General features: G+C 41.8%; 4 protein-coding genes and 1 long non-coding RNA gene across 28 annotated transcripts; 4 read left to right on the top strand and 1 right to left on the bottom strand.

Annotated features, from left to right (window-relative positions):
- Positions 1–331: 331 nt before the first annotated feature.
- On the top strand, positions 332–244,552 carry BRDT (bromodomain testis associated). Of its 23 annotated transcripts, none has more exons than XR_004536616.1 (22): positions 349–414; positions 37,806–37,839; positions 82,044–83,406; positions 104,026–104,296; positions 118,493–118,630; positions 120,519–120,654; positions 126,398–126,573; positions 127,927–128,295; positions 133,393–133,521; positions 138,725–138,913; positions 140,823–141,016; positions 142,156–142,448; positions 142,545–142,658; positions 142,746–142,892; positions 178,524–178,585; positions 187,337–187,511; positions 200,548–200,648; positions 203,795–203,906; positions 221,679–221,806; positions 222,990–223,075; positions 223,768–224,393; positions 227,984–228,057. XR_004536616.1 is itself a non-coding variant. In XM_033916331.1 (22 exons), the coding sequence occupies exons 4-22, from the start codon at positions 104,105–104,107 to the stop codon at positions 243,624–243,626; spliced, it is 3,135 nt and encodes a 1,044-aa protein (XP_033772222.1). In that variant the 5' UTR covers positions 29,681–29,740; positions 37,806–37,839; positions 82,044–83,406; positions 104,026–104,104; the 3' UTR covers positions 243,627–244,552. The 23 variants fall into 23 exon arrangements, 2 of the variants coding, with proteins under 2 accessions (XP_033772222.1, XP_033772224.1); XR_004536631.1 differs by lacking the exon at positions 82,044–83,406 and adding an exon at positions 72,570–72,718 and having other exon boundaries at positions 354–414; XR_004536629.1 differs by lacking the exon at positions 82,044–83,406 and adding an exon at positions 59,010–59,141 and having other exon boundaries at positions 377–414.
- A 3,189-nt stretch (positions 244,553–247,741) lies between these two features.
- Positions 247,742–282,002, top strand: EPHX4 (epoxide hydrolase 4). Its single transcript, XM_033915270.1, has 7 exons — positions 247,742–248,176; positions 258,715–258,800; positions 263,222–263,379; positions 269,392–269,520; positions 272,367–272,470; positions 273,708–273,856; positions 281,146–282,002. Exons 1-7 carry the CDS (start codon positions 247,934–247,936, stop codon positions 281,378–281,380), a joined length of 1,104 nt encoding a protein of 367 aa, XP_033771161.1. The 5' UTR covers positions 247,742–247,933; the 3' UTR covers positions 281,381–282,002.
- Positions 282,003–291,238: 9,236 nt separating this feature from the next.
- Positions 291,239–416,632, top strand: BTBD8 (BTB domain containing 8). 2 transcript variants are annotated; one of them, XM_033916571.1, is made up of 18 exons: positions 291,239–291,670; positions 307,563–307,745; positions 308,931–309,193; positions 310,291–310,408; positions 311,811–311,900; positions 316,872–316,949; positions 321,551–321,647; positions 340,926–341,014; positions 341,140–341,242; positions 347,913–348,095; positions 352,333–352,470; positions 361,306–361,435; positions 379,400–379,461; positions 386,320–387,001; positions 404,484–404,574; positions 409,923–410,053; positions 412,015–414,321; positions 415,602–416,632. In XM_033916571.1, the coding sequence occupies exons 1-18, from the start codon at positions 291,546–291,548 to the stop codon at positions 416,069–416,071; spliced, it is 5,340 nt and encodes a 1,779-aa protein (XP_033772462.1). In that variant the 5' UTR covers positions 291,239–291,545; the 3' UTR covers positions 416,072–416,632. The 2 variants fall into 2 exon arrangements, with proteins under 2 accessions (XP_033772462.1, XP_033772463.1); XM_033916572.1 differs by lacking the exon at positions 316,872–316,949.
- Positions 401,195–438,317, bottom strand: LOC117346652. The gene is made up of 4 exons (XR_004536645.1): positions 438,276–438,317; positions 426,550–426,609; positions 417,032–417,171; positions 401,195–401,275 (listed from the first exon to the last, which is right to left on the bottom strand). It is a non-coding gene; the product is annotated as an uncharacterized LOC117346652 (long non-coding RNA).
- Positions 438,318–438,980: 663 nt separating this feature from the next.
- Positions 438,981–459,587, top strand: C12H1orf146 (chromosome 12 C1orf146 homolog). Its single transcript, XM_033916999.1, has 5 exons — positions 438,981–439,465; positions 446,046–446,139; positions 446,694–446,862; positions 449,906–449,984; positions 458,910–459,587. The coding sequence occupies exons 1-5, from the start codon at positions 439,400–439,402 to the stop codon at positions 459,033–459,035; spliced, it is 534 nt and encodes a 177-aa protein (XP_033772890.1). The 5' UTR covers positions 438,981–439,399; the 3' UTR covers positions 459,036–459,587.
- The last annotated feature ends 949 nt before the right edge of the window (positions 459,588–460,536 follow it).

Here is a 460,536-nt window from a genome sequence, read left to right as displayed (position 1 = left end):
CAAATGATACATCTGTGCATTAACCAGTGTGACAGAGATTTGATTGTATGAGCACTGCATTGCCATTTGTAGTCAATGTGAATGATTCATGTTTGGAAATGCAGAATTATGAAATGACCACGGTTATGTCTCTTCTGATACACGTGTGTAATAAAGATGAAAGATGTGTATGTAAAAATATAGTGAGGGGGGGTGGACTGCCCCAGGCGTCGGCGCTTCTCCTCTCGTCCTTGCTTACCTCCTTAAACGTTCGGCGCCTCGAGCAGCATCTTCCACTTACTGCTCGCGTCGGCCGCGGCTCTCTTCTGGCGTCACTTCCTGGTCGCGGGACCAGGACGTTAAGTCAGACAGGAAACGAGGCGGGCGCGAACAGCAGGTGGAAGATACTGCTCGTGCTGGGAACTTCTCAAAGAGGTACGCGAGGGGCGCTTTAAGCAGCGGGAATGAGGGGGGGGGGGGTGGCGCCAACCTTCCTCCCTACAAAATTAATCCTCCAGTCTTTGGGGGAGCCAATGATCTGAGACTGTAGTTCCATCTGAGGTTTAATTAACACTTACACCTGTTTACCATGGAGTAGCAGGGGAAATGGCATTCGTTTTGCATCAGTCCAATGTTTCTTAATCCAGGACACACCCAGTCAGATTTAAAGAATAAATCTGCATACAAGGGAGACATAGCATGCACATCACCCATATTCATTTTGGAGATCTTGAAAACCAAACTGAGTGAGAACCATTGCTTTTGTCCACCAATAATAGGAGCTAGGTTAATAATGTCTACAAAGTTCAACTAATGATATCCAGGTATGGGGGGGGGGGGCATTTGTTCCCTCCATCGATTTCTTATTCACTTAGCTACTGCCTGCTCCTGTGTCACCCTTCCTATTAGTACCTATTCCACAGAAAGCTGTTGGGTAATACAAAAAAGTTACTTTGCTCTCCCCTCTTGGCAGAACATCCTCCCTATACCACTGCATCGAAGATTAAGCCAACTAGTGTCCCTTTTGAGCAGCTTCTTAAATACTGTATCTCAATTTCCTGTGTTGCCATAGCTTCAGGATGATCTCCAAACGCTTGCTACCGGTGATAAACTCAGTACACCACGGCGGTGTTAATCGGGAAAGGGGGGGGGGGGGCAATAAAAAAAGGAAATCTGAAAAATCATTAAACTATTTCTTGCTATCCTCATGTATTTGCCTTTCTTTTAGCCTTTACGGCTAGTTCTGGCGTTTTAATTTGCCCTACGCAGGAAGAAATTTCTAGGGTTACAACCCCGAGCCACCCTTTCTCTTTCCGAGATGCTGCAGGACATAAAGCAGAATCGCGGGAGTGCACGAGCAGCACCGCAGAAGCCAAGGCAAGTCGGCTGCTTGCTGTACAGCCAATGAGAAAGCACGGGAGAGGGGGGTTACCGCTAGAAGGCAGACTACAGAGGCAGGAAGGGAGGGGCAGCGTCTGTGCAGTGCTGCGGAGGTTTCTGTGTGAGGGCAGCCGGTGAGTGTCGCGTGGGGGGGAAGGGGGCAAGGGAGTACCGACATAGACAGTGTGCCTTATCGTGAATCTGAGCATGTGTGTGTCTCAATAAAAGTGCCCGATTCTGAAAGAAAAAAAGTGCTGTGAGAAAGAACGAGAAGCAGGTAGGAAAAGCAAGACTAGCGTGGTGGCTGATGTTGCTGCAATGCTTTTTGATAGCCAAGTCTTAAGCGGGTACACTTGCTGAGCGAGTGCACGCGTGGGTGGGTGTCAGTCGGTCAAAGCACTATATAGGCCATGTGCTAATAAAGTTTCCTGTATCTGAAAATCTGCCTTTGTAGTGGAGTGAGTATGTTTGGGGGGAGAAAAAGAGTTTTCCCAAGCGCCTTGGCCTGCTTAGTTCCACCCTTTTTGTCTTATTTACAGATTTAAGACTTGGACCTGGGTCAGGGAAAATGTATGGCAGCATAACGGGAAAACTAATAGCAACAAGTCATCGGCATGAAGGCGATTTAGGGCAAAGGATTTTTGATTTAGCTCCCACCTTTCAGTAGTTAAAGGTGAATTGCATTCAGGCACGTTCCCTAGAGAGCTTATTACCGGAGGGTTAAGTAATTTATTGGTAAATTTTTTATTATTTTCCAATATGAACAGTGCAATACAAATGTATACATTTGAAAGATAATCAACCATAAAAACACACCTTTGAACAACAAATTTTAAAAGATGATCATTATCCCCCCAACCCTTTACAAACCCAAAATATAGACATATTCCAATACATTGCTATGAAATACCCCCCCCCCTCCCCTCCCTGGATGTGTATGGAACCTAACCTAACTTAACTTGAAAAGAGAGATAAATAAATGTAACAAAAGCTGCTAACGGGCTCCACACTAATTTAAATTCCTTATTCTTCCCTAATAATTCTGCATTCATCTTTTCACATTTATACATAGAGCATAAACTTGCCCACCAGAAAGGGAAGCTGAGACTGTCAGAACTCTTCCAATTTCTCATTATCATTTGGATAGCTATCCCTGTCATTATCAATAAAAGCCGGCTCATAAGGAACAGCAGTGGAATTTGAATCTTGGATTTTCTGGTTCCAAGAATACTGCTCTATTAGGCTACTCCTCCATTGTAAGCAGTTCACTTAGAAATGTACTGGATGCAGAACAAGATATGAAGTAGAGGTTAGGGTTTTTAAAAAAAAATTAATTTGAAGCTGTAATCTAAAAGCAGATGTAGCCCTTCCTAATCCACATAACCTGCAGGTCTGTGCAGCCTAACTCCTCTCCTATACATGAGTGGGGAAACTACTGCCCAATATATTGGCGGATGCTGCTAGCTTCATTCAGTGTCAGAGAGAGGATGTGGAAAAGATAGAATCTAAACTGGAGTGTCTTCAAAGCCTCCCCTCCCCAACAGGAAGGCCACTCACCCCTCTGGGAACTGAAAGGGCACATCGGCCTACTTACACTGCCCTAATACTTTTGAATGATGGACCAACTCAGCTGAAGCCTAGCCTTCATTGATATAAAACCGTTGAGGATTGGCTCTATCCCTTGCTGAGCAAATAGGCATCCTGTGTATTTTTGGAGCAAGATGCTGTGGCCGTGAGGGCATAATTGCTGGCAACTCGGGTGTTCCAGCCATTCTGGAAGCCCATGCACAGACAGGGGGGGGGGGGTCTAATATCACTGTTTTTCAATAAGGATGGCGAGTGGGATCAAAACAGAAATGTTCCAACCATACAATTAGGTCCCACCTTCTAACACATAGAGTGTGGAAAAAAGGAGGAAAAGGATCTCAGAAACCAGCTTGGTAGTTGGTAAATGAACCTAAGCCAAGGCTTGCAAGGTTCCACATTTCAGTCATCGATCCTTATAAACTCCTCCCTCCTATTATAACTTGAGTTTTTCACTTTTTTAAAACTATTTATTTAGGTTATTCTTTAAAAAAAAATTTGGAAAAATATCTCAATTATTTCCCTTCAATTGCCTCTCAAGTTGTATTTCAAGCAAAGGAACTAAGTTAAGTGAGAAAGTTCCTTTGCTTGAAATACATCTTTATTTTTTTTTTTAATTATTTGTATAGGAGATGACTAAGATGATGAAATTGGTTTTAGAGCATAAGGACGAGGCCAGAGTTGAGATATTGGACTTCCTTCAGTTTGAGGTCACCCCTCTGAAACTGACAGTACTGTGCACAGAATCCTTAAGCTTGTGCAGATGAAGCAGTGCGTGCCCCTCCCCCATACAGCAAATCAATAAGGTTATCTTAGGGGTTCCCAAACATGTCGTGGGGGAACCTCAGCCAGTCAGGATTTCAGGATATCCACAATGAATATGCATGAGATTGATTTGCATGTACTGCCTTATTAGTTTGTAAATCTACCTCATGAATAGTCATTCTGGATATTCAGAACACCTGACTGATTAGGATGCCCTGGGAATCGCTGCTCTATCCATATAGTCCAGAAGGCTCTGTGATCTGAGAAGTTCCAGCTTCCTCACCATTCCATGGTGGTTGAATCTGCTCTTAAAAAAGCCAATAGCTCTGACTCGCTCCTTGATGCCCCTGGGACAAGAGGCTAAAACCTTGGAATCTTTTGAAAATAAATTTTAGTTGACCACTATTTTTACTTCCAGGGCTGACTCAAGAGACACTGGTGCCCTGGACCAAATTTTTGTGTTGCGCCCCCCCCCCCCCCCCGGCAGTCCAACATATCTCCTTCCCCTGCTGCCTGATGTCCCTCTTTCCCTACCCCCCCCCATCTGACATGTTTGCCTCTCGTCATCCCTAGACCCTCTCTCCACCTCCCATTGTTTGACATTCCCCCCCCTTCCCTGTTCCCTCACCCAAGGGCTGGCATCTCTGCTGTCCCCCTCCCCCCAGCCTGTGAGTCCAGCATCTCTTCCTCAGCTTCTTTCACCACCCCTGGTTCAGCAAATCTTTTTTTATCAGTACCTTTTCCTCGGCCTCCCTTAGAACCCCTGAACCAGCAAACCAGTTCTTCACTGGCAGCAGCAGTGGTAACATGCTGCCTAAATGGAGCTGGCTCCTTCCCTCTGCAGCATCCCACTCGTGTGTAAATAGGAAGTTATGTCAGGGGGTGAGATGCTGCAGAGGGAAGGAGCCAACTCCAGTCAGGTAGCTTGTTACCACTGCTGCTGCCAGTGAAGAACAAGTTTGTTGATCTGGGGGCGCTGATGGAGGCCGAGGACAAGGCGCTGGACTCAAGGCAGGAAGAAAGGAAGAGGTTCTGGAGCCATGGCAGGAGAGGAGGGGAAAGAATAGCTGATTTAACCTATAGGGCCAATGGTGCCCTGGACCAGAACTTAACTTGGTCCATAGCTTAAGCCAGCCCTTCTTCTGCATAACTTCATCCCAGCTCATACTCAGCACGTACTTGCAGAACAATGTATGCAATGTGGCTGAGTTCACAGAATCTCCCTTTGGGATGGGAAAAGATAAAGGAGCTCTGTCAGCAAGTAGCCAAAGAACAGAAGTGTGGAAATTACATGGTCCAGGCAACCTGTGATGCTTTTGATATGACATCTAGAGCTCTGGGTATTGGATTGCACAGACTTGCTTGTCTGCATGCCTCAGACTTGGAACCAGCAGTTCAGGAGAAGCTGGTAGACATTCCATGCAGATGACAATCTTTTTATTGTCAAGGTAGAGGAAGTCACAGGCCTCATCAAGCGATGTTATGAGACCCTCAAATCACTATCTCAGCCTCCATGTTCAGGTATTTTTTGGAGGGCAACAGAGCTACTACTCAAGACAGATTCCTTCCTCCCTCCACTAGAATAAGCAGGGATCTCTCCCTTCCATGACTGCAGAAGTTCCAGCAAGGTGACCCACTGTAACTGCAGATTTCTAGGTTCTCAAAATAGTCCAGACAGGCTGCACGCTATATGTGGAAAATTCCCACAAAATTGCGTACTGAGAGCATCAGGAATTGCTTATAAAGGAACTCTTCTCTTTTAGAGGCCAATGCAGTCAAACCTGTTCCACCTGGAAATAAAAGGAAGGAATTTTATTCCAAGAACTCTCTGGTCACCAAAAACAGGGATTTTTTGTCCACCCTAGACCTAAGGGCCCTGATCAAATATCTGACCGAGCAAAAGTTCAAGATGGTTTTCCTGGGTACCCTGCTCCCCACGATTCAGGAAAATGATTGGCTGTGCTCTTACTACTTAAAGGATGCCTATACCTACATATAAATACATCCCAGTCACAGGAAGTATCTGAGATTCAGAGGAGGGAAACACCAGTTCCATGTTCTGCCATTCAGCATAGTGTCAGCACCCAGGATCTTCATAAAATGTCTAGCAGTAGTCGCAGCATCACTACACAAGGCATATGTGTTTCCATACTTAAGACAATTGGCTGGCCAAGAGCACATCAAAGGAAGGTGCAAAAGAATTAATGCGTAGAATCATTCAAGTACTGAATCTACTAGGGTTCATCATATATATCCCACCTCAGCTCTTCCTTGCAATTGTCACGTGTATCGGGTCTCCATGAACTCCAAGACAGTGCTTTCTTTCCAACTCAGAGGAAGGTGCAAACTGGTATATAACTGGTTTGCATCTTTTCTACAAAGACTGCTTTTTTACAGTCTATACTTCCTCTGCATCCAGCACATTTGCTCTATCTGATATTGTCTTATACACGTATTTGATTTTATTAAGTTTTATGTCTTTATGTTAACATTCATATTTGAAATTAATATTTATGTATTATGTAACCCATTCTGGGTGTATTTGGGAGAATGGGCTAAATAATTGAGTAAATAAATAAAGCGATGTCCCTCAAGAATCTATTTTGTCACCACTTCTTTTCAACATTGTCCTTTAGCAACTCTCATTCAGAACTTTAACGTTACCTACTACTACTATGCTGATATTCATCTGGTCTATTACACAATGCCCCCCCTATATGGCAGACCACTTACCGCTCAAAGTATGTCTTGACACTATTAAGACTGGCTTTCCTCTAATCACTTCCCCCCCCCCCCCAAAAAAAAAAAAAAAAAAAAAGGCCGCAGGTTGCTGGATTACTAGTTGTAACTTTCTCCCCATCACAGCCCCTAATATTTCTGGGATTCCAATCCCATTGGTAGAGTCTTTTAAATACCTAGGTCTCATCTATCTTTCAGTCAACAGATCTCTAGCTTTTTTGTCTTAAACAACTTAATTAGAGAATATCTCAATACATTCTCATTATAAACTCCCCTCACCCTCCTGGTCTCATGATTGTCCTACTGCAATATTGTATATGCAGGTAGTTCCCAAAATAAAATTTAAAAAACTATAGACTTTATAAAGTACCGCAGCGTGCAACTCTAACTCCTATCTTTCCTTTAGAAAAATGCTAAAGACCTACTTATTTGACAGATTCTTCTGAATGTGATTATAATACGCTGTGCTTGTACAGTCTCTTGATTGTTGTTAACCACTTTGAACTGAGAAGTTAATTTGTTGTTACATTGTGCAAAGCCACTGGCTGCCTGTCAATTTCTGAATCCAGTTAAAAATTGCAGTTCTGACTTTCAAGGCCTTATATGAAGAAAAGCCATCTCACTTAGCAAATCTTACAATTCCTTATGTACCCCATTTATTGCGCTTATCACCTGGTATTACCTAATCCTTCTTCTGCATGGTTGGAATCCACTTGTCATACTGCTTTTTATTTTTTAGCCTCATCACTCTGGAACAGTTTTCCTCTACCTCTCCAGTCAGAACTGTAACATAAAAAATGTAGATCTCTATTGAAGACTCATCTTTTTAATATGGCCTTCACAAATTTGATGGTAGAATAATCACAGAAAGTGCCGCCTTGTTCATGGGTTACAAGGTGTCTACTTTTATGTGGTCAGGGTTACAGAAGATTCTCTTGATTTGTGACTGCCTGTGTGAATATTGTTTACTTACTCCTGGAGTTCCTGTTTCTATTTCCTTTATTTTAGCCTGTATACTGCTTTGACCTGTATTTAGAAAAGGTGCGTTAGTAAATTCCAAATAAACAGTATAAGAATTAATGCACAGAACCATTCAGACACTAGAAGATTCTAGGGGTCAACATAAACTATCCCATGTCAGCTCTTCCTACTACTACTACTTATCACTTATATCGCGCTGAAAGGCGTACGCAGCGCTGTACATTTTGACATTTATAGACAGACGGTCCTTGCTTAGAAGAGCTTACAATCTAACTTGGACAAACAGACATGACATATAGCAGGGGTCCCCAGAGTCCCTCCTTGAGGGCCGAATCCAGTCGGGTTTTTAGGATTTCCCCAATGAATATGCATGTGATCTATGTGCATGCACTGCTTTCAATGCATATTCATTGGTGAAATCCTGAAAACCCAACTGGATTCGGCCCTCAAGGAGGGACTTTGGGGACCCCTGACATATAGGGTTGAGGATGTAGAATCCAAGGTGAGAGGAGTTAGGAGTCGAAAGCACTCTCAAAGAGGTGGGCTTTTAACTGGGCCTTGAACACTGCTAGAGACGGAGCCTGCCGTAGGGATTCGGATGGCTTGTTCCAAGCATATGGCACAGCAAGGCAGAAGGAATGGACTCTGGAGTTGGTAGCTGAAGAGAAGACACAGAAAGGAAGGACATACCAGCTGAGCAGAGCTCAAGGGGGGATCATAGGGGGAGATAAGTGAAGAGAGATAATGAGGGGTAGCTGAGTGAGTGCATTTGTAGGTAAGTAAGAGGAGTTTGAATTGTATTCGTAAGCAGATGGGAAGCCAATGAAGTGACTTTAGGAGAGGGGTAATGTGAGTAAAGAGGCTCTTCCGGAATATGAGTCGTGCAGCTGAATTCTGGATGGATTGGAGGGGGCTAAGCAGAAGGTCTGAGAGTAGAGAGTTGCAGTAGTCTTAAGCATGAGGTGATGAAGGCATGAATAAGTGTTTTGGTAGTGTGCTCAGAAAGTAAGGTTCAGATTTTGGTAATATTAGAGGAAGTGGAGTTCATTGGAGCCCTGCTAGTCATGACTTGAGACAGGGCTTTCTTTTCAACCCAATGGAAATATCTCTCACCTCAATGGTTCAGAACATGTGCTAGAGTCAGCAGATATCAGCTTGGCACAGAGTAGATTTGATTTAAATCAAAATTGATTTAAATCATGGTTTATATAAATTTATTCTTGCTGGTATAATCTTTAATATTTACAACTAGATGTAATCAGAATAGACCAGTTCTTGATGTATTGCTCAAAATAGTCTGCTATAGTGTTCTATCTAACATCTTGTGGGAGCGTTAGCTTGGTTCTACTCATTCTTTTCAGAGCTGCTGCAGAATGATTGTTACAGAAGTATTTAGCAATTTCAGTGACATTAGTCTTTATTTCTGGGATACTGAAGTCTTTGACTAGGAAGTGTAGCAAATAGGCACTGCAGCCATATGTTATTAGCTTTGTATTCCCTTCATGCTCTTCTAAATTTCTTCTGGATACACTTGCAGCATTGTCAGTGACTAAGCTGTATACTAGACATTTGAATTTTTATTCACATTATAGCTTTTGCTGCTAATTCCTAAAAATATTCTGCTGTTCTTAATGCAGTGTGTCTAGTAGTCCTGATCGCTAAGATTATGCATCTGAACTCACAAGTTGCTTGCAGAATATCATCACTCATCTTTCAACTCCATTTCCTTCCCAGTAGGCTTGCTCTTGCTTCCTCACTTTTCTGCTGCATGCAAGTTGCTCGGATGTGTTTCTGGACAGCTTATTGGACAGTCTAGGCACAAATAGGCGCAGATCATTGGATCCTGGAGGTTATTTGAGAAGGTTACAAGATTGAATTTTGTGCCCCTCTTCTAGACCTCTTTGTAGATTCCCTGGCTGGCTGGACAGAGAGCCTTCAGAATCCAGGCAACAGTTCAAAAGCTCCTGGATCTTTATGCCATAGAGCCAGTATTGGATGAAGACTCTGACTTGGGCAGATACTCCATATACTTCATAGTGCCAAAGAGAGGCTCAGACAACTGGAGGCCAATTCTGGACCTCAAGTTGGTCAATGCTGCACTGAAAGTACCACATTTCCGCATGAAGACCATTTGTTTGGTCATTGTGGCAGTGATATCTGGGGAATTTCTTGCCTCCCTTGATTTGACAGATGCCTATCTCCACGTTCCTATTTTTCTGGCTCACAGGAGGTACTTGCGGTTCCATGTAATGGAGCAGCATTTCCAATTCTCCCCTTTGGCCTTGCCAAGGTGCCTCGCACCTTTACCAAGGTGTAATGGTGGTGGTAACAGTACTACAAATGAAAGGGAGACTTTTGTATACCCTGGTTTTTGAGCTTTGGACTTCTTTACGAGTCCTACATACGTTTACAACTTTTTAAAGACCAATTGACATATCCCTGAGGCACGGATCATGTCGGGTCATCAACTGTATCCTTTCACAATAAGGACATTACATCTATAGGACTTTTTATTCATGCGTTATAGTCAATTTTGAGTTTATAGAAATAAAGGATTGTTTGTCTCAAGGTGGAGAGTGGGATAGAACACATCGACATGTGCTCTTTCTGGTGGTAGCAGTATACCTATGCAAGGCAAGGATCAAAGTACACTCATATTTAGATGATTGGCTAATCAGGTCCTCCGTCCAAGGAAGAGGGCAAACTGATAGTCTCGAGAGTGGTACAACTCCTGCAGGATTTGGGATGGATAATCAACTTCAAGAATAGTCAATTAGTGCCAACCCAGCTCTTGGAGTACCTGGGAGTTCTGTTTGACACGGCTGTAGGCCAGGCTTTTCTTCTAGAGCAAGGGTGTTCAACCTCAGCCCTCGCCAGGTCAGGTTTTCCTAAATGAATATGCATGAGATCTATTTGCATACAGTGGAAGCAGGGCATGTAAATAGATCTCATGCAAATTCATTGGGGAAATCCTAAAATCCAGACTGGATTGAGACTCTTGAGGACAAACGTTGGACAATCCTGTTCTACAGCCATGCAGGCAGAAGCAGATATCGGACATGCTACTGAGGTCGTCTCCTAGGCCATGGCATTGTCTGCTGGTCAATAGTGGCAGCCATAGAGGTGGTTCCTTGGGCCAGGGTACACATGAAACCCCTTCAAGACAATCCTATCCCACTGATGTCCTCAGACTCGCTTCAGCAACCACTTCCATGGACACTAAGAGCGAGGAACAGCTTATGGTGATGGCTGCAGATAGCTTCCCTCTCAAAGGGCATGCCACTTCATATATCCTCCTGGGAGAACAACCGATACCAGCCTGTATGGAGTGGGGGAGGTCATTGCAGTGGACACCCGGTTCAGGGATGTTGATCTCCAACCCAGCAAAAGTGGTCCATAAATCGAATGGATCTCGGAGCCATTCAGCTGGTGTTGCAGGCCCTGGAGAAGTCTCTGGAAGGCAAGACAAGTCAGAGGGTTCTCAGACAATGTGACAGTGGTGGCTTACGTCAATCGATGAGCGCCCCATTAAGCCTAGAACAGGGTTGTCCAGGTTTTCAGGATTTCCCCGAAGAATTTGCATGAGATCTATTTGCATGCACTGCTTCCATTGTATGCATATAGATCTCATGCATATGCATTTGTGAAATCCTGAAAGCCCAACAAGGTGAGGGCTTAGGTTGGACGCCCCTGGTTTAGAGTCTCCTCTTCAGGCTCTCTCATCCGCACATGTTGTGGGAGTGGAGAATGTTCAGGGTGACTATCTCTGTTGGCAGGTGCTTGACCCCATAAGTGTTTCATGCCATTGTTGAGTGGAAGGGGCTCCCACTGATGATCTCTGGCCTATCACCCAGATGTGGCAAGATTCTTTAAAGGGACTTTCAGGCTGCACTCTCCTATCCTGGAACCCTAATATCATTTTGCAAGGTCTCAGTAGGGCTCTATATGAACCCTTACAGGATGCTTAAGATTATAAGAACATAAGAATTGCCATACTGGGTCAGACTGAAGGTCCATCAAGCCCAGTATCCTGTTTCCAACAGTGGCCAACCCAAGTCCCAAGTACCTAGCTAGATTCCAAGTAGTAAAACAGATTTTATGCTGCTAGCCCCAAGCCACCTCAATAATGGCCCATGGACTTCTCTTTTAGGAAATTATCCAAATCTTTTTTAAACCCTGCTAAGCTAACTGATTTCACCACATTTTCTGGTAATGAATTCCAGAGTTTAATTACACATTGTGTGAATAAATATTTTCTCTATTTGGTTTAAATCTACTACTTAGTAGTTTCATCACATGCCTCCTAGTCCTAGTGTATTTGGAAAGAGTAAACAAGCGATTTACATCTACCCTTTCCACACAACTCATTATTTTATAGACCTCTATCATATCACCCCTGAGCCATCTCTTCTTCAAGCTGAAGAGCCCTAGCCACTTTAGCTTTTCCTCATTGGGAAGTTGTCTAATTCCTTTTATCATTTTTGCCGCCCTTCTATGTATTTTTTTCTAATTCTGCTATATATTTTTTGAGATACAGCAACTAGAACTGCACATACTTTTTAAGGTGCGGCTGTACCATAGAACGATATAAGGGCTTTATAACATTTTCATCTTTGTTTTCTATTCCTTGCCTGATAATTCCTAACATTCTATTTGCTTTCTTAGCTGTCACCGCACATTGAACTGAGGGTTTCAACGTATCCTCAATGATGACACTTAATCCTTTCCCTGGGCAGTGACTGCTAATGTGGAAACCTGTATCATGTAGCTATAGTTTGGGTTCCTTTTTCCCACATGCATTACTTGCTCACATTAAACGTTATCTGCCATTTTTATGCCCAGTCTCACAAGGCCCTCTTGCAATTTTTTAGAAACTTCTTGTGATTTAACAACTTTGTGTCAGCAAATTTAATTATCTCACTAGTTATTCCCATCCAGATTATTGATAAATATGTTAAAATACAACGGTCCCAGCATAGATCCCTGGGGAACCCCACTATTTACCCTTCTCCATTGAAAATATTGACCATTTAAACCTACTCTCTGTTTTTTGTCTTTCAACCAGTTCTTAATTCATTGTAAGACATTACGTCCTATCCCATGACTCTCTAATTTCCTCAGAAGTCTTTCATGAGGTACTTTGTCAAAACCAACTTTTGAAAATCCAAATACACAATATCATCTGACTTCCCTCTTAGGTCTGACGGTTGAGATGGTGTGTTTGGTAGTGATTACATCGGCGAGATGAGTGTCTTGAGTTATAAGCTCTCTCTTGCAGGGAACCATTTCTTAAGATTACGGAAGCATAAGAACAAGTTCTCTCTGCTACCCTCCTTCCAGTGATATCTTCTATTATAGTGGTTCTTGACTGCTTTTGTACAAACTGAGGGGGGCAGGAGCAAGCCTACTGGGACAGGTAGAGTTGAAAGATGAGTAATATTCTGCAAGCAACTTGAGTTCAGATGCATAACCCTAATATTCAGGACTACTAAATACATCAACAAGAAAGAAGATTATCAAAGTAAGAACCTAATCTTTCTATATGCATTTCCTGAGGTATTAATTGTTTCTGCGAGAAAGACATTCCCTTTTTCTGTTGTACAAGCACAAACAACAGGATCATTGTGGACATTATTCCATCTTTGAAGACTTACCCCAAAATTTAAACATTGCATGAATATACAGCTTCATGCTAATTATTAAAAACTAATCCTTATTTCATGATGAATAGCTTTTGGACTATAATGCATCTTAAACAGAAAACTATCTTTAAATAGATTTTTCCTTAAAAAAGCCCTCATTTTATATTTGAAAAATCCGATTAAAAAAAAAATTATCCACCCTGGCTCGGCAAATGTTGAAACTACTAGACCACGTGGCTTCCACCGTTCATGTTATATCCATGGCACGCCTCAATTTGAGGCATTTAATAGACCCAACCTTTTCAATGAATTCATGCCATCGGAAACCTTCATGATGCTATCATTGTCACAGCTTCTCTGAGGGAATTTCTCTTTGTGAATTCGCAGCAGTTTGGACAAGGGACTACCATTCTAAATTCTTGAACCACACAAAAAAAGATACAACAGATGCATCCAATCTGGGACGGGGAACTCATATAAATGTCTCTTCTAAGCTAACCTTGAGTGTGGAGCTCAACAGCAAATCAATGTCCTGGAGCTAAGAGCTTTCTGGAACACACTAAATGCTTTTAGAGATTGGCTGGCAAAACAAATTATCTTCATCCAAACAATCCTTGCAATGTACTATGTCAAGCAGAGAGGCATGAGGTTGTATCTCCTGTGTCAGGAAGTGGAAATGTTCTATGGGATGGGGCTCTCAACCACATGAGTGGTCTCTCAATATAGGCATTACTTAGAAGATCTTTTGACAGTAGGCGTCCCCTTGAGAGACCTTTTTGCCATTCACCTCAAAAGGAAGGTCCTTCAATTTAGCTCCAGACTGAGATCACACAGTAAACTAGGGTCGGATGCCTTTCTCCTTCATTGGGAACAGGGTCTTCTATGTGTAAATCCTCCAATGCCTCTTATAGCAAAAACTCTGTCTCGAAACTCAAGCAGGATCAGTGAACCATGATTTTCATTGCTCTATATTGACTTCAGCAGATCCTGATTTCCTCTACTTCTGGAGCTAGCTTCCCAAGATCAATGTAGATTGGAATGCTTTCCGACTCTCATCTCCCAGAGCGAGGAGTCCCTCTTACATCCCAACCTCATGTCCCTAGCCCTCACAGCTTCCCAGCTTAGAGATGAAACACCTTCTGTCATGTTCAAGTCCAAGGGTTCTGCTGGAGAGATTCTAGTAGGAGAGCAAGGCCCTAGATCCATATTTCCTCTCCCACACAAAAACTGCTTGATTGGGTGTGTTCCAAAGACTGGATTGAGAGTCTCTGTTGTAGAGGGATGTTATATAATAGCTCCACTCTCTACAAGAATAATATTAGTGGCTTAGCTTAATATAAGGAAACATATACCGTATTTTTTCGCTCCATAAGATGCACCTGACCATAAGATGTACCCACCTCTAGAGGAGGAAAAACCAAGAAAAAAATTCTGAACCAAATGATGTGCCCTGTACCTTGTCCTTCCTCTGGTGGTCTAGTAGTAGGCCGGGACAAGGTACAGGGCACATCTAATAGTAGGCAGCCCCAAGCCAGCCAGCCAGCCCCAGGCCAACCAGCCAGCCAGCCCCAGGCCAACCAGCCAACCAGCTCCAGGCCAACCAGCCAGCTCCAGGCCAGCCAGCCAGCTCCAGCCAGCCCCAGGCCAACCAGCCAGCTCCAGGCAAGCCCCCATACCTTTTTAAATTTTTCAAAAAATTCCAGCTAGCTTCACTCCCTCCCTGTCTGCCACGGCAGTCTTCGCTCTTCCGGGCTCGTTTCCCAGCCAGTGGCAAAACAAATCAGCAGTGCAGCCTTCAGGAGCAAGCTTTACGCTCTCCTGTTCAGCCCCGCGCTGCTTTCCGAATGGCTGCCGTAGGTTCTCGTGAGATCGCGAGAACTTACGACAGCCATTCGGAAAGCAGCACTGGGCCGAGCAGGAGAGCATAAAGCTTGCTCCTGATGGCCGCGCTGCTGATTTGTTTCACCACTGGGGAAGTGAGGAGCTGGCTGGATACTGGACCAACAGGTAAAACAGAAGCAACGGCGATAGCAGACGGACGGACGGACTGGGGGGGATTAAAAAAAATGGTGGGGCAGCATCAGGTGAGCGGGTGGGTTTAAAAAGGAGGTGTGGCGGCGGGTGGGTTTTACAATGGTACGGGGGAGGGTAACAAAATTTGTACCTTCGCTTCATAAGACGCACCGAGATTTCCACCCACTTTTGGGTGGAAAAAAGTGCATCCTATGGAGCGAAAAATACAGTATTTTTGCTTCTGGTTCTCCTGTTTTGTAGTACATACAGAGTGGTTTCTTGGGGCTTTTTTTTTCAGTTTTTGGCTGGTTATTTGTAATTTGTAGACAACTACACTTCTCCCTCCATATTCGCGGTGGATGCGGGTGGCCAGTAGGTGTGAATATGAAAAAACCGTGAATAACTTTTCAACTGTTATTCACGGTTTTGGGAAAGCGCCGTTGTTTTTACTATTGAAACCGCAAATAACTTTTCAGGGGCAGGCAAGCAAGCAGCGATTTCATGCATGCTGGGAAGAAGCCTTTCTAGGGATGCTGGGAAGCAGCGTTTTTAAAAAAAAAATTATTATTTATTTATAATTTTAAATAAAATACACAAGAATCCACTTGTTACAGAAAAATGGAAGATCATTTAAACAGCAAGAAAAACAATTAATATAACCAAAAAACATCAAGAAGAAAAAAAAATGTATATAGAAGAACTGAAGAAGGGAAATCCCTTATTCAGTATAGAATAATTTTAAATCCCCTTCTTAGACCTCAATTAACAATAGTGAGAAACAAGAAATAAAGAGACATGGAGGTCTCCATTAATTAAACAAATTACACTATAAATCTGAGGCAAAAGCTTAACGTGACACACAGCCCAATCTTCTACAGCACTTTTATATTATTAATTAGTAACTTTCTTTGTGTCCAAGAAGTGTCAAAGCTGTTCTGGTACAAGAAAAACATATTTGGTCCCAGCATATCTTAAAAGACATTTACAGGTGTAACTAAGTAGGAATGTAGCTCCCATTTTAAATACTTTTTCTCGCATAGCTAAGAACAACTTCCTTTGGTCTTAAGTAGTCTTTGTTACATCTGGGTATATCCAGATTTTTTGACCCATGAAAAAATTCTGAGAGAATTGAAAATAAGCTTTCATAATTGCATTCAAATCCTGTTCAAACACTAAGGAGTTCCGCAGTTTTCAATTTCTTCTTGAGAGCTTTCTAGTATACCTGTTATATTGTTTAAATCCATTGATTGGGGAATATCCATTTGATTAGGAGGCAGCTTTTCCAAATTCCTAATATATTTTATTTACTGGTGGCAAAAGTTCAGATGAGAATTTCAAATTCTCTCTCAAGTATTTTTAAAGGTTTCAATTGGTGTAATAAAAGCAAGTTTAGGAAAATTCAGTATACGCAAATTAAGGCGCCAGTTATAATTCTCCAACTGTTCAATTTTCCTTAGTAGAAAAAGTCTATCTTTTACCACTGTTGAAGAAACATTTTGCAATGAGGAAATCTCTTTTTCAATTTTTTCAAATATTATATTAGTTTCTGTTTTTATATTTTGAATTGAAATAGTCAAGTCATCCAATTTACTCACAACATTCAGGATATCTCCTGCTGATTTAGTAGAAGCAGCTTCCAACTTCTGGAGCACTCTCCAAATATTTTGAAGTGTCGCCGTCTGTGAAGAGTCAGCAGCTTCTGCTCCTCGATAGGTGTTTGATTCAGCATCCTGGATTGCTTGGTGCCCTCCCCCATGTGAGAACGTCGGGCTCATCGGCTTCTCAGAGCTCACATCGCCCAAGCCTTCCATTGCTGGGTTCGGCGGTGATCGTGCTGCTGGGGGGGAAAGCGATTCTCAAACCCCATGGCTCCAGCGTCTCCTTCCACCCGAGCTACAGTGGAGGCTCCCCCTCCTTGTACGGCTGGTGAACTCATCAGGAAGTGTTCCATCTGTTTTTGTCCGGTTGTGGAAAGGTCCAGCCGGATAACTCCCTTTCTTTTGCTGTGAGGCATCGGTCCCGACACAAAAACCAGTTTGGGACCCAGGAAAAACAGTTGAGGCAAAGGTAAGACGGAGCACTTGCCAGGAAGCAGCGTTTTTCTCTGTACATTGGGAAGCATGGAAGCAGCAAATTTGTGGGAGAAAGCATGGAAGCATTGATTTTCAGAGTTACAGTAATGGTAAGTGATAAACTTTTTTATCGGTACTGTACAGTAAAAGGAAAAAACTTTAGTGATGACGTTTTTTGGGGGGGCAGAGTCAGCAGTCGAAAAATCGTGAATAAGTGAAACCGCAGATACGGAAACCGCAAATACGGAGGGAGAAGTATGTAGGGAAACTATAGCAGGAACTTAATTGGCAGGACAATGTACATTATAGTGGTTCTTGACTCATATATAAAGTGGTTAAAAGTAACAAGATTAAAAATGGCATATTAGAGATAAGGAAAGATTAGTTTCCTACCTTTGCTAATCTTTCTTGTAAATCCATACTCTATTCCTGGACAAGTGGGTAGTCAATCCATCCTGCGAGATCTCTTGTAGGAAGCTTCATTTACATCTTTTTGATCCACTCTGGCTTCCAGTTGGCACAAAAGCAGACAGCTATATCTGTACAGGACACAGAAAAGAAGGAGGAGTAAAGGGATACTCCTCGAGAAACACATCTAATCTGCTCATGTCATAAAACTGTATAACAATCATGAACTCTCAAAACAAATTGTATAAATCTTATAAACCTTAAATTCAGGACAACAAGGAGACACATCCTGCACTAACTGTGTGTGTGTGGGTGGGGTGGGGGGCACATTAGCTAAAAACCCTCCAGAGCAAAGTGCACAATGTGGTCAGATGTTAATCCTAGAAAGGCTGGTCAAAGAATCAGAAGTCCAACTTACCAATACTTACTGAGGCAGACAATCGGTGAATCAGCAATTCCCAGGGTAGGTTCCGGGAATAGAGTGGATTTACTGGAAAGAAGATTAGAAAGTAAGAACCTAATCTTTCTTTCTTATTTAATCCCACTCTATTCCTGGAGAAGTGGGATGTAACAGAGCAGTACCTCAAAGTCAGGGTGGGACTGATGAGCCTGCCGCTAGAACTGAAGATCTAAAAGCAGAATCCTGCTTCTGGGGATACTACTGGAGATTCTGTTCACGAGGAAGCAACTCCTCATGTGGAGTGAATCTTTATCAAAAGGGGAGGCCACTTTCCAGCTCCAATATAGGCAGAAGAAACAGCCATGTGGATCCATCTAGAAATGGTGGCTTTTGAAGCCAGCCTTATGGTACCAACCAACACAAACAGATGATTGGACAAACGAAACTTGTTCATGACCTCTAACTATCACAGCAAGTCTGCGCACATTCAGCGATTTTAACACTCTGTCATGTTTGATCGAACCTGAGGGTTCAAAGGCCGGCAATTGGACTTCCTGGTTGATGTGGAAACTAGAGACCACTTTTGGAAGAAAGGAGGGAACAAGTACGCAAGATCACATTGTATTCCGTAATCCGAAGAAAGGGATCTCTGCAGGACAAAGCCTGAAGCTTGGAACCTCTACGGGTTGATGTAATGGCCACCAAGAAACATAAGAAATGCCTTCACCGAATCAGACCTTAGGTCCATCTAGTCCGGCAACCCGCACACGCGGAGGCTAAGCCAGGTGTTCCCTGATGAAGACCCTGTTTACCCGTATCCCTCAATGTGATTTGCAACTTTCCCTTGAATCCCAGAATGGTGGTCTCCGTCACAACCTCCTCCGGGAGAGCATTCCAAGCGTCCACCACTCGTGTGAAACAGAACTTCCTGACATTTATCCTGGGCCTGTTGCCCCTCAATTTCAGTCCATGACCTCTTGTCCGAGTCACATTTGACAACGTGAATAACGGTGTTTCTTGCTCTATTTTGTCGAATCCTTTTATTATTTTAAAAGTTTCTATCGTATCCCCTCGTATTCTCTTCCCCAGGGTGAACAAGCACAGTTTTCCGAGGCGTTCTTTGTAGCTCAAATTCTTCATACCCTTTACTAGCTTTGTGGTTCACCTCTGCACCCTCTCCAGCAGGGTTATATCCTTCTTTAGGTAGGGAGACCAGTGTTGGATACAGTACTCCAAGTGTGGTCTGACCATTGCTCTGTAAAGTGGCATTATGACATCCGCCGATCTACTTGTGATTCCCTTCTTTATCATGCCCAACTTCCTGTTTGCTTTCTTTGCCGCCGCTGCGCATTGAGCCAATGGCTTCAGGGTCCTGTCTATCAGTACTCCCAGTCTATCGCTCTTGCCCAATGTCGCACCTAACATTTTATATTCATGTTCCTTATTTTTCCTGCCCAGGTGCATCACTTTGCATTTTTCTATATTAAACTTCATCTGCCACTTTTCCGCCCACTTCTCTAGCTGGTTCAAATCTCTCTGGAGTTCTTCGCTGTCCATGTGTGACCCAACTGTCCGACATAGTTTAGTGTCATCTGCAAACTTGATTTATATTACTTGACAGTGAGATCCATCAAAGAAGCCCGGTCCAAAGGTTCATAAGGTGGATTAGCAAGTGACTTGAGAACTAGATTGAGATTCCAAGTCGGGAATGGCTGACGCAATGGAGCCATCTACCAAACTATTATGACTCACTTCAAGTTATGAAAAGATCTTTCTTGATAGCCAGTGGCAGTAAATGTATAGTTGAGGATTAACCTTATCTCTTGTTCCCCCAACCTTGAAAAAGAATTCCGAAACGCATCGGGAAGGGGAACCGATAAGGATTTAAGTTAAGTGATGCACTTTTAAACCTTTTTCTATATACAAGCTATTTAAGCTATAATAAGTTATATTGATGTGAAAATAGGAAAAAATCTTTAAAAAGCAAAAAGAGAGAAAAAAATCTTTAAAAACATATATCTCTAAAAAACATATTGAGTTCTTTCCATGTATTGGGAATGATGAAGAATTCCAACACCACTGACTCGCTTTGAGAAAGTGGAATCAGAATTCCCACTGGATTGTATAAGGTATTCTGAGCATAATTATTATTGACGCAATGCCCTTCAGAAACCTGACCAGAGAGCTCCCCAGGGGCCTGAGGGCCCCTTAGGACCGAAGCAGGAAAGTCCAGCTATCTGAACCCTCTGGGAGCCTACTGCAAGGCCCTTTTGCAGGCTTTCTTGAAGAAAGGCAAGTACAATCGGGATCAACGTCTATCTCGGGTCTTTGTTCTTCTGATCGCACCAATTATGAAAACACCTCCAAGCATTCGCTTATGGTGCCGCAGTTGACTACTTCTTGCTGTGCAAGATGGTAGCTATCACTCCTGTTGAGTAGCCTTTGCACACTGTCTGCGTGCTCAAGAGCCAGGCCGTAAGCCCAAAGCGGTCTGAATGCTGCAGATCTATGGGACCCTGCATGAGAAGGCGAGAGTGACAAGGAAGTTTGAGCTCCCAATCCAGTTGTAGATGAATCAGGTCAGCATACTATGGGCACCTCTGCCAATCGGGTGCCACGAGAATCATCCGACCCCTGGTGTGTCTTGATTCTTCTCAGAAGATGTCCTATCATGAGCCACAGAGGAAAGACATAGAAAAGGCCTCTGGCTAAGGCTGCACCATGGCATCCAATCCTTCACTTCCTGGTTTGTGACAACAGCGGCTGAAGAAATGAGCCGCCTTCTTGTTGGATGCCGATGCCATCAGATCAAACATTAGGCATCCCCATTTTTCTACTATACATTGGAAGGCTCTCTGGGATTCAGAGCTTGATGACTGAGATAATCGGCTTGCAAGATGTCCACTCCTGCTATGGGTGCCTCTAAAGACGTTAGAAGATGGTTTACCACCCAGCAAAAGAGTATTTGAGCCTCCTGCCTCAGAAGCGCGCTCCTGGTGCTCCCTTGTCATTTGGCATAGGCTACTGCTATGGCATTGTCTGAGAAGACTTGAACCACCTGGTTCTGGAGCATGCTTTTGAAGTGTAGGAGAGCCAGCTGGATCGCTGGAAACTCCAGGCGATTGACCACTTTCTCATGAAAGGGGATGATGACCCTGTATTGGACTGTCCACATAAAGTGCCCCCAGCCGTAAAGACTGTCGTCTGGACAGAGGATTCAACTACCAGGCTAGACTGCGCCAAGCCTCCAGCGCACATGCAGCGGATCTCTCTGTGGACTCCAGCTGGAGATAAGCATGTCTTGTAGCAGGCGCAAGTGAGCCCTTGCCCAGGGAACAACATCTATAGTCACTATTATTGACCCTAGATATTGCAGGTATTGCCAGACTGTCGGGGCTTGAGTGTCCAGAAAGGCACATATCACCTGACGAAGCTTCTCCTGGTGTGACTTGAGAAGAAACAGTTTGTTCATCCCCGTGGTGAAACAGACTCCCAGGTATTCCAGGTCTTGTATTGGAATGAGCTGACGTGTCTGAAAGCTGATCACCCAGCCTAATCTCTGAAGCAACTGGATGACCTGGTGCACTTCTTGGGGCCCCTTGGAATCTGACTGGGCTCTGATGAGCCAATCTTCTAGATGGACTCAGATCCTGAGTTTTTGTAGGTGGACTGCCACCACCACCATCACCTTGGCAGAGGTACGAGGCACTCACCAGCCCAAATGGCAAGGCTGCAAACTGGGAGTGCTGTTGCAAAATGTGGAACCTCAGGTATCTTCTGTGCTTAGGAAAAATGGAGATATGAAGCTAGGCCTCCATCAAACCCAGAGAGGCTAGAAATTTCCCTGGCGCCAACAAGGCAATCGCTGACCTCACCATTTCCATTCGGAATTGAGGAACTTTGATGGCCATATTGACCGCTTTGAGATCCAGGATTGGTCTCCAGTCTTTAGAACTTCTCTTTGGCACAATGAAGTATATCGAGTATCTGCCGGAGCTTGAATCAGACTCTGGGACTGGCTCTATGGCCGCTGTATCCAGCAATCTTTGGACAGTGGCTCTGATGCTGGCCTCTTTGTCTTGTCTCCCCACAGGAGAATCGAGGAAAAATTCTGGAAGAGACCAATAAAACTTGAGTATGTACCTATCTCGCAGATGTCTAACATCCAGTGATCTGTAGTGATTGCCATCCACTCCCCCAGGAATGCCAAGAGCCTCCCTCCGATTTGCGAACAGTCAGCTAAGGTCCTGGTATTATAATTGCTTCTTTGAGGTGGAAGTAGAGCAAACTTCCAAAGATTGCAGTCGCCTCGTCCCATCAAACTGTTGTTTGGTGTTCTGATGAGATTTCTGACCCAAGGGACCCGATATTGCCTGAAGGAACAAAAACTAGAACGCCCTGGTCCCCTAGAGGACCGAGGCCTGCTGCCCAGCAAAGACGTAGGTTTACAGTCCAGCACACTAGCCATAAGATCGTCCAGACCCTTATCAAACAGTAATTGCCCCTTAAAGGGTAGTTTACTGAGGGTTGCTGTAGATAATGAATCACCAGACCACTGTCTGATGCACAACATCCGGTGTGCGGAGATAGAGTAGTCTGATCAGGTTGCTCACCACTCTGAATAGGTCATACGGGCATCAGCAACATAGTCCACTCAAGAAACCAAAAAGGAAAGATCCTTAAGCACTATAGTGTCAGAATCATGGTGCAACTTGGAGCAACAGACTCTAGCAACAACCAATACTACTACAGCTGCTTTCACACCAGAGGCTGCGGAATCAAAAAGCTTTTTCAGCACAAAATCAATCCTATGGTCTTTCTTGTGCGTCCTTCAACACCACACTGCCCTCACTGGGAGAGAAGTACGCTTAGCAAAGTGTGCTTTGAAGGAGTCAACCTTTGGAGAAACAAAACGCTGATTAAAGGCTTCCGCCATCAGATAGAGCTTGGACATGACTTTCAGAGGACCCTCTGGTGCCTCCCAATGATCCATGAGCATCTTCACAATGTCTGGATGGTCAGGAAAAGAGGAAAACTCCGAGAGAGCATTGTGCTACTGAAGACGGGCTAGCCTCTAATTTTAATTCCTGAAGGGATTGTGAAATAATCCCTATCAACATAGAAGGTTTGATTAGCCTTCGCACTAAGATCCAGAGCATTTCCCATATCTGAATCCTGGAGATCTGTGACTGCAGCCAAAATCCCCCACTGTGGAAGGGCCTGTCTGAGAAAGCAAAGGCATGAGGACATCATCTGGGTCAACTAAATTGTCCATCGGTGGATTGTATCACAGCAGTGCATGGCTCCTTTATTGGGGACCCATATCCCTGGAAGAAGGGGCACCCGATGCCAACAGAGACTCCATTGTAGGTGGATATGGTGAATTCTTATTGGCTAGATAAGCCTGAAACAGTATATTTAGTAAATTCTGGGAGAAAACCTTGATCCTGTGGGATGGCCGCCTCCTGTGAATCCTTCTTGGAGTTCTTGGGAGGAACCGCGCTGTGTTTTGCTGGGGATGCACTTGCACTGCCCCTGGCCTAATTTTTAACTTTTTGGATAGTCCTTGAATAGACTGAGTGATAGAATCCCCCAAGGAGGCAGGGGGGGCTAAAACCAACATCACTGCCTGTCCTGTCCCCCATGCATTGAACAGCATATGGAATACGTATGCTTGTCTGACAGCCATCTGCTGCAAACGGGGCATGAATCTGAGTATCCTGCCCCAATGAGTCCATCTGACCTGTTTTCTTGAAAAAAATGAAGCTTGTAGAGGCAGAAAAAAGCTTTTAAATTAAATTGGGAAAATCCAAGATGGCCACCATGGAAGCAATTTTGATAGTAAAATGGCCAGGAAAATTAAAAACATAGCAATTTTAGGATTTTGGAAGGGTGGAAGACTTGGGGCTAACTCACAAAACACTGAAAACCCCAAATTAGAGAACCCCCCCCCACACACACACACACAAATCAATCTCGCAGGATTTCAGCCTGTTACTCACTGTGTTATGCAGTGTGCTAGGAGCTGCAAGATGGAAGCTGAAACAGCTTACAGGGAGATCCTCTTCCTTAACCCTTTCAGGACCAAGGGACATATTTGTCCCATAACTTTAAAATCCTATAAATTTTGATTGGGATAGTCTACAGTTCTAAATTTGATATGTACGGATTCCATATGATACTGCCTTTATGTAAACAAACTGGTTCCGACATTCATTCATTAGCGTCGTTGCTAGATTGACGAGAAGATTCACTTGCCACACTGTCCATATAAGCCAGAAGTGTGATTTTTTAAAATAAAAATAATGATATTTCACAAAAAAAATCAATTTTTTGGCATCTGTGAGCCCTTTTTACCATAAAAATGTCGTCAAAACGACAAAAATTGGCCTACGATCCTTATGGTCCTGAAAGGGTTAACAAGCCTTGGAACCTGGAGTGCTGTTCTTCTGACTGCCTCTTGGGCCCAACGCCTCATCCGTATATCTCCACCTCACCTGGATATGCCATGCATGCGAACAGGTGGAGAAACAGTTGGCCCCAATCCTGGATACACCATCCCGGAGCCACGTAGCCTGCATTCCAACCCACTAGCGGACAAACCTGAGGTGAGCAACACTCCCAAGGGAACGGTCCCTGAGCCCAGATCTGTGAATGCAGGCTGTCCAGGTGGGTGCACTGCAAAGCAGCCAATCGTCTGGAAACACACTTTTCCAGTAAAATCTGTGATCTCCCACAGCAGGAGCAGTCACCACAGGGAATCTCCGCAGTACAAAAAATACAAAACCGTGAAACTACTGAAGTTAAAAAAAGAAAGACAATAAACAGAAGCAGAAAAGAATGCCTCCTACTGTCTCGCTTGTAGGAAGACAACTGGAAGTTAGAAGGCAGTCCTGAAGTAGGAGGAGAGAATAAAATAAAAAAAAAGCTTCCTACATGAGATCTCGTGAGATGGGATTGACTACCCACTTGTCCCAGAATAGAGTGGGATTGTACAAAAATAGTAAATACAAGATACAGAAAGAACAAGCATGAGGCCATTGCTTTTCTGTTTCTTCAATTTTGTATTATATAGAATCTGGTTTTCTGGTGTTTCCATTTGACATGTGCTTATTTCTATATTTAACTGGTAGTCACTTATTCTGTATAATTTGTGTTTAACATGTGTGACCAATGTGATATACTTTGATATCCTCCCATAACTTCCAGTATCATCTATATGCTGATGACTCCAGATCTACCTCTCTACACCTGAAATTTCACCTAAAGTCCAAGAAAAAGTTTCAGCCTGTTTGGCTGACATTGATGCCTGAATGTCTTATTGCCATATGAAACTAAACATGTCCAAGACTGAGCTGCTCCTCTTTCCTCCTAAACCCTAAGCTCTTTTCCTTCCGTTCTCCATTTCTGTAAATAATACTATTATTGGTCCAGTCTCCTCTGCTCACAACTTTGGAGTCGTCTTCAACTCCGACCTCTCATTTTCTGCATGCATCCAACAGACTGCTAAAGCCTGTCGCTTCTATGTCTACATCGCCAAAATTTAGCTCTTCCCAATGGCGTACCTAGCATATGTGACACCCAGGGCCCATCATTTTTTGACACCCCCCCATCTATATGAAAAATATGATTTTCAGTAACAATCCACATATCGCACAACAAGAGTGTACCTTGGAAAAGGCAGCATCTTAAACACTGCAGTGAGCACTAGAATACCAACACATACATTATAAAACTAAACAAGCCAGATCCTGCACAGTCAATTGATCCTGTGCAGTCGATGCTATCAGAAAGCCATGTCCCATTCATACACACAGACAGATACACCCTCGTCCAATATGGAATAATCACAAACTAAAAATAGAAACATGTAGACAAAAGTTAAACTGAACCGCCAAGAAACCAGACTTTGCATACAATGCAACACCACAACACCACAAAAACAGTAATACATGTCCTCTAATACTGTGCAAAATATAAAGACAGTAGATGTAAATTTGAAAAAACTGATACATAACAATCACCACTTTACAAATTAACAAATAAAAATAAAACAAATAATGAGAAATAAGAAAATACCATTTTATTGGACTAATCCCCAGTCCCCATCCCCGCAAACCACCTGATTCCATCCACACAAACCTTGAATTGTTTTATATTGAACTTATTATATTAAAGTATAAAAAGAAACAATATTCTGTACAATTGTCAATTTATAAATCAGCGTCTTCTCCCCACTCTCTCTTCCCCATTTCCCTTCATCGTCCTCAGCCCACTCTCTCTCCACTTTACTTCAGCGCACGCACATAAAAACAAGCAAGTAATTTTATATCATTTTCATTCTATTCATTCATAGAAATTAAAGTCTAAATAATGTCAGTCACATAATAAAACATGATTTTACAAAAATAATTCCCTGCACAGTCAAGCCTGCAAGGATTACTAGATGTCTTTCAGCAGCTCCCCTCCCTCCCCCTTACCTTCGTGGCCAAGTCAAAATGATCTACCAACAATAAAATTTTAAAAACACAAAGCACACTGTATGCAGAGAAAATGTTAATTATCATTTATATTCCGCGGGTTTTCAAAGAGGTCAAGGCAGATGACTTTATGCAATGTCACCTCAGTAACAATTATACAAAAATAGACAAATATACCCCCTCCCTTTTTACTAAACTGCGATAGCTGCACTGAATGCCCCACGCTGCTCTCGACGCTCATAGGCTCCCTGTGCTAAAAACCGTTATTGCGGTTTAGTAAAAGGGGGCCATAGTGCAAAATATAGACAGCATATATAAATTCTCAAAACGGACACATTTTGATCACTAAATTGAAAATAAAATCATTTTTCCTACCTTTGTTTGGTAATTTCATCAGTCTCTGGTTGCACTTTATTCTTCTGGCTGTGCATCCAATATTTCTTCCCTTCTTTCAGCCTCCAGTATGCTTCCTCTCCTCCAGACCTAATTCCCTCCCCAAACTTTTTCTTTATTTCACCCTGCCCCCTTCTTTCTTTCTCTCTCCATGCCCCCTTTCTTTCTGTATGTCTGTCTTTTTCTCTCTCCGTGCCCTATTTATTTCTTTGTTTCACCCTGACCCCTTCTTTCTTTCTCTCTCCATGCCCCCTTTCTTTCTCTGTCTGTCTGTCTCTCTCTCTCTCTGTGCCCCATTTCTTTCTTTCACCCTGCCTCCTTCTTTCTTTCTCTCTCTCTCTATGCCCCCTTTCTTTCTGTATGTCTGTCTTTCTCTCTCCGTGCCCCATTTTTTATTTTTTGCTTTATTTCTTTGTTTCACCCTGTCCACACCTCCCCCCCATTTCTTTCTTTCTCCCTGCCCTCCCCTATGCCACCGCCATTGGGAAACATGCTGCTGCCACCGCCGCAGGGGAAAGGCTGCCACTGCCGCCATCAGGAACAGGCCAGCACTGAGTTCTCCCTCCCTGCTTTTCTTCCCCGTGGGGCCAACCAACTCTTGCTGCCCGACGTCAATTCTAATGTCGGAGAGGACGTTCCATGCCAGCCAGGCAGCAATTGGCTGGCCCAGAACATCCTCTCTGACGTCAGAATTGACATCGGGTGGCGAGAGTTGGTCGGCCCCGCAGGGAAGAAAAGCAGGGAGAACTCGGCGCTGGCTTGTTCCCGATGGCGGTAGTTGCAGCCTTTCCCTAGCAGCAGCTTATTCCCTGGTGGGTGGCCAGCTGTGCACCCCCTTGGGGCGTGCACCCGGGGTGGACCGCCCCCCCCTCCTTGGTACGCCACTGCCCCTTCCTCTCTGAGCACACCACCCAGACTCTTGTTCACACTCTCATAACTTCATGCTTAGACTACTGCAATTTACTTGTAACAAGTCTCTTGCTGAATTGCCTCGCCCCCCTGCAAGCGGTGCAAAACTCAGCTGCATGACTTATCCTCTGCCAGCCTCGCTACATTCACCTTACCCCTCAAATCACTTCACTGGCTCTCTGTCCGCCTCCGCATATAAATCAGACTCTATTACTAACCTACAAGTGTGTTCATGCCAAAGCCCCTCAGTATCTCTCCTCTCTTATGTGCCTCCGTGAGAACTCCATTCTTCAATAAGCTGCTTTTTTATCTGTACCCTTTTTCTCCACTGCCAATTCCAGACTCCATTCATCTAGCTGGCTCATATGCCTGGAATAAACTACCTGAGTTTATCCGTCATGCTACTTCCCTTGTTTTAAAAGTAGACTGAAAACCAACCTTTTTGATATAGACTTCAATTCATAACCCTACTCCCCACACTAGGCATCAGATTAACCATTCCCCCCACTCTGGCATCTTGTTTGGCTTGTCTATTTAGATTGTGAGCTCTTTTGAGCAGGGACTGTCTTCTTGTACAGCACTGCATATGTCTGGTAGTGCTCTAGAAATAATAATAGTAGTAGTACTCTACTAGCATGTAGGTTCTGGATCAGGATCTGTAGCTGTTCAGATTATTCTCTTTTCTATTCTGCACATTCCTAGGAGGCATGCTGTTCTAGGATGTCAAGGTTTTTATTGCTACCTTCCTGTGTATTTTCTTGTTTTGGTGTCTGTTGGGGGGAGGGATTATGCTACTTTAGTGCAGCTGCTAGTAGAGTACGCCTGGCACTTGCAGTGAAATGACTGTACAATATAAATATTTTTAGCATGGTTAGTATAAGTAAAGAGAATTATTGTAATAGTCGTTTTATTTTCAATAGGATGTATTTTGGCTTCTTAGAACCTGTTGTAAGATTTGCACTGCTGTCTTTTCATAGTTTCGGGTGTTATTTGAATCTTGGGAGCTAGTACTAAATTTGCAACGACCCTCATTTCTATTATTTAAACACTGCATACGTTTGCAAGTACACACAAGTTGGAATGTAACAGAAGACGAGTAAAAGAATAGAGGATAAATCGAACTGGAGATACAAGACTGGAAAACGATTTCTTTTAGTTTTGCTCAGAATGCCTATTTAATATTCTCTTTCTGCAACGTTTTAAAACTCTCAGAAAATATTTAGGTGGCTGAAGGTTGGCCAGAGGGCTGCAAAATTTGTGTATTCTTGAATTATTCTGTATCAACCCTGTTTGGCTAACAAAGTAATAGCAAGTGTGTGGCCAAAATGGTCCCATTCGTAGCCACCAGTACTAAAAGCCCCCCCCCCCCCCTTCAAAACCGTTGTCATCGGAAGGTAGAGTGACGCTGTACGCGCAAGAGATACGTCACGTCCGCCCTGCAAGCATACTGCAGGCCTAGTGTGCGGGGCACAGTTTTAGCCATCCAGTCTACGCAGTTACTGCGTAGTCTGTAGTAGCTCTTCGCCCTGTTAGTGCTCAGGATTAGATGTTTTATTTTTTTATATATATTTTTAACCAAAGCCATTGTCATTATTAGTACAGAGTGTAAATTCTGTACAAAAAGCAGTACTTAAATGAATAATAGGGTCCTGTCTTGCTGCCGCGCTTTTCTATACACCAGCCTTTCCCTTAGGACCCATCCTCTGGTAGGCATTTAATTTGCCTGTGCTCAGCGTTTCTCTTCCTTGCTGCAGTTTTCTTGCCAGCTTTAGGGGTATGCTCCAGGTATCGTTCTTCTCTCTCTGGAGTCCATTGTGGTGGCTATTTTTAAACGTGTTTCCAGCCCAATTGAGTCTCAAAGGGCACAAAAAGTTGGGCATATCAGTAGTAGACCTTTTTTCTCTTAAGGATCAGTTGCTCAGCAACCAGAACGCACAACAGAGTGGGTGCGAAGAAAGGGGGAAGATGAGCAAACCGCAGTGGTCCTAGTGCCAGGTGAACAGTGGTGGTGGTGGAAGAGAGGATGGAACAGAGGAGTACTGAGAGGGCGGGAAGACTTAGTTGACAGTGCGAGAGAGAATAAGAAGAGGGATAGAATGAATGCATGAGTGTTATGTGGTGACGTGTGAGCTTGTGGGGTTGTGCAGAAGGGAGAGTCAATGATGGCTCGGTGGAAGGTGATGTAAGTGAGGCGAAGGCAAGACATCCAAAATAAAAGCCAGAAAGAGAAACCCTTTTTGAAAGCACTTTTTCCCCTGTAATTTTGCCTCCTGAAGCATATGAAAGCAGGGTAGAAGGGGAGAGAAAGAGGAAGAATGGAAAGCAGGGGAGTAAGTTGAAGAAAGACGGAAAGACAAAAACTGGGACTAGCTTTTACTGGTATTAGAGCAGATATTCCGAATTAAATTCCTGTCTTCCCTCCCCCATTTAGGCTTTTTTTTTTTTTTTTAAAGCTTGTTTTAGTTTTGGACATTATTGTTTATTATATAACTTTCACCACACTGTGAGCCTATTATAGAAACTTATCTTCTTTCATAACAATTTCTTTCTCTTATCCTCTCTTCTGTTTCTATCGTACTTGGTCCCTTCTCTCTCTTATTCAGTTCAACCCTTTCTTCCTCCTGCTATTCCCTTCTTTCCCTCTCTCTTCACACTCTTGTTCCATCCCTTGTTTAAAATCTGCTTCAATATCCCCAGCCTAATACACTTTTGTTTCCTCTCCCCCAACTTTTGCTCTCTTCTCTCATGGTCCCCAGTCTTCCCCTCTCTTCCCATGAGGGTTGCCAAGTGGCAAAAAATTTCCAGCCCAACTCATTGCAAAAAATAGCCCAAAAGTAGCCTAACTTGTGTCGGAGTAGCCCAAAAAATTTCCACTGGAATTGCCTCTAATTTATCAAAAAATGCATCATACAAAAATGTTTATTTATACACTGCACAAAACCAAAACTCAAATATAAAACATTCAGGAAAAGCACAATAAAAACAAGCACTTACCGTAAAAGGGAGAGCTGTGACTGGCTGAGGCTAAAAATCAGTGGCAAGCACAGGAGACAAATCCCTTCTCACACCAAAGAAAGAAGAACAGACAGGGAAGGCAACCTCTGGGTTTCAAACAGTTTTATTAATTCAAATATAGACTCAAAACGTCCCTGTTTCGGCCTAACTGGCCTGCATCAGGAGTCTTAATTATGAGGAACTTATCAAACAGCTTTCTGTTGTGCTTTTGAGTACATTCAATCAAAAAAACAAATAAATGAAAACAAAAACAATAAGAACCAGTAGAATTCAGGGGAGTACCAAATGGAGTGAGTAGAACCTGAATTACTGCAGCATGAGACTAGTGTCACTTTGATCATAAAGATAAATTTCCCACGATTTTCTTACAAAGTTATTGAATGTTCAATGCTATTTAAAGAATTTAAGGATACGCATAATAGTTTATTGAATATTGTGGGATAGACATTAGCAACTGGGGCTATTTTGAAGCTTGTGAAGTAGTTTCCCTATCTAGCACAGCCTACAATATAAGTTCAGAGGGTGTGCGGGGATCTGAGGCTTTTTTCCCCCCATAGAGAAAGGTATGCCAGAGAAGTCCAGTCTGGACCACAGTGGAAACAAAGTCGTCACTAATGTATTACTAGCAGAGGGATGTAGTGGTAAATAGTGTGGTTCCTCAGGGGGTCTGTGCTATTATTGAGATGGCTTGGGGAAATCCATATTCCTAGGAAAAGCAGCATAGAATCTGTTTTGCTACTTGGAATCTAGCTAGGTGCTTCAGATCTGGATTTGGCCACCTTTGGAAACAGGATACTGGGCTTGATGGACCTTTGGTCTGTCCCAGTATGGCAATTATGTTCTTATGTACTTGCATTCTTCAGGCCATCAGCAGTATGAAGAAAGCACACTATCTTTGATGGCCTGGAATTTTTCCCTCTGCTACTGCTTCATTCCTAAGTGGGGACAGTAGAGAGGGAAAGCTTCCAGGCAGTGGAAGGCAGTATGTTTACTTAAGACATGCTGTGTGCTGGGGGGGCCAAAGAGTGAAAGAGCACCTGCAGCATTGGATCCCGCTAACCCCAGCCCTACCATTTTTCCTTTACTCAACTACTTTTTCATCCAACATCTTTCTCCCTCCTTCCCCACCACCCCATCTCTCCCTTTCTTTTCCCAACTACCCTCCTATCCAGTGTCTCTATACCCTCTCCCTCCACACTACTCCCTGGGTTCAAATTATCCCCCTTTCTTTTCTCTCCCTCCATCCCATTGTCCACCATCTCTCCCTCTCCTCTGTTTCCAGGCCCATTATTTTTTCCCCTCTACCTTCAGTCCAGCATATTCCACTCTCTTTGAATCCCCCCCCCCCCCCCCCGCGTGTACTTCAAGAAGGGCCTTTAGAGTAAGGGCAATTGTTGTCGTCCCCCCCCCCCCCCAGTCCTGTCCCGAAAACTGGCATGGTTTCCCTTTGTTTCCACCTTTGCCCGGCTCCAGTATCCCCTGGCCTAACTTTATAAATTAGTTACCTGACTTCTGGTGCTGGAGAGTTTTTGAATCACCTCCTCCTGCCCACTGTGCTCACTGCTGCTCATGCTGGCTTCCGAATCCTCCTGCTGTGCTGAGTTGCTGAAACGGGCTGTTCGGATTTCCAAATCCTGAGAGGCTCTCAGGTCTCAAGTGAAACAAGCAGGCAGCAGACATCAGTTTCTATGTACAAATCCTTTCTGTTTCCTCCTCAGGTCTGGACTCAGGGCTCAGGAGGTACTGCACGCTAAATACAGTCAGTTTCCTGCTGTAGCCGTCACATGACACCTTCCAACCAATCAGCAGCCATGCTCTCACAGTGTGTAGGTGCTGAGCTTACTGTTCAGCATGTCTGTTCCAGTCTCATCATTAATGAATTTTTATTGGTTCAGCTGGGGCACAAGGCACCATTCACAAATGACCTCAGAGTTCTAAGGTCATTTGTGATTGGCCCGTTGTGCTGCAGCAGAACCAATGAAAAAAAATACCAACCCAAAATAGCCCATTATTAAAACAAAAATAGCCCAAAAATCTGCCACCTGCCCAAGCCCTTTATTTCCCACCGGGGGGGGGGGGGGCTTAAAAAGTAGCCCAATTGGGCGGGAAAACTGCCCAACTGGCAACACTGCTTCCCATCCTACTCCTTCCAATCTTGATCATCCTTTTTGCTCTCATAGGCAATATTTTTCTCACTAAGAAAACAAGGCAGACGGTCAATATGTTAATCAGGTGTTCTTTTTCACCTTTACCTATTCAGTTCATGGTCGGATTATATTAGAAGAGGTTGGGTCAGTTGCTCAGGAAGTTATAATAGACATTTTGACACGGACATTCAATAGAGTTGCTAGTACAGGTAGATCAGTACAGTTATTAATAGTTAGGTCATAGTTACAAATACATAGTTGAAAGTTCAAGTAGGTCATCATTGGAAGATACACACCTTATTGTTTCTTTTAAAAGCTTGACAGGTCCATGTTTGCCTGTCGACTGCGACAGGGGGAATAAATGCCAGAACAACACATCAGCTTGAGATAGTTTGTTTTGAAAGCTCCAACACAATTGATCCTAGGCTGAGGCAGTTTTCTGACCAGTTATGGTGGAAGCTGGAACTGAAAAATAACTGGCATTTATTGCTTCTGACGCAGCAGACAGGCAAAACGTGTGTATCTTCCATCTTCAATATTTATCTCACTGCATCAATTCTCTTAATATTGCTGTCCTCTTTTTCCTGAAACCTCCTATCGTTCTTCCTTTCTCTCTAGAGGAGCTGAGAAAAGATTTCAATGCCATTCATTCTGACCTGCTGAATGTACAAGGGAGAGTAACTTCCTTCCACCTTTAGCCTGAACCTCCATTCTAGTGCTGATCTGGTTCTTGGTATCTATGTGAGGAGGGAAGAGATGATTCTTTTAAGATCTGGATATCCAGGGTTCAGTTATATTACAAGACTTGGATCAGACCTGGATATTTCTTAGATATTAAACCTCCCCCCCCCCCCGCCCACACACCACACCTTAACATTTCCCTCACCTGGTGTATCTCTTTCTTTATTCCTATCTCCTATCCAGTCTGGCATATCTTTATCCCTTGTGCTCTCAAATCCTCTAGTTTAAATAAAAATTCATAATCCTTCAAGTCTTCAGTCTTTCTCCTAGTTCTACCTTCCCTCCCACTCCCCTCCGCATTTGCCAACATGAGGTCCACCTTCAGACCTCCTTGTTCCTCGTCCTAACTATGCAGCAGGCAACATGCAAGTCTGCCAGTAAAAAAGACTTCTTAGAATTTTGTGTTCAACTAATTGGTTAATCAGAGGTTAAAAAATCTGAGAAGAGACTAAAGGTCAAAACTGTACAGACCAAAGGGATCAGGTCATATTTTAACAGTCTGCCAGCTTGTGTGTACAAATTGCTTAGCTATGACTCTGTGAACAAAACTCATGTTGAAGTGTGTTCCACAGCCCAACCATGAGGCTAGTTCTGTTGACTTATTTTACTTGTGCTGTTTAATTTGACCCAACTGAAGTTTGACTTGAACTGAGCTGACTTGTTCTACTCAACTTTTTTTCTCTGTTTGCCAATTAAATTATTGATCTGCCGTCCTTTAGAAGCAGGTATGAGTGTGAATTTGTACCTACATGTGTGTGGTGCTGAGACAACTGAAAGGGAAGATTGAAACAGTACAGAGGAGACGGTGAAAAAAGGGTCAACAGTGGAAAATGATGAGTGGGACACACTGAGCCTGAGAATAAGTAGAGGATGAAACAGAAGTATGAATGGGGCTGGAAGACTGGCTTAAAATAAGAAAAGACAATGGCCAATGCAAAAGGGAATAAAAAAAGAAACAGTGAGAAAGATGTGTGTTAAAGAAAATGAGGCAGTAGTAAAGATGTACAGCTCAATCAAGAGACCCAACAATTTCTAGAGACTTAAGAGCCAGATTCTCAAAACTTACCGGTAAAATCCAGCGAGCCAGTGTAGTGGTCATAGTGGGAGCAGTTTTTATTTTACAGGCCATTCTCAGCATATTAGCATGCAAATTATATGCATGCTATTGATGCATTGAATCGCCGGTAAAGAGTGGGAGGAACTGCTTGGCATTTGCTCAGAAGAGCAATCACTAAGCGCAGCTCCTCCCTTCTGTCAAAGCTGCTCTCCCTTCCCTGATCAACTGAGCCGTGGATATCCCTGAGTCCTGCTGCCTCATCTGATTAACCGGCAGGGAGAGTAGCAGAGGGAAATGTCCCGTCCCCTCCAACATCCTGTACAAGATTGGCAGGAGGGATGTCTACTCCCTCCTGCCGCCGGAATCCCTGAACCACCCTCCCTCTGAAACCCCCACACCTATAAATTCAATGATGGCAAGAAGGATGCCCAGCCCCTCTCCCCCCCCCTGCACCTTTAAATTAATGAACTGCAGGAAGGATGCCCACTCCTTCCTGCCACTGGGGTCCCACACACCCCTACATCTTTAAATTCAAGGACGGCAGGAGGGATGCCCATTCCCTCCCACCACCAGGGTCTCCTGCCCTGATAACCCCACTTCCCCCTCCATACCTTTATGACAAAGGCTGGCTGCAGTGATGTTTATTCCCTCCAGCCGGCAGGCCCGCCTCTTCAAAATGGCAGGTCTTCCCCTTCCTGGTGCATCCTGGGATGCACCAGGGAGGGCCATAAGGCTCTGATTGGCCTAGGTGCCCAAGGCCCCTCCTATGGGAGAGGTCTTAGGTCAGGGGTGTCCAACCTTTTGGCTTCCCTGGGCTGCATTGGCTGAAAAAAATGTTTCTGGGGCCACACAAACGCTGCAGCAAGACAGAGGAGGGAGCCGGCAAGACGGTAAATACCCTGGGGCAGCAGAGGAAAACACTGCATTGCTCTTGACCGGGGCTGCACAAAATACTTCACGGAGCCGCATGCAGCCCTTAGGCCGCATTTTGGACACCCCTGCCTTAGGTGCTTGTGCCAATCAGAACCTTAGGCTCCTCCCCAGCACATTCCAGGATGCACCGGGAAGGAGCCTAAGGCCCTGATTGGCCCAGACACCTAAGGCCCCTCCTATGAGAGGCCTTAGGTGCCTGGGCCAATCAGAGCCTTAGGCCCCTCCTTGGTGCATCCAAGGATGCACCAAGAAGGGGAAGGCCTGCCATTTTGAAGAGGCAAGCCTGCCTGCCAGAGGGAGTAGGCATCCCATCGGCCAGCGTTTGTTATAAAGGTGGGAGGGGGCAGGGGACCCCGGCGTCAGGAGAGAGTGGGCATCCCTTCTGTTGTCCTTGAATTTAAAAGATGTGGGGGGTTGAGTGGGTCTGAGCTGTCAAGTCTTACTTTCCTGTCAGTGCCTGAGCCAATGAGCTCTCAAGCACTGACTGGAAAGTAAGGCTATGATAGCTCAGACCCTCCTGGATAATTTTGCCTGGAAATGTGGCACAGCGAGTTTAGGGAATCACCCAGTAATGATTGATAGAGAATCCTCCAGAGTGCTCCTTTAAATATTAATGAGCCCATTTTACTACCATTTTAATATTAATGACCTCGTTGTACTACATTTGCATGGCAGAGTCAGAGACTGTTAGGAAGCTTGGAAAAGACCACGATGATCCATTCTGATTGGCCTGTAAAATACTGGCACGCTAAACCAGCTGGAACCAGTTTAGTGACCATCGTTAAAAGCATGATAAATTTTGAGAATTCTGCCCTAACTCAGACAGTGGGTTCTGTTGCACCATAATTCTAAACAAATGGCATTGTGTTCAAAATTCTCATTTTTACTTGTGCTGGTTCTCTACAAATTTTTTTTTGACTTATGCTATTGCTTTAAAATTGTAAGGCAATGCATTTAGTTTTTTATCTCGGTGCCCTTTATCTCCAAGCCTGAGGCCCAGATTTTCAAAACTTTAATGCCGTCACTAAACTGTTTTCCGACGGTTTAGCCTGCATGCATTTTAGGGGCGGATTATCAAAATGGCTTATCTCTGTTTTTAGTGCGGTTTCTAGCAGTTTCCAACACTGCCATGCAAATGGGCTCTTCAACATTGAAATGAGCATTCCGGTGGATTTTTTAAAATCGCTGAGCCATTTTCTAAGAACGGTGTTGGCTTTTGGCGAAAAAATCAGCAATTGGTCCAGCCATAATCCCGTGGTACCTGCCCATTCTCTCCCGCTGCCACACAACCCCCCCATCCCCCACCACCAGCCTCTGACACCTCTCCCCCGTACCTTTAATTAGATGGCTGACCAGAGTAATGCCTACTCTGTCTGGCCAGCTGTCCCGCCTCTTCTAAAATGGACTTTCCCCTCCCCAGTGCATTCTGAGATGCACAGGGAAGGGGCCTAAGGTTCTGATTGGCACCTCCATGGGGTGTCTGGGCCAATCAGAACCTTAGGCCCCTTTCCGGTGTATCCTATGGCAGAGGCCTTAAACAACTTGAGCCAGTCAGAGCCCCAGGCCCCTCCCCAGTGCATCTCAGGATGCTGGCCGGATGGAGTGGGCATCCCTCCGGTCAGCCATCTAATTAAAGGTATAGGGGAGAGGGGTCGGAGTCATGGAGGGGTGTTGTGATGCAGCGGGAGTGAATAGGCATCTCTCCCGCTGTGGGGGGGGGAAGTTCGCTTGGCAGCGGGAGAGAGTGGCCATCTCTCCCGCTGCAGGGAGGTGGTGTTGTGTGGCAGCGGGATAAAATGGGCATCTCTCCCATTGCTTGGGGGGGTCACTGGGCATCTCTCCTGCTGCAGGGGGTATTGTGGAAGTTCTGCACAAAAATATGAAAGTTATATAGAATTTTGCAGAATTTTAAAATATTTTATACAATATTTTTCAAACATTTTTGTGAGGAATTCTTCCAAGGGTAGCTTTTTTTAAACATCAAAGCTAATTTTATTCAAGGTGGGTCTACTAACAGTGTTTCCCCCAACCAAGTAAATCATATTGAATTAGACAATGGTGTCAACTAAGAAATTGTAACAAGTGGGGAAAATATACAGAACATGACTTATAGAATTCGATTCATGCCATCAATGTAATTTCAACAAAACTTTTTATTTCATTGTAGGGGAAAGGAGGCAGAATCTGCAGACTACCAGAAGGTGAGAGAACTATTTTTAACTCAAGTTTCAGTGTGAATAAATGGAACTTGGTCCTCAGTTAATTTGATAAAAATTAATTGAATTTTCCTAAAATAGAGATTGTAATGTTATTTTTTAAATATTATATTCCAAAAAATGTTGTTTCTTGTTTTCCTGTTTTGTTGTGAACTTTTGTTCATATTAATGAACAATGAACCTAGATTTTTTTTTAATGATATCCAGAGGGTCAACACCAACTCGATGACACTTTAACAAGAGCAACACATTTTATGTCTGAGTCATTTATCTTTTCCTCGGATAAAAGGGATAATATTGTTTAAGGATATTGCTTATAAAGCTGTGTTAGGGTTTTTTTTATTGCAGGCCACTGCAGTAAAAGCTCTGATGCTCATAGAATTTCTGAGCGTTGAAGTTTTTACCGTAGCAACCAAAAAACCTTAGCACAGCTTGATAAAAGGGGGGGCCTATATTATTTAAACATTTGTCTATTGTGAATAGCTTGTGTTTTTAAAAATAATTTTTTTGTTCATTCTTTTAGTATCTAATTCATGATTGGCTGTACCAGAATAAAGACTAGTGCAAAACACAATAGGTGCATTCTCTAGCAATCTTTTTAGAACTTGTGCTTTTCTTAAGGTCGATCTGCAATAATGCAATCGTTATACTTGTTAATGCATTGCCTCTTAATTAAAAAAATGACGTATTTAGCTCCCTAAATTCCATAATTCCTAAACTTCATGAGGAAATCAATATTAGTCTTTTTATTAAAAACAAACTTGAGCAAACATCCTTTATCAGGAGTTCTCAGTTCAGCTCTTGGGGCACACCAAGCCAGTCTGTTTTTCAGTTTATCCACAATGAATATGCATGAGAGAAGTTTGCATGTGCGGCCTCCATTGCATATAAATCTATCTCTGCATGTATCCTGAAAACTTGACTAGTGTTCTGTTCCCTATAGAGTGGGATGAGAACCCTTGCTGTATAGTCTTGGTATTCAGTTCCAGTCCTTGGGCCATCAACAGGTCAAGTTTTTCAGGATATCCCTAATAAATATACATAATAGAGATTTGAATACAGGGGAAATAATGAATATGCAAATCTCTTTCACACTCATGCATATTCATTAGGGATATCCTGAAAACCTGACTTCTTGATGGTTCTTGAGGACTAGGATTCAATATCAAGGCTCTGTAGGAAAGAAATTGTACACTTGTCAACAGCAGATAAATCCAGACACACATGGATTATGACTATCTACCAGTAGGAAGAGATAGAGAGCATTAAATTCCCCCAGCTCCTGCCACTTCCTTCTCCCTCCTCACGGTAAAAAATAAAGCTCACTAATATGGAGGAGAGCAGTTATGCTGCAGCAGCCTTTTGTGGAATTGGGGAGTTTACTAGCACAGTGGTGATTGTGGAGGAAGTCCTGGTGCTATTGTAAGCATTTTAAAAAAAATCTAGTCCTTCCCCTTCCAAGGTGAGTTGTGATTCTTTGAGACAGAATCAGATGGGTCTCTCGTTCAGCTTTGCATGGGGAGATGGCAGGCTCTTCTGAGGCCCTGCAGGGCAGCTTTTAGGCACGCTTTCCTGTTCTGGAGAAGACAGCCATTTTAATTCTCTAGCCTGCTTTGGAATGGAGATGGACTTAACTATTCTCTGAGTGAAAAAATATTTCCTCCTATTGATTTTAAAAGTATTTTCCTGCAGTTTCGAGTGTCCCCTAGTCTTTGTAATTTTTGACACAGTAAAAAAATCGATCCACTTGTACCTGTTCTACTCCACTCAGGATTTTGTAGGTGAGTTGTGATTCTGTGAGACATAATCAGATGGGTCTCACGTTTAGCTTTGCTTTTTCTTTTTAAAAAAAAATAATTTTTATTGATAAAGCAGCCAATACAGAAACGAAAAAACATGAATCGTATTGCAAGGGAATCCAAAAATAATACAAACAATCCAAGAAGGGAAAAAAAATACAGCATTGAATCAGCAGTTGAAAATTATCAGCATATACATGACCCACAGGAAAAAAGGGTACATCAACAATCTGCCATAAAGAGAACACAAGGAAGTCAACCTCCTGAAGAACTAACCAGGGCTGCAATAACCTTTTATAAATAGTGAACCCAAATCCCCACGCGCACCCCCCAACCATTCCAGCAGACAGCATCCAGCAAATCATACCATACCACCCACACCAAACATACCCCTGAGATACCATATGCACACACCAACCATATTAGCTTGAGAATAGGCAAACGGTATTAAAACCTAGGAGCCCAGCAAGGCAGAGTCGCAGCATGGCAGCAGAGACAGCTGCCTCAGCTGCCGCCTGAAACACCCACCACAAGGACACATAGAATCATTTGTCGCTAGATAAAGCAGACTGATAAGTTTGAATTTCAAAAGCAGCAACCTCCTTCATCATCTGTAGCCACTGGTGAAAGGATGCAGGGTCAGCTCTACCCAGTGCAGTGTAGAGAAACTTCCTATGTGGAAAAACAAATCCCCCTTGAAGAAGCTCCCTCTGATCCCCCAAAAGCGACAAGCCATAATCCCATGGTACCTGCCACCCAACCAATCCATCAAGGAAGGGGGGAACCTGAAGCCAGATGGGCACATTGAGGGGTAGGTAAAATCCACAAAATAAGAATACAAACAAGAAAAGAGGATAAAGATAAAAAGTACCTGGATGACCAAAGGAAGGACACACAAAAAATGCTCACAGTAAAATCATCAATACTTTAATAAAAACAGATTTTATGTTGTTTATCCTAGACGTAAGCTGTGGATTTTCCCAAATCTATCTTAATAATGACTTATGGACTTTTTCTTTTAGGAAATTATCAAATCCTTTTTTAAACCCATAAACCTAACTGCTTTCAACACAAGAAAAAAAAACATCAAAGAAGGACCCAATATGGTTCGTGTTTTGGCAGTATGCCTTCCTCAGATGTTCTCAAAAGTAAACAAAAACCACGAGTAAGGTCTCAAAATACAAATTAAATAAATATTAATTAAATAAAGGAGACAGCCACCGAATCTAAAATGAACGCAAAAGAAATGATGAAAGTAGTGTTATGAAACGAAGTATAAACCCATCTTAATAATTTAAAGATGTGTGGTGAGATATTAGGAGACTGTAAAAGTATGCTAGATAAGAAAGAAGTGGAACCAGTTTTGTACAGTAGTAACACAGAGATATGTGGGACCATGCAAATTTGATAGAAAAACTAAGGGCTCCTTTTACAAAGGTGCGCTAGCGTTTTTAGCTCACACACCGGATTAGAGCGCACTACCTGAAAAACTACTGCCTGCTCAAGAGGAGGCGGTAGCGGCTAGCGCGCGCTATTCCGCGTGTTAAGGCCCTAATACACCTTTGTAAAAGGAGTCCCAAGACTATGAATAAACCCAAATAAAAGTATGGGAAACAGTTTAAGAAGCATATAAATAAATAGAAAACAGGGATATACCACATAACTTGATCACTATACAGAAATACTGTAAGAACCATAAAAAACTGTTAAAAATTCAAAATTTTAAATGTACTGATATACAAAGCATAATATAAATGATGAAATAGTAAATAAAAAGACATTGTGTCACAAAACATTGCATCACTAAAACCTTTATATAGCAATAAAGTATTAAGTTTTAGTACAAAAACACATTGTATATTAAAAAGAAATGGATCAATAACAGACTTACATTTAAGATAGAGCAGAACAACCTTGATGTCATTTTGGAAAAAACAATATTAAGTACAGAACTCTTTTGTTTGTATATAAAAAATATTTATTTGAATATTAAAAAATATATATATATTAGAGAATGTATGGACATATAAGAATGACATTTCAATTTAAATATATGAGCCAGATCACAAATAAAACAAATATAAGTCAACTTCTCAATGCAAAAAAAAATTCAGAAGAACTCAAAGTATAAATGTGTAAAAATATTGAGACCTTTTCAAATAAGTAAAGAAGTCATTAATGACCTCCCTCAAAACCTTGCAGAGACAACAGATTGCAAGTCAGGCAAAAATGCTCCTAGTAAATTTATGTATAAATATCAATCTAGACGAGAGTCTGAGCACACAATATGGTATGCCTGTGTGTAAAAGATTGATAATGCAAAAAGACCCGCTTAAAAAAGTATGGCTACATCGCTGTCTGATTATAAACCATGCTGAGTGAATAAATAAATTGCATTCAAAGAATTTTAATTGTTTCAAGACCTTTCAGAAAGTTTGCATTAGGAAAATGACAATAAAATAAATGGATAAACAAAAAGGTAGACTAGTAAAACTTAAGGTTTAAGATACCAAAAGTATTTGTGTACTCTCAGATACCCGTCTCTTAGATCAATGAAGTTTTCACTAAGGTTGTATATACGGGTTCAGATATCAATCATTGAGTACCAAAATTGCAAATAATATTGTGAAGTGCTATAAAGTGCTGTAAAGTGCTAAATGAACTCAAAATAAACATGAAAGTAAATCTGTTGCACTTATCTTAATGCACCCAATACACCCTACGGGACCCGTTTCACCCGAATTGGGCTTCTTCAGGGGTCAAATTTCTGAAAATAAATACATAAATGAAAAAAGATATTAGATATTTCTTAAACCTTTAAGAATAAAACTTTTAAGAATAAAACATGTGAGCGTGCCTACATTGATAAAGTCTTAAAATGTGTAAGAATAAACCTACTTGTGTTGTCTCGAGTTTACAAGACAAAAAATGGCGCTTTAGCATCGAAGACGCCGACGCATGCGCTGTTATAAGCTGTCTAATTACTCTATGCGCATGCGTGAAAGATACCGTATGAATAAAATTTTCTTTGAAAATATGCGTGTCAGTGATTATCTTAGTTAAGAAATTCAATAAAATACTCTCCAATCTATATTGTTGTTGAGACCCTTAGGTGACATGGTTTGTAGTCTGTAAATCCACCTAATTTTCTTTTTGAGCAAGTCGTTTTCTTCTATCTCCCCCTCTGATGTTGCTTTCCTCTTTGTCAATACAAAAATATTTAAGATCCTGAAATTTATGTTTTGCAGTAGAGCAATGTTCTACGAGAGGAGCTGTCATCTTATTGTGTTTTATGTTGGATTTATGTTCAATGATGCGTGTTTTAAAACATCTGGTCGTCATACCCACATATATTTTTTTGCACGGGCAGAGAATGATATATATAACAAAATCAGATGAGCAGGTCAAAAATTTTTTAATTGAATATGTTTTTCCGTCTAGCGGGTTGGTGAAAGAATTTTGTGTAATGGTTGAAGCGCAAATACTGCAACGGCCACATTTATGAAAACCGTTGGGTAAAAGATTTCTATGAGAAACCTCTGCATTGGTATCCCTGGTTGACGAAAATAATTCTTTGAGATTGCGTTCTCTAGAAAACGCCATTCTTAACTCAGTGTTTTCAAAAATTTTATTTGATTGAACTATTTTCCAATTGTTTTTCAAGATTTGAGCTAAAGTGCTACCATCGTTAGAATATTTGAGCACACAGGTCATGATCTCTTCTTCAGGGTCATTGATTTTATTTTGTTTTTCTTCCATTAACCACTCTCTGTGGACGAATTTAGCTCTCTTCTTTGATTGATGTAATATGTTCTTGGGGTAACCCCTATCTTTTAATTTACTGAGAAATTTTTTAGAATGTATCTTGTAATCATTCTGTTTTGTGCAATTTCTTTTAATACGTAGGAGTTGTGAAAACGGTAAGTTCTTCTTGAGACTATAAGGATGACAGCTATTAAAGTTTAAAAAGGTATTTCTGTCTGTAGGTTTGGAATATAAATCAAATTCAAAATTATTAGGAGTTTGTGTTATCTTTAAGTCCAGAAACTCGATTGACTGAGTAGAAAACTTTATTGTGAATTTTAAATGATCATCACAACTATTTAACCAATCAAAAAAAGTGTTTAGATCTTCAGTAGGTCCTGTCCACAACATCAAGACGTCATCTATGTATCTGAACCATTTGAAAATATATGGTGCAAAAGGAGAATTTTCAATCCATGCTTTCTCGAACTCACACATATAAAGATTAGCTACCGAGGGAGCAAACACTGCTCCCATTGCTACTCCCGATTTTTGTTGGTAAAATTCTTTGTTGTACGTAAAGAAATTTTCTTTCATAGCAATGTGTGCTAAATTGAGAATAAAGTTGGTAGGAATAAAATGTGGCTGGACTCTTTTCTCCAACGTTGCCTTGATGACATCGAGAGCTTCACTTTGGGGAATTGAAGTATATAAAGATATGACATCTAGAGAAACCAACGTAAAAGGAAAGTTGTGTTTGGAGATACTTTCTAGTTTCTTCATGATGTCTTTGGAATCCTTTATATAAGAATCTGATTTAATGACTTCATGTTTTAAAAATTCATCTGTGAAGCTAGAAAGAGGCTCTAGAAGTGATCCTCGGGCTGACATGATAGGACGTCCTGGGGGATTTTCTGAATTTTTATGTAATTTAGGTACTGTATAGAAAATAGGAACCATCGGGTTAGGAGGATTCAAAAATCTATAATCTTTTTGTGTCAAAAAACCTTGTAAAAGGCCTTGATTGGTTAACTGTTGTATTTTTCTTTGTAATCTTTTAGTTGGATCAAATCGTAAACGTTCATAAATTAGAGGATCCTGTAACTGTTGTAAAATCTCTGCATGGTACTTGCTTTGATCTTGGACTACGACTGCTCCTCCTTTGTCAGCTGTAGAAATAACAACAGACCGATCTTGAGACAAAGAGTGTAGAGCCTTCCTTTCTTCTGTAGTCAAATTATTAAAACTATATAGATGTTTATTATTTTCTTGCCAATTTGTTACATCTTTGATTACACACTGTTTGAATGCATGTAAGACAGGATCAAGAGGAGTAGGGGGACACCATACGCTTTTAGGTGATAAAATCGACCGATCGTAAGTGGCTGGTACTCCGCTGAAAAAAACTTTAAGATGTAATTTTCTTATAAGTTTTTCTAAATCAATATTAAACTGTACTTCATTAAATCTTGTAGAAGGTACAAAGGATAAACCCAAAGACAGTACCTTAGTTTCTGTAGGAGTCAACGGTCTTCTTGAGATGTTAACTACCACTGATTGCGATTTGTTTGAGACCGGGTATTTGGTCTTTGGCGTTGGATCCCTCTTCCTCTGATTCTTCCTCTTTTTGAATTTTGACCTCTGTGTAAAAAACGTGCAGACTGATTACCGCTAGAGGATGAAGATGAAGAAAAGGACGAAATGTCTGAGCTCCCTGCTCCCTGATACGTTGTACCATCTGTTTCGATATTGTTCATCCAGGGGTAAATTTTGTGATGGATGTAATCATTTTCATCACGTTTAAATTTGCGAAGTTTGCCTTTTTTCAAACTTTCTCTAAAGGCCTCCATTTCCTCATTTAATTTTTTAAAACTGTTTGTGAAATCTTGGTCTGAATTAGTAGTTTTTAATGCAGTAATATTTTTATCTAATTCCGTTTTGTTAATGTTAATTTCTTTTAAACTGTTCTCGATAATCAAAAGCATCAAGTCCAAAGCACACTTGTTGAGGATCTTATTCCAAGTGTCTAAAAAGGACGTGTCAGTTTTGAAAATCTGTGGAGCCTTTAGGATTCTCAATCCTCTGGGAATGCGTTCTTTTTTGCAGTATTCAATCAACATGTCACTGTTGACTTCCATACTGATGATGGATTTAAATAATTTTTGAACATCAAACCATGCTGGAGATTGGGGGTCTACCAGAGAAGGTAAATCAAATTGAGTAGGCACATCAATGAGTTTTCCTGCTCGGTCTGAGGTAAAACTAAAGACAGACTTCCATCCTTCCAAAGACATTGTTCGCTAAGTGCAAAACTAAATGAAAACCAATGTACCAAGTCTAAATAATCCAAGGATAAACAAAAAGGTAGACTAGTAAAACTTAAGGTTTAAGATACCAAAAGTATTTGTGTACTCTCAGATACCCGTCTCTTAGATCAATGAAGTTTTCACTAAGGTTGTATATACGGGTTCAGATATCAATCATTGAGTACCAAAATTGCAAATAATATTGTGAAGTGCTATAAAGTGCTGTAAAGTGCTAAATGAACTCAAAATAAACATGAAAGTAAATCTGTTGCACTTATCTTAATGCACCCAATACACCCTACGGGACCCGTTTCACCCGAATTGGGCTTCTTCAGGGGTCAAATTTCTGAAAATAAATACATAAATGAAAAAAGATATTAGATATTTCTTAAACCTTTAAGAATAAAACTTTTAAGAATAAAACATGTGAGCGTGCCTACATTGATAAAGTCTTAAAATGTGTAAGAATAAACCTACTTGTGTTGTCTCGAGTTTACAAGACAAAAAATGGCGCTTTAGCATCGAAGACGCCGACGCATGCGCTGTTATAAGCTGTCTAATTACTCTATGCGCATGCGTGAAAGATACCGTATGAATAAAATTTTCTTTGAAAATATGCGTGTCAGTGATTATCTTAGTTAAGAAATTCAATAAAATACTCTCCAATCTATATTGTTGTTGAGACCCTTAGGTGACATGGTTTGTAGTCTGTAAATCCACCTAATTTCTTTTTGAGCAAGTCGTTTTCTTCTATCTCCCCCTCTGATGTTGCTTTCCTCTTTGTCAATACAAAAATATTTAAGATCCTGAAATTTATGTTTTGCAGTAGAGCAATGTTCTACGAGAGGAGCTGTCATCTTATTGTGTTTTATGTTGGATTTATGTTCAATGATGCGTGTTTTAAAACATCTGGTCGTCATACCCACATATATTTTTTTGCACGGGCAGAGAATGATATATATAACAAAATCAGATGAGCAGGTCAAAAATTTTTTAATTGAATATGTTTTTCCGTCTAGCGGGTTGGTGAAAGAATTTTGTGTAATGGTTGAAGCGCAAATACTGCAACGGCCACATTTATGAAAACCGTTGGGTAAAAGATTTCTATGAGAAACCTCTGCATTGGTATCCCTGGTTGACGAAAATAATTCTTTGAGATTGCGTTCTCTAGAAAACGCCATTCTTAACTCAGTGTTTTCAAAAATTTTATTTGATTGAACTATTTTCCAATTGTTTTTCAAGATTTGAGCTAAAGTGCTACCATCGTTAGAATATTTGAGCACACAGGTCATGATCTCTTCTTCAGGGTCATTGATTTTATTTTGTTTTTCTTCCATTAACCACTCTCTGTGGACGAATTTAGCTCTCTTCTTTGATTGATGTAATATGTTCTAGAGAACGCAATCTCAAAGAATTATTTTCGTCAACCAGGGATACCAATGCAGAGGTTTCTCATAGAAATCTTTTACCCAACGGTTTTCATAAATGTGGCCGTTGCAGTATTTGCGCTTCAACCATTACACAAAATTCTTTCACCAACCCGCTAGACGGAAAAACATATTCAATTAAAAAATTTTTGACCTGCTCATCTGATTTTGTTATATATATCATTCTCTGCCCGTGCAAAAAAATATATGTGGGTATGACGACCAGATGTTTTAAAACACGCATCATTGAACATAAATCCAACATAAAACACAATAAGATGACAGCTCCTCTCGTAGAACATTGCTCTACTGCAAAACATAAATTTCAGGATCTTAAATATTTTTGTATTGACAAAGAGGAAAGCAACATCAGAGGGGGAGATAGAAGAAAACGACTTGCTCAAAAAGAAATTAGGTGGATTTACAGACTACAAACCATGTCACCTAAGGGTCTCAACAACAATATAGATTGGAGAGTATTTTATTGAATTTCTTAACTAAGATAATCACTGACACGCATATTTTCAAAGAAAATTTTATTCATACGGTATCTTTCACGCATGCGCATAGAGTAATTAGACAGCTTATAACAGCGCATGCGTCGGCGTCTTCGATGCTAAAGCGCCATTTTTTGTCTTGTAAACTCGAGACAACACAAGTAGGTTTATTCTTACACATTTTAAGACTTTATCAATGTAGGCACGCTCACATGTTTTATTCTTAAAAGTTTTATTCTTAAAGGTTTAAGAAATATCTAATATCTTTTTTCATTTATGTATTTATTTTCAGAAATTTGACCCCTGAAGAAGCCCAATTCGGGTGAAACGGGTCCCGTAGGGTGTATTGGGTGCATTAAGATAAGTGCAACAGATTTACTTTCATGTTTATTTTGAGTTCATTTAGCACTTTACAGCACTTTATAGCACTTCACAATATTATTTGCAATTTTGGTACTCAATGATTGATATCTGAACCCGTATATACAACCTTAGTGAAAACTTCATTGATCTAAGAGACGGGTATCTGAGAGTACACAAATACTTTTGGTATCTTAAACCTTAAGTTTTACTAGTCTACCTTTTTGTTTATCCTTGGATTATTTAGACTTGGTACATTGGTTTTCATTTAGTTTTGCACTTAGCGAACAATGTCTTTGGAAGGATGGAAGTCTGTCTTTAGTTTTACCTCAGACCGAGCAGGAAAACTCATTGATGTGCCTACTCAATTTGATTTACCTTCTCTGGTAGACCCCCAATCTCCAGCATGGTTTGATGTTCAAAAATTATTTAAATCCATCATCAGTATGGAAGTCAACAGTGACATGTTGATTGAATACTGCAAAAAAGAACGCATTCCCAGAGGATTGAGAATCCTAAAGGCTCCACAGATTTTCAAAACTGACACGTCCTTTTTAGACACTTGGAATAAGATCCTCAACAAGTGTGCTTTGGACTTGATGCTTTTGATTATCGAGAACAGTTTAAAAGAAATTAACATTAACAAAACGGAATTAGATAAAAATATTACTGCATTAAAAACTACTAATTCAGACCAAGATTTCACAAACAGTTTTAAAAAATTAAATGAGGAAATGGAGGCCTTTAGAGAAAGTTTGAAAAAAGGCAAACTTCGCAAATTTAAACGTGATGAAAATGATTACATCCATCACAAAATTTACCCCTGGATGAACAATATCGAAACAGATGGTACAACGTATCAGGGAGCAGGGAGCTCAGACATTTCGTCCTTTTCTTCATCTTCATCCTCTAGCGGTAATCAGTCTGCACGTTTTTTACACAGAGGTCAAAATTCAAAAAGAGGAAGAATCAGAGGAAGAGGGATCCAACGCCAAAGACCAAATACCCGGTCTCAAACAAATCGCAATCAGTGGTAGTTAACATCTCAAGAAGACCGTTGACTCCTACAGAAACTAAGGTACTGTCTTTGGGTTTATCCTTTGTACCTTCTACAAGATTTAATGAAGTACAGTTTAATATTGATTTAGAAAAACTTATAAGAAAATTACATCTTAAAGTTTTTTTCAGCGGAGTACCAGCCACTTACGATCGGTCGATTTTATCACCTAAAAGCGTATGGTGTCCCCCTACTCCTCTTGATCCTGTCTTACATGCATTCAAACAGTGTGTAATCAAAGATGTAACAAATTGGCAAGAAAATAATAAACATCTATATAGTTTTAATAATTTGACTACAGAAGAAAGGAAGGCTCTACACTCTTTGTCTCAAGATCGGTCTGTTGTTATTTCTACAGCTGACAAAGGAGGAGCAGTCGTAGTCCAAGATCAAAGCAAGTACCATGCAGAGATTTTACAACAGTTACAGGATCCTCTAATTTATGAACGTTTACGATTTGATCCAACTAAAAGATTACAAAGAAAAATACAACAGTTAACCAATCAAGGCCTTTTACAAGGTTTTTTGACACAAAAAGATTATAGATTTTTGAATCCTCCTAACCCGATGGTTCCTATTTTCTATACAGTACCTAAATTACATAAAAATTCAGAAAATCCCCCAGGACGTCCTATCATGTCAGCCCGAGGATCACTTCTAGAGCCTCTTTCTAGCTTCACAGATGAATTTTTAAAACATGAAGTCATTAAATCAGATTCTTATATAAAGGATTCCAAAGACATCATGAAGAAACTAGAAAGTATCTCCAAACACAACTTTCCTTTTACGTTGGTTTCTCTAGATGTCATATCTTTATATACTTCAATTCCCCAAAGTGAAGCTCTCGATGTCATCAAGGCAACGTTGGAGAAAAGAGTCCAGCCACATTTTATTCCTACCAACTTTATTCTCAATTTAGCACACATTGCTATGAAAGAAAATTTCTTTACGTACAACAAAGAATTTTACCAACAAAAATCGGGAGTAGCAATGGGAGCAGTGTTTGCTCCCTCGGTAGCTAATCTTTATATGTGTGAGTTCGAGAAAGCATGGATTGAAAATTCTCCTTTTGCACCATATATTTTCAAATGGTTCAGATACATAGATGACGTCTTGATGTTGTGGACAGGACCTACTGAAGATCTAAACACTTTTTTTGATTTTTTTTGATTGGTTAAATAGTTGTGATGATCATTTAAAATTCACAATAAAGTTTTCTACTCAGTCAATCGAGTTTCTGGACTTAAAGATAACACAAACTCCTAATAATTTTGAATTTGATTTATATTCCAAACCTACAGACAGAAATACCTTTTTAAACTTTAATAGCTGTCATCCTTATAGTCTCAAGAAGAACTTACCGTTTTCACAACTCCTACGTATTAAAAGAAATTGCACAAAACAGAATGATTACAAGATACATTCTAAAAAATTTCTCAGTAAATTAAAAGATAGGGGTTACCCCAAGAACATATTACATCAATCAAAGAAGAGAGCTAAATTCGTCCACAGAGAGTGGTTAATGGAAGAAAAACAAAATAAAATCAATGACCCTGAAGAAGAGATCATGACCTGTGTGCTCAAATATTCTAACGATGGTAGCACTTTAGCTCAAATCTTGAAAAACAATTGGAAAATAGTTCAATCAAATAAAATTTTTGAAAACACTGAGTTAAGAATGGCGTTTTCTAGAGAACGCAATCTCAAAGAATTATTTTCGTCAACCAGGGATACCAATGCAGAGGTTTCTCATAGAAATCTTTTACCCAACGGTTTTCATAAATGTGGCCGTTGCAGTATTTGCGCTTCAACCATTACACAAAATTCTTTCACCAACCCGCTAGACGGAAAAACATATTCAATTAAAAAATTTTTGACCTGCTCATCTGATTTTGTTATATATATCATTCTCTGCCCGTGCAAAAAAATATATGTGGGTATGACGACCAGATGTTTTAAAACACGCATCATTGAACATAAATCCAACATAAAACACAATAAGATGACAGCTCCTCTCGTAGAACATTGCTCTACTGCAAAACATAAATTTCAGGATCTTAAATATTTTTGTATTGACAAAGAGGAAAGCAACATCAGAGGGGGAGATAGAAGAAAACGACTTGCTCAAAAAGAAATTAGGTGGATTTACAGACTACAAACCATGTCACCTAAGGGTCTCAACAACAATATAGATTGGAGAGTATTTTATTGAATTTCTTAACTAAGATAATCACTGACACGCATATTTTCAAAGAAAATTTTATTCATACGGTATCTTTCACGCATGCGCATAGAGTAATTAGACAGCTTATAACAGCGCATGCGTCGGCGTCTTCGATGCTAAAGCGCCATTTTTTTGTCTTGTAAACTCGAGACAACACAAGTAGGTTTATTCTTTCACATTTTAAGACTTTATCAATGTAGGCACGCTCACATGTTTTATTCTTAAAAGTTTTATTCTTAAAGGTTTAAGAAATATCTAATATCTTTTTTCATTTATGTATTTATTTTCAGAAATTTGACCCCTGAAGAAGCCCAATTCGGGTGAAACGGGTCCCGTAGGGTGTATTGGGTGCATTAAGATAAGTGCAACAGATTTACTTTCATGTTTATTTTGAGTTCATTTAGCACTTTACAGCACTTTATAGCACTTCACAATATTATTTGCAATTTTGGTACTCAATGATTGATATCTGAACCCGTATATACAACCTTAGTGAAAACTTCATTGATCTAAGAGACGGGTATCTGAGAGTACACAAATACTTTTGGTATCTTAAACCTTAAGTTTTACTAGTCTACCTTTTTGTTTATCCTTGGATTATTTAGACTTGGTACATTGGTTTTCATTTAATAAAATAAATGGGACAGCTAGCTAGTTACTAAAATCTACGAAAAAACTTACCAGAACACAGTAATTACAAAAGTCAGTGTTGCAGAGTTGTAGCCAAAATGTAGTATATAAGAAAAACCACCAAACAATGGAAAAAGTCTACTCTGCACAAATCCCAAGGAGTCCAAAAGAAAGAGCAAAGTGAGCCAAGTCTTTAAACGAACAACACTTTAATGGCAACCAATATAGCATATAAAGGGATCATCTAAACATTCATTGGACTCAACACCGGCAATGTTTCAGCAAATGTGCCTGCATCAGGAGTCCTAAAACATACATAACTATATTAAAAACAAAATAAATACATAATAAAACCCATTAAAAATCATGAAATAACATAGCATAGGATACAAAAAATACTATACCAGGTAGTTAGACAATGTTTCATAAAATGAGTCAATGCCCAAAAATACAATGTCTAGTCAACAAATGAAGTACCGATAAAACAGTAAAAGATGGCAATGCTGGGAAAACAAAGAATGACAGAAAAAAAAAATTAATTCAATGCACTGAATAAGACATCACTGCAAAAAGCAGAATGGCAATGAAACAATGGTGTAAAAAGGGAGAATAAAAAACTTGAGTATTTTAAAAGATGTCTAACAATAGTGACAACCAAAGATAGAAAATACTGCCATTGGGAAAGGCTATTTAAATAGAGTCATTATATAAATAGAGTTACTATAAAACAAAGTTAGTAAGTTGTTGGGTCATAATATGATGAATCTTGACATCACGATATCTAAAATTCTTCGGGGACAAAGATCAAAACTAAGGGCTCCTTTTATGAAACCGCGTTAGCGGTTTAACGTGTGTAATAAATAGTGTGCACTAATTTGCCGGCTGCGCTAGCCGCTACTGCTTCCTCTTGAGCAGGCAGTAGTTTTTAGGCTAGCGAGGGGGTTAGCGCGCGCTAAAAATGTGCATGCGATAAAGCTGCTAATACAGCTTCGAAAAATGAGCCCTAAGAAAGTAAAATAGGAAAAAAATCAATGGGCATAAGAAACAAAAAACAGAAAAGAGGGAGAATACTGGAAAAAGCAAAAGAAACAATACTCAAACAACGTTGTAAAATCATGAGATCATGATGTCAAGACATCACAGTTTCAAAGACTTTACTAAAATAAAAACAAAAATAAGAGTGTAAAAAGCTCAGAAAGACCATGGATAAACGATTAAAGTTTCTTTTGTCCATATCCATGATTTTGGTAAAATTCAATATAAAAGTGTAATTGACAAAATAACAAAATTAATTAGGAACGTATAAATATATGAATAAATAAATTAATTTAAATTTCCTTTGTTTACAGCCATAAAACTGTGACAAAATGCCATATAGAAACAATAAACTATATCACAATACCAGTTAAAAAAAAAGGTCAGTGCTGGGGAGACAAAAGATAACAGAAAAAATATAGAAAAACAAAACTGATAAAGGGCACTAAGTAGGAGAACACTGAAAAATCATTGGCAACAGAGTGATGGTATAAAAAAAAGGAGGTTGAAAAACAAAAAGAAATCTCATGTTGAAAAAATGTCAAGTAATCACTAGCATTATGACACAAAAAAGAAAAAGAAAGGGAACAAACTTACTCAAAAGAACACCACAACTGTAACATCCAAAGTTACAGAATGCTGCTGCTGGGGAAGGCAGAGTGACTCTCAAAAAAAGTTCGTATACTGTGTGTTCGTAACATCATGATGTCACAATACAAAAAGATTTGTCATGGATAAAAATATCAACAAGGTAATGAAACAAGAAAGTAAACAAATATCAAAAAAGCAAAAAAAACTAAAGGGCTCCTTTAACTAAGGTGCGCTAGCGTTTTTAGCGCACGCAAGAAATCACCATGCGCTACGCGACTAGAACTACCGTATTTTCACGTAGATAACGCGCACCCGTGTAAAACGCGCACACGGGTATAGCGCGCGAAAACCACAAATCTATGTACAGAAATTTTTATATACCGCGCACACCCGTATACCGCGCATGCTGCCCGACTCTCCCATCGCCGCCCGACTCTCCTTTCGCCCGCCCCGACTCTCCTCTCCCCCTTGAAGTCCTGTCCCCACCCTGAAAGCCTGATGCCCCCCCGACGTCCGATTCACCCCCCCCCCCGCAGGACCGCTCGCACCCCCACCGCGAAGGACAACTCGCACGCACCCTCACCCCGAAGGACCGCTCGCACGCACTCCCACCCGCACCCCCACCTTGAAGGACCGCTCGCACCCCTACAGGCTCCCGACCCCCCCCCCATCATGTAGAAGCTCCTACCGGTGTCCTGCTGCTTCCTCTTGGCGGTCCCGACTTCCCGACATGATCGGGGCAAGAGGGAGCTCAAGCCCTCTTGCCCCAGCCAACCGCGGCACCCCCGACACGATCGGGGTAAGAGGGAGCTCAAGCCCTCTTGCCCCAGCCAACCACGGCACCCCCGACACGATCGGGGCAAGAGGGAGCTCAAGCCCTCTTGCCCCCCCGACTCCCCGACACGATTGGGGCAAAAGGGAGCCCAAGCCCTCTTGCCCCGCCGGCTCCCCAACTCCCCGACAATATCGGGCCAGGAGGGAGCCCAAGTCCTCCTGGCCCTGGCGACCCCCCCCCCCCCCGCTAGTTGTTCGGGCCAGGAGGGAGGCCAAACCCTCCTGGCCACGCGACCCCCTACCCCCACCCCGCACTACATTACTGGCAGGAGGGATCCCAGGCCCTCCTGCCCTCGACGCAAACCCCCCTCCCAACGACCGCCCCCCCAAGAACCTCCGACCGCCCCCCCCAGCCGACCCGCGACCCCTCTGGCCGACCCCCACGACATCCCCATCCCCCTTCCCCGTACCTTTGTGTAGTTGGCCGGTCAGACGGGAGCCAAACCCGCCTGTCTGGCAGGCAGCCAACGACGGAATGAGGCCGGATTGGCCCATCCGTCCCAAAGCTCCGCCTACTGGTGGGGCCTAAGGCGCCTGGGCCAATAAGAATAGGCCCGGGAGCCTTAGGTCCCTCCTGGGGGTGGGGCCTTGGGCACATGGTCTGGTTGGGCCCATGTGCCTCAGGCCCCGCCCCCAGGTGGGACCTAAGGCCTATTCTGATTGGCCCAGGCGCCTTAGGCCCCACCAGTAGGCGGAGCTTTGGGACGGATGGGCCAATCCGGCCTCATTCCGTCGTTGGCTGCCTGCCGGACAGGTGAGTTTGACTCCCGTCTGTTCGGCCAACTACACAAAGGTACGGGGAAGGGGGGTGGGGGTCGGCCAGGGGGGTCACGGGTCGGCTGGGGGGAGGGGGCGGTCGGAGGTTCTTGGGGGGCGGTCGTTGGGGGGAGGGGGGTTTGCGTCGAGAGCAGGAGGGCCTGGGATCCCTCCTGCCCGTAATGTAGTGCGGGGTGGGGGTAGGGGGTCGCCGTGGCCAGGAGTGTTTGAGCTCCCTCCTGGCCCGAACAACTAGCGGGGGGGGGGATCGCCAGGGCCAGGAGGACTTGGGCTCCCTCCTGGCCCGATATTGTCGGTGAGTTGGGGAGTCGGCGGGGCAAGAGGGCTTGGGCTCCCTTTTGTCCCGATCGTCTCGGGGAGTCGGGGGGGCAAGAGGGCTTGAGCTCCCTCTTGCCCTGATCGTGTCGGGGGTGCCGCGGTTGGCTGGGGCAAGAGGGCTTGAGCTCCCTCTTGCCCCGATCGTGTCGGGTGTGCCGCGGTTGGCTGGGGCAAGAGGGCTTGAGCTCCCTCTTGCCCCGATCGTGTCGGGTGTCGGGACCGCCAAGAGGAAGCAGCAGGACACCGGTAGGAGCTTCTACATGATGGGGGGGGGTCGGGAGGCTGTGGGGGTGCGGGTGCGGGTGGGAGTGCGTGCGAGCGGTCCTTCGGGGTGGGGGTGCGTGCGAGCGGTCCTTCGGGGTGGGGGTACGAGCGGTCCTGCAGGGGGTGAATCGGACGTCGGGGGGGGGGGGAACTATGTAAAAAAAAAAATTGTACAATGCGCTCACGCGTATAACGTGCGAGGGTATGCGCGGTACGTAAAAACCACATATAACGCGCGCGTTATATGCGAGAAAATACGGTAATGCCAGCTCAATGCTGGCGTTAAGGTCTAGCGTTCGGGGCAATGTAGCACACGCTATTCCGCTTGTTAAAGCCCTAATGCAGCTTACTAAAAGGAGCCCAAAGTGCATAAAAAAAACAAAACAAAAAAGAGAAGGAAAACTGCAAAAGGCAAAAGAAACTATGCTCAAAAAACATTGTAGAATCACAAGGTCTTGACATCAAGATGTCACGTTATCAGGGGCTGAGCTGAAATGAAAATGAGAGTGTGAAAATGATTAGTGTCCTATGTTTGTAACCATGAATCTTTGTGGCAAAATGCAATATAAGAATGTAGTAAATAACAATAATAGTTAACAAAGTGAAAATTATAGTTAGGAATGTATAATAATGTGAAATTTTGAAAAGCCATAGAAAAATGATTGAAATTTCCCTTGTTTACGGCCATGAAACTTTGGCAAAATGTCATATGAAAGCCTAAATACTGTTGACAAATGAATACTGTATATGTCAAATGAAAACAGGCAAAACAAATCAAACATTCATTAAATGGTAGTCATATAATATATATCATGTCAATATATACAAAGTTTATATTGAAAAGCATATGGATCAAAAATATTTATGTTGTGAAAAATATTTAATCAGTGTCTGTGTTATGATATCCAAATATCACATTAATATATCCATGTGATACAGTGGAAATATCAGTATGATGAAGATATGTAAAGCCATATTATAATATCATGGTCATGGCTCAAACTAAAAAGACTTGTGGTAGTAACTCAAAAACGTAACAAACGAGTACAAACCTGAAGGGGAAGTTGTAAAAAGCCATTGGGTGGAGTGGAGCTGGAGGGAAGGGAGAGTTGCCAGACCCACACCTGGGCGCTGAAGGAAGGGGATAGAGGTATTGGACCCACGGGAAGGGGGCTAGAGAGAAGGAAGAGAGGGGCAGTACCTGCAGGGAGGAAGAGAGTGAAGGAAAGGGAAAAAGAAAAACTGAACCAAGGGGATGAAGGAAGAGTGAGTGAAATATTGAACATAGCGGAGGGAAGGAGGAAAGAGAGAGAGTGATAAACACATTGGTGTAAGGGAAATGCCACAATAGTAAGGGAGTAAGAGAGGGGAGAAGCTGGACACAGGAAGATATACAAAAAGAGGGGAGATGGTGGACATGGATGGGAGCATAGGAACAGGGACAAAAAGGGGAATGTTGCATGGGGGTGGTATATGAACACAGCCCTCTGAGAAGATGAGGCATTCTAGTGCGTTTAGTGTGATGGTGTCTATTAATCTTGGGTTGAGGTTGGATTTAATGTTAGCGGCTACACCTCTTCCTTTAGTGTCGGTGCATTAGCAGGCTAGATCTTGGTATCCTGGTGGGCAAAGCATACCTAGAGTCAGGTTTTGGTAATTAGGAAGTCTTTGAGTCAGGTTTTGGTAATTAGGAAGACGTCCTAATTGTTTGTGAGGAGGTCAGTTAAGATGACATCTATGTTGTTTACAGATCTCGCTTTTGCAAGGGCAATTTTGAGGCTTTTTGGTGCAGGTGTGTGTAGGGGTGGGGTGAGGGTTGGGAATAGAGCTGAGGTAGTGTGGTCTGCGTGCTAAGGATTTTCTGTGGGGGAGGTAATATCTGCCCTGACTTATGATGACTGGGATGGAGGAGTACATGCTGATAAGAAGAGTTGTTGCTGAGAAATAGGAGAGTAGAAATCCCAACATTGGTATTAACATAAGGCAGTGTAAAGATATAAGACTATAGCAGCAAAGTTTGAGCTATGGATCCATAGGTCTGTATCTTCAGTGTGATATACTTATAGCTTTACCAGCTATATCCGCAATAATATAGCTTGGTTATATCCGAGCACTTTAAACAAAACACTGATACCTACTTCAGAGCTATTTCTATAACAATACATTCAGGGTAGGGTCAAAGCTCTTTAAGTTAGCGTGTTCCTTATCAAAACACTTTAGCATACCTATAATAATACTGTTGGGTGAGATCAGACACTTTTAATCAGCACAGCAAACACTTCTTAACATACTAACGGCAATGGTCATCTTAATTTTTAAACAGAAGGTGTTTACTTTTGTTATAGGCTGGAAAGACTGAGAGTGGCAGAGTGAATTAAACACTGGCAGAGATTTCTTAGCTTTTTGTGGAACCGTTTTATCTGTTCCACCCTAAGCAAAAGCAGACAAAGGAAAAAAAACATACCCCTGTTGCCAGTTCTGTGGGTTGTGGAGGTTCTAGTGTTTGGGCATAGTGTTCTGCTTAGTCCATTCAAAGGGCCATTCGGGGGGACCAACCTGCTTGGTGGCCCTTTAAAGAGCTGAAGGCCTTCCTGATGAGGGAGGTGGACGGGGCTTCCTGCTGAAGAAAGGATCCGGTAAGGTGTGGGGGGATGATGTGGCTGCTCTTTCTCCCACACCATGCTGGCTCAGCTGCTGCTATTGTTTGGCCGATCCAGGCCCTTTAAAGGGCAGAAGAACTGGAGGTATTCCTGATGAGGAAGGTAGGTGGGGCTTCCCTCCAAAGAAAGGATCTGGTGTGGTGTAGGTGGAAGATGTGGCTGCTCCTTCCCCCACACTGTGCTGCTCGTTATGCATCCTAGTAGTGATTCCTCTCTACAATGGGTTCTGCTTGGGGCTGTGTTAAAGGAATGGATGGGGATTTGGGGAGTGTTGGGGGGTAGGCAATCAAGGTTTATGTGCTGTTTGCTGTGTGTTGGGAGAGTGCAAGTTACGGGGGGGGGTGGGGGCTTGGGCCCTCTGGTCATGCTAAATATTTCAATTATATGTTTCTGTACTATCACTTTGCTGTGTCCTGAGTACTAGGGATATTAGATTTCTATTAAATAGATATTAAATATTAGATAGATTCTATTAGATAGATATTAAATCACTATTGTACCTATTTTGGTGAATTATTACCTGAAATCTCATACAGCAATCTGGCCTTAGAATGGAGTCTGGATCTAAGAAGCACTCTAGATGCCAATATGATTAAGAATGCATTGTTAAGCATCTTTCTGATTTCCCTCAGCATTTTATATAGATGAAAGGAAGCTTGTGCCCCTACATTACAGCACTGGAAATATTGTATGTTTACCTTATTGGAGCAAGCTCACTCCCCGACAGCGCAGCACAGTGTTGAATCCGTAAACTTCTCTAAAAGGTTGGTTGCCTAAGGGGTGGTGGAGGAAGGGGTTAGGGTTTTGACCGTTTGGGAAGGGGGGTGATTGTTCATGGTTTCTTTTTCTTTTACATTGAAAAAGTGGGATGTGAATTGCTCCCTGAAACTGTATACTGTGGAAGCAGATTGATTTTTGTACTTTACTATATTGCTGGTTCATGATGTTGGTGTGTTATGAACTTACTATACTGACTCACAATAAAGATAAAAAACAAAACACATGGATAAAGGTGAGCCGGTTGATGCAGTGTATCTAGATTTTCAGAAAACTTTTGACAAAGTTCCTCATGAGAGACTCCTGAGAAAACTAAAGTCATAGGATAGGAGACAATGTTCAGTTGTGGATTATGAATTGGTTATCGGATAGAAAATAGAGGGTAGGGTTAAATGGCCATTTTTCTTTAATGGAGAAAGGTGAATATTGGAGTGCTTAGATGGAGTTGTAAGCCACAGGGATCTGTTCTGGAACTAGTGCTATTTAACATATTTATAATGATCTGGAAATTGGAATGACAAGTGAGGTGATTACATTTACAGATGATGATGCAAAACTATGCAAAGCTGTCAAAACACGAGGGCTGTGAAAAACTGCAAGAAGATTTTAGGAATCTGGATGACTGGACATCAAAATGGACAAATGCAAAGTGATGCATATTGAGAAGAATAATCCAAATCATAGTTACCTGATACTAGGGTTCACCTTAGGAGTCAGCACCCAAGAAAAATATCTGGGTGTCATTGTAGACACTATGTTGAAATCCTCTCCCTGGTGTGTGGCTGTGGCAAGAAAAGCAAACAAGATGCTAGGAATTATTGTACATGATGTCTTACTTGGATGGTTGCATCTTGTATTTTCTCGTATGCATTGATCCTTTAATAAACACATTTAAAAAAAAAAAAAAAAACCAAGAATATTATAATGTCTCTGTATCGCTAAATGGTGCACCTTCAATTTGTCAAAAAGGTTCATAGAAGAGCAACTAAAATGATAAGAGATTGAACACTTCTCGTATGAGGAAAGGTTAAAGAAGTTGCAGCTCTTCAGCTTAGAAAAGAGATGGTTAAGGAGGGGATATGATTGAGGTCTACAAAATCCTGCGTGGTATAGAATGGGTAGCATAGAAACATAATGGCAGATAAAGGCCAAATAGCCCATCTAGTCTGCCCAATTACTGGAACAGTTCTTGTAGAGAATCCAGGATCTCCCTACTTCTAGAAGACCCTGCAATAGGGATACCCCAATCATCATCCAGCATGTTAAAATCACCTATTAGTGAAACATCCTCTTTTTTAAATATACACTTCTCCCTCCAAATTTGTGGATTTATGACTCGTGACTTCGGTTATTCACAAGTTTCTAAACCCTGACCCACCCCTGCCTCCCGGTCCTCTCCACACTGTATCTGGTGGCCTACTGGTGAAACGGGGCAGGAGCGATCTTCCTACACTCCTGCCCTGTTCAGAGCCATCAGCAAAATTGGCTGCCATGAGTTCCCTTGGTCTCATGAGACTACAGCAAGAATTCATGGCAGTCGTTTTTGTTGACGGCTGTGCGTGGGGCAGGAGCATAGGAAGATTGCTCCTGTCCCGCTTCATAGCTAGACCACCAGGTAAGGGGTGGGAGGCGGGGGTGGGTCAGAGTCAGCCCTAAAAGTTATTTGTGATTTTTCAATATTTGCGAGCCGGCTCTGGCCCTAACCCCCGCGAATATGGAGGGGGAAGTATATTCAAAGTCTAAATCTCTGTCCACTTCTTCCGTCTGTGAAGGAGACCTGTATATCACACCAATGTAAATATATTTACCATTCTCTCTTTCCAAATTGATTCACAGTGCCTCTTCCTTGCCCTGCAGATCCTGCAATGGTGTGGTTTTAATATGATCTTTAACATTATAACACTACTCCCCCTCCTTTTCTTCATATCCTGTCTTTACTGAACAGATTATAGCCCTGTATAACTACATCCCAGTTATGGTTCTCCGTGAAGCACATATTTGTGATTGCCATTATGTTCAACTCATCTTCTTCCATCACAGCTTCTAGATTCAGATTCATGTTTCCCATACTTCAAGCATTAGTACATATTGCTTTCCAGACATTGCCCCCTTTTCCCATTTGTATAGAAATATTCAGTGATTTACTTACCTGAGGGCTTATAGTCACCCGGGGGCTTTGATCACCCTGCTCCATTACTTCTAGTTCAAAGCCCTCTTCAGTAAATTAGCCAGCCTGCCGCCAAAGTCATTTCTTCCCTTCTTTGATAGATGTATACCATCCCTGCTCAGCAGCCCTTGGCAAATCATTCCATGGTCCAGGAAACCAAAATGCTCTCGATAACCCCATCCATATAGCCACACGTTCAACTCCAGGATGCATGCTTCTCTGACCTGGCCCTTACCCTTGGTAGGGAGGATGGACGAAAATACCAACTGCACACCTGACTGCTTCACCTTCTCTCCCAGAGCCATGAAGTCACTTATGATTCGTTTGCAGAGGTACCTGGCAACAGGGGTACTTAGCAACAGATGTACCTGGCAATATGGATGAACAACATTGGATAATAGTCATCAGGCTTGATGAGTCTTGGCAATCTCTCTCCATAATATCTTGGATTTTGGTACCAGGCAGACAGCATAGCTCCTGGGGCATCATGTCTGGTCTGCAGATGGACGCTTCTGTACCCCTCAGAAAAGAATTGTGAACCACCACTACCTTATGCCTCCTAGTGGTCATGGATCCAGCAATTTTGGGGATTTCAAGCTTTGATCCTTCCTCTCCCTGGGATGCTCTCATCTCTTCAACTTGCAGGGCAGCTTACCGGTATTTCAGTTCAAGGGTGGCTGAAGTCACAGTACCAATCTTGCAGTGTTCTGTAATCTGAGTCTAGTTGTCTTTCCTCAGCACAGCCTCTTCTTCTCCACTTCTGAAAATCTGACGGGTAAAAGTGGAATGATTTTTTTTTTTTTTTTTTCATCCTTTCAAAAAATACAAAAACCAGGAGACACGTCTTGATGAAATTAATTGAGAATACAGACAACAACAATTTCAGTTGCAGGTCCACTATTGTGGTACCAGTTGCCAGGTCATTCGAGATTATGTAGGGAATTAAAATCTTTTAAAAAGGAATTGAAAACTTACTTATTTGTATGAACTTTTTTCTAGAGTGAAATGTTGTGAAATATTCCTTTTTGATTGAAATTTCTGTGAGCTTTTATATTTGAAATTTTCAACACGATTTGAAAATGACCAGACAGCAAAAGGTAGAAAATATAATTCAATTTTCAATTCTGTGATTAGAATATATCAGATATGAAATGTATATCCTGCCAGAGCTGGTGATAGACATAACTTATAGACTTATAGTCCCACCAACCCCAGGGACCACTATTAATATATAGAGACCCATATAATCAGGACTACTCAAATCAAGTCACTTCACAACCAATCAAGATGACCTTTATTCTATGCATTCACTGTGGTGCTTTAATTCCAAGACATACTATTTGGAGGCTTAAGGCTTGCCCCATCTGTCTTCAACTTGCTAGTATTAAGGAGGAGCTCTGCAAACTTAAACAGGAATTGAATACAATTAAAGCAGCTTCCATCACTCCACAAAATCATACCAACTTACTACCTCTACCTCAAAGAATAAAACAGCCCAGGAATAAATGGGTCACAGTAGGCTCAGGAAGACTGCGATATGTAACACAGAAACATCCACCTTCACTAATATTACCTCTACAGAATTCCTTCGCTCCACTGGTGCACTGCGATACTCAAGAAAACAGAAGGGAGGTGGGACTGGAACCAATGAAGGTAACTCAAGAGAACAACCGCACCCTAAGCACAAATAAAAAAGCCAAAAACAGAAAACTATTACTGTTGGGGGATTCCATCATCAGAGGCATTAACCTTGGAACACAGGGCGAGGAGACCAAAATAGTGAAAAGTCTTCCAGGATCCTCAGCTACTAGGAGTTCCAGGCAAATACTGACTATAATTAAGGAAGAAACTAAGGATTTTAACACTGATGTTGTTATCCATCTGGGAACAAATGACCTGGCCAACAACTCCACACTTGCAGCACAGAAAGCTTTTCGGGAGCTTGGTGAGGGCGTGAAACCTTCTGTAAAGACTTTAGCTTTTTCTGAAATACTGCCTGCATATGGAAAGGGAGAGCAAAGAGTGAAAAACACAGAGGACTTTAATAGATGGCTCAAAGCCTGGTGTCATCAAGAAGGCTTCAGGTACATAGGAGGATGGGGGAAATACATGGAAGGACAAGAAGCTATATTGCACTGATGGGCTACATATTACTACAGCAGAAAAAAGAAACCTTGCAGAGAAATTTAGACAATATTTTTCTAGGCATTTAAACTAGAAGGTGGGGGTGGTGTATGTACGAAGGACAATTATAGAGACCACCCCCGGCAAAAGAAAAGATGTGATAGTAGTAAAGACTACAACATAAGCAATATCAGCAACTCATTTCTTAGTATTGCAACGGAAAGTGAAACGACACAAAAATCCATACGAAAAAGGAGATTATCGCTGAAAAATAGCTGGAAAGCGATGACCACAAATGCTCACAGTCTAAGCAACAAAGTTCATGATCTGCAAGCCCTGATGTTAGAGGCAGATCTAGATATTGTCGCTATCAGTGAGGACATGAAGGCTGCCAATCAAGTGGAGCAAGCTTCATCCAAGGCAAGACAAATCATAGGTTGCATACGCAGGGGTTTCATCAGCCGTAAGCCGGAAGTCATTATGCCATTGTATAGATCCATAGTGAGGCCCCACCTGGAATACTGTGTGCAATTCTGGAGGCTGCATTATCGCAAGGATGTGCTGAGACTGGAGTCGGTCCAGAGAATGACCACCCGGATGGTCTCGGGACTCAAGGATCTCCCATACGAAGAACGGCTGGATAAATTACAGCTATACTCGCTCGAGGAGCGCAGAGAGAAGGGCGACATGATCGAGACATTCAAGTATCTCACGGGCCGCATCGAGGTGGAAGAAGATATCTTCTTCTTCTTCAAGGGTCCAGCAGCAACAAGGGGGCATCCGTGGAAAATTAGGGGCGGGAAACTGCATGGGGACACCAGGAAATTCCTTTTCACTGAAAGGGTGGTTGATCGCTGGAATAGTCTTCCACTTCAGGTTATTGAGGCCAGCAGCTTGCCTGATTTTAAGGCCAAATGGGACAGACACGTGGGATCTATTCACAGAGAAAGGTAGGGGAGGGTCTTTGGGGTGGGCAAACTGGATGGACCGTGGCCCTTATCTGCCGTCTGTTTCTATGTTTCTATATCACAGAGACATGGTTCAGTGAATCACATGGATGGGATGCAAACATACCGGGATATAATCTTTTTAGGAAGAACAGAGATGGTCATAAAGGTGGAGGAGTAGCTCTCTATGTAAAGATCAATATCCAAGCGACCGAAATGCAAGGGACCTGGGGAGAGGAAGAAGCGATATGGATTGCTCTGAAAAGAGAAGATGGAACTTCTATCTACGTGGGTGTAGTCTACAGACCTCCGACTCAATCGCAGCAAATTGATAAGGATCTGATTGTGGATATCCAAAAGTTTGGAAGGAAAGAGGAGGTTCTGCTGTTGGGAGATTTCAAACTGCCGGATGCGGACTGGAATGTTCCGTCTGCGGAATCGGTAAGAAGTAGGTAGATAGTGGATGCCTTTCAAGAGGCTCTGCTCAGACAAATGGTGACGGAACCCACAAGGGAAAAAGCAGTATTGGATCTGGTCCTCACAAATGGAGAGAGTATCTCTAATGTTCGAGTGGGTGCTCACCTGGGAAGTAGCGATCATCAAACGGTTTGGTTCGATATAACGGCTAAAGTGGAGAGCGGCCGCACGATACTTAAAGTCCTAGATTTCAAATGTACGGACTTTAATGCAATGGGAAAGTACCTGAAGAAAGAGCTGTTAGGATGGGAGGACATAAGAGAAGTGGAAAGACAGTGGTCTAAGCTGAAAGGAGCGATAAAAAATGGCTACGGACCTTTATGTGAAGAAAATCAATAAAAACAAGAGAAAAAGGAAGCCGATATGGTTCTCCAACCAAGTGGCTGAGAAAATAAAGGCGAAAGAGTTGGCGTTCATGAAATATAAAAAAAACCAAGAAGAGGAGAGCAGAAAGGACTACAGGGTGAAACTGAAAGAAGCCAAGAGAGAGATACGTTTGGCGAAGGCACAGGCGGAAGAACAAATGGCTAAAAATGTAAAAAAGAGAGATAAAAATTTTTTCAGATATATTAGTGAAAGGAGGAAGATTAAAAAATGGAATTGCTAGGCTAAAAGATGCTGGGAACCAATATGTGGAGAGTGATGAGGAGAAAGCAAATGTGCTAAACAAATACTTTTGTTCTGTGTTCTGTTCTGTGTTCACAGAAGAAAATCCTGGAGAAGGACCGAGATTGTCTGGCAAAGTTACACGAGAAAATGGAGTAGATTCTGCGCCGTTCACGGAGGAGGGTGTTTATGAGCAACTTGAAAAACTGAAGGTGGACAAAGCGATGGGACCAGACGGGATCCATCCCAGGATACTAAGGGAGCTCAGAGAGGTTCTGGCGAGTCCTATTAAAAACTTGTTCAACAAATCTCTGGAGACGGGAGTGATTCCTGGGGATTGGAGGAGAGCAGATGTGGTCCCTATTCATAAAAGTGGTCACAGGGATGAAGCAGGAAACTACAGGCCGATGAGCCTCACTTCAGTTGTTGGAAAAATAATAGAAGTCTTGCTGAAAGAAAGGATAGTGTACTTCCTTGAATCTGATGGGTTACAGGATCTGAGGCAACATGGCTTTACAAAAGGTAAATCGTGCCAAACGAACCTGATTGAATTTTTTGATTGGATGATCAGAGAGCTGGCTCGAGGACATATGCTAGATGTAATTTACTTGGATTTCAGCAAAGCCTTTGATACAGTTCCTCATAGGAGGCTGTTGAACAAACTTGAAGGGCTGAAGTTAGGACCCAAAGTGGTGAACTGGGTCAGAAACTGGCTGTCGGACAGACGCCAGAGGGTGGTGGTTAATGGAAGTCGCTCGAAGGAAGGAAAGGTGACTAGTGGAGTCCCTCAGGGTTCGGTGCGGGGGCCAATCCTGTTCAATATGTTTTTTGAGTGACATTGCTGAAGGGTTAGAAGGAAAAGTGTGCCTTTTTGCAGATGATACCAAGATTTATAACAGAGTAGACACCGAAGAGGGAGTGGAAAATATGAAAAAGGACCTGCAAAAGTTAGAGGAATGGTCTAATGCCTGGCAACTAAAATTCAATGCAAAGAAATGCAGAGTAATGCATTTGGGGATTAATAATAGGAAGGAACCGTATATGCTGGGAGGAGAGAAGCTGATATGCACGGACGGGGAGAGGGACCTTGGGGTTATAGTGTCTGAAGATCTAAAGGTGAAAAAACAGTGTGACAAGGCAGTGGCTGCTGCCAGAAGGATGCTGGGCTGTATAAAGAGAGGCGTAGTCAGTAGAAGGAAGAAGGTGTTGATGCCCCTGTACAGGTCATTGGTAAGGCCCCACTTGGAGTATTGTGTTCAGTTTTGGAGACCATATCTGGTGAAAGATGTAAGAAGACTTGAGGCAGTCCAGAGGAGGGCAACGAAAATGATAGGAGGCTTGCGCCAGAAGACGTATGAGGAGAAACTGGAAGCCCTGAATATGTATACCCTAGAGGAAAGGAGAGACAGGGGAAATATGATCCAGACGTTCAAATACTTGAAGGGTATTAATGTAGAACAAAATCTTTTCCAGAGAAAGGAAAATGGTAAAACCAGAGGACATAATTTGAAGTTGAGGGGTGGTAGATTCAGGGGCAATGTTAGGAAATTCTACTTTACGGAGAGGGTAGTGGATACCTGGAATGCGCTCCCGAGAGAGGTGGTGGAGAGTAAAACTGTGACTGAGTTCAAAGAAGCGTGGGATGAACACAGAAGATTTAGAATCAGAAAATAATATTAAATATTGAACTAGGCCAGTACTGGGCAGATTTGCATGGTCTGTGTCTGTGTATGGTCATTTGGTTGAGGATGGGCTAGGGAGGGCTTCAATGGCTGGGAGGGTGTAGATGGGCTGGAGTAAGTCTTAACAGAGATTTTGGCAGTTGGAACCCAAGCACAGTACCGGGTAAAGCTTTGGATTCTTGCCCAGAAATAGCTAAGAAGAAAAAAAAAAAATTTAAATTGAATCAGGTTGGGCAGATTGGATGGACCATTCGGGTCTTTATCTGCCGTCATCTACTATGTTACTATAACAGGGGCCCAGGACAGAAATTTGGAAGGGGACTCCAAAGCCCACTACCAGGCTTTTCCTTCTTTAGCTTCCAATAGGCTTAGATCTCTCTCTGGCCAGGGGGAAGTTTCCCTAGTTGCACTCCCCTAACATCATCCTTGGCATGTGTGATCTATATATTTGGCACAGTATAGGTGGAAATGAATACAGTTACATCATTTATATTCTACTATTGTCAACAAATAGTTCATAGTGGATTATATACAAAAAAATAGATCAATTAAACTAAGATGTATATAAGTAACAAGACATTATCCCTTTATTAACTACTAAGATTAAATTTCTGAAACAAAAATGTCTTAAGTGCTTTTTTAAAAATGGTAAGAGTTACTATAAATCGTATTTGAATTGGCAGGATTGAACATACAGAGGCAGCCTGACAAGGACAGAAGATAGTAAATAATCTTTTATATATAATTCCTTTTAAACTTGAAGATTGTAATGTTAAAGTATTACAAACTTTATAATATTATCCTCTCAGTGGCCTGCAAATTAAATTGCTCATATTTTGTGGGGTCAATCCATATATTTTAAATACCAAATAGTACAACTTAAACTTGACTGGCATCCAGTGATCACTGCATGGTACGGTTTAATATTAAGACGGGTATAGAGAGGGCTTATTCAAAAGTAAAGGTTCTAGACTTTAAAATAAAATAACTTTGTTCAGATGGGGGATTACATGAAGGAACTGTTATCTGGATGGGAATGTCTTGAAGGAGTAGAAATGCAGTGGGTAAAACTGAAAGGAGTTACTGTAAGGGTGACAAATCTTTTTGTGAGACAAGTAAATAAAGGTAAGAGGAAAAGAAGGCCACTTTGGTTCCAGCTGAGAAGGTAAGGAATAAGAGGTTAGCTTTCATAAACAAAAGATTGCAGAAAGAGGATGACAGGCAAAAATATCTGGAAAAGTTAAGAGAGGCTGATCAAGAAGTCAGGAAAGCAAAGATACAAACGGAAGGAAAAACAGAAGAAACGGTAAAACAAGGAGACAAAACATTCTTTAGATATATCAGTGATAGGATGAAGTACAAAAGTGGTATTTTGAGACTCAAAAGTGAAGGGGAGGAATATGTAAAAGTTGATAAAGAAAAGGCTGAATTGCTTAACAGATATTTCTGTTCTGTGTTCATGGCTGAAGATCTGGGAGTGGGACCACAGAAGACAAATGTAAATAGGGATGGTGGAGTTGTAGACCCTTATTGATTTTCAGAGGGTTGTGTTCATGAGGAGCTAGCTAAATTAAAGGTAGATAAAGCAATGGGCGAGGGTGCTGAAGGAACTTAGGAAGGTTCTGGTGGCTCTACTGACTGACCTTTTCAATGCTTCTCTAGAGTCAGGAGTGGTACCGGAGGACTGGAGAAGGGTGGATGTGGTCCCTCTACATAAAAATGGAAGTAAGGAAGAAGTAGGGTATTACAGGCCAGTAAGTATGACTTCTGTGGTAAGCAGATTAATGGAAATGCTTGTAAAACAGAGAATGGTGAAGTTTCTGGAATCCTGTGAATTAGAGGATTAGAGGCAACCTGGATTCACTAGAGGTAGGTCTCGTTAGAGAAATCTGATCAATTTCTTTGACTGGATGACCAGAGAATTGGGTAGAGGAAGTGCACTAGATGTGGTGTATTTAGATTTTAGCAAAGCCTTTGACAGTGTACCACACAGACTTTTAATAAATAAACTGAGTGCTCTTGGGATGGGCCCCAAAGTGACGGGCTGGGCCAGGAATTGGTTAAGTGGAAGACAACAGAAGTTAGTGGTCAATGGAGTGGTCAATGGAGATGTTACCAGTGGTGTGCCTTAAGGTTCTGTTCTTGGGCCTGTTCTTTTTAATATTTTTTATAAGCGATATTGCACAAGGCTGTCAGGTAAGATTTGCCTCTTTGTGAATGATACAAAAATCTTCAATAGAGTAGACAGCGCAGATGGTGTGAATAACATGAAGAAAGACCTAGCGAAGCTTGAAGAATGATCTGAAATTTGGCAGCTAAAATTTAATGCTAAAAAATGCTAGGTCATGCATTTGGGCTACAAAAATCTGAAGGAATGGTACAGTTTAGGGAGTGAAGAACTTATGTGCATGACAGAAGAGTGAGACTTGGGTGTGAGTTGCTGCAGGAAGCATCCTTGATGGATATGACACTCAAGATGGGTTTTCTTATGGCTATTACCTCTTCTCACTGAGTCTCGGAACTACAGGGTTGCGAAGAGCCTTTCCTCAAGTTCACAGAGGCCAGAGATTCTTTGCACATCGTTCCTTTCTTTTTGTCAAAGGTTGTTTTGACTTTCCATGTCATTCAAGAAGTCAGATTGACGGCGTTCCAGTCCACAGGTCCTAAGAAGAAGGACCAGATTTTGAAAAATTTGGATGTGAGAAGAGTGCTTCTCTGATAGCCTAAAGTCATTGGTGACCTCAAGATATCTGACCATCTTTTTGTGCTCACTAGTCAGGCTAGACACGGCTTTCAAGGCCACAATCACCAGATGGATCCGTAGGTCTATTTTGTCAGTATATATTGTCTTTGAATAAGAGTCACCAGTCTCCATAAAGGTTCATTCGATTAGAAATGTGGCTGCTTCATGGGCGGAAGCTCGGGCAGTCTCCCCCAAGGAGATTTGTAGGGGGGTAAGGAAGGGAGGGAAAGAGAGATGCTGCATTGGTGGAGTGGTGGGAAGGGAGAGCGAGAGGCTGCTGGTGGGAGAGGGAATAGAAAGAGAGAATTGTTGGACATAGGTGTATGGAGTGGGAGTGAAAGAGAGATGGTGTAACTTTTTAAAACTTTTATAATTTATATTCCGCATATCCTACAATTCTATGTGGATTACAAATTATTCAGGTACTCAAGCATTTTTCTGTAACTAGTCCTGGCAGGCTCCCACTCTAACCTGGGGCAATGGGGATTAAGTGACTTGCCCAAGGTCACAAGGAGCAGTGCGGGATTCGAACCCACAGACTCAGGGTGCCAAGGCTGTAGCTCTTACTACTGCACCACACACTCCCACTTGGGGAAAGGGAGTTTTGTTGAACATGATAGCAGTGGAGTGAGGGAGAAATATTGGATGTGGTGGAGAGGGAAGGGTGGAATAGGAAAGGGATGCAAGAGATGCAGTATGGCGTTGGAGAGGGTTGACAGAAGGAGAAATGTTGGGCACGGGGCTGGTGGGGAGGGACAAAAGAGGTTGTACAGGAGCTAGGGTATGAGAGAGGGAGAAATGTTGTACTTGGCAGTAGAGGAGGGGGAGAGATGCACCTTTGATCCCCCTCCCTCTCCTTTCCCACTCCCTTTGCAGCAAGGGAGGGAATGAGAGACAGAGAGTGAGACATATTGCACATGGGAGTGGAGGGGAGGGAGGAATAAATGCAGAAGACAGGAAAGCAGGAAAAAAAAGAGAAACTTGAACTAACTTGATGGAAAAATAAATCTCCAGACAACAAAGGTAAAAAAAAGGAATTTATTGGCTGAAATACGTTAGCTTTGGGAAATGTATATAGCAAATGTCTTTGTATTCTGTTCAGCAGAGAAGGAAATGCATTTCTGATTTTATTTCTCCAGTGTTGAAGTACTTGCTGACCCTTGCTATAGCTGGTGGGATCCCCAAGCACTGCCAGCTGAAGGCCTCTTCCAAAGGTGGCCAGAACTCCGTTCTGTGAAGCACAGCAATCGCTGGCAGCATCCTAGAACCACTAAGGTGCCAAGACTGCTGCCTGCCAAGCTTGGTAAAAGGAATTTTGGCCATCTTCAGAGAAGTCTTCAGCTGACATAGCTTGAGGGTCCTTATCAGCTAGAGTATTTATATTTTATATTTTCCCCTTATATTTTATTTTTTCCCCTTTTTGTGCTCTTTCTTTCACAATTGTAGTTCTCACCCTTCTTCCCCATTGTTTGAAGTTAGTCTTTATGTCTTATTATGTGTCTTATAATCTATTTTGGTTTTGTCTAGTGTCCCTAACTTTTACATTTGTTTTTATGTAATTTTACTATTGTATACCACTTAGAAACCCGATTAAGCAGTTTACATTTTTTTTTAAATAAACTTGAAACTTTTTAATAATCTTGAATTTACATTAGAGACCCAAGTATTTAAATCTACTGTATAATCTTGTATGTCCAATTCACTCCATTGTGAATGTTTATTTGTAAACCGTTCTGAGCTACTGGGAGGACGGGATAAAAATCTAAATAAATAAATAAATTTCTGAAGTATGTATTCTTCCCAATTAATATTTCCAAATTAATAAAGTGTCTGCTTATTTGTAAATGGGTCTCTATTAGATCTCCTAATTCAGTAACATACGTAATTAAATTAAATAACTACTACTAAAGTTTATGGAGATGGGCAGGGACGAGTTTGATTTCTGTCACCATGCAACTCTCTAGCAGGCATCTCACTATAAGCACCACAAGAATTGCCAAGTTACTAAGGGCCAGAAAAAGTATTTGGCGAGTCCGGTTCGGTCCCACAAAACCGTAGTTTGAACAAGCCTGATCCAGTGGTCCAACTGATTCTTTTACCTGCTTCTTGCTTCTAATATACCTAAAAGTTTTCACTATGCATGTTTGCCATCAACACAGTCTTCTGTCCTAGTGCAATAGGTGGGTCATTCTGGACAGACGGGCAGTATTCCAGTGCTTGCAAGCTGTGCAGAAGGAATCCACTCCAGTTTTTGAATCCCTCCTACTTTACCAGAATGCTCTGCTGCCCACCTCAGTTTTTTCCTTGTGCACGTGACCCTGAGGGTGTGTTTCTGCTCTTCTCTGTTTATTTCTTTGTTTTTTGTCTCTCTTTTTGGTCTTTTCACGGTCTTTTGCTTCAGTTTGGTGCTAAGGGCTCCCCTGGTTGAGGGTACAGTTGTGCTTGCGTTGAGAAGCAGACTACAGTCTGTAGTTGACATGCCAATCTATTGTGGCACCTGTTGGCCAGCCTGCAGAAGCCATTTTGGAGCTCAGGATTCGTACCCCTTGTAACATTGCTCACCTACTGCATTGCAGGGGCTTGAGCATTGGCTGTTAGTCATCCGTTGGGGGCTCAGCAGGGTCTCACATGGTGCCAGCTGCATTTTGTCTTCCTCCATTCATCTGCAGGTCCATGGTGGTTGGAGGCTCATTCAGAGACCAGTCAGTATGACGGCCCAAAAATTCAGCGCTGGAAGAACAGTCCGTTTTGAGGCAGTAATTACTTCTTCCAGATCCAGCTACCTTTAGAGTTGAGGCAGGCTGTAGCACAGATCACAGTGAGTAAGGCTATCACAGCATATGAGGTAAATTGGGGGGGTCTGTAAATTTTATTTTTAAAGGTATCTGCCTGTTTCCTGATGTTACCCCACCTCTAAAATCCTAAAATTTCTTGGGGGGGGTTTTATTTCAGCATTTTGGAGCTGTTTTTTGGTCCCAAAATGCTGCCGTTGCAACCATCTTGGATTTCCCTATTTTTTTTCAAAGTTCTCAAGAAGCTCCAAATTACCTTGTTTTGCCTCAGAGCTAGCAGGGATGTAGTACTTAGGTTCTTTTAACCCTAGTTCATGCCAGGTTTGCACTAGATGGGTGCCCAAAAAGCATCCTTATGCCACATGCTGCACAGCATGTGAAGGGGGAAGGAGTGGTCGGGTTAGCCTCCCCTTTGTTCTTTAGGGCTGAAGAATGGGCGGGCAGCCCGTTGGTTGGTGCCAAATTTCTTTTGGAACCGCAGAACAGTGGATGTCCTAAACGGATGGGTGCAGAGGTCACGGAGCCCAGGAGACAGAAGCTGGAGTCCTCTACAGGAGACTGGGTGCTGCCTAGTATGGCATTTTATTCTTGGACAGGCAGGCAGCATATTCTCACATGTGGATGACGTAATCCAAGGAGCCCAGTATGGACAGTGCTAAAAGTGTAACAACTTCTTAAAAAGCTTCAAGACTGCATGCACTGCGCATACACGAGTGTCTTCCCACTCAATGTCGGCTCATGGTTCCTCAATTATTCTTTTTCTGCGGAGCAAAGAAGTTGTGTTTGGACTCAGTCCATACAAGTTGCCTTCCTGTCAAATGTCTTTTTGGCTTGTTTTATTTATTTATTTTTCTTTATCTAACATTTGTTTTATTTCTTTTATTTTGAACTTTGGTTTGATTTTTCTTCAAAGTTTTGACATCCAATAAGTTGCTACCTTAGTTAGGCCTTTGGGCCTTTTCGCGAGTTCATTTTCTCTCACTTCTTTTTTGGTCTCAGTTTGCAACCATTCTGTTTTTTGACCTTGCCACTGAGATTTTTCCTCTCATGTTGAGGCCTTCTGGCAGGTTCAAAAAGTGCACTCGTTGCCAGCAGCCATATCGATCACTGACTCACACAACTGGTGCATTCAGTGTCTAGGGCCAGATCAATGAGTAGACACTTGTATCTGCTGTTCTACCTTACAAAAACGCTCTCTTAAGGGTCAGTGCATCCAGCAAGAGAAGCTTTTTGGATCGGCTATGGCCTCCAGTGACAAATTAATGCCACCGGTACCGGTGGTACTGGCATCGACACCACTGATAATGTAATGTAATGTAATGTAATTTATTTCTTATATACCGCTACATCCGTTAGGTTCTAAGCGGTTTACAGAAAATATACATTAAGATTAGAAATAGGAAAGGTAATTGAAAAATTAAAAAAAGTGGTCGGGTTTGGCCCATGTGCCTCAGGCCGCGCCCCCAGGTGGGACCTAAGGCTCCAGGGCCTATTCTGATTGGCCCACGCGCCTTAGGCCCCACCAGTAGGCGGAGCTTTAGGACGGATGGGCCAATCCGGCCTCATTCCTTCGTTGGCTGCCTGCCGGACAGGCGGGTTTGGCTCCCGTCTGTCCGGCCAACTTCCAAAGGTACGGGGAAGGGGGGTGGGGGGGTCGTGGGGATCGGCCAGGGGGGTCGCGGGTCGGCTGGGGGGGCGGTCGGAGGTTCTTGGGGGGGGGCGGTCGTTGGAGGGAGGGGGGTTTGCGTCGAGGGCAGGAGGGCCTGGGATCCCTCCTGCCCGTAATGTAGTGCGGGGTGGGGTTAGGGGGTCGCCGTGGCCAGGAGGGTTTGGGCTCCCTTCTGGCCCAACTACACAAAGTACGGGGAAGGCGGGTGGGGGTGTCGTGGGGGTCGGCCAGGGGGGTCGCGGGTCGGCTGGGGGACGGGCGGAGGTTCTTGGGGGGGGGGCGGTCGTTGGGGGGGGGGGGTTTGCGTCGAGGGCAGGAGGGCCTGGGATCCCTCCTGCCCGTAATGTAGTGCGGGGTGGAGTTAGGGGGTCGCCGTGGCCAGGAGGGTTTGGGCTCCCTCCTGGCCCGATATTGTTGGGGAGTCGGCGGTCCTTCGGGGTGAGGGTGCGAGTGGTCCTGCCGGGGGGGGGGGATGTATCGGACGTCGGGGAGTCGGCCGGGCAAGAGGGCTTGGGCTCCCTCTTGCTCCGATCGTGGATGCGGGTGCGGGTGGGAGCGCGTGCGAGCGGTCGTTCGGGGTGGGGGTGCGAGCGGTCCTGCTGGGGGGGGTGAATCGGGCGTCGGGCGGGGTGGGAACTATGTTTAAAAACTTTTCTATACCGCGCTCAGGCATATAACGCGCGAGGGGTATGCGCGGTAGGTAAAATCGCGTATAACGCGCGCGTTATATCCGCGAAAATACGGTACACATTCTTGATGTCGAACTTCATCTTCATCTGATCGGTACCAACATCATCGCAGAAGTTCGTGACGTTCTCACCATGATCATACTCCCCAAACTAAGAAGCATCCATCTAATCCTTATAGAGAATCTCCTAGAGTGGAGGAGGTTGATTCAGATCTCTCTGTCCATACTGATTCTGATCTTGAACCCATGTTATCCCAGGACAAGCAGGCAACATATTCTCACACATGGGTGATGTCACCGACGGAGCCCCAGTACGGACACTTGAAAAGTGAATCGCAACTTTAAGTTTTAGAAAGTTTGTGATCAGCCCACACCGCACATGCACGAGTGCCTTCCCGCCTGACTTAGGTGCGCGGTCCCTCAGTTTCTTAGTTTCCGCGGAACTAAGAAGACGCGTTTCAATGGCCATTGAAAACTTTTTTGCTTTCCTGCTCTCGTGTGAGTGACTTTTTAGTCATTTTCATGTTCTTTTATTTTTGTTAGAGTTACCGTATTTATCACTTCATAAGACGCACTTTTTTCCCCCCCAAAAGTAGGTGGAAATATCTGTGCATCTTATGGAACAAATGTAATTAATCCCCCCTCCCCGAATGAGTCTACATTTTCGGCGGGGCACATACGCAGTAGCAGTACGTTGACCTCCCTCATGGGCCAAGGCTCCATTGTGGAGCTTGGAGAAGCGAACGGCTGGGGAGTGATGGCAGGGCGTGCGTACAGTAGCAGCATGCTGACCTCCCTCGTGGGCTGAGGCTCCGTTGTGGTGCCGGGAGAAGTCCGCGGCTGGGGAGTGATGTCAGAGTGGGGCGTGTGCGCAGTAGAACAAGCTGACCTCTCTCGTGGGTCGAGGCTCCGTTGTGGTGCCGGGAGAAGCGTGTGGCTGGGGAGTGATGTCAGTGTGCCACGAGCCTGGGTCCTGCTGTGGCCTGAGAACAGTGGCTGCTGCCTTCCTACAGCAACCAGTTGAAGACGCTCTGGGCTGTGAGGAGTGTTGGGGGTGGCCCTGCTTGTCTCCAGCCTGGAAGATGATCGCTTTGCTTAGGAAGCCTTTGCTTTCCGCTGGCGTTCTTCTCTGTCGGGCCCCGTTTTATATTACAAAAGCTCCCCATAGTCTGGTATCTCCTCCTTCCTGGTTCCCTTACTTGTTATCTAGCATTTCTCTCAGCTACCCTCCCCCCGCCCCCACTTCCAAGAATTAGCACCTCTATCTCAGATCCCCCATTTCTTTGAGTTCAGTACTCCTTATTCTCCCTGCCCCTGTCCTTCAGACTTTTCTATTTTTCTAGCAGCAGTAAGTCACTGCTTGGGTTGACCCTGGTCCAGCTACACTGCATCCTATCTGGCTGACACAATTTGGTTCCGAATGTTGTTTTTTTTTTCTTGTTTTCCTCCTCTAAATCTAGGATGCGTCTTATAGTGCGCAAAATAAGGTACTTTGGTTTTTTAAAAAAAATCTCTTTTTTTATTCCTCGCGGATTTTTGGCCCGCCGGGGCCTGTTGTACCACCTTGGCCTCCGATTTCGATTTTGCTGAGGTGGTCTTCCCATCGATATCTCGCCCGCATTGGGATTCAAGAAGTGCAGTCGCTGTGCTCGTCCCATCTCTGTGACTGACCCACATTGTTGGTGTCTCCAGTGTCTAGGACCCAAGCACCATCCAGAATCCTGTACTCGTTGTTCATCACTTCAAAAAAGGACTTTGAAAAACCGCATTCTTCAACATCAACATTTATTCAGTGTCGCTATGGAGGGGGAGCCGACATTACTACCGGCACCGACCAAGGCACCACCGCACTCATCAACACCGGCAGAAACATCTCCAATGTTGCAACCTAAGAAGCCTTCCCCTACCCCATCTGGGACTCAGATCAAAGTGGCATTGAGTCGAGTCATGTCAACCTTAAAAAAGTCCTGTAAGTGCCTGGTCCTGACTTCAATGAGTGCCTCGACATTGGCCTCCTCATCACTGGACTGGCGCGCAGCATCAGTGGTACCAGCTAAAATGTCTATGTTGCGGTGCTCTCCCTTAAGCAAAAAATTGACAATTTGCTTCGGGAGGAATTGGGTGAACATTTTCAAATGTTGGTGCTAACTCAGATTATAGCCTTGTCGACACCAGCTGTCCAGGCCATGTCGACACTGACTTTCCAGGCGGTTCAGCCTGAGCAACGAACGACACAGGCCGCACCTCAATCTGATGCTCCACTGGTGCTGAGACCATCGACACGGGAGTCGATTGATCCATCTACATGGCACAAGTCGTCCTCGACTCAAACATCGAGAGTGGTTACTCCGGTGCGGTACCGAAACACTCTCATAAGACCAAGCATCTTGAAGCTTCGACATCAAGTCTTACACATTATCCTCATTCCATACAGGATTCGGATTTATTTGGAGACTCGGAACAGGAACCACTCTGTACTGCATATGAGGACTCTTCTGGTTCAGATTCACCTCAACGATCGCCTCAAAAACCTTCTGCTTTTTCTGAGCGGTCTTCTTTTTCTTCTATGCTACACAAGTCTATAAATGAGGCTGTCTCTTATAACACCACTCTCTCCTAAATATCTTCACTCCCCTATCCCATGCTCTGTAAGGTGACCCAAACGCTAGCCCTGGCTAAACTCTAAAATATGCTACTTACACTCCTGTGCCAGGTCTGCTGAACAGCTCTGGCTCAAATCCTGTACTCATGCTGACTTCATTCATTTCAAATTCCTCTTGGCCTCCTTCCAAACTGCTCTCTCACTTGCTAAACAAGATTACTATACCAGCCTGATGACTCTCAGCTCCAACCCTTGTTGCTTTGCCACACTGAACTCCATACTCGAGGTCCCACCACCTACAACCCCTTTGCCACTCCCCCACTCTGACTATGGCTGAATATTTCTATAACAAAGTTCACAAAATTAACCTTGAGTTTTCAACCAAACCACCTTCCACAGCCCATTCTACCAACCATCATCCCTTGCCACCTTATCTTCCTTTCTGAAATTTCTGAGGAGGAAACTACACATTTTCTTTCCTCCTCCAAACGCACCACTGATCCCATCCCCACCCATCTACTTGCCACTATCTCTCCTATTGTCACTCCCTCTATCTGTTATGTCCTCAACCTATCACTCTTCACCGCAACTGTGCCCAATGTCTTCAAACATTGTCTCAAAAAACCCCTCGCTGGACCCTACCTTCTCTTCCAACTATCGTCCTGTCTCCCTCCTCCCCTTCTTATACAAGCTACTTGAACATGTTGTTCACCACTGTTATCTTGACTTTCTTTCATCTCAAGCTATCCTTGACCCGCTTCAATCAGGCTTTTGCCCTCTTCATTCTACAGAAACTGCCCATAGTTAGATATGGTTCTGGACGATGAGAGGCTGAGGGATCCCCACCAGCATGGATTTACAAAGGGAAGGTCCTGCCAATCCAATCTAATCAGCTTCTTTGACTGGGTAACAAGAAAACTAGATAAGGGAAAGTCCCTGGATGTAGTGTATCTGGACTTCAGTAAGGCTTTTGATAGTGTCCCACACTGTAGATTATATTGAACAAGATGAGCTCGCTGGGACTAGGAAAAGCATTAACTGCATGGGTTAAAGACTAGCTCAGTGGCAGACTTCAAAGGGTGGTGGTAAACGGTACTCCCTCCGAAACGTCAGAGGTGTTCAGTGGAGTACCACAGAGCTCGGTCCTGGGTCCAATCCTATTTAATATCTTTGTATGGGATCTGCCTCAGGGACTTCAGGGTAAAATTGCATTATTTGCCGATGACGCTAAATTATGCAATGTAGTGGGTGGAGGTACCGTACCCAACACTATGACACGGGACCTACTTTTACTGGAGCAATGGTCTACTATTTGGCAGCTGAGCTTTAATGCCAAGAAGTGTAAAGTTATGCAGCTTGGTAGCGGAAACCCTTGCAGAACCTACACTCTGAACGGTAAGACCTTACAGAACAGGACCTGGGAATAATCATTAGTGAAGATATGAAGGCTGCCAATCAAGTGGAGAAAGCTTCATCCAAGCCTAGACAAATGCTGGGTTGTATCCGGAGAAGTTTCATCAGCCGAAAGCCCGAAGTTGTAATGCTGCTTTACAGGTCCATGGTGAGACCACATCTGGAATACTGTATTCAATTTTGGAGGCCACATTATCAAAAGGATGTGCTGAGAATAGAGTCGGTTCAGAGATTGGCCACTAGGATGGTCTCAGGACTCAAGGATCTCCCATATGAAGAATGTCTAGGTAAGTTGCAGCTATACTCTCTCGAGGAACGCAGAGAGAGGGGAGACATGATAGAGATGTTCAAATATGTTACTGGCCATATGGAAGTGGAAGAAGACATCTTTTTCCTTACAGGACCTACGGCAACAAGAGGGCATCTGCTAAAAATCAGGGGTGGGAGATTTCATAATGACACTAGGAAGTATTTCTTCAACGAAAGGGTGGTTGATCGTTGGAATGATCTTCCACTTCAGGTAGTAGAGGCCAACAACGTGCTTGATTTTAAGAATAAATGGGATAAACATGTGGGTTCACTTCGAGGAAGTGCTTAGGGAGTGGGTTATTCGAGTGAGCAGACTTGTTGGGCCGACAGCCCTTTTCTGCCGTCATACTCTGTTTCTATGTTTAAGAAAATCTCCAGTGACCTGCTCCTGGCCACATTCAAAGGCCTCTACTCTACCAGGACCATTCTCATCCTTCTTGATCTATCTGCAGTTTTTGACACGATAAATCACCATCTACCATGTCCTTGCTTGGATTTCAAGACTCTGTTATCCATATGGTTTTCTTCCTATCTTTCCCATCACATCTTTAGCATATGCTGTGGTGGATCCTCCTCCATTGCCATCTTGCTGTCTGTTGGTATACCTCAGGGCTCTGTCCTGGGACCACTTCTTTTTCCATCTACATTTCTTCCCTTGGTGCTCTAATCTCCTCCCACAGCTTTCAGTATCATCATTTATGAAAAAGAAAATACAAGCACATTACCTTAAACCTTATGTTTTATCCTTTCCCTCCTTTTTAGTTACCCTCACTGTCTAGTCTTTTAATTTGCCACATCCCTTAAATTTTATTTAGAATTGTAAGCTTCCAAGAAGGTTTTACCATAAAGTGCGGAATAGAAAGTCTGCACCATATGCCTGGAACAAACTGCCTGACTTGATACGTCAGGCTCCGTTTCTGGCAGTATTCAAATCCAGACTCAAAGCTCACTTCATTGAAGATGCTTTCTTTTCCAAACTCCAACCCACCTTCTAAGCACCAATATCTGTCTTGTCTTATTCCCTCTGTAATTCCCCCACCTGAGCAGTGTATTGATGCACCTTCCTGTCCAGTTTGTCTGTCTTGACTGGATTGTAAGCTCTTTTGAGTAGGGACTATCTCTTCTGTGTTTTGATTTACACTGTGTATGTCTAGTAGTGCTATAGAAATGAATTATTATTAGTAGTAATATCATACTAACACAACTTGCATAAATAGGTATCAGTGGCATAATACTTTTGTGCTTCAGATTTTATCTGTCAAATAGGACAAGAGTTCATACTGTCCTGTGAGTCCATATTATTACTATTTATTTAATATCTATCGTAAGCCACTAGCCAAGCTAATGCCATCAATAGATACTCAGGTCTACATCTATGTGGATGACGTGCACAGGTTCCTAACATAAGTAGTCATATATCCAAATCAAATTTCCTTTTGGGAGCTCCAAATTCCCCCTAAAATCATAGGTCAGGAATCTTGAGGTACAGCTGAATTTTAACACTTATGCTTATGTCCTAAATCCAAGCAGCCTTTATCACCTGCAACACTTGTCTCTCATCTAATGAATGAGATTATTTATTTTTTCAGAAAATCAATAAACCTTGCTTTTTAACATGTCTTTTATTAAGAGAATATGATTTAGATGTAAGTTCATATTTATTATCTTGTGCTTATTGTGTATATTTTAAATTTTAGACTGCTGATATCTTGTGTTAAAAAGACTAAACTTAGAAACATGATGGCAGATAAAAGTCAAATGGCCTATTTAATCTGCCCATCCACAGTAACCATTATCTCTTTCTCTCTCCAAGAGATCCCACGTGCCTATCCCAGGTCCTTTTGAATTCAGACACCGTCTCTTTCTCCACCACCTCTTCTGGGAGACTGTTCCATGCATCTACCACCCTTTCTATAAAAAAGTATTTCCTCAGATTACTCCAGAGCCTATCACCTCTTAACTTCATCCTATGCCCTCTCATTGCAGTTTCCTTTCAAATGAAAGAGACTCGACTCATGCGCATACGTAGGTATTAAAACGTCTCTATCATATCTCCCCTCTCCCACCTTTCCTCCAAAGTATACAGATTGAGATCTTTAAGTCTGTCCCTTTACGCCTTATGATGAAGACCACCTAACCATTTTAGTAGCCTTTCTCTGGACCGACTCCATCCTTTTTATATCTTTTTGAAGGTGCGGCCTCCAGAATTGTACACAATATTCACATAGTATAAATAAACAATATAAAATATAACATTGTGATATGACTGTCGGATGCTGTTTGGAGTTCCGTATGGAAAAAAGTGACTTGCAAGTCTCAGTAAGTATAATAAACTCAGATTTTATAGAATTAAACACTTCCCTTAGAAATCTGTGATTTGGTTTTTGGGGTTTTTTTTAATTTCACATCTTATGCAAAGCTTTAATAAATTTTCTTTTATTTATGATAGGCTCATTCACCATTTTGTGATCTTTTCTTTTTTCCCTTTTTGGCGTACAGTTTGTTGGGCAGAGGTCTTGTTTGTACTTATACTAGCTTGAAAATTTTACACTGACATTTGTGAGAGCAGATTGAGTAAATCAAATTAAATCAGTAGTCAAGAAGCAGGGAAGTTTGATTTAAATCAAATCAAGTCCATTTATCTATGTTTATCATTTTGTTTGCATTTAGGTCATTTTACATTCAAAAGCCCTTGAAAAAAAGAAATCAGTTCATGTTGCCATGCATAATGTAGAAACAAAGAAACAGCTGTTCAGGAGATCCAAATGTAATATGAATTTTCAACAGTCCATCAAATATTGGGAGCCCAAGAGAGAAGACTGGGAAAAGTGGTGATCATCCCTTTATACTCAAAAGAAATAAAAAAGAAGAAAACAACCAGAACAAGAAGCTAATCAACTACCCAAGTAAAATTCTTAACTCAAAATCTGAGTTGGGACCAGCATCAATCACCATCACATTAAGAACAACATGTGCTTCTGTTAATACGTAAAGCTGCCCAGGACCATAATATATATTTTGAACTGGAGCACAGCATTTATACTGGAAATAATGAAAAGCTTACCTCAAGGAGATATATTCTTCGTGTTTAACTTTAGTGGCCTTGTTGCCTTTGTTATGTCACCTTAGAAAAATCCAGAAACAGAAGAACCTTGTGATCTGTTTATTGTTCAGTTCAAGGGCAAAAATGGCTCTTGTTGTCACAGTCAATTGAGATTTAATTCAAAAATTGCATCAGATCTAAATTATTCAGATACAACCCAGTTGGAATCAGATGGCTTGTTGCCTAGTGGATGTCTAATATAATTCAAACAGGAGGTGATATGGCTTTCTTCAGTAATACTTCCTGAATATATTACTTAAGCATATTTACTGGCAGCATATTGGGAATATTAGAAAAAATTATGTTTTGCAATAATACAGCATTACAAGTCTGAAAGATTAGTGTGTTCCAGTTGTCTCACTACACCCATTGTACAGTATTACCCTCAAGAAATCAGTTAATTCTGATGGACAGGGACTGTTCCATAATGAAGCGACATTCCAAAGAGATTCTACTGCCATCAAAATCTGAGTTGGGACCAGCATCAATCACCATCACATTAAGAACAACGTGTGTTTTTAACAGTCTCCTACACTGGGTTTTGATTTGCTGTAGCAATCACTAGTCCTAAAGGGTCTTCAGCATCCCCAAGAGATGTTCTACCTTTCAAATTGGTCTACCTTCCATATCACTGGATTCATCAGAGACCCAAAACTGAATGTGGGCTGCAGTCATCAAAAGTAATGGTTCTGCTAGAATTGCTGTTCTAAGAGCAGCTGGCAGTGCAACTTCCAACATCCATTTCCAGCAATCGTAACATTGAGTTATTCCCCCATATTTGCAAAATATTTGGTAAGCTTTCTGTACTGTTGAGGGCATATGCTCCTTCACTAAGCCACTACTGGAGTAGCTCTACTTGCAACAGGAGCCATAAACCATTAAGGTTTGCCTGAAAAAAGTTGTGAGATTGAAGATATCTCCAGAGAGCAGGTACAAATCCTCTTCTCTTGTTTCCCCATGTTAGGGTAGGCTAAGGCAACTTAAAAAAACAGCTTTCTACCCAGGTGCATATTTTAAAATCTTGCTTCCTACTAGAATGGTTAGAGGAGCCAGTTGCAAACCAGGGAAGATGGGGTTCAAACCCACACTTTCCATTAATAATTCTTTGACCTTTGGCAAGTAACTCCACTCTCCATTGCCAAAGATTGTAAGCCCTTTTGGGCAGGGAAATTATTATAACTTGTATTCAGCTCAGTTATTAGTTACAATTTTAGGAGTAGTTTTAAATAACAATCACTCTAGGCCAGTTCTCTGGATCAGAAAATTAGCAGTGTCATCCCTTTCCCCACAGATGAGGCAGGATAATAATGTATTAGCAGTAAATGCTAACATCATTAATGTGCATGTGTATTATTTGACACAGGGCCCATTTTATGCAATGGTTCTATTGCAAATAATGCAATAGAGTGCTCTGATGTAGATGACCACCAAATTAGATAGGTGTTTCACTATGGATTTATAATCAGTAGCTCTGACAACTAACATACAGCCCTTAATCCGATAACGTTCCCTCTCTCAACTAGTCTGACCTATCATAGTTAATTTATTAAAATTTGTATATGCCACCTACCTGTTTCCAAGAAACCAATCAAAACATTATACTGTATATCAAACCAAAACATTAAAAAGAAATACCTATCATACTCATGCCATATAACTTCTACTGTATAATTAAAATACAACTCCTGGTTTGTCAGCATAGCACAGAATTTAGCCACTCGGGGCCTGATTCTGTTAGTGGCTCTTGAAGTGGTAGGCACCTGCTGTGTGTCAATCACAGACAGGTTCCTCTTACAGAATTGCAGCTAACAAGGACCATAGATGAAAGAGTGTAGTTCAGGGTTTTACAGGCCTGCATTGCCAGCATCTAGGATCCTTGAGAATCATGGCCTGCGGTGCCCCTAAATACACCCACTTCTGGGCTTCAGTGTCACTAGGCACCATGGACCCAGGCATAGTGCCTAATTTTTTTAAAAAATGTGTTTTTGTTTTTTAATAGCCTGACCAGTTATATCATCACTTAAAACCAAGTAAAACACTTAAGTTAGGAGCTGATAGGTGTGATCTAGGCACCTAACATTTGGCAATCTTTGCAGAACAGGCCCCCAAAGTTAATCTATCAGGAGGCTACTTTAATCCAGAATGTATTTCTAATGGCAATGAGGTTACTTCTTCCAATTAATCTGTCTTTCTCCACTGCACACTTCTTTCCCAAGTATTTTAAACTGCTGGATTAATACTAGCTTCCATCTAGGACTTTTTACAACAAAAACACTAACACTGCTTAATAAAATATGTAGCAATATTTCTTCCACCAAACTCTTATTTTACTGCCAAGTCTGACACCTAGGTCAATTTGCATTTGCTTTTTTGTTCTTGCTGCTCATCCTGCTTATCCTATAAAGAGTGTGAGTGTGTTTTCTTTGTTTCCTCCACCAGCACCTGACAGTTAATTCTTAGTGTTCATTAACTTTCGCCTGTATTATGAACCCCAGCTGTCCACTTGCTGCTTTTCCAAGCCTGCCCTTCTCCAATATGAGTTCACTTCCTGCCAGTTCAGGATTTCCAAGGACCATATTTACAGAATTACTATGATACCATTTCCTTTTATAGCTTTCTTGTGTTCTCTGAATTTCTTCATATTAATTTTCATAAAGATGGAATGATGAAATCATTGGATTAAGTACCAAAACAGGTAAATACTTATGAGAAGCCATTAGGAAATGAGCCTGCTCCTGTTCAAATAATCATGAATGTTTGAAGGATATGGGCTAGGAGGACCAACATCGCCAAACGGACTTCTATAACTGTATTAATATTTGCTCTGGTTTGTTTTCTTCAACAATGCTTGTTTTGTTAAAATATTTTGTTTTAATTTTTGAATTGTGAGCTGTTTGTTCGAAATATCCTAACATTTAAACAAAAATAGATAATTTTAGCCAAGTCAATATACAAAACGTAGCTCAGTTCTCTTTAGTTTTGTCTTCCAGTTTGTTATAGTCTAGAAAAGAAAGGTACATTGTTGGGGTTTTTTTTCTTTTTTTAGTTCCTAAGTTATTTTTCAATTTAGAATGACTTATTGTAAAGGAAAAAAAAAAAATCTTTGTGCAGCTGCAGATGTTACTTCTGTTTTAAAAACTGGATTACTACTTCTCTGATTACTGAATCTAGATATTTGATTTTCCACCAGTTCACTAATATGTTTCTTTTAAACCTTATCAGCAAATATCTTTTCTACTCTTTTTGAGATTATCTAAGAAGATATCTATTTAAATATATGATATGTAAGATGCTATTTAAAAGAAAATTTTAAATGAAAGACTAAGAAAAGCAATACAGGGGATCGGTGAAGATTTGATGTGTAAATTCCTGATAATAATGAAAGTTTGAGTCACTATTGGGTGGCATCGCTGAGGTCCCAGAAGTTTTGAAATTAATTATAATATATTGAGTTGGTGTGATTTAGGAGTTTGACTGCAATTTTAACTTTCTCATTGGCTAGTTCCTTTTTCCAGGTTTTACTCTGTTCCTTAAAACTTCAACAGTTGTTTTTCTGCACTTTGTTCAAAGTTGAGGAAATAGGCTCTAAGATAATTTCATTTCCAGTGCAATAGGTGAGTCATTCTAGACGTGAGTTATCTCCCAGTGGCTGTGAGCTATCTGCAGAAGGATTTTTCTATGGATTTTTTTCTCTGATTTCGTTACTACACTGAGAGCTCTAATACCACCTGTAGTTTTTCCCTTCTGTATATGAGCCTGAAGGAGTGTTTCTGTTCTGCTTTCCCTTTTTTTCATCCCTTTATGAGGTTTTCTTTGTGCTCGGAGCATTTCTTCAGCTCTGCTTGCATAGAGAACATGCAGACTCCAGTCTGCAGCTAGCAGGCCGATCCCTGGTGGTATCTGTTAGCCAGCCTGTATTTGTTTCTTTGGAGTTCAGATCGGTCCCCACTTTTTCCTCACCTTCTGTTTAACAGAGGTTTGAGTATAGACTGTTAGGCATTCTTTAAAGGCTTAGCAGTGTCTCGCAGGGTGCCAGTTGCATTTTTGCCTCCACCCTTTCCCTTAACAAGTTTGTGGGGTTGGAGGTATGGTCATGCACCATGTTTAACTGGCAGCTCGAAGATCAGCATTGAAGAGGCATTCCCAACAAGAGCTGAGGCAGGCTGCAGCACATTTCCAGCACAGGCTCACAGGGCACAGTGGGTAAGTCTCTCCGCAGCCAGTGAGGTGGATTGGGGTGGGGGGGGTCTGAATTTCACAGTTTCACATAGGTTTCTGCGTGTCCCCCTGGGATCCCTCACCTGAAAAATCCTAAAACCACCATTTTTGTACTTTGCTAAAAGTTAAAAATAACACAATTTGGGGCAAATTTCTTAATATAGAAATATGATGGCAGATAAAGGCCAAATGGCCCAAACAGTCTGCCCAACCACAGTAACTGTTTTCACTTACTCTCTCCCAAGTGCCTATCCAAGGCTTTCTTAAATTCAGACACAGCCTTTGTCTCCATCACCCCTTCCGGGAGACTGTTCCACGTATCTACAATCCTTTCTGTAAAAAGTACATTTCTCCTTTCAAATTCACAGGTTTAGAACTAGCAACTTCAGTTATTTGCGAGTTTCTAAACCCCGACCCACCCCCGCCTCCCGGACCTCTCCACACTGTACCTGGTGACCTAGCGGTGAAGTGGGGCAGGAGCGATCTTCTTATGCTCCTGCCCCATGCAGAGCCATTAACAAAAATGGCTCTGCACATGGCAGGAGCAAAGGAAGATCACTCCTGCTCTGCTTCACCGCTAGACCACCAGGTAAAGTGTGAAAAGGTCCGGGAGGCAGGAGAGTGGCGGGGGTGGGTCAGAGTCGGCCCTAAAAGTTATTCACGATTTTTCCATATTTGCGGGCCGGCTCTGCCCCTACCACGAATATGGAGGGAGAAGTGTATTTCGTTAGATTACTCCTGAGCCTATCGCCTCTTCATCCTATGCCCTCTCATTCCAGAGCTTCCTTTCAAATGAAAGAGACTCGACTCATGCGCATTAACATCAAGTAGGTATTTAAACGTCTCTTTCATAGCTCCCCTCTCCCGCCTTTCCTCCAAAGTATACATATTGAGATCTTTAAGTCTGTCCCCATACGTCTTATGACAAAGACCACGCACCATTTTAGTAGCCTTCCCCTGGACCGACTCCATCCTTTTTATATCTTTTTGAAGATGTGGCCTCCAGAATTGTACACAATTGTATGCTGTTTGGAGTTCCATAAGGAAAGAAGTGACTTGCAAGTCTCAGTAAGTAAAATAAACTCAGATTTTATAGAATTAAACACTTCCCTTAGGGAGGAGGAGCCCGAGGCACCTGAGCCAATCAGGACCTTAAGCTCCTCCCTGTGCATCACATGATGCAATTGGGCGGGGCCTAAGGCCAGCACTGCGTCGGGCAGGGCGGAGGGGAAGGAGCAAGAGGACTTTGTAGTTCCTCCTATTCCCACCACTGGAGGCCTACGGAGCAGGAGGGACTGGGCACCCCTCCTGCTCCCCTCCTGCTCCCAACTTTTAGATACGGGAGGTGTCAGGTCAGGCCAGGGGTGACTAGCAGGTTGGGTGGGGTGCAGTGCCGGTCAGGGGGAGTGTGTGTGTGCAGGGCTGGGCGCACATGGGGGAGGGGTGTTTGACATGGGGGGAGGCTTTTTTTTTATAGGCCTGATATTTTGCGGCCTATTAAAAAAAATGCCTGCAGTGCCCTGACGGCAGTGACAGGAGGCTGCTTCTTCTGTCACTACTGTCAGGGCTCTCCCCAACTCAATCTGATCTGTGCAGTCGGTTGGGGGCGTGCCTCCAATCATTTTCAAGAAGATGATTGGTGAATCAGTCAGCCTCCCTCCAATCGCACATGGATTGGACACGGATTGGAAGGTTAGTGTATCTAGTCCTAACTCAGTAGTTAAGAAAAGCTTCTTTAAGCTTAAAATGATCAGATCAATCTCAAGTTTATTAGAGCTGTCATCTCTTAACATCTTACTACACTCACTTGTAATCTCACAGATCGATTATTGTAACTCCCTGTATCAAGGCATTACTCAAAAAGAACAAAGAAGATTACAAATCATTCAAAATACTGCAGTAAAACTAATATACAAAGCTAAAAAATTTGACCACGTTATGCCCTTATTGATTAAATCTCACTGGTTACCACTCACATAGAATCACCTATAAAATTTTACTACTTACATTGAAGACTAAAATCACACAAACTCCATCTTTCATTGACAGATGCCTTATCCCTTATTGCCCTTCAAGAATTCTTTGATCAAATAATCAGCACCTCTTAAACATCTCCTCACCATGACATACCTTTTATGATTTCACCAGAAAAAAAATATTTTCTGTCACAGCTCCAACTCTCTGGAATTCATTACCTCCAGCATTTACGCGAAGAGACCTATACAGTAAAGCTTTGGTTTGCGAGCATGATTCGTTCCAGAAGCATGCTTGTAATTCAAAGCACTCGTATATCAAAGCGAATTTCCCCATAGGAAATAATAGAAATTCAGATGATTCGTTCCACAACCCAAAAACAGTAATACAAAATACTATACATACTTGTATTGCAAAACCTCACTCATTTAGAACAGTCACTACATTCCTGCAATGTCAGAGAGAAAAGAACCATAGGCTCGGTTGTGATGATGTGATGCGTGTACACTGTATATACTTGTATTGCAGCGTCAGAGAGAGAAGAACCATCGGCTCATTTGTGATGTGTGTTTACTGTATGTACTTGTATTACAAGATATTGCTTGAATATCAAGTTAAAATGTAATAAAATGTTTTGCTTGTCTTGCAAAACACTTGCAAACCAAGTTACTTGCAATCCAAGGTTTTACTGTATTGACAAATTTAAAATAAACCTAAAAACTTTTCTATTTACAGATGCTTATAATATGTAACTTCCATCATGTGACGAAACTGTTCAAAGGAAGAGCATTCTCACCCCTCCTCATGTACTAACCTTGTTCTTCAAACAGGGATTGGACGGATTCCTGAGGGATAAAGGGATCGTGGGATACTGAGAGAGGTGCTGGGATGTAACACAGGTATAGAAAGCCAACAGGTCGTGCATGTGCAAGACCGGAGGGTTAGGACTACGATGGGAAGATAGGACTTAAATGAGAAACCAAGGTGGCAAGGGAGCCCCTTCTGGTGATGCAGACAGGTCGTGACCTGTTTGGGCCGCCGCGGGAGCGGACTGCCGGGCAGGATGGACCTATGGTCTGACCCGGCGGAGGCACTGCTTATGTTCTTATGTTCTTTCCTATAATATATTGTATTTCTCCCCTCTCTCCTGGATGTTTCTATAAATCCTGTTCGTATCTAGTCTTAAATATGTTCCACTAAATTTTAATGATTTATAAATATGATTATTGTTAACTGCTTTGACAATTTTTAGACTGTATATCAAATTTTAATAAAACTTGAAACTTGATCATACCAGAGAAAGACTCAGACAATTGAAGACCAATCCTAGATTTTATGCATGTCAGTGCAGCACTCAAAGTCCCACACTTTCTCAAGGAGACAGTGTAGTGTGTCATAGCAGTGGTGGCCCTGGGGAAGTTCTTTGCTTCTCTGGATTTTACAGAGGCTTACTTACATGTTACCATTTATCAGGTGCACTTGAAATTCCTCCGGTTTCATATTCTGGAAAATCATTACCAGTTTTCAGCTCTGTCTTTTGGCCTAGCATAGGCACCTCAGACCTTCACCAAGGTGATTGATGGTGGTCATGGCAGCTCATTTGAGGAAGGTGAGGCTGCAGGTACACCCGTACTTGGATGATTGACTGATAAGAACCCACTCGTTTGCCAAGGGTTGGCGCACAGTGAATCAGGTGGTCCAGGTCCTAGAAGGCCTGGGTTAGATTGTGAATTACAGGAAAAGCAATTTGACCCTGACGCAGTTCCTGGAATATGTTGGAGTCTTGTTTGACATGGCAGCTGGCTGAGTTTGTCTTCCAGAGGCACACAAGCAGAAGTTGTGCACTCAGATTTCTTGTCTTCTAGACAAAGCAGTTCATCTGCATGGGTCTATCTCTAGGTCCTGGGGTCCATGGCGGCCTCCGTAGATGTGGTCTCTTGGGGAAGGGCGCATATATGTCCACTACAGCACGTGTTGCTCTCTATGGGCTCCACAGACGGAAGCATTGCACACAGCTCTTCCTTGGACTCGAGCCCCGAACGAGCATGAATTGGTGGCTCCTTCCACAGTCCCTTTCCAGGGGTCTTGCTGCTGAGAATTCCATCTTGGGTGGTTGTGATGACAGATGCCAGTCTCCATGGTAACCGTTATCCCATTCAGGGGCATTGGATGCCCTCTCAAAATAAATAGTCAACCAATTTGGAACTGCGAGCCATTCGCTTGGCTCTGGTGAAATTGCAGAGGACTCTGGAGGGCCAAGCGGTCTGAGTCTTCTCCAACAATGCGACAGCAGTGGCATATGTCAATAACCTGGGAGGAATCAAGAGTGCTTCTCTGGCTCAGGAAGCCCGCCTGCTCTTTCTCTGGGTGAAGCATCATCTCAAAGCCCTTTCAGCAGTGCATGTGGCGGGAGTCATCAATGTTTAAGCAGACTTCCTCAGCAAACAAACCTTGGATCTGGGCGAGTGGGCGCTGTCCTCAGAAGTGTTTCAGGCTATTGTGTGGTGCTGGGGTTAGCCTTACTTTGACCTAATGGCAATGGCAAATAACTCGAAAGCCATCTGATTCTTCAGTCAAAAATCTGAGCCTGAAAGTGAGGGCCTAGACACCTGGTACAGCCATGGCCACAGGGAATTCTATTGTATGTTTTTCCTTCCTGGCCCATGATAGGTCGGTACCTTCGGCGAATTGCAACTCATCAGGGAAGTGTCATTCTGGTGGCTCCATACTCACCCTGCAGACCATGGTATGCAGATCTGGTGCATCTTCACATAGGTCGCAGCCTTTGGCTGCAGGCTTTTCCAGACTTTTTCTCTCAGGGTCCAGTCTGCATGGAGGATCCCGATCGCTTTGCTCTTATGGCATGGCTATTGAGCACAAATCATTAGAGTGCAAAGGATATTCTGATATAGAAATTTCTTCTCTTCTGAAATCTAAGAGGTCAACTACTGTGTCTATGCTAAGGCGTGGAAGACTTTCCAACATTGGTGCGACCAGGCCAGTGTGGAGCCGTGTTCTGCTCCAGTTTCAGGAGTACTAGCCGTTTTCCAGGTGGACCTCAATAAGGTTGTCAGTCCAAAAAGAGGTATCGAAATCCACAACAATGCGGAAAACAGAACGGATCCCAGATTAAATCAAGTACATACTTTATTGAATAAAAATACCTGATGTAGGCCATATTTTGCCCCAAAATAGGTCTGCATCAGGGGTCACTGAACTGAGTGTTAAGAGTTTACACTTAAATATATATTTGTCATCAATCAGAAACACTATAGAAACAGAAGAGAGACAAGAGGGAATTGATGAGGGCTGCCTCAGTAAGGGCCTCACTGTGGCTTCCTTTTGGGTCCAAGTCACAGGACTCTCTTGTTTCAGACCCCGGGACCATAGTTCTTCACTTGTATCTCACCCTGGCAATGATAGAGACGTGGCCAGATTTCTGAAAGTGCTCATCGCATTAGACCTCTAATCAAACCGCCATTCCCTTCGTGGGACCTTAGCTTGTTTTTGTCTGGCCTCACCAAAACTCTTTGAGCCTCTGCAAGATGCTTCTTTCTTGTACCTGACTCTATAGGCAGTTTTTCGGGTCACCATTACCTCAGAGAAATGTTTCTCGGAACTCCAGGCCCTGTCTTGTAGAAAACCTTTCATGAGGATTTCATAAATGGGGATCTCTCTCCACAAAATTCCTTTGTTTCTGCTGAAGGTGGTGTCGGCATTCCACGTTAATCAGGAAGTGTGTTTGCCTGTTTTTCAGCCTCCTGGTGCTAGGAAGCAAAATCGCATTTTAAAGAAGTTGGATGTACGCAGAGTTTTTCTGCATTATTTAGAGGTCATGAATGAGTTTTGTCTCTCTGACCATCTGTTTGTGGTGACTCATTCTTCTAAGTGGGGTGGTTCCACTTCCAAGGCCACTATTTTCAAATGGATCCGTAAGGCCATTTCATCAGCCTATATTCTTTGAGATAAAGAGTTTCCTGTTTCTGTTAAGGCACCTTCTAGCAGGAGGAGTATGGCCTCCTCGTGGGCCGAGGCTAGGGTGATCTTCCTTGAGGAGATTTGTAGAGCAGATACTTGGTCCACTCTGCACACATTTGCCAAATTTTGCAGAATGGATGTGGGGGCAAGACAGGACTTTGCTTTTGGATCCTCGATCTTAAGGGTTAGTGCTGTCAACCCACCCTAGCTTTTTGAGACTGCTTTTGTACGTCCCACATGTCTAAAATGACTCACCTATTGCACTACAAAAAGAGATTATATCCTTACCTTGATAATATCTTTTCCAGTAGATAGGTGAGTCATTCTAGACTCCCGCCCTATCCTTCCTCCACCTGCCTGCTGTCTAATTCTGTTTATGCTTCTCCATGTTTGTTTCTTAGATGCCAGCCAGCCTGCCAGCCCTTTTCGCACTTTGAAGAATTCTGTAAATATGTTCAAAGCGTATGCAGGGGGTAATTCCCAAGCTCCTTTGATGCTTTTGATGACTGGCTGTTTGTTGTTCTAATGTTTCCTTTTTGAGCAGAACAGTTGATTCTTGGGAATGTTCCCATTGGTGATCCTACTTCATGTACCATCGATGAAGCTCTTTGTGTTTGGGTTCTAACTACAGGTGGCAGTAGATCTCTCAGTGAAGTAGAGGAGAGTCAGAGAAAAAAATCCAGAGTGGATTCCTTCTGCAGATGGCTTGCAGCTATTGGGAGATAACACACATGCTTAGAACGACTCATCTATCTACTGGAAAAGATATTATCAAGATAATGATATAATCTCTTTATATTTAATTTTATGTAATTTGATAACACATGCCACCAGATTCATCCTGAGTCAAGTAACATCAGTAAAATAAATTGCAAAAAAGAAACCCATAACTAGACCACTAATTAGGGGTTGATATTCAAAGTGAGTTAACTAGTTAAGAGAGGCTCTTATATGGTTAATTCACACTGACCAGGTTCTGAGGGAATATTGAGTGACATTTATCTGGATAATGCAACTGAATATGCCTTCTAACTGTTAAAGCTGAAATAGGTTATAGTGTGAGCAGTCCAGGGGTGGATTTAAATTGGATAAGTGCTGATATTCAGCTCATAGCTGGTTAAGTTATACAGGCAATAGGACTGCATAAATAGCTGCCTTATCTTTGTATGGCTTAACTTATCCAATTAAGGACAGAATATTGGCACTTGTGTAGTTAAGCACTAGCTATCTGCATATACCTGGATATTTAATGTCAGGACCCAAACATGGCCCAGCATTGATTGAATATCTGGGTATAATTTCAATGGTAGTGGTCAACATTTTTTTAAAATGCTGAGCGCTACTAGCTGACCTTAGATTTTTACAGAAAGAGAGTTATATACTGACCTACCAATGCACTCACTCAGTTGCCCCTCACTATCTCTCTTCACTTATTCCCCATATGATTCCCCCCCCCCCATGAGCTCCGCTCAGCTGGTAAGTCCTTCCTATCTGTGCCCTTCTCTTCAACTGCCAACTCCAGACTCCGTCCCTTCTGCCTTGCTGCACCATATACAGTGGAACCTCGGTTTGTGAGTAACCCGGTTTGCGAGTGTTTTGCAAGACGAGCAAAACACTCAGCAAACTTTTGCCTTGCAAACCGAGCATGTTCCGATATACGAGCACCTCCCCCCCGCTTTAACCGGCATCGCACCCTCCGAACCGCATCGCAACCCCCCCCCCCGCGAGAATCGCATCGCACCCCCGTGCTGAAAGTGGCATCTGCCCGCCCTTCCTCTCAAACACGCTCCTTACCCCTTCTGCTGGTTGTGAGAGTGAAATCAAGCTCCTGCCTCTTGCCTGGGCCAGGCCTTGAGCATCTGTGCATGCTCAAGGCCTTCTTGAGCATACGCAGATGCTCAAGGAATTAATGAAAGGGCGTTGGCACATGCAATCGTGTTAGCATGCACTAACTGCTAAAGATACAGGAATATAATGGATATTTTTAACTTGGTGCACACTAACGGTCTTAACACCCTTTCATGAATTACTAGTATTACTTATATGGCTTTAATAAATGTAAAATGTATCTACCTGTTTTAACTGCATTAAAAATACCACAAAGTAGCTATATTTTTATTCAAACATAATCTAAATAGTGCCCAAAATCTAATTTGGAAGACAGGCAGTCCTTAAGAATAAACTAGTATGGCATAATAATATTTGTATCCTGAAGGTCTTACATACTCATATATGCTCCCTTTAGTATTTCCAAAGAAATATCAGTTCTCTTGTTGCTGTATTAAGTGATATGGTTTCAATGTTAATCCACTTTAAAGGTCATAAATAGAAATAGAAGAAAGTAAAAGAAAGTAAGGCAATACATTTTTTTATTGGACTAAATTACTATGTTTTTCGATATTATTCAGGTAATTAGACTTTACATTTCTTTGTTTCACTGTTTGCACATTATACTTTGTCTTACTAGTAGGTACAGGAACTTCTTAAAATATTCCCAAATCAGTCTTTCTTATAGATTGCTGCCTTAAGAACATAAGAATAGCCATACTGGGTCAGACCAGTGGTCCATCTAGCCCAGTATTTTCTCTTCATAGTGGCCAATCCAGGTCACAAGTACCTTGCAAAAACTCAACAGTAGCAAATTCCATGCTACCGATCCAGGGCAAGCAGTATCGCCCCCCCATGTCTGTCTTAATAGCAGACTTTGGACTTTTTCTTCAGGAACTTGTCCAAACCTTTTTTACAACCAGCTATGTTAACTGCTCTTACCACATCCTCTGGCAGTGCGTTCCAGAGCTTAACTATTCTCTGAATGAAAAAATATTTCCTCCTATTGGTTTTAAAAGTATTTCCCTGTAACTTCGACTGTTCCCTAGTCTTTGTAATTTTTCGTGGAGCAAAAAAATCGATCCACTTGCACCCCTGTTCCACACCACTCAATATTTTGTAGACTTGAAATAGGCCGCAGTCTAGGCCTACCTCGAGATAGAGACCTCACACGCTATATGCTGGTTTCAATCAATAAGTATATTATCAAATCAGTAACAGCTTACAAGAATAAAGCATTCAGCATATAGAGTAACAGAATGTGATCTTCAGGCCTGAGGATCCACTGACGTCTGTTTTGTTCACTTCCGCTTACAGGCCTGTTTTTATACATTTCTTGGTGGTCAACACCACGTTGGTCTAAATCACATGATACATTTTTATTGGTTCTTTTCTTACACGTCATTACATAAGTATATTCATTTATTGGTTTATACCTTTGTGTCACGCTATACATCTGTTCAGTTTACCGTAAGGCCTATCCTTTTCCCGCAAATGCCCCTTTGATTTACCATATAAGCAATTCCGAGCCTCACCCCTCCTCTGCTTCATTATCACAAGACATGTCTTACTAAATGATATTCTTGAGAATTCTATTTCTCACCATGAGATGTGTTCATCTTGTCATAATATCCTGCCAGGTGTGAGGCTCTGCTGCCATGCAAAAGAGTTAAGTTTTGCTTGCTTGTTCCTTCTCATAAGTTTCGCTTAGCCCAGCATTTAACTCAACAGGGTATTTCCCAATCAGTATGTGCCAGCTGGCAAATGTAGTAAGAAATGTCTTATAAATTGTTAATATACTGATTTATTAGAGCAGGAGGGGGAAAATGGTTTTTTTCTTCTTTGAGGTCTGGTTTCTTCACCTTTAGTATTATCCAAAGGACTTATTATACTTCACCTGCATCATGCCAGGACTTTCTAAGTGTATTTTCCTTTTATACCAGAGTTTTTCCGTGATTTTCCTCTTCCTCTCAGACTTCAATCATATCTCCCCTCAGCCATCTATTTTCCAAGTTGAAGAGCCCTAACCTCTTCAGTCTTTCCTCATATGAGAGGAGTTCCATCACCTTTATCATCATTGTCGCTCTTCTTTGAACCTTTTCTAATTCTGCTAAATCTTTTTTTTTTTTTTTTAATTTTTAGATATGGTGACCAGAACTGAATGCAATAATCAAGGTGAGGTTGCACCATGGAGCAATACAGAGGCATTATAACATTCCTAGTTTTGTTTATCACCTCTTTTCTAATAATTCCTAGCATCTTGTTTGCTTTTTTGGCCATGACCACACATTGGGCAGAAGGTTTCAGTGTATTGTCTGATGACACCTAGATTTTTTTCTTGGGTGCTGAGCCAACTGTTAACTATGATTTGGATTATTCTTCCCAATGTGCATCACTATGCATGTGACCACATTAAATTTCATCTGCTATTTGAATGCCCAGACTTCCAATTTCCTAAGTTCAATTTTTCACAGTCTGCATGTGTTTCAACAACTTTGAACAGTTTAGTTTTGTCTGCATATTTAATCACTTCACTCATTGTTCCAATTTCCAGATCTTTTATAAATATGTTAAATAGTACAGGTCTTAGTACAGATCTGAGCAGCGCTCCACTATTTACCCTCCTCCACTGAGAAAAATGGCCATTTAACACAACCCTGTTTTCTGTCTGATAACCAATTCCTAATCCACAACTGAATATTGCCTCTTATCCCATGACACTCTAGTTTTCTCAGGAGCCTCTCATGAGGAATTTTGTCAAAAGCTTTCTGAAAATCTAGATACACTACATCAACTTGATCACCTTTATCCACATGTTTATTCACACCTTCAAAGAAATCAAACATATTGGTGAGGCAAAACCTCCCTTGGCTGAACCCATGCTAACTCTGTCCCATTAAATAATGTTTAACTACGTGTTCCACAATGTTATTTATTATAATTGTTTACACCACTGTTCTTCAACCACCGGTCCATGGACCAGTGCTGGTCCGCGCAGGGCCGGCGGGATTGATTAACTTCAATTTCCTGCTGGTCAGCGCAGGGCCGGCAAGATCGAGATATTTTCAGCTGGTCCGTGCTGGGCCGGAGAGATCAAGGAGAGCTTCCGACAGTGGCTTTCTCCCCTCTCTGCAGCTCTCCTTACTTACCAGTGCAGCGATTCACGAAGGCAGCCTTGGGGCTTTTGCTGATGATGCAACTTCCTCTTTCCTCAGAGGCGGCGCAACCCAACAAAGGACCCGAGGCTGCCTTCCTGAATCGCTGCACTGGCAAGTAAGGAGAGCTGCTGGGAGGGGAGAAAGCCACTTTAGGAGGCTGGGAAGCTGCTGGGCAAGGGAAAAAAAAGAGACAGCTGCTACTGGTCCAGGAGTGGGAGAAGGAGAGATGCTGCTGGGAGGGGTGGAGGGCAAGGGAAAAAAGGGACAGCTGCTACTGGACCTGGAGAGGGAGAAGGAGAGATGCTGCTTGGAGGGGAGGAGGGAAAAGAGTCTGGGAAGCTTCTGGACAAGGGGAAAAAAGGGACAGCTGCTACTGGACTTGGAGAGAAGGAGAAGGAGAGATGCTGGGAGGGGAGGAAGGGAAGAGAGTTACTGCTGGACAGGAGGAGGAGGTAAAGGAGAAGGAAAAAAGGAAGGAAACAGCTGGCAGGGAGATTAGAGGAGGGGAAGGGGAGAGACTGGCATGAGAAAGTAGAGAGATTGATGATGGGAAGGGGTCAGCAGAGAAATAAGCAGAGAGGGACAACGATGGTAGATCAGGTGTAGGAGAGATAAAAATGAAGAGAGCAGTGAAGTTGGAATGAATCATGTAAAAAGGAGAGGGGGGCACAGGTTGGATGGAAAGGGGAGAGGGGCATAGAAAGAAGACAGATACCATATGGAAGGGGGAGAGGGCAGACAGTGGATGGAAGGGGCAGATGCTGGATTGAAGAGACAGAGAGAGCAGAAGCTGGAAGGAAGAGAGTGAAAAGAAGATGAAAGCAGAAACCAGAGACGACAAAAGGTAGAAAAAAATAATTTTATTTCTATTTTGTGATTAGAATATATCAGATTTGAAATATATATCCTGCTAGAGCTGGTGTTAGACATAACTGGGGACTACAAAGCCCAGGCAGTGCTTCTTTAGCTTCCAGCTGGCTTAGGGCGCTCTCTGACCAGGGGGCAGTTGCCCTAGTTGCACTCCCCTAACACTATTCCTGTCATGTGAGACTGCAGGATTCTGTTAGCATGATATTTCTGTGTAGCATGGCTTATTCAGTTTTCTTGATAGTAGATATGTCCTTGCTCTTTATTATTTGTATTTATAAAATGAGAATTGTACAGAATATTGTTTCTTTTATACTTTAATAAAATACATTCAATATAAAATCATAACTGAGGCTTGTGCGGATGGGATCAGATGATTTGTGGGGACTGAGTTCGCGGAGATGGGGCGGAAACGGGGTTTTAAAATTTTAGTCTTAGAAGTTTGCCGGTCCACAAAATAATTCTTTTATTTCTGCCGTTCCACGGGTGTAAAAAGGTTGAAAAACACTTGTTTACACTGTTTTGACCGGCACTGAAGCAAGGCTTCCTGGTGAGTAATTTCACGGATCTTCCCTGAAACCTTTTTTAAAAATTGGTGTAACACTAGTCACCTGTGACAATTTAGCAAAGGTTACAGATAACTAACAGCAGATCAGCAATTTCATGTTTGAGTACTTTCAGTACCCTGGGATGTATACCATCTGGTCTAGGTGATTTACCACATATAACATCGCTGTATACGCACAGCCTCCTCTTTAGTATATGCCTTTTTTTTACTACTGCTATTCATGTAACATCTCTGTAAATGTAACAACACTATAATATGTATCATCGCTGTAAATGTACAGTCTCTTCTATTGTTAACCGCATTGAACTTCCATGGTATTGCGGTATACAAGAATAAAGTTATTATTATTATTATAATTTGTCAATTTGGCCTATTATGTCTTCCAGGTTCACCAAGATTTATTTTAGTTTCTCTGAATCATCACCCTTGAAAACCATTTTAGGTTCAGGTAGATCTCTTATATCATCTTCCACAAAGACAAAAGCAAATAATTCATTCATTCTGTTCGCTATGGCCTTATCCTATCTAAGTGCCCTTTTGCTCCTTGATCGTCACATAGATTCCCTCACAGGTTTTCTGCTTCTGAAGCATCTAAAAAAGTTGTTGCTATGAGATTTTGCCTCTTTAGCAAATTTCTCTTCATATTCTTTTTTCTTTATCAAGTTTTCTTTATCAAGTCTTTGCATCTAACTTGCCAGTGCTTTTGTCTCTTCTTATTTTCTATATTTGATACTTTTTCCATTATTTAAAGGATGGTTTGTTTTTTTTTGGCTCTAATAGCCTCTTTCACTTCACCTTTTAACCATGTCGGTTCTTGTTTTCTCTTCTTTCCACCTTTGTTAATACAGTAAAACCTTGGATTGCAAGTAACTTGGTTTGCAAGTGTTTTGCAAGACAAGCAAAGTATTTGATTAAATTTTAACTTTATATACAAGCAAAGTCTTATACTGTATATACAAGTACCTCAAGAAGGACATGGCGGTACTCGAGAGAGTCCAAAGGAGAGCAACGAAACTGGTAAGAGGGCTGGAACACTGCCCATATGCCGAGAGGTTGGATAGGCTGGGGCTCTTCTCTCTGGAAAAAAGGAGGCTCAGGGGTGATATGATAGAGACCTTCAAGATCATGAGGGGCATAGAGAGGGTGGATAGGGACAGATTCTTCAGGCTGAAGGGGACAACAGGTACGAGGGGGCATTCAGAGAAACTGAAGGGAGATAGGTTCAAAACGAATGCAAGGAAGTTTTTTTTTCACCCAAAGGGTCGTGGACACTTGGAATGCGCTACCGGAGGACGTGATTGGGCAGAGTACGATACAAGGATTCAAACAGAGACTGGACGGATTCCTGAGGGATAAAGGGATCGTGGGATACTGAGAAAGCTAACCAGAAAATAAGTATAGAAACCCGACCAGGTCGTGCATGTGCAAGACCGGAGGGCTAGGACTTTGATGGTAAGATAGGACTCAATAGGAAACCAAGGTGGCATGGGGGCCCCTTCTGGTGATTTGGACAGGTCGTGACCTGTTTGGGCCGCCGCGGGAGCGGACTGCTGGGCAGGATGGACCTATGGTCTGACCCGGCGGAGGCACTGCTTATGTTCTTATGTTCTTATACAGTATACATGCGTCACATCATCACAGCTGAGTTGATGGTTCTTCTCTCTTTGACGCTGTGGGAGTGGAGTGACTGTTCTAAACGAGTGAGGTCTTGCAATACAAGTACGTATAGTATTTTGTATTAAAGTTTTTGGGTTGTGGAACGAATCATCTGAGTTTCCATTATTTCCTATGGGGAAATTTGCTTTGATATACGAGTGCTTTAGATTACAAGCATGCTTCTGAATTATGCTCACAAACCAAGGTTTTACTGTACATGGAATACATCTGGTCTTGACTTCCACGATGGTATTTTAAAATAATGCCCATGCCTGGTTTACAGTCCTAACCTTTCCCACTGATCCTTTTAGCTTCTTTTTAATGATTTCCCTCATTTTATCATAGTTGCCCTTTTGAAAATTAAATGCCACTACAGTAGATTTCTTAAGCAATGTCACTCTAATTTGATCACTTTATGATCACTGTTTCCCAGTGGACCCAACACAATTACTTTTCGCACTATATCCTGCATTCCACTGAGCACCAAATCTAAAATAGCTTTCCCACTTGTCAGTTCCTGTACCAGTTGCTTCAAGAAGCCTTTAACTGCCATCATGTTTCTATGTTTCTATTATGGGATCTCTTAGAGAGAGGAAGAGATAATGGATACTGTGGGTGGGAAGACTGTATGGGCCATTTGGCCTTTATCTACCATTATGTTTCTATGTTTCTATTTATTATGTCTAGGAATTTTATTTCCCTAGCACTCCCTGATGTAACATTTATCCAGTCATTGTTTGGGTGATTTGCTTTCCTAATCTTTGAAAACTTTTCTTCATCTGTCTGCTCATTCTGTTTGGGGGGACTAAGCAAGACCCGCTTAGCCTGTTAGAGACTATCCCTAGCAGAAAGTTCAAATTTAAAAATTATAAAAGGCTTTTATACCAATGTTTCTCAACACACGGTGTGCGTACTCTTGGGTGTACATGGGCCACTTGTTGGGGGTACGCAGTATGGTTGCCACGGAGAATATTCCCTGCCTAGCCGTCCATCGAAGCCGATCTGCAGCTGCCAAAGATCCCTCCTTGCTACCCGTCCCACCCGCTGAAGCTGCTGCCGGGGATCCCTGCCCACCCAGCTCTCCTCCGTCCCTCCCAAAGCGGCCTACAGGGCTTCTTCCAATATCAGAGGAAAACCTTCTAGGGGGGGAGGTTCCCAGTTACCTCCTTGCCACACTCGCTCCTTCAGTGGTTTGTAGTGTGGATACGCAGCCGGCAGCAGTTCACACATTGCACGAACTGACCCAGAAACCTCTCTGACATCAGAACTAATGTTGGAGGGAAGGCTTGTGGGTCAGCCACATGCAGCGTGTGAATTGCTGCCTACGCGTCCCCCCAACAAGCCGCTGAAGGTAGATGGAATGAGTGCGGCTCAAACAAGTAATAGTGCATGATCTTCTGGGACAAAGGGAAAAAGGAGTGGGGGGGGAGGAGTATGTTGGGGCATTGGAGGGGCATGATTTGGGGACGACTGGAAGGCAGGGAGGGAGAGGGGGCACAAACTCGACTTAGAAGGAAGGGAGGTGGCATGAATATGGGACACAGAAGGGAGGGAGGAAGGAGGTACTAACTTGGGACATAGGAGGGAGGGAAAAGAAAGGGTGAATTGTTGGGCATGAGTGTGTGAGTGAGAGGGAAAGAGATGGTGGCACATGGGGAAAGGAAGAAAGAAGAAAATTGGGCATAGAGAGAGAGAGGAGTGAGGGTAGAGATGCATGGGGAAGAGAAGAATGAGAGGGAGAAATGTTGGATATAGTGTGGAGAGCAAACAGAGGGACAAGTTGAAGGGGATGTAAGGGGGTGGAATATTGGACATAGTGATGGAGGGAGAGATGTGGCATTGTGTTGGAGAGTGGTGATAGAAGGAGAAATGGGCATGGAGCTGGTAGGCAGTGGTGAAAAATGCTGCACATGATCCGGGGGATGAGAGAGGGAGAAATGATGGACTCATGGGAGGGATAGAGAAAGAGATGTTGGTTAGGGAAGGGAATGAGGTCCGGACTCCGGAGAAGAGGAAGTGTACAGGAGGCAGAAATAAATAAATATTGGATGCACAGTCAGAAGGAAGTGCAGAGATTCATGAAATCACCAGCCAACAAAAGTAGTAAAAATTATTTTATTTTCAATTTAGTGATCAAAATGTGTCCGTTTTGAGAATTTATATCTGCTGTCTACATTTTGTACTATATTTTTCTGTTTTTGTATAGTTGTTAGTAAGATGACATTGCATATTTTAAAGTCATCTGCCTTGACTTCTTTGAAACCCCTCCCCCCTGGATATAAATGATAATTAATATTTTCTCTGCATACAATGTACTTTGTTTTGTTTTTTTAATTTTGTAGTTACCATTATGTATTAATAAGATTATATTGTGTGTATATGAAAAATGGATGGAAGAAATTGTATTACAATTAGTACCGTATATACTCGAATATAAGTTGATCCGAATATAAGTTGAGACCCCCATTTTTCCCCCCAAAGAGGAGGAAAAATGGTTGACTCAAATATAAGTCGGGTGGTTTAATATTCAAGTGTCCTGCCTTGCTAGGTTCTGCACTCAGCCCCCTGCCAAGTTCTGCACCCACCCTTGATAGGCTGCTGCAAGTTCTTGCGGGATTCGCAGTTCTCTTGGCAGCCTATCAAGGAGCGGTGCAGGGCCAGCCGGGAGCACGAAAAGCTCGCTCCTGTGTGCCGGCTCGGGTGTGCCGCTGGCTATTACCTTTACAATCTTCAGGATTTCAGCGCAAGATACAAGCTGAACCACCAGGGAACAGGTATGCGAGGAAGGGAAGGAGAGAGGGTGGTAATTATTAGTGTTGGCCAGGGCAGAAGACAGGAGGGATCCCTCCTGTCCCGGCCTAAGGCAGGCCTGTAGGAAGTCCGGGAGGGTTTTGGGTGATCACTGGGGGATGACCCGGATATAAACTGGGACCCCTATTTTTGAGCCCCAAAATCCCAGTTTATAGTCAAATATATATGGTACTATTATTATGAGTGTGGGTCTGGGACGGAGCTTGGGTGGGGGTACTTGACTGATATTTGTTAGACTTAGGGGGTACTTGGTTTTAAGAAGTTGAGAAACACTGGTCTACATCCACTGGTAGAGGGACACAACCCCACCTATCTGGACTAGTCTGATAGGACTAAAAGTAAGAAATTTATTAGGTAAAACATAACTCTTCCATTTTGATAATCCTCTGTTGGACTATGCTACAGATTTAAAATTTATGAATAAAACTATTTGTATTTACAATATCTTGGACACAAGAGTATTGCATTGACGCCTTTAAATCTTCTTTTCAGGTTACCTAAATGTGTAATTTGGACCTTGAAACAGAAGTGGACACTGGAGATCAGAGGCTACAGTTAGACATTTTAAGAAATGTCCATCCCAAACAGGCAACAGCATACAATGATGAACCCTCCCCCACCAGAATACATAAATCCTAAGGGAACTGGGTGTTTAACAAATCAGCTTCATTATTTAGAGAATGTTGTCATGAAGGCCCTGTGGAGACACAGTTTTTCCTGGCCATTCCAACATCCTGTAGATGCAGTGAAACTAAACCTTCCTGTAAGAATCTTTCCTTTTGTTGTTTATGAGAATATTTATATGAAATCCTGCAGTTTCTGAGAGCAGTATTTTCTATAATTTTTTTTCAGAAAAACAGCACTGTGGAGTGGTCTACGTCCCTAGGACGGTCCTGATCTCCACAGTGATGGACCCAGGATCCACAAGAAGTACGAAATGTTCAAGAACAGAAAGTGTGGAACCAGATCCTGGACTTTCAAGAGTAAAAATTGAATAGTTTATTGATCCCTTTACCAAATACAATATAAAAAAATATATTAAAAGATAATAAAAGCCAAACACAATACAGAAAGATGTAATCACTGTGTTGTATATTGCAGTAGTCTAGTGGTCTGACCCTACATGGGCCGTGTTTCGGCAGTATTCTGCCTTCCTCAGGGGTCCTTTGAACACAGCTAAAATAACAGCAGCATCACAGAAACATCTGCAAAAAAAGTATGGTGCTCCTACCGTGCCAGCATGGTAGGAGCACAAGACTACTTTTTTTTGCAGATGTTTCTTTGATGCTGCTGTTATTCAAAGGACTCCTGAGGAAGCCACAATACTGCCGAAACACATCCCATGTAGGGTCAGACCACTAGAATACAACACAGTGATTACATCTTTCTGTATTATGTTTGGCTTTTATTATCTTTTAATATGTTTTGTGATAATTGTATTTAGTAAAGGCATCAATAAACTATTCAATATTTACTCTTAGAAGTCCAGGATCTGGTTCTATAATTTTATTCACCATGTTTCTATAGAATTGTACATTTGGTATGCAATTAATTGCACTGAAATTGATTTAAAACAAGTAGATTTGTATGCTTCTAGCATAATTCAAAGGAGGTGTGTTTCCTACCGTGGCTTGACTTGAGTCCCCAGGAGCAGCAGAGCATATTTTTGGTAGGAAGAGCCAAATAAACCAACTGACCTGTGTCCTCAAGCTCTCTAGCATTTCACTGACACTGACAGTGACACTGTGATAGTTCCTACGTGTACTTTTTTTTCTCTACTATGACCACCTAACTTGAATTGCTAATGTCAAAATGTCTTTGTTCTCAAAAACACTTTCTAGGGTGATTCACTTGGAGTGCTTTAACAATCCAGCATGTAAGAATTTAAATGAGTAATAAAACACAGTAACGACCACTGCATCTTACTGTTGTTGCCACTTATATTATATTGAATTGGATCCAATGAAAATAAAGGTCCCAACAGAAACTAACCTGTACAGTAACAATAGCATTGGTTCTCATTCTTCAGTGAATCTGCTCCACAGTCTACTATTTTTCTTTTCTTTTGTGTATCAGGAATAGTGTCCTATGAAATAGTGTGTATGCCTTTTGTACTGTATTGATGCATATATAAAAACAGTTCCCTAGAGCTATTACTAGTAATCATTTTTATAGCATCACTAAACACATGTAGCACTCTAGAAATGGTTCCTTCTTTGTAGAGCTTACAATCTAGTGATGATAACATGCTGGATAAACAGAATTTTGTTCATTAAGAAAATGGTTAAAATGAAGAAAGCTATGATTTGGAGAAATAGAAGGCCAAAGAGAGCATTGCACACCAATTGAGGAATAATAATAGCTTTATTTATATCCCGTCATATCTTTTCAGTTCAAGACGGTATACAGTAAAGTGGAGATACAGTGTAGGTACCGCAGGTACTTGATACATAAGAAGAGAGCAGCTAGATTACAGCAAGGGTTTAGATATAGAGGTGGGGGGGAGGGATTGTGCAGGTAGGAGGGTTGAGGGTGGGCTGGATGAGTTCCATAGGATTAGATAAACTTGTCGAATAAATGGGTTTTCAGAGATTTTCCAAAGGATTGGTATGATGGAGAGTTCAGGAGGCGTGTGCTAAGGGAGTTGTTCCAGATGCTTGCCTGGAAGGATAGTGTCTGTTTCAAGCATATAATGCAGCAAGATGGATAAAGTGAAGTTAGAAGTTGGTCATGGTGGAGAAAGGCATGGTGAGGAATTGCAAAGGGACTTGAACAAACTAGGAGAATGGGCGACAAAATGGCAAATGAAGTTCAACGTTGAGAAATGTAAAGTATTGCATGTGGGAAGCAGAAACCCGAGGAAATACGATGGGAGGGATGTTATTGAATGAGAGTACCCAAGAGAGGGACTTGGGGGTAATGGTGGACAGGTCAATGAAGCCGACGGCACAGTGTGCAGCGGCCGCTAAGAGAGCGAATAGAATGCTAGGTATAATCAAGAAGGGTATTACAGCCAGGACGAAAGAAGTTATCCTGCCGCTGTATCGGGCGATGGTGCGCCCACACCTGGAATACTGTGTTTGGTCGCCATACCTTAAGAAGGATATGGCGTTACTCGAGAGAGTTCAGAGAAGAGCGACACGTCTGATAAAAGGGATGGAAAACCTTTCATACGCTGAGAGATTGGAGAAACTGGGTCTCTTTTCCCTGGAGAAGAGGAGACTTAGAGGGGATATGATAGAGACTTATAAGATCATGAGGGGCATAGTGAGAGTAGAGAGGGACAGATTCTTCAAACTTTCAAAAAATAAAAGAACAAGAGGCCATTCGGAAAAGTTGAAAGGGGACAGATTCAATACAAATGCCAGGAAGTTCTTCTTTACCCAACGTGTGGTGGACACTTGGAATGCGCTTCCAGAGGACGTTATAGGGCAGAATACAGTACTGGGATTTAAGAGAGGATTGGACATTTTCCTGCTGGAAAAGGGAATAGAAGGGTATAAATAGAGAATTACTGCTCAGGTCCTGGACCTGTTGGGCCGCCGCGTGAGCGGACTGCTGGGCAAGATGGACCTCAGGTCTGACCCAGCAGAGGCATTGCTTATGTTCTTATGTTCTTATAAATAATGCTTTCCCAGTGAAGGGACATGTTGACGAGGTCCGGTTGATCTAGACCTGATTTTTTTCCTATTGTACAATCAGTCCTTGGAGCACGCCCAGCCAGTTAGAGTTTCAGGATATCCATATTGAATTTGCATATTTGAATTTCCAGTGCAATATGTGAGACATTTTAGACAATAGGGTTATTTCCCCATACTTGCATGCATTGCAGAAGAAATCCATTCCGGATTTTCCTCTCTGCCTCTGTAGTACTTCACTGATCAGTTTAGCACCCTCTACAGTATTTCTTTCTGTATGCATATCTGTAGCTGTGTGTGTTCTGCTCTCCTCATTTTATTGTTTTAATTTGATGTAGTTTTGTGCCCTTTTCGCATTTTAAACAAATTTGGAGCTCTGCCTGCTTGAGAATTCCCAGACTTTGGTCTGTAGCTAACAGGCTGATCCCTTTTGGGTACCTGTTAGCCAGTCTGCATAGTTTTCCTTGGAGCTCAGGGCCATCCCTGAACTAGTCTCACCTTCTGAATTTCCATCTAATTGGAACAACAACTATAACACCATCTTAGATGTGTAATTTGGACAGTATGAAATTGCCACTAAGTACTCCATAAAGACATTCAGATGATGTTAAAAAGTGGTATGATATTGGACTATTGGAAATGAAGCATTCTGTAAGACGCCTCAAGAAAAATGGTTAAAATCTAAACTAGCCAAGGATAAAGTAAAATGGAGACTAGAAGTTAAAAATTATAAACTTATGTTAAGTGACAAATGAAAAACGTATTATTCAGCTAAAGTTGGTGCTACTACTTGTAATGTTAAAAAACTATTTCAATTAATCAATAATACATTCAATGTAACACAAAAGAAGCAATCTTCTTGGTCACCTCTCCCATCCGCAGATGATTTAGCCAATTTTTTTAAGTTTTTTATTCATTTTTCATATAACAACAAGTGTACCACTTAAATTTATACAATTTCATTACGTACACACTCGATATTCCTTCATACATTACTATACTATATATATAATGTATTATTATATAATCCTTTACTATAATTTTGAAACAGTATATAATATTTAATAAGTATACCAACTATTTCTCAATTATAAACCCATCCCCTCCCCTTCCTTTCGCAACTGCATATAATACTACAAGATATATTGATAAATTATTTATATTTATATTATTTATATTTATATAGCCAATTTTTTTAGTTCCAAGGTATTATCTTTTAGATCTTCATTTTCATTTGGTTCATTTCTATCAGTTTTTAGCTTTTTGACCTTTAGGCCACTTTGAGGCCCTCTTTTAACCCATAGAGCACTGGCGTTATTCAGTACACATTTCATTCAAGCTCCCCAGGCCATTGAGCCTTTTTACTTCATGTTGGCTGTTTTTTTCCCTGCACATCAAAGAGGGTGCCAAGCAACTTCAAGAAAAGTACTCTTTAGGGTGGTTTGTGAGATGTGCTTTTTTCTGTCTGAATTACGGTGTTCCTTTTTATGATTGTTTATTTTTATGTTGTAAACCATTGAAATGCCCTGTAAAGTGATATAAACCTGTACTTGATATAATCAGACTATTTCAAACTCTGATCCCCACAATTGGTGTGTTCAGTGTCTATGTCCTAAACATTGGGACATTCATTGTGAACTCTGACTGGATATGCAAAAGAGGTCACTCAAAGACTGACAAATTAAGTCCGATAAACTTTTCAGTTTGGCATTCACATCAAGCCTGACACTCAACCTGCATCCACACCAGCATTGGTATCAACAGCATGTTACCAACGCCATGTACACCGACGCCATATAGCATCAAACATCAGGCTCTCTTCAGAGACAAGACTTGACCTCGTCTTTATCCATGCCTCTTGCATTAGCAGACACATCATGTCAGAAAGCTAAGAAGCTTAAACATTCCTTCCCTTCCAGGTTTGGCATGGTGTCCTCCCAGAGGTCCACCTCCTTGACTCATAGTAAGTGTTGATGCACCAGGGATTGCTCTCCATTGTTACAGATCATATTTCCTCCTAGGCGTGCCCTGACATCGAGGATTCCCCATGCACAGACCAGCACCGCAGAATGCTTCCACACTTGGTGCAGATGCCAACTCTTCAAGAGGAGATCCAGGCTGTGCTCCACACGAGATTTTGGGGCTACTGCAGATGCAGTCTTCATAAGGCTTTAAAGGCTTCCATGTCAGCCTCTGCCCAGCCTATGGATACTTCGAGACATTGATAAAGGATGAGGTCATGCACCCTGTTTGACATCGAACATTGGGGTTGGCACAAACCCACACATTCATTGGCAGAGGAGATATCTCCTGGTTTAGGGCATTGATCCCTGGTCACAATGCACAGTTGACCCTCCTCTCGACGCACACCCCTGTTTCATCTAGGAGGGAATATTTTGAGGAGTCTGACTCAAATATCTCCAGATCTGCCAGACTTGTCAGCAGAAGAATCCTATAGCGCACCATCTTATCCTCTGCCTCAAAGGTTGAAGTCTTCACCAGAAAGCATATCTTTTACTGGCTTTGTAAGGCAAATGGGTCAATCTCTACACATTAAAATGAAGACAGGAAGAACCTCACTCTGAGTATTTTGAGCTCCTTAACTATGAATCATCTCCAAATGACTGTATTAAAGTGCCTTTGCATAAAGTCATAAGAGACTTGGACTTGGGCAGCTGCTCATGGGATACTTCTCAGGGCAGTTTACTTAGAAGAGAAACAGAATGTTCTTGCAAAACAGCTGAGTAGTCTTTTTTTCAGCCTCACAAATGGTCTCTTAGAACAATTAACTTCCACAATTCCAGACTCTTTACCCTACAACCACCTGGCTTCAGATGCCTTTCTTATCTGTTGGGCAGTGGCGTAGTAAGGGGGATGGGCGCCATCTTGTGGGGGGTGCTGGCGCCTCTCCTCCTCTCTGACCCCCTGCTGCATGCAGGCGCCTTCCCTTCCCTTCCCTCCCTCGTACCTACTTAGGGCCAGATGCACAAAGCTCTGACACCATGGTAAAAAATACCATGGTGGGAGCGATTTTTCTTTTACTAGCAATTCTCAGCACAATAGCATGCAATTTATATGCATGCTATTATTGCAGAAAATCGCTGGTACAAAGGAGGAGGAACTGGCACTTGCTCTTCCTCCTGCCTGCCTTGTCAAAAAAAGCAGCCCCTGCTCTCCCTACCTGCAGATGCAGCTAATCAGGGCAGGGAAATCATCCATCATCTGAGCCGGCAGGATTCCCCAAAGCAGCAATGGTTTCAGGGAAGTCCTGCCGGTTTGGTTGATCGGTGGATTCCCCTCCCCTGATCAGTTCAATTGGCAGGAAGAGGCTGCTTTTTTTAAATTAATAGATGCAGCTGTTGTGCTTCACACAGCTGCAGCCATTTAAAAAAAAGAAAGAAGTTGCGTGAGCCCAAAACTAGGACCCCTGACATCACCAAGCCCTCGGCCTCCTGATCCCACCGATTCCTCACACTACTCCAAAACAAACTCCTGGTGGTCTAGTGGCTGAGGAGGAGAAAGTCAGACCCCCGACACCGCCCCCGTACCTTTTGTTGAAACTCAGCCAGAAGGGATGCCCACTCCCTTCTGCCTTGAAGGGCCACCTCTTCAAAATGGCAACTCTTCCCTCTCCGGGTGTATCCTGGGATGCACTGGGAGGGGCCTGAGGCTTTGTTTGGCTCAGGTGCCTAAGGTTCTTCCTCCAGGGAGGGGCCTTATGTGCCTGAGCCAATCGGGGCTTTAGGCCATCCAGTGCATACCAGTGATGCACCCGGAGAGGGAAGAGTTGCCATTTTGAAGAGGTGGCCAGTAAAAGAACAGCGCCGTTCGGTGCGCCGACGAAGGCGCGCGACAAAGGCGTGTATGCCTTAGTGCGCGCCTTTGTGAAGCAACTGCAGGGAAGCAGTCCAACCACCATAGACGGCAGATACGACCATTCTCCCCAAAAATTTTCTGAAAACCACTTTCTACTCTGAACCGACTCCATCCTACCAGCCTTCCAGGAAAGAAAGCTATCTCAATGCTTCCGACGCCGGGAAACCACCCACTCCACCAAACTCAGAGGGAACACCAGCGGTCTTACCCTCAGTGAGTGAGTCCCACTTCACTTACTCCCCCCAACCAACTGGAAGAGGAAACATTCCCAGATCAGAACTCACAAGTGAGCATAGCAGACTCCCTAACACAACAGGACAGAGTGGAAGAAAGACACTCTCCCCTCCCCCAACCTTCTCTACACCTCCCAGATTCTTGCACCTCACACCAGGTACCAGGCTAAAGAAGATACCCCTCTACACACAAAAACACAATGTCTCCCGGTTTAACAAGTTTACTCATCCATCTACTACTCTTCCTATTCCTAACCAACAGAAAAACAGCAGGGTACCATACATCCTCAATCCCAACCTTAACAGAATCCTATAGGCATCCTCAACAATCCAAAAAACTCTACTCTACCAGAAACCTGATAGACTGCTCCTCATTCAACCATATCAGCATACCTACTAGCTGGGGAAAAAGACCACCCCCAAAACCAAGATCTTCAGTCCACAATTCTCACCCTCAAACTAAAAATTTCCTCCACCCAAAATGCACCCCCTCTCCCCACACAAACTATACCACACTAGCCTGTGCATATATGAACATCAGATCAATAAGCACAGAAGCAAACCTTATAAAGGACTGGATAGTTAAAAAAAACAGTTAAGTTGCTTATTCCTAGCCGAAACCTGGCTAACTTCTGACTCGGATCCCAGCATCACAGAACTCTGCCCGAAGGGTTACAAAATAGAATTGGTCTGCAGAGATAAAAAACGAGGAGGAGGTCTAGCCATCATACTCAAAAACAACATCAACTTAAAGACCCTAGACAAACACTCCACTCCCCATCTAGATATCCTAGCCTGCCAATTATCCAATGAAAATGGAATGCTAACAAACAAGCTCTCGAAGAATTCATTTATCAGAACTCCCTAACATCACCTCATAACCTACTCCTTGGAGACATAAACCTCCACCTAGAAGACCACACCTCCAAACAAGTAGAAAATATACTCTCATACCTCAAAGCACTGAACTACCAGATCCTCAACCCCCCAACCCATACACGAAAAAGGCCACCAACTAGATGTCGCTGCATACATGTCCCAACACACTCACAATCCCGAAATCCACATCTCAAATGGGGCCTGGCACCCCTCCCTCTGGTCAGATCACTACAAATATACCTTTAACATCAATTGGGCTCAACGCAATAACAAGCAACCCCCTCCCAAAACCTCCTTCAAAACACGCCAAAAAATCGAACCCTCCACATTCTGGGACAATCACCAATATAGCCCCCAACAAATTCATAACACAATGGCGTACTGTAAGCGAAACCATCCTGAATGAGCTAGCTCCTGAAAAATCAAAATCCAGAATCTGCAGACCGTCAGACAAATGGTTCGACACTGAACTTCTCCAACTAAAAAAGCTCTGCAGACAACTAGAAAGAGAATGGAAAAAAAAGAGCCTAGAACACACAAAAACAGCATGGAGAACTCAAATCAACCAATACAAGAACAAACTCAAGGAAAAACGGAAAGCCTACTACAAAATGATAGGCATGGAAACCCTAGACACAAAAAAGCTATTCAATCTAGTAAAGAATCTCACCGACACCAAACCTCACCTAGCTACACAAGGAAACCACCCACCGACAGCTATCCAACTAGCAGATCATTTCAAAAATAAGATCACCAAGATCAGAACCACATTCAACAATACTCACACCCACCTCGACAAGATAACAACAAACCCTTCAACAGGAGAAGCCATCGCTGCAGACAGAAGCTGGACAGTCTTCCCCGTATTACATTGGTCGGATATGAATCGACTCTACAAAAAATACAGCCAAGCTTCTTGCGACCTAAATAACTGTCCCACCTACCTGTTATCAAACTCCTCCACCACATTCAGAGCCAACCTCATGCTATGGATTCAAACCACATTAACAGAAGGTCAATTCCCTCAAGACCTTGGAGAGATCATAATCACTCCAATCATGAAAGACCACAAAGGCCCAATAGATAACCCCTCCAACTACAGACCAATCACTTCAATACCAATATACGTTAAAATAATAGAAGGTCTAGTTGCACAATACCTCACCAACTACCTGGAAGACCATAATCTACTTCACCCCTCACAATCAGGATTTCAAACCAACCACAGCACAGAAACACTACTTGTAACACTACTAGACACAGCTCGACAGCAAATTAGCAAAGGCAAAAAGATGATGCTAATCCAACTTGACCTCTCCGCAGCATTTGACCTGGTCGACCACTTCATACTGCTACAGATACTTGACACCATTGGGATCTCAGGCAAGGTCTACAATTGGTTCCAAGGATTCCTCAAATCAAGAACCTACAGGGTAAAATCCAATAATATCAAATCAGAACCATGGTCCAACCCATGCGGAGTTCCACAAAGATCACCTCTATCACCTACGCTCTTCAACCTCTTTATTTCCTCCCTTAGAGCCACTTTAGATAACTTAAATGTTACATCCTTCAGCTACGCAGACGACATCACCATACTCCTCCCCTTTGACCCATCAGAGCCCACCACTACAGCAAAACTGGAAATAACCCTAGATGCAGTGGAAAAATGGATGGTAGATCACAAACTGAAACTAAACTCAGATAAAACAAAAGGCCAAAACTCCCACCATTACAGAACTGAAAATTAAAAACATCAAATACCCAATACAGCCCGAACTCAAACTCCTAGGAGTAACGATAGACAGATGCTGCACAATGCAGTCCCAAATCAATAAAACATCCCAGAAAGCTTTTTTAATTATGAGAAATCTACGTAAAATAAGAAAATTCTTCGACCCAGCACAATTCAGGCTAATTGTCCAATCCCTAGTCTTAGGTCTACTGGACTATTGCAATTCCCTCTATCTACCTTGTCCTGCCAACATGATAAGACAACTTCAGACTATACAAAACACTGCCCTCAGACTGATCTACTCCCTGAGAAAATATGATCATATTAGAACTGCCTTCCTAGACTCTCACTGGCTACCTATGCAAGCACGAATTCAATTCAAATTCTACTGTCTATTATTCAAAGCATTAAACGGCTCCGCCCCCCCCTATCTAAACAACCACCTAAACAAGATCCTCACCTCAAGAAAAAGAAGAACTCCGAACCCTTTTGCCTTTCCTCCACTCAAGGGCACTCAGCGCAAAAAGATGTTTGACAACCTTCTGGCGACGCAAGCAGCAAAACTTAACCACTCCATCTCCAACCTGTTGATGGCAACGGGCAACTTCAAAACCCTACTTTTCAAAAAATTTATCCAGATATCTTAACCCAGCCCTTCCCCCCCCTCCTCCTAGATAAATTCTCCCCAAAACCTCCACTTAAATAATCTCTTCCTCCCCAAAACACCAACCAAGTATTCAGATCCCTGAAATGTAACGTAATCTTATTTGTACTCTAACAGTAATCTATTTCTTATATCACACAGTAACGTACAGTCAATTTAATATCCAATTTGCAAGTTCTTCCAGAATTAATCCAGGTACCTCTCCTCCCTTGTAACCCAAAACAAACAAAAAAAACCCCCAAAACTGTTGTAACTTCACTGGAAATGTCCAGTTAGCTCTTTTGTAATCCGCCTTGAACTGCAAGGTATAGGCGGAATAGAAGTCCCTAATGTAATGTAATGTCATTGTTTTATCATTGTTGCAGGGCAAGGCAGATAGAGTATGTTGCAGTAGTCCAATAGACCTAGTACTAGGGATTGGACTACTAGCCTATATTGCTCTTTGTCGAATAATTTTCTGATTTTTCTTAAATTGTGCATGGTTAGAAATGCTTTCTGGGTGGTCTTGTTGATTTGGGCCTGCATTGTGCAGCATCTGTCTATTGTTACTCCTAGGAGTTTTAAGGTAGGTTGTATAGGGTATTTGGAGGCGTTTATTTCTAGTTCTGTGATGGAGGGATTCTTAGCCTTTTCAAGCAGTAGAAATTTTGTTTTGTCAGTGTTCAGCTTCAATTTGTGATCTGCCATCCATTTTTCCACTGCTTGAAGGGTTTTTTCAAATTTTTCTGTAGAAGTTGGGTCAGGAGCATCAAAGGATAGGAGTATGGTGATGTCATCAGCGTAGCTAAATGAAGTTACATTCAGATTGCCTAGGGTAGACCCAAGGAAGGATAAGAAGAGGTTGAAGAGAATAGGTGAGAGTGGTGATCCTTGAGGAACTCCACAGGGGTTGGACCATGGTTCTGATTTAAGATTGTTTGACTTTACTCTATAAGATCTGTATTTAAGGAATCCTTCGAACCAATTGTATACTCTGCCTGAGATCCCTATGGCTTCTAGTGTCTGTAGTAGGATGGTGTGGTCGACCAGATCGAATGCTGCAGATAGATCGAGTTGAATTATCAGCATCCTTCTGCCTTTGCTGAGGTGCTGTCGGGCTGTGTCTAGTAGGGTTACTAGTAAAGTCTCCGTGCTGTGGTTGGATCTGAATCCCAATTGAGAGGGGTGGAGAAGATTGTGGTCTTCCAGGTAATTTGTAAGGAATTGTGCAACTAGTCCTTCTATAAGTTTGACATATATTGGTATTGAGGCGATGGGTCTATAGTTAGCGGGGTTATCTATAAGGTCTTTGTGGTCCTTCACAATTGGAGTGATTATGATTTCTCCTAGGTGCTGCGGGAATTGACCTTCATTGAGTGTAATTTGGATCCATTGCATGAGGCTGGCCCTAAATTTGGGGGTGGCATTGGTTATTAGATACGCGGAACAATAGTTCAGGTCATATGAGGCATGACTGTATTTTTTGTAGAGTCGATTCATATCTGTCCAGTTTACTGCAGGGAATTCGGTCCAGGTCCTGTCTGCTGCAATGGCTTCTCCTATTGGGGGATTTGTTGTTATCTCGTCGAGGAGGGCGTGTGTGTTATTGAAGATAGTCCTGATTGTTGTAATCTTGTTTTTGAAGTGGTCTGCGAGTTGAGTGGCTGTTGGAGGGTGCTTTCCTTGTGCTGCTAGGTAAGGTTTGGTGTTGGTGAGGTTTTTTACTAGATCCTTTGGAGGGTTCCCTGCCTGAGAAAGGATGCAGTCCCGCAATGCTGGACTGCTGCTCCACAGGGCAAGCTTCATGTGGATTTGTGAAGCCAATTTGTATGTGCCGCCTTTGGAGTTCGGAGTCCATCCCTCTCAGAGCGTGCCTGCCTTCTTACTTGTCAGAGGTTTAAGCCCAGGCTGGATGTGCCCTGTGTAAAAGCCCTCAGGCTATCAGGGTGCAGGCTGCTTTTTCCCTCCCCCAGTCGTGTGGAGAGGTTCCATGGGGGGTGGAGATTTCAGTCGGGGTCTGTCTGACCTGCATTTTAAAGATCCTGAAGATTGTGCTGTTTGGAGAAAAGCTGAGGCAGAAAATCCTTTACCTTCATTTCAGCTGCACAGTCAGAGCTGACAGGCAGGCACTGTGGAGACCGTACTATATATACTTGAATATAAACCAAGATTTTTGGCTAAAAAATGGGGATCTCAGTTTATATTCAAACTAACCCATCTCATACCCACTGTGGGCTTCCAGTACTGCTCTGGTAGTCCAGTAGTGCTGGGAGCCGGAGCTGCTGTTAATCCTTCCCTCCGTGCAGCTTTGTACAACTAACCCATTCCTCCCCTCCTGGTTCCCTTGCACCTTAGGTCCCCAGTGGTCTAGCAGTGAGGCGGGACAGGAGCGATCCCTTTATGCTCCTGCCCGGCAGTCTCCGTAGTGAAAAAAATGATGAGAGCCCTTGAATTTGTAGTTTGATTTTTCATTCATAAGAAAACTTATCTTTCCCTAGGTCTTGGTTGCCTGGAATCCACTAGGCTTATACTTATGTAATATAGTAAAATCTCAGTTATCTAGCACCCATGGGGATTGATGGATGCTGGATAACTGTTTTTCTGGTTGATTGAGAGTGCTCAGGACTGCTGCCACACTGATGGCAGAGTGGTGGAGCTTGTGGTTCAGGACTGCCGCTGCTTCTACAATGTACTTCTAGGCTTGATGGAGGGAGGAGGCCTTTGTGGCTCAGGACTGCTGCCATGCTAGTGCCTCAGGTTGGGAAAGAGGTGGGAGTTTGTGGCTCAGGACCACTGCCACTGGTGCTTTGGGTTGCTATTTTTCTAACGATTTTTTTATGCCAGTTAACTGAGTACCAGTTAACTGAAATTCTACTGTACTATGTTTTCTTCAGTTATATTGCAGAACTGAAATTCTTGCCAGAAGAATTGATTTGATTTATTAATTTGATATAACGTTTTCCACCCAAAAGCACCAAAGTGGTTTACAATAAACAGATTTCAGCAATACAAAACACAAACAGAACAAACAAAAACAAATACTGTACTCAGATTCTACTGCTATTCATAAAAATGCTTGTCAAATAATCCGTGCCCTCCCACAATCCAGCAGCAATCACTTTAAACAAATGCCTCCCCAAACAAAAAGGTTTTAATAGCTTTATGAGAAGGAACCTGAAAATTGTAGCTGTGTTGTGTTTCTGCCAATTCACTTGCTCTAACATGTAAAGGGCAATTCTATATTGAATGGCTTGCATTTATGTGATAACTCTGCAACTAAATGTACAGAATTTAGGTGCCTATGGGGCTCCTTTTCAAAGCGCTTAGAAACACCAAGTACCATAGAAACCTATGGTACTTTGTCCAAGTGTTTGAAAATGAGCCTCTTAAATGTATACTTACCTGCAAAAAATGTCATTTAGGGTGGTACCTAAGTTGCATTCCGCAACTAGGCACTCCAGTGACAGCATGAAGTTTTAAGGGTGGAGGGTGTGAATATGGGTGGCCCATAGGCAGCCAGATAGGTGGGCAACGTACAGAATACTGTATGTTGTCCATGTGCTTGCTTCATTTAGGGCTCCTTTTATCAAGCCGCACTAACGGGGTTAGTACGCCCGACTTTTAATCACGCGCTAACCCCCCGCGCTGGCCAAAAAACTACCACCTGCTCAAGGCAGGCGTTAGTGGCTAGTGCGGCCGGCGGTTTAACAAGCGCTATTACGCACATTAAACCGCTAGCGCGGCTTGATAAAAGGAGCCCTTAGGCACCATCATTTACGCCAGGTTTTGCGTTTTTTTAACCCATACATAATTGTATTTATTTATTTGGATGTATTAAATTCCTTTTCATAAAGAGATTCACCCAAAGTGGTTCAGCTATACTTGAATATAATCTTTTATAAAAGAAATATTTTTCTTTAATCTTAAGTTTATTTTTCTGTTAACAAAATCACAGGACTATTATAATATCATTAAGAATCCAATGGATTTGAGCACAATTAAAAAACGTTTGGAATATAAATATTATATGAAGTCTATGGATTGCGTAGAAGATTTCAATACCATGTTTACAAACTGTTATGTTTACAATCGGGTATGTATAATCCAATTATCTTTATATTTTACGTATAGTTTTATAGAATTTTGTTTGTTATGAAACAGTTCTGGCTGTTGGGTTGAGGGGTTTGTTTTGATAATTTAACATTTTGTATTAGATTTTATTTGATCTTTGAGGCAATTTAATATTGAACATTTTTGATGCTCCCAATATTTAGGCCCGGGTTCTGTAAGCTGCGTCCTGATTGTAGGCAGCTATAGGCATCCTACAGCTGTCTAATCGGGACACACATTTAAGAAAAAAAATGCTCCCCAGGCAGGCCGCCTATATTGAAGGTGCCTCTGGGAGTCTAGAGAGGCCTGCAAGCTCGCCTAAGGCTAGGTGGTAGCCTTAGGCAGTCCTACGCATCTCCCTAGTAGAGCGGGAGATGCTTACAATGTAGGCCAGCAAAATTCTGGCATACATTGTAAGTTGACGCGGACACTATACTTAATCACGGCAACGTATCTCCCTGCCGCGATTAGTATAGCGGCTGCAGCCTCCAGTTCACCCCCTAAACGAATGAGGCAGGAGGGATGCCCAATCTCCTGCTGAAAGACCCCCCACCCGCTCCTGGCAATCACTGGCATGAGGGTGCCCAACGACTCCTGCCCGATGACTGCCCACCTTTTCCCGAAGATTGCCGGCAGGAGGGTGCCCAATCCCTCCTGCCAGACTCCCCCAACGAACCGTCCCCAAACACCCCACCCCAATGAAACGCCCTTGACCCCCCCCCAACAACCACCCCCCTCTCTGGAACCCCCCCCCTGGGCTCACCGAGCAAGTTGGCCGGCTGGCCGGCAGGTCCGCCTCCATCCAAATGAGGTGGGCCCACCCCTCCTATGCCCAACCTACAAGAGCCTAGGGCCTGATTGGCCCAGGTGCCTAGGGCCCTTCCTATGGGCGGGGCCTTAGGTACATCTTCAATGGATGGGGACTAAGGTCCATCTCCTATGGGCGGGGCCTTAGGTACATGGGCCTCACTTGGATGGAGGCGGGCCAGCCAGCCAGTGCGAGGACCTGTCCAGCCGGACAACTTGCTTGGTGAGCTGGAGGGAATCTGGGGAGGGGTAGTGGGAGGATTCATTGGGGGGTTTGGGGACAATTCGTTGGGGGGTCCGGCAGGAGGGATTGGGCACCCTCCTGCCGGCGATCTTCAGGAAAGGGTGGGTGGTCATCGGGCAGGAGGGGTTGGACTTCCTCTTGCCTCGATCATACATTGGGGAGTGGACAGTCATTGGGCAGTAGGGATTGGGCTCTCTCCTGCTGCGATCGTATGTGGGGGGACAGCGGTCATCGGGCAGGAGGGGTTGGGCTTCCTCCTGCCGCAATCATACATGGGGGAGTGGACAGTCATTGGGCAGGAGGGGTTGGACTCTCTCCTGCTGCAATCGTACGGGGATGGGGTGACTGGCAGCCATGGCCGCTATACTTATTGCGGCAGTGAGATCCCTTGCTGCAATAAGTATAGCAGCTGTGTCTACAGTAACCGGGTTCTGTAACTGGCGTCTGTAACATGGATGTAAGTTATAGAATCAGGTTTATTTTGGGTGGGTTTAGGCCCGATTCTGTATAGGACGCCCTTCCCGGGTGTCCTTTACAGAATCTGGGCCTTAGAGTCTAGATGAAAGCAACAAAGTAATTAGGTAGATTGCAGGTGATTCATGCAAAGTATGACTTAAAATTGGGAGAGTAGCCAAAACAGATGTAAATCTTTTTATTTGACTTGATCTAAAAGCATAAAACTGGGGGTAGGTTGGATTCTGGTTTAAAAAAACCTAAAAGGGGATATATTGTTGAATACTGGAGGTTTTGCCTGTTATTTAAATTGCCATTTTGCAGTACATACTGAAATTCCTTGTTAAATTTCTTTATTTTTTTTAAGCCTGGTGATGATATTGTTTTGATGGCACAAACACTAGAAAAGATTTTTCTGCAGAAGGTTGCACAAATGCCACAAGACGAAAGAGAAATATCTGTGTTGGGAAACAGAGGAAAGAGCAAAGGAAAATCAACAAGGGGTAAATTATATGTTGCAAGCTTCTAAATTTCCCTCAAAGACTATTCAGTGACAGTTTAAAATAATATTTATTATATTTAATCTTAGTTTAAGACCACAATAATATTGATACTGCTATACAAATATGTTAAAATATGCTGAATCCCAATTATCTGTAGAGATTACATGCCTATAATAAAGTATTGTTGTAGACAGGAGATGTCAAATTGAGAGTTTGAAGAGATAATTGTGAGTTTGAGGCTTTTGTAAATGTTTTTGTAGACAAGAATGCATTATAGGGACAGTCCATTTCACCTAGTATGAGCACATGGAGTGAAGTCCTGAATGAGATGTAGCGGTTAGGAATTTTAGAATAGGAAAATAGTGAGAGTTGAAAAATTGTCAGGAGAGGTTATGTTATTATACCAGAGATCCATCAAGTTCAGAGGATTTGGTAAGAGCAGTTAATGTAGCTGGTTTTTAAAAAGGTTTGGACAAATTCCTGGAGGAAAAGTCCATAGTCTACTGTTGAGACAGACATGGACTGCTGCTATTATTTTGATTTTTGCCAAGTACTTGTGAGTTGGATTGACCTCCATGAAGACGGGATACTGGGCTAGATGGACCATTGGTCTGACCCAGTAAGGCCATTCTTATGTTCTTATGGCGGAGTCCAATTTTGTATACCTGTCAATACCTGACAGGTCCCAGGTAGACAGTAGATCCATTTCCTACTGCTTACTTTAAAAAAAAAAAAATAAAATAAAAAAAGAGGTGGCTTTTCCCACATCTGCCTGGCTAATAATTTAAGATCTTATTTCCAAAACTCGTAAGTCCATATTACAAGTTGCATTGGACTTACAGGTTTTGGAAATAAGACTTTCAATTGTTTATGGATTTTCTTCCAGGAACTTATCCACACCCTTGTTTAAACCCAGCCATTCTGGATTCCTTGACATCCTCTAGTAACAAATTTCATAACTTATTAGTGTATTAAATGGAAAACAAACATTTCTTCAATTTATTTTAAATATGTTTGTTAGTCCTACTGCTATTTTAAAGGGTAAATAACAGTTTTCTTTTAACTTATTTAGCCTATGGCCTGACTGCCCTGAATATTTCCCGCTTTTACTATTGGAAGCTAAGCAGGGTCAGGCCTGGTTAGTACTTGGATGGGAGACCACCTGGAAATACCAGGTGCTGTGAGGCCCTATGTTGGTCAGCAGCAACATAGTGGAGCTGCACACTGCGCAAGAGGAGGCAATGGCAAATCACTCCTGTATCCTGCCATGAAACATCACAGGGTAGATTCTTCACTGTGCATGTTGCCCTGAATGGGTGGCAAACTCGGTGTCGTCATCCATCCATTAACTCCATTCATCCTCTATAATAAAACCCTAAGCACGCATGCGCACTTAGGAAGTCGTGTTCCCTAACAGTGTGATGTGTCGCTCCGTGCCGAATTCCATTTTCGAACACAGAGACAGGGAACACGCTGGTGACTCCCCCCTCCCGTTCTCACTCACCCAGACAACAAACCGCTGCCGCCGCTGCTGCTCCTCTTCAAAGCAGCCTGCTGAGGATCGCCGACTGGCTGTAGCGAACCTCGCAGGCCATTCTCCACCTCGATAGCACGTTCCCTCTAACGCGATCCTGTGAATCAGAGGGAACATGCGGCCGAGGTGGAGAGCGGCCTGCGAGGTTCGCTACAGCCGGTTGGCAATCCTCAGCAGGCTGCTTTGAAGAGGAGCAGCAGCGGTGATTTGTGCCGGTGGGCCAGAAGAAGGAGCAATACAGGAAGGCAGGGGGCCAGGGTGAGAGGGAAAGGGGACTGCTTTGGGGGAGGGGTGTGCTGGTGGCCAGAAAGCAATCGTGCTTTGCTCTGGGAGGGGGGGGGGAACAGAAGGGGGCTATGGAGCAGGCAGACATGGCACAACAGGGGGCCAGGGGGAGAGGGAAAGGGGGCTGCTTTGGGGGGAGGGGTGTGCTGGGGGGCAGACAACAATCATGCTTTGCTCTTGGAAAGGAAAGGAAGACAGCATCAAGGAGAGAGAGATAAACAAAAAAAAGACAGACAGACAGCGTCCAAGGAGAGAGAAACAAATAAAAATAAACAGACAGCGGCCAAGGAGGGAGAGAGAAAACAGAAAGACAGACACACACACACATCTATTCTAGCACCCGTTAATATAAAGACTAGTGATTTTAAAAATTTATGTCGCATCACATTTGTGTTTCTTAGCTGACAGTAGATTACAGATGAGATGGTGGTTCACAGCAAGTATAGAAAAAAAAACTAAATAAATAAATGTATTTTGCCTTTTTGATTTTTACCCTCGTATATGGCAAGTATATACATTGTCCACGTTACCTACCCCCAACCCCCGACAGAAATTTTTTTTTAAAATACAGTAATGTGTCAAACACCTTAATGTGGTTGGATGACAGCTTGTTTCCATGCAATAACTGCACATTAAGGACTCAGTTTTATAAATGGTATATTGAAATTAAATACTGAAAAAACCAAATTCTTTTTAGCAACACCTAACGAAAAGATAAAAGAAACACGATTCATGTGAGCGGGCGAGAATATAATATTGAACAATCTATAAAAATATTGGGTGTAACTCTCGACAAACATTTGACTCTGGAAAAACATATAGACCTACTGTTTAAGAAATGTATCTCGGTTTTATGGAAGCTCCGCACCATCAAGAAGTTTTTTGATGAACCTTCATTTCGTTTTCTGGTGCAGACATCCATTTTGAGTATTCTAGATTACTGTAATATTATATATTTAGTGGCTTACAAAAAAATACTTAAAAAACTGAGATTGATTTAGAACACTGTGGTTCACCTCATTTTTGGACTAAAAAAATGGGAGCACAAAAACTTCATTGGTTGCCAGTAGAGTCCAGAGTTCTGTATTTGTTACAAAGCAGTTTTTGGGATGCTACCAGATTATCTTTCTTTTCAGTTTTCTTTCAACTATTCCAATAAGAGTACACGTAGATTAAATCTATTTAATTACCCTTCTCTAAAATCATGTCAATATAAGAAGTTTTTTGACAGAATTTTGTCATTCCAGGCCGCTAAATTGAATACATGGCTTGGAAAACCTATATTAGAGGCTACTTCTTATTTTGATTTTAGAAAATCACTAAAGACACGCCTGTTTGATATGTTTACATCTTAGTTGTGGTACTGTTTAACTTCTCCTTGCTTTTTAACTTTTTTAACTGATGCATTTTTGACCGTTTTAATGTACTCTATATATATTGATTGTATGTGTTTTTTACTTTGTTGTGAACCGCTTTGAACTTTTGTTATAGCAGTATACAAAAAATAAATTATTATTATTATTAAAGTGCTAGCCTTCACAGTGTAGAAATTGAACAGCACTTAATCTCTGCTCTAGGACTTCTAGTGAATATTCATGACATTTTAATTGCTGCAAGGAAATATACCAGCCTTGCCTATTCTTCCAAATAGTTTTCCATCTGGTATTTTGTGAATGGACTCAATCCTATTCATTCTCCTCTTCATATTATTCTAAACTTTATTTACCAGTTCTATTATTGTCTGAGTCTCTAAACCATCTGACTGCATCTCAATGATTTTGATACTTGGATCGATAGTCTATTGGTTTCTCAACATCCACTTATTTCTGAATTCATGAATGGGGTTGTTTCACATCAGGCCATCTTGCAAAAACATGGGACCTTAACATCAACCTTACATCCCTTTATGAGTCTGCTATTTGAGCCAATAGAATATGCCTCGCTTAAATATCTCAATCAGAGTGGACTGAAATTACACATGGATTGGAATAATGCCATGGTCATGCTCTACATCAGGGGTGCCCAATAGGTCGATCGCGATCGACCGGTAGATCGCCAAGGCAAAGTGAGTCGATCGCGTGATAGACTCGTGTTGCCTTCAAAATCTACCGGCCGATCAGCCTTCCTCTCCCCGACTGCCTGGTGAAGACAGCTTCCCTCCCTTCCACTCACTCACTGCCCTCTTGCCCACAAGCGAACTGAACTCAGGCTGCAGGGCTTTAACACTGCGTGCGCTGGCTTTCCTTCTTCGAAACAGGAAGTTATGTCATTCCTGTTTCAGAAGAGAAGGGAAGCCGGCGCATGCAGTGTTAGAGCCCGCCCCATGCCTGGGTTCAGTTCCTCTAACAACGCATGCTCTGAAACAGGAATGACGCACCCTGCAAACTCTGGCCTTGGGGCGCGACACTCTTGGTAGCTGCCTGCAGCTGCAGACACGTCCCGCGTGGCCAGAGCAGCAAGTATTTGGACTGCCGAAGGAGCAGGGGCAGGACACGGCAGCCTTCCCTCCCTGTGGAACGATTCCGCTCGTGTCCGCCCCCGAGGAGAGCACCGCCGAACATAAATGGGTGAGTGCCGTTCTCCCCACATATTTTTCTGTCACCCTCTCCCGCTCCAGCATCCCCAGAGCCAGAGAAGGCAAGTGGCTGCGTCCATTCCTTCACTGGGGCTTTTCCAGAAGGCAGGGCAAGTAGGGATTAAAAATAAAACAAAAAATATTATAATGCATCCATATTGCTTAGCCACTAGACGGCAAGTCTGAGAGGTCCAAACCGGACATTGTAACGTGTGGGGTGATGCCGCCCTTTACCTCCAGCCTGTCTACCAAACAAGGAGGTGGCAGCAGAAGCACAGTAAATGCCACGGGCTTCCAAGAGAAGGGAAGGAAAAGAGAAACCAGACCATGGAGGCAAGAGAAGGGAAGGAGACAGATTCCAGACCAGGGGCAAGGAAGGAGAGAAAATGCCAGATAATGAAGGGGGGAGGGAGATATAGAAGAGAAGGAAAGCAGAAAGATGCCAGGGCATGGGGGGAGGGAAGGGAAATTAAGGAGACAGATGCCAGACCAGAGAGAAAGGAAAGAGAGGAGATGCCAGAGCATGGCAGGGGAGGAAGAGATAGATGGAAAGGAGAGAGATATCTAGGCCATGGGGGTTGAGTAGGAAGGAAAGGAGGCATGAAGAGAGAGAGAAAGAAAGGGCAGGGAGAGAGGAAGAAAAAGTTTAGGGAGGGAATGAGGTCTGGAGGAGAGGAAGCATAGAGGCTGAAAGAAGGGAAGAAATATTGGATGCAGTCAGAAGAAAGTGCAACCAGAGACTCATGAAATCACCAAAGGTAGAAAAAATGATTTTATTTTCAATTTAGTGATCAAAATGTGTCCGTTTTGAGAATTTATATCTGCTGTCTATATTTTGCACTATGGCCCCTTTTTATTAAACCACAATAGCGGTTTTTAGCACAGGGAGCCTATGAGCATTGAGAGCAGTGCAGGGCATTTAGCGCAGCTCCCAGCGCTAAAAACTGCTACCGTGGTTTAGTAAAAAGGGAGGGGGGTATATTTGTCTATTTTTGAATGGTTGTTACTGAGGTGACAGTGCATAGAGTCATCTGCCTTGACCTCTTTGAAAAAACCCTGGAATATAAATAATAATTAACATTTTCTCTGTGTACAGTGTGCTTTGTGTTTTTAAAAACATTTTATTGTTGGTAGATCATTTTGACTTGGTCATTTTAAAAGTAGCTCGCAAGCCCAAAAAGTGTGGGCACCCCTGCTCTACATACTGTTTGCCCTCCTCCCTCATACTGCTACATCCCTATCTACGATGGACTGCCACTTAGTCATTCAGATTTGTATTATTCTTTGTTGTAAATGCCACTCACGTTCCAAATAACAGAGTATATATTAAAAATTGTTCATCTTATTAGGAGGAGATCAGCGAGATGCAGTCCGAACTAATGCAAAGAAGAAACTATCAGCACAGAAATTACCTGAACCAGTTTTTCAGCAACCAGTTATTACTATATTACCTCAGCGAACTCTGGTTCCCTTGTCTATTTCTCAACCAGCTACCTTAATGTCCACCATATTATCTGTAACAAAAGTAAGTTATCTCTTTAGCTATAGCTAAATTTTAGTTTAATAATTGTATGTAAACATATTAGAGATATATCGGGAAACAACGAACAGACATAAAAGTACATTATCATATAGGTGATTAACTGCTCACCGATAATATTCTCAATATGGTATTTTTAGAACATAATTAGGCTTAAAGTATGTGGTTGTTGTATACATTTCATAATGTGTTTTAGAGTAAATTTTTACTGCAGTCCAAAACATTCTAGGTATCACAAACTGGAAGTAATCTTATTTATTCAGTCATAATAAGAAATTCTTTGTTCCCCTTATGCTAAATTTGGAAGACATGGTTCTGCCTTTTATTTTTAATTACCAAAACACAAACAGAGGTTGTTTCTATTCAGACAGCCACCTGTATAACCATATCCAGTTCATTTTCTATTAAAAGTCACATAGATACTTTAAAAATATGGGCTACAGTTTGGTACTAATTTGTATTTCTGATCAGAATTTATTTACAAACATAGCAGTGAATGTGTCTCAGGTGTAAGCACATGATGAATGGATCATGTCTACCTCATTCCAGCATGAAAAAATATCTGTCAGAGTTTTTTAGGAAAGCTTTTCAGCATATTTAAGGAATTTTTGTCCACAATTGGATATGCTTTTCAGTTTCTTTACTTTTAAATTGGCATCCTTGGACATTTCATGCTTTCAGTCTTTTTGGTAAATTTCTTGGCTTTTTGAGCAAAGATTTGTCATGGTTTATTATTTTTCTCTTCTTTTGTTTCATCGCTTTTGAAGTATTTATTTAAATAATTGATGTGAAGCCAGATATGCAAATTGTAGCCTTGGATTTGTTAACCCATGTTTCTGCACAGGTGGCTTTGGTTCAATCTTATTTTTCTTAAAGTTATAGCCTCTAGCATGAAACAGCAAACCAGTGACCACGACAAGGTGTGCCTTAGCATATATAACAATTGTCAATAAAATACCATGACATTTTTATTTTAGTTTCTCAGTTTTTCCTCAGAATGGCTATAAAGTAAGTCAGCAGCCTCAATTGGTACTTGCAAACTTGTTCTCTTACAGATTATCATTACAACTTTTACAGACACATGGGAGAAGTCCCATAATGTCTCCTTTCCTCTGCACCAAGATGTCCATGTGTTCTTTTTGGCAAATATACTGTATTTATTTGCAAATGTACAGGCCTTGCTGTTTTATAAAAGCCTTTGCCATATATAAAATAGATTTTATGCTCAGAAAAACCTTTATAAAATTTCCTCTGTAAGGTGTAATTTGTTTAAAATATTTTTGCCACGGTTGATCTGTGTGTATATAGGTTTTTAAATTGTATTTGCATTTGTTTTAGGCTAAAAAGGGTATTAAAAGGAAAGCAGATACAACAACACCTACTGCATCACTTATTTCAACAAGTGGTGAATCTTCTCCAACTTTTGCGGGACCAAAGTATACTAAAATATCATGTAGCAGAGACAGAAGCCAACAGATCAAACTTCAACAGAGAGATTTACCAGATTCTCAACAGCAACACCAAATTGAGGAAAGAACTCCATTAACAGAAAAATTGAAGCACTGCAATAGCATCCTTAAAGAACTCTTTTCAAGGAAGCATGCAACATATGCATGGGCCTTTTATAAACCTGTTGATGCAGAATCACTGGGACTCTGCGATTACCATGACATCATTAAACAGCCTATGGATCTTGGAACAATTAAAGTAAGTGTTCTTCTTGATATGAGCTTGGAAATGTCTTTCCAAAAATGTTAAGTCTATATATATTGATTTTCAAACTAAATTTGTGCTTCTCTGTATTTAAGTGTATCTGTACACTATGGAGTCAAATCTATAAAGTGCACCAAAATGCATTCTGTTGAGTACAAATTACATAATGACATTCATTATAGAATACTAGCATAAGTCAGCATTTTCACAAGACAAAAAGAGTGGGAAAGGAACACCACACATCAGCCGCAGAGACAATCAATTTATTGCAAAAATATAAATGATAAAAGCTTATACATATAAATAGCTAAAACATAAGGCAAGCTTCACAGAGAGTCTTTAAATCTTTTCTGTACTGGACCCCAACACAGTCTGTGTTTCGGCTTGAAAAAGCCTTCCTCAGGGGTGTATAGATAAAATCCAACAGGAGTAAATGTACAAACCGAAATAAAACACTTCAGAATGTAAATGCAAGTGTTCTGCAACTGGCGCCGGTGCTTGATTGTCTTGCGACTGGCGTCAGTTTTAGAGATGCCAGTTGCAGAATCTGACCTGAAATGTGCACTAAGCTAGTATTCTATAAAGAATGCTCTGTGCAGAGCACCCATTAAAGAAAATACGACCTTAGCGTGGCTCATTCTGATGCAATATTATTATTATTTATTTGGATGCTTAGCCTTAAAACTCATGGTATCATCTGTATGTTTTGTTCAGACTTTAACCAGAAAGGGGCAAATTCTGCTTTGGAATGTATCTACTTAAAAAAAATGCAGGGGAGGTGGATGGCTACAGAAATTCAAATTATGTTCTCCCAAGCAGATGTTTTGAATGGGGAAAGCAGCCTGTTCTCTGGGAGATCGACTTGAGCAAAATTTACACCAGTAGCTGTAGCTACTGTTTCTAATTATTTCCCTTTCTCTCTTCTTCCTTGTATGTAGGGAAATCCTTCATTGGGATATACAAAGCCAAAGATGTGTATTTTATGCCAGTATATGATCATCTTCTGGGGAACTGTGTTGGTATTACATATTAGTTATCTAAAGAGAGAGGAACAAGGTGGCGTTCTAAGAATCCAATATGTGCACATCCCCATCTTACATCTTGTAGCCTTCTGTGACTTCAGGTTAAATTTTGTCTGCATACAATTGCACATCATTTATTGCTTCAGATCAACTGTTCAATATTACTGTCATTCCAGTACCTAGTGTATTTTACATTGATTTTTTGGTGTGTGTGTGTGTTAGGAAGATCCCTCCTCTGCAAAATCACGGGCCTTTGGAACGATCTCACTATCCCGCTGCGGAACCTGGGCTTCCTCCAACTATTCCGAAAACAACTGAAAACCTGGCTTTTCTCTAACATATAACATCTCTTCTCTTGTTTACATCCCCTCTTTTTATATGCTCTTGTAAATCTTTCTCCTCTCTCTTCCTATATTTTTAAGCTTTGTAAACCGTGTCGAGCTCCACTTCCGTAGAGATGATGCGGTATATAAACTTAAGGCTTAGTTTAGTTTAGTTTAGTTAGGTGCATCAACTTGTGATCGAGTCCTAGTGACTTGATGAATTACAGATCTGAAAAGATGGTTTTGTGTTAGTCCGGTAAGGTCCTGGGGTGTCATCCCTATGATTGTTTTCAACATATTCAGCCATCTGATTGCAAGTTGCTCTCTCTGCCTAGTTCCTTTGATATTCCCAAACATGATGTCCTTCTCTGATCTTTCTCTTCTGATGGTGTGACCAAAGAAAGATAGTCATCATCATAGGCTTCGAGTGACATAACCAGTTTGATCTCTTCCAGAATCAATTTGTTAGTTCTTCTGGTGAGCCATGGCACACCCAAAATCCTTCTCCAGCACCAAAGCTCAAATGAGTCAGTCTTTTTTCTGTCTTGTTTCCGTAGTATTCAGCTTTCACATCCTTAATTGACCACTGAGAAAATGAGTGCATGGACAAGTCTGATCTTCATTTGGAGTGTTGTTTCCTTGCCTTTGAATACTTTGTCGAGCTCCTTCATTGAAGAGCGACCAAGTACTATTTTGTGGAGTATTTCTTCCCTGCTAGTTGCTTCTTTGTTTGCGAAAGAGTCCAGGAGATTGAAATCCTTTACAACTTCTATTCTTTCGCCTTTTCTGTGTTCATGATCTTCATCTTGTTTATGATCAGTTCTAATCCCATGTTATGACTTTCGGCTTTGACTTTTCTCAGTAGATACAGCATGTCTTCTTTGCTGCTATTGATGAGTGTTGTATCATCTGCATAGCGCAGTTTGTTTATATTTCAGCCACCAACTTTGAAACCAACACTCCCATCTTCAAAACTTGCTTTACTGAAGATGGCTTCACCGTAAAGGTTGAACAGGTAAGGTGACAAGATGCATCTTTGCCGATGACACATTTCATTAGAAATCAATCAATGTTACCATATTCAGTTCTCACTGCAGCATCTTGATTTTCATAGAGGCTCTTTATCAGTTGAGAAATGTGTTTGGGTATTCTCATTTGTTCTAGAGTTCTCCATAGTTTATCATGATCCACACAGCCAAAAGCTTTGCAGTAGTTGATGAAGCAAAAGTATAGAGGCTTTTGGTATTCTTTGCTCTTCTTCAATATCCATCTAACATTGGCAGTCTTGTTCCTTGACCTTTTCTCAAACCAGCCTAAATTTCGGATTGAACGATTCTACATCTTCATCTTCCACATCTGTCATTGGAACATATACTTGGATCAAGGTGACATTGATTGGCTTTCCCTGTAGATGGACTGACATGATAACATTGTACTTTAGTGCCATTTTTGAAAGTTTATTGTTGAGGATGAATGCTATGCCATTTTTCCTGTGTGCTTCATGACCAGAGTAGCAGATCCAATGCTCGTTTGATTGAAAATGGCCCTGACCTGTCCATCTGAGTTCACTGATCCCTATCAAATCAGTTTTGTTTTGTTTTCCACTTGATCTTTAAGAATTTCCAATGTTCTGTGATTCATGCTTCTTATGTTCCTATGCTGAGAATATCTTTACTGCTTCTGATCTCCCTTTTCTGTACAGCAACACTAACATCATGATGTCCTGGTAGCTTTGATCCATCATCCAATTAAAAGTGAGGATCATGATTATGTTAAATTATATTTGTGCAGTTTTGTTTTGACTCTTAATGGTAGTCTGTACAAAATGAATGCCTTTTATTTGATATAGAAATTTAATTTTAAAAAAATTTCTGTTCTGCCCTTTCAGTAGGATTTATGAAGTGGATTACGAGAATGTGTGCATAATAGCTGCATATTAATGTTTTCTTAAGAAAAGGTATTTAAAATGAAACCAGTTGCCAAATGAATAGAATCAGTTTGCAGTAATTCAATAACACTTAACATATCATGCATACCTGTAGCAGTCTGTAACAAGGTTATGATAGCACAAATTCAAGAATATCCTTTTGTTTCTAACATAGACCTTGTCAAGTTTTCTTTTGGCTCTAGGAACCAGCAACTGAAAGCTCTCTCAACTTCCCTGCCTATCTGAATGACCCCCCCCCCCCACCAAGTTAGAGAAGAGAGGTTTGCTTCTGAGATCTGCTGCAGGTCTTTTTTAAGGCTGTTTTCCACATTCTTTATTTTATTTATTTTGATGCATTTTATATACTGCCTTTCAGTACATTCAGAGTGGTTCACAATATTTCCTATAAACTGAACATAGAACAAAATTAATAAATTGTCAAAGTTAAACATAAATAGACACAAAGGACCTGATTCTATAAATGGTGCCACTTAGTACCTAACTTGTAGGTGCCAGTCAACGTGGTTGTCAGTCAACCTTGCAGCGTTGTCCATAGAACCACACCTAGTGGCAGCTAAACAGACTTCGGCATTGCTAGGCATCCTAGAGGTAGGAGCTGGTATATTAGGCCAGGTTTTACATATCTTAATTTCCTGGTGCCTACCCCAGATGCCTAACGATGTCTAAGTCGATCACTCCTGTTCTCTACCCCTAACCATGTCTACTTTGAGGTAGGCATCAGGTGTTAGGTGGTATTCACTTGCATCCCAATAATTGTTTTTTAATGGGTTTTAACGGCATGGTCAATTACCATGCCATTTAACCCTTTAAAAAACAACTTAGGTATGGATTTAAGTTAGATTGTCGCTAAGTATCCTCAATGTAGGTGTCTTAAAGAATTTCCCCCAAAAGGTGTAGAATTGTAGTTGCACAACAGTAATCATTTTTAAACAATAAAACCAGAAACACAAAAGGAAAGGGATTCAAAAATATCCTAAAGCATAATTTACAAGTTTGTCTAAAAAGCCAAGTTTTAACTCCTATTTTAAAACTGTTATAACAAGAATCCAGGCGAAGTTCAAATGCAACCGAGTTCTACAATGTAGAGGCAATGTAGTTTGTTGCAATGTAACTAACCAAAACTTTTTGTGAGGAGGCACAATCGATTTTGCTGTGAGGATCTTAAGCATCTGGAGGGTTTCAGGGAATAAGAAGTGCATCTAAATGGTATAATAAGCTTGGAAAGCCAACATTATTTGTCTATGAAGGATAATGCTTAATTACTGTAATATAAAGTCCTTAATGTGCCTTTGTGAGGTGCTAGCAGGAGCACCCAGTGCCAGTCACTCTCATACTGCCATCCCACCCAGTCAGCTTAACAGTTATTCTTGTTTGGGCCTGTATCACACAGCTCTTAAGAGATTTGAGACATTTGATCGTTTGTACATCACATTTGAGACATTTGAAGGTTTGTACATCACATAGCTGAAAATCATTGAAACTCTAGGGCTGTAGCAACAGCAGTAGAATTTGAGGAATAAAAATCCTAGTTTATGGCACAATTTCTAGGCACTATTTGCAACCTAGCAGCCAGGATTTATCCAGAACTAGTATTATGGAAAATTGTGTTGTCTTCTGCCAAATAAATGTTTTATTGAACCACTGTGTTGGAGAACCATGCTGGTCCATAAAACAAGGGTATGGTTTTATATGCTTGTCTGTTTATACTTTAATGCATGGGATTTGAAAGTTGTGGTTCAAACAACTGTATGTAATAATCTTACTTATGAACTAGTCTGTTTCCTGCTTTCTCTTTTAGGAAAAAATGGATAATAAAGAATACAAAGATACACATGAATTTGCTGCTGATGTCCGATTAATGTTCATGAATTGTTACAAGTACAACCCACCAGAGCATGAAATAGTAACAATGGCTAGAAAACTTCAGGTAGGTTGATATATATCAAAGTTAATGAACTTTGTCAGCAGAACAAGGAAAATGATGACCCATTCAACCTAATGAATTAGCTGTAATAAAAATGGAGGATGAGCCAAACTGAAAATATGTATGAAATCAAAATTCAGAGCAGAACCCATCACTTTGGGAGCAGATGTTGGGAGGAGAAGGTGTGGCAATAACTGATCCCCATTGACCATTACCTTCTGTCATCTTCCACTCAACCAGTTTCTGACTTGGCCCGTCACTTTGGGACCCATCCCTAGGGCACTCAGTTTATTTATTAGACGTCTGTGTGGAACACTATCAAAGGCTTTGCTAAAATCAATATACACCACATCTAGTGCACTCCCTCTATCCAATTCTCTGCACCCAGTCAAAGAAATTGATCAGATTTGTCTGACAAGACCTACATCTAGTGCAGTGTTTTTCAACCTTTTTATACCTGTGGACTGGCAGAAATAAAATAATTATTTTGTGGACCGGCAAACTACTAAGACTGAAATTAAAAAAACACATTTCCGCCCCGTTTCTGCAAGCTCGGTCCCCGCAAACCATCTGATCCCATCCGCACAAGCCTTAGTTATGATTTTATATTGAACGTATTCCAGTACCTCCCCTCTTTTCCCCATCTTAATCCAGCAGATACCTTCCATCACCCTACTCCCTTCCATTCCTTATTCAGCATCTTCTCTTTGTCTCCCTATTCCCCCTTCACCATGTCCAGCATATCCCCTCTGTCTCCCTACTCCCTCTACCCATGTCCAACATCTTACTTCTGTCTTCATACTCTACCCTCCTGTTCAGCATTTTCCATGTCTCTCAGCCCCCTGCAAGGTCCAGCATCTGTCTTTATGTCCCTATTCTTCCAACTCCCACCTAGTTCCAATAACTATCCTCCCCCAAGGGGATCCACTATCTCCCTTCTGTCACACCAATCCCCCCCCCTTCTCTACCATCCCCTTCCCACAACACATGGGAATCCAGCATCTCTTATTCCCTCCCTCGGCTGCTGGCCCCAGAGTGACTCCAGTGTCACAATGGCTAGTCTCACCATAAACTGACACTAAATTGGAAGCAGCCTGGTTCTTAACTCGCATCAGTTTACTTACAGTTCCCTTGCCCAGAACTCTGAACAAAGACAGAAGCTGCAGGACCTTTCCTCTTGCCTGCATTGCTATTTGCTATAAGCTCTGCCGGTCTCAATCCTGCCCCTCAAACACAGGAAGTCACTTCAGAGGGGGGTGGGATCAGGATCGGCAGAGCCTATAGCGATGCAGGCAAGAGGAAAAGTCCCGCGGCTTCTGTGTTTCTTTTTGCTGTCCGCAGCCGATCCTAAGCCCTGGAAGGGAAAGGGGAAGAGATGCCGATGGGAAATTTAACCGCGTCGATCTCGCCGGCCCTCCGCGGACCAGCAGGAATTTTCTGAGGACCGGCACCGGTCCGTGGACCAGAGGTTGAAGAACAGTGCGCTAGTGAATCCATTTTGCCTTTAGTCCTGTAATCCACCAGATTCCAGAAACTTCAACATTCTCTGTTTTAAAAGTGTTTCCATTAATTTGCTTATCATAGAAGTCAGACTTACCGGCCTGTAATTTCCTACTTCTTCTTTACATACACTTCCACATCCGCCCTTCTCCAGTCCTCCGATACCACTCCCGACTCTAGAGAAGCATTGAATAGGTCAGTCAGTGGAGTCACCAGAACTTCCCTAAGTTCCTTCAGCACCCTCTGATATATACCATCTGGCCCATCACTTTATTTACCTTTAATTTAGCTAGCTCCTCATGAACACAACCCTCTGAAAATCGATCAGGGTCTACCACTCCACCATCCCTATTTGCATTTGTCTTCTGTGGTCCCTCTCCCAGATCTTCAGCTGTGAACACAGAACAGAAATATCTGTTAAGCAATTCAGCCTTTTCTTTATCAGCTTCTACATATTCCTCTCCTTCACTTTTGAGTCTCACAATGCCACTTTTGTACTTCTTCCTATCACTGATATGTCTATAAATAATCCTGTTTCTGTTTTACCATGTCAGCTATTTTTTCTTCCATTTGTATCTTTGCTTTCCTGACTTCTTGACCAGCCTCTCTTAACTTTTCCAGATATTTTTGCCTGTCGTCCTCTTTCTGTGATCTTTTGTAGTATATGAAATCTAACCTCTTATTCCTTGCCTTATCAGTTACTACTTTTGAGGAAAAAAATTAGCCTTCTTTTCCTCTTACTTTTATTTATTTGCCTCACAAAAAGGTTTGTCACCCTTACAATAATGCCTTTCAGTTTTGCCTACTGCATTTCTACTCCTTCCAGATGTTCTCATCCAGGCAACAATTCTTTTGCATAATCCCCAATCTGAACAAAGTTTGTTTTTTTAAATTCCAAAGCCTCTACTTTTGAATGAGCCCTCTCTATACCCATATTAATATTAAACCGTACCATGCAGTGATCACTGGATGCCAGATGATCACCCACTATAGCATCAGAAAATCTTTCCCCGTTTGTAAGCACTAAGGGGCTCATAATCAAATCAAAAATACATCCAAAAACCGGCCTAATTCAGGACCTGGATGATCTAAAAGACAGGTCGTCCAAGTGCCGATAATCAAAGCCGGTTTTTGAACATATCAAGAGACTTTTTAAGCCTCTGAATTCCGCTATATGCCCAGAGCTCAAAGGGGCAATTTGGGGGTTAGGGCGGGAAGTAGGCAGGACGTGGGCCGACCTAGACAATGTTTGACGAAGTTGCCTGGACGGAACTTATACGTTTTGACTTAGATGAAGTTAAAACAGGTATAAGTTCCAGATTGGCTTGCTGAGCTGATCGCAGCAAGGATCGCCCTGCCTTGATCAATTTAGCGGTCCAGGCAACATGTCCCCCCCCCCACCCCGCAAAGACTACCTGCAGGAGGGATGCCCAATCCCTTCTGCCGGAAACCCTCCACCCCCTGAAAGTTCGCTGGCAAGAGGGATGCCCAGTGCCTCCTGCCGGACACCCTCTCATCACCACTCTCTGAAGGTTAAGCCGCCAGCAACCCCCAGCCCACCCTGACCCTTTCTAAGGGATCTGGCCAATCGGAATCTTAGGCCACTCCCAATGCATCCCAGAATGCACTGGGAGACAGGCCTAAGATTTTGGTTTGGCCAGGCATCTAAGGCCCCTCCCCAGTTCATCCCAGGATGCACCAGGAAGGAGAAGTTCCACCAATCTGTGGAAGCAGGCCTGCCGGAAGGAGAGAGTGGCCTCTGTTGCCAGCCATCAGAGAAAGGTACGGGGACGTTCAGGGGGTGGCTAGGGGATCTTGGGGGGGTTCTGAGGATAATGAGGCCAGTGGCAGGAGGGAGTGGGCATCCCTCCTGCCCGGGGATGTCTCTGTGGGTGGCGGCAGGAGGAAGTGGGCATCCCTCCTGCCCATGAATGTCTCTGGAGGGGGGGTGTATGGCGACAGGAGAGAGTGGGCATCCCTCCTGCCCGGGGATGTCTCGGGGGGGGGAGGGGGGCAACAGGAGGAATTGGGCACTCCTCCTGCCACAGACATTTGGGTGGGGGGGATTTGGGGGTTCCGGCAGGAGAGGTGGGCATCCTTCCTGCTTCTCAACTTCGTGCAGGAGATGGGTTCCCTGCCGCGCCCGCTAAACTGATTGTGGCAGGGAGATTCTCTTGCTGCGATCGGCTTAACAGCCGTGCCTATTTGAAATGTAGACCAGCATTTTGCTGACCTACATTTCAGGTACCTATCGCAGCCCTAGGAAGACACCTAGGGCCGCCTATGCTCGCCTAAGGCCACTTCCAGACGAAATAACACCCATACCTAACCTTGGGCGAGCTTTGGCGGCCCTATGCATCTCTCTAGGTTCGCGAAAATGCCTACAATGTAGGCTGCCTGCCTCGCAGTGTTTTAAAAAAAAAACCCACAAACGTGCGTCCCGATTGGCTGGTTAGACAGCGGTAAGACGCCTATCGCTGCCTACAATCGGGACGCCATTTATAGAATTTGCCCCTAAATCTATAAAAGTTTTATTTCATTCTACATAAGTTTGATCCAGTTGTCTTACTTAAAGGGTACAGTTGATAATAAACCTAACACTTTAATAAATATATATGCTCTTAACAATGATGATCCTGAATTTTTTCATAAGATTTATACTATTGATACAGATTTTTTTGTTAACCATATACTGGTAAGTGAAGACTTTAAATTTTCCTTTGGGCCCATTCATTAATCACACATCTAATTGTAGAACAGCTAACCAAAAAGCCAGAGCTACTTTAGTATCTATGATGCAGTCTAATGGATGATCAGATCTCTGGAGACTACTTAATCCAAAAGAGAAAGGACTTTACTTTTTACTCCAATACACATCGCACGTACTCAAGAACTGACTGTTTTTTTGTATCTAAAGATCTTGCATCAAATTTGGCTGTTGCAAAAATCCGTAATATATCCATCTCAGATCATTTGGCTATATCGTGTTCCTTCTAATGGTCATCATCTCACAGAGTTTTGAGGTTAAATACAACACTACTATCTGATAACTCTTTTGTTCAACACATATAAAAAGAATCACTTGAATTTTTCAAACAAAACTACAATAATGATTCCTTTCCTCTTTATCATATAAGATATGGGAAGCTTAGAAAGCCTCATTAAGAGGAGAGATTATAAGTTTTGCAGCCTTTCAAAGAAAATCTCAATGCTTAATAATGGAAGAAAGAGAAAAAGAAAGCAAGGAACTTGAATCTTTTGTCCTATGCATTAAAATGGTTTGACTTCTCCCCAAAACTGAATACTCCCCCATATTACTATGGAGTAGAGAGTTGCGTGGGGACAGAAATCCTGCCTGTCCCCGCCAGGATCCTCTCCGTCCCCGTCAGGGGCACTTCTTCCATCTTCCCAAGGTCAAACCCAGCACATATTAGGGACAATATGCATTAAAAAAATATATATATATTAATGGAAGAAGTGCCTTTGGGACAATACACATTTTAAAAAAATTGTATTTGGTGGAAAAACATCTTTTTTTGCATTTTTCTTTGAACTGCCAGTCTTAAAGGTACAAATGATCTAAGAGCATAAACAGTCTTATAGTCCTCAAGTAACATCATCCCTAGCATAGTTAAATCTAGTTCAGTTTTATTTATATTAACTATTGTATATAAAAGTTGCTTACAGTTTGCTTAATTTTATTTAGGATATTTTTGAAATGCACTTTGCCAAAATCCCAGATGAGCACATCCAAACTATAACATTGCCAAAATCTACAACCAAAATTAGTAAATCTTGTACTGATGACAGTAGCAGTTACACATCTTCAGAAGAAAGTTCATCTGAAGATTCAGAAGAGGAGAGAGCTCGTCAACTTGCAAAGCTTCAGGAGCAAGTAAGCAGTGATTTGTTTGAAAACCTGAGACTTGTAACAAAGGTTTATTCCTATTTCAGCAATAAAATAAAGTGCTTTATGTGCCAAAAGCTCACAATCCTTTTATCCAGTATTCCCCAGTTGGGGCTGATTTTTGCCCTGTAACTATGGTCTTTTGTATTTTTGTCCTTTTCTACAAATAGTTTTGGTTGCCTAAGTATCTTGCTCTCTAATTTTTGTAATGGCTTATTATTAAGCATGCTGCCCTTAGTACTTTGTATCCCTTTTATAAATATACTAGTGTTTAAGCCCGTTACATTAACGGGTGCTAGAATATATACCTGTCTGTCTTTCTTTATTTATGTCTCTCTCCCTGCTCCTGTCTCTTTCTTCCTTTCTTTCTGTCTCTCTCCCTCCTGCTATTTTTCTCTCTCTCTCTCCCTGGCACCCTTTGTCTGTCTGTCTTTCTTTCTGTCTGTCTCCCCCCACTCCACTTTCCTTTGCAGAAGCAGCAGTGATATTTTCCTTCCCCTCCAGGTCCCTGTGAAGTAGTAGCAGCATTCCCCCCCCATTCCCTTCTCTCCCCCCCCTCACTTTTATTTGCAGAAGCAGCAGTGATATTTCCCTTCCCCTCCAGGTCCCTGTGAAGTAGTAGCAGAATTTTCCCCCAACCCCCATTCCCTTCTCTCCCCCCCACCACTTTCCTTTGCAGAAGCAGCAGTGATATTTCCCTTCCCCTCCAGATCCCTATGAAGTAGTAGCAGCATTTTCCCCCACCCACCCCCCATTCCCTTCTCCCCCCCCCCACTTTCCTTTGCAGAAGCAGCAGCGGTATTTCCCTTCCCCTCCAGGTCCCTTCTGAAGCAGTAGCAGTATTTTCCCCCACCCCCCATTCCCTTCTCTTACCGTGAGCTCCCTGCTCCATTCGGCCCCTCCTCCTTCCCTTCCCGCGGGCTGGCCTGCTGCGACTGAAGTTATTTTTTTCGGTGGCTTTTCCCATGGTGGCTGATCCTCCTGTAAAGAGCAGCCTGCGATGGTGTCCGGCTTTAGCGAACCTCGCAGGCCGCTCTCCAACTCGGTAGCACGTTCCCTCTGACGCGATCCTGTGCGTCAGAGGGAACGTGCTACCGAGGTTGGAGAGCGGCCTGCGAGGTTCACTAAAGCCGGACACCATCGCAGGCTGCTCTTTACAGGAGGATCAGCAGCAGCAGCGGCGGCGGCAGCGGCGAGTTAGGGCGGGAGGTGTGTTCCCTGCTGAGGACGTGGGCAGGGAGAGAGCTTGCCTGGCTTCCATGGTGAGTGAGGGCGGGAGGAGGGGAGTGGCTGGGGACCCGCGCATGCGCATTCCTGCAAAGCCACAGACCTACATCTCACAGAACAGGGATTACAGATCACGCAGGTCAGAGTGCGCATGCGCGGCTAGCGTTTTATTATTTTAGATGATGAAGTCACTAAGCAGGAAAACAGTTTCTAAATATCCAAATTAAACCAATAGCAGGGGTAGTAATTATTGGGGGGGGGTCCTAATTTTGAACAGAGCTAATTATAAATTGACCAGCAAAAGATGAATTTATAATCTTTAATCTGTTTTATAAGTTTGACATGCATGAGTCATGAACCTTGACTTTTAGCTCACTTGCAATTTGATACATAAAAGGGAAATGGGTAACCATTTTAACATCTTAAACAAATATTGTTAAGTATTTATCAACATATTATAAAGATTGGGAAAATGATGAAAAAATCATTTTTGGATATTATATAATAGCAGGGTCAGTAAAGGAGTGTGGCGATTAAGATTTACTTTCATTTGTGGCCTGTGATGTTTTGATCAGATACATCATAAATTGATGTGTGAATCTTTTATGACAAATGTATTAAGAAGAATGCAGAGTTTTGGCTAAAGACCTAAAACATTTTTTTCTGACAGCTCAATTCAGTTCATGCACAGCTGAAAGCTTTGACTGAAGCCTCTTCTTCCAAAACAAAAAAAAAAGAAAAGTCCAAAAAAGAAAAGAAGAAAAAAGACAAACATAAAAAAGAAAAATCTAAAAGAAAAGATGCAAATCAAATTAAAAAGAAGTTTAAACAGAGAGGATCAAAGAATAAGTCTTTCTTGAAAAGGTGTGTTCATAACTATTTTTGGTCAGTTTTACCAGATGTGAACTTTTTAGCCCACTTGAAACCTGCCCCTTTTCTGTTCACTACCATTTAGTCCGAAACTAAGCCACAACAGGGCTTCATTTGCAACTACCAAAGGATTTTCTCAAATTAGATCTCTCTCTCGCTGTCTCTAACTAGCCACCATAAGGACAGCCTGGGCCACAGATCCATAGCTCTATTGGAACCTGGTATAAAAACACCTTCAATGCCAGCCTCAAGTTTTTACTACTTGTGATAAGTTCAGGTTTAATAGCAAGTGATATATTGCAGTTCAAGAGACCATCAGAGCAATTCTTTCCTGCTAGGAGCTATGTATGCTATTGCCACAGCATCTACTTCCTGATAAGAATTATTGCTTAACTAACAAGGGTGGCACAATTGTATTAGACCTACCTAGTATAAGGGGTAATGAATGTACAGTCCCAGCATATCAATAAAAGGAAACAGCTGGGGTGCTTAATTTGTTAGATATAAAAACCACCCTAGTTCTTTCATGATTGACTTTTGGTATACATTTTCTGCTTCAGGAAATCACTTCAAAATAATTTAAGTCAGATGAAAATATCTACAACAGGAAATCACTGAAAAAATCATGTTTGAGTTGGCTACCCACACACCATCCTTTCTTCCTTTTTGGTGGGACCAGTGCCATTGCTGCCACCATTTTTGGTTAAGGAAAGATTGTTAACATAAAATTAAAAAGGCTTCTGAGCTAGGATTCATTGTATGATTTTCTTTTTTAAATTTTCATGTGTTAGCCTCTAAAAATGAATATTCTTAGGGGGGATATTAAAATATTAAACCTTATTGGGGCATGATCATTCCAGTCATCGAAATCTACCCATGTGCATATGGCTGTCCTATGTTTTTGCATACTTAGCACTCGAGAATTGCTCTCAAAACAATCCACTTGAACATCAGACTAGCCTATGTTGTTTTTTTTAGTTTATTTATTGGAATGTATTAACCACCTTTATGAAGAGATTCCCCCAAGGCAGTGTACAGCAGATGTAATTCAACATAAAACCTACAGTTTTGTTAACAGTATAACATTTCGTCCAGTTTACTTTATTTTTTTAACAAAAGTTTAAATATTGCAGTCTACCAAAGAAAAACAAACAGCAGGTCCAATTGGCAAGTATTTCAGATGGTGAAGACAATGCCAAACCTATGAGTTATGATGAAAAGAGACAGTTAAGTTTGGATATAAATAAACTACCTGGAGACAAGCTTGGACGAGTTGTATATATTATACAGTCAAGAGAACCAGCACTGAAAGATTCTAATCCAGATGAGATTGAAATAGATTTTGAAACATTAAAAGCATCAACCCTCAGAGAACTGGAGAGATATGTGATGGCTTCTTTAAGAAAAAGACCAAAAAAATCCAGCTGTGAGTATTATGCTATATATGCATATTAATAGATAACATGCATTACTGTTGGCTTGGCTGTATCTCTCTACTGTATTTTGCTTGTTAACATTATAGCTGAGAAAATCTTCAAGTCCAAAGAAGAACTTCATTCAGAGAAAAAACAGGAGTTGGAAAAAAGATTACAGGATGTCCGTGGACAACTAAACTCTATTAAGAAGTTAAATAAACGTAGGTTTCTGTATGTCTTTTGGTCTTTATTTGTGTCACTGACTATAGATTCTGTTCCTATTTTAACTTTGTTTCCATGTTTTGTAGCAGAACAGAATACTATACCCAAGTCTATTGGAGGACCAAGGCGTTTAAGTGAAAGCAGTAGCAGCAATGGCTCCTCAGATTCAGAAAACAGCACTAGCAGCACCAGCAGTAATTCAAGCTCTTCTGAAAGCAGTGACTCTGACTCAGGTTAGATGCCATCCTTTCTACATAGACCTACAAGCAGCTGCACTTTGCTTTTTGAAATGCCAGGACTGACACCCCTCCTAATAATCTGGAGCTTTATTAGGATGTGCACAATAAGCTTCACCTTAGTCAAGAATGGTATGTAATACCATTTACATGAAAGTGTCTGCCACATAGACATAGGAAAAGTTTTAAACCTTCTTTCACAGGAAAGTCATAGTGATGAAAAGCACTAAAAGATTAAATGTAATGGAGAGGTCAAATGGCAGTTTTAGTAGCAAAACATGTTAAGGTGCCTTCACCATTTTTGAAGTAATGTTCAAACAAAATACTGATTTTTCACTATATGTAATTGCAGGGTTTTTGTAAATGTGTTCTTATTGAAGCATAGTTTGGAATTGTTGGTTATCTATGCAAATGTACAATTTCTTTTGTATTCAAGTTTGTTTACATTGCCTAATAAGCAATAGTAGAGGAGGGTACTTAGCAAGTTACATAAAAAATGTGCAGCATGTTGAAGGAATTCAACCCTGGAAATCCAAAGATCATCACACCATAGTGAAGTGCTCGGAATCAGCAGTGTGCTATGAGACTTACTTACAGAAATATTTTGACTGCCCTTCCTCTTATTGTTCTTTGACAATTAAACCAGAACTGTTAGATATCTGGGCCATGTTTGAGGCATCACAGTATCAGACATAGGATCATAAATATTTTTACAAAGGGGCTATTCATTGGACTATACATTAAAATAGAGCTTTAAAAGGGGGTAGCTATTTTAATCTAGGGTAACAAAATTGACAGAGTTGGGTGGTATCTTAAAGTGCAAACAGTTTGTTGAGGCATGAGCTTTTGAAAACCAGAATCCACTTCATCATATAAAAGCTCATACCTCAATAAATTAGTCTATGAAACCATTTCATTACCTTTGTGTTTAGATAAGCTTTGTGATCAGACTTGACTCAGAAAAAAAAATACTTGGAAATATGAATGCTTAGGATGGCTTCTTACAAGTCTCCCTTACAATGTGTTACAGACTGCAGGCTGAAAGAAATCATACTGGAGGCTTGAATTCAGGGATAAATGTGGTATTTTTAGTCAAATCTATGTAGTATAGAAATAAAGATGCTTGTGATTTCTGTCAGGCTACAGCTTACATAAATGCTTGCTTGGTCCTCGTCATCACTTCGGCAGCTTCCCATAAAATTGGCTACCATACTTCCCATTTTCAACCCTTTATCTTCATTTCTGTTGGTCTATGGTTTTAACTTGTCCATGATGTATACAGTTTCCTCATGAGTTTTTATCATTGTAACTAATTCCTCTTTCACTTTTGATATGTCCTGCCTTTCATGGCCATGTGGTAGTTCATGTATCTTCAGTGTGGATTCAACAAGCAGCACTTTCCTGCTTTTTGCCTTCTTTCAAGGGCTATAAAGTTTCTTAAGAACCATTGTTGTGGGCCCCTAGACCTAGGGTTGACCTTCTTTTACCTTGTTTTTAGGTTTTCTTCCTACAGTAACTAAGAATTCCATGCTATGGCAATTCTAACATATTTCTCTCTATATGTTAGCTACTGGACATTACATGTTATTCCTAGAATTGGCCCTTATCCCTTTCTTTATAATAGTAATTGTGCTTCTTTTTATCCATGCCTTACTCTTTACCTTTCTTTTTCGTTAGCATATATATAGTTTAGCAAGATCAAGTCATAAGACTAGTCTTCATCTTCCTTCTCTCTCACTTAAAAGCAAATGAGTCTCTATAGCAACTATACTGGGCTCAGAAGGAGTCGAGCTTTTATGCTCAGTTCCTGGTAACTGACTGCTTAAAAGAAGCATATTTGCACTGCTCTGTTGTACATGAAAAGTTTTGGTTTCATTTTTGGTAGGCCCAACTTGTCATTTGTGCTATATAATGTTAAAATTAACATTTCACATTCATTGCCTATAAAACTGTAATATTTGAAATCAGAGCGATGGCTCTTGATGCTTCCTCCTCTCAGTTAAATTGGATCAGATTGGACTGGCTTCTAAGTCATTGTCCAGCTTACTTTTGAGTAGTAGCATTGACCATAAAATTTAACGTCTGTGTTGGACATTTGTTTTCTTTCATATGTGTTAATTTGGGCTTAAAATATTGCATGATGTTGTAAATGTAATATTTTTAACCTAGCAATTTATTTTGTGAAATAAATGTGTATTGTATGTCTTCTCCTTATGTTTGAATTTAATAAAGTAAATAAAACAGTGACCTGGGGCCCCCATTGTACTGCACAAAAATATTACTTGTAGTTCTAAATCATTTAGAGGTATAAACCAGAAGATCTAGAAGTGTTTCTTTGAGGACAAGCAGACCTTTACTTTTCACACATGAATGATATCATCTGACAGAGCCCAGTTCAGAAACTACCCAGCATTCTATCACTTTAAGAAGCTTTTGGCAGCATTGCATTACACATGCATAAGTACGTTCCTGTTCGATATAAGTACATGGTTCCAGCACTTCAGTTTTCCACAGAGCAGAGAGGTCAGTGGGGGATTTCCAGCTATCTCACGCTGAATATCCCAGTCTCCAGACTGGCCGGTGACTGGCAATGTTGCATGACATAGCCAGTCACTACAAATATTCAGCATCTCACCAGTTAAGTTCGGTGGCCAAAGACAACCGCCTAAAAGAGTGGTGTATCTTTAGCGATTGAGACTTAGCTGGCTAGCTACTGAATATTCACATAGCCAGCTGTGTTTTGGACAGCCAAAAAATAGACTGGAAATTCAATTCTGGTGACCGAATACTGTACCATCATTGAATGTCTGATATTGCCGCTGACTATGGGAGATAGCCAGTGATCTTCTGAGATCTGAATATAAGCATGATGGACTTTTCTTTTCAGACATTATCTATAATTGAATGATTTGATTTCATACCTTGTATTTTTTCCTCAATGTCACAGAAAACTCCAAGTGATTTAAAATGGTGTTCTAGGTGCAACAAAAGCTCTAACTGTGTTTTCTGTTGCAAAATGCAGAAACATACTCTAAAGCATAGAAAGGCTTTTTTGGCACTTCTAAGACTGATCCATAGGTATTGTGGCCATTTCTCTGGTGGGAATTTGGCTGGAGGAGCTGCATTGGACACTGGGGGTGCACTGGCATCAAGCAGGTCTCCCCCTGCCTTGACATTGGGTAACAATAGGACCTTGTCAGACTGGTCTGCAACAGACCTAAAACTCAGGACACGTCTAGATTCAACATCGTCTTTGTTGACATCAGTGGACCCTGATGTCATGTCAAAGCAAAGAAGTACCAACATTGGTCCTATTCAAAGCACAGGTGCCAGGTACCCTGAGTCATTGGTACCCTGATATCCGAGAAGCAACAATGCCAGGAGAGGAGGAAGTCCCCACCAGAGGAACAATCCTTTGTTGTCTTTTTAAAATTATCTTGAACCATTTCATTTCATTTGGAATTGAGGAGGCGCCTGGGACTGATAGTTTTGGATGTCCTCCCCTAAGGAGGCTGTGACAATGCCCACTCATGACATCCTGCAGCAAGCACAGATGAAGAATTGGGAGACCCCTTTCTTTGTGCAGCCAGTTTCTAAGAAGGTGGACTCTGTACATAGAGTCCAAATGGCTCCCAGATTCAAGAATCCTCAGGTGCCTCATCATTTCATGGTGGTTGAATCCACTCTCCAAAAGAACCAAGTGTTCTAGAACCCCAAGAGCAGGATGCTAGGACCTTGTAGTCTTTTAGGAGAAAGGTTTTTTTCAAGCCTCTATGCTTGAATCTTCATAAAGGTCTATCAGCTCTACATGATAATTTACTTGTGGGACTTGATGTTCGTTGTGTCGGGGTTTGATGATTCTCTCCTGGCAAATAAGGTTGCAAAATGCCGCAAGCTAGTAATCAAGTAGGAGTGCCAAAAGCACTGGGCCCAGGCAATCTATGATGCTTTGTTCGGCATCTAGGCTTTCCGCATTTGTCAGACCTAGAACCAACTGTTTAAGAAGCTAGCGGATGTTCCCTGATGAGGAGACAATCTTGGAGTGAGGGGAGGAGCATGGTGGAGGAGGGCACTGGCCTCTTCAAAAAGAAAACTGATGCCATGAAAACCCTTTCTTGTCATACTCCTTCTGCAACCTCCAATTCTCAGAGATATTTAGACAGGAACCAGATGAGGCTCTACTACTCTCAAAGCTGTAGTTATACTCTTCTAGCCTGACCTTCCCAGCAGTCCCAAGGGGCCAACTCCAAACCTCGGCAGCAGAAACCCCAGAAGTCCCAGTCTGTTCTCTAGCCAAAGCAGGGAACAAGCTTTTGACAGCTCCAGGAGAGTATAGCTACAGTAAAAGTGATTGTTCCAGATCTGCTGGTGGGGGAGAGGGTCAGTTTTCCCCATCAAAGATGGCACTTTGTAACTTCCAACTGGTGGGCTCTCAAAATAGTCTGGAGGTGTTATGCCCTCATTTGTCATCAAATTCCTCCAAAGTGTCCACTAAGGATGTCTTATAGCTCTCAGCATTGGGCAGTTCTTGCAGAGGAACTCTTCTCCCTTCTAAAGGCTTATCCTGTCAAACTCATCCCAATAGGGGAAAAAGGGAAGGTATTCTATTCCAAGTACTTCCTAGCACTCAAAAAGATGAGGAAGGAGGGGGGGATTTCAACCCATCCTAGACCTAAGAGCTTTGAACAAATACCTGGTCAAAGTAAGGTTCATAACATAACAATCAGCTTGTATACTGCAGGACCGTAAAGTACTATATGGTTAACAAACGATTACAAATAACATATACAATTAAATGAATTAGGAATTATGTAACCAGGAGAATAAAGCTGAACAAGACAAATTGCTAAAATATAATATCCACGGATATAGAAGCTAGTTACCCAAATATTTAGAAAACAAATATATCTTTAGATGTCTCCTAAATTCCACATAGTCCAAACAGAACCTTAAAACAAAATCAACCAAATTTAAACTTCATACACACCTCCATCGGCAACCAATGCAGCTTCCGATAAAATGGTGTTCCATGATCATACTTCTTTAACCCCTGGGCACCCTCCTTCTTGTGATTCAGGCAAATGATTGGCTGAACTTAAAAGACGCTTACATCAAGCTCTTGGACCTTTAACTAATTTGGAACTCTCTAAAGAATTTCAGAGGTTGGCTGATGAACCAAATTGTTCTCATCCAAACAGACAATTAGGTTTCCATGTACTATGTCAACAAGAAGGGTGATACGAGCTTCTACCCCTTGTATCAGGAAGCAGTTGGGATGTGGCAAAGGGCCACCAGCCCTTGCATAGTGCTCTGATCCACTTACCTACCAGGGAGTGACAACAATCTGGCAGACAGCCTGAGCAAGGTGATGCAACCACATGAGTGGTCTTTCATTATGATCTTCCAAGAGTGCTGAATGTTTTTGTCACTTATCTCAACAGCAAGGTTCCCTCACTACTAATCCAGACTCAGATCACATAGTAGGCCAGCATTGGATGCCTTTCTCTTTGATTGGAGGGGGATGACTTTCTGAAACTCAAGCAGGACCAAGGAACCATGATTCTCATTGCGCTTTACTGGCCAACAGATCTAGTTTCCTCCTCTTCTGGAATTATTCTCTGAAGATTCTTGGAGATCGAAGTGTTGGAGCTACCCCCTCCTAACAAAAGGTGTCGTCTACATCCAAGACTCCAGTCCATGGCCCTCACAGCCTGGATGTTTAGAGCATAGAATTTACATCCTTCAACTTTCTCAGGGTGTCTTCAAGATCCTGTTGGCTTCCAAGAAAGACTTGATCAAGAGGTGTTATGGTTTTAAGTGGAAGAGGGTTGCCTCTCTTGCACAACACAAAAATTGCTTGAGTACCTTCTAAACTTCTCTGAGCCTGGTTTGATGACCAGCTCTGTAAGGGTTCACCTCCATGCAACTAGTGCTTACCATCACTATGTAGGAGGTAAGCCCATTCCTTTTCAACCTCTAGTTCGATTCATGAGAGGTTTATTGTTGACAAAGCCCAGAATTCACTCACTCAGCTGATGAAAGCTCTTTTTGAGCTTCTTGATTCCTGTCATCTGAAGTACCTGACCCGAAGTCGTATTTTTGGTAGCAGTCACTTCAGCTTGCAGAGTCCGTGAGCTGAAGTTCCTAGTAGCTGATTCACCGTATACAAAGTTTCACCATAACAGAATAATTCTCCACATGCATCCTAAGTTCCTTCCTAAGGTAATATTGGAATTCCATCTTAACCAGTCAATTGTCCTTTCAACATTTTTTTTTCAAAATCTCATGCACATCCTGGTGAAAACACACAGCATACCTTGGACTATAAGTGAGCCTTAGTCTTCTGGCTGGAGCGGACTGAAACCCATGACAGTCCATCCTGAATTTTGTTTCTTTTCACCCAAATAGGAAGGGAGCAGTCATTGGTAAACACACTCTCACATATGCCCAGGCTAGACTGACTCTGTAAGGTCATGTCACAGCTCACAATATTAGAGACATGGCTGCGCTTGTAGCTCACTTGAGATAATTTTCTATTGAAGAGATTTGCAAACTACAATGTACACATTCACATTTAATTAAGCCCACATTCATATTTTATTATTGCCTTGAACAGAATATCTGACACAACTGTCAGTTCGGTCAGACAGTTCTGCAGAATTTATTTGGTGCCTAGAATCCATCTCCACCCTCCTTGATCCATTTTTATTCTGCACCCTCACAAAATTACTTTCTGTAACTTAAGGTTGATTGGTTTCTAATTGGCCTTACCATTGCAAGTCCCTAATGTTCTTGATTTGTTGTTTTCAGTGATCCTGGAGCTAGGGACTTCCATTTATGAGAAACAATGTTTTTTGTTTGTCCTCTGAGAAATCAAAGTTTCTCACATGTTTCAGGAGTTTTCCAGGGACAGCTGGACATGAATTTGCACTCCCTTCCCACTTCCCATAGGAGCATTGCTATTGTACTGCTGATCCTGCATGCACACTTTGGTGTGATGCTGCTAAAGGCTTTTAAAAATGATAGAGTATCGGGTAGTGTCTGTACCGGGCTCTGTAGGAGGACATCACCCATATGTTAGAATATATGTCTTGCTGTACTCAGAGAACACCTGCTACAGGTAAGTAACTTTGCTTTCTTTAAAACATTATGGTAAGAAAGGGAAGTTTTCAAACATGATGGTTCCATAATTTCCATTTTCCATAGCACTCAGCCATATATGCTGTTATTGGTGAAAACTGTCATTTCTTTTGGTTCTGAATATGTTAAAATAATTAAGTTGCAAAGATTCTTTTCATTGTTTTATATAATCTGATGCCATTGCCCAATTGTCATACCACATTTAACAATGAAATGTATGAAAACTTCCAGGCAGGCAAAAAGATAGATGTAAAGCAACAAAAACTTGCAAAGAATGTAAACATCAAACAACCAGTTCTCTTGTATAAACCTTGAACTCTTAAAGGGTTTTGATTCATAAAGATTCCTATAATCATGCTTGTTGTAGAAGGCAGCATTGATTTTACTGTTGATTGGATTGCATAATGATACACTTTTATGTAATGATATATTTACAGTAAAATTGGGGTACCATTTTCCTATTACATTTGAACTGTTAAATGTAATGCATTTTTGGATATGGAACCTACATTTTGGTGCACAGTTATAAATAAGTGGCTCAATTATACAATATATTAAATTTCATTAGGTTTGATATGATTAAAGTGGAAGAGTTGATCCGATCTTGAATCATGTATGTCCCAAAGAAGCAGTGATGAGTAGCAGCAGCAAGGTTAATAAGCAGCTTCTGTTTAAGAGGTTGGGTTGCTGTGTGACATATGGAAACAACAGATGGTGATGGATCTGTTCAGCAGCTTCAGACATATCTTGAGGTTAACATCCAGCAGCAAATACTGCCACTCAAAAATCAATTATATGGTGGAATGATAATTTTGAGTTGTGCAGGAAATATGAGCAGCTGTATTTATTATTAATAATGGAAAATGAATTCTACCTGGGCACAAGAAAGAGCTTTCACCTGCTCTATCCCCCCCCAAAAAAAAATAAAAATAAAATAAAATCTGATATACAGTTGGAAGTATTGGGTCTAGGTTTCCATTGCTTAATATATCAGACTGCTTAAATCTTAAATTCTTACAGAATGTGTCATTCCTATTCATGCTTATAAGATCTCCATCATAGGGTTGGTCTAGGTCAGTGGTCTCAAACGCAAACCCTTTGCAGGGCCACATTTTGGATTTGTAGGTACTTGGAGGGCCTCAGAAAAAATAGTTAATGTCTTATTAAAGAAATGACAATTTTGCATGAGGTAAAACTCTTTATAGTTTAAAAATCTTTCCTTTTGGCTAAGTCTTAATATTGTCATTTATAGCTAAAGAGACATATGATCAAGAAACTGTTTTATTTTACTTTTGTAGTTATGATAAACATACCGAGGGCCTCAAAATAGTACCTGGTGGGTCGGGCTGCTTGTGGCCCCTGGGCCACAAGTTTGAGACCACTGATCTAGGTTGTGTGACATCTTAACACATTTATCCAGTTTCAGTTTTGCCCAATTGTTAGATCCAGTTTCTCTAGAAATGATGGTACTATAAGTCCATAGAGGAAACAAGCAAACCCAGAACTAGATCAGTCTTTTAGGGATTGATCTGGGTCACATGACGAACCTTTAAAAAGACCTGAAATTGTCCTTATAAGAACAATTGTATTTTATTTCCAGACTAGTCTTTAAGCCCGTTACATTAACGAGTGCTAGAATAGATGAGTCTGTCTGTCTTTCTTTTTGTCTCTCTCTCTCTCCTTGGCTGCTGTCTGTCTGTTTTTCTGTCTCTCCTTGGCTGCTGTCTGTATGTCTGTCTGTCTCTTTTTCTCTCTCTCTCGTTGACTGCTGTCTGTCTGTCTCTCTGTCTCTCCTTGGCTGCTGTCTGTGTGTCTTTATGTCTTTTTCCTCTCTTGTTGGCCGCTGTCTGTCTGTCCTTCTGTCTCTTTCTCTCCTTGGCCGCTGTCTGTGTGTCTTTCTTTTTCTCTCAGCTGCTGTCTGTCTTTCTCTCTCTCCCCTTGGCCACTGTCTGTGTGTCTTTCTGTCTCTTTCTTTCTCTCTCTCTTTCCTTGGCCGCTGTCTGTGTGTTTTTCTGTCTCTTTCTCTCTCTCCTTGGCTGCTGTCTGTCTTTCTGTCTCTTTCCCTCCCTCCCCCTCCCCCCCGCAGCAGCACCACCAGCCTCCAGCACAAATAAACAAATGCTCATCCCCGACCCGCCCAACAAACAAATTCAGAGATAAGGGGTGTTGGTTCGGCGCCGGGCAGGCAGAGAGTGCGGCTCCCGTGAGCTGCAACGATGCTCTGACCCAGAAGGGAGAGTGGAGGCAGAGGAGAAGGCCGTGCGATCAGGGAGCGGCAGTGGTTGTGGCCTTCCCTTCCCTAGCTCCGTAGCTCGGTTGCTGCCACCTCCTTCTCTCCCCGATGTCAGCCCCGAACGTGCGCACGCGCCGCATCCTTTAACATTCTGCAGGCCACGGAGCTATAGACGCACGGAGCCACGAAAATTGAAGTGCGCATTCGCGCTAAGGGAATTATTATAGTGGATATTTACTAGACCACCATTTTCAAACCTCTGCAGGCAAGTGCAATGTGCACAACTAATTTTATCCACAGAATTTGCATCTCCTTTTCCATGAGAATCACACCTAGGCTAAGGCACATAGGCCCCTATTTTCTAAAATATGTTAAACCTCTGTGGTAATTTTAGGGATAGTTGGGGAAGACAGCAATGCTGCTGATCTGGGGCATTTGTCTCTACCACATATTAATGATGCATGTGGTAGTAAAGGATGCAATTAACTATACATAAATGTAGTCAACTGTTCCCTTATTATGTTAATAGTATAATGCATTTACTAGTTCAATAGGGATGGTATGCTGAACCATAGGGTTATCTGTGCTTGCGAGCATACTGCAAAAGATGTCAATCACAGCTTTTCAACTCCTCCTGGCAGGTGTATCCATCGGGGACCTGTACAATCAACCTACTGAGGATTTGTGGAGCTCAGGGTTGCGGGCCCTCAGTATTTGCTCGCTTCCTTGACTTGATCAGGAGCTTGAGCACAGGCAGTTAGGCATCAATAGCAGTCCTTTGGAACCCTTGCACTGCCACTTGCAGCTTCACCTCCCCCCTCTTTTTTTCTGCGGCGTGCGTCACGGCCCAGAGAGAATCGAAGGTTCAGGCCGAATAAGGTCCAACTAGCAACCTGAAGATCTTGGCGTAGCAAGTAACTGGTGGCTTGAGGCAGAGAACCCCTCCAGACCCAGTTACACTTTAAAGGAGTTGAAACAGGCTGTAGCACCATTTCCCCAGGACATGGTCTGTGAGTACAGGTTGTGACAGCCTATGGGGAAAATTTTTTTTGGAGGGGGGGTCTTGAAAACTGTGTTTTGACTGTTTTTGCAGTTAGGTCTTTGGTCCCCTTCCTCTAAAATCCTAGTTATAATTCTTTTTTCCATGGGACTCTGAGGGTCTATCGGACAGACTTGGGGGACAAGGGGTCAGATTTAATTCTTTTACTCATACTGTCCCAAAGTGAGGCTTCCATGGTGGAAGAAGCAGCCTCTCATTGGAGGACCAGGAGGCAATATCGGCCATATGAGACCAGGGAAAAGGACCTCTCTGTTCATCGACTAAGTCCTCTGCATTGTTCAAGATCATTACTGAGTCCCTTCGAGAACTAAAGATAGACCCTCTGCAAACCCCTTGTTTTCAGTGTTCTCTTCTGAGTGGGATTCGGACTCAACCAACATCTTTTCTGTGACACCCAGACATGAGGATCCTAGTCATAGAGCCCTGGAAGACCTCCAAAGTCTTCCTGAAGGTGGCTAAAACCATGACTATTTATTTTTTTATTTTGTTTTCTACCCCTGTTATCCCCAAAGAACTCAGAACGGGTTACAGGTAGTAAAATGAGGAAGATATCACCTGAGAGATATTGTTGCAAAGTGACAGGTTGCTGTCAAGGAGTATTCCTAGGCTGTGCATTTGATATTTTGCAGTTATGGTAGACAAGTCCCAGCGCAGTGTTCTTTGCGGATCCAAAGGAGTTCCGTCTTGGAGGTGTTTAGTTGTAGTTTGTTGAAAGACATCCAGTTTCTGATATCCGAGAGACAATTTAGGAGTTTTGTGATCTGGGCGTTGTAGGTTTCTCCTAGTGGTAGTCATCCGCGAAGGGAACCTGTCACCAGGAGTGGGATCCCTAGGATAGTAGACATAGGGGTGGGTCAGTAGAGTGGGCAGACTTGATGGGCTATGGCCCTTATCTGCTGTCATCTTCTATGTTTCTATGTATTTGATATTTGCAGCTATATCTAGGACAGGTCTAACATAGAGATTGAATAATAAGGGGGATAGCAGAGCCCCCTGCAAAACACCGTATTTAATCAGTTTCAGTTTTGATAGCGCATCATTGAGCTGAACACATTGGGATCTGTTATTCAGGAAGGAGGCAAACCATCTTAGTGCGGTGTCTTGGATTCCAATTTCAGAAAGCTGTTCAATAGTGTCGAATAGTGTCAATCATGTCAATAGAGGATGGTCAATAGTGTTGAACGCCGCACTGAGATCCAGCAGCACCAGAAGGACATCATTACCCTTGTCCATGAGTTTCCAGCAGTCGTCGATGATATTGAGAAAGACAGTTTCAGTACTGTGGAATTTCTTGAATCCAAATTGGAAGACAGATAGAGCTCCTTGTTTGTCGATAAAGAAGTGCATTTAAACATAAGAACATAAGAATAGTGTTACTGGGTCAGACCAATGGTCCATCAAGCCCAGTAGCCTGTTCTCACGGTGGCCAATCCAAGTCACTAGTACTTAGCCAAAACCCAAAGAGTAGCAACATTCCATGCTACCAATCCAGGGCAAGCAGCGGCTTCCCCATGTTTTTCTCAATAATAGACTATGGACTTTTCCTCCATGAAAGTGTCCAAACCCTTTTTAAAATTTGCTACGCTATCCGCTCTTACCACAGCCTCTTGCAACACGTTCCAGAGCTTAACTATTCTCTGAGTGAAAAAATATTTCCTCCTGTTGGTTTTAAATGTATTTCCCTGTAACTTCGAGTATCCCCTAATCTTTGTAATTTTTGACAGAGTGAAAAATTGATCCACTTGTACCCGTTCTGCTCCATTCAGGATTTTGTAGACTTCAATCATATCTCCCCTTAGCCATGTCTTTTCCAAGCTGAAGAGCCCTAACCTTTTTAGTCTTTTCTCATTTGAGAGGACTTCCATCCCTTTTATCATCTTGGTTGCTCTTTTTTTAACCTTTTCTAGTACAGCTATATCTTTCTTCAGAGAAGGAGACCAAAATTGCATGCAATACTCCAGGTGAGAGCACACCATGGAGTGATACAGAGGCATTATAACATTATTAGTCTTATTAACCATCCCTTTTTTAATAATTCCTAGCATCTTGTTTGCTTTTTTGGCCACTACCGCACATTAAGCGGAAGGCATATTGTCTACAATGACACCCAGATCCTTTTCTTGAGTGTTGACCCCCAAGGTGGTTCCTAGCATCCGATAACTATGATTTGGATTATTCTTTCCAATGTGCATCACTTTGCATTTGTTCATATTAAATTTCATTTGCCACTTGGATGCCCAGTCTTCCAATTTCCTAAGGTCTGCTTGCAATTTTCACAATCTGCATACATTTTAACAACTTTGAACAGTTTAGTGCCATATGCAAATTTAATCGTCCCAAATTTCAGATCATTTATAAATAAGTTAAAGAGCACCGGTCCCAATACAGATCCCTGCGGCACTCCACTGTTTACTCTCTTCCATTGAAAAAAATGACCATTTAACATCTATTTTCTATCCGATAACCAATTTCTAATCCACAGCTGAACTTTGCCACTTATCCCAGGCTCTTTATTTTTCTCAGGAGCCTCTCATGAAGAACTTTGGCAAAAGTTTTCTGAAAATCTAGATATACTACATCAACTGACTCACCTTTAACCACATGTTTATTCACACCTTCAAAGAAGTCAAGCAAATTGGTGAGGCAAGATCTCCCTCAACTGAATCCATGCTGACTCTTGTCTCTTTAAATCATATTTGTCTACGTGTTCCACAATTTTATTTTTTATAATTGTTTCCACCATTTTGTCCAGCACTGAAGTGAGGCTTACCTGTCTGTAATTTTCAGGTTCTCCCTGGGAACCCTTTTAAAAATCGACATAACATTGGCTACCCTCCAATCTTCAGGTACTACAGACGATTTTAGTGATAAGTTACAGATCACTAACAGCAGGTCAGCAATTTCATGTTTGAGTTCGTTTAGTGCCCTGGAATGTATACCATCTGGTCCAGGTGATTTATCACTTTTTAACTTGTCGATTTGGCTTAGTACATCTTCCACATTTACCAAGATTTCTTTCAGTTCCTCTGCATCATCACCCTTGAAAATCATTTCTGGATCAGGTGGATCTCTTACATCTTCTTCCGTAAAGACTGAAGCAAAGAATTCATTCTGTCTCTCCACAATGGCCTTATCCTCAGTGAGCGCCCCTTTTGTTCCTTGATCATCCAACAATCCCAAGGATTCCCTCACAGGTTTTCTGCTTCTGATGTACCTAAATAAATTATGAGTTTTTGCCTCTTTTACAAGTTTCTCTTCATATTCTTTCTTAGCTTTCTTTATCAATGCTTTGATCTAACTTGCCAGTGCTTGTGTTTCTTCTTATTTTCTTCATTTGGATCCCTTTTCCATTCTTTAAAGGATTTTTTTGGCTCTCGTGGCCTCTTTCACTTCACCTTTTAACCATGCCAACTCTCGTTTCCTCTTCTTTCCACCTTTGCTGATACGTGGAATACATCTGGTCTGGGCTTCCACAATGGTATTTTTAAATGACATTCATGCCTGGTTTACAGTCCTAACCTTTCCAACTGATCCTTTTAGCTTTTTATCATAGTTGCCCTTTTGAAAATTAAATGCCTCAACAGTAGATTTCTTTTGCGACGTCACTCCCAGTATCAGCTCAAATTTGATCACATTATGATCACCATTTCCCAGCTGACCCAACATCGTTAACTCCCATCCTATGCCTTTGGTTTAACACTTTATTTCTGGGATCTTGGAGACGAAGGGTAGGTTGAACCTATAGATGCAGGGCACGTTGGGGTCAAGCATGGTTTTTTTTCAAGATTAGTCTGATAACCGCTGATTTCTAGTTTGCTGACACTACGCCCATTTGTAGAGAGATGTTGATGAGAGGAAGGATATAGTCTACAAAGGTGTCCTTCACCACCATTAGGAGGTGTGGTGGACTGAGGGGGTCTAGGTTGGAACCGGCAGGATGAATACTGTCAAATATCTTAGTGATGTCATTGTGGGAGACAGTATCAAAGTGGGTTGGGTTCCTAGTTGTAGTTTTAGTTTCCTTTTCTAGGTTACAGGGGGTGATATGGTATGGTAGTGTCCCTTGGATCAGGAATTCCAGCAAATGTTTGCTCTGCCAAAGGTGGATTCCCTGGTAGCCCAGGTGACCAAACACACTTCCCTGCCTGCCAAGCAAGAAGGCATAGTTTTTAAGGATTCGTAGGCCTGCAGAATGGATATAGTCCTCAGGAGACAATTTGAGGCTCTAGTTTTAGGGATTAAGGCTGCAGCAGCGGCCTCCTTCATGGCATGTGCCTGTCATTCTAGGCTTCAAAATCAGACCCTGTCGGAGGCTGGGTCCCTGCCACAGCTTATGTTATCTGGAGTAGCCATGGGAAAAATCTCAGCATATTTGATCTCTGCCTATAATATGCTTTGGATCAGACAATGAGTGGATGATTCGACCTCTAAAACAATGCTGAGCTGGCTCCCATTCAGGGGACAGATACTGTTTGGCAAGGGCCTAGATGATCTTATGGCTAGTGTAGGCTAGGGCCTAGATGGCTGTTTGGATAGGGCCTAGATGATCTTATGGCTAGTGTAGTGATCTTATGGCTAGATCACTGGCCAAGCTGTTTACCAGACAGCAAACCCCGAGCAACCACATGATATAGCTGGGGGTCCTTTCATGGGTCACAGCACTTCCACCAGTACTTAACAGGGGCTTCTACCCAGAGAACTTTCAAGGTTCCAGAAAAGCCACAATGATGCCAACTCTCAAGCCGCTCCACTAAAGATTGGAGGTTGGCTCTCAGACTATCTGGAGGCCTGGGAACAGATAACAACTGACTGCTGGGTCCTGGAGATTATTAGAGAGGATTATAAGATAGAGTTTGCGTGCCCTTTCTCCGACTGGTTTGTGTATTCTCTTGCATTTGAGCAATCTTACTACCATATATTCTCAATAATTGTTTGAAGATATCTCAATACAAAAATATTCGCAGAGTCCAGTAAAAGAATTCACCCAATTAAGATGAATCCTTAATGAGGTCCGAAAGGGGTATCAGACAGCCCAACAAACAGATATGTTTGAAGGGAATAACTCTTCATTTGCCCCACGGTACCTCCTCCTCCGTATTAATTCTGCTTTTTTTCTGCTTTTTTTCTTTTATACTTTTTATCAATAGTTACTGTCACTTGTGGTCATTTCTAGTATTAAAGTCTTATTATTTCATACAGTTATTCATGAATCTCAATTCTGAATACTTAGTTTTCAGCCTTGAAAAACATTCCCCTGATCGCCAACGCGTTTCGGATTCTTTGTCAAGGCGACATGGGGAAAGCTGAAATCCAAGAAACAGCATAATTAGCACTATAAAATTTAGCATTATACATATTTAACTGCGGAAAGCTAAACCCTCCCACTGCTTAAACATTAACGCTTACCTATTGTTGTGAACATACATAACATACCGCCGCACAACTTATCAAAGGACAAGCCGCGGCATTCTGACTCTGGAATTTAAATACCCACCCTAAATGACGCCATATCCGGGGGGGGGGGGGAAACTCGTCTATTCTGACCAACAGAGATGTTTACAAAGACCAACATTAATTTAAAGGTCCGCTTGCGCTAACCAATCTGATGACTCATTAAGCCCCTTAGGCGACATGGTATCTAATATGAACATCCACCGGAGTTCGCACCGATTAAGCCTCCGGGCAGTGTTCCCTCCCTCCCACCCTACTGTAATACGGTCTAAAACTCGCCACTTCAGATCTTTTAAGGTATGACCACAGCTTATCCAATGGCGGACAAGCGGGGACGACTCGTTATGAGTGTGAACTCTAGATTTATGCTCCGTGAGACGGACCCGTATGGGGCGAGTGGTTCTCCCCACATACAGCTTTGGACAGGGGCATTGAATTACGTAAATAACGTTATCAGAATTGCATGTAGTATTGTACTTAATCTCAAATATTTCCCTTGTACTAGGATGGGTCCAAACTTCCCCAGGTATAGTAAAGCTACACCATTGACATTGGCCACACGGAAGGTGACTCCCACTTTGGAGCCGAACTCTCTCCTGGAATTTATTGTGATTTAAATATTCACCCAGATTTCTTCTTCTCCTATAAGAACAGATAGGATGATCGTCCTGCCCGGAGGCTTAATCGGTGCGAACTCCGGTGGATGTTCATATTAGATACCATGTCGCCTAAGGGGCTTAAATGAGTCATCGGATTGGTTAGCGCAAGCGGACCTTTAAATTAATGTTGGTCTTTGTAAACATCTCTGTTGGTCAGAATAGACGAGTTTCCCCCCCCCCCCCCGGATATGGCGTCATTTAGGGTGGGTATTTAAATTCCAGAGTCAGAATGCCGCGGCTTGTCCTTTGATAAGTTGTGCGGCGGTATGTTATGTATGTTCACAACAATAGGTAAGCGTTAATGTTTAAGCAGTGGGAGGGTTTCCGCAGTTAAATATGTATAATGCTAAATTTTATAGTGCTAATTATGCTGTTTCTTGGATTTCAGCTTTCCCCATGTCGCCTTGACAAAGAATCCGAAACGCGTTGGCGTTCAGGGGAATGTTTTTCAAGGCTGAAAGCTAAGTATTCAGAATTGAGATTCATGAATAACTGTATGAAATAATAAGACTTTAATACTAGAAATGACCACAAGTGACAGTAACTATTGATAAAAAGTATAAAAGAAAAAAAGCAGAATTAATACGGAGGAGGAGGTACCGTGGGGCAAATGAAGAGTTATTCCCTTCAAACATATCTGTTTGTTGGGCTGTCTGATACCCCTTCCGGACCTCAATAAGGATTCATCTTAATTGGGTGAATTATTTTACTGGACTCTGCGAATATTCTTGTGGATTCTCTGGCAGGTCAGCCAGAGTAGGCAGAAGAGGTCCGAACAAAGTTGCGAAGGTTGCTAGATATTCAAGCCATAGAACTAGTTCCTCCAGAAGACTCAGCTCTGGCAGATACTCCCATGTACTTTGTCATGCCTAAGAAAGGTTCAGAGGAGTGAGAGACACATCCTGGATCTCAAACATGTCAAAGCAGCCTTAAAAATTCCTCGGTTTCAGGTGGCAACCATTCAGTCCGTCATCGCAACGGTGGAGCCAGGATAATTTCTGGCTACCCTAGTTTTGACAGATGCTTACCTTCACATCCCAAACTTCCCAGAACACAGAAAGTTCCTGAGATTCCATGTGTTGGAGAATTACTGTCAAATCTTAGCGCTTCCCTCTTGGGCGGAAGCATGGGCAATTCCACCCGAGGACATTTGTAGATCAGCAACTTGGTTCTGCCTTCATACCTTCTCCAAATTCTACAGAATGGACTTAGCAGCATAGGAGGATGCAGCTTTCGAGTCCTTAGTACTAAGAGCAGGCTCATCTATCCCACTTTAGAGTTTGGGGATGGCTTAAAGTATGTCCCTATGGTTCAGCATACCATCCCTGTTGCACTGGAAAAAGAAATTAGGTTCTTTCCTTGATAATATTTTTTCCAGTAGATAGTGATGGTATGCTTAACCCCCCTGCATAGCAATTTATTTGATGTCCCTGCTTTCTGACTCAAGGTTAATGATCACCTCCATAGTTAAGATTTCACTGTTGGTCAGACCATTGGATTAAGAAGAGATTGTATATAAAATTACAAGGAAGGAATGGTTGAGCTCATAAATGTTCAAGCTCTTTATGTTTCTTGCTTAACTTTATTTTCTTGGATTCATTGTTCCTCTCAGAGACTTGTTAATGTTTTGACTACATTACTGTTTCTTCAGTGATTATTTTAATCTCATCTGAGCAGATCAGACACCTGGTTTCAGGAAATTCCCCATATCTCTCCTTCTCCTGTCTTCTTCTGTAGGCCAGTCGCCAGTTTTGGTATGAATTGAAGGGGACAGCAGAGGTGGAGAAAGAGGAGGAGTTGAAAAGCTGTGATTGCTATCTTCTGAAGTATGCTTACGAGCACAGATGGATAACATTATGGTTCACCATCCCTATCTACTGAAAATTATATTATCAAGGTAAGAACCTAATCTCCTTTTAATACCAGTGTTAACTTCATGGCATTCACTCCTTAACCATTCCCTGCATTAGTTTAACACAGCAGCTAACATGCAATGTGCTATTAGTGTACACTAACTGCTGCATTAAAAACACCTAATGTGGAAATTTCTATTGGATAAAGGCATGAGGAGAAATATGTCTTGTAGTTAATGTGGAGGTCATTACTATGTGGTATCTGTTAATGCAGCAGATAATGTAGAACAGGTAGAGAGCTACACCTCTAGATGTGTGTCCATTGTTCCATATTAATTACATGGCTGCCATCCCTGAAGAGCTGGGAATACCTTCAACTGGATTACTTCTATTTGATCTACCAACTTGCTGATATGATCATGTTTCGAACAAAAAAAATAAATAAAAGCTCTGCACTAGCAATTATTGTTAGCAATGTTAGCAATATTTTAGCAATATGTTAGCAATTATTAGAAAAGGGATGGTTAATAAGATTAAGAATGTTATAATGCCTCTGTATCGCTCAATGGTGTGACCTCACCTTGAGTATTGCATTCAGTTCTGTTCTCCTTATCTCAAAAAAAGATATAGCGGCACTAGAAAAAGTTCAAAGAAGAGCAACCAAGATGATAAAGGGGGGTGGAACACCTCTCGTATGAGGAAAGACTAAAAAGGTTAGGGCTTTTCAGCTTGGAAAAGAGACAGCTGAGAGGAGATATGATTGAAGTCTACAAAATCCTGAGTGGTGTAGAATGGGTACAAGTGGATTGATTTTTTTTTTACTGCATCAAGATTTACAAAGACTAGGGGACACTCATTGAAGTTACACTTTTAAAACCAATAGGAGGAAATATGTTTTCACTCAGAGAATAGTTAAGCTCTAGAATGTGTTGCCAGATGATGTGGTAAGAGCAGTTAATGTAGCTGGTTTTAAAAAAGGTTTGGACAAATTCCTGGAGGAAAAGTCCATAGTCTGCTGTTGAGACAGACATGGGATGGTAGCATGGAATGCTGCTACTATTTGGTTTTTTGCTAGGTACCTGTGACTTGGATTGGCCTCCATGAAGACGGGATACTGGGCTAGATGGGACCATTGGTCTGATCCAGAAAGGCTATTCTTATGTTCTTAATCTTTGTACAGTGGTCTGCATTTTGACTACCTTGTTTCCATAGGGAGTTCACAAATCAATCTGTCAGAGGCCTGGTAAATTTCAGCTTGTAGCCAGACTGAATGATGTCCAAAACCCACTGGTCAGACGAGATGCGCACCCAAGCCTGCAATAACACTGAGAGCCTGCCCCCGATATGCAGAAAGACCTCCCTCAGCCTGGCATCATTGAGACTTTTTGGCAGAGGGAGGCAGAAGGCTGGTTATGCGAACCTCTGCCTGTAACGCTGGGAAAATCTCTGAGACATGGAGCTTGAATAAGGATCGGAACTGGAGTCACAAAAATTAGTGTCCCGAACCTCTAGAGGTTCTGGGTCTGGCATCAGGCTGGGTCTTAAGGTGACAGTCCATCATAGAATTCATGAGATCATCCAAGCCCTTGCCAAATAACAATTGCACCTTAAAAGGACGCCTTACAAGAGTAGCCTTAGAGGTGTAATCACTGGCCCACTGTCTAATCCAGAAGATACGGCGAGCAGAAATCGAATATTCCGATACCTTACCCAGGATCCGATAAGATCATACAGGTTGCCAACAACAATCTATTCAGCCAAAAGAAGCCGAGGAGGATGCTCCACAGCCTCATTATCCAGAGTAAGCAGACTAGACAAGTAAACGTGCCTGACAAAAGGACACTGCAAAGGCAGGTTTGATTCCCAAAGCTGATGCCTCAAAAAGTCTCCTAAGAACCATATCCTCATTGGGAAAGGAGGTGCGTTTAGTCACCTGTGCAACCAAAGAGTCCACTTTAGGCTGACCAGGAAGCTGCTGGAACTCTTGCTGCATAGGGTATAAACAGGACATAGCCCTTGTCACCTTGAGAACGCCTTCCGGAGAATCCCCATTGCTCTGAGATCAGATTGCTCATATCAGGATGCCAGGGAAAAGCGGAAGTTTGTACTCTGCAAAGGGGAGAGAGAAGAGGAGGTAGAAGGAGCCGTCTGAGTGACTAAAGTCAAACACAGAACTGTAGGATCATCCCTAGGTTCTAAGGCCAAAGAATACAAAGAGCTGGTTTACTGTCCCGAGTACCCCACCAAGGAGAGGGTGTCCCTGGAAAACAAGGGGTCCGCAAACTGATCATCATCATAAGCATCGCCCACAAAAGGATCAGCTAACTCAGGAACAGCAGCAGACTGAGAAGAGGACGTGACTATAGAGGCAAAACCGCTGAGAGACAAGTCTGAGGCAGAGCAGAACTGCACAGGGGAAGCACGGAAATGCTGAAATGTATTTAAAAAATGTTTCATAAATTTTGCGAAGGCCTCTGGACCATGGGGCTTAGAGTCACCTTGTGATTATTTCACCCTGTGCTTCTTGGGCTGTGGCGGATCTGCAGCTTTGCGTATGGAATTTTCAGCTGTGCTGAGCCACAAAAATAAGGAAGGCCACCCCAAAAGGCTAGCTGAGCATTTCAACACTCCCGTTCTTAGTCAAGGGAGAGGCTATGCTTTGCGCTGCCACTTCTTCTGGCCGTGTCATGTGGCACGTGGTGCAAGGATGCTCCTGAGGCACTAAATTTGTGAAATCCTGGAAAGTATCCATAGTAGGAGAGCCCAAGGACTCCATCTCAACAAGTTTTGAGGCAAAATTTGCAGATTTGTGAGAGCAGGAATCTTTTGTAAAAAAAAGATTGCTAAAAATCCAACATGGCCACCGCTAAGAAAGTCGTGCTAAAATTGCAATTTTTTTTACACATAGGAAAGTTCAAAAAAGGTGATTTTAGGATTTTTAAGGTAGGGGAACACAGGAGGGACAGGCAGAAACCCTCAAACTTCTAAATATTCATACCCCCCTCAATTCACTTAACAGGCTATGACAGCCTTACTCACTGTGACCTTTGCTGGAGATGTGCTGCAGCCTGCCTCAGCTCTCTTACAGTATCTGGAATAAAAGAAAACATTGCCTCATGCTGGTAATGCCTCCTTGACATTGATCTTCAGGCTGCCAGACACGGTGCCTGACTGTACCTCCACCTCCATGGACTGACAGAAGCGCTAAAGGACGGGTGGAGGCGAAAAATCAGCCTGCGCCCTGAGAGACACCATTGAGCCTTCAAAGGACAACAAACAGCCTATGCACGAACCCTTGCTAAACAGAAGATGAGGAAAAAGTGGGGACGGCCCCAAGCTCCAAAGAAACAAATGCAGGCTGGACCAACAGGTACTACCAGGCTTGTCTACTGCAGACCGGAGTCTGCTTCTTATCTATACAGGCACAAAGAAATCCCGAAAAGCAAATAAAATAAGAATAAAAGGAAAAGCAGAATAGAAACAGTCCTTCAGGCACTCGTGCAGAAGGGAAAAACTATAGGTGGTGCTAGAGTTCTCAGTGAAGTAGAGGAGAGTCAAAGAAAAAATCCAGACTGGATTCCCTCAGCCTATGGCACGTAGCCATTGGGAGATAACCCACATGTCTAAAATGTCTCACCTATTGCACTGGAATCAGATATATCCTGGATATGGGAGAGCTTCCTAGGCCAAGTCAGATTTGTGAGGCTTTTGAGACAGTGGTAGCTAGTCTCATAGGATGAAGGTGAAAGTAGATTGGTAGCATAGATTTATCATGGAGGGTTCATGCACAAGAGGTATAGCTGTGTATGCTATGTGTAAGGTAGGGTTAAGGAGTAAAGGTAGATAAATAAATCTGCTTGTTACAGGTCATAGGAAAAGTGATGAACCAAACTTAGAGAAAATCTGTGGAGACGGGAAAGCAATTACACAATTAGCAGAAAAAACAGGTTTGCATTTAAAAGTTACAACAAAGCATGTGTAAGATCAGATTGCAGAAAACAATTGCCAAATAGAGAAATGTACATTAATCTATTGAGGTAAGAGATATTCCCCACAAAGAAAAAAAAGACTGAAATCAGATATAAGCTTTATAGACCTTTTAAATGCTTGAATGAGGGGTGCAGGGAGGGGCTCAGCTAGAAAGAGAACTGGTCACAGGTAAGTGATGAACCAAAAGAGAAAATCTTGTCTCAATCTTTTTACTAACACCCTCACTGTGCATGTGACACAAATGCACCCCACCTCACCTCAGACACTCCCACTATACCACTGCCCCAGACAACTCACCTACAACTGACACCTCCTGTGTACATCACCTCACTGGGCATCTAAGATACACAAGGCTCTACATCTCAGACATCTCACTCATAGCTGCCACCTCATACACAACCCTACTGTGCCAGCTACCCTCCTATATAATCCACATGTCCCCTTCTGCCCTATGTACTATACCTCACTTCGTTCACATACTCCTGCCCCAAATACCCATCCACTCACATCTTCCATCCTTGCTACTCACCAACATATATTCTTTGTCCAGACACCCCTCAATTTCCATAGCTACCCCACACTATCCACACTGGAGTTCTAAAGAGGTCTCCCTTCCCCAACACATACAACCCTGACCAAAGTGACACTATATGTACCATTCAATCCTAGTTATGCTGCTGCTTCTCAAATAAAAATATGAAGGTAGTTCAAAAGTCATTTGCAAAACTTGACTACTGTAACGCTTTATTAATAAATATCACCCAGAGAGAGAAAAAACGTCTTCAGATAGTTCAAAACACAGCAATAAAACTAATACACAATTGCAAAAAATTTGACCATGTCACACCACTCTTGATTGAATCACACTGGCTTCCTATTACTCACCGGATTACCTTTAAAATATTACTTTTAGTTTTTTAAAACACTGATTACAAACGAACCCCAATTCATCAACAGATTACTCATTCCATATAGTACTTCACGCTCTTTAAGATCCACTAATCAAAACCTTTTAACAGTTCCATCATTAAAAATTATTGGAACTCGTCGCACTGACATTTTTTCTGTTATAGCCCCTCAATTATGGAATAGTTTGCCCCAGTATCTCAGAGTAGAAAATGATTTGAAACAGTTTAAAAGTAGTTTAAAAAGTTTCCTTTTTAAAGACGCGTTTAATGTATGAATTTAATTTTATTGATTCTTTTTCTTTCCATTTTTTTATTTTTCTGATATTCCCCATACCTGTTGTTTTTTACCATTAATGTTCTTTTAATATATACAATTGTAGTTCTACCCATTCTTTCCTTATGTGTCCGTTAGTCTGTATGATTTTATTTGTTAGTTTTTATGATAATGTACCTAATTTTAATCAATCTGTTATATATATTTTTATCTGTAAATCGCTTAGCAAATTAAATTAAGCGATCCAACAAGTCAAAAATAAACTTGAAACTTGAAACTTGCAAGCTATTACCCATGAACAACAAAGACAGCCTATATGGACTTAAATATATGTTTGTGTTTCAAGTTTTATTAGCCTTGACATACTGCTGCTTTAGTGCAGCATTTCGGCTGCTTATAATGAATAGAAGGTCTGATTTTGCTGTCAAAGTCCAGGAATGACTTGATGCACTCTCAGATAAATCACAAACTCCTATTTACATTTAGCTTTTATATAATTTTTCTATGTACAAATATATGTCTAGATAATGCTACTAAAATTTCTTTGCACATTTATTCATGAATATTGTACTTGAGCTCTTAAAGGGAAATGAATCCCTTCTTCAGATACTGGGCATTGGGTTACTGGAAATTGTTTATTTGGCATCTAAAAAAGACCCATATTATCTCTGAAGCTCACATATGACACCATCTTTTGATATATTCTTATACTAATTCAAGAAAAGGTAGCTGAATTCTTTGCAAATTGATTTCTCCAGAATTTCAATTCTGCCTTTTTAGCAAACTGCATCAAATATGGGGGCCTCTCTTTCTGAAGTGAGTTAAGCAGTGGCTTCACATTTAGCACATGCTAATTCCTGTATTAATTGAGCAATGTGGAACGGGGTGTAGAATGGACAAGGCATGCACCTTGCACTTAAAGTGAAGTACAGTATCGCTTAATAACAATATAGCAGATGTCACCCCTTGAGGTGGTGAAAAGTGCATCCATATGATCTGTAATGCAGGTAACATGCATGAAGTGTACTGTCTCTGTGCTAACATAGAGGCTTTGCAATTACTGCATGTTAATTTTGTATATTCGTGTACAGTAACTGCATCCTGTTTGCTTTCTTGGCCATGCTGCACATCGGGCAGAAGGCTTCAGCGTATTGTCTACAATGACACCCAGATCCTTTTCTTGAGGACCCGCCCCCCAAGGTGGAACCTAGCATCCAATAACTATGATTTGGATTATTCTTCCCAATATGCATCTATTTGCATTTGTCCACATTGAATTTTATCTGCCATTTGGATGCCCAATCTTCCAATTTCCTAAGGACTTCCTGCAGTTTTTCACAGTCCGCATGCATTTTAACAACTTTGAACAGTTTAGTGTCATCTGCAAATTTAATCACCTCACTTGTAGTTCCAATTTCTAGATCATTTATAAATAAGTTAAATAGCACCAGTCCCTGTACAGATCCCTACGGCACACCGCTATTTACCCTCCTCCACTGAGAAAAATTGCAATTCAACACTACCCTCTGTTTCTTTCCGATAACCAGTTCTTAGTCCACAATTAAAATCCCCCATGACACTTTAATTTTCTCAGGAGCCTCTCATGAAGAACTTTGTAAAAAACCTTCTGGAAATCTAGATACACTACATCAACCGGCTTGCCTTTATCCACATGTTTACCCTAATTCCACTAGATCCTCCCAAAAACTGAAACTATCATTCCCCTCTGCAAAAGGTATATCCCGCGTAGGAAAACTAGGAACATCCCTCCCCTTTAGAACCACAGAACTCTGGAACAACCTCACATCCCCGCTCAGAATTTCAAGCTCCCTCCAATCCTTCCACAAACACCTGAAAACGTGGCTCTTTTCAAAAATCTAACACCTCCCGCTCTTTGGTACCCTGTCCCTCTTTATCGTCCTAGCTCCTTTCCTATAACCCTTCATTGTAGCTCCTTTTCAACCTAACCCTGTAAACCGTGCCGAGCTCTACGCTTGTGGAGATGGCGCGGTATACAAACCTAAGGTTTAGTTTAGTTTAGTTTAAATGCTTCATATATTTTATTGTGCTAGAGAAAGGCTTAGACGATTTCTTACACACATCAATGTAGCGCACAAAGTTCTGCGCTTTTGCATGGAGACAGTGCGGTCTGTCATAGGGGCAGTAGCCCCGGGAGAGTTCATTGAGGCTCTAACAGAGGCTTACTTACATATTTCCATTTATCAGGAGTGCCGGAAATTCTTCCGATTTCATGTTCTGGAATATCATTAACAGTTTTCAACTCTTCCTTTTGGCCTGCTATGGCGCCTCGTACCTTCACCAAGATGATGGTGGTTGAGGCAGCTCACTTGAGGAAGATGGGGTTGTAGGTGCATCCGTTCTTGGATGCTTGGCTGATCAGAGCTCCCTTGTTGGCTGAGGGTCGGCGAATGGTGGATCATGTGGTCGATCATGTGGTCCAGGTCCTGGAAGATATGCAGAAAACACAGCAGTTGCTACCTTCACAAACCGTGAAAGCAGAAAAAACAAGATCGAATACCATTCAGTCACCTTCGTTGTTTTTTCTGTTTCCAGGTCCTGGCAGATTGGGTTGGATTGTGCTTTACAGGAAAATCAATTTGACCCTGACACAGTCCCTGGAATATCTAGGGGTCTTGTTCGACATGGCAGCTGGCTGAGTTTATCTTCCAGAGGCACGCAAACAGAAGCTATACTCTCAGATTTCTTTCCTTCTGGGCAAAGCAGCTCTGTTTGCGTGGGACTATCTCCAGGCCCTGGGGGTCCATAGTGGTCACCATAGATGTGGTTTGTTGGGCAAGGGTGCATATGCGTCCTCTGAAGCACGTGTTGCTCTCATGCTGGTTTCCGCAGATGAAAGTGTTGCAGGCAGTTCTTCCTTAGACTTTGGTGGCCTGGGCCAGCATGAAGTGGTGGCTCCTTCCACAGTCCCTCTCCAGGGGCAAGCCACTGCAGATTGCGTTTTGGGTGGTTGTGATGGCAGATGCCATGGAAACAATCGTCCCATTCAGGGACGTTGGATGCCCTCTCAAAGGAAGTGGTCAATCAACCATTTGAAACTGTGGGCCATTTGCTTGACTCTAGTGAAATTGCAAATGACTCTGTAATGCCAAGCATTCCAAGTCTTCTCTGACAATGCGACAGGAGGACACAAGAGTGCTTCTTTGGCTCAGAAAGCCTGTCTGCTCTTTCTCTGAGCGGAGCGTCATCTCTAAGCTCTTTCAGCAGCGCATCAGGCAGGAGTCATCAATGTTTAAGTAGACTTCCTCAGTAGACAGACCTTCCAAGTTTCCAAGTTTATTTAATCTTTGATATACTGTTTATCAAATATATACCTAAACGGTTAACAATTATCAATGTTAAAAAAGAAAATTAGAACAATACAAACAATACAATACAAACTGACTTACTGGAACCAATAAGGGAGAGGCGGGAACTGGTAAGTTAATGAGTACATCGAGATGGGAAAAAAAACCCCATAAGAGGGAGGGATGAGAGGGGATGGGTTTGAAACAAGAGGGTAGGGTAGGGTTTGCTTCAAAATAAGTGTTTTGATTTAGTGTTACCAACTTCATGGAAAAACTCTAATTGGACTCTAATTGAAATGAAAGAAATCAGCAGTCGTAGGCGTCTTTGAAAAGGAATGTTTTGAGTTTAGACTTGAACTTTTCAAGAAAGGTTTCTAATTGGAGGTCCGACGGAAGAGTATTCCAAAGTTGGGGCAGTGATCGAAAAGATAGTTTTACGGGTTGTATTGAGAAATAATTCTCAGATAGACAGGACTGTAAGCAGATTTTGAGTGTTGGATCGAAGAGTCCGGGAAGGAGCATAAAGAATTAGAAATTTATTGATGAAAGCTGGTGAATTGGACTGTTTGGTTTTGAATGTTAGTAAAAGTGATTTGTAGATGATACGGTGAGGGATGGGTAGCAAGTGTGCTTTACACAAGAGGGGGGTGACATAGTCAAATTTTTTTGCTTTTTCTAAATAAGTTTAACAGCAGTATTTTGTAAAAGTTGAAGCCAGCAAGTTTCCTTTTCTGTAATGCCTTGATACAGTGCATTGCAGTAGTCAATGTGGGAAATACCTAAAGAGTGAATCAAGATGTTGATAGAGGGGGAGGGGTGTCTAAGAGAGAAACGATAGAACATAAGAATTGCCGCTGCTGGGTAAGACCGGCGGTCCATCCTGCCCAGCAGTCCGCTCATCAATGATAACTCCAAGGAGTTTGATTTTGTTGTCAATTTGGATTGGGCATGAATCAATATTGATAGGCTGGTTCAGAGTTACTTTTGGAGAGGTAGAGAAAAGTACACCCTTGGATTTAGAAATGTTCAAAGAAAGTTTGTTTTGTCGAAGCCAAGAGCTAATTTTAAGTTTATTGTTGATTTCTACTATTTCTTTGGATGCATTTGAGTTTAGGGGGTGAAGCAGTTGAATGTCATCAGCGTACATGAAAATAGTAAATCCTATGGATTGTGCTTAGGTAAGTAGTGGACTCATAAAGATGTTGAAAAGGAGGGGAGAAAGAATGGGAACCCTGTGGGACTCCGTAAGTTTGAATTATGGTCGAGAATGTGGCATTATTGACCTAGACTTTTTAATTCCAATTTTGAAAGTAGGAAGTGAACTATTGCAGAGAAGTTCCAGCAATACCTATGGATTGCAATCTTTTAAGCAGTAAGGAGTGGCAGATGATATCAAAGGCCAATGTAAGGTCAAGAGATATCAGAAAAAATTGATTTGCGGTGGTCTTGAAAGTAACGAATACTTGTGATCAGGCCGATTAAGGATAGTTCGGTGAAATGATGTGCTGAAAATCCTGTTTGGTAGGGGGGGAGAGCATTGGTTGATTTATGTTGGGGGTTAGTTTCTTAGCATAGGGAGAGAGTGAACGAACGATGGAGTAAAGTGCTGAAGAATTACGTGCATTGTTTCTTGGCCACTTGTAGGGTGTTTTTATAGAGGGTGGCTTGATCTTTGTATCCAGGTGAGTGGGTGCCGTCCTTGGCAGCATTTCAAGCCATTGTGCGGCACTGGGGTTGGTCTCACTTTGGCCCAATGGCATCAGCAAGGAACTCAAAAGCCGCCTGATTTTTTTCAGTCACAGATCCAAGCCAGGAAGTAAGGCCTAGACGCTTTAGTAGAGCCTTGGCTGCAGGGAGTACCACTGTATGTTTTCCTCCCTGGCCCATGATAGGCCTGGTCCTTCACCGGATTATGACTCATTAGGGAAGGGTCATTCTGGTGGCTCCAGATTGGCCTCATAGACTGTGATACACAGATCTGATGCGCCTTCACATAAGTTGTGGCCTTCAGTTGCGGGCTGTTCCTGACCTCCTCTCTCAGGGTCTATTCTGCATGGAGGATCCCTATCACTTTGCTCTTATGTCATGGCAATTGAGTGCGAAGCATTAGAGCACAAAGGCTATTCTGATGTCAATTCTACTCTTCTGAAATCTAAGAAGTCAACTACTTTGTCTGTCTACGCCAAGGTGTGGAAGACTTTCCAACATTGGTGCGACCAGGAAAGTGTGGAGCCATATTCTGCTTATTTTTCAGTAGTACTAGACTTTCTCTAAATGGGCCTTGATAAGGACCTCACTGTGGCTTCTCTTCAGGTCCAAGTTGTTGAACTCTTTTGTTTCAGAGCCCAGGACCGTAGTCTCTCACTTGCATCTCACCCTGATGTGGCCAGATTTCTGTAGACCACCAATCAAACTGACGTTCCCTTTGTGGGACCTTTTCTTGGTTTTCTCTGGCCTCACCAAGGCTCTGTTTGAGCCTCTGAGAGATGCTTCTCTCTTGGACTTGATGCTACAGGTAGCTTTTCTGGTCACCCTTACTTCAATGAGATGTGTGACAGAACTCCAGGCTGTCTTGTAGAGAACCTTTCTTGTGGATCTCAGAGGCAGGTATTTTTCTCCACACAGTTCCTTCGTTCCTGCCGAAGGTAGTGTCGACATTCCATGTTAATCGGGAAGTATGCATGCCTGTTTATTCAGCCTCATGGTTCTAAGAAACAATTACTGCATTTTGCAGTAATTGATTGTCCACAGAGTTCTTCTACGCTATCTAGAGATTACAAATGAGTTTTGCCTCACTGACCATCTTTTTGTGCTGACCCATTCTTCTAAGCAGGGCACCCCCGCTTCCAAGACCACCTTTTCCAGATCTGTAAGGCCATTTCATCAGCCTACATTCTTTGCAGTAAACAGTCTCCTGTTCTATTAAGGCACATTCTACCAGGAGTATGGCCTCCTCGTGGGCCAAGGCTAGAGCAATCCCCTGAGGAGATTTGTAGGGCAAATACTTGGTCCGCTCTGTACACATTTGCCAAATTTTACAGAGTGGATGTGGTGGCATGACAGGACTCTGCTTTTGGGTCCTCGGTCTTGAGAGTTAATGCAGTCAGCCTGCCTTAGATTTTTTGGGACTGCTTTTGTACATCCCACATGTCTAGAATGACTCACCTATTGCTCTGAAAAAAAAGAGATTATGTCCTTACCTGGATAATATCTTTTTCAGTAGATAGGTGAGACATTCTAGACTCCTACCCTGTCCTTCCTGCACCTGCCTACTGTTTCATTTTGTTTATGCTTTTCCAAGTTTCTTGGATGCCAGCCAGCCCTTTTAGGCCTTGACGAATTCTATACATATGTTCAGATCACAAACAGGGGTACTTCCTAAGCTCCTTTGATGCTGTGGTTAGCTGGTAGTTGTTCTAATGTTCCTTTTTTGAGCACAACTGGTTCTTGGGAATGTTCCCATTGGTGACCCTACTTCATGTTCTGTGTTGGAGTTCTTGGTGCTTGGGTACTAAGTGAATGTGGTGCTAGAGCTCCCAGCGAAGTAGAGGAGAGTCACATAAAAAAATCTGGAGTGGATTCCTTCTGCATATGGAACGCGGCCATTGGGAGATAACCCACATGTCTAGAATGTCTCATCTATCTACTGGAAAAGATGATATCAAGATAAGGACATAATCTCTTTTTGTGCACTAAAGAAGTGCCTATTGACTACTATCTCCCCTTCCACCATGACCTATGTGCACCAACTCCTCTTGCTATTATTGTTTTACCCCAATCTCTTTTCACCCCAAAGCACTTCAGCCACCTCCACCACACTACTCACTTTTTGATTTCACCACCTCATCTTCCCTTTTGTCCTCTTCCCTCTTCTCAGCCCTAGAGCTTCAACCCTTTCCCCCTCTCATTCAACCATCTCCATGCTACCTGTATGTATCTGTGACTCACAGTTCTCCCCTATGCCTCTCCCATACTCATCCATATTCTCTTACTCTCTGCTGGGGATATCATTCCCAATCCCAGTGTGCAATATAACAATCTTATCTCTGTTATTCTTCCCCCTTCATCTCTGCCTTTCTTGTGTGCCCTTTGGAATATCTGCTCTGTCTCCAACAAACTTACCTTCATACATGACCTCTTTATCTCTCAAACCCTCCACCTGTTAGAGTTAAAGGACCTGGATCTGCCCTGAATACTTTGCTTCAGCTGCCACCCTGTGTCATAGAGTCTGCCTTTTCTCACATACATCTCACCCAGATGGTCATGGAGAGGTGGTATTTATTTATTTATTCAAGGGAGCTCAGAACAGTTTACATTAATTTTTGCAGGTACTCAAGCATTTTTCTCTGTTACTCTCACCATCTTGTAGATATCAACCCCTTCTTCCACCTCAATCTCATTCTTCTCCCTCCTTTGAATTCCATGCTATCCATTTATTTGCTCCTCTACCTCTCCAAGTTGCAGTCATTTACCCCCCCCCCCCACACACACACCTAATAAGTCTCTCTCCTTCTTTCCTCATTGACTTTGATTCCTGGCTCTCCTTCTTTCTCGAACCCTCATTTTCATCCCTCATCCTTGGTAATGTCAACATCCATTCTCTATCTCCTATACTTCCAGGATTCTTGCCTTAATATCCTCATATAATCTCTGCTTGTTCTCCACCACCACTAGACTGGCCATTGCCTTGACCTTGTCTACTCTTCCAACTGCTCTACCATACAATTCTGCACCTCAACTCTTTCCCTCTCAGACCATCATATGTTAACCTTCACAACTCATCACCCTTTCCCCAAGACCCAACCAATCACATTTAGGAACCTTCAGGCTATTGACCCTGACACCTCCACCACCGTCTCATCCCTCCCTTCTACTACTATGTCACACAAGTCTGTCAATTAAGTCATCCTCTCCTACAACACCATTCTCTCCTCTGCTCTAGATACTCTTCGCTCCTCCCATCTCATGTCTTGTAAGGCACGCCAAACCACATTCCTGGTTGACCCCCATCATCAGTTACCTGCGCTCCTGTGCCTGGTCTGCTGAACAGCTTTGGCTTAAATCTGACTTCATACACTTCAAATTCCTGTTGACATCCTTTCAGTCTGTGCTCTCACTTGCCAAACAAGAATACTACTCCCATTTAACTAACTCTCTTAGCTCTAACCCTCACCATCTCTATGGCATACTCAACTAACTACTCAAAGTTCCCCGACTTCCAATCCCCCCTTTATTTTCCCCAAATAATGGCAGAGTTCTTCTACGACAAGATTCCAAGATTCACCTTGAGTTTTCAACCAGGTCACCTCCCCCCAACCTCTCCTTCCAGCTGTCCACTCTGCCAACTTCCCTTCAATCACTGCTACCTTTTTGTCCTTTTCTCAAATCACTGAAGAGGAAACTGCACATCTTCTCTCCTCTTCCAACCTCACTAACTGCTCCTCTATCCTGGTTCCCACCAACTTACTCAGTGCTATCTCTCCCACTGTCATCCTTCCTATCTGTCACATCCTCAACCTATCACTCACCACTGTAACTGTTCCTGATGTCTTCAAAGATTCTGTAGTCTCACCTCTCCTCGGAAAACCCTCACTAGACCCCACATCCACCTCTAACTATCACCCCATCTCTCTCTTTCTCTTCTTATCTAAGCTACTTGAAAGTGCTGTCCACTGCCATTACCAGGACTTCCTTTCATCTCAAGCTATTCTTGACACACTTCAGTTGGGCTTTCACCCACTCCATCCCACAGAAATTGCCCTTGCTAAAATCTCTAATGACCTGGCTGAATCCAATGACCTGTACTCTATCCTCATCCTTCTCGATATGTCTGCTGCCTTCGATACTGTTGATTATCAGCTACTCCTCGATACACTGTCGTTGCTGGGTATCCAGAGTTCTGTTCTTTTCTGGTTTTCATCCTATATATCCCATCACACTTTCATAGGTCAGGGGTCGGCAACCTGCGGCTCATGAGCCACATGCGGCTCTTCTGCCATGTAGCTTTGCCTCTCCAGGTCCTGACCCTTTAATCTCCCAACCCCATGATTTGCCCCCTCTCCTGGGCCTACCGAGGTACTTGGTGGTCCAGTGGGGGTCTTCATGGAAGGTGTGCAGCCCTCTCACTCCTGCCTCATTGTGGCTATCTTCTAAAATGAATGCCGTGACCTTTCACGGCAGCTTGTAGTACTACAGGAAATGCCATGAGTAGCTGTGAAAAGTCACTGCAGCCATTTTAGAAGGCAGCTGTGTGACGGCAGGAGCGCGAGGATCACACTCCTGTCACGAAGATCCCTGATGAAGCATCAAGTACCTCAGTAGGCCTGGGGATAGGGGATCATGGGGTTGGGAAGGAGAATTAAAGGGTCAGGGCCCAGAGAGGGGAGAAACCTTGGCTATGGGTTGGGGGAAGGGGGACGGGCAGGGAGGGAGGGAGGGAAGGGAGGTACAGAGATCTATGGAGGGGTTAGAGGGAAGAAAGAGGGGAGAGAAGCTAGACTTTGGGGAATGCCTTTCCTACTGATCTCCGACTAGAAAACTCATTGGACAAATTTAAAATCAAACTCAAAACCTTTCTTTTTAAAGAAAGCTTACACTCTTTAATCCCTATCCTCTTTGACAGCTCTTCTTTATTGCAGAACTCTTGGAAATCAAAACACTTCTCTTGAAGCGATCCTTCCCCAAATGTATTTCCCTCCCCCCCTAACCTCCTTTTAGTTTTATTTTTATTGCGATGTATTCAATTTACCTCCCTCTCCCCATTTCCCTTACGTTTCAATGTACATCAATGCATATATGCCTCCGTCTTTTTAACCTAAATAAGATTTTACTTTTTAATTATATTTTATTGTTAACCATTTAGACACTTGTATGATAAATGGTAAATCAAAAATAAAGAAACTTGGAGAGACCTGGAATATCTCAAACTCCCTTCTCTACCCATTGAGTCTCTTCTTAAATCTTGGATCAAATCTTTAGGATAAATTGGCTCTTTGCTTTAAAAAGGTTGCCAACCCCCTAGTATAGGTGGATCCTCCTCCACTGCTATCCCACTCTCAATTGGTGTACCTCAATGCTGTGTCTTGGGCCCTCTCCTTTTCTCCATATATATCCACTCGGTGCATTGATCTTCTCCCATGACTTTTAATATCATCTCTATGCTGATGACTCCCAGATCTACCTCTCCACACCAGACATCTGTACAGAAATCCAGGCCCGAATCTCTGCTTGCCTGTCCAACATTGCCTGTCTGTTCATTGGGTTAGTCCATCTTATCTGTACTCTTCTTTTCCACCACCAAATCCAGACTCCACCCCTTCTATCTTGCTGCACCATATGCCTGGAACAGACTTCCTGAGTCAATACATCAAGCTCATCTCTAGCAGTATTCAAATCCAAGCTAAAAAAACATTTTTTCAAGGCTACTTTCAACACCTAACTCCCGCTCACCGTAAGATACCTATGTTTATCCTATCATTCTCTCTGCTAGATACTTTCCCAACCCTATATGTCCTGTCTGTTCAAATTAGATTGTAAGCTCTTATGAGAAACTCCCATGCACCGTAAGATACTTATATCTATCCTATCATTATCTCTGCAAGAAACTCCCCAACCCTATATGTCCTGTCTCAAATTATATTGTAAGCTGTTTCAGCGCTATAGAAATGATACATAATAGTAATAGCGGGTCTGGTCTGGGGCAATGGCACAGACAAGGGTGTCTGAAAATGATACATAAGAGTGTTGGAATTCAATAGAGGGTGAAGAGGAACATCCCCATTCCCCCTTCCTTCTCTGTCCTCCAACCCCCACCTCCCAATGGGCAAACCTTTTGTCAGTTTGGAGCACTGATAAAAGATGAGGGCAGCAAAACACTGTACTTAGTTCTAATAGTGTTCATACACTGCCTCCCAATCTCATTCTTCCATTACCCCATGTAGCCCAGCAGTAGAAGTGCTTAAGTGCATCAGCTCTTCCTGCTATGGGCCAGTATAAGCTGCTATGGCGTAGTATAAGCTGTAAGATTATGTGGCTATGAGTATGACTACAAGGCTTGACTTTACAGAAATAGGAGAAAATATACTTAAAGCACTTCTTTTGTAACCCAGCCATATGGGGTCATTGAGGAACAGGGTCTTGAGGCAGCACTGATAAAACCACTACACTACGGAAACTTGCCATAGCACTGATAAAACTAAGTATAGTGTCTACTTTGTTCATTTTCCAGCATGCAACCATCATTACTGCTATTATCGTTCCTCAACCTTTGTTACAATTGCAAGTACAGTCTGTCCAATAGGTGGCTCCCTGTTCTCTCTAGGACTCGCTGTTGAAAACGCCTTCTAATATTTTTTGAAAGTCTGTCAATTCACTTCTTTCTTATTTTGTATGCCAGATATAGATATATACTGTATATTTTAATCTAATACATATTACACACATAGACTGGTTATTATTGTACTTTAGCAGCATTAAGTACTGCAGATAAAGTTGATAAAAATAGTCCTTTACCTTTTTTAATACCAGTTGCAATTAAACATGAAAGTCAAATGTGGAATGGGTCTATCTAAATGCATATTTGTGTTTGATGGTGCCAGGTTCTTGTAAAAATACAGGTTACAATTAACATTTTGATTTGTGCTTTTTAAATGCTTTTGCTTATAGAATAAGACTTTACAATTGTATGTACACAAATGTTTGAGTGCCGCTGAACTCATTTTATATACATTTACAGAAGTGTTCCCAGAGAAAAAAAGAGCTAAACAGACTGCATCTTCTGGTAGAAAACAAGTTAAGGTAAATGCATGTTCTCCTGCAAACGTGTTTTGCTAATGAGGAAGGGCAAAAAAAAAAGGTAATTGATCAGATCTAACCATTGCTTACCAAATTAATGAACTTTAGATGATTTTAAATCAGATACTATCATGTTTTGAATGTTACCCTCATTCTGATCTTTCAGTTATTTTTTCAAAGAAAGCACTATAGATTCCTCTATCCTACTGTAACACAGAGATCTGTGCAAATATAATCTATTATCCCAGGACAAGCAGGCAGCATATTCTCACATGTAGGTGACGTCATCCACAGAGCCCCGGCACAGACAGCAAAAAAGTGCACCGGCACTTTAAGAATTCAAAGCTTAATACTGCCCGCACTGCGCATGCACGAGTGCCTTCCCGCCTGACACTAGCTCGCAAAGTCATCAGTTTTTCTTTTTCCACGGAGTGAAGAAGATGTATTTCTTGTTTCTCTGTCGAGTTGCTTTCCTGTTTAAATTTTTTAACAAACTTTTTCAAGAATTTCAATTTCATCTTCACTTTTCTTATAAAAATCAGTGAATAAGAGTAGTAGATAGTTGATGCATGCCTTTCTACAACCGATGATTTTACCACGTTGACACAGATGCATCGCAGTGGACAGTGCCCTGCCAATTAAGCATCGAATCCATTTGATGCATAGCTTTCTGGGCGATACAGGTTGCCATTTCTGAAGCCTTTTCAGGCTTCGACACCTGTGGCACTTTTCATACCACTTGATGTTATATAGTCATGGTGCCTCTTCTTCATCGATGGACATTGATACAGATTATTTTGAAGTGCAGTGTCTCTCCATCCTCATCAAAATCACCCACTCCGAAACAACCTTCTGCACCGATGGTACCAGCTGATGAGCCATCGATACCAGTGCATACTTTCAGGGAGAAACTCGATTAGTTCTTCAAGATGGAGCTCGGTAACATGTTAAAATTGCACTGCATGTGAGTGCTAACATTGACTCCCTTGGTACCGGCCCAGTCTACGCTTAGCACTACGAGGCCTCAAGATACTGATGTCAGCTATTGAGCTACTTCTCATGAATCTTCTGCGAGGCATCATCACTCCCCATCTTGGATGACATTCTACCTCCAGGCATCGATCTTCACATCGAAGTTCTCCATCGAGGCATTGATCCACTACTTCAAAGTATAAAAAAGAAACTTACTCTTGACAGAGCACTAATTGCTGTTTGAGGGAGTGTTTCATCGAAGCGGCATTAGAGCATCGAAGACAGTTGAAGCATCCTCGTATGTCTGCAAAAATAAAAATTCTGCATGTTCAAGTTCAGTTTATTTAATATACCGCAAATATAAAACCAGAAGGCAAATCTAATCGGTTTACAATATAAAAAATTTAAAAACAAACAAAAATAAAACCACAAAACAAATTAAATAGGGTAAGAACAGAAAGAAGACAAAAACGTAAAGGAAAACAATTGAGAACTTGAGGAAAGAGGGAATCAGGGATTACAATAAAAATAAAAAGGTTGTGGAAAGGGATGAACGATGTGGTAAGGGAGGAAACAATTTAAATCTGCCCATACAGAAAAAAAAGTAGCCATCAGGAGAAAGTAAGTTAAGATATAAAGGCCAAAGAGAAGTAGTATGCCTTTAATTATGCCTTGAAGGTTACAAATGATTTCTCTGAATGAAGGTAAAAAGGCAAAGAATTCCAGAGAGTAGGAGCTATAACACATATTGAATTATTCCTATCGAAATCCAGAAAAAGTTATCTAAATGAGGGAATTACTAATAACTGCTGTTGTGAGGAACGTAATGTTCTTAGAGGCGAATATGGGACCAGAAGACTATATAAAAACAAGGGAAGACCGCTTGAGAGAATCTGGTGGAAAAGAATATTATATTTAAAGGGGATGCGATTTGACACCCGGAAGCATGTGTTCTGATCTTAGAAGCGGCATGATGTGATCGAAGTTAGAACAGTGATGGAGTAATTTCACTGCAGTATTCTGGAACATAAGCAGTGCCTCTGCTGGGTCAGACCAGGGGTCCATCCTGCCTAGCAGTCCACTCATGCGGCGGCCCATCAGTTCCAGGACCTGTATAGTGATCTCTATCTATACCCTTCTATCCCTTTTTTCTTCAGGAATTCATCCAATCCTTTCTTGAACCCTGATACCGTACCCTGTCCTATCACACCCTCTGGAAGCGCATTCCAGGCATCCACCACCCTTTGGGTGAAGAAGAACTTCCTAGCATTGGTTCTGAATCTGTCCCCTCTTAATTTTTCCGTATGCCCTCTCATTTTTGTAGTTTCTGAAAGTTTGAAGAATCTGTCCCTCTCCACTTTCTCTATGCCCTTCATGATCTTGTAAGTCTCTATCATGTCCCCTCTAAGTCTCCGCTTTTCCAGGGAAAAGAGCCCCAGTTTCTCTAATATTTCAGCATATGAAAGGTTTTCCATACCTCTTATCAATCGCATCGCTCTTTTCTGAACCCTCTCGAGTATCGCCATATCCTTCTTAAGGTACAGCAACCAATATTGGACGCAGTACTCCAGATGCGGGCGCACCATTGTCCGATACAACGGCAGGATGACCTCTTTCGATCTTGTTGTAATGCCTTTTTTCATAATACCCAGCATTCTATTTGCCTTCTTAGAGGCCGCTGCGCACTGTGCCGACGGCTTCATTGTGTTGTCCACTGTTACCCCCAAGTCCTTTTCTTGGGTACTTTCACCCATTACCAGCCCTCCCATCGTATAACTGTACTTCGGGTTTCTGTTCCCTACATGCAAGACTTTACATTTCTCTACATTAAACTTCATCTGCCATTTCATTGCCCACTCTTCTAGCTTATTCAGGTCCTTTTGTAATTCCTCGCACTCCTCTTTAGTCCCAACTCCACTAAATAGTTTGGTGTCATCTGCAAATTTTATTACTTTGCACTTCGTCCCTGTTTTTAGATAGTTTATAAATATATTGAACAGCAGTGGTCTGAGTACCGACCCCTGCGGAACACCACTCGTGACCCTCCTCCAGTCAGAATAGTGGCCCTTTACTCCTACCCTTTGCTTCCTACCCGCCAACCAATTTTTGATCCATCTATGAACGTCTCCTTCCACCCCACGGTTCTTCAGTTTCCGTAGTAGGCGTTCATGGGGTACCTTGTCAAAGGCCTTTTGGAAATCCAAGTATACGATGTCTATGGGGTCCCCTTTGTCCATTTGTTTGTTAATTCCTTCGAAGAAGTGCAATAAGTTCATTTGGCACAATCTTCCTTTGCAGAAGCCTTGCTGGCTTGTTTTCATCAGTTTGTTTCTATCTAGATGTTCATCAATGCTTTCTTTTATCAGCGCTTCCGCCATCTTCCCCGGAACTGAGGTCAGATTTACCAGTCTGTAGTTCCCCGGGTCACCTCTCGATCCTTTTTTAAAGATGGGCGTAACATTAGCTATCCTCCGGGATCACGCCTGTTTTCAGGGATAGGTAACAAACCTGCTGTAGTAGTTCCATTATTTCCTCCTTTAGTTCCTTCAAAACCCTAGGGTGGATTCCGTCCAGGCCCAGAGATTTGTCACTTTTTAATCTATCTATCTACTATGGACTAATTGTAGATGATGTAAACTATCTGGCCAGGTCTAAAGCTGTCAAAACTGCAGTCAGAGAGGCCAAGCTTCGTATAGAAGAGAATCTTTCAAAGGACATTAAGAAGGGGGATAAATCCTTCTTTAGGTACATCAGTGATAGAAAAGAAACACAGATGGGATAGTACGCCTCAGGAAAGCAGACGGGAATTATGCAGAATCAGATTCCGATAAAGCCGAACTACTAAATGAATACTTCTGCTCAGTCTTTACCTGCGAGGCACCGGGGTCCGGTCCACAGCTGCAAGCAAGGCAAAGCTCAGAAGACCCGTTTTGGAATTTCGAGTTTACACCCAGCAGCGTCTACTGCGAATTATCAAGACTCAAAATGAACAAAGCCACGGGGCCGGACAATATACACCCCAGGGTGCTTAGAGATTTGCGTGATGTCCTGGCATAGCCGTTATCTGTGCTCTTCAATCGTTCCCTGAGTACAGGAAGTGTCCCCTTGGACTGGAAAACAGCTAATGTCATCCCACTCCACAAAAAGGGCTGCAGGACAGAGGCTGCGAATTACAAGCCGGTGAGTCTCACCTCCATAGTGAGTAAACTCATGGAAACACTAATTAAGCATAAATTAGATACGATCCTGGATGAGGAGACTCTATGGGATCCCCGCCAACATGGATTTACCAAGGGAAGGTCCTGCCAATCCAATCTAATTAGCTTCTTTGACTGGGTAACAAAGAACCTGGATGTGGGGGAGTCCCTCGACGTCATGTACTTAGACTTCAGTAAAGCTTTTGATAGCGTCCCACACCGCAGGTTATTGAGCAAGATGAAATCTATGGGTCTGGAAGAAACATTGACTGCATGGGTCAATGATTGGCTAAGCGGTAGACTTCAGAGAGTGGTGGTAAACGGTACCCCTTCCAAAACGTCGGAGGTGACCAGTGGAGTGCTGCAGGGCTCTGTCTTGGGCCCGATCCTTTTCAACATATTCGTAGGAGATCTGACTCAGGGGCTTCAAGGTAAAATCACATTATTCGACGATGACGCCAAACTATGCAACATAGCACGTAAGAGCACTTTGCCCGACAGTATGACGCAGGACCTACTTCTATTGGAACAGTGGTCCTCGACTTGGCAGCTAAGCTTCAATGCTAAAAAATGTAAAGTCATGCACCTTGGCAGCAGAAATCCGTGCAGAACTTACACACTAAATGGTGAAACCTTGGCTAGGACTAAGGCAGAAAGTGATTTGGGGGTGATCATTAGCGAAGACATGAAAACTGCCAATCAAGTGGAGAAGGCTTCATCGAAGGCAAGACAAATGAAGGGTTGTATCCGTAGAAGTTTTGTCAGCTGGAAGCCCGAAGTCATAATGCCGTTGTACAGATCCATGGTGAGACCTCATCTAGAATATTGTGTACAATTCTGGAGACCACATTACCAAAAAGATGTGCTGAGACCAGGATGGTCTCGGGACTCAAAGATCTCCCGTATGAGGAAAGGCTGAATAAATTGCAGCTATACTCGCTCGAGGAACGTAGAGAGATCGGAGACATGATAGAGACGTTTAAATATATCACGGGTCGTATCGAAGTGGAAGATGATATCTTCTTTCTTAAAGGGCCCTCGGCCACAAGAGGGCATCTGCTGAAAATCAGGGGTGGGAAATTTCATGGCAACACCAGGAAGTATTTCTTCACCGAAAGGGTGGTTGATCATTGGAATGAACTTCCGCTTCAGGTGATTGAGGCCAGCAGCGTGCCAGATTTTAAAAGGAAAAGGGATACACACGTGGGTTCTCTAGGGAGGTAAAATCAAGGGGAGTAGGTCATTAGAGTGTGCAGACTTGTTGGGCTATGGCCCTTTTCTGCCGTCATCTTCTATGTTTCTATGTAATTGGTATTTCAGGAGTCCAATGAGAAAAGAATTGCAATAATTTTGCTCAAAACAAGAGAATGCACTGCAAGGTAATGGCGGAATAGAAATCTCTAATGTAATGTAATGTAATATGGAGTGAACTTTGTTGAAGAAATGAACGAATAGATCGAATTTGACGTACTTCATCTCATTGAGATTCTGCATCGATGCATTGAAGATCGTCCTCGAGTCGTCGAGACAACTCATCAAAGCGTCGATGTTTCTTTATTGGAGCATCAACGTTCTTCATCTAATTACTGATGTTGTTCTTTACATTGAGGCTCTGCATCGAGGTTATCAAAGATTTTCCATATGGCCAAAAGCTTTTTATCAAAAATTTGAATTCGCCTTTAGCCATGGCACAGCATTCCAGCTCAAGTTTCTTAATATCCAGCAGTCTTTGAATTTTATTTTTCTATGGACTCCACTGCGCAAACTCACATAAGAAAGGAAAGTAATGTTTTGTCACAGATGGCACCACTGCTTATCTTGGAGCATCAGTAGGGGTTCAAAAGATATCGGACCAAGATTCTACATTGACATCAATGAGTTTTCATTGGGATACTGTGACAGAAATCCACCATGGGTTTACAACCTGTAAAGTGGTCTTTTTCCTGTTGTCTGGACTCAATCATGCAAAGACTAGTAGGGGAATCTAATATGGGTGTAGAGCAGTGTTTCTCAACCTTTTCAAGCTAAGTACCTCTAAACCTAACAAATACCAACCGGCCAAACTCTGCCTCAAACCCGCCCAAACTCCGCCCCTGCCACCACCCCCATAATAATAAGACTAATTGTAATGCAATACACACACAATAATCTTATTAATACATAATGGTAACCACAAAATTAAAAAAACCACAAAACACACTATATGCAGAGAAAATGTTAATTATTTATATTTGGGGGGTTTTCAAAGATGTCAAGGCAGATGACTTTAAAATATGCAATGTCACCTCAGTAACAACTAAAGAAAAATAGACATCAGACATAAATTCTCAAAACTGACACATTTTGATCACTAAATGAAAAATAAAATCATTTTTCCTACCTTTGTTGTCTGGTGATTTCATGATTCTCTGATTGCACTTCCTTCTGACTGTACATCAGCAGATATCGGAAGTTCACTGAAAGCTAAATTGCAAGCTAGACCAGAGACTGACACCCATTCTGGAAGACTTAAGAGTCTTTTGCTGTTACCATTTGGCTTCCTGAAGAAATTTTGAAACGTGGCACGTCGAAGCCAAAGAACTATACACAGAAGATAAGTGCTTTTTCAATAATACACATATAAAAGTGTGTTAAGGTGGAAGTTATGCTATGATTGGGTGGTGAGGTTTTTTGGGGACTTTCTGTCCCCTTTTTCCTCCATGTCTCTGAGCACAATCGATCCACTGATTAAAGTATAAGGATTATGGAGTTCCAAGAGGACTTTTAAGAAGTTACAGCAATTACACTAGCGTGTTTTTTGTTTATTTTCTTGAATTTTTTCACACTTTTTGATTTTTGAAGTTATTTTCCTCCTGTGTAGTTTTGACTTAGTCAATAGATTTGAATGGCAATTTCTGCGATTTCACCGCCCATGGCATGCAGCCATCGATTTTGCTTAATGTTCACTCGACTGGAAGCGTGGCTCCGTCATGGGTGCAGTCTCACACAATTCATCCTAATGAACTTTGCAGGGTGGCTACTTAGTCCCCTCTTCATACTGTTACCCAGTTTTACTGAGTGGATGTGATGGCTCGTTCTGATGCTGCTTTTTGGTACCTCGGTGTTGAGAGCAGGCTCTTCTGTCCCACCCTAGATGTTACCATTGTTTTTGTACATCACCTAGCGTATGGAATCCGGAAGGGACGTAACAGAATGAAAGATTAGGTTTATACCTTTGATAATCATCTTTCTATTAGTCCCTGTAGGATTCCATATGACTCGCCCTCTCTGTGTACACTCAGTTGTTTGTAATAGCCTGCTTCTTTCTGCCTTGATGAGTCTCCTTACAGGCTTGAATGCTTTCCAGCCAGTTGACAGATCCTGTGGGGAGTTTTCTGTGAGTATGTGCATTGATGAAGGCCTTTCTTGGGGTGCTCGTTGCACACAGCAGGTTAGTTTTACATTGTTCCTCAATGTTTTTTCTGAGTTGCTTTTGTGCCTGTTTATCATTTTGCAGTGCAAGATAGTTCATGAATTACTTATGTTGCTGGGAATCCTTCACCCATACCTCCTTGTCATGGATTTATCCAGGTATGTTGCTTGGCTTTGGGACTTAACTGGATATCTTTGCCAGTGCTCAGGTAGAGCATGTGCTTAGAAAACACTAGACTTCTGCAACTCCTGGATTGCAGGTTGGCATTGAACACCTAGCGTATGGAATCCTACAGGGACTAACAGAAAGAAGATTATTGAAGGTATAAACCTAATCTTCCATTAAATATAATTGCTCTGAAAATAAGCAAGTTAACCATGTCACAAGTGGGTCAAGTGGCCATGCATGGTATGAAACACAATGACAGAGTTTTCTAGAAAAACTAAAGCCTTTTCTCCACAGGACTTCCTGTAGATTTCCTTTTTAGTTGTTCTTGCAACACTTTTTCTCACTCACATTTCCATAAAGGTAAACAAGCCCTTTACTCCTTGGACTGCAGGAGAACTGATACCATCTGCTTAGACTAAACTAAAATGCATAAAGAAAATTCTCAACTTTGTTTCTTTTGATCCAAATAAGCATAAGATTGTGGTGAAAATGTACTGTTTCAGACTGAATATCAGATTGCATTCATTTTAGTAGGTCCAGACCTGATATCAGTGGTAATCCAAGATCCATAATCTTAGTACCATGGTGATCTACTTGGTGGGTTCCCTTTTGCTGTTGGGTGTCTCTTAGCTAGAGTATCCCACTTGTGTAACTATGATGAGCCTTTAGTTCTTTCTAGAAAGCTGTGAATCAAATATTCATATGACTTACTTGTGTTGCTGGTGAACTGTTGTTCTCGGAATATCTGTTACAGGTAAGCATCTTTGCTTTCTCTTGTGTTTAATTTTGTGAGGTACATTTTGAGCACATCAGTATTTATGGTTTTCCTATGTATAATATGTTGTTATGGTATTTGGCAGTATTTTTCAATTCATTTTAATGATTTGCTTTCAGCTTTAGGGGTTGTTTCAGAAATGTGAATTACACTATTTATGAATTTATATCTTTTGATAGAGCTGGACTAATGCATTTAACAAGAACATTCTTGTTGAAATCTTTTCACAGCAGAAACAATCATTACCATGTCGGGCATCTCAGAATGTTCTTCTAGGACAATCTTTTACTAGCAGTTTGCATCCAAAACAATCAGATGTAATATCTGCTACCCATGTGCAAGAATTGCAGCCTTTTGTCCATGATCTATTGGAACTGCCAGAACAAATAATTCTGTCTCCTTCTGGTAAGGACATGTGTGGAATAATTTTCATCATATTGGTTTTTTTAGCACTAGCCCCTGTTGACTCCCTCTTTGCCAAATTCTTGCTTTTTGGTCCCAGGAAAGGATGCATAATTAAGATAGAGCCTGTAGATCAAATTATGTTTAAACAAGCATTGCAACTGCTTATTATTTTTAAAAAATCATTGAAATTCTGTAGAATCAGATTTTCCAAAGATGTGTTTTTATATTGTTTTAAGGATTGGACTGTATTATTAAATGTTCAGTTTCTTGTAACCTGATTCTAAGTTAAGATATGTAAATTAACATGGTTGAAACATCACCCTAAAATGAAATGGCTATTATTATCTTTATAAAAGCTAACATCTGGACCAGTTGTTTGTTTAAATGTTAGGTAAATTTGAGAACTGTTCAGATAAGATTTAATAGGAATTTTCCATAAGTTCCTTTTTAGGATTTGTCAAGCTAAAAAATAAGCATTGTGTTCTCTGGAGACAAGCAGGGAATATGCAGTCACACTTGTTGGTGAAAGTCCTCTGACTGAGCCTGTGTGTTGGTGCTCTTCCCTAGTTAGAATAAGCCTTTTGGCTTATTGAACATCACCATTCGTGGCTCCTCCCTTTGACAATTAGTTTTTTCTTCTGAAACTCCTGTTAGGCCGCAGCTCTCTCTTCTGTCACCATAGGTCAGATGTACCGAATGAGCAACATCTTCTAGCTTTTATTCAATCAGATGCTACCCTTTTCAAGGCCAGTCTGGAAAAGCTTGGCCAAAAATTGGTAATGCATTCTCTGATTCATCTGCCTTGAAAGTATTTTGATTAGAATTTAAAGGATAATAGGCTCTGGCCTGTCAACATACCCATATTCTAAATCCCTCTATAACTTCAAATTCCATAAATAAATAAATATAAAATAAAACATATAAGATCAATAGGGTTCTTTCAGGGACAGAGCTTAGTCCCCTGAACCCCCTCAGCACGAGCATCTACTACAGAACTAGATTAGCTCTTACAATACTAGTAAATTGCCACCAAAACCTTCTCTATCAATAGTCCATTCTTATTTAATTTGAAAATCAACAAGAGCACCTCATACCATACATAGAATCCTGGTGCAGCTATTAGGTAGATTCAATATGATTACTTAATCCATTCAGATACCCAAAGGGGGTAACATAACTTGAGCCATATCCTCTTCTATGCCATAAGTCTTCCCATACCTCAAATACAGTAAGGTATCTCTTTTTAAATAACTAGTAGCTTACTCTCTATCTGAACCAGTTTCAGCCATCATTGAAACTTCTAGGAAACCTTTCACTAAGCACTTCTATCTTTTCAACTGGACTTGTGTGTAGCATAATAGTTAAACCAGTGTCTCTCAAAACTGTACCATGGCACAATAGTGTGCCCCGAAGAGATTCTGGGTGTGCCAAAAGAGATTCTAGAATTTTACTTCCTCCCCCCCCTTTTTTTTTTTTTTTTTACAAACTGTGCTAGCGTTTTTTAGTGCCGGCTGAGGCAGTAATAGCTCCGAAGCTCATAGGAATTCTATGAGCATCGGAGTTGTTACCAACACGATCAGTGATTTAAAAAGAAAATGTTAGCACAGTTTTGTAAAAATGGGGGGGTTATTTCTAAAAATTTCCTTCATATATATACATTAGAGTAAATGACATAGAAACATGATGGTAGATAAAGGCCAAATGGACCATTTAGTCTGCCCATCCAAAATAACCATTATCTCTTCCTCTTTCTAAGAGATCCCAAGTACCTATCCCACGCCTTCTTGAATTCAGTCTCTGTCTCCACCATCTTCTGGGAGATTGCTCCACACATCTACCACCCTTTCTGTAAAAAGTATTTCCTTTATTTTTATTTATTTAAAATTATTTGTAGCCCACCTAACTACAAGTCTAGGCAGGGACCAATGTGAACATACACAAACAGCAATTAAAGTACAATTGGCAATACACATAAAAATCATAAAACATCTGAACATCTTTACATAATCTTAAAATTACATCTTCAAAAAGATAGTTCAAAGCTGGTGCCAACCACAGCCTAACACAAAAAGATAGAATCTCATACCCCTCCACTGCTTGTGCCAAAATCATGTGCAAAAATACAGTTTTTACCTCTTTTCTAAATTGACAAAGCATAGTCAATTGACGCATAGAAACTGACAAGGCATTCCATAGAACCGGGCCCCAAACCGACAACATGGAATTATAAGGATGGAATTTCCAATCTCAAACTGTCAGCAGACCGCAACTCACGGGTAGGGGAGTACCACTGAAAAAGTGAGCGAACAGCGATAGGACAATTGCATTGAAGCACCTTGAACATCAAACACAAGATCTTAAATTCTACCCGCATTTTAATAGGCAGCCAATGAAGTGTGCTTAACATCGGGGTGATATGATCAAATTTCCTTAGATTACTCCTGAGCCTATCACCTCTTAACTACATCCTATTCTCTCTCGTTCCAGGGCTTCCTTTCAAATGAGACTCGACTCATGCACATTTATGCCACATAGGTATTTACCAAAATGGCCAAAAAGAAACCAAAATATATATATACCAATAATAATGAGAATTCAAACTTAGAAAAATTGGTATAAATGGTGATAAATTGTCCTTAAGCCACACTGAGGACGGTATAGAAGACAGTGCTTCCAAAAATAATTAAATAAATAGAATAATCAATAATCAATAAATAATTAAATAAGAGGACCAATCAGTACGGGCCCAGTGCCCTCGTAACAACCATTGGCCCCGGGCAGGTGCTTATGGAGTGACAAGCACTTAGAAGTAAATCTAAATAAGCCCTGCCCCGTACATCATCTTGTCCTCATATATCTATATAAAATAATAAATACTGAGAAGCACAACCATCCCCAGACTTGAGTGGAAAGGAGAGAAAATCACTAAAAAGAGTTCTCCCCAAGGCTTTCCAAATTAAAAAAAACATCAAAACCTAAGTGCAAAATTAGCCAAAAAACATCAAGAAAAAATGAAAATAAAATCCTCAGTCTCATCCACAAGTCCAAAAAATAATAATAAACCCTGAACACTTAGCACAAAATATTCGTGAAAAATAACACAAGAATTGAATCAAAAACAAAAAACAAAGAAAACTACTAAAAATATGTGTGTGATAAATGATAGCACACCCACCACTTTCAACCAAACATGGGCCACAAAGGCTCACAGGTGTGAGAACAATCAGTGAAAAGTACTTAGCTCAAGCGGCTGCAATTAATCCAAAGCGAGGCAGAATCCAAAATTCACCAATCTTCACTGTTCAATTTTGCTCGCTGTTCAGTGCCGCTCGACTACTCCAACTCGCTCAAATGTCACTGTTTCCAATCCATTCGCTGTTCAAATCCACTCGCTCAATCCCATTCGCTCAATGTCGCTATTCAACTCTGCTCACTATTCAATTCCGCTCGCTCAAGTCCGTTCACTCTTCCGCTCACATAGGTATTTAAACATCTCTATCATATCTCTCCTCTCCCACCTTTCCTCTAAAGTATACATATTGAGATCTTTAAGTCTGTCATACACAATAAAGATGGTAAGTGAGACCCACTGGAACAACTCCAAAATAACAAAAAGATCCCACTGTTCAAAGCATAAGGTGTAAAAAAGGGGAGGAAAAGGATCTCAGAAACCTGCTTGGTTTCAGGGAATAAACCTCAACCAAGTTTGACAAGGTTCCACGTTTCATTCATTGATCCTGAAAAACCTTCCCCATCCTTTTTTATTCTGTTTCTTTTATATTTATTATGATTCTTTCTTCCTTTTAATGTTAATTTTTATAAAATCTTCTCCATTGAGTCTTCTCTTAAAATTATATTCGTTTGAATTACTTTCAATATTGTATCTTCAAATTTAGCAGCCTTTCTCTGCACCAACTCCATCCTTTTTATATCTTTTTGAGGGTGTGGTCTCCAAAAGTGTACACAATATTCTAAACGAGGTCTCACCAGTCTTATACAGGAGCATCAATACCTCCTTTTTCCTACTGACCATACCTCTTCCTATGCACCCTACCATCCTTCTAGCTTTCGCCATCACCTTTTCAACGTGTTTGGCCATCTTAAGATCATCATAAAATAATCACACCCAATTCCTGCTCTTTTGTTGTGTACATAAGTTCTTCATCCCCTAAACCTTGCATTTCTTAGCATTAAATTTTAGTTGCCAAATTTCAGACCATTCTTCATCTTCCACTCAACGAGTTCTTCACCCATCCCGTCACTTTGGGGCCCTTGCCAAGGGCACTCTGTTTATTTATTAGACATCTGTGTGGAACACTCAAAAGTTTGCAAAAATCTAAATACACCACATCTAGCACGTTCTATCTACCCAATTCTCTGGTCACCCAGTCAAAAAAATTGATCAGATTTGTCTGACAAGACCTACCTCTAGTGAATCCATGTTGCCTCTGGTCCTGTAATCCAACGGATTCCAGAACATAACATAACATTGTGCTTCTTAACCGCATAACCATAAGTTCTACGCGGTTTACAAAAAATTATAAATTAGAGACAATTTAAGAATGACAGAAATAAATTATTTAACTAGCAGCATAGACAAATTAATAACCTAGCAGCAATAACAAAGTGAGAAAAGGTAGAGAGAAGATTATAAACTAAAGACAATTTAAGAATGACAGAAAGAAATTATTTAACCAAGTATTTAGAAAAGATTTAAGTTTTCAGTTGAGTTCTGAAATGTTTATAAAAACAGGCTCCAAGCAATAACAATCAAAATTCTCTGTCATTTGAAGCTGCTTGGAATGTTAAAGTATGGTTCAGAAATTTTTTTGCTTTTATAGCCCTGTACTGATGGGAAGGTAAACAGGGCATGAGATTTTCTACAATTTTTATATGATGCTAGAGAGACTCTATTAACCATATAAAATGGAGCAGTACCGTGCAGGATGATGGTTCCATGCAGTCCTTTCAAACTCTATGCCAGTCTCATGGCCTAACGGCCATGGACAGATTTGCATATATGCAGATTGCTCATTATGTAACTACTTTGGACAAGAACAACTTGCAATCTGCTCGACAGGACCTATTGTCCACGGCTTACACTTTTGGCTCTCAGATGAAAGTCCCACTTAAGTTTCATCTTAGACACCTGAAGGATGCAACCCCCTTGCCAGACTATGTTCACCTCCAGGAGGTGTGGTCTCTGGATTTGAATATAGTGCTTCCGGAAGATACTCTATCTGGCGCAGTGGCCCAGCTGCCGGCCTTGAGAAAATATGTATACTTTTGGGAAATGCAATTTAAGTTGTTATTTCGAATTTATGTATCACCTTATAGAGCTTTTTGTGCTAAATTTTGGTCATCAGCTAGGTGTGATAAATGTGGTCAATTGATTGCTGCTCTGGGACATATGCTGTGGTCTTGCCTGGCAGTTCAAGCCTTCTGGACACAACTTTTTACTTTCATAGGGACTCTTTGGAATGTGATTATACGACCTCAGCCTCTCCTTTTGTTTGCCATTCTTCCTTCCTACCATCCGAGGCCACCGGGACTGAAGGCTTTTCTGCTTTGGTCCATTTTATGTGCCCTGAAATGTATATTTCTAAAATGGCTGGACATTGATGCCCCTACTATCTTTATGTGGCGCTCTCAGATGATTTTGTTGCTGACTTGGGAGCGCCATGAGGTGCCTGACCTTTCCACAGTATGGGGGGAGCGATTTACGGCTATCTGGGAACGTTTTTGGAATACCATGACTCCTGCGGCGCGCAGTAGAGTTTTGAACTGTTGAATGTGTCTACAGCTATTTTATCTGTGTTGTTATTTTCAATTTTGTATTTCGGGGACTCCGGTCTGTGTGCGTGTGGGGGGGGGTTTGGGAGGAGGGGGGGGATTTATTGGTTAGTATAAAACTGTTTTCTTTAGAGCACTGCTTGTTTGGATGAATCTTGGTACTTGTGCTTTTGTCTGTTCCAATAAAAATTGCTTTACATAAAACGGAGCAGTACCATACATAACCTTATAGCAAAAGCAACCCAACTTAAACAAAACACAAGCCTCCATTGGCAGCCAATGCAACTCACAATAGAATGGAGTCGCATGATCAGATTTTTTAAGACCATAGATCATTCTAACCACTGAATTCTGAATCGGTATGAGTCTAATCATGTCTTTCTTGGGGATTGTTAAATATACAATATAACAATAATCCAAAAGACTCAGTAATAAAGATTGTACCAGAAGTTTAAAAGCAGAAAAATCAAAAAAGGGTTTAATGGTACTTAGTTTCCATAGCGTGTAATAACTCTTACGTACCACAGTATCTGTTTTTTCATGGTCAGACGCTGATCTAAAATAACTCCCAGTATTTTAATTGTTGGTTGAATTATATACAAGGTAGAATTTATACTAATCAATGGCTCGTGGATAATCTTATGTAGCGACACAACAAAGAACTTTGTCTTAACAGGGTTAAGCTTGAGTTTGAAATCCTGCATTCTCTGTTTTAAAAGCATTTCCATTAATTTGCTTACCAAAGAAATCAGACTCTGCTGGCCTGTAATTCCCTACTTCTCCTTTACTTCTCCTTTTGTATAGAGGGACCACATCCGCCCTTCTCGGAATGGGTCTCAAAGTGATGGGCTGGGTCAGGAACTGGTTGAGTGGAAGGCGACAGAAGGTAGTGATCAATGGAGGTTGCTCTGAGGAAAGGGATGCTACCGGTGGTGTGCCTCAAGGTTCTGTTCTTGGGCCTGTTCTTTGTAACATTTTTATAAACAATATTGCTGAAGGGCTGTCAGGTAAGATTTGCCTCTTTATGGGTGATACCAAAATCTGCAATAGAGTAGACAGCCCGGATGGTGTGAATAATATGAAGAAAGACCTGGCAGAGCTTGAAGAATGGTCTGAAATTTGGCAGCTAAAATTTAATGCTAAGAAATGCAAGATCATTCATTTGGGCTACAGTTTAGGGGTGAAGAACTTATGTGCACGACAGAAGAGCAGGACTTGGGTGTGATTGTATGTGCTGATCTTAAGGTGGTCAAACAGGTTGAAAAGGTGACGGCGAAAGCTAGGAAGATGCTAGGGTGCATAGGAGGAGGTATGGCCAGTAAGAAAAAGGAGGTATTGATGCCCCTGTATAAGATTCTGGTGAGACCTCATTTAGAATATTGTGTACAATTCTGTAGGCCAAACCTTCAAAAAGATATAAAAAGGATGGAGTCAGTCCAAAGGAAGGATTCTGAAATGGTGCGTGGTCTTCATCATAAGGTGTATGGGGACAGGCTTAAAGATCTCAATATGTATACTTTGGTGGAAAGGCGGGAGAGGGGAGATATGATAGAGACGTTTAAATACCTACGTGATGTAAATGTGCATGAGTCGGGACTCATTTGAAAGGAAGCTCTAGAATGAGAGGGCATAGGATGAAGTTAAGAGGTGATAGGCTCAGGAGTAATCTAAGGAAATTCTTTTTTACAAAAAGAGTGGTAGATGCACGGAAGAGGTCTGTGTCTGAATTTTAAAAAGCCTTGGATAAGCATGTGAGATCTCTTAGAGAGAAGGAGATAACTGTTACTGCGGAAGGGAAGACTGGATGGGCCATTTGGCCTTTATCTGCCATCATGTTTCTAAGGGCCTACCCTTATGCATAGCTTCCTGGGTAATTGTGACAGATGCCAGTCTGGGGGGGGGGTATTGAGGGGTTGTGCGATGGCAGCAGCAGGAGGGAGTGGACATCCCTTCTGCTGCTGGAGGCGGGGTGTCGGGGCTGTGCGACAGCGGCAACGGGAGGAAGTGCACATCCCTCCTACTTCTGGGGGGGGTTGTTGGGGGGGGTCGTGCAGCAGCAGGAGGGAATGGGCATCCCTCTCGTTGCCAAGAAAGATAGCAGGGGGTTGTGGGTGGCAGGTGGGAATGGACAAAATTCTTGCCAATCTTCGATTTGGGATCTGGGTTTTTTAAAAAAATTTTGCATGGGGGGGTGGTCTGACCTGTCAAACCTTTCCTGTCAGTGCCTGAGCCAATCGGCGCTCGGCCTCAGACCCTGCCAGAAAAATTTGCCTGCAAATGTGCTACAACCCTTCGATGATAGAGAATCTCCCGGAGTGCTTAATTTGATATTAATGACCTTGTTGTACTACATTTGCATGGCAGAGTTGGAGACAGCTACGAAGCTCGAAAAAGACCATGGTGAGTCATTCTGATAATCGGCCAGTAAAATACTGCCCCGTTAAACTGGCTGGAACAGGTTAGCAGGGCTTTTTTTAAAGGGCATGTTAGGTTTTGAGAATCGTCCCCTCAGTCCAGAACACAGCTATTAAGCTATTATGTCATACTTGAAACTATGTATTAAAAGAAGAGAAGGGATCACAGAAGATGAAGTTGAGCACTTTTATTAAAATTAGCCCAATATGGCCATGATTGCCTATTGCTCGCTGCTCTAGGAGCAATGACTGTCAAGCAGATATAATCTAAAGATTAAACATAGGCCATAAACTAAAACAACATTTATAACATTTAAAACATAAGAACATGTTCATAAATAAAAGGAGATAAAATCATAATCAATGGACATAACTAAATTAAAATTATAAAACCATGCAAAGGTATAAGATTCATGCACAGTACCAAAAGGTATCACTAACACAATTTAAGTGGTAAAAATATAATAAATTGTAAGTGTCAGCCCAGCTTTAACTTGCTGGCCTTACCAATGTCAGCAAAGACCTATGAGAGATCATATTCATATCTGATCTTGGGTCATGTCAGTGCAAACAGCCTTAGATTTTCCCTCCGACAGCCTAAATTACATCAGTGCTTAAACGTAACAAAGGACCTTGGCACAACTAAGAGTTGCTAAAGACAGCTAAGATGTGGTAATGTCTGGTGCTTAAGATGGACAGCTTAAGATATACAGTAATCCCAGGTGCATGGTCTAACACAGATAGGGCTAGATTTATTAAGCAAACCGATCATATACCGATCGGTTTGCGAGCCCTTTGGGACCAAATTTCCCTCCTACCCCATTCACTAATGCCTGTAGCGATCCGTCCCTGATCCTCCCATGCAAATTAGCAAAACCCTATACAAAATAGCCAAGCGATTGATTCATTAACAATTGCTTGGCTATTTCGAATCGGGTTTTACTATTGGCACACCCGACTGCTGCAGACCTGTCGGTAACTGAGTTACCAACAGGTCTGCAGGTTTTTTGACAGGCCCGTCTTGTCTATTTTATTCATTTTTTTCCATGGCACAGATATTTTGAGTGTGTTACACATGCAAAATATCTGCCCCCATTAAAGAAAAATTAATAAAAGACAGGCAGCCTGTCAAAAAAATGTACCCCTACACACACAAATGCGCCCCCCAAGCAGGAGGGATGCCAACTCCCTCCTGCCATAAGCGCTTCAAAAAAAACCACATTGCCGATGCTTCAGCATGGCACTTTTCCCCCCTCCCGGCACGGCCCTCGCCCTCCCTCCCTGCGACCGGCACAGCACGGTCCTCGCCTTTTCCCCCCCTCCCGGCACAGCCCACTCATCCCGGCACCAAAAAGTTGGGACCAGGAAGGGTGCTCAGTCCCTCCTGCTCTGTAGGCCTCCCACCCCCGACCGGCCCATCCCTGGTCAGGCTGGCGTGCCTGCACCCACCTCCCTCCCCATACCTTTAAAATAGTTGGGAGCAAAGAGGAAGCACAAAGTCCTCCTGCTCCTGCACCCCTGCCGGCCACTGCACAATAGCGGCCTTAGGCCACACCCCAGCGCATCATCTGATGCACGGGGAGGTGCCTAAGGTCATGATTGGCTGAGGCACCTCGGGCTCCTCTCTGGGTGGAGCCTGGGAGGAGCCTGAGGTGCCTCAGTCAATTAAGGCCTTAGGCCCCTCCCCGTGCATCAGATGATGCGCTGGGGCATGGCCTAAGGCCGCTATTGGGCAGTAGCCGGCAGGGGTGCAGAAGGACTTTGTGCTTCCTGCTGCTCCCAAAGATTGAGGCCTAGGAGCAGGAGGGACCGTGCACCCCACCTGCTCCCAACAATTTAAAAGGTATGCGGGGCGGGTGGGCCGGTCATGCGGCGGTGGGGCCTGTCAGGGATGAGGCCAATGGAGCACGAGGGACTGAGCACCCTACTGCTCCCAAATTGTATGCATGCAGGGGAGGGGGGGGGGGGGGCTGGGCCAGGGTGTCGGGCCAGTGGATGGGCGATTCTCTCTGGCTCCTCTGACTCTCCTACTCTCTGCTACCATTCCCCACAGTGCAGCCCCGCTTTTAAACCATGGGCTCGCACTGCAGGGAAGGGGGCCAGAAAGCAGGAGAGTCGGGGGAGCCAGAGAGTCAGGGCAAGCAGGCAGGAGAGATTGGGGCATAGCCCTGACAGCTGTGACAGGAGGCTGCTTCTCCTGTCACTACTGTCAGGGTCTGCGCATGAGTGGGGATTGCACATTTTGATCACCCCCATTTGAATATGACTGATTTGTGATTCAGAAACCATTGTCAAAGTGATACTGGAAATTTTCCCTCTTTTCTTCTCCAATCTCTCATACCCCACTCACCTTATTCACCATTGTTTCAAACAGTTTACAAATTATAAACAGAAAGATACTGGAACATACAATAGTTTTTATATTAATAATAAGACTCCAACCTATAAAAATCCCCTCTCTGCAACACCTCCTCTCTTCTCTGTCTGGAACATCACCCCCTCTCTTTCCTCTGGACTCTGTAAGGCAGTTAAGCTGTCTTTTCTCTCTCATTAATTGTAATGTTTGATGTATCTTTATAACTTCTGCTTTTCTGCAATATTAAGCTTATTTCTGCACAATATATATATTCTTTATGCAAGCACTCTTAGCTGTCTTTGTCAGTAATTTTACTGCCTACTGGATCTTCAACGAGGGTATCAAACCCGGGACCTGGCAGATTGTAAGGCCACCTTTACTTCAACAGTACCCCTCCAAAACCTTACATTTTGGGGGCTAAACCTTACAGTAACAAAAAGCTTAAAAGTGTAATAACTTAGATATAAAAATAAAATTTTAAAATTTAAATCCATGGTGAGAACAAGCATAGTGCATTCATCTGAATAGGTTTCTAGCATCTTATTATAATGAATCATGCATGCATGTTTAACCAGCAATAAGAGCACATACCTAAAAGGGTTTTTGAAAACATACTTTCCTTTAGTAAAAGAATGCTGGCAAACTACAGATTCACAATCACATTCTAGGTCAGTAACTGAATCTAGCACAGACTGAGAATAAAAATCTTTTTCAGAGAAACAGCAGTAAATACAATGGAAATTCAGGACTTACAGCCAAGGCACTCTTCCTCACAAGACAGCTATGAGTCCTGACCTAACTTGCGATGTGCTAGGTGTATATGCATCTCACAAGGGTCGGAGGTCTACCTGTGTACCATTACAATGTAAAGCAATTTAAATAGCTTAAAAAACATTATCTGTCATATGTTTGCCTTTAACTCATACTGGCAGGCAAATTGAGATCTTCCTTGTTATCATTGTTCCATTTATCTGTATGTTTTTCTTAAAACCAATAAAACTTTTTTGAACAAAAAAAAACAAAAAACCAGATTGGGGGGGGATTTGATGATTATTTTGGTGATTTGAAAATTTAATACAGAGCACATCATTTGAAAGAGGAAGAAGTTCTCTCCTGAAAGTGATAAAAATTATTTCAAAACACTGCTTTAAAATGCTAGAGATCACTAAAAACACTTTTAAAAAAAGTATGCATTCCAGAGGCCATTTTGTCCCTGATTCTATAAAGTCCACCTAAAGTTAACTTAATTGGGCAGTAGGCATAATCAGTACCAATATTGCCACTTAACAACTCACAAATCGGCTTTAATTGGACTTAATTCAAAGTTAGGTACCTAAAAACCTTGATTCTATAAAAAGTAGGCATCTAGCCCAAAATGCCTACACTAAAATTGGGCATGTTTTCAAGTTAGGTGCTTCTTTGTGAATCAGGTGCCTGATAGCGATACCTAATTTTAGGCATAGAAAACCCTGGCATAAATTGGGATGCCTAAACGTTATAATGCTGAGTGCAGCCTAAGCATACCTAGGCAACACTAAGTGTGATTCTATAATGGGTGCCTAAGTTTTATAGAATTAGTGCCAATATTGGCGCCTAACTTTAGGCAGACTTTATAGAATAAGGGCATTTATGTGTTCCAGTGAAACAATTCTGATGTCACTGAGACCGGAATGCATAGGGAAACATTATAAAGTGCATACTTAATGAAAACACTTGGAAGCCTATTTAAACAAATAAAAAATGTCAAAATCCTTATTAGAGGGTTCAGAGGGCTCATAGAAAACAGCCCTCTCAGTTACAATTTTTCCTTTAAGGAAAGGGAGTAGCAATATCTAGTTCAGTGATCTCAAACTCAAACCCTTTGCAGGGCCACATTTTGGATTTGTAGGTACTTGGAGGGCCTCAGAAAAAAATAGTTAATGTCTTATTAAAGAAATGACAATTTTGCATGAGGTACAACTTTTTATAGTTTATAAATCTTTCCTTTTGGCTAAGTCTTAATAATAATATTGTCATTTATAGCTAAAGAGACATATGATCAAGAAACTGTTTAATTTTACTTTTGTAATTATGATAAACATACCGAGGGCCTCAAAATAGTGCCTGGCGGGCCGCGTGTTTGAGACCACTGGTCTAGTGCCACCAGTAATGTTTAGAGCCAATTGATTCTTTTTCTAGGTCCTTGTAATATAGGAAGATAAACCACTACTATATATTTTCTGTTTTTACTTAAATTTATCACTCCTGATATTTTTAATTGTCCCTTCCAAAATGAGGACTGTTTAATGAGAGTTTAAGTACTGTTAATTCTTTATGATCTGTTGATCAGTAGAATTTGATTTTGTTTTTTTTGTATGTGGCAAGACTCTGTTTTCCATATATTCCATATTTTTTGATGTATATATACATGAGTTAAAAAAAATCCTTATTAAATCTTCAGAACAGCCTAAAATGAAGGTTTTTTTTCCTTCAGGTTTTGCTCCAATGATATCTCCAATAAGTACACCTCCAGTTTTGCAAATGCCTCCAAATGTTCAACCTGCTTTAGTGCAGTCCTCCAGTATTGTAACAGAGGTAAATATTCACAATTTACAGTATAGGCAGAGTTTGAACAGTGAGGTCAGCAATGCCCCTCCCCCCAAATGCTTCAGGTCTGAATGAGGGGATAGAAGGAGGGTGACTGCAGAGACCTGCAATGCTGTGAATGTGCTGAGTCCCAACAGCAGCAGCGATATGGCTGGCAGGGATCCCCAAGCCCTGCCAACTCAAGACTCAAGGTATCTTCTCTCCAACCCTCCCCCCCCCACCAGCAATAGGGGCCTCGTAACTGCATCCCTCTCCCCAGTATCTCTTAAATCCTTCTGTTATTCGCCAGTAGTGAGCAGGGACTCCTACCTGCTGCTCATTCCAGCCAGACAGATAGATAGATTAAAAACTGACAAATCTCCAGGCCCAGACGGGATCCACCCGAGAATACTAAAAGAGCTCAGAGATGAAATAGTGGAGTTACTGCGGTATATTTGCAACCTATCTTTGAGAACTGGGGTAATCCCAGAGGACTGGAGGATAGCGAATGTTACACCGATCTTCAAAAAAGGATCGAGAGGCGACCTGGGGAACTATAGACCGGTGAGCTTAACCTCAGTTCCGGGGAAGATGGCCGAATCACTGATCAGGGAAGGTATCAATGAGCATGTAGAAAGGAATAATCTGATGGGAACAAATCAGCATGGCTTCTGTAAAGGACGATCATGCCAAACGAATCTACTGCATTTCTTTGAGGGGGATAAGCAAACAATTGGACCAAGGTGACCCCATAGACATCGTATATCTGGATTTCCAAAAAGCCTTCAACAAGGTTCCCCATGAGCGTCTACTGAAGAAACTGTGGAGCCAAGGGGTGGAAGGGGACGTGCACAGATGGATCAAAAATTGGCTGGCGGACAGGAAACAGAGGGTAGGAGTAAAGGGACACCACTCTGACTGGAAAGGGGTCACGCAGGGGTCAGTGCTGGGACCGCTGCTGTTCAATATATTCATTAATGATCTGGAAACGGGGACGAAGTGCTAAGTTATCAAGTTTGCGGACGACACAAAACTCTCCAGCAGGGTCAGAACTGTTGAGGAATGCAAAGAACTGCAGAGTGACCTGAACAAACTGAGTGAGTGGGCAAAAAGATGGCAGATGAGCTTCAATGTGGAGAAATGTAAGGTCTTGCACATAGGGAAGGGGAACCCCATGTACAGCTATACGATGGGAGGGAGGGTACTGGGGGAAGGCAACCTAGAAAAAGACTGGGGGTATTGGTGGATAAAACAATGAAGCCGGCGGCACAATGTGCAGCGGCCTCAAAGAAAGCGAACAGAATGTTGGGCATTATTAAAAAAGGTATCACTACCAGAACGAAGGAAGTTATCCTGCCACTGTATCGAGCAATGGTGCGCCCACTTCTAGAGTACTGTGTCCAATACTGGTCGCCGTACCTTAAGAATGACATGGCGATACTCGAGAGGGTCCAGAGGAGAGCAACAAGGATGATAAAGGGCATGGAGAACCTTTCATATGCTGAAAGGTTGGACAAGCTGGGGCTCTTTACCCTGGAAAAGCGGAGACTGAGAGGGGACATGATAGAGACTTATAAAATCATGAAAGGCATAGAGAAGGTGGAGAGGGACAGATTCTTTAGACTAGCAGGGACAACAAAAACAAGAGGTCATTCAGAAAAACTGAGAGGAGAAAGATTCAAAACGAATGCAAGGAAGTTCTTCTTCACTCAGTGGGTGGTGGACACCTGGAATGCGCTTTCAGGAGAGGTGATAGGACAGAGTACAATACTGGGGTTCCAAAAGGGACTGGATGACTTCCTGGAAACGAAGGGGATTGCAGGGTACAGATAGAGGGTTACTTACAGGACATTAGGCGAATAGGGTATAAACGTTTCAGGTTAGAAGCATTTACAGGCCATGGACCTGGGGGGCCGCCGCGGGAGCAGACTGCCAGGCACGATGGACCCCTGGTCTGACCCGGCAGGGGCAATGCTTATGTTCTTATGTTCTATGACATAACCCCAGAAAGTTACATCAGAGAGAAGGCAAGCAATGAGAAGGAGTTCCTGCTTGCTGTTACTGAAGAACAGAATGATTTAAGAGATATCAGAGAGGGGGGAAGCAGTTAAGAAACTCCCCATTGCCAGGGGGGATAACACTTTCCACCCCAGGTGTTGTCTTAGAACATAAGAACATGCCATACTGGGCACTCTAGCCTAGTATTCTGTTTCCACAGAGGCCAATGCAAGTCACAAGTACATGGCAGAAACTCAAATAGTAGCAAAATTCCATGCTACTGATCACAGGGTAAGCAGTGACTTCCCCCATGTCTGTCTCAATAGGCTAATCAGTCCAAAATGATAAGAAATGTCTGTCAGAAGACAGAGGAGAAAAGAGTATGTATAATATAGAGAAGGGGCAAAGGAGATATAATCCAGATCTTTAATTATTTGAAGGGAAGCTGTAAAACTAGAGGCAAGATATGAAGCTACAAGGGGGTAGAATAAAAAAAAAATTATTCATAGAAAGAGTGGAGGACTCCTGATATGCCCTCCCTAAAAGGGTGATGAAAGCAAAAATGCAGCTGGAATTCAAAAAGGTGTAGGAGATTCACAACAGAGCCTTACAACTCTATTGCTAGCATGTAGGAAAGTCTGCATGATAGTATGTTGTTCACCTAGTGTTTACTAGCATGCCCTCATCAACAGTGAGGTGCTTTTAATATGGGGGTAGAAAACTGAGGCTCCCCATTTCTTGGTTTTCAGTGTGTCCAGAAACATATAAGGCTTTTTTATATATGGCAGGATCCTGGTCTTTGAACTCCTATAAACTGTTCTCATCCTTATTCTAAAATTATTCACTTTTTCATGGATAGGATACAGTGCTGCCTTATAGTACAGTACTAGTGTATTATTAGGAAGGACACCAACTCTTGGTGGTGATGGTCCTTCATTTGTTGGATCCTGCCTGTCTCATATTTGCATGTCTTATAAAGAGGCTACGAGTATGATACAGTCACATGTTACTAAAACACTGGAACCAACCTGCAAAAATTCACATTCACAGGCTATAAAATAGTTTCAGTAGTCTAACTATATGTGTAATTGTGTAAACAAGATTAAACAACATAGGATAATGATTTAAAATATTACTTCTATTACCCTTGTTTCCAGAATGTTTCATTAACTGATATCCAAGAAGACCTTGAGACCCCATCACTACACCTGGAACCCTCGCATATCCTCTGTAATGAGATCACTGGAGTAGTTCATAATGTAACAGAACGTATGTGTAGTACTATCTATAGGAATTATAATATTTGGATTTGGATGACTGCTAATATATTTTTACCTAAAATAGAATTATTTATTTTGTATTAAATTCATTAATATGTTTATCAAGGATGTTGCTGATGAATATTTTTTGTACTTTAATGTTTTCAGTTTATATTAATGCTACATCAAGTATTTTACATGGAGCCCAAATTTGCATATGGGAATGGGACTTGATACCACCTTTCTGTAATTACAATCAAAGCGGTTTACATATTATATACAGGTACTTATTTTGTACCTGAGGCAAGGAGTTGCAATGGGAATCAAACCCAGTTCCCCAGGTTCTCAGGCTGCTGCACTAACCACTAGGCTACTCCTCTACTCCTGCATAGAATGTAGCAGGCAACATTTAAATATTCAGATCAGCCACTTTACAAATCTAAGTATTGAGAAAATTAATGACACAGATCCAGAAGTTTCACAAAGAGGTGTTGACACATAGAAGTGGAAGTGGCAGTTTTACATCTTCCGTACATAAGTGCCACTGCTTCCATGTGTAGCTGCCCCATTTTAACATGTAAGTGCTGCCATTTTAACATGATTTCATAGGATTAAGAAGAATGACTCAATTATTACCTTGTATAAAGCCCTGAATGAAATGAGCACCTTTTGTTAAACTTTGAGCGGGTGAAAATTTTACCCATACAATTGTACTCCCTTTTACAACAGGGAATGCACATGTACATTGTTGTCGCACCCAAACCATGAAGCCTTGAAATCTGTACATGGTGTGTGGATAACCACATATAAATATTGGCTTTTTAAAAATTGGTATGCTATACTCATCTGTAAATGTCTCTATTTCTACTTGGATATGATTCAGATATAATGGCCAATGTGTTTAGTCTTAGCCCTGTGTCATTTACTCTTTATAATTTTTATAGCTTAATTTGTTATTTTGATTATTTTGTGTTTAGTATTTCATATATCATGTGTTTTATTAAGTTTTATTTTTATATTTTTCTCTTTCAGTGACATTTTATTTTTTTATAATAGTTTCCACTATTTTGCCCAGCACTGAAGTCAGACTTAACAGTCTGTAATTTCCCGGATCACCCCTGGAACCCTTTTAAAAATTGGCGTAACATTGACCACCTTCCAATCTGCAGGTACTATGGACAATTTTAGCAATAGGTTACAGATCACTAACAGCAGATCAGTAATTTCATGTTTGAGTTCTTTCAGTACCCTGGGATGTATACCATCTGGCCCAGGTGATTTATCACTCTTTGACTTGTCAATTTGGCTCAGTATATCTTCCAGGTTCACCAAGATTTCTTTCAGTTCCTCCGCATCATCACCCTTGAACACCATTTCCGGTTCAGATAGATCTCTTACATCTTCCATAAAGGCTGAAGCAAAGAATTCATTCAGTCTCTCTACTATCCTCCCTTTTGCTCCTTGATCATCCAGTGGTCCCACAGATTCCTGCTTTTGATGTACCTAAAAAAGTTGTTATTAGCTTTTGCCTCTTTGGCAAGTTCTCTTCATATTCTTTTTTAACCTTCTTGATCAATGCTTTGCATCTAATTTGCCAGTGCTTATATCACTTTTTATTTTCCTCATTTGAATTCTTTTTCCATTCTTTAAAGGTTGTTCTTTTGGCTCTAATAGCCTCTTTCATTTCACCTTTTAAGCATGCTGGCTCTCGTTTTCTCTTCTTTCCACTTTTGTTAATATGTGGAATAAATCTGGGCTGGACTTCTAAGATGGTATTTTTAAATAACATCCTTGCCTGATTTAAAGTGCTAATCTTTGCCGCCGATCTGTTTAGCTTCTTTTTAACCATTTTCCTAATTTTATCATAGTCGCCCTTTTGAAAATTAAATGCTGCTACAGTAGAGTTCTTTAGTGACGTCACACCAGATAGCTTAAATTTCATCATGTTATTTATGTTGTGTCCTTTCCACGCATTCATCATCATAGGACTATCAGAGACCCCTGAAGAAGACATTTTGTCGAAACGCGGACCGTGTTGGGTCCTGCGCTACAAATCCTTTTGATTTGTATGTGGATTATTTACTATTTTTTCATGTGGAGCATTTTATTGTATAATTGGAACTTTGACTCTATCATTAAAGTCCATTTCAGGATCATCGTTACTCCACAGTGTTTTTTTGCTTCATTTGTGTCCTAGTGAACCCAGCACAATTATCTCTTGTACTATGCTTTGCATTCCACTAAGACCTACATCTAAAAAAAAACCTCCAGTACCAGATGCTCCAAGAAGCAGTCATTTACTACATCTAGGAATTTTACCTCCCTAGCACTACCTGATGTAACATTTATCAAGTCAATATAGGGGTAATTGAAATCACAAACACAAAAAGAGTCTATTCTCTTCTACTGGAGGAAGACAAACAACAGCATCTACACCCTGAATAGTGGAGGAAAAAAGACCTCACTTTAAAGCAAGGAGCATTACAACCAGCAATCTGCTGTAATTAAGTAAGCTCACTTTCATCATAGGTCAACAAAAAAACTCTACTAAAACTGAGATTAGGAAGCTCAAAAACTCCTACCCACAAGAGGCAGCATCAGACGGGGATAATGAAGTAACCAGATATGAACGGCTTTAAAGATTTGTTACTCTGTTTACTATCCTGTTTGTATTGAAGAGTGACTGTTATAATTTTGTGCTGCTGCCTATTATGGGGAGGAGTTTTTGAGCTTCCCACTCTCAGTTCTAGTGTTAAGCTATGATGAAAGTGAGCTTACTTAGTTACAGCAGATTGCTGGTTGTAATGCTCCTTGCCATAAAGTGAGGTCTTTTTTCTCCACCATTCAGAATATGGTCGCTGGTGTTTGTCTTCCCCCAGGAGAAAAGAGTAGACTTTTTTTTGTGTTTGTTATATTATTCTACTCTACCCAGTATTTTTCCTGTATAAGGTAATTGAAATTACCTATTATTATTGTATTTTTCGTTCCATAAGACGCACTTTTTCCCCCCCAAAAGTGGGTGGAAATAAGGGTGCATCTTATGGAGCGAATACCCCCCCTCCCCCCCCGATATCTTTTGTAATCCTGGCGGTCCAGCACTTCCACCAGCAGCTTTCCACACTCCCACAGTGCTGAGCGCGTAGGAGGATCACCCCCATTCTGATTAGTTGCTCAGAGGTCAGCAGAACTACGATTGAGCCAGATCACAGTTCGGAACAGCCCCTGTCTCGGAAGCCAGCAACACCAGCCTGCCCACTCGCCCAGTGGAGACGTTTCTACCTCAAGCTTCTCGTCCACCTGCCATGAGTCTCAGCTCTTTGCACCAGACCTTTCTCTTCCCGGTGCCTCCCCCCCCCTCCATCCAGTCTTCATCCACTGCCTCCCCTGCGCACGCATGACTGATGCAGATGCTCTAAGGCATTGGCGAGTGATGGCAATGATCAAGTGAGACCTGCCCTGGGATTTCGCCTAGTGCGCGCTGCTCAGAGACGGAGGCAGCTGGACTACGATGGCAACAGGCATGCTGTGGAACAGTGCACGGGCTGCTGGACTGTGGATCCCTCAAGCTCACTCCTTCCTTCCATGCTGGATAGGAGAAAGACACTGGAGACCCGTGACAGAGTCATACTAAGGGAGTTGAGGGGTGGGAAGCAACAGTGCGATATACTAATCCCGAGGGGGGGGAGGGACAGGGAGACATAAGAGATGGTGGGCATGGAAGAAGAAGGGATAGACACACAGAGGGGAAATGCTGATCACAGGGGGAGAGGGAGGGACAGGGAGAAAGAGGATGAAATGCACGACAGGACAAGACACACACACAGAAGGAAAATGCTGAATATGAGAGGGCAGATGTAGAAACAGGAGGAAGGAAAGGAACAGGATATAGAAGGGAGATGTTTGTTATACAGGACAGATAAGGCTGCAGGAGAAAGATGGTGGACATAGTACTATTCGAAAAGGTCCAGAGAATAGCGACAAAAATGGTTAAGGGACTGGGGGAGTTGCCTTACAACAAGAGGCTAGAGAAACTGGGCCTTTTCTCCCTTGAGAAGAGAAGGCTGATAGGGGACATGATCGAAACATTCAAGATATTGAAGGGAATTGACTTAGTAGAGAAGAGAGACTGTTCACCCTCTCCAAGGTGAAGAGAACGAGAGGGCACTCACTAAAGTTAGAAAGGAAAAGATTCCGTACATACGTAAGGAAGTTCTTCTTCACCCAGAAGGTGGTAGAAATCTGGAACGCTTTTCTGGAGGCTGTTATAGTGGAAAGCACCCTTCAGGGATTCAAGACAAGATTGAATAAGTTCCTACTGGAACAGAACATACGCAAGTAAGGCTAGACTCAAATAGGGCACTGGTCTTTGACCTAAGGGCCGCCGCGTGAGCGGACTGCTGGGCATGATGGACCACTGGTCTGACCCAGCAGTGGCAATTCTTAGTTCTCATCTGTTCTGAGCAACTGTCAGCTTTTCCCCCCCACCCACCCCATCTTAGTTTAAAAACTGTTCTATTTCCTTTTAAAATGTTAGCACCAGCAACTTGATTCCATCTTGGTTAAAATGGAGTCCATCCTTTTGGAATAGGTCCCCCCTTTCCCAGATCGTTGCCCAGTTCCTAACAAATCTAAGGGCTCCTTTTACTAAGGTGAGCTAGCGTTTTTAGTGCACGCAGGAAATTACCGCGCGCCACACCGTGCACTACGCTTCTAGAACTAATGCCAGCTCAATGCTGGTGTTAAGGTTTAGCGCGCACAGCAATGTAGCGCGCGCTATTCCGCGTGTTAAAGCCCTAACGTGGCTTAGTAAAAGGAGCCCTAAATCTCTCATCCCTGCACCAGTGTCTCAACCACGAATTGAGACTTCAGAGCTTTGTCTGTCTCTTGGGTCCTGTGCATGGACCTGCACTGATGCTTTTCAACATTTTCCTTTAACCATGCCTTACACTAATTCAATGGTGCTAAAAACTGTGTGTGGAAATTTTGGCATGTGTCCAGTTTCTGAGCACAATTTAATTGAATAACAAGCTGATTAGTGCTGATAATTGGAAGCTAAAAATCAATCATCGGTGCTAATTGGCATTAATTAAAATTCATGCATATGCTGGCGTTAAGGTCTAACGAGCGGGGCAATTTAGCACGCACTATTCTGCGTGTTAAGGCCCTAACGCACCTTAAGGAGCCCTTAGTCTTATTCTTTATGGTTTTTATTTGTTAAGTTAACTATTGTAAACCGAGTCAAGCTTTCTTGGAATGATGTCTCGGTACATAAAGCCAAGCCTTAGATTAGATTAGATTAGGACACATCAAGATAAGTTTGCATATGTAGTATCACATCATCTTATATGCTATGAGTTTATCTTGTTGGGCAGAATGGATGCATCATGCAGGTCTTTATCTGCCATCATCTGCTATGATACTATGTTGAATCCTGAGAAATTGCACAGAAGATTTCATCCTTCTATCAAGATATTTGGTGTTATTTTTGATCAGACTTTGTCATTTCAACCACACATCTCTCAAGTGATTAGGTGATGTTTCCACAAACTCAGACAAATTTATGCAGTATGTCATCTTTTTAATAAATCAGCCCTGCACATATTGGTTGTTTTATTGGTCATCTCCATCTTAGATTGCAACCCTCTGGTATTTACAATAAGGATATACACATAGATTACAACTTGTTCAGAATGCAGCTATTAAGTTGATAACTCTGTCCCAAAAATTCAACCTCATAACTCCACTTCTTCATGCTGAGCATTGGTTACTGATATATCATTGGATTTCTTACAGAATACTCCTACTGGTATATAAGATCCTTTATAATGGGCACCCATTATACCTCTCACATCTTCTGATTCCTTATTTATCTGTCCATCTACTATGCTCCTTACAACTTCAACAATTAGTAGTTCCTTCTTTTAGCAAATTTATTAGGATTTTGTGAGAAGTATTTTTAGTGTAGTGGACCCTTCCTTTTGGAATGTTTTCCTTCTTCATTTGCATCCAAAAAGTTCCTTGATCAGATTCAAAATTGATTTGAACACTTTTCTTTTTATAGCATTTGAATGAAGTTGACTGTCTTCAGGGCAGATACAGGAGTGCGAGCCAGACTTTTTCTTTTCATCTTTATTTTTTTAATTTATGTGGATTTACTTTTCTATCTCTTAAACTGAATTGTAGATGTGTATTTGTATACCACTCTGAAAGACTACTAATAGTAATTGTTTGTAGTGTACTGTCACTCAGAGCAATCCAAAATGAAGCAATAAGTCAGATTGTTCATATTCCTGAGATCTATAGGGATGCTGCAACTTAAATGAGAAATAATATATGTAGATATATAGTAGTCTAAATGAGCTGCATCCTCCAAAGAAATTGACATTTGAAATAAAATTATTGCGGTGGAATTTTTTGTTGCATTTTTTAACAGAAATTTCCAGTACAATAGAGATGGTATGTTGATCCATAGGGTTATCTATCAGTGCTGGCAAGCATACGGCAGAAGATATCAATCACAGCTTTTCAACTCCTCCTCCTCCCTGGTCTCTGCTGACCACTTTTTCCTTTTGAATGTGAGCATGAAGGTGTTTCTCTGATCTGTTCCATTTATTTCTGTATTGTTTTGTAGTGTCTTTTTCAATTTTTCAGCTTGTTTGCGGATTTTTTTATGTGGCTCCAAGGGACTGCTTTACCTGCTTGGAGAGGAGTAGACGTTTAAGTCTGAAGCTGGCAGGTGTATCCTTTGGGTACCTATACAGCCAGCCTGCTGAAAATTTGTGGAGGTTAGGGTTCCAGGCCCTCGGCACTTGCTCGCTTCCTTGACTTGGTCAGGAGCTTGAGCACAGCCTGTTAGGCATCAATAGTGGTCCTTTGGGGCACTCAGGGTGCCAGCTACATCTGTTTCTCCCCCTCCCCCCCACACACATACCCTTTTTCTGTGTCATGAATTATAGCCCAGGGGGGTAGAGGATCAGCCTGACTAAAGTCTTACTGGCAGCCCGAAGATCTTGGCATGGCAGCTCACTGATGACTTGAGACAGAGAACCCCTCCAGATCCAGCTACACTTTACAGGAGCTGAAGCAGATTGCAGCACCATTTCCCCACACATAGTCTGAGTACAGCCTTTTAGGGAAAATCGGGGTAGTTCTTGAAAACTGTGTTTTGACTGTTTCTGCAATTAGGTTTGTATGCCTCCTCCTCTAAAAAACTATTTTAAAAAATCTTTTTTGGTCAACCCTGAAGTGTTTTGAAGGCATTTTTGGTGTCTGAAAGCTGCTGCAGCGACCAGCTTGGATGTCCCAATTTTTTTTCTAAGGGCTCCTTTTACTAAGGTGCACTAGCGTTTTTAGCATGTGCTAAAGATTAGCATGTGCAAACCACGCGCTAAATGAAAAATACTAACAAGTTCTATGGAAGCATTAGCATTTAGCATGTGTGGTATTGTAGCAAGCACTAAAACCGCTAGCACACCTTAGTAAAAGGAGCCCTAAGTTCTCCAACTTCTTCACAACACCTCGTTTTGCCTCAAAACTGATAGAGATGGAGTCCTCAAACACTAATACCCCTATATCATGTCTTATGTGCGTTGGATGGGTCTGGATGGGTGGTTGAAGAGCACCCTGATTCCATGTGCTACATATGACGGAGGGGCGGGAGCTTCAGGCTTAGGCCCTACACAGTCCTCTAGGGCTGGAGAAAGGCATATGGTCCCATCGGGAGGGAATTAAACATCTTTAGGAGCCCCGAAACAGCAGCCCTATGCATCGTAAGGGCGTAGATTCTTCACAGCCCAAGAAAAGGCGTTTGCTCCACCTTCAGAGGGATGAAGAGTTGCCCTATCAGGTCTTTATCCCAGAGTTCATTAATCTTCTATGGCAGGCTTATGCACAAGCCAGAACTCCACCTGTTAGGTCCGCTGGCAAGCAGACAAGTTCACAGGCCCCTCTGGATGCTCAGAGGTTTCAGGTTTATTTAAAATTTGATTGTATCGCTTATAATACTTCTAAGCGATGTACGTTTTAAAATGGGGTACATTATTATAAAATAAGAACATATAACAAACCGTACAGGGACCAACATGATACAACGGGGAAAGGGGTTGAACTACAATAGTTATAGAAAAAACAACAGTCTAGGGAAGCACATAAAGGGCTATATTTCTGATGTCTCCTGAACTGTATACTTCTATAAAAAGAAATGTCATACATTTGATACTTAATGTAATGTAATGTAATGTAATTTATTTCTTATATACCGCTACATCCGTTAGGTTCTAAGCGGTTTACAGAAAATATACATTAAGATTAGAAATAAGAAAGGTACTTGAAAAATTCCCTTACTGTCCCGAAGGCTCACAATCTAACTAAAGTACCTGGAGGGTAATAGAGAAGTGAAAAGTAGAGTTAGAGGAAAAATAAAAATAAAATAAACATTTTAACAAGACAGCATTGATCTAAATACTTTGGAAGGTAGAAGAGAGGAGAGAAAGGAATAGAAGCAGAAGGGGGAGCCATTGAACAGTAGAATTCTGGAGAAATTTAAATGATAGAAATAGAACAAAACAAAGACAAAACAATAGATAAGATTAAAGATAAATCATAAGCTGGAAAGAAAAATAAAATAAAATTTTGTCTTCAATCCACGGTTTCAGCGTCAGTGATGAAGTGGAGCAAGTAAGTTTAGGAGGAGCGATTGACGTTTCCAGAAAGGGCTTCTTCAGGGAAGAGACTTGGCAGACAGTCCCAGGATGCCTATGTCTCCTCCCCTGCGATGTTCTCCCATCCATGCATTCCCTCCCAGACACACTGCCCGTGCCCCAGCCGCTCCAAGGAGGCTGCCCCAGATGAGGCCCACTGTGAATGCAGGATTCTCTCCTCTTCGGGAAAGCCGCCCGGAGCCGACAGTCGATCTTCTTAGCGGATTGCATGGGGGGAAGTGTTCACACTCTTGGTAGGATCGGATCTGTGTGCTCTCGGTGGTTGTGGCTGGTCTCGTTGCTGCTTAGGTGTAAAAGCAGTTGATCTCCACTGCTGCTGATATTTAAAGCAGGTAGATTGATCTCTCCAATGGACTGCAGGGGGAGGAGTTCACACTCCTGGCAGGATCGGGTCTGTGGGCTCTTGGTGGTTGCGGTAGGTCTCACTGCTGCTTGTATGTAAAAGCAGTTGTTTTTCTACTGCTGCTGATATTTAAAGCAGGTAGATTGATCTCTTAAACGGGATATAGGGGGAGGAGCTCACATGCCTGGTTGGATCGGGGCAAGGGCTCCTATTATAGGCTGCTTAGGTGTAAAAGCAGTTGATCTCCTACTTCTGATAATATTTAAAAGCAAGCATATTGATTTTTCCAACGGAATGCTGGGGGAAGAGCTTACTTGTTTGGCTGGATCAGGGCAAAGGGCTCTCGGTAGTGGTGGCTGGTCCTGTTGCTGCTTAGGTGTAAAAAACAGTTGATCTTCCTAGTGGACTGCAGGGGGAGGTGGAGCTCACACTCTTGGTTGGATCGGGTCTGTGTGCTCTTGGTAGTTGCGGATAGTTCCACTGCTGCTGAGGTGTAAAAGCAGTTGATTTCCCACTGTTGCTGATATTTAAAAGCAGGTAGATTGATCTCTCCAATGGACTGCAGAGGGAGGAGCTCACATGCCTGGCTGGATCGGGGCAAAGGGCTCTTGGTAGTGGTGGCTGGTCCTGCTGCTGCTTAGGTGTAAAAGCAGTTGATTTTCCTAGCGAACTGCAGGGAGGGTGGAGCTCATATTTTTGCAGGACCAGGACTGTGGGTTGGTCCCGTTGCTGCTTAGGTGTAAAAGCAATTGATCTTATGTATGAAAGGCATCTTTAAATAAAAAAGACTTTAAGCTGCTCTTAAAGCGATCAAGCTTTTGATCTTCTCTGAGATGAGAGGGTAGTGTATTCCATAGCTGTGGCGCATAAGTTGTGAATATTTCGTTTCTTTGAGTATTAATGATTTTTATGGAGGGGATTACAAGCAAATTGTGATCTGCAAATCGTAAGGTTCTCAGTGGTGTATATGGAATTAGGAGTTTATCTAGGAATGCTTGTAAGTTTGATTGTCGTATTTTAAAACAGAGCAGAATTATTTTATATGTAATCCAATGCGATATTGGCAACCAGTGGGCATTTTGTAAAAGGGGCGTCGCACGATCAAATTTTGGGGAGTTAGTGATGAGTTTTAGAGATGTGTTCTAGATTAACTGTAAGTGTCTTAGTTGGATCTTGGTGACGTTTTTATATAGTGAGTTACAGAAGTCTAGTCTGGAGATGATGAGAGAATGGACTAGAGTGTTTAATGCGGCTGGTTCTAGAACCTTTGCAATTGATCTGTTCATTCGAAGCTTATAAAAATAGCTTCTTACCATCGAACTAATTTGGTCGCAGTATGATAGTTTTGGATCTAGAATGATGCACCATTTCTAGGGTATACAATTAATTTGAATTTGTGCTGGTAGAGATATTCCTTCCTTCCAGGTAAATAATATGGTTTGGGATTTTGCTATGTTTAGCGCCAGCATGTTTTCCTTCATCTATAGGTTGATGTTCTCCATTTTTTCATTTATTTATTGAATTTGGTTAGGATTTCCTGAATCTATTTGGTGCAATAACTGGATATCATCTGCATATGCCTAGGGTGTAAAACCTATGGATTGGCATAAGGTAATGAGAGGAGCAAGAAATACATTGAAGTGTAACTGTGAAAATATTGATCCTTGTGGTATGCCATAGTTTGTAGTCAGGATTTTGGAAGTAGTATTATTGAAATTTACAGTTGATGTTCTTTCTGTGAAATATGAGTGGAGCCAATTTAGGATCTGGTCGGATATTCCAATTGATTCCAGTCTGTTTAGTAATAGCTGGTGGTCGACGGTGTCGAATGCTGCTGATAAGTCAAGCAAGATTAGGACCACAGATGTATGATGATCAAGGTGATATAGTATTGAAGTTGTAAGACCTAAAAGTGAGTGTTCTTTTGAGTGGTGAGTTCTAAAACTGGTTTGATTCGGATGAAGGGCTTGAGTTTTTTCGATGAAATCTGAGATTTGATTAATTACAATTTTTTCAGTTATTTATACTAAATATAGTAAATTTGCTTTCGGTCGATAATTTATTACGTCCTCTGTGGAGTTTTTATGATATTTTATAGTGGGTCTTATTATTGATTCCTTCCAGTAGGCAGGTAGGAGACCTGTTTGTAGACTAGATGTAACTAATTTGTGAACTAGAGGTCCAAAAATAGGATAGAGGTGTTTTATTAGTGATGGCGGGATCAGATCAGATGGTGAACGTTGTTTGGCATCCATGGTTAGAAGAAGCCTTATATCATTGATTGATGGAATAGTAAACCTTGCACATTTTGAAACTGAGATGTTTGTTAACTTCTCGTCCTGAACTAGTGGTATATTTATTTTTGTTTTTAGATGGTCTCTATTTTTTTCAATTTTTGTTTTAAAGTAGTTTGCTAGTCTGAGCAGAGATTTTACAGTTTGAGTTTTGGTTTTGGTTATTGTCTGTTAGTGATTTGAGGATGGAAAAAAGAGCAGAAGAGTTGCTTGCTTTAGAAATGCATGCGGAGTAGTATTTTTTTCTTTGCCTGATTGATTTTAACTTTGTAGAAATCTCTTTGGACTTTGAATTTATTTTGGTTTTCTAATGATGTATTTTTTTTCTCCAATTGCGTTCTGTTGCCTGTAGTTTTTTTAATTAGGGTTAGCTCAGAGTTATACCATGAATTTTTCTGTTTCTTTAGTGGAATAGTTTGAGCCTGTATCAGGTATTTTCGAGAGTCTCACTTATTAATGTTAGTAGTGTTGAAACAGAGAATTGGTCTAACTTTGAATAAACTCTATAGGTGATTTGTGTGTCTCAAGGATGAAGATCGTATCTAGCATGTGCCCACCCGAATGGGTGGGGGGTAGCAATCAGAGAGGACAAATTTAGCTCTTTTAGAAAACTGTGTATTTCTGTGATAAAGATGTTATTGCCGTCATCAAAATGTATGTTAAAAAGTCACCTAAGATCATTAGATTTGTACATGAGGAAGAAAAATCAAAGATGGTAGACTGTAAGAGTGTAAAATTATCTCTATTCATTGGAGGTGGGGCATAAAGAAGAAGCAGTTCTATCTGTGGCGTACAGTTAATTTTACAATGGAAGAATTCTATTGGGGTCCTGGGAGGGGACTGCTCTATTTCTGTTAAGTCTTTTTTTTATATAACAGCTAGACCTCCACCTCTTTTTCCAAAACGGTGATTGTAGAAAAAAAGAGAAGTTAGAGGGGCAAATGTAATGGAGATAGGCTTCTTCCCAGGTCTTAGCAATGCATAAAATATCCAGTTTATGTTGAGAAATTGTGTCTTTCAGTAAATGATGTTTCGATTTGACTGATCTAGAATTGATCAGTCTTATATTAAAGTAGTTTAGCTGAGAAAGATGTATGGGGAAGCGGGTGGGTTCGATGTTATAAGTGAGGCGTGTTGGAATGTTATTATCAATTTTCGGATGCCTGTTCCCACAAATTACTGGGATATTTGACTGAAATGAAGTCATAGCAATTTTTGGCTGAGCGGTGGTAAATAAAAGAATAAGTAGTGATAAAATAAGACTTACTAATCTGGTCATCAAGGGTTGAATGGTAGCACGCTTCTTCTCTGAGAGTAGATGCTATTCTGGATTCTAATGGTCACTCAGACAGGGACTCAGAGGATGATGGATCAGATTTAATCCCTTTATTGTCGCAAGGTGAGATTTCCCTAGTGGGAAAGGCAGCCTCTCACATGGAGGACCAGTAGGTGATATTGGCAATAGACTAGGGAGGTTCCCTCTGTTCACCCTCTGCATTGCTCAAGATCATTACCAAGTCCCTTCAAGAACTGAAGATAGACCTTCCATAAACTCCATCCTCTCAGTATTCTCTTCTGAGTGGGGTTAGGGCTCAACCCACATCCTGTACGTGGCACCCAGAAATGAAGATCCTAGTCACAGAGCCCTGTGAGACCCCTAAAGGCTCCCTGAAGGTGGCTAAAAACATGACTAAACTGTATCTCATAGATCAGGAATGTTTGCTGTGCCAAAAGGTGGATTCCTTGGTAGACCAGGTGATCAAACACACTTCCCTGCCAAGTGAGGGAGGCGTAATTTTAAAGGATCTGCAGGACCACAGAATGGATATAATCCTTAGGAGGCAGTTTGAGGTTCTAACCTTAGGGATTAAGGCTGCAGCGCGCCTGTGATTCTAGACTATGAAATCAGAATCTGGTGGAGGCTGAACCACTGCTACAGCTTGTATTAGCTGGAGTAGACTATGTATCAGATGTACTCTATGATATAATCAGAGTCATGGTGAAAGTCTCAGCATATTCAATCTCCGTCCATTATATGCTTTGGATCAGACAATGGTCAGGTGTCGCGACTTCTAAAGCATAGCTGAGCAGGCTCCCATTCAGGGGACAGATGCTGTTTGGCAAGGGACTAAATGATCTTATGGCCCATGTACAAGATTGCCAGCCAAGATTTTTACCAGACAGCACATAGTCCATTTTTACCAGACAGCACCAGAGGCCAGAGCTGGGGGTCCTTTCATGGGTCAAGACGCTCTCGCCAGTACTCAACAGGAGCCTCTACCCAGAAAGCCTTTCAAGGTTCCAGATAGAAATTCTCTGGGAACCGGAGGAACCAAGGTTCAGGTTCCCAATGCACAGTGCCAGCCAAAAAGCCACAATGACGCCAACCCTCAAACCGCTCCTCTGAAGATTGGAGGTCAGCTCTAGAACTATCTGGAGGCCTGGGAACAGATAACGATCAACTTCTAGGTCCTGGAGATCAGAGAGGGTAACAAGTTTGTGCGCCCTCTTTCCAACTGGGTTCGCCAGTATTCTAGTCAGAGAAGACGGAAAAGGTCCAGGCAATGTTTGTTTGTTTGTTTGTTTATTTCTCACCCGCCCTTACCCAGGGCGAGTTACATATTAACATACAAAATAAAAGATTTACATTTATCATACAAAACACTTCAAAGACACACTATAACAAATTACATACTTGCATATCAAATCAAATTACATATAACATACACATCGCATCTACGACAAAAACCCACACATATATGAAAATATAAAATTCCATAAGGCATAAAAGATGCCTCAATAACATATCAAATAACCAAATAAAACGAAGGTTGCTAGATATTCAAGTCATAGAACAAGTTCCTCCAAAAGACTAGGCTCTGGCAGATACTCCATATACTTTGTCATGCCTAAGAAAGGCTCAGAGGAGCAGAGACCCATCCGGGATCTCAAACACATCAATGCGGCCCTGAGAGTTCCTCGGTTCCAGATGGAGACTGGTCAGTCATCGCAGTGATGAAGCCAGGAGAATTTCTGGCCACCCTAGATTTGATGGAAGCTTACCTTCACATCCCAATCTTCCTGGAACACAGAGTTCCTGAGATTCCAAGTGTTAGAGAATCACTATCAATTCTCAGTGCTTCCCTGTGGACTGGCAATGGCGCCCTGAACTTTCACCAAGTTTATGCTGGTGGTGGCTGCTCATCTCTACAGAGTGGGTTAACAAGTACATCCATACTTGAACAATTGGCTCATCAGAGCAATGTCCTGAATGGAAGGAGAAAAGGCAGTAGTGGCAGATGTGGAGGTGTTACAGAGTCTGGGATGGTTTGTGAACTTTCAAAAGAACCAGCTAGTTCTGATACAGTTCCTGGAATATCTGCAGGTTTATTCAACATGGCAGAAGGCCAAGTCCTTCTTTCAGAAGGAGCAGAAGGAGTTTTTCTTTCAGAAGAAGCTAAGAGGTCAAATTATAGACCTATTGACCAAGCCAGCGCCTATTACATGGCATTACCTTCAAATCCTTGGATCAATGGCGGCCACGATAGATGTGGTGCCCTGGGAGAAGGTGCGCATGCACCCCCTTCAGGATGCCTTGTTGTTTCACTGGTCACCTCAGAGAGACTCTGCAAGTTCCATTCCCCTAGACCAGGGGTAGGCAATTCCGGTCCTCGAGAGCCAGAGCCAGGTCAGGTTTTCAGGATATCCACAATAAATATGCATGAGATAGATTTGCGTCTCAAGGAGGCAGTGCATGCAAATCCATCTCATACATATTCATTGTGGATATCCTGAAAACCTGACCTGGCTCCGGCTCTCGAGGACCGGAATTACCTACCCCTGCCCTAGACAATGGCAGCCAGACACAGCATGAGCTGGTGGCTCTGCCCATAGTCTCTAGTGAAAGGAATCCTCCGAATTGATTCCTGAGTCATTCTAACAACAGCTTGTTTGGCTGGGGTGCTCATTGCAATGGTCACCCTATTCAAGGACAATGGACTCTGTATTAGTTGAAATGGTCTATCAACAAGCTGGAACTCCAAACTGTTCATCTGACACTGCACCGACAACAGTCTTTGATGGAGGGCAAAGCAGTTAGTCATCTCCTACAATGCCACTGCAGTGGCCTGTGTCATCAGGCAGAGAGGCTCCAGGAGCACTCCACTCCGACAAGAAGTGAAAGCATTCTTCTGTTGGGCAGAAACACACCTGCAGGTGATCTTTGTGGCACATGTGGCCATGGTGGACAATATTCAAGCGGATTATCTCAGCAGACAGCCATTAGACCCAGGAGAGTGGTTGTTGTCCCTGTAAACATTCCAGGCCATTGTGAGGCAATGGGGTTGTCCAACGTTCATCCTCAAAGAACAAAAAAGTGACTCAGTTCTTCAGCCAAAGATGTGAACCTGGAAGTGTAGGGCTAGACTCCCTGTTTCAACTATGGTCAGAGACTGGGCTACTGTTTGTGTTACATCCCCCGCCCCAGCCCATGATAGGCTGGGTGATCTGTTGAATAGCAAATTACCTGGGAATGGTAGTTCTTGTAGCATCAGATTGGCCCAAGTGCCCTTGGTATGCAGATCCCATGCTACTACAGAAGGAGAAAATTCTCAGACTCCAGGTGCATCCAGACTTGCTCTCACAGCGGCCGATTGCCCTCGAAGATCCGGGATGCTTTGATCTTACAGCTTGGCTCTTGAGCATACAGCGCTAATCCAAAAAGGATATTCAGATGTTGTCATTGCTACTCTCCTTAGAGACAAAAACCAATGACAGTTTCAGCATATGCTAAGGCATGGAAGACATTTCAGCACTGAGGCAGCAGAGAAATGTTAGAGCTGAACAGTGTCCCAAGGCGTTCCTCTAAGAGGGCTTTGACAGGGGATTGGCAGTGGCGCCCTTAAAGTGCAAGTAGAAGGGTTCTCATGCTTCCAGGGCCGAGAGAAGAGAGCTTCGCTAGTGGTCCATCCAGACATACTAGACATATTGTAGGGCCTATGTCTAAGGCCGCTGGTTCAAGACCTGTTTCCATCCTGGAATCTTAATATGGTCTTGGAAGGGCTCAGCAGTATGACTCCTTAAAGGAAGCCTCCCTCATGGATCTGTCTGTCAAAGCAGTCTTCGTGGTGGTCTCAGAATTCCAGGCACTGTCGTACAGAGAGCTGTTCCTCAGGATCATGGAAGTGGGAGTGACCTTGCATACGGTTCCCCCCTTCTTACCAAAGGTCGTTTCAGCATTTCAAGTCAACCAAGAGGTTAGATTGCCAGCATTTCACCCATAAAGTCCAATAAGAAAGACAAAGCCTTAAAGGTTTTGGACGTCAGGAGAGTCCCACTGCGTTACCTGGAAGTGACTAATGAGTTTTGTCTCTTAGATCATCTTTTTGTGTTAACCAATCAGGCGAGATGCGACAGACCCGCTTCCAAGGCCACCATCTCTAGATTGATGTAAAGTGATATCCTCTATATATATCAGTTGTGGCAAACAGCTGCCTATCTCGTTGAAGGTGCATTCAACAAGAGGAATGGCCTCCTCTTGGGTGGAAGCACAGGCAATTCCTCCTGAGGAGATTTGTAGATCAGCAACCTGGTCCTCATACCTTCACCAAATTCTACAGGGCGGACATAGTAGCACAGGAGGATTCCGCTTTCAGGTCCTCAGTACCACGAGCAGGCTCATCTTTCCCACGCTAGAGTTTGGGGACTGCTTAAGTATGTCCCTATGGTTCAGCATGAAAACAGAGTCCAACAATGAAGCCACAAATAATAAAAATGCCTCCAAAACTGGATAAAGATTCCCTTTATTGCATCAAAATCAGCCTATCATCTCTATTGCACTGGAAAAAAATATTAGGTTCATATCTTTATAATATCTTTTCCAGTAGATAGGGATGGTATGCTAAACCACGCGTACAGCAATTTATCTGATGTGCCTGCTTTCTGAGCTGAGCTTAATGGTCAGCTCCATAGCTAAGATTTTACTGTCAGTCAGACTATTGGATTAGGAAGAGACTATATATAAGATTACAAGGGAGGAATGGTTGAGGTCCATAAATGTTCAGGTTGTTTGTTTCTTATTTAACTTGTATTTTCCTGGATCATTGTTCTTCTAATAGGCTTGTTAATGTTTTAACTACATTACTGTTTCTTCAGTTATTGTTTTAAATTAATCTGAGCACATCAGACACCTGGTTTTGGGGAATTCCCCATATCCCTTCTTCTGTAGGGTTGAACTGAAGGGGGCAGCAGAGACTGAGGAGAAGAAGGAGGAGTTGAAAAGCTGTGATTGACATCACAGATGGATAACCCTATGGTTCAGCATACCATCCCTATCTACTGGAAAAGATATTATCAAGGTAAGAACCTAATCTCTTTTGTAAGAACCAGGGGGTATGTTCTTTTGTTTTTGTATGTTACAAAACTAGGAAAAAGTCAATCAAGTCATACTGAACAACCTGTGAATAGCAGTGACCAGTCTGAATCTACAGCAAAAGCAGAAGACATGGAAAAGAAAAACATATGTGATCCTAAACTGCAAGCTACATCAAATAAAGTAAAGTGCACTTATTTTTTTCTTATTTTTAAGAACGAGAAAGTAACAGCCTGTTTTACAAAGCCACGTTGGTGGCTGCTGCGCAGCAACAGCCCCAAAACCTTTAAATCTCTATGGGCTTCGGGGCTTTGTAAAATAGGCCCTAAGTTTCATTTCTGCTATACTCAGATTTATTTAGCTTTTCTTATTATTCTGCCTAACATCAGAATTTTGAAATCAAAATTGTTTTTCTTGTTCTATTTGTACCTTTGCTCCAAGATTAAGGGCTCCTTTTACTAAGGTGCACTAGCATTTTTAATGCACGGACAAGATTAGCACACGCTAGCTGAAAAATTACCGCTTTTTATGCATTTAAATAGCCTTCTAAAACACCTTTTTAAAGGTTTACTTACAGTGGTTTAGTATCCTGTGGCTATTCTTAGCTGGCTGTCTCCAATATCAAAGATCTTTTTCATTAGTACCAAATGACTTTCTGGATTCTATACAGCACACCTGTTGGTGATGACAGAGTACCAGTATATTACATTTGTTAGTATTGAAGCTCATGTGCACTCTCCTTGCCTTTCATGCCAGTCTTTAAAATTATCGCAGTCTCATCATGCTTGGCCTTCCAACAACCACCTAATCTGAAAGGGAATGGATTTTCAATTTACTTCATGCCTTTTTTTCAGTTGTAGCATAAGGTGAGTTATATTCACTTACAGTAGGGAAGTCCAAAATGAGTAAAAATAAAATACAAAAGAAACCTTCTAACAAATCTCAGAAGAAAATAGCAACAGCCTCTGCAAAATATTGTGCTGCAGTATATTTCAATATACTGTATTTTTTTGCTGAAACCATTTGCAGTCAGACTGCACTGCGACTGCTGTTGTTATTTGTGACCATCTCTGGGAAAACATGACTAAAGCCATCAGAAACAAAAAAAATGTGCTTTTAATTAATTAATTAATTAATTATAGTAGAGTGAACAGCTTGTAATACAACAGTATAAACCCCATTCTTTTTTGTGAAAAAAAAATTTTTTTGATTAGTCATTCAAACACGTGACTGCTTAACGTGAAAATCGGTCATTCCCAACATTTTGGATCTGAGATTTTAGTCATGTTTCCCAGAGATGGTTACGTTTGTTTCTCAAGATACTATTGCTACTATTTACTTTATCTTATTCAAATCCTCGATACAGGCTCTGGTCAAAGCACAGTCCATGTCAGATCAATTAGTAAAGATTGTGGTGAGAAATTTGAATGGAATCCTATGGTTTCATCATAAGTATCCTTGGTCAACTCTTTGTTTCCTCCGTTTGTGCCAGCATATTTTACAGCCCCCCTCCCCCTCAATTTCTTACTTGGGGAAAACCTCAAATTAGAAAATCCTATAGATGCTCTTCTCTCTAATGTATTATATATTCAGTGCAGAAGATACAAAGGATGTCACATTGCTGAGACCAGAATCAACTTACACAGACATAATATCACATGCCACAAAGCAGACCATTGTAATGTCTCTGTGGTGGAATGTTTTTTTAGACCAGACCACTGCATCAATATCCTTTTGATTATCATACAAAGAAAAATTCAAAAGAATCCAGAAATATAAAACTTTTGAAGTTGAAATGATCAGACAATTCAGAACCAATTTTTCCTGAATTTATCACACCGTGTCTCAGCTGTTTTTCATCTGAGGTAATCCGTTGTTTCCTCTTTTACTAGTGACTTCAAAATTTTTCATGTTAGGCTGAATATTAACCTGGGCCAGTTTTTCCCCTCCTCACCCCCCTTTCCAAATGGAAGCAACATTAACCAATCAGTTCACATAACCTGTTCTCAAAAAATCAGAGGAAATTAAAGTTAGTGATTGTATATGTTATGAGCAGGCTTCATCATCATCTTGGGTGCAATTCTTTCAGTTTAAAGCCTTGTTTATGTGTATCTTCCACTGTTATTTCTTAACATTTTCTTCAGATATCAACTCAGACAACATGGTGCAAATTTTCATCCTGTGCTGATAGTGGCACTGACATTTCCTTTAATATATATATTCAGCAGATCTACAACAGTTGGTAGGAAGACAATTGGTAGGAAACATAACCTGGCTGGCTTGGCTTCCTCTTTTGTTCTTTTTTTGCAGCTTACAGCTGCACCGCGGACTCCCCGGTACTCCCTGCCTCCCCTTCCCACCTCCCCTCTGGCCTGGCAACTCCCCCTTATCAGTTCTTTTTTTGCAGCTTGCAGCTGCACTGTCAGCAAAGAAGTTGTCTCTGGCATTTGCCTCCCCTCCCTTCCTCCCGTCGGCAGCCTCATTGAAGAAGCAATACTCTGCCGGCACTTGCCTTCACTCCCGTCGGCGGCCCCATTGAAGAAACAGTTGGCGGTGTTCTCCCTTCCTCCTGTCAACAGCCCTGGTGAAGAAGCAGTTGGTGGCACGGAAAGAAGTGTTTTTTCTCATAGGCTCTGAAGAATGCCTTCCCTCTGATGTCAGAAGAAAGGGCTCTTTGGTACTCCTGTTAGCAGCCCCATTCCAGGTTAGCGCAGCTGTCTGTGGCATCATGAAGAGTTTCCATGGGACCCCTCTGTAGCACATATAAGAGGTAATCCTGCAGCCAAGAAGACAGTTCGTAAAATGACAATTGGAAGGGATTTCATGCATCCTACCAATTGTCGTCCTACCAGTTGTCGTTCTATGAATTGACTTCCTATGAATTGTTCTCTCATATTCAGCACTGTTCTCCATATAGTTAATGGCACGGAATAAGAATGTACTGCAGTGACTGGACCAGTACAGTCCATTTAGTTAATAAAACAATAAATAACTTATCTATTTAGTGGTTGAATATTAATACTAAATGAATAATTTCTAGGGCTGCCTTCATCCTGTCCCAAACCTAGCTCACAATTATATGGATAGTATCTGGTTCTTTAACAATTTAAACAGCTCAGTATTTTCTGTATAATTTTTTAAAACATATAGTAAGGAACTTGTATTGGCCACCCTTATTTTCTCCATCTCTTTGAGAATTCATAGGTATTTGTTTCTGCAAAACCCTCCATCTCAACAATTTAATTATTATATTTATTTTTAAAATTATATTTCGCTTATACCTAAGCGGATTATAGAAAAAAAAAAAACACCAAACATAATCATAAGAAAAACACTTAAAAAAACCCAGTATAAAACACAATAAAACCAAACAATATGCAAATAGCATTTCCATTAATCACTTCATTCCTTCATTTACTGCTTCTTAATCACTTAAATAGCTTCTATAAAAAGAGATGATTTTAATAATTTTTTTTAAAACTCTGAAAGTTATTATTCATTCTCAGTTGTCCAACCAGATTATTCCAGAACGTGCCCTGCTGAGTCAAACTAAGAGTACATCTAGCCCAGTATCCTGTTTCCAGTACTGACCAGGTTATAAGTACCTTGCAGAATTCCCAAAAGTGTCAAGATTCCATGCTTCTTAATCCCAAGGATAAGCAATGACTTTCCCTAGGTCTTCCTTAATAGCAGCTTCTTGACTTTTCCTCCAGGAATTTATCCAAACCTTGGTTAAACCCATTTATTTATTTAATAAATCTTCTGTCCCAAACTGTAACTGTTTGTACCACTTGCTCTGGCATTGAGTTCCAGAGCTAAAGTATAGGTTGAGTGAAAAAAATATTTTCTCTTGTTTGTTTTAAATGTATAAATTGTGTAACTTCATAGAGTGTGCCCTAGTCGTTGTACTTTCTGAAACAGTAAACAATTGATTTCATGTTTGCCTGTTTCACTCCATTCAGGATTTTATAGATTCATGTCATCTCTCTCTTCAGCTGTCTCTGCTCCAAGCTGAAGAACCCTAACTTCTTTAGCATTTCCTCATATAATAGTCCTCCTATTTCCATTAATTATTTTAGTTGCCTCTCTCTGTACCTTTTCCAGTTCCAATATATCTTTTTTTGTGATGTGGCAACCAAAATTGCACTACAACCAAACAAAAAGAGGCAAACGAGATGTCCTTAAACAACCAAATAGTTACTTTATTAATACAAATAATCAAATGCCATAAAAAGTCTATGGGTTAGTATCCATCATATCTGAGGAATCTTTCAATGAAAGTCTATGGTCTATAAGTAAGCTTCTTTCTCTTTTTGTTTAACCAAAATTGCACACAATACAGGTACAGTGTCACCATGGAGTGATACAAAGATTTATTATCTATTCCTTTCATAATAATTCCTAACAATCAGTGTGAACTTTGGCCCCTGCCACCACCTACTAAGCAGAAGATTTTAACACAGGGCTCCTTTTACTAAGCTGCAATAGCTTTTTTAGCGTACGCAGGATTTTAATGCGCGCTAAACCCACGCTACGCGGCTAGAACTAACACCTGCTTAATGCTGGCATTAAGGTCTAGTGCAGATAGTAAAAGGAGCCCATAGTGTCCACAATGACCTCTAAATCCTTTTCCTTGGTAACGCTTCCTAATGTAGAACCTAGCATCCTGTAGCTATAATTTGAGTTTTCTTCCTAATGTGCCTCACTCTGTATTTATTCACATTAAATTTCATTTGCCATTTGGATGCCCAGTATTCAAGCCTCTCAAAGTCCTCCTGTAATGCCAGTTAGTCCACAGGCAGTTTCACAGCTTTGAATAATTTTGTCAACTGCAAATTTAATCCTCATTCACCATTCCCATTTCCAGATCATTTATAAATATATTAAAAAGCACCAGTCCCAGTACAGACCTTTGCATCACTCAACTCTTCACCCTCCTCCATTGAGAGAATTCTCCATTTAATCCTTCCTTTCTATTTTCTATCTTTTAACCAGCTTCCAATCCACCACAGAATTTAGCCTCCTATCCCATGGCTTTTTCATTTTCTCAGGAGTCTCATGAGGGACTTTGTCAGAAGCTTTCTGAAAATCTATATACATAACCAGTGGCGTATTAAGGGCAGGAGGCGCCAGGGGTGGTAGTGCCCTCCCCCATCCTCCTCTCCACATCCGCGTTCCTTCTACGCCCACCCGCTCCTTCCCGCCCCCCCCCCCACTCCACACTCACGCTTTCCCTCCCCACCCCCCATACCTCTAAATCTTTGCCAGTAAGAGTGGCTTCTCCAGCATGCTCCTTGCACTAGCGTTGGATTTCCCTCCTACATCACTTCTTGGCCCAGTGACCCAGAAGTGATTCAGAGGGGAACCAGGCTGGCGCAAATAACAGGCAGAAATTGCTTGTGCTAGCGAAGATCTACAGAGATACGGGGTGGGGAAGGGATGGCGCGAGTGGGGCATGGTGTAGCGGGGCGGAGAGGTGCCAGCGCCTCCATCGACATAGCGCCCGGAACAGTCTGAACCCCTGCACCCCCCCTTACGACGCCACTGTACATGACATCAACAAGCTCCCCTTTATCCTTATGCTTATTCATGTCTTCAAAAGAAATGTAGAGAGTGGTGCAGCAAGACTTCCTTGGATGAAACCATGTTGACTTTGTCCCATTAAACTATGGGCTCCTTTTACAAAAGTGCGTTAGGACCTTAATGCGCAGAATAGTGTGCGCTAGCTGCTACCGCCTCCTCTTCAGCAGGCGGTAGTTTTTCGGGTAGTACACGTTATAGCCCGCGCTAATCTGGTACGTGCGCTAAAAACGCTAGTGCACCTTTGTAAAAGGATCCCTATGTTTGTCTGTGTGTTCAGTAATTTTTTTCTTTATAACAGTTCATGGTTTTATCTGGTACTGACAGAGTTGAACTTAAGTTATGAAGGGATCGATGTTCAAAAGGATTTAGCACCTAACTATGTAGTTAAATGATTAAATATCCAGGGCTCAAAAATTTCCCCCTACTTAGTGAAACTAAGCAGCCAGGTATAATTGCCAAAGAGGGTTTTTTTAATGCAGAACTGGGCAAAGAACTAACTAGCTGGTGATCTAATTTCAGCCATCTAAATATGAGCACTAAGTTTGTGAAGCTAAATCTAGCAGGCTAGATTTTGGAGAATTTTTAGCTGCTACCTAGCCAGCTAAGTTGAAATTTAAATGGCATTTTAACCTAGCTGACTAACTTGGGCACTTGACCCATTTTGAAAATGTAGCCCTGGTTGACCTGCAGAAGGTGAAGTATTTTAATTTCTGGCATGTAAAAAAAGAAAAACATTGCATAGCTATGAATTTATTTTCATTTTTCCCTTTCCTTTAGGATATAAAGATTAAGAATGCTGCCTCCTGGGCAAGTCTAGGTAAAATGATTCCTACTATTCCATCTACTGTAAAATCATCTAATGACAGCTTTCAACAATTTAGAAAAGCTGCAATAGAAAAAGAACGAGAAAAGGTTTTTAAAGCTCAGGAATTAAAGAGGCTACACACAGAGAAAGCTGACCAGGAACCACAAACCGTGCATCAGGAAAAACAAAGGTTTGTAATGCCACATAACCCTTTAAAGATGTAATGGAAAGGGCTCTCATTTCCTGATTTCCAAACATTCTAGTTTCATCCTTCTGAAAATAAGAATATTTCAAAATTTAATCTGCTGCCAGTGTCAAAAGCTACAAGAAGTTAAACACTAATGGCATCTGTGAATCTGTCAAGTGCAGAGAATTAAAAAAGGTTTGGTAAAACAAATTCCCTATTCTTAAATTATTACAGAGGAAAGGATAAAGGGGAAAAAGTTTGATTCTAAGCTGCTTCATTGACTACTCCTTTTTGGGTTTTTTTTTCAGTTTTATTTTACCAAAAACAGCAAAATACAGAAGGACAAACAATCAGGCAATACAATTACAGCACAGCAAACCAACATAGTAGCAACTGTTCTCTCTCCCTATATAGCCCCCCAACATAAGCCCTCCCCTTGCCCCATGGGTCCCTCTCAAAAATAATTACAAAGCATTCTGGCAGTAGTAAGTGAGCCATATTACAGAGCATCTAATAAAAAAAATTTGAATGAAAGGGCACAGAAAAATGTCCATCTCTGGTCACACAGAAAGTGATGGTGAGGTCTCTCTCCATCGCAGGTAAATGTCCCACAGCTTATGAAAGAGATGAATTCGGCCATGTTGCAAAGCTGAAAGTTTCATCATCAAACAATTAAAATCAAGTTTCCTCAACAACTGAATCAGTGAAAGTGCATAATTTTTCTTCCAGTGTGCTGCTATCAACATCTTACCAGCTGCAAACATGTGACATGCCAATATATGTTTATTTTTGGAAATATGTGGGGGGTCACCTGTGCACTATACAATACTTAGGGTCTGAGGGGTATAAATCTCCCAATGTTAATGTAAGAACATGAAGTAGGCAAACCCAAAAGTGTTGTATCACTGGGCAAGTCCACCAGATATGATAAAAATTGCCCACCTCATTACAATTCCTCCAACATAAAGAGCTAGTCATGCTATATATTCCGTATAAGCGTTGAGATGTATAGTACCATCTATAAAGTGTTTTATGCCAATTTTCATTCATATTACTAGCTAATGATTTTCACAACAAAGCTTTAAAGCTATGTTTCCATGCCTCAGAAGGAAAGAGTCAATCCCATTTATCTGTATAACATGTTATTGGGTTAGTTCGCTCCAACAACGCTCTATACAATAAAGATACTGATCCATTCTGTGGAGGTTTTTGTAAAGCCTGTCTAGGTGAGTGAGTGGGAGAGACAGCTTCTCTTTGGCCTTTTTGTACAACAAATCTCTAAGTTGTTTGTAATAGAATGACTCAAAATTTAATAAATCATATTCTTCCTGCAGAAACATAGAAACATAGAAATAGACGGCAGATAAGGGCCCACGGCCCATCTAGTCTGCCCACCTTAATGTCCCTTCCCTTACCTTTGCCCTGTGAATAGATCCCATGTGCCGATCCCATTTGGCCTTAAAATCAGGCACGCTGCTGGCCTCAATCACCTGTAGTGGAAGACTATTCCAGCGATCAACCACTCTTTCAGTGAAAAAGAATTTCCTGGTGTCACCTCGTAGTTTCCCGCCCCTGATTTTCAACGGATGCCCTCTTGTTGTCGTGGGACCCTTGAAAAAGAAGATATCTTCCTCCGCCTCGATGCGGCCCGTAAGATACTTGAACGTCTCGATCATGTCCCCCCTCTCTCTGCGCTCCTCGAGCGAGTATAGCTGTAATTTGTCAAGCCGTTTTTCGTATGGTAGATCCTTGAGTCCCGAGACCATCCGGGTGGCCATTCTTTGCACCGACTCCAGTCTCAGCACATCCTTGCGATAATGCGGCCTCCAGAATTGCACACAGTATTCCAGGTGGGGCCTCACCATGGATCTATACAATGGCATAATGACTTTCGCCTTACGACTGACGAAACCCCTTCGTATGCAGCCCATGATTTGTCTTGCCTTGGACGAAGCCTGCTCCACTTGATTGGCAGACTTCATGTCCTCACTGACGATTACCCCCAAGTCTCGTTCTGCTACCGTTTTTGCTAGGATCTCGCCATTAAGGGTATAAGACTTGCATGGATTCTGGCTGCCCAGGTGCATAACTTTGCATTTTTTGGCATTGAAGTTAAGTTGCCTAGACCAGTGTTTTTCAACCGCTGTTCTGCGGCACACTAGTGTGCCGCGAGATGTTGCCTGGTGTGCCGCAGGGCCGCCGGGCCCGGAGCTGACAGGGGGCCCGAGGCAGGGGCGCCAGTAGCTCGCCAAGGCAAAGTGAGTCGATCACCCAGGACTCACTTTGTCTTGGCGATCTAATCTATCGAGCCGATAAGTCTTCTTCTCCCCGACGTCAATTCTGCAGTCGGAGAGGAAGTTCGGGCCAGCCAATCGCTGCCTGGCTGGGCGGAACTTCCTCTCCGATTGCATAATTGACGTCAGGGAGAGCATGCGTCGGCGTCGGCTTTGGGGCCTGTTATCCATTGGTGGGTCCTGTTCCCCGATGGCAGCAGCAGTGGCAGTGGCTTGGGGAACGGCAGGGAGAAAGAAAGAAAGGGGGCAGGCAGGGAAACAGAAGGAAAGAAGAGAAACAGAAAGAAAGAAAGAAAGGTCAGGGAGAGAGGAAGAAAAAGTTGGGGGAGGGAATGAGGTGTGGAGGAGAGAAAGCATACAGGCTGATAGAAGGGAAGAAAGATTGGATGCACAGTCAGAAGAAGAAAGTGCAACCAGAGACTCATGAAATCACCAGACAAGGTAGGAAAAATGATTTTATTTTAAATTTAGCAAAGTGGAGGCAGTATTACCACAGTTTTCAAAGGAATTTGCCCAAATAACTTAATAGTTAACTGGGTAAATTCCCAGAGATGAAAACTTCCCTTCACTTACTATGCACAGTTCTGAATTTATATCTGCTGTCTATATTTTACAATATGGTCACCTTTTACTAAACCGCAATAGTGGTTTTTAGCGCAGGGAGCCTATGAGCGTCAAGAGCAGCGCTGGACATTCAGCGCAGCTCCCTGCGCTAAAAACTGCTATTGTGGTTTAATAAAAAGGATGGAGGGTATATTTGTCTATTTTTGTATGCTATAAAAACCAAATACAGAGAGAGACTGAGAGCTGTTGACGAAGAGCTACGTGTGTGTCTTTCTTCGATTCCAGCCAGAATATCAGCTTTGTGTTCAGCCAAACAGGCCCAGGTTTCGCACTGAATAAAGTATTTTATAATTTTTATTTCATAATAAAGTAATTATAAAATACTTTCTTTGTGTTTATTTGATTCCTATTCAAGAGAATTACTTTATATATAGTCAATATAGGCAGAGAGTTAAATTTTTTAACATTTTCTAATGGTGGTGTGCCTCGTGATTTTTTTCATGAAACAAGTGTGCCTTTGCCCAAAAAAGGTTGAAAAACACTGTCCTAGACCATCGCTCCAGTAGGAGTAGGTCGTGCATCATGTTGTCGGGCACTGAATCTTCGTCTGTTGTGCATTTGCCCACTACATTACTCAGTTTGGCGTCATCGCCTGAAGAAGGATTTATCTCCCTTCTGGATGTTCTTTGCTAGAGACTCCTCCATGAGGAATTTAGCCTCCCTGACTGCTGTTTTGACGGCTTTTGATTTGGCCAGGTAGTCTGTTCTAGAGTCCTGCTTCCCTGATTGTTTGTAAGAGATGAATGCATTTTTCTTCTCCTTGATCAGGTCTGAGATCTCCGCAGTAAACCACTGTGGCTTCTTGTTCCTTCGCCATTTACTTACTGATTTTACATAGCGGTTTGTTGCTTCTTGTATGGTTGCTTTCAAAGTCGACCACATGTCTTCCACGTTATCGGTTTCTTCTTGGCTGATTATTCCAAAGCTGGCCTAAGGTACATAAGAGTCAAAACCATGGAGGACTGCGAAGACCTCCAAAAAGATCTGACAACGCTGGAAGAGTGGGCCAAAAAATGGCAAATGAGCTTCAACATAGGGAAATGCAAGGTCATGCATGTTGGGAAAAAGAACCCGATGTTCACTTAAAAGATGGGGAGGTCACCGCTAGGGGTGAGCAACCTTGAAAGAGACCTGGGAGTGATGGTAGACACAACATTGAAGGCGTCGGCGCAGTGCGCCACAGCCTCAAGGAAAGCGAACAAAATGTTGGGTATCATTAAGAAAGGTATCACGACCAGGACGAAGGAAGTCATCCTGCCACTGTATCGTGCAATGGTGCGCCCGCACTTGGAGTACTGTGTCCAGTACTGGTCGCCGTACCTCAAGAAGGACATGGCGGTACTTGAGAGAGTCCAGAGAAGAGCAACTAAGCTAATAAAGGGTATGGGGGACCTCTCATATACTGACAGACTGAAAAAGCTGGGGCTTTTCTCGCTGGAAAAGCGACGACTTAGAGGAGACATGATAGAAACCTTCAAGATCATGAAGGGCATAGAAAAAGTGGATAGGGACAGATTTTTCAAACTATGGGAAACCACAAGCACAAGGGGACACTCAGAGAAATTGAAAGGGGAGAGGTTTAGAACAAACGCCAGGAAGTTCTTTTTCACCCAGAGGGTGGTGGATACATGGAATGCGCTACCGGAGGATGTGATAAGCAGAAGCACGCTACAGGGCTTCAAAGAAGGTCTGGATAGGTACCTGGAGGACAAAGGGATTGAGGGGTACAGATAAGAGAAGAGGTAAAGTTATAGGGATAGGATTAGAGGTAAATGGTAAAATTAGTCAGAGACCACTGTTCAGGCAGTGGGCCGCCACGAGAGCGGACTGCTGGGCGAGATGGACCTCTGGTCTGCCTCAGCGGAGGCAACTTCTTATGTTCTTATGAGGCTTTCACCCAGCATAAGAAAACAGGCCAGGAGCTATCGGTCTGCAGTCCTGGAGTATATAAAATAGCTGTGAGACCAAAATATTGATGTTCAGGGAACCATGTTTGATGAATCTGATACTGGGTCTGCAGAGGATAGTGGGGAAGCAGAGTTGCCCTAGATGTTAAAGCCAGAAACTGTTGGTAGGGCAACCCTGGGATGGTCCAGAGGGGCACTGAAGGTAATAACCATTGTTCCATTTGCACAACAGTTTCGGCATCCTGGTTATCCCAGCCAGCATAATTTGGAGTTTCATTGCTTGATGGTAATGCTCAAAGTTGGGTACTCCCATACCACCCTGACTTTTCGATTGCCACAGTCTTTGACACTTCATTCATGGTGGTTTTTTCTGCCAAATATAGTAAAAGACTTTCTTATTTAAATCATGAAAAAAGGAATGTGGTAAATCTAAAGGAAGGGACAAAAACAGATGCAGAAGCTTCAGTAACAAGACCATTTTTATGGCTACTATTCTCCCTAGCCACAAATGCGAGAGGGCACCCCAATCTTCCAATAAGGAAATGAGATCTCGGAGGCACCCTGGAAAGTTACAAGCATAAAGCTGATCTATATTTTGGGGGATATTAATCCCAAGGTAATGAATTGTCTCATTTGCCCAGGTAAATGGATAAATCTGTTTCAATTGTGTTACTTCGGGCGGTGATAATGTCAAATTCAGAATTTCGGATTTTAGCATATTGACCCCGAATCCCATATGCCCGAAGCAGAGATTCGAGTTGCCACAGTGATACTTCAGGCTGGGTGATTATAGGCAATACATCATCCACAAATTCCCCCGCAACATATACCAGTGATCCTAGAATGAGCGTGCACCCTCTGTGCCAAGGGTTCTGTAGATAAGGAAAATAGCAGCCCTGTCTGGTCCCTCGATATAATTCAAATTCTGAAGTGTAGCTGCCATTAACCAAGAGACAAGCCAGAGGCTGATTATAAAGGGAATGGACCCAGCCAATATACCTAGAAGAGAGACCTATCTTATCAAAGACCGCAAACAAGAATGGCCAGCTATCTCTATCAAAAGCTTTTTCCACATCTACTGCTAGCAGCAGAGTGGACTCTTCAGAATTGCCTGCCTCAGATATGATATGTAGAATGTGCCTTATATTATCTTGAGTTTGCCTACCCTGGATAAAACCAGATTGATCAATATGTACTAGGCAGGGAAGTACTATTTGAAGTCGATTGGCTAATATTTTGGTGAAAATTTTATAAGCGATATAGGCCTGTATGATGAACAACTCGTGGGGTCTTTCCCCAGTTTCAAAATCAGAGACCTCCACCAAGTGCCAGGAATGTGGTAGTACGGTGTTAACCGCGATATCATTATACACCCTTGCCAGGAATGGTCTTGTAGAATTTATTAGTGAAACCGTCAAGGCCAGGTGACTTACCCAGGGGCAGGTCCTTGATGAATAATAAAATGTCGGAACCAGTAATGGGTTGTTCCAGTGCTTGTGCTTCAGATTCAGTTATAGAAGGTAACTGAGCTTTGTGAAGGAACCGACAGATTCTCCTCTGAGGGAAGCGCATCAGCTTGATATAGTTCTTGAAAAAAACTTAATAAACTCAGAATATATAGCTTCCGCCTAGAGCTGTTAACAGTCTCCCTTCATGAGATTCAATCTTAAATATATGATTACGGAGGTGCTGCTTGTGCAACTGGTGGGCCAGCAGCCTACTAGATCGGTTGCCAAATTAAAAAAAATATTGTTGTGTAAGGTTAAGCTTAATGCTGGATATCTTCCAACTCTAGATCATGAAGCTGGAGTTAGGTAACAAGTAGGGCCTGGTCTAAGGTTGGGGTTTGAAGTCCTTGTTTCTTATCCCTTTGCAAGGTGGCCAGCCGATCTCTAAGCTGGTCCTCTCTATAAGATTTATCTTTACGAACATGAGCCTGTAGAGCTATTATGGCTTATCTCAGAACTATTTTCAGGCCTTCCCATAGGGTTACTAGGGAGATCTCTGGTGTATCATTAAATTTCAGATATTGTAAGATTTGTTTACCTGTATAGTCCACATGGTTCAGAGTGTTCAACAGTATGTCTGGAAACCTCCAATATCTGTTCCCAATCCAAACCTCTTGTGGGTGCATAGCAACCAATATGGGGACGTGATCTGACCAAGTTTTCCGGCCAATATCCGCTGAATGCACTTTACGAAATAATTTCACTGCACCCAACCACATATCAATACGGGAATATGTTTGATGTACTGAGGAGTAATAAGTATAGTCCCTCGCTGTAGGATGGAGTTATCTCCAAAAATCAAGCAATCTCCATTCTTTGAGAAAGTCACTTAGGGCCCTCCTTTCCACCCGGGCATAAGGGGCTGAACTCAGAATTATCAAGAGTAGGATCCAGGGTCAAATTAAAATCTCCACCCACCAGAATATGGCCCTGAGAGTGCCTCAACAAAATCTCTGATAGTTTTTCATAGAATTCTTTCCTATGATCATTAGGGGCAAAAATGTTCAGTAGGGTATATACAGAAGTTCTCTGCATAATTGCCAAAAAGAATGTATCTACCCTCTCTATCTTTAACTGCCTTTAGGATCTGCCAGTTCAGTAAGTTAGACAGCAAAATTCCCACCCCATGAACTTTCTTTTGGAGCATATAATAGTCGCTAAATATATTCTCTGATAATTTCTTGTGTGAAAGAAAATGTTCTCCCGAGGGGAGCAGGTGTGCCTCTTGTATAAAACATATATCGACTTTTGAACGTAGCATTTCTCTAAATAAGGAGTGGCGCTTTTGTGGAGAGTTGAGGCCTTGGACATTAAGAGACATTAAGAGAATAAGATGTACACTGTCAGCATCTATGAGACAAACTTGGTTTTTTCTTTTGCATAGAGCATTTTGGACCCCTGTTAGATTACAAAAATTAAATAGTTCATTGTCTAATAGATGCTGGCATTGTAAGCTTGATGTAGGGACTTTGGATCATCTTTTATTTTTTTGTCCCTATATATTAGCCTTTTGGAATTCGATCTGGGATCAAATAAATTCTTTATTAGAAAATCCTGTAGCATTAACTTATGATACTGTGATATTTGGCATGTCTATGAGAAAAAAGAGTCAGATATCGGCAAGTAATAACAAACTTTTATTGATTATGACAGGAGTTGCCATACAACATATCACTACCAATTGGAAGGACCACAGCAAGCTTAACTTTAATTTCTGGTGGAATTCACTTTGTCATCTATACAAAATGGAACGTTCAATAGCAATACAAAATGGAAATTATAAAAGGTTTAATAAAATATGGGAGCCATTGACATTGTTTTGTAATGAATAAACACCATTTTCTTAACATAACTTATGAATGGAGGGGAAAGGGGAGGGATTGTATAAATGAAGAAAAAGGTAAAAAGAAAATATGAAAAAGATTGATTCAATTAAGAAAATAGTATGGAAAGGGAAGGGGGAGAAGGGTTTAGATACATATACATTTGTTATTATCTTGATAGATCTATCAAGTGTTGTTTGTAAATCTATGTATCACTTTTATTGTACACTTGTTGAAAGATTAAAAATGAATAAAGAATTAAAAAAAAAAAAAGAGACATCCAAATAGTCTCCATTGTAAAGTAATCACATGAATTAAACATCACAGTTTCTTAATCATGATTATCAATCTGTCCCATATATAAATGCCATATTGTAGATGACTCTTAAGGTGGATAGTAACAACACATCTAAAGTCAACAAAAGACAAAAATAATTTTCCTCCCTCCCTTCCCATTACACTCCCCGTAAACAAAAGGCACAGGTAGGAAGAAAACCAAAACAGTTACTTCCCTGCCATGCCTAGTGGAGAGAGTGAAGTCAGTAGCATCAGGCCTTGCATTCATCAAGTTCTCACATCTGGAACCATTTTCCTACCACTACCAAGGCTACCACCCAGGCGGCCCTAGCAAAGTACTCAGTCATGCAGTCTCAAATCCAGCAGCTATCCAGCTTACGAACATTTGTATCAAAGAAGGTTTCAAGAAGATGGTGTCTGAAGATCTGATTTTTGGTGTGTCAATCGTTTTTTACCTCCTTCCACTTCATTCCACTTGAGACGAGGTTTCTTGGTGGGCACTGGTGCAGGTTCTCGTGATGCCATAAGTCCTTCAAGTCCATCCAGGATTTGTTGGACTTCCATGCAAGTCTTGACTGAATGACATTTGCCTTGATAGTAAAATGAGAGCGCAAATGGATAGTTCCACTTATACTTGATATTATTAGCTTGCAGATGCTGAGTAACTGGTCATAACTCATATCTCCGCTTCATGGTTGCTGCAGCCAAATCTTGATATATTTCCACCGAGTAAGTATCCCAAGTTAAATTTTCCATGGTTCGTGCTTTAGTCAAGACTCCTTCTTTTAATTTAAACTCCAAAAAACAGACAGTAATATCCTTGGACACATTGGATCTATTTTTACCCAGAGCCCTGTGGGCTCGGTCAATCTTAATCAGGTCAGATGCCAAGGGCACTCCATTTTCTGCCAGAATGTGGCCCACCAACTTATTCACTACTTTCTCCACATTGGCATAGTCCAGTGTTTCCAGGATGCCACAGAAATGCAAGTTGGACTATCTGTTTATGTTTCTGAGTCCTCCAATTTATCTGCCTGGGAAGCATGTATTCCTTTCACTGTATAACATAGAGTTGTCACTGCCACGTGTTGTTCTTCCATACTTGTTTCAACTTCCTCAACTCGATTCCAAATGTCTTTAATCTCTGAGTGGAGGTCTGTTGCCAACAATACCAGTTCCGATCGAATCACACCCAAATTTGTATGAATTTCTTGCATCCACAAGCGAATTTCTGCAAGTGGTTCCATAAGCATCAATTCCAATGCTTCAGAAGAGGCTCCATTAAGATCTATTTGTGGCGCAGCATTCTCTGGCACTTTGAGGCTGTAAGTGCTGCCTGAGCTGAAAAGCAAAATCTTGCAGTTTCGCACAGGAACCTGAGTTGGAAAGCATCGCCCGTGACCCTCAGTAAAATTATCTATTGGAGGGGCAGAAAAGAATGATTTTTTAACGGGTTCCAGGTGCAGGAATAGCTTAGTTTGTAGCTAGGCCAGCACGGAGCTCCGTGTTCAGGCTGCCATTCAGTGTGCTGAAGTCACTTCCTCCTTACTCCTTTTTAGTTTTACTCTGTAGTTGAGCATTGCTTGTTTTAAGGGTACTCTCAATAGTGGTGTAGAACTGGAAGGAGTTTCCTAGTGCTTGCAGCAAATTGTTTCTACAGCTGACAACAGATGCAGAAGTCCCAGAGCAGAATGGGAGGTCCACCTCAGAAAATATAGTAGAGAAGAGACTATAAGTGCCCCCCCCCCAAAAAAAAAAAAATGCATACACACACAGAGTCATGGTTGCTTGGGTACAATCTATACGACATATGAAGAAGGGATTCTTATTTCTTACAATGACACAGGACTAATTAACTTTATTGGCTTTACTTTCTCAGCATCTGCTGGCAATATTCCAAGTTGATCGGGCCTACTTTTCTGGTAAAACGCTATGGTTGTTGGTAAATTGAGTGAGCATATGTTTAACTTATTTTAGGTACTTCTTTCAGAGTAAGCCTGCATCTTTATTAGCATTTTTCTGACATAAAAACATGACATTGAACTGCCATCGCTGGATATTTGTATAGGACCTGTATGCCACATATATAGTATTTTTGCTTATCTATTCCTTTTTGAGGTTTTGCCTTAGAGTACATACAGATAGAGAAAACACAAAGGGTTCTGATGAATAGAAGAAGCAGAAAGCCCCTTGGCCTTCTCTGGCTGATTCACAAAACTCCCAAAGAATTTTCCTAAAGTCCTGTAATTATGCTTTTATATGGAAAAATGCTTTTATGCTTTTATATGGAAAAATATATTTGGCCCTCTTTTACAAAGCCGTGGTACTAAAGGCTCCAATGCTCATAGGAATTCTGTGAGTGTTGGAGCATTTAGCACTGCGGGCTGCAATAGAAACCTCTACTGCAACTTAGTAAAAGTGTGTGTGTGGGGGGGGAATTATTAGGTGTAGACCCAGAAAATGAAGTATATGCAGTGAGAATGTGCACAGGGCAAACATTTTGGTTCATTTTTTAGTTTGGTTTGGACTTTTTCCCAATTTTTAGATATTTTTTTGGCTCAAACATTTGTTTGTTTGACAGGTAAGCTAGGTAGGAACTTAGGACCTGGGTTGGCCACTGTTGGAAACAGGATACTGAGCTTGATGGACATTCGGTCTGTCCCAGTATGCAAGTCTTATGTTCTTAAATAAATTTTATACAAATATTTTAACATGCTACAATTTTTTAAAGTATGCTAATCGACTTATATGTGCATTAGTTTGAAGGTTAACTGGTGTAAAAGCACCTACTAATTTTTTAAGATGCACTAATGAACCAAGCACATACTAACAAATGCAATAAATCAAAATGGAAAAATAAAAAGCATGCAAAAAATATTCTTGCTACAGATTCTTTGTACTTCTTCTTTCCATGTCTGTGTTCTGGGTAAACTTTCCCTTCTGCTACTGCTGCTGGTACCCGAAGCTCCTCAAAATGCCCCTGTAAGACACTCGGAGAAAATCTCTTCTGTCAAAGTCACCAAACTTTTTAGTAGGGATGTGCACTGGTTAGCACACATTCTATTTGTTAGCACATCTTTAAAATGTTAGTGCAAGCTAAGTGGATTTAATGCACGTTAAGGCCAACCTGCAATATCTCAGTCCTGCAGGTTGTTGAATCCTGTGTTACAGCAAAAAAGCTGCTTACCCTTGTAAGTATATAGTGAAATATGTTCAACATAAATATGTATTTTTTCTGCAAGATCAACTAAAATCTTTTCTGGATCTGAAAAAGATAGTTTGATGGAGTTGACACCAGTGAAAGGAATATTTAGCAAACCTGCGTTAAGGCCTTTCCTTTCCATGTTTTCTTTATGTTGAAGAAAGTTACTTCTCTTTATTCTGGCTTTAACTCCCCCTCCACAACTGGGGTCTAAGGAAGCGTTTATAATTACCTCAAATATTAAAATCTTTGATTTAATGTTATATTTTAACTTTATTCAGCTGTATTGCTTTAACAAGAAGTTTGTTTCTTGTAATGTTTTTGAAAAATTATAAATAAACAAATTTTAAAAAAGCTGCTTACAAGCCACCTAGCAAGCACCATTATTCCCACAGCCTGTGAGCATTGGGGCATGCCTTGAAGAAAGTCAGATCTTTGCTGTTCCCAGCAGTTGAAGTCCTTGTATTTCGTAGCAAAAGACTCCTGTACACTATTCTAGCTCCCGAAATATAGGAACTCGAATAGTTCCTTGCAAAACTCTTAGTAGGATACACCCACTTCCCAAAGATGGACAGGTGGGTCATCCTTTATTGCATTATCATATTTACAGGTCACATTAGGAGCAAGGAATCCAGAATCATTCTTGGTTTATATACAGAGGGATAATTCTTGAGGTCCTGCTACACTTATATTGAATAAATCTTCTGAAATCTAAAACCTAAAATTTACACTAGAATATTGCTTGAATTTGAAAATGAAATGTTGATTCTTATAGGATGACTTTACTAATTCAGCTACAGTGAATAGACTCTTTTTTGTTTAATCATTTATATTATATAAAGAAAAGAAATGGAAGTTCTTTACAGAGACCATGGGGAAGATGATAAAGAAGCAACTTCAGAATTCATTGCAAAGAGAACTCAAGAAGAAGAATCTCAAAATGGAGAGGAGAGCAATGAAAAACATGTACAAGAGATACAGCAAGATCGTGACTTGGCTAAAATGAGAGAGCAAGAGCGCCGTAGGAGAGAGGCGGTAAGTAATTTACATCTTCAATTATAAGCAAGTCTCCAGATTTATCAATTTAGAGCAGGGGTGTCCAACCTTTTGGCTTCCCTGGGCTGCATTGGCCGAAAAAAATGCTTCTGGGGCCACACAAACATGCAAACGCTGCAGCAAGACAGAGGAGGGAGCCGACAAGACGGTAAACACCCGGGGGCAGCAGAGGAAAACACTGCATTGCTCTCGACCGGGGCCGCTCAACATACTTCACGGGACCACAGGTTGGACACCCCTGATTTAGAGGGAGCATCTGAGTGGCACAAACAAGGTTATTTAGTCATGGATCTTTAAAGTAGTACTAAAACAGATTGTATACCATTTCCACAATTGTTATGAATTAGATGGAATTGTTCCAGTATCAAAGATTCAAGGATTTTGCTAAATATTTAACATTGAATTTGCACAAGAGTGGTTATCCTTAAAGTGTATTTAAAAAGACCTATAGGAGGGCACGATATGGTAATCATGATTTATTTTAACCACCAGTTCTCATCATCAAGAGGTAGATGATGTTCAAACTTGTGTATTGAAGTTCTGTTCGTCTGGAATGGAAATAGCTAAAGTCATTAAGAAGAACTAGGATATTCTATAGTTGCATACACCTTCTGAGCATACCACCAAAAGCCTTACCCACACTCTTTTCACCTCTTGTCTAGTCTTATACAACTTGCTTCTTACAGGTCTTCCACTAAACCATCTCTCCTCTTCAATCCATTCAAAATTCTAGTGCACAACTTATAGTCCACCAGTGTCACTATGCTCACATTACCCCTCTCTTCACATCACTTCATTGACCCCTAACCATTTCTGCATACAGTTCAAACTCCTCTTATTGACTTGCAAAATAAAAGCTAACCTAACATATTAAAAACAAGCCTTACTAAAACAAAACAAAAAAGTAAAACTTAAAGAAAATAAAATACTCTTACATTAAATTTCAATTCTGGGTCATGTGATGCCAAGCACTTGAATGGACATGCCTTTCTTCAGCTCTGGGCCCTGCCACTTTGAATTCTTTTGCAAACCCCTGAACTTTCTCTTTTTGGTGCTCATACCTACATCAATTGCAAGTACATTTCACTGGGGTACTTGTAGGGGACCTTGTCGGCACGTTCCATTCGGGCTATGTCTGTTAAATTAACTTGGGGAATTAAAGACAAGCTGAAACCGCCAGAGCTTAAGAGGGCGGAGAACCATGAGGTCCCGATGTTCACGCTCCAGGAAGCAACTATACAAGAACTTACCCAATCACTAAATAATAAACATGATATTACAAAAAAATTAAAAATTAAATTCCAGAGTCGCTGTCCATATATTGTAGCTCCTCCGGTTTGTTTTAGATCCTCCTCCTCTGGGATTCCGACTGACATGCAGGCCATGAGCTAGAAACCGGCCCAATGCCATCAAAACAGCGCCACTCTGCACCAAGACATCACCTCCAGTCTATATGGTTGCTAAATTCTATATATTGCAGCTGAGGATTATCTATTTTCCCTAAGAATGTGCTATAAGAGAATTACTATTATAATGATTGTTTGATGATGAGACATTAAGATGTAAAACAAAATAATGTACGGGCATAGTATGGGTGTTATCAACAGTGGTTATAGATATAAATCAGCCTGTTAAACTACAAATAAAAAAGAACAATCTGTAACAGTATGCACATTTGAAAAATCAAATGTCACCATTTATTTTAATCAATTATCTTAGTAAGAGTAGACTTGCTGTGCTTACCTTGAAATCCAGGATAGGGTCCTCAGTTCATCAATGTTGGTCAGGATTGGTTAAATCTGGAGGTGCTATACTCAACCCAGGAGGAAGGGAGGGAAGGCAACTGCCACTAGCCAAAGAGCAGCACCAAATGTGTCCCTTCAGTATGGGGGCCACTGAGGGTTGTTTGAGATGCCCAGCACAGTTCCCTCTAAACTGTGTGGGAATTCTCCAACTAAGAAGTGTTGCTTCAATATTGTGTTTTCAATCCCTAGAGAAAGGCAAGTTACCTAGAGTCCTAGAGTACATACACAAACAGAATAACAAACAGTACAACAAATCAAACATCAATAAAACATAATAGTAATAATGTAAAGCCTCCGGTTGGCAGCCAGAGAGCTTGAACATCTCTCCCACTGTTGTGGGGTTGTTTTAGGGGGGGGGGGGAATTTTTGTGTTTTTCTCAGCGCTTGTGCCCATCACTATCACCAGCAATGGGCACATGCAAATTTAGCAAATCTTTGCTACTCTCTGCATGAGCATTTTTGGGAGAATGACTCGCTTTTTTAAATTCGCTACCAGAACAGCTGCGGTAGCTGTCCGTCATTTTTTAATGCTTTTTTTTTTTTTTTTAAGAATAAGTACATTAAATCTCTAAGGGAATGGGAGGGATAGCAGATGGCATGGATAAACAGACTAAATATGCCATAAGGCCTTTATCTGCCTTCATTTTTTTCTCTGTTTCTGTGTTTTTACCCTTTAACTTTCTAATTATTTTTGAAGATTATGCCACTAACTGAGTTATGTCAGAAAACAAAGCCCTTAACAAGCAAAATACCAAATCTGGTCTTGTTGTGTCAAATGTGTGCATTAGGAGCTGACTTTTCTACTTTAAAACCTTTACTTTGCTTTCCTTTTCTGTCCCTCAGATGGCAGGAACCATTGATATGAACCTGCAGAGTGATATAATGGCAACCTTTGAAGAAAATCTTTATTGAAGGCTGAAAAAGTTATTTTTTGAGCTTCTTAACATTAAAAAAATGTCTGCTACAAGTGTGCAGTGTCTTAAGTTTAGTGCCTTTAAATAAATGACATCATGATGTGTATATTAGTGTTCTCATCTGGTGCAAACACTAGAACAAGAATACAGAAGTAAAAGTCTATCCACAAATGGGTATTCCAAAATCTTCTAAGCCTATATTTTTTTTAAATGCCTGTAATACTGATTGATTTCAGCAAAAAAATAAACGCACCTTTAGCTTTAAATAAATATGGCAGACAAAAGCATGGAAATCTTTCTTTAGATAGAGAAACATGGAACTTGGTCTCTTTGTTGATGAACATTTATCCAATGTATTGTTTATATCAGTTGCATTCTGATACAGTTATTGCCAGTATATAATTGATGCTCTTTAAAGTATTTTATTTAAATAAAAGAAGAGCCACTGCCTGAATAACATATTAAGTCATATGGCTGGACTGAATATGCTGAATAGAACTGAAAGCATGTACCTAAATGAGTATTTGTTCAATATTTAAACAGCCTATTACACTTGAATGTTAATCATTGCCTGTGAGCCACTTTTCAACACAGGCATTGTATTCTTAGCATAGAATTTAATTGTAAGGTGTAAGTAACAGATTTCATCTTTAAATCCATATAAAGTGACTTGAATTTAAGAAGGCTGTGTGCTTTCTTAAAATTTACAAATGCAGTTGTTTATTTTGTATTGGAATACTTGAATGTAAGATTACAAAGATAGAATATATTTGTATTTCGTTTGTAATATGTTGGGAAGGCAGTTCAAAATAATTTGACAATCAACAAATGATTTATAATTTATTTTGAAATGTTACAGGTTCAATTTATGAATGCTGTAAAGTATACAACTGCTTTATTTTGTAATAAATAGTGATATATAATTTGCTTTAAACAAAGTATGGTCTTTGAATTTCTGTCTGAAAAGTTTCAATTTTGCAAGCTAGCAGGTTTACCCCCCCTTTATGAAGCCACATTAGGGTTTTTATTGCCGTCCGCTACAGTAAAAGCTCTGACGCTCATGGAAATTCTATTTTGATTTACCTGCTTTTTTATATCATAGATTAGGGCAAATTACAGTCAGGTGCCACAGATTATTTCCTTATCCCCAGGAGACTTATAATCGAGATTGTACCTGAGGTAATGAAGGCCAATGTTTCAAGTTTCAAGTTTAATGATTCTTTTGATTAATCGCTTAATCATAGTTCTAAGCGATGAACAATTTAAAATACATTCAATGGGAAACAATACAATACAAACTTTGAACAATACAATAGGGTAAAGATTAGCTCATCATATTCATAACATAAGGTAAAAAAGGGGATGTGAAATACAATTTAATATAGAAAAGCAGAACAAAAAAAGGAAAGGTACACGAGGGAAAGAAATAAAAGCATATTAATACAATAAAATCTATGGCCTGGGGGTTAAGAGATTAAATATCAAAGGCATCTTTAAAAAGAAATGTTTTTAAATTACTTTTGAATTTTCCCAGATCCTGCTCTTTTCGTAAATAAATTGGAAGAGCGTTCCAAGTCTGTGGAGCGGTTACCGAAAAAATAAACTGCCGTCTTGTGTTGATAATTTTAAGTGAAGGAATAGTTAATAAATTTTGTTCATTTGATCTCAGAGCTCTAATTGGATTATATGGAATTAAGCATTTATATATAAATGCTGGCGTTTTATTGAGAAGAGATTTGAAGGTGAGCAAGCAAAGTTTATATGTTATCCGATAGATAACTGGAAGCCAATGTGCATTTTTTAAAAAGAGGTGTAACATGATCAAACTTTCTAGAATTTGTTATAAGTTTAATGGAAACATTTTGAATAATCTGAAGGCGTTTAATTTCATTTAAAGATATTCCCTTAAAGAGTGCAATGTGACTTGCCCAAGGTTATAAGGCTAAGACCCTCTGACTTCCTTGGTTCCTGCCATGAAGCAAGAGCAGGTATGATGCAGGAAATGAAACTGAGGAGACTAGAGTTCCAAAAAAATGCTTTATTGCAGCAGTATCAAAAATTGATGACTCAAATGACCCAACATGGCCATGTTTTGATGGAAATTGTCTGCTTCAGGGGTCCAAAAGCTCTGTGTAGATGCAGCTTAAGCAGCAAACCATAGATAGTTTTTCATAAAGGCATGATATTCTGTAACACAAACATGCATATTTCTCAGATATAGTAACACCATATCAAAGAAGAGTGACAAAGATGATAAAGGAGGAAAGACTAAAGAGATTAGGGCTCTTTAGCTTAGAAAAGAGCTAGCTGAGGGTAAATATGATTAAGTCTACAAAATCCTGAGTAGTATAGAACAGGTACAAGTAAATTGATTTTTTTACAAAGACTAGGGGGACACTCGATGAAGTTATAGGGGCAAACTCGGCTGGATTCTCAAAACTTGCCTGTAAAATCCAGCGAGTCGATGTAGTGGCCCTAGAGGGAGTGATTTTTATTTTATGGGCAATTCTCAGCATAATGGCATGCAAATTAGATGCACTCTATTTGTGCAGAGAAGCCCTGGTAAAGAGTGGGAGGAACTGTGCCTAGCAGTTATTCAGAAGAGCAATCGCTAAGTACAGCTCCTCCCTTCTGTCGTAGCTTCTCTCTCTGCCCTAGTCAACTGAGTAGCAGGTCTCCCTGAGTCCTGCTGGCTCAGCTGATTGACCAGCAGGGACAGCAGCAGAAAGAAATGTTCACCCCACTGACACCTCCCTTTGTCTGCTGCTCCCCTTCCCCCCCCCCCCCACACTACAAGATTAGCAGGAGGGATGCCCACTCCCTCCTGTTGCTGGGGCTCCCAATGCCCCGCACCTTTAAATTGAAGGACAGCAGGACAGCTGCCCATTCTCCCCTGCCCCCCGTAACTTTAAGATGAAGGCCGGAGGAAGGGATGCCTCTAAGTATGTACCCCATAAGAATGGTGTCTAGGTGTTTGTGGAGCATAGTCTCTAGAGCTATACACACTCTTACACCTTCTTCAGAGATGAAGCTGGTCGGGTTCTTTATTGCACTCAGCCATAGGTGCCAACAGATACTCCAATTTAATCTAGGATTTATGGGTTGCACTATACCTAAACAGGTTCAAGGTAAGTTACAATACAATTTGAGGAGATATACAATTTAGTACAGTATAAAATGCTACAGAAGTTACAATACAAATTGAGAAGAGATAAACAAGTATTTTTTTGTAAGAGCGTTGCTACCAGGTAGGAGAGGGTAACTAATAGTCCAAACAACACTACCAATTATCCCTCCCTGGAAACAATGAAGGAGCTTAAGTGTGCTGAACACCCACTTCCATCCACAGTGATTTCAGCCACCCTCAACCATTCTATCACTCAGTTTGTCATGGTGTGATAGACTTTGCCTTCAGAAGAAAATAAGCTCTTTGTACGGCCCCCCCAATATCAGCGGCAGATATGCAAATGAGCTTCTGCAGATTGGATGGGGTCACTAAACTGAATAGGAATCTACGGGCCATTTTATTCTTTAACCCTTGTCCCCTTGGTTCATGTGTTTTATTGGCCTCAATGCAAATATAGAGCAATCGAATAGCATAACATATGGGGCACCTTTTTCTAAGCCACGCTAGCAGTTTAACGCGTGTAATAGCGCGTGCTAGCCTCTAACGCCTCCTTTTGAGCAGGGGATAGTTTTTGGCCAGCGTGGGGGTTAGCGCGTGATGAAAAGTTGCGTGCCTTAATCCCGCCAGCGCGGCTTAGTAAAAGGAGCCCATAGTTACAGAGCACAAAATTCAATACTGCTCATACAATATAAACCAATAAATACCTTTTTAAAAAAACCCAACATTTATAGATATCCACACATGGGCTATTAGTCCTATTCATGATTGTAGCGAAATTGCGAGTAAGATTTATGACTTCCATTGGTAGCCTTTGGCGTGCTGTGCACAAGCTGCCTTCTCCCCGCCCAATCCCTTTACTGTTGAGCTTGCTCCCGCCTCCCGGCAGCGGGCGCTCGTTCTGTGCACTGCACGTGCGGCTACTGGCCGCGCGCCTTCCACACCGTAGAGCTGGCTGGCGACGTCGCGCGCTTATTCTGTAGGAGGCTGCCAGTTTCCATGACTTCGGTGGATGGATGGGACTGTACTGTTCTCTGTGTTTCTCTCTCCTTTCCTCGCCACTACTGGAGTGCTGTTTTCCCTATTCCCAGGAGATGCACGTCTATCTTTTATATTGATCAAATTGCATATAGGAAAAAGGAACAGTGAAAACTGCGCCGCTTGTCTCTTGCAGCCTAGAAATGGCGCAGTTATTTGACGATTTGCAATTGATACTAAGTAGACTGGTGGTGAAAATTCGGGCTTTCGGCTTCTGGGCTTTGGTGTATAGTTATTGCGGGATCTGTGCCTCCGTGGCCGTGCTCAAACTTTTGTGGAGCATAGGAAGGAGGCCAACTCAAGCATTTCAGTGTAAAATCCGAGAGCACCCCCCTGCCTGCTTGAATGACCCGTCCTTGGGCACTCACTGCTACGTAAAAATTAAGGTAAAAAGCCGTAATCGTGTGTCTTTCCGGTGACAGTTTCCCCTGTCAGTAAACAAGAAAGCAGGACTTAACGGAAGTGTAGTAATGCGTATATCTAGGTGATATTTGTTGCAAATTTTCCTGTTCCTTGGGATATATTTTTTCATGTTCAAGTTAATATTGCCGCACTGCGATTGTTATGAGAAAAGCAAAACCATTTAATTAGAGCAGTACACTTCTACTTCTTTAATTTAGTCTCCTATACTAGGAGAGGCTCTGGGATGGTCTGTGTTAATGGCAGCCGTTAAATAAAAACTATTAATGCTATTCGAGTTTTTTTCTCTTGTGTTGACTAGTTATGCTTTAGTAAACGTGCATGCCTCTGCATTTTTCTTGCCAAGCACGTCTCTCCTTTGCAGGTCACCTTCTGCTACTGTGTGTTCAGCCCGACGTCTGTGGAATGATAATTTCACGCTGCTCCTGGCAGGCAGAAGAGCTTATAGTGCTCATAAAGCATTTGGATGGAAACCATGCAGCAATCACAGCAACAAAAACCTTCATAATCTGAGGATTTTCGGGGGGGGGGGAAATGTTCCACCAAGCATCTTTAATAAAGGTTAAGAAGTCTCATTCAGGGTATTACTGTAACTTGTTTTTATCTATAGAATTCAAGAGTGTAATTTTATAACTGGTTGCCTCAAAATGAAGACTAAATAGGCACCTATTTTATAAAGACAACAAGGAGTCTATGGGTTCCTTTTACAAAACTGCTGTAGAAAATGGCCTTAGTGTGCCCTTCTGTCGATTTTTCCTGCATACTATGGCCATTTTCTACACAGCTGGAAAATAGCAGATTTTTTTAAATTAATGGCAATGCACTAATGTTGCCATCAGCACAGGGTCATTATTAAAAATTAGCATATGAGCCCTTACTGTTTACAAAATAGCGGACAGTTAACACATGGCAATGTAGATGCACTGATTAGCGTACAAACGCCCACCCCCAGACATGCCCCCCTCTGCAATAAAGTAAAATGTATTTTTTAGTGTGCAGATTGCTAAATTACCATGGGGCTCCTCAGCACATCCCACAGTAAGCCCCTTTAATCTGCGGTAAGTACACACTAGTGTTTACCATGGCTTTATAGAAGGAGCTCTATGTGTCTTTATAAAACACTAGGGGCAACGTGGCAGAAATTGGGCCTAGACTGAAGCTGCAGCCATATTTTATAGCATTTGCATGTGCTATGCCTAAACTCCACATTCTTGGGGAGTTTATAAAATTGTTCTTACATTAGGAAGACTAAGGGGTCCTTTTACTAAGGCGTGCTAGCCATTTTAGCATGCGCTAAACGCTAACGCATCCGTAGAATGTAATGGACACGTTAGCGTCTAGTGTGTGCTAAAACGGCAAGCGCACCTTAGTAAAAGGACCCATTCAGCAAATTACTTATAATTGGAAGGATTGGAGGAGATTAAATTACAACTTCTGGTGGAATTCTTTATGCCATATCTATAAAATGGAAAGGCTTATTGCATTACAACGGGGATATTTTAAGAAGTTTCAGGATGTGTGGAAACCATTAACAAAGTATTGTAAAGATTAATTTGAAATTGTTTCCCTTATATTTATTAACTTAAGATGTAGGGTGGGGGGGATGGGGAAGGGATAAGATTTTATGAAATGTATCAAGGATTGTTTGTAAGTGATGTATTTATGATTAATGTGAATGAATATATTTAACACTTAATGTAATTTTGAAAATGAATAAAGAATTTAAAAAAATAAAATAAAAGGACCCCTAAGTTTGGTTCCTGCTCTGTCAAGGACTACTGTACAAATCTCATTTCTCCTGTGAGATGTGAGTTGCACTCTTGTGTAGCTTAATAGCATTCAGAGGTGGGATGGGCAACCTCAGTCTTTGAATGCTGCAACCCAGTTGGGTTTTCAGGATTTCCCTAATGAATATACGTGATATCTGTTTGCATACAATGGAAGCAGTGCATGCAAATAGATCTCATGCATATTCATTGGGGAAATCCTGAAAACCCAACTGGGTTGCATCCCTTGAGGACCAAGGTTGCCCACACCTGGCTCAGAGCATGTGGACTGGCTTAAAGTTCTTTGTCTCGGGGGGGGGGGGGGGCTTAATTTTGTAGGTTAAACTTATGGTTGCTTTATTTTTCAGTGAATGGAAACAGTACATTAAAAAATGTCAATTTTTGCATGCAATTGTAATCCTAAAAGATGTTTTTACATATATAATTCATATGCCTGTATGGGAACAGTAGGTCACTTGGGCTCCCCTTGTGTTACCCATGCCAACTTGGTCTGAATAAGGACCACTGGGCACCAACCCTCCCAAGGGCCAGGACACTATCCCCTATATCAGGGATCTCAAATTCCCTCCTTGAGGGCCGCAATCCAGTCGGGTTTTCAGGATTTCCCCAATGAATATGCATTGAAAGCAGTGCGTATACATAGATCTCATGCATATTCATTGGGGGAAATCCTGAAAACCCGACTGGATTGCGGCCCTCAAGGAGGGACTTTGAGACCCCTGCCCTATATGAATGTCAAGCTTTATGTATGTTGACTTGTAACCCATTCTGAGCTCTCTTGAGAAGATGGGCTAGACAACTGTGATATGACTAGAAACTGCCATGAGTAAGGAAAAGTAGCTTGCATTATAGAAGAAAGATGTTAGCAAAATAAACCGATACTTGAAAGAATGGAGATAGACAAGCAGAATAAAAGAAAGAAAAGCAGAATTTATGAAGAGAAATCAGCATTCACAAAAGTGTAATACATCTTAACACTTGAGTACGCATGAGATAGATTTATTGGTATGTACTGCCTTATTGGTATGTAGATCTACCTCATGCATGTTCATTGTGGATACCCTGAGGTCCTGATGGAGCAAGGAGTGCCTCAAGGACTGGGTTGAGAAGTACTGGTTTAGCCCTTCTTTATAAGAAAGGTATTCTGTTTCTTTATCATTTTTGTACCCTCCTCTAAATCTTTTTCAGTCTTTAGGCAATGGGACAACCAGAACTACACACAAGGTGTAGTCAACCCGTAGGCCTATGAATAATCATTAACATCCGGTGACATACCTAGGACTGAGGGCTCCTTTTACAAAGGTGCGCTAGCATTTTTAACGCACGCACCGGATTAGCATGCGCTATAGCGCACGCTACCCGAAAAACTACCGCCTGCTCAAGAGGAGGCGGTAGCGGCTAGTGCATGCGGCATTTTAGCGTGCGCTATTCCACGCGTTAAGGCCCTAACACACCTTTGTAAAAGGAGCCCTGAATGGGCTCTAGTCAGAAAAATTAGATGGCCCTTATAACACCATCAAGCCCATTAAACATGTCCAAAAAACAGTGGCACTTGGATGTTTTAATCTCTAAAACGTCCAAATCACCATTTCCAAAACCTATTTTCTAGATGTTTTTTTATGCTGTCAGTAGTTTGTCTGAATTTCAAGGGGGCATGTATGGGGTGGGACTAGGGTAGGCATATGACCTGGACATTTTGCAGTGATAATCAAACATTTTACAAAACATCCAGAGCATAATTTGGACGTTTGGGGCTAGACTTGTGTTAATAATGAGTAAGTGCCAACAACGTGCTCAAACGGACCAGATGACCATTGGCGGCATGAGGGCATAACCCCCCCCCCCCACACACACACACACACACACACACCATCCCAGTGGTCACTGACCCCCCTCTCCACACCAAAGATGTGAATGAAACAGTATATACTGTTTGACAGCAGCAGTCCTAGTAGAGCAGTAAGTGGTGTCAGGTCAAAAGCGCGCCAGGACAAAGGTGCGCGCAGACAACTGAGCGCAACGTGGAGGCGCGCACCAAAGAAAATGACTTTTAAAGGGCTCCGATGGGGGGTGTGGGAGGGAACCCCCCACTTTATACAGGGATCGCGCTGCGTTCTGGGGGCATTGTGGGGGGCCTGGGGGGTTGTAACCCCCCACATTTTATTGAAAACTTCACTTTTTCCCTAAAAAACAGGGAAACAGTTAAGTTTCCAGTATAATGAGAGCGGTTACAACCCCCCAAACCCCCCCCAATGTCGCCGCAATCTGTATTAAGTAAAGTGGGGGGTTCCCCAACAAAACCCCCCATCGGAGCCCCTAAAAACACTCTTTTTCTTCGGCGCGCGCTTCCATCTTGCGCTCAGTTGTCGGCGCGTGCCTTTGTCTTCCGCGGTTTTGTCTATGAACCCAGCAAGCAGGTGTCTGGAGTAGCCTGGTGGTCAGTGCAGTGAACTCCAGAGAAAGAGACCCAGGCCAATATCCCACTCTAACTACTACACTTGTGGTGGAAAGTATGAGCCCACACCAAAACCCTACTGTACTGACATATAGATGATATCTGTAGGCATAAGAGCTATTGGGGTGAGTTTTGGAGAGCTCCCAATATACTGTAAGGAGGTTATGATGAGATATGTAGGACCCTTTATGTGAAGTTCCCTTCAGGGCCCCCTAGAGTGCCCCACTGCTCTGCTGGGATGTCTATGTGACCAGTCTACTAAAAATGCTAACTCTTCCTACATCCCAGTGGCTTGTTTGAATGTTTTGTTTTTTGAAAATGGTCAAAAGAGACAGACATACTAAGGGCAAACACATCTAGAGAGGTCATTTAAAAAAAAAAAAAGATATTTTCATTTTCAAAAATGGCCATTTTTGGACGCACTTTATAAAATGTCCAAATTTAGACTTAGATGTCATATTAAAAATGGCCCTTCAAATCTGTCAAGGAGATGTCTTCAGAGCTCTAATAGCCAAGCCCTGCAAAAAAACCCACATTCTGGACCTATGTAGAAAACCTGTCATAATAATCAGCACTAACATTAAGAACTCCAGTAGCGACAATCACACTTTTAAAGGCAGCACCCTAGAATACCGATATACTTCCTGCTGTAAAAATAGAACAAGCCAGAATGCTACAGAACCCCAAAACTAGCACAATTATCTCGCTTCTGTCACTCATATACGGACTATGGAAATCGGAACACCTACTGCCCTACTATTTGAAACTACATTGGCTGCCCATAACTGCAAGGTTCAAGTTTAAATTTGGCATCACTGCCTTTAAGATCCTGAGAAGGAATGCCCCTGACTACTTAACAGAGTTGGCCACCCTACTCCAGGGTGACTCTACCACATAATCCACCAGAAATCTTTTCCACTTAAATTCCCAGCATGCAACGTTATAAAACCTAAAAGGCAAACTATCTTAATCATCCATTATCAATTAGCAAAATGATAGAATCAACTACCACTTACACCGTGAATTTGTGTCCAATATCTCAGGTGCAGAAAACTTTTAAAAGCATTTCTGTATCAAGACTGTAAAAGCCCATTTCTAAACTGTCTAGTGCAACTCCTGGGACATAATGATGAGCCAAAGGTGACCTACTGAAACTTAGAACTATGTATTTGTAATTGTGACCTAACTGTATTAATAACTACTGATCTACCTGTACTTGCAACTCTTGAATGTCCATGTCAAATTGTCCATTGTAACTTCCTGGGTAACTGACCCAACCTCTTGTAATGTAATCCGACCTTGAACTGAATAGATAAACGTGGAATAGAAAACCTGATTGACATAACATTTCAAGATTTATAATATTAGCTGCAATAACACCGTGGGCAAGATCACGCTCTGTAATTGTCACCATACCATGCCCTCAACAGTGTTCACTCAACAGTTCTATAACCAAGCTTAGCCTTCCCAACTTAACTTCAGTAGAGTATCTTATTTTACAGAGAACCTCTTGGGTGCACTATACTACCAATATAAAACCAGTATTATCCCCACACCCAGAATGAATGTGTACTGTGGTGTCCCAAAGCACGTAAGTGTCCAGATTAACAGTTATGGGCTTACATATCATCGGGGCCATTCCATTGGATAGCACTGATGCAGCATTGGTGATTCCTATGCCTCCTTGTGTGTCTCCCTTATTGTGGCTCTTGAGCATGGAGCTCATTTTCAAAGCACTAGGACACATAAAGTTCCATAGGTTACTAAGGTAATTTGTGTGTCTAAGTACTTTGAAAATGAGCTTCAAATTTGTCTCTTGCAAAAACTGTCTCTAACATTAAAAAAAGGAGGCACAGCCCATTCATTTAAATATTTTTAGAAGCCATGGGCCTGATATTCAAAATAATCTAAAAAGCCAGGAAAACCAGAGCGATGCCACTTAGGGCTCCTTTTACTAAGCTGCGGTAGCGTTTTTAGCGCGCTATCCCCCGTGCTACGTGGCTAGAACTAACCACAGCTCAATGGTGGGGTTAGCGTCTAGCACGCGGGGCAATGTAGCGCGTGCTAAAACCACTAGCGCAGCTTAGTAAAAGGAGCCCTTAATGTCCATACCTATTGTGAATATATTGGTAGAGGGGATGAGGTTGGGTGTTGGTTAGTCTTGTTGCTTAGAGGTGGGGACCTTTCAACATATGTTATTTGTTTGTTCTTATGTACAGTTGCTTTGGAAATAAATATGGGGAAGAGTTATAGCAGTTTTTAAATTTCATGTTCCACTAACAGACTGGTTGTTCTGCGGTCTGCGGCCTTGGCTGCAGCGTTAAATAAAGCAGAAGCTAAGTTTAGCAATTCAGCAAATTTTGACTTGCTGGAAGAATAGTTCTGAACTTACAGATTGTACCTAGTGGAATGCTGTTTGGCGTGGAAGTATAAGAAAGCAGATGCCGTAAAGCAGAAGCGTTTGCCATGTTTTCTAAAAGTATGGGGTTCGTTGGATTCTTATTGTCAGACCGATGTATAAATTTATAAAACTTGGCTCTTGGTTCCTTGGTGGATGTGGGGATGCTCTGTTATTTTGTGGTTTAAAAGTCAATGAGCATTATTGAACTTAAATGGCCAGGAGAGGCTGTTTAAATTGTCTGTCCAGGACTTAACAAGGCATTTTCAGCAGCATTTAACTGGATAGGGTCGCTGAAATTGCTCAATTAGTGCCTAGCAACCAAGCACAAAGAGAAGTAACTCACCATAGGTACAAACAAAGAAAGGCAAGTATGATGTCCAATCCAACAAACTTCGATTTTATTGTATGAATATAGAACCCAACAAGGATCCTAGTTTCACACACATGTGCCTTCTTCAAGAGACACTAAAAGAACAGGAATATATTAAAAACTGGAACATATAAAATATGACATTAATCAATAAAAAGCTAAATCAGGTATGTTTTCATATATTCATTCAAAAAATAATAAACCATGTATTATTATTAAATGAGTGCTCAGTTTGTGATATCATTCAAACACAGCAGTGTTGTATAACAATGATATTTTATCTTTTCATCATTGCACCCACCTACCTGCCTACCTAATTAATAATTGCTTAAAAGATTTGATATTGATATATTATATGTTAAAATATTGAAATAGCAACTAATAAAAAAAGTAAGTACTTAGCTTCGATTGATGAACATCGATATCAGGATTCAGGTGCAAAAGGTTAAAGAAACTCCTCTATGACCATTGTTGCTGGTTTGAAATCCAAAACAGTTTAGGTGCTCCTGTGACACTAAGTCCCCAAAAGAATGAAGAAAAAAGAAAATCCCTTGTTGAAGTGAAAAATCAAATCCTCCATAATAATCCACACAACCCAATCTACGCCGTTACTTCCTCTTCCTCAACATCGATCGTGTTTCACTAGAAATGCTTCATCAGGAGGAAGACAAATAAATAAGCCTCAGGTCTCGAGGTATCGATGTTCATCAATCGAAGCTAAGTACTTACTTTTTTTATTAGTTGCTATTTCAATATTTTAACATATAATATATCAATATCAAATCTTTTAAGCAACTATTAATTAGGTAGGCAGGTAGATGGGTACAATGATGGAAAGATAAAATATCATTGTTATACAACACTGCTGTGTTTGAATGATATCACAAACTGAGCACTCATTTAATAATAATACATGGTTTATTATTTTTTGAATTTTTAACTTGGTTGATAATTGATTGAATTTTTTTATTTTTGATCATTTTTGGCAAATTCATAATATAATTGATAATTTTTCCCATGCTGATATTTCTTTTTTGAGTTTCATATATTAAGGCCATGGATAACATATAGTAGTTAAATTTACCTGAGATGTATGAGTGTTTCAGAGATATTTATTCTATAGTTTCACATTATGACTTATTATTTTAGACTTCTGTTGTCGATCATTTGGCTTTTATCAAATTTTTTTGAAGTTCTTTGAACATACAATTCACCCTTGTCATTTTTTAGTATTCTTGTCTTAATGTACTCTCATATATTGTTCTTTTATATTTCATTGTTCTTAGCCATGATTTTTCGATTTTGTTTTTTATTGATTAATGTCATATTTTATATGTTCGTTATCTAATACATTCTTTTCTTTTAATGTCTCCTGAGGAAGGCACATTTGTAAACCAATTGGTTCCTAAAGAAAAACTGGCTATTATGGGGACATTCCAGGAGTGGAGATAGCACTTAGACGGTTAAGTGCCAATTTTCAGAACTGTTTTAAGATAATTGCATAAATAGGACCGCATAAAACATAGTCCTATCTTTATGCAGTTCTTCATTGCCGGTTAAGTGCCGAATATCGCACTTATTCAGCTATGTTTTCACTGGCTCTGTATACCCAGAAATTCAATGTTGGAGCTCAGACGTGGCCCAGCTTTGAATTTCCTGGTATAATGCCAACAGAGGTCTGCATAACACTGATCGCCGCCAGCTGGATATCAGGCCCTAAGTCTAAGGGCTCCTTTTATCAAGCCGAGCTAGCGGGGTTAGCGCGCGTGACGTTTAATCACGGGCTAACCCCCACGCTGGCCAAAAAACTACCGCCTAATGCTCAAGGCAGGCATTAGCAGCTAGCACGGCCGGCGGTTTAACGTGCAGTATTACATGCGTTAAACCGCTAGCGCGGCTTGATAAAAGGAGCCCTAAGTGTTACTTGGAAAATTTTAGAAGGTCCTATCTAACAAGAAATTAAAGGAGTTGAAATTCAGCGCAATTTAACTAGCCTGAAATGGCTCCTGGCTAATTAAATCACCTTTTAAGGGCCAACTGGTCATTTTTAGCAGCAGTTAACACTACTGAAAATAATTATTTAGTGCCAAACTGAAAACCAGCTATTTTGGGGGCAGAGTCATTACTTGGCTGATTAAGTGCCAACATTGGGACCTTGTCCCAGGCCAACAGAGGGAGCCTGAGCAGTTGAAAGAAAGAGCTCATCTGCATACCATCCCGGCAAGGACTGCTGAGAGCTCTCTGTTCACCCTGAGGGAACAGTGATGCTGAAAAGGATAGGTCCCAAGCAGAGAACACCAAGAGCTCCTTTGGGAGGAGGAATGCTGGGTTTGGCCTAACTCCTGGTAAGCCCAGTATTGGCCAGTGCTAAATTATGGAGGTCAGTATTCTTTATACCTGGGTATTCAACCCTATGCTGTACCCAAGTACCGGTATTGAATATGAGCAGCTGCTGGAACTGCTGATATTCAGTTAACCAGCTTGCTAGACAGCTATCCAGATACTGGTGCTGAATTTTGAAATTACCCAGATAACTTCCATCTCTGCCTTTATTTTGCCCCAAACCACCCTGGCACTATCTGGATAGTGCCAAGGCAGTCAGTCATGATATTCAGTGGCATATCAGGATAATGCTACTGAATATTAGCAGTTGGGCCTAGTGAAGACTTGATATCCATGTAGCAAGCACAGCTACTCCAGTAATTAGCCTTGAATATTAAGTCTTAAGCCTTCAATTTGTACTTGGAGGCAGTGGAAGGTAAGTGACTTGTTCAAGATCACAATGAGCAGCATCGACATTTGAAGCCTGACTTCCCTGGATCTCAGCCTGCTATTCTAATCATTGGTCTACTTCTTTTAATATTCTCTCTGAGTCTTTTATTGAGTCTCAGGACTTTTTTTGCAGCAGGTAGAAATTCAGAATTGGGAATCCCACGCTAGTTCTTGTCTTCTGCACAGGGGCCTACAAAGGTACAGTCTTGCAGTGTGTAGGATCATTTAAGAGCCTGGAAGAGGCAACAGCAGGCCAGTCCCAATCAAGGCCAGGAAGCAGCGGTGTTAGATAGGTCCGGGACACACAGGGCTGGTGTTGGCGAGTAAAAAATGCACAGATATCTCCCTAGGACTAAAACCAGAAAATTCTAGACTTATTTCTTCTTGTACAATAACTGACTTCTAACACAGTAAATGATGGCAGGTAAAGAATAACACAGCCTATTCAATCTGCCTCAAAAGGCAGCCAGGGTTGTACCTGTGTCTCCTTGCATGTTACCTTTGTCTTTATCTGCCTTCTGTTCCCCTGCTGCAGCTCTGTCTTCAGATAGGTAGCTGCAGAAGACTGAAAATTCTACATTGAATAATATGGGCAGTTGCAGATGCTCTTGGCAAGTCTTACCTGATTAAATCAAAGGATGCAATAACACTCATTGCTTTCTTTTTCAGTATAGCTAAGAAATGCTTTTACTATGACACATTCTTTGTCTCTCTTGCAGGATTCTGGTTTGAGGTTCCATTATGTGGCTTCTGGAGAGAGAGGCAAACCCCTCATGTTGCTGCTGCATGGTTTTCCAGAATTCTGGTAATCTTAAGAGTTTCTTCTGTGCTTTTTAATGATTTATAAGATTTATGCAGCCACAGATCAACTGCACATCTAGTTGATATTCATTGAAAATGTCAGCTTGTCTGTTACAGGAAATGCTACTAAGGTCTGTAGCCAATATTCAGCTGCACCTATCAATCTCTTAGCTCATACGTTATGAAAAAGATGTACAGGTTAGACTACTTAACCATTTCAAGAGCCATTCTATGTTTTCTGGTGGCCAGATGAAAGTATCTTTGTGGTGATTCTTCATGTGTGCTGAAAGAGAAAAATATATATTTTAGGTCTTTGCTTGCCTATGGTTATAAGTTATCAATCCGAGCTGTTTTTAGAGAGAGTAGAACCATGTACACTGGTTCTGTAACATGTTTTGAGAAGCTTTACCATATATACTCGAATATAAACCGATACAAATATAAATTGAGGGAACTTTTTTCCCAAAAAAGGAGGTAAAAAGGTTGACTTGAATATGAACCAAGATTAGAAATTTGGGTATGTGAATGTCGTAAGTAATGCCATAAGTGATCACTGATTTTTCAATTGGGGCTGTTTTGAGTCCAAAAAAGCTGAAGGAGAGCTGACAAATATTTTCCTACTTGGGGCCACGATACCAACCAAAGTTTCTGAACTTCTATCCCCACCAGAACACCTGGCCTCAGGCCTCAGTCACATTTGCAGAAAACAGAAAAACCCTTTTCAAATACAAACCCACAAATTAAAAGTGCTATTGTACACAAATGAAACCCTAATAGGCTAGAAACTGCACACAGTACACCACAAAAAAAGAAAGAAATGCATTTCTTCCTGAATAGTTCAAATTCTAAAAACAGATGTAAATTTTCAAAATTGACTATTTCAATCACTAAATTGAAAATAAAAACATTTTCTTACCTTTGTTATCTGCTAATTTTATTTTTCTGATCATCTTGCTCCCTCTTTGCTCTTCCAAGGCCTCCTTATACATTTGCTATTTCTTTCCTCTCCTGCACATCTTGCATTACATCCATCTTTGGCACTGATTTTCATATTCAGTTTTCTTCCATTTTTCTGCCTCCATCTCAAATCTATCTTTCCAGCTCTTCCCCTCTCCTCCATCCATGTGCACCACCTCATCCCCTTTTCTCCGTCCATGTGCATCATCTCTTCTCTCTCTCCCCCTGTGATGACCTCCATGACGTGCAGCCAGTGGCTACATGTGGAAGATCACTGCATGTGGAAGTTGCCACACATCTGCACCAGTAAATCAGGTGATGACCTCTGATAATGCTGGCCTGTTCATTTGGCAGTGAGCCTTGCTAACATCAACCCAGGTAGAAAGCAAGTGTGGCTATGCTGAAATATTGAATCAAGAACTCAGTTAACCTTGGTTTACAATGAAAGCAGTAAGTGTTAAATAACGCACCGGGATTATAAAATCGGAACTGATGCTGATCACATAAGAAGTCGTTGTCTTTTTTTAAAAATTTGCGCTGGTTCTACAAATGATTGTATGCATGAAACATATGCATAGATTTGGACCCTATAGAATCAGGATATTCTAGTTTTAGTATTACTCCAGTGTACCTCTTTAACTCTTCACCTGTACAAGCAGCACCTCCACCCCGCTGCCCATGCCAGCCTCGCTCTCCATTTGACATCACTTCTTGGTACTGGCCAGCAGCCAGGTGGAGGTGCTGAGCCAAGGAGGTACGGGAAAGAGAGGAGGAGAGGTGCTAATGCCCCCACCAAGACAGTGCCAGGGACAGTCCATTCCTCTTACTTCGCCACTGGAAGGAATAGGGACACAAAGACAGATGTTGGACTCTGCAGGGAGCAGAGTGACACGGGAGATGCTGGACATAAGAATGGAGTATGTAGACAGAAAGAAGATGCTGGACATGAGTAGCAGGAGTAGGAAGATGGGATATGCTGGACTTGGTGGAGGGGTAGTAGGAAGATAAAGGGAAGATGTTAGATGGAGTGAGGATATAAGATGCTGCATAAGGGATTGAAAGAAAGGGAATATGCGTGCTTGGAGGTGGAGGGGAGATAGTGATCATGGAGTAGGGTGATAGAAGGAAGGTGCTGAATTAAAATGAGGTAGAGAGAGAAAGTACTGGAATGGGATGAGGAAGATGGTGGTCTGGCTGGCTTTGGATAAAGGGAAAAAGGAGCTGAGGAAGAAAAAGGATGGGAGGATGCTGGACCTGGAGTTGTAGGGTGAAAGAAAAAATTGGACATAGGGTGAGTAGGAAGACAGATGGGAGCTACTGGACATGGGGTGGGAGCAGTAAGAAGACAAAGAGGGTTCTGGACATTGGAGGAATAGGCAGATGGGGGAGAGAGGAACACAGAGGGATGTTGGCTATGAAAGAGGAGTAGGGTGATGGGGAGAGATCTTGGATGTGGAGAGAGTTGAGGTACTGAAGGAAAGAGGCTGGAGGAGACAAGAGAGGAAATACTGGTCAGAAGGGTGAAAATAAGGTTGTTGTATAGAGGGTGGAAAGAGAGAAAGAAAAGATGCTGGGGGAAAGAGGGGAGAGTTAGCAAAAAAAAAAAAAACAACCCTAGAATAATAGGATGAGGGAGATGGAAAGCTGTAAGTAGAAGCAGATAGAGAACAGAAAAATAAATGGAGAGAAACAGAAAGGAGAAGGTTAAAGTCAGAGATGGATGAAGGAGAGGAATCAAAGAAGGCAGGCAGGAAGGAAGAGAAGTGGCAGATGGACTGGAGACCCTGGAAAGAAAAGAAAAGATAGAGGAAAGCAGAAACTGGAAGCTGGGATAAACATGGATAAAATGGTTAGACAACAAAGGTAGAAAAAATAAATTTATTTTTAATTTCATGAAAAGAAAATGCAGTTCTACAGTAAATTCACACTGCTTTCTTTATATTTTCCAAAATATAGGGTGCTGTTTCTATTTCTCTTTCTTTAGTGTTGCACTGCATGAAGTCTATGACTTCTTGAGGTTTAGGTTTAATTTTTGTCTACATATTTTAAGTTTGTGGTTGCTTATTCTGAACTTGGCAAGGGTCTATCTGTGTTCAGTGTTCGTGGCCAAGGCCAGATACTCTGCATAGAGTTTGTATGATTTGATCTGAAGTAATTCAGCTTCTTCAGTTTCCCTTTAGACATATTTGGTTTTCTAGGTCCTACTGAAATATTTATGAAGTTGAGTTTTCCTGTGTAAGGGCCATGTTGTGAATATGTTAGCTTTGGAATAGGTGCATCACAGATCTTTTTAGTGTGTTCAGTGGTTTACCAGATAACTAATGGGTATAGGGAGGGACAGTTGGCAGTGGTCTTGAGCCCAAAGTAGGTGGTTACCAGATTGTTTTCCTTGCCCTCTCCCATGCTCCCTGTTCAAATGCAAAATATAAATACCTAAGCTGGTGGTGATCTCAAATCCCTGCCAGTTGAAGACCTCTTCCTCTAGCCTGGCAGCCAGAATTCTCCAAGCTCTTATGGGTAGGGCTTCGGGACTTCCAGCAGACATAGCAAGGGAGGTGACTAATTTAGGGTGGGACCCCTGTGTGTTCAGTACAGAAAGAAATGCAAATCTGGTTTTATTTCTCCAATGTTGTAGTACTTGCTAAGTTTAATTTCTTGGGGTTCCCAGTTCAATTTCTATTTGTGATCCTTTGTTCTGTATTTGGTAAAGGTCTGTCTGTGCTTTATATGAAGAAGTAATTTAAAGTTGTTTTATATGTGGTAGTAATGGCAAGTGGGGAGATTGAGGAGGGGGATCAGGGCCCCCTCCTTAATTTCTGCTCTTGGCCCCAGCATGTATAAAACCAGCCTTGGTGTTGTTTATCCAGCCTTTTGTAAACAGTTTTTGTGATTGGTTCTACCACATCAATCAGCTCCAGTGCCACCAGTTTAGTAGGTGCTGTCCACATAAACTTCAGATATATTTGAAATATTCATAAAGTCTCCAAACTGGCTGAAACAACATTAACAATGTCCCCCCTGTCCAAGGATTTCTTGGTTCTTAAAAGCTAGAAACTTCAAACTCTGCTGGTTTAGTTATAAAACAAGAGTCCATGGCCCTCTGTACACATAAAAGGCCTGATGCAACTGATGCAAGGCCTAATGCAATGAAGCAATGTGTAGTTAGCAAGAATGCATATTGTGACTTAGGCCTCAAATTCTGACAAAATGGCTGTCTAGCCTAGGCCCTACAATCAGAATTCCATGTTTGTTCTGGTTAGGTTCAGTATGATACTCCTAAAATAGCTGTCCAGTCCATATCCCCCTTTGCTCTATGTCAGCAGGAGCTTCCATGGCTGCAACATCCATCTTCTCTTTCAGGGCTCCAATATGTTATCTCACTTAATGCATATTTGGTATTCAAAACAATAGGATTTAGAAGTGTGGTAGTGTTGATTTTACTCTTGTGTTGTCCATATGTATGCACAGGTATTCTTGGCGTCACCAGTTACGAGAATTTAAAAGTGAATATCGAGTTGTGGCCCTTGATTTGAGAGGCTATGGAGAAACTGATGCACCTTCTCATTGGGAAAACTACAGTCTCGATTCTCTAATTCTAGACATAAAGGATATTTTGGACACTTTAGGTGGGTTGCCTTTGTTTCATGTCCTGTCCTTCCAGGAGCCTCCAGAACACAAAACTAATTTCCCTACTTATCCTTCAGTCTTCTTGCAGTAAGAGTAAGAAACCCACTCACAAGGCAGTTATTGAAGTGATATGGATTAAGACTTGGGCCCTGATGCACAAAAGATGTCATTGCAAATAAGACAGATTTTAACCAAGTGCTTTTACTTGCAAGGAAACTCTCCTGCCAATGCTCAAAAGGGTTCTCCGTGGCTGCTACCTACTACTACTGTTTATTATTTCTATAGCGCTGAAAAGGCGTACGCAGCGCTGTACGTTTGAACATACAATAGACAGTCCCTGCTCAGAAGAGCTTACAATCTAATTTAGACAGGACATTACAGGGTTGGGGAGATTATGGTAGAGGAAATGATACAGTGGGTATAGGTATCTGACAGCAGTGAGTGGGAGTTAAGAGTTGAAAGCAATTAAAAAAAGCGGGCCTTTAGCTACTGATTGTAGTAGCAGCCACCGACAACCCTATGCAAATGCATCACTAGGAGCTCATTAGTATTTAAATGAGCTCTCCTAGCAACCCTCAAAAGGGAACAGCCCTCCCCCCTTTTAGAGTTGCTAATTTCCGACAGTTCTGGAGCTGCCGGTAGCTGTTGTGGGTATGTTATTCACGTATACATCACATGCACAACAGCTGCGCTCCTGTAAAAAAAAAAAACCCAAACAGAAATCACCCGTTGCCATTCTCCTTACCTCTTAGCTGATTCACAGCTTCCCCCGCCAGCTCCGGAGCCACGATCAGCTGATCGGGGCTCCATCAGAAAGGGAGGCTGCAAATCAACAGATGAGGAGCCCCCACCCGTTTCCCCCTCCCATCAATATCTACCAGCCCTCCCAAAAAAATCCCTAGTGGTCTAGTGGAGTGGGCTGGGCTGGGCCAAGTCTCCCTCAAGAACCCATCCCCCCCCTCAAAGAACACCCAGCTTAAGGAGCGGATCCTCCCTCCCATCTGGTTAGCTGTACCACTCCTGATACCTCCAATCTCACCCTGTACCTTATTATGAAGACCAACAGGGGAAGCTCCATTCAGCTGATTGTAGCTGTGGAGGAAAGGAAAATGGCAGCAAGTATTTTTTTTAAAGGAGGAGGAGCTGTGCTAGCAATTGTTCTTCTGAACAAGTTCCAGGCACAGTTCCTCCCCCTTTTACCGGCGCTGTTCTACATGAATGGCATGGGTATCATTTGCATGCTGTTCAAATCCGTTGGAGACGTCTGAGGCTGAGAATTGTACATTGGGCCCTCGGAAGGCTATTCTCAAATGTGTGAAAGGAGTAATTTCTAGACTGTCCAGATAAGCACAAAGTCTACAAGAGCTTTTCCCACTGATTTTTAAAATAATGGTACACACAAACTTTAATTTTCAAAAGTGACTTAGAACAGGCACCTGCATATGTTTGCACAGTGGCATAGCAAGGTTGAGAGGTGCCCGGGGCTGTGGCGCCCCCTCCCCCGCCTTCTTCTCCACCCCATCCGTGCCTTCCCTGCCCTCTCCTTCCCCCACCTGCGTGCCCCTTCCCCCCACACCTCTTTAAAGTTTGCATCGCAAGCAGCAACCCCAACCTGCTGCTCGTACCAGCGTCGGCTCTTCCTCTGACATCACTTCCTATGCGCGGGTCCAGGAAGTCAGAGGAAGAGCCAGCACTGGTGCGAGCAGCAGGTTGGGGTTGCTGCTCGCACCGCAAACATTAAAGAGGTAAGAAGGAAGGGAAGGTGTGTGCATGGTAGAAGAGGGGGGGGGAAGGAGGACAGGTGCCAGAGTCCCCACCAAGATGGCGCCCAGGGCGGACTGCCCCTCCCCTCCCCTACTGCGCCACTGTGTTTACAATTACTAAGCACTGTGCTTGGTTTTCAAAACTAAAGGGTTTGCATGCATTTTCAAACTCAAAATCTGCATGCAGTTAGCCTGTGCATGGATGGTGGGCAGTTTTCAGAAAACCTATTTACATGGTTAAAGCACTGGTTTACCTATGGAAATGGCTTATATATTTGCCCTCTGGGTACAAAGGGCTCCTTTTACTAAGGTGCGCTGGCGTTTATAGCGCACGCACGAAATTACCGTGCACTAAACCGCGCGGTATGCTTCTAGAATAAAGCCAGCTCAATGCATTAAGGCCCTAACACACTTTAGTAAAAGGAGCCCAAAGTATCACCTACCTCTTGCTTGTTGATTCTTATATCCTGCACAGGTTTTTGACAGATAGTTTAATTTCTCATAGCTTTTGGAAGGAAGGTACTTGAACTGAAAAAAAAAAATGCAAATAGAAACTGTAGAAAGCAGTGTGGGTCTTTTATTTTATTTATTTCTTCCATTTGTGTGACATTTCTTCCATTTGGCGACATTACAGAGGAAGTGGTTAGAAGAGGGTAGGGAGGGCAATGGAGGGCAGGAAGATACAGGAGGAGAAGAGGATACAAGTGATTAGTTGTTTTACTGACTTTTAAAATGTAGAAGTTTGATACAAAAATCCCACAAACGTTTCAGTACTTTTCGTTTAATGGTTTTTGCTTGGAAGATGTTCCTGGAGTATTATCCTTCCAGAAGTTGCAGGGAATTATCTAGTCCTTTTACAAAGCTGCACTGCCGAGCCACCCATTCTATTCCTGTGGGCGGCTTGGCCTTTAGTGTCTGCTGCTTGGCAGTGTAGCTTTGTAAAAGACCTCTTCTATTTTTAGCAGAGCAACAGAACTGTAGGCTTTTTGACTGAAAATAAAATTTGGTCTTTAACCTTCATTCTGAGGGGCCTAGAGCCAGTGAGGCTCTGGAAGGAGAGAGGTGATATCAATGGACTGATTCTTGTGAATTGAGTTGAAGCATCGGTTTCAGCATGAGCTGAAGTGGATACAGGGGATGTATGGAGGAAGGCCGGACAACAGAGACATGCAGAAGTCTAAGCACAGATTTGTTAGGGTTTTGCCCATGAACTGAGATTATTACCGTAATTCACATGTGTCCTTTCTGTGCTTTATCCTTTTAGTTCTAGTGCATTTTGGCCTGCATTCACTAAAAAACAACATAGTGTTAGCACACACTAATGTCATTAATATGTGTTATTAGTAAATAGGTCCCATTGCAGTTAGGTTGTGAGCCCGCCAGGACAGATAAAGAAATTACTTAGAATACCTGCGTCCTATTCAATGTAAACTGCCTTGATATCTGCAGAATAAAGATGGCCTATCAAATAATCATAACCATCTAATATAATAAAGCCCTAAGCGCGCATGCGCACTCCCACCTGCGTGCTCCCATTTTCCGTGCGCTGTAGGGCACCGCAGATAGGAGTGCGCATGCGCGAGAATCCCTCTGAGGCGGATGTCGGCCGCCGCAGCTGTCGGCGGCTGCAGGCCGCGGTGGAAGATGGCTTCACCTGTCTGATTTATGTCATGAATAGCTTCGCAGCGGCACTTTATGTCTGGCAAAGAGGCGAAATGAAGCTCGTTAGTTGGTGTGCTTTGCATCTTGGATATTTTGACTCACGCCATCCCCTGAATAAAGGGCGGGCATTTGATCTTCAGGAGGTTACGCCTGTGACAGCTGTGATTGATGACTTAATAATCCTTGAGGTTGCAGAGGTAACTTAATCAGTTTCAGGGGAAAATGAAGGGGCTGGAGGCGTGTGTGCTGCTTGATTATGTGAGGGAAGAGAGTCTACTCTTCCCTTCCAACATGTTTTAGGGCCATGAGGAGCAGTTTTAGGAAGTGTGTGGAAGTGCACCTGGGCCTTGGATAGAGGAATAATCAGAAAGCAATGTTGGTAGAGGGGGGGAAAGGGGAAAAGGGAGAGATGGAAATGGTAGGACCACTGCTGCTTTGGGGCACTGAGGGAGGAAAGGTTGGTACGTCAGGACTGCTGCTGCCGCCTTGGGTAAGTAAAGACCCTGTCAGGAGGCCAAAAGGGTACAAAGGAAATGGTGAAAGGTGAGGTGGTGGGACTGGGATCAGTGGGAGCCTGGGTCCAGGCATGATAGAGGCGGGGCATGGGTGGGGTCAGGGTATAGGTGGTGCTATTCTAGCACCCGTTATTGTAACGAATGTAACGGGCTAAAACATTAGTAAATAAGATATGTTAATACAATATCATCTTTTAGTAAACGTAGCTTTTTATAGTTTCCAAATTGGGGGGGGCTCAGTTATATGGAACTTTTTATTTTCACTATATTTTTTGGCTTGAAAATTTTCCTTCCCTGATCTCACAAAATTTGAGAACTTTTATCTTCTTTTCTCCTAAATTTAAGAAATTATATTTTTGCAATTGAGCATACTTTACAATACTTAATCTACCTTATTTGCAAAACATTTGACTCAGAATGGTTTGCTGCAAGTTAATGGTCATTAAGGGCTTGATTTTATAATAAGACACCTAAGTAGGAAGTTCAAAAGGCACATATTTTATAAAAGCTACACAATAATCCCTACTGTATATTGAGAATCTAATTTTGAACCTCTAAAAACTATAGAATCATGAAAGAAAGTAAAATAATTGGTTGATATTCAACCCACAGTAGCTGTACTGGGCATGAATGAGTCAACATTACCCTACCCGTATTTCCCTCTAGACCACCACTGAATATCTGGGTAGACCTGTGGGGTCCTACAGGAGTGGGGGGCTTGGGCCTGCCTTGATTTTCTTTGGGGGGAGGAGGAAGGATCAGAAAGTTGGGAAAGCGGGAGAAGAAGGGGGTTGGCCTGTTCCAGGGCTTGAAGGGAGGATCAGAAGAAGGGGCAGACGGAACTCCTTTGATTCTACCTGGAAATTACCTAGGCACTGGCCAATATTCAGACCAATTCCAATGCTAGCTCCAATGTCCCAGGTAGACACTATTCCCCCCTCCCCCCCAAATCCTGTTCCCACCGTTGCCTTAACTCAGAAAAATCTTTGAAGGACCCCGATATGCTCAGAGCTCTATGGGTCCCCGAAATGAATATCTTGTCTGGAGAAATCAAAGTAAAACATTCCCAGATTTTATCACCCAATGGGAACCTCAGCGCTGCTCTAGCAAGGGACAAAATAGTAATGTTTAAGCTGACAGAAAGCAAAGTGGTCCCCCCCACCGCGGAGTCACTCTGCGGGAAAACTCATATGAAATCAAAGTCCCATCAGGGTTTAATAGATGGTTCAATTGGACAATGCCCGCTTCCTCCCAGTGTTGAAATGCTCTATTATCCCAACCTGGTGGGAAAGCTAGATTTCCTCTAAGGGGCAACAGGGCAGACATCCATAGGTTACCACCCAGTCAGGAGACCAAAAAATATTAGGCTTCACACGTTGGCCCCACCACCCAACACCTCTTTAGTTCTAGAGGTAGGAGTTTCTTAAGAGCCTGCAAAATCGAGTTAAAGTGGTAAGGTCAATATAAGTCCGCTCTATCTGAAGAGGGCTATAGTGTTGACTACCTTCCAGCCAGTCACACACGTGGCATAGGAAGCATGCCATATTATAAACTTGAAGATAAGGGAATCCCGGGCCCCATAAATAATATAGGCCTTTAAAACCCTGGCCTATATTACAGGCGCCTAAGTTTTAAGTTAGGTGCTGCTAAGCGCAATTCTGTATTGGGTGCCTAAGAGTGATTGACATGCGAAAGGCACCTATCTCTTTAGGCACCAATTACATAATCCAGCCCTCTGTGCTTAATGCGCATCATGGAATGACAGTATTATTTTGACAGCAGTAATACTTGAGATGTTCAAGTGTGCGATGTCATTTGTCTTTTGGTAGGGGAGTTTTACTGTTTATCAAAATAAATCATTTTTTATCTGGGTAAATTGCCTGAAAGTTTTCCACCCTTTCTATACACAGGGATCAACAATGCATGTACTTATTTTTCATCTCTGCAGCAGTGTCCTGGCGTTATGTGACACATTACCTTGTAAGAAGTACTGTGGAAGTTTCAGGTGCTGGGGCATTTTTTTTTTTTTTTTTTTACAATACTACTACTGTAATTTCTTTTTCTGTTACAGGATACAGTAAGTGTATTCTTACTGGCCATGACTGGGGTGGAATGATATCTTGGCTGATTGCTATTTGCTATCCAGAAATAGTGACAAAACTTATTATTTTAAATTTTCCACATCCAACTGTGTTTACAGGTTAGTATTTACAAAATAAAAAAAAGTGCCTGTATTCTTCATAACATGACAAACAATTGAAAATGCCAGATATCCTGCATAACTATCCAGTATTTCCTATCATGATGGCTCACATAGAGTTCCTTTTACTAAAGCCACAGCAAAAGTGACCTTTGCACTCTCTTACTATTCTTATATTATATTATGTTCTTACTCTTCTTATGTTCTTATATCCAGCATTTTCCCTCTCTACCTTGCCATTACTGCCCTGCCTGCTTTCCAGCCTGTGTCGTAAATAGACACAACACTGGTGCAGAGTCTTTAAACACAGCTTCATGCACTTCCATATCCCTCTGTCTCTGACACTTTCTGTTGCAGAGAGAGCAGGACGTAGCAGCACATTAGTGGAGGCCTACTTGGGATAGGGAACATGTTGGGCAGCAGTGGGAGGGCGGGTTGGGGGAATGCTGGACATGGAGCGGAGGGATGGGGAAGAGGAGTGGAAGTGCTACTTGCCAACCACCACTACTCCAAATGCTGCTACCCTAGGTGGGAGGGCTGGCACTAACATGTCCATATTCCAAGCAATGGGCAACAAGTAGGGCAATTTTCTTCTTAGTTTTAAGGATATTCAAACAGTCTAAATACAAAATGGTCTAGTAGTTCTTCCAGTGTATATCTTTCAATAAAATCTGTAAAGCAATATAATAAATACTGCATGTTTCATATACATAGAGGGGCATTTTCAATAGGATGTCTAAGTCTGAGTTTGGATGTTATGGGAAAGATGTCCAGAAATCCAGTAAAGAAAATGTCCATTTTTGAAACCATATGACGTCTATCTTTTTTTTTAAATGACCTATCTAGACATTTTGGCCTTTAGTGCATCTATCTTTATTGGCCGAAAACATCCAAATGAAAAATGCACAAAAACAAGCCATTGGAACATCCAAGAAGCCAGCATTCTTAGCAAACTGACCACAAAGACTGCTGAACAGAACGTCACATTAAAAAGTTCAGGGTACACATGTCATCATAACCTGCTTATATTGTATAGTGAGCCCTCCAAAATCCACCCAAAACTTACTCGTGGGATCTATTATGGAGAGGAGGAGGTAATGGATGCTGCGGTTGGGCCATTTGGGCTTTATCTGCTGCCATGTTTCTGTATTTCTATGTACCCACCTGTACACCACAACAATAACTCTTATGCCTGCAGGTGTCATCTTTATGTAGGTACAGCAGGTTTTGGGTGGGTTTTGGAGGGCTCATCATACAATATAAGCAAAATATAGTGACATGTGTACCTGAGACTTTTTAATGTGACATTCTCTACAGTACCCCTTAGAGTGCCACTCTGATCTGCTGAGCTGTCTCTGTGTGGCCATCTGAAGCTGTAATACAGGCTAGAATGTACTATTTCTTTCATTTCTTTGGGTGGTAGGAGTGGGTCAGTGACCACTGGGAGAGTAAGGGGAGGTCATGCTTAATCCCTCCAATGGTTATCTGGTCAGTTTGGGCACCTTTTTAACCCTTATTCGTTTTTAAAACAGGTCTAGCCCCAAATGTCTAAATGTCTTCCTTGACGTTTTGATAAAGGTTTGAACATTCCAAGTATTAAGCCTGCCCAAAACACGCCTCTAACATGCCCCATTAAGATTTAGACACACTGGAGACAAAACGACCAGAAAGACATCGAGAAGGTTAGTTTTGAAAATAGCCACTTGGATGTTTTGATTACATCGAAGTTCCGGTTTATGCCACCATTTTGAAAATGAGCCCCATAGTATTCAACTAATTTCTGATGCCCTAATGGTTTGCAGAGAATCTTTAATGAAAGGCAACTCAAATTAGGGCTCTATCGAATATTCATTATTGTACTTGTTTTTGTATTGTTCAAGATTTTATTATGGATGTTTTTACATGTAAGCCACCAAGAATAATAGGGATTGTGCAAGTTGGAAATAGTTTAAATAAATAGATATCCTGAATACATTATTTGTGTTTGGCCGAATAGTGATTTAAATTTAAATGTGAATAATCTAAGACTCCACTATGTTAAATCCTACTAAAATAAACACTTGCGGCCTCTTTTACAAAGCCGCGTGGCAACAGCCCCGAAGCCCTTTAAATCTCTATGGGCTTCGGGGCTGTTAGCGCAGCACAGCGCAGCTTTGTGAAAGAGGCTGTTGATCTATGATTTCACATTACGACTTTTATTGTTTGTTTTGTTAAAGCAAATAATATTTTTCATTATTTGTATTCTGCCAAATAGTAAAATATTTTCTTTGGAACAGTTCTACTCCTGCAATAAGCAAATTGCAGACAAGTTTCCTGAAAATAAGGAAGGACAGCATTTCAAAGGATCTTTTAGGAAGGCATATACATACATAGGATGACACATTGTATGCTTTCCTAAAAGAACCGTTGTGAATACTGTACTTCAATAAAAACTGGAAGAAAGTCATATCCTAAGATTCCCTTCTAACTGGAAGAAAGTCATATCCTAAGATTCCCTTCTTATATATATGTTCACATTCATTTTATAGACTTTAAAGTGACCTTATGACTGGGGGGTTGGGAGTGGGATTGGGGTGGGGGGGAAGGCTCATGTATACGGTGAAATTGGGATGTGCTTTAGTATCCACTTATTTTGTTGAACACCGTGTATATTTGAGTCTTTTGTTTATTCTTGAAAATGCAATAAAATATATACTTAAAAAAAAAAAAAAGTGACCTTATGATGTTTGCAGTTGTAAAATATGGGTAATTATCAGCTGCATATTTTAAGGTACTGATAGGTTTGTTGTTTTTGTTTTTTTCAAGCCATCAACTTCATTTTCAATTCACGGGGATTTCTCTTTCAGAATATGTTCTTCAGCACCCTTCACAACTGATCAAGTCTGCTCACTACTTCTTTTTCCAAATGTCTTGGCTTCCGGAATTCATGCTTACAGTGCATGATTTCAAGGTGAGCTAAAGTAGGGTGCTTGCTTTCCATAATTAATGTATCACTGATGGAAGCTATTATGTCTTATTTATTTATTTATTTATTTTAGGTATTTATATACCACCTATTAAAGTTATCAAAGCGGTTTACAACCATGTACTGAAGCATTTCCCCTATCTGTCCCAGTGGGCTCACAATCTGTCTAATGTGCCTGGAGCAATGGAGGATTGAGTGACTTGCCCAGGGTCACAAGGAGCAGTGTGGAATTTGAACCCATAATTTCAGGGTGAAAAATCATACACACTATACAGTACAAACACATATACATTTGTACACATATACAAATCATTTCTAATAAAATAACTAATACAGTCTATAAACAATTGAGTCAGCAGTTAAGGCTTATTTACCAAAGCGCAGTCATACAGATAGCATCCTTATAAGTTTCTCTTTTGCTAGACAATGTAAGGTTTGCAGAGTGGATCTCCCAATGCTGCCTTGCCAGCTATTTGCTCTTTTAGGAGAGAAGACAGGCCTCAGAGCCTCCTTCTTGCTCCATTGGGCTTCTAGTTCACTTGGAACTAGTTTGTTTGGTTTGTAAGATGTTTTGAACAAAGCCATCATATGAATAAGCTACTGCTAACAAAGAGGGCAATTTCCAGAGAGAGATGTGCAAAATAAAAAGTATTCTATCTGTGTAAAAAATAATTGCCTGTCCTGTATGCAGGTTAAAAGTATGGGTGTAGTTTCATAACACACATACTTTTGTCCACATTGTATTGAAGGCATTCTTGGAGTAGGGTTGAAGTAGGAGAGTAAACATTGAGAGTAGTTTCGGATTTTTAAAGCCACACACCTGCAGGAAGAGAAGATGTGGGTTCTTTTAACTTATGCTATTTTCAAAGTGCATTATTGATGTCAAATGTAAAAGGGTGATCCACAAAATAGTGCATTCTGTGGTATGATAGTCATTAGTGTAGCCTATGCAGATATCTAAGAATTCTTTACAGAATGAACCCAGTTTTCATTCCAAAGACTTTAAAAATAACCATTTCATACTTCAGAGAACAAAAGGCTCCTTTTACTAAGCTGCGCTAACGGTTTTAGCATTGAGCTGGCGTTAGTTCTTGATGCGTAGCACGGGGTTAGCGTGCGCTAAAAACACTAGCGCACCTTAGTAAAAGGAGCCCAAAGTGCATTTTGATGTTCGTTCACTTCAGTTGCTAACATGTTAGGCGTTTCTTTCATTTTTCTTCAGTTTCTTAAAAATCTGTTAATCAGCCATGCCAGCGGGATTGGAAGGAATGATTGTAGATTAACAGAAGAGGATATAGAAGCCTATCTCTACATCTTTTCCCAGCCTGGAGCGCTCACTGGTCCTATTAATCACTACAGAAACCTTTTCAGGTCAGTTGTGTGAACATCCTCACTCTGTGTGATATTAGATCACATCCTAGAGACTCAGCAGACTGAACACATCACTCTGTAAGCAAAGTTATTTAGAGGAACTCAAGTAAAGCAATGGCTCCTTATAGTATAGTGACAAAGTTAATGATGACAGAAGATACACACACCCTCCCTCTGCCCACCTCCATGTTATTTACTCAGACTTTCAATCCCTTTGCTACCAGGGGGTCCCTCCATATCAATCCCAAGCATGCCCAGTTTTTACCTCCTAAGAATGGCATGAAAGCTTTGTCTATGTATCCTTCATCCTTTATGGATATGTAATAAACTGAATAATAGCTAACACACACAAACAAATTATTTAAAAAGTAGGTCAGTTACCTTTTTCGGTATTAAGTGATGAACACACCACAAAACATTAATACCTGTGAGATTTATTTAGTGTTTTAAATTGTATTATTTAATATATACCTGGCAGCATTGACTAGTGAAACTGATGAATTTGGTTCTATAAGACCCATACATCCAATTGGTTTTGAAGCCTTAGTACAAAATCCCTCTTCTTAGCATTTCACATTATCCATTCTTACACCTCCGTACTTGTGGGATTGCTTGACCTCTCTTCTGCTTTTGACCTTGTTGATTATTCTTTGCTCCTTCACTGTCTTCAATCCTTAGGTATCTCTGGAACTGTCTTGTCCTGGTTCTTTAGCTATCTGTCTGAACGCACCTTTCAGCTTGCACATGCTTATTCCTTTTTTTCAGTCCCTAATTTGCAATCTGGTGTCCTCCAGGGTTCCATTCTCACCCCACTGCTCACCATTATCCAAGAACAGGGTTGCACACTGTTGAGCTGCGCCAGTGATATCCAAATTCTCTGTTGCATGTCTGATTCCTCCGTTTCTTTTAACTCTCTCAATTCCTGTCTCACCCATGTTTCAAGTTGGCTTAAAGATAATCTATTCTTTCTAAATAGCGCTGAATGCAAGGCCGTTATTTTCCCTAACCCCTACACTACCCTTTTTCCCCCACCCTATATTGATAGCCAGTCCCTTCCTTTTAAAGATGCGATAAATATCCTAGATATCATATTTGACATTAAGCTCACATTCAAGCCTCAAACTGATGCAGTTTTGCGCTCCTCTTTTTTCTTCCTCTCGTACACTCTTAGCTCCTCACCCTGGTCATTTCTCCCCTCAATTACTGCAGTTCCCTGTACGCTTGTCGTTTTATCTAGTCTCCTCGGAGAAGTTTCTTCTGCTTTTCCAGTCTATAGCAGTAAAATTTCTTCACCATGCTCATTGTATCGATCATTTTTCCCCTCTCCTTCTCTGGCTGATATGTCCACTGATTTTTCTTCCTTCTGAATTGGACTTTGAAGGGCGCTCAAGTTTTAGATAGTTTAGCTCCTAAATATAATAAGGTGAAACAAGACAGGCCTAGTAATAGTTAGTTTAACGAGGATCTCTTAGCATTGAAGTAGGCCTGACACCAGCTAGAGTGTCATTGGTTGAAAGATAGAACAGAATAAAATATCTCCGTGGAGGTCCATCTCTAGTTATAAACTGAAACGTAGGGAAGCAAGGAGGGAATATTATTCAAAGTTTTAGTAGGTATTAACTCTTTGAATACTAAGAGATTATTTCATTTATTCTTTCAATTAACTACTGTTCAAGAGTTACCTCCATCTTTGGATAATTATAGTCCTAGTGCTCATAAAGTTAGTGAATTATTTTGAGGGTAAAATCCTGTCACTGAGTTGTCAGTTTACTTCTTCTAGGGAATTTCAGTCAGATGGACTGGAAGATCATATATCTGTGATAAAAATGGACAGACTTTGGTCTGCTTTTCTTCCAGTTCAGTAGTCTGATTTGAATTTCTTTTTTTCTAAATACAGTATGTTTCTTTTTTGTTGCTTGAAGGATAGTTATCTTCCATATGTTATGCAGACTGCACTCATTGAATTTAAGCAGTTACTTTTGGAGTGGATTAATTATTGTCTGTCGGCTGGGGTTTTCTCAGTCAATGAGGGCAATATTGCCTTGATTTCTATTGTGAAAAATCCAAAGGAGTTCTTATTACAGCCTAGGAATTATCGTCCTATAGCTTAAATTCCATTTTTTATTAAGATCATGGAGGGATTGGTGGCCTCTCAACTGTCAACTTTGCTGGACCAGTTTGAAATTTTACATCTTTCGCAACTGTTTCTGATCTGGCCATAATAAGGAGATGGTAGTGGGGTCCTTATTAGACAAACATACACCCCCTTCCCCTTTTATCAAACTGCGTTAGGTTGGGGTTTTTTTTATCAAAGTTCATGGTGGTAAAAGCTCCAACGATCACAGAATTCTTACTGTCTCAGTTAGATTATTGCAATGCCTGGGATGTATTTGGAATGTCTAAAGCAGACTTTGCGAAAGCTCCAGACATTTCAGAATACCGCTGTCCAGCTGATATTCCCTCACTCAGTCTGACCATGTTTCTCATTATTATCTCATAACTATCATTATTTCTCATAACTGATCATTATTTCTCATAACTATCCTTCCCTTCATCAAAAGGCATTTCCCACCCAGGAAAGCTGGGGACTTCCCTCCCCTTCAGATTCACCGAGCTCTGGAACAATCTTACCTCCCCTCTTCGGAACCTGAGCTCTCTCCAACTTTTCCGTAAACATCTGAAAACCTGGCTTTTCTCAAAAATGTAACACTCTCTCCTCCTTTGATATCCTAGTCCTTTGATATCTTAGTCCTCTAAACTCTCTTCTTTCCTCCTATCCTCATCCTTTCCTTGAAGTTCCTTTTTCATCTCAATTCCTGTAAACCGTACCGAGCTCTACGGCTGTGGAGATGGTGCAGTATACAAACCTAAGGTTTAGTTTAGTTTAGTTTATTATAGGCATTTGCATTAGCCTCCAGTTAAGGCACAGATTTTGTTTGTTTTATTGGGTTTTTTTTAAGATTTTGCATGGGCAGCCCCGATTTATGTGTGTGACCTTGTGGTTTTTTCACCTACCATAGGAGCATAAAGGTTACAGTGTAATTGCCCTTTTTACTTTCCTGCCTTTAAAAAGCAACAATTGAGAAGATTACTTAATTTTTCCTTTGCTTTTCAGGCTGTTCAAGGGTGGAGATCCTTGCCTTCTCATCTGACAGTTCTAGCAGACTATAAAATTTTTAGGAAATTCTTTAAAATTTTTTTTATTTATTAAAATTGTCCCTTGAATTGTATGATACATTGTTGAATTTTTGAATTACTCTATGGCAGTGGTTCCCAAACCTGTCCTGGGGGACCCCCATCCAGTCAGGTTTTCAAGATATCCCTAACGAATATGCATGAGAGAGATTTGCATATAATGGAAGTGACAGGTATGCAAATCTCTCTCATGCATATTCATTAGGGATATCTTGAAAACCTGACTGGCTGGGGGTCCCCCAGGACAGGTTTGGGAACCACTGCTCTATGGGATTCTTTTATCAAGCCACGCTAGTGGGGTTAGCGCTTCGGACATTTCATCACACGCTAACCCCTGCAGCCAGCTAAAAAACTAACGCCTGCTTAATGAAGGCGTTAGCGGCTAGCACGGCAGGCGGTTTAACGCGCGGTATTACGCACGTTAAACCCCCCTACCGCAGCTTGATAAAAGGACCCCTATATGTTTGCAATATTTGGGTATGTCCTGTTTTTAATATGTGATCCACATTTAACTTGTTTGCAGATATATCTGGCGATGGATCTGGCGGTCATACTAAAATTGTGTTTTGTTTTTTTAAACAAAGTGTCTCCTACTTGAAAAATATAGTTATTTTGTCTACTCACCAAACTAAGGGTTCCATTTATCAAACCGCAGTAGAGCTTTCTACCATGGGCTAGTGAGGTAAATGCTCCAATGTTCATAGGAATTGAATGAGCATCAGAGCATTTACCTCATCAGCCTGTGGTTAAATACTTTATGACGATTTGATAAAAAGGGCCCTTTTGGGTGTAAAAAAAAGTGCATCTTATGGAGCGAAAAATATGGTACTACAGGATACAGGGATATAATGTAGGAAATTGCACTAGGATATTTAGAAGATGGAGGGATTAGTGAGAGTGGTGGGGAAAGGGGTTACACATAGAGTGACCAGGTTACCTATTCCAGAAGGGAAACTTTTTAGCCAGTCCTGGTTTTAAAATTACATCCCAAAGCAGTAGTTTACAGAATTTGTAGTCCATTAAAATCTGTGCTGCAGATCCCATAATGCACCAGGATACGGTTGACAAAAATCCAGGACTGGCCATATAGTCTCCCTTTTGGAATGGGTAACCTGGTCACCCTAGTTACATAGAATGATATGCCCTGGACCATGCACCACCCTTTGATAAGCCAGACTCCTTTGGTAATCTAATCTCTTGGGTTTTCCATCTCCTTTTAAAAATCCATTTTATTGCAGTAAACACAGTAGTTAATTATTATTTCAAGCATATTATTATAAGCCTTTCTGTAAACTATATGCTTAAACAATAGAGCATTACTTGTTTCTCAGCGACAAGTCATTCAAGTCCAAGGCACTTAAATTAGATGTTTATTTTGGGAATCACAAAGACTTTTCACAAGAACAAATGGCATACACATATGTACTGTCGCATGGTGAAGACATTTACAGGATTATAGTATTTTATTGCAAAAAAGCAACAATGTATGTGGCTAAAATAAAAACAATTAAATTGTCCTAATCATTTTAGCTGACTCTCTCGTAAGACTCATGTACTTACCACACAAGCTTAAGAGCAAGTTTTCAAAAGAAAACCAAACATGCCAAAACGTGGCATCTAATCTGAAATGTAGGTTTTTGAGCCCTACTGTGAGACAGGAGACTTCCCAGGAAACAGACCCTTCTCCTAAGACAGGGGTAGGCAATTCCAGTCCTCGAGAGCCGGAGCCAGGTCAGGTTTTCAGAATATCTACATTAGATAGATTTGCATCTCAAGGAGGCAGTGCATGCAAATCCATCTCATACATATTAATTGTGGATATCCTGAAAACCTGACCTGGCTCCGGCTCTTGAGGACTGGAATTGCCTACCCCTGTCCTAAGAGATTCCACCTCCCTCCTTGCTTCCCTATACTCAGCTGAAATTGGGTAAAAAGTTAAATATCAATAAGTTCACGCCTTCCTCCTCTTGAAGGCTATCAGGTATTCTAGTAACAGACCAGTGCTGCTAGGTAGCCATAGAGGTGATTGCATGTAGGGCAGGGCTGCCCAAGTCCGGTCCTCGACATCTACTGGCAGGCCAGGTTTTCAGGATATCCACAATGAATATGCATGAGAGAGAGATCTGCATACCAAGAAGGCAGTGCAGGCAAATCTCTCTCATACGTATTCATTGTGGATATCCTGAAATCCTGGCCTGCCAGTAGATCTCGAGGACCGGACTCAGGCAGCCCTGATGTAGGGGCTAGCCAAACAACAGGCTGTGTTCCAGACATGACGCAATCCACCTGGCCAGGTCTAGGGATGGAGGTCTGAAGGGTGCTGTGGTTTGTTGTAGTAATAGTAGTCCTCTGCCAGTCTGTGTTTGTGATGCCATTAAGCACCAGAAAGAGGAATTTTTAGTTATTGTTCAGTCAGTATTCAAGAAACAAAGCAACAAATCCAACAAGAGCTGCAGTGAAAATGAGTAACCAAACGGAAAACAAAGGAAACTGCAGGCAAAATGTACAAGATGCAGGCTATGTTTATTATATCAAATTTCAATGCGGTTAAATATTACCACCTTTTAAACAAACCTAAGGACCCGACACGGTCCGTGTTTCGGTAAATACACCTTCTTCAGGGGCCCTAACAAATATAAATAGACATTGCTAAGAATGTATCGAAACATAATAAAAAGGACATTTGGTATAATGATAATAGTAATAGAACAGTTAAAGTAAACTAATGTGATAATACATTGAATGAACAAAGACATGTGGTAATGATGCAAAAAGAAGACCAAAACTGATGAAGTAATCCATGACAAAACAGAGTGATTATGTGCAAACAAAGAACCGGTGTGGTGACAGGAAGACACAAAAAGATTTTGCCATAATGATAAAATGTAAGGAGCCAGTATTCAGCCAGCATCTGTCAGTCTTTTTTTTAATGTTGTCCATTGCTGGCTAAATTAGCCCCGGATATTCAAAGCTGGGCCATGTCTGGGACATTTTAGAGGAGCTTTCTTATAAAGACAGGTCCTCAATTACAGACTTGGATCTTTCACAGAAAGACTGGTCAACCATAGACTTTTATGTCTTTTTAAGTTTTGTATTAATAAAGTAACTGTTGGGTTGATTTACGACATCTCTTTTGCCTCATTTTGTTTTTTGCATTTGAGTATTTTGAGGCAAATTTCTTCTTTCTTTACCTGCTTTGCTCGTTCCCCTGTATTGAAGTTGAGATATCTTTTCAACCCTGGGACGATGTCCTCAGTTACTCTGATGAACACTCTGTCACCATGTCTAGGCACCTGCATTGAATATCTGTCTTACACCAGACATGTGATACCTGCCAGCTCTTATGTGGCTCTATTGGCCAAGAACCCTGCTGGAATGAGACCTGAAAATGAAGGCGTGGAGGGGCATAATCAAAAAAACCGTCTAAGTCCTTTTTTGGCTTAAGGCCGTAAACATTGAAAGCAGAAGCAGGGAAAGTGTCCATAACCAAAACAAACGTCCTTGTTTTGATTATGCCCTGCCTCTACTAAACGCCCAGATCACAACTACGTCTACACTTTTTGCCCATAATGAACCAAAAAACGCCTAAGCCCCAAACGTCCAACAGAAAGGCTTTTAGGCGAAGGAGGAGCCAGTCCTTCACCTAAAAGCTGGATTTTGTAACCGGTGTTTGTAAAAAACAACACCGGTTACAGAATCCCCCCCTCCACAACGATCCAGGCAGGAGGGTGCCCAAGCCCTCTTGCCCCGTCGAACCGCGAACCCCCCGATGACATCGGGGCAAGAGGGAGCTCAAGTCCTCTTACCCCCGCGATTGTGCCCCCCCTGCTGAGTCAGTTGAATTTTTATATACATATTTTTGTTAGTTTATGGTCACTTAGGGGGGAATTCATCAAAGGGCAATTAGCATGTGCTAATGCATTTGCATATGCAACTCAATTGCACATGCTAACACACTTTAGCGCCCTTTGATGAATTCCCCCTTAGTTTGCATTTGATGAGGGTCTTTCTGTGTTTTGTATGAGTGACCAAGGCCAAACAATCAGCTGGTAGTCTGGCTTGTTCAGTTTTCCCATCTTCTTTATGTTTTGAAGCTGCCTGCCACTGAAACGCCACGAGGTGACAACGCCCACACTGCTATTATGGGGAGAAAAGGATGAATTCATGGAAGTGGAGATGGCTGAAATCACAAGGATCTACGTTAAAAGCCATTTCAGATTAACGATTTTGTCAACAGCCAGCCACTGGCTTCAGCAGGATCAACCTGATATAGTAAACAAATTAATATGGACGTTCCTAAAAGATGAAGGGCAAAGAAAGAGAGAATGACCTGGTCTGCACACACAGATGCTTAGTTAAATACTGGGATTTGTAAGTGAAAAATATTTTGGTGTGCTGTCTTTGAATGTCACAACATAATTACAGACTGAAAACAGTATGAAACCAATGTAAAGTGTCAACATCAGTGTTACTTATTCTTTGCACATAAAGGTACCTGCCTTAATATGTATAATTTTATATATAGAACAGGGAAGTCATGAAAAGCTGTTCCAATTATTTTTACATCCCTCACAATTCCAATGTGTGGTGCCTTGTACAATTTACAATGTAATTTACACAGGTGTGCTACGTGAAGAGGTTTTGTAGTCATGTGTACTAAACTTTCCATTTTGACAGAGGCGTTTCTAGCTATTTTTTGTACCGCTGGTGGGGGTAGTGGGGGAGGGGGAAAATGTGATCTTAACCCTTTTTGCTTACTGTATGGTAAAATCTGAAGTAATGGTGTCTTGTCACCTCTTGATTACAAAATGTATCAGCGCACTGCAAAAGTCAAATGTAAAAATATTGTAAAGACATTAGTTAAATGTTTCTAGTATAGTTAGCACAATATATTGGATAACTGTCTTCTCAGTGTATTAAAGCTGGCAATATCATTTTTTTAAAGCCACGATATGGTTTGTTCTTTACTGCTTTATTTTACAGTTACCTTTCCCTCAGAAGTTTGAATACTGGGTGCTAATGGAATAGTAAACATTAGTTATGTTTGCCCAGTTTCACTTCCTGCAGATTGCCTGTTGTGTGTTTCATGATATGTTTGAGGTTTAAATTGGTACAAAATTGCTTGGGAATCAAAGGATGGAGTACATGAACTCTTTACTTACTTTAGAATATGTCCTTGGACTTCACTTCAATTCTCTAGGGCTGCTGGTGAATCAGCTTTTCAGGATAATGAATAAGCATGCCCAAATTTACAATAATGCTGTCTTATAACTAATACTTTCAAATATCAATTTAATTATTTCTCATATTTTACATAACTCTGTAACATGATAAAATACAAAATATTAATAATCAACTTACAATACTTTATTACAATTGCCTTCAAAGCATGTACCAGCACCTAAATTTAAAAATGAATGTTGTATTGCAAACTTTATACCATACAAATAATCTTTGTCACAATCACATGTTCCTTAAAATTTGTAACGAAAATATTGAATTTTTTTAAAACCATGATGCGGTGGCAGTCCATTCAGGCTGAAATACTTTTTCAATTAAATCAAGCTGAGGTTCTCTTTCATAATTTATCTACTTTATATTACACTGGAATTGTATCCAAACAATCCTTACGTTGTCAAAAATCAATTCACACATGAAATACTGTCCACCAACTTGATGTGGATCTGAGTTTCACTGAAGCTTTCTCAAGAGTTGGACATAAACTACAGCACAAAGCACATGGCTATTAACAGCTCCATATATCATACAGGAAGAGCCTCAGTTGTGACTTCAATATAATCAAATAGTTATATTGGTTGTCTCAGTAACTTTTCTATATACATACAGTATAGTTTGTGTATGTTATGAAGGAATCTTAGCAAAATCTTTTCTATGGAATAGAGTGTTTGGAGCTGTTAATAGTTATATTGGTTGTCTCAGTAACTTTTCTATATACATACAGTACAGTTTGTTATTCAAATGTATGGACCTTCAGACCACCATAAGGGTACATACCCCTGGCCATAAATCTCTTCGTCGGTCCACCTTTTATTAACACATTTGTTTTAACTCCTGTGTAGTTTCCCTCGACCCTGAAGAAAGTTTCCTTTGTTGAAACATGCATGTCGGGAGAGGAGAAGAATGGACAACATCACTATAAGTTAGAGCTAATTGATGTGCCATTAATTTTAAAGTATTTAAAATAAGATAAAAAGAAAAAAACAAATGTGTTAATAAAAGGTGGACCGACGAAGAGATTTATGGCCAGGGGTATGTACCCTTATGGTGGTCTGAAGGTCCATACATTTGAATAACAAACTGTACTGTATGTATATAGAAAAGTTACTGAGACGACCAATATAACTATTAACAGCTCCAAACACTCTATTCCATAGAAAAGATTTTGCTAAGATTCCTTCATAACTGCTAAAACCGACAGAAATATCAAAACTGAGGTCAACCTTGCTCAGTGTTACAAGTTCCTCGTGCACATGAATAAGCATGAGAGAGATTTGTATGCTTACCACTTCCATTACGTTATTCTCATGCATATTCATTAGGGAAATCCTGTTTTCTTGATCCATTGGTGGCCCTTAGGACCTGGGAGTAAAGACCACTGGAATATGTTGTATAGTTACAAAGAACTACAGGATAAGGCTTACGTTATTCTTACAGCCATTTTTAAGGATGAAGTAGTTTCGCATGTCCTCAAAAAATATACCCCCTCCTTTACTCAAGGGTTTTAACGACGGTAACTGCTCCGACGCTCATAGAATTCCTAGATACATGTAAGAGAAAAGAATGGATGGCACTACAAGTCAGTTGTATAATCCTGTTTTATTTTTTTAAACAGCTTAAATAAATCCTAAAAGGAAAAAATAGAAAAGAAATACATCAAAACTAAGGGAGTCTTTTACTAAGGCGCGCTAGCCGATTTAGTGTGCGCTAATCGATTTAGCACGCCTTAGTAAAAGACCCTTTAAGAAAATAACCTACTACTACTAATCATTTTGCTATACATATGCATCATTGTACATTAAATACATAAGAGACAATCCTTGTTTAAATATTCAAGTTTAAACACTAGCCCACATCAAGGGGGAAAGAAGGATGATTTCTGCCTTAATACACCATATTTACTGCCATAACACTTTTAGACCCTAATCACTAAACTATGACTGTGATGCTTCTTTATGTAACAATAATTGCTCCAGGTGGACTGTTCAGGTCTTTATCTGCCATCATTTACTATGTTACTAGGGGAGAGAGTCAAAGGAAACAAAATTTGTCCTCTGAAAAGCCACAGGACACTTGCAAGGGAACGTAAAAACAAACAAACAGAAGAAGCTCCCAATGCAAGGCCTCCAGACTTCAGAGCCAGAAAGGCCTTTATTCTCAGCAGGTGCCTGTGTGAAAAGTCTAGAAAATTAATGTAGATGGAAAACTTTTAGCTAAAACATTGGCTTTACGGTTGGCTAAGTCTCTCCCTTTTATTACTGATATGCACCAAACTGGATTCGTTGCAAAGAGGCATTCCTCTAGTAATACCAGGTTGGCTTTTCATATGTTAAATTTAACAAAAGCCATGAATGAACTAGCTTTCTCTATGTCCTTGGATGCAGAGAAAGCTTTTGATCGGGTGGAATGGACCTTTATGTATCAAGCTCTAGAATGATTTGGTATAGGTTCTGGATTTATACAAATGATTCAATCGTATAACTCCCCAACTGCAAGATTTTATATTAATAATAATTTATCAGAGAGTTTTAACTTGCAGAGGGGTCTTAGACAAGGCTGTCCATTATCTCCTTTGTTTTTTGATATTGTATTAGAACCCTTGTTATTAGCTATTCAACAAGCAAAAGGGATACAGGGTATTCTTCATACAGACTGGGAATACAAAGTCTCTGCCTATGCAGATGATATACTGGTTTATTTGAGGAATCCAGAAACTTCCATGCCATGCTTGCTTGAATTGATAGAGAAATTTGGAAAATTTTCAGGATATAAGATCAATTGGAGTAAATCAGAAATTCTGCCACTTAATGTGCATTGTACTAAAGGACTATTTGACTAATTTTCCTTTGTATGGAAAGAAGATGGATTAAAATATTTAGGTATTTGGATTAAAAATACACTTGATAACACGGTAAAAGAGGATGAAAAAACTTTTATTAAAAAAAGTAACAGAAATGTGTGAGCAATGGAATCCTTTGCATCTTTCTTGGTGGGGGAGAGTTCAAACTATTAAAATGATGATATTGCCTGTGGTTTGTTACCAAATGAGTATGATACCAGTTTTTTTTCATGGGTCCTTTTATAAAAAGTTAAACGGTATTCGTACAAAATTTATTTGGCTGGGTAAAAGGCCTAGAATTGCTTTAGTATCTACAAAAATTAATTAGGGAGGGTGGGGTAAATTTCCCAAATTTTTATAGGTGTCATCAAGCCTATATTCTGTGCCAGGGTATGTATTGGGTTCTCCCAGAGCTCATGGAAAATGTCCCAGATTGGTTATATTTGGAATGGCAACTCATGTTCCCTTTACATTTATGTCATGTTCTCAGTATTAAGATGCCTAGATTATATAAAGATAATAGAATATTAATGGACACGTGGAAAACATTACGATATGTCAGTAATTTAACACTTAACCCAATACTAAAATCAACAAATCAATCTATATGGCTTAACTCCAAGATTCAAATTGGCAGATTTAAAGTCGTCTGGAAGCATTGGATTATTGCAGGCATACGGGTTTTAAATGATGTTATTTTAAATGGTAAACTGCTTGATTTCTCACAGTTGCAGCAAAAATATGGTCTTAATAAAACACAAAGTTTTAAATGGTTGCAACTGAAGCAGGCTATTCAGGATGGGTTCCCTGAATGGAAGAATCTTAATAATCAATATAGTCTAGAATTCTTGTGCTTTCAGGCGGATTTCTTGGGACACCAACCGCACAGTGGTATAAATTGATAACAGGATTTATAAATAAAAAATCAAAGACTGGCCTCAAAGATATTTGGAGCATTGAGATTAAGCATCAAATTTCTGCATCTCAATGGCCACGAATTTGGTCTTGGAAGATGAGGTGTACAGTGTCTGCATCTATGAGACAAACTTGGTTCTTTCTGTTGCATAGAACATTTTGGACCCCAGTTCGATTACAAAAGTTAGACAGCTCTAAGTCTAATAGATGCTGGCATTGTAAACTTGAAGCAGGGACTCTAGATCATTTATTATTCTATTGTCCCTTTATCATGGCCTTTTGGAAATCAGTTTGGTCCCAAATTAATTGTTTATTAGAGAATTATGTAGCATTATCATATGATACGATTCTATTCGGTACATCAATGAGAACAAAAAGTCAGATTTCATCAAACAACAATAAACATTTATTGATTATGACAGGGGTGGCCATTCAAAATATCACAAGTAATTGGAAAAACTGCAGTAGATTAAATTATTCCTTCTGGTGGAATTCGTTATGTCACATTTATAAAATGGAAAGCATAATTGCTATTCAAAAAGGGTATTATAATAAATTTTAAAAGATCTGGGGGCCATTGACTTACTGTAATGAGTAGACACCATTTTCTATTGAAAGTATATTTGCAAATGGGGGGAGGAAGATTAATTAAAGTTTTACTATAGGTTTAATCAATAGTAAAGAACATTTATATTTGTACATTTTTGATTGAATGCTAAAGGAAAGGTGGGAAGGGAATAAATTTATTTATTTGATGTTATACTAAAAAGAAATTCAAGTGATGTATTTAATTTTAAATGTTTTATTATTTGTACACTTGTTGTAAGATTAAAAAATGAATAAAGAATTTAAAAAAAAAGTCTAGAAAGGTACATATTTTATGCACATTTGTGCCTTTATAAAATAGGTTCCTACAATGACTCCTTGTAGAGCACAAATGCTCTTCCACAAGCCACAGGAATATTTCTCAACAGGCCTGAGCCACGGGAATATTTCTCAACTGAGGCCTGAGCTACGGGAATATTTCTCAACTGAGGCCTGAGCCACAAGAGTACTTCTCATTTGAGGCCTAAGCCACAGGAATATTTCTCAACTGAGGCCTGAGCCACAAGAATACTTCTCATTTGAGGTCTAAGCCACAGGAATATTTCTCAACTGAAGCCTAAGCCACAAGAATACTTCTCATCTGAGGCCTAAGCCACAGAAATATTTCTCATCTGAGGCCTAAGCCACAGGAATATTTCTCTTTTCTGATCCAGGAAACTGAAGCTGGTAGCTGCAGCCAAGCCTGGCTGGAAATCCACCGCAGAATCCAGGAGCTGTGAGGAACCCATTCATCAGCCTGCTGGGGATAGAGTATACTGGTTGGCCAGGAGGCTATGCATCCAAGATATACCTGAGGACAACTCCGTGCTCTCTATCTCCACCTGCTGGTTAATGGACATAATCCTACTAGGCTGGATTCATCTGCTGTTGATGACACGGAATGTAGTTTCTCTGAGATATTGCGTTAGTGTTTAGTTTCTGTAGCAGTGTGAGTTGTTCTGTATTACCAGCAGGAGTCCACTGGGACAGATAGGGAAATCTGATAAAGTACCTGAATGTAAATCACTTAGGATATAGGTGGTATATAAATAATAAAATAAACTAGCATTTTAGCCCGTTACATTAATGGATGCTAGAAGTCTGGTCGGCTCTCATAGTCCCTTGCCGCCGCCGCCCCCCCTTCCCTTCCCGCGGTCCTGACTCCAAACCTACCGACTCCAGCAGCGTCTGCAGCACTGTACACACGCTGCTTCAGGGCCTTCTACGGCCCCGAAGCAGCGTGTGTAGAGTGATGCAGACGCTGCTGGAGTTGACAGGATTGGAGTCAGGACCGCAGGAAGGGAAGGGGGGCGGCAAGGCGAAGAACTTACTTTTAACAGAGTAGGGAATCCAGCGCTGGTGGCCAGTCCTGCCGGCGAGTGTAGATAGGTGCGGTAAGACTGGGGACCCGCGCATGCGCACTCCTGCCACCATGGACCTACATCTCACGGAACAGGGAAAATGAAACACGCAGGTGGGAGTGCGCATGCACGGCTAGGGTTTTGTTATATAGGATACATAAATTCTAGGGTGCTGCCTTTTTATAGGTATGTATGTTTGTTAAAATTTGATATCCTGCTGAAGCTAATATCAGTTCTCAGAGGTTTACATAAAAATACATTTAAAAAAAGCAGAAAAATAACTCCATAAAACAAAGAAAAAGCCTAGGTAGGATTGTTGCTATTTGAGTCCTGGATATTAATGATATTTTATTATATGACAGATTGTCTATACAGGTATGGGATTTGTTTGTATTTTGCAGGGTTTGGTTACTGGAGCCCTGGAAGGGCCCTGATCTCCACTACCATGAGTTTGTGGGTTCAAACTCACGCAACTTCTTGTGACCCTGGGCAAGTCACTTAATCCCCCCATTGTCCTAGGTACATTAGAGATTTTGAGCCCACTGAGACACACAGGGAAAATTGCTTGAGTACCTGAATAAATTCATGTAAACCATTCTGAGCTCCCTTGAGAGAACGATATAGAAAACTGAATAAATAAATAAATACATTGGGAGAGATGGTGTTTTAGGCACATCCAGGCCCATTCAGTTCTAGTTACACCACTGCTTGTCACCATGGAAACCCTAATACTTCCATAGGTAGTAGGGAAAAAGTAAAGCATCTCCCTCCTCACTGAAACACTGCCACATTATTTTAGGGCATTCATCTACACCTGAACTCTGAAATTAACTTGTCAGTCTATTCCTGAATTTCAACAAGCAGGAGGCAATACTGTAGTAGAAAAATCCCTCTGGTCACAGCATGCAGTAACTGATTGCATTACTCCACTTTAGCCATATACTGCTCACAGAAATGTTAAAATGAACACATATTTTGTGCATCAACATTATCAAAGTTTCCCCAAAGTGTGTCTCATCACATTGTATACATTAGCCAGATTTCCTTTAGAGCATCCAGCTTTAGGTAAGCAGGTGCGTTGTCAGTTTTATATGCAGAAGGCCTGATATTCAAATGATTTATGCTGATAATTTTGACAGTTCTGTTTTTAAATTGTCCTTTTTGAAAAATTACTATGATTGAATGCCCAAATTTATTCTCAATTTTTCACTAAACTCTTACATTTAGGAGCATAAAAAGTGGGTGACAGCAGGGGCAAATTTAGGGTGGGAAAAATAATTGTAATCTTAGCATTAATTGTACTAGACTCATAGATCTAAAGCAAATGTATGCAGTCTTAAATCTATAAACATAACTTTTAACCTCCTAAATTAAGATACATTTTCTGCTGAAAACTTATACCCTCCCCCTTTTTTTAAATTTTTTTTACAAATCTGTGAAAATGGTTTTTAGATCTGGCTAGTGCACTGAATGCTCTGTGCTGCTTCCGACACTCATAGAGTTCCTATGAGCGTCAGGAGCAGCGCAGAGCATTCAGCACACCAGACGGCACTAAAAACCATTTCTGCAGTTTTGTAAAAAAAAATTAAAAAAAAGGGGGGGGGGCATAGGGCCTTTTTTACAAAGCTGTGGTAGTTATTCCTGCTCGGCAAATGTGACGCAGCCCATTCAATTCCTGGGAGCTGTGTCACATTTGCCATGGCTTTGTAAAAGGGGCCCTTTAGAGTGGACGTTATTAAATTATATAAATATTTATGAATCACTAATATACCCCAATAGGAGTCCAAGGTGATTTCCAAATTAATAAGAGGATGGCCATCTCCAGGAATTACAATCTTACATTAATATCAAAACATAAAAATTTTACATTAAATCCAAAACATAAAATCCAGAGAAAATCTGCTCATCTGTTAGAGTGAAAGAGATATCTTGCAGACAAATACATTTTAAAGTCTTTTAAAAAAAAAAAAAAAAAAAAACACCTGTTAGTATGAATGAGATATCTTGCAAGCAGGTCTTTACAGAAACTGTCATAAGTTCTTAATTGTATTGGGTTACCATTAATATGTATTATTTTACTGTTAACCTCAGTTATTAGTAATTAGATCGCATTTGTTCTGGTTTCCTGATTAACACAGTACATTAAAGAAGAAAAAGATTAGATTGGCCTATTCAGTCTGCCCAATTTCCTTTCTTCCACTGTGGATAGATAAGTATTTAAATTCCCAGCACTAGCATCCCCCACCACAGGTCTTTTACCTGACAAATCCACTCATTTGCCTCTATTACACCTTATGTATAAGAAGCAGGCTCTCTTTGGCACAGTGCAAGTGTTGAAATGAACATTAGCATTTAATCGGAGAAACCGTGGGTTAGAAGTGAGTCTCACATATATCACAGTATATTAGACTAAGACATTGGGAAACATTTTACCCTGAGATTTGAGTCTATTTTATCGAACCTATTTTTTATTAATAATAATAATAACAACAGCTTATATACCGCAATACCGTGAAGTTCTATGCGGTTTACAAAGATTAAGCAAAGGTACAAATTGATTGACTTTAAGAGGGGAGGAAGAAAGAGGGTTAATAGGACAGGAAATCCATGTTTGAGGAGAGAGTGATCAATAGAACAAGTTAATCGCTATAGAGGGGAGAGAGAAGAGAGGATCAGTTGTCTAGATACTTTAGGAACAGGTGTGTTTTCAGACTTTCCTAAATTCCTCATAAGTAGTGGGCGAAAGCAATTGTTCTGGGTATGTGACTCTGCTAAAGTATACTGCATTTTGATTTGTTTGTACTCTTGCAGTTTCCAGAACAGAGGAGGGCTATCCTGACCAACCAGGTAATGTTAAAAGACCTCTTTTGGAGGGAAAATTAAAGTGACCCCAAAACCCTATTGCACCCGCCATGCATTGAAGAGCGAGCAAGCAAGCAAACCAGCCAATTTTCTTTATTATTATTATTTTTTTTTTTAAGAGAGTTGCTAATTTCCAGGAAGGAGACTTTTTGATCGGTCCTGGATTTCTGACCTGCGTTACGGCTGTTCAATGGACAGGCTACAAATATTACACTGCTTTGAGTTTAAAAACCAGGACCGTCCCAAAAAGTCTCGCTCTCTCTTGGAACGGGTAACTTAGCAGCTCTGCCTCCCTCGCGGGGCGACTATCTACAACACAGCACAGGAAGCAGCGTCCAATCACAAATGCAGCGAGCACCGAGGTGGGCGGGGATTGGGAGGCCCGCTTCGCTGAACGGTTTCAGGGCGGTGACGTCAGAAAGCCGGCGTGTTCCTTGTTTGGGGGAGGTGCCACGCGCACCCCCTTCCTGGCAACCGAGGCCCTGGCCGGTCCCGGTGGGCAATGTCGGCAAGGGTCCGCCGCTAGAGACTGCGGGAGGGCGCCGGCTGTTATAGTTGGCTGTTTTGTCCGGGAGCACGTTAGAGAGAGGATGAGAGGTGGCGAGACCTGCTCGTCACTTTCGTGCCCAGGACGCTTTTTTTCACTTTGGTCCTCCCTGCTTCTGGAGGAGGGAAGAAGGTACATTTCTGGAAGATGGCTACCTCGGGTCAGAAGACGCCGGGCCAGGGAGTGCTGCGAGGAGTCCAGGAGAAAGATGTTGTAGAACGGCAGAGACTAAAGGAAATGTTAGCAAACCAGCTTAGCTGTGATCTGCTCAGGTATGGCCCCCTCGCTAGCCAAGAGGGAGATGGAGAGTCTGCTGCCCCAGACCCGCTTCTCCTTAACAAGCCGGAGTTAGACAGATTAGGGCTTGGAGCAAAAACTAGGGTGTGGGCTGAGCTCAAGCAGTGCCGGATGCTTTGAAGTTCTGCCTCTGTGATAGTCTGCTTTACTAAGAGCCGGGGGGGGGGGGGGGGGGGTAGTCAAAGACCGGATCGCCCGATTTCTACCTTAAATAAGATCCTGGATTACCTACCGGGGAGGAGGGTGTTTTCACTGCTCAGGCTAAGTTGCCGAATTTGCTGATTTTTGCCGATCTGTTGGATATGTATCTTGGATCAACTATTTATATTTATATATATATTTTTTTTTTTGTGGGAGTGGATAAAATCCGGATCTAGAGGATCTGCATCATAAGGTGGAATAACTTAGATCCAGTAGATCTGGATTTTACTCACTTTTGCTGAGGCCTTGGCCAATTGTCTCGTTTGCCCCAACTTCTTGAGCTAATCCTTCTATACATGTTGCATTGGGAGTGGGAGAGCCTTTAATACTGTCCAGTGAAGAATGCCAACAATAATTAAAAATTGTGTGGTTTTAAAGCTCTTTTTAGGAATTTTAACTGTACTGGGTTTATGGCATTTTATTGTGATCTTAAAGCTCTTTTTAGGAATCTTGACTGTACTGGGTTTATGGCATTTTATTGTGATCTATGGCGAGATACCTTTTCTTTACTGTTATGGAAGTCATCTCACCATGTAAGAAACAGTATGGGAAAATGTAGCAAATGATGAACAACAGAGACTAAGATGAAGAACTATTTAGTAATACTGATAACCTCCAATCATAGCTGTTAAACACAATTTTTCTATTAAAACTAAGATCTTAAAATATGAATAGTTCCTCAGCATAGCATAGTGTTTCCCAACCAGGTTGTATTCAGACCTCAGATACGAGCATAGGAACAACTGTCCAAAGCAAATAGGAATGCGGAATTCAACCCTAAATATCCCTTGGATGGTGAAAGTTTGCTCAATTTCAGGTGTGTTCAAGCACCCTTTGCTAACTCGGAACTAATACCTATGTGCCATAGGAAAAAGCCACCCCTGCCTGATCCTTAGCTCAGATCATAAGAATCGCCATATTGGATTTGACCAAAAAGTCCATCAATATAAGTAGTGACCAGCAGAGGTTACAAATACTTTGCAGCAGTGGTGTAGCCAGTCAGCCATTTTTGGGTGGGTGGGTAGGCACAAAATGTTCTCTCATCCTCCACCCTTCTCCCCACTCTCTTGAAGACTTTGTCCAGAGGCAGCCAGATCTCCATTTTACCAAGCTTAGCAGACAGCAAAAAAGTCCATGAGCCACCAATGCCAAACCCCACACAATCTTGGTTGGTGGATCAAAGATGCTGCTGCTGACTGCAGAGTCTAGTAAAAGAGAGTTCTGACCGACTTTAGAGGAGGTCCTCAAGTGGTGATGCTTAGGGATCATCACCAGATACAGCAAGGGTCATGGCTGGTGGTAGACATGGTAGGGTCCCAGGTTAAAAAATAAAGGCCCTCCAGATCTCATCTCCTTCCTGTCTCCCCTCTGGTCTCTCCACCTGCCATTACAATCACACTGGCATACCCTCACAAAATACAGTACAAGGGACCACAATTTAGAAATAAAAATACGTAGATAAAAATCGAACTGGGAATCCCAGATTAAACAGCATGCACTGCAACAGTGGAGAAATAAAAAGGGAAATGCATTTCCTTTTCTAGTGAACACAATACAAAGACATCTGATATCTACATTTCTCTAAGCTAACTTATTCAGTTAATAAATTAAAATGCTTTTTTCTATCTTTGTTGTCTGGATCTTTTATTTTTCCATCATGTTGGTTCCAATTTCTCTTTTCTGCTTTCCTCTCTCCTCTGTTAATTCTCCTTCAAGTGACTGCTGTGCGTTTGTCTTTTCTCCTCTCTCCTGTCTTGTTCCATTTCCTCATTACAACTGCCTCTGACATACTGGTCTATCTGCTCTTTTTTAATTTAATGCTCTCTTCATTTGAATTCTAACCTCTTTCTTACCCTTCCTCTTTATACTTTTCAGCTACCTTATCAAATTCTGTCTCCTATTTTCTCCTATTAACTGTCCTATTCCCCATCACACTCCTCCTCCACCATTCCCTTTCATCTTTAACCTACTTCTACCCCTTGTAATCACTGTCCTCCTCTCATTCATTCCTCCCTCCCCCCCAGCCTTTCCCCCATGGTTCCAGTATTCCCCAACGTCTTCTCCATCTACCCTTCTAGGTCAGCATCTGCTTCTTCTTTCTCCATTGATAGCCTGATATCTCCCTGTGCCTCTCACTCAACCCCCTAGTATCTTCCTGTACTTTTTCTCTTCCCTCCTGCCCCTTTCCCCATTTTCCAGCATCTCCTTCCTAATGTCCAGCATTTCGCCTTCAATCTCTTCTACCCCTGGATCCAACATTTCTTTCTTCCCTCCCCCCATTCATCTCTCCCATTGTCCACCATTTCACTCTCTTTCACCTGGGTCCAATATCTCTCCCTCTGGCCCCTCTATTGCCATATCCAATATCTCTCCCTCTCTCTTCCCTCCTCTCTTGCTCCCGTTGTCCGCATTCTCTTGTACCCTAGATCTAACATCTCACCCCTGCAGTATCTTTCTCTCCCTCCCCCCAATCCAGCATTTCTCCCTTTCTTCCTCCCGTTGTCCATCCTTTCCTTCCCTGGACTAATAATAATAATAACTTTATTTTTCTATACCGCCATAGTCAGGCGACTTCTAGGCGGTTTACATTGTAAGAAGGCTGGACATTCAGCGAATAACAAGTACAGTACAATACTAATACAATACAATAAATCCACATATAATACAGTAGAGTGTGTCCAAATTCAAAACATACAATAAGTTTAAATACAGTACCGACTAGATCCCCCCCCCCAACCATGTCTCTCTTCGAGCTTTTCCAAAAGCTCAAACCCATGAAGCAATGGTGCACATCTGACAGCCAGCATGGTGGGAAACTATGTGGCCCTGTACATTGCTCTCTTCCTCCCTTCAAAAGCTAGCTTCTTCAAAGGGCCGCAGCAATGGTAGCAATCCCTTCTCGCTGCCTCCAGCTGACTGGAAGCCTTCTCTCTACCGTGTATCACACGTTTTTGACATAACTGCTTGGGTGGAACGTGGCAGAGAGAAGGCTACTCGAGTATTGCGTTCAGTTCTGGTCTCCTTATCTTAAAAAAGATATAGCGGCACTACAAAAGGTTCAAAGAAAAGTAACCAACATGATAAAGGGGATGGAAAGACTAAAGAGGTTAGGGCTCTTCAGCTTGGAAAAGAGACAGCTGAGATGAGATATAATTGAAGTCTTTTGGTTTTTTTTTAAATTCTGTATTCATTTTTAAAACTTTCAATAAGTGCAATATAAGATAAAACAGTTTATACTTTAAGATCACTTAATATTCTATCAGAAGCTAATTCAAATCTAATATTCCACCCCCCTAATACCCAAACAATTAACTTCAGTTATAAGAAAACAATAAATCATCCCCACCCCACCCCCCTCTTGGATGTGTATATTCAAAGGGAAAAAGTAATATTCATTCTTTACAGTAATTAGTTAATGGCTCCCAAACATCCTCAAATTTCTTAAAATGCCCCTGTTGAATAGCTATAGCATGTTCCATTTTGAAGTCTACAAAATTCTTCTTGCACTGGATTGGTGGCATGAAATGCTGCTACGATTTGGGTTTTTGCCAGGTACTTGTGACTTGGATTGGCCTCCATGAAGATGGGCTACTGGGTTAGATGGACCATTGATCTGCTCCAGTAAGGCTGTTCTTTTGTTCTGTGTTGGCTGCAGGCAGTGAGTAGGAATCGCTACTGCTACATCTGTCCTTTTTGAAGAAGCTAGCTTCTGAAGGGAGGGAGAGGGAGGTGTAAGACCGTGGAGTTTTACCTCATGCTGGCTGTCATATGCACCATTGCTGGGTAGGCCTGAGCCTAAATTGGGTGGGTCTAGGCCCACCCATGGCTACGCCCCGCCTGGCAGGATTCCAAAAAGTAGCTAGGTTTCATGGTACATACTGCTATAGAAAAGAGATGGATATCTACACAACTACAAGGGGCATTCAATAAGTTATATACCCGAGTATGAAAGAAAGTACACTTCTCCCTCCTTATTCGCGGGGGTTAGGGGCAGAGCCATTCCGTGAATAAGGAAAATTCGCAAATAACTTTTTGGCTGATTCTGACCCACCCCTGGACCTTACCTGGTGGCTAGCGGTGACGTGGGGCAGGAGCAATCTTCCTACACTGCAGCCCCATGCTGTGCGTTCCTGTGGTCTCACAAGACTACAACGGGAGTTCCCAGGGCTGTGCTCCTGCTCGCTTCCTTCTCGCCCTGATCCAAGTCCCGGGGCCAGTTCTGGTCGATGCGGGCTGCCTCCAAGCAATTCTGTAGAGAGGGGGCCTGGACAAAAAAATCGCGAATATTTGAAACTGCAATCGCTGAAACTGTGAATAGGGAGGGACTATACTGAAAAATAAAACAAAAACATTTTTTTTTAACTCTCTACTACTGAGGTAGATCAATTATTGAATGCCCCTCCTATCTTGAGTCTATTCACCTTTCCATCAGGAAATTGTTGAAACCTTTTTTTAAAAAATATAGCTATACCAACTGCTTTTACCACTTCTCTAGCAATGAGTTCCACAGCTTAACTATACAGTACACTGAGTGAAGGAATATTTTCTCCTATCATAATGCCTCTGTGTGCCTTGAGTATTTTGTATAGTTCTGTTATCACATCTCAGGAAAGAAATAGTAGAACTGGACAAAATACACAGGAGGGTGACCAAAATGCAGGAGATGGAATGACTTCTGTGATGAAAGGCTAAAGAGGTTAGGGCTGTTTGGCTTGGAGAATACTTCTGAGGGGAGATTATAATATACTGGTAGGTCTATGAAATCCTTCGTGTAGTAGAAACACAAATTGATTTTACTTTATTAGTGCACTAACACCATAACTCTTTATTGGAGTTATTTCTAGAATCATCTGTGATATACCTGCTTATTGATTCTGCTGGGCTGTTTCTGGCTTCTGCTGGTGTCTACCCCATGCCTTTAAAAGAACCTGAGGCTGAGAAGGGAAACTTTGAAATGTGTTCTTTAAGAAGCATACAAAGAGAGTCACCACAAAAGCGAGAGTCCATCCGAAGATGGTGCTTGTAGTTTATTATGCATATTTTCTATAGAGCCTGCTTCTGGAATTCATAAGATGTAATAGAGGCAGGTGGGTGGTTTTGTCCCTTCTGCCAGTAAACACAAGTCTCCTTTTACAAAGCCATAGTAGTGATTCCCAGCGTGGCAAATGCAAAAAGCCCAAAGGAACTGAATGGGGTTCGTCACATTTGTCACATGGGAATTGCTACCACGGCTTTGTAAAAGGAGCCCCTGAGCAAAACTGATTTATATGTGGTGTAGTTGGGGAAGCCAGTCAACAATTCTGGAGACCGCATCTTCAAAAAGGTATTGATGGAATGGAGTCGGTCCACAGGAAGGCTACTAAAATGGCTGGTGGTCTTCGTCATAAGGTATACAGGGACAGATTTAAAAATCTCAATATGTATACTTTGGAGAAAGGCAGGAGAGGGGAGTTATGACAGAGACCTTTAAATACCTACATGAGTCAAGTCGCAAATGAAAAGAAACTCTGGAATGAGGGGGTATAGGATGAAGGTGAAAGGACAGATTGAAGTAACCTCAGAAAATACTTTTTCACAGACAGGGCTAGTGAATGCATGAGAGACCCTTGAGTCCGGCGACCATCCTAGCGGATGGCCACTAGGATGGTCGCCGGACTCAAGGGTCTCTCATACGAAGAAAGACTGGGCACACTACAGCTCTATACCCTAGAGGAGCGCAGGGAAAGGGGTGACATGATTGAGACATTCAAGTACATCACAGGTCATGTAGAGGTGGAAAACAATATATTCTTTTCCAAGGGACCCTCGGTCACAAGGGGACACCCGCTCAAACTCAGAGGAGGGAAATTTAGTGGTGACATCAGGAAGTATTTCTTCACAGAAAGGGTGGTAGATCACTGGAACAAACTTCCGGTGCAGGTGATCAAGGCCACCAGTGTGCTCGACTTTAAGAATAAATGGGACATCCACGTGGGATCCCTACGACGGTCGAGTTAAGGAACTAGGTCATTAGCACTCAGACTTAATAGGGTGGGTAAATGGAGTGGGCAGACTTGATGGGCTTGTAGCCCTTTTCTGCCGTCATCTTTCTATGTTTCTAATGGCCTCTTGGTGGAGGTGGAGGAGACAAATTATTTATCTGAATACAAGAAAGGTTGGGACAAGGGAGAGGAGGGGATAGTAGATGGCGTTTTTAGGCAGACTAGATAGGCCATATGGTCTTTATCTGCCTTTATTTTTCTATATTTCTATGTTTATCTGACTAACGTTGTTTTATGTGAGGGAACTCAAGGCTTCTTGGGACCATCTGGATGTGCTATCTCCTTGATCTGTGTTTATGCCCAAATGGCTCCTAACTCAGAATGGTTTGAGCTCAATTATTACTGCAGAGAAACTTTGGAAAGGCTGAAGCAAAGCTCTTTGGCTTGCTGTACTTTGTTAAATCATCTGGTTGTCTGCTTTTGTATGTTAATATCAAACTACTAGTCTTTAAGCCCATTACATTAACGGGTGCTAGAATAGATATGTGTGTCTGTCTTTCTTTCTTTCTTTATATCTCTCTCTCCTTGGATGCTGTCTGTCTGTCTTTTCTATCTGTGTCTCTCCTGGCCCCCTGCCTGCCTGAATTTCTCTGTTGTGCCAAGCCTGCCTGCTCCGTGGTCCCCTTCTGTTTCCCCCCGCTCCAGAGCAAAGCATGATTGCTGTCTGCCCCTCTGGCCCTCTGCCTGCCTGTATTTCTCTGTTGTGCCATGCCTGATTGCTCCGTGGCCCCCTTCTGTTGCACCTTCCAGAGCAAAGCTTGATTGCTGTCTGCCCCCCAGCACACCCCTCCCCCCAAAGCAGCCCCCTTTCCCTCTCCCCCTCCACTTCTTACCCGCACGACACCCTCCTGCCGTTCCTGAGTCAAACCACCACTGATTTCACTACACGCGCCCCAAGCCGGATTCCTGCCTTTCCTTAGTCAAACCGGTTGATTCACTGCACGCGCCCCAAGGCGGCACATGTGCCGCAAGCCGCAATTGGAATGTGGCCACGGACGCAGACATCACGGCGGCAGGGATCACGAAACCCTAAATGTGCATGTGCGCTTAGGGTTTTATTATAGAGGATATTAACTAACATTTGAATATTTACTGGAATTGAACAGCGTGAGGGCTCTGTCACAAACTTATAATTGGAGGTAACAAATTTGTAAGCTATTTATTATATATGTGCTTGGTTATCTCATGTTTAGATCACCTTAGAAAATAGGAACTGCCTGCTTTCTCACAATTACTGACTTGTAAACTTGTCTATGTTTAGAAAATGTAGGCATCAGTTCCTTTTGTGCCACAATCTTATTAATGCAGTGGTAAGGAATGTATATTTTTCTTGGTCTTTTCTCAGTTTGGGGTCTTTTGCAAAAGTGCACTAATGGATTTAATTAAAGACCTCTTTGTGTTACTATGTTTGGGGTTTAAAAAAAAAAAAAAATTTATGGGGTTTTGTTTTTGTTAGATTTTTATGCTTTTTTTTTTTTGCTTCTTTCTGTAATTTAATTTCTTACTTTTCTTGAGTTTTAATGCCCAACTCATCTGGCTCCCAGGATTTCTCCTGCCCTGCTGCTCATAATGTCCCCCCCTAAAAAAAAAAGGTCTATCTCACAGTCATAATCATACAGGAAAAATATCTAGATTTTCTGCATGATTATGGTTGTGAGAGTGGACGTTTTTGCACTGAAACATCTAAAATGAACAGCTGTTTTCAGTGGCATAGTGAGAGGGAATGGATCGTCCCAGGCACCATCTTTGTGGGCACTGGCCCTTTCCTCTTCTCCGCTCCCTCATACCTCGTTAACTCTTTGCTGACATGAACAAAATATTTTCAACCTGCTGCTTGCACTGGCCTTGGCTCTCCCTCTGAAGTCACTTCCTGGCGGTAGGCCAGGAAGTGATTCAGAGGGAGAATCGAGAGTGGCACAGGCAGCAGGTTGGAGATGCTGTACATGCCGGCGAAGAGTTAAAGAGGTGAGGGAAAGTGCTCGCGCGGCTGGGAGGGCAGTGAATGAGCAGGGGTGGAGAACAGGATGAGGGGCGCCTCCTATCCTTGCTACGCCACTGTCTGTTTTCCAAAATTGAACAGTCCAAATTTTGTATGTCTTTTTGGCATCATTAAAAAAAAAAAAAAAATGACCTTATGACTTAGGCCAGGGGTGCCCACACTTTTTGGGCTTGCGAGCTACTTTTAAAATGACCAAGTCAAAATGATCTACCAACAATGAAATAAAAAAAACAACACACAAAGCACACTGAAAGGCAGAGAAAATGTTAATTATCATTCATATTCCGGGGTTTTTTCAACGAGGTCATGGTAGATGACTCTATGCAATGTTACCTCAGTAACAACCATACAAAAATAGACAAATATACCTCCTCCCTTTTTACTAAACCGCGATAGCAGTTTTTAGTGTAGGAAGTTGCGCTGAATGCCCCGCGCTGCTCTTGATGATCATAGGCTCCCTGCGCTAAAAACCGCTATATAAAGTGCAAAATATAGACAGCAGCTATAAATTCTCAAAACGGACACATTTTGATCACTAAATTGAAAATAGAATCATTGTTCCTACCTTTGTTTGGTGATTTCATGAGTCTCTGGTTGCACTTTCTTCTAATGACTGTGCATCCAATCTTTCTTCCCTTCTTGCAGCCTCCTGTATGATTCCTCTCCTCCAGACCTCATTCCCTCCCCCAACTTTTTCTTTCTGTCTCCCTGCCTCCCTTTCTTTCTGTCTCCCTGTTCCCCCTTCTTTCTGTCTCCCTGCCTGCCCCCTTTCTTTCTTTCTCCCTGCCCTCCCCCAAGCCACTCGGTTTGCCGCCGCTGCCATCAGGGAACAGCCCCCAAGCCACTGCCACCCCAAGCGCTCCCTGCAGAAGCGTTGTGCTGACCAGCATTCCGCTCCCCGACGTCAATTCTGACGTAGGAGAGGAAATTCCGGGCCAACCAGGCATTTCTCCCCATTCGATCCAGCCTGAGCCCCATCTCTCCTTGATCCAGCATTTCCCTTCTGTGTCTGTCAGAATTACCATTCCACCTAATCTAATCTAATCCTTAGGTTTGTATACTGCATCATCTCCATGTTCGTAGAGCTCAACGCGGTTTACAGTAGGAGAAATAGGAAGGAACTACAACAGAGGGTTAGAGGTAGAAGTGTGAAGAAAATTTAGAGGACTTGGGATGCCAAGATATAAGAGTTTCCTTGATTCCTAAGTTGGAGGGAGACTTACCGTACATTTTTTGAGAAAAGCCAACATCACCCTTCTTTGTGTCCATCTCATCTATCTCACCACTTTTTCAGAATCTTCATTTGTCTCTGTCCTTGTCTTTACCCCATGTTCACCATTTGCCCTTTCAATGTCTTTATCTCCCCCCCCTTTTTCAGCATTACTTCTGTGTCTCTGTTTCACCTCCTCTTTTTCAGCACTACCTCCCTTCAGCATTGCTCCCTTTCTGTGTCCCTATCTCCTCTCCCCCTTTTCAGCATTGCTCCATCTGTATCCCCATCAACCCTCCATTTCAGTATTATTCCCTCTGTGTGCCAATCTAGCCTCTTTCAGCATTGCCTCCCTCTGTAAACCCATGTAACCCCTTTTCAGGATTTCTCCCTCTGTGTTAAACCACCACCACCCCTGCTTTCAGCATTTCCCCTCTGTATCTCTATCCTTATTCAGTAGGTCCTGCTTACCCTTTCTCTTCTTTGTGTCACTATCTCCATTTTAACCTTTCCCCACCTCTTCCTTTGTTACTGCACCCTGTAGCCAGAATCTTTCCACCCTCCCTCCACTCCGGCCCAGCCCAGTATGTCCTTTTGTTGCCCTCCCCTCTCTCTTTCTTTCTCTTGTTCTCCTCCCTTACCCACGAGTCCTGCATCTGGCCCTCTCCCTTCTACCTGCATCCAGCCACGCACCCTGCCCTGCGACCCTCTTCAGCAACTCGTCAGCAACGGTGATCAAGACAGGCTGCCGACATCGAGGCCTTCCCTCTGCGAGTCCCGCCTTTGTGGAAAAAGGAAGTTGAAATAAGCGGGACTCGCAGAGGGTAGGCCCTGACGTCAGAAGCTTGTGTCAATCGCTTCTGCTGACGAGTTGCCGAAGAGAGCTGCGGAGCAGGGCATGTGGCCGGATGCAGGTAGAAGGGAGAGGGCCAGATAGAAAGGCTGCTGGATGAGGTAGAAGCTCCAGAGCATGACACCGACCCCGGCCAGGATGATTTCTTTTTCAGGTTGCTGCCGCCGCCACAGCCCCCCCCAAAATGACAAAAAACAGACTGAAGTGGATGCCCGGCGGCGGTGTCTTTGACGTCGGGGAGAGGAAGGCTGATCGGCCTGGTAGATCGGGAAGGCAGCGCAAGTCTATCACGGAGCCCGGGATGGGCTCCGCGATCGACTCACGTTGCCTTCCCGATCTACCTGTCGATCGCGATCGATGTTTTGGGCACCCCTGACTTAGACTGTAAACCAAAGGGCATAGGTTTAAGCCCCACTAACTTTTTTCTTTTTCTTTTGTAAATGTGATCTCTCTAGAACCACTAGGCTACTCCTCTGACCTCACTATTTTGTTTAGCATGGCTATAGTAGAAACATGACAGCAGATAAAGGCTGAATGGCCCATCCACAATATCCACTAGCTCCTCCTCCTCCTCCCTAAGAGATCCCACATGCCTGACCCATGCTATCTTGAATTCAGATACAGTCATCTCCACCACTTCCATCGAGAGACCATTTCACACATCTATCACCCTTTCTGTAAAGAAGTATTTTCTTACATTACTCCTGAGCCTATCACCTCTTAACTTCATCCTGAACCCTCTCCTTCCAGATGTCCCAGGAAATCTGTCTGGAAGCATAGGACCAACAAACTATATTGATTTTTAAGATCTTGCCAGTCATCGAACCCCTTCTGAATAGCTTGCTTCAACCACTTATAATTTTGAGATTTAGCAATACCAAATGTTTGTTGCAGTTGTGAAAAGTCAAGCAGCTTTCCATCTAATACTACATCATCCAGAGTTTTTCTTTATTTGAAAAAGACTTGCTCTTGTACATTAACACCATGGAGATATTTTAATATCTCTGTCATATTCCCTCTCTCCTGTTTTTCTTCCAGAGTATACATATTAAGGTCTCTTAAGTCTGTCCCCATATGATTTATAACAAACACCTTTAACCAATTTTGTAGCAGCCCTCTGGACCGAGACTATTCTATTTATATCTTTTTGAAGGTGCAGTGTCCAAATTTGCACACGCTTCCAAATGGGACCTCCTCTCCAGTAGTGCTGCCTGATTTCCGATTCGAAAAGATTCACTGATTCAAATTGGGTGAATCGATTCATTGTTAAAAAAAAACCTCACCAATTGAAGTTGGCCCCAGCCCGTTCGGGCTTTCCCTCTGCCGCCAGAGTCGTTACATCAGAAGAAAGGACTTTGGCAAAGGGAACGCCAAGCGGATATCGAACACTTAGCTTGCACTGATTGGCTGAAAGCTAGCCCGCCAGGTAGGTGCACTTGCTGGGAGCTGCTTGCTAGTTAGAGTGTGCCACAAGCTTAGAAAGTGGCTGCTGTTCCTTCTCTCAGTCAAAATGGAGGGGCTGTAACAGGCTGAGGTAGTAACGCCTCTGAATGCCCTTGCAAATTATAAATAAAATAAAATCACTGGTGGGGAGGAGGAGAGGCAGTCCTGAATGTAAAGTTGATGGACTTAGGGCTCTAGTCCTGCCCGTATCTGTCTCAGAAGCATTCGTACTTGGGTGTTCAGGACAGGCGCTGAGTCCATGAGGAAGGTGGCCTGGGTGGAAAAAAAGTGGGGGCAGCACCGTCACAGTTGGGGGAGAGAGAGGCGTGCTAGCAGCTGCAGAGATGGTGGCTGCTCTCAGGGAGTGAAATGCATGTTGACCTGTTTCTGGCACCACAAATTCCAGCTTTTAATTACTCTTCTGGCCTTGTTGCTGATTTATGCCAGACACACATAAATCTTAACTGTAGCCTTTAATGTTCTCAGATACTGTGCTTCGCTGATGATAAAGTTGCTTTATCAGTGCACCGCTTTGTGAACATTTCAGTTACCTGCAGACATCACTGTGCTTTAGCTATAGAATAAGATTGGGATTTATGGAGTAGTGGGCATACAGTTGAGGGAGTGAGGCTTCCAGTTAGCACCTCAATGAACTCTTACAGGAACGAGGTAAGCAGCAGGGCCTTTGTAGTAGCTAGGCAAAGAGAGTGACTTCCAGTCGTTCAAAGTTTAGAATATATTCTGGGGACACAAGATTGCCTTTTTGGATCAGTGTGTGCCTGTGAGCATGCATATCTCCAAAAGAAAGGGGGGAAAGGTGAAAGTAATGCATTAATTTTTCCGGTGGCTGTCGCTGGGGAAGCTTTGGGGATGATTTGCTTTGGGGATTGGGAAGCTGAGAATCGGGCAGGAGGGGCTGGGGAAGCTTTGGGGAAGCTGAAAATCCATGTTTCTAACTAATTTTTACAGCTATGTTATAGTGTGGATGTTCCTATTTTTGACATGATATTGCCTTGGTTAAATAAAATGTTTAAACTTAAAAAGCTGTGTCATTGAAAGTGAATCAATTCGAAAAATTGATTCAACAGGGTGAATCGAATAGAAATTTTTTTTCCTGAATCGGGCTGTACTACTCTCCAGAGACTTATACAACGGCATTACCAGCTCCATTTTGCTTCTGGCCATTCCTCTCCTTATAAACCCAAGCATCATCTTGGCTTTGACTGTCGCCTTTTCTAAACAATTACATCAGACACAATCACCCCAAGTCCCGCTCTTCTTCCATGTGCTGAAGTACTTCACATTCTATATTATACTGTTCTGGATTTTTGTAGCCCAAGTGCATGACCCTGCAGTTTTTAGCATTAAATCTTACTTGCCAATTACCAGACCATTCTTCAAGCTTCGTCAGATCCTGTCTCATGTTATCCACAACCTCCAGAGTATCCACACCCTCCAGAGCTTGGTATCATTTGCAAAAAGACAAGCTTTACCAGACAGTCCTTCTGCAATATCACTCACAAAGACGTTAAATAGAGCTGGCCCAAGGACAGATCCCTGTGGCACTCCACTAACAATATCCTTTTCCTCTGAGCAAACTCCATTTACCTTTTGTCTCCTTCCACCTAACCAATTTTTAATCCAATGTGTCACTTTAAGGCCCATACCGCATGTATTTAGTTTATCAGTTGCCTACTTCACTAAGCTTTTGTAAACCACATAGAACTTAACGGTACTGCGGTATATAAACTGTTGTTATTATTATTATTATGTGGCACCGTATCAAAAGCTTTGCTAAAGTCCAAGTACACTACATCTAGCGCCCCTCCCATAGCCAACTGTTTTGGTCACCCAGTCAAAGAAATCAATCAGATTTGTCTGACAAGAACTGTCTCTAGTAAAAAAACCATGCTGCCTTGGGTCCTGCAGTCCTTTTGATTCTAGAAATCTCACTATCCTCCGCTTAAGAAATGTTTCCATTAGTTTACTCACTACTGAGGTCAGACTTAATAGGCCTGTAATTTCTAACCTCCTCCTCCTTACTTCCGTTTTTGTGCAGAGGGACATTTTCAGCCCTTCTCCAGTCTTCCGGGACCCCACCAGATTCTAAGGAAGTATTAAAAAGATGAGACGGAGCTGCCAGAACCTCTCTGTTCCTTGAGTACCCTTGGATGTATCCTATTAGGCCCCATTGCATTGTCTGTTTTTAATTTAGCTATCTCCTCACAAACATGGTCTTCTAAGTATCTTTCCCGGTCTATTATACATCCATTCCCATTTGTGTTCAATTTTTGTGGTCCTATCCCCGGTTTTTCACCCGTGAATACAGAATAGAAATAATTGTTAGACATTTCAGCCTTATCTTTATCAATGTCCGCATATTTGTCCTGTAGCTGAAATAAAGTTTGGTTTTCATTTCCAGTTCACTTTCAGGGGAGAGGGAGGGAGACAGCAACCAATGGAGGTAAGGAGGGGTCATTTTTCAATCTCTCCAGTGGTCAGCTTTGATATTTCTTCCCATTTGAAAATCCCTGTTGGACATTCTATTTTTGGGCCCTCTCTATTCCCTTCCAAAGCACACTCACAAAACGTCCCCTTGATAATTGGGCAAACTGCAGTGTCAAACATCCAAATTCTGTCTTTCCAAAATCAAGATTTGGATGTTTTTAGCAGATGGACCTTTTTTAAAGCAATTAAAAACATCCATCTGCTTTAAAAATGAGCACCTAAGCATCTTGGTTTAATGTATGTTTTCTTCCATTTTTTATGAGGATTTTTAAAAAAATAAATAAATTTGGTTGATCAATTAAGGAGCTGAACTTTGCAGAAAGAGACAGTATTTTTGTCTTTTAATCCTTTTTAATATATCACTCTCACTTCAGTCTGTCTTTGGGTAACAGGTGGCCTTCCTATGGAGAAGGTCTAGGCGAACAGAATGTTGGGAATTATTAAAAAAGGAATCACTACCAGAACCAAAGAAGTTATCCTGCCGCTATATCGGGCGATGGTACGCCCGCATCTGGAATACTGCGTTCAATACTGGTCGCCGTACCTTAAGAAGGATATAGCGACACTCGAGAGGGTCCAGAGAAGAGCAACAAAAATGATAAGGGGCATGGAAGGCCTCTCGTATGCTGAGAGGCTGGAGAAACTGGGGCTCTTTTCTCTGGAAAAACGGAGACTTAGAGGGAACATGATAGAAACTTACAAGATCATGAAGGGTATAGAGAAGGTGGAGAGGGGCAGATTCTTCAGACTGGCGGGGGAAACAAAAACAAGAGGGCACGCAAGAAAACTGAAGGGAGACAGATTCAGAACAAATGCTAGGAAGTTCTTCTTCAGCCAGCGGGTGGTGGATACCTGGAATGCGCTTCCGGGGGAGGTGGTAGAGCAGAGTACGATTTTGGGTTTCAAAAAGGGGTTGGACATGTTCCTAAAGGAAAAAGGGATTGAGGGGTATAGCTAGGGGGATACTATAAAGGATAAAATGTCTTAAGTGAAAGAACATTACAGGTCATGGACCTGGGGGGCTGCCGCGAGTGCGGACTGCTGAGCACGATGGACCTATGGTCTGACTCGGCAGAGGCGATGCTTATGTTCTTATGTTCTTAAATTTGAGGCATTGCTGATGTTTTTTAAGGCTATCATAGCCTAAGTCAAATTTTATTTTGTATAAAGGTTTTATTTTAACTCGGGTGGGGGGGGGGGTTGTTTTCCAAGAGATGAGATTGTTCTTAATATAATCTAAAGCTTGAACTATAAAATTGTTGTTTTACAATGTGTTGTATATCAAGTTGGCATTTGGTGAGGACATTCATGTGGTCTTGAGATAAAGAAATAATGGCAGATGTTTACTACATCTTCACTTGGTCAGCTGCTGGAGATGAATGGAACAGAAATGCCTACAAAATGCATTTTCTTCACATTACCATCTTGCTAATTTGTTTCCAATTTTTTTTTTTTTAAGTTTCTAGTTTAAAAAAAAATTGAATGAGCATTGTTAAAATGGTTTAAATATTCTGTGCTTGTTTAAAATTACAGTGTTATTGCAGGTCTACTATGTGGCATATTGCTAATTTGTGAATGGAACAAAATAATGTTGATTGTCATTGTTTTGTAGGCTTCTAAAAGAGGAAATACAAGCAGATATCACTTTTTGTGTTGGTCACACATTGTTCAGAGCCCACAAGGCTGTGCTTCGAGCTAGGGTTCCAGACTTCAGCTCTTGTGCCTTAAATTTCAACAAAGATGGACTTATTCATATAGGCAACATCAAACCAGCACAATTTAAAACATTCTTGCAGTAAGTTTGTGGGTTTTTTGTCTTTATTATTTACAATACTTCTACATTTTAGGAAAACAGTAATTGCATGCAATTGTATGTACCAAACAAGAGAAAATCCAACAGGACAAAATCCCACAGGTGCAGAGCAGCAAAGAAGATAGTGGGAACGGACAGTGAACACTCCGCAGGAACAATGATGTGAAGTAAAAACTTGTTTATTTCAATCTGAGACGTACAGTAATATAGATCCGACACAGTATTATGTTTCAGCGAACAGAAGCGCCTGCATCAGGGGTCACTATAGCCTTGGATACACAGATAAAAACAAAACTCTTCGTAGCAGTGAAACTCCAAGTCAAGGATACAAATGTCCGAAAACAAACTGTCAAAAGTTTTGTTTTTATCTGTGTATCCTTGGAGCAGGAGCTACGGTACTTTGAACTAGCAAGTAACAGAGTCATCAGCTTGAAGAAAGCCATATGCGTAGATTGTCATATTGTGGCTAATCTCTAGATTTTATATGTTATGCACTGTAACATGTCTTATTTAAATTCTGATAAAGTTCCTAGTTGTATGTAGGAATGTAAAGATTTCTTTACCCAAAAGTTCCAGACCATAACTGACTGAAAAGCTACTACCATTCTGAGCCTTTCAGAAGAATTTATTTTTAATTTGTGACATTTGATTGACTCAACTAGAACTGAATTACTTTTGTATGTTTCTTATATGTTTGATTTTGGATGTTGTTCCTGTAAAGCAAATAGAAGTTATTTGAGATCGAGGCCTCCAAGGAAAATTTACTTGCGTTGGAAAATGTTTAATGTGTCACTTTATCTGTGCTAGTCTGTTCCAATTTTTTTTCCTCTAGGGCATTGGCTAATTTGAGAAATGAAAGGTAGAACAAAAGTCATGAGATGATTACATGAAGTCAGAAGAATCACTTGACTCATCCTTGTCTAAGCTTTAATTTTGGCCAGCATTTCATATAAACTCACTCGTAAAAACATTAGACTAGAGGAGAGGAAGATCTCACATTTTAAATGATTATAGTTACTAAGATTCCTTACTAAACAATTGAATGTAGTATATATTTTAAATTGCAACAGAGCTGCTCCCATCAGGCTATTCTAGGGTTCTGAATTAGCAGAGTACTCCAGCACAGTTTTAGGTAGCGATTTGATCTTTGTTTTGTTTTTCAATTAGAGTTGTGTATTCATCAGACAGAAGTGTGAAAGTTTTTGAACAAGACATTCTGAAGACTAAAGTGCAGAATGCAGAAGATGGAGCTATATTTAATACTTGTGAGAAAAGTGAAATATTTGATACAAAATGCTGTGGAAATGGCAGTACACCACCTGTTTTCTGTGAAAATGGAACCTCAAATAAAGATGGTTTATGCCTAGCCCTTTCACAAACTGAAATTGTGGAAGAAAACCGAAATGGGGATGAGAATGAGAAGACACTAGGTAAGAGCTTTCTTACCTTACGTATGGTGTGAGTGTATGAGATCTGTGAGTGTATAAAATCTAACTTGTAACAGAGATTAAAATTACTTTTTTAAATGAATAAGTTTGAGTATTGTAGAGTCTTGTAAAAGCATAATCGGGAACTTTTCATAACTTTGAAAACTTGTAAGCGGGATCTTTATAAAATGTATAAATAAAAAATAGCTAATTTTTGGCTCTGATGGACTGTGCTTATTTTGAAACTATTTTTATTGAGCATTTCCAAATCAACAGGAATACACAGTGCAAAATTCCATCATAATGATTTGGAAAACACAAATGAACTTAAGCGAGGTTGCTCCAAAATGGACACATTTCTGCCATTCCCATTTATCCCCAAACCCCAATAGACAGTATTTATTTTTGTTCTAAATCATTTTATTTTATGGAATACAGTACCCAGCATAGTCTGGCCACTACAATGACTTTTTATTGTAAAGATTTAAATTCATTCTATGATTGTTTTGAAAAGTATATAATATCTGCATTTGTTAGAAGTACTGTAGCTCATTAAGGGACCCTTTCATTTGTTAAGAAATGGGCTTAGTATGCCCATAATTGGGCTTTTCCCACGCACTTAAACCCATTTCTAACATGGCCACCAAGGGCTTTTTTTTTCCAATTTGTTTTATTTCTGGCTGTACACTGTTCACGTTTAACACATGGCTATTTAAAAAAATATTGCAGAAATACTTATGCCTTCTATTTAGGGGGCACTAAGGACTCCCATGTTATGAGTATACTAACTAATTAGCATTGTGGTAGTGTCTGTGCATCCACACCCATTCTCTGCTGTGATACACCGCTTCCAAAAGGAGTAAGAAAAATAAATACCACATGCTTAGTGCACACAAAATGACCAAACTGACGCCGAACACTTTAGTGCATCCTATGTTGAGCCATTTATTTTGCTGCTTAATAAAAGGGTCCCTAAATACTTTTGTTTTTTAAATATTTTTAACTCCATAGATTCTGTTAAGCCTTAAGTTGTTTTAAACCAACTTCTTACTACAACCATCTAAGCTTTCATGAAGTTTTCTTAACTTTTGTTTTTAAAGACCTTGCTGAACTGGAGCCTGTGTCTGTGCTTGGTGAAGATTTATTTCGTCTTTACAAAAATAGCTGTTTCCCAGACATAAAGTTTCGGATTGAGGATGAACTTTATCAAGTGCATAGGTATGTTGGGAAACACACTGGCAATTTTTTTCTAATTCAGAGCAACACACAGAGGAACCAAGTTAGTTAGTTACAGTGCATTCTCATTATCTTCATGTTCAGTATTCATAAATTCACTTATTCGTGCAAAATAAAGTGTAATCCATTTTCGCTATTCACGGGCATTTTTACTTATTCATGGTCATGCAGAGTATGTTCCTCCCACAAGTATGAAGATATTCATAGAGCTATACATGAGAATTATTATACCAAAAGATTGTTTTTACAAAAAAAGTGTGTGTAAAATACATTCACAAGATGCAGAATAATAACTAGCTGTTCTTTACAAGAAGGATACACAAAATTATGACTTTAGGGTGTTAGGCAGCAATAATGTATATTAAGCAGCATCGCACAGGAACGAAACTCCCTTTTCCCATAGGATCAATGGTTCTGTATTCACGTTTTCAGTATTCATAGAAACTGATGATTTGCTTTGGGGATTGGGAAGCTGAGAATTGGGCAGGGGGGCTGGGGAAGCTTTGGGGATGATTTGCTTTGGGGAAGCTGAGAATCTATGATGGCCGATAAAGGCCAAATGGCCCGTCCAGTCTGCCCATCCACAGCATCCACCATCTTCTCCTCCTCTCACGGGTTTTTCTAGGAACCTAGCCCCAGTGAATAGCGAGAACACACTGTATAGAGTACTTGAGTAGTGGGATGAAAACCAGGAAAGTCTGACTTCAAATCCCATTTCTCTCACCATTACTCCTTGTGATCTTGGCTAAGTCACTCCACCCTCCATTGCTTACAATCTAAACAGGGAAGACAGACAAACAGAATGTCATGGATACAGTTAAGAGGAATGGTTGGGTTGGAGGGCAGAGGAATAGGGTTAAGTATTGAAAGTTAAATCAAAAAGGTGGGTTTTCAGTCTGACCAGAGCAAGTTTTCAAAGGAATATATTTCCCAGTGTAGTGCTCCTTTCAAATGCAAAAACTGACTTACCTGGAAATATATACAGAAGTTAAAAGTACATTGGCACAGTATATTTCTATGGGAGAAGCAGTTCCAGCATCTAAGGTTTACATTCACTATAACTATAATCTTTTCAAACTGCCTTCCCCTCTCATCTCTCCTGGTCATGCATACGTGCTAACATACATACATATATACAGAAGCATTCAAATATGGACCCCCCCCTCCACCGGAGCTTGGAAGAATTAAATGATTTGTGCATGCTTTCATCGCTTTTATTAGTGTAACATGAATAATGCATTAGAGCTCTTGTGAGCAGATTCTAGGAAACAGAATAGCAGTTTAGTAATGCAACAGTTAGAATCTTGGACTCCGTACTATATAAAGAAACTACATTTTCTTGAAAAATGCATATTGTCTGAAGTAGATGTATTTTTCCCTTCAGGGCCATTTTATGTGCCAGATCTAATTACTTTAGTGCTATGTTGAGTGGATGTTGGGCTGAGAGCTCCCAAGACCATATTACTCTTCAAGGGTAAGTAGACATACAGCTAAAAATGTCACAAAAATTTTTATCTGAAGTGCCTCATAGCTTGGCCTTTTAAAATAACTTTCCCATGTTAAAATAAGCATTTTTAATGTTTTCAATCTCATCCAAAGAGGTTTCAAGTTTATTTCATATTTGATAAAATCGCTTTTTTTCAAAGATTTCAAAGTGATGTACAATAAATAATTTTCAAATAAAGGGGTCATACAATATAGGGATAGACAGACGTGCACTTCATGGGGAAATCAGGGAAGAACTACAGTTTGATCCCATCCTCCCTTCTTCACCAGTTACCCTTCCCCTCAAAGCCCAAGCTTATCAACTGCTTCCTTAACTGCATATATACTGAAACTGCACTATATCCTATCTGTACAGCATCCCGAATTGTATATCCACTGGAATAGCCCAATCCTCCTTGTTGTATCCCATTCCCTAAACTATACTACACCATTCTTCTTGTAACTCCTCTGGAAATGTTCTTCTTCTCGTAGAAGTCTCTTTGTAATCATCCTGGAAATGTCCAGATGTCTCTTTTGTAATCCGCCCAGAACTGCAAGGTGGAGGCGGAATAGAAATCAGTAATGTAATGTAATGATATAGGAAAGAGAACAAATAAGGATAAAACAATAGGAGTTATATTATATTAGATCAGTGCTTGCCTACTGTAGAATGTGGCAGTAGCTCTCGGTGTTTCTGGAAATAGAGCAGCATTTTTTCTGCTTGACTGCTTTGATTCCAGAGGCAGTCATCTCTTCTAACATGAGCCAATTCAAACATATCTTTTAACGTTTTAAATTTCATGTGCTAACATTATGGACTAAACTGCCATTGGGTTTGCAGGGGTGCATAGTGCTTTTTACAAGATGGTTTTGTTTCCACATGATGGATTGGATAAAGAGCACATAATATTTTACCCCTCTGGGTCTTGAACAGCAGCTGATAGTGCCTGTGCGTCTAATGTTTTATCTACATCTCAATAGGTCTTCTATAGTGTTGCCTGTTAAGGAACATCAAATATTAAAATCAATGAGACTGGACTCTGCCAACAGCTGAAAATATCTCCAAGATCAATGATAATTGCCTCCTTTTGTGGAGCAATAGAGATCTAGACTCAGATGCTAGTAAATGATACTTGAAATTATGGTCCCAGGCTGGTCTCTGCTATGTCAAAGATTTTTTTGATGAAGAAGGAATGATGATTTGTGAAAAATTGCAAGAGGACCTTGTGAGATTGGAAGACTGGGCATCAAAATGGCAGATTTAATTTGCTCACATTAAATGTCAAGTGATACATGTAGGAAAGAGGAACCTGAACTATAGTTAGTGTACGTGATGCTGGATTCTATGTTAGGAGTCACTGCCTAGGAAAAGGATCTAGATGTCGTTGTTGAGGATACATTGAAACCCTCAGCTCAGTATGCGGCGGTGGCTAATAAAACAAATGGAATGTTGGGAATTATCAGGAAAGAAGTGGAAAAGAAAGATGAAAATGTTATAATACCTTTGTATCGCTTTATGGTACGGCCGCAACTTGAATACTGTGTGCAGTTCTGGTCATCGTTTCTCAAAAAAGGATATAGCAGAATTAGAAAAGGTACAGAGAAGGGCAATGAAAATGATAAAAGGGATAGGATGACTTTCCTATGAGGAAAGGCTAAAGTGGTTAGGGCTCTTCTGCTTGGAGAAGAGACGGCTCAGGGGTGATATGATAGAGGTCTATAAAATACCGAGTGGAGTGGAAAGGGTAGATGTGAAACACTTGTTCACGCTTTACAAAAATACTAGGAGTAGGGGGCATGCGATGAAGCTACTAAGTAATAGATTAAAGCAAACCGGAGAAAATATTTCTTCACATAATGTGTAATTAAACTCTGGAATTTGTTGCCAGAGTATGTGGTGAAATCAGTTAGCTTAGCAGCGTTTAAAAAGGGTTTGGATAATTTTCTGAAAGAGAAATCCATAGGCCATTATTGAGATGGCTTGGGGAAATCTAATGCTTATTCATAGGATAAGCAAGATAAAATCTGTTTTACTCCTTGGGATCTAGCTAGGTATTTGGGACCTGGGTTGGCCACTGTTGGAAAGAGGATACTGGGCTTGATGGACCTTCGGTCTGTCCCAGTATGACAATTCTTATGTTCTTAAGACAATTAACTCTTGCATAAGAGTGCTCATTTTCATTCTTTTCAAGATTGACATATTGCCACTTTGCATTAGAATTTCAGAGAGACGATCAGAATTCTGTGGTATTGCCTAGAAGTGTTCTTAATCAGGCAAAATGGAGGATGCAACTAAACCAGGACTGCAACCTACAGATGTACCGTATTTTCACGTAGATAACGCGCACCCGTGTAAAACGCGCACACGGGTATAGCGCGCGGAAAACACAAATTTATGTACAGAATTTTTTATATACCGCGCACACCCGTATACCGCGCATGCTGGCCGACTCTCCTTTCGCCCGCCCCGACTCTCCTCTGGCCACCCCGACTCTTCTTTCGCCCGCCCCGACTCTCCTCTCCCCCTTGAAGTCCTGTCCCCACCCTGAAAGCCTGATGCCCCCCCCCACGTCCGATTCACCCCCCGCTGGACCGCTCGCACCCCCACCCCGAAGGACCGCTCACACGCACTCCCACCCGCACCCGCACCCCCACCCTGAAGGACCGCTCGCACCCCCACAGCCTCCCGACCCCCCCATCATGTAGAAGCTCCTACCGGTGTCCTGCTGCTTTCTCTTGGCGGTCCCGGCCCTTCCGTGAGCCCTGCGCCTGCGCTGCTTCCTCTTCCAGCGGTTCGCCCTTTCTCTAACGTCAATCCCTCTTGCCCCGCCGACTCCCCGACACGATCGGGGCAAGAGGGAGCTCAAGCCCTCTTGCCCCAGCCAACCGCGGCACTCCCGACACAATCGGGGCAAGAGGGAGCTCAAGCCCTCTTGCCCCCCAACACGATCGGGGCAAAAGGGAGTCCAAGCCCTCTTGCCCCACCGACTCCCCAACTCCCCGACACGATCGGGGCAAGAGGGAGCTCAAGCCCTCTTGCCCCAGCCAACCGTGGCACCCCCGACACGATCGGGGCAAGAGGGAGCTCAAGACCTCTTGCCCCAGCCAACCGCGGCATCCCCGACACGATTGGGGCAAGAGGGAGCTCAAGCCCTCTTGCCCCACCGACATGATCGGGGCAAAAGGGAGCCCAAGCCCTCTTGCCCCGCCGACTCCCCAACTCCCCGATAATATCGGGCCAGGAGGGAGCCCAAAACCTCTTGGCCACGGCGACCCCTACCCCCACCCCGCACTACATTACGGCAGGAGGGATCCCAGGCCCTCCTGCCCTCGATGCAAACCCCCCTCCCCCCAACGACCGCCCCCCCCAAATAACCTCCGACCGCCCCCCCAGCCGACCCGCGACCCCCCTGGCCGACCCCCACGACACCCCCCCCCCCCTCCCCGTACCTTTGTGTAGTTGGCCGGACAGACTGGAGCCAAACCCGCCTGTCCGGCAGGCAGCCAACGACGGAATGAGGCCGGATTGGCACATCCGTCCCAAAGCTCCGCCTATTGGTGGGGCCTAAGGCGCCAGGGCCAATCAGAATAGGCCAGGGAGCCTTAGGTCCCTCCTGGGGGCGGGGCCTGAGACACATGGGCCCAACCCGACCATGTGCCCAAGGCCCCGCCCCCAGGAGGGACCTAAGGCTCCAGGGCCTATTCTGATTGGCCCAGGCGCCTTAGGCTCCACCAGTAGGCGGAGCTTTGGGACGGATGGGCCAATCCGGCCTCATTCCGTCGTTGGCTGCCTGCCGGACAGGCGGGTTTGGCTCCCGTCTGTCCGGCCAACTACACAAAGGTACGGGGAAGGGGGGTGGGGGTGTCGTGGGGGTCGGCCAGGGGGGTTGCGGGTCGGCTGGGGGGTGCGGTCGGAGGTTCTTTGGGGGGAGCGGTCGTTGGGGGGAGGGGGGTTTGCGTCGAGGGCAGGAGGGCCTGGGATCCCTCCTGCCCGTAATGTAGTGCGGGGTGGGGGTAGGGGGTCGCCGTGGCCAGGAGGGTTTGGGCTCCCTCCTGGCCCGATATTGTCGGGGAGTTGGGGAGTCGGCGGGGCAAGAGGGCTTGGGCTCCCTTTTGCCCCGATCGGTTCGGGGGGCAAGAAGGCTTGAGCTCCCTCTTGCCCCGATCGTATCGGGGGTGCCGCCGTTGGCAGGGGCAAGAGGGCTTGAGCTCCCTCTTGCCCCGATCGTGTCGGGGGTGCCGCGGTTGACTGGGGCAAGAGAGCTTGAGCTCCCTCTTGCCCCGATCGTGTCGGGGAGTCGGCGGGGCAAGAGGGCTTGACATTAGAGAAAGGGCGAACCGCCGGAAGAGGAAGCAGCAGGACACCGGTAGGAGCTTCTACATGATGGGGGGGGTCGGGAGGCTGTGGGGGTGCGAGCGGTCCTTCAGGGTGGGGGTGCGGGTGCGGGTGGGAGTGCGTGCGAGCGGTCCTTCGGGGTGGGGGGGTGTCGGGGGGGGGGGAACTATGTAAAAAATTTTTTATATAGCGCGCTCACGCGTATACCGCGCAAGGCTATGCACGGTTTATAAAAACACGTATAACGCGCGCGTTATATGCGTGAAAATACGGTAATCAATGTGTTTGCACTTAGGCTAGATTAGATGGGATATTCCTCTTGAGAACTGAGGGGCAATGCTTCTTCTCTCAGGCACTCTGGAAGTAGGAGGGAAAACAGAAAACCATCTTAAGTTTCTGTCTTGAAGAAAGTGCCATGGTATTGGAAGGAAACAGAAAAGGGGGATTTTTTTTAAATGGCATGAGGACTGGAACATTTTATAGAGACAGTTTTCAAATAGTCTGTCGAGTTGTATTAAACAGTAAATCAAATTAATTTTGTTAGTGATATTGTGGACACAAAAATAAACCTCTGATATTTTCTTCTGAATTTTAAATTATGCTGATGCAATTTTGTTGTTGCAGAATAAACCAAATAGAAATGAATATAATGATGAATTTTATATATGGAGCTCTGAACTTTAAAGACAAAACTGATCCTGGGTGAGTGTAGGATTTTATTACTTCTATTAATCGCTGTCAAACATATTTCTCATTTTAAACTGTAAAGGTTTATGTACTAAAAGATTTCTCCCATATTGTGGCATTGAAGCTTACATAAAGGCCCAAGTGATCTTTACAGTAAGTGATCCATGCATTAAGTAAGCATTATTGCCACTAACTATAGAAGACATTTTGTAAAGCTTTTTTTCTATTTACAAGCAGGATGTAATCGGTTATATAAGTGGGTGTGCTGCTGTTGCACTTTGGTGCAACGGAACAGTTCTTCTAGAGCTAAGAACTACGAATAATATAAAGCTGTGAGCATGAATAGCCCTAAAAACAAAGCAAAACTGCAGGAAATGTTCAAGGTGCAGGAGATTTTATTCAATTAAAAATGTCAATGAATTGTTAAATCAACAGTAATAACAATTAAAAAAATTAATCAAATTAATCCAAAGATAAGTTCTTGATATAAAGCGTATCAGACCTGACATGGTCCGTGTTTCGAAGAACACTTCTTCTTCAGGGGTTCAGGATATACATTAAATAGATATGCAAGAACTGCTACGAGTGTTTCTCTGAGCAGCATTATTTACAGAAGAGTTTTTTCACCTGTGCCTCTAACTGTTTTGATCCATACGGTTCTTGTATATTTATATGATGTCTTTCCTGGACCCCTGAGGAAGAAGTGTTCTTCGAAACACGGATCATGTCAGGTCCGATACACTTTACATCAAGAACCTATCTTTGGATTAATTTATTTTTTCTTTTTTTCATTGTTGTTGATTTTACATTTCATTGACATATTTTTAATTAAATAAAATCTCCTGCACCTTGTACATTTCCTTCAGTTTTGCTTTGTTTTTGCGCTGTACTTTCACTGCAGTTCCTGTTGGGTTCTTTTTGTTGTGTCATGCATAGCTCTACCCATGCACAGCAATCTGTCCCTTAGTTTTCTTTCCTCACTTTGCCAAACAGATGCCCCCACCTTGTGGATAAGCTGCCTTGAATTTGGACTTGAGATTTCATGTGTTTTCTTTAAAGCTGCATTGAAAATGTGGCTCTAGGTCAGGCCTTCGAGCCATATGCCTATTAGGATGCTATCTAGTTATACAGTAGTTCCCTGCCAGCTTGTAGGTGAGTTGGCTCAGAGGCTGCAAGGACTAAGAGTATAATTCCCCCCTTCTGTGCTACTCATTTTTCTGTTGTATTATACTCTTGTATGATTTTAATAATAAAACACATACAACCTATATGTGTTTTGTATATATTGTGACCAAACAGACACAAGGCCTGTCAAGGTCCCGGCTAAGGTAAAAGATAAAGTTCCAATAAAACCCCGGAAGAAAAATTCCAGGATTTCTCAGGAATTTATTGTGAGAAACAGGGTCAGTGACCACCAGGTGGAGCCTGACTTATCTGGGGATGAGATGGATGAATTATGTACAACTCACCACCAGGGGAGCTCTAGAGGGCCTTGGGCTACTGCTGACTCAACTAGAGCAGGGCACGCCCCTAGACTAGATAAGCCAGCAGTGGCATTCAAACCAGCAAGCCGGTTAGGGAGGAAGTTTGGGCCTTCTTCCCTAGGAACCCTGCCGAGCCAAACAGGGACAACAAACCCCAATCTATGGAACCAATGGAGGTTGAACAGCTAGAGGATTTGTCTTACCTGTTTGAAGAACCTATGGACTTCCAAGAGTCTTGTGCTGGCTGTGAGAGTAATTTGCCTGAACCTATGCAGCTGAACCTGACTTTGAGCCACAAACAGTGAGTGTGTTTTGGAACTGTTTGTGTGCTGTGTTTTTCGTTTTTGAATGCTTGTTTTTGTGAGAAAGCTTTGAGAGAGTGGGGAGAGGTTTTGCTTCCATTCTGGGAGGGAATTTGAAAGCCTTTTCTGAAGGCCTTTGTTTTTGGCAAAACCTATGACTCTCTCCTTTTCCTGGCAACCATATTCTGATTGCCAGAGGCTTTCCTTCATTTGCTGCAAGGACTATAAATTAAGGAAAACTTGAATGCTGAACTGTATTTTGATGAAGTGAGATACCTGCTTTTCAGCAGGCAGAGTAAGCTCTGTATTGAGCTGAGGTCTCAAGGATAAGTGGGACTTAAGAAACACAGAAAGAAAGTTGCACTGTATTGTGAGCGGCTTTATTTTCCTGCCTTTTTCTCTTTTGGCAGTTTGTTTTTTTGGTTTTTGTTATTAAGGCTGTGTGGAAACCTGACTGAGGTTATAAAGTCTGAAAAAGTACTTACCTGCCTTAAGGAATTAAGTAAAAAGAACTTTATCCTGACAAGCCACATTTGTTGGAACTTTATTTGTGTTTGATTGAATTTTTTTTTATTGCTACTATAAACTCCAGTCCTGCAGGGTGACTCCAGGCCGGGTCACACGCGATTGCATTATTGTTTGTAGCCATCAAGTTTCTACAGAGCCCTGCTCTGGGTAATACTGATGGCCACAATATACTATATGTACATATATTTTTATTATATTAGCACTATCTTAAAATGAATAAGCCATAAAAACAAAGCTCTCCTATTTCATCATTTTCCAATGTTGTCTTTTTTGTTAAGTTGAAAAAATAGGAAATAAGGTCAAGTTTAATATATTGCTATTACCAAAATAAATTTTAAAAAAACCTTTTAAGTGGTTTACAATAAAAATAGAGGAGAGGGAGGCATTAAGGACGAGCTAAACAAAATCGAGCTGATCTGCATCAAAAAACAAAAGGAAAAGAAGGGTAGGAAAGGATTCAATAGAACAGCAAAGTAAGAATGGGGTGGAAGAAACATCAGGTGTGGGTGGACCAGTGAACCGTAAGCGGGATATTTGCTGATGTCTTCTCCCCTAGATCACAGGCCTCTCGAAAGGGCCTTGAAGACTTCCCAAACCCAGATGTCATCCTAGGTTTATGATTCCCAAACTGGTTTCCTTGAACTCTCTCTTCTGGAGTTCAAGAAATTAGCTTATAGAATTTGTTCCTTGGTGCATGAAAAATTTTATTTTAGAGGTTCCGCCATTGTAAAAAGTTTGGGAATCGCTGTCCCAGGCAATTCCTAATGGTGGAAGATTTCAAGCAGCCTCCTACAGACTGCACCCATCTTGTGCCTCCAAATGAGTTTACTTATGAGGACATCTACTACCTAAGATTTGTATAGTGCATTTCTTCAGAAGACCTATCTCCTCTTCAAATATACTGAGGGCTGATTGAAAAGTAATGAGACTGCCTTTTTCCATTCCAAGAAGTAGACATGGCAGCGCTGTTCTGGTTCTTATGAAGCAGATACATCAGCATTTCAGAACCTGCAATTGGACTGCTGTAATCTTCTTTCTTGGGTCACAGCGAGAGAAAGAACTTTGTACGTTTCGTCATGGCAGATGATGAAGAAGTCTTGTCTTATGAGAGTACGCCAGAGATGTGCGATTGAATTTTGTGTTTAACTTGGAAAGAGTGGTAATTAAACTGTTGAAATGTTCCCAACCCTGAAAAACCAATTGTGCAGAAAGAAGTTCTCTTTAGATGTTGAAGCGAAAAACGCCACAGCTGCTGCACTAAAAGTGATGTCACAAAAAAGTCTATTGCATGTCTTTGAATCATTTTTGAAACACTGGAAAAAATGTACAGAATGTGAAGACGCTACTTTGAAAAAGAAAACTGTTCTGATCCTGTGGAGTCCTCTTAATTCAAAAAAAACCCCAATCTCATTACTTTTCAATCAGCCTTGTAGCACCTGCTTTTATGTGATATTTCTAGGTGGGTCTGGGGGTCTACTTTGGGTAGACAAGCAATGCATATCATAAAATACACGTGTATATACATAGCACATTTCTATATTTGCACCTCACTCAGATCGGGTGTAAATTTATGCAAGAGTATTTGTGTGCTAGTAGGGACCATTGTGAGAACCTATTTTATATTTAAAAAAACCCTTTTATAAAACAAGTATGGCTCTGGAGATTTTTAAAGGCACTGTACTTAAAAAAATTACATAAAAAATAAGAGAAATTATTACTAATTATAATTAGTAAGATGAAAGCATCATTAAAGGCTGGAATAATTTGAATTCAAGTTCAACTGATATTTCTTGAAAGGTAGAAATTTGGCAGATGTGCTTTTTATGCCAGCAAGAGTAAAGGAAAAATGTGTGTGGAAAATTTGAAGTTAAACAGTGGAATATATAGATAAGAGATCACCAAGCAGATATTTTCCCTCTTTTCATTACAAAAATTCATCTTAGCTTGCATTTGTAGAATGGAAAAGTTAGTACTGGAGATAATAAATACTAGATCCTAGAAGCGTGTTCTGTTAGAAGAAAGCAAAACCTCTTGTAATTATAAATGGTCAGAGCTTGTTAAATATAACTGCTGTAGAAAAATCCATAAAAAGAATCTGTACAGATGCAGCAACTGAGATATAACGTGGGGCAGTAAAAACTTTGGCTAAAAAGAATAAGAGAATAAATCATTTCTACCTTACAAGTTCTTAGTATTAAGTTAGATAATGTTTATGCAAATTATTTGATACAGTTTCACTGAATTTGTATAGTTTTTCTCTGGTATACGTTTTATATTCAGTATATTTTTTTGTATTTTTTAGCCAAGTACTCTCAATAGCAGATATGTATGGATTAGAAGGGCTAAAAGAAATGGCTATCTATATACTCAAAAGAGACTACTGCAAGTTTTTCCACAAGGTAATTATAAGATGAAGTATAATCTACATTATTTCTAAAGTATATTCTCAAGGTTTTTCTTTTACATGCATAAATTCTCAATCCATAATTTAAAAATAGGTGTCCTCTTTTTTTATCAAAATTTGAAATGTAATCACAACATACAGTATACTCTTAAGAACATAAGAATTGCCACTGCTGAGTCAGACCAGTGGTCCATCATGCCCAGCAGTCCGCTCACGCGGTGGCCCTCTGGTCTAAGACCAGCACCCTAACTGAGACTAGCCCTACCAGCGCACGTTCTTGTTCAACAGAAACTTGTCTAACTTTGTCTTGAATCCTTGGAGGGTGTTTTCCCCTATAACAGCCTCTGGAAGGGCATTCCAGCTTTCTACCACTCTCTGTTCCGAGTCACACAGAAAGAAATAATATTCAAAAAGAAGGAAAAGATATAAGGGATTGAGAAAAATCCCACCCCCACCCCTTTTAAAGGCGAAATAAATTAAATTCTTTAGATCATGATATAGGGTGAACAACCAAAAAAATAAGGAAATCTAAACGGCATTAATTATATAGAAAAGTAAGTCTAACGTGATATTCCATTCAGCCATCTATCTAAAGTACAACTATACTTTCTTTAGCTTGAGAAAGGCCTTCAAATGACCAGAGTTATAAAATATATATACAGTATATATATACCGTATTTGTTCTACCCCACTGTAACGGACCACACATATACACGGGTATGCCAACAAAAAAGCTGCACCAAGTTTTATAATCTTCTCTCATAGACAGAAAAATGTTTCTCCGATCTTAAGTAGACTTTGTAACATTGTGTGAATCCAAATCGTCTGTTCCTCCTCCCAAAAAGGTACAACAGTATTTAAAATATGATCTTAGTACTATATTCATATCCTGCCCAAAAAACGAGACTGAGTGTAGCCTGCTCAGTTGTATCCATAATAGATTGTTCCAAAATAGTAGATGTATTAACATCAGTGTTTCTCCTCTGCTTTCTCCCTCCCCAACCCCCTGAGGGTTTTTCTTAGTTGGCAAATAATATACTGTATTTTTTGCTCCATAAGACGCACTTTTTTTCCCTAAAAAAGTGGGTGGAAATAAAAGTGCATCTTATGGAGCGAATATACCCCCTACCCCGGTACCTTTAAATTCTGGTGGTCCAGCGGTGTATCAGCAGGAGTGAGCTTTCCACGCTCCTGCCCCTCCCTTGCTGGACGACTGCCTCCTCATCACGTCGGGGCCAGTGGTGCACAAGGCAGGAGCGAGCTTTTTGCACTCCAGCCTGGCCCCGCTTCCTGAATGGTTCTCGGCAATTCTCGCGAATCCCGCAAGAACTGAGTGCAGCCATTCAGGGAGCGGCGCGGGGACAGGCTGGAGCATGAAAAGCTCGCTTCTGCCTTGTGCGCTGCTGGTCCTGACATAATGAGGAGGCAGCTGTCCAGCAAGGGAGGGGCAGGAACGCGGAAAGCTCGCTCCTGCTAATACACCGCTGGACCACCAGAATTTAAAGGTGCAGGGGGGGGAGAGGCGGAGGCTGGGACTGCCTACCACTTAGACCTGCCCTGTACCCTATCCTGGCCTACCACTAGACCACCAGAGGGGGTACAGGGCAGGGTGGGGGGACAGGGTGTAGAGCCTGGCAGAGAGAGGGGCTGGCTGCATAGGCACATCCTGTAGGCAGTCAGCCAGTGATGGCACCTCTCCTCCTCCCTGGCGTCTGGCGACACACCTGGAGTCTCGAGAGGCACACAGTTTGTGATTTTATAGAATAGTGCTTAAGCCCAGAAGCCATCCCTAACTTTAGGTGCGGTCATTTGCATTCAAATCCTCACACTTAGGATTAGCTTCATAGTTATATAAAAAATTGCTGAGTTGGTTATTCCATTAGCAGTGTTCTCCCTAGGGCCTTTCAGCCAGGCGGTCCACCCGGGTAATTTAGATGACCGCCCAGCTAAATTCTGCTACTGCCGCTGCTGCTCAACATTAAAAAAAAAAAAAAAAAAAAGCCGGCTTGGAGATTTCACCTTAGCCCGTAGCGAACTTATGCTCCGGGGCTCTAACATGTGCGTGCCGGCTTCCCTTCTCTTCCCTCCGAAACCGGAAGTTATGTCCGGGGGGGGGGGAGAGAGAAGGGAAGCCGACACGCACATGTTAGAGCCCCGAAGCATGCATTCGCTACAGGCTAAGGCGAGAGACAGGTCAGTAAAGCTTACCATTTGCTCTTCTTGCTGCCGGGTCCTGCCTACTTTCAGTTTCCTCGAAGGCAGGACCCGGCAGCATTTCTCCCAATTGATCGTGATTTTGGGCTGATCAGCCTTCCTCTCCGACGGCAAAATTGATGTTGGGGAGAGGAATGCTGGTCGGCCCGAAGCAGGGAGAGCTTGGGGTGGCGGCAGCGGCTTTGGGGGCCTGTTCCCCGATGGCAGCGGCGATGGCAGTGGCTTGGGGGTGGTCAAGAAGAAAGAAAGAAAGAGGGCAGGCAGGGAGACAGAAGGAAAGAAGAGAAACAGAAAAAAAGAAAGGGGGCATGAAGAGAGAAAGAAAGAAAGGGCAGGGGGAGAGGAAGAAAGAGTTGGGGGGAGGGGTATGAGGTCAGGAGGAGAGGAAGCATACAGGCTGAAAGAAGGGAAGAAAGATTGGATGCACAGTCAGAAGAAGAAAGTGCAACCAGAGACTCATGAAATCACCAGACAACAAGATAGGAAAATTTATTTTATTTTAAATTTAGTGATCAAAATGTGTCTGAATTTATATCTGCTGTCTATATTTTACACTATGGTCCCTTTTTACTAAACCGCAATAGCGTTATTTAGCGCAGGGAGCCTATGAGCGTCGAGAGAAGCACTGGGCATTCAGCGCAGCTCCCTGCGCTAAAAACTGCTATCGTGGTTTAGTAAAAAGGGAGGGGGGTATTTGTCTATTTTTGTATGGTTGTCACTGAGGTGACAGTGCATAGAGTCATCTGCTTTGACCTCTTTCAAAATACCCCGGAATATGAATGATTATTAACATTTTCTCTATCATTTTAAAAGTATCTCACAAGCCCAAAAAGTGTGTGCACCCCTGCTCTAGAACATGGCTCCTTAGTTTTATCCAGTGGTGCAGTGAGGGGCCAGCACTTTACATCTTATCTCCTCATGTACAGCACGGTTCTTTATTCTAAGCAGCTCTGGCACTAACAGTACTACGGGTGCCTTATGCTACTTTCACTTATTACTTGCAGTGAGGTTCGGCATTTTATCACGGTTTTGGATTTTTATTTAGTTTTTCACCAGTATTTTCATTTATTTATTAAAGCAGCATTTTTTAACAGCCCGATGCCCCTCCCCTATCAGTGTGCATTCAATCCACTGCCGACACTTTTTTGGCGTCTATTTCAATGGATCAAATATCATAGCCCCACTGTCGCATGTTCATATTTATTCTGCGTACGAGTTTATCGCATCAGTGCAGAGACCTTTTTGGTAAGTCTATTTTACTCTCCCTTTTTTACTTTCCCGAGTGCTGTGGTTTTATTCTTTGGTTTTAATAGAAGCTCATTTGTACAATAATTTAGATCTTTCCCAGGTTCACTTTTCATCTACCCGGTCGGCTTGTCTTTGAGCTACTATCGGCTTATGTTTTCAAGATAAGAACATAAGAAATGCCCTCACCGGATCAGACCGAGGTCCATCAAGTCCGGCGATCCGCTCATGCGGCGGCCCATTTAGTTCTCTATTATGAAAACCTGAAATTACCGTATCCCTCAATATGATTTACAAGAAGGTGTATATCCAACTTGTGCTTGAAACCCCGAAGAGTAGTCTCCACCACAACACCCTCAGGAAGAGAATTCCAAGCGCCCACCACTCGTTGTGAGAAACAGAACTTCCTGGCATTCGTCCTGAACCTGCTGCCACCCAGTTTCAGGCTATGACCTCTTGTCCGTGTCACATCTGAAAATCTTAGTAATGCTGCTTCTTGGTCTATTTCATCAAATCCTTTTAATATTTTAAAAGTCTCTATCAAATCGCCTCTCAGTCTTCTCCTCTCGAGTGTGAACAGTCCCAGTTTCCTGAGGCGTTCTTCACAGCTCAACTTTTTCATTCCTTTGACTAGTTTCGTGGTTCGCCTTTGCACCTTCTCCAACAGAGTTATGTCCTTCTTAAGATAAGGAGACCAGTGTTGGACACAGTACTCCAAGTGTGGTCTGACCATTGCTCTATAAAGCGGCATTATGACTTCTTCAGATCTACTCGTGATCCTGTTCCTAATTATGCCCAACATCCTGTTTGCTCTCTTCGCTGCCGCCGCACATTGTGCCGATGGCTTCAGGGTTCTGTCAATCAGTACCCCCAAATCCCTTTCGTGTTCGCATTTTGCTAGTGTTACCCCAAACATTCTATACTCGTGTTCTTTATTCTTTTTTCCTAGATGCATCACTTTGCATTTATTAATGTTAAAATTCATCTGCCACTTTGTCGCCCATGTTTCCAGCTGTCTCAGATCCTTCTGAAGCTCCTCGCAGTCCCTTTGAGAGCCAACTGCCCGACATAATTTTGTATCATCGGCGAACTTTATTATATTACTTGTTTCCTCCTCAAGATCGTTTATAAAAATATTGAACAAAATAGGCCCAAGAACCGAGCCCTGGGGCACTCCACTAGTCACTTTCACCCAGTCCAAGAATTTCCCTTTTATGTTAACCCTCTGCATTCTGTTCTCTAACCATTTACCGATCCATCTATGCACTTCTCCCCCTATTCCGTGGCTTAGTAATTTCTTCATCAGCTGTTCATTTCCCATATGTTTACTTTTGCCCAGTTTAGGTCTATATAGTCGAGGCATACACTGTTTGTAACCAGCCATCATTTTAAGTATGTATATGCCCTATTTTAGGGGGGGAGGTTAACTTCTTTTAGCATGTTATTTCATTAATTCTGAGTTCGGTATTACAATATGTTGTTTTTAGTTTTTAGTTTACACATTATTTATTCTTTTTTATGACATGTTCGCATCGCAATTTTACTCAAAAGTATAAATAGGTATTCATATTCTAGTTTCATCACAGTGCTCTGGTTTTGGCTCCAGTATTTGTCACTTCCATCCACCAGGTATGGCTATCCATTACCGTTTCATATTTTAAAGACTCAATCGTTATAATTAGTGGTGAATCACACGTCTCTTCGTAATGGACATGTCGATTTTAGCATTTGGATCTTAGTACTATGGGTTTGGTCTTTTCTGGTTTCCTTTTTATAGTCTGCTTTTCGTCTGGAGTCTTTTGAGTTTACATTTTATGACATATTTTTGTGGTTATAATTGTATGACATGTCTAAATCGGTCAAGTTATCCATTCTTTTTATTATTTTTTATCCCCTCATACAATGGCAGACTGCCCCGGGTTCCAGCCCTAGGGGGGTACACAGCCGTCTGGATCCAGAACCTTCCAAGATGCTCTAAATGGCACCTGCACCTCAGCACGGCTGCCGTACTTGTTTTGAAGCAGAGTCGGCAGCCGCACTGAAGTGCAGGAAGGTCCTGCGATGACTGCATTTGCCGCCTCTGCCTCCAGAAGACGTAAGTGATGTTGGAAGGGGTGGACTGGCAGCTACAGTCATTGCGGAACCTTGCCGCAACTCTCTGCATCTGCCGGCCCACCCCCTCCAACGTCACTTACATCTTCCAGAGGCAGAGGCAACAGAAGCAGTCATCATGGGACCTTGCTGGTTTGGAGGGAGAGAGGAGCATAGAAGGGTGGTGGAGGAAGAAAAAGGAGGTCAGGGTGGTATGGAAGGGTAATGGAGGGAGAGAAAGGGGGCAGATGTTGATGGAATTGGTGTGCAGGGAAAGGAGAGAGAGACATAAGGGGGAAGGATACTGGATGGAATTGGGTTGGAGGGAGAGAAAGGGGGTAGATGCTGATGGAAGTGGGGGGAAGGGAGAGGAGAGAGTGAAATACCAGACCATGTGGGTGTGGGAGAGGGAAGAGAAGAAGAGGAGAGAGATGCCAGACCATTGAAGAAGGGAAGGGAAGAAGATGAATGCCAGAATAATAGGGGTGAAGGGAGAGATGGAAGAGGAATACAAGGAGAGAAGATGCCATATAGAAGGGGCAGAGAGAGGGTAGACAGTGGATGAAAGGAAGAGAGTGACTAAACTATGAGGAAAGCAGAAATCAGAGAAGACAATGTAGAAAAAATTATATTTATTTATTTTTTTGCTTTAGGGGAGATGCATCGCTATTTCTGTGGTGTTGCATTGTATGCAGAGTCCAGCTTCTTGGTGGTTCAATTTAACCTTTGTCTACGTTTTTCTATTTTATCCCCCCTTTTACAAAACTGTAGAGTGTTTTTTTAGCACCGGCCATGGTGGTAGTTGCTCAGAATTCTATGAGAGTCTGAACTGTTACCACCATGGCTAAAAACCACATTACAGTTTTGTAAAAGGGAGAGGGGTTAGTTTGTGATTACATATTCCATACCAGGCGAAGGTGTTTTCTGTGTTCTGTGTGTTCGAAAGACATAGTTTTCAGTTAGGATTGACTGTGTAGGATTGATCTGTGCTGGTCTGGCTTGTTTAGTTTTACAATGGGTGTATTGATGTACTGCTCACTGTAATATGTAAGATGCTGCCTTTTCCTAGGTACACTCTTGTGTGATGTGTGGATTGTTACAAAAAATCATGTTTTTATACAGATGGGGGGGGGTGTAAAAAAATGATGGGCCTCGGGTGTCACATATGCTAGGTACACCACTACCTTCATAGTTTATATCTAATCCACAAGCCTGCTTTTAGGACCTACAGGGTATGTATCCCTCTGATTCATGACAATTTCACTTCTCATGTTATCTTATCCATTCTTTTTATTATACAACTGCCCAGATAAGCATGATTATTTGACGTGATTGGACCTTGAAAACTAACGGCAACAGTGTTCTCCCCAGAAATTTTTTCCAGCCATGAAAAACATTTGCTGCATTTAGTGTGCCACAAAAAACATTTGCTCCGTTTATTGTGCCGGAGTTAAAAAGTTTGAGAGACGCTGCTCTATACCATTTGAAAGAGGGCAAATATCTAATTATTCACTTCTAGAATTGGATACTTCTTAAATTTAATATAAATATTATGGAACAACTGTCAAACCTTAAGAAAGGCAGTCATATTGAGCATTGCAAAATAACTAATAATAATTAGCTAATACAAATAGTACACATTTAGGGCTCCTTTTACTAAGCTGCGATAGCGGTTTTACCGCGCGCTTAGCTCACGCAGAATTGCCGCACGTGTTAGACGCTAACGCCAACAATTCTGCACACGCTAAAAACACTATTGCAGCTTAGTAAAAGGAGCCCTTAATTTTCCCCACCACCAAATTTCCCTGTCCCGCCCCACCCGGCTACTTTTTCATGCCACCCGGCTGGAAAAAATTTCTGGGAAGAACACTGCATTAGAAATATATAATATTAAATTACTGCGAGGTGAACTATCTCCAGTTTAATAGGTTAATCATTCATATTTGGACAACTTTTTTGCTATACTTTATTGAAAGGAGGAAAATAATCATTACCTTAATAACAATTTAAATAGCTTTAATTAACCAAAACAATAATATAGCGCATGTATTCTTGTATTTGCTTAAACATCCATGTTAACTGATGTGGTTAAACAAAATATCTTTAAAAAAAAATCTCAGAAGCCAGTTCCACACATGAAAAACTTAAAATACTGTCTTCTGTAGTTCACTCGTCTTCAACTTCTTGTTCATAATCTGGAAAAGAAAAACAAGCATTCCTGCTTTATCGGGTTCCAAATGATTTCTCAGTTTGGAATAAATGAATATAAAAGAAGAAAATATTCTTTCTGTTAACCAAAGAAGCTACTGCAGTTAGAAGTGAAATCATTACTTCAACAGGAGCCTGAGGTGGGGAAGAAGAGTCGCTGGGAGCTTGCGGTCTGGGCCTTCACTAAATCTCCTGAAGGACTTGACTGCATACCAATGCCATTGTTAAAAGGGTTGGGAACCACAAGCATAAACACCGTGTTTCCCCAAAATTAAAACCTACCCCGAAAATAAGCCCAGCATCATTTTTGGGGTAGGTCTTAATATAAGCTCTAGTCCTGGGATTCGCCGGCAACTTTTCAACCCACCCCCCTTCCCACCGCACAGCTGAACCCCTGCTGACCCTCCATCCTTCCCTCCCTGCTGACCACAAGCGAGCCCTACCTTCATCCGAAGCAGCGATGGGCCGGCAGCATTCTAAACAGGCAGCTTGGCCTTGACCTGCAGGGATTTTACTCTGCTGCGTTACTGATAACATCAACAGTAATGCGGCAGAGTGAAATCCCCGACGGACAAGGCCAAGCAGCCTGTTTCGAGTGCTGCCGGCCTGATGCTGCTTCAATTGAAGGTAGGGCTTGCTCGCAGTTGGCAGGGAGGGAAGGATGGAGGGTCAGCACTGGTTCAGCTGCGCGGTGGTGGCAGGGGAGGTGCTCAAGGGTTCTGCTGCACAAGGGATGGGAGGGAGGAATAGAAGCTGGGCAAGGGTGCTGCTGCACGGGGGATGGGAGGGAGGGAAGGATAGAAGCTGGGCAAGGGCTCTGCTGCACAAGGGATGGGAGGGAGGGAGAGATAGAAGCTGGGCAAGGGTTTTGCTGCACAAGAGATGGGAGGGAGGGAAGGATAGATAAAAGATGGGCAAGGGATGGGAGAGAGGGAAGGATAGAAGCTGGGCAATGGATGGGAGGGAGGGTGGGGATGAAAGATGCTGCACATGTAGGGGAGAGAAAGGAAAGAGGAACAATTGGGGTGAAGCAGAGAGAGAGATGATCATGTGCATATCCCGAAAATAAGACCTAGTGCCTTTTTTGGACCCCAAATGATTATAAGACACTGTCTTATTTTCAGGGAAACACAGTAGTAAGTGGGTCCTTTTGAGACCATGAAAATAATTTCACTATTCCCTACCTTCTCTTTTTTAAAACGCATCTCTCTTGATTTTTCAAATATGTGCTAAAAAAGGAAACATGAATATGCATAAACAGAATACACAGACTAAGCAAAAAGAAGGTTTCTGTATATAATTTTCATGACTGCATAAAATTTATTAAAATATGCAGTTGCTTGGAGTATAAAATGAGCAATTTTAATGTAATTCTTACATGCTTCCTAAGTTAAAAGTAAAATCCAAATTGACTGATTATTAACTTCATGGTCATGTTTTGAAGTGTGGGTTAGCAACCTACAACTTCTCCCTCAGGTAAAATTTGCTACCTGTAAACATATTTCTCTGGAGACCAGCAGTGCACCTGAATCTTACAAGTGAGTCTTGATTGGCCTGTGTATCAAATGGTAGCAGCAGAGCACCCTGGAAAGGCAAAACACATTCATCGGTCTTGTACAGAAATTCCACATGGTTCTCCCCCATTCCTTTTTTGCTGAATACTGTTTAAATGCATCTTTCTGATTTTGCTAGATTGGGTGGAGGCAGAAAACCTAGAACTTTCCAATGACTGCATCACAGTATACAGAGTGGTGTAGCACTAGAACATAGTGTTTTCTCTCTCTCTATTATATAGTTGCTGTGTGGACTGGCACAGCAGTTTCTGATTGTTTTTGGCTCAGTTCCCTCAGTTGCAGACTATAGTTTGTGTCTGTAGGTTCAGCACAAATTAGCATGCAGGAAGCTCTCAAGAATTTGTCTGAGAATCTTCCTGATGAATGAGTACCTGGATAGCCGTCTCTGTTCCAAGACCTTGATCTGAGGGCTTTGGTCTTGGTGTGATTTTGCTCCTCTTGTATTGGTTTTCTAGAGGTCCCGCCTGGTAAGATAAAGCCTTGTAGAGATTCTCCCTCCTTTTGTCTAACATTTACCTGCTCTCTCTTCCCCTTTTTGTGGCATGGGGTTTGGGGGCTTCTGGCTATTTTGGTTCCCTCCTTGTCCTAGGAATAAACTTTAAAATAAAAGAAAGGGCAAGAGGAAACATACAAAGCCCTTAGTAGCAGAGAGATCAGCCCTAAGGATCACCCAAGTGAGCCAGATAGCTGAGAGAATCCCAGAGGACACGGGGGACAACGACATTTAAGATGTTGGAGAGAGCCAACAACAATTTATTATTTCTATAGTTCTACAAATGAATGCAGCACTGTACATTGGACATGCAAGAGACTGTCCTTGCTCAAAAGAGCTTACAATTTAATTACTGTATGTCAAGACATACAGTGCTAGTGTAGGGAATTATAGAGGGGGCTAATGAGGGAATTAGAGGACACTATGAGGAATGTGGGGCTTGTAATTTAGTACCCTGGCTGGCTTGTCCTGCCCCACTTGTTAATGAGCATATAGTGCAAGTCTTGCACCATTCTGTTACTATTTTCCCAAAGTGACTTCAGTGGCCTTTTTACCAGCAAGAGCCATAGCTATTTTGGGCTCTATTAGTTCAGCCCCACTGCACACTGGTCTCAGGAATCATAAGCAGAATCATTGAGGGAGGGTCCCATCTACGACACACTCTCTCTCTTTCTTGGAGCCATGGGGGGATTGATTCAAAAAGGCGCTCACTACCTTCATCTCTTCAGGATGAATTTTGTACTGGACTGGGCAGGAACAAATAGGCATCACTTCTGCCTGAAACCCCCCCCCCCGATCCCCCATGTTGAGGGGACAAGGGCTACCTTAAAGTGGGAGTGGGGCTTGAGCTGGGGTGGGGGGCATGGCCATATGCTAGGGAGAACCCTGCTCTGCCAGCCCAGGAGCATCGAGCCACGACTTTGGAGCTTGATGCCCCAAGACAGTGAAATAATCCCAGAAAGAATTTGGAGATATTTTACTGTGATTTTTGCCCCCCATGTGAGGAGACATGGTGACATAATTGTCTTGAGAAGCCTCCAAAATTTATACAAATCTAGGTTGTTTGCTGTTAGAATCAAATCCATCCCCCACCACTTCAGCATTATTATAATAATAATAAATAATAATAATAATAACAGCTTATATACCGCAATACCGTGAAGTTCTATGCGGTTTACAAAGATTAAGCAAAGGTACATTATCCTACATTTAAATGCTGGTACTCTTGTTAAGCATTTTCAAAATTCTTACTGGTATTTTTTTTAAACAATTCCTGTGAGATGTTAAAAACACCCAAATTTTCTAGCTCCTTGTCCCAGATACTCTAGTCCAATTGGGCTTAATGGTAGCCAGACTGGGGGTTTGAATTGCTGAGACTTGCATCCCATATCACCATTCCAAGTCTCCAGACATTTTACCCACATATTCAGACTTTTTCATTATATCCTAAATAAAAACTTTTAATCATTTAATAGGCAGACTCTTTTGGTCCAATTTCCAATCTTCCAAATATTCTTATTTGTGATGTTCTCTAGTCAATTTACTGAGTCTCCAGAAATCTTGATGTCACACCTAATAAAGAGAAGACCATCACAAAGTAATGGGCCACTCCTAGACAGGATGAGCTGAGACTAGTGGAATGCCCTGGCTTGCTGGATCCTAGGAGTCTTCCTCAAACTGTAGCCTTTCAGAATGAGGACCTGTCCCCTGCATTAGCATGTTTTTTTTGTTTTGTTTTGTTTTCTTCTGATCATAGCATCCTGCAGTATTTTACAAAGGCAGTCTCAGAACTAAAGTAGAGCAGTTATGATACAGGAACAGGAGTTTAGTTTTAGAGAATGACACAGGGACTGTTTACTGCGGGTCACCGCATTAAATCCGCAGGAATGGAGACATTTGCAACTGGTTTACCGCAGGAATGAGGACAAGAACTTTCACCACCCCACGGGAATGGGGACAAGATCTTTTACTGCCCTGTGGGAGTGGTGAAAAGTCTTATTCCTGTGGTAAAAAAATTGCACCCGTGTCGGACTCGGCATCTTCTCCCCAGCTCCTCTTGCGCCTATTTTACCTTCAGGAGCCAGCCATGCCACGATGAAGACAGAAGGAATCTAAAACCAAAGTCTGAGACCAATGTGATTTGAAGAATAAAATTACCAGACTACAAAAAGAAAAAAAAAATTATTTTATATTTTGTGATTAGAATATTTCAGATTTGAAATATGTATCCTGCTAGAGCTGGTATTAGACATAACTGGGGGCCGCAAAGTCCAGGCTGTGCTTCTTTAGCTTCCAGCTGGCTTGGGGCTCTCTCTATGACCAGGGAGCAGTTAACCTAGTTGCACTCCCCTAACATTATTCTTGCCATGTGTGACAAAAGTATTCTGTTAGCTTGATTTTTCTATGTAACATTCTGTAGTATTTGGTTTGTTCAGTTTTCACAATAGTGAAGGGGATATTTGTGAAAGGGAGGGGAGATGAGGTTTGTTTGAACCTTGCTCTGTTTCATTTGTGTTTATAAAATGACAATTGTCAGAGGAGAAGCTTCCGCCCACATACACGCGACTGCAGGGCGGCACAGGCAGGCTTCACCAGCATCAGTTTCGTTTCTAAAATGCTGTGAAGGTAAGGGGGAGACAGGGAGGAAGGGAGATAGATTTGGCCGGAGGGAGGGAAAGGGCCACGCATGCGATCGGTGAGCGCGCGCCTTCCCTCCCTTAAGTTTCTTTACGCTGTGAAGGTAAGGGGGAGGGAGGGATATTCTCGGGCCGCTGAAGGGCAGTGAGGTGGCAAGAGGGAAGAATGGATGCTGCGGGGAGGGGGCGGTGAAGGGGATGATGATACGGTGACAGGGACAGATTTTTTTTCCCTGTGTCATTCTCTATTTAGTTTCAAGTTTTGGGGGGGGGGGGGGTTGTGTGTTTTTAAAAATTTAGAACATACATACTGACATATATACTTAGCAGTCAGTATGTATGTATGCACTTTTCATTCTTATTCTCACCAAGCCATGGATTCTGCTTGCTGAACATCTCAATATATTAGGTGTTATTTGTTTTGGCTAATCTTTATGTGGACTGCATTGAATGCCTCCAGACGCAGACAGACATGCCAAAACACGGACAGTGTCGAGTCCTTCAATATATTTGTTTAATGATTGCTTGGAACTTGAAGGCCCCTAGTGCTTCTTTTTGCTTCCTTTCCGACATATAGAACTAAAAATAAGCAGGAGGAATAGTAATAGTGTGCGTTTCCCTAAAGTTCTTGAGAACAACAGTGAATAAATATTCATTCTCGCATAAGGATAGCCATACTGGGTCAGACCTATGGTCTATCTAGCCCAGTATCCTGTTTCCACTGTGGTCAATCCAGTCACAAATACCTGGCAGAGACCCAAATAGTAGCAACATTCCATGCTACCGATCTCAGGGCAAGCATTGGCTTCTCCCATGTCTCTCTCAATAGTAGACTATGGACTTTTCCTCCAGGAACTTGCCCAAACTTTTTTTTTTTTTTTTAAACGCAGATAATGTTAACTGCTGCTCTTGTACAATCCCACTTTATTTCGGGACCAGTGGGTTATTTCCGTTTACCCCTTCCCCTCTTACCTCATCACTGTCCCTGTAAGCATCAGTTTTACAAGCCAAGCTGTAGAAGCTTGTCTTTTCTGCTCATGTTTTATTTTGTGTAATCTCAGTCTTTGTGTTTGCGGATTTCACACTTGTGCTGTGGAGGTTCCCTGCAGGGACAGCTCTGACTGTGGGAAATTGCAGACCCTTGGATAAGTCTGATTCTAGGGGGGGAAGGTCCCTGCATGTCAGTAAACCCCCTGACAAGTCTGATTCTGGGGGGGTTCTGATTCAGGAGGGGGGGGTCCCTGCATGTCAGTAAACCCCTGGACAGCCTGCCCTAGAGAATGACACGGGGAAAAAATTTGTCCCTGTCATCGCCCTGTCCCCACGACCACTGTCCCCGCCCCATCCCCGTAACCACTGTCCCTGCCCCGTCCCCGCGACCACTGTCTCCACCCCATCCCCGTGACTACTGTCCCCGTAGCATCCCTACAAACCTCAGTACTGCAATATTTAGCTTATTCCTTCCTTATAAATCAAAGTTCTGGTTGATGAACTAGAGAAAGAGATGTTCAGCTGGCAGGGCTTTGTTTATAAATTTTTATCAACACAACTAATATACTACTTTATCCTAAAGCAAGAAAAAAGGAAATAAATAAATATAATTTTTTTTTCTACCTTTGTTGCCTGGTTTCTGCTTTCCTCATTCCTTCCATCCACCTTCCATATCTTCTCTCAGCATCTTCCATTTGCTTTGTTACTGTGCCTCTCCCTTCACCCCCTCCCAATTGGTCTGGCACCCATCTTCTTTCCTCTGCTGCCCCCATAGTCTGACTTCTCTGTCTTCTTCCCTTCCAGCGTCTTCTCCCCACTCTCTGTTTCCCATTTCCCTTCAGCGTCTTCTCCCCACTCTGTCTTCTGAGGGGCATCAGGCTATTCAGTAGGTGGTACAGTTGCTGCAGCGCCTGTAATAGGTGATTAGTTTCAGGAAGAGTCACCTTGAGCCAGCACAGGATTTGGAATACCTAGGAGTTTGATTTCACACAGGATAGAACAAAGTGTTGCTGTCCGTGTCCCATCAGGAGAAGCTCTGTCAGATTATCAGGGACCTTCTGGCCACTCTGGTCCCAACGGCATGGCAGTACCTACTGTTTCTGGGGACCATGGTGGTAATGATCGATGTGGTCTCTTGGGCAAATGCCCGTCTGTGTCCAGTACAGGATGCTCTGCTTTCACACTGGAATCCCCAGCGGGACCCGTTACATGCACCCCTGCACTGGAAGACTGTGGGATGGAACAGTCTTAAGAACATAAGAATTGCCGCTGCTTGGTCAGACGAGTGGTCCATCGTGCCCAGCCATCTGCTCACGCAGTGGCTCTTAGGTCAAAGACCAGTGCCCTAACTGAAACTAGCCTTACCTGCGTACGTTCTGGTTCGCAGGAACTTGTCTAACTTTGTCTTGAATCCCTGGAGGGTGCGACCCCTCTCGGTATCCAGGGGCCTTCCCCTCTGGATCTCGAATTGGGTGATTCTGCCTACGGATGTGAGTCTCAAAGGCTGGGGATGGGCATGTATGACCGTCCCTGATCAAGGCCTGTGGGCTCCCTCAGAGTGCAAATGGGCGATAAATTGCCTGGAGCTTTAGATGATTCGGTTGGCTCTTCTCCACTTTGCGGGTTGTCTCTGTCATCGAGCAGTCTGCTTATTCTTGGACAATGCCACAGTGGTGGCTTATGTCAATCAGCAGGGGGGCATGAGGAGACCCTCCCTGAGCGTGGAGGCTCAGCTTCTCTTCTGGTGGGCAGAGAGACCCCTAGTGGCACTATTGTCAGCGCATGTGGTAGGAGTGGACAAGGTTCAAGCGGATTTCTCAGTCGTTGGACTCTGGACCCCGGAGAGTGGTCTCTGTCTCAAAAAGCATTTGATTGCATAGTAGATCAGTGGGGGTGTCCAGCGTTCAATTTCATGGTGACTGCGGCCAACAAGAAAGCAGATCGGTTCTTCAATTGCCATTGCGAGGCTGGCAGTGAAGGCCTGGATACTCTGGTTCAGCCCTGGCCACGGGAAGGTCTCCTATATATCTTGCCTCCGTGGTCCATGATAGGGTGTCTGTTGAGATGGATAGCGGCCTACAGAGGTCCTGTGATCCTGGTCACACCCGATTGGCTGAGGTGGCAGTGATATGCCGACTTGGTTAAGCTCCAGCAGGATCGGGGGCTCTGGCTACCTTGCCATTCTCGCCTCCTCACGCAGTGTCCAATTACACTGCAGTATCCGGACCGCTTTGAGCTATTGAGCATGCGGCCTTAACTAGCCAGGGCTATTCTTCAGCTGTGATAGCCAAGTTTCAAGTTTATCAAGTTTATTTCAAGTTTATTTATTAATTTGATGAATCGCCTATCCATAATTTACTAAGCGAATTACAATGAGTTATATAAACATATTAAAAAGCATACAAATAATATTATGTAAAAAGAGGGTAAAAAACAGACTCATAAACAAACGTAACAAAAACACGAAAGGATAAAAGGGGAAAAGTTACATAGTAAATGTTCTGGAAAAAAAGAAAAGAGAACATTCAAGGAAAAAACATAAGGAGGGATGACTTGGCTACACTGCTTAAATTATGTTTATTTTAGAGACTAAAGGCATCTTTAAAAAGGAAAGTTTTTAGTTTATTTTTAAAGAGACTGAGTTCCTTTTCATCTCTTATGTATTGTGGTAGGGAGTTCCAAGTTTGGGGGGCCACTATTGAAAACATGTCGTGACGTCTGGTGCCTACAACAGCAAAAGGAAATCCACAGTGGCTGCCTATGTGAAGGCTTGGAGATGTTATCAGGCCTGGTGCATCCTGAGACAGATGGACCCATTTATTCTGTTGATTCCTCATGTTCAGAAGCTTCTGCAGGATGGCCTGAAGAAGGGCCTAGCAGTAGTTTCTCTCCGGGTACAGATTGACGGTCTTTCTTGTATGGGTTGTCCATCTCTGAGGGGCTTATTGGTAGCTCATTCAGATATGACACGTTTTCTGTGGGGCACTCTGTGACTTAGGCCTCCATTGCACCTTCCCTGGCTGACTTGGAATCTTAACCTGGTTCTCCATTCTCTGGCTTGTCCACTATATGATCCTCTGGAGCAGGCATCCCTTATGGATCTTATGATCAAGATGGTCTTCCTGGAGGCTATTACCCCAGCCTGTAGGATTTCAGAGCTTCAGACTCTCCTGCTGAGATCCTTTTCTGCGTATTACAGATTCTGGTGTGATGCTGTGCACTGTTCCTTCTTTTCCTCTGAAAGTGGTTTCCTCTTTCCATGTGAATCGGGAAGTCTGACTTCCTACTTTTGCTTCCTCTGGATCTAGGGAGCAGGACTGGGTGTTGTGGTCCTTGGATGTCTGTAAGCTCTTCTTGCGGTACCTGGAGGTCACTAATGAGTTTTGCCTCTCTGACCATCTGTTTGTTGTGGTGGGCCCTGCCCGCAAGGGCAGGCCAGCTTCTAAGGCTACCATTTCCAGATGGATCCGTATGGCCATTTCTGAGGCTTACGTGGCAGTCAGAAAGAAGCCCCCCTTTGTGGTGCAGACTCATTCTACCAGAGGTGTTTCGTCCTCTTGGGCAGAGTCGTCACCTGTTTCTCTGGATGAAATTTACAGAACCACTACCTGGTGGTCCTTGCATATGTTTACCAAGTTTTACAGGATCGATATGACAGCTAAGCAGGATGCTGCTTTTGGTGCCTCTGTTTTGGGAGCAGGCTCATCAGTCCCACCCTGATTTTCTGGGACTGCTCTGTTATATCCCACTGGTCCCAGAATAAAGTGGGATTGTACAAGAACGAAAGATTAGGTTCTTACCTTTGCTAATCTTCTTTCTTGTAAATCCACACTTTATTCTGAGAACCTGCCTTATACCGTGTTGATTTCACCAATTGTCTGCCTTTCCAAGTACTGGCAAGCTGGATTTTCATTTTCTGATCAGACTTTATAAGAGTGCCATCAGAATAGGTTTAGCACTTAGTTTTGGGGGTCTCTAGTTCAAGCATCCTCTTCTGACAGTGCAAGCTATGTCTTCTTATAGCACTGTTTTGTTGTTCAGGTTTCTAATGTTTAATGAACTGTTTTTCTCGTTTTTCATTGTTGCATTTATTGATATAAGCAGAATAAACTTATTTGTCGGGGAGTGTCCCTGTTCCCCTCTCTCTCTCTACAGATGTTCCTGGCTGCTTTAAGATTAACTGATGCTTACAGGGACAGTAATAAGAGGGGGAGGAGTTTAAGTCTCTGAAGTTTGAGGCTTCCTACAAAGTCCTGGTGGGTAGACGGAAATAACCCACTGGTCCTGGAATAAAGTGTGGATTTACAAGAAAGAAGATTAGCAAAGGTAAGAACCTTTCATTATCACATCCTCTGGTAACAAGTTCTAAAACTTAACTATTGTTTGAATGAGTGAAAAAAATTTTCTCCTATTGGTTTTAAAAGTATTTCCATGTAATTTCATTGACTGTTCCCAAGTCTTTGTAATTTTTGATAGAGTAAAGAAATGATTCACTTTTGCCTCTTCTATACCACTCAGGATTTTGTAGACCTCGGTTATATCTCCCCTCAGTTGTCTCCTTTCCAAGCTGAAAAGCTCTATCTCTTTAACTTTTCCTCACACAAGAGGAGTTCCATCCCTTTTATCATCTTGATCACTCTTCTTTGAACCTTTTCTATTTCTGCTATGTCATTTTTGAGATACAGCAACCAGAACGGAACGCAGTACTTGAGGAAAGGTCACACCATGGAGTGATACAGAGGGATTAGAATATTCTTAGTCTTATTTACCATTCTTTTCCTAATAATTCCTAGCATCCTGTTTGCTTTTTTGGCCGCCAGTGCTCATTGGGTGGAAGTCTTCAGTGTATTGTCTACGATGACATCTTGAGTACTAACCACTAAAGTGGACCTAGCATCAGGTAATTATGATTTGAATTATTCTTCCCAACATGCATCATTTTGCATTTGTCCACACTAAATTTAATCTGCCATTTGGATACCCAATCTTCCAACTTCCTAAAGTGGTCTTTCATTTTTTTCACAGTCTGTATGCGTTTTAACAACTTTGAATAGTTTTGTGTCATCTGCATCTAATTACCTCACTTGTCATTCCGATTTCCAGATCATTTATAAATTTGTTAAATAGCATCAGTCCCAGTACTGATCCCTGCAACACTCCACTTTTTACCATCCTCTATTGATAAAAAATGGCCAGTTAACCCTACCCTCTGTTTTCTGTTCAATAACTAATTCCTAATCCACAACAGAACATTGCCTCCTATCCCATAACTTGTTAATTTCTTCAGGAAAGTCTCATGAGGAACATTTGAAAGCTTTCTGAAAGTTTAGATACACTATGAGTAAGTTAACTGGCTCACTTTTAGCCATATGTTTGTTTATACCTTCAAAGAAATGAAGCAAGTTGGTGAGGCAAGACTTCCCTTGGCTGTTACAGCTCCTCAAACTTTGAACTCCCTTCCTATTTATTTAAGAGAAGAAAATAACTTAGATAAATTTAAAAGTAAACTTAAAAGCTTTCTTTTTAAAGATGCCTATGATGCTTAGGAGTCCAAACCTAATGGGTTTATTCTGACCCATTAAACCATATTTGTCTACATGTTCTTTAATTTTATTCTTTATAATAATTTCCACCATCTTGTCTGGAACTGAAGTCAGGTTTAACTGGTCTGTAAATTTCCTGCATCACCCATGTACTCTTTCTAAATAAAAAGATAAGCTGTATTTTGTGGGAAACATGCGTTAATGTTTTGCATGTAGTCATTACTAGAACTGCATACTCTTTACTTTAACATATAAGTTGAATATTTTTCTTAATTCTAGCCTATTGGTGGATTGCATCTGTCTGTACTGGAATGTTTGACTCTTGCTCGCTTGTTCGGACTGAAAAGCCTATATGCCTCATGTATGCGGTATGTGAAAATATAAATCTAAACAATTATAATTGTTTTATTAAAAAAATTGTATTATACTATTGATATTTTTGCTTTTTCACATTGCCTAATATGGGGTTCATGAATAAATTCTATGTAAACAGATGGATTGGAAAACATTTTGTAAAATGTTTGTCTGAAAAGAACTTTTCCAGTTTGCCTGATGACCTGCAAGAAAACTGTCTTACTACATTGATCCAGTCTTTGGTAAGTATAAGTGTTTGATGTACAAATTTATTTTATATTATGTTCCATAACAATGTAAACAGTTTTTAACCATATTATATGTCTGGAGACAGATTTAACAGAATCTTGCCAAATCAAAAATTTCTCTGGCTTTGTTAATGAAAGTACCCAGTATTTTTAATGGGCAAAACATAATTTTTTTGCACTGGTTTGATTTAGTTTATTGACATATTCTATACTGTTCTTCCATAATAAGCAATTGAGCAGTTTACAAAAAAAGCCCCAAACAAACCAGTTAAAAATAGAAGTAAGCAAATAAAGATGTTGATAAAGTAAGAATAAATACCTATAAAACAAAAATAAACCAGTTAACACTAAAGTGGAGAAAGAACAGCTTAATAATCACCATGGGTCATTTCATATCAAATGATTCAGACCTAAGCGATGAACAAATCTTTCAAATTACAGATTAAAACTGGGGTTATTAAAAACAAGTAGACACTAGGGTTATTAAAAACAAGTAGACACTAAACAAACATAACAGATTAGTAACTAACAATATAAACAATGACAGAAGAAACAGAAGGAATGAATGGGTAAGGAAATACAATATTGATGATAGAAAGAGGAACAATTATGGTAGAAAACAATAGGAGGGGAATAAGATAGCAACCTAGTAAGAGCTTATAGCGGTAGGTTCAGACTCCTAAGCATCATAGGCATCTTTAAAAAGAAAGCTTTTAAGTTTACTTTTAAATTTATCTAAGTTATTTTCTTCTCTTAAATAAATAGGAAGGGAGTTCAAAGTTTGAGGAGCTGTAACAGAAAAAATAAAATGCCGCCGTGTGTTGATAACTTTGAGTGAGGGTGTAACTAATAAATGTTGGTCGATAGATCTCAGTGATCTGGATGGGGTATAAGGAATTAATAACTTATAAATGAAGGCAGGGATCTTATATACCAGAGATTTGAAGGTGAGCAGACTTAATTTATATTGAATTCGTTGTGCAACTGGAAGCCAGTGCGCTTTCTTAAGAAGAGGAGTGACATGATCAAATTTCCTTGCTTTCATTATAAATTTAATTGAGGCATTTTGAATAATCTGCAAGCGTCTAATTTCTTTTTGGGCTATTCCCTTGAATAAAGCATTGCAGTAATCAATTTTTGAGATAACCAAGGAATGAATTAAAATATTGAGAGACTTTGGTCATAAAAATTTGGATAGAGAACGAATTTGACGCAGTCTGTAAAAGGTAGATTTGACAATATTACTAATGTGGTTATGGTAAGTTAGTTTATCATCAAAAACAACCCCCAAAATGTTGATATTACTTATCAGTTGTAAAGCAGTACCCTTAATAGAAATTGGAGAGGAAATTTTAGAGCTATCTTTCCAAGGAAAAAACATGGTTTTTACAAATACATTTGCATTGGAAAGATCACTGGAATATTGATTAAACCTCACTTATCTTTTTAAATAATTCATGGGGTCCCAACGCGGCCCCATTTCAACATCTGCTTCAGGAGGGTCATCAGTGGGTCTCCTGAAGAAGATGTTGAAACAGCCGCGTTGGGACCCCATGAATTCATTCTTTAAAAGATAAGTGAGGTTTAATCCACAGTTCTTCAACCGCCGGTCCGCGGACTGGTGCTGGTCCGCAGAAAATTCCTGCCGGTCTACGCATGACCGGCAATATCAACATCTTTAATTTCCTGCCGGTCTGTGCAGGATCGGCAAAATCGAGGAGCTATAGTTCGCGCAGGGCCGGAGAGATAATGGGGAGCCTCCGACAGCCGTGCTTTCTCCCCTCCCAGCGGCTCTCCTTACTTACAAGCGCAGCGATTCAGGAAGGAAGCCTTAGAGCTTTTGCTGAGTCGGGCTGCCTCTGATGATGCAACTTCCGCTTTCCTCAGAGATGGTGCGACCCAAAAAAGGACCCGAGGCTGCCTTACTGAATCGCCATGCTGGCAAGTAAGAAGAGTTGCTGGGAGGGGAGAAAGCCACTGTTAGAGGCTGGGAAACTGCTGGGCATGGTGAAAAAAAAAGGGACAGCTGCAACTGGACCTGGAGAGGGAGAAGGATAGAGCATGCTGGGAGGGGAGGAGGGAAAGGAGTCTGGGAAGCTGCTAGGCAAGGGGAAAAAGGGACAGCTGCTACTGGATCTGGAGAGGGATAAGGAGAGATGCTGCTGGGAGGGGAGGAGGGAAAGGAGTCTGGGAAGCTGCTGGGCAAGGGGAAAAAGGGACAGCTGCTACTGGACCTGGAAAGAGATAAAGAGAGATGCTGCTGGGATGGGAGGAGGGAAAGGAGTCTGGGAAGCTGCTGGGCAAGGGGAAAAAGGGACAGCTGCTACTGGACCTGGAAAGAGATAAAGAGAGATGCTGCTGGGATGGGAGGAGGGAAAGGAGTCTGGGAATCTGCTGGGCAAGGGGAAAAAGGGACAGCTGCTACTGGACCTGGAGGCAGTGAGAAGTAGAGATGCTGCTGGTAGGGGAGGAGGGAAAGGGAAGGGAAGAGAGTTACTGCTGGACAGGGGGAGGAGGGAAGGGAGAAGAAAAAAGGAAGGAAACAGCTGGCAGGGAGATTAGAGGAGAGGAAGGGGAGAGACAGGAATGAGATGGGAAGGGGGGTCAGCAGAGAAATTGAGAGGGACAAAGATGCTAGATCTGGTGTAGGAGAGATAAAAATGAAGAGAGCAGTAAAGCTGGAATGAATCATGTAAAAAGGAGAGAGGGGGCATAGGCTGGATGGAAAGGGGAGAGGGGCATAGAAAGAAGACAAATACCATATGGAAGGGGGAGAGGTCAGACAGTAGATGGAAGGGGTAGATGCTGGATTGAAAAAACAGAGAGGGCAGACGCTGGAAGGAAGAGAGTGAAAAGAAGATGAAAGCAGAAACCAGAGACAACAAAAAGATAGAAACAAATAATTTTATTTCTATTTTGTGATTAGAATATATCAGATTTGAAATATATATCCTGCTAGAGCTGGTGTTAGACATAACTGGGGACTGCAAAGTCCAGGCAGTGGCTAGGGCTCTCTCTGACCAGAGGGCAGTTTCCCTAGTTGCACTCCTCTAACCCTATTCCTGCTATGTGTGACTGTGGTATTCTGTTAGCATGATATTTCTGTGTAGCATTCTGTAATAATTTGGCTTATTCAATTTTCATGAGAGTAGAGGGGATATATGTGAAGGGGAGGGGAGACAGGGGTTTTGTTGATCCTTGCTCTGTATTATTTGTATTTATAAAATGACAATTGTACAGAATATTGTTTCTTTTTATACTTTAATAAAATACATTTAGTATAAAATCATAACTGAGGCTTGTGCGGATGTGATCAGATGGTTTGCGAGGACTGAGCTCGCGGAGACAGGGCAGAAACGGGGTTTTTAAATTTCAGTCCTTGTAGTTTGCCGGTCCACAAAATAATTTTTTTTTGTCCCGCCGGTCCATAGGTGTAAAAAGGTTGAAGTACACTGGTTTAATCAATGTTCCAGTGATCTTTCCAATGCAAATGTATTTGTAAAAACCAATAAGATTGGATTCAACCAAACAATTATAAACATTCACGAATATTTATATCTAAGAGAGAGATTCCTAAATATCAAGTACGCTATGACTGGATGGTAAACTCTTTTTCCAAGAGGGGTGAACCCCCCCCCCCCCCGCCTCTTCAGAGTTTTGCTTCTCTGAGCGCATTTAAAACATAGGATTACTCTCTTGAGATATTTGTTCATTTTAGTCAGTTTTTTCCCATTTTATACAATGACTTTACTGACTTCCAATATAAGATATATAATCCCTGTTTTTTGCCAGAAACGAAGCTGCATCCATCTTTGACATTAACTTAACATTCAATTTTTCTGTTTTCTTCTCAAAATCTACTTTTCCATGTCTTACCTTCCATTCCTATCTCTCGCTCCTTCCCTCCCTATTTTCATAGTCTGACATTTCTCTCCTTCCTTTCCTCCCTTCCCAGTCTGGCATCTCTCTTCTGTCCTACTATTATTATTTCTATAGCACTACCCTTCCATTCCCTGGTCTGGTATCTCTCTCTTCCTTTAGTCACCTTTCCTCCTCACCAGTGTAACATTTCTCTTTCATTTCCTCTTTTCTGCCTCCTGCAGTCCATCTCCCTTTCCTTCCTCTTTTCTGGTCCCCCTCCCAGTCCAACATTTCTCCCTCCTTTCCACAAGTCCAACATTTCTTTCTCTCTTCCTCCTGCATGCTTCTCCGGTCCTCCTTCCCTCCCCTAACAAACATCTCTCTTTTCTCTTTCACTCTCTGCCTTCTCTCCCTTCCCCCGAGTGTGACATTTCTCCTTCCCTCCTTTCTGTTCTGCCAGGTCCAGCAACACCTCTTCTCCCTTCCCTCCTCCCCGTCCAGCAGTAACTCTCCTCCCTTCCCTTTCCCTCCCCCCTGTCCATCAGCACCTCTCCCTCTCCCCATGTCAGCAGTACCCCTTCTTCATTCCCTCCTCCCCTGTCTAGCAGTAACCCTTCTCCCTTCCCTCCTCCCCTCTCCAACAATACCTCTTCTATATCTAGCCTAGCGGCAGCTCTGTGTGCTTTAAACTTTGCCACACAGCTGCCGCTAGCATTAGTTAAGCCGTAGTTTAATCAGGCAGCCTCGGGGCCTTTGTTAGGCCAGCCTGCATCGCATCATCGAAGCGGGCCAGCCTAGCAAAGGCCTCTAGGCTGCCTGATGAAACCACAGCTAAACTAATGCTAGTGGCAGCTGTTTGGTGAAGTTTAAAGCACACAGAGCTGCCGCTGCTGGTCTGGGGTGCAAAGAGAAGACAAAAGGCAGGAGTCCCAGCATAGCGACGGCAGCAGGAAGTTGCAAGTCGGCTGATGCCGGAGCCTCTCTTCCTGCCCTTCACGACACCTATTTTGGAGGCACCCAATAAATAGGCCAGTTCTAGGCACAACTAAAAGTTAGATGGCCATGTGAGCACTTAACCACACTTAAGAGCAGCGATTTTGCAACAAGGCGCCTAACACATAGCCACGCCCACACCTAACGTGCATAGTGCCTATTTTTTATGAAGGCCGCCTAAATTTTTTAAAGCGCCTTATTACAGAATCACTCTTTTTTGATAGGAGCCTAAGGTTCAATTATTGCTGATTAAAAAGCTTAATTGAGCTTGTTATTCAATTTAGATAGGTGCTTATCTAGTTGGGTGCCTCCAAAATAGGTGCCTAACATTAGGCACCGGTTACAGAATTTGGGTCTCTGTGTCCACTACTCTCCCTTCCTAATTGGCCACTTCAGCTAACCCTGAATACCCTGTCAGCCATGCCATCCTCCCCTCCCCATTTAAATCCCTCCCTAGCTACCGACTCCTCATAGGCAGCCAGGTGCGCAAGCAGGAAGGTACCCCTCTCTCTCTCTCTTCAGTGGTCTACTGGGAATGGAGCTTCATATTCTCTATATTGTGGTAGCTCTGTGAGTTTGAGCCATGTGATGCAGGAGCCAGCTTTGCACTGGTCTTGCGAGACTTGACGCTTGAGACCCTAAAACTGATGCGAGACTTTTGCTCCTTGTGGTATGGAAGAATAGGAAGCTCCTATTCTGCAGTGGTAATAGAAATAAAGAGAGCGAGAAATGGCAAGAACATTTCAGGCACCAAAGGATAATTTTTTAGCTGCCATGGTGACTTTGTTGAGCTCTAATAAGTATTCTGTCTGTCTGTGTGTTTATTTCGCTTGTAAGAACTCCCAGCACATTGCACTTAAAATATTTTTACTATAAATATTCATGAGATTAGATTTAGGCAGGGTGTTGAAAATTTTGATGACTCCCATAAACAAGACCTACTAAACATTTTTTTTCAGGACTAGATTTGAGAACCAGTATGCCAGGATTTTCAGAGCAACAGGCAACAAAAAGGTAGTGTAGTCAATAGGTTCTAAGAGTAGTATTAAGGCCGTGCTGAGTGAACAGGGTGAAACCACCCTCTAAGTAAGCACTAGATGTGAATACAACAAAATCAAAATAATAATGAAGTGAATGGGATATCTTCAGTGTGAGGAATCAGCGAGGGGAGGAGAACCTCCAGCGCTTAGCACTCTAAGGTAGAAGCACAAAGCCATCACCTGCACACCATCACTGGATATCACCCATGTGCTTAACTAAAGTAAATAACCAAAATTTAGTGAATAATTAGTGAAACATACAGCAACATAAGGCCAAAATACCACTCTGAGAACCCCCCCCAGCCAACTCCATAAAAAAAGTAAAAATAACTTAGCTTGAATAGAAGAATCCACAATATCCTTCCGAAATCGGGAAGTCCCAAAAAAATGGGCAGATTCAAAGCCTTGTTCTTCAGGCTGAGTTCAACCAAGCCTGGTTTCGTTGACGAAGTGTCCCCCTTCATCAGGAACCCATTGAAATTAAAGAACTGAAGAGAGCGTGGAGGATGAAAATACAAGCTGGCTGCTTGCTATTTAAAGGGGCTTCAGTTATCTATTCTTTGTCCTAAAGTTCATAAGAATGTGGAAGCTTTATAAAATTCTTTAAAATATCTTTATTCTGTGCTATTTTCTATGTCTTACAGATGCTTTATATTGTACTTGATTGGAAGAAAGAATTCAAAGTAAATGATTGCATAGTTAGCCTTTATTAAAATATTTTATATCAGCAGTAAGTAGCATTAATTTGCAAGTACTGTGTTGTTTTTAAGGACAACAAGAATGCAGCGTTTTTTCTGATGGAAAGTGACAGACTAATCAGTAGTCTTCCGGGAGTGAAATGGGCCGAAAAGACCCATGCACTAGCATCAAGACTGCAAGAAGAATGTATAACTTTCATTGTAACCAATTTCCCAAAGATAATAAAAAGTGAAAGTTTTTACCATTTGTTACAGGTAAAATGCATTGTTTAATTTGCTTTGAAAATAACTTCACCATTGTGCTGGAATTTGTGGCATAAAACCATTCAAAGTAATCCTAACCGTTATTACAGTGTCTTTACAAGGATTATTTTTATACTTCCATTAAAGGTTTTATTCTGTAGTTCTTGGCAACATCTGTTTCAACCCTGGGTTTATATAGTTTCTCTCTTTGATGGGAGAGGAGAGGTATTTGAGATAAAAACAAATATGAATGCACATAAGCATTAAATGGCAAAAATAAATACAAGCTGAATATCTATAAATCACCCCACCACAAAATATTCAGAAAAACTCACTGTACCAGAGATTATCTAGATAGGTTCCTATCAACAACGGAGAAAAGACCTCAGTTATTTCCAGGGATACTTGTCATCTGGAAAACTCTATGTTAGCTATAAAGCTACCATAAGATAAAAACATCCTTGGTCTACAAAAACTCTGTATAATAATTATCAGTCCATTGCTTTAACAACACTATTGTAGAAAAACTTGATATCAAAAATAGGAAACCAATCTTAGCAGTGAGTTTTTCTGAATAGTTTGTGGTGGAGTGATGCACATAAGAATTGCCATACTGGGACAGACCGAAGGTCCATCAAGCCCAGTATCATTTTTCCAACAGTGGCCAACCCAGGTCTCAAGTACCTAGCTAGATCCAAGGAGTAAAACAAATTTTATGCTGCTTATCCTAGGAATAAGCATTGGCTTTCCCATAGCCATATCCATAATGGCCCATGGACTTAGCTTTTATGAAATTATTCAAGCCTTTCTTAAATCCCACTAAGCTGATTTCACCACATTCTCTAGCAACAAATTCCAGGAAACCCAAATGAAAATGTTTTGAAGTTAAGTTGTCAGTGAAAATGTATTTGAAACTGCACTAATATTTGTTTGTTTTAGAATTTTTATCATATTTAGAGGTTAATAACCGATCTTTTTTAGAGGAGAAAAGAGACTTTAAACCAAATGAATATTTTTTTTATTTTTTAATTATGATAAGCTCGATTCCAGAGGTTATGCTTGTTAGTTTTGAATTGCAAACATCATTTAAAGAAACAAATAGCCAATCATATTTCCAGAAGATCTCTGTGTGTTAAAAAATCTCCATCCAATTCTACTAACTTGTTTAAACAACTTGATAGCCACTTCATCAGTCCAAGTGATGTATACACCTAAACCAGCAGCAAATTAATAAAATAATGCATAGACACTTAAAAAAAAAATCTAAAAACATGTCCCAGTGATACCCATTTGGAGACCATTACCGGTAATAACCAGATTCCCACCAATAACTTTCAGAAGATGACTTCACACTACACAAAAAAGCAAAACAAGTCTAGAAACCTGGCAGAGCAAGAATTGTTGTCTTGGAAAAAATATTTTAAGCAGCGGTCAATCGCATGTAGGCGCCATTAATAGAATTGCAGCTTACATCTAACATAAGCATTTGTAATGTAGGTCAGGATTTTGCAGGCCTACGTTACCGGCACCTGTGTTTGATGAGAATCGCATCTAGAGGCAACTAATGGTGTCTAAGATCATCAGGCATAAACCACATCTACTTTGACCTTAGGCACAATTGCAGGGTCCCATTTTTGTAGGTGCCTACAGGCATTTTTTTATGGCGTCCTATACAGAATCCGGGCCTTATAGTCCACTTAACCATTATAGCTGATAGTGGATTATAATAATAGAAAATGTACCGTAGCCTTAGTTACAGATTGGCTTGATATAGTTACAAAAATCCCATTCCAGTGACTAATATGCTACCCCAGTGTTCCTATACTTCCCTTATAACAACTTTAACAGAAGAACCATGTCTTTTAATACATTTGTCTAACAAAAATGTATTACCCTTAATTGTCACACCTTTGAAATAACTAGGTTTTTAATTGGCATCAAAGTTAGGTAATCCATCATTAAATCTCAAAAGTCTCAGCAAGGCATTCCAGAGAACTGAGCCAGTGCTCCTTACTTCTCTTCTTTATGGTAATATTAATACAAGAACTTTTAGTTGGATATGACAATGGCTCAAAATCAATCGTAAAGATTTTAATAGGGCACACATGGTGATAAAACTAAAATATTCTAGAGTTAACCCATCTAATATTTTATTTAGCTCAACATCTGTGTACTAATGTCCTTTTTTATTTCAGTTCACTTCATCTCCCTGCACAACATAGTTTGATACACTTTAATTAATTCCCAAGAACCTCAGCAACACCACCGAGGGCTAGATGCACTAAAGCCTCTGATCGTCTAATGACTGCCGCTAAACTGGTTTGACTGGTTTAGCCACCAATTGTATTTGCCAACCCAATGCTCTAAACAGCTCACCGCATGGTTTTCCGTGTGGTTCTACATTCTCCTATTCTGGCAGGCAAATTAGGTCATTAATATTAAAACCTGGCATCTGATCGATGCTCTAACCTTGCATGCCAGGTTGGTAGAACCGACTCAGAAAATCCAACAGGTGTACCTGGTTTTTTTTTTTTCATTGTTTTCTATGGATTCAGATAATGTATGTGTGTGTGTTGTTTGTCGGCCTCCCCCTCGATGATGGCCCTCCTTGATGCCTCCCCCCCCGAACCAGAATGGAGGCAGGAGGGATGCCGACTCTCTCCTGCCACCGCCAAACCCCCCCTCCACTGCACCAGCCAAAATCGGTAGTAGGGATGCCCACTCTCTTCTGCCACTGCAGAAACTCCCCCCCCCCCCGGGCACCAGCCAAAAATGGCAGGAGGGATGACCACTCCCTCCCTCCTGCCCCCCATGCACTGACCCCCCTCCCCTTCCCCACTTTCCTTGCTTAAAAAAAAAATCAGGAGGGGTTCCACTTTTTCCTGCCACTGGATGCCCCCGGCCTCCCCCCCCATATACCCCGAACCTCCCTCGTACCCTAAAATAGATGACATCAGGAGCGATTCCCAGTTCCTCCTGCTGTTCAGGCCTACCACTCCAAAATGGCAGGCCTTCCAGATGCATTCTGGGATGCTCCGGGAGGGGCTTCCTCTGTATCCCCGGATACAAAAGGAGGAGCCTAAGGCCCTGATTAGCTTGACTGAGTCAAAGGCTCCGACTGGCTCAGATGTCTAAGGCCCCTCTCCTGTGTATGGAGGGATTAATGGGGGAAGGTTTGTGGTGGCAGGAGGGAGTAGGCATCCCTTCTGCCAAGTTTTTTATGATACCAGGGGTCGGGAGGTGGGGGGATCGTCATCAGCGGAGCTTTTTTCTTTTTTTTATGGGGCAGATATTGTGCATGTGTAACACACACACATCTGTGCCATTAAAAAAAAAAGAAAAAAGCCCTGAGAGCTGAGTGGCTGAAGTCTGCTTTGGGGCTTCTCTTGCTGCTCAGCCATTCAGGCTTCCCCAAACTGGCTCTGTGCATGTGTCCAAGTCGCTCTCAGAGTGACTGGTCTGACGGGATTATGACAGAACTAGCTGTGCAAGTCATTTGCATAGAAACTTGTTGGAACATCGATCGCTGTTCCACAATCGGCCAACAGCAACTTGCACAGTCTTAGTGACCGTATGGCTAATCATATATGTAATGTAGTGCATAGAATAAATACTGATGAATGTTGGATTTTTAAATTTACCCTGCAGCTAACTCTTGCCTCTTTGTACTTCAGCTGAATTAGTGGCAAGGTTGGAATCTGGTCATATATGGCTTTTTAGGGGCATTATTATCAATATTGGTTACTGTTAAGTTGTGTTATGTTGCCACTAAAGTCCCTTTTTATGCAGTGAAATTTAATTACTACTAAGTGGAGTTAACAGCAAAATACTCCACATTATATCCCTCTCTGTGTTTGTTATTTGTGTCTACAAACCATCTCTAGAGCTGTGTGTGCCTTTGTTTTGTGACTCCATTATTTTTAGAAGTTTTGAGCTGGAGTTTTTAACCGCTTTCTTTCTTTATTACATTTGATATACTACCCTTATGAACAAACATGTCTTTACAGTAGCCCTCCTTGATAACTTCCCCTTTTAGTCTGATAGTTGAAGTGAATTGTCTTGGGCCAGGCTACTACTAGAACCCTGCAATCGTGGACCAGATATCACTTGTAAGCAATGACAGCAACTTCATTCTCTTAGGAGATATATATTGTGTATAGCATCCATAGCCACAGCTCACCTAGGGAGCTATAAGCCAGATATGGGTATTGAATATTAACAGTTATGATGTTTTTAATTTATCTTTTAGGCACAAGGGATGAGCACCAAACCATACCTTCTAGAAAAAGTTTTTAATGCAATTGAGAAAAATATTAACACTGAAAATGGATGTATTTTTATAATTGCTTTAGATTCTTTGATGAATTTAACATCTGCAAGAGAGATGGTAAGATGGGTTTTTTGTTTGTTTTTTGGCTTAGGTAGGTATTTTTTGTACTTTATAAAGTTTACTAGTAATAGATACCAACCAAAACTTTGAAGGAACTGCTAATGAAAATTATTCACTTCAGTCGGACTGGTGCCATCTTGATTCGCTATATTCTCCCATCATTATTTGCTGCATGGAGCTCTTTCTTGATTTAATCGTGTTTCCTAAGGTTTCTTAGGGGCTTTTTTTAATACTAAACTGCATTAGGCACTAATGCATGATTTATGGAGGAAAAATGGCCTATTGCAGGAAGGATATAGCATTTTGCCATTTACACATGCTAACCATGCAGTATTTTATTATTTTATAGAGGGTGTGTGTGTCGGGGAAGAAAATGGGCATGGAAGTGCTATTCAGCTAATGTGCTGACATAAATGTACATTGTCTTAATAATGCTGACCTCTTACAGGAGCCCTTAGCACCTCCTAAATAGGAGGCAGTAAGGGGCAAATTCTGTAAAGGACACCTAACATAACATAACATCGTACTTCTTGACTGCGTAACCATAAGTTCTATGCAGTTTACAAAAGATTATAAACTAAAGACAATTTGAGAATGACAAAAAATTATTTGACCAAATATTTTGAGAAAAAATGAATTTTCAATTGAGTTCCGAAATGTTTATAAGAACAGGCTCCAAGCAATAACAATCAAAATTCTCTATCATGAGAAGCTGCTTGGAATGCTAAAGTATGGTCAAGAAATTTCTAGCTTTTACAGCCCTGTACCGACGGAAAAGTAAACAGGGCATGGGATCTTCTACTATGTTTATACGATGCTAAAAAGAATCTATTAACCATGTATAACAGAGCGGTACCAAACAAAACATGAGCCTCCACTGAAAGCCAGTGCAAATCACAATAAAATGAAGTTACATGGTCATACTTTTTAAGACCATAGATCATTCTAAACACTATATTCTGAATCAGTGCGAGTCTGACCATGTCTTTCTTGGGCATCTACAATGTGGACGTTCAACCTCTTGAATAATAAATTGAATAATAATTGAATAAATTGAATAATAAGCCCAATTAACGACTTTAACCAATAATTAGAAGTTAGACGTCTAAAGGCTGTGCACGATTCACAAAATAGGCAGTCAGAATTTCATAGATGCCCATTGGAAAAAGCTGCGCCTAATGTGATAGGCGTGGGTGTAGTTTTTTTAATATGGATGTCCATTTTCTGAATTGTATGCCACTCAGTGTCCTAATGCATCTACAATCTTGCCTAAAATGTAGACGTTGCAAAACCAAGTCTACTTTTTGGCATGAGTTGGGTGCTAGCTAGGCGCGGGTTAAGCATGCTGGAGGCATCCGGATATAGTGGTATGGGTTTTGTTATTTTGTGGGTAAAGAATACTCCATTTGATTGTTAAGCAAAGCACATGAAAAAATATATTGGAATACAAACCTCATTCTCAAAAGTTTGATATTAAGATTAAAATATATTTTGATATTTTAATATAATATAAGTTTGATATTAAGATGAAAATATATTTAATAATGAATTACTCAAGCAAAGTACATGAACAAATGTATTTCATGTTAAACCTTATTTCCCAAAGTTTAAGAAAATAAGAAGATAAACCCTACTCACAATAGCTGTGGTTCAGAGCAAGTGGGCATGTCTGTTGCACAGTCTTGACTGTTGTATTACTATGCCACTTAATTATACCATCACTAGAAGTACTAAATATCCTGCACTCTTATTCAATGTTATATAGCTATATGTAGACTACCTAACATAACGTAGCTACATATGTAAGAAATTTTTGTATGGACCTTCAGGCTGCAGTTGGGTACTGAATCCTTCCTACTGCTAACCTCTTCATCAGTCCAATTTTTATTGAAAATATCTAGCTATTGTATTTATTTCTTCTTTATATATATCTTCATTTATTAATTCTTCATAATGGTGCAATTACTCATATAATCACATTTGAATCAATTTGAATCACTTAGCTCTAGATGTTGGTTTTTTCTTTTTTTTTTTCTTTTTCTTATGATCACTCTATTCTTTATCAGGTGGCTTTGATGAGATTTGCTTTGCTTGAGTAATGCATTATTAAATATATTTTAATCTTAATATCAAACTGGAGTACTCCTTACACCAAAAACAGAAGGTTTAGTATGCAATATATTTTTTTCATGTGCTTTGATTGAGGAACACTGAGGCCAAAGGAGTTGTTTTTTTTGTTGTTGGTTATTTTTTTTGGGGGGGTTGGAAAACAGGAGAGGAACTGGACAAGTGTTGCCGGTACATATTTGATATTTATCCAACAGAAATGACTGCTTGTGAATCAAGAGGATATAAGCTTGGCTTTTAAATAGACATGTGATTTAATGGCTAAGGGGTTCATAATAAAAAAAAAAAAAATGTCTAAAAAGTGTCCTAAATGGCTACTTGGACGATCAAAAAGCCTGATCGTCCAAGTACCCATAACCAAAGCTGGTTTTAGATGTATCTAAAACCAGCTTAGGCCTTTCCTTCCCCTGCCACTAAACGCACAGAGAGAGAAGAGGCGTGTTTAGAGGAGGGGAAAGGGTGGGCGGGAGGTGGGCCGACCTACGCCTAGGTGTGCAGCAGGTATAACCAAAACCTTAGGCAGCTTGTCTAGTCGGCACTTATATCTTTTTGACTTAGACGAAGTCAAAACAGGTCTAAGTGCCAAAGAAAGGGGCCGCTGAGCTGATGGCCGCTGGCGCGATCAGTTCAGCGGCCCAGCAAGCTACCCACCCACCCACCGCAACCATCGCGGCAGGAGAGATGCCTCATCTCCCCTACCGCGATGCGATCACCCCTCTACCCGAACTGAGAGATGCCCAATCTCTCCTGCCGCGGGTTGTGGCAGTTCAGGTAGAGGAGTGATTGCATCACAGCAGGGGAGATCGCCAATCTCTCCTGCTGCGATACATCACCCCCCTGACAATATCGGGGCAAGAGGGAGCCCAAGCCCTCTTGCCCCACGGCACCCCCGACCTCCCTGACGACATCGGGGCAGGAGGGAGCTCAAGCCCTCCTGCCCCGCCAGCCGCGGCACCCCGCGACAACATCGGGCCAGGAGAGAGCCCAAGCCCTCCTGGCCCCAGCGATCCGCGACCCCCTCCCCCTGCCGATTATGTTCAGGGCAGGAGGGAGCCCAAGCCCTCTCACCCCCCCCCCCCCTACACGATTGGGCAGGAGGGAGCCCAACCCCTCCTGCCCAGGCAGACCCCTAACCCCCACTCCCCACTACAATACGGGCAGGAGGGATCCCAGGCACTCCTGCCCTCGACACAACCCCCCTCCCCCCAACGTCCACCCCCCGAACCCCCGATCAGCCCCCCTCGCCGACCCGCAACCCCCTGCTGACCCCCCACAACCCCCACCCCCTTTCCGCGTACCTCAAATCGTTGGCCGGACGGACGGGTGCCAAGCCCGCCCGTCCGGCAGGCCAGCCGGCTCCGGAATGGGGCAGGATTGGCTCAGGCGGCTGAAACCCCGCCCACAGGTGGGGCCTGAGGCGCCTGGGCCAATCAGAATAGGCCCAGCAGCCTTAGGCTCCTCCTGTAGGCGGGGCCTTAAGCACATGGGCCCATGTGGGGTGGGGGATAGGGGGTCTGCCTGGGCAGGAGGAGTTGGGCTCCCTCCTGCCCGATCGTGTAAGGGGGTGCTTCTGCTTTCAACATTTAAGGCCTTAGGCCAAAAAGGGACTTAGACGTTTTTTTTTATTATGCCCCTCCACGTGTGTGGCATAGTGGTTAAAGCTACAGCCTTAAATCCCTAAGGTTGTAGGTTCAAATCTCTTACTGCTCGTTGTGACCCTGTGCAAGTCACTTAATCCCCTCATTGCCCCAGATACACTAGATAAGAGTTTGAGCCCACCAGGACAGAAGGGAAATATGATATAGTAGCCGAATATAAATACCACTTAGGATATAAATGGTATAAATATATATATATATATATATATATATATATATATATATATATATATATATATATATAAGTAAAATTTCTAGTACAATAGGTGAGACATACTAAACCAGTGTTTCTCAACTCGGTCCTGGAATACTCCCTTGCTAGTCAGGTTTCAGGATATCCACATTGAATTTGCATAAACTTGATTTGCATACACTGCCTCCATTATATGCAAATGTCTTTCATGCATATTCATTGTGGATATCTTGAATACCTGACTGGTAAGGGGGTACTCCAGGACCGAATTGAGAAACACTGTTCTAAATAATAGGGTTAAGTACCCATACTTGCATGCTCTGCAGAAGGAATTCACTCCGAATTTTTCACTCTGCCTCTGTAGTACTTCACTGATCAGTTTAGTGCCATCTACAGTCTTTCCTTCTCTAAGCATGTCTGTAGCTATGTGTATTTTGCTCTTCTGTTTTTATTGTTTTAAATTCGATGTAGTTTCGTCCCCTTTGCAGGTATTTTCACATCTGAAGCAAATTTGGAGCTCTGTTTGAGAATTCACAGACTTCAGTCTGTAGCTGACAGGCCGATCACTTTTGGGTACCTGTTTGCCAGTCTGCATAGTTTTCCTTGGAGCTCAGGGCCTTGCCTGATGTAGTCTCACCTTCTGTTAAGCAGGGGTTGAGCGCAGACTGTTAGACACGCTTAGGGGGCTCAGCGGTGTTGTGCTCCGCATCTCTGCCCGTCCTGGTGCACATCCTGTGTTTTCGCATCTCCGCCCGTCCTGGTGCACATCCAGTGATCCGCTGGGGTGGAGGCATAGTCAAACAATGGAGTCTGACTGGTAGCCTAAAGATCAGCTTTGTGAGAGCATTCCCAGTATTGTGGCAATGAATTCTTGTATAGCTACTGAGAAAGTGCTGTGAGCAGGTGGAGTCCAGTGTCTCAGGTCACAGTTAGTAGAAGGAGCTGACAGCTTATGAGAGACATCAGGGAAAGTTTTTTAAAAGTAGGGTTTTCTGAGTTTCTGCATGTTTCCCCTCCTGAAAAATCCTAAAATCACCATTTTTGCACTTTGGGAAGTGTGAGAAATATTGTGTTTTTGGTGTGAATTTGGTGCCGGCGGCCATCTTGAATTTTTAGCGATCTTTTTTCTTCTTCTCCCTACTTCTTCAAAACTTCAAATTTTGCCTGGAAAACTGCTGGGATGGAGTTCTTAGGGTCTCCTCATGTGAATTCATGCCAGGATTGCACAAATTTAGTGCTTTTAGAGCGTCCTTGCATCATGTGCTGCATGGCGCAGCTTGGGGAGGGGGACTGTAGTGACCGGCTTAGCTTTCCCCCCCCAGAAACAGGTAATCGGACACTCAGCTAGCCTGATGGGGCGGCCTCCATTGCTTTTGGGGCTCAGCACGTCTGGTTCTTCGGTCAGTCTGGCTGCGGTCTCTCCGTAGTCTAAGACACTTGTATTTAAGTTATCTAAGAGTAACTCTATGCACTAGGAGCTGGATACCTTCTCTAAAATTCTAAGGTTTTGTACTCTGAGTTTTTTTTTAAAAAAAGGCCTGCTCTTCTTTTGAGCAGTTGCCTTTCCTTCCTTCCCAGGGCATTTTTGGGTGGTGTGGTGCCTTTGGACATGTTCTCGCCTCCACCTGATCTGGCTGTTGATCTATCTACTCATGATTTGGGGGATCTGGATACTGATCCTGACCTCTCTAATCCCTTGTATGACAGTGCAGCCCTTCTCGGATCGGGGAATCCAGGCTTGTGTGCTGGATCCGCGAAGTGCTAGAGCTATGTCCCACTTGTATCCCCCATTCTATGGACTGAGACCAGAAATTGAGCTGATTTAAAGCTAAGTAAATTTATTTTAGCCACTATTTATGAATTATTTAAGTATTTAAACATTAAACTATAAAAAATTATAAAGAATATAAGCACAAAAAAGTTTAAGAAAATTAAGAAAATATAAGGATCCGATGACGAGAGGAGGTATAAAGCCACCTACTATGAAGATTTATTGAGTGGGGAGGTGGCCTCGCTGAGGATCATGTGAGAGATTTTGCGATTGAAAAAGGTTTTAAGTATATAAGGTTTGTAATCCCTTATATATCGAGGCTGTGCCACTTGTATCCCCTGGCACAGGAGTATCAGCAGCCAGGGGCAGGAGGTGTTGTGTTGACAGCTATATAGGACCGCCGTGTGGATGAGGTTCTCAGAAAACCTTTTTAAACAGCCAATTTGGGCAACAAAGCTGCGGTGTCAACGTCTTTTTTGTTGTCCACATGTGTCTCTCTCTGCTGCGCATGCTAGAGACTGATGTGGTGGAGCCTCCTCTTCAATTACAGATGGCTGGGTCGCATTATATAGCGGATGCCTTATATGACCTCTTGACAGTGCTGGCAAAAGTGTATGGGTCAGGCAGTGGTCTGGTGTTTCCACTTACAAGGCAACTTTAGGAAGGCTGTCTTATCAGAGGCACTTATTGTCTGGTAAAGGCCTGGAGGTCCATCTGGATTCAGTAATGGACCATTGCCCCTAGACCCTGCCTGATAGTAGACCCAGACCCTCCTGCTATTCTAATTTTCGTGGTTCCAGACAGCATATACATTCCACATCGCAGAGATTTTCCTAGAGCTTCTGAGATTGGTATGTGGGCTACAGGCATTCCCAGCTTTCCGCTGCCCGTGCTGCACACCCTGACAGACGCAATGATGTAAAGACACCAAATGCCCCTCTGCATATAGGGAGCCGGCTCTCAGAGTTTCTGCCTGCCTGGATGCTTATTTCAGCAGACCAGTGAGTCTGGGACATTATATGATCAGATACAAGCTGGAATATGCCCAGCCTCTGTCAGATTGGTTCGTGGATTCTCCATCGGTATGACCGGACAAGGCGCTCAGATTCCAAGCTATTATTCAGTGCTTGCTGGATATTCAAGCTATAGAGCCGGGGTCATGTGACCTCTCGGGCTCAGGCAGATATTCTGTATACTTTATCATGCCGAAGAACAGCTTAAAGATTGGAGACCTCTTCTGGATTTTCAGCACGTGAATGCATCTCTAAACATTCCTTACTTCCGAATGGGGGCCATACGGTTGGTCATTGCAGTAGTGGCTCCGGGAGAATTTCTGGACTCCCTGGATCTTATGGAGGCGTGCTTATATATTCCCATATTTCCAGCCAACTGCAGGTTTCTGCAGTTTCATGTTCTGGAGCAGCATTCTCAACCCTGCCCTTAATTTTCTTAGGGAATTGTGCTTCGCTCCTTTGGCGGTTAATGGTACTGTTTCATTACTTTCAGCAGAACACTTTAGCCTGTTAATGCAGGTACCTTTACTTCACATAGGTGGTGGCTCTCGGTGCTTGGGTACTGACTGTAGAGGGCGCTAAATCGATCAGTGAAGTACCACAGAGGCAGAGTGAAAAATACGGAGTTGATTTCTTCTGCAGAGCATACGAGTATGGGGAAATAACCCTATTGTCTAGAATGTCTCACCTATCTACTAGAAAAGAGCTTACAAGGGTAAGTACATAATCTCTTTATAATAGTGAAGCCATTTTACTGCATACAATTTTAATGTAGATAACAGCATAAAATTGACGTTCTAATGACGTCATAACACTAAAACGCGATAACGTTATAAACGTCAGGACATCTATGTGACGCCTAAAAGGTGATTTTATAAAGGACGTCTAACTATATAGACGCGCTTAAATTTGGACGCCGCTGAGCGTGATTCTCTATTGTGCGTCTATGCATAATAGAATTGTGCTGAGTTCCTGGATGTCTGAACGATGCTTAACTTTACAGAATTTGCCCCTAAGGGTTCCCATATTAATAATTTTTTAGGTGTTCTTTATAGAATTTGCCCCTAAGGGTTCCCATATTAATAATTTTGTTAGTAGTCATGTGCTAATAACAATATTAGTGCATGGCCTGAAAATGAAATAATTTAAAAGGGCCAAATTAATAGCTATGCTAGAAGTAGCACATGGTAAAAACCTGCATTAAGATACACTAAGGGCTCCTTTTTACTAAGCTGGCGTTAGTTTTTGGTGTGTAGCACGGGGTTAGCATGCACGGCAATGTAGCACGCACTAAAAACGCTAGCGCACCTTAGTAAAATGAGCTCTAAGCCCATTTATCAGTAAAAGGGCCCCTTAGTTATTTTCCTTTGGATTTATTTATTCTGCACCTCCAGTTGACTCAACACACAGTCCTGAGGTAAGAGGAGCCCAGGGATTGGCAAAAAAAAACCCCAAAAACTGCAGATAGTAATATTGGAGGGTCCTGGAGCTCTGTGAGATCTGCCTCTCAATCTTCCATCATATGATCCCACCATCTTTGAATTTTGTTTTACTCTTATTTTTTTTCTTGAAAGAATATTCTAAAACTTATGTTGCCTATAATGATGTATGTGACACAGTTCCCAGGAAAATATTTGAGATTCTAAGGTTCTTTTAGAAAAATTAAAACAAAATATTAAAAGTACTTTGAAATTAGTAGTCTGTAGCAATATCATTCTAGACGAGGTACTCCACATAAATGATAGTTTAGACAGATACTGTATCATTCCTTAGAGTATTTGATCTTGTCCTGGCACAGCTGGCTACATAAAGATTCCTAGAAGAAAGGGCATTTAGTGGTTTAAGATGGTGGTGCAGCTTCTGTAGGAGTGTCTTATTTTCATACCGGCTCTAATGCTGTGGTGCAGAACAGTAAACCTTTATGTACCACGTCTGCTAGAGTCTGTTGCAGAAGCTAAATGATGACATCATTGATCTAGCTTAGGGAGTGAGTAGATTCCGAGAGGAATAATGACTGGTTGCTATGACAATCTGGTTCTTACCAGCTGCTGATTTGTTACTTGAACACAGGATTTTACGTGTACAATCCAGGCTCTGCGTGATAAACTGTGGATCTTCCTGGTTCAGTCATATTATGCTGTTCGTCACACAGAAAGCTGGAAGCTGATGAGCACGGATGATCAGCAGAAAATACAATCAGGTATGTTATCAAAGAAGTAATGGTGGCTTTTGATGGCTATGTTAAACGAGACTATGTATTTGTTACACAGATAAAAATAGCACAAACGGATTTAAAGTAGATGTGGTAGTGTGTGGGGGTTTTTTAATTGAAATTATATAAGATCATATACTAGATTATTCCTACTTAATTTTTCAAAGGAAATTATTTCTACACTTAAAACGGAAAGATTTGTACTTTGTATTTCAGTATGATAGCATTAGTCTCATTTTGAAAATAATTTATTTAAAGCTTTCTATGCTAAAATTGTATAAACACTGTTATCTGGTTTCATTCTGTGCTCACTGTTACTGTTCATGGCCTCATCTGCTATGTATTCATCTTGTGGGCTGTGAATAAATTAGACTACTAGATTTTTTCAAGTTTAATAATGACATTCTGTGAGCATTTGGGAGTCCAAGAATATGTGTAGCGGTCTCTGAAATGTAACAGCCAAGACTTGGGACATAAACATTAAACAAAAGAGGTTTATTATTCTGAATGTCTCTTTGTTCTAAATATGGGAACTGAATTTCTGTAGGTGTGGAACTAAAAATGGTTTCAAGGCCATGCTGGAGTAGTTATTTTTGTTTATTTGATTAGCTAAAAGAATGAAATAAAATTCTCAGGAGGTGATTAGCTTAATTTAAGCACCATTTTAAAATATGATTTGCTGATGGGAGCATAATGAATTTGGAAATATGTATGTAATGGATGTAGATGGTTCCTATTGTTCTTTTGTGCCTTAATTTTATTCTGGCAAAGTATATTTGTAGTTTAGTCTCTGAATATTATTTAACTAGAAGAAAATTTGACACATTTCTTGGATTAAGCCTTATGTCTATCTCTAGAAAATAGTACTCATTGGAAAGGGATCTTGCTAGTGGGATTTTTAAAAATGTATATATTAATACTTTTATTTTAAGCGCTGCTACTCGTGTTATAAAATATGTAATAAAATTTGAGTTGGGCCAGCAAGAAGTAAAATAGTCTTGAATTCAACAACATATGTATGGTATTTTTTTTTAATTCACTCTCTATCTTGTTGAATTCTCAAGGATTTTTAAGGTTGCCTCCTGTAGGATCTGGAGTGGGTTCTCATTATAACTTGTGCTGTCTAGTAAGTTCCTTTCTTGTTTTGATTTTTCACCTCGAAAAAAGAATTTCATGAAGTAAATTACACCATTAATCATCTCTATCCAGTCTTTTCTTAAATTCATATAACACCCACTCCCCCAAAAAATAAATTTTTAGAAATACCCCCAAGTCATTTTCTGCATTATATTCTTGATTATGTTTCCAGTTTTGATAGCCAGAGAAATGTACTGGATCTGGAGCTCATCTAGAGCTAATAGTTTGTTTGTTTTTTCTTTGCTGTGTCGATTATGTTCGTCACGAGACCTGGTTGTATGTATTGTCAGAATATCGAAAGACTTTCAGAGACAGGTTTTTAAATGTACGGGGCAGGGGACCTCTACAACTTTCAACCAGTTCCATTCTGTTTAGAAATTTTCTGTTATCCAAGCAGTAATATCTGTTTGGACATTTGCAAGTTGTTTATTTTTTTTGCAAATTTTGCGTTGAAATAATGGTTATTTTTGTCTTCCCTGTTAATACCATTTTGGTTTCTTCCTTAGGGATTGGAGTACTAAAGCATAGTATAAATGTTTTACATAAGATGTACCAAAGCTATTTGCAGATTACAATCATGTTAAATAATGTGACTGAGAGCTCAGGAGCTATTGCTCCTTTCCTTACCTTCTCCAATTCCCCTTACTGTCCGATGGCAACTAGAGCATCCTATACCAGCTATCACACACTTATCTTTTGCTTTGTAGTTTAAATAATGTAGTATTCTTTGAAGAAAAGATGATGTAGATGTGACAAGTAGGGTAATAATATGGGTAATTGCCAAGAATAAGCTTGCAATCCCTAATCCTCAACCTCATCCTCCCAGTCTGCTGCCCATGATGCAACCCAGAGAGGAGTGGGATCCAATCTGCAATGCTGCTGGTAGAGGGACTCAAACTGCAAGGTTTTCAGAACATACCAGGAAAAAACATAGCATTATAATCAGGCAAAAAGGGTACACACACATCATATACTTGATTTTTATAACAGGATACCTACTGATGAAGTCCAAAAAGTTGCTTGTTTTATAAAGACAATCAAAATAAGAAAACCTTATGATGGGAAAGCAAACCTAAAAGGACCACAATAGTAGTAAATCTATTTTCTAGTGCTACAGACACATTATTCCTGAACCTTTGGGTAGTCCATTCCCACGAGAATTCTTGTATGCTCTAAGGGCAAAATTCCATAAACAGCGTCCCAACTGTAGGTAGCAGGTAGGTGTCTAATCATCCAATCAGGATGCATTTCTTTTTTTTTTTAACACCCCGAGGCAGGCCACCTACACCGCAGGCATCTGTGACTGTTGAGGGAGAAGCGTAGAGACGCTTAAGCTCACTCAAGGCTAGGCATGGGCGTGGTTTCGCCTGGAAGTGGCGTTAGGCGAGCTTAGGCGGCCCTAGTTGTTTCCCTAGGGCCATGATAGTCGCCAGAAATGTAGGCCAGCAAAATGCTGGTCTACATTTCAAATAGACATGGCCGTTGAGCTGAACGTGGCAAGGGAATCTCCCTTCCGCAATTAGTTTAGCAGCCACAACAGGGAACCCTTTTCCCCCACCCCACTCCTGCGAAGTTGATTGGCCAGGTACCTGGCTAATCAGAGTCTTATGCCATTCCCAGTGCATCCCAGGATGCACTGGAAAGGAGGCATAAGACTTCGATTAGCCCACGTGCCTAAGGCCCTTCCTATGCATGAGGAAGGGAAAGGCCTTGGAGGATGGCGGCAGGAGAGAGTGGGCATCACTCCTGCCTTGGACTGTGTCAGAAGGGTTCGCTGTTGTGGCAGGAAGAATTGGGCATACCTCCTGCCATGGACAGTTGGAAGGGGGGGTGGGGTTCTGGGGCTCCAGCAGGAAGGAGTGGGCATCCCTCCTACTGGCCGACTTCGTGGCCCTTGCTGCAATTAGCTCAGTGGCAATATGATTCTCTAACTGGCGCCTGTGACATGGACGCTGGTAAGAGAATTGGGGTGGTTATATGGGGTTAGACGTCTGTCCATCAGGACAGATTTGATTCTATATAGGATGCCAATTTCGATTCTCAAAAGCTAATTAGGTGGCTGCTGAGACTGGGTGTCCTATACAGAATCAGGCTCCAAGAGCCTTATTAGCATTTTTTTTGCTCCACCTCCCATCTCTCTGAGCTGTCCTCCAATTCTCCAGTTCTCTCTACAAGCGAGATGGTAGGAGCCTGTCTTTTGTGGGGGGGTTTCTTTTAAATTCAGTTTTTACTTACCGTTTGTGAGGCATTTCAGTGCTGCAGAGGATCCCTGTCTTGAAACATCTCTGGCTGCAGGAGAGCACAGACTCTTAGGTCAGAGGTCTGCATCCAAGGGACAGACTGCCTTGAATTTCACCCACTTGGACAGTTCTGTCCGCAGTGGACTTTAGTGCAGGCTGATTGACTCCATGGCGATTTTTCCAGGATTGGGATGAACTGCTTTCCTACCCCTGACTGCGTGTGCGAGGTTCTGGTGGGGGTTCAGGTCTCCGGCCGGTTGTTGGGCCACAGAGGTTGTCTAAAGAGACAAGCAGTCTGGATTTCAGGCTTGTTTGAGGTAGAGGTTCTCCCTGAAAGTTGTATGCAGCTTCACTACAAGCAGCTCCCAGCACACAGCATGGCACAGTGAATAACAGGCCCATCTTGGATTTCCCAATATGAAAACAAAAGCCTCAATTTGCCTCAAAACACCTTGATTTTACAAAAAACAAGTGTAATGGCCTCCTCAGGCCAGGATATATTGGATTAATTCCAGATATGCACTGGATGGATGGCTAAGGATCATCTGTGTGCCACTTGGCATGTGAAGGAGGGCAGGAGCTGCTGGCTTAGCATCCTCTAGTCACTTAAGGGGTTTTAGTGCCCAGATGGTACAAGGACCAGGAAATCAGTTCAGGTTTGAGCCAGGAAGCAGTGGAAGTGCATCCCCAGTGAAATGCTTTCATGCTGCTGTCGGAAAACCCCAGAGAGGAACTCTGGAGCATCTGCATGGGCCATCTGAACATCCTGGTTCAATTCTGAATTCATCAATATGATGTTTGAAGCTTCCATGATTAACAAGGGTTACATAGGACCTTCTGGGATTGCGGTCATGCTGGTGCTGGGGTATTCCCCTCTAAGAGCACAATTCCCCAGCAATAGTGTCAATCGGGGAGGTTCAGTTGGAGGAGGACTGGGATGATGAGGGCTCTATTTCAATGCCCTTCCTTTCCCAATCTGGGTGCTCAATAGCAGGAGATGCTGCTTCATTTCTAAGGGATCTGGTGGAAGCCCTAGATCTTGCAGAGGACCTGACAGTGCCGCAGGCTATTCAAGTGCTCAGCGCTTTTAGCAGAATTGTTCCATAAATTAAAAATAGAGACTGCAGTCCTTAGCCACACAGTGCTTGCTTATAAGCAGCACAAAAGTATAGATCAAATGTTTCCCCTCGAATTAAGACATTACAAAATGCTAACAGACCATTGGGAGGTCCCAGAGGGGCCCCTTCAAGGTGGCTAAAGCTATGGCGAAGCTCTAGCCAATGGATGCTGCATTTAACCAGCTTTTTGTTCCATCAAGAAGTAGACTCCCTGGTGGTTTAGGTTACCAAGCTTACCTCCTTTCTCAGCAAAGGTGGTGTGGTTTTAAAGGATGCCCAGGACCGAATTCTGGACTTTGTTCTTAAAAAGCTATTTGAAGCTGCAGCCTCAGGTTTAAAAGCAGCTGCAGCAGTGTCTTTTGTCATCTGTGCTTGCCACTCCAAGTTACACCATGATCTGGAAGTGATGGTTGGGAGGGAACACCAATTTCTAATGTTTGGACTGGATTATGAAGCTGATGCTCTGTATGATCTTCAAAGTCGTGAGCAAAATGTTGGCTTGTTCCATTTCTGCCTGCTGGATGCTGTGGATTAGACAGTGGGTGGGGAATTCTCTCCTCCAAGGCAACCTTGAGTAAATTACCCTTTAAGGGCCAACTACTCTTTGGAAAGGCCTGGATGACATGGCCAATGTGCAGGATCATAAGTCAAAGATTTGACCAGACAGCAGATCTCTAACCCCTAGGGGGTCAGGGCACAGTAATTTTCAGGCCTCAATACGGTATTGCCAGTTCTCAGGAGAGCCTTCAGGCCAGAAATCATGTCAAAGCTCAAAACAACCACTGGGAGAAATCCATGACTCACAGATCACAAAACTAATGAACTGCCTCTCTGAAATCAAAAACTTGATAGAATCATAGAATATTGATTAAGTATAATTATTAATCAGATGGATCTAAAAATGTATTCGCTGAATGTCAATGGTTTAAATCATCCTATTAAGAAGAAGAAATTGTTATCGTTCCTTAAAAATCAAAATGCGGATATTTATTTTATTCAAGAAACTCATCTTTCGGAAATTGAATCAAAAAAATTATCTGGAGGTTTTATTTCTAAATGTTTATTTGCACCGGCTTTAAAGAAAAAGGCTGGAGTGGCTGTTCTAATAAATAAAAAATGTAATGCAGATTTTAAACTAATTAATTATGATCCCTTAGGAAGATGGGTGCATGTCGAAATGGTTCTGGGAAATACTACCCTGAATTTATTCAATTTATATGCTCCTAATACGAATCAAATGGAGTTTTTTAAACAAATTCAACAATTGCTCTTACCACTGGCTACATCTAATTTAATAGTAGCAGGGGATTTCAATGCTGTAATGGATCCGATATTGGATAAAAAACCAAGTAAAGTTATGAAATCATTAGGCTTAGATAATTTGATACTATCTTGTGATTTAGTAGATATATGGCGAATTCTTCATTTTAATGATCAGGAATTTTCTTTTTGTTCTCAGGTCCATAAATCCTTTTCACGAATTGATTATATATTTGTTTCTAATAATATAGCGCAGCGTGTCTTAAAAGCAGTAATTGATCCCATTATAATTTCAGATCATGCTGGTGTGTGGATTAATCTTCAAAATTATGATGCTGAAAACTCTGATTTAATTTGGAGATTTAATAATGATTTATTAGCGGATTCAAAATTTCTTGAAGATTTCAAAATAAAAATGCAAGAATTCTTTCAATTTAATGAATCAGATGATATTAATGCTGAGATCTTATGGGATGCTTTTAAAGCAACTATGAGAGGAAATATTATTTCATATTCAACATTTATTAACAAACAAAAAAAAAACCAATTTATTGAGATGGGAAAGCAAATTAAATTATTAGAAAATAAATTAATTGAGAAATGGGAAAATAATACACTACAAGAATTATTAAAATTAAAAGTTAAATACAATGAAATTTCTTCTCAAATTGTGAGGAAAGACATTTTCAACAAACAAGTACAATATTATGGAAATTCAAATAAAGCTGGTAAATTATTAGCAAACTTTCTAAAAGCAAAGAAAAGAAAATCTAAGATTATTGCAATTAAAGATACAAAAGGTAACACACATACCAACACAAAAGATATTATAACACAATTTCTTGATTTTTATAAAGAATTATATACTTCCAATTCTTATAAAAATAAAGAACAAGACGGATTAACTTTTTTAAATTCATATATTGGACCAAATATTCCAGATCATATAAAAGGAAGTTTAGAAGAACCTATATCTTTAAAAGAATTAGAAACAGCATTGAAGTCTCTTAGAGTTGGATCCGCTCCAGGTGGAGATGGGTATACTGTTGAATTTTATAAATTTTTTCAAAATATCATATTACCACATCTGTTAAATTTATATCAATATCAAATAAAGAATGGAAAAATTTCTGGTACTATGGCAGAATCAATAATTATAGTCTTACCAAAACCAAACAAAGATCCTACTCTGGTTTCAAATTACAGGCCTATTTCATTATTGAATGTGGATAACAAATTAATGGCTAAAGTATTAGCATTAAGATTGGCAAAAGCTCTCCCTTTCATTATTGATGTACATCAAACAGGATTTATTGCTAAAAGACATTCATCAAATAATACTAGATTAGCATTCCACTCATTAAATTTAGCAAAAAATATAAATGATCCAGCTTTTTTAATATCTTTAGATGCAGAAAAAGCTTTTGACAGAGTGGAATGGAATTTTATATACCAAGCTTTACAATGGTTTGGTATAGGATCCGGTTTTATTGAAATGATTCAGACATTGTATAGCTCTCCTGGAGCAAGATTATATATTAATAATAATTTATCAAATAGATTTAACTTGCACAGGGGAGTTAGACAAGGATGCCCTCTGTCTCCTTTACTTTTTGATATTGTCCTAGAACCTTTATTAATTGCAATAAACAAAACTAAGGAGATAGAGGGAATATCATTTAACAATTTTGAATTTAAAATATCTGCATATGCAGATGATATATTATTATATTTAAGAAAACCGGAAACTACTATTCCATGTATACTTAATTTAATAGAAACATATGGTACTTTTTCTGGATATAAAATTAATTGGAACAAATCTGAAATTCTCCCAATAAATGTTCATTGTACCAAAAGATTATTTGACCCATATTCATTTATTTGGAAAGATGATGGTATAAAATACTTAGGAATTATGATCAAAAATACAATTGAAGACACAGTCAAAGAGAATGAAAAACTTTTATTGAAAAAAATAACAGAAATGTGTGAGCAATGGAATCCATTACATCTTTCTTGGTGGGGAAGAATTCAAACAATTAAAATGATGATATTGCCTGTGGTTTGTTACCAAATGAGTATGATTCCAATATTTTTTCAGGGGTCATTTTATAAAAAACTTAACAATATTCTTACAAAATTTGTTTGGTGTGGGAAAAGATCAAGAATCGCTTTAGTATCATTACAAAGACCAATTAAGGAAGGGGGGGTAAATTTTCCAAATTTTTATAGGTATCATCAAGCCTATATCTTAAGACAGGGTATGTATTGGATCCTCCCAGAGCTTCTAGAAAATGTACCAGATTGGCTATATTTAGAATGGCGGCTCCTGTTCCCTTTATATCCAGAACAGTTAATAACTATAACAATGCCTAAAAGATACAAAGACCACAGAATTTTATTTGACACTTGGAAAACATTGAGATATATTAGTAATCTATCACCTGAACCTATTGCTAAATCTCTAAATCAATCAATATGGATAAACTCCAGGATCAGAATTGGCGGATTTAAAATCGTCTGGAAACAATGGATAAATGCAGGAATAAGAACATTGAATGATATCATATCAGAAGGTTCACTGCTTAGTTTTTCACAATTGCAAAATAAATTTGGATTAAATAAATCACAATATTTTAAATGGATGCAATTGAAGCAGGCCATTCAGGTAGGGTTCCCTGAATGGAAAAATCTAAATAATCAATATAGTTTACAGGTTCTATGTTTCCAGACGGATTTGTTGGGTCACCAAGCCGCAAAATGGTACAAATTGATATATGGATTTTTAAATAAAAAAAAGAAAACAGGTCTTAGGGATATTTGGAGTATTGAGATAGGTCAGACAATTTCTGAATCTCAATGGCCACGATTTTGGTCCTGGAGATTAAGATCTACAAGGTCAGCATCTATGAATCAAACATGGTTATTTTTATTACATAGAATATTCTGGACCCCAACGCGCCTGCAAAAAATAGATAGTACTAGATCTAATAGATGCTGGCATTGTAAATTGGAAATAGGGACGTTAGATCATTTAATCTTTTTTTGTCCCTTTGTAAACGCATTTTGGAATTTAATTTGGCCCCAAATTAATAAGTTACTAGAGAATCATGTAGGACTCTCGTATGACACCATATTATTTGGTACTGCAATGAGAACTAAGAGTCCGATTTCAGCAAACAATAATAAGCTATTACTAATACTAACAGGAGTCGCCATGCAACAAATTACTCAAAATTGGAAAGATTACACCAAATTAAATTATACGTTCTGGTGGAATTCTGTTTGTCATATTTATAAAATGGAAAAAATAATAGCGTTACAACAGGGAAATCATCTTAATTTTAATAAAATTTGGCAACCATTGACAAAATATTCTAATGATTAGTTCTTAGCACAATGATAAATAATTATATATGAATGGGGTGGGATTTGACTAATTAATGGAAATATACTATATAAAAAGGGGATGGGAATGATATATTATATGCTAATGTATAATCTTTATCATATCATATTTTAAATACGATGTATTATTAATGATAATATTTTAAATATGTAAAAAAACTTTATTGTATATTATATTACTCAAATATTGTAAGAATGGAAAACTTATAAATAAAAATTTAAAAAAAAAAAAAAAAAAAAAAAAAAAAACTTGATGTCTGTTGACAAGAGTTTAGGTGGTCTATAAATTTTTTAATATTTAAGTTGCAACTAAATGTCTCCAAAATGGAACTCCTTTGGATCCCCAAAGAGCACTGCAACCGCACCCACCCCTCCCTTCTCTGGAAATCAACCATCATAATTGCAAAGGACCAAGCACGCAGCTTAGGAATACTCCTGGACTCCAATCTATCACTTTCCAACCATATCTCTCAGGTGGGTCTCTGCCTCATTTTACTACTTAAGACAATTCCGGAAAATAAGGAACTACTTCTCGGAATCTGACTTCACCCAACTTCTTTATGCTTTTGTCCTCTTTCACATGAACTACTTCAACAGTCTCACAGCAAAGAATATATAGTATCTCCAATGCGTTCAAAACGCAGTAATCAGACTTCTAAAAAAACCTTTAGGCCCACGACCCTGTCTCCAAGGCTCTATAATCAGCTCACTGGCCACCCACAATCAAATGCTGCGTCTTTAGGGTCTTGATGCTAGCATACAAATCCCTACACAACATTGCACTAAATTACATGTCAGCTAAGCTTCCATCATATGTGCCAAACAGACTACTCCGCTCTCAGAAGGAAACACACCTCCAACTCCTCCTGGTTGTGTCATTCAACTACAGACTGCCAGACAACAATCCTACTCCCATTTCTTGCCAAGCTACTGGAATCAACTACCCCTGCAGATCAGATCCCTCGAAGGACTCCTGAACTTTAGGAAAGCAATAAAAACTTATCTCTTCACCTAATTCCCTGCATATTGGAATAAGACTCTGTATAGCTTAGTTAGAATAAACACATGCATTATAAATATGGCAAAATGTAACGTATTTTGACTATCTTGAATGTATGTTGTCCTATAACGTTCTGAGCTTGTTGGGGAGTCCAGGATAGAAACTGAATAAATAAATTACTATAGAATGCCTTGATGCCATTATGCAGTATACCTGTTAGCACATGTTAAGGGCTTAATACCCTTTAATAAACATGCCCTGTGCTTTATAGATCATTCTTTGAAACCTCAAGTAAGCTGGTTCAAATCTTACATTAAGGATGATAAACACATTTTGAGAAGAATATAGGATATTTGTGGGTTGGAGGACACAGATATGCTGGTAATGATGGACTTAGAAGCTCTATATACTAATATCCTGCAGCAAGCTGCTTTTAAATATAGTGGAAGAAGTTTTGGCTCAATAGCAAGGAGTAATTCGCATTTCCACATCAATTTTGCTGGCTTCAGCCTGTCTATTTCTGTGCAAAACTTATTTCAGTTTTGATGTGTGTGGATTCATAGTAGAACTATGGGAATGACTCCCAACTAGCTAAGCTTTATATTTCCAGATTTGAAGAAAATAATTTGTATTCTGTCTTTTGCAGTTTTCCCTCTAAGTGTGCGTGTGTGCGCATGCACACAGGTAAAAAAAGGAGCACACTCACTTAGCAACTGCAGGCACAAAACCCTTGCTGATTTTCTTTATTGGCAACATAGGCTATACTGTACACATCATGTTGAGGCTGAAAACTGCACATACAAAGTCTTTCATGCTAATTTGGGCCAGCAAAAATAAAAGAAAACATTGGCCTTTGGTTTTCATCCAAAATATCTGGCTATATTTTATCAATGTGTTTTTCATTTGGAATAATAATAACTTTATTTTTATATACTGCCATACCACAAACAGTTCTAAGCGGTTTACAGGGAAGAAACTATATACAGACAGCGACATTACAGAGAACTTTTGAAATTACATTGGCATGTTAAGTTTAGTCAAGTTTATCTGAAAGTGTTTTGGAAGTACATCAAGGTTGAAATGGGGGTCAAAGAAATTTGTCAAAGAGATAAATTTTGATTGACTTCCTAAACGTTTGGTACAAAAGTGCTTTTGAGATGAAGTTCCATTTGCCTGCTTGGAATGATAATGTTCTATCAAGGTATCTCTTGTAGGTACAGCCCTTTAGGGATGGAAAAGCGAACAAGTAGGCATTGCGTGTGTTAGTTGTGCCTGGGAATTCAAATTGGTGAGGTAGATAGGTTGGGGATGAACCTGTCATGGTTTTGAATCAAAGGCAAGCAAACTTAAAAATGACCCTTGCTTCCATAGGCAGCCAGTGTAGTTTTTTGCAATATGGGCTTACTTGGTCTGATTTCTTGAGGCCATAGAAGGACGTGAAGGCCATAGAAGGACGTGAAGGACATTTTTGGACATTCAATTCCTTGAGCGCATACGCAATAAAATGGTGGACCAAAACTGACTTAAACAGCCAGCGTACGGAGGGGTCAACACCCTGATCAAAGGCCACAGAGGCATCCTGCTTGATGGAACCAAAAATGGAATCGGAGTCATTCTGGTCTGAGCCAATGCTCTCAGATAAGAGTAATGGAATCTGTCTTCCAGCTCAGCCAATCTGGATCTCCTTTGTTGTTGGCACCAGATCACTTATCCCTGGACATGAAGACACTCCCTGAAAACACTACAATGTGCTCTCTGTCTACGGAGCACGGCCTGAGTCCGTTAACACTCTCCATATCAGATGGACAGACTCCGGGTAGAACCCTTACACAGGGGCAATAACTGATCCCCTGACGGACCTCTGGTGAGACTTTTGTGAGATCAAGGGACTCCACACACTGGCGCTTCATGCCCTTGCCAGTTTTGGGTGCTGGGTGGAATTTTTTTCCCCCCATCTCCTGGGCCCAGGACAGTTCCCCACCCCTGAAAGTCATAGATGGGACTAAGCCTGAAGCTCTCACCTCCCTCTGCGTGTGCCATAGCACATGGATGTTCCTTCACTGGCAATCCGGCACAGCTGACACATGAATTCATGCTAGCACATGCTGAGGAGCTCATCCCTATCAATTTTTGTAAAAATCGAGGGATTTTGAGCAGGGCTGTGGAATCCTTAGATAAATCCTTTGATTCTGCTCCTCAGTTTCTGGTAGCCATGACTCCGACCCCAGGTACCCAAAATTGTCTTTAACTCCTCGACTCCAACTCTGACTCCACAGCCCTGGCAGGGCTATGAAGTTGGTAGATTAATCCTTCGACTCAGACTCCTCAGTTTCTGGTACCCACGACTGACTCCAGTACCCAAAATTGTCTCCAACTCCACTGCCTGGGTTTGAGGCAGATAAAAGCTTTAGAAAAAAATATTGTTTAAAATCTAAGATGGCTGCTGCCAGAAAAATTGCGCCCAAAACAGCCCATGTAGACTTCATTTTAAAAAAACACAAAAAACCCCTCAAAAATAGGGGTTTTAGAGATGGGGGACCTGAACTCTACCTTTGGAAACCTTCAAAAATGACTTTTTTTCAGATGCCCCCCTTCCAATTTTCTCATAGGAAATAATAGGTTTATACCTGCAGTTCTGTGCAGTGCCTGCCTATCAGCTTTTCCCTGCAACTGAAGTGAATGTAAAGGACTTTCTGCCTCAGAAATTTCTCCAAAATACTCCAATCCTTGAATCTTCGGACTGCCAGTCAGATTGACCCTGACCAAGACATCCACCTCCACAGAAACCCGAAGCTTGACAGGGGCGGGAAACACACAGCCGGAACCCTGATACCCCAAGGGTTCTTAGAACAACTTCAGCCTGCGCTTAAGCCTCTGAAAAATTCAGAAGGCAAGCTGGCTCCCAGGGGAATGTGGACCCTGAGCCCTAAAGTGGCAAACAGCAGGCTGGCTCCACAGGTCCACCCAAAGGTATGTCCTATGAAGCTGCAGTCCAGCCCCATGGAACCTATGTCCTTTCCCAGACAAAGATCCCCTAAATACGGAGTCTCGGGGCACCAAAGCAACCGAAAACACAAACTTTCAACAAAAAAAAGAAAAATAAAGCAGAGCAGATCAGAAACACCTCTGCATTCACTCACAGAAGGAAAAAAGGGGACACTATACTCAACTGGCAATGTGGGAGGTGCTGAAAGCTGTGAGTATCTCACTACTGCACAGGTTTGGATTGAACATCTTACATGGATTCCAGAGATGTAACAGAACTGTTCCTATAGGTTCCTGTTAGGTCATGAAAAATTGGATGGAATTATTGAAGCTAAGTTTTTATTGAAGTAGTGACTTAGTATATTTCTTTTTTTTTTTTTTTATGAATAACACATTTTTGTACCTGTACTATATTTCTTCTGCTGGTAAACAGATGATTATAAACTGACTTGGAAGATTGGACTTAGTGAACTCCAACAATTTGCTATATATGAAGGTTCATCAAAAATAATTTTTGCTTCTTAAGAACTTATTTAATTATTTTGTATGTGATGTTTCTTTGAAGTATTATATTTTATAAAGACAGGATAGGTGCCTTTATAAAATAGCCAATCCCAATAGTGCTCAGATGTACTTGCTTGTTCATGCCCCTATTCTACTCCTATATCTTCAGAAGGCCTATACCTAGTGTGCATGTTATGGGCACATACTTTAGTATATATGATCGTGCATTTTTATAAAAAATTTATCCATGTGTCAAACAGGCTTTATTTATACAAGTTTACTTTACTTGATACACTACTTTATAAGACCATGCTAATTTAACAGTACACATAATAAAAAGAATTTTTAAAAAAACAGAAAGGAACTACATAAAGAACAGAACCCACCCCAAAGCCTACCTCAGAACATACATACCCCAAAATAAAAGATATAATAACAATTAACAAAAATTTAAGTATTTGCCGCCTCTTACAGATTCCCCCATTCTGCTGTATCGCTCTGTCATATTTTTCTTGTAATTCAGCCCCTAAAGCTGACTAAAGGAAATAAACTTTCAGACACTTTCTGAACCAAACTATAGACAATTCTTCTCTAAATTAAACCCTGACAAAACCAAATTCTTCCTAGCTACCCCCAACGACAAAATCAAAGACACCACAATTCAAGTGAAAGGAACGGCTTTCCCCCTCGAACAATCCTTAAAAGTAGTGGGAGTCACCCTAGACAAACATCTATCCCTTGAAAAACATACTGATATTACAGTCAGGAAATGCATCTCAGTGCTCTGGAAACTACGCACCATAAAAAAATACTTCGACGACACCTCATTCCGCCTTTTAGTACAATCCTCCATTCTCAGTATCCTTGACTACTGCAATATCATATACTTGGGCTCCACGAAGAAAACCATCAGAAGACTGAAACTGATCCAGAACACCGCCGTCCGCCTTATATTTGGCTTGAACAAATGGGAACACATCACCCCTTTCTACCACAAACTACATTGGCTACCTTTTGAATCTAGAATCCTATTCAAGTTTGCGTGCTTTTGCTACAAAATTTTATTTGGTATATCTCTGAGCTACCTCATCCCTAATTTCAACCTGAACTGCAACAAAAAGAACTCCCACAGAATCAATCTATTCGCCTTCCCCTCCCTAAAACTATGTCACCTCAAAAGGTTCTTCGACAAAACCTTCGCCTTCCAGGCGGCCAAACAGAACCCATGGCTAGCCCAAATTATGCTTGAGGCCCTCACCTACCTCGATTTCAGAAAACTACTCAAAACTCATTTATTCCACAGACAGAATCCCTAATCCCCCCTTCTTCCACTTCTCTTACCCCTCCCACAATTGATCTGAACTCTCCCTTTACTCCTTCTTATTGTTCTCTCCCAACCTGCTAACTCCAATGACTTGTACAACCGCCTTCATGCTTACCTCAACGACTTCATTGCTTGTAAATCTGATTAATTGTAATTCTTGTAAATCTGTTTAATTGATGTGAACCGCCTAGAACTCCCTGGGTATGGCGGTATACAAAAATAAAGTTATTATTATTATTAAATCCTGAGGTAAATAGAAAAATGCTATATTATGAGTATTAATCAAGTGTGCCTCTTTCACCACTGGCACTTGGAGCAAAGAGGCCTGACTTGAACACAATGTGCAAGATAGAGCATAAAACGTAATCAATTTAACCAGTGAACTAGATGGTCCCATTTTTAACACCTTTATACAGGATAACAGTAAGTAGAGGAGTAACATGCTTATACCTACCCATTCTGCTAACCAATTTCACAGTTACTTTTTGCAAAGTTTAAAGCTTTCTCAGGTTATTTTGAGACCAGGCGATAAAAAAAACTTTTATAAAATGATCTCTCCCTGATATTTATGTGATTAGGAAAATTTTGCAGATTCATTCTGTATTCAATTTTCTTTTATTTTCCCCATTATTAGTCTGATTTTTGAACAAGTCTGACAGTACTGCTATGTGGAGAGCATTTTATTTCCTGAATCAGCTGGGGTGGAGATGATGTAGAGGCTACATTCACAGAAACTTTGAGGAGGGAGTCCATCATTTGCTTCCTTGGAACACCTAGTGGCCAGTCCAGTGTTCCCTCTAAGCGGACGGGTGTTGTGAGCAAACTTTTTTCACTGTGAGCTAAAAATATCGGGCGCCAGCAAGTTATGAGCCAAATAAATATGTTGCTTTCTACCACAGAACTTCCTTACGTTTGTATGGAATCTATCCCCTTTCAACTTTAGAGAGTGCCCTCTCGTTCTCCCTGCCTTAGCTACTAAGTCTATTCCCTTCAGTACCTTGAATGTTTCTATCATGTCCCCTCTCAATCTCCTCTGCTCAAGGGAGAAGAGGCCCAGTTTCTCTAATCTTTCGCTGTACGGCAACTCCTCCAGCCCCTTAACCATTTTAGTTGCTCTTCTCTGGATCCTTTCGAGTAGTACCGTGTCCTTCTTAAAGTACCAGTGCTGGACGCAGTACTCCAGGTGAGGGCGTACCATGGCCCGGTACAGCAGCATGATAACCTTCTCTGTCTCTTCAGTCCAGCATCTGCCCCTTCCATTCACTGTCTGTCTTTCCCTGCCATCTCTCCTCCTGCCCCCCCCACCCCCCAATTTGGTCTAGCATCCATCATCTTCCTTCTGTTCCCCTCATGGTCTGGCATCTCTATCCTTCCCTCCCCCCTGTGGTTTTTAGCATATCTCTCTTCTCATTTCCTCCACTCAGATCTGATCATTCTCTGCTCTCTCTTCCCTTTTCTTCTCTGGTCTTCCTTCTCTATTTTCTGCCTCCATCTAAATTAAATTCTTTCTTACTATTTAGTCCCGTTTCCCTCTTTTCACTGTGTCTACACACAGCTTGTCACCCCTTTCCCTCACCCCTCCATTATCTTACTATTTTCTTCCCCCTTTATTTATCTCCTCCTTCCATCCAGTATGTGTTCTTTCCCCACTTCCATTCAGCATCTGCTCTCCCTTCTCAACTGACATCCATCTGCCTTCTGCTCTCTCTCCCTTCTTCTCACTTCCATCATCTGTCCCCTTCTCTCTCTCTCTCATCTCCTCCATTCCATCATCTGCCCCTTCTCTCTCTCTCTCTCTCTCCCCCCCCCCCCAACTTCCATCATCTGCCCCCCTTCCCCTCACCTTTGTGGGTCACTTTCTTTCCCCTGAGGGTGGCTCATGTCACAGGGGAAGCTTTGGCCGAGCAGAACCGCTTGATTGACAGTGGAACTTACTTGATTGATGTCGATGCTGGGGCCCGTTGCCGTTTGAAGGAAAAAAAAAAAGGTGGAAAAAAGGAACCTGTAAAGGCGAGAGGAAGGGAAACCTCCAGGACAGCTGCTTTTTGCCCTCCTTCAGCGGCCCAAGAGTTCAGACCAGCAGCGGCAGCTCTGTATGCTTTTAACTTCGGCACAGAACTGCCCCTAATCAATAGTTTAGCGCGGTTTCATGAGGCAGCCTCGGGGCCTTTGATAGCCGGCCCGCTTCGATGATGCGATGTGGGCCGGCCTAGCAAAGGCCCCGAGGCTGCCTTATGAAACCGCGCTAAACTATTGATTAGGGGCAGCTCTGTGCCGAAGTTAAAAGCATACACAGCTGCCGCTGCTGGTCTGGAGGTGCGGAGACAAGGCAGGAGGCAAACGCGGTGGCAGGCAGGAGTCCCGGCGAAGGCAGGAGTCCCGGCACAGCGACTGCAACAGGAAGTTGCAAGTCAGCTGACGCCGGCCTTTCGTTGCGGCGGGGACCGAATCCTTCGCGGACCGGCAAGATTTTGTTTGCGGACCGGCGGTTGAAGAACTGTGCTCTACACTGTGTGCGCTGTGACGAGAAACTTGTGCGCTGCGAGGTAATATTTTGTGCGTCAGCGCACCCCAGCGCAGCTTAGCGGGAACACTGGATATATAGCCTATTGTAGAGGTTTGGTAGGCGTAGGTGGCTCATTGCATGACTGGGTTGAATGAGTTATTGGAGGTGAAAGAGGATAGTAATAAAGTAGGTGAAAAACCATGATAAGCTACAAATAAAGGCTCATGTTGCCTTAGTCCAATGAAGTTTGTTTGACTGACCTACAATTCCAAAAGGATGCTGTGTCTGTTCTCTTCATAGAAACATTTACATGACAATTTATACAGGTATTGTCAAAATTTACATAATACAAGAACAATATAGCTCTTGTTTTTGTATAGTGCACAATACAATGGGAAATGCATTTTTGCTTTAATTTTGCCTTTCTCAAATGGTCTCTAATTCAGTTTACTTTTTTGTTTATACAGCTGCATTTGACAAAGGTGATGATCGGAGACTTGGCAAAAAACCAGTATTTACTAGTTCTCAGGTAACTTTAAAAATTTTGTTTATATATGATAAAGAAAAAAAGAGGAACAAGAATCTCTGTTTCTATGATTGTATTGGATTTCATGTATACATTCTCTTTACCACTTTCAATAAAAATTCATTTAAAAAAAAGAACATATTTTCATGAACTTAAGTTAGATGTACTTTAGGCATGTTAAGGTAGCATTAGTAGATTAAGAATCTAAATACCCATAAGGGCAGAAAACTTTCAGTAGTAGAACACTTTTGATATGCAGTATCGTAATCAGTTTCTGCTCTTTTTGTCTAGTCTTCTGACTTTTTTCATATGTTACATTTTATTGAACTGGAGTATAGTACCAAGATTGATGATGAAATGCATAGGATAAAAGGAGTAGAGTAAAGCTAACTTTATGGCTCCTAAGCTTCAGTTGAATTTTACAAGCTTATTGGAGATAACCAGGTAAAAGGGAAGATTGTAAAGTATTTTATGTTAGCCCAGAAAAATTACATATGAAGGCTGCAAGTACTAGATAAAACTTACCAGCAGCAACCTTCTGCCATATGCATCTTATGAGTAATCTCCTAGCAGAGAGTAGGGAGAAAGTGAGTATGTGATTGGAGATAAGAAATGTTGACTGTAGAGAGAATAAAAGGGATCAGAGGGGCTGTGGAGTGATTAATGAAGGGATCAGTGGGGGTATGGGGTGGGAAGTGATTAAGGATATAAGGGAGTTGTGTAGAGCAGTGTTCTTCAACCACCGGTCCATGGACCAGTGCCGGTCCACAGAAATTTCCTGCTGGTCCACAGGGCCAGCACGTGCATCAGGTCCACGGTGCGATCGATGCGGCGTTATCTTCGAGCCAGCTCCCTCTTCCTCACTGATTCAGTGCACAAAGCCACGGGTAGTGGCTCCTATGGGCATCTTGCGCCTGAACCGAAGCCTTCTCTCTGATGTTGCAACGTCAGAGGGAAGGCTTCCAGATGAGGCACGGGATGTGCAAGGTGCAATTAGTACTATTATGGGGCAGGGTCTGGGGTGGAGATTGGGTAGAGATGGGCGGGGTCTGGCCCACGAGTTAGCCCAGTGTTCTTCAACCACCGTTCTACGGACCGATGCCGGTCCACAGAATAATTCTTTTATTTCTGCCGGTCCATAGGTGTAAAAAGGTTGAAAACACTGGTGTAGAGTACGAAGGGATCATCCATTCCTCTACCCATGATCCCCCTCTTTTTTATGTTTCTCTTCTTCTTTTTCTGTTTTCTGATACCTCTTAACCTTTCCTCCCTCTGTGCCTCAATATCCCTGACAAATCAACTTTCCCTTCTGCTCCCACTCATGGTCCAGCATCTTTCCATATTTCTTCTCTCCCTCCTTCCTATTGTCCAGCATCTCTTCCTCTCTCCTACCCCAGGTCCAACCTTGCTCCCTCTTTTTTCACGCTCCTCTCTGCCTTTAGATTCAACATCCTACCCTCCCTCCCCCAAGCACCAACCAACATCTCTTCCTCCATTCCATCTGCCTGAGATTTGGTACCTCCCCCTCTTTCTTTCTCAATCTTTCCTCCATACTCCTGTTACCTTAAAACTGGTCTTGTAAGGGACCCCAGTAGCAATACATACATTGTCCATGGCTTGCTCTGGAGCTTTTCTTCTGACTTATCTTTCCCCCTCTAATGCAACTTCCTATTTCTGCATGAGCAGGCCAGATCAGAGCGAAAGCTCCAGAAAAGATCATTGGCAGCCTATGTCTATTGCTAGATATCTAATGACATCTAGAAGGCCAGTTTTACAGTAGCTGTAGTGGAGGGGAATAGAGGGAGAGAGAGGAAGATGCTGAACTCTGGGTAGAGGGAGATATTCTGGATTGCATATCAGGAAAAGTAGGGGGAAGGGAGAGAGAAATGCTAGGCAATGAGAGGGAGAGATCCTGCAATTTAATTTTTTTAGCTGTGATTAATTTTTTAAATCATAACTAATAAATACATTAATCGCATCATTAACAGTGATTAACATGCAACCCTATTAACTAGTTAAGTAATCAAATTGAAAACCTCCCAGATAGATTCCCAATTAATATAAGTAATAGAAGGTAAGGTGAAAAGTAAAATGAGAGTAGTGAAAGCATTTTTTAAAGTACAGACAGTCCCCGAGTTACAGACATCCGACTTAAGTACAACTCATATTTAAGAACATGGTCATGGCTTCATTTGTTTTCACTGAGCAGTATTTCTAGTAGCATAGACTCCTACACTTCTCCTGTAGCAGATTCAGGAATGATGCATGGCCACATTAAGAACAATCTCAATTTTCACGAATGGTGGAATCATTTGTGTATAATTAGAAAATTTGAAGAAATAATTGCTTTCAAAAATAACATTATTGCTAGTTTCAATAAGAAATGGGCCCCACTAGATGATTTCAAAGCAAGCTCAGTAAAAATGTACAAGAGATATTCAATAATTTATCTACCTCAGTAGGAAAAAAGAGTTTTCAAAAAATTTTTGTTTTATTTTTCAATATGGTCCCTTGATAGCTCCATACACTTCATCCACTTTCCTGCAATGACTTTAACCCCTTGGAAACAATTCTTCTGTTTGACCTTCAAAGCAGGATGTCATAGCTTCCTTGATGTCATCATCACTTGAAAACCGGAGAGATTTCTTCTAAACTTGGAACAGTAATAATCCAAGGGAGCCAGGTCAGGACTGTAGGGTGAATGGTCCAGCTGCTGAAACCCACTTTCTTGGATGGCAGCCTGTGATTGTTGTGACATGTTCACTAGCGCATTGTTGTAAAGAAGCATCCCAACTGCTGAGAATTTTCCTCCTCTTTTCTCCTTGATTGGCTCCCGCAAAATGATCATTGTGTTGGCGTAACTCTCCCCAGTTATGGTTGTCTTGTGCGACATGAACACCAGAAGCAAAGTCCTTCATCATCCCAGAAGACAGTTGCCATGACTTGCCTGCAGATTTTTCTGTCTTGAAATTTTTGGGGATGGGGTTTGTCTTGTGCTTCTACTGAATTGACTCTATTTTGGACTCAGGATCTCTGTGATCTTAGACCCAAGTCTCATCTCCAGTCACCAAACGATGAAAAAAATTCACTTGGTCTTCATGGAGCATCTCCAAGTTCTCCTGAAAGCATGGGGCCTTGTGGCCTTCTGACATGGTGTCAGCATTCTTGGAACCTGTCTTACGCTAACCTTGGACATGCTCAACTTTTCATGAATTATTAACTGTACCTGCCGAGATGCCCATTTATTTAGCTATTCAGGAAACCTTAATTCATCTGTCTGACAAAATTAAATGCTCGACTTTCTTGCACATTTCTGTGGAAGTTGCTTCCAAAGGCCATTCAATGTGAGGGTCATCTTCAGTGGTCTCTCTTCCCCACTTAAGCTGCTTGTAATGTAATGTAATGTAATTTATTTCTTATATACCGCTACATCCGTTAAGTTCTAAGCGGTTTACAGAAAATATACATTAAAATTAAAGATATGAAAATAATAAAGGTACTTAAAAAAATTCCCTTTCTGTCCCGAAGGCTCACAATCTAACTAAAGTACCTGTGGATTAATAAATTAATTAAAATAAAGATAGAAGAGGGAATAGAAATAAACATTTTAACAAGACAGCATTGAATTAAATTTTTTTTTGGTAGATAGAAGAGAGAGGATCAAAGAGTTAATGCATAAGGGGAAACCGTTAAACAATGGAATTCTGGCGAAATTTAAAATGACAGAAATGTTACAAAACGAAGAAAAAAGGCATAACAATAAGTAAGATTAAAGGTAATTCATAAATAAGTAGGGAAATAAAATAAAATAATACATTGTCTTTTAAAAAAGAGCTTCTTCATGGAAGAGATCTGGATGACAGCCACTCGATATTGAAAGTCATCATGTTCTGTTTCCGATGTAACTGGGTCCGACACAAGACTCCCGTCCCACTGTTTCCGTGCACATCCGCCAAGAGCTCTGGAAAGAAGCCAAGTCAATGGGTGAAGTGGTTCTGGGGTACATGAAATCAGACTTCGGGTTAGGCAAGTAGGGATCAGATCTTCATCGCCGAAGCCAGGAGTGCAGGAAGCGGTGAAAGGTCCTGTGCCTACCAGGGTGTGCTGCATCCGGACACCGGGGGCAAGGCGGAGCTTCCCAGGGTCATCTCTAGCAACAGGCAGATCAATGCAGGAAACGCCTCCACAGCTCCTGCCCTCGCATCCTGGTCGACCACCCCCGGCGATCCCCTGGTCGGTCCCCGCTTGCTACAAAATTTTGCTTTGTAGGATGATAGGGCAGTCATGTGTTCATGGATCTTCTTTTGACTTTTATCCTTCTATTGTGAAAAAATTTTTATCACTGAATGGTGCTCCAAATCTAGCAGTTTCTTACTTGATTTGCACCAGGACTCTCCTGACATCCTGGAATGTTAGACTCACACTGAGCCGCAACTGTGCCTGAGTAACCTTGAGACATGTCATAAAATGCATAGACTTGATTCAACACACTTGCTACTTTCTTTCATACTCTGGTAAATAAATTATTGAACACACCTCGTATATTTCTGACCAGGAGGGGCAGGGTGATATTTCTATTATTTCAATCTTTCTATCCTGAAACTGCTGCTATTTCCGCTTCCATAGAAATGTATAGGGATGGTTTGAGGGACATGAATTGGACCCATTCTATTCTATTTTGGAGCATTATTTTGCCCACAAACAGATTTTCAGGATTCTATGTATTTTCCTTGTATCATTCTGTTATGTTCAAAAGAATAATAAAGGCTGTACAATACTGTCTTCTTCCAAATTTGCTTTTCTGAAGATGGCTTTGCCATCAAGTTTGAACAGGTAAGGTGACAAGATGCAACTTTGCCTGATGCCACATTTTATTGGAAACCAATCAGTGTTGCCATATTCTGTTCTCACTGCAGCCTCTTGATTTTTATAGAAGCTCTTTATCAGCTGAATTATGTATTTGGGTATTCCTTTTGCGCTAGAATTCCCATAGTTTATCATGATCCACATAGTCAAAAGCTTTGCTGTAGTCAATGAATCAAAATTATAGGGGCTTTTGGTATTCTTTGCTCTCTTCCAATATCCATCTAACATTGGCAATAATGTCTCTTGTTCCTTGACCTTTTCTGAAACCAGACCTTACCGGACTAGCACAAAAACAATTTCATTTTAGATCTGTAATTCATCAAGTTGCGTGGACTTGAGCACGAGTCAATGGCATCTAACTAACAGTAATTATGCTAAGATGTTTTAACATAGAAGAGAAAAAGGAGAAAAAAATATTCCACCGAGGACAGAGACAGCCAAGCTGTCACTGGAGCCACACTCAATAATTTGATGATCTGATATTGCCGTATTTCAGAAAGTGCCTTTGTCAGGGTCTTTTGATTTCCTATCCTCTTGGCAGTCTCTGCTGTTTACTATGAGATGTTTAATGTAAACATTTATGAAAGATATAAGGACTACATATACTGTAGAGACTGTGCCCTTTTGATGTAAACAGGGAGCCAATTATAAGGGCAGAAGTTGTACCTCCTGTTAGGATAGCTGATTGACTCATTTAATATTACAGTGGTACCTTGGTTTACGAGTGCACCGGTTTGCGAGTGTTCTGCAAGACGAGCAAAACTTTCGCAAAATCGGCACCTCAGAAACCGAGTGCGCCTCGATTTGTGAGCACCCCCCCGTGAACCGGCACCCTCCCCCCCGCAATTCAGCACCCCCCCCCGCCGTGACCTGAGGTCCCCCAACCCACCCGAACCCTCTTCTTACTTCAGTGTAGCCTCCACACCGGCACCAGTACCAGCATGTCCTGCCAGTGCCCAAAGATCTGCTTCCTGTGCTGGGCCTTGAGCATGTGCGCATGCTCAAAGCCTGAGAGTTCACGTTCTCTCAGGCTTGAGCATGCGCACATGCTCAAGGCCCAGCACAGGAAGCAGATCTTCGGGCACCGGCAGGACATGCTGGTACCGGTGCCGGTGTGGAGGCAACACTGAAGTAAGAAGAGGATTCGGGTGGGTTGGGGGACCTCAGGTCGCGGCGGGGGGGGGTGCCCGATGGCGGCGGGGGGGGGTGCCGGATTGCGGGGGGGAGGGTGCCGGTTCGCGGAGGGGGCCTTCAGGGGGAGCAATGCCGGTTCTCGTGGGGGGGGAGCAGCGCTGCTGGCCTCGGGGGGGATGTGGAGGGTGGGAACCTGTCAAAGCGAGTTTCCATTATTTCCTATGGGGAAACTCACTTTGATAAAAGAGCATTTTGGATTATGAGCATGTTCCTGGAACGAATTATGCTCGTAATCCAAGGTACCACTGTACTTGTGAAAGGTACTGAAGATCAGATGGTTGAATATATTATATTCCTATTTTTTGAGCATCTAGCTGTTTATTATTCTAGTAAACTAGTCCATTTGCATAGAAAGTTCTTCATGCATAGGGTTTAGGTAATTGTGATTATTGTATTTTCAGTTAATGGCTTTTGCAATCAAATTAAGAACATCTGATACAATGTCTCTCTGTTCTAATGTTTATTACATTTTAGTTGCACGGTCTCTTAGCTTGTGTTATTTCATTAAAGATGACATCATGCTTTCAAATTCACTCTTACCACTGGCTTTGCTCATAAGAGAATACTCATTACATTTCATAAGAAATCGATAGTAAGATGCATTGGTGCCAGGATTCTGAGGAGCCAAAGTTGGACAAAGAATCTACATTGCTTTAATTTTTGCAAATTTTGTTCAATTAGCTTAGGAATTGCTAGTGGGCTATTGTGAAAGCTAGCTGTAACTTTTGAAAAAATGGACTGGTTAGTAATTTCTAAGAGCTAATACTTGACTATTCTTGGGTTTTTTTCCCCTCTTTTTAGCTAAATCAATGTGTTGCTGAACCTAATATAAAGCAAACATCTTGGAAAGCAAATAGCAGAAAGGATTGTTGGGTTAAGTCATCTACTAATCAAGTAAACATGAAATCTGATGGATTAGGAGCATCTGGACATACATCAGCTTCCAACAGAAATACTTCAAATAAAGTTGCAAAACATGATGACTTAAAGGGAAAAGACACTAAAAAGGCAGTTCCCATAACTACAAAAGATGCCAAATGTGTGGGAAAAACAGCTACAGCAAAACCTAAAGCAGCTGTGAAACCAAAAGCAGAAAACAATGGAAACTCCGATAGCTTAGTTCCTAAGCAAGATTCAGAAAGATCAGTGTCTGTAAATGGCCAGAGACAGTCTACAAATGGCAAAGGAATAACATACCAAGAAGGGAAAAATTCAGGTGCCAGGCCTAAAGTACAAGGAAGCTCTAGTGTGCACATCAAAACAAAGCCTTTAAAGAAAAACATGGGAAAAGAATTGGCATCTCAAGTTGCAAGTGCTGGATCTGCCAAAAAATCATCAAATGCAGAGAAAGATGTTCAGATATCAAATGAATGTTCAGAAGATCCCAGAGAAGATGTACCTGTAGGCGAACACAAGCTACTTCATTCACTGCAAGGTGATACATCAAAAAACCATATGGAGAGTTCCAAGGATCCCTCTACAGGTGGGTGTTTCTTTTTTCTTTTCTGAGAATAAAGGATCACCAAACTTTAAAGTGTATTTAGTCAAATTACAGAATTTTTGATTTAAATATAGAACAGGGTGAGATGGCCTTAATCCGAGGAATCATTTTTCATTAAAGTTTTTTTTACAGGTGTAAAGAACCTCCAAGGGCCACACCCAAGACCTCTTACCCCTTTACAACCATTACTACTCTCTCAGTACCTTAGATGATATTCACATCTCACACACGTCTGACCCACGTCTGGGCCCAGACAATAACCTATAATACCACTTATCTCTCTGAAAATATCCCTTTATTTTCAGAAGCACAAAACATACCACATACATACAAAGAAAAAAATATCATATATGAAAAATACATAAGCAAGCAAGATCTTATAATCCCAAAATACAACTGCAGTATAATTACCAGTTACAGAAAAAAAGGGGTGAAAGACACTTGTATAAGTAGATGATAAAAGCAGAACACTTTGCTAAGAAAAAAACTTTGACTCTTCTTGATCCACAGCATGCTGTACAACAGATTAGCAAAAGGGAATGAGAAAGAAAGTGATCTGATACATCTCAGAAGGCAGGGCAGAGTCTGAAAGAATGCCTTTACCTAAGGACCAGCAAAAGGTGCAGAGCAGATAGTAAAGACAGAACAAGGAAGAAAAGTGAGCTACACTCACAATAGAAGGAAAATTCCAAGACATTTGGGAAAACTGCAAGAATAAACTCTTAGAAATACTTAGAGCAGACTGGAGGGGGGGGGAAGAAAATATAAAGTATAAAGAAATATAGAAGAATAGTTAGGAAGAGAAGGTCTCCTTTAGTGTCTCAAGCACAAATCAATAAGTGGATGAGAGAAGTGGAAAATCTTGCAGCTGAGGGGAAAGAATCAGATGAAGATAGACACACAGGTAGAGAATGACACGGAGAAAAAAATTTGTCCCTGACCCTGTCCCTGCCCCATCTACCAGCTCGGTCCCCATTCCCAGAGCAACATTCCTCTCCCTTGCATCCCTTTTAATTTGTCCCTCTGTTCCCCCTCCACCACCATATCCAACATTTCTACCTCTTCCCCATGTATTTCTACCTCATTCCTCTCTCTCTATGCCCAGCAATATTCCTTTTTCTTCTTTCCCCATGTGCACCATCTCTTTCCCTCTCACTTACACACTCATGCCCAACAATTCTCCCTTTCTATTCCTTCCCTTGTGTCCCAAGTTCATGCCTCCTCCCTTCCTTCTGTGTCCCGAGTTCGTGTCCCTCTCCCTGCCTTTGTCCCAAATTTGTGCCCCTCCCATGTCCCAACATGCTTCTTCCCCCCCTTCTCCTTTTCTCCCATGTTATCACCTCTCTCCTTTACATGTTCTCTTCAGGGCTATCCAGCTGGGCATGCCCCCCCCCCCTCCGCCGAAGCTGAAGTAAGGGCTTCCCTCCAATATCAGAAGGAAGCCTTTCTGGTCAGCCGGGGATCCTAGTTTCCTTAACTGACCTCCTTCCAGCTTGGCTGCTCCTTTTTGTCTTCAGTGCCAGCCGCACTTGTTTGCCGGGACAGCATGCAGCGGCTCTTGTACACTGCACGTGGCTGACACAGAAGCCAAACAAGTGCGGCTGGTGCTGAAGACAAGAAGGAGTAGCCAAGCTTAAAGGAGGTTGTCTGCACTGACATGCCCTAAGGTCAGATATGAATGATATGATCTAATAGGCTTAATATTACAGAAAAGCAAGATTTATAAAGATACATCAATCATTACAATTAATGAGAGGGAAAAGACAGTTTACCTGCCTTACAGAGTCCAGAGGAAAGAGAGAGAGGGGGGTGTTGCAGAGAGGAGGCAAGCTTGCGGTACCCTTCTATATGGCATCCACTTCTGCAAATGTTTTGTATGCCTCTCTTATCTCCAACAACATTACATCAGTCTCCTTGTCCTGCACAATCTCCAAGCTATGAAGATAAACATTTACCATTATGAGTTCAGACCTCTGTCTTAGGTTGTATAGTCATCTGAGTGGGGAAACCCAATATGCTATATCTTACCCGTCTTTGAGTGAATGAACAGTGCAGGAAGCTTTCTCAAGCGGTTCAGGCTTAAAGGTACCACGATGCTATGAGTATGAGAGTATGGGATATGAGATCATATATTATGTCTGATCCTGGTATGCCATGTAATAGGCTATGCCAAATCAACCAAAGTAGCAAGTGTCAGAGAAGATACTGGAAATTCATGTATAACTGTCTTAAAAGGTAGAGGGAACTTTGTAGGATATGCGTTGTAAAGAGATGTACATGTGTTTCATTTTACAGCAAAGGAAAATCATAATAATACATAGCATAATTTGTACAATAATTAAGATAACGATAGGGTGAATTAAAACATTAAAGACATGATTTACTGTAGGCGAATACCCAAATAAAAGTTCCCAAACTGAGACATGAGCATCTCGTAGCAAATTTTCAATAGTTTGTGCAATCTGTCCATTTTCAAAAGTGATAGTATGATTCACATCTTTAGAGGTTTTCTTAAGTAGTTCAATGTAGTCATGGAGTTCTGTAAAATTCAGCAGCTTGTGGAATGTCTCGTTCCCCATGCCAAGAGGAAGTGGATGCACAGCATATGAAATAAAGTCTGGAATGTCCATAGAATCATTAGTTACCAGAGGTTTGGAGTAGGTTGTCCTATTAATGGTGATGGAGGACAGAGATGAATGACTACACCAGGTACAGCAAAGTGTTTTTAGGAAGGTGGCTGTCATGAATTCGGGGATCCAACGAACAGGAAATATTTTGTGGAAAGAACAGGTGAAAACAAAAATGTCCAGCTCCGAGGTAGTACAACATGTGTGAAGAAGTAGAGGAGTAGGAGAGCATTGCAGTCAGGGAGCAGAAGGATGAATTAGTCCAGCAGGAGCTGACAGAAGTCAGTTGAAGTAACGGATCACTGGCTGACCAGAAAGTCTTCCCTCCAATATCAGCTCTGACATCGGAGGGAAGCTCTTGTGTCGGCTTCAGAGGAGAGGGCCTGTTTATAAATGGAATCCCCGGTGACGAACCCATTGGGTGCGATGGTGGGGGACTGTTCTACCCGCGATAGGGAGGAAGGGTGGCTGCTGGACTCATGAGAGGGGGCTGCTGCTGCATGTGCGATCGCGAGTGGAGCCACTGATCTGGAGAGGAAGGAAGGGAGGCAATTTAGCAGATCCTTTACTGTGGTGACAAGGCCATTCACTGCTCCACGGGAAAGGAGAGAGGTAAATGCACATTATCTAGAGCAGGGGTGTCCAACCTTTTGCTTCCCTGGGCCGTATTGGCCAAAAAAATGTTTCTGGGGCCGCACAAACGCGCAAATTCTGCAGCAAGACAGAGGAGGGAGCCGGCAAGACGGTAAACACCCGGGGGCAGCAGAGGAAAACACTGTGTCGCCCTCAACCGGGGCCGCACAAAATACTTCATGGGGCCGCAGGTTGGACACCCCTGATCTAGAGAGTTCTTTTACATAAAGCATGATAGTTGTCAGCAAGCACTTCAGACAGGAACACATACACGAAAGGGAGAGACATCTCATTAAGCACTCAAAGCTGCAAACACACAGAAAGAAAAGAGAGATGTTTCATCAGTCACAAGCATTCAGGATTGCATACACACAGAAAAGACATACATAACTTATTGGGAGGTTCTGTCAGGGTTGCAAAAGCTCACGTAGACCCTAGGAGAAGGCCACTGGGAATTAAAAATCAGCAGGAATTTATATGGTTTTTGACCCATTGGCCACAGTGGAAAATGCAATTAGCTGTTCCTGACCTTCAGAGTCAAAGAAATAAAATTCTTCAGTTGTTTTAAGTGTCAATATTCTAATGTGAATCATAACTATACTTTCTGTTATAATGAGATTATACACAGGTGTTTGTTGGTCCTTGCCCAAAAATAATTTCAAGAGTACCACTAATTGGATCGGGCTATAGATGAAGCAACCCAGATGTTCAAGATGGGTGCAAAAAGGCACCAAAATATCCATCATTTTGTCAGATTAGGTCTCATGCCCAGAAAACCTGATCAATACCTTAACTGATGGGACAAAAATCTAACTAAAGGCCTTGGGCCTGTAGTCCAGGACCCAATTAAAGAAAATGGTCTTCATACTAAGGGAACAAAGAGTCAAAAAATGGAAAAAAAAAATAAGACTGCTTATTTAAGCTCTATGCTAAGGCTGTCAATACTGTTTGCTGAGCTCCATGCACTTAACACAGGTTGTTCCACAGAATCTGAATCTGGTTTCCGAGGTGCCGATTTTGCGAATGTTTTGCTCGTCTTGCAAAACACTCGCAAACCGGTGCACTCGTAAACCGAGGTACCACTGTATTTACTTCTAATTATGCCCTGCAATTTCCCAATAGAATAATATAATGCTAACATCCCTTTCCTATGAAGCACCAAAGTATCATGTCCAAATTAACCCCTCCCTCAATATTTTTGCTAAATTTTTTTTTTTTTATCAATATTCTTTATTTATGTATTGAGTACTACTGAACAGCGGTGTGGAAGTTGTACAGCTCCTGTGATAGTATAGAAGAAAACACCTTGAAGAGAAAAGACTGCCGCTGTAGTATATTGATTTACTCTAATTCTGTGCTAAAAATAAATTCTTCCTGCACAGTTTTAAAATTCAGAAATATTTTACATACTTGATTTGTCACAATAACATTACCATGTAATAACTTTTTTTTGCTTTGTATTTTAAATTAGATGAGAATTTTCTTGAGTACTGTAATACTGCTATATAAGGCCCAGCCCTCCCCCCCCTTTAACTCACTACACCCAACGTTCTTTTCTTCACATCCCAGTTATAAACCCTTATTTCTCTTTCCTCCCCTACCTAGCTCATACTAATTCTTCCTGCAGGCTCACCTGACCATGTTTTTTCTTCCTCTGCTCCTCTCACTGTATGCACATTTTCATATTCACAATCAAATCCCTTTCTCCCTCTTATTTTAGCCTATGTGAATCAATGCAGCTACTATTACATTGTTCTCTAGTTTGTGTAGGCCAAGGCCACTGCATTTCTGATTCATGTGGGCTAATGTTGCCACCTTCCTCTCTCAGAATAAATGGATTGGCAATATTATCAGCTCCGAGTCCAAACAAGATAATTCTGCATACTTTCTGAGCTGCACAGAATTCCTTTAGGCATAGTATAAGTTTTTGTAGCTTGTCCAATTTACAATGCTTATTGTGCAACCTAGAATAACCTCCTTTATTCAGCTAGGTTCCCGTTGGAACACTAATCTTCATTAGTTTGTTTAATTCATTCGATGTTTTGTGAAAAGTATGTGCTGGACAGCTATAAAGAGCCATGAAAGCTCTTTTTTATTCATATGCCTGAATGGTTGATAGAAACAGAAGTTGAAGTGCAGGGAGAGGTCATCAGCTTGGGGACATATCCTTAATAATACATATTGGCACATTTCAAAATAAAACACTTGATGGACCTTATACTGTACTTTTAGTGCACTTGGACTACTCAGAAATTACAAGAAGTAAGAAGAGACAGGTCCAACTGCAACAAAAGAACCACAAAGAGCAGGGAAAAAGAAATGAATTAGTAGATGCTAGCAAACAAATTTTATTTCACGAATCAAATCAATTTGATTTTATTTCACAAATCAAATATAATCAGCACATGGATACATACAGTCCAGTGGGAGTTAAACCCACACAAATCCAACAGGGGCCAGTAGATAGGTAACATAGATATGTAGAATAAGCAGGGAACCAGTGAACAATGATAAAATCTAATTAGGTGCAAAAACCCAGAAGGAAGGAAGAAACTTTCAGGACTTATTGAACTACTTCAAATTAAGTTCTGAGGGGCTCTGAAACTTAAAACCATAACAACAAACAACCAAAAATGAGAAATCAGCAGGGTTTTTAAAAGGTTTGGATAATTTCCTAAAAGAGAAGTCCATAGGCCATTATTGAGATGGCTTGGGGAAATCCACTGCTTATTTCTAGAACAGGGGTAGGCAATTCCGGTCCTCAAGAGCCGGAGCTAGGTCAGGTTTTCAGGATATCCACAATGAATATGTATGAGATGGATTTGCATGCACTGCCTCCTTGAGATGCAAATCTATCTCATGAAAACCTAACCTGGCTCGAGGACCAGAATTGGATAAGCAGCATAAAATCTATTTTACTACTTGGGATCTAGTATGAGGTACTTGAGACCTGGGTTGGCCACTGTTAGAAACAGGATACTGGGCTTGATGAATATTTGGTGTGTCCCAGTATGGCAATTTAAAAAAAAAAAAAAAGATTTCCCAATCAAATATATGTTTTATAAATCATTTTACCTTAGAAAATATATGTACCTCAAGACTCGTACCTTTGGGGAACCAATGGAGGATCATCTCATTAAAAATCCTTTTGAAACAGATTCCCAACTGAGTATGGTTGGTTGGTCAGGGTGAATGAGGACATGAGTGGAAAGTGGGGGGACTACTACTAGCAGTCTGGAAGGGATGGGTATTTTGGGGTGATCTTTGGTACATAAGGGTATTAAAGTAGTTTTGTTTAATATGGGTGGGTTGAATGGTCCAATTAAATGCAAACAGATCTTGACCTATTTAAAAATTGAGAGCTGATGTTGTTCTTCTGCAGGAGACCAAGCTTATTGACCTAGAGCACAGCGGAGGGCATTTGGTGAGGTGATTGCTTCCTCCTTTAATAGCAAAAAGAGGGGGGGGGTGACAATTCTCCTCCGTGGGACTTTATCTTTTCTGAAATATGAGGAAGGGTGGGATGATGAAGGGAGGGCAGTATGGGTTACGGGAAGATTGGGGGATAAAGTTTCCTTAATCTTTATGCTCCAAACGGTGTGGTATACAAACCTAAGGTTTAGTTTAATTTAGTTTAGTTTATTTTCTCACTGGTTTACACAGTTCACCTGGGTGGCAAAGAAAGTTAGAATAATAGGTGGAGATTTGAACTGTGTTTTAAGTAAATTGGATAAGTCAGGGAAGATGGGGAAAAACTGAAGGAGGGAGGGGAAAGCCTTGCAGGAGGTCCTAGACTCCTCATCTTTTGTAGATGTTTGGTGAAGAAATAATAACCTGAGTTCGGGAATATTCCTGTTATTCTCCCCAATATAACTCTTACTCACAGATTGATTTCTTTTTCTTGGAGGAACACTGTGAATGCATTCAAGGCAAGAATTGGTGCTTCCGATCACTGTGTAAAATGTTCCTTACCTTGAACATTTTATTTATTTATTCAATTTTCTATACCGTTCTCCCAGAGGAGCTCAGAACGGTTTACATGACATTTTTCCCTGTCTGTCCCAGCGGGCTCACAATCTATCTAATGTACCTGAAGCAATGGGGGGATTAAGTGACTTGCCCAGGGTCACAAGGAGCAGCATGGGTTTTGAACCCACATCCTCAGGGTGCTGGGGCTGTAGCTTTAACCACTGCGCCACACTCTCCCCCTAACATCAAATCCTTTTGGATGGCACTTAGTAATCATGTTTTGTCTCTGTGGAAATATACTCGGCAAGTACAACCTCACTTGCTTTTTAATAGTGTCACTTGCGATTTCCCAACACCCAAAAGATACTGCTGTTTTCTCAACTGTGGGATTTTGATGGGTAGAAAGTGTATTCTCTAGAGCAGGGGTGCCCAACACGTCGATCACGATCGACCAGTAGCTCAGGAAGGCAACGCGAGTCGATCGCGGAGCCCATCCCGGGTTCCGTGATAGACTCGTGTTGCCGTCCTGATCTACCAGGCCGATCAGCCTTCCTCTCCAATGTTCTCTCTAGGGCCTTTTAGCTGGGCGGTCCGCCCAGCTGTCATCTGCTGCTGCCGCCGCTGCTGAACATTAAAAAAAAACGGCTTGGAGATTTCAGCCCGTAGCGAACTTATGCTCCGTGGCTCTAACGTGTGTGTGCCGGCTTCTCTTCTCTTCCCTCCGAAACCGGAAGTTATGTCCGGGGGGGGGGGGGGGAGAAGGGAAGCTGGCACGCACATGTTGAGAGCCCTGAAGCAAGCGTTCGCTACGGGCTAATGCGGGAGACAGGTTAGTGAAGCATTTGTTCTTCTTGCTGCCGGGTACTGCCTACTTTCTGTTTCCGCGAAGGCAGGACCCGGCAGCATTTCCCCCAACAGCTCGATCGCGATGCTGGTCGGCCGAAGCAGGGAGAGGTTGGGGCGGCGTCGGCTTTCGGACCTGTTATTGGTGGCGGTTTGGGTCCTGGTCCCCGATGGCAGTGGCTTGGGGAAGGGCAGGGAGAAAGAAAAAGGGCAGGCAGGGAGACAGAAGGAAAGAAGAGAAACAGAAAAAAAAAAGAAAGGGAGGCAGAGAGAAAGAAAGGGCAGGAAGAGAGGAAGGAAAAGTTGGGGGAGGGAACGAGGTCTGGAGGAGAGGAAGCATACAGGCTAAAAGAAGGGAAGAAAGATTGGATGCACAGTCAGAAGAAGAAAGTGCAACCAGAAGCTAATGAAATCACCAGACAAGGTAGGAAAAATGATTTTATTTTAAATTTAGTGATCAAAATGTGTCTGAATTTATATCTGCTGTCTATATTTTACACTAAGGTCCCCTTTTACTAAACCGCAATAGAGTTTTTTAGCGCAGGGAGCCTATGAGCGTCGAGAGCAGTGCTGGGCATTCAGCGCAGCTCCCTGCGCTCTAAAAACTGCTATCGTGGTTTAGTAAAAAGGAAGGGGGGTGGGTATATTTGTCTATTTTTGTATGGTTGTTACTGAGGTGATAGTGCATAGAGTCATCTGCTTTGACCTCTTTGAAAAACTCTGGAATAGGAATGATAATTAACATTTTCTATGCGTACAGTGTGCGTTGTGTTTTTTTTTTATTTTATTGTTGGTAGATCATTTTGACTTGGTCATTTTAAAAGTAGCTCGCAAGCCCAAAAAGTGTGGGCACCCCTGCTCTAGAGTCTAGTGTTTGGATTAATTTGGATCCACTTACAATAGCACACTGCTTCAGTTTGTTGTTTGGGAAAGAGTCTCAATCAGAGACTTAGACTTCACTTTGGGAAAACGGTTTTGCTTGTTTTGGGAACCATTTTGGTCTAGTTTGACTCCCACAGCACAAAGTAGATTGCTTAATAGTTAATACTGTTAAAGAGAGAGAAATAGTTAAAATTGTTAAAGACAGAGATCATTATACAGTGTAATGTGTTTGAACTGTTCTTTTAATACCAATATGGAAAGAGGGAAGGGGAATAGGGAGAGTTTTTTTTAAACTAAATGCGAATCTGCAATGTGAACGAAAGCAATTGTACTTTGACAAGTTGTGGGGTTTTTTTTTTTCCATAAAAAGACTTAAACATAAAGATACTTATCCCAGATGATGAGTTCAGTGTTCCCTAACGTGGTGGCCAGTCAGTGAATTGATGAGCTCCAGGTCTAGACAATGGCACTGGGACAAATTTTTCCCTGTCCCCGTAGGAACTCAATTTCCTCCTCCTGTCCATGCGTGTTTTGTCGCTGTCCATGTCCCTGCCCCATTCCTGTAAATTCTGCCTTAACCGCACAAGCCTCAAACCCTTATGATTTTAAAATGTTTGAGGCTTGTGCAGATGAGGACAGAGCTTTCAGGAATGAGGCAGGGACAGGAAAAGAACATGCTGAGATAGAAAAATGAGTTCCTGCAGGGATAGGGAAAAATTTGTCCCCATGTCATTCTCTAGTCTGAACCTCCTTTTTTTCCCCAGCCTATCCTACATGAAGAATTGTATCCTCCTATTCCCTTCTCTAATGTATATTTATGTGAACAGTTCTGAAAGCTGCTTTATGAGTGGTAAATCAAATATGAATAAAACTTGAGACTTGATCAGGCAAAGCTGTCAATCATGAGCCAGAAGCAGGAAAAATGGCAGTTATTTGTAGTCCTGCTGTGGGCTCAGACAGAATTGCTCAAACTAAGCTGCTATTCATTTGGAGCCACTTTTACAAATGAGACAGACACTTTATGGTGATTTTGTTCTGGTTGAAATTAGAAATCCATGGAACAAATGCTCCTGTTTTCATATATGTAAGTTTGTTTATATGAATATGACTGCCTGTATATCATGAAGATCCCTTGTGCCTTTGGTGTTGAATCATTTTGTGTTGAGCTAATGGTATTAATCTGGCTTTTTTGTAGCATGGATCCTTGTTGAGAAGTAAATTTAATGTAGAGCACTGTATATGGTTATTAAGCAATTTGTTCTTGTACAGTTTTGTTCCAATCCTCTGGTTCTACTGATCCTCCTCTGGTTCTGCTGGGGATATTGTGATCATTTCATTCTAGGCTGCCCTTCTTGTAACCTCGGTTATATTGCCTCTATTTGTCATCCAGCATCATCTTCTCTTCATGAGTGGATTATTCCTCATCTAGTTGCTTAAGAGACATATTGCAAGAATTCCAGTATCTCCCCTACTTCTAGTTGATTTAGTAGTTGGCACTCTCCAATATGTACCTAGTAGATCTCTAGCTCCACTCTTAATCGCACTTCACCTTTGCTGGCTACCTGTGGATGGCTCTGTCAGATCATTAAACATGTACCAAATGGCTTCAAAATGATTGCCCACTTCAACCAATTTTCTCATCCCAATGTCCACAGAGACCATCAGCAAATTAATATATTGTTTAATATGGATCCTCAGATGGCTGACCTGAGCTTATACAGTAACTTCATAGCTCAGTCATACTGCCAAGATCTTCATAGGTCCATTTCAGTCTTTTTAAAATATATATATATATATATTTCAATCTAAAAAAAAAAGTTACTGAGGTTTTTAAATGATATTTTCAGTCTATTACTTCAGTGTTCACCACTTTCACTTCACTAATACATTGCTCTCCAATAAATATAAATCTTTGGCTCCAGACAAGGATTGGATATTAAAACTTTTCTTTAAAAATAGGTCCAAGGACTTCTTGGGATATCATATTCAGATTTTTCCTGATGTCTCTAGAGAGACTCAAAAGAGAAGAAAATAATTTTTACTTCTGAAACCTGGAGTGACTCAAATAGGGGGTATTTTCTTTTTGAGATATCCATGTAAATGTATAGTTAGATATTTATCCTTGAAGTACATTTTTATAGAGCCATCTCATCTGATAAGTTTTCTCTCAGGGAAACGTCTTCAGAAAGGAATAACAGCGCCCAAGGAAGGTTAGCTCCCTGCACTGTAGTAGACATGGTTTTCCTGTTAACTCATTTGACTTATTTTGTTCTACTCTTTAAATCTTGGATCCAATTATTGAGGACTAGTGTGTGATCAAATTAGATTATTATTTTTTTTATTTATTATTTATTTAATTTTATAGATATACACTGTACATTCATACAATATGTATATGAGAAAGAGAGATTAAACACATTAATTAAAAGGAAAAAGAAGAAAACTAAACAACTTCCAATACAATATAAATCGTCTCTCAACAAAAAGTCCACATTATTGGAAAAGCAATTCACATTAGTAGGGCCTTATATTATACAGAAATTTATAATACAAAAATGCAGTGTTACTTCTTCAAATAAATGAAAACTAGACCTTATTCCACTGTGGGAGCACTGGACAGCATTACCCCTTTAGACTCAAGAAAAAATCGTAATTGGGGGGGGATCAAAAAAAATATATGAATGTTGATCCAACAAGATCAAACATTTGCAGGGATATCTGAGTTGAAACTTAGCCCCCAAAGTTAATACAAATTGTCTCATTTCCAGAAACTGTTTCCTTCGGGATTGAGTTAATTTAGATACATCCGGAAACATGGAAATCTTTGAGTCCATAAAGGTCATCTCTTTAAGCCTAAAAAACAGCCTAAGAAGTGCCTCTTTATCTTGCTGAAAAACAAATGTCACCAGAAGTGTAGAATATGAGATGACTTCATCCTCTGAGGTTTCCAAAATTTTTGTAACATCCATAGGGCTTAAATTAGCTGAAGCCTCAGTTTTAGAAGCCTTCTTTGAAACTGGAAGGTAATAAGCTTTGTGTAATGGAGGAAAACCATTCTCAGGATATTTAAATATCTCTTTCAGAAATTTGTAGAATAAATCTTTAGGCGTCATTGCTAAAGTTTTAGGAAAGTTAAGTAATCTTAAATTCAACATTTTAGTATAATTTTCCAAATTTTCTACTTTCCTTACTAATAGCAATTTGTCCTTCATTAAAATAGTCTGTGTTAATTGAATGCCTTGGACCCGTTGATCCAGGCAATCCATCTTTTCCCCCTGAGTTTTTATTTCCTCCTGCATAGAGTTAATCTTTATATTATGTGCATTTACCAAAGGAAGAGTTCCTGCACATAATTTGTATAGTGAGTCTAAAGCAGTCCAGATAGATTCCAGAGTGAATTCAGTTGGCCTTACCAGTGGGGGGACCGATGGAATTTGTCCCCCAACCTCTGATGCCAACTCTGCCTTCTCCAACGCTGAAGTCTCTGCCTGAGCAACCAGGGATACCGGTGAGCCCTCCAGCTCTCTCAGGGTGGATCCTTCCTGTCCCTGCAGAGCCGCCGTAGTTCCCTGGTCTCGCGGCTGTTGGGGAGGCTCGGGTCCTGCAGGGCTAAGTGAGATATCACTCCCGATAGCCGAGACCTCCCTCTGCCTCGGCTGAGCCGGTTCACCCCAGGGAGAAGAAGAGAAGAAGCTCGAAATCGTCTCCTGTCTTCTCGGGGTAAGTTCAGCCTGCCGGGCTGTGGCAGCCGCTCTTCCCCTTCTTTTCGGCATATCAAGCCGACTCACGGGGGACGTGCGATCGGCAAGGAAAATAGTAAACGCAGGAGAACCGATAATGAGCGTCCTCACTGCACCGCGGCCATCTTGCTTCTCTCAAGTCCTCTTTTCATAGTAACATAGTAACATAGTAGATGACGGCAGATAAAGACCCGAATGGTCCATCCAGTCTGCCCAACCTGATTCAATTTAAATTTTTTTTTTTTTTTTTTTTCTTCTTAGCTATTTCTGGGCGAGAATCCAAAGCTTTACCCGGTACTATGCTTGGGTTCCAACTGCCAAAATCTCTGTTAAGACTTACTCCAGCCCATCTACACCCTCCCAGCCATTGAAGCCCTCCCCAGCCCATCCTCCACCAAACGGCCATATACAGACACAGACCGTGCAAGTCTGCCCAGTAACTGGCCTAGTTCAATATTTAATATTATTTTCTGATTCTAAATCTTCTGTGTTCATCCCACGCTTCTTTGAACTCAGTCACAGTTTTACTCTCCACCACCTCTCTCGGGAGCGCATTCCAGGCATCCACCACCCTCTCCGTAAAGTAGAATTTCCTAACATTGCCCCTGAATCTACCACCCCTCAACCTCAAATTATGTCCTCTGGTTTTACCATTTTCCTTTCTCTGGAAAAGATTTTGTTCTACGTTAATACCCTTTAAGTATTTGAACGTCTGAATCATATCTCCCCTGTCTCTCCTTTCCTCTAGGGTATACATATTCAGGTCTTCCAGTCTCTCCTCATACGTCTTCTGGCGCAAGCCTCCTATCATTTTCGTCGCCCTCCTCTGGACCGCCTCAAGTCTTCTTATGTCTTTCGCCAGATACGGTCTCCAAAACTGAACACAATACTCCAAGTGGGGCCTCACCAATGACCTGAACAGGGGCATCAACACCTTCTTCCTTCTACTGACTACGCCTCTCTTTATACAGCCCAGAATCCTTCTGGCAGCAGCCACTGCCTTATCACACTGTTTTTTCGCCTTTAGATCTTCGGACACTATCACCCCAAGGTCCCTCTCTCCGTCCGTGCATATCAGCTTCTCTCCTCCCAGCATATACGGTTCCTTCCTATTATTAATCCCCAAATGCATTACTCTGCATTTCTTTGCATTGAATTTTAGTTGCCAGGCATTAGACCATTCCTCTAACTTTTGCAGATCCTTTTTCATATTATCCACTCCCTCTTCGGTGTCTACTCCAAATTAGATTATTATTACCTCATTTATGTATTTTTTATTTTTAAATTTAACTATGTATTATGGTATATTTCAACTTTGGAAACTCAGTTTATTATGTTATTGATCTCACTTTACTGTACAAGATGTATATGCTTGGTAATATTATAAAATTCTATAAATAAATAATAAAACAAAAACAAAAAAAAACAATAAATATAAATCTTTTGCTTAGCTTGCATTTGTACTGTTACCTAAGATTTTTCACCGTTCGGGTCGCTTCTCCTGACATGATCATGTTTCAATATTTCTTCATCAGGGTCAAGACTCATTCTCCGTTCAATCACTATAAAAAGAGCAACAATCATTTAACTCCCGTGGATCCATTTATTCATCTTTAATATTTAACTTTCACCAGGAAATTTAAAAATATATATATAATTACTGTTTCCCCTTCAAAATGTGCTTAACAACTCGAGTTTATCCTGCACTGCATTGCTTATTCTGCTCATACTAGTGTCCATTTATCAGCTGTTTAACCTACTCAATGATGTAATGTTCAGTGATTGGAGGAGGTTTCAAACTATCATCCACCAATCAATCTCTTTTTTTCAAGCCTACAGGAGCAAGCGTGTTTAAATGAAATATCCAATGCTGTTCATCGATATTTAGATCATTACCACCCTCCCACCCTACTTGTAAAGAGTCTATAATTCACCATTTAATATCAGTTAGTGTGCCTATGTTGTTTCCAGTGATTTACTATAGGTGCAGTGTCCATTTCAGTGTGAACTCAAGATTTATGCTCCGTGAGTCAAGTTTTGATTGAACAAGTAGTGCATCCCATATGTAGTGTGTTACAAGGACACTGTATTAGATACGTGGGACGCACTACTCATTCAATCAAAACACGACTCATGGAGCATAAATCCAGAGTCCATGCTGAAGGGACACTGGACCTATAGTAAATCATTGGAAACAATATGGGCACCCTTTAACAGATATTAAATGGTGAATTATAGACTCTACAAGTAGGGTGGGAGGGTAGCAATGCCAAACATTATCTAAATATCAAGGAACAGCATTTGATATTTCATTTAAACACATTACATCACGGAGTAGGTTAAACAGCTGATAAATTGACGCAAGACGCTGGTATGAGCAGAATAAGCAATGCAGTATGGGATAAACAGTGACAGAGTTCACAAAAGCATGGGATGGACATAGAGGATCTAGAACCAGAAAATAATAGTAAATATTGAAGAACTGGGCAGACTTGCATGGTCTGTGTCCATATATGGCCGTTTAGTTGAGGATGGGCTGGGGAGGGTTTCGATGGCTGGGATGGTTTAGATAGGCTGGAGTGAGCTTTGACAGAGACTTCAGTAGATGGAACCTAAGCACAGTCCCAGGCAGAGCTTTGGATTCTTGCCCAAAAATAGCTAAGAAGAAGAAAAATTATTTAAATTGAATCAGTAAATTAAAGAGTGGGTAAGGTTGGGCAGACTGGATGGACCATTTGGGTCTTTATCTGCCGTCATCTACTATGTTACTATGTAAAATTGAAGGAATAGACTGAAAATATCATTAAAAAAACTCAGTAACTTTTTTTAATTGAAATATACAAAAAAAGATTGATAATTATAAAATGGACGTATGAAGATCATGGCAGTATGACTGAGCTATGAATTTATAAGCTCAGGTCAGCCATCTGAGGATCCATATTAATTTGTTGATTGCCTCTGTGGATACTGGGGTGAGAAATTCCCAACTGTCAGAATCAGCAGGCAATTCCTCTCGTATGAGGAAAGACTAAAAAGGTTAGGGCTCTTCAGCTTGGAAAAGAGGCAGTTGAGGGGAGATATGATTGAAGTCTACAAAATTCTAAGTAGAGTAGAATGGGTATAAGTGGATCGATTTTTCACTCTGTCAAAAATCACAAAGACCAGGGGATACTCGATGAAGTTACAGGGAAATACTTTTTAAAACCAATATTTTTTCACTCGGAGAATAGTGAAGCTCTGGAACGCATTGCCAGAGGTTGTGGTAAGAGCAGATAGCGTAGCTGGTTTTAAGAAAAATTTGGACAATTTCCTGGAGGAAAAGTCCATAGTCTGTTATTGAGAAAGACATGGGGGAGTCGCTTCTTGCCCTGGATCTGTAGCAATGAATGTTGCTACTCCTTGGGTTTTGGTCAGGTACTAGGGACCTGGATTTTCCACCATGAGAATAGGCTACTGGGCTTGATGGACCATTAGTCTGACTCAATAAGGCTATTCTTATGTTCTTATTAACCAATACTGGGCCATTTCTATAACTATATTATAGTTATTGTGTGTGTTCATTTCACCTGTAGATGTCATAGTCCTTTGGTGAAATTACATAAGAACATAAGAATTGCAGCTACTGGGTCAGACCATCGTGCCCAACAGTCCGCTCACGAGGCGGAGGTCAACAACCAGTGCTCTAAATGATTAATTTAGAGCCTTCCTCAATAGGTTGACAAATCGGTGAGCAGAGCAGTTAAAGTAGCTAGGTTTCAAAAAATATTTTGATAGTTTATGGGCTTTTCATCCAGGAATCTTATCATTAAGATAAATCTGGGAAAAGCCATTGCTTATTCCTGGCGTTAAATAGCATGGAATTTTGCTTCCATCCGGGACTCTGCCAAGTACTTATGAAAACAGGATACTGGGCTAGATGGACACTTGGTCTGAACCAGTACAACAACTATTACGGATCTTATGTTATGTTACATTTCTTGACAAGTTGTCATCTCTTTGCTTGGTAGACTTTCACTGAATATCAGTCTATGATCCAATATATCAAAGCCTTGTCACCAGCATACGTCGGTCATTAACTGGTCAAGTCTTTATCATAAGAACATAAGAACATAAGAACATAAGCGTTGCCTCTGCCGGGTCAGACCAGGGGTCCATCGTGCCCGGCAGTCCGCTCCCGCGGCGGCCCCCCAGGTCCATGACCTGAAAGTGTTCCCTACCTAACTTAAAATACCCATACCCTGTTCACTCAATGTCCTGTAAGGTAAATCTCTATCTGTACCCTGTTATCCCTTTCGCTTCCAGGAAGTCATCCAGTCCCTTTTTGAACCCCAGAATTGTACTCTGTCCTATCACCTCTCCGGGAAGCGCGTTCCAGGTGTCCACCACCCTCTGAGTGAAGAAGAACTTCCTTGCATTCGTTATGAATCTGTCTCCTCTCAGTTTTTCTGAATGACCTCTTGTTTTAGTTGTCCCTGCTAGTCTAAAGAATCTGTCCCTCTCCACCTTCTCTATGCCTTTCATGATTTTATAAGTTTCTATCATGTCCCCTCTCAGTCTCCGCTTCTCCAGGGTAAAGAGCCCCAGCCTGTCTAACCGTTCGGCATATGAAAGGTTTTGCCGCCACAATAATCGTTTGGCAAAACCAACTTTTATTTGCATTTATATACCAAAAGCTGCTTTTACACTTGGTATTGGGACCTATGTAAACAGTTTTTCATCACAAGTCATTGATGATTTTATATTTTTCCCTCCTTACTGTTTAAATTACAGCATTGAAATCAAAATCCATCATGAAGATGACAAATGGTATATCAACCAAGAAAAAAGAAAATGGAGTTCAGTCAAGCGGTGAGACAAACGGGTATGTCTGAATTGAATACATTAGATTTTTTATCCATGTCATTGCTTGATTTTTTTTTTTGCTACTAATAGCTGACTAGAATTCTTACAAACTAAGCCCCAACAAGTCATTAAGTGCATTAAGGTGATCACACAGGGATCCTTTTACTAAGCTACAGTGAGCACTAGTATGTACTTACTACAGCTTAAAAAACATCTTACCATGGGATGCATTGAGGTGTTCTGTGGTAAAACTGCAATGTGCTCATGCAAACCCATGTGTGAAAAAAAAAATATTTTGCCACAGAAGGGGGCAAAGGGGGGCATTTCTGTGCTAATAAGTTAGCGTGGCTACATTACCATGCACTAACTGGTTAGCACATAAGCCCTTACCACCTACAAAATATATGTCCATAAGTGCTCATATGCTAATTTTTGTTAATAGCTGTGCAATAATGGCAACATTAGTGCATGAACAAAAAGAGAAGCAAAAAATAGTGGAGCAGTTAAGAAGTAGAAGCACACTGAAAAAAAGGTGAAGAACCTATATGCCAAAATAGTATTTATTGGTCAGCAATAGACCCGACACAGCCACATTTCAGCAGTTGCCTACATCAAGGGTTTGGAGATTTTGTGTAACTGCTACTGGATGCTGACACCTCTCCTCTGCTCACCCTTCTCTTTTGATGTCATTTCTTAGTCACAGGACCAGGAAGTGACATCAGAGGGAGAGCTGAGGCTGGCATGAGCAACAGGTGGGAGACTCTGCTTGCTGCCAGTGAAGATTTGAAGAGGTACATGGGGGGGGGTGCACAGCAGGAAAGTGTGTGTGTGTGGGGAGTGCACAGCGTAGATGATGCCAGGCGCTACTGCCCTGGGCACCTCCTTCCCTCACTATGTTGCAGTGTGGCCTTGTTTTATCATCTAGCACATAAAGTCCTTTCTGTGTGCAAAACTATTCTACCTCTGATGCAGGAACTGCCAAAATATGGTTTTTGGCCAATAAACTGCTATTTTGTCTTACTGGTTTTTTATTTCTTTTTTTTTTTTTTTTACAGTGTGTTTTACTTCTCAACATTAATACACAGCTGTTAATTCAGAAAATGGAAAATTGGCAATTTTCTTGCTGTGCTAAGAATGACCTTAGCGTGGGAAGACCTTCATAAGGGTGCGTGAAGGCCACTTTTCCCTGCAGCTTAGCAAAAGGAGACCACGGTGCCTTGTAAAAGTCTTCACGTACTTTACATTTTTCAAATTCTGCTCTCTAAAAGAGTTCAAAATGCATTAGAGTAGGAGTTTGTTTCACTAATCTATACAACATACTCTATACTTTCAACATGAAAGAGAAATTATGGAAATATTCAAAAGTAATTAAGAATAAGAATCCTAATTGTGCTTGTGTGCTTTGTCATAGCAAACCAAAATTTGCTTCCTTTCTACCCTATCACCCCCCTCAAAAAAAAAAAAAAAATTACCTCACTAGCCCATCCAAGTCATATCAAAGTAGTTGAACTGATTTAATAACTTCTAGAATGAAAAATCAAGTAGTTTCTGTTGTGTGGAATAAATTTGATACAAAGATCTACATAACCAAATATACAACTGCTGAAATAACTTTGGGAAGGTTATTCAAGGATACAGATTAGAGGACAGCTAAAAGAATATTTCATTGTTGGAGTATCCTAAGACCACTGTCAGGTCCATCATAAAACTGAAATAGTTTTGCCACCAAGAAGACACTGCCTTGATCAGGTCATCCTGTGTGTTAAGGAAACTACTGAAGACAGGCACTTATGAGGCCTCAAATTACAGAAAAAGATTTCTGGCTTAGACTGGCGAAAATGTGCTGTTCAATAATTTCATAAGTATTGCCTGTATCAGAGAATGGTGGCAAGATAGAATCTACTTCTGAAGAAAAGCTATGTGATGTACTGCAGAGTATTTGCAAAGAAACGGGTTTGAGAGACTAATGTGAAACTTTTTCACCTTCATGCTAAGTGATGTGTGCAACATAAAACAAACAGCACCCTTACTGTTACATGTTTTACTGTAACATGTTTAATTATTTAATTTTTCATTTTATTAAAATGTATAAACTGCCTTATTCCAAGATGGGATACATATAAAACATACAGACATTAATTAATTATGTACTTCAATTTCTATCCTGTTCTCCTAGGAGCTCAGAAAGGATTACAAAAGGACATTCACAGTGGATTATGAGACATTCACGATAGCGAGAAGGAGTTTAAAGTAGAATTACAGAAGAAGTCACAGCAATTAAGAAAAGTCTAGCTGTAGGACAAGGTCCACAGGAAAAGGGAGAATAGAGGAGTCTGATGGCTGGTGCCATTCAGTTGGAGGACGGTCTTCACTGCTTTTTGGAGGCTATCAGCGAGTCCTGTGATCTTATCTGAGTCAGCAGCTGGTTCCATAGTCGAGGGATGAAGTGGCTGTATGAGCGTTTCCATTTGGAGAGATCTTTCTGGCAGGATATGTAGTCGTCTCTCCGCTTCGGAGCGGAGGGGGTGGGCAGGGGGGGGGTGTACTTATGCAGCTTGAATGTGATGTAGGCTGGGGTGATGAGGTGGAATCTTTTGTACACCATTACAAGGACCTTGACTATCCAGCATTTGTTGAGTGGTAACCATTGTTCAGTGTGAAGAACTAGGGAGATTGGGTCGCAGTAGTTGAGGTCGTATAGGAGGCAGATTGCAGAGTTTTGGACTCGCTGGAGTTCTCTAGTGATAATTCCATTAAATATGGAGTTATAGTAGTCCATCCTAGAGAGTACATAGGTGTAGAGGAGTTGGGCCAGGTCAGGTCTAGAAATGTATGGTTTGATCCTTAGTTGGCGCAGAGACCACCTGCGAGACGTGAGCTGAGAAGGATAAGTGGCTGTCCAGTAATACTTCAAGGCTGCGTACTTGGTCTTTTGCTGTCAGAAGGGTGGACTCCCAGGATAGTGTTGGGCAGGTGAGACTAGTGTTTTTCTTTCTGATCCATAGGAGTTCAGTCAGCAGCATTCAGCTGGAGTTTGTTGTCTGTCATCCAGTTCTTCATGTCGGAGAGGTAGTGTTGGAGGTTGGTGAGTTGGGCAGATCTGTTCTCATCTAGCGGAAATAGTAGTTGAATGTCATCAGCATAGGAGTGGATTTTGATGTTATATTTCTGGGCAATATCAATAACTGGTCTGATGTACAGGTTAAATAGGAGCGGGAATACAGAGCACCCTGGGGAATTCCATATTTGATGGATTTGGGTTCTGATTTGTTTGGGCCCAGAAGTACCTCTTGTGTTCTCTGGTGTAGGAAGGAAGTGAACCATTGAAGGGCAGTGTCCATGATCCCTAGGTCAGTGAGTCTGTGGAGTAGGAGCTGATGGTCAATGGTGTCAAAGGCAGCACTTAGGTCTAGTAGTGCTAGTAGGACACCACTTCCTTTGTCAAGTATTGACCAACTGTCATCAATGATGTCTAGAAGAAGACAAATACTACAAAGCTGGTATACACATCATCATTAAGAGAGTTCAGATCTCAGTGGCTCATTAATGTCAGTCCTGCACAAACAGATGTTGCTTCAAGAGACAGTTAAACAGAGCCAAACTCTTGTCAGCATAAACTCACAAGTAACATATTCTATGCAGCAAGCTACCTGCTGAATAATTCTATTACGAGCATCTTGTATGTATGATAATTGTAACATTATACAGTAGGGGATCCTTTGAACAATGAGATCAGGGAAACTTGTAAAGATTAAGAACATAAGAATAGCCTTATTGGGTCAGACCAATGGTCCATCTAGCCCAGTATCCTGTCTTTGCTGTTTTTGGACTTTGGGAAATATGAAAGAAAATAAAATCACATTTTTGGTGCGAATTTGGTGCCAGTAGCCAACTTGGATTTTTAGTGATCTTTTTTTTCTTCTTCTCCCTGCTTCTTCAAAACTTAGATCCCGGGACAGTTGGTCCTCTTTGGTTGCTCATCCTGATATCGCTCAATTCTTGCATGGGGTTCATCATATCAGACGGCTGGATGTGCATCCTATCCCTGCCTTGAACCTTAGCCTGGTGCTCTCTAGCTTTATCTAGGCTCCCTTTGGCCTTCTTTCAGATGCTTCTCTGTTGGATTTGATGCTCTGTCTAGGCTGTTGTTTTGGCTTTTCATGTTGCTCAGGCAGTGTGTTTGACCACCTTTCTGTTGACAGGCTCCTCGACTCAGGACTTACTGTTGTAGCCTCTGGATGTTCGCAGGGTTCTCCTGCAAGGATGGGAGGTCACTTACGAGTTTCGCCTCTCTGACCATCTGTTTGTGTTGACTTATTCTAGTTTTCTTTTGTACAATACCATTAACATACTCTTTCCAATTAATTGTAAAATCTAAAAGGAAATGATTGGACCTAGGTATAGAATTCCAATGACCAGGTGAAAACATTGTTGGTTGACTTATGTTTAGTTATACCCATAACATTCAATTTGGGATAAGTGTCTATCAACTTTACAAAGCAGAGTAGTCAAGTTTCTACCCATTGGATATGTATTATTATTATTCATGGTTTTGAAATCTGAGCCCCAGATAAGTTATATCTAGTACCTTTAGCCCTACACGCCAGGGTTTTGTGTTCTAGTCAACATCTATTTACCATTTTTTTGGCTGGGAAGTACATTCTAGAAATCAATGTTTAGTATAGCTTGGCCTACACTGTGGAATGCCCTCATTTTAATACTGCGCAGAGTGTTCTCTATCTTATTTAAATCCATATTAAAGACTCACCAGCTTTATCTATCTTTCAATAAATAGCTTAGGCTGACTTAAGAAAGCAGACTGCTGTAGGTTCTGGGGTCTAGTGGAACGCAACAAACCTATAATGTTAATTCTCACCAGATTGTAACTCACTTTGCTTTATTGTTTGTTTTTGAAATGTAAAACGCTTTGATGGCTTGACTTTAGGCAGTCCAATAAATAGTATATCCTTGAACCTTGTATATTGTGAAAATCTGTGAAACAAGCTCCAACTTTGATGCATTTGAAATTACACTTCTTAAATGACAATATGAAAATGTACAAGTGTATGAAGACCTTTATAAGGCATTATACACATAATTTGCACTGAATAGAGTTTGTTTACAGGAAATAACCCTTGTGTTTTCACATTCGTGGCACATGTTTCTCAGTTTTATTCAAACTTTACAGCTCAAAATAATACTTGATATTTCATAAGTCATAGAAACATTGTTTTGTGGGTTTTTTTAAAAAAAGTAAATGATTAATTCACAATAATTGAAACACACATATAATTGTATACTTTGTACCTCAGCATTTAAATGAATGTGGTTGAAAATTGTTTGCTTGTTTGTTTGTTTTAACTATAGTGTAACAAAGAAGCCTGCTGGAAAAGGATGCAGTGAACAAAACTTACAAGGTCTTCTAAAGAAGGGAATTACAAGTGGCCCAGTATATCAGAGGGCAAAGAGTACACCAGTTACTCTTTTTAAAACCCATGGTAATATTGAAATAACATTGAAATTGTTCAAGTCTAGAAATAAATGTGTGGCCATTAGGTTAGTGAGGGGAAAAAAAGACTAGCCCATAAAAAAAATGGTGACCCTTTTAATAGAAAAAAAGATAAAGTGATGCTTTTATAAGCATAACACAAACAGGGAGCATTCCATTGGTCCCTGTAAAACCTCTATTGATGTGTTTCATTGGATTTCTATGGGCTCCTTTTATGAAGGCACAGTAGTGGTTTAACGTGCGTAATAATGCGCGCTAAACCGCCGGCCCCGCTAGCTACTACCACCTCCTCTCGAGCAGGCGGTAGTTTTCCGATTAGCGCGTGATTAAAAGTCACGTGCGTTAAAGCCACTACTGCGCCTTCGTAAGAGGAGCCCTATATTTCTATTTTGACTAATATCTTTTCATATTTTCCCGGTTTACTAGTTCAAAATATTATGGTTTTATTGCTGAATAAATCTCCAAATGTACTCGTAATATCCTTTTTCCCTTAATTTGATTTTTTAAATTGCTGCTTCTTGTAGTTTTTGTTTACTCTTTAAAAACACTACTTGAAATCATTGCAGCTTCGTTCTGAGTCTACCATTGATCCTTCCATTATTTTACTTAAGATGCTGATGAAGGAGAATTTTGTGTAGATATTTCCCTCCAAGGATTCAAGACAAAGTTAGACAAGTTTCTGTTGAACAAGAACGTGCGCTGGTAGGGCTAGTCTCAGTTAGGGTGCTGGTCTTAGACCAGAGGGCCACCGCGTGAGCGGACTGCTGGGCATGATGGACCACTGGTCTGACTCAGCAGTGGCAATTCTTATGTTCTTATGATGCTGTATTTTCAAAAAGCAATCATTCTTGTCAACTGCTTTGCCTCTGCGATAATAACCTTAGATTATTGCAACTCCCTATTTAATGGAGTAGCCAAAAAAGATCTCAAGCTCCTCCAGTGGGTACAAAATGCAGCAATCCGTCTCCTGCACAGCCTCAACTACCACGACCCCATCTCCCCAGCCCTCCGCAAAGAGCACTGGCTTCCGATTAACCAACGCTGCGCATTCAAGGCCCTGGTAATAGCACACAAAATAATTTACACCTCCACTCCAGCCAACATAGAGTCCAAACTAACCCTGTACACCCCCACCCGCCCCCTCCGCTCAGAAATGGAGAAACGCCTATGCATCCCGCCAGGAAGGTCTCCTGTCAGAAACCGCCCGCAAACACTCCTAAAGCCACTTCATCCCTCAACTCTGGAACCAACTCCCCCCGCAACTCAGATCACAGAACTCATTGATGACCTTCCGGAAAATGGTAATGACCCTCCTCTTCAACTAAAATGACAACTGCAATCTACCCTTAAACTCCCCCTTCCTTCTCCCCTACTTAAATTACTGTATAATCCTCTCTTAATCTGAACTTAAACTGCTGTATAATCCCCGTACTTGAACTACTGTATAATCTTTGTACTGTCCAAATACTGTACTGTCCACTGTGAATGTTTGCTTGTAGGCCGTTCTGAGCTACTGGGAGAACGGGATAAAAATCAAAATAAATAAATAGATGAGGCTTATGACTAGGTGACTTGTTTCCCAGTTGAAGACTAGAATCAAGTGTACTTCTCTAGAAGCCATGCTTGATACTTTGTCCATTTCAGAAGCTGTAGTCCAGCACGCTTGAGAAGCAGGCTGATAGGAGTCCAGAACTGAACTATCACAGTCAAACCAGATTAGCCTGTAGCAACCTTTTCATGCAGATTTTGTAAAAAGAGTACCGTAACTATTTCCTGTTGTAATAACACAGGATATAAATTGTTTTTTCTTGGACTGTATAAAAATATAATCCACTTGCATGGTATTGATTATAGCATTCATTTTGAAATCTCATTTTGGTTTTATATACATATAGTTGATGAATAATTCAGTTTACAGATGATAGACTTTTTTAACATTTAATATTCTAGGATTACAAGATACCACAGATTCACTGAAAGCAAACCAAAGTGAAGAGAAATTTGCTACAAAACCTTTGGATCATAGTGCACTGTTGGACAAGCAAGACACAGTGAAGAGAAAGAGCCTTAAATCACCATATGCAACATCAATTAAAACTATCAAAAGTTCAACTGTGCCACTATCTAAAAATCTCACACATTCTTTGAAAGTTGAAATTGGCCATAAAGAACTTAAACAAAAAAATCTTAACAGGCCATCTATTGCAAAGTCTCAGTCACCCATACAAAGGCGCACGCATAGTGAAACTACCATTGTCAAGAATATGCAGGGAGAAGTTTTCATTCAGAAAGATTCAGGGAAGAAATGTCACTCTCAAACAATGAATAGTGTTCATTTGCCTGACAATAATAAATCAAATTTATCAATTCAAAATCAATCAGAAGCTATATTGTACAATACTGCACAAGTTGGAGATACAGTGCAAAATACTGAGGCTTCAGTTCCTAACATTTCCAAAGAAAGTGAGCATAATTTTGAAAATGAAAAAATCAAACTTAATTCTGATACTTATCGCCTGACAGAGTTAGAAATGAGTTGTGGATTTGAAACTGCAAATAAGAATTCTGCCAATAAAAGCACAGATTGTCCAAATACAGTTAAAATATATTGCACTGCTGAGAACAGCAGCTGTGCTTTGTCAGATACTTCAGGAAAGAACACACTGGAATGTAAAGCTGATTCTGATCGAGGAGACTATTCTAGACACATGGGATGCACAAAGGGATGTGCACTGCATTTAATTAAAGAAACACAAAATATTGGTGAACAAAAAGGTGCACTCAGTCTTGTAATAGATATTCCATATAATAAAGACCTTTTAGATACTTCTTTGTCAGTCCATGATGGAAGAAAACCATGCAATACTCTCTTTGAAGACCTTGGTACTGATCATTTCCCTGACAAGTTGGCTTTGGGTGATCATGAACTTACCTCTAACTCAGATTCTGCAACAAATCGTTTTACAGATTTGATACCAGAAAAAAGTGTATCTGGTTCACCTAGGGAAATGGATACAACAGAAACACCAGAGAGCCATGAAAATTCAGAAACACCCTTTGTTGATCACTGGAATTTAAGTACAGGTGTGTTACATCATAAAGAGAGTCCTGAATCTGACACTGGCAGTGCAACTACATCATCTGATGACATAAAGCCCAGATCAGAAGACTATGATGCTGGAGGATCTCAGGATGATGATGGCTCAAATGAAAGAGGAATTTCCAAATGTAGTACTATGCTGTGCCATGATTTTCTGGGAAGAAGCAGCAGTGATACAAGTACTCCAGAAGAATTAAAAGTGTATGATAGTAGCTTAAGAATAGAAGTAAAAATGAAAAAAGACAATTCTGCTGATCTTTACCGTGTTACTTCAACAAGTGATGATGAAGGACCAAGAAAAAGACCTGAAATATGGTCACATCAAGATGATATAATAATGAATGAGGCTGCAAAAAATGAAAATGCATGTGCAAATGCACAGTTTATTCAGGAAGCAGAGCAAGTCTCCTCCTCAGCTGATGAAACAGAGGATGAAAGATCTGAAGCTGAAAATGTTGTTGAAAACTGCTCTCCATCTGAAAAGACTTCACAGCCATTTCAAGGAATTGTCAATTTAGCTTTTGATGATACAACAGAAAACGATAATAAAAGTGATAATAAAAGTCAAGAGTTTTCCACAACTAAGAATTTTAAACGATCTGTTTTACTTTCTGTTGATGAATGTGAAGAACTGGGATCTGATGAAGGAGAAACTCAAACTCCTCTTCTACATTCCACAGATTCACCTAAACCATCTGATGTGTTTGATAGTGTTTCTTGTGAGCAGAATGGAAGAACATATTCCGGTTACCCAAAAGAAATAGAAGGTTATCAGGAGAACAAACAAGACAAGGAGAAAGACAAGAAGTCAGATAAAATTGTGAACCATTTTCTAGAGTCTTCTGGTACTGAACATTTAGGAAAGGATAAGCAAGATGCAATAGTTACTGCAGAAACAAATGATAAAATAAATACTGAAGTTGAAGGAAAGAAGGAATCTCAACAATGCAATAAACTTTCAGACCATGAAATTAAGTGTCAAGAAAGACCATGCCATTTGGACCTTCATCAGAGAGATCCTAACTCTGATATGCAACAGTACAACAGCTCTGCAAAAGTTGTAGACCCCTGTAGGAGTCAACCACTGACTCATGAAGGTCAAGTGAAAGAGAACCAGACAGTATCTGCTGAAAACACCAATACCACTTTATCAACAGGTAATGTACAGTAATAGGAATGTTATGTCAAAACAGACATTACTAAATGCATAGGTAGAATTTTATTCTTGCTATTTGATCTCTGGGTCAGACAGCATATTGTTTAGAAAGTGATTTAAAGAATATATTTGAAACACTAGATTTCTGTTCATACAGTATTGTTCTATTTATTGAATGCCTGCTGATTAGGTTTTACATTAATATTCTGTGATTTGCAAAATAGTTGTAATTTGGCATAAATTTATCCAAATAAATTTTAGGCAGAGAATCAGGTAAACCCTATTTCTGCACATCAGTTATTTGATGCCCAGCAATAAATGGACATCATCTACTGTTGGTAGAAATATTGTTTATTATAGATAGGTGGACTGTGCAATAAATACAGTAATATACCAATCAACTTATTCAAGGAGCAACAAACTGTTTACATTAACAGTTATATTGTAAAATTTATATTTACATAGTTAAAGTCAAAATGATTTTGTTTTAAATGTCCCAGAAATGACTTATATAAGATATATTTGAAAACAAGGAAAGCATATGAAAAACGTTAGTTTTTCATATGGTTAAACATTTGCCTGTTTCATGAGGCATGGGTAAGTTCAACGTAATTTAAAATACTCCCCAAAATATAAGAATAGTAAAATTTTATATATACATATAACAAAAATTATGGTATGATCAACAATTAATTCTAATCAGAAATAGAAATTTATAAGATAATATCAAAAGCTGTATTTTTGTTCAATTTATTTCTTAGTCATTGCTTGCCTCAATTTTTGCACGTGCGTTGTAGAAATAAACCTTTAAATAGTTTTCTCTTTATATCAGACGTAGCTTGAAACACTATAAGCCCTCATTCTGTGAGCATTTTGCTGAGCAGATTGTATGAGGATGCCTGTGGTATCCACAACCTCCAAAGGGTTGTCATCCTTTCTGCAGTGCATTAGAAACTCATGTGCATTAATTGTTTCATTGTTTACATGAATATCATTTTCTGTATCAGAAATTATCTAATGCTTTATGGAACTGTGTTAATTACCAGTGGTGATTTGCTGCTTTAACTTCATTAACAAGCCATTCATTATTAGTTATACTGCTTAGAAGACAAATATACCTCAAAGGTTTTTTTGTCAATTTTGATCAACCTTCAAATATTCTTTAACTTTATTAGCTGCTTGCATTGACATTGCTCAGTTAAATTTAAATACTGGTCTGCAAAACCCTTATGGGGAAGAACATGCCATTTTTACATTGTATAGTATTATGAATTATTTCAGGAGACATAGATGATTGTGACACATTGGCACACACCTGTATGTATGAGCAACGACTCTCAAAAACCCTCTCTCCAATATACGAGATGGATGTTGGAGAAGCAATTGAGACGAAAATAGAAGCGGAGACACATATTTTGGATATGGATTTTGAAGATCAGCATTTTGTAGAGAGAGATTGGACTCTTCTCAGACAACTGTTATCTGATCAGGACTCCAACATTGATATAAAAAACACTCTTCCTGAAGATGTCAGTTTAGCACAATACCTAATCAATCAAACACTTTTTTTGTCACGAGACAGCTCAAAACCTCAGGGTAAAGCACATATTGACACTTTCAGTAAATGGACTGAACTGATGTCTCCACCTGATGATTCTACAGAGAGCCTCACAGTGACTAGCTTTTCCCCTGATAACTGTTCTTCCCCGCATGGCGAATGGACAATTCTTGAACTAGAAACTCATCATTAGAGTGATTATGAGCTTGCCGTTGAACTTTTTTCCCTATTTTTGATGCATTATTTTCCTGTGACTATGAAATACTGGATAAATCAAAGATGGGAGTCTTTGACATTGCACTGAAGTTGCAGATACTAATATTACCACAGTTAATTTTACATGTTGGGTTTTGTCACGGATAACTATTTTTTCAATATTTTAATGGATGCTTTTTTAAAAACAAGAGCATGTTTCTGTAGGTATTAGAAATAAGATGGCTTGTAAGAAGTTTTGTTTTGAAAGTTGTCACATGTTTACATGTCCTTGTTCAAAACTTCAATGTCATTGCACAAAAAATATTTCCACTTTTGTTCTGCATATGGTGACTTGGTTACTTTTAACAATAAACAGTTCATGTTGATTGTTTTACTTCATCAAAATGTGATATGTAATAATATTGACTACTAAACTAGACTTAAAAGTATGTTGATTTGTTGCCACTTTTTATAGAAGTTAATGGAACCAAGGTGCTAACTTTTTTTAAATATCTACAGTAATTTCTAAAATTCACAAACATAAAATGATTAAATGGAATCCTGTCCTTTGTTTTCACTGCTGTTCACATTGGATGTTTTTCAGAATTGAAACTTACAACCTTTAAGTTAAAACAGAATATGTGACTAAAATGTTTGACATTCGGTAAATATTTCAATTGAGCTTCTACTTGTAATGTCTAAAACCATGGGCACTTAACTGTTTTCTTGTTCAAATATGTTGGGGGGGCATTAATTTGTGGGGGAGTTTTGGGTAAGTTGTGGGAAGAAGGTTATTATATTTTAAATGTAATTCTGCTTATTACTAAGTATTGTGTACAGAGGTGTAGCTAAACCTCAAATTTTGGATGGGCCACTGGGCCAACTGGGGGGGTGTGGGGGACTCATGTAATCCCGCATTCTAACCCCCTCCCCCCAGCCAACTCAAAACATTACATACCTTTGCTGGCTACAATCACCAAGCCCTGCCAGCTGAAAACCTCCTTGAATGTGGCCAGGACTCTCCTCAACACAACTCTGCAGTTGGCAGCAAATCTTCTTAGGCACCTGCCACCAGCATTCAGCACATATTCCATTTTCCTGCATATGGACAAAAATCAAGCATGAGTGGAATTCCAGATTTGGGGAGAATCTTGGGCTTGGGATCCCCACCAGCTGCAGGAAGAGTATGCTGATTCTGGGTAGACCTGAGCCCAAAGTGAATGAGTCCCTGCCTACACCATGGATTGTATAGTGTATAAACATCATTTTTCAAATCAACCAGGTTGGTGGCCTTTTAACTGTAGAGGGAACAATTCTACAACTGAATGTTTAGTACTCAGAAGAGGCACAGCAGGAGCCTATTCTCTAATAGCATCTGGGTGCCTAGGTTCTGTTACAGAATTAGTGTAACCCAACATCTATGCACCCACAGTTACACCAGCCATAGACCTGGCATAACTGTGAGTGCCAAAATGCAGCAGAAATCTGCATAGTTACAGTATTCTGTAAGTTTTTATGACCCACCTTGCATTTATGCACTATGTTACATTACATTACATTACTGGCTTATATTCCGCCTGTACCTTTCAGTTCAGTTCTATATAAATTATGTGTGGTGTTATAGACTTGGGCTTAGGTATCCTGCTGGCATTTTTACAGGTAAGTGTATACTTATGCACCTAATTGCTAGAATACTATACATTTACATGCGCAAGGGACCTAGATTATAGATTGAGTTGGGTTGAAGTCAGCAGGTACATTAGATAGATTGTGAGCCCGCTGGGACAGAAAAGGGAAAAATGCTTGAGTACCTGAATAAATTCATGTAAACCGTTCTGAGCTCCCCTGGGAGAATGGTATAGAAAATTAAATAAATAATTTGATGATTGAGAATTTGTGTTTTGAAGGTACCAGAACCCTAGTCTTAGGCCCTAGTTCTGACTAGGGGATTTGCTCTTGCATTATGATTGTGACTCTAACACCTTTTCTAGTGCAATAAGTATGTTGTTCTGGACTGTAGGGTATTCTCATGCTCGCAAGCCATGCAGAAAGGAATCCATTCCAGGTTTTCAACTCTCTTCTTCTCCAGAGGGCTCTGCTGCCCCCTTCAGTTTTTCCTTCTGCACACAAGCTGGAAGGTGTCTTTTTGATCTTTGTCAGCATTAGTGCGTTGGCATATCCAGAGTGAAGGGCTCTGGGATATTATATTAAACATAACTGACCCCTGAGAATGCCACTACAAGCTGACTAGATGAGTCCTAAAGACTAGTACTTAAGACCAACAATAGTCCTTTTGCTTAGTACTTGGGAGTATCCTCAAGTCCTGGACTTTCAAAAGATATAGAAACATATGATAAAGAAAGGTGCTTGAGTAAAACAAAGAGCCCCAGAAAGCCTGACTCTGAGCACCATTTCTTCAAAGAGTCATACCACCTTGTCAATTAAGGGCCATTGTTTCAAACAAATACCAAATTGTGACACAGACTGATACTGGAATAGAGAATTCTGTTATATATACACAGGCGTCCATACTTTAGCTGTTGATTCCCATTAACCATGAATCTGCAGAAGGGTGTCACTAAGATTTTGAACTTCTTCCCTTCTGCAGTGGAAAACATTTCCCTCTTTAGTTTTTCCTTCTGCTGGCGAATTCAGAAAGTGTGTTCTGCTGTGCTCTGCTTCATTTTGTTATTTTCTGGTATATTTCCATCGTTTTTTTTAGTTTCCTTATGGCTTCAGTGCTCGGAGGTCCCCTTCCTGGAGGCTTACTCCATCAGGGAAAGGACACAGTCCTGTGTGGGTGGACTGCTGCTCCCAGACCAATCTCATCAAGTACCTGTGGAGCCAGCCTGCTTTGTGTGTCTTCAGGAGCTCAGGGTCCATTCTCCTGGGAGTTCCTCGCCTGCTGATTTTAATCAGGGACTTCAGCACAGGCTGTGGAACCCTTGTATAACAAGGCTGTGAAGTTTCTCCCCCCCCCCCCTTCCGTCACTGTGTGAGGAATTTTGGGGGTGGGAGTCAATGGTCAAGGTTTGTCTGACCGGCAGTCAAAAGAATTCCATTGATGGTCCAGTTCTGACAATATCTGAGGCAGAAATCCTTTTTCTGCAGGCAGGCTACTACAGACTGATAGGCACCAGAAATCACAGTGAGTACACCCATTATTCCCTATGGGGAAAATTAAGGGGGGGGGGAAGGTTCTGAGGTTAGGATTTGGTTTAGAGAATGACCTGGGGGAAAAAATTTGGTCCCGTCCCTGCGGCACCGCCCCATTCCCATGACCACTGTCCCCGCAGCATCCAAACAAGCCTCAGTACTGCAATATTTAGCTTATTCCTTCCTTATAAATCAAAGTTCTGGCTGCTGAACTAGAGAAAGATATGTTCAGCTGGCAGGGCTTTGTTTATAAATTTTTATAAACACAACTAATATACTACTTTATCCTAAAGCATGAAAAAAGGAAATAAATAAATAGAAATTTTTTTTCTACCTTTGTTGTCTGGTTTCTGCTTTCCTCATCTTCTCATTCAATTCCTTCCATATCTTCTCTCAGCATCTTCCATTTGCTCTGTTACTGTGCCTCTCCCTTCACCCTCCCCCAATTGGTCTGACACCCATCTTCTTCCCTCCGCTCCCCCATAGTCTGGCATCTCTGGCTTCTTCTCTTTCTCTCTTCCCCATTTCCCTATTGTCCAGAATGACACACCTATCTACTAGAAAAGATAAGAACCTAATCTCTTTAGTAAATACCCCATTAACAGTTAGTACATTAATGTATTTAGGGGCCCCATTACTAAAATGTGGTAGAGTTTTGCACTTTTTACATATTACCGACAAAAGTTAAGGTGCAGTAAGTACAAACTTTGTAGGTCAGACATGCACAGCATGGTGTTACCTATAATACCAGATAGTGTAGGCAACCACACTATCACAGCAGGTAACATGGTGTGGAGCCAAGCATAATGTACCAAGCCCCCCCCCACAATCCCATCTCTGATGTCTGTCCCCTTAATCAGAGCCCTATCCACAAATTGTGAAATAAACCTCTCTCATACCCCCCACTCCTCTGGCACTTACCCTTATTAGTATTATCACAAGATTATTGCTAGGAGTCATGGTGGCTATTTTGTTTCCCCAGAGTTGGATAGGGCAAGAGAAAAGGGTGACTCTTCCTATCCTGGCCACTAGACCACTACAGATCACCTTTGGGTAAGTCCTGAGGGAAGGGGAAAGTTTATTGACAACTTGTGGATGGACTTTGATTAGGGTAAGGGGCATCAGAGAAATGGAATGTAATTGGCTTGGGTGAAGAGAGCAGGGTAAATAGGATGTTGGGAGATTAGAGTGGAGGGGGCTGTGAAACTCTTCCATGTAGTCTGCCACATTACTGGACTCCACCATTATAGTCTGCCCACGTTACATGACTGGTTGCACTTACTGCTGCCATGCTCTTGATAGTCATGACAACTACTGTACTGTCAAAGTTGGCAATACTTCTAATTGCCCAAGTTATGCCCAGTTTCTACTCCCTACCTGCATGAAGCATCTGGTATGGGTTTTTACTGCACCAGCTGGTTTAAAAGCACATTAGAGATAACTGCAGGTCCCTGACGGCTACTGTGCAGTGAAACCCATGCTGGCTACTTGACCTAGTTTAGTAAAAGGGTCCCTTAGTACTGACTGTTTGCAATCATTAAGACCTCTATTTACCAACTCTTATAGTGGAAAAAAACTGCTGTATAACTTTTTACTGTTGGGTCTAAATTCATCCCAAAAAACCCCATGTGGATTTAACATTAGAGAAAAGTGAATTGAAGAATTCCTCCTGGGGACAGAGCCTCAGACTTTAGAGCTAATTCACCAACTACAGGTTATTCTGTGAACAAATGTTCACTTGCTCTTCTCAATTCACAGGCTCTATTTCCCCCTACCACCTAATATATTATTCAAAATTATTTATTTCTTTATTAACAATAAAAACTTTAATTTATCACTTTTCCTTATTTTTTAAAAAAATATATTTTTTTCATGACTTCATATTTCAAAATCATTAAGATAGTGTGCTTCATAATTCACAAAACTGTTTTGCCCGGAATCAGAACCGCTGTCAAAGCCTTATATTTTCAAATTCATTCATGTGGCAGTGAAAACTGTATTTATCTTTTGTGTTGTCTCAGTGGTTGTTTCCTTTTTTCTTATTATGTACTGCCACAATTGAGACTGAACTATAATGGTGACTGCACATTTAAATTTATGGCACAGTGTTGGATCCTTGACCTGGATTGAGAACTACTATCATAAGATGAAGGACAATAGTCAGCAGTGATCTTCAGGATTTTTCCAGTAAAAGCCACATTTGCAACAAAACTTCAATGTGAGTGCCAAGATCTTGCTGAGCAAAGCAGTCACCATTCTGGGCAAGGGGGGGAGTACCGCTTCAATGACACAGCTGGCCTAGAGCCATAGGCCTTAGAATAATGTGATTAGTGCAGCTCCTCAGGCACATTCAGAATGACTCATTATTTTAGCCTACTTAAGAACATAAGAACTGCCATCTCCGGATCAGACCTTAGGTCCATCAAGTCCGGTGATCCGCTCACGCGGAAGCCCATCCAGATGTAACCTGGCGAAAACTTAGTCACCCGTATCCTTCCATGCATCTTTCGAGGAGATGTGCATCTAACTTGCCCTTAAATCCTAGAACGGTGGGTTCCCCAGCAATCTCCACCGGGAGAGCGTTCCAGGTGTCCACCATTCGCTGTGTGAAGTAGAACTTCCTGGCATTTGACCTGGGCTTGTCCCCCTTCAATTCAGTCCATGACCTCTTGTCCTAGTCACATTTGACATCGTAAATAACTTAGCCCATCTCTATACCACACTTTCTTTATCCTTATCCCCCATCTCTCTCCCACAAGCTCAAAATGACCGGCACTGATTACTGTGTGTGGGTAAACAGTGTAATGTAGGTCCTTCCCACTGGACTATTATTTTTTGTGTAAAGTGGTTTGGAGAAATGAACATTAGAAACTTCAAATGGTGATTTCTGTGATAAAATCTTTGAACAAAAGACTTGGTGTCTCATGCACAGGTTTCACTTAAAATCTTTTCAGATATTTATGTCTAAATGCATTTAATTTTTTTACACACCTGTCTCAATGAGCTGTTAAAACATACAATAAACACACAAAAAAGCCCTAACAAGTGTACATACAAATTACTCTAGAAACTAGAACTTTTTCAATCCTAGCCTCCCATAATCTTTCCATTCCTCTTTAAAATAAAAATTCGGCTAACTTTCTCTTCAATTTACACAGCCCAATCATCATTCTTTATGACCTCCACTTTACCCCTATTCCTAAAAATCTGTTTAAAGAAAGAACCACACTTTAAGCCCCTCTCACAATGTTCAGCACTGTTAAGGTTCCACTCCTTTTAAGATCCACTTAGTGGATTTTATATTATTGCCAGGATTCAAAGACATGTATGCTAGGTAAAGATCTAAGCCTGAGATGTTTCTTTAATTCCAGCAATGGCTATTTCACTTGGTATTACAACTGATTTGTATTGTCATTTAAGTGCTCTTGTATTAATATCTTTTCCAGAGATGATGATGTGGGTGAGTAGACTTCATGGCCACTCACTTCTAATGTGGGAACCACCACTCTGGCCTATGCCACCAGCTGGTTTTTCCTTCACCTCAATTATACCTTTGTCTTTTATGAGGTGGTCTGCTAGATTTGATCCTCCATTGAAGTGCGATATATTGACAGCTCACTGAAAGGCTGATCTAGTCTGTTACAATGGGTTTCCAAATTTATAATGCACTTTGACTGTATTGTGGTGTTATATTCTATGTATGCTTGCATAGATTTTATTTGCAAAGGTTCTAACAAATGATTGATGAGCCTGGCACCAATTAGGGCTCTGGACAACTCCAAATGAAGGAATAGTTATTCTTTTTAACGGTGCTGTATAGGATTTGGTATGGTAGATGCTGCTTCTCTTTTCCTCTATAAGCTGCATCCCAAAATGGGTGGAGCCATGTGCCACTGTTGCTCTTTCCATATGCTGAACACAAGCCACGATTATGAAGAATTTAGTACTATGTTGGGTCCCAATGCATACAAAACTTTACCCTTTTGAGCCTTTCTATTATCCTCTTCACTCTGTTCTTTTCAGTCACTAGTGGTATAATGTATTTTATTGCCAAATATACAAGAGGTATTTGGGGTTTCAGTGTGATGGACAGGAACAAAGGAGGGCAATGGGTGTCTTTGTTCCCTGTGTACGCTTGATGTATTTCTAGCATAAATACCTTGAGCCCTGGAGGGTACCTTCAGTTTGATTAAAAGTAGTGTTCTTTTGTTTCCTACCTCCTTCTGCAGGAATTGCTACTTTCCACTCATTCTTGTCATTCTGTTATTGGCTAAATTTAAGTGCAATGTTGTCTGTCAGTAGTTAAGCAATAATGTATTTTAGAATATGTCATATTTGCGATGTATGCTATTTATTGTATTATATATGTGTCTTGTAAACTGCCTTGGGTTAGATTGCATATAAGGAGGGTGGTTTAGAAATCTAATTAATATAACAATAAAAGGCACAAATGGCCTCCAGAAAGGTCAGACTACACTCATTAATTCCAAACTACACATCTGAATTGTTGCAGTTTTCTGGGTCTTGCTGCTTCTGGGTAGGTAGAACTGATGTTTCACCTAAAGAATTCTTTATTCTATGGGAAAAGAGAGGCCTAAAATTAACCCAGTTAGCCTTCCTATGCTGCTGCAGGGAAGCATAAAGTTAGAATTGTTTCTAAGGTATTTGGCTGTTTGTCCAACATCTAGTTTAACTGAGTGTTCATAATGTTTGGAAAGCACTTCTTTTTTGTTTTTTCATAAGACCTCAGAACCACCACTCCAACGTCCCACCAAAGTGTATATACGGGGAGTTACAAATGGTGAAATCCTCACCGGTCTCTTCAAAGTTTTAAATAACATGCATTTCTTAGTGTATTATTACTTAACTTAGTAATGGTGAAATCTTGTTTTTCATGCGGACTGAACGGTAAGACCCGACATGTTTCACTGAAGTTTCGTCAGGGGTCTACCCTAAAATAGATAAAATTATATGTTTTAGTGTCCCTCTCAAACCATTACTTGCCTATCTGAATCAAACTCTAAATGGAAAAATTTCCTGACTTACCACTACCGCAGCCATGCACTTCAAATCCATTAGTGTTATGAGATGCCGGCCGTGTCTCAAGGGCTGTGTTTTATACACCTCCTCTACAGTAGGGATAATGCAGGGAAGCAAGCATTATCCCTACTTTCCTCAGGTTTTGTCTTAAACTACATCTCCTCATGGCCAATTGCTTCAGTGAACAGGATTGGTAGGTCTCAGACTGTGACTTAACAACCCATGCAGACCTTGAAACATAACATAACAGTTTATTTATATACCGCAGGACTGTGAAGTTCTATGCGGTTTACAATGATTAAAAAATGCTACAAATTGAGTACAACTAACAAAGTTAGAGATTGGTGATTAACAGTTCTAGAGATCAATTGTTGTGAGAGATTGTGCAGTTCAGCTATCAAAGTACTTCTGGAACAGATGTTTTTAGGTGTTTCCTAAATTCCCCATAGTTATTAGCATGCATAAGTAATTGTTCCAGATCTTTTCCCCATAACATGCCAAATCCAAACTGCAGAAAGTTTACAAAACTATCTGCCCAAAAATTACCACAACCAAAACCTGCAACCCTAACCAATGCTGTCACCAACCTAACCGCTACTATTAGCTCATGTCACAACCTGCCTCGTCTTGAGAGACCTGAATTGTGCAATAACACCAACTGGGCTCACAACACAAACATCATAGCTGGAATAGAGGGTGCACTCACAGGACTTCCTGAAGATCAAGCAGATCACAGCTGAAGAGAAACTATCAGGATATTACTCTGAACTACTGCTGCCCAATTCAGGAAAACAATTTCTATTTGATTCAGCCTATTGAATTGATTTTTCGATTCAATTTTCCTGCCCAATTGGGTGATTTTTTCCAAACATCCTGGTGGATTTATTTTATAGCCTCTTCACCCCTTTGCCCTCTCCTACCCACACTGGTCCTGTGGTGTAAACAAAATAAACAAACAAAAAATACTTTTTCTCTCTCTGTTACATCCTAACTCACATTTGCGATCTAACACCAGCTCTGGAAGGATACACATTTCAAATCTGACATATTTTAATCACAAAACAAAATAAAATTATTTTTCCTACCTTTTGTTGTCTGGTCATTTTTCAAATTATGTTGGTCCCAGGCTCTGGTTGTCTTCTGATCAGGCTCTCCTTATTTCTTCTTTCTCTGTGCTAACCATCCATCTTCCACCTCTGTCCTCCCCTTCTGTTTCCCTTTCCTTTCCCGGAGGTCTGGCATCTTACCTTTTTTTCATCTTCATCCCCCCGCAGCTGCAACAATGGGTCTCACCATCCACAGATCCACCATCTCTCCTTTTCTCAACTACCCTTTCATCCAGCATCTCTCTTCTGTGTTCCTGTCCCTATTCTCCTCTCCAGTAGTGTCCCCCTTGTGTCCCTGTTCCTGTGTTCCCTCCATGCCCAGCATCTTATCTCTGTTTCATGTCTCCCCATATCCAGCATCTTCTTTCTCTCTTCCTTACCTCCTGTATCCCCTTCCCCAGATACTGGCTTTCTTCTATCTCCTGCCATCCTGCACCTTGCCCACCTACTTTGGAGTAGTATCTGTCCCTCTTGTACCCTTCCCCTTGTGGTCTTGCATTTCTCTATCCCTCTCTCCATTAGTCCAGCACCTCTCCTCTGCTTTCCTCTCCCCCTCTTTTTGGTTTGGTTTCTCTCTTCCCTTCACCCCATGTCTGGCATCTCCCCTCCCCTCTCTTACTCCTTCCTCCTCCTCCCTCTGCACAGGCCTGTCTCCCCACCACGTAGGCACTCTTCCTCCTCCTTCCTCTGCACAGGCCTTCCTCCCCTCCGTGAAGGTCTGCCTCCCCCCGAAGGCCTGCTCTCCCCCACAAGCCTGCATGTTCCCCCAGCTTCCCCGCTTTTACCTTAAGCTAATACGGCAGCCTGCAGGATCGCTGGTGCTATAGCGATCCCTGCAGCTGCTGTCATCCTCAGCGGCACGTTTCCTCTGCCGTTGACCCTGACGTAGCAGAGAGAATGTGCCGCTGAGGACGATGGCAGCTGCAGGGATTGCTATAGCACCAGCGATCCTGCAGGCTGCCATATTAGCTTAAGGTAAGAGCGGGGAAGCTGGGAGAGCATTCAAGCCTTTCTGACTGATCCTCCCCCCCCCTCAAGCAGGAGTGGCAGCGGTGCCACTCCTGCTTTAGGAAAGCACGGGGGAAGGGTCGGTCTTGAATCGGGAGGCCAATTTTTTTTTTTTATTTGAATCGGGCAGCACTACTCTGAACCAAGACACCTTGCCATAACTTACCATGTGAGGAACAACTAGCAATGCAATCCTTATGAAAATGACAGAACCTGGTGATTCTCCCTGCAGACAAAAGGAATATAACTAGTTATGATAGATGCCAAAAATTACCACCCCAAAAAATATCCAGCCTCCTAGCAGAGAACACAAACATGTTGCTCCCTAATTCACAGAGAAATAACAGGTCAGATCAACAATGCCACTTCTGTCGAGTTGAAGATAAAACCCAGCTTGAAGCAAAGCCTACATTCTTTTGACTGATAGAGCTTCTGCTCATATAAGAGAGAGTAGCACTGGCCTGCAACTACTAAGTGACACAGACATTCTAGTCAGTTTTGATGTGATGTGGTTTCTCTCTTCATCAAAATCCCAATGGATGAAACAATCCAGGCCATAAACCAGAAGCTAGAGACACATGGACAGTATACTGATGGAATAGGCTAATCTACCAGCTTTCTGTTTAAAGACTTTTTCAGTACCAGAACAGTATTGTGCCCAATTAGAAGGCACAGTGATGGGCTCCCCCCGGGAGTAGCCAACATATTCATGGTGTCTCTTGAAACCACCCTACTGAAGAGTGCCAAGCTCAAACCAAAACTGTGGATCCACTATGTAGATTACATTTTTATCATCTGGCCCCATGGAAGGAAAAACCTCTGTGAATTTCTAAACCATCTAAATAACGGCCACCCCAACATAAAATTCACCATGGAGATGAGACCAACGGATGCCTTCCCTTGCTGAAAGGCCCACCATTTTGGAGTGGCGGGCCTGCGAGCAAGAGGGATTGGGCATCCTTCCTGCCGTCATCTTAATGTACAGGTACGGGAGTGGTTTAGGTGGTGTAAGGGTGGTTTGGGGGGCATCCGGTGGCAGGAGAGAGTGGGCATCCCTTGCTGATTTTTTTGTAAAGTGGGGAAGAGGAGATGAGAGGTTGATTGGGGGGGTCTTGGTGGGGAGGTGAGGCATAGCAGCAGCAGGAGGGAGTGGGCATCCTTCCTGCTGATTTTTATTGAAGTATGGGGGGGAGTGGACATCCCTCCTTCCTCTATTTTTGTTCAGGGGTTGGTAGGCGGGGCAGCTCAGCTTGACAATTTTTTTATAGGCCCGATGAGTGTGTTACACATATATTCATTTGTGCCCAAAGAAAAAAAATGAAAAAGCAAGCAGCTACCCATCATCTTTTTCGGTTGGTATTTGCAGTCCGCTTAAGGCACTGCAAATGTTAGTTCATTGATTGGATGGCTCGTTTTAATATTAATTACCTCATTTTAATAGTAATGAGGTCATTTGCATGCAAGAGTCAGACTTTTTTACGACTGTATGGAAAACCACACAGTGAGCCATTTTCAACATTGGGTCAGCAAATTCTGATATTCTCTAAACCATGTCGCTAAACCAGTCAAACTGGTTTAGCAACCATCGGTACCCGGAGTGTTTAGTGCATCTAGCCCTGGGACAGAGGACAAACACCTTCCTCCCTTTCAAAGTTTTAGAATATGACCTCAGAAACCACCACCCCCTCTAAAGTCAGACCTGTCTCAATTAATTTTGATCCTTTTTCCTGCCAGAATTTTAAGTTGTGACGAACGGGCTTTCCCAACAAAATTCAAACTTGTGACCACCAAGCTTTCTTACCAGATGTCCCGATTTCCCTGGACAGCTTTTCAAAACCTGGCACTTTGTCCGAGTTTTGAAAAGCTTCTTCACATCACGTTGGGCAGGGAGGAAGTCCGCACACGTGTGGACTTCCTCCTGCCTGACAAGAACAGGCAGCGGGGGGGGGGGGGGGGGCAGGATTAGGATGTTACAGGGCGGGGATGGGTGGAACTGAGCGGGCCTGGGAGTGGGTCTAGCCAATCCAGGTTTGAGAACCCACTATATAAAGACAAACTGCAGATCTTGCAGCATACCCTAAAGAAAGCCATAGCATGATGGTTGAAACATCGGGTCTACCTACCAAGACCCAGAAAACTGCAACAATCATGATGTTAGTCACAGACGGCTAAGAGAATATACACACCTGAATTTCACACTCATTGTACATTGTAGTCCATGTAAGGCAAGCATATTGATGGATTTCTTTTTTTTTTTTTTTTTACGATCAAACAATTTTTTATTGATGCAAAAACCAAATATAATCACCAATGGAAAATTTAGAAATATAGCTAATACAAAGAACATCTAAAGTCCTGCATCAATTTCAAATTGTAACATCAGAAGACAGAATAATACAGAAATATTGACACTGCAAGAATGAAAATACAATAGTGAAAAGTACATAATATAACAACATTCCTACCCCCCCCAACCTCAAGAGATGTGAACAATAAAGAGGTTAGGCCATGACTATACAAAAAGAATAAATAACTCTTTGACAAGTCCAACAGAGGACTAACCCAAAGGAACATTATAACACACCAGGACCCTGGATTATTATGAACCCCAGTGAAACCCTTTCTTAGACCATTAATTCCTGGCCCTCCCAAACCCTCGCCCACCTACCCAAACCCCCTTCCCCCCAGTCATGCAGTGAAAAAGAAAGAGAGAAGCATGAAAGTGTGTGTGCATGCACCAATCAGAACCACCATATCAAATCCCCCCAATAGGAACAGCTGCATCCCCCAAGTGATTGAAGAGAGAGCTACGCACACAATGAGACGATTGCATATAGGGGCCCCATATAAAATAAAAAAAGTTTTGATTTCCTAAAAGTCAAACGAAGATCCCAGAATTCCCATAACAATAACTCATGAAGACAATTGCTCCAATGCTAGAAGGAATGAGATGTCTCCTGCGTCCAATGTAGTAAGATGCACTTTTTCCCTACAATACAAGATTTGAGAACCCATAGACGAGGACCTTTACCCCAGGCCCCTAACAGAGAAATTTGCCCCAGAAGAACACCTAAGGGATGTAGCCGAAGTGGTTGCTGGAGGATATCCACAAGATACCGAAAAAGTGTCCGCCAATATTGAACAAGCTGGGAGCAGGTCCAAAAAGAATGTATGAAAGTATCTGAGGCTTGATGACACTGACAACAAAGATCCGAGAAAATACCTCCCATCAAAAAGAGACCATGTTGGGAAACATAAGACATGATATTGGCACTCCCGCAATTCTGCAGAATCAACCCAGGAGGGAATAAGTCGCAAGAGTTAAAGAAGTCCTCCTCTTGAATATCCATAGCCAAATCTTTGCCCCAACGAGCTAAAATGGATGCAATCAATTTAGCTGGAAGATGTTGCACCAACCACCGGTGAAAATGCGCAATAGACAGTGATTCCTCAGTATCAGGAGCAAAAAGATCATCCAAAAGTTGAGCTACATCCATTGATAAGGAAGAGCAGACAATGACTTTACATAATGACTTAATTGCCCATAAGCAAAAAACTCTCTCCATTCCACCCCCCAACCTCCCAGGGAAGTCAAAGGTATCAGCCGACCCTTAGATGTAAGAAAATGCCGGAGCTGAACAAATCCCAAAGACCCCCATCTACGATAAGAAGAACTCCCCATCCCTGGCAAGAAATCCCCATTGCCTTGCAATTGCAAATAGCAAGTACAATGAGCACTTAAATGACCCCAATGAGCCAAGGCTTTTTGTAAACTCCGGGCTGTCTGGAACAAGACAGAAGAACAAATATGTAATGGTAGAGCTCCCGGACGAGCATGGAGAGTACATAAAGAGGATGAAGAGGGGCGCACCAAGTACATTCCAAAGCTAAGGGAGTATGAAACTCCGTAGAGTTGAACCAATCACTTAGATGTCTAAGAAGACAGGCCAAGTTATAGAGTCTCAGATCTGGGATTCCTAACCCCCCTCTGCGCCAGTTACCCACCAAAATTGAAAAGGACACCTTAGCTTTCTTCCCTCCCCATCAGAACTGGCTAAGCATACGATGTAGGGTCTTAATGTCCGCAGCACGCAAATATTTTGGAAGAATTTGTAGACAGTACAACCATCTAGGAAATATAACCATTTTATAAAGACTAATGCGCCCCATAAGAGATAAAGGAAGGGCTTCCCATTGTTTAAATGAAGATCTAGTGACTGCCAACAGACGGGGAATATTAAGGTCATAAAGATTTGCGGTATCCATCCCTAGAGTTATACCCAAATATTAAAAGGAGGCCGAAGTACTACTATTATAATTTTTCTTCAGATTGGATGAGTCGGCTATAACATTTACTTTTGTGCAATTCTAGTTAGATGCCAGGTAGTTAAACTTGTTATCTATAGAAATCTAAATGGGTTACACATGCTAAAACAAACACTAATCATAAAATCATGTAAAATAACATACAGTTTCAATGTATAGATGTAATGGTCCAGGATGTTCTGTTTTCCAAAAGGAGGCAATTTGTACCTGTTGGACAGCTAACTTAAAGGTACTGAACACCTTAGGTGAACCTTGAGATGTGTGCCTCATTCCCACTCCTTCACTTCTAGCATCTCCCTATCTTCACTTCCCAGTACAATAACTAGTACTGAATGGGCCGCAGCTGAAAAAAATTAAGATAGGCCCATATAACACCATCTCTCCTGGGGGTGGGGAGGAATGCTTTCTACATTCTAGACCTCTAAAAAAGCTGTCATCATAAAGCAGCACTAATGTCCAGGACTCAAATAACTCTACCTATAATTTAATTTAATTTTATTTCTTATATACCGCTATACCGTGAGGTTCAAAGCGGTTTAACAAGGCAGCAACCTAGAAATACCAATATACTTCCTGATGAAAAAAAATGGAATAAATCAGATTGCTACAGAAACTACAAGCTAGCAGAATATCACATCTTGGTCATGTGTACATCACAGATGTATCACATCTTGGTCATGTGATGTACACATGACCAAGATGTGATATTCAGTTAGGAAACAAGAGACCACACTGCTTTAGGATGTAAATTTAAAACCATGACTGGCGAAGATGTTTCCCTCCAGGGAACTGGGTAATTTGACAGTTCTGCCTATGCATAAGAACATAAGAATTGCCACTGTTGGGTCAGACCAGTGGTCCATCATGCCCAGCAGTCCGCTCATGCGACTGCCCTTGGTCAAAGACCATTGCCCTAACTGAGACTATGCATGAGGCTGGGCGCTAACAGGTGGCAGCATTAGATGTAATGGTAGGCCCAAAGTGAGGAAGGGCGGGGAAAGAGCTTCAAATGCATTAACATGCCAGAGTCGGACAATGAATACAGTTGAGTCCTAGGTGGTACTTCTGAGGATCTGAGGATAAAGTATTTATCATGAGGAACATAAGGGATGTATATCTAATACGAATACATTCTTGGTGAATCTGATAACATGAGAGTAGCCATGTGCAAGTTAACAGCCGGTTTTAGCTTCAGAATCAGAAGGACCGGACCAGCCCCGGGCGGAGGAGGAAATCAAGATGGCGGACGCTATATAACTGTGCTCGGCAGGCTGAGCGTTTTTTCCTTATTTCAATAACTTAAACTAGGAACTTACTTCATCGGTATGCCTCATGCGAAGAGGAAGGGGAGTGTGAGAGCGGGGCAACTGCCGCTACTCACGTCGTCTCCTGCCCAGCAGACAATTCAGTGATTTCTGCAGCCGCTGAGCCCAGCCGACGCCCAGATGTCCCCACGGCGGGAGAGTTCCGCGTCGGACCTGAGTGAGGGAGCACTCGGGTCACTGGATTTGCTGACATCGTTGTCCCCACCGCATCTCTCTGCGCCCCCATGTCCAGCAGAGGCGCAGAGTGTTGAGCTTAGCCCCGAGAGAGAGGAGTTGGAGACCCCGGAGCAGGCAATGGGAGGAGCTACTGCCCTAGCTGGAACGCTGGGTGAAAGGGCTGATGGAGGAGAAGGAGCACCAACAAGCACCCCAGCAGTGACACTGGAGACACTTTTAGAGGCTATCAAGAGACTGGATGTGAAGGTAGAGAAGACTGCCTCAGATATTGAGGTAATGGTTAAGAAAATGGATAATTTTTCTGAAAGTCTGGTAAAAGTCAAGCAAGAGTGCATGGACAAAATACAAACTGAGTCAGCTTCATTGAAAAATTCAATTACTACTATTGTTAAAGAACAAAACTTTACTGCCCGTAAAATAGAAATGATTGAGAACTTTAACAGAAGATTGAACTTGAGAATCCTAAATTGCCCAAGGATTCTGGCAATATCACCCATTGAGATTTTTTAAAAAATTTCTGGTAGAATGTTTGAAATATCCACAAGATCAGATTCCGCCTTTAAATAAAGTATACTTTCTACCTACTTCAAAAAGAAATTTAGATATACCTAAAGGTGAGAATTTGGTCACTGATAAAGATTTGCAAAATCTTACGGCAATATTAGAGGAATCATCTATGGAAGTTAAAGAAAGAGGAACTTTAATTGTTAATTTTATCTTTGAACAAGATCTTAATGCAGTTATGAGGTTATTCTTTAAAAAGCCTGGATCACTTTTTTGTGGTCAACGTTTATGGTTATATCATGATGTAACTAGAATAACCCAGGAAAGAAGGAAAATGTTTTTGGGCATGAGAGAAGAGACAAGGAAGCTAGGTGCTACTTTTTTGCTAGCTTATCCATGCAAATGTGTTATTAAGTTTAAGGGTCTGAAATATGTGTATTTTACACCAGATCATCTACGTTCCTTTTTAGATCTCAAAGGTTTAACTAGTGGAGGGAATGTAGCTTAAAGGAAATGCTGGGTTATAGCTTTTAAGTCTTTACTTATTTGTTGTATTGTTGTAATATTACTCCCTATAATATCTTTATTTTCTTTTTTCCTCCTCCTAATGGAGGTCTAAGGAAGAGTTAAGTTTCATATATATATTTATTTTAAATATTGTAATGTTTAATGATGTTTTTCTTTTGGAACATGATTCTGTATTTCTAAATCAAGTAGTTATACTTGTAAAGTATGTTAAATTCAATAAAAAGAATCAGAAGGACCACTGGAAGCTTCAGGAAGTCAGACATTTCCCAAAGATGACATATTCCAATTAACAAAGGTAGAAAAATATTCTGAATTTATTTATCTAAACATTTTTTCCATTAGTTTTCTCTTTTCTTAATATATGGTTGTTGGTGTGTGACTGTGTCTTTCTTATATAATTTTGGAGTTCTTTTCCTACTCGTATATTTTATTGTTTGTAAACTGCCTTGACTTGGCTGGCAAATTAGGTGGTATTTTAAGTTGCAGAATAAAACAGACATTCTTTTTCTTAACTCTAGGGTTTCCTGTCCACTTGACGTTTCTTCTATCTCCATGTCTACATCCTTCCATGTCCCTTTTTTGTCCTGCCCAGCATCTCTTCCCTGTGCCCCGTTACCATTGTTCCCCCCTCTCCCAATGCCTAGCATCTGTCTTCTTAGTGCTGCTAACATGCTTCATGTCCAGCATTAACCTTCAGTGCCCCTATCCTCTGGTATCACTTATGTGACCTTGCCCCACCACTTGTCCAATTTGGCCCAAGAACCAGGGGAACTGGTTTAATTCCCACTGCAGCTCCTTGTGACTCTGGGCACATCACTTAACCTTCCATTGCCTAGGTACAAAAGGGCATAAAATTGGAGTCTTGGTTTATATTTGAGTCTCTCCAGTCACTGGCAGTTCACTCCTCCACTCCTTCCCCCCCCCCCAACTTACCCAGCATTTCATTCCTCCTCTATCCTCCTGAAAACCAGCTCTTATACCTGATTTTCCAGCTGACACTGACAGTAATTCTATGTGCTGGGGCTTGAGCAGACTCAGATGTTCAAAACCTGGCAGTTTGACTCAACACACAGCACTGATGTCAGGTAAGACAAGTGCTGGTCAGTTGGAGGGGGGGAAGGAGAGAGGATTAGATAGTCATATTCCTTTCTCATTAGGCAATTGTGCTGGTAATCTCTGCAAAGAGATAATGCATGATAACAAGTGCCTGTCAAAGGGAGAGGAAAGGACGGAAGAAGAGCAGCTATCTGTTTTTCCCCCCATTCTCTCAACTGTAGCACGTTATCACACAGTAAAATATCACATCAACTAGTCAGTGAAATCTATGCAAACAGGAGTTTAATGTGTGGCAGATGTTTAGTATTTCACCATTTCCTTTATCCTCTATCCTGGGGTCAGGATCTCTTCCTCCCCTCCCTCCAGCATCTCTCTCCCCCTCCTCTGCCTGGTTTCTCCTTTTCTTCCCTCCTGCCCCTCTCCCTGGAGACCAGCATTTTTCCCCCTTTCTCTCCCTCCTATTCATCTGGCATCTCTAACTCTCCCCTAAGTACTGCAGATTTACTTTGGGTTGCTCACAGAGGCAGCCTGATGCAAAGACACACCGCTTCCAGCAGCGAGCTGGTCCCTTGGTTTTCAGCCCACAGGAAGTTGTATCAGAGGAGTCAGTGTGGGCAGCGGGAAGAGTGAGGGGCCATCTGACTGGAAGCAGCGTATCTTTGCATTGCTGCTGGTGACCCACTGTAATTTGCAAGGCTTGGTGGAGGGAGGAGGGTTAGAGCATAGGCATTGTTATGGTGTGGCTACCTCAAAATGATGGCTTGCTACCCCAAATTGACAGGTAATCTGGTATTTCTTTTCCCCCCTCCTCCATTCATTATCTCCTTTTTCCCTCTTTCGCACTGCACTCTTCTAGCATTCCTGCAGGCTGCCAACATCATCAATAAAAAAAGCAAATCCGCCTCCGGTTGGCCTTGGAAATGTTCCATCTGCTTTGTCCTGTAGCTCTAATTGAGTATAATAAAACTGTCAGATAAGCATCTGTAACTCCTGTCTAGGAAAAAGGTACACCCACTGTTACCAGCCAGGTTCAGATTTATCCAGTCTTAATAGAATGATGAGACCAGACTATTTGAAACTGATTTTATTATGAAAATAAAAGAATTATATAAATATAACCAGCTGTAAATAATAACAAACTAATAATTATTCACAAATTTCTCTGCAGATATGTCAGCACACAACTAGTACATATGTAATCACTAAGCAATTAGAAAAACAATATACAGTGGTACCTTGGTTTACGAGCATGAGCATGCTCGTAATCCAAAACGCTCGTTTATCAAAGCAAAATTCCCCATAGACCCTAATGCAAACTCAGAAGATTTGTTCCACAACCAAAGTTTGCAATGGTGGCCCAGGGGTGAGTACCTGCTTGCGGGTGCTGCAGTGCTTTCAAAGTGGTGGCTTCCTTCCCTCGGGGTCCCCGTGCGGCTGCCCTCCTGCTTCGGCCGATGCCTCTGCTGTCCGTCAGCACCTTCCGGCTCCCGATCCAAGCCGGCCACCATCCTGTGCGAGCATTTGCACAACCTCACCTCTCCTCTCCTAAGTCAGCCGCTGCCCCGCCAACACGCTCACCACGTACAAGCACGACGTCCTGCATGCTTGTACGTGGTGAGCGTGTTGTCGGGGCAGCGGCTGACTTAGGAGAGGAGAGGTGAGGTCATGCAAATGCTCGCACAGGATGGCGGCCGGCTTGGATCGGGAGGTGCTGACGGACAGCAGAGGCATCAGCCGAAGCAGGAGGGCAGCCGCACGGACCCCGAGGGAAGGAAGCCACCACTTTGAAAGTGCTGCAGCACCCGCAGGCAGGTACTCATCCCTGGGCCACCATTGCAAACTTTGATTGTGGAACGAATCTACTGAGTTTGCATTAGGGCCTATGAGGAACTTTGCTTTGATAAACGAGCGTTTTGGATTACGAGCATGCTCCTGGAACGGATTATGCTCGTAAACCAAGGTACCACTGTAGTTCCTTACAAAATGATTCCTGATAAGAATATAGCAGCAAATCTTACGAGGTTGGCAACATTGGGGAGTGGATGATGCAATGGCAGTAAACCTTGTTTCACTTTCACTTGAGTGCTTGAAGCAGCAGAACGTGTGCTTAGGAGCTCTGTAGTGTACATAGTGTGGCTGTGACAAGTGTGGGAAATGGAGGCTGTAGGTATCTCGGGTGCTGTCTGTTCACGATCAGAGGTCGTACATTAAGATTAAACTCTACATGACAAAAACCCAACAGAAATCCACAGTGCATTATGTGAAGTTTGTGGTGAGTTAACAGTGGATTGTACTACAGTTTCTCGGTGGGCAACTCGTTTTCGGAGTGGTCGTGTGAGAATAGATGATGATGCAAGACCAGGAAGGCTGAAATCAACAACCGATGAACGATCATGAAGTCATCATCATCACAGACAAAGTTCCATGTGGAAGAAGTGTCACAGCTGTGTATTATTGTGATTTTTTTTGCAAACAATGCACAGAAAAATGCACAAAATCCGACTTCAGTTGCTCTTGGCTGGACCACTCATTCTTCACAACACACATATAGGGAATGTCACTGGAAAACTATGCAAATACGGCTGGGAGGTGTTACCTCATGCTCCCTACAGTCCAGACATGAGTTCACCAAACTTCGACCTTTTTCCAAAGTTGAAACAACCTATGCGTGGACATCGTTTTGCATCTCTGGAAGGCTTTTTTCTGCCGTTACCTGAGCCATTTAGCAACTGAACAAAAACGGTGTCTTGGATGGAATAATGAAGCTTTCTGGATGTTGTTGGGACTCAGTCATTGCAAAGCAGGGAGACTATATTTAAGGATTGTAAAGAAATACTTGAAAAAAATTTTCTCTCTTGGGGGATGGTGGGAACAGCTTGGCAGGAGTGTGCATCCCTCCTGCCAATTTTCTCTCGTGTGGGGGGGATTCCCAGTGCTGCATTTGTCAGGGGTTGTTGGGGAGGGCAGTCATCGGTGGTGAGGGAATTATTTTTTTATGGGACAGATATTTTGCATGTGTAACACATGCAAAATATCTGTGCCATTGAAAAAAACCAAGCAGACCAATTGTTTTTTTCCCGATAGCTAAAACCTCTGAATTTTTTTTTTGCATAGCCAAGTGATGTTAGTGCATTAATCACTTGGCTATTTTGCATAGGGTTTTAGCTAATTTGCATAGCCAGTTCGGAAAATGGGCAATTGAAAGGAAAAACACGCGGTGAGCCATTTTGTGCATCGGGTCAATAGAAGCGATCATCATTAAAGCTGTGAAAACAGGTTTAGCAATGATCGCTGACTTTAATGCATCTAGCTCATAGTGTCTTATCTTATACTGTTAAGAGCGTGTGGATGTGGGGGGAGGGGTGTGTATTTCCGTTTACAGCAAGGATGTCAAACTCAATCACATAAGTTGCCAAAATCTAAAACATAGGCTAAGTTGTGGGCCGAATTTTTAATTAAGATGCTTAGGGGTCCTTTTATTAAGGTATACTAACCAATTTAGCATGCGCTAAATGCGCACCTTAATAAAAGGCCACCTTAGTCTTAGTAGAAGTATAGGGTTACAACCTCTCCAACCCACACTGGCTCTGTGATGTAAACAAAATAAATAAAAAAGACTTTTCCTCTCTCTTTTAGGTCCTAGGGATTTAAAGCGGGACTTCTAAAGTGGGACTTCTAAAGTCAAAGAATAGTCACTCCACAACTTAATCCCAAGTACATTTCACAAACAGGCAATAAAATTTCCCTCTTCAGCTTGTCTAACTCTCCTTTGCAGAGACTACAAATTAGAGACTTAGTAAAAAAACTTAGTTAAAATCTGCTATGGTACTGTATTTCAAGTAACAATGACATGTATTTTCTTTAGAAAGCTTCATCTTTGCTTTTGATTTGGGCTTACAGTTGAGTTTAGGAAGCTGAACAATGTTCTTTGAGATTCAGATTTGTTTTCATTTTTTCCCCTTTTTCCCGGTCTCACCTTCAGATTTGGCCCGCCGTTCTTTCCCTCCTTCCATCCCGGCTTCCTGGTCTCCTCTTCAAAGCAACAGGCCGCCTGTAGCTGCGGTCCCGCCCCTCTTCTGATGTGCGGGATCGCGTAAGAGGAAACATGCTGTGGAGGACGGCAGCTGCGAGGTTCGCTACAACTGGCCGACAGCTTTGTAGAAGAGACCAGGAAGCTGGGATGGATGGAGGGAAGGAACGGTAGCCTGAATCTGAACCCCGCCCCCCAATCTACAGACACTACTAGGCTACAGAGATAGAGGGAAAGTTGCTGGAGCCACAGGAGGGGAGAAGGCTGGATTAGAGGTCTGCATGGGAATGGGAATCCCCCCTAACCCACTGGGACCCCCCTCTGGCCCACGGGACTCCCACGGGGATAGAAGGCTTTGGAAGCAGGGTTCGTCCATATAATATAATGGACATTTAAGCCTTAGTAAAAGAGGGGGTTTATAAGTTAATTACCTGAACAGAAAACAAAAAAAGGGTTCCACCAAAGAGATTCCACAAGGAAAACAGCAGCAAAAGAAACTGTGGAATTGATGATCCTGTCAGAAGTAATTGCTGCTTTTTATGGGGATGGGCGGGGATGGAGGTAATTCCTTGCGGGGACGGAGAGGATCCTGACGGGGATGGGTGGGATTTCTGTCCCCGCGCAACTCTCTAGGCTGGATCGGAGGGGGCTGGGGGTAAATGCAGGAGTGCCTTAGGAACCTTACTGGTTAGCTAGTATCTCTTGCCTTCCCTACTGCTTCTCCGCCCCCGTGCTGTCCAGCATTTCCCGCCCCTGCTGGCCGGAGCTCCTCTTCTTTCCCCCAAGAAATTCAGCAGTTTCCCTTCCTCCCTCAGCCGCACCAGCAGGTCAGTTTGTGTGCACAACACTCGCTGCGCACCAGCGGGTCTGGCTCCCGGCGAAACAAAGAAAGTTAGGATAGAGAGGCAAATACTGAAGATTTTAAAGTATAACCCGCTTTCGGCAGTGTCTTCCATTTTATCCCCCCTTTTAATGATTAATAGCCGCACAAGTTTTGTCGCCAGTGTAACAGCGCATGCGCTCTGCCTCACAAGCTGTGCTGCGCAGACGTACTGGATTTTCGGGGGCAGATGGAGAATGGCGGGAAAGAGAAAAACCACTGGAAAACGACAGTTATTGTTAGCTCCTCTCTGCAGGTACCTGACTGCATAAATGTGACTGGAGGGCTGGGTTGAGAAATCCCTGTGCTTAACTGACATTTCTATTTGTTATTTGAATAACAGAAGCTTATATAGTTCACTGCCCCTGAGTTGAGAGCCATTCAAATGATTCATTAAGCTTATTTGATTCCTGCGATAAAATACAGTCATTGGTTCCGCCCCCCTCCCCCTCCCGAAAAAAATATTTATCTAGGAAACAGAATCATCTACTGTGGACCTAAACATTTTTTCTCATATTTCTGTTATGTCTTTCATTTTCATGAGCTGTCCACTTATTTGCTTTTCTGTTCAAAATAAAAATGTCCAACTGATGTCTTCTTTGCTGGATCGGGGACAGAACTATTAATCTTTTGTCTCACAATTTGACATAGATCTTTTGGTGGCATCTTTCATCTTTAGGTGACATAAATATCCTAATAGCACCATTTACATAGAATACATAGAGTATGACGGCAGAAAAGGGCTGACGGCCCAACAAGTCTGCCCATTCAAAGAACCCTGCCCCTAAAAGAACCCTCCCCTAAGCATTTCCCCAGAGTGAACCCATATGTTTATCCCATTGTTTCTTGAAGTCGAGCACGTTGCTGGCTTCAACTACCTGACGTGGAAGACCATTCCATCGATCAACCCCCCTTTCGGTGAAGAAGTACTTCCTGATGTCGCCATGAAGTCTCCCACCCTTGAGTTTGAGCAGATGTTCTCTTGTTGCCATGGGACCTGTAAGGAAAAAGATATCTTTCTCCACCTCAGCACGGCCTGTAAAATATTTGAACGTCTCTATCATGTCTCCCCTCTCTCTCTGGGTTTCTCGAAAGAATATAACTGCAGCCTGCTTAGACGTCCTTCATATGGGAGATCCTTGAGTCCTGAGACCATCTTAGTGGTCATTCGCTGAACCGATTCCATTATCTTCACATCCTTTTAATAATGTGGCCTCCAATACTGAACACAGTACTCCAGATTAGGTCTCACCATGGACCTGTACAACAGCATTATGACTTCAGGCTTTCGGCTGACAAAACTTCTTCGGATGCAACCCAGCATCTGTCTAGCCTTGGTTGAAGCTTTCTCCACCTGATTGGTAGTCTTCATATCTTCACTAATGATTACACCCAAGTCCCGTTCTGCGACAGTTCTTGTTAAGGTTTCACCATTCAGGGTGTATGTTTTGCAGGGGTTACCGCTACCAAAGTGCATAACCTTACACTTTTTGGTGTTAAAACTCAGTTGCCAAGTATTTGACCATTTTTCCAGTAAAAATAGCTCCTGCCTCATAGTGTAGGGCACGGTTGCACTGTCCACTACATTGCATAGCTTAGCATCATCGGCAAATAATGTAATCTTACCTCGAAGTCCTTGGGGCAGGTCTTGTACAAAGATATTAAATAGTATTGGACCCAAGACCGAGCCCTGCGGCACTCCACTGGTCACTTCCGACGTTTTTGAGGGAGTACCATTTACCACCACCCTCTGAAGTCTACCACTGAGCCAGTCTCTAACCCATGCAGTCAATGTTTCTCCTAGTCCCATTGTATCCATTTTGTTAAATAACCTATGGTGCGGGACACTATCAAAGGCTTTACTGAAGTCTAAATACACTATATCCAAGGACTCTCCCCTATCTAGTTGTTTCGTTACCCAGTCAAAGAAGCTTATCAGATTGGATTGACAAGACCTTCCTTTCGTAAATCCATGCTGGTGGGGATCCCTCAGCCTCTCGTCATCCAGAATCATATCCAATCTGTTTTTAATCAACGTCTCCATAAGTTTACACACTATTGATGTGAGACTCACAGGTCTGTAGTTATCAGCCTCTGACCTGCATCCCTTTTTGTGGAGCAGAATGACGTTAGCAATTTTCCAGTCCAAGGGGACTTTTCCCTTGTTTAGGGAAAGATTGAAAAGTGCAGCTAATGGCTCTGCCAGGACATCTCTTAATTCCTGAAGTACCCTGGGGTGTAGATTATCTGGTCCCATGGCTTTGTTCACTTTTAGCCTCAATAGCTCATGGTAGATGCTGCTCACGGTAAATTTAAAGTCCCGGAACGGGTCCTCCGAGCACTCCCTTGTCTGCATTTTCAGCCCGGATCCCGGTGCCTCACAAGTAAAGACTGAGCTGAAGTAGCCATTGAGTAGTTCGGCTTTATCTGAGTCCGAGTCTACATAGTTACTGTCAGGTTTCCTGAGGCATACTATCCCATCAGTGTTCTTTTTTTCTGTCGCTAACATACTTGAAAAATGATTTATCCCCTTTTTTAACATGCCTAGCTATATTTTTTTCCATCCAGAGTTTGGCTTCCCTGACTGCTGTTTTAACAGTTCTAGATTTCAACAGATAGGCTTCTTTAGTTTCCGGTTGTTGTGATTGTTTGAAGGATACAAATGCTCTTTTCTTCTGCTTTACTAGTTCCGAGATCTCTGCGGAGAACCACTGGGGTCTATTATTTCTCTGTCTTTTACTCACGGTTTGTATGTAGAGGTTGGTTGCTTCTGCAGGGTAGATTTCAGAGCCGACCACAGTACCTCCACATCTTCCGTCGTGTCCTGGTTTTGCAGCATCTCATAGACAAAATCTCCCATGCTCTGGAATTTAGCTCCCTTAAATTTAAGCATCTCCTACCGAAACCTCTGTGACACTGTCTCCATTGGTGAGTAACAGGTCCAGAATCGCCTGATCCCTCGTGGGCTCCAATACCATCTATGTGAGGCATGCTCCTTGTATGGATGCTAGTAACCTGCTGCCGCTGGTCGTAGCGGTAAGTTTGTTCCAGTCTACATCAGGCATATTGAAGTCCCCCAACAGCACAGTGTCTCCACGTAGAGTGATGGTCTCGATGTCTTCGATTAATTCTTTGTCTATGTTGTCATTACCCCTGGCAAGGTTCACCCAGAGGGATTCCCCGGTATACTTGACGTCTATTATCCTGGTAACTTTGATGTCCTATCAGTAGAAAACAGTTAAACTAATCAATCTCAATCTATGTGACAACATCAGAAGAAACATTTCCAATCTAAATGCATTTAGTCCATGAGATTACACTGTATTCAATAAAAAATCTACTTCTGCTCCAATTCTAGTAATACAATACTGTGCATAAGCATCAAAAACTTTTAAACAGCACTTATTGTGTAAAGTTCTTTGGCCTCGATGTGCCACGTTTCATTGTTTCTTCAGGAAACCAAAATGATAGTCAAAAGACAAAAAGTCTTCTATAACAGGGTGTCAGTCTCTGAAACACTAAACTAAACCTTAAGTTTGTATACCGCATCATCTCCATAAAGATAGAGCTCGAAACGGTTTACAGGTAATTCAGTAAATGAGGGAAGGACATAATAAGAAATTAGAGGTTATGAAGAGGATAGCTAGCTTTACATTTTAAATAGATAGCTTTACGTTTTGGAGAAAAAGCAGGTTTTCAGATGCTTTTGGAATAATTGGAATGAGCCTAGGTTCCGCAGGGGCAGGGAGGTGATTCCAAAGGTCAGTGAATTTGAAGAAAAGGGATTTCCCTAATTTACCTGCATACATGACACCTTTTAGTGAGGGGAAAGATAATTTGAATATGTGGGCGGATCTGGTAGTGTCAGGGCTCGAAGAATTCCAGGATAGTGGGATTAGGGGAGGAAGAATGCCATGTAGGATCTTGAAAATTAGGCAGATACATTTAACGTGAATCCTAGAAATCACCGGAAGCCAGTGAAGTTTTGACAGAAGCGAGGAAACATGATCGAATTTGCTTTTTGCGAAGATCAACCTAGCCGCAGTGTTCTGGATCCGCTGAAGTCTTTGAAGATTTTTCTTAGTTAGACTTAGACAGATGGAATTACAATAGTCCAGTCTGGAAAGAATGATTGATTGTACAAGGACAGCAAAATGTTGTTGGTGGAAGCAGGCAGGATCTCACTTTCCTTAACATGTGAAGACTAAAAAAAACATTTTTTACCAGAGAGTTGAGATGATCATTAAAGGAAAGTGTAGAGTCAATAATGATGCCCAAAACTTTGCTTGAGAATTCGATCTGCAGTGTGGGACCCAAAATTGTATAAAACTAATACTAACCAATTAAATAAAGTTAATAACATTCTAACCTCACATCTTATTTGAAAAACAGTAAGGTATAAAGGAAGGGTACCTTTTAAAGCTTACAGTTCGATATATAACAGGATTTATTCCTCTGCTTGCAACAGCAGAGAGACGCCGACAGGGAATTTAACAGAAAAAACTCGTGCCAAAGCCCAAAGGGCATCAAAAGCGTCGATAAGCTTGACGCATAAAAACGTGCACTACTGCTACAAAAGCTGAAGAGGGCCAAAATATCTTTAAAAAATGCAATCTTAAAGATGGAACTACAAAACACTGAAGCAATAAATAAAAAGCAAAAAGGCAGCGTTTTTTAGAGGTATTTTGGCCCTCTCCAGCTTTTGTAGCAGTAGTGCATGTTTTTATGTGCCTGGAGTACCTTGAGGTTCTCTTCGACACCAGCTTGGGGAGAGTATTCCTCCCAGAGGCCTGAGTGTGAAAGTTGCAGTCCCAGATTCGCTTTCTGATGGATTGTTGGTGTCCTCGGGCGCAGGATTTTTTTCCAGGTCTTGTGGTCGATGACAGCCTCCCTGAACGTGGTCAGGTAGGCTTGGGCTCAAATGCGCTCACTTCAGTATGCTCTTCTCAGCGGTGGTTGCCTCAGATCCACGATCTGGACTCTTACGTTCCTCTTTGGGGGTTAGTTCATTGTAGCCTCCATTGGTGGCTGCAGTCTTCCAATCTGGTGCAGGGAGTGAGTCTGGATCAGCCTCAGTGGATAGTGCTTCTCACGGACACCAGTCTCGGTTGTGGAGCTCAGTGTCTTGGCTGCTTGGTTCAGGGCAGCTGGTCTCTGGAGGAGGCGTCCTGGTCGATCAATGTTCTGGAGACCAGAGCCATTTGGTTGGCGTTACTAGCATTCCAGATGTTGCTGACGGGCAAGTCAGTTCGGGTTCTCTCGGACAGTGCCATGGTGGTGGCTTAAGTCAATTGTCAGGGGAGAACCAAGAGTCGTCTGGTGGCATAAGAGACTTCTCTGCTCATGGCTTGGGCAGAGATTCATTTTCTGGACTTCTCGGTGTCCCACATTGCGGGACTGGAGAATGTCCAGGCGGACTTCCTAAGTCATCTCAGTACCACAGTTGATTGTGTAGGCTTGAGGCCAGCCGATCATGGACCTGATGGCTATGAGTGTCAACGCCAAAGTGCCACAGTTCTTTAGTTGGTGCAGAGATTTTCAGGCCAAGGAGCTGGATGCTCGGGTGCAGCCTTGGCCAACGGATGGCCTGTACTCCCCCGTGGCCAATGGTGGGGAGAGTCCTTCGCATTGCTCATCACCTCATCTGCATGATCCTGAGACTACAATGGGAACTCACGGCAGCCATTTTGATGACGGCTCTGCACGGGGCAGGAGAGTAGGAAGATCACTCCTGCCCCGTGTCACCGCTAGACCACCATGTAAGGTCGGGGACACAGGAGGGAGTAAAGGTCTGGGGCCAAAAATCCGGCACAAAAAAATTGTGAGTAATCGAATTTGTGAGTGGGGAAACTGCAAATTGGGAGGGGGAGCTGAATTTTTTTTAAGCTACAAAAAGTACAGAGTTGGCTCCCAACAATGCAGTGCAGGAACTTATACATGCATAGTAAAACTAAGGCAATGTCTCTCAAACTATGTGCCACAGCACAGGGGTATGCCGTGAGAGATTCCAGAATTTTTAAAAATTCCTTACATAAGTATACACTAGAATAGATGACATGTACGTTGTGTATGCAAGAGTCTGTCAATGTTATGAGCATCTGTGTGCATAAGGATACAACCGCCCAGACAAGCATCATTCTTTGATGTGATTGGTCCTTGAAAACTAATGGCAAATAATTTTATTTTTATTTTTTATGGAGTAGTTATCCTAACGTGAGCAAATAAGCAATCAAGACTTTGTTACCATTTGTATTTTCTTATCTTTACGAACTTGGATTTTCAGCTCTAACAGAAATTAAATTGAAACAAAGAGAAGGACTGCAGATAGTGGAAGATGAAATGTGTGTTTGCTTGTCGACTGTTGAGTTTATTTGCACTCATAAACGAGCACATCCATTGCATTAATTAGCATTTCTTTTCTATCTACTTTAGTGTCACTGTTGTTATAATTACCCATATGTAGCTTAAAGAACTTTAAATAAATAATTCTCAAATGTACTTTTTTGTTGGTTATGCAATTTTATAATTTAGATTATAATGTGCCGCAAAAAACATTTGCTCCGTTTAGTGTGCCAGAACTAAAAATGTTTGAGAGATACTGAACGAACTAAAGGCTTTAACTGTTGAAAATATAAAAAGCTTTATCGATGATGTTGCCGTTCTATGATCCTGCTGTCCATGAAGAACATCCACTAAGGTAAGTAATTTAGTTGAATTAGCATTACATTAGCTATCATTATCAATAATTATAGCATAAGATATACTTTTTTCCTCTGTACAGACTGTATTTCATCTACAGTACAACAGTACTTTGGGTTTTTCTTTAATGTATGCAGAATCATGAAGTGGCAGCATCTTTGCAGAGTCAACACCATAGAGTTCGCTTTTCAGATTCTGTGGAAACTGGATCCATTATTTTCTCCCTCTCTGGTACAGTAAAATATTAACCTATATCAATAGAAAGTTTTATTTAAGTGTGATTTCTGTCCTGGAATTTCTGTAGTTAACAGATAATTGTTTAAGATCAGAGTTTGTTTATATAAGGAGGCACCGAGTTCAATATTTTGTTAAAATTGCACATATAAGAGAGTCAGTATATTACAGAGTGCAGTATGAGAATGATTTGTGATTGGTACTGTAGTTTAAGAACTAAACTTGAAAGAAGAGTTGACACTGCCCCCTCACTCAAGCCATATTGCTTCAGCATAGGACATCTTTGTTTGGATTGCCTGTCAGATGGCACTGTTTCGACTGAGTCCACCATTAAGGTGGAATGCTGAGGCCTCAGGAGGGTATAAAGATGATTGCTGTTACTATGGTGGTACTGAGGGTGCACCTCGAAGGAGGCTTCTGCAAGATCTTCAGTGAAAGCATTCCTAGGTGAATGAGGGCTATCTAAAAGGGAATGAGGGAATCCAAAAGTGAGAATTAAAAAATGGGAAAAAAGTAAGCAATAAATAGTTTTTTATTGTCTTCTTATCTAGGTATTGCATTTTTAATCGTGAACATCCAGGAGCTGATTCTTTTAGGAAAGGAAACATTTTTGGAAAGAGCTGAGAAATTTATAAGCATTCATCGAAATAGCTTCTTGCTTTTTTTAGCACCCTTGCAAGGACCTCAGGAATGGAGTGTAATGTTCGGTATTCAGCAGAGGTAAGGATTCAATTTAATCATGGAGGTTTGTAAATGAACATAGCACAATTGTATTGAATGTTTTAGGGTGTTTTAGTAGATAGTAGACGGCGGCAAATAAAGACCTGCATAGTCCATCTTGTCTGCCCCACAAGGTAAATTTGTAGGGGGCATAATCAAAAGAAAAGTCTTAAGGTCAATTTGGACGTAGGGTGCTAATCGCCCAAAGTCAGCAGTGGCAAAATGTCCATTCTCGAAAAGTACGTCCAAAATATATTTTTTCTGAAAATCATCTACTTCTATGACCAGTAGTTTGATTGTCCAGACCGCTAGTACGACTCTATACATGGAACCTGTCTTCCTAGGAACTGGCTGCAAAAAGAGAGGGGTCTCCCAATTCTTCATCTGTGCCTGCTGCAGGATGTTGTGCATAGGCACTATCACGGCCTCCTTAGGGGTATCCTCATAATTGAAGATGTCCAAATTAGCAGCCACTACTGCTACCAATAATAATTTTTATAGCGCTACTAGACATATGCAGTGCTGTACACTTTATATGCAAGTACTTTCTCTGTCCCTAGTGGGCTCACAATCAAACTTGGTTTCCCAAGATCTAACCACTACACTAATCATTAGGCTACTCCTCCACTCCAGCAGCCCTGGGCTTGTCCTCAATCTTTCAAAAATCCAACAAAGGGGAGAGCTTCTCTGGTAGGGTCTTTCTTCTTTCCTGAGGTGGGGAGAGATCTGAAGGCAGACCACAGAAGACCATCTCTGAGACCTCTGGTCCTATGTCATACACTCAGGAACAATTGGATTCAGATTCAGCATAGACCTTCCGGAGAGAGCTGAGATTGTGTTTACCTCAAGTGACTAGACGGATGTCTAGACTTAGGGCATGAACACCAAGGGGTAGGTCCTGATCTGGACAGTGAGGGAGCTTCCTCCCCTGATGGGATGGATAGTATTATTGCCTCTTCCAAGGTCAAAACCAGCCCCCTTCTAGGCACTGGTGTTGATGCATGGGTGACAGACAAAGTGTGAGCCTCCAGGATCAGCTGGTAATGGCATTTACATTCTCATAGCCTTGGCATTGCACCAGGCCAAGATCTGCTCCAACTACTTCTGTAGCATGGCCCAGAACCATTCCTTGGAGGCAGGCATTGGTACAGAACACTGTCAGTTCGGGGACAGCCTGCGAGGTTGTCTATGCCAAATCGGAAGGCTGATTCCAGCGGTCAGGACGCTGGTGAATTAGCATTGACTCCAAAGAGGTGGAATTGCTCTCACAGCACCAACACGTTTGGGGGTGCTAATGACCCAGGGTTCCGGATACTGTGCTACAAAGGGGACCAATGTTGGGGTTTCTTCACCTTTGATCAATGTATTATATCAGGGTCTTTCATTTGCTGTCATGCCGTCCCTCCGATGCAGCTCCTCCAGCCATGGGGACCAATGGTTGATCTTAAAAGTGCCAAAAAGTTTCTTGTGCTGAGCATCTCTGCTCTTTTAACTTCTTTTCTGCATTTTTAAAGAGAACACAATTTAGAGGCCACCTGATCAGGACCTAGACACATCAATCCCAGAGATGACTGTGTTGCATCTAGAGCACTGCTTGAAACCAGTGGGAATTTTCTGAGACATCAAAGAGAAAATAGCCAATGGAAAATCAAACAGCTCAATTAAGAGAGATGGAAAAAAAAAATCTCTTCACAAAAAATGGAAAAATTCCCTGACTGGTGCTTAGGCCTAAGTAGGCCTTGGGAGCCATGAAAAAATGAAGGAAACTTAAACATGCTGTAAATGCTAAAATTAACTAAGGGGTAAAAGAGAACAATGAAAAATAGAAAAGAAAAAAATATAACAATATAATGTAACACTTCAATTCTTTCAGAACACAAATTACTTATTCAGTTCCATCTATTTAACAATTTAAAAAGATTGGAGGATCCTTAAGCGTCTGGGCCAATCAGAGCCTTAAGCCCTTCCTTGGAGCATCCCAGGATGCACCGGGGAGGGGAAGGCCCACCATTTTGAAGAGTCGGGCTTGCTGGCCAGAAGTAGGAGGCATCTCTCAGGCCGGCCTTCATAAACAAGGGGGGGCGGGGGATTGTCGGGGTACAACGGTGGTGGTAGGAGGGAGGGAGCATCCCTCCCGCTGTCATGGGGGGTTGTTTGGCAGGGGGGCGGGAGTGGGCATCTCTACCACTGCTGGGGAGGTGTCGGGGGGCTGTTTGCATAACGGCAGGGGCAGGAGGGAGTGGGAATTCCTGCTGCTGGGTGTGCTGTCAGGGGGTTGCTTGGCGGCGGGAGTGGGCTCTCCCACTGGCAGGGTGGTGTTGGGGGGGGTTGCTTGACAGCTGCACCAGGAGAAAGTGGGTATTTCTCCCACAGCCAGAGGGGGGTTGCTTGACCTCAGGGGCGGAGGAAGTTAGCATCCCTCCTGCCAATCTTCAGTTCTGTGTATGTGCCGATCGCTATCACCAGTGATCGGAACATGCAAATTTAGCAACCCTCCGCCAACATCATTTGCATGCGTGGTTTTTAAAGAATGACTTGCCTTTTTGAAATCGTTACAGTAGCGGCCGCAATAACAGCGCATCAGATTTTACTGTGAATTTGAGAATCTTCCCCTGGGAGAGCAGAGGGAGAGATGTTCCTATTCTAGTACCAACAAATGTATGTCCGATTAATTCTGCTCTCTACCAAGAACAATTATTACAGCTAAGTAACTTCTTTCAAAGACAGTATATCACAAATTCCAAGGTCTTTCCTAATAATATCCAAGTCCACTGCTGAGTGTTTATAGCTGCGAAGAAAAGCATTGGTGAATAGCTCAGCAGGCAATTTACACTGTATACTGCCAGGGTGAGAAATTATTTTGTTTCATATCCTGGATGTATGGAAAAGTATAAATTGTTTATTTAAAAAATATAATTTAAGGCTTGTATGTGATCATAGCTCAATAAAATTAGGCAACTTTGAGTGAAAATGTTTAAATAGTTGTGTCATTGTATTTTGTTCTTACTAATTATATACATTCTTTATAAATTCTGATTGGCAGGTTCTTAGGTAGTAATGTACGTGTAGTTCCAGTTAACAACACAGCTGACATTGTTAAGTTTATGCTAACTATAGCCAAGGTAGGTTTGTTTTATTTATCCAAATATAGTTTTCCATCATACATTTTGCAATATAGACAATTACAATAAAAATACATGACCATACAATTATTTCCCTCATCTCCAATAGCCCAATCTTACCCAGGCCTAAGCACTTAACAATAAATAACTTAAAATACTAAAAAGATAGCTGAAAAAGCCATGATTATCAATGTATTAAAATTTCCATAATTTCTTTCCATTTTTAGTTGTAAAGGTAAAGAATTCCACAGTTTTGATCCATAATAGTGATCATTTTTATGGGATTTTTTTTAACGTGTAGAGCCTTTTATAAAATATCCTAGGGTAAAAATGTACATATTTTTATCCCAGGACAAGCAGGCAGCATATTCTGTTATATCCCTTCCGGATTCCATGCACTAGGTGTTCAATCCCAACCTGCAATCCGGAGTTACAGAAATCCAACACTTCTTTAGTGTCCCTCCAGACCAGCACAGAAACGGATGGTTTTAACTCCTCTGCCAGCCAATGGAGACTGAGACACTAACTTTTGGCTACAGTACAAGTGGGCTGTGCAGTCCCTCTTACAATCAGCCTTTTCTCAGTCTCCAACAGGTGGAGTGGTAAGATTGTGTAGTCTGTGCTGAGGTTCGTTTTCGGCCTGTTGGATCTGATTAGGGAATTTATCTGGTCCCTTTTGCTTTCCAGATAGTTTTGGGACCCTCTTGGGGGGTCCTACCAACCTTGGGGGTACCACACTCGAAAGGGTTGAGTCCCTCCCCCCATTTACCCTCCCCAAGTATTCTGTGTTTAGAGGAGCCTCAACGGTATGCCTTGTAACCTATACTGGCACTGACTACAGTATAGAGTGCCATGTGGGGTCTGCTCTAACTTGAGACAGTTGGTAAGCTGTGAGAAGTTTAAAAAAAAGGCACAAGAAATAAATGGAGCATAAAGTGGTCCTGAGGCTGCCGTTTTTGTTTAGCGTTGTTGTACATGGGTTTTTGGTACATTCAGTATGAGTGCTTCAAAGAAGCAGCACAAGTGTGTTTTATGTGGGCACTGAGCGGTGGATGTGGCTGGCGGGTGCACGAAATGTTCCAGCTGCCTCAAGGGGACCTGGCGCACCCTTTTAAGAGTGCACCACTGCAGCGACAATGGAATCCGCAGCCTCCCTAGCGGTCTGCAAGTCCGAATCTGCTGGACCGCTGGCAGCCGAGGAAACTCCAGTGTTGGCGGCAGGTGAGGTCCGGGCATCACCTGCCCCCACATCTGGGTTTCCTCGGCTGCCAGCGGTCCAGCAGATTCGGGCTTGCAGACCGCTGGGTAGGCTGCGGATTCCATTGTCGCTGCAGCTGGGGCTGCTAGCAGTGTTTCTGTTGCGGCGGGGGTCAAGTTTGGCTTCAGTGCTGCATTTGATTTCAGGTGCCAGTTTAGCAAAGGCACTTCTCTCAGTTTTGGCGGGAAACGTGTCCATTTTGCCCACTGTCTCAGGCGACCTTCCTCCTGTCTTAGAGAGTCAGGAACAGGTCTTAAAAGTGTCTTCTGCTCATGCTATGATTTCTAGATTGCCACCAGGGTTGTTGAGCCCTGATTTTATGTTAGCCATGTGCAAGACTTATTGACAGGTGGCTGGGGGTCCTGCTTCAGTTCCAGGGGTCATCTGGGGGGGGTGTCTTTCCCTTCCACAGCCACCCGTTCAGTCTCCTGTTAAGGTTACCATTGTCCAAGCAGTTGCGGGTGTCTTGGAACGAGGTTTTTTTCTGGCTGATCCGTTTCCTCCGGATGGGGACTTGGATCTTGGGGAGGATTTTCCAGATCTGTTTTGGATAGAAATTTTTTTCTAAGGTGCCGGTTGGTGAGGACGTGCATGTTGTGTGCATTTTTTTTTTTTTAGGGAAGAGTTGCAGGAGCTCATTCTTCAGGCATCTTCAGTTTTACACTTTGAAGAGGCACTTTGAAGAGGATCTCCTCTTGTGGTAGATACTCTTCTTAGAGGGATCTGTTCAGCAACCCGCTCTTTCCCTATGCATCAGGATATTCAGGATATATTGCATGCTCCATGGAACGTTCCAGACGCCCTTTTTTTGATTGATGCAGTCCGTTGCCAGACTCTACCCTATTCTAGATGGGGATAGAGATACCTTTGAGTCTTCCTGTGTTGTCTCGGCTATTGCACGCAGACATATCATTTTGGTGAAAGGCAGCTTGGCCCTGAGAAATCCTCAGGACATAAGACAGAAGTTCTACTTAAATACAGTTTTGCTGTGGCTGTCCAGGTGGCGAATTATGGCGGTCCAGTGACCCAGACTTTTGTTCTGGTGGTTTGCGAGTGTTCTTGACTGAGAAGCAGCTGCCTGGTCCTTGGTGGATCAGGAAGTTCTTAAGATGAGCTGGGAGCTTCATTTTTCTCTGACGCCATGTATGATCTTTTGGGAGCCTCAATCAAGTACATGGCTCTAGGTGTGGCAGCCTGCCATATCCTGTGGCTTGGGGTTGGTCGGCAGATGTGGCGTCTAAGGCTAAATTCAGTTAGCTTCCCTTCTGGGGCTCCTTTCTCTTTGGGGAGGAGTTGGATAAGCTGGTTCAGGCCTTGAGTGTCTCTAATGTGCCTTAGTAAAGTTAAAAAAGAAAACAACACACTGGACGACCGACCTCACCAGGTTTCGTGTGGTGGCTCTGCCTGGGGACATTTGAATGGATTTTGTAGGTATCACCCTGGCCAGGGTGCATCCTCTTTTCCTTCCAGAAGAGGTTTCTTCCAAAGCATTTGTTGTGGGTCCTTCACATGGTTCCAGTCAGAGCCCTGTTGCGGGAGTCTTTTTTCTTTACTGGGGATGGGCCAAGATCACAATGGATAAGTGCGTCCTGGAGGGGATTTGGGACGGTTATGCTCTAGAGTTCTCTCGTCCTTTGCCAGATCGTTTCCTCTCCTAGTCAGGCAACTTGGAAAAGAAGGGCTTTTCATTAGACAATGATCATGTTGCTGAACCTCAGGAGATTCACACCAACAGGTATTCCATTTACTTCGTGGTGTCTAAGGAAGAGGGGTCTTTTCGGCCCATTTTGGATTCAAAGGTGTCAACAGAGTTCTCTGGGTTCCGTCTTTTCTAATGGAAACCCTGAAATCAGTAATTCTGGCCATACAGCCTGGAAAATTTATTTGTTCTCTCGACTTGACATAAGCATGTTCCTATTCGGGCCTCTCATCAACGCTTCATATGCTTTGCAGTTTTAGGAGAGCATTATCAGTTTTGTGCGCTTCCCTTTTGTCTAGCTACGATGCCGTGCACCCTCACCAAGATTATGGTTGTGGTGACATCACTCTTCAGTCAGATAATACCCTCGTAGTTGACAAATCCTCCAAAGTTCTAGGCTGAATCCTGGACTCCATGGTATTTGCTTATCCAAAAATTACTGGCTGCAGATACAAGATTTTTTGGGATAGGACTTTTGCATTTCAAGCAAGTAAGCAGCAGTCCTGGTGGGGTAATTGTCTTGGTGGAGTTATGTTGTCTTATGCTGCATTTCCAAAAGTAATTAAGTCAGTGTTTGACAAATTTATTTCCTAAATGAGGATATTGCTGTTAATCAAAATTTTACATTGAATATTTTAGGAAACTTGTTGTATTTTAATTAATTGTATTTCACTGATTGTCCAGCCTTCTGTGTAAACCGCCTAGAAATTGTTTGATTATGGCGGTATAGAAGAATAAAGTTATGTTATGATGCAGCCACAAATTTCCAACCTCTGGAAGAAAACCTTCTTCTCCATGAAACAACTGAGATTAATCAGAATCTACCTCCATCAACAACACTTTGCCCTGATTGTGCAGATGCTGATCCTTTCTCAAATAGATTAATGAAACTCCATCTACATGGGCATTACTATTACCCTTATCTGCAAACTGCAGCTCATACAAAACATGGCAAAAAGACTCATCTTCAGACTGAAAAAATATGACTCAATCTCTAACTACTTCAAACAACTTCACTGGCTGCCCTTCACATCACGAATAAGATTTGAAACATCCTGCATTATTCACCTAGTCTCAGCATGGTCTGCCTCACCCATAAATCTCGAAAGGATACAGTTAAACCTCCCCACAACAAAAAAATCTCAAATATAAATGTATATTCACATTCTCTGGGGTGAAAGCTTGGAACTACCTCCCAACTAACATCAGAACTGAATTTAACTACACCAAGTTTCGCAAGAAACTAAAAACCTTTGTCTTTGACTCTACTGACAACTAAACCCAACATCCATTACACCAAACCAGACCCAAACCCAACAGACTCTAAGAGTCATAGACGCATGGCACTACTCTTCATTTTATTACCCCAAGGAACCAAGTACTCTGCTATCACCGGATAATGACTTGTCACACGTGCTCCTCCCCTTATGTTCCTTTAATGTACCTCCTGCTATACTTTAGAGTTGGATCAATCTCCCTCAATCGCACAGTACATCTCAGTCGTTTCAATTCCCAATGATCTCAGTTTATGCTTCTCCTTGCTGTAATATATACCTATGCTGTAAAATATTCCTAAGATTCCATTTTACTACTCCTATCAGTTCTCATTTCATTTTGTAAGTCGCCTTGAACCTATATAGGTATAGCACTACCCATAAATCTCTGATTAGATTCTGGTGCACCCCTATCTGGACGATAGGTTGGTTCTAACGAAATCATGGAGAGTTTCTGGGTCACGGCTCGGGTTGTGGAGATTCCTCAATCCATGGGCTGGGTGATCAACCTGTCCAAAAGTCAGTTTTCTCCGTCTCAGTGCTTGGAGTATCTCTGCGTTCTTTTCGACACCAGCTTGGGAGTTTTCCTTCCAGAGGCCAGGGTGTTCAAATTGAAGATGCAGATTCACTGTCTGATGGATTGTGAGCCCACCGGGACAGATAGGGAAAAATGCTTGAGTACCTGATTGTAAAAACCGCTTAGATAACCTTGATAGGCGGTATATAAAATCCTAATAAAACTTGAAAACTTGGATTGCTGATGTCTGCTGGTGCAAGACTTTCTGCAGGTTTTAAGGTCCATGGCGGTCTCCTTGGAAGTGGTCCGGTGGGCTTGGATTCACATGCATCCTCTTCAGTATGTGCTGCTTCGGCAGTGGTCACTATAGTCTCACGATCTGGACTTGCTGGTCCCACTTCAGGGGATAGTTTGGCGCAGTCTAAGCTGGTGGCTCCAGTCTTCCAATCTGTTTCAGAGAGTAAGTCTCGATCAGCCCCAGTGGACAGTCCTTCACACGGACTTCAGTCTCCTTAGTTGGGGGAGCTCAACATCTTGGTCGCTCGGCTCAGGGCATCCTGGTTAAGCAATGTTCTGGAAACCAGAGGTATTCAGCTAGCAATGGTGGAAATCTGGTCCTTGCTGGAGGGCAAGTCAGTTCGAGTTATGTCAGACAATGCCACAGTGGTGGCCTATGTCAATTGTCAGGAGGGCACCAAGAGTCATCTGCTATGGATCTCTCCTCATGGGTGGAGGCTCCTCTTCATGACATCTCGGCTTCCTGCATGGTGGATTTTCTCACCAGTGTCGGGCTGGAAGCTTTCAAGTTGATTGTTCAGTTCTGGGATTTGGCCAGTCATGGATCTCATGGCCACAAGTGTCAACGCCATAGCACCGAGGTTCTTCAGTTGCCGCAGGGATTGCCAGGCCGAGTGACTGGATGCTCTGGTGCAGGCTTGACTGACAGATGGCCTGCTGAATGTTTTTCCTCCGTGGCCTGTGGTGGCCAGCATTCTTTGGATTGCCCAGCAAGCAGGCCGCGTGATTCTCATGGCTCCAGACTGGCCCAGGCCCCCGTGGTGCACAGATCTGGTTCATCTGCTAGTGACAGATCCTCTCCCATTGCCCCTCTCACCTGTTCTTCTGTCTCAGGGTCTTATTCCATTGTTCAATCTGGGTCCTTTTTGCCTTATGGCTTGGCTCTTGAAAGGGCTCACCTAAGGAAGAAGGGATGTTCGAAAAAGGTGCTCTTCACTCTCTTAGGGTCTCGGAGAATTTCCTCCTCTCGGGCTTATGTCCGTATTTGGCGTCTTTTTGAAGAGTGGTGTTCCGCACATGGCGTAGTTCCCCTTCGAGCTTCTTTGCCTCACATCCTGGAGTTTCTGCAGGATGGCTTCGAGCGAGACCTTGCCTGGTCTTCCATTTGGGTGCAGATTGCCGTTTTATCTACTTTTCACGGTTTCTTGCGTGGTAAGCATTCAGGCCCTTCTCCAGATGTGATTCGGTTCTTGAGAGCTGCGAAATTGCTCTGGCCACCAGTTCAGCCATCGGTTCCAACCTGGGATCTCAATCTAGCTCTCTCTGTGCTTGTGCATCCTCCATTTGAGCCTTTGATGCCTGTACTTTGAAGGACCTTACTCTTAGGGTGATATTCTTGGTGGCCATTACTTCCATGAGACGTGTTTCAGAACTGCAGGCCTTCCTGGAGTTCTCTAGGGAGTGGTTCTCTTCTTTCTTCCGAAGGTGGTCTCACCATTTCATGTCAACCAGTCCGTGGTCCTCCTTGTCTTGGGTAGTCGGGAGGGCTCATTGGAGCAGAGGCAGTTGCGCAAGTTGGATGTCCATAGGGTCCTTCATTCTTATGTTCAGTGGACCCAGAAGTTCCATAAGTCGGATCGTCTTTTTGTCCTCTTAGCGGACCTGGTAAGGGGATGATGCTTCCAAGGCTATCATTGCACGCTGGATCAAGGAGGTTATCGCTTCTCCAAAGGAAGCATGTTCTGGAATTTCTCAAAGCTCATTCCTCTTGGGGTCAAGCAGCTTCATAGGCTGAATCTTCTCTTGTATCTCCAGTGGATATCTATAAGGCGGTGGTTTAGTCTTCTCTCCAAACCTTTGTTCAACACTACCGTGTGGATGTTCAGGCATATTGGGATGCGGTGTTTGGTGAGCATGTTCTTGTGGCGGCCCTTCGGGGGTCCTACCCATGATGGGTACTGCTTTGGTATGTCCCATCCATTTCTGTGCCAGTCTGGAGGGATGCTAAAGAAGGAGAAATTAGGTCCTTACCTGCTAATTGTCTTTCTTTTAGTCCCTCCAGCCCCTCACAGTTCCAACCCGGTCATTTTGTTCGAGGATTTCACAAAGAGTATGAGTTTTTTTTCTGCGGGATGAGATTTGATTGTTGCTGGTTGTTTTGGGGAGTTGAAAGAGCAGCGGCATTTGGTTTAGCTGGTGAACTGTGGGGTGTTAGGTCTTTCTCGGTCTGTTGCGCCTGTGTCAGAGCTCTCTCATCTGTCTGTGGCTGACCTTGATTGCAGTGGTTGCATATATTATGTCTCTTCTGTCATCCTGAAACTGCTTGTATAGTGGATCCGGCTGATACCCTTGCTGGGACTGGTCAGCTTGGCCACTCTGAGCGTCCGGATTTAGGTGGTAACCCTTTTGTCACAGATTTTAAGCAGGGTTCGGTCTGCCTTTTTACTGCTGATGTTCTGAAAGAGCTCCATTTGGATTCTCCACCTTCCTCTTCTCATGCTTTGGTTATGGACCATTCTTATGTGCCTTTTTCCATCCTGTCCACAGCTCCTTGTCTGGTTTCAGAACCATGTGCTACCTCAAAGTTCTTTCCAACCTTCTAATGCTATGTCTAAGCTTTATCCCCTGGATCCTGATTTTCAGCAGGTTTTTGCACAGCCTGAGGTAGATTCCGCCATGACGCGCAACCTTCCCTAGTCATGGGGGAGTGAGGTTTAAGGACCCTCACGATCGCAGGATGGATATTATGTTGAAAATTATCTGCAGGTTCTTGGTCTATTTCAGTCTCCTTGGAGGCAGTCCCCTGGGCCAGAGTGCACATGCAAGCATGAGTCCCTCCTCTCTCAGTGGTCTCCACATCATCCCCTTCAGATGCCGCTCCCCTGGATGTTGCCAGCTTGCAGTAGCTTGAGCTGGTGGCTTCAGGGGGAGGCTCTGCCAGGGCTGGCTTCTTCGGCTTTCCGAGTGGATAACTCTTATGACAGCTGCTGGCCTGTAGGATTGGGGTGCTTACTGAAGGGTTCGCTCTATTCAGAGGCAGTGATCTCGTCAGAAATGTTGGTCGCTTAATCGTCTCTAAAGCTTTGGGCAATCCAACTGGTGCTACTTACTCTCCAGCCCCTTCTGATAGGAACAGTGGTGGGAGTTTCTCCGACCTTCAAATTGACCCATTATATCTTCCAGTGTTAGAGATTTGTTTGAGATTCTCCGATTCATCAGAAATGAATACCATTTCTGGTACTGGTAGTTCCCTCACATCTTCCTTGGTGAAGACTGAAGCAAATAATTCATTTAATTTCTCAGCTATGGCCTTGTTTTCCCTGAGAGCGCCTTTTATCCCGTGGACATCTAGCAGTCCAACTGATTCTCTTCCCGGCTTCTTGCCTGGATTGTTTTTAATTAAATAAAACTATAAAATGATTTAAATATAATTAAATAAAACTAAAATTTAAAGTGTATATTGTTTTATAGGTACTTGTTTTTAGAGCTTGGACACGTCTGTAAATAGAAAAAACAAATGCTCTAATTTTCCAATTATTTGATATTGCTGTTATAAAAGAAATATATATATCATTGTTTTGTATCCCATTTACATCTGTTGAATTTTAAGCTAGATTCTAATTTTTTGCCTGTTTGCATGTAGATGTTTTGCTATAATGTCCACTCAGCTAAACAACACTTACAAGTACATATTGCCAACCAGCAGTGACTAGATTTATAATACATTCTTCAATGTGTTATTCCATATAGCTAAAAGAGTGCACCGATTTTCCAAAGAAGTTGTGATATTCAGTTTTTAAAATGCTATTAATTTACGAGCACCAGTTTTCCAAAGAAGTTGTGTTATTTGATTTTTTTAAATTCCATTATTTCACAAAATCTGTGGTATTTATTTAATTCCAAGATTAACGTGCTGCTTTGTATTTGTTTCTTCTTTAAGGCCACATGCAAATTGCATATCGACAGTATTCGTGACAGAATATTAATGGCAAAATCACAGATCATAGAACAGAGCCCTGTCTGGAAAACACTTCACAAGATTTATTTTGATTTTGTATTAAAGTAATCCTAGCTAGAGATTTTATGGAAAACATTTTAAACTTTTAAAAATAAAATGCAAATCAGAAGTGATGTTTGTTTAGCATTTGCTATATTTTTGAAGATGTGTATCATTACGTCTAAATATATTTCTTAAACTGATGCATTCCAAATAATTAGATGGTATTAGCAATGATTTTGTGTAGCAAATGATGAACAATGTTAATACTAAAGTGGATCGGTAAAGTAATTTCTTCAAGTATTTATATTCAAAGAAAATTGTATTTAGCTGTTTATCAAAAGAATTTATTTCTATTTTCATAAAATGGCAGTAAGTCACTGACATTGTGGAACATGCACAAAGCTCCAGACACAACCCAGCAACAAAAGCTAGGTTGGGAGAGGTTTTTTTTGCCGGGCTATGCTCAGCACAATAGCATGCAGATATGCTCATGCTAATTATGCAGATCAGCCCAGTAAAAGAGGGGAGGAACTGTGCCTGGTTGCTTCTCAGAAGAGCAAAGGGATAGGCACAATTCCTCTCCCCCCCATCCGTCCTGTCAGCTCATGGGGTTTTTTTCTCTGCTCCTTCTCTGCTCTCTCTGCTGGCTCATCTGATTAGGGCTCTGGACCTGCTATCAGCTGAGCTGGCAGGGAAAGCCCCGAACAGCTGAGCCAGGAATCCCCAGAGCCACCAATCAGCTGAGCTGGCATGAGAAGAGCTGGTTCAGCTAATCATGGCTCTACTCTCCCCGTGCCAGCTCAGCTGATTGGCGGCTCTGGGGAGTCCTGCTTGCTTAGCTGTTCAGGGCTTCCTTGCTGGATCAGTTGATCACAGCTCCACAGCCTCGATTAAATGAGATAGAAGGGCAAGAGTAGGGCTGCCTGCTCAGTCTGGTGTTGTGTGAATATGTGTCTAGTGCCCATGTTAGGTACTGTACCTAACACAAACACACTAATACAACACACTCATAACAGTTATGGCAGCTCCAGATCTGCCATAAAAAATTCCCCAGTAAGAGGTAGGCATTCCCTTCTCTTCCCTTTTGAGCATTACAAGGAGTGCCCATTTAAATACTAATGAGCACCTTCTAATGCTTTTGCATAGGGGTTCATGGTAGCTGCTATCGCTGTCAGTAGAGGCCCCAGAGAACCCTTTTCAGCATAGGAAGTAAAGCTTCCTTGCAAGTAAGCCTAGTTTTAACCACTCTTACTTGCAAGGAAAACTTTTTGAGCATCTGGGTCTCAGAGTCTTTGGGAATGTAGCTACGAGTGACAACTATGTGAGCTGTAATTGATACAATGTGCTTTCACAAGATTGACCTTAGATATCCCAGACACTTACAATGGCTGCTAAAGAGGAGGATTAAAATTCAAAGGGGTACAGTCCTGTTATCATCTTCTTGTGCTTTGCAAAACTGCAGTGGAGCGGTGTTGGATGGCTCCATATTTGGAGAAAGAACCCACTTCCTTTTGTACTCCCATATTGGGAGAAACATTTATTCTTTTCAGTTTGTACACCACCTGGT

Source organism: Geotrypetes seraphini, chromosome 12 (genome assembly GCF_902459505.1).
Source record: "Geotrypetes seraphini chromosome 12, aGeoSer1.1, whole genome shotgun sequence".
In the NCBI taxonomy this organism is placed as follows: domain Eukaryota; kingdom Metazoa; phylum Chordata; class Amphibia; order Gymnophiona; family Dermophiidae; genus Geotrypetes; species Geotrypetes seraphini.
This window is presented reverse-complemented; position numbering and strand designations above follow the sequence as displayed.

Excerpts from the sequence above, each read along its gene's own strand:
- BRDT (XM_033916331.1), top strand. The coding sequence starts at position 104,105 with ATGTCCATCCCAAACAGGCAACAGCATACAATGATGAACCCTCCCCCA. Across the intron at positions 142,449-142,544 it reads AAGACCAAAAAAATCCAGCT|CTGAGAAAATCTTCAAGTCC; the intron begins GTGAGTATTATG and ends TTAACATTATAG. Across the intron at positions 203,907-221,678 it reads AGTTCATAATGTAACAGAAC|GAAAAAGTCAATCAAGTCAT; the intron begins GTATGTGTAGTA and ends TTACAAAACTAG.
- EPHX4 (XM_033915270.1), top strand. The coding sequence starts at position 247,934 with ATGGCGCAGTTATTTGACGATTTGCAATTGATACTAAGTAGACTGGTG. Across the intron at positions 269,521-272,366 it reads ACATCCAACTGTGTTTACAG|AATATGTTCTTCAGCACCCT; the intron begins GTTAGTATTTAC and ends TTTCTCTTTCAG. Across the intron at positions 272,471-273,707 it reads TTACAGTGCATGATTTCAAG|TTTCTTAAAAATCTGTTAAT; the intron begins GTGAGCTAAAGT and ends ATTTTTCTTCAG.
- BTBD8 (XM_033916571.1), top strand. The coding sequence starts at position 291,546 with ATGGCTACCTCGGGTCAGAAGACGCCGGGCCAGGGAGTGCTGCGAGGA. Across the intron at positions 311,901-316,871 it reads GACCATATTACTCTTCAAGG|AATAAACCAAATAGAAATGA; the intron begins GTAAGTAGACAT and ends TTGTTGTTGCAG. Across the intron at positions 341,015-341,139 it reads CTATATGCCTCATGTATGCG|ATGGATTGGAAAACATTTTG; the intron begins GTATGTGAAAAT and ends CTATGTAAACAG.
- C12H1orf146 (XM_033916999.1), top strand. The coding sequence starts at position 439,400 with ATGGAGAATGGCGGGAAAGAGAAAAACCACTGGAAAACGACAGTTATT. Across the intron at positions 446,863-449,905 it reads ATGTTCGGTATTCAGCAGAG|GTTCTTAGGTAGTAATGTAC; the intron begins GTAAGGATTCAA and ends TCTGATTGGCAG. Across the intron at positions 449,985-458,909 it reads TTATGCTAACTATAGCCAAG|GCCACATGCAAATTGCATAT; the intron begins GTAGGTTTGTTT and ends TTCTTCTTTAAG.